General features: G+C 47.2%; 13 protein-coding genes and 3 long non-coding RNA genes across 39 annotated transcripts; 9 read left to right on the forward strand and 7 right to left on the reverse strand.

Annotated features, from left to right (window-relative positions):
• The first annotated feature begins 27,545 nt into the window (after window positions 1-27,545).
• LOC140251906 (uncharacterized) lies at window positions 27,546-57,273 on the forward strand. 2 transcript variants are annotated; one of them, XR_011903489.1, is made up of 3 exons: window positions 27,546-27,603; window positions 55,666-55,897; window positions 56,269-57,273. It is a non-coding gene; the product is annotated as an uncharacterized lncRNA (long non-coding RNA). The 2 variants fall into 2 exon arrangements; XR_011903488.1 differs by having other exon boundaries at window positions 56,683-57,273.
• Window positions 57,274-61,798: 4,525 nt separating this feature from the next.
• Window positions 61,799-312,108, reverse strand: FGF13 (fibroblast growth factor 13). 4 transcript variants are annotated; one of them, XM_072334589.1, is made up of 6 exons: window positions 312,086-312,108; window positions 158,354-158,521; window positions 109,815-109,925; window positions 104,579-104,682; window positions 67,533-67,731; window positions 61,799-66,365 (listed from the first exon to the last, which is right to left on the reverse strand). In XM_072334589.1, the coding sequence occupies exons 2-6, from the start codon at window positions 158,517-158,519 to the stop codon at window positions 66,229-66,231; spliced, it is 717 nt and encodes a 238-aa protein (XP_072190690.1). In that variant the 5' UTR covers window positions 158,520-158,521; window positions 312,086-312,108; the 3' UTR covers window positions 61,799-66,228. The 4 variants fall into 4 exon arrangements, with proteins under 4 accessions (XP_072190690.1, XP_072190688.1, XP_072190691.1 ...); XM_072334587.1 differs by lacking the exon at window positions 312,086-312,108 and adding an exon at window positions 259,904-260,341; XM_072334590.1 differs by lacking the exons at window positions 158,354-158,521; window positions 312,086-312,108 and adding an exon at window positions 259,904-260,341.
• F9 (coagulation factor IX) lies at window positions 303,802-315,576 on the forward strand. Its single transcript, XM_072334586.1, has 8 exons — window positions 303,802-303,868; window positions 305,736-305,899; window positions 306,208-306,232; window positions 307,739-307,852; window positions 309,337-309,465; window positions 311,417-311,664; window positions 312,995-313,112; window positions 315,006-315,576. The coding sequence occupies exons 1-8, from the start codon at window positions 303,802-303,804 to the stop codon at window positions 315,551-315,553; spliced, it is 1,413 nt and encodes a 470-aa protein (XP_072190687.1). The 3' UTR covers window positions 315,554-315,576.
• Window positions 315,577-316,096: 520 nt separating this feature from the next.
• On the reverse strand, window positions 316,097-359,664 carry MCF2 (MCF.2 cell line derived transforming sequence). Of its 2 annotated transcripts, XM_072334141.1 has the most exons (30): window positions 359,516-359,664; window positions 352,541-352,609; window positions 351,884-351,998; window positions 348,950-349,040; window positions 344,169-344,288; window positions 343,359-343,475; window positions 341,901-342,050; window positions 339,766-339,890; window positions 339,096-339,210; window positions 338,597-338,716; window positions 337,589-337,780; window positions 336,524-336,715; window positions 336,223-336,394; window positions 334,632-334,720; window positions 333,984-334,072; window positions 333,681-333,747; window positions 331,805-331,920; window positions 331,625-331,694; window positions 331,159-331,251; window positions 330,739-330,831; window positions 329,648-329,773; window positions 328,626-328,847; window positions 326,052-326,144; window positions 325,025-325,103; window positions 324,419-324,482; window positions 324,074-324,180; window positions 323,887-323,999; window positions 323,334-323,446; window positions 321,970-322,070; window positions 316,097-318,039 (listed from the first exon to the last, which is right to left on the reverse strand). In XM_072334141.1, the coding sequence occupies exons 1-30, from the start codon at window positions 359,622-359,624 to the stop codon at window positions 317,999-318,001; spliced, it is 3,363 nt and encodes a 1,120-aa protein (XP_072190242.1). In that variant the 5' UTR covers window positions 359,625-359,664; the 3' UTR covers window positions 316,097-317,998. The 2 variants fall into 2 exon arrangements, with proteins under 2 accessions (XP_072190242.1, XP_072190243.1); XM_072334142.1 differs by lacking the exons at window positions 348,950-349,040; window positions 351,884-351,998; window positions 352,541-352,609; window positions 359,516-359,664 and adding an exon at window positions 347,300-347,483.
• A 1,901-nt stretch (window positions 359,665-361,565) lies between these two features.
• ATP11C (ATPase phospholipid transporting 11C) lies at window positions 361,566-410,816 on the reverse strand. 6 transcript variants are annotated; one of them, XM_072334099.1, is made up of 30 exons: window positions 401,684-401,971; window positions 396,086-396,205; window positions 394,428-394,517; window positions 391,620-391,700; window positions 390,500-390,607; window positions 389,710-389,838; window positions 387,361-387,464; window positions 386,901-386,951; window positions 386,415-386,479; window positions 385,732-385,813; window positions 385,212-385,362; window positions 384,159-384,356; window positions 382,973-383,134; window positions 382,612-382,769; window positions 382,251-382,322; window positions 381,610-381,683; window positions 381,164-381,267; window positions 380,308-380,489; window positions 379,305-379,568; window positions 378,855-379,029; window positions 377,630-377,732; window positions 376,283-376,428; window positions 375,828-375,887; window positions 374,797-374,924; window positions 371,623-371,758; window positions 370,231-370,296; window positions 369,364-369,467; window positions 368,462-368,615; window positions 365,637-365,732; window positions 361,566-364,642 (listed from the first exon to the last, which is right to left on the reverse strand). In XM_072334099.1, the coding sequence occupies exons 1-29, from the start codon at window positions 401,723-401,725 to the stop codon at window positions 365,640-365,642; spliced, it is 3,402 nt and encodes a 1,133-aa protein (XP_072190200.1). In that variant the 5' UTR covers window positions 401,726-401,971; the 3' UTR covers window positions 361,566-364,642; window positions 365,637-365,639. The 6 variants fall into 6 exon arrangements, with proteins under 6 accessions (XP_072190200.1, XP_072190201.1, XP_072190199.1 ...); XM_072334100.1 differs by lacking the exon at window positions 365,637-365,732 and adding an exon at window positions 366,643-366,733 and having other exon boundaries at window positions 361,570-364,642; window positions 401,684-402,010; XM_072334101.1 differs by lacking the exon at window positions 365,637-365,732 and adding an exon at window positions 366,643-366,733 and having other exon boundaries at window positions 364,639-364,718.
• An 8,876-nt stretch (window positions 410,817-419,692) lies between these two features.
• XKRX (XK related X-linked) lies at window positions 419,693-427,408 on the forward strand. The gene is made up of 4 exons (XM_072335567.1): window positions 419,693-419,954; window positions 423,763-424,099; window positions 425,569-425,828; window positions 426,369-427,408. Exons 2-4 carry the CDS (start codon window positions 423,807-423,809, stop codon window positions 427,109-427,111), a joined length of 1,296 nt encoding a protein of 431 aa, XP_072191668.1. The 5' UTR covers window positions 419,693-419,954; window positions 423,763-423,806; the 3' UTR covers window positions 427,112-427,408.
• Window positions 427,409-428,221: 813 nt separating this feature from the next.
• Window positions 428,222-432,490, forward strand: NOX1 (NADPH oxidase 1). Its single transcript, XM_072335690.1, has 13 exons — window positions 428,222-428,437; window positions 429,217-429,312; window positions 429,625-429,735; window positions 429,821-429,905; window positions 429,983-430,128; window positions 430,203-430,384; window positions 430,539-430,677; window positions 430,783-430,875; window positions 430,979-431,214; window positions 431,301-431,463; window positions 431,597-431,743; window positions 431,820-431,944; window positions 432,026-432,490. The coding sequence occupies exons 1-13, from the start codon at window positions 428,393-428,395 to the stop codon at window positions 432,150-432,152; spliced, it is 1,695 nt and encodes a 564-aa protein (XP_072191791.1). The 5' UTR covers window positions 428,222-428,392; the 3' UTR covers window positions 432,153-432,490.
• Window positions 432,491-433,415: 925 nt separating this feature from the next.
• CSTF2 (cleavage stimulation factor subunit 2) lies at window positions 433,416-439,760 on the reverse strand. 6 transcript variants are annotated; one of them, XM_072334606.1, is made up of 15 exons: window positions 439,610-439,760; window positions 439,431-439,509; window positions 439,156-439,325; window positions 438,686-438,822; window positions 438,446-438,565; window positions 438,199-438,348; window positions 437,968-438,085; window positions 437,589-437,651; window positions 436,200-436,259; window positions 435,487-435,628; window positions 434,981-435,132; window positions 434,412-434,689; window positions 434,093-434,218; window positions 433,707-433,832; window positions 433,416-433,600 (listed from the first exon to the last, which is right to left on the reverse strand). In XM_072334606.1, exons 1-14 carry the CDS (start codon window positions 439,665-439,667, stop codon window positions 433,710-433,712), a joined length of 1,776 nt encoding a protein of 591 aa, XP_072190707.1. In that variant the 5' UTR covers window positions 439,668-439,760; the 3' UTR covers window positions 433,416-433,600; window positions 433,707-433,709. The 6 variants fall into 6 exon arrangements, with proteins under 6 accessions (XP_072190707.1, XP_072190708.1, XP_072190709.1 ...); XM_072334607.1 differs by having other exon boundaries at window positions 433,691-433,832; XM_072334608.1 differs by lacking the exon at window positions 436,200-436,259.
• TRMT12 (tRNA methyltransferase 12 homolog) lies at window positions 439,666-442,767 on the forward strand. Of its 2 annotated transcripts, none has more exons than XM_072334612.1 (7): window positions 439,666-439,910; window positions 439,979-440,138; window positions 440,213-440,411; window positions 440,567-440,717; window positions 440,798-440,907; window positions 441,745-441,902; window positions 441,971-442,767. In XM_072334612.1, the coding sequence occupies exons 1-7, from the start codon at window positions 439,666-439,668 to the stop codon at window positions 442,415-442,417; spliced, it is 1,470 nt and encodes a 489-aa protein (XP_072190713.1). In that variant the 3' UTR covers window positions 442,418-442,767. The 2 variants fall into 2 exon arrangements, with proteins under 2 accessions (XP_072190713.1, XP_072190714.1); XM_072334613.1 differs by having other exon boundaries at window positions 441,977-442,767.
• A 462-nt stretch (window positions 442,768-443,229) lies between these two features.
• Window positions 443,230-450,427, forward strand: SYTL4 (synaptotagmin like 4). Of its 2 annotated transcripts, none has more exons than XM_072335420.1 (17): window positions 443,230-443,367; window positions 444,399-444,536; window positions 444,630-444,845; window positions 444,971-445,080; window positions 445,223-445,337; window positions 445,478-445,585; window positions 445,881-446,010; window positions 446,093-446,183; window positions 446,275-446,378; window positions 446,461-446,547; window positions 446,779-446,957; window positions 447,096-447,198; window positions 447,946-448,107; window positions 448,817-448,922; window positions 449,052-449,148; window positions 449,768-449,976; window positions 450,148-450,427. In XM_072335420.1, exons 2-17 carry the CDS (start codon window positions 444,427-444,429, stop codon window positions 450,288-450,290), a joined length of 2,070 nt encoding a protein of 689 aa, XP_072191521.1. In that variant the 5' UTR covers window positions 443,230-443,367; window positions 444,399-444,426; the 3' UTR covers window positions 450,291-450,427. The 2 variants fall into 2 exon arrangements, with proteins under 2 accessions (XP_072191521.1, XP_072191522.1); XM_072335421.1 differs by having other exon boundaries at window positions 443,232-443,367; window positions 444,394-444,536.
• A 391-nt stretch (window positions 450,428-450,818) lies between these two features.
• Window positions 450,819-456,746, reverse strand: SRPX2 (sushi repeat containing protein X-linked 2). 2 transcript variants are annotated; one of them, XM_072335531.1, is made up of 11 exons: window positions 456,236-456,746; window positions 455,901-456,142; window positions 454,146-454,232; window positions 453,868-454,059; window positions 453,561-453,737; window positions 453,044-453,170; window positions 452,811-452,932; window positions 452,532-452,711; window positions 452,264-452,397; window positions 452,068-452,189; window positions 450,819-451,673 (listed from the first exon to the last, which is right to left on the reverse strand). In XM_072335531.1, exons 2-11 carry the CDS (start codon window positions 455,968-455,970, stop codon window positions 451,493-451,495), a joined length of 1,392 nt encoding a protein of 463 aa, XP_072191632.1. In that variant the 5' UTR covers window positions 455,971-456,142; window positions 456,236-456,746; the 3' UTR covers window positions 450,819-451,492. The 2 variants fall into 2 exon arrangements, with proteins under 2 accessions (XP_072191632.1, XP_072191631.1); XM_072335530.1 differs by having other exon boundaries at window positions 456,224-456,746.
• A 411-nt stretch (window positions 456,747-457,157) lies between these two features.
• Window positions 457,158-462,836, forward strand: TSPAN6 (tetraspanin 6). The gene is made up of 8 exons (XM_072335282.1): window positions 457,158-457,326; window positions 457,438-457,626; window positions 457,714-457,788; window positions 458,343-458,441; window positions 458,908-459,063; window positions 459,679-459,762; window positions 461,582-461,681; window positions 462,064-462,836. Exons 1-7 carry the CDS (start codon window positions 457,240-457,242, stop codon window positions 461,648-461,650), a joined length of 759 nt encoding a protein of 252 aa, XP_072191383.1. The 5' UTR covers window positions 457,158-457,239; the 3' UTR covers window positions 461,651-461,681; window positions 462,064-462,836.
• Window positions 462,837-465,088: 2,252 nt separating this feature from the next.
• TNMD (tenomodulin) lies at window positions 465,089-472,618 on the reverse strand. Its single transcript, XM_072336104.1, has 7 exons — window positions 472,446-472,618; window positions 472,218-472,352; window positions 469,474-469,614; window positions 468,480-468,581; window positions 466,513-466,666; window positions 465,513-465,682; window positions 465,089-465,437 (listed from the first exon to the last, which is right to left on the reverse strand). The coding sequence occupies exons 1-7, from the start codon at window positions 472,491-472,493 to the stop codon at window positions 465,228-465,230; spliced, it is 960 nt and encodes a 319-aa protein (XP_072192205.1). The 5' UTR covers window positions 472,494-472,618; the 3' UTR covers window positions 465,089-465,227.
• Window positions 472,619-483,312: 10,694 nt separating this feature from the next.
• Window positions 483,313-485,797, reverse strand: LOC140251951 (uncharacterized). Of its 5 annotated transcripts, none has more exons than XR_011903496.1 (4): window positions 485,137-485,797; window positions 484,827-485,010; window positions 484,429-484,507; window positions 483,313-484,284 (listed from the first exon to the last, which is right to left on the reverse strand). It is a non-coding gene; the product is annotated as an uncharacterized lncRNA (long non-coding RNA). The 5 variants fall into 5 exon arrangements; XR_011903498.1 differs by having other exon boundaries at window positions 484,021-484,284; window positions 484,908-485,010; window positions 485,137-485,279; XR_011903497.1 differs by having other exon boundaries at window positions 484,021-484,284; window positions 484,908-485,279.
• Window positions 485,798-486,257: 460 nt separating this feature from the next.
• PCDH19 (protocadherin 19) lies at window positions 486,258-538,837 on the forward strand. Its single transcript, XM_072335399.1, has 5 exons — window positions 486,258-488,699; window positions 491,589-491,916; window positions 509,432-509,490; window positions 512,332-512,501; window positions 534,111-538,837. The coding sequence occupies exons 1-5, from the start codon at window positions 486,559-486,561 to the stop codon at window positions 534,671-534,673; spliced, it is 3,261 nt and encodes a 1,086-aa protein (XP_072191500.1). The 5' UTR covers window positions 486,258-486,558; the 3' UTR covers window positions 534,674-538,837.
• A 668-nt stretch (window positions 538,838-539,505) lies between these two features.
• On the forward strand, window positions 539,506-542,124 carry LOC140252081 (uncharacterized). 2 transcript variants are annotated; one of them, XR_011903532.1, is made up of 3 exons: window positions 539,506-539,610; window positions 540,851-540,901; window positions 541,118-542,124. It is a non-coding gene; the product is annotated as an uncharacterized lncRNA (long non-coding RNA). The 2 variants fall into 2 exon arrangements; XR_011903531.1 differs by lacking the exon at window positions 539,506-539,610 and adding an exon at window positions 539,647-539,691.
• Window positions 542,125-572,301: the final 30,177 nt, after the last annotated feature.

The raw sequence follows: 572,301 nt of genomic DNA on the forward strand, positions 1-572,301 counted from the left end.
AGCCCTGCTCTCACTTTCATATAACAATACGTATGTGCTATCCCGCCAGCAAACCTCACATGGGGACGTCTTCCTTTGTGGTCTCATTTCCTCCTGCAATGTGACTTTTAATCATACCTGTGAAAATTATTCTCCTCCAGCACGGTGATCAACCGGTTGCAGATGTTAATGCTTTTCTGCATTTGGGGAGCAAATGGTGCAGTTTGGATTGGGTAATTGCCCTCACAGCCTCTCTGAAAATCCCATTAAGAGACCATTCAGACTGAACAGGAAAGGGGAGCGCTGGGCTGGGGCAGACCTCAGCTTTCCTGGGGCCCTATGAGTGCTGCTGGCATACAGCCATCGGAGTGCTAATTTACTGCAGTTATTTTCCAGAAGTGCTACCTTAGTAAAATAACAGCAGCATGCAAGACACATCCTTCTTTGTGTCTTTCCTCTCCTGACCCAAGAAGGAGGCAGAGTGGTAGTGACAAGAGGGACACCTTGGCCAACATCTTGTGGAAAAGCTCTCTGAGATACACACAAATCTATATACATGTAAATACTTGCATACCTGTATACATAGATATGCTTGGGTCACCAGCTGACGGAAGAGTACCTACTATTGGCTCCACCAGTATGGATCTGAGGGCATCATTCCCTCAGTGAGGCACAGCTAAAATGCTCCGTGTGCAATAGCAAGCAGGAAGAGCAAATGTGGTCTGGGCAGGGATGGCCACACGCTGTGAATTCGGTGATGCTGCCCCCGGTCATGGGAGGGGAGGGGCTGAAGTAGTGCTTGTGCCTGCCCACCCCTTCATGCAGGAGCCTTGAGGTGCTTGTGGAGTATTTCAGCTCTCATTCCCCATGGGTCATTCGGCTGACTCACTTCTCACTTCAGAGTGTTGTCTGACTCTGGAGAGAGAATTGGGAGGATGCGCTTAGCTGGTTTGAAAGCTCTTCTATAGAATCACAGAATCATTAAGGTTGTAGAAGACCACTAAGATCATCTAGTCCAACCATCAACCTACCTCTGACATGGCCACTAACTGTGTCCCTCTGTGCCACATCTCCATAGTTCTTGAACACCTCCAGGGACGGTGACCCCATCACCTCCCTGAGCAACCTGTCCCAGCTTTGATCCTTTCCCAGTCTGATTTATCTGTATCAATAGAGAGATCACTGTTTTTCAAGGCCTTATGTTTGTCATCACAACATATCTCAAAAGTTAGCCAAGTGTGCAAGGCAGATCTTTTTAAAATAAGCATCTCCATTGCAGATTAGTGGAGTAGAAAGTGAGCGACGGATACATTTCTTCATGTAACTGGAATATCATTCCATTAAACTGGACTGAATGTTATAGAAGGCATCCAGTGAACTGGAGAGAAGCACTATTTTCAGCTTTGCATTAATCTAAATGGACACTGTGCCCAAGTTGTAAATTATTGATCTCTATTCTGTCTTGCAGGTTCAAATAACTGTGATTTTAAGAACATCGTCAATCCATGTCATGAAGGAATGGCTCTGGAAAAGGGGAGATCGGGCAGAATTGGTTTGTGGTGTACCTGTGACACACAGAGCAGCTGGAGCTGCTCCGTAGGGAGGGAAGAGTGCAAAGCTTATGTGTAGGAATGGACTGGGAACAAGCTGAGACCGTATCTTGTACCTCAAGAAGTTCTTTTTTAAAGCTCTACTGGAAAAAATGGATTGAATCCTACCTCTTTACACTCAGGCAACAGCAACACTCAACAGAACCAGCAGCTCTGTCAGCAAGAGGGAGTATGTCTCTGGGGCATCAGAACTGTGGTGCTGCCTCTGCTCAAAGCACTTTATCACAGGGTTTATAAAATGATGTAGAAGTAGGAGCAGAAGGACCCCTTGAGCAATGACAGCTCGTGGGAGAGCAATGCAGCAGGAAATACTCTGGTGGAGAGCCTGCCCTGCACTGGCAGATTGCTCCTGAAGCCCCAGGACTGCAATGCTGGCTCCCCATTGTACACCAGTGCATTCTGCATGGTTTCGCATTCTGTGCTCAGTCTGTGTTGTCTGAGATAAAGCACAGTCAGGATTTATGGCTGTGATGCAAGAGCTGGATGGTTAAAGTTTTATGGACTTCTTGTTTGAGTCACAGTAGCAGGGTGGCTGTAAATCTTGGCAGCGGTGTTTGTAGTCATCTAAAGGGAGTGCATGATACCAAGATGATTTCTTTTATCACCAATAACGATGCCTACAGCATACAGATCTTTTCCCTGCCTGAACCCCATGTCCACGTCTCCTGTTCGGTGCCTGTTGATCCACCAGATGGCACTTGGTTACTCTGAATTTGCTTTTTCCACTGTTGCGAGGTAGTAACTGGTAACTGCCCGTGTGTCTGGGTGTTACTCCTTTCATTCTGAGTTAATCCTGTTCTTATTTTGCTGTTAATTTCTAAACATGGTAATGCTAAAAGGACCTGAAAGCAATTAATGGATTAGATTCTGCTGTGATCCATGTCCAGTGTTATTTGTAAGAGAGCCCTCTGGGAAAACTTAGACTCAATACATAAACGTTGTGAGGACATCTAAGAGGATTTTGCACACAGCCTTCCAAGCATTTTAACTTTCTGCTTTAGTATTCAGCCTCTCTAAATGTGTGTGATTACAGGAATATATAAATCGAGAGTGACAGGGACTTACTTCAACCTACTGAAAGCTCCATCAGGAAAACACCTGCAGAGAGGAACCTGGTGTGGCTGAGATGGTCCTCTGTAGTGGGAACCCCAAAAACGAGACTCATCAAACGTGAGGAAGAAGATAAAAATCAGTAAAAAACCCACAAAAACGAATACTAATTAGAGTAATAAAGGTAAGACCATATCTTCATCTTCCATTATAGATGATTAAGAGGCCGTGCTTTTGCACTGTTACCTTAAAGTTTGCTGAGGATGGACAATTCCAAGCAAGTTCTGGGCAAGGGTTGAGAAATCCTTTGTCTGAGGGACACAGATGGACAAAGACAGGGCAATGAGAGATATAAGCTGCAGATGAGTGGCTGTGAAGTGGTCTTTTGTGTGGGCTTACCTCGGAGAAGATGGCCATCTCAGGGGGGTGCTGCACATGACTCTTAGCCAAGCACCCGGGGATGTCACGTAGGCAGGAAAAAGGAGGATAAAAGAGGGATCAGCAACCATGAAATTGTGTTTTCTGACTTCAGATTCCTCACAACACCTGACACCTGCATGCTGAAGAACAAGAAGGTATCTGGCTTCAGATCCCTTGCTGCTGCTCTGCTGTTGCCAACAGACTCTCCTGGGCCCCCTGCATGAGACCCTGCTGCTTCCTCCACCACCTGCTCTGCGCTGCAGCAGCATGGGGTAAAAGACTTACAAATATGTTTACTTAACGTTTGCATGGGGAAGAGCTGTTTCTCTTCTTGGCAGTCTTCACCTTTTGCAAGCCAACTTCTAGTCCAAGCTCCTGGCTCTCCAAGCAATGTCCTAGCAGTGTTTCCTGGCTGCCCAGTCTGGCTGTTCTGTTTCTGCTACTTCTCACTTGCTGCAAAGCAGCTGTAACGAAGTCAGTCCTTGTCTTGCTATGGCTTTGGATGCAGTGTTCCAGATTTATATGGCAAGTTCATAGAATCACAGAATCGTTTGAGTTGGAAGAGACTCTCAGTGGCCATCCAGTCCAACTCCCCTGCAATTAGCAGGGAAAACTTTCATTCTTAACTAACCTCTCACTGCCCTTGTTACTGCAAAAAGGGCTCTGCTCTTTTTTCCTTGATTTAGTGTGGTTCTGGTGCAGTTCTACAGCTGTCATTTCAGGATTGAAATGTCTGGACAGCTTAAATCATGAAGATGGCAATACGTCTGCCCAAGAATCCTGCAGTGTAGAAATTAAAACCTGGAGGAACTCAGTGCTCCATTGCACACCTGTGGCACCAGATGTTTCTGGGGGCATCTGTCTTCATGTTCCCAATGGGTTCTACCCATACTGGTGCCCTTGTCTTCCTCTTCCTGCAGATTCTCCAGTCTTTGATCCTGCCTTTCCACCTGATGAATTTCTTGGTTGTAAATGTACCAGCTGTGGGAGATGGCGGTCCGCCTCCTGTTCCTGGTGATGCCTGTGTCCACTGGAGACAACGAGATTACTCCAGCCTGAAATTGAAGCCTTCTGTCTTATACAGCAGTGTTTTTATTGAAACCGTAAATCTGCAAAATGTTTTGGAGTTGCCAAAGTGTCTCGGGCTGCTTTTCATTTAGACTCCAACCAACAAACACGAGTCTTGACCGTCCTGCGAAGTTTTAACTTGAGACTTTCCTTCTGTTTTAACAGGGAATCGTGCTAATTTTGTTTGTTTGCATTTTAAATCTTTATTTCATTCGAAATATCATGAATTTTCTAGGAAAAAAAAAAAAAATGGAATCCTTCAGTCTGCCAGAAGAAAACCTTTTTTGCTCTTTGGGAACTTCATTTGCTTTCTTCCATATGGGATTTCTGAAAGAACTATATTCCTGCTGTTTTGATCACATCTCCAAAATGGGATCCTGCTCCCAGCTCTCTGTGAGCCTGTCGTGAGCAAAGCAGGATTTGCCCCTTTACTGCGTAAAATGGCCTACGCAGACAGACCTGTTTGTTTAGCAGAGCGTTCCAACTAAATGATACCAACAATGTTAAGTAACGAACTTTGCTAATAGATTTTGGTGAATTTCAAAGGCTGATTAAACCAAGAAGATGCACAAAGTAGCATCGTATAAATATTTAATGTAAACTTATGGATTACATTGTTTTGGTGACTGCTGTCAGAGGCACTTTGAAACCACATGTGGCTCGTGATAGCAAGACAGAGCCAGTTTCAGCCAGAGATGAGTTCAGACTCCTCTAATAAACACCCCTCCTGGGATCACTTTCAAGTGCTAAAATTTTATGAGTAGCTAAAAAATGAGAGTTCTGCAGTCAACAGTAAGCATCGTTGTATTTCCTCTCTGCTCTAATGAAAGTGATGGAATATACATTTTTGGTACCAAAACCAAAGATAACGTGGTTTTGAGAAACAAACGACAAGCGAAGCAAAACGTTCTCATGGAAAGGGAGACTTTGTAGCCAGTATTGGTCTCCAGATGCTCTTAGAGCAATGGGTTTGGAAGGAAGTTTGTTGTACCAGCTGCTGTTGGTGACGTTTGCCTGGGCTGGAGCTGCTGCTACTGGGCTCCATGGTACACAAATGGATCGATCCCTGTGTGTGCCGTGGGTGCTGGAGAGAACAGCATGTTCTGCCCTTGGGTTTGATGAGCTGGTACTGCTGGCATGGCCATGAAAGCCCTACGGTAAGTTCCTGCTGGGTTGTGCTCATCCTCTTTGATTCGCTACCTCCCCTCTTTCCATTTCAGCCATCAGTCTGGGGGTTGCTCTCAGGATGGGGTAATTTTGGTAGCTGTGCAAGCTGGCATCCATGCAGTGATCCATGGGCAGGACTTTCCTTTGGATTAAGATGAAGCTATCACACTGGTAGAAATCAACAAAGGACGGGGAGAGAAGGGCACGAAGAAACTATATGCCAATTAGTCTGAGTGACCCATTTGCTCAACTAAAATCAGTGGTAGAGGCAGTTTCTAGCACTCCCCACATAACACAGCTTTCCATCCAGGAATATAGGGCCACTAGAGCTGAGCCCATTTTCCAAGCAGGGTTGCTGAGGACAGAGGTGCAGAGGAAGTGATCAGCATGGCTCCTGCCTGCCCACTCCCATTGCATCCTCCCTCGTCACCCAGGGAATGTGGCCAGAAGCGGGTTTCCTGAGTGGAAGTCAGGGCTGTGTCTGGTGTGGTGCCCTAATGGAATTTGGATTCATGCAGCCAGTAATGAGTGCTTGAGGACGGCATCTCTGCATCCATAAGCCCTCTTGTGGTAAGAAAGATCTTTGATCTGGCTTCTAGATCTCTCCATGATAGATTGAGGAGGACAAAACCAAACCAAAACAACCTATGTTACAAGTCTCAGATGTCTCAGGCAGGTTTTCCCAGGTTCACCTCAGCGTTTCACGACTGGCAATGTCTTGGCATAGAATCACAGAATCATTGGAGTTGGAAGGAACCCTTAAAGGCCATTTGGTCCAACTCCCCTGCAGCGAACAGGAACACCCACAGCTCAGTCAGGTTGCCCTATTAATAATAAAATAATGAAAGGTAAAAATGGCAATTTGCAGGTAAAAAGACCCCTATGCACTCACAGCAACGGCAACTTAGAATCTACATATCCGGAAAGTTTAGTAATGCTGGAGACAGCTGTGTTTAGCACCGTACTGCCTTTTATTTTCAATCGTTTTTCTCATTTAAAAAAATGTGTGTATCTCATTATGTCTTCAGCTCTGAGCCAGCATTTAATTTCCTGATTGCATATGGTCGGTACATCATGTGCCATCACACCCACCAAAATAATGAAATGACAGTTCCCTTTGCAAAGTAGAAGACTAGAAATAACTTACTTTCTGCTGAGAGATGCTATTAATTTCTTTCCTTCTCTTCCCCCTTCCCTTCCCCTAGTAAAAGTGAATTGCTCGGTGGCCAGGATTCGGATCTCAGTATATTCTGATTTCTCTGTGACTTGTTACACACTGGCAGCACTGCAGCTTTGGTATTTATGGTCTATCACACATGTTAGAGGTATTTTGAAAAGCTACAAGACACACCAGCCTTTTTTTTTTATTATTATTTATTTTGTTAATGTATTATTCATTGGCCTCTTCCTTTATGCCACAGAATACTTCTCTTATTTCCCTCGACGTTACAAAGCGATGGGCTTATGAATACTGCTCTCACCAGGAAGGTGCTCCCACGTTTCCCTTTGCAGTTTGAGCCAAAGCCTGGTGAGCGGTAGGTGGCTCTGTCAGCTCTTCTTTGGGAAGGTTGATTAGCACACCTGCGTTCTTTCCCACCCCCATCTGTTTTTCCAACTTTATTTATGCTGTTCGTCTTGTTTTCATCCCCTCTCCCTCCCTCAGTATTTCCTCCAACTTGGAGAAGCTTCTCCCTGCCTAATTGAGAAAATTTCTTGTGGCTTGTGAAAGAGCTTAAAATAAGCCTGAAAGCAGTGAGAAGGCGCAGTGGGGATTCTTGTCTGGCTAGACAACAGTGTAAGCAATGCTTCTGGTGAAGCAGCATCAGCTGTGAGGTCTAGAAGAGCTCCCACAGCCCAGGGCAATCAGTGCCCATCTGCTGAGCACACGTGGTACACCCCTGGTTATGCCAGAATGCAACAGCTCCTGTTATGGAGGTTTGTTGATGGGCACATTCCCCTCATTTAGCACCAGGGAGGACTATTTAATATAAGAATCAAATTTAAAACGTGGGGTCTCTAATCTCTTAATTAATTACCACGAGACAATGTTTTAGGGAAGGAGCTGGTGCAGAACAGCTGCAGCACTATCGCCATGTGCTGGGAACCCCAGCAGGGCTCTGGGCTCAGGGTGGAGGCACAGAACATGCAGCCCCACTTCTGAGCTCCCCCACTTACAAATTGATCAATGTCTTTTGTCAAAACCCCAGTGACCTGTTTCCACTGCCTTTATATCCCTGCTGAAGCCTAGGTGGTGAATGTTACTCCTGAGGGTGATAAAGGAGAAGCTGTACATTTACCCCAAAGGTGTCTGTTACAATTTAATAATGTTTGTTTTTTTTTTCCCCCCTTATTGGTTTGTTTGTTTGTTTCCACATGAACTCTGCTGACATCCCTTTGAGTAACGCTTTCCTTCCACTATCATTTTATCGAGTCCCCTGTTGCTTCAGAGCAATTTCCTGCAAACCGATGGTGCTGATGGCTCTGGGTTTGCATGGCAGTTGTTATTGCTGTGCAGTCTGAGCAGGGGTGGGACTCTGTGTTCCAACGGGAAGGCTCTGCTGAAAGCAGGAACCACTTGGAAAAGCCCCAAAGTCATTGCAACCTTCATCTCACGTGGCGTTGTTTATTCTGCTTGACTTCAGTGAATGGATCTCAGAGAGTAAAGACAACACCAGGAAACGGGTGGGTGTTCAAAGGGAAGTAAACCCAAATGTGCTTTCCAACAGCGTTCACCTTTCAAGGTTCCAGCTCTTGTGAAGTTTCCTAGGTTGCCCACGCTCTCTTTCAAGCCTGCGCTCCCACTCTTTGTGTCCCTGGTGTTGGTAGTGTGCCTGGGAGCACAGCCCCCCTGATCTGCCAGCTCCCACCTGTGTGTTACAGCCCACAGTGAGACATCCTTTTTCCTACCAGGTATTTTTTAAATAAAAGGCAGACTCCTTAGCGGCAGCTTGGTTATTCATCAATATTATTAGATTCTCCCTTCCATCTCCTAGTGCTAGGAATAGAAACCTATGAAATTACTGTGGAGGATGCACTCTTAAAACAAAGCACCGAGTAAGGAGGATGTGGGGGGAAAAAAAAAGTATAGCTGAAATAGAGCGAGATTTTATGCACCGATGCAGGGGGAATATTGCATACAATACTCAGAGTATGAGCTGTCAGGAACCTGGCAGGGGAGAAGCGTGGGGCAGGCAGGCAGGCAGGATGCACCGTGCCCTTGCCATGCTGCTGGTGCTTATCTCTCCTGTCTTAGATCATCCATGCAGCTTCAGGACAGAGCCAGCAAGGCATAAAGGCTCTTTTGAGGAATACATTGTTTTTTTTCCATGCTTTCAAAGCTGAGATGTATAGAAACCCAGAGAAAAGTGATGTTGCCTTGAAACCTTGGAGAGGCATTTCTGTTGCAGTGCAGGGGCATGGACATCTCACGCTGGCACAGCAGGTAGCAGATGGGGTCGTGTTCCAGCTGGTTTGCACTACATGAATCGGGGAGAGGGGCAGCAGAAGGGATCCCTGCCCCAGCAGCACACCCTACCAGGAGACATCCACACCTTACTGGTCACATTCAGGTGTGGCATCCCATTTTTTCAGTGGGAGACACGAGGAAACTGAATCTAAAGTGAGGGATGTACCCAGAGCGCTGGGTGTTCAGCAGGTTGGAGGCAGAGGTGCTTGAGGCTCCATCTCACCCAGTTATGGCAGCAGGTAGCTTTCCAGTCAATTTTTGTGCTCCTTCTCTTTGGGAGATGCCTGTCAGCCTTGTCACAGCCTAACTTGAGCCTGGGGAACTTCTCAGTGGGCAGTGCCTCGTTTCTAAGTTAACAAGCAGAGGAATAGAAAAGGCAGCCTTCCCTCTGACAGTAACAGGAGAGCACCCTTCATCCTGCTGCTGCAGCCACTTCACTGTGGGGCCTGTTTATAACCCATGACATCACGGAAACACAGCTGCTGTTCTGTTCTTGCTGCAAAAATGCAGCATACTGATGTGGCACTGCCTACAAAAGTCCCGGGCTTCCCAGGAAGTTACTGTGCTACCTTTCCATCACCTTTCAGGCAAGGGTTAATAAGGCCACGGCGTGGTCCATGACAAAATGTGGAACTTTCTTCTCTTTTCTTAGGCACAAGGTTCACCTGTGGTTCAGTGTTTCACTGAAATTAAGGCTGACAGCTTTTCCACACAAATTAAATTAATGAGATGTTTGAACTGGTGCTAAACTGTTTGTGCAGATCTTTGCTGCTTGATATCATCCCCACACTCCTTTCCCATGGGCAGCCTCTTGTTGCTCCGCTGGCCATGTTGGGATGAAAGGAGCAGTTGGTACCAGCACTGGGAGCACATAAATCCATTGCTTTATGCAGAATCATTCTTGGGCAGGGGAAAAATTGTACTTTCTTTTCAAGCAGTTTTCTGTCTCTCTGACTAAGCTGGATGCTTTAGCTGCCAGTCCAAGGCACTGTCTGGCAGCAGTTCTTCCTCATGATGCTCGTGCTTTATGGAGGTTTCTCTGCTTTGCCCATTTTTGCAGGGTTCTCAATTCAGATCCACTTAACTCACCCTCTTCCAGCCCCATGCTGCACCAGTCATCTCCCTGCAGTTCTCACCCCTGTTCTACAGGTGTTTCTGCTTCCTATCCCTTTCGGTTAGAATGAGATGGTTTTACAGAGGCTGCTGGTTAAGCTAACGAGCTTTTTTTAGGCTGGATTAAGAAAGGCTCAAAGCAAAGGAAGAGTAATATATGTAGCTTGAATTTGCCTTTTTTCTTGGGTTAGAAGCAGTGAGTATGGTCTGCTTGCTTGTGGTGATTGGTGATGCTGCTAGGAGCTTAGAGGTTGGATCCAATCTGGGAGTCAGCTTGGAGAGGTGACAAGACCCTCACAGTGATGGGAACCTTGCCCAGTGTTATATCTGTTCCTAGAACTCCTCTAGGAGGGCGCCTGGGGTACATAGTGGCTATGAGTGCTAGTGTTTTCATGATAAGGAATGCAGTGCTGTGAGGAGAGCATCTAATTTGCGGAGCCAGCAGACAATAGCAGCTTTGTAGAAGGTGAACAGGAAAAGCAGCTTTGTGTAATTTGGTAAATTCGAGTGCTTCCTTTACTGTATCTCTGCTTGCTTTGTTACTGCAGGGCAAAGAGGCGGTGAGCTGGGAGCTGTGGTTGCCCAGCTGAGGAGGGGAGGGAGCACGTCTGCTCTTTGTTGCTTGAAAATTAATCTGCTAGAGGAGTTAATAGCAGTAGAGGAGATGAGAAAGCAAAGTACTAACTGTTGTGCTTCTGTATTTGAAGAGATCTTTAGCTGTGGTCTTATACCTCAAGGAATCAGGCATCTCAGTATTGTTTGTGGCCATAAAGTCTGTGGTTTGTGGTGAAAACAACACCCGGTTTTTTAAATTTCAGATTGCCTCATTTCGTCTTCATTTACGCCATTTATGCTGCAGCTCTGTTACAGTTCAAGGTGGATGTAGACAGTGCTATTGATAAGCACTTGCTTATCTTCTTTGCTGCGATTTGGTCTCTGTTTGGAGCAGTGGAAATGCCACCCGAATGGTCAGCTTGCAAGGCTGCAGCACAGGTAGAATGAGCATCACTTGTTTGCAGAAACCCCCAAGTTAAGTGGGCTGCCAGACTCTTTTGGCAGAGGGGAAAAAGTCACGATCGTCGCTCAAACAAATGCGGTATCTCTTGAGCCATTGGTATTATTGCAAATATTATACTGGATGGCAATTGACCAACAAGAATAAATGTCACCAGGGCAGAAGAATGCTGTCCTTTCTGGTGAATGGTTTTTGGCAGAATGGTTTGTTACCCAGGATTCCTCTGCTCCGAGGAGCTGAAATGGGATTGAATGTCGAGCAGTGTTTACTGGGTGGTCTCTTGGCTGCTAACATTTCCATCAGGTCAATGTATTCATGCAGAATCCAGATGCTGTTTTATAATCAGAGCTTTTGATATTCTTTGTGCAAAACTTTCTGCTTCTTTCTGAATCATCAAATGAATAGTCTAGCCATTAAGCTATTTTTAACATAGCATCCCTTTCCCTCTCTCTGCAACCGTGATCTCTTAATGTATATAAACACAGGGGTGTTTAAAGAAGCAAATTAAAGATCCGTCTAGCAATATACCTTTGATTTAGGGAGCAAAAAGTGCAGAAGATGAAAATGAACATATTATACAGCCACGGCTGTATAATTCATCAGTCACTGGGGAGAGAAAGGAAGATGGGTGCTGTGATAGGGATGGTTTTGGCTGAATTACTCTTCATATGAGTTGTTTCTGCATGGATGTCCAGTTAGAATGGTTCTCCAGAATTACTGCCTTGCTGCTGTTTAATTATTGCCATAGAGATCCATCAGGCAGCTTTGAGTAACCCGAGCCTTTTGGTCTGATGCTGTGTTTCTTCAGGATTATCGGTGAGTTTTGTGTCCTTTCCTGTTTGCATCTCATCCGAGTTTTACAGCAAACAGCAATGAGAAATGCCAGAGGGCAACTTCTCAATTCTTAGCAAAACAAAAATATGTGCCAGGATTCATGCATATATTCATGTGGACACCTGTGTTATTGAAACGCATTTCCTTTGCTATTTGTGGTGTATTTACTTGAACCATTCTAAGATTCAAGTAATGCATAATACTAAAACTCTCCTGTGGTGCTTGGTAGGAAACACAAAACTTTTTATGCTTGGAAATGTTCCCATTATACATTACTCACTCTTTCCTTCAAGTGTAGAGCCTTTTTCTTGGCTGGAACCAACACAAACCCCAGTGGTTCTGAACCTTCTTTGCTCTGACCAGGGTGAACCTGTACATTCTTAAGGTCAATATTTGTTTAAAAAACACATTTCAGGGCAGCCTCATTTACCACCACGTACTGAATTTACTTGCCACCAAGACATCTGCATCTTTGGTTAGCTTGTTTAGTTTATAGATTGGTGGGTTTTCTCCTCTTCCCCCATAGGGAGCGAGGTGACTTCAGGGAAATACTGGCCATGTAAGGACTGAATCTGTCTTAGAGGAGTCGGTGCCTCATGGCTGTCAATGGATGACAGACAGCTAAGACAGTACAATTGGGAGGATAATGGTGTAACGTTTGGTGGTAGTTGTGGCAAGGTCCTGACTCACTGCTCAGATATACTCCTATCCATCTCCTCCTGTTTGACATACGTCCAGAATAAAGCTCTAAGCACATGTGCAGAACTTTATTGCTGTAACAAGCTTTTAACAGCCTGGACAACACTTGAGATGAAGAGCAGCAACAGGCCTTTAATTTGGAGCAAGGGAAGACGAATATCACATATCTGTATACATCTGTGCTATGGTATCACGTTGCCACCCTGTCCCTCTGGCACAGGTCCCCAGTATGAGGGATTACTCTGTTATAGCACTGCTGTGAGGTAGTGCAGCCCTACCTCACCCCCTGCAGAGCTAATGGAATTAACCAAGAGTTCCTCCTGTGGGAAATCAGTGTGCTGGGTGCTTCCTGTAGATGTGATCTAAACCTCCTGCCTTGTTTGCTACCATCAGGCTGAAGGAATGACACTCGTTCTATATCTTCCAGCCAAACCTGGATTCAGGGTTTCTTACCCATGAAAAATCATCAATCAAAATAGTGGGACGTGCCGTGCTGATAATTGATTCTTCCAAGAATATTTTTTTCCCAAAGCTTAAATTATTTCCAACAACAAGTTATAATGAAGAATAACTGTATTTATGAAGCAAAATCATTAACAGTGGATTAGACAGTGGAATCCAATTTTCTGTTCCATCAGCGATGCTAACACAGACTGAGATTGCATTGATGTATTGGGCATCATTGTCATCCTCTTAACTGAGAGAAAAATGGTATTTGCAATTTTCCACTGGCTGCACTTGGTAGGCAGAACTGCATATTACACAAAGGATCAAGCCAGAATCCTAATGGAGAAAATATTAACAAGAAAATAAATATTTCACAGGCATCTCATGTGCACTTTGCATTTCACTGTATTTAATGTACGATTGCAACTCACATGGATGTGGGTTTTTCTTCTTAATTGATGAATTAAGGAGCTAAAGGTAGAGAAATATGTTGTTAGGGTTTTGTAATAAGTGTATACAGGGTACAGGAAACTTTCTAAGAGCAGTGTGTGGAGTTATTTTTTCAATAAGAATAGAACTAGGAAAGGAAAGGTTAATTCACCTCTTTCAAAGTCTTAAGTTCTAAATTCCGGGCATTTGAGGTTCTGATCCTTGCTTTTACACCATGTATGATCAGTGCTGCTGTGGCTGACCCTGCTCCCATGCGGCTTCCATGCAGCTGGCCACAATGGGCTTCACAGATGGAAGAACGGAAACAGGCCTAATCGTGGGTAGCCAGGGTTACTCTGGTGGAATGAGCTCCATTAAGATGGGTAGAGATCAGGACTAATCTAAACCCTGTATCATCTGCAGGAGCCTTTCTACTCTTCTCCTGGCCAATTGGGAATGTGTTAAGCAGCAGAGGCTTGGTAGTAAAATAAGGGAAAACAGAAAATTAATTCTGCTCCTTGCTTTCTTCTACCCCAGAGTTCAAGTCTTAGCATTTTAAGTAGCCTTTGGTAGACTAAACTATACAAGGGATGTCCACATGACATGTGTGGTGGTCACTGAGAAGAGATGCTGGCTGTGTACGTAGTAAAGCTGCATCTTTACCCTACTTCACGCAGAATAAATCCAAGATAGTGTTTGCTGGATCTTGTGAGAGACCTTTGGTTCTTCAGTGTTGTGTGCTGCTACTGCAAGGTTAATGGCTTTCAGAATCATTAAGGTTGGAAGACACCACTAATATCATCTATTCCAACGGTGAACCCATTGCCACCATAATGTGATGCTCAGGTCTGTGAACAGTGGGCTTATTCTCATATATTAGTCATTATTTTCCCCCCCCTTTCTAAAATCACTCCCTGCCAGAATAATATACCTGGATGTCAGGCCACTGAGTTATAGTAAAATGAAATATCAGATTTTTATCTCAACGTTATAGCAAGGCTGTGATTGATAGAAAGGGGGGAAAAATACTTTATTTAGGGGGAAAGCAATTAAAAACAATCCAACAACATTTTATTTTAAAACAATATACACGAAAACTTTAACTTCAAAAGCAAAGCAAACATGATTTTGCTGTAGGCTTCTAATGAAGTTTGTTTCTTCTACCATAAGAACCCTCAAACTAACCAACTTCTGATTCAGCTCCGGGTGACTGAAAGGAAATTCAAGCAGAAAATAAGAAAGCCTGGTTGTGTTCAGACTTGTCTTCATGCAACCATGGTATTTTCTCACTGCTGTCAATTCTAGAGGATTTAATCTCCAGGCATGGGCTGCCCTCGTTGGAGGGCTGGGGGAGGAGTTTGGAAGGAAGACTTGCTAGAGGAGGGCTGTCACAGTGCTTTGTGCCTCTGCCCATTAACTGAATGGTTAAATACAAAACCGAGCTCTAACCTGGGGTAAGCAGCCAACAAGGGCTTTATTCCTTGCCTTCCCTCAATGTGCAATGCAGCCACTGTGTAGTGCCAGACAGCTCCCCTGTTTACTGAAGGATTAGCAGCCCCAGAGTAGCACACTGGTTTTCTTTTGCAGAAAGCCAGGACCTGCCTGGGACCTGATGCTGCAGACTCTGTTGTATGTTGCCCTTTGGAAATAGCTCTGATGAAGTTTCTGTGGGGTTGGATCACTGCTGGTGTCGAAGGATACAAATGCAGTGCTGCCCTTGCTATAAATCTCATCATGGCAAAGATATTACACCTCCTTCACTAACAGCATGGGGCTGGGTTAACACCTCCAGCTGCTGAGTCGTTGTGTAAATAACATGAGGTCACCATCTGCATCTCCAGCATGTAGTGATAAAGAAAACCATCCACCGAGTACCCCAGCCTGTTCCTCTTGAAGCTTTTCTGTCCAGTGTTCTTTCTAGGCATGGGCACGGGGTGCAGGACCTGTGAGCTAGGGTTGGGCTGCAGGTGCTCTCAGGGAACTTGGAGGCCTTAGGAGGAAACCAGCTACATTGCAGAGTCCATCCTGTGACTGGAAAAGAAATTCATTTCTTGCTGATGAGGAATTCAAGTCAGAATGTGCCATATGCAGCATTTCCCCAGGGGATACGGCCGGCAGATGTGTTGGTGAGCTCCTACGGGCCCACATCAGGCAAAACAAATGTTCACAAAACCAGTAATTACCATTCAGAACCATTCAGTTCTGCCTTCGAAACCAGAGAGGTTCTGGGATGCATCTAAGATGGACTTCCTGCTGTGTAGATTTCTTGTGTGAATTCACATCTCCCTGCCGCAGGGTACTGCTGTAACAAGTGGACCATCCTCAGATGAGAGCAGCATAAGGAGGGGAACACTTAAATGTGTGCCCTACCGGGGAGGGAGGATGGAGGTTGAATTGGAAGGGGACAAAGAATAGGAGAGTGTGGAGTAGGACCTGTCTGATTTCTTTAGTGTGAGTCACTCAGAGAATTTTGGGAGGTCACAGATTGGGAAAATTCTTCTTAATGCTGAAACTGTTCTCTTTATGTCACGGTTGTGTATTGCACGTCAACATCAAATACAATGGAGAAAAATTATTCTGTTTAGAAAATCATCAAAAGCTGTCTTCAAAGAATAATGCGTCAGGCCCATGTAAGCACTCTGACGTTTTTGATGTTGCCTTCATACTCATTAGCCTTTAATGACTTGATTGAGTGCCTTTTTGTCTATCGAAAGTTGCAGAGATTTCTAACTCTATGAGCAGCTTGCTTATCAGCAGTGTCTGCTTTTGTTAGTCTTCCCTATTGCATTACACTTTGTGTGCTTTAAAGCCTCGTATTAAACAAAGCAGGCCTTTTACTTTTTCTGGGCAAACGCTACTCCTTTACAAATTCTGCAGGGGTTTTCCATTTCCAAATCAAATGGATGCGTTAAATTGGACTGGGGCGACGAAGACCCAAGGGATGGCAGGAGATGCCACTTTCTGAAGCGTAGCCTTCGTCTGGCTCAGCCGCGGTGGCTCAGTGTAACCAATCAGCTCTGTTTACCGAAGCGCTCCCGGTGTTTGCTGTGTGCATCCCTAAATGTCATGGCTGAGAAGCAGGCGAAATTCCCGCAGGTACGGCAGTCTCAGCTGTTGGCTGTTGTTAGGGAAGGCAGCAGATTTCTAATCTGGGCAGATATTTCTTTTTAAAGCAGGAGACTCTTCAAAAAATAGATCTTTGATGTAGTAACGATATCTAGAAATGAAGGGCACAACCAACCGACTGTGTTCCTGTTAGCAAAAATCCTGTCTGTTGGTGCTTCCTTGCATCTGTGTTGGAGAAGAAAGCCCTTTTAAAGTTCTGCCATTAAGCTTATCTGTTGTATGGGGCTCACATCTAATAGCTAGATGATGCAATTTACTGTTTGCCAGGGAATAGCATATGCAGTGCCCATTTTCTTTTAATTATTAGATTTTATTTATTTATTTATTTATTTTTAAATGAAGTAATGTATCTCCATTACTCTGAAAGCAGCACGTCTCCAGATTACATCGTCCCCTTCCACCACCACGTGGTGCATGCAGGTATCGCTCAATGGAAGCCTCCACTGTGGTGTACGATTAGTACCATTCAAAACAAACTATATGCTTGAGATAAACTACCTTCTGCAAGTGTGCTGCCTTGGAGGAGTCTACAGCTTGTGTTTGAGAGGATTGACAAGGTGTTCGGGCTTCTGTGAGAGAGGGAAAGATTTAAACCTGTGAAGGAACTACAAGTTCTCATCTTCCTTGGTGGTCTGGGGTTCTCTAATCCGAATACTTGCTTACATTTAATTACAGACAGGCCCTGGAGTGACACAGCGGGCTGTGTGCAAGCTGAATCCACAGCTGAGACAAATTCATTTGCCACATGTAACACAAACACGGCTGAGCACCTCGCTCTGAAATGCCACAGAGATCAGGTTGGAGGTGACTGTTGGTTTAACAGCTGCTTTGGAAATATACACTTGTAGTAAAATCATGCTTATCAATGAAACCAAGCTGGAATTAAGCAGTGTGAACTGCTGGAGTAAATATGCAAGTAAAATGCAATGGAACTAACGGATGGAGCCCTGGTGATGTGGTAGTTGTATCTTGTGGTTTCCATAGATACATGTGACAGCGTTTTGCAAACACTGTACAACACCTGAAATGTTTCTGCTACTTCAGAAATAATAATTACATTTAAATGCCTTCTGTGGAAAACATTCCCTAAGTGTTTTTTGAATGATGATAACAGAACGGGCTTTCAAAAGTCGCTTCAGCTTCCTCAGCTCTAATCTCAACTTTCTTTCCCTCAAACTTGATGTGGAAGGAAAAAAGAGATGGCGAAAGCCTTCAGCTCAAGGTTTGTGTGTATAATTTTATGACAGGCTTCAGGGAGAATAGGTCAGCTTGGGGCAAAAGGCTTGGATGGACGCATGGGGGTGTATGTGTCAAAGCTGGTTGTACCCAGCAGTTGCACAGGTCTGATGGGGAAGCTCAGGTTGGATATTAGGAAAAGCTTTTTGGAAAGAGCAATGAGCTGCTGGCACAGCTGCCCGGGGATGTGGTGGAGTCACTGTTCCTGGAGGTGTTTGAGAACCATGGAGATACGGTCCTGAGTGATGTGGTGAGGGTGGGTTGGGGTTGGACTGGGTGATATTAGTGGTGTTTTCCAACTTCAGTAATTGTGTGATTCCACCCATGGTGGGTAGGGAGTGAGGGGTCCACTGGGGAGATGCAGCTTTGAAAGAAGATAAGAGGAAGGGACAGAGTGGAGGTTCAGGGCAATGATGGGGTGAGCGATCACTGCTGCATCATGCAGTGACTTTGAATTTGGCCGGTAGGTGGGGAGGACAGTCATCCCTTTCAGCACATGATGGCATCCTTAGCAATAAGGAGTTACAAAGAAGGGAAACTTGGACCTAAGGCAGCACTTTGCCGATGGGAAATTGTCTTCTTCTAGAAATGCAATTTCCAAATGAGGCCACTGGTTTGAAAAGTCTGGTCCCAGTGCTGGGATCAAACCATGGTGGTGCCCTGCATGGACCATGTTGCGCTGGGGCAAAGGCTGGATCTCTGGAGCCTCAGCCCCACATAGCACAATGAGTTCTGGCCACAGCTCAGATCCGGCACTGATTGTGGAGGCTGAGCTCTGACAAAAATCTGCCTCATCTAATGGAGGAATAATTGAAACAGTCAGAATTATTATTCTACTTGCTCAGTTCTCCTTCATATCAAAAATGCATTTCCCCCCTCTATGCTCTAATTAAAAACTAAAGGAGGAGGAGGAAACCAATAATGCCAATTACACATTTGGCTTATGAAAAAGAAAAGAAAAGCACACTCTAATGCGTTTGTGGACAATAAGTAGGAAATGATTCACGCTTAATAAACCTCTTTGCTGTTAATCTCCCTTAACCTAGGGGTTCTGTTACTTATATTGAAAAGTCTCCTCGCTTTCTGTCAGGTTATTGCAAGGAGCAAATTTTCATTATTACTTTTTGTGGGGGCTATGGTACCTGCTGCCTCTGGGGCGCTGTGCAGCTCGCACAGAGCATGCATGCAGCCCAGTCACAGTCATGGTGAAAGTGCTTTATCACTGTGGTGTTCCTCTCAGTCACCAAAGTGTTGGAAGAAGCAGAAGAGGATGTCCCAGGCCACGTGCTGGCATTGAAGAAGGCTTTTCAGTAGGCAGCCCTACCATACTCTGTCCAAAGCATGGCTATAGGCAGGTGTGGAAGGGCCGCTGGGGTGGGCTGCTCATAAAGGCTGTTGGAATTAGCCACTAGAAAGGGTTCTGAGTGGGTTCCCACCACCCAGAGGGCTGAGGATGAGTCTGGGATGAGTCTGGAGAATTTAGGAAAGGATCCCAAAGCTCACTACCTCGCTGGAACACTCAGGGCAGAGGGGACGGATGCGATTAGCACACTGTGTTAAAAACATATTTTTCTCATGTGATGCACAGACTTTCACAGCTTTCTCATCCCATGGAGGAATGCCCAGAAGCTGATGTTATGCTGTTATCGAGGAGTGGGGGGGGGGGGGAGGGGGGGGGCTGCAGAACAGATACTGCTGACAGTTTCTCATGCTTAATGATTTTCTTCCCAACAGTGTCATTCTCTGACCTCTGCCTTGTCCCTGGCTTTCATGTATTCAAAGATTTCTTGACTTCGGTCTGTGACATTAAATTTCTCCATGGTTATTCTGAAGGAGCCATGGCAGTAGAGGCCGAGTGACTCATCCTGTCTGTAAGGGACATCCTGGGAGGATGAAGATTCAATGCCATCAGTGTCACTGAGAGCTGAAGATACATAACTGAGCCTCTGCTGCATGTATACGGCCGGGTCAAGGTGAGCCAAAGTGCATTGGTGGGTGGGGGCTGAGCAGAAGCACCAAAGCAGAGGCATAAAGAGAAGAAAAAAAGATAGTTTTGTGGAAGATTTAGTGTCAGATCCGAGATCTAGTGTCAGATCCAGGCCCTGCTGGTGCCAGGTTGTCAGAGAAAGGCAGCAGCTCTGGCTACGACTTCTCCAACCCACAGGGTCCACAGGGGAGTCCAGTCTTGATTTGGTGTCAAATCCTTCAAAGGCAACTTTCCTATTGATTTTATGTGCTGGTTTTGTTTTACCTCATTATTTTTGTGAACCCAACCGCGTGTCTGAAGTCCTTTAATTTTCTTCCTGTGAGAATGATATTCCAAATTCAGAGGTGGATAAAAACTAAAGCAGGAACTTATCTGACTGGATTATAAGTCCTTTATGTCAGACATTCGCTGTACAGCTGCGTGTTGTTCCTCGTTAATGCAATCAATACAGCGCTCTTGCAGTGTTGTTACAGGCAGGTTACCCTTCTCAGGTTCATGCCAAAGAATTTTGAAGGAGTTTGCATAAATTTGCTCATTTCTCGCTGTGTTTATTTGAAAATGCTTTTAATTAAGTCCAAATCAAATTTCTAAGTCCGACCGTTTCTCCCTTCTGTGATTTGCAATGGAAATTTCACCTGGAAAATCAAAGCTTACAGAGGTCACTTTCACTTTCATCTTTTCCTTTCAGGTCTTAATACATGAAAAATCTATCCTTGGAAGCACATACCCCTACTCAAACAATTCAAACACCAGGATTTCTACATGGGGCAGATTGACTGTAAGAATTCTTCACAGGTATTGAAGTTCTGCAGCCACCACCAGTAAGTAAAACGATGCAAGAAACCCCACTCGAGTGAGATGCTTGTTATGGTAAAGAGCAAAAAAGGGCACAGAGAGGAATCCTCCTTGCAGAATGTGATCTCTAAATGCTTCCCCCTCCCTCCCATTTAAAATGCAAGAAGCGAGCAGACGCAGGGAGGCACTCGCTGTAGGTTCAAAGAGCTGTTAGTGTAAAGGATCGATAGATCCAGTGCTGTATTTAGTGTCGTACAAAATGCTGGACCAGGCAATTATTTTTTGATTCATCGGTGTGCTAAGGGAAGCATTCAAGTGTGACGGAAATTTCTCATATTTTCTTTTTTTTTCTTTCTAATGCAGCTGAAATATTTCATCTTTAGAGGTGGTTATGTTAAAGATGAACCTGCTGCTCCCGACAGGCATTGCCAATGCTTTGCTAATTGAGTTTTGGTTTTTAAGGGTTGTTATTTTTTTAGCATTCACTCCATCTCTTATCCACAGGCAGCTGATGCTGGAGGGACACTTCCCCCAAGGCACCTGGCTGCAGCATTACACAGCAGATATGCTTGCTGATCTTACAGGGGAAATCCTTGAGTTGGATCCCTCTGACTCAAATCACCTAAAAGGCATAAATCTAAACATAGGGCAACACAATGAGAAACCAACAGGTTCCAAATGCTTAGCCACTTTGCTTCAAAACACTGAATACAGTAGTGCTGTATTCAGTAACACCAATAGCCAGGTGTTGTAATGTCTGAAGTAAAAACTGCATGGAAAGCTCATGCACTTCTTTTTACGTAGGTAATAGCTGCAGGTTCTTGCAATGTTCCTTTCTCAGCCCACAGGAGAGCTGAGATACCATGAATTTATGCCTCGAGCCTGCAGCGGATGTCCAATGGAAATGAGTTGCAAGTACTGTTTCTTCCAGATGAGATGAGCAGAGGTTTTGATCATGAGACTAATGCCTTCCTGGGGACTTTGCAAACAAAATGATGACTTGTGCGGATCTTTTCAGCTGCAGAACAGTGAGCTGAAGGCAAAAAATTAAATGCCGTGGTAGCTGCTGACAGTCTCATGTGAGTGTTATGTGACATTCTGGGTAGGTTATGAAGAGGCAAAGGACTTACACTTTTCACCTAGGATCTCTGTGGGCTTGGGTATCTAGAGAAATAGGAACTTGGGAGAAGAAAAGGTGTTAGAAATGAAAATGGTATTCTAAGAGGGGACCTCATCTTGTGCCTGGGGGAGGACACCAACAACCCCCTAAAGGCCAAGAACATACCTGCTGAAGATATGCTGCTCCTGAGAACAGCCTTGTGCTGTTTGAAGCTCTGAGGCTTCAACTCCTTTCAAGTGTTCTGTGCCTGTTGCAGAACATGTTGGTTTTATAATGCTGAAGTCTTCCCTTGAATGCTACAGAGCAATTGCCTCAATCTGGAGGCAGAGGGAACTGATTATCCCAGTTCTGGAAGATGTAGCTCCTTGCACAAAGTTGCAGCTTTTCATTATTCAGTATGATTTGAGCACACTGAAAAAATACTGCAGCTCTTCAATTCCCTCTGCTGTAATGGATTAGGGACATGGGTTTGTCCTTGCAATCCTGGGCTGTGAAAATGTAAATGTAACCCCAGGTGTTTCCTTTTGCTATCATCCTTAACTGAAACTGTAGGCAGCCTTGCTCAAAGACACACAGAGATGTTTGTTTCAATAATGAGTGTATAAACAATGTTCATCTATCAAAATACTTCCCTGTCTTTCAATTCCTAAATCCTAAAAATCCTGTTGGATCTTTTCCATGCACAATACAGAATTTCCTTGAGCAACAGACATGCTTATGAGGAGGTAAATCGCCCAACAACGTCGTTATTTGCCTTTCTGTCTCCCTTCTCTATCTCCATTTAGAGATCAGCTCTTCCCTCTGGGAAGGTGTGCGATGCTGGTTGCAAGGCAGCCATCTGTTAATGCTTCCTGCATTGTGACGTTACTCTTTCATTTACAGCATTTCTGTCAATATTCTCTTTGTGTGGCTGGTATTGTTTTACAGGAAAGGCAAGTCTTTATTTGAGAAATGGTTGAGTTTTAGGCCCCTGGAACTCCAGTCTGACACCTGAACATTTTAGCACAGAAACATCCCTTTCTTTGGCCCCAGAGCTTGCTGTGGATACCTGCTGCAATATTCCTCTAGTTCAGCACATTAGCAGCATAATCTATAAAATGATCAGCAAATGTAAGGGAACATAAATGCATTAGTGGCAGTGACCAGCACTATGAGTTCACTTCTTACTTTTTTAATCACCCACTTGCCAGGGATAATTTTCATCACCCTGTGCATCTACAATAATGCTTCCAGGTGCATTGTAGTGGTTTATCATGGAAAAGCTGCAAGTTCTTTTGTTGTTATAGCTCTGCAAAGCTCTGCTGAAGTCTGCCTGGGCTCATGAAAACAACCTCGTGGGAAATCATCAGCCTCAACTGGAGCTTTGGGTCTGGGCAATCCTCTGATGGCCAAAGGCCAGCCTGGGGCCAGTTCATTCCTGGTGCAGCTTCATGGGTTTCAGTTGCCCTCAGGCTTCTGGATGGGGCCAGGGTAGGATAGCTGAGTTGTTTGCTGGTTTCTGGGTTTCTGCTCTTAAACTCAAGTCAGCTTATTTATTATTATTATTATTATTACTATTATTTCATTAATATTCAGCAGAGAGAATTAAGAAGCACAGCTGGCCTTGCTTCTGTGTCTTCCTGTGTTCTCACGGCCATTTGTCATGCTGTGCATCCAGTGGCTTACAACAGCTGGTTATTTCCTGTGTTATCTTTTGCTGACAGTAATAATTTCTGCCCTTGGTGGTGGTCTGGGAAATTGGCATTCATAATGATTTTGGGTGGCCTATTCCTTTCCCTCCTGGGTCAGACCACCCCTGGTGCTCTGCAAGCTTCGCTCCTCTCCCTCTGTGACAGACAAGTCCCACTGCACTTCACTGACACAAATTACTCAGTCAATTTGCATTTGGACTCCTTTTTACATCTACCTTGTGCATTCTGCATGAGCTGTTAGTGGCTTTCCATTGCGGAAAGCTTTCTGCTCCTGCCAATTAGAGGGCGTGGGGAAAGATGATGGTGATACCTGGAATTCATCACCCAACTGTGTTGAATCCCAGAGCTCTCCTTGGGGCACAAACAGGTTACAAAAGCATGATAATCTTCCTAAAATGGAGGCAGCTAGGGAGATTCCCCAAGGTCTCCCACCTCCAAAATTATTTCTGATTCTTCTTAGCCTAGTTGCTTTGGATTTCATTATGGCAGTAGCACTATGTATTCTTCAGTCATCACGGTATGATTCATGTGTTCTCAGGGCTCCTTCAGACCATTATCTAGAACTAGTTTCCCATTAGCCTGGGGATATATTAAGCTTTGTTGAAGTTCTTACTCTGCTTTCTTCTGGGCAGCGTGGGAGGAGATGTGTTGTACAGCTGTCGCGCCCCAGATTAGTGTTCATGCCCATCCACTCAAAGACTTCTATTTCTTTGCAAGTGATTTTAGCACATCACTTATTTACTGTGTTAACAAGCAGCACATTGGGTGTCTGTGCCTGTTGGGGAAGCTCTTTATAGTGTTTAACCTAAATACATTAAAAAAATAAAATAAAATAAATGAAAGCTATAATGGTGTACAGAGAGGCAGACAGAAGTTCTGCAGTAATTTCTGATAACTGAAGAGGTCTTGTTGTGTTTGTGCTCAGACTCTGCCCTGTGCTGCTCCTCCTGACTACCTGGGCAATGCCAGCATCTCTTAGCAGGCAGGGGCTAACTGCTGGGAAGTGAACTTAGCTCCACATGACAACAAAACAGAGGCTGATTTGTCAGAAGGGCATTAGAGCTTTTCAAGTTATCACTTTTCAGAAGGAGGAGTTTACATCAAGCCTTGTGTCATTGGACAAACATCTTCTGAGCCACCTGGGGTAGGCATGAGTTTCCTGGAGACTCACAGGCAGCCCTTTTGGTTCACGTCCAGTGTCTCCAGCACTGAAAAGAAAAACAGCACTGCCAAGAGCTCTGGGTCTCATCCAGCAAAGGTGCTGCTACATGGACAGCTTGCAGGCAGTGTGCAGCCACATTGTGAGTGCAAACTCAGCTGTTTTGCAGCCTGCAGACAGCGCACCTGCCTGCACTGACTCGCACCTGATTTTTGGAGCAGCTCCTTCTGCCCTGGGCTGTCCTTCCTGAGCACCTGGCACTGCAGAAGGAAAGCTGGCTGAGGGTTACTGGAGTGGCACAAAGAAGGGAAATAGGCTGGCCAGAAAAAAAACAGCCTCTCTTTGTTTTGAAATGAGCTCTACCCTGACAGTTTGTTCTGCCTGTGTTTTGTTTTTAAATGAGAGGTTCAATGATGTGCTGGAAAATATGTACCAGCAGCAGGAAAATGGAAGGGAGAGCACAGGAAATATTGATAAGAATGATATTGACAGTGATTTTTCTTCAGACCTCAGCTCAAAGGAACGCTGCACATCTGAATATATGCCAGGTCCAAGGGCTACGATGCCTGGTGCCTCCAAATTGCGAGTTTGCCACATGATTTCAAAGCTCCCCAGCACGCTATGTCAGATGTTTGGCAGGTTATAGAAGGAAAAAAAAGAGTAACTGTCAATTCTTAAAGCACAGTACTTGGTGATTCTGGGAGCAGTCCCATCTTCATGCATGGTAAGCATCTACAATGCTCTCCAGTTCTATCACGTGGAGATGAACCGTGCTGTGCCATCCAGGTAGGGGTCATCAAACATCGCTTATTTTTCTCCAGTAGAGTGGATGGCAGCTCTGCCATTGTCTTCAATAGCAGCAAATACAAGCCAGCACTCTGTGCTTTTTAAGAATGCCATTCTTAATAAGAGCAAACAATTCGGAGATGCTGCTTAGGCGATGAAATGCCCTTGAGCTTTGGAGCAGCTGTGCTGGCCAGGGATACCCATTTGTTTAGGATTGCTGTGAGACACGAGGATTTCTGTGAAAGGCGTTTCAAGCTATTTAAAGCATTTTGCTGTTTGCCTATAGCTCCTTCTGAGAGTGAAAGTCAAGTGAAGAGGCTAGATAACAAAATAACATAATGGAATACAAAGTTTTCCATTGCAGACTAAACAAAGAAATGATAGTGGGATCTTTGTGAGAGGGATATGGAGTGAATTTTTAAGGTAACGCAATTTCTGAACATCTGAGGCTGAAGAAATAGGTTGCAGTACTTTGTTTTGTTTTTACAGCCAGGGCAGGTGCTCCCCAGCTCTGCAAGGAAAATGAAGACCCCAATAGGAGGTAACTACAATGGAGACAGTGCAGCTATCCGGGAGACATGTGGGCACTACAAGGCATGGACGTGGACCCTGTAGTAATGCAGGGTGTCCTCAGCTTCAGGGTGGATGAGACAGGTCCTCCCCTATGCCTTGGGACCTTTGTGTTGGTTGCACAGAGCAGCATCAAGCAAGAAAGAGAGTTCAGAGATATCACCTGCTGCTATGCAAATCCATGGGTGACTCAGCACTGCCAGGGCTTGCTCAGCAATGGATTGCTCTGTTTCTAATACATTATTTTATTATTTTACATCTTCTAATTACCTTCTCTTCAGTTTTGATCCAGCGCTCTTGTAGTATCAAGGTTTATCTTCAGCTTCTCAACAGAGGCAGAAAAGAACATGTTTGGAGCCTCAGGTGCTCTGCGGTCCAGCAGCCACATCTGCAGGGCTTGCTTCCTGGCTGTCAGTTGGGCTGGGACTCTGGATGGTGTTTTTTAAGGGCTGTGATTTTACAGCATGTCAGGATCTGATGGCCAGCTTCCTTGTCGGCAAGGCACTAGTGGACAGTTGACTGAGTTTAAGTTTTATGCTTAAATATATATATATATATATATTGTTTTTCAGTTGTGAGAGTCTGTTGCCAACTCTCAAGTCATTCCTCTGTCTTGTTTACTGCTTAGACTTGAAAAGCATAACAATTTTTGAAGGCTTTGCTTTTAAACTCTGCTCTCGTTTTTCCTCTGTGACTGCTTTGACAGACTCCTCTGATGTATATTTTAGTATAGGTTGATGCAAAGCTAATGAGAAGGCAACTGTTTATTTACAGAAATATGGGTCCTATTTGTAAAATTATTTCCTGGTGAGAAAAAAACACGTTGCTTTTCAATTTCCTTACATGAATTTTGTTTTTTACATCTGCATTTCTTTACAGTTCCCTCTTTACACTGTATATTACTACAGACTTATAGCAGCCAGTAAGCCATAACCCTTCAACCATAGATAAGACACAAAAAGATTCATTTCTCTGCTATTTCAGGTCAATCAATGATTTTTTGTGCCATAAAATAAGCTCATAGATAACACTGCTGATTTATAAATCTGATTAGTAAGTACTAAATAAAAAACAATTACTTATAGATTTTCAGGCTTTGAGGTATTTCTTGACCAGTTTATAAGGAGAGAGACTTCAAAACTCAGTTGTTATTAGCTTAATGCAGTTCTGTCTTCCATATAAATCCCAACCCTTGTTGCGTACATCCTGCTCAGGTTTTTATCACTTCATCTTTTGTCATTACCCTTAACGATAAAGATAATGGCACACATAGAATATGCTAATATGTAGCAACACAAAGGGAGACCACGCTTAGTGCTCTTACCTTGTCTGAGTTAAATATGGAGCTCTGCTTGTGTTTCAAAATGTGACTGATGGTGTGGGTACACAGCTGGGACAGATCAAACTGCCTTTTTGGTGATGGGATGGAGCAGGATGTGTGGACTTGGAACTGCCTTTACCATTGCCTATCTCACTGCAAGAGCATGCAAAAGCTTCAAGATGTACAGTTTGCCCAAGAAAAGGGCTAAATACTCACTGGCTGGTGTGTATCTACTGTGTCTGGCAGCTAAATCTGCTTGTAAGGGAATGTGCATGCTTTATAGTGCAGCCACAAGTAGAAACCTTCCTCTCCAAAGAGGTGGATCAGCATAGGCATAAGGCTCAGAATGACTCATCAAGCCTTCCCTAATTGAGGCTCACAGTTCATGTGACTGAACCTACCCAGGTGGGAGAAGATAAGTAGAAGATGCCCAGAGGTGGTGGGTTCTCCAGGTGTTGTGAAGGCCCAGGAGGAGCAGCAGAGATCTGAGCCTGTAGATCCGATAGCTCCCAAAGGTATGTCTCTAACTTCAGGCTGATTTTACTGGGGAAAAATGACCATCTGTTCTTCTCCTTCCTCTCTGCTAGGGGGATTTCTCCCCATCAGCAGCTCATGGCTGCTCAGCAGGCTGAACAGACTGGTGTGGGGAGCCTTCTGTGTGCCTTCCTTACCCAATCTGTGGAGCAGTAAAATGCTTTAAGGTTGTCTCCGTGATGGTTTCCTTCCCTTCTTTTGAGCTCCCCAAAGCCAGTTTTTCTCCACAGAATGAATGGTTGCTACATTAGAGAGTGAGATCATACAGGATCTGACCACCCTGAAATTACTGGGGCTGCATTGGAGGGATGTGGAGATAATAGGTTTAATGCTGCTCCATGTTTTGCATTTCAGTAACTGGGCACTTTCCCACTAAGTCTTGGAATCCCTGTCAATAAAAGAAAAGGGAGAAATGAATAGGCTCAGCAACAAATGTACCCTAGCGGAGATCTTATTGGCATGGCAAGTGGTGAAATCTGGCTGCATTCCTGTTCAAGACTTTGAATGAAATATGTTGTTTCAGTTTTTGATACGCTTCCTTGAATAAGAATTACAGAGGCCCATTACTTTGCCTTCAGGGAAATGGCTTCCGAGACATCTTCTGCTTGTTTACTTCTAGGCTTAATTTCACCAGGCGTCGTCTCCATTCAGGTTTTATTTTTCTGAGGAAAGCACCTTCTTCTGCTTTTGGTTCAAAATATTTTCACCCTTTACTCAAACAAACAACAATAACAACAAAAACCCACAAAGAAAGAAACATTCTGAAATGTACCGTGCGCCTTTGGTTGGGAGAGAAGGAGTTTGAAGATGATTAGCCAACCTGAATGGGGAATCTGACTTAGACTTGTGTGTATGCTGGGACTCGGTGCAACCTTTCAGCAAGGCAGCACCGACAGCAGCAGCAGCAGCAGAATGAATGGCATTGCAGCTGCTGGGCGCAGCACAGCTTGTGCATTTGCATTCCGTTCACAGGAGCCGTGCAAAGGAAGCCCGTGCTGCTGGAGGAATGCACCTTGCCAAATCATCTTGGCAGCCGCATCCGTGCAGCCCATCCAAGAGGGGTAAATGAGAGCAGGATTTGGCCGCTTTCTTTTGGTTAATCTCTCGTTTTAGAAGAGCTCTGTGTTTGTCTGGTTGGCACGTTGATGCTCAAGAGCTCAATTCTACTTGTTGAGGATGTTAGTAGTCTGACAGCAGCCTATAATTACGGGATGTCATGCAGGGCTGGTGATAGATACAGCAGTGTTGGAATCTAGGGGCTGCTAAATTCATGAGGCACTCGAGGGTATCTTAGCAGTGAAACGATCCTTGGTGTGACTAAAGCATGTGAACACTTCAGAGCAGGCTTAATATAAAGCCTGCAAATTGTACCAATGAAGTAAATGGAAATATTAGTGTATGTGTACACATACAAAAATGTCTGTAGGCTTGGAGGCTTAAATATCAATTCAGTTTGAGAATTAGCTTACATTCGCGTTGTGCTATCTTCGTTTATGTAATTATCCACGCTCAGGTTATCTCTCCCCACAAAAGTCCGTGTGCATCATGGTGGTTTTATGTTATGCTGTAAGTGCATGTATTTATGCCACCAAAGCCAGTTGTCTCTATCTGTGTAATAGAAGCTTTGATAATACAGTTAATGTGGTACTAAAAATTCAGTTTATCCACTGGCCGTGCTGATTTTATTTCTAACTTAATGCAAGTTTAGGTCTGTAACCCAATATACCAAGATGAGTTGCTTTCTAGCGTTATTCATTGATTCAGCCCTGATTTGTCTGGAAAGGTGATTGACCTTCAGTAAGGGCTTAATTCCATATTTATAAAGGATGATGTTTTCAGCTCTATAATCGCCATTCTCTGTTAGTCTCAGCAGTCTTTTTGTCTCCTGGTGTATGAATGCAAGCAACTGTGCAAGCATCCACTGGCAGATGTCACTTGCTCTGCCACAGGACACTGGGCGTTCAGATCCCATCTCTCCTCCTTGGTAGATTTGGGGTTTTCATGTTTCTAGGGCATTTTATGTAATTGAATATCCAACAAGAGCACTGGATCAGTCCTTTTGCTTATGGCAAATCTAGCCTGCTGGTGACTGGAAAAATCTTGGCCCAGCCAGGTGTCTGAACTCTGCTGTTCTGTGTTTGGTGCTGTTGAAGGTTGATAAAAAAGAAACACCATCTGGAATCATTTTCTTCCTTAGGAAGATCTGAGGCAGCTTGCTGCTATGTGAAACGGAATTAGTCCCTCACTGTTAAAATGATTGTCCCCAAAGAATCCTCCTAGTGAATCTGGGCATATTGAGGGGCAAGAAGGGCTATTTGTGGGCTGGCTCCTGTTGGCACACATCTCTGCAGGCACTGACATAGGAAAACATGGGTAAAAGGGGAACTGCTGTGCCTTGTATGGGCTTTCCTATGCATCCAGATTCCCCATTTTGGTCATCTGAATAATTCAAAAGAGTAGAAAAAGAGGCTAGGAAGGTCGTTTCATAAGCGAATTTCTTTAACTATGTACTACACGTCTGTATTTTTAGAGAGAAAAGGTTAAAAAACAACCAAACCAACACAAAAAGCTGCTGTATTTGCTTCTTGGATAAAAAGGATTCAAGTTTGAAGCAGGCTAAAGGCAGTGGCTGTCAGTTCTAAGGTGGAAAAAAAGGCCAAAGCTCTGCCCAAAGTACTTTGTGGATTCAGTGGCTCTTCTGGTTCAAGTCTGTTTCATAGATGTTGTAGAAGGCCAGGCTCAGGTGCACAGAGTTACGCAGTAAAAAGGGAAGGAATGCTGTAGTGTAAGGCATGTTCACCCCTGTTCTGCTTTGCTTAATGTGATGTTTGGGAAATTTTGGGGGTGGGAGGAGATGGGTAAGAAAGGGAAGTGACCAACAACATTTGATTGATGTCTGTCTTATGTACTTTCTAACTTGCATCCACATGTGGAAGCACTGCTAATGAGCACGGTTTTCCTTGGTAGTATTTATGGAGCTATGACAGTTCAGCACTTAGAATGGCAGTTTCTTACAGAACCAGTGAGTGGCAACTTTTATACCAAGCATGTCTAAGGTTTTCTCTTCAGTAGGCACATGCAGGTTCAATTAAACTCAAAGTGATCCTAGGGTGTAATGATACAAGTAGATGGAAAACAAGGAAATTGAGGGAAGTGCTTTTAACTGCAGTGATCTGAAGTGTAGAAGATAAATAATACATAGATTGGCATTGCTCACTGAAGTCAACCACTGAGTCTGCTGGAGATTTTAGTGCTGAGAAACATGCGTGCCCAGAGGAAGCTCCTTCTCTGTGCAATGCTGGTGGTGGCAGGTCCTCTCAGCACCCTCCTTTCTCAGGTTGCTTCCTCCACCTGATGTTAATGATCTCCTTGCAAGAGTCGGTGGAGTCTGTTCCCACAGCAGGGGACACCTGCAGTCAGGAGGTGGGGAGAAGGGAAGGATGCTTGCTTAACTTGCTCCAGCATTGCTCAGCAGACTGCACAAAGTCCCTGCTGTCTGCATCTGTGCTCCTGACTAGGAGAACTTTGCACTCGGTGGAATTGCCTTCCCTTTGCAACCATTGATAGGATACACAATATGGTTCTGTTTGATTCTAACAAGGCAGATAAGACACACCTTACAAGCTGGTGGCAGTCTTCTATTGATTTTGAGTAGTTCTGCTTTCTCTTTTGACCAGTCATCCCTTTCTGTTGTGATAATTAAAGGACATTTTTGCATTCTGTGGCAGGAAGCCACGATTTTCTGTTCAGGATATGTTGAATTCCCAAATTACATGGAAAACTATTGGGAAATCCATAATTGCTGGGCTTTGGCAGCCTTTAAATATTTCCATGGTTACCGAGGGGAAGGAGGTTCCCATTGGTGGATGCAATAATTATTTCAGTGACAAGGATGAACGTGAATTTTGAAGTTCTTTGTTCGAGTATTATTTGTAGTACCAACTCAATTTTGGAGTGCACGGAGTTCAATTTCCGTATTCACTATTTATTGATTTTTTTTCAAAGCTGATAAATGAGAGGCATTAAAACTTCAGCTAATCCAGACAGTGGAATGATGTGGAAAACTTTGCTGCTGGTGCTTCTCTGTTGCATTCAAATAAGGAGGAAAGCCAGGCTCAGTGCTGTTTGATTTCGTTGTGTTCTGTGTGGGGCTTTCACGCCTGTGCCTGAAGCTGTTTTTATTGATCTAAAAATCCCCAGAAAAGGAAATCTGGTTAAAACAAGCAACTGTAACTTTGTACTTTCACTATAGAGCATCAATAGTCCATCTTATTACATTGGTGTCTCCAGAATATGCTTTTCACAGTCAACAAGAGTCAAATAGTACCTGTGGGTAGGCTTGAGGGGCATGGACGAGGTGAACATCAGTACATATATATTACACTGCGACTTCCTTTCTAGATGTTTCCATGAACAAAAGAGGGCAACGTTGACTGAATGAGTAGCTTATGAAATCTCGCCCAGTATTCCAGCAGGGAAGATGTGACTGTTCCTCTGGAGAGAGCCCCATCCTGTAACACTTGCTCTGCTTGTGCAAGGGATGCGAAACGACGGCAGCTCTTGGGAGCCACTTTCCTTTTGTGCCTGTTTCTGACTCCTCTTATCTTCTTCAAGGAGTGCCTATGTAGAGCAGAGGTGGTATGTTGCTATGCCGGATGACTTCTTGGTGCATTTACAACTTTAGCCTGACAATTACTAGAGTTAACGATTTACAACTGGGTACTCTTGCCAGTTTTTTGGGGGGCTCATTCTAAGCTTTAAATAACAAATCTTCAAATTTGTATCCTGTGGAGAGTCTCAGCATGTTTGTTTTCTCAAGGGAAGTTAAGGCACATATTAATGTCAGACCGCATTTGGGCTGAAAGCATCATGCGGGATCTGTTTTATGGGATAATGCTCCGTTTTTATTTCTATTTTCTGTGCCCACCCCTTACTCCTACCTACCCACAGCCCCAAATTAGGGCAGCTAGACATTTTCTGGTTGAAAAAGCTCAAATGCAGCTGCCCTGAGTGCATCTCTGTGCTAATGACATGGGTGCATGAATAGAGGCAAGACTCAAGGCACAGATGTGGAGCAATTTGCACCGTGGCAGCTGCAGGCAGAGAGGCAGATCATATGTGGAAAGGTGGACGCTTGAAAGCATGTCTGATTTAGCCAGGATTCAACCCAGGGGGCACAGTTAAAGCATTCAGCCCCTTCTTCCAAGTAACAGTGATAGGATGAGAGTTGATGGCCTCAAGTTGCACCAGGGGAGGTTCAGGTTGGAGATTAGGAAAGCTTATTAGGATGAGTCCCCAGAGATGTTCCAGAACAGTGGAGATGTGGCACTGAGGGACATGTTTATGGGCACAGTGGGGGTGGGTTGGACCAGGCGATCATAGTGATCTTACCCAACCTTAATGATTCTATGATACTAAAGGAAAAAACAAAAGAGCCACTCGCCACAGCTCCTAACCACATATGCTAAAGTGATGCAGAACAGTGGAAAAGCAGTCTTCTAATACAAATGGGAGGTTAAAAAAAGAGGGTTTTTTAGATAAAATTTCGTAGTGGTTTCTAAAACTCAGAAAGCAACGTGGATGCTGCTGCAAATGCTGAGATAATTGTGGGAAGCTTGGCTTGTATCCAGGAAGGCAATGAGTGTGGCTGCTGGTTACAACCTGATGCCACGGCTGCTGCCTTTTTAAAGCATTTAACCCTTTTAAAAGGGTTTTGTAATCCATCAAAAGTGTGGATGCTGTGGGGTCAGCAGAAAGCAAGCCATCAATGACACTTATAAGAGTGCAGCAGGAGGATGGTAAAATGCAGAGCTGGTCCGCAGGGTAATTTGTACACGTGGAAAAAAGCCCTCCTCCTTTTGGCCTATGATGTAACCGAGCCCTGAAGTAAAAGCTACCAATGGGGATATTTAACATCCTTTCCCCCCCCCACTGGAAATGAAAAAATAAAGCAGACAAGCAAGCCTGCCATCCTTCAAAGCCTCTGGGAAACAGGGACAGGCGAAAGGAATGGTGCAAATCAATCTACATTACATTACCTCACTAGAAGGACTTGAAGGGACTACAGAACATTTTCATTAATCTTGTATGGGGCTGCTCAGTGTCATCCTAAATTGCATCAAGATGAGATGAAGCCAGCACACACCATCAGCACACGGGCTGGAGGGAAGGAAGGAAAGAGCTGGGCCAAATTCCCCTTCACAACAAGGTGATGAAGAATGGATTTTATGCCCAGCTCAGGAGCTTCATGATGAGCTCTTGCTGTGACCAAGCAAGAGAAGCAGCTCTGAGCCCTGTGGTTCCCCACCTAGTTTGAGGGTCAGAAGCAATGGGGAAACACCTTGCGCTTATCCCAAACCTTTCAAATAGAGGATCTCTGCATTCCCGGTTTGTCTGAGTGCCATTTAAAAGGGGGTCATATCCAATGAGAAGATCCCTCTGTCTGCATCGGGCTTTGTTCTGTGACTGTCCTGAAGCAGGCACGCTGTCAGCATCAGCACCAGTCTTAGCAAGGAGGTGGTGGTCTGTTTATGTGGGCAAGAGTGCATTTGGCCACAACAATATCATAGAATCACTAAGGTTGGAAAAAAACCACTGAGATCACCAAGTCCAACCCCCTCCCCACCTCCACCATGCCCACCCCCACGACCCTCAGTGCCACATCTCCACAGTTCTTAAACACCTCCATGGATAGTGACCCCACTGCCTCACTACTCTTTCGGAGAGTAATTTTTTTTCCTAATATCTAACCTGAAAATAACTTTAGCACCAGATCCCAAGGGGGTATTTGTTACAGCAGGGTCAAGTCTACCTTGGGAACAGAACCTCCTGGATGCTGCTCTGCTGCTGCTTTCTTGTGAACATCATTTTCCCCTTCCTTGCTCACAGGGTTTTCCAGAATGTTACGGTCACAAATCTTCCTAACTCTCAAGTCTGATTTCAGTGTTTATTTAAAACACTTCTCCTTTTAGCAGTTCTTTGGAAGCTACAGTGTGAGACAACTCATTATAGCATGACGGAGGGACATGGACATATGTATGCACCAGACTCACGTATGAATAAAACTAGAAAAGGAATGCTGAGGCAAGAAATAGAACAGCAAAGACAAGTGGGAGAACAAGCAAGTGTCAGATGCTTCGGCCTCCACAGAAGGGGAATGATGCTGCTATGGTTAGCCACAGCTGTAGCTCCTGTCTCAGTCTGCAGGGATGAATAATCTCCATTGCCCCATTTGGTGGATCCAGCAGCAAGGCAGAAGGTGTAGGAGCAAAGAGAGGGACCTAGGTGACCTCAGTACAGGCTAGAAGGGCAAAGCCTTCATTGCTTCCCATGGCTGGATTGAACAAGCAGTGGTATGAACTGAGCTCATCTCTCAGCCAGAGTTGTATCTGCACGTGTGATCCATCAGGTGTTTTGGTGTGACCTTTGGCTTTAAACCAGCATGCAGCACTGTGGTGGAGATGTGTCCCTCAGTGCTGCATTCACCCTTTTCCTCAGTACCTCCAGGGATGGTGACTCCACCACCTCCCTGAGAGATGCACTTTTGTTGGAGAAGGGAGTTTTGCAGGACTGATGGATACAACCAAGTGAGGACTGAAGGCTGTTGTAGTGGCAGCTGCTGTGTTGACAGGACAGTCCCTGGACATGGCACTGTAACATTTCCTATTCAATTACATGGGGGCACTGCCACTGATGGGAGCTGTTGCCATGGCTATGTGATAACTGAAGCACATTCCAACAGAGGTCCCTCTGCAGCCTTCCAAGGTTTCCCTTAGGCTTGTGCTAATGCCAGGGCTGCTCCTGATCGTGGCAGCAGTAGTTGTGTAGGCTGCTAGAAAACACAGAAATAAAGCAAATCGACCCAAAACGGGAGGCACTTGTGGGATGTGAGTGTGGATTGTGCTTGGAGCAAAGCAGAGCTGGCAAGGGGATGAGAAGCTGCCATTGGTTTTGGGAAGTGTGAGCCAAGCCTTGTGTGGGTGTGACAGGGCTGAGACGCTTGGTCCCGCATATGACACAGCCGTGACTGTCACCAACCCTGCTCTCCCCACTGTACCAACTAGAAATAAGATTTGCCCGTGGCAGTGTCTGCCACTTTTTGTGGGTGCTGTGTTTTTTGGGGGAATGGTGGCTATCTGATGAAAGATAGCATTAAAAACTTCTTGCAAATGTGTAGAGCCTCTGACAACCATCCTGCCCAGAGACATGGTGGGGCTGTGAGAGGGACCTTCCAGGGGTTGTTCTGCATGGTCTCCCTGCATGAGCCTTCCTAGGTGTGTGAGAGCTGGGGGTGGATGGGGTCCTGCCCAGATTCTTCACTGCTCCTTCCACATGAACTGCAGGGCATGCTGCTGGATTTTGTGCTATCCTTAGTTCCAGAAATGCCCTTCAGCCTTGAGGTTTACAGCAATACTTGGAAAGGGTTTCCTGTAGGTATGTTTTCTGCCCATGTGTTTTCTGAACCATGATTGTATGTTGTGTAAAATACTCTGGCACTTTGCATGAGCGCCATCAGGGCTGAAACATCAGTGAGCAAGCTGGGAGGGTTGAGGAAGTGTTGTGTGTGCCCTGGTGACCACCCTTGGCACTCTGAGCATCTTTCCCTGGCTCCTCAGTGACACTTGGTGTTGTGTTTTTTCTGGAGCATCTGTGTCAGTGTGAGTGTGCTGGTGTGCATGGCGTGGAAACGCAGCTGAAGGCTGAAGCTGGAATGAAGGGCATTGTAGGTGAAATAAGCTGTTGAGAGCTGAACTATAAGCACTAGGTTTAGGCAAATGTTTTAATGCAGTCACAGTGTTACTCTGTGTTACTTGATGACCGCTTTGTTGTTATAAGCTGGACTTTGCCAATAACATTATCGCATGTTGTGTGGTTCTGAATGCTGGCTTAATCTCAGAGAGAACTAATCCATTTCAAGAAGCAAAGTGTTGCTTTCATTGTATGCTTTAAATCATCACTTTCCCTTTTCTCTGGGTGAGAATCTGAGCCTACCACTGTGTAATTTAAGTGACTAAGATGGCTTTATATTGTCACTGTTGTCAGCAGTTCCAGTTTCCATCAAACAGATACTTTTTGGTGCGGGGAATTCAGTATTCACATTGTCATGCTGGGTGCAAACTTCCATGTTAAAATACAGCTTAATGCAACAGAAAGTTGTTTCAGCTCTCCCTGAAGTAGTCTGCCCCACTCTAGGCAGACCAGTTCTGGGGATGGAAAGGGCACACACAGCTAGAACCAGCCTGGAACTGGGAGAGAAACACCAGGCATAGGTGTGCAGGATCTGAGAGGTCACACCAGGGACTGGCAGGATTTCCTTTGCCCAGTTTCAATCAGTGTGGCTTGGAGGCAGTTGCTTAGTGATAGTTCTTAACAGAGGGAGGAATTGTGCACATAGTGAAGAACTGGGACTGCAATCAGAGGTCTGCCCATGCTTTGCTTCCTTCTCATGCACTACTCAAGCTGCAAGATTTCTGCTCAGGATACTGAAAATCCTGCAGCTTATTCATAGAAAGCAATGCTGCAGCAGTTGTCATATGGATGTCCCCATTGGAGAGAAACTGTAGTATGAGCAGAGCCCTGTCAGGAGCTGATCTTTACATCACCTGGTGCAAAAATGTGTGAAACTGAGAACTTTAATTAACTGCCTGAAAGCACTCAAAATGCTTGCCAGCAATCAGTGGTGGGTCCTACAGTCTTCCTCTATGTGTGTCACCTTTCTGGGTGGCAGCAGCTGGCGAAGGGGTGCTCCCTAGCTGGTAGAATGTCAAAGAAGTGGGGTCGTATCCATGGGGAAGGCCTTGTGACAGGCAGAAGTTGTAGTGTCCCAATGGACAAGTGGTCTGCTCCTCCTCTGGGTTTTGGTGGACGCACATCTCATGGGAAATGATGTATCTGCAGTGCCTGCAAACACAAGAGTTCAGCAGGTTTTTTCTCTCCACAAACCCTTTCAGTTTCTCCCTGTCAGCACTCCCATGCTGCGGTTCGGGGAGCATTTCTAGGTGGGTGTATGCGAGAGCAGAATAGGACCCGTGATACTTAAGTCAGCCTCAAGTGGGAATCTGGAGGAGGAGGAGCACAAATGGAGATAACACTTCAGCTTGGCTTTGGAAAATTTGCTTTTTCATAGAAGACATTTCATTTTACTTTTTTCCCCCCCATTTTTCCTAACTGAATTTGCTGTTGCACAAAGATGAGCACTGTTTGGAAACAGGCACGTCTTACTTGAGGAGGTGACCCACTGGTTGAAGATGTCACCAGGAAACGATAGGATGCTGCTTATAGCATAGAATCTAAGAGTAACCTTCCTGCCTGAGGGCACCTCTAGTCTTGGCTTTGAGGTTTCCTTCCATCTTCTGTGCTGTAGTCCTGGGGAAAAGGCTGACCTCTGAGAATAGAGTCACTTGCAGCCATAGAGAGGTTTGAAGGCTCTGTTCAGTTAGCTGAAATGCTTCCTCCACACCTCTGCTGGAGAGATCTCTAACAGGCCAGCTCCTTGCTGAAGCAGATAAATTAAAAGGACTGGAAGCATTAATTGGTGGTGCTCCTTGATGAAGGTAGCGATGTGTGCTGAGATGGAGGGAGCTGCCCTGGCGTTAGGCTGACGGTTGAGAAAAGCTGAAGGAACCTGTCCAATTGCTAAGCAGTGCTTCTGGGAAGACTTTAAAAAGAAAAGAAAAATCAATTGAAACCATCCACTCATCAGAGAGTGAGGGGAAAAAAATCATACTTGCAGGTCTCTGTGCAGCATGGGGAGCTTTTATAACAAACACATGAAGCGTCCTTACAACTGATGCTTTCTTGCTAGGACTCAAAACTAAAACTAGTTTGCAACCTACAACAAATCTTATTGACAGGCGAGACAATGTTTAAGGCTCAGTATTTCTGTTTCAGGAGTTTCTGTTATAGAGGATGGTGCAACCGTTTTTCATACGGAAACATCATTTAATTAAGACTTAAACAGATGGTGAACAGGGACGGTATTGTAGGCTTCGTCGAAGTAAAATCTAAAGGGCACAATAATATTTCCACTTACAGCGGCTTGTTTTGATTCCTACCAACAAATAAATTAATTCCACGTGTCAGAGCAAAACATTTTCACTGTACAGTTCACGTGTTGCTGCTTGTGTGTTAGGTGCAGATCACAAAACAGGTGCACAGTTAATCCCCAAAGCAGGTACACACCTACACGTGGAGCAAATTATGCAGTGCTTGAAATCTAGCGATAACTGCATGAAGGGGCAAAAAAAATCCTTATTGCCATAACCAGAAACATCTCTCTGTGAGTTGCAGTCTCACCATGTGCTGTACTCTGCACCCCCTCTTTGTGCTTGCCTGCTTGCAGAAAACCCATAGCAAGAGGAAAGCAATTGCAGGATGTGTTTGTAGATGGTGCTCAGTAACTTTTCCCCTACAGCACAGCCCCACTAAAGGTTTTGCATCCGAAAACAAGAAGGTGCTGTATCTAAATCAAATTGCAATGAAACTTCTGGAACTGAAGGCAAAGCGTCATTTTGATAAGGACACTTGCCTATCAAAAGGGAGAGGCTGTGCTGGCCCTGCAGCTCACCTTCAGAAGGTGAGAGCAACCCTGCTGAGATAAGTGCCCTATTTCTGGGCATGGCTTGGCGGCCTGTCTGCCTGCTGCCCTGAAAGAGGATTCTGGGAGCCAAAGGTCACAGCAGATAAAGCAGGGTATTAGGAGCTGTCACACTCTCCAGTCTCTCTGCCACTGCTCACTTCATTCTCACATGAGGGTCAAGCACAAATCCCAGCTCAGCAGTTGCTCTGCTTTAGCAAGAGTACTTTGGGCATCCATTACATCCCTGGGGTGGAAATACTTGTCCAGAAGATGGTGCTCAAAAGACCCTGTAGATTGCAAGCAGAGTTGGGAATGTGTGCCTGGGCTGTGGCTTTTCATTGAAATACTCTGAGTAATATAACAGTGGAGGCAAGCATCACTAGAGATGTCCCATTTTATAATTAGCACATTGCTAACAACAGGAAGACTTTCCCTGAGCGAGACCTAATGTCATTAAACTTAAACCTGGCAAACATCAGTTAGTGGAAACAAAATTAGCCTTGTCTGGGAATAGCAGCTCCTGCCTCAAAGTGCTATTTGCCCCAAACATACAGGCGACAGCCTCAGAAACTGTAATTAGAAAACCCTGCCAGACTTAAAAGGAGATTCTTTCACCCGCAAAGACCCAAGCTCATAAGCTTCTCCTATCGCCCCACAGCTTGGTGTGTTTAATGGCCTCATTGCTGAAAGTGATAACCAGACTGTGTTGGATTTAATGTGGGACCATAGAAGTCTGAGGGAAAATTAACAGCATCAAATAGCGTCTCAGTCGCTCTTGTTTGGTTCTTAGGGTTGAATAGATGTGCTTTTTGTCTTCTTGGTTGCTTGTTTGTTCCAACCATGTTGTCACCTATTGCCCTGTTCTTGCGTGATCTTCCTCCAGGCAGTGTCCTGTTGTCATTCCCCAGCTCGCAGGGCTCTGGTTGTATCAGCATCTCGAAGATGTGTGACAGCAGGAGCTGTGTGAGTGTGGCATGAAAGTTAATAGCTGGTGAAAGGATAATTTAACGGAGCATTAAAAGGCCAGATTCTCAGGTGATACCCACTGATGAGAAAATCGCACCAATTTGCACCAGCTGAAGCTGCACTGTGTGGATCTCTGGGTAAAAGTAGCTTATGTAGTTAAAATTTCACACTAACTTATCTGGAGAGAGGGAATTAAACAACAAGACTAAGCATCTCCCAGAAATAGATGCATCAGTGGGAGTTGGAACAAGGTTCTAAAAGTAATTACTATCCTGCCTGGAGTGTCAGATTCATCAATAAAAGCAAAGCCTTTCTGTAGTAGTGTAGCTGTATAAAATAGAACACACCCCACACTCTGCACTAATGGTTGGGACTCAATATTTTGTAGAAATACTGAAATAGTGGGAGCGTGTCTGGGTGGAGAGGTGAAACCTGTAGGTCAAGGCTGGGTAAAGACTGTGCAGTTTGATCCCTCCTTTGGGGGCTCCATGGAAACGATCACTGACTGTGCAGCATCTCACATCCCTCTTCTGATGGCAGCAGATGGCCAGGGCTGCTCAATCCCAGATTAATCAAAACTCCATTTGGAAGAGGCGTTGAGGAGCAGTCCAGGGATGGGACTGGGCTGACAGAGGAGGCAGTAGGATTGCATCTGCTGAAAATCCGTATGGGCTTCAGGGCGCGAAATCAAAGAATAAAGTTCCAGGAACAGAGGTCTTCAAAATGATGGGGAAGACAGTCAGGATCTGGGGCACCAGCCAGACTGTTCCCCTAGGCTATTCCCAGGACATGAACATTTGCTATGGCTTTGCAGGAAACAGTTATGTGACAGCATTGTAATGCTGAGGATCTAGAGATGTATTTTGCTACACTGCAACAGCAGAGGGCTGTGCTCGGGGGAGTAACCAAGCCCACAGGGCACTGGTCACTGCTGTGTGTAGCAGACCTTGCAGCTTGCTCGGCATGTTGTTCTGTGTGCACGGTTGCTTCCTGAGGAACAGTGGGACTTGCAGCATTGCCTGGACTTTTGGACGACACACACGTGTCTCCTCTTGCCAAAGGAAAGACTGGAAACCCAACCAACAGATACAGCAATGCAAGATGTAGGGAGAATGTTGACTCTCAGTGCTTTGGTACTTCATTGCACCATCAAATGTCCTGCCAGAGGGATAATGTACTCTTTCCTCCCTTTTATCCTTTCTCTATTCAAAGATCAGATAGTGAGCAACTCCGGTTGCACCAGAAATAATGTTTCTGTTTCTCTATGTCATGCCAACAGGCTGAAGTAGCTTTAGGCGGAGTTTAGTAATGTATGATATTAGGATTGGACTTTGCTTACGAACAGCAGTCTGGGTGATTGTTGCTGCTGTTGTTATTTTACTTTTTTAATGGATTTGATGGACTTGCATTTTTTACAGTGCCTCATGATGATGCTCTGATTGTCATTGACTTGAACACTGTCAGTCCTGGCCCAGCACTTAATCCAGAACTTGGTGAAGTCATTTAAAAAAGCTCTTATTAATTTCACTGGGTGCCGTGTAAGATTCAGGAAGATGCTACCAAAACACGAGCCTTCTTGGTGATGCTTTCTCACAGATTTATGAGCTGCTGGGAAAGATAATTAAAAGGGAAACGACGTAACTGCGATTTAGTGGAGACCAGTATCTATGCAGTAATGAAAAATGTTCCAGAACTTTTCCTTTCGGATGCCTACCTCATTTTGGGGGGCTGCATAAATCATCCCCGTAGGTTTGCAATAATATTTCTACAAGGGATTTAAAGCCTGTGTTTGACAGTATTCCCTGTGCTGTGTTCCCTTCACTGCATGAATGTTCTTTGGCATTCAACAAAAATCCAGACTGCTTATGTTAATCTGATTTCCCCAATCAAGCCACCCTTAAATGCATTTCTTGCTGTGTGGTGAGTCATGCTGTAATGATCAGATCCAGGTTATTCTGGGTATTGTGCAAACATGAGACAATGTCTTTCTTGAAAGATGTGGAAAGCACTTCTCTCCTTATCTTAAGAGACAAAGGGATTATAACCTTTCTAACTACTCCAAGCAGATGCCAAAACTTCTGATTGCATTTGAAAACAAAATTCACTATATTTTAAACAAGGGAACAGAGATCTGATGAATTATCAGGTGAAATCAAAGATCCTGACTGGATTGCTGCAATGAAAGCATGGTGGAATAGAGATGACAAAAGTTGTAGCCATAGTCTGTGGACAAGAAAAATGTGTATTAAAAGGCCATCCAGGACAACTAATTTGTGCCACGGTTACATTACAGGCGTAATGTTTATGTTTCCTTGTCCCATGCTCTTTCTCTGCAGTTAACAGAGAATTTCTGGTTGCTTTAGTGTAGTCCTTCAGTCAAGATCGCCTGACTTTGAACAAGAGCAGTAATTTAAGTGTATGTTATCGACATTTTGTTTCTGAGTTGCAACTGCACATCTAAAGTTTAATCCAAATGGCGAGATTGGGAGCTGGAGGCAACGCAGCTGGCAGCACTAAGCCCTAGCTAATTAACTGTGCTGCAAGGCAGACTTATTAGCTCAGGCAGCAGTTTCTAAACAGGAGGGGTCTGGTTTACTTGTGAGGAAGGGGCTATAGTAGCATGGGGGGGGGGTCAGCAGATCATGTTTGGGCCATGTAGGAGTGAGGCTGAAGAGTTGTGAAGACCAGGTTGGACCACCTTGGTGCCAGTTTGCTGTGCCACTGCCCAGAGCCCACGCAATGCACGGCCACATACATTCTGGTGAGAAGGTTCTGCATCATGTTCAGAGCCAGCAACTCTCGTGTGAAACTAAATTCAAGTTTGCAGTTAGCCTGAATAGGAATATCACTGCAGGCTCTCTTCCTTTGTTCTGCTAAATGGATATATTCTTTTCTCTAGGAAGGCATAGAGTGTTGTTATTTTGCTTCACATGGGTGAGAAACTGTAATTTTCACCTGGAAAAATACCGCTTCTCCTTTGTCTATTGATTAATTTCTCATATGCGCATTTTCTGAAGGGCTATATCAGGCTGACGGCTGTGCTCCTTTCCTTTCTGCTACCTGGGACCCCGTGGGAACAGGAACATTTCCAAGAATCTGCTGCTTTAGATGCAGTGACATTTATGTTTGTTTTAAGTTACGTCGTTCTTCTATCTGTGACAAAACCTCGGAAACTTATAACAGTTCCCTTTGGTTTTTTAAACCTAAATGCAGAAATTTCATTAAGTTATTCATTCTCCCTCGTTTTCATTGTGATCACCAGCCATGTCAATCACAGTAGTGCTTCAAAGAGAGAGGCTGAGCTGTGCATCAGATATAACTTTATTCTTTGTATTTATAAGGCAAAGCATAAATTCTAGCAGGTCCACTAGTCATATCTATTGATTTGGTACTTAATCACATGAACACAATGAATATTCAGTGCCTGTACGATATAAAAAGAACAATCAGAATAAGCTATTATAGGTGCTGGAATCTCATTTAAAATCTAATTAGGTCTAGTACAAAACTAGAGGAGTCCTGTCTGAGTAGGAAGAAATGGATGTGTCTATATAACAAGTGAAATGTCTTCTTTTTTCACCCATCTCCTGGCATATGTTAAGAAGCTAACATTTTTCTCAGCTTCCACTTAGAAAACCATTACTCTGTCTAGCTTGGGCAAAGGCTCATGACCTCATGTTTTAATTTACGGACTAAGGCTGATCATTCTGTATAACTGCATTCTGCTTCGTATGCAGCATGGCCATAGACACAATGTTAGGGCTGGTCACTGCAACTCAAGCAGTAGCTTTGTAGCTGTGACTGTTTCACAGCTCTGCCTGCAATTAGTGTTGAGTTGGCCACAGTGCTAATGGGTCTCTGCAGAGTGAGGCTCTTTCAGAGGTTCTTTTACAGTAGAAAGAGTGGAGGCAGTAGGAAAATCCCACCCTGCATTTGAAAACCACTTAAGGCACTAAGATGTCACACAAGAAATCTTTGGTAGCAATTGTATTTTAAAACCAATCTGTGCAGACTACCAGAGTAGGACAGAGCCTGCCTTGCTATTTCTATGTGGAAATATATGGATGGATGTACCTCTGCCAGTGTTACACACACGCCTGCATGATTAAGTAAAAATAGATTATGATTTGGTTCAGCACTTACATTTTGCTAGAAAGTGGAGTGCCACGAGATATGCTTTTACACGGATGCTCGTGTAAGTGAATAAAATTGGTTTTCAGAACAAGTGTTGATTGCCTCGGGGCAGATGAAGAACAGAACTAAGGAAGATAAACACCTTTCAGCCAGCTGTATTCTGCAAACAGGACACAGCCTTCTGTCTTCAGGGTGCATCTTCCTGTCAAAACAGTGCTAGCAAAGGGAGTCTGTTGTTTGGTGCCTGTTCTAGTTTCCCTTGTGCTTTTCTTGGTGAACCAAAATGTTTGTAGGAGTAGTTCAACCAACTGTGTAAGATTATTCGCACTCTTGCTGTCTTTCATTCCTTTGCTTTTTGTTGTTGTTTTACACTGGAGATGAAGGAGTGCAGTTGGAGACCAAGTCAGGAAAGGCACTTAGGGTTTTGCTCACTGAGAGTCTGTAGTCCTCACACAGGCGATGTTTTTCCTGCTTTTCATTCAAAAATAAGTTTAAAAATGAGGTTAGGCTTCTAATCTGATTTACCTTGAAACACTGCTAACTTCAAATGGCTATAACTGGCCACTCCAATTGCTAATCATGGGGATTTTACTTCATAAGGAGCTGCAGGAAACAACTAGAGGGCTGTGAGGCAGTTCAGGAGAAGCTTTGCCTCATGGTTAGGTGGTTAGATGACTGTGCTTGATGTGCTCACATTACGCTGCCGTCTTTTAGTCATCTTTTATTCAGTGGCTGCATCTCAGTTTTCTCCTCTTGTGCTGTTTCCAGCCCATAACAAACATTCTGATGTTTCAGGTGAAAGTTCCAACCTTATTCCTTACAGCTCAGATCATATAGGTTTCCCCTTGAGCGAAGTCTGAGGATGGTAGTACCATGGGTTAGCAAATTTGGAGGTTAGATTTTGCCCAAGAAGCTGGTTAGCAGCTGCTCAAATACACACCATGCTGAATGTTAATTTCCTGGAAATACAGCTCTGGATACAAAACTGACATTTCATTCAGGAATTAATTCTGTTGTTGCTGAACATTTGGAGCTGGAATGATCTTTATGCTTTGAAAACGTGTTCCTATTCCACCTCCATTGGTTTCTGACAGCACAGAAGCCAAGGCAGCTGTTCTAGGAAAAGTGCCATTTGCAACCACGTACTTTGATGGTAAAAGGCTTAGCCTGAAGCAATGTTGCAATGACTTCAGAGCTGCCAACTGCAAGTGTCTCTGCCCCAACTGGCTGACTAGAATTAATATCATTATTCTAAATGTAATGAATTATATTCAAAAGTACTTCACATGTAAGTAGAGAATTAAAGGAAATCAGGGAAAGTCATTCTAATATTCAGTTTGCATACTATGCAGTAAGGACATACTCCTTGCTAGTGTTTCAGAACTATATAGTACCACTGTATTGAATATGAAGATTCAAAAGTATAACCCAAGTAGTGCACATCTTCCCACCTGAAATGACTCTCAGTTTCCATCATTTCAGTCCTGAAAATTTGAGTTATTGAGACTTGGTTTGATTTCCGTATCACAGTCAGTCAGGAAAAGTCTCATGACATCTGTTTGCCAAGGAGAAATTATACTCAGGAAGAGCTGGGCTGGGCAAGAAGTGTCTTGATAAACTCCAGTTGCTCAGTGACACATCTGTCCCTAGACTTTGTAGGCTGCTGCATATGGACCCTAATTTTTGCCTGCTGTGTATTGCCTTCCATACCTACATTGTTCCTGAGATTTGATTTTTGGCTCTGTTCCGTGTCATGTGAGATGAATGGCTTCAATCAGAATCTCTTAAGCCCACTTCAGTCAATGGTAACCCTTTGTGAGATGCTGATGAATGCATTGTGGTCTTGCTCTGGCAAGGCAAGAGGCTAAACATAGGGCACAATTTTAACTAGATTCTAGCTAAGAGGCTCTTAGGCTTTGTAAGAATTTCCAGTGATGGTTTCATTTGGGCTCTATAAATGGAAACCAGGCAAGAAAATGAGATGTCTGCTCTAAAACATTCATATTGATTCCAGCAGTCATACTCTAATTGTTCTGACCAGTTAATTAATTGGGGTTCTGAGTGGGAAGTGGCTTAAGTGGCAGTGTATTTTGCAGTTGCCCCAATGGACAGCAGCTGACCATGTCTGGTATTCCTCGTTAACTGAGTATAAATATCTAAATGCATTAAACCGAGTGACCAGTGTTAATGAAGTTTATCACAGCACTCGCAGCTCTCATTTGTCTCTTGCAAGTGGGTTTTGCAAGGCTGAGCTGATGAAAAGTGCTCCTTCCAGCTCCAGGCAGTATTTACAATGGTTCCTCTTTGTGCTTGGAGCATTTTCTTGTTTTAGAGACCTTGGAGCATCTTGCTGTCTTAGTCAAGTTTGCACATGTGGTTTTCTGCCTTCATTTTGCAGCTTTTGCTGATAGGACTCTGTGAGATTCTTCTGAATGTAATATTAGCATATTCTGTCCTCTGAACTTCCATGTTCCAACCAGAGGCTTTTAGCTGATTATCTCAAGTCTCTTCTCTCTAATGACTTTCCAGTTTCTTGATGTTGAGCAAAATCAGCGGATAACTCTCTCTATTAGATATAATTATCTAATGTATATTGAGCTTGGGAAATTATTCAGTTAATTTTGTCTTTAGTCTTCCATTTCCTGTTAGAGATTTGAAAGCGTCAGCCTGCATTTCTCTCTTAATTACTGCATCCTGCTGATTTCTTGTTCCATTTTTTAAAGATAAGCACGTGCTTAAATGAGAGCCTTTAAATGCAGGAATAAGAAGTCTTCATCAAACTGTGATTGTGGTTTGAGTGCACTAATATCACTGACTGAGGTGAACCATGATTTTTTATTACAAATTCACTACCAGAGTAGCATTTGTGTGTGTGTGTGTGTGTGTGTGTGTGTGTGTGTGTGTGTGTGGAGATGGCAATGGGGGAGGGCCCGCTCCCTATAGGAGGAAAAATGTCTTTCTCTTGATTAGATTTTCATACTGCTTCTACTCTCCATCCTCACTATGCTGAGTTCTTGTTCAAGTGAATATACGTTAATGGGAATGATCATGCCCCATGCTCAGCTGCTTTCCATCTTTTTTCTTTAAACATTTGTCAGCTGTTGAGTTGATTAGGAATAGGCTGTTACTGTGCGAGGCCATCCAGAGAAGGGACTGCGCTGCCTACTGAATGCCTCCAACTGTGCATCTGGGATTGCTGTCTGTGCCACAGAGCCTTTGTTGCCGTAACTTCTCTTGCTGGTAGATGAGGAGAAATCTTTCCCGTGGCTTTTATAAGGTCATAAAAATCATTTTAAAGCCTGTTAGTCCACACAGGTTTGGTCTTCACCACTGTAACTACCCTTGCTTTCATGATGTAATGTTGCTGGGTGGCTCTGCACTGGGTTTTGCCACAGTGCTGCCAGGACAGCTGAGTATTTTGTTCTAAGTGAAGCAGCTTGCAGTGTTACTGCATTTCTTCCCCCTCCTTCAAATCAAAAGTTGCCTAAAACTTACTTCTCCAATTTCTCAGAACAGTGCTAGCTGAAGGGGTCCTCTGTCTATGGTTATTCCATTCTGAACAGAGCATGTTATTTCTTATATTGTGAGCAGAACGTTGCTACCACACGTTCGCATTTTAAAGTATGTAAGGAAAACATTCTGTTAACTCAGCTGAGAAAGTCAGCCTGGATCTCACTGCTGGATTTCCTTCCCTTGCTTATTCTTGATGTCTCTTGTCCCCTTTTCATGAGTGCTAACTTTATCGCAGAGCAGTCTGACAGCAGGGACACGCTGAGTTCTTCTAGTTTGATGTTTCCATTGCAATATTAGGCTGAATGGTAGCTGGCAGCAAAATCCATCCCTGTACCTCCTGAGACTCATTAAAACCAGGTAACTCTGAAGTGCGGCAAAATGATTTCTGTTTGGGCTGTGTTGCCAATTTAACAGATGTGTGAAAGGTAAAATGATGAAGTAGTTTCTTCTAAGGAAATTCCTCTAACTTTGCACTTTCTTAAAGCTTCCAATAAATGTTCTCTTATCAGGTAAACTCTGTAGACATAACTGCTCATAATCACACGCTGAATGCTAAGACAAAGTACAGATTTTTTCTAGCATCACAGACTTTCTTACACAGCTTATTATAATTGCATTAATTTGTGCTTACACTACTTGGGAGTATAATTATTGCACCATTTCAGCACACATACTGGTAGAGCAACGGAGCTGCTTCCAGTGGATCTTGTTGGCAATGGATGAGCTTTACCTCCTCCAGTTCTCCTTCTCCTGGAGACTGTGCAGCCCTCATCTCAGCCCACCATGTGGGTGCTCAGCACACACTGCTGTACATGAACTGTCCATTTAGCAAATGCTTTTGTTCAGGCAATGGATTTAGGAGTTCTACATAAACAAGCAACTTTCAGGCTAGGATAAAACCACAGTTAGATGTTTTGGTTGAGTTCAGACCGAACTGAAATCTTTCACATTTTGAGATTTTTCTCCTCTAATTACAAGATTTTTGCTGTCAAGTTACAGAGAGAAAGGAAGGGTTGTTCTGAATCCCCAGGCAAGCCCGCTTCAATCCCGTCTCAAACTTTTAGCTCTCATCATAAAGAAATATCGGCTGTAGTTTTATTTTTAATCTCCCCTTGTGAAAGTGACAGACTGAAACCGCGTGAGCCCTGACACTGGCAAAGAAATAATGCCTCTCTCAGGCTGCTCAGTCCTATGGAGGTGTCATGCAGGAGGTCAAGGCAGCCACAGGAACTGCCTCAACACTGAGATGCAATGGTGCGACCTGTGGTGGGCTGGTGGCTGCCAGCCAAGGGTCGCTGCAGCTAAGAACTGTGCCTGCCAGCACCCAGCGCAATGTGTGTGCAGCGCCGACAGGTTGTCCTAATTTGCTTTTAACGCACAAAATCAAACGGGAAAATATTTGATTTGACAGGGCAAACAAATGGTGCTTTTGTGGAGAAATGATACTTTCAGCATATGATAGCCATCTGCCTGCTCCTCGCTGCGATTGTTGGGAGTTATAATTGGACACGCGGCTTTGACACCTACAGCGAGTAGCTGGCGCTGCCACCAGGCAATTTTAAGTGGGACAGAGCGTTTATGAGTGTGAATTTTCACTTGGCTGCCATCCAGTCAGCCCTGTTAGGGACCAACGAGTGATCAGGGATAGAAAATGGTTAATGAAGTTTCTGCCTTCAGTTAAAGCTAAACTCAAAAATGGCAGGTGTTTTTGTGTGGATGGTGGATAGAGATCCTCCTTGAGTTAAAATGAAACATACCAAGCATTTGTGTGCTGTATCACTGAGCTCTGACTGCTCTCTGGAGATGGTAGCAAACCCTTTGTGGCATGGGGAGAGTGTGGCAGTGCTGTGGTGGGGGCTGTTGTCGTTGGTGCTGGGTCTGCCAGGAGTCAAGTGGCGATGTGGCTCTGGCATTAGTAATAGGCTTGGAGGAAACAAGCTTTTAATACATTGTGCCTGGCTCATCTTCATTTCATATTGGAGAGAGCTGCTTTAACAGCACATAATGGGCCAGTCGTTTCCCATTGGGTTTTACTGATATATTTGAAATGTGACTGCTTGCTGACAATCCAGTGGCTCTTGCCCAGGCAGAGGAGGGTCAGTATGGCCGTGGTTTCATAGCTAGGCAAAAGCTATGCCAGCATAAATACATTCCTTGGCACCACAGAGGTTTGTTAGAGCCAAGACCCAGTTTCTTTATTTATTGATACATTTATTCTTGAAAGAAAAAGGACTGGACAAGACCAGAGCGTGTCTCAGTCCCTGCCCCACAGTGTAGACCTGGTGCCTGCGCTTGACCTCCAGCAACTGTGGGCTATGCGTGGCATAAGTGATACTGCTGCAAAATTGCTGTTTGTTTATTAGTGGAGGTTAGATGGTTCAGGAGTGGTTTAGATACATTTGCTTCTAAACTCTCAGGGGGACCATCACCTGCTTTTCTCAGGTTTAGGACATTGACTAATCCTAAATTCCAAAGCTGCCTCAGTTCCCTCCTTTACTGCATTTCCCACTCTGTCCCAGGTGCTATTTAGCTTAAGGGAGTGCACTGTCCTAATTATCTACAAACAAAAGCACAAAACCAAAGGTGGATTATCTGTTGTTTTTGTTCTCTGTTGAGGGAACAGTGCTCTTTGTCCATGCATTTCAAAGCACACTAATGTTCATGAACAATTTAAAGGAGAAATATTTGATTCTGCAGGGGCGTTGGTAATGACTTAATCAAAGGCAAAATGCCCCTTTGCTCCAATTTAATGTTCTTACAGTTTAGTTCTTATTAGCATTGATTTTTCCCAAGCCTTTAGCATCCTATTTATGAAAGGCAACATAATGAAATTTAGCAATAAACAAGAATGTTGGAACAACAGAGCAGACCTTTATTCTGCTGGCTGGTATGTAGGTGTGGAACATCTGCACCTCCAGAAGGGCTGTATTTCAGTGGGCTTATACAGGCACATGGAAACACACTGTGCCCCCATCACCATCCATATGTAGGGTGGGAGAAGGGACACGCTGAATGTCTAGTCTGATGATGTTGGCATGTAAGCCAGTTGGGAATCTCTGACATTCTCAATTAGAGCTTGTTTGCACAATCTCTTTGCAATTACCATGCAGTTTGCAGCCAGTGCACCTGAAGGCTGCTCTGGGACAAGCTAAAATCTCACTGTCAAAGCTAGGAAATATAAGTGGCATTTGCAGTGCTAACAGAGAAGGATCTAAAATAAATGCCTAAACTTTCCTCAGACCTTTCAGTGGTCACCGGTCCTTCCGCAGTTCCTCACACAGACTGGTTAAAAATAGTCTTTCCATTTTCATTTGATTGGTTGCAATGTCTGCATCTGTGCTACAAAGAACTTCAGAGGAGAAAATAGTGCTTATTAGGGGTTTCTTAAGTAGGACCTCCCAAATACTGAAGAGTCCCGAACAGATAAGGCAGTAAGTCTATATAAAAATGTGGTAAGTCATTACCACCATCCTCCTCCCCCCAGTATTTGTCTTAGATTGTTCATGAACAACAGCATGCTTCAAAATGAATGGGCAAAACCCATCCATGGATGTCTGAGAGTGCTTGCTCACCTCGGAACACCTGGTGGACTGATGGGTGCAGCTTTTGGCTGCGCTGCTGTAATGTAAGCTGAGAAGTGACTTGGTATTTATGGATAGTAAAATTCCAGGGCATAAGTCATGAGACAAAGAAAAGGAGCAGTATCTGAGAAACAAGCTGTTCGCTGTTTTGCTCAGCTGAAAGATACTGTTGGCAAAACTGGAAAACTGCGGGTCAGTTTAGTTCAGCTTTGTGATGAACTGTGTATTATCCCAGTAATTATATTTGACAGTCAAAGATCTTGGGTAAGGACAAAGACCATTTAGTTTTGCTTAATATATTCTCTGCACACTCAGTCCAGCTGCCCCAAATGCAGCTGCCCAAATCTGTCTCGGCTCCCAGAACTGATTCCTCCGTCCCCTACTCCCTGCTGTGGACAGGGTTAAGCAGCGTTCTGCCACAAGAGGGATTTCTTGGAGCCAAAACCTGGATTCAGCAGCTCCTCCTTGGCCTGCATTGCGCCTGGGAAGCTTCGGAGAAGTGATTTATTGGGTTGAATCCCACCCTTCACTTCTGACAGGGAAATGGTGGGAATGCAAACGCTGTGTCCAGAGATCGTAGAACTGGGTAGGAATTTTTTGCGTGTTTTTGTGAGAGGAACAGCAGCTGTTCTAATTCATCTTCTAATTTCTAAGCTTCTGAAATCACGGATTTGCTATAATTAATGATTTTTATTTATTTTTTTTCTTTTCTCCCCTGCAGAACTTTGTTCATAGTTCAATAATTCATAATTCAAACCTTTTTACGTACTGAAGGGAAATGCAGGCGTTTTCCTGCGGTACCTCCCAGTAAGAGCCCAGTGTATCCTCTGGGTAAATGGCCAGGTCAGCCTGAGATCTGAGCTAAGAAAGCACAGAGTTTGCTACCTCGGGCCATTGCACCGTAACCGTGCAGCGTGCTTTGCTCAATTCGCAACCACCGCTAAACCTTCAGGCTTTGCAGGCAGAGCTCAGAGGAAAGCTCTGCAGCACGGATGGATCCTGCAGCACCACCTACGGCGGGTTGGCTGGGCGCTTCTTTCTGCAGGTGCTGATGCTGAGCATCATTTTCTGCTATTTCCACTTTCCGCTGGGCTGCTACAACCCAGCCTTTCGGGGGAACGCCGTCTGCAGCACCTGCAGAAGGAAAAGCTTTCTCCTTGTCCCCAGCAGCCCCCGTGCAATGGTTTCCCTCCCCCTCATGCTGCCGCGGGGCCGTGCGGATGGTCCCCGCCGTGCGGATGGTGCGGATGTGACGGGAATGAGAATCGCAGAGCTCTGTCCTCACGCGGCGCTCTGGAAATGAATCGCTTTGATCTCAGGCGGATTTCCCCGCTCTATTTTTAGATGAGGAGAGGATAACCGAGGGATGTCGGTTCTGATGCAGACAGAATGGAGCTTGAGATGCAGTTTTCCTCTTGGGACAGGAGAGCAGGAGGAGGAAAACAAGGCAATCTCCAGCAGTGCGTCTGAGCCTTCTGGTGCAGAAAGGGAGCGCCGAGCCCCTGAGGCTGCAGAGGGATGTCCCCAAATACAGAGTACACCACATAAGCTGATAAATCTCCCTATGCTGCCTCTTGCTGCTTTCTGTGTAACTCACCATTCTGCAGCAGCCCAGAGCCGGCAGCTGTGATTGAATTCAGCTTTGTAGTGTAGTGGATGTGCTGGTGAGGGATTGCTAATAGTTATCCTTTGATTTAAAAATAATTGCTGTGTCTCTCACTCTTCCTGCTTCCAGGGCATGTTGTAGCTGTCCCAGACTGCTTGGTTTTGTTGGTGTCAATTCCTGCTTTGCATTTTGCATTCAAAATAATACACAACTCCAGCAAAACAAGAAGCAGACAATCAAACCAAACCTTTCTTGGGTGGCAGCAGAAGCGTGCGTGTGCGGGTTTGCACGCAGGCAAAGGGGGAGAACCTGTTTACAGGGCACGAGCTCTGGGGAAGGATTTGCTTCCTTTTTCTCCCATCTGCCGTTGCTGGGAAACGGCCGCCCCGGTGCTGACAGTAGCTGACTCACCGCAACCGGTCCTCACACGCACTGCGCCTCGAGCTACAGCGGCAACAAAGGAAGTACAGATTCAGCAGTTAGACATGAAACACAGGGGAAGCTCCTTCCCCGGTGGCTCCAGGATATGGCTGTTGGCTGCCAGGTGTAAGCGGTCCCCGGGGGCTGCAGCAAAGGCACGAGAGAGGCTTTTGTTCGGCGCCTCGAATCACACAGCAGCCAACAGAGCCGTGCGAGGATGACTCCATGGACATCCCATTGCACCAAAGGTTATAGAAAGGGATGGAAAAACCCTATTGATATCCACCGAGCTTGCTCAGTGCCCACCTATCCTTAAATACTCAAAGGACCATGAATGAGTCCTTTTCTTGCACTCCTTCCTCTGCCATGTTTTTGTGCTTTATGGAGTAGAGCTCAGTTCTGACCAGCTGTGAGCACCTGGACATTCTCTTTTTACTTGTGTGAACAGTCTGACTTGTATGGTTATTCCCTTTTTTTGTTCGTAATTGTGCTGCTTATGGAACCTACGTTTGGTGGATGGCTTTCTACAGCCAAATGCAATGGTACAGTGAACTTAGCATAAGCATAAAGCTTGAACACAGATCAAGATACTAATATAATTAGATTCATAAATTCTACACCATGAGATCAATCACCTAAGCTTCAAAGTAAGAAATTTGGGACCCATTTGAGGTTTTGTAGTGGGTTTACTACTGTTTTGTTCAGCATGTCTCCATCTGGAGAGCTCTTAGTTGCTGCTTTGGTGCTTCTGGTTTACTTTTTATCAAAGGCCACAGATCTGAGGGGCTGCTTTGGTGGGAGGGGGAAGCTGGAGACGTGATGGAACTGAGGGATAGCAGTGAGTACAGCAGGACTGGCAGCAGCCACAAATCAGGCTTAGCAGAGTGTCACAAGCCTGGTGTGCTTGGCTCCTTGCCTTGGCAAGCTTTCAGAACCTGAGCAGTTGCTAGAAACTTCCCCTAGCTTGAGTTTCTGGACTTCCTGTGGTGTCCAGACTGTTGCTAGCATCTGCCGCAGAGAGCAGAAGCTGATGTTGCAGCTGCTGAGGCCCAAGACAGACACCCAGCTCTAAGTTTCCTGTACTTTCAGCATATCATTTTCCCCCTCTTTTCTTCCTGTTCTTCTTCCCAACTCTGGTGTACTATCAGCTTCTTCAGGATGAGCTTACCCAGCTGCTAATGTCTGAATCAAAAAGATGCAGATTGGGTCTCCAAACTCAGTGTGATGCAATAGACTAATCAGACACCCTTTGCTGCAGTTCACCACACCAGAGCACTCTGTGCAGGTGTGCTCAGAAGTCCCAGCAGTGCTGATGACACCTCTCCTTGGCATTGCTGGGGCCATGCTTCACCTCCATCACTACCACCCCTCCACAGTGAGACATCCTTCCATCACTTTTACTTCTTCTGGAGTTCCTCTGGATTTTGCTTTATCAGTGGATTACATCTGAATTTTGCACCTGTGAATGTAAAGCTTATGTCCCTTTGCTGGCTCCTGCCCACTCAAGTGGCTGGGGGTATCAGGGCAGCCCGAGCACCCCAACCTACACAGCTCCAGGAGTTGCCAGGGAATGGGACAGGACTGTGGTGGTTTTGGCATGAATCTCAAAGCAGTATTTTAAGGCCGTTACAATCCAGGACTGGATTTCACAACAGAAATCTAGATGTCGAGGGTGGACTCCCTCCTGAATCCTGAAACCCAGTTCCTGGAGGATTCCTAATTCTGCAAGTAGGTCACGCCTGCTGTCTGCCTCTGGGTACAGCAAGCAGAGATTTGACAGGTCTAAATAATCACTCTTATCTCCTTGCTCTTTGATGTGAGATGTCACTAAGATGTTCCCTGCCATCCGCTTTTCATTTTTCCTCTTCCCTTTTTTGCAAAACTCTGCTGAACACACAAGTTAATGAAGGATAAGACATTTCTAGGTCCCACCAGTTCTTGCAGCATGCAGTCTTCCCCCTAACCCCCAGGGTGGCTTTTCGCATTGGCCTGATGTGGGAGAACGGCTGGCAGGACTGCAGTGTCCCAAAAAACCATGGGTAATCTAAAGCTGTCCCTTAAGCCACATTTTCAGCATGCAGAGCCCAAAGCCAACAGTCCTCTGCCTATAAAAGCAGCGTAAATCACTCCTACTGCTTGTGCAGGGGTGTGTGCACGTGCAGTCTTTACATCAAGATATTGCTTGTTTAAAGCACCATGGATGTCTCATCCCGTCCTCTTACAGCAGTCTTCTCTCTCTTTACAGCACCGTAGACTGAAGCTTTACATCACTTCAGGAGTCAACGGCTGTGTGAGGGAATGCCACTAACAGGAGCTGTGTCAGTGCCATCGGCAGTTCCAATTCTGTGATGAAATGCACACGATGTTTGTATTCTACCGGTATGGATAATTGTCACAGAGGTTTCAGCTTTCGCACGGAGTCTTTTAAAGACCTTGCCCTAATTGTGAAGCAATTCCAGCGACACTTTAAATGATGGGTGAGTTTTACGTAAGTCTTTGGATATGTGTTGTTATGACATGTAAAATTTTCTCTTTGCCAAATGCGGTGGATTATGTAAGGCCTTTGTTTTGCATTTGTCAGGATAATTTGAACCACTGCACACTTAAATGCACTTCCAAAAGACCCAATCCAGCACACAGCTGTGATAGTGCAGATAGATAAGCTTAATAAACTTTATTAAATTTCTATTAATTTATATAAGCTATCAGGCAAGTTTATGTGACTGCATTAAAGCTACAGATTCAAGCACGCAAGGAGCAGCAAAAGCCGTATCCTGAAACACAGCTCCTTTGCTGGGCTTCCAGAGGCAGCTTATTAAATGATCAAATGCTGTTTTTTTTTCCATAGGGGCCCTGCCTCCATCACTGAGCAGGCTGCATGATGCAAATCCATGGGCAGCAATTCAGCAATCTGTTTTCTTCCTGTCATTCAGCGTGTGGCCCCAGTCCTTGTTTACTGCACGCTGCTTAGCTTTGCTGTAAAGATGAAATACTCTTTCCACCTGGGTTTTTCCATGACACTCATTACAGCAGTAGTGTTTATTTCACACACAAGCAATTAATTAATTTGTCTCTCGGAAGCCCAGTAAGGCACACCAGAAGCATTATTACTTTATAGACAAGGAATAGAGACACAGAAAGAGTCACTCAAGAGCGTCAATTAACTTGGGACATTGAACGTGACATGCTCAAGGGCTGATATCTCCATGCATATAATAGAGCTTTGCAGGCTTAGTGCCCCTGTACCTTTCATCACCAACAGGGCCGGCCAGCAACGGGCAGATGGAGAAGAAGATGGATGGGAGATGCCAGATGCGTGCAAGTCCTTGGCCAAGATTTGCAAGATCTGATGATGCAGAGAGCTTTAAAAGAAAGAGCTGAAGGGAAGCAGTGATGTGACTTCGTGGGTGCCTCTTGCTATGATTTAGTGCTGTATGTGCACTCAGGCACCAGCTTAGTTTGCAGCCAGGCATCACTCCTGTCACTAAATTAGTCCCAACACTGTGTGAATAGACCACAGACCGGTCAGGAGAGGACAAAACATCTCTCCTCTCTCACTTGGACTACAGCATACACACAGCATACATAACTTGCATGAGAATCGTATCACCCAGAACTTGTATGATGACTTTGCACACCACAAAGGTTGAGCAGTCACAGGACTGCAACTGCAGGTGCCCTCCTTGGCTTTCTACAGACCACAATCTGCCAGCTCCCATCCCAGAAATGAGAGTCCTGAGAATGACTGCAGAAAGTTTTACTTGTCTGAGCTCCAGGAGTATTTATGTAATTTAATCAATGAACTGCATTGATTTATTTGCACTAAGTAACTCCTTGGGATCTGGATAATAGATAAGGGTGTGCACAGTGCTGTACAAACACATCATAAATAAATGTAACTTGCAAATCAATTGTCAGATATTGATGATTAATCTCCTTACAGTAAAACAATGTTGTCTGGTTTTTGTGCTTTGGTTTTTTGTTTTTTGTTTTTTTCCATTTGTTTTTAATTTAAAATGTAAGTGGTTTCAGAGTCAATTATTTCAAGAAAGCTGCCCTTTAAGCCAGATCTTACACTTCTTAAAAGGTCAGAGGGTCTAAATATCATGGTTACTTACGAAGTATGGCTCCCTGAGAGGTCTGACAGCTGCCTTCATCAGAGCAAATCAAGGTCCTGTACAAATAAATGCTTGGCTGTGAAGCTGAAGGCTGTGTTCTTGTGGGGAATTTCACACTATCGTCCACTTTGGCTGCTGGTTCTGCATACATAGAGTGCTGTAAAGGTTATCCCATCTGGCTCCCAAAGCCTGCATACATCAGCACATACGAGGTGCAGCACAGACATTTACCTTCATCAAGTCACCAGCTGGTTCGATTCCTGACATTAGTGAGAGAGCTGGGTGCATGATAATGTAGTGCTTTACTTAACTGCTTTTGTGTGAGTTTTATGCAGGGGAAAGATAAATGTCTTTGACCAGAGTTAGGTATAATTACAGATCTGCTGAGCCAATGAACCACTTTCTCAGACACCCATGCCAGATGAGGCTGTTGCTATCACATCCATTGTCCAACCTCAGCTCTCCCAAGCAGTGCACAGCTGAGCTGATTTGCAGTCTCATCAACCCCACAAGGCATTACTGGACAGCAAGGAGACAGCGTTTCTTTTATACCTGCTCATTAGGTGTTCTTAAAAAGGACTAAACTTCCTTCTCTCTTCTCATCCTCTCACAAAACATGGAGGGCAGAGATGGAGAGCCACGTGGTCCAAACTGATCTCTGAAATCCATAGGTTGGGTGCACTACTTGGTGCTTCTAATTATTTATGAAACAGGGCAAAACAGCTTTTAAAGTAATTTCTCTGCAGGTGTTTGTCATACTTACAAGTGAATCTGGAGCTATTTGGCCCACAGTGTTTATGTTTTAAGAGTACTTATGGGAAAGAAGATTGTATATGTTTGCTGCTAAACTCTGAAGTCCATTTGGACTTTGGTTGAGTACTACTGTCCACCAAAAAGGTGAGCTAACAAAGACCACTCTGATTATATTTGGATTGATATTCTTCTGGTTATCCAGCATCAGTATAGTTCTAGCTCTAGGTTCAGGTGATAAGGTGGATTAGAGCCACTGCTCCTCAGGCTGACCCTGGGCTTGTTTGTTGCAGAACATAATATAGCTGTGCTTAACAAGCTCAGTCCTTTTAGTTAACCCATCCAGCCCCAGTGATTTTCCTCTTGAAGCCAATCCAAGGGGGTAAGGAAGAGACTTACCCTCCACTGCGAGCAATCAGGGCAAAGCCTGGCTTTGGAGTCCAGAACCAGATGGCTAGAAGCTTCAATGACATTTAACAAAGACATTTGGCACTAAGACAAATGCCTAGATCTGTAGGCAGCCCAACTTTCAAGAACTTCTTTGCTACTTTTGAGTCATCGTTAATACCATCCCACTCAAGAGATATTCCTAGGTGTACCCCTCTTCCCAGCACTTTTTTGATCATGAACTTTTAATTTGCTATAACCCTGCTGGCAATTAACCTTTCACCCCCGTAATGCTGTAATGTGATGGAAAGTGCAGCAATAAGACCCTGCCTTCCCACTGGGTGCTCAGCCACTTTTTCAGGCTGTGACTTAGCATCTACACTACACCCCCCAACTCTTGTCTCATAATTCCTGGCAAGCTCCATTCCATGCCATAATCTGCGTGAGCTGCTTAAACCCTTCTGCAGTGTGGGGTTAGTGGAATTGCTTGCTTGAGCAAGGCTGGCAGGGGCAGCCTGTTTGTCCCCTAAGCACTTTCCAGTTTACTGCATGGCAAGGTTAATTGCTGGCGAGTGCTCTGACCCCGTTTTTCCCCATGTTGAATCCTCACTGGTTTATGATACCCTTTGGTTTCTCTTTGTTTTGCTCAATCTACAATCACTACATGAGCATAACATCTGCTGACTGAAATTTCCTAGAAAACCTCACTATTTAATGCAAAATAATATCGTCATCAACATCTCTGAAATGAGTAGTTTCTCAAACGTTGCCACTATTTCCAAAGCCATTATTGTTTTTGATTTTTTTTTTTCTTAATGAAGAAGGTTAAAAAAAACAGCCCTCTAAACAACAATAAGAAGTTCTGCTTTTGATTAACAGGGGAAAAAAAAAAGTTTAATTCCTAAAGATGTCTCTATATTATTAACTCAATTATCAGAAGGGATGGTTGAATGAGCAGACAATGAAAAGAAGGAGAAGCTCAGTAGGAAAAGTTCATCAGTGTATTAGGCAGACAATGGGGGAAAGGAAAACTATTTCAAGTACTATTTGAAGGAAGCCATTTGGGAAAGAAATAGGATTAATTAAGTTTTGAACCGGTTAATTTTGTTATCTAAAAATATTTCACAGATTAACCACTCCAACGCATGAGGTAATGTCTGAGCTCCTTCTGCAGTGCTGCTCTTGATGAAGGTACTTTAAATCAACATGGCACTCCAGACTTTCCAGAGCCCATGGTATATTCTGCAGCTGAGATTAAGATGGGGCTTTCAGACAACCACAACAGAGAAGTCTGAACTGTGCAGCAGTATTTTGCCATGGGTCACAGTGTCAGCTGAATCCCACTCAACTCAAGGACAGGCAGTGGCCTTGTTGCCTCTCATGGGGAGTGATCTTTAGGCTTTATCACCACCTCCATCTCCCTGTATAGTCCCTGTCTGTTTTCATTTTAAGCAGCAGTTTAAAACATAATCGTAGTGCTAGAGCAGCAACTTGGAGGAGCCTGAGTGGAGGCTGCTGTCACCAGAACTACCCCAAAGAGGAATCACTTTCCTTCTGCAATTTGTTGCCACTTCCTTGGAGCTTGTGTACATGCAGCAACAGGGATGCTCCAAGTATTCTTTCATCTACATAATTCAGGTAGACTCTTCCCTTCCCATTCTTTTTCCTGTTCTCCCTGAGAAAGTATCTGTTTTCCTTCCATGGATTTTTCTCCCTTACATTTTTGGTTTTAGGGCTGATCCTGAGCTGACAATAGGAAGACAGTTTTCACTAACCTTGGCTCAGACTGCTAAGATAGCCCTGTGTAAGGTGGAATAATACAAAGATGGTAACAGATATTCAAAAGGTTATTTATAGGGGAAAAAACCTCACCAACATGGATGCCTTTGCTGAGGAAATGCTGAAGCAATCTTCACCAGGGAGCAATCTTCACCAGGGAGCAATCTCCAAGAGATGCTGCCTTAGTGCTGGTCAGCCCTTAAATGAGGTCTAGAGGAGGTGGAGTCAAGCTCTACCCCATCCAGGAGCACAGCTAAATTACTCTCACCTGTGCTCCCACAGCTGACCTGACACTCCCCTCAGCTGATTAATCAGATGTTCAGGCTGTGATTACCAGTTTCCCATACACCCTGTATTCCAGCTCTCAGTATGGTTTCCATCAAAACATATGTAGTAATATTTGTCTGTACAAAATATCCTTGCTGCAAAGCTTTGGACAATGGGGTCTGTGCCCTCACTCCACTTACATGGCCCTGCTTTGTGAAAACGAGGCCCATAACAGAATTAAATCAATATGCAAAGGGCAAAAATAAGTAAATAAACCTGTTCACCCTGGTTGGATAAGGCTTATGTTTGTGCCTTAGTTTTCTTCAAGGCGTGAGTAGTGAATCGTGACAAATTACTTTCTAGAGCTTTGCAGTCTATTTGTTAATGAATTCATTTTAACAGGCACCAGCCATGGCCCTCCCGATGGGGGGGCAGCTGCTGATGGTCCTTGGGTGGGGTAGACCAGTGCCTCTGTCCTCAGTAAGGGGACAAGCTCAGAAGAAGTGTGACAAACTGCATGCCATGTTGAGTGGCCCATGTAAGACACAGACGATTCACCCTGCCCCTCCAGTTGTTGAATTTAGGTGAGAAGTGCTAAATATATGATTTGAGGAAAAAAATATGGCCTGTGGGTGCTTGAAAGTAATTTTCCATAGGTGGTATTTGAGAATCTTATCTTCCATCTCGTTAATAATGATCTTTGAAGGGAACCCTATAAACTGTCTTCCATTTCTGATGAGATGGAATAATTTATAACTTCAATTTCCCTGATTAATGTAAAATGTGTTTCAAATTTAGGCTTTACTTTAATATTTAAGCTTCCCCATGAGAGTATCTGCAGTAGGGCAGTGTGCCTTCCATGGCCAATGTCTATGCTACAGCAACTGGAGGGCCCATCTATGTGCCTTGAGCACTCAGGTTTCCCCACTCTAGTTCAAAGGGACTTAAATACATTATTATTACAGTTGGGTCTTTATCTCAGTGAAAGCAATGGTGTAATGCAGCAGTGCTGGAATGGAAAGTCCTTAAGTACCTGCAGTGATAAAAATCAGAGCCCAGACAAAGAGGAATCTGTTTTAGAGAGACTTATTTATTAGAAGATAGGAGGTTGTTACATACAGATTCTGTCCTGCAAAAGTGTCCTGGTTAAGGATATGTCAGGGAGACATTTAAACCCATTAGAGCTGGCTCTGGTCTCCATGCAGAGATACTCAAGACACAGCAGAGCTCTGCCAGACCTGGCTCTCGTGCTGGTGCTCAGCTGCCGAGAGGCCTGACATACCACAGCATCCCTGAGCTCGTTACATCACCTTTATCCCACTGGAAACCCTGGCCTGTGGGCTGGAAACCAGCGGTGGGGACACCAGACAGTGCTGCAGAAGGGGCACCGTTCTTCCCGGGGGGAACCTGGAGGTGTTTTCTCCAGGTAGGGAATTGTCTTCCATCGTGCCAGCGATGAACGTGTCTGAGCAAGGGGCTATGGAGATACAACCATGCTATGAGGTAGCATGAGGTAAATTAAAACTAAAAAAGGAAAAAAAAAAAAAAAAAGAAAAGAAAAGAAAGATCTCTCTGTGATACAGAGAAGAGCTCTTGCCATCCTCCCTCACCCCAAAATCAGACAGAGAAGGCAATGTTCAAGTCCCCTGCAGAGATCTCAGAGAAAGCAGCTCTGATAGGTGGATCTCAAAAAGGCAGAGGTTTTGCCCCATAATAGTTGTGTTCCTAGCAGTTTTCCTCCACTTCCACAGGTAACCTGTTTCCTGTTGGGTTGGCAGATAGTGTTTATCACCTTTCATGAGGCTCCTGCCCAAGGTGGCTCAGGGCCTTTGCCTGAGGAAGCCCAGGTGAATCGAAAAGACACCACACCATTTTTGCACCTCCTGAGCCCAGGCCCATGGTATGCCATGCACTGTGGTCACGTTGGTGGAGAGGCAAGGACAAATGAAATGGCAGGTGAGAGGCATAAGCCATCACACTGGCAATAAAGAAGGGCCTGAGAGCAGACCTTCTGCAGGTAGTTGGTGGCTCACAGCCAGTACAAGGCTTGGTTTCTTACCAGTCCCTCAGCTTTGTCTTTATTCCAGGCATGCATCCTACTGCACTTGGACAGGTACTCGTGGTGTAGCAAAGTGGGTTAACTGGTGGCTGTAAGTTTTCTTTTCATAGACAGCTACCCAATATGGATACTTTTCCGTCATCGCAGACTTCTTAAATGAAGGTATGACTCAAAAGTTATCTGTTTAATGGGCTAATCTATGGGTGCAGAAGGAGGAAGATAAAGAAATACTCAAATCTAACTCCTAAAGTTCCTTTGCTGAAGCCAAATTCCTGTCTAATCAGGGGTCTTTGCTGGCTGGGTCAGAGCATCACCTTCACATCACTGCCTGCAAAGACACATTTTACTGTATTTCTCTTTATAAAATCTCAGACTGTGGCTCCATTGACTACTTGTAAGATTCTGGGCATGATCTCCCACTTTGCCTACAGTGTATATAAGCTTTAGAGTACTGCAGGATGCTATCAAGGGTTTCCCTTTTCAGTCTGCAGACTCTGAGGAAGATAACTGTAATAGGTTTGCCAGAAGTTTTTAGGAACAGCTGCCTGTGGCTCATCTATCACCATACATCACTCCTTGTCTTCAACCCACGAGTGGGCTTTGCTAGCCTAACACATTAGAATCTTCTGAAACTAAAGACTTGATAGTGAATGCTCACAGCCGATGACAATGTGAAAAATGGGTCTTCAGAAGCAACAATTTGTGAGATGAGCATTTTTCTTTTGCTGCAGATGACCTTCAAGGCTGGAGATACTTGGAATGGGGATTTGCAAGGCTGCAGCTATCAAGCAAAGCAGCAGACCTCCAGTTACCTTTAGGATAATAAACACGGCATTGAACAATGTGTCTAGCTAGCTTTGGCACAACAATGCCTACTTTTGATCAGGTTTTATGTTCCTAAGGCACTCGGACTCCTTTTTTTTGGAACATGCACCCCAATGAGTCAGATTTTCTTGACTGAGAGGGTTAAGAAAATGCTTCATGAAGGCAAAGCACAATTAACTGAAGAGAAAAAATGCTCCAGACCCACTCAAGCATCAAAACCCCAGAAACAATCACAGGGCACATCTTCTTTAAAGAAGACTTTCATGATAGTGCTCCCCCACCTTCACTCTTCAGTGAGGATTGACAGGAGGATCCCAGGTCTTCTGAAGGTCACCACCTTATGTTATATGTTATGTGGGGAGGGCAATACCCTGCTCCATCAGAGGAGCTTAGCAAGCCAGAACTCTTGGCATACAATTTGCCACAAAAGAACAAACTTGGGAGTTTGATGTGAAACAATCTCCTTCTCTCTTCTCTCAGCCCTGGCATTCATAAGAAAAGCTAATTGTCCGAGCTTATTCAGGATGGAGGGAGACACACTAGACAAGCAGAATATGTTTTTAACGTCAGACTAACACTTACAGGTAGCTTTATGTCTCCATTTCCATGATTCCCTTCCAGACCTGCTTCTTCAGCCACCCATGATGAGAACCTGTTCCACCTAGGTCTTACTGAAACACCTTGATGAGTGAAGCTCGCCTGTCAGAACAGTATGGACACTGTAGAAAAGTTATCGTTGATGCTTTTGGAGAGAAAACTAAGGAGAGAAGTGCATTTTCTCTCCAGAACATGTGCACAAACGCAGGAGGCATGGTAGCCCATTTCCTCAAGACCAGAGGAGCTGGCCCCGATGTGTGCCTGCAGCGATGCTCAAGGTGTCATCCTGATGTAAGCAGTGCCGAATTCACCAGATCTTGATAGGTCCCCCTGTACCGAGGGCTCTGGGGAGGTGTGCTGCGAGGTAGCGCTATGTGGCTGCACTAAGGAAGCCTAACAAGGAGAACAGACACAGAGAAGCTGGAGAAGCTCAGAGCAGAGGAGAGCAGTTCACTGAGGCTCTGTCAGCGTGCAGCCAAGGGGCTGTGACCCAGACTTTGTGGCACTTAGTAGTCACTGTGTTTTGAGTATCTCAGCTGGGCGAGTCAGACCAGTTCTAACAATATCCAAAAGGAAGAATGTTTTCTCATTCACATGGAGTACGGAGTCACAAGGGAATAACTTGTTACATAGAAAGATTTAGAATGTTAATTACAGTATCTTGTAATTTTATAATTTAATTGTCAACCTTTTCCCTTGAAAGTAATCCTTGATGTACATCATAGAATCAAACAGGCTTTTTAAAAAAGTACATCTTAATATAAATAGTTTATTCAGTGCATGGTTGTGTATACAACAAATAATAAACAACTCTTTTGTACAAGGCAGAAAGCTGCCCGTACGGAACTATGTCAGTTTTGGAGCACAGAATCCAACGATGATTAATGCACAAAATCTTACACATCATGCAACTCTAGGCCAATATTCCAACTTTCTCCCATGCAACAGACATGATGACCTAAATGGAAACCTAACTACATTTTTTTTTTAAACAATTGTTTCCAATAGCATGTATAAGTATATGTTGTTTAGGGGTAACCTGTCCTAATGCTTCCTCCTACACAATATTCACGTGCCCGTTACAGTGAAAGAAGGACTTTTACAAATAAGACGTTTCTTATAAAAAATTAAGTCACCTTAATTCCACAGTTTCTGTCTTTAGAAAAGAAGCCACAACAATAGTTTAACATGACACACAAAATGGAATTAAGAGAAATCTACACTGGAGGATAATCGTATCCCTTTCTGTCAACTTCCACTTGGGATAACAAAACATTTCAGTTCCTACAGACTGGGGTTAGCACAAGAACTTTACCAGAAACTACAAATCTATAAAAATTTATATTTCGTTGTGTTTAAAACCACACGAACACTGTTTGCTAGAGCCTGAGACACCAACTCTCAGTTCCAACCCTGAATTAATTAGTTATTTTTTGAAAGACGCAGCTTTAAAGACCCATTGGAGTTCAGAAATCAAAAAGTTGCACTATTTCAAATTAAAGGATACATCTCTTTATCAAGCCTTAGATATAAAACTGTAAGCCAAGGAAACAACAGAGTTTACATATTTGTTTTTTTTGTTTCCCCTATAAAACATATAAGCATTAAAATTTCCTTTGAAGAGCAAAAGTGGTCTTTTTCTTAGTTGGAAAGCAAATTCTTATCAGCAGTGAATGCTGTGAAATGTTTTTGTTTCGTATTCCACAAAGCATAGGAGAGAGAAAGAGAAAGAGAGAGAGAAAAAGAGAGAGAGAGAAAGATCTGGACACCTCTTCTCCGAGATTTAATCCGCAGTTATGTTTGCTGGCTATCCAAGTGCCTTGTGATATGCACAAGCATATTCTACATTATTGGGGTATATCCTTTGACAACCAGTAGATCTAATGGCTGATAAACGAGTGACCTATGCAAGTTCGGTGGCTTGTCCTGGGCAATTGAACATTTGGATGAAAGACTGCTAGTAAGAATTCAACTGCATCCAGAGGTAAGGTTCTGTTTAGAGAGCACTTGGCTTGCCTTAACCTGGCTACGTTGACTCGTTTTGGCTCACGGATTTACCCCCATTTAGCACTCCTGAAACACTTCTGCTCTTTGTTGGGGTCCCACTTCCAGATCTTGAGAACTCTGTGAGATCGTGGAGAGAAGGCTCTTTGTACATGGCCACTGCAAAGCAAAAGAAAGGCAGCACATCAGCGTGCATTACAGTCACTTGGTGCAACATCCAGCTACAAAATGTCCGGATTTTTCATTCCGCAATGAGCAACATAAGGACTGAATTAAAGAAAAATACAGCTTCCATTTCAAATGCCCTAAGAAATTCCAAGCTCCTATTAAAGGGAATGACATTTTAGAGAGGAAAAAAAAACAACCCTTAGTTACCTTTCCTCCCAGTTAAATCACCCACCTACCCTCTGCACTTGCAAAGCTTTGCTAGCTGATATAAATCCGCATTTCCCTACTAATGGTGAGATAGCACTGCTAACAGCTGTGATCCGGCCTATTACTTGTGTATACAGACCAAGCTGAAGAGTGTGAAAATGGTTTTTCAGCCTTCTGCTTCCTTTGCATTCATACATATAAGCGAAGATCAAACTCAGCGTCAGCTACCTAAAACCTGCTCCTAAATGTAGATTGCCAAGCTAGTCTGGAGCTCACCCAGGGCTGTGCACCTTAGAAATATCCCCTCTGATTTCAGAATGACGCTGCCTTAAAAGGTGTCTTAACAGCATAACCCAGAAGTGAAGAGCTTCATGCCCACCAAGGGAGCAGCTTATGGAAGCTTTTTCAAAGAGGAATCTGAGTCTGAGCACAGCACTGATTTAGATGCTCCAGGGACGGCTCCAGGTCTTGGCTTTTAATACACAGCAGGATATGTATGCCACATGCATTGTTACCTTTAACGTCACACGCTGATGCCACATGAATTGTGGTTAAATAAGCACTGCACATTGCAGCTTTATCCCAGGCAAAAACTAGACAAACATCCTGTAATATATAGCACAGATTGACAAGATATGCAGTAAGTTGGTAACATCTGTGTAAATACTTGGGCTGTTCCAAGTGAAGCCTTCATTACCTGTAACAGAGATGCTTTGGACTGCGGGCACAAAGAAACTAATAATATGCCTAGTTAGATGAGAGAAAGGCAGAATTCTCCATTATGTTTAATAGAGAAGCATAAAAAAAGCAGGTTACACTGAGAGTGCGTTACAGAATATTATACCCTTGTTATATAGTTAGCTGTACCCTTCAAATATGTATGCATGGCAATTAAACATCCCTGACAATACAAAGTCAGTACAGGTAGATGGAGCAAAACCAAGAAATTACCTTTTAATGGTTTTGGAAGAAAGTGTGCTGCAGGTTTGTTTTTCTTCACGTGGTTTCCTTTCATTATCTCTCCTTCCTTGTTAAGACCCAAATACCAACCCCGGCCAGACTGTTGCTGTCTATAGATCATTGAAGAATATGTTACGTAGTAGTTTTCAAATACCGATTCTTTGAACTTGCATTCAGGTGTAAAATGTTCCTGCAAGAAAGTAAAAGATCAATATGTGCAATGCAAAGTGTCCCATCAGTTAATGCAAAATAATCCGATATTCAATGCTTTTCTGATAGTTAAAAGACATACTTCTCACCCTGTGCTATCCAACTTAGAACACTGGTCCTAGTAGTACTAACAACAGAGTAACACAATTTGAATCCCATGAAACGACACCACGAGCAGCTCAAAGTAGCAGAATAAAAATCTTTCTGATCACTGAGCAAAAAGTCTAAGTGAAGAATGATTGATGGATGCAGCTAAAGGCTAGCAGGTAGGCATGGCCCTGATGGCAGCCCCATGGGGCCCACTGCAGTTCGGCTGTGTAGGCAAATAGCATGGCCACGTAATGCCTCTGTGCATTAACTTCTGGCCTTAACTGTTCAGGAGGAGAGTGCAATCAAAATTCAAAGCCAGGTTGTGATGAGTAAATTGTTTTTTACCAACCTAGCAATATTAAGGCAGCTTGGAGCAGCTGCCTGTGCAGTGGTCTTCACTCAGTCAATACCTTTTGGCTTTATTACCCATTTATGATAGTGAAGGGATTGACAGTTGGACTGGATGATCTTAGAGGTCCTTTTCAACCTTAATGATTCCACATTTCTGTGCAGGTTAGGATGCAGGCATGAAACAGAGGATGGAGCTAAGACCAAAACACCAGTCCCGATGGAACCGCTCCACATCTTCCTGAGGTCAGTTCAATGGGTGCTGCAAGTTTTGTAGCAGCACAACTTTTGATGAGGTCTCAGCTACAATATGGCACCGAATGACAAGGATTGGTGGGCACGGTGGGGATGGGTTGATGGTTGGACTGGAGGATCTTAGTGGTCTTTTCCAACCTTAATGATTCTATGATTCTGTATGATTTTGAGAACCCCTAGAACCCTATGGAGTACAAAAGATGAAGGGCTTGGTCTGGTGATGCAGATGTGACTATCTCAACCCTGCTTATGCAGTCATAGCTGTTTGCTGGGCTTTTCTTGTGCAGGCAGGTAGCTTCTGCAAAGCTGTCCTTGTGCTCAAGTATCTGGCAGCAGCACAAAGGAAAGGAAGAAAAATGGTGCCTGCATAATGATTGTAATTTTGATTTAAAAAAAAAAAAATCACAGGAAATTAAATGTCTCAGGATCTTAAGATGTTCTTATCTAGTTTCTGAAATATTCTTGTATGAGAAAAAGATGGTATATATTAAAAAAAAAAAAGTACTTTTTCTGCACATCTTTTCACATTTTTGTCTTCTCACAGGAGAAAGAAAGAAACCTCTCATCCTCTGACTGGCATTTGCTTCAACAAAGAATGAGAAGTAAGCAATTTTCTTCCTTTTTCCTTCAAGCTAATTGGCTGTTATTTAGTTAATTGACGATTGGTTTCAATCGCTGTCAAGTGGAGACAGTCACTGTATTTTTGCAACATTTCTAAATAAAAGCCTTCTCCCAGTGTACCCTGCCCAGTGCTAGCCATGTTAACAAAGACTATTGCCAACATATCATCCAATTAGCAGCAAAATAGAAAACTACAGTGCTCCTGACAGATGATTACAGTTTATGTACAGTAATTTGGAGTTGTTTTGGTTAAAAAAAGGCCCCGCTTGTGTGCAGCAGCAGAGGGGCAGATTGCAAACAGAGCCACAGTGTTTACTCCAGCTCTCTTAGGAAGCAAATTAACCTCAGCACGAGCGGCATTAGGCAAAAGTCTCTCAAAACAGATGCTAAAAAACTCATTTGCTCCTGATTTTTCTCTTGGCTGTGAGGTTCGCAGTGGAATTCACCATGAGTTTCTTACAGCAGTGCTTGAGTATGGCTGAATACTGCCTGCTGGTGCCCACCAACCCACATGGGCATCCCCACGAGCATCATGGACAGCCAACCCCTCCATGCAGCAACCCATGGCTCAGCCATGGTGGAGACACCTTGTGACAAACAGGATACAGACACCACTCAATAAGGTGCTCAGTTCCAGGTCAAGTTTCCTCCCATTTTTCCACTACTGTGGCAAACAACCTAAACGCCTTGGCACAAGAGCACATTTGTTCTTCTTTATTGACCTCTCTTTAACTCCTAGTCCATGTCTATAGCTTCACAAAGGCGGTGCACAGTAGGAAGGGCTTTCTCCTTGCCAAATAGTAGTGATGCAACATGGCTACTCTGCTTGCACCAAAATACCATGCTGCTGCTGACATTTTGCAAGTGTTTGTTCCCACCCATCACTTGCCCTTTATTTAATGCAATACAATCCTTTCCTAAAAGAATGTGGAAGGGGAACTGCAGAAGAAAGCTTTCATTAGGGAATGATGGGAGATGTACTCCCGATTTAGGGGTACTGCAATTAAAACACACTGTTCTGGGCTTGACAAATTATGTTGTTCACAGGGACGTGGTTTAGTGGCCATTATTGGTGGTATGGGGACATCTGGACTTGATGATCTTAGAAGTCTTTTCCAACCTTAATATTTCTTTGACTTTATGATCCTATGTGCCAGCCCAACTGGGCACAGACAGGGGTCCTCTATCAGCACATCAGTTCAGAATATAGTGCAGAGCAACAACTCCACAATGGCCATTCTGTTGTCTTTGGTGACAAATTCTTCGATAGAGCACTGAGAAAAGGCAAGTTAGGGTTGGGAGATCTTCAAGAGCGTTCTAATTCTTAGGAGAGTTCCCTTCAGCTGCCCTGAGGGGAAGTCTGTCTTATATTGAAAATAAAGTGCATCCCGAGGTGTCAAATATTATGAATATATTGCTACACATAACAGACGAGAAAATAGGTATTTGTGTAAAAGAGTATTTCAGTCTCAGCTTAACTCAGCAGTCAGGGATAATGGCACCTACATGACAGTACAGTGAACTCATCCAAGCCCCTCACAGAGGCACCCAGAACAATGAATGAATGAATAAATAAAAGTTAAAGAAGGTGCTGGATTCACTGTAGTTGTGACTCAGACATGCTTAAATAAGCAGCAGGATGAACTGTCAGAAGCTGCTTCTTGACTCTGAGCTGATCAGCTGAACTACTGAAATGTTCCTGCATGAATAGATCTGCAGCTGCATTAGATATGTGGAAAATATATTTATTTTTTTTAAAAGGGAATAATTTGGTGTATGACAATATAGTAAAAAGGCATTGTAGCTTGCATTTAGAGTGGCTGTATTTCCAGGCAGCTGACGAGATTACATCTAAAATAATCTCTTACATGCAAAAACTGTTACAGGTCTACCAAAGCTGAGAGCTAAACTACTGCAAAAGCAAACTTGGTATTCTACCTGCACTAATTGTACAAAAGCCATACTTCAAAGCAAACACCATTCAAATTATCAGCCAACTTAGCCATTTACACTGCAGGACCAAATGTTAAATGTCATGGCTCCAAATGATTGTAATGCAGGAATTCAGACTCCCCATAGAAAGGGAATGGGGAATCTGCTTTAAATAAAGGTATTTAGAGTTTGCATGGCCCCACTGTGCAATAAAAGCCTCTTCTCAGGACAGCTGCACACAATGTAAGCGTTGCAAGGGCAAAGAAACATGCTCTCTGCTATTAATTGCATACTGCATTTACATTGAGGATGCTGTCAGAAGGGAACACGACCAAGTGCTTTATAGAGCAGCTTCAGTCACTGGGTCAATACTGAGTTTGTTAAATTTCTGTGTGTTGCTACGGGTAGCATGTTTTATTGCTACCAATGGCAGCTGACCTGAATAATCAAATATTTACTGAGATGGAATTAGTATTAGGGGCATGACAAAAAAGCAAAAAAAAAACCAACAAACCTCAAACTTTGAAAAGTACTTAGGAAAAGCATTGGGTATTATGGAAAACTTGGAGGGTGTTCTTACATACAGAGCATAGAATTACATTCCTTGCAATCAATGGCTTTGCGTATGGGATTTATTCTTTATTTTCTCCATCTAATGAAAATTGGATTTTTTTTTCTCTCCATATCCTTATTTCTTGCAGGATTATACCATAGCCCAGGATTCCATTCTATAACCATGAATTTTTGAAGGAGCCTTTTTATGGCTCCAGAGTAGTGATTTTCTGCACCAGTGAGCCTGCTTTTTTATTATTAACAGAGATTGATTTCTTCCATCTTGGCATGTGAAGTTCCAGGGTGTGTCCCCTGTATCTTCACCCCGTAGTTTGCAGTGATACCAAAAGTACAAGATGTGAATGCTTCGATGTTTACGTTACCAGAACTGACTGCTTTTAGATCACCAATGTGAGATCGCTCTCTGAAGAAAGTAGCTGTTACTTCTGAAGCGAAGCCACTACAATCTGTTTGCAGCAGTGACAGAAACTTACAATTCACCTGAAATAATTTATTCTGGATCAGATACAGATATAGGTCTTGTAGGATTGACTAGGAAATCTGCAACCCTGTTTTCATGCAGCAGTTGCAGCACGGTGCTGTTGAAGATGGTGCTACACCAGCACAGTGCTCAGCTGCTTTGCCCATGTGAGAACCCATTTAGAAGATGCAAAGTCATCAAAGGTATCCCAAAGTCAAATTCCAGTGCATGGAACTGTCTAGGACACTGTAATAAGCAGGAATTTATAAAGTGAAGCACAAAAACTCAGTGGTGTGTATATTCCTTTAGGACAAAGCTTCTGGAAAGAATAAAATGGAGCCCAAGGAAGCAGCTGGGCTCTCCAGGATGCGATTTCAGGTTTTCACTAAGTATTCTCTGAATCTATGAGAAAAGCACCGAAAAGATCCTGTAAGTGCTCCCTTGACACTGTTCCCATGCACAGCAAATCAAAGGCACAAGCATAGGGAAAAATGCATGCAGTGAACTGCAGTAGAAAACACATTAATCACATACACTGAGATTTACAGACTTAAGTTTTGGTCTTTATTTCTAGTTCTCTCAGTGACTCAGTTGTGAAAACTTGTCCAAGTTATCTTTGCCTGGATATTTAAAGTGCCAATTGGGCACATCAATAAATACCTATTTAAAATGTGATGCGTCACCACTCAGCGTGCTCAGCTCATGCAATGGATGTACTAGAAACTATGCACGATCATATTATTGTTCCCCTGTCTTTTGGTGACAGTTCAGCTCTACAACTGTGTTGATTAAACCAAAGCTCTTCTTCACTGGGGCAAGACACCTAACACATGATACATACAAGAAGTCACCCTTCAGAATAATGCAGAGGAAATATATCCTGTTAGAGAACATCCACAGTGAGGTTTAAACGTTCTGCAAGATGCCCTAGAGAATGCCTCGCATATGTCAAGCACATGTCCCATTCCTAAACTGGCCCACAGAGTTATGAGATATAATTTACTGGGTATGAATAAGAAAGGAGATCCATTTTGCCCCCAAAATGCATTAGCAGTGATCTGAACATGTGCACCTCTAACGATCCTGGACCCATAGAAGAGGGAGTTGAACTAGATGACCATTAAAGGTCCCTTTCAACTCAAATGATTCTGTGATTCTATGAAACCCCTGCAGATTCCTGAACAATCACTCTAAATATTTTAATATCTTGCCATGCTTGCATCTGCAAATTTCTGTGGCTTCAGGGTACCAGACTTTCCAGCCCTAACTGAAAATCAGTGAGATTCTAGTAAGGTAGAAAGAAACTAGTCTCTAAACACTGCCTGCTTTGTAAGGCTTGGGAAGGTTCACGAAGCAGTAAGAGCCCAGGGGGTTACCTTAGGGCTTAAAGCCCAACTGGAAGAGAAGAGCAGCATATGTAAGAAAGCCCTACTACCTAGAAGCTGTTTTTTCACCACACCTAATTCTTCTTGCTTTACACATACCTGTTACCACTTCAAAATCTCTACACAAAGTCTATGTATAAACCCGTTTTTAAATCTTTCTCTTTAGAAAGAGAACACTCTTGCCACTCACATACATAGCCTCTGGGTAAGGTAGTCCCCAGTCACTAAAAAATGGGAGATAGAAGTACTCTGCACATGTTCTGTGTGCTTCTACACCCTGATCTGAGAAGTGGCTGAGTTGAGCAGATGAACTGAAGCAGGGTGAATCTTGCTCCCACCCAATGCTAGGGTCGGACTGCCCTCTTCTCCCAACAGGCTCAGGTTCTCCCCCAGAGCACTTTTTCCTTCTCATCATTCTCCTGAGCTCATTATCTTCATTTCTTCTAACAGCAGCTTCCATGGCTGAAGTCAGCACTGCGGAAAACATATTTAAAATGTTGTCCATTGTTGTTTTTCATAATAAATGAACTACTTTTATACGTATATACATATATTGCTTTCTTCTCTCTGCTTTTCATTTTGGAAAACAGCATCTAAAATTACCCAGTGTGCCTCTTCTGTGCCATTCATTACCATCCAGCTCTCTGTCGTGTCTCTGCTTATTCATCTCTTGTCTTAACTAAGCGGACCTAATCTTTCTAAATCTCTCCTCATATGAAAAGTTCTCTGTGCCTCTAATCATTTTCATTACCCTTCGCTGAATCCTTTCAATTTCTTTTTCCTCCTCTATCATTTCCAGAACTGAAACACAACATTTAAAAAGAGGCTGTACCATTGAGTTGTATAACGGAGGTAGAGAGATTTCCAGTCGCTGGTCTTATGACAAAGTAAAACGGTCTATGCTGCTCAGCCTCATTATGCGCATTCATACAAAAGTTCTCTATCTTTTAAGTTGTGTCTCTGATAAATACAGTCCAATTTTATGGTGCTTCTGACCTTCTGATCCATCGGTGTAACCATGCTTAAAAATTAAAGGAGAGGTGATGGAAGCAGAAGGCAGATAGGACCTCATTTCTTCCCCCAGAAGTAGAGCAGAAAGCCCCAAAGATGTTAGCAACCTATTTTAGAACACAGCCATTATTTCACTGATAACCTGCCAGCCATTGCAATCAGATTTTCTAGCAGTTATAATTGACATCAAGTTCTGCTATTGTCAAATCTCTCCGACACAGCTGTTGTGCAATGTCCTCAGCTTACGTGTGTCATCCACTACTTTAAGAAAAATATGTAACTCCAAGTTGAAAAAGTCCTGCTAAAGTACCCAGACTGTGTTCTGCTTCAAGTTAAAGACAGACGTGCAGCACCCCGCTTGTTTTAATGGCCAACCCTGTGCCCGCTGCCATTTGATGAACACGTCCTGATGAGGCGGTGATATGCAAACCCAAAGGGAGAGCCAGCAGACAACGAGCAGCTCCGAGGAGCAAAGCACAAGCAGCTTGCTCAAAACAAGGCAGATGTGGTGTCTCCTGAATGTGGCATAAAGAGACATCAGCCTGTCATGGCCCAGCCGTCTGCAAGCTGGCAAGAACAGCTGAGAAAGAAAACACAAGTCCATCCCAGTAGCCCTTTTACACAATTACTCTTGTATTCGTCTACATGACCAATGCCACTGGGGGAATCCCATGCTGCTGCTGGGGCTGCAGAGCAGTGCTGTGAGTTAATTTGTTCCTAGAGCAAGGTGACTTGGCTGGCATTTGTTAAATATCACCTGGGAGCACAGGGCAGAAGGGCAGTATGACCTTTCTGTGTGCTGGGGCCATACCAGCCAAAGCACAGTTTTCAGCTATATGAGATATGAAGAGCTGCGGGGGACAGGGAACCTGGGATGGGGTTCAGCAGCAGGTCAGGATACCCCAAGTTCAGCAGGATGGACGGGCAGTAATGCTGAACCATCAAACACTGCCCTGCTACTCATATCAGCCAGTTAATTGGAAGAGTGTGGGATTTACTGCTCCAGCCTAGATACAGGACATCAGCCCTGGGATAAGGAGATGGAAGAGATCTCCTTCAGACCGTCACCCATGAATTCACGCAGATTTATCTGACAGTGCTGAAGAAACAATAATTTAATCACTGTTTGCAGCAGGCTCTAAATCTGTTTGGTTAATTACAAGCCAGGACATGACCCTTTTAGCAGCAGATGCTCCTTCGATGCTATGCGAAAAAGGAAAGAGCAAAAAAAGGTTTCCCTTTTTGGGGAGGGGGGCAGGGCAGTTGAGCAAGAAACAGAACAAGTGCTACAGTCCGTCCCCTGGGGGAAGGTGACAACGGGGGAATGTTGCTTCTGTGGCAACCTGCAAGCCAGTTGACAGCCTGTACAGCCACTGGGAAAATCAATGTGGAAATGATCCCTGTGTCCTCAGCTGCTGTGGGAAGCAGCCATTCTGATGGCAAACGTGGAGGCAGAGCTCATCCCAAGCTCAGATGGGATCACCCTGTATTTCCACCCTCACTGAGGCTGCACTAAAAAGATGGGACCTGCCCCCAGGAAGTGCTTGGGGACAGATGCTGCTGAGCAAGCTCTTTTTCTGCACATCAGAGATTGCCTCTGCTCACTGCCTGTGAGAAGCTGCGAGCGGAAGATAAATAACAGCACGAGCTGCAGGAGAAGAAATAATGCCACGTTACATCAAACAGGTCCTTGCTTCCCTGTCAGCCTGAAGTCTGTTCTGCACAAAGCCTTGCCATTTGGCCTGTATATTTTATTAATGTGTATGCATATTTATGGCACCAAGGGTTAGCCAATCCTCTGGCGGTCAATAGCATCCTCTTAGGCCCCAGTTCTCAGCAAAGGCATTTGTCCTGCCTGTCACTGTTCCTGTGTGCAGCTTGCATTGCTCTCAGGTGGCTGCCTGGAGGGCCCCACCTGCACCAATCTGCACTGCCAAACTTCAGCAGCATAAAGCTCTGCAAAGCACTGAATGCAGCACAGTCTTTAGATTGGTGTTATAGACTAAATTAGCACTAAACACAGAATAGAATCATTATGGTCGGAAAAGGCCTCTAAGATCACCAGGTCACAGGTTCAAGGACTTGGTTGGCTCCACCCTGATGACCAAAGCAGCATCTATGTAAGACCAAATGGTAATGAGACCTTTTCAGATGTGCTTGATTTATTGCAATCCATTTATTCATAAATGCTATGGGTGGATGTATTTCAAACCTCGGTAGTTTAACAGTGCCAGGGCATTACTGGCAGGCAAACCTGCTTCTTGATATAGAGCGGCGATGCTCTCTGGAATTCCTCCGCCCTCTCGGCTCCTGAAATAATGCTGTTTATTGAGCATATGCTGCTAAGAGGATCTCAGAGGGATTTTCGTCTTAGATGGCAGGCTAATTGTGGGATTTGAGAGATTTCAGATGGCAAAAAAACTTTAAAAAACACGATTATCAGGGATTATACAAGATGAGATGAGATCTGTGACTGACCCTTTAGCAAGAGTTGATTCTGACTGGGAAAAAAACACTTGCTTCAGCAGAGGAAAGCCCCACCAAGAAGAGATAATTGCACAGAGAGCAGATAGAATTCCTCTCTGGAAATGACATACACTCCTTCCCTCTAAGCAACACTTTAAACTGAATTAATGGAAATAACAACAAACCACAGCAGAGCCCAACCATCCTCTGCAGCAGGCACAGGTAACAGAAGCACACGTCTGTAGTTCAGGGAAAGCTGCTTTAGCATTCAAAGCACTGCACTGCTCTAACAAGCCAGCTGGCACCATGTTGCTTGAGGAATGGGTGGCCTCATACATCCCTAGGAATGCAGCCACCTCCATCTTCAGCAGAGCCTTGGGAAGCAGCCCAGGCCCAGCACTGAGGAAATGTCCCTGCAAACATCACAGCTGTGTCCAAAATACTTCTTTTTCTTTTTTGTGTGTGTGTCTTTACAGTTGCTACTCTTCACCAGGGGCACCCAGCAAGCACATAAGGCAGAAACATTTCTAATACCTCACTTCATGGCCTGGCTATTGAATAAGAGCAAAAGACCAGGCTGAACACTATGTGTCCTCTTAACAGACCTCACCGAAGGTAAAGATGCAAGCCTTTTCCAGCAGTGATTTACGAGAAACTTTCTCTAAAACAAATGCACAGGCTAATAGGAACTCATGTCCTAGGAGACGGCTGGAGCCAAAGCACAGAGATAAGGCTATAAAGCTTTGCTTTCCTCCTTTCTCCCATGCAGTGATACAGACTTCACAAGGGTCTGTCATTCAGTGATTTTACGTCTCACTCCTGCTGCCTCTGGGCTGTGTGACCAATGACTCTGGAGCCAGACTATAGGGAGACACAGGGCTGCTGCTGTCTGCTGCAGCGGAGGAGACAGAGATCCCTGCTAAAGCTAATTTAAACCTGGAAGGCACCCAGATGTCTCAGGGAAGGGTGCAATTTAAAACCCAAACCTAAGATAGCCTGGGTTACAATCACAGATTTCTGGGAAATCAGCATGGAACAGCTGCTCCACGAGCCAAGCCCTGCAGACCTTCACGTTACAGCGTTCCGAGAGATGAGCTGTTGCCATTCTGAGTTATCTCATGGAGGGAAAAAAAAATGATGCAGCAAAACAGCAAGTGCAAAGTGTGACTAAATGAGCACTCCCAGGCGTATAGGACTGCAAGTCGCTCAGATTCCCTAAGAGCTAAAGTCAAGGAACATTTAGCATCTCAGTGCCAAGGAGGAATCTGAGAAGCAAGTCCAAAGTTTCCCAAGAATACCAGCATTGTGCCTTGAGAATCTAAACTGCCTTGGATCCGTCCTGCTGCTAAAATCTGGTTATCTCATTTCCAAGTCTGCAGATACAAGCTGGCTACAGCCGGCCAGAGAGCAGAGAGCAAAACCACCCTGCAATTGAGAGCAGAAAGGTGAGCTTGTCCATCTGAAAAGGTGATCGCCTTCTCATTTGCCCACCAGCTGATCTTCCATTTCACTGCCTAGGAGCATCCCTTGGTTACTATAACATGACAAGCAGCAAAAAGGGCTGAGGGAAGAAGGTGCAGCAGGGTAAGGATTCGAGGGAAGCTTGGTGAATCTAATCTGAGTCTGCACATGGATAATGTGCTGGCAAGTCCAGAAATGCTATTTTTCTTTAGGCAGTCAAGGCTCCGTGGGCATCCTTGGACTTGGAGGATTTTGTGGCTAAACCCACGAGGACCGAATGGGGGCAATTAATTTCCATTTAAGTTCTACTGCTGAAATAAGACTTTTGCTGAAATAAATGGGATTCATCTATCTGAGGATCCCTGAGGATCTGAGCCTGAATTTGGACTTGCACACAGGAGCCCGAGCTCTGATTTGTCTCACCCACCTCCAGGCACTTAAAAGCAACACCAAAGTTTGGGTCCACCTGGGATTTTCCTGCCCTTAAAGAGCATGTTGGGATAAATTACCTCTGGAGGGTATAAGGGAGCATGGATCCACCGAGTTTGACTCCTGCTCCACAGACCCTGCTCTGCCGATGGGTTTACTAATGAGTTCACTAATTGAGTATTGAGTAGAAGAGAATTCCTGTCTTCTCTCTTCCAAGCCAGGGAGGTTTGCCCCAGCTCAGCCTTGGCATCAGCAGCCTGACTACTGAAACAGAAAGAAATTACCTCGGGTACATCCAAGATACAGTTTTCACTCTGAAATATTTACAGGGATTTCTTTTTCCTTTGCTGGAACAGCCCGCAAACCTTACAGTCTTATTTTGGCAAAGCTCCCAATGAAATGAATCACGACTTTGCTTGAGTTAGAGCTCCAGGACTGAGCTCTGAATTATTAAAAGGAAATGATATGTAAGGATTTATGTCAATTTTCAAAACAGCCCAGCAAAGGTAGAGGAAAAACCTTTCTTTGAAACTAGCAGAAGGTACGTGGTTGAACTCCTAGTCTGCTTTGAAATCTCAGCACCAGCTTTTTAGCAAGACACGGTGCCTTTTAAACCTCATCTTTTAATCATCAGACTTCTGTACAATGCAGAACTCTTGCCTTGCTGCTTTGGTTCAAATACAACCTTCCCCATTATGGGCTTCACAGTGTAAGTGGGCCCCTTGGATCACAAGCTGACATTCTCCTGGCAGGGAAGCCAAAGGCTCCTTTCCTTTCTCCTGCAAAATAATCTGCTGTAGGAACAGGTGAACATAGCCAGCCACCCAGAGCAACTTGTCGATATCCCTCCTTGTCAGGTCCAGAGAGTCAGGTGAACACCAAACACTGCTTTAAGCATTACATCAGCAGTGGTAAAATTAGCCCTGGGTACAGCAGCTCTTGTAGCTCATCAGGTAATTAACTCTTCCCTGGGCTTGTGCTTTAGTCCGTGCCACCTGTGCAGCCACAAAAGCTGGGGATGGAGACCCACTTCTTTGCTTAATTCAGTAACACCACATAGAAATTATCACCTTGGCAGCATCTTGTTATAATATCTTCATAATTTCGTAAGCAATATTTTTCATGATTATTCATATCTAGCTTTGCCTAGGATGTCTGAGTGCAGATTAATTGAGTGTACAGATTGTTTTCTTTCGGTGGGATGGAAGAGTTTGGCTGCTGGCGCCTCACCCTTATCAACTCAGATTGCTGAAACTCAGCTCTTTGCTTCAGCATATCCTATCACTGGATGCTTACTGTTGAAAGGTAGCTTCTGTCAGAGCTGGAAACACAAGCACAGAACACAAACTGTAAAATGATGTGGAAGAAAAAGATTAATTTCTTCCCCTAGACACTGCAAAGCCATTACCTGGTTTTGAATGGCATTTCCAATTCTACACTGGGAACTGCTAAAGCATTTACATAAGAATGCAAAAATGTACACATTATCACTGCAGGAAGCACTTAAATTTTAAGATAATTATATAGTATGGGAACGATTTCAAAGGACTCAAAAAAAAAACAACAACTAATTCTAGAGAGTCCCCCTTTAAGATGATTATTACTCTGCACAATTGCTGATCTCTCACTAAAGAAAAATCCTTCTCTTTACAATTACGTGCACGTTATAAATTCCTACTTTGTTCTTCCACCATCCAGCTCCTACAGCTGCTGCTGACAAATCTGCATTAACTGAGAGCTTAACCAGACAGCCAAGTAGTCATAGCGCTGTGAGCAGAGGTGAGCCACACCACTGCATGCTCAGGTGCAAACCTCCCTCTGTCCTTCCTTTACGCTGAGTCCTCTTGTTTTAAAAGCTCTCGAGCTGAACCTGAGGCAGTAACCTCAGGCATGGGGACACTGGCATATCCTGAGTTGGAGGGACACGATGTAGAATGGAGTCTTGATGCAGGCAAAGAGTTTGCAACGGGGATGCCACTGAGTGCTTATTCCTGTCTGTGCAAACCAGTAGAGATTTGTTTGGTCAGCGGAGTTTCAGGCAGAAAATCACATCTGAACTGAGGAAACCTGGAGTTGTGTCCAGGGAGAAATGCACTTGTGTAGAGGAAAACCTTCTGCCCCAGCAGTGTCCTGTGTTTCCAATCCCCCTTAACATCCTTCACAAAATCATAGAGTCATTTGAGTTGGAAGGAACCCTTAACAGACATCTAGTCAGCTCCTTCCTGCCCCTTGCCCCATAGATGCCATTCCCCTCTCCTTCCCTCATCCCCCCCCCCCCCCCAGAATCAAAGGACAAAAATAATAATAATAATAAAAAAATATATAAGGAAGAAAAAAAAAGAAAAAAGAAAACATTCTGCCCAGGTCTTTTGCTAAAGGAAACCTCAGCTGGGGAAAACCTCATCTGCCAAATCCTAATATGCTTTTATCGGATATCTGCCGAGAGATTTGCAGGAGCTCATGCCAAAGTGAAACACTTGCTTCTCTCTCCTCCCTCCCAGCAAGGATAAACTGAAAATCTCTTGTCTCAGATATTACAGAGACAGAGGGAATTCCCATCCCAAGACTCAGTTTAAATGCATTTTCCAAGTCTAATTCTTCAAAACGAGTGCAGTGATGGAGCTGAAATTTTCCAACATACTTCAGCCTGAAAGGGAAAACTGATAGATTTTAAATTAGGCGGTTTATTCTGGCAGTATGGAAGAGCTGAAAATAGTATCTGGTACTGGGAAGCATCATCCAACTTCCTGAAAGGTGTGCTTACCTTTCATACAACTTTCTTGAGAGAACCAAGGAATCTGAGGTCTGAACAAAGCAGGACTGTCTGTTTGGCAATAGGGTCCCTGTGGAAATTTAATTAGGCTACAGAGTGGGATTTCATACAGATTTGGCACAGATTCCTGTCCACTAAATAACACTCTACATGAGCAGAATGCCACCAGCCTCTGCAAAATGCCTCACAGATTTATGTGAGGCTCTGTCAGATGACTTCAAGCAGGTCAATGTGGGGCAATACGTATTCATGGCAGATATTTAAATCAGGCAGAATTACTGTCTCTTATTTTATGGTCAGCTGGTCTAGCCTTGCCACTGTGCTCCTGAGACTTTCAGGTGGAGGAAGAAGGTGATAAGAAGCCTCATATGCATCAGCGGGTGGATGAGGTCCCATTTCCCTAAACAAAGGAGGAGCTGAGCCAGCCCCAGGCAGAAATCACTTTTCCCTCCTGTTTGTCCCCATGGATCAAGTCACCCTCCCCCTTATCCAATTCCCTTTCACAAAACAACAGCAATATCAACTGTGATGAGTAATTAACGTTGGGAAGGGCTGAATTATTTCTGCAGACAGAAAAATGATTTTTTTTCCTTCTTTTTTTTTTTTTTTAATTATTATTATTTTTTTAATAGTTGAAGTCCATTCCTGTTTTCAGCTGCTGCTTCAGCACTTGGGGTAAACTCATGGAATCACAGAATAGAGTAGATTGGCCTGGGTTGAAAAGGACATCAAAGATCATTTAGTTTCAACTCCCTGCTGTGTGCAGGGTCGCCAACCACCAGACCAGGCTGCTCAGAGCCACATTCAGCCTGGCCTTGAATGCCTGCAGGGATGGGGCATCCACAGCCTCCTTGGACAACCTGTTCCAGTGCGTCACCACACTCTGGGTGAAAAATTTCCTCCTAATATCCAACCTAAATCTCTCATCTCAGTTTAAAACCATTCCCCCTTGTCCTGTCACTATTCACCCTCATAAACAGTCATTTGCCCTCCTGTTTATAAGCTTCCTTCAAGTACTGGAAGGCCACAATGAGGTCTCCCCAGAGCCTTCTCTTCTCCAAGCTAAACAAGCACAGTTCCTTCAACCTTTCTTCATAGGAGAGGTGCTCCAGCCCTCTGATCACCTTAGTGGCCCTTCTCTGGACTTGTTCCATGAGCTCTAGATATTGGGTTAATAAAGCCAGTTCCAGCTGAAGCTGGCAGCACTGCACTAACCACTGACTAGCAAACTGTTGGCAAAGGTACCTCGCTGGAAAAAGAAAGCAGAGCTACATCAGCAGTGAGGTGCTACTGGAGTTCTAAGAATTAATTAGGTACTGCGCACTGGGATGCTCTGTTTGTGGCCAAGAGGAGTCCACTGTGGTGCTGGTGGGGAATCTTGTGGGGAGGTCTGTTGTTGATCATTATATATCAGTGGAACACGGTTAATGTGCATCAGCAACTGCATGCTACACCAGTTAGGGTACAGAGCTACAAGTAAGTCAAGCGCTTTATTTGTGTAATTACAAGGAACCGATCCCTGGGGGTCATACAAATAATTCCATGTACTAGTTAAAAATGAGCTTTCTGAGAACATTTACACTGGTATAATCTGATGGGATGCAGAGTTCTGGAAAATAAATGCCAAAGGGGATGAAAACACAGCTAAAGCTAATTTATTTTTTAAATCAAGTGAATATTCACATTCTTTCCCCCCATCCCCCATATTTGCTCAGCTCTAATGAATAGCTTCTTTGCTGCTTCATTTTAGTCTCTTCCATTTTGGAGAATATATCCCAAGCTGGGTAATATTATCTGAGGCTCAGCACAACTGCCAAAGAGTGAAGAGCAGCACACAAAGCTGCGCTGCGTTGCACATAGAAGAAACCTCTGCCCATTACCTGAATGGACAGCCCTTTCAGGCAGCTGCTGAAAAATCACCTCTGTTATTAAATTAATCACCTTGTGTCAAATGGTGGAGTGACAAGAGAGGAAATTTACCTCAGCAATAACTCAGCTCTAAAGGTATATACAGAGGAGGAGGAAATTGGGTTGTTGCAGATACAGCAATAACATCACGAAGCAAAATCCAATATTGGAAGTGATAAAAGTTTCCCATTCCAATATTCCTCAGTGACAAATATGAAAGACCACGCATAAGAGCAAGGAAAAAAAAGATTAAAGATAGCATCAGTTAAAAAAATAATTAAAAAAAAAAGCCTTTGAAAAGGGAGCTAACAGGTAATGAGTCCCTCAAAAGCAAGAAGCTCAGAGCCACGCGGGAACGTTGCACAGATATTAGTCTCAGTAACACACGCTTTCGACCCTCCCCACTTCATTTTGCTAAATGTTCTGCAAAGCTGACTTAGATATCAGCCCAAGGGCTGCCTCCCCCATGCTGTTGAGCTACTCCTGTTCCCACCAGCTTGGAAAAACCACAGGTGAATGGGGGCACGCAGGGTATTAAGGTGGCAGCCGTGCTGACAAGGCAAGCCAGAAACAAAATGGGTGTAGCAGTGACATGTTTTCTAACAGCAGTGACAGATTTTAATAAGCAAGCTATTCTTAAGTTTTATTTGAGGTGTGTATAATTAGGTAATGTGGGCGTTGAGTGATAAAACCCACAGGAAAAACACAAATTAGAAACGCTTTTTTTTTTGGCATATTTCACGTTAAATGGCGTGACCTATTTTTATTTTATTTTAATATTATTGTATTTAAAAAATAAAAAAAAAGAAAAGAAAAAGATAATACTTTTTCTTCTCTTCTTCAGCACCAGAAAGAAATGCTGGGGACAAGTGGCTCTGCTTTTTCCAAATCTCCTCCTTCAAAGCTATTTGTGGTCTGAACTCCTTTATTATTAAGTGACTTCCAACAGGAGCTACAGCTGAGAGCTACCTCATCACTTCCAGGTTTTCTGGTGACTCCGAACAAGGAGTCAATTTTAGCTTCACCCCAAATATAAATAGGCAAACTGTACAGTTGGAAGAACAGTGCTGTTAGGGTGGTACTTTTCTGTCCCAAACTCTATTACCCTTGTGGAGGAGCAGCCCCATTTCATAGATGGTGGCATACAGCACCTCGCACAGTGGATTCTTGATCCTGGTTGCAGAAGTATCTTCCTGAGCTGTCATCCATTGGAATTCATAATAGCAGCGATTAATAAGAATTAGAAAATAAGACCACCAGCAACAAGAGCTTAGGAGGGATGCTATACTTTTAAATGAAAGCTGATTAGTCTCAGCTGCTCCTTCCTGGCTAACAGCGAGCTGTAATACTTCTTGATTCTGCCTGCTTCCCTGCTTGGCCTTTTGTAGGGTGAGGAAGCCCTTTATTTTTATGACCCGGAGAGCACAGTTGCAGTGTTTTCTGTGACACCAAAGCTCAAAAACTGGAGTCTTTGAGAATAACCTGCACAATATTTCTTTTTTCCTTTTGTTTCACTGCCTTTATACTTAACATGAAATCAAAGCTGTCTCAGAGGGAGGAGACCCCTTAAACTCAATTGGGATGCTGCTGCGTGCAGATATTGGGCTCAGACTGCTGCTATACCCTGACAGCTTTTGTGACCTCTGCGACTCTGCTGCACACTGATGGGATGATGCTGTAGGTAAAAGCCAGGAGCAGTAGGAAATGGACTGCTAGAATGTCTCATTAAGTTCCATTAATGGGTCTAACCGCTACCTTTGGATTGACTGTCAGAAGGAAAACATCTGTTTTATCTAATGATTTCTACTGATGCTATTCAGATCCCAGCAAGTCTGAAATGTTGCCCCTTATGCACTTACAGCACATTTCCCAATTAAGATCGGAGCTGTTCTTTTTATAGTGAAGTGGGGAATTTGCAGTAACTACTGTAACTCAATTGTAGGGAAGATTTCCAGGGCTTGATTAACTCAATCCTGGTAAGAAAAAGCACAATTTTAACTCCTACAGCAGTTTACTAGGCAAGCTCCATCCTGGGCATGACTCCTTTCAGTCCCACTTGCATCACCAGGAGGTTTCAGGATGTGTCAGAAGCTCAATGTACAGAAACGGAGCCACTTGTAATTGTCATTTGGGGGCAAAAAAAAAGGACAGGTTCCCAGAATTACTTACAAAAAGGCCAACCTGGGAGGGTGAGAGTATTGTTTGATATGCAGGAAGCTGCTTCCCGCAGAAAAAAACACTTTCGAGGAGGCCGTGACTTAGCCCTTATCACTTCTTGACATCAAAAGAAAATGCTTTTACCAGCTAATGGTACAGAAAAGCACACAAGTGGTTACTGTAACCACAACAACACATCCAAAACCGGTGAGACAGAAAATGAAATGCCTGATAAGCGTATGTTGTTTTTAATAAAGAATGGCTTAGTGCTAAGTGGACCACACCATCTCCAGGGTTATGATGCAAAAGCAGAACAAGGGAGGACTCAGTGCCCCTAGGAAGCCTTGCTGTGCCTGGCTGCACACCAAACATGCACAGCCCTGGTCTGTAAATCCTGCACCCCTCATCTCATGCTGCAAAATGGGGCTGGAAATCTGTCTCTCTCTGCCATCCTCTTGTAGACCGTTTGGTTCTCCCAGGCACAGCCAGAGTGCCTTAATGTACTCCCCGGGTATTTAAGACTAACATCATTTGGTCAGAACGGAGACTTGGTAAGGCAGTTTTGTTGTGACCCTGCATTAACTGTTCATTTATTACGCTGTGTGTTATCAATATTCAGAGGTCTGAATGCACCAAGTGCAGACGTACCGTGGACTGACAGTAATTTATTTTGTGGATTGGCCGAGATGAGATTGGAGGACAAGCGCTGCCGTCCAGGTGGCTTTTTGACACAAGCACAGTGAATCAGCCATCAGCATTTCAAACCGTGAAATTCTGTAGAAGTGAGGGGGGATGGCCCTCACCACCCCATCCCTCCCACTGCTCCCCCCATCAGTGAGCAACATTTAAACTAAGTGAACTTCGAGTGCTCTTTGCTTTACCCTGTAAATAGGGTGCCTAAAACCAACAGCGGTTTTATCCTGCAGTAAAATCTTGGTAGACTCTGCTCATGGCTCCCTTCCTATTGCCTGAGCACAGACAGTTGGCAGACCTGGTGACCTTGAGGTTGTCGTAGTGTAAGATCTCCCCCCATCTGCTTTTCATTTTCTCTGCCTTGAACAGGTTGGTGAGGCTACTGTCAGGGGCAAGCTGCAAGTGGGAGGCAACACAGAAAGCCATAATGGTTGGACTAGAAGATCTTAGTGGTCTTTTATGGCCTTAATGATTCTATGATTCTATAACCAGTTCTCATGGCAAGCAAAACATTGGATGGATGGAGCTGATTCAACGACAGCACTCCAGGAACAGTCAGGCCACAAAGATGCTCCTTGTTTTTGTTCAACCACCACCAAACTCCTTACACAGTTCCCTGCAGTGTAATTTGTTCTGTCTTGGGAATGGTTATAAGAAACAAAAAACTCAGCTAAAAGTTCATGTGGGAATGGGAATCCAGCTCCAGAACAATCGTTACTGTGGCACCAATGAGCCTAATGAGCAGCCGATTACAAACAGCAACAAATAAGGGTGAGAGAATTTACAGAGAAAAGAATATGTCGCTTCATCTAAATGAGCAAATCATCATTATTAAATTACCATCTCCTCTAGATAATGCTGACTGAATCCCACCAAAATATGCACTCAGTGTTGCATTATAGTGAAGGCTGGATTCTCTGAGTGCTCCTATCCAGCTGAGAAATGCAAACTCAATATTTTTGCTTCACCTGGTCACTCAGACCCCACTTTTGAGAAGGCACAAAAGAAACTGCTGCTCTCACAAAATGAAGCCTCTGATAAGGTGTTGCAGGTTCCACACCATTTCCTGAAAGGGAGATAAGGAGAGAGCTTGTACCTCACATCCTGAGCAACAGTGACTCAGAAAATCCAACTCTGGGTGCAGAAAGCACAGATCCAGGAAAACTCATCACTTGATAGAGAAAAGTCGTTTCAGTGGAGGGATGAAATGTGCTTTAAAGTCCCACAAAAACAAAGAACAAGATGTACTTAAAATGTGCAGTGAATCTCAAGCTACATCTTTGTCTTCCTTGATTTAAGGGCTAGACTCCTGCAGCTCAATAGGTCAGAGCAGAGGTTAGACAAAAGCACTCTGGTCTCTGAAAGCAGCTTTTACGAGCTGCTGGATCATCGTTCATGTGGTCCTGCCAAGGACTCATCCCATTGGAGGGATGTCACTCACACTGGCAAAGACACGAACCCACAAAGGGGTTAGCCTTGGTGGCACCTGAAGTGCAGCAACGTGTGGAGGTCACTGGGGCTTGCAGGAGACAACCTACAGGTCCAACTGCTCCCATAAAGACAAGCCCTGGGCTGGATTTGCTTTTTTTGCTATCTCACATCACTTCTTCCTCATGGTGGGACCAGACAGACTGGATGCACAGAGCTCTGGAAACCAGGCTGCAGGCAGTGTGAGGGCTTGAAGACACAGGGCTTGCCTTCCCTGCAAGATTTAGCTGAGGAGAACCAGCTTTTGGCTGCCCAGCAGTGTCAGCTGTCTGTACAGTCCCTTTCTTTTTGCCCCTTCCCACCTGGTAAGAAACAACAGCAATTTTCCTGAAGACTTTAAAACTGTCATCTCAAGCTACAAAATCTGAGACAAAAATTACTGAAAAAGTCCAAATCTTCTGCTACCACGGACTAATTCTTTGTAAAGCACTTATAAATAGACCCTTACCATCAAGTTTGATGGTACTGAAGGGAAGGCTTGATCACGTCACTAATGTAGGTTGGAGGAAACAGCCTCCATGCTAACCTTTGTTGCTCGTATTTCACACGCTTTGACAATGTTAACTGTTTTCCACTGCTGCTGGTACTTTTCTCCTTGGTGTTAAGCTCCATGCAAAAAAGACTGGAAACTTTCAACAATTACATCCAAATCAAGCTGAGGAGAAGCTGAGTTGTCTATTTCCCTACATAAAACCACCCTCAAAATATCTCCCTTTGCTTCTAACAGTCAGACTGGAAACTTGAGGAGACACTTTTGTTTAACTTGGTAGGGGATGAAAAACAAAAAAAGTCAATGGGGTTTTGCAAATTAATAAGCAGTTTTGCAGGGATGTGGTCTGGCATCCCTAGTTTTCCCATTGCATGGAGGTGCTGTGGTCCAGTACCATGCCCTCAGCCTGTTTGCTGTGAGAATGGAGCATAAAAGGGTAACAAAACTCCACTGAGAGTTCAAACAAGTCCTCTTTGGCTCTCCCACTGAGCTGCAAAGCGTTGTGCAAATGTCTCTTTTGGGTAATTCTGCCACTGAACTCAAATCCTCGAGGTTTCGTATTGACACGAAGAGCTCTTTCTTTCACAACCAACAACTCATTTTCAAGTAAATGACCAAATTAATCACCAAAAAGTCAGATAGGAGATTTGCTGATAACTTAAGTGTGAGAAAACTGTGATGGCCCTTGTTGCTGCAGTCTGAGATAAAAAATCTCTTTAGCTTTCCTGAGCAAAAGTGCCGACCCCGGGGAGAATCATACACACGTATACAGGAAAAGAATATGCACATGCTGGAGAAAATACGTTTCCTCAGAGGGAAATTACTGAATGTTTGAAACCCTTGAAGAAAGAGGACAGGAAACCTGGTCCCATTTAATCCTCATTACAAATGTCTGCGTTCACCTGGTGTGCCCGTGCTGAATCTCTGTGTCAGACTTCCAGGACACAAACTTTCCCCACCACTCCTTAATTCCCCCCGACACACTCTTCTTTTCCTGTTTAATACATTATGTGAAGAAAAGCCCTCTTTGCCCAGTGATAGTTAAGAATAATCCAATCTCAGAGGTGATAGATAGCTGTATGATCTTTAATGTTCTTGTCCTATATCATACTTCATGTTCTTCTGCTTTCTTTCTTTCCCTATACTGGCTGCTATCTTTATTCCTTTATCCCTCCCCCCTCTCCCACAGCCTGCCTTTCCCCTTCGGCAATTCTCTGCTCTGTTTCCAGCCTTACTTTTATCCGTGGATTTTTCCATGGCTCATTTTTTGGCCCTTTAAAGAAAATACAAAACCTAATGATGCACAATCCCTGGTCAGACTTCAGACTTTGAAAGCTCATACACCTTTGCTAGCAAGTAGCACAATTTTGCCCATTTTTCCAATATTTTCTCTAACAAGCTGACTTTTGAATAAAAATGACAGCGTCTCAGTGATACCGTTTCTTTTTCATGATCACATTCCTAAGCAGTTCATCCGAAGGCTTTGCAAAGGCAATCTGAGCACATCCTTTTACCTGGGAGGAGAGGACTGTGATTTCCCAGAGGCAAACATGCACCGATGCTGATTTAAACAGAGCTCAGGAAACGGTGTGCTCCGCTGAGAATGGCTGAGGATCATTAGGGCTTACAGTGCAAAGAATTTCTAGCTAAGGTTACTTTAAATTACCCTGAGTGTATAGATTTGAGCTGTGTATCTGTGAATATTCAGCTGACACCCTGACTCTGCACTGAAAGTGGTTTTCTTTTGTAATACTGAGTGTCTGGAAAAGCTCTTCCGTGCCAGGGTGTCCTCTGAAGCAACTGGGAAGAGAACAAGGGTTGAAAACCACTCCTTTTCTTCCAATATGCGAAGTGTCTTCTGTTATTTTTACATACAGACCTTCGTCATGGGCTCTGGCACAGTCTGAGCCTAGAATGGTTCTGGGAACAGGAGGGAGGTGGAAATGGGAAGGAGTGGGGCAGGATGTAGGGACAGCCACAGTACACAGCAGGGATCTGCCTGGCTCCTGCAGAAGCTGCTAGACAAAAGGCAAAGGGAACCCTGACATCTGCAGAGCCCTCCTGAAGTCCCACCAAAGCCAGCGGGAGAAGATCCTCAGCACACCCCCAGGGTTGCTGCCACGGTACTTTAGCTCCTTCCCCCAGTCCTAACAAGCCCATGGAAAACTTCACACAGTTTCTTCTCTAAACTGGCTGTAGGCCTTCTCCCAAGTTAACGAGAAACAACTTCTGAGCTACTCATCCAGAAAAGAGCCCTTCTTCAAAGCCCTTTTCCAGGTGCCATGTGCAAACAGGAGAAGATCTAGGTTCCCTCTTTAGATCTCACTTGTCTGCATCCAAGGACTGCTCCTGGGAGCTGTTTCAAAGGCTGAAGTGTCAGCATCAGAAAGAGGAGAGGTGTGTGGGTGTGAAGTTACTAAATGCAAAACTGTCACTCTCCTTTCATTTACAAACCTGAATATGCATGCATGCAAAAATGTAGGGCTCACATTAAAGTTTTTACTCTTCGAGCAGAAAAAAAATGAAGATAGAGGAGACTAAACGGTAATGCTATGCAGGTTGGAATTCTCTCTCAGCTAATCTTTCCTTTTAATTAGTAATTGTTTCTGTTAATAAACACTGCCCTACCTTGAATTAGAACTGTCTTATAACCCCAGGGAAGAGCACCATACTGACACACACGATTGTGTTGCTGTCTGGTCAGTGACAGTAAGCAATAGCAGATAGATAGCTTGTTTTTTTTAGTCTCTAACTCAGCCAAAAGCTGTGCAGAGAACTGTCCATGCCCAATGTAGGATAGCCCCAGCTTAGAGTAGGTGCTAAACAAATTGTGTTTGTGCACTGTGGAGAATCACATTACTACACCTACGTCAGCAAAGAAGCCCTTGCTGCAACCGACAGACTAACGGTATCAGGCAGACCCCCTGAAAGACCAAATCTACACGGAGTAAAAAGTCCCTTTTGCTTTTCTGCAACTTATTACATTATGAAAGGATTCCTCAGATGAGATTTCCAGCGTAATACAATAAGCTACATGTGGGGAATGGAAATTAATGAGAATGTCTTTCTTTTGCAAAGAATTGCAGAGCGCTGATTGATCTGCTAGGTTTAAAGGAGAAGCTAAGCATTTTAAAATACAAACACACCCACATATAAATACACGTTTTCCTGGTTTCCAGTCCTGGAACAGAAATGCGGAGGGTCAATGCCGTCCTGTTGACTCTCTGCCTGTAGGACCAGAGCAACAGCTACAAAGGTAAAGCACACAGATTGACAGAGGCAATATTTTGTGATGAAAATCCTCACCTATCTTGCAGCAAACCTTTACTTGTAACCAGCATTCATCCTTCACAGTAATGGTGAATACTAGTAAAATGTTCCTACAATCTTTGATTACAGGCATTGCCTAACCCTGATTTTCTTACTTATTACAAGCAACAGTACAGATAAGTAGAGCTCTGGCAGGACATATAGCCAAAGGAGTGAGCAACTTCCAAATGTATCAAATACTTGGATGCAGATTGCTTATTAAATACTGCTGAACACAGATTTACTGCACTCTTGGCGCTCCAGACAAACTCAGTATTTCAGTGGGACTTCCCTGACTCTTTTCCTTATCTTGTAACACCATGGCCACACTACAGACACCACTCTTGGTTATAATCTCAGCAGCACCCAATGCACCAAAGATAACCAAAAGCCCTAACAACTCTGGGGTGGGATAATCTAAGGCAGGGACTCAGAAATCGACAGCTTCACAAGCAGCTGCTTGAATAAGGCCTATATCCCAGGGCTGGGCTGAGCAGCTGCATTCTTCACATCTAATAAAGCCTAAGCATCAAGAGAGATTTCCCAACCCAAGGGCATTATTGCTTCCCCAGTGGCTTCCTTTGGCTTGTATAAGAATCAAGCCTTTCTTTCATTAGGGCCAGCTCTCTCTTTCTTCCCCAGCTGCCCTTTATCATGAAACTTGCAGGAATGCCACATCTCTGAAAACTGCAACCAGCCTGCTGTATTTTGTCAGAGTTGGCTAATGGATTTTAAAGTTATAAGGAGCAGAGTGAGATATATCATCAGACGGCCAGTCAGGCACACAAACACATCATGTACACTTGAGGAAACAAGGTCATCTTGTTTTGATGTGCGACTCCGTGAGGAATTTTGTAAGGAAGCAAACTTAATCAAATTCTCCCCAACACCTTAATTGCTTTTTGGCAGTCTGCTGTTACGTTGAGGTAGTTATAGTAGCTTTCAGGCAAAAAGAGACAGGAAATAAGAAATAAAGAAAATATAAAATGAATTGCGGATATGAAAGATTTTACCTGGTTGTTAAATGTGCTTGCAAATAAAAACCCACCACTTTTGACTCAATACGGCTTTTCCATCCTCTGTAATTTCCTCCTATCCTAATAACTAAATGCATGCATCCTCCAAGGCTCTACAAAATACAGATCAGTGTTGTAATACAGTAAAATATCCTAACACATCATCTGTTTGCAACAAAATTAATTACAGCGGAAACATTTTACTCTCCAGATAGTATCTCAGAGGTTTCTCTAACAAAGCACAGAATCACAGAATCACAGAATTATAGGGGTTGGAAGGGACCTCTAGAGATCATCGAGTCCAACCCCCCAAGCACTTCACAGGAAAACAGCCTTATTTAAGAGGAGAAAAGAAAGTGAACAGATGACTCCAACCTTGCATCCCATCAGGTGCCCTTGAGGTCCCCACCAACAAAATAACAGCAGTGGCTTCTGAAATGCTGTAGTATTTATCTCCCAGTTTAATGCCAGGTCTTTCTGCACCTCCTTTTCTAATGATGCCTGGACTTCTGGTGTGGTACCCCGTGCAGCAAGGATGGGAGGAGGCTTAGTGAGAGTGGCCAGACACTTCAAAGGGGGAAGTTCACTCACGCTTGACAGCAGGTACACAACATCCAAATTGGTGGTGGGTATCAATCACACTGGGAAATGAATTGAGCTCTTCCAAGCTGAACTGCTCCTTGGTACAGAGCTCTTTGTATTGTGCTTGCTGTAATACACAGTGTCACAAAAAACCATGTACTGAATAAATACTTCCTAAGTGACAGAGTGACAAGAATAAGGATGCAACTTGAAGTGACTTGTTAGGAGAGAAAGAATGGGATGGATAGAGAGGTGGATATCATGACTATTTGCAGTGTGCCATTCCGTATGCTCCCTTGGTCCCAGTCTGCTATTTGCACCTCCCAGTACAACCTTTCCTGTACCAGCAGCATGCTTTGTAGTAGTGAACAAGGGCAATGATCTAATTCAGGGTCTTCCCACAGCAGCTACTATTGGACAAGGGCTACAGTGACAGATGAGTGTCTGACCATCACTGTGTTAACTGCAAACTTCTATCATTTATTACATGACCATATAAATAAACCATTGGTGGGACTTGGCAGGAAAGATTATAGCCTTGGAATGAGATTGATGGACTCTGGCTGTTGGAGTGAATGATCCATGTAACTGTAAATCAAAAAACCTTGAGTTTTCTCTGCAGAAATACAGTTATTTACTCTTAATATCCCAATTAATTCAATAAATAGTGCCTGACCATAAGACTGGCTTTCTCATAAGAATATCTACTAAACTAGCTCTGTACATGCATATAACTCTTCAAGCAGAGTGCTCCACATCTCTCTAGCTGTAGCAAAGCATTGTTCACACTCAGTCTTTCTGAGATTATACAACTAACCTTATGGGCACAACTGTCTCCTAAATCTCACAGACCGATGTGAGCATGAGATTAGTATCTCTACACCAAAGTATCAAGGAAGAGCTGAAAATGAGTCAATAAAAACAAATAAGTCTTGGATTGAAATTAAAACAAGACAGCAATATGGGTATAGGAAACGTGCGACCCAAGGTGCAAGGACTGAGGCGTAGAAGACTTTCAGTTCTAGGTTAGTCAACATTTCTTTTGAGAAAGAGTAGAGATGCTCAGGTTTGGCCTTCCCGTACCAAGCAGTCTCCAGGGAGCTCAGTTTAATGCCAGCTTAATTTTACCAACACTGCATGACTCAGGGAAAAGAAATAAAAATAAAAATAAAGGACAGATTGGATAATTGTTGTATCAAAAAGTAAAGGCCATCACTACAACAATTACCCACATTAACTGCAATTGTTTCATATGAGAATCAACTGCTGTTTATAAGACTGTCAGTGCCAGAGGGAAACAAAACAGCTCCACAAAGGAAAGCTTGGTATTAAGTGAGAGGGAAAAATAATCACTTATCTTCTTTTACCGTCATTCCTGCGATAATAAAATGAAGGGCTGAAAGTGTAGGTTTGCCATTGGGTACTAAATGAACCTTCCTCAGATGATTCACAGACGAGATAGGGTGACTCCACCCACCTCCTTGGTTAATGGCACAAAAAGAGGTTGTTTTCCTTTGTACCATTAGTCCCAAGCCACGTGCAGACCAAGACTACCCTCATCTCAGCTAAAATGATCAAAATCTTCAGGGATTCAGCATGGAGAATTCAGTGTATAGCTTCTAAATGTAACACTAACTGGGCTGTGATAGAGAGAGGTTACTACAACACATCTATTTAGTGCAACCAAATCGGTGCTAATCAGGAAGATGTCAGTGCAATAACTACTGGCTGATGAGCAAGGATACCTTTTCCCTGCCACTGCTGCTGGACATAATTTCATAAAGAAAAATATTATTTATAATTAAGTTGTAAGAGTTACATGTTGTTTATAAATGCTTGCCTTTCTGGTATTGTTCCTGTAAGCATAATCAAAGGAAATACAAAACAGTTAGTGCAATGCTTAGAGAGTACAGGTGTTTTCGGCATCTCACTGATTAGAAATGCAAATGTGGGAAACAATTAACTAATGTGGTAGAAATCAGCAATTTGCATAAAGCTCACTCAGGTCTTTACTATCACAGCTGCAACAGATTTCCCAAGAAAAACGCCTTAGGAAGTCTGTGCCCAATTCAAAACGGCAGTAGCCCATGAAGCAAAGTCCCCGTGTCTCTGTCTAGAATAGACATGAAATCTTTGTTTTGCAAAGAGGCAGCTAAAGCATAAATTAAAGTCAAGATTTTCCAAAATAGGTGAGTGAAGTTGGCTACGCTTACATGACACCTAAAGGTGGGAACATGAACGTAACCGTCCTTGCTCATCCGTGACACTGGGAACACGGTGCCTTTCACAGAAAGGTGTCAGAAGAAAGTATGATGTGCTAACTGGTAGACTTCATCCTGCTGCCATGATAACAGTACAGAAGGAGCCTGCTGCAGGCATTCCCCCACGCTTGGAGAAGTGGAGATTTTCATATGGTCTACCAGAAACAGTTAAAAAGCAAATGTTCAATAAAAAAAAGGAAATCCTTTCAAGAGAGGGACTGTTTATCAGCACAATGCCTGTTTCTGCACTTGCTGAACTGTTTTGTAGGAAACGATAATATTTCAATTCTACTGCATCAGTCAAAATGAAGATCTGGGCATCCAGTTCCAGACAAGGATCCATGCCAAGGGCTCAAGTCTTGTCATGACACCAAAGAAACCCTCTGCACATACAGAGCTGGAGTCTGCCACTCTCCCTATTCCTGATGGCTGTTCCAGCCCTTGGGATCTGACTCTAAGCAAAAGGGGACTTATCTTTATCATAAGGCTTCACTAGCCTCCCACATCCTTTTCTTCATGTTTTTAAATCATAAATCCCATACTGCAAATCTGTGTCTGTCCTGTCCAGATCCTGCAAATCTTGCTCAAACAGATTACTTTTGCTCTGGCAGGCAGACAATGAATCTTCTTGCTTGAGTAAGGATTACTTAAATGAGAAAAAGGGTGCAATATCAAGCCCATTAGACTTAGTTCATCAGGTGAAGGGAAAAGATCTGCACTTTAAAATGTTTCTGCTCCCCTTATTAGATTTTCCTCGGCTTTTTGTTCTGTTTCAGATCATTCACTTATTTACTCCGAGCTTATTGTGCCTTCTGTCAGTGTCAATATGGCTCAGCTGGCAGCAGATGCTCCTCTAGACTTGGGCACGCTGGTGTGAAATAATGAGAACAGAATGAGAATTGATTTGAACCTTTGTCTAAAATCTGAACCAAAGCCTTAATATTTACGAAATTCTGCTTCTAATTGGTTTACCAGCTCCATGATATAGTAGGTCTCACAGCTTAGTTGGAAGCTGCCCATACTGGAAGGGTAAGCTCTTCTCAGTTTGCCGAAACAATGGGTCCTGGAGTTGTCATTTGAGGAAACGAGCCCCTCCAAACACTGAGGTTTGCCCATTCTCAGTTTACTCAAACGCCAGGTCCCACAAATACCTGGGTTCAAGAGGAACACTGCTGTGTCATAACAGCATTTTTTTTTTAACATCTCAAAATGCTCTGGGGACAAAGAAGATGGCTCTCAACTGACTCCCTCATTAATGGCTATTCAATGTCATCCGTCAGGAAAGGGGAAGACTGCCTTATAAAGCAGACAGCCTCTTCCGCTGTGATTCCAAAAGTAGCTCTCCGTGATTTTTTAGATACCTCCTGGGGTTTTAAATAAACAGAACTGTACTTTACCAATTACTGTGCCTGTTTTGCCCAGCTCCCAGAGGGTTTCATTTTAGAAGGACTGTACAATACAATATTCACTGCTGTTTGGGCAAAATTACAGAAATGAAAAACAATGTGATTGTACCTGGAGCATCCACAGAACGTAAAATATGAAAGGCCTGATTTGTTCAATTATTTAAACCATCCAATCTGCTAGTAAACGCTATCGTATTGGCGTTACATCCAAAGGCCCCCTAATCCGCTCTACATTTCAGATTCCTTTGTTAATCCTCAATTGCCTAATGAAAGCAGGTCAGTATGGAAACGTACATTTCCTGATTCAATTTTTATTGAATAGATTTGTCTTCTTTTCCAGATCCCTGGTAGCTTTTCCCTTCAGGAATTCAGCAGGCTTGCCTCCAATAATTATACTTTAAAAAGTTGGTCTCAGAAAAGAACTTCAAGGACACAATCTAAACACGACAACTTTTCTATTTCATTTGACCCTTCCAACTTCTGTATCATATGCCACATGTATCCTGCTTCCTAGGACTCTTTCTTTGGTTTTGGTACTGAGATGCTATACCAGGAGCGCAGCGTTCAAGTTCTGTGCAACCAAAGTGACAGTTTCCCTTGGAAACACCTTTAGAATGACAGAATCATAGAATCATTTGAGTTGGAAAGGACTCTTAAAAGTCACCTAATCCGACTCCCTTGAAACTAACAGGGACACCTATAGCTCAATCAGGTTGCTCAGAGCCTGATCCAGCCTTAGTTGCGCTGTAGCTCCCAGAAGCATCTTGGGGATTATGACTCCTTTTTCTTGCCCATTGACTCCCCATCAGTTTTGCTCAGCCGTCATTTCAAAAGATGTGTTTTGACTGACAACACTGCAAATGCAATTTGAACTTTAGGAGTCACGCTGGATTCTCAGTTTTCGCACCTCATCACTTGCAATAAAACTTCTGCCAGGAGAAGGATGCTTACAGTGGGTTTGCAAGGATGCAAATGGGCAGAAAGCAGTCAACATCTCTCCTGAGGCTGCCAAGTAGGAGCAGAACTGAATTCACTTCTTCTTAGTGCTGCTTCCACTGTAGGGCTTTGTGAAGATAAGAAGGCATAAAAACGCTTAATAAAGTCACTCTGAATGCCCCTGCACAATAGACCTGTTGGTTTTGATGGAGCACCATTTAGAGAATCAAACTGCCCTTTGCTTACTGATGGCACGAGGCTCCTAAATTCTGTTTACCAAACAGCCTGCCTGTTGCTGGATAATGGTAGATACCTTTGGGAGAGCACAGGAAAAAGGGAATTATGGGAATTATATTTCAATATTTTCAGCTAAGCTATGGTTCTGGGCATTCCTAACCTAAACTTGACATCATTGTATTTTGCAGTGGCTTTCTTTCAGGAATTTGTCTGATTTTGGAGTATACAAAGGTGACGGCATCCTCAGCATCCCATTGCCACGAGTATAACAACATGCAGAGTGAAAAAGACTTTCTGTACATTGAATAAATGTTATCCTGGGTTAGTTATGGTGGAAGTTCTGAGTTTGTTTTCCAGTAGGTGCCCTGAAATGTTGTTCCTGTTGGTTTCATTGAATCACAGGATTGAATTGGAAGGGACCCTTAAAGGCCATCTGGTCCAACTCCCTGCACAGAGCAGGGACACCCACAGCTCCATCAGGTGCTCAGAGCCCTGTTCATCCTGACCTTGGATATCTTCAGGCCTGGGGCACCCATCCCCTCTCTATGCAACCTGTTCCAGTGCCTCACCATTCTTACTGTAAAAAAAACTTCTCCCTTAGGTCCAATCTAAACGTCCCCTCTTTTAGTTTGAAACCATTTCCCCTTGTTTTGGGAATCCTTGGAGCCTGTCCCTATAGCTCCTGCATCCTTGCTCAGATGCCCACCTTGCAGCTAGGCGAGCATCTCCTTGGCCTGGAGCTGGCGTAATGAGGCAGAAGAGCTGCTGAGTCACTGTGACAAGAGCTGCTCATTAACTCAACCTGCAGCACGAGAGGGAGGGGAAGCCCTTCTGGGCAGGAGATGGGAAGGCAGACAGCTTTCTAGAAGGAAAGTCAAGCGTAGGAGAGAAGCTGAGTTTGGATAGAGGTATTTTCTCTTAATTAAGCCATGTTCTAAGAAAGCAGGAAAATTTGGAAATCTATTTAGCTCCTGATTTTGAGGATTTTTTGTATGTCAGGGGAAAAAAAAAGAAGCAGCAAAGCCCCACATAAATACCAATACAGATCTTTTCCCAGCAGACTGCAAAAGAGCCGAGCCCTGGCAGAGAATGAGCACACGTCGCCCTATGGGCGCCTATACCACCAGCACAGGCAGACAGCTCACAGTGTGCAAATGTAGGGGAGAAAAGCTACACTTTACTCATTGGCTCTTCTGAATCATAGCAATGCAATCCATCCTTTGGTGATTTGAATGTGTGCTCTGAACTGAACGCACCAAGAACCTGGTAGTGCTCTTGTCCTCACGCTTTGCAGCTTGAGCTGTATGCTCGAAGCACTTGTCTGCTTACAGGGCTCACCTGCCAAACATGCTCTATAATGCAGTGGTGAGGAGTTGTGTGCAGCCCCAAGTCCTGGTGCTTGGCATTCCTCATATGCTGGCACAGGGCTGGGCTGAGCTGCTGAGAGCTGGCAGTGGGCAGCCCAGCTGAACTACCCAGCTCAGGGCAAGTTCCATGTTCTGCCAAGGCCATAGGAAGCCACTGCACTAACATCCAACTGCAGGCCTGTAGGGCTCTGTGCAGCTAAGTCCTGCAGCATGACTTTCTCCTTCCTAAGCTCCTCTTATGAAGCCTCATGTTAGAAGGTGCTGAGTATCCCCAGCTCCCACCACCTGCAGCAAGGGCTGGTTGCTTAGCAGCACCTCTGAGGGTCTCCAGCTGCTCTGGGATGACCTGTAGAGAAAAGCAGTATAACAGCTTGAAGGCTTTCAGCTTGCTGAGTTTCTTAATAACTCTCCCATGGGAAGGCAGTGCTCTCCCTTCACAGCTGGAGACTGCAGGCAGTCTGCCTCCTCAAATCTGGAATCACACTGATTCCGGCAGAAACAAGCACCTGAACAGAACAGCTAGCTACACACACCCCAGCTCACAGCCATCTCTGAAACCTCAAAGTCAGAGTTCCCACCACCAGGGAGATGGTGATGCTGTAGAGGGTTTCTCCCTATGCAGGTACAACCAGCATCCATCCCTGCACTGTAACACCGCTGTAGGACTGAACTCGAGTGCAGATGGTTTGCATTTGCTGAGCTTAGCTGCTGGCACAATTGAAAGCTGTGTCCATTGCTGTAGGTGTCAGAAAACATTTATCAGCACAGAGTGATCCTGTGGTGCCCAGGGACCTCCTGAGAGCATCTCCTGGCTGAGCTCTGCTCCCACACCTTACCTGCCCCTCACTGCCCTTTGCTATGGGGCAGCTGGAGCTGCCAGCACAACACCCCGCATCCTTGCTGGGAGGATGCTGCATGTTTCTCACAAGGTGTTGAAATGAAAAGAAGAATGAACTGTAGCTGCATCTGAGAACTTATCGCTGAAGAGAATGAACTACATTAAGGTGTAGCCTGTGCTTGAGCAAACATGGTAAAAAATCATTTATACTGACGTGCAAATAAAGCTAGACGAAGCTTTTGATTCTTTCCCCTATCTCCTGCTTTGTGCCATTTCCCTGAGGTGGAAAAATGCTCTTTGCCAGTAATTCATTATAAATGCCCCAGCCATTCCCATTAACTGCAATAGGAATCTGCACTGCTCAGTATTAGAATATGCCCAAACCTCTCTCCACTCCAACTCACCCAAACCATTTATGAACCACTCTGAGAATTTAATCCCGTTTTGCTATCCTGGTTATAATCAATGCGCATGCTTCACACAATGTTTGCTTTCCATGCAGGTAGCGAACATGTGTGACAATCTATTTAACATAAGAGGACAATGATAGCTGAATGCTGTCTTAGAGTAAATCATACATGTCTGTTCATGGAACATGTGCAAATAGCTAGCTACTTTTTCTTGGGCTATTTTTTGAGGCTTGTGATGGTTTTGTGTTATGTTTTAGCCTATGTGGAATTCAAGCAGCACACTCAGTTCCCTTCACCTCATACCTACATGCCTTCCCTTTAATGAACTTCACTCAGCTGCCGTTCTGTATCACCACAAGTCTCTCCCATCAAATCAGAACCACTTTAATGAGAAAGCAATAGCTCTAGGACAACCTGTCTGACAAACAGAGCCTTCAAATACTTTGCACTCTTCTGTGAAAGATGATGGAAAACATGCAAGAAATTCATAGGGGCATGAAGCCTGAAAAACTCAAGCAGATATGTGGATATCTGGTGGTCTTCTGAAAGATAAGGAGAAAAATCAGATAAAATAAAGGCCATCCTAAAATCCAAAAGGGCAGGGCTCATTACGTGGATATGTAAGGTAATGGTGCCATGATGCTGTTTAGACCACCTCACAGCAGCATGACTGGTGTAACATAGGATGAATCCAGCCCCACACTTTCATTTTCAATGGATGCCCAAATACCAAACAGCAGGAAGAGCTCCAGCTTCAGTCACTCTCAACAAGGTCCCAGCAAGGAAAATCTTGAGAGTGGCTTCAGCCTGGGAGACACAGACATTCAGCTCCCCTTGACTTGGATAAGAAACCAGATAGAGAAAAACATTACAAACATGCCATTCTACAAACCAGCTCCACTGCTCCCAGTGGGCTCAGCAGACACAGCCAAAGATCCTTCCCTTCTCTGTACTCTACGACTTGCAGCGTCTCTCTGCTACAAATGTAGATAATTGTACATGTATTTTAATATTAATATATTATATTATATTATATTATATTTTATTTTATTTTATTTTATTTTATTTTATTTTATTTTATTTTATTTTATTTTATTTTATTTTATTTTATTTTATTTTATTTTATTTTATTTTATTTTTTTCCTTAGCAGAGTTGCTGCCTTGTCCCCGAGGAGCTTTTATCATTACATTAAAGATATCATTTTTGCTCTAACTGTCAGACGCCGCAAACTATCTATAAAGTCTGGCAGCAGCCAACTACAGATATCTGCTCTCTGCAGATTTATTATACTTCACTGATCCCCTCACGGAGCAAATTCACCTTCTTTTGGAGTACAGACACTGGATCAGAAGCAAACTGTGCTGCAGCCTCCTCTGAGGTCAGCTCCCTGAAGCATGCCCTGCTGGGGAAAGGGGCAAGGCCAAAGGCAGAGCTCAACAAATTGGCAAAACGCATCTGCAGATATTCTTCATCTGCCAACAACCGCAGCACATTGTGGCTAGGAAATATTTTCTACGTATGTCAGAGACTTCAAATCAACTAATTTGATTCAGAAATGTTTCAGGCTGAAAGGCACCACTGGGTGCAAGCACAGACAGCGGCACGGGGCAAGGAACAGGGACAGCACAGCAGTGGGGTGCTTTTCATATGGTTTCCCAAATGAATCTGTAACCTTTGGCGATGCAGTCTGCAGGAAGCAGTGCAAATGCAAACACAAATGAACCCCTGGGATCACAATCATGATCATGACGTAGACCGAGATATTCTCTCTCCCTACTTAATTGCATCAGCAAAGCTAATTACATTTCTCTCTGAAAATGGTGCAACTATCTGTTGTTGTTATCAACTATTGCAGTACATTTCTATTTTTCCCCTTGTTCTTGCTTTAAGAGTTTGTCATTATGGGCCTTTAGCTGCCGATCAATCCCATGTTGCCATCTACCTGCTCCTGACAGATCCCGCTCAGGAACACCTCCCTGCAGGGGCTTGGAAAGCCTTGGGATGTGTAGATGGATGTCATTTACTTGAGCTGATCTCTTCCTCAGGCTCCCTGTTGGCATTCCTTGAACAGGTGAGCATTCAGCTGGTATAAATCAGCCTCGCTCTCCTGGGACTCATTGACATCAACCACAAATCCAGTCCAAAATACAGAGCTAATTTCTCATGTATCAGACTGTCAGGCTGTATCCCTTGCTGAAAGGACGATTATCAGCAAAAAAGATGAGCTAGAAACACTTAAAAAGTGGTGCTGGAGCTATAATCCCCAACCTGTTTGTATAGCAGGTGAAGCCTATCAGGCTGAAAATGGAGTTTGGGGTGGTCCTATGCAGAGCCAGGAGTTGGACTCAGTGATCTTTATGGGACTCTTCTAACTCAGGATATTCTATGATTCCCAGTCTTACATTCTGTTACAGCCTCCTCACACTAAGGAATATTGGAAGTGACGGTCCCTTTGACTTCATGTCCCTGCTGAAGATCTGAATCTGTCTGCATCCCATTTTCTCCAACTTTGCAAAAAAATTACTGCACCTTTGCAAAAACAAATCTGACTTTTCCAGCACGCACCTTGCAGTCAAAGAAGTGATCTACTTCAGCCAGCACGTCTGCTGCGCGCGATGATGGAATTTCACTTTATTGCACAAATTGCTCCATCCTACCACAACACGTGACTCAAGAGGTGACATTGACAGAGGCAGAGCTGCCGGCAGAATCCTGCATGGCTCAGTGCTGTCTGTGAGTGGGCAGCCAGCAGATGCCAATGTCAATGAACACGCACGGCGCAGTCAAAGGTGCACGAGCAGTGCAAATGCAAATGGCACTGTGCATTACAGGACTGTGACTGCACAGGATTACGGGGGGCTTTGCACGATCCGGCTGTGTGGCCACAGCCCTGCAAACAGATCCGTGGATTAGCAACACTGAGCAAACAGCCAGAGCAGAAAGAGAAGTGGAGTTCAATGCCACTCACTGCGATTTTACTTTGCTCCAAAGCATACCCAGTTCTAATTTGCTTTTGCTCTTGCAGAAAAAATAGGCAAAGTTCACCCTCTGTCCCAGACGTCAGGATTGCAAAACAAATGGGAGATGTGAATAAGTTTATTTAATTGTTACCAGTATTAAAGGCATCTTAAGGGAATCATTCTTAAAGGAGAATAATTTGTAATAGATAACAAATTACATTTTCCTCTCATTTCTTCCTTGGGAAAAATCTATTAAGACTCTATAATTAAAACTCCTGAACATAATTCAACTATATGTTTTTAATTGAAAAAAATGTCTATTTCAAGAAGGCCTTTCTTCTTCTTTTTTTCATGAAAACAGCATTCACTCTCTTGAGAAATGTCACTGAAAATTATTAATTGACATTCGTCACCAAAACCTCTACATGAAACATTCCTTTACTCACACAGCATCTTGAAGCCCTAAGATTTTGGCACCCTATCCTATTTCTACTTGAACATCCTGGCCAAACAAAAAAATGACTTTCTCTAATCCCTTTTAATAACAGCAATGGGGATGATACGGGAAGATACAAAACGTGCTCAGGCATGCGTGTGATTCACCACACTGTCCTTTTTCCTCCCTACCCCGCACTGATCAGCATAATCAGTCAGCAGTGACCAAGAGAGAGCTTCCTGTCTGTGTTGCTTTTGCACCTCTTTAAATTTTATATATTCATATATATATATATATGGGATCATTAGTTTGCATCCAAGGCGCTGTGGTTTGATCCAATACGTTCCTATGTATTCATAATAGGAAAAAAAGAGCAATAAACTAAACAAGAACATCACCACTAGACATAATTCACCGCCAAATTCCGTCTCTACAGGTTGCAACTGGATTCCTTCAAACAGCAACTTAATAATTTACTGAGATCTTAAGAGAATTTAAGTGAGAAAAAAATGACAAGCATGTACTTACTGATGTGTATAGGTATCCTTCGCTGTTCATTGCCAGATACAATTTTGTTTGAACCCCCTGAATCGCCACCACTCGTAAACCCACAGGTATGAGGTTAAACAACGCTGGGAGAGAACGGAGATGGAAAGCAAAATTAATCCTTTACGGTATGCAGATTAGATAAAGCATTAAGCCGTAATTAATAGAACCAAATAATAATAAAAAAGAAAAGGGTCTATTCATGCATATATTAATTTCCGTGGGCGCCGTGGAACAATACTGCTAATATCTTTGCCTTGTATAGCAATTTCTAGCAATAGCTCAGAAATTATCTACAGAGGATAATCAACTCATCTCCCCCCTTCCCCATGAAGGTGGTGGATTGGAGGTGCTGAGAGCTGAGCCGACTTACCTGCCTTGTGAGCATAATACAAGGGCTGAGCGGAGTTGAACATAGCTTTATTTTTCTTTAATGTTGATAAACGTGGTGAAGAAAAATAAAGAAAATTCCCAAAACAAACAAAAAGTTTCGTAAAATGATCAGTTTCTTTTTTTTTTTTTTTTTTCAAATCCAGGAAACATTTTTCTTTTTTTACCAAAGAAAGAAATTCAGAAATGTTAAAACCCCTTGAGAGCATCTCGAAGCGTTTCCACTCAGAACTCCTTGGGATTTTTACTTTATTATTATTTTCCTCTTTGAAGAGGAAAATGTGTTTGGAAGAAAAACCAAATGCTAAACAACTTAAAAATGAAATGAAATGACAGCATATTCTTTAGATCAAACCCCAGATTTGTGTCGTCAAAATGGAGCTTGCATTTTTGCTCGCATACATGCTAACAGTGGCAGTATATATCAGCAGAGAAACCTCTCTTCGGGAAAATGAACATACTGTTTTTTAAATGGCAAATTAACAAAACAAGCAAAGCTCTGCCGTAGCTTACATTTGCGGCTATGTTAAAACTGAAGACAAGTAAAGTGAGATGAATGCAGTGCTCCATGTGCGATATGGAGGATCCAAAACTGAGGGGGAGTTAAGACAGAGTTCTATTTATCGTTACCCCAGGTGTCTCCTTCCAGCTGTGTAAAGGCAGAGTTAGGGTGAAGCCATGTTAAACATTTCTAGCCAGCTATTCCTTAGCTGTACAACTCCAGTATGCTTCAGGCTGAAGTCTGGTATTTATGGGCACTGTCTGAAGCCAATTTAAAACTGAATGATGAATTTGAAATACTATTTTCAAAAAGAATGACAACCCATTATGAATACCTTTCTCACCCCCAACAACACCCAAATGGTTGTATTTAATTAAAAGAAAATTTGCAACCTGACAGCATTTAATAGAGATCCTAAAATCTGGGAGTGGGGGTGTCAGGAGTGAATCGTATCCATCATGATTTTATGGTTTTTCATCAGTAGAAGTTGCTCATAACTTTCCAAACAGGAGAGTGCACATGGATGCATGTCCTGTGTCGGTGAAGGCATGGCCAGAGGTGATGCTGTGCTCTAGGGATGAAGAATGAATTCTTGGTGAAACCAGACTCTGCTCGACCAGTCAGACAGCTGGACATCCCTGGAACACACGGACACATGCAGCCACCCCTCACACCAGCCTGCAAGCATAAAACTAATGCAAGTGGCTTTCTCATCGCTAAAACAAAATCCTCTAATTCTCTGATAGTTTTAACAAACAAAGCATAGACTTTCACTAAGGGAAACGCTCTAACTCTCTGTTACAGATTCCTCATTCCTTCTATCAACTGCTTGATTTTTTCTGTGGGAGAAAATGTTCCATCTGACTCAGTGAGCACTCCCATAGAGAGCCCTCTTCTGCAGCTCAGCCCCCAAAAAGCAGCACCTGATCTCCCTGTGGGCAGGAGAGAGCAACTGAAAGCTCTGTATCCAAGCAGAACCTAGAGATCTCTTTTGAAAGATGCTTTTTTTAACAGTGCATTTTGGAGTGGGGCTTTCAGGTACTTTTAACACAAGGGTACAAAAACGGGCTCCGCTGCAACTAGTGCTGCCTGCGGATGAACTGAACACAAGGCAAAGCCTAGGGCAGTCAGGAAGATGGAGCTCACAGCCAGAAGGAACAGAGATTGGTTTTAGTGAGCGATTCCTGGCTGTGCTGTGTTTGGCAAAGTGAGCAGAGTGAGGATGCTGGGGAACTCGCTGCAGCGGGCGCTCAGCTGCTCTCCTCCGCAGCTGAACGTGTTTTCCAGCCATAAACGTATGTGCTCTATTTTGAGGTGAGGCAAGCACGCTCGGAAGCTGGTGTATATGTTGGTGGGATTGGCAGCTGACTGTCGGAAGTTGCAAAAAGGGCTGTGGGGAAGTGCTGCTGCCTCTGCATCGTAGCCATGCTGCATCCTGGTCTGCAAACACCCCATACCATGGACAATGGGTATGAGATGTTATTGCATTTCTGGTGCTTGACCAGAGGCTGGCAAAAATGCCATGGAAAAATAAATTGTTTGCTATGACAATCAGTTTGCGTTAGCCCAAAACAATGCCGTTGTTTGCATCCTCGCCTTTCCCTATTATGTTCACGCTGTGTAAAATAAGGACATAATATCCATCGTAATGAAAAACTTGGTGATGCCTAAGGGAGATATGATCTTTGCTATAGCTGTTGTGTGGTACATGCTGACAGAGAAGTAGAGCTGAAAAATAGAGAGGTAGCAGCCACAGCTGGTTTTATTAACATATACAGTGCTGTGAGATCTGTGCCATCTCTGTCTCGGCCACCTGGCCTTCCATATGCTGTCCACAAGGCATTGCTTCCTATATTTCCTTATTATATAAGTCCTCAAATCTCTGTGTCATGCCAAAATTGGGGAATAAATTCTGTCTTGATTTAAAACCTTGCCCTATTTAACACGTTTAATGAGGCAGAATCTGGTTCTCAGCCAGGAAATCCTTTCCATGAAGCACTTCCTCAAATTACATGGACTGCTGGCTTAAAACAAGGTCTGGTAAGCTCTACAGTTCCTCACCCCAATGGCTCACTTCCTGCCTGAACTGTGCTCCAAAATCTGAGCTTTCTTTTAAACTCCTCACTGTCACGGATGCAGCCTTGTTTTGGTGAAGGACTGCAGAGATTGCAGTAATTGCTCCCAAGTCAAAGCCAAAGGGCATCTTCAGGCAAACTTTCCACCAGCTCTGGGTAGCAAATGATAGAGAAGGCAGATTCCACGGCCCAGGCTGCTGCCAGGAGCCCAAAAAAGAGGAAGCAAGCTCTTCTAGTCTCTGCAGTGAACAGGGAAAGCAGATGCAGACATTAAATAAGGAGATCAGGTAGGCTCCTATTCTGGTTTGCTCTGTGAGCCCCAGTATTATGCAATCACTTTGTTGGTGACAGCTGAATCTGAGGATATTCCCCTTATTAAGGGGAGTTTTAATTATCTCAGTGCAATGCAAAGCGAATGGTCTTAGAGCAAATGGTTGGTAGAGGTGGCAAAAGCAACCAGCTACAACATCCCTGGAGGTGCAAAGGAGGACAGAAGGGAACAGAGAGGGGTTCTTCCTGAACAGAGAAGGCCCCGCAGTGCAGTGCACAGATACGGAACAAAGGAGAGTGATCTCTCCAGAAACTGGAGGAAAGGATTTTAGTGGGCCTGATCCACTCGATATTCACTTGAGCGAGGATTTGGGAGAAGCTCATTATGTGGGCTCTGATTCGTAGCACTGATCTCTTAATACCATTAACAAAACTGTTGCAATCAAAGTAAATTCAGTACCACGGGACTTTCAGGTCTACATATTTATCTTACATAAAGGAGGAGTGTGTATGAAACTATTCTTTTTTATGACAAAACCTGTGTTCTGACCGCAGATATATCACAATCATTTCTGACCTACTTTAATTAAGTTTAAGTGTCCAGAGCCTTGGAGGCCAACGTCCAGCAACCAGGAATTTATAAGGTTTGCTTTATAATGTGTCAAGTTATGGTAAATGTAAGGACACAGTGGAAACAAATATATCTTAGAAATAGATGTGTTGACACAAATGTCAAAGGGGCAGATAGATAGCCTCAAAATTTATCTTGCTTAGAGTGTCAGAATCCTCATGAGAGGAATTCCAAGTAAAGCATTTAAATGAAACAATCCTTCCAAAAATAATACGCAGTTTCAGATGTCTGCTCTGGTACATTAGAAGTTTATGACAGTATCATGCAGTACTGGAGGTTTTCCTACTTCTTTTTAGTTCTTTTTACTTTTTAAGGGTAATTAACAGAATTACTCTGAAAACCCAAACCAACCTGCTTTGATCTGTCATGACTTTCAATCATAAGATCACTTCCTTGAAGGAAAAGCAACATTTATGATCCCTAAGTGTTTCTCTTAGAGGAGATGTTGTGCCTGCATGGAGAACTCAGCAACACAGCACCATCCAACTAGCACCGCTCCGCTCCAGCCCTTCTGCCATCTTCCCCATTGCCATAAGCACCTTGCAATCACTGTTTATAAAGGGCAAGGTCTGCCTGTTGATTTCCCAGCTGGGTGCCTGAGTGCTCTGAGACACCTTCTCCAGCACTTTTTCCTCCTAATCACTTTCAGAACGGTAACTTAGTTTTAGCTAAACGCTAAAGATATCTGAAACACCTGCGTATTTTATGGACACACATCAAATCTGTGTTCTGGTCATCATTTCTTGTTTTCTATGAACTCTCAAAAATCATTAGATAAATGGAAATCCACAAATCTTTTTTGTTTTGTTTTTCCCCACCGCAGAAACACTGGTTGCAATCTAAAGGCATAATGAAATTGAGAAAGGGGTCAAAAGAAAAATAACAACAGTAGGGAAATGTGAACTTTAAGATGATGGTAAGCTCCCATTATGTGAGATAACGCAGCTCTGTTTGAATGAGCCCCAGTCTCAGAGTGGAGATACAGCGTTATTCTATTTCAGGCGCTCTGAGTAGGCGAGCAAATTTTCCCTGTTGGAAAAAAAATAAAATAAAATCTAATAAAATCCAAAGGACAGCAATGAACTTCTCTAGATTACCATGGAGATAACATTTGCTTTGTTTGTCACATGTGTCATCGTTACTTTTCTCTAGTTCGTTATCCCTCCCTGTAAGTGATTTGTATTTGCACCTCTTTCAGACCCAGTAAGTCTGAAGGAGCTTTGTGCTGTGTGCGCAGTGTTAGTGCTGCTGCCACTCAGCCACTGCTGGACAACAATCTCTGATGGACCTACATGGGAAGAATGAGACACCACAATTCACAAACACACCATTTATTCTCGTGCCACTTACTATAACTACTGTCCTCCTCTTTTGTTCCATCAATTGTTCCATCTGCTTGCAACTGCAAGTGGTATCCTTGCCTGCTGTATAGCTTTGTTACTATACCTTTAAGCTGAGGCTCTGTAAAAAAACAATAGTGAGATTAATGTGGGAAATCCTGATGTGCCATTCCGAGCGAGCAGGATGATAAACACAAATCTCCTTGTTTCTTCTCAATGCTGAGATATGAGAAAAGATCCAAGGCAGAAGCAGGGCAACCAGCTTTGCAACACTTTTCACTTAGGGTGAGATCAAATCAATGTCTATAAAATCAATTGCCAAAATGATTAAATGCCGCTTTCCATTGTAACGAAGGTACAACATTAAAATGTGCTTCCAGCAACTACAAATTCCAACAGCGTGCTGCTTGGCCTCGGGAGCTCAGCCCTATCTCATTTAAGATTAGAAGCGAGCTGGCAAAGAGTGCATTCTGCTTTTTAAAAAGGTGTGGTTTCTTAAAAGGAGAGGGAAAAGAGGACTACTACGATAGCGCTGATGGGAGCTGTAGTGACAGTTGAGAGCCTAAATATATAGCAGCAAACATTTACCACAGGAACTGCTGCAGCTCTAATAAACAAACTCCCATTCTGTGCTCCTCCAAAGAGTGCAGAGCATCCGAAGCAATAAACTGCTCAATGAACATATGGGGAACGGAGGGGGGAACCCTGAAATCCACCAATGTGTGGAACTGCAAAATAAATATTACTATCATTGTTAAGGTAATTAGAAGAAGAAAGATCAAAACAACGCATACTTTGGAAAGATTTCTTTTTCTCTCTTTTTTTTTCCTCCTTTCCAAACCATCCTCATATTCACAGTTCAAAAGTGAAATACCTCAAATGCTTTCAGATCATTCTAGACCAACCTGGCATTTGCTGTCAAGCCTGCCATTTAAAATATCTAGGTAATGCACCAGGAGTAATTGGGAGGAAAAAAAAAGGGTCTACTTCCACTGAATCCCAATGACATCTGCATTGTAGTCATTTCACACAAGTCTGCTTGTCAGGAGGTGCTGCATTCTCTGCAGCTCTCTCCACAACTTAATTCAGAGATAAACCCATTGGGGAGATACGATGTGTCATTTCCAACTTCCAGTGCCTGGGTAAGAGTCCTTGTGTTTGTAATCAGAGATATTAGAGAGCTAAGCTATCAGCCAGCTCCTTCATTTCAGTAGGAGCTGAAGGCAAAAGCTTATGACAGTTTGTATTACTTTCTATTGGAGACTTTAAGAATCATACAATTGTTAAGGGTGGAAAAGACCACTAAGATCATCCAGTCCAACCATCAACTTATCCCCATTGCGCCCATCAGGGTACTGATGGATGCGCAATCCTTGTTCACCAACCCACCTGACAAAAAATTAACCCAAGCACTGCTTTGGCATTTTAGACATCCCACATCCCATTGCTGCTTGCAAACTATGAGCAAGGCAGCCCTTGGGCAGCAGCTTGGAAAGGCAGACAGGTTCAGGGGCTCACAGCACCACTGTCTCAGCACAGCAAAGCGATCACAACACTACTGGAGGGTTTTGCTCCTCCCACATACAAAAACCCACTCAGATCAGGGACCAAGCTTTCATGCCTGATCTATAGCACCTCTGACACAGAGGGAATCGCATCTGCAGGCAGCTGCATGTATGAGATTCCTAGAAAGGAGCAAGGCACTGAAGCACAACTCTGGAAGGTATCAGCAAAAGCAAAAAAGCCTCTTCTGCAATTAGGAAGTAAAGCAAGGCACTGGCATTCTGCAAAGCAGGAGGACAAAAACAGACCTCTAGTGCTAAGTTATTTACTGTATAGCTGAAGGAGGTGCTAACATCTCCCACACAAATAAATCACGTGTGTTTGTATATGTGTATGTGTAGAACAGCGAGATTGCCAAATGAACGCACACAGGTGTGCAAGTGAGGCAATGGTGTGCAATACCTAAATAAATCGGATGAACATGAACAGGGAGAGGACTGGCATGGGGTACCCATGGCTATCGGATCATACAAGCCAAAATGGCAATACCTGCACACCCATTTTACCAGCCCTGAGACATTCCCGCTACTGATGCACTGCCCGGTATGCACCAAACAAACCAACCCCCCAAACACATAACCTTTGCCAACCTGGTCGCCTTCTTCGCCTTTTCTTGGAGCCAAAGAGTTTGACTCTGGAAAACACATTCAACTTGTTCTTGTCGCAGCTTCCCTTGCTCTTGCTGGGGCTGTTGACACACTTACAGGCATTGGACTTCTCCCGCTCCCTGGCTTGTCTCTTCTGGCGGATCAGGGAGCTGGCGATGGCTGCGGCCATGGCCGCCACGGCCCCGGTGCCACCGGCAGGTCAGGCACACGGGGTCTGCTGGCCGGCCACAGGTGCCAGAGCCAGCATGCTGCTTGGCTGTCCCCAACGCTGGGGCAGCCAGCACCCAGCGCCCACCGGCTTAGAGCCCGGGAGGCGCCGGAGGGATGCGCGCACTGCAGCCCCGCGTCAGGATGCAACAGTTTAGGTCAAAATGGTTTTGTCGGCTGGGATTTTCCTCTTTTGATTTTCTGATGGTTTTTTGTTGTTGTTGTTGTTTTTTATTTCTCCCAACTTCTGGCAGAGGAAAGTTTGCAGGCAGAAGTGAATGTTTCTACGGAGATCAAACAGACGACTTCCAAGACATCCCTCCGAGCTGCTCCAGGCGCGCTATTCACACGCAGAAACGGCACATCCACTTGGCGCAAGATCATCGCATCTCTCCTAGCCCCAATTTCTCCAGTTAACTTTTCTCCCCACCCATCCCCTCCCCATTCAAATCCCAGCAAACACCTGTTAGACTCCAGCAGGCTCTGTCCTGTTGTAGGGCTTTTTTTCTGAATCCTTTTTCCTTCTCTCCCTTAAAGAAGAGATCTGAAGCAAGCAAACTGCGACGGAGCCACAGGGAGGAGGTGCCAGCGCCCGGAGCCTGAGCTGCCTGCTGCCAAACGCCTTGGGAAGCCTCTCTTCTCCTCTCCTTACAGGTGCAGCTGTCGGCGCATCCTCCCCACCGCGGGCACGTTCGGTTTTCGCATCGCAACACTTGTCACCAGGCAGTAAACAGACACGCTCCCCTGGCACCCCCGTGCCGGCAGCTCGGCGCAGATGCTGCAGCAGCCTTAGTCCTCCAGCAGCGGATACACGCACTCGCGCACACCCCAACGAGCTGGGTGCAGAAATGAGGCGACGCAGCGAGCCCCTTATCACCTCCTCCTCCTCTTCCTTTCCTCCCCTTCTCTTCTCGCCTGCTCTTTGTGCCCAGAGGTGCGGAGCTGCGGGTGCCGGCACACGGCGGCTGCTGTCCCTGGATGTCCCCGAGGGCTGTGGGTACCTGGCGGTGGCACCGCCGCCTCCCGGGGAGGAGCAAACACCCAAACAAACGTGACCGCGGTGAGAAAATAGCTGGCACCAGGTTTTCCGAAGAGGAGCGAGGACACCTGGGCCAGCGCGGAGAGGTGGCTACCCACAGTCACAACCCACCCCTTCCCGCATCAAGCTCCCCCCTCCCCCCCCCCCCCCCTTCCTCACTGATTTATTGAAGGCGATTTGCTTCTCTCTCTCCCCCCTCGCACCTCCTCCCCGCTCCAGTCCTCCAGCAGACACTCAGAGAGGCGATTCCCCTGCCGCTGCAGTGCTTTTCCCTCGTCCCTTTGTCCCCATCACGGTGCTATAGCTATCGTGTCCCCCGGGGGCTGCGGCACAGTGAGAGGACCCGCAGGGAGCAGGAGCAGCGCCAAGGAGCAGAGCCGTGTGCTGCACCTGGGAACCCACCGTAGTTATTGAACTGCAGAGCAGGTATCGGATCCCGCACGCATCCATGTCCCGAGACATAGGAAGCAGGAGGTCCTGGGGTCTCTTTGTGACACCCCCTCCCTGCTTTTCAGCAAGCTTTCAACAGTTGGAGCCTAAAATAAAGGCAATTCAGGCTGGTAAACAAACGGAGATTTGCACTCCCGAGCACAGGCAGCTCTTGAAAGAATTTATCACCGAGACAGAAGGGATTTGCAGTCCCTTGCAGGCCAAGGCAGGCTGGGATGTCCCCCCAACTTGGGGGGCTGAGGGCTGAGCTTTGCGGGGCCATGATGGCACACAGCTTCAGCCAGCTGAGCCCAGAGCTGTTCTGTGTGCCCTGCCATAAACCTGGGGCTATGGGGAGGGGAACAGTGCAGGTGGGCTGGTGTGACAACATGGAATTTTGGGTGTGATTTCAGACTCAGCCATGCATTGCAAGACATCTGCCCCTTCCTCCTCTCCTTCATACACCTTTGGCAAAACCACATGCTCTTCCCTTTCTTCCCCAGACACGTACACTGTGGGCACAGTCAGCCACAGCAGAAACAGTGCCACCAAATACTAAACATCACTCACAGCGTCTCTGAAAACACTACAGTCCTTCCCTGGACTACAAACAGCTCACGATAAGATCTGTTTCCTCCAACTGAGAACTCCTGCCCAATGAAACATGCACGTACATGCATTGACAGACCTGTACAGGTAGACTTATCTGTGAGGCACTTTACAGCATTCACTAATATCAAACACTTCTAATTTCATATTTGGATAAACAGTAGGATAAGAATAACTGTAATTCATGAGCTTCACCACTACCCTCATCCGTAAGTTCACAGAAGACGCATGAAACCCAACCCAAAGGACAGCCAGTTGGACATTATCCATAATAACTCATCCCAACCAGCTCATCAACAACACACTGTGAGTTTTACCATCAGTCACAAGTGAGACTTGTTTTTCCCGAGATTCACCCATTACTTCATAAATATTCTGAGTTTGGAAAACAGTGTTTGATCTTCAGATCAAAGTGAAGCTGCTTCACTGTGATCTGTCCTATAGGTCAGATGACATTTCTTTTTCACAACAAATAACCAGAACTCAGAATTTGTCTAACCTTGAAAATCCTGGGGGAAAAAAAACAGTATTTAGGATATCTTCCTGACAGCATTCCAGTGTGCATGCTTAAAATCCATCAAGAAAACTCTTTTGCACAAATGTTCCTTGACAGATAACTAAAGAGAGGAATAAAAATAGCCTATATGCATAATCAGATTTAAGTTCCAAAAAACAGTCCTTCAGGGTTTTTTTTTTTCCCCTTCATGATCATCCCCTTCATCTATCGGTACTCCTACAAACTTGTCTTCATTTACTATAAACGGCACATGAAAATGAGGGCCTTGTTGGGAAAACGCCTTGGTACAGGAGCGGTCTTTGGACTGCTTCAGTTTTACAGATCCAAATAAAGGAACAGCTTTATTTTCTTTAAACAGCAAGAGCTGATCGCTACCCACCATGCTAAAAAGGTAAAATAAAATAACTTTCCAACCAATGTTTTGAATGTAGAGGGCAACCAGGCACTCCTTGAACATATGCTCTCATTCTTGGACTGTGATTACTGTGATTGGGCAGACTTCATGCTAAAATGTAAACCATCGGCCGCATTTCAATCAAGAATGAAGCATCTCTTAAGGAATGAGCACGGGACAGACCTGCACAGTTACTGCTACAGACAAGAGCAGGGGCTGAGCTGGATCCGACCCGCCAGCAATTACACTGCTTGGAAGTAGACAAAGACTTCACCTGCTTTTGAATTGTATGTTAAATCCCAAACACCAGTTGATTTGATACTGATGGTTATTTCCACAGCTCTGATCATTCGAAGTACCTGAGCACTCAGCTGCTTGCAGTGGGTACTAATGGCAGCAGGTTGGTACTATAAGCCCCAGGCCAGGACTGGCTTTACAACATAGGATATGGTTTTCTATTGGATACTTGACTCAATGAAGGACCTGAGTCCTCTGTTCCTTGAAAAAGCATCATTGGTTCTCATGACACATTCTACATAGTCCTATATGGACTCAGATCCATATATCCCATACAGCATATGTTCAGTGACTCCTTCCCCCAGAAGCCACATTTATAGTTGGCCCTATATAGAAAGGCTGATACTAGCCAAAACAAATTCCGCATGAAAATCGAGAACAGGATTAATCACAAGGCAACTCCACACCTCATCCAGCTCAGCAAAAACACCAGCTTACCCCTCGGTATTTACAAGACTGAAATTGCTTTGGTGTGACAAAATCATGGGATGTCAGGGGTCCCTCTTCAGGCTCTTCTCTTCCTGCTCAGGTAACATGTCACAGCTATTACTGAACATGCAGAGTAACAAAGCTCCAGGAGTTAGGCCTGGGGACTATTTCCACTGCCTACACTCCAAACGAGTAGATTTATTTTCTGAGACGTGCCAGCAGTATTGCATTTCTCCCTTTTCAGGCCACGATAAACAAGACTTCACCCAGCCGGGTATGACACAGCAGCACTGAGGCCCCCAGTGATTTTTTTCCTCTTCTAAGTAAACAGAATTGCTATTCACCAGGAAGCAGAGCTGTTCAGACCCAAGCTGTGCATCACTTAGCTCCTCCATGAAACATCCCGTGGAAATGACTCAGCCTTTCCCTGCAGCCAGCTCGGTGGCTGGACACAGGCGCTGCAAGATAGCGAAGGACTGGGGCTCTGCTGGGGGCTGAGCACGATTTGATGCCCATTTTGCTGCCCATGAAGGCTCTATCTTTTCCAGCAACACACGTGAGCTAAGTTGAGAGTCAACTGGAGGTTTATTTTAAGTGCAAAGTGGAAGGAGGTGTTAGTGGAGGAGCTGGGCTTTCAGGCAGCCCCAAACCAAGAACTCAAAATGGATGATACTTCAGTCCACAGATCAACCAGGCATCCTTACTGTCATAGAAATAGCAAAGATTAGCATTAATAATTAGCTGCAAACCTTTATGGGAACTGCATTAGTGTAAGAAGATGTATTTTTTATGTGGCCAAAAGGCATTCGTGTATAGCAGCACTGTATGTGCCTGTGCCATGGTTCTTTGCTAAAGTGCACTTTGCATCCCTGTCAGTAACAGGAATAATCAAAACAATTCCCTGTGACACCAGCATAGAAGTGACAGTTGGACTGATTTTAGAGAAGAACACACACGTGAGTGTGGAAGCACAGACCTTTCCATTCTATAGCATGTGGGATTAGGCTGCTGGTTGATCTGCACTCTTCATGGAGTGCAAAATCGTGAATCCCAGCAGCAGAAGATGCTCCAGCACAGCATACATCTGTGGTGCTCAGGACTGGATGTGCTGAAACTGGCCCCCATCCAGCAGAGCAGAGATGTGTGTCCCTGTTTTCAACATGAGTCATCTCACTAAAAGTACTAAGATATTTAAGAAATAATTATGCGCCTGGTGCATGAAGAAAGGTTCTCATATCCTCATCCTGTTCTCTTATCAGATCCTTTTGCCAGGACAAGGTTCACTAGCTTTGAGAATCTGGGCCTCTTTTCTGAGAGAATGGCTTCTTTTCTGCTGAGAATGGCCATAAACCTCTAATCAAGAACATCAGTTTCCTCTCGGGTCTTTAGAGAAAATATTCATAAGAGAAATCCCAGTCCTGCCCCTCCCCAGCTGTGAATTCTGAATCCCTTGCTGCACTGTTTCAGCCAAAACTGGATTTGATCGGACCACATCCCCAGTGGAGCAGGCATTTTTGGAAAAGGAGGACATTGTTTGAAGCTAGAAAATGGTAATATTTTTTCCTAGGTTAATCCATATTCAGTCATCCCAAAATGTCAACCACAAAAGATCGCCTATCCAGTGCATAAAAGATCAGTGCCAATCAGCTGGGAAAGGTCACAGAACAAACAGAAGAGATCAGCTCCCACAGCTCTGCGTGCTCCCAAATTGGGAACACGTTATTCCGGTGTCTCTGGGGGCCCAACCTGAGCCAGCAACTTGCAGCAGCAGCCAACCGGCTTCTCTCTGCCCACTGCAATGCCATAGCAAATGTATTCAAGAGTCTTCCACATCAATATGCACAGAAATATCTGTTCACTCACCCCTCGGAGTGATGACAAATGAAAGCATCAATGTAAATGACAGGATATCATCCCACAAATATTTACATCTCAGCATGGGACACATGGGAAGTGTAGGCTATATGCCACTATCAAACTAAACATAAGGCCAATTTACACGTGAGAAAAGACTGTGAATAGTCACAGACTAGAGCAAGCTGTCCAAAGATTGTCACGTTAATCAAACATCTTTTTTTTTATCTTTTCATAGATCTGATGGTTCATCCTCTGTCAGGAGCTTGACAACAACAAACTCATCAGGTCTCCACTGAGTTGGAGCCCCTAAGTGCTTTCCTCCTCCAGTTTGTCTAAGCATTTCCACCAGCTTCTCACAACCATGATCCTTGCTTTGCTCAGAAGCAGTTCTGCCCCACTGCTAACTTCGTTTAGCTGCTGAGTCCAATTCACTGCAACCATGTGATGGATGCCAAGATTGCTGCTTCTTGATACTTTGTTAACGGTCCAAGACCAATCTGTCTTCTTAATAAGGAAATCAGATTACCTGGATTGGGATCAGAAAAGCCCGACAATGGGTTTCTGTGACTTTTACCTGACTGCTGACATCATGCTATGAGTTCATGCGTTACAAGTGACAACGTGAAGAGCTGATCACAAATGGAAGGAATCTGAGCAAGAACTGCCGTGTATTGAACACAGGCAAGGCTCTGGGACCTGGAGTTAGACCCTTCACTCAGTTACTACTTCTGCAAACATGCAAGTAGAGCCTGCCTCTGCTTGCAGTCATGGAACTGGAACCAGTTTATCTGATCAAAACAGCTGGTCTCAGTTTCACTAAACAGAATGAAAGTATGCCCTTGAGCATGAGGTAAAGGGTCAAGAGTTGCCTGCTGCCTTCTGTTTCTGTTGTAATGATTATATGAATATTGATGTAACAAGTCATATCTCATCACTAGATTTATCTAAGCTCTTCTGACCTGGGCTGTCAAGACAAGAAAGAAGAGAGAAAAGCCAACTCCAGATGGAAGCTCATTCCCATCCAAAGAAACCACATCCATATTCACAGCTGCATGAAGGAAAACTACCTCTGCCTCACTTAGCTTCACTCGTGAAGGAGTTCAGTCTGTAATTTACCTTATGCATTATAAATAGTTATTATTATCAACAACAATAAATAAATACTTAATAAAGATCCATGCAGCTCACTGTCTTTCTTCCGGCCATATTCAGTAATACATAAATATAAAAACAATCCAAGCGCTCATGCAGTCACACTTCCCACACACACCTTCCAGCAATTGGCCTCATGGCAACTCCAGACCTAGCAGGAGCCTTTGCTTCCACGAGCAGAGTAAAGGCGATATCTATAAATCATGTAGGGAATTTGAGGTGAAAAGTACAACGTATCATAAATAAACAACAAGAAAATCATTAGCACATATTAGATTAGATGCTGTCTTCATGAAAGCAATACTCTCAAGAACCACAGGCTATCAAAACAGGAATGAAATCCACCAGCCAGCATTTGCCTTATTAGATTTCAATAGGTCTGGAGATAGAAAATTTGTGTGTGCATGTTCTGCATGAGCAAATTAGAAGAAATTCAGAGAAGTTGATTCAGAAAAGCAGGCTGAGAGTAGAGCATCTGCTGCTGCTCCCAGTATCGGCATTAGGTGGCTGGGTACATTACTGAGGACTTGAAACTCATCAGAAAGCAAGGGAAGATTTTGTTGCTATGCAGTGAACCAGTGCTCAGAAATCAGAGGAACAGATATGAAGCTGCCCCAGCTGAGTGCTGCTACCCAGCTGAGATACAACAGGGATGCACTTGTTTGTGCAGAGACTGGATAACTGTCCAACTTATGGCTGCATTTCTGACTAAACCCACCACGTATTCAAGGATGAAGCTGCAGAAGTAGGTACAAGCATAATGCCAGGACTTTAATTAAATTCCCAGTTCACACAGATGGCCTTAGTAACTCCACAATCATACTGCTAAATCACGCCGAGCTAAACTCACAGAAGAGACACATCACACTTAGCAGGCGGTGATATATCATTAGAATTTCTGTCCTCTCCCCTGAACTCTCTTCTCTTTATCATTCTCATTTTCTATCTCTTCCTGCTGGAATTTTCTCATTTCACTAGAAGTTACAACATGCTTTTAATGAGCAGTAGGCACAAGAACACCAGTATCTCAATCTCCTTACTCTTTAGCTGAGGTCAACTTAATGTTGATTATGACCAAACAAACTTAGGTCTGTTTCATCTACAATGCAACATTCCAAGACTGGGAAAGAAAAGACAAACAGCAGAATTAGACCATAATGTGCAGAACTAAGCCTGCTGGTTTTTAAGAACTTCTTTTGGCTGACCTTTTAATCTTATTGTTTCTCCAACCAAACTCAGCCAATTCCATGGAGCTGAATCAAAGGAAGACCTCCTTGTATTTTCTTGTATGCACAGTTAAAAGAGAATGAAGAATCTAATCACACAATTGCACTTATTATTACAGCTGGACAGTTAAAACATGTAAAAGAATTCAAAAAAGACTGCAGGACTCTGTGCAACCTTGCAGGGATCCCTATGCTGCTCCATCATGTGACTGAAGCAAGAGATACAGTCTCCTAGAGCCTACTGCTATTTGCATTTCCTTCTCTTAGAGTAAATGGAATTGGATGGCTCAAGACTCTGCAAATATGGCTTCTACATTCATACTATGGACATGTAAACATAAGCTTTTTTTTCCTTCTGCCTTTCGTCCTTCTGGCTTGCAAATACAAGCCAAGATGTTTCAACAGCAATGAGACGTACAAACAGCAGGGAATCAGCGTAGAGCTGTTAGCACTGAGAGAAACTTCCACTTCCTTCTGCACTTTCTTTTTTTTTCTTTTTTCTTTCTACAGTTCTGTAATATATGATAGATCTTACTCAGTGGTTATATTTTTAAACTGTTACTGCCATAAATTTTAACCCACTTAAAAATTCTGATGCAAAGTCTTTTTCAGAATGCTTTCAGTGAAATACAGTTTCCTGCACAGGAAGCATGCTGCAGAACATTAATCTGCAAACAGTTACAAACCAAATAAGACCAATTTCCATTGCTTTCGCTTGAAGAACCAAAAATATAGGAGTACTCCAAAAACCAGAAACAAGAGGGACACCTAGAGCTAGTTCTTGTAATTGCTCTAACAAGGTCATTCACTTTCTTTTCCAGTTTTATTTCGGTCACTGGTGATATTTAATTACTACAACGTACACGGAGCCTACGGCTGTAATTAACAGCAGAATTGAAAGCGCAGCGTTCAGGCAACCGGGCAGAGCTGTTGGGATTTGGCATTTTGCATTGTGCATTTATATTTTATAGGTGCTCAGCTCAGCCTCTCCCAAACTCAGGTGTGGGTATGAGACCGGGGGTGCTGTCATCCATCCAGGTCGGCCAGCGGCTGCCCTGCAGGGCTGAGCCAGAGCCGGATCGGCGGGCGCTGTCCGTGGTGCTGAACCTCAGCCCACGGTGGTGGGTTAACCAACGAGACCCGGGCTTTGGCACAGCTTGCTAACCAACCATCCACGTTAGCGATCAGCTGTCAGCATTTCTTATGTCTACTGTGGTTGTGCAACATAATCCCTCAAATCTAACCTTTCACTAAATATTTGTGTTTCAGTTCCGCTTCATCTTTTAATGCTATGGAAAGCTAACGCTTTTACAAAAGCACAAGGCATTTAGCAGTTAATATTCTGGATCACGTATTAAGTGAATATATTTGATAAATGCATTTTTAACCTTCCAAAATCACTGAATCATAGAATGTCTTGGGTTTGCAAGGGACCTTAACAGTTTTCTATATTTACAATATTCATTTCAAGAAGAAAAACATGGATGCCATGTGCGATGTAAAAAATAAAAAATAAATTGCTTACAAATCATATTGAGTAATTTGTAATAAAGAATGACATATGTCCTAAAAATACAGCTAATATCTAACTCTCTGTACACAGTGCCTATCAGATTATTGTTTGATATTGCGGCGTTTTTTCCAGAGTCCTGATATTTTTCTTTTCTAGCTTTAGGGCGTTGGTTCGTAATCCGATCATTTCATATACAAAACGCAAAGAAAACATTTTCTCATTACCAAAGAAAAAACAAATTGCAGCATCATAACCCTTTCCCCCCTCCTACCCCCAAAACCTTTGCAAAAGAATAGAAAAAAGCTAATGCTGTTGTATTAAAAACGTTCTCAGGTTATTAACACTGTAACAAGATTATCGTCAGTTGATGTTAGTCACAGTACTCTCCTGAAAGGCAATTAGAACGGAACAGGAATATTTCTGTCTTTTTCTTTAAAGCAGGACTTACATCATGAGCACAAAATAAACTAAATACATTGAACCAATGCTTAGAAGGCCATAAAATCAAGCAGCAAGACATCTGAAATACATTGTTCAAACAAGACAAATTTGCCAGTTCAGCAACAGATTCAGTATATTTACAGTTCCAATTGACAGTAATTAACATTTGCCTTTTCCGTCCCAGATAGTATGGTTTTGAAGTTAATAAGGCAAAATCATGAAGTCAAAGAACTACGGAACTACCATTTAATTAATATTAAGAAATACTAAGTCTTGATTTCTTTATGTAGTTTATCATCTTTGCAGAGCATTACTTGCCAGAAAAGAACTTCTAGATTTTCCCTCTAAAAACATTGCTTAAATACATCTTACCTGAATACGACTTTCTTAACCCCAAAGCCATGCTGTCTTACAAGCTGCTCCTACCCAGACAATTGCAGTCTACATTTGGAACAGACACACAGGAGTAGATCAGAGAAAGTTTAAGGCATATTTAAAGTATTCTCTAAGGTACTGGCCAGAAACATCAAGCCCATACTCGTGGTATAGAGAGATCATTAATGGGCATTAGTGACAGACCATTATGACTTTCAGAGATCATTAAAGATTCATAATGTAGCTGTATTGTTCTGGCAACATCTAACCATTTCTTGGACATAAACGTACATTTCTCCCACATGATTTACTTAAACTTATTATTTTTGAGTGTCAAATTTTATTTTCTGCCTCCTAGAATTACAAAGAATGCCTGTAACAGGATACTGTAGCACATTACACCAGGCATAGGAGCCTGGCGCTTGGTTTAGCTGATACTCTTATTGCAAGGCATTTTGCAATATGAATAGCTGAACAACATTCATGAGGCAGAAGATGTACCATACTTTCTTTCTCCTTTAAATAAACTGCACTGCTGATGCACCATGTTACAAGAATAAAAAGCACTTGGAATAATTACATTTGCTAACTATTCTGAAACAATTACCTTTTATTCACCTTTTGATTTTTTTTTTTGAGTTTTACTCTGTATTTTCAGAAAAGCATTTGTGCTTTGTGAGAAATATTAAGACATCCTAACCGGAGTCAACAACACCTGCTATTCCTCATACAGTTTTGAGGAGTGCAAATGCCACTTAGGAAAGGTGCTGAAGATGCACAGTACTGCAAACAATGTTGTTGAATTGTGGAATCGAGGGCTGGATTTGAATTTTCTATTGCTGAACTCAATCAAGACTTTGTGTAACTCATCCTTCCTCAGCAGCACCTCTGCTCACATATTACATGAGTGAAATTTATACAATCTAGTAGCAAAGATTTGGAAGTCAAATACTGTCTGTAAGCATGGCTTGGTCATTGTAGAGACATATAATAACAAGTAGTATAAGAAGAGCTCTTCCTCTTCACAGGAAGCTACCACTCCCTCCACTAAGAAATGTTTTTTCAGTCACAAGTGCAAGAACATGGTTTACTTTGCAATGCAAGGAACGGTGGTGAGCGTTCACCAACCTGCTTATCAACAGGAAAACTACTAACCTCCAGCTGGGGAGTGGTAACTTCAGAAATCCTTCTAACACAACCATTTGCAAATGCATGGTGTTGAGCTTTAGAAAAAGTCACTACAGAAAATGAGATCTGGAAACTGAAGTTAGTTTAACATTTTAACACGTTCGAGATAAATTTTGCCAAATTTATACCTAAAAGGCCAATTTACAGCTACAAAAGAATTGTCCCGAGACAATATTTTGCTGTTTCCTAATTCACATTATTGCTTATTTATTTGGAATTTGCAACAGGTATGCAGAAATAAAATCATGCTGTGAAGTGCATAATTTTAGACTGTTCCCTGTTTATTATGCCACAGTTGCACGTAATCAAGCTGTGAATACTGTTGATATCCATGTACACTGTACCAATAAAAACATCCCTAATTATTGCTGCTGGCAAACAAACAGCACCATACCAAGAAAACTACAGTGTGGCAAAAATTGATTTTTGAGACTTCTATGCTTAGAAATGGCACATCTTTCACTAGAAGAAGTCAACAATCCATGTGGAGGAATGGACTCAAGCCTATCACCAACCACCTGCCGAGAACTGCTGGTTTTAAACCACTGTCCTCAAGTCAATAGTTTTTATGTCACCCATGTCAATTATTGACAGGCAGTCAAAAGCCAGCAGTGCTATTGCTTACTCCCTTGCAGTTATGCACAGGATGAATCTGCATGTCAATGTAACTCTTCCCACAAGCACCAATGCACTTAATTCCTTTTTCCAAAGCCTGCATGAATTTGTAATGACAACTCCATCAAATTTAAACAGTTCTCATTAAATTTCCCAGGTTCTGTACATTTCAGCAACCATTTAAGCAATTCAGAAACATTCTTATGGCTTTACAATGAAATTAAGGCTGTGTACTGGAAGCACAACCTGTGTTTATGTGACACTTTCTTCTACTTAGTTTTTCATTGTGTACTAACTTGCTCAGCCATTTTTCTAAAGGGAAAATACTGCCCGTGTCTCATTTCCACTTTGTTTTGATCGCTTTATGTCTGTTGCATTTCCTCAGCACATAATTAGAACTACTGACACAAAGGAACACAACCCCACTGAGATCCCTGCACACTGATGATTTAGACCAGCTCAGACTTTACTTCTACAGAGTGGCAGCTTAAAAGAACAACATCATACTGTGCTATAGGATCTGTGGCAAAAGGACTAAAGTGGATTTGTAATAAACAACCATTTTACATTTTTTGTCCTATGGATCAATAGAAATCAAGCTGACATTTGTTATGACGCATTCACTGGAGACTGCCCTGTTATAAAGACTGCAGATGACTGATGAGTAAAGAGCTAGGAGAATTGGGAAGAGATGGTTTGGAGAGGGCAGTATATTGTTAACCATCCAAGGAGAAAAGCTTTAATTAGCACTTCAAAAGAGATCTCACCTCCTTGAAGTCACAGTTCAATCGGTTTGCCCATGATGTCATATGCTACAGCTGTTCTCTTTACAGGTGACCAGAATTGACAACTTTGCAGGTAACTAACTAACAAGTAACTAACTAACTAACTGCTATGCTGGCAGGCAGCAAGGACTGTAGCAAGAGCTCTCCTACCTAAAATCTCAGCCACACTACAAACATGATGCTCTACCTTTTGCGCATGTTCTCTGAAGCAGACAAACCATCTAGTTTGCATCTAGGTAATGGTGTGTGCTGAGATAAATGCCTGAGCACATCCAAACAAGTAGTGTGGATACAAGTGAAATGACACATATTGCTGTTTGACTAATGCAGAAGGAAAAAAAAAAAGCCCTATTCCACAACCTCAGCAAGAGATCTGGTTTGTAATCTTGCAACTTTCCAGGTGTGTCTGTTTCAATTAAATCTGCTTTGCATTTTGAACTGATTTCCTCAACAAACAAACCAACAAACCCCAGATATCTGGGATCCAATATCAAAACCTCCTTCTGTTTATCTGAGAGCCTGAACTCTATTCTGCTACTGCTGCTATGACCAAAGAACGTCAAATGCAAAGCACAGAGCAGCAAGCACAGCACTGCTGTCTCAGCAGTCTCATGGACACATCACATAGGGTCAGACAGCAGCTGCCACAAAAACCTTCCAGGGCAATACAGATGATGACTAAAAGAAGGTTTCTGCCTTCTTGGATAAGGTGGAATATTGAGAGCCCTGATCTAGCACCCAGCCAGACCCAACTGTTTGGGATACAAGAACCTGTTACCCTACTACTTTCATATTAGTCTTCACATTTTCAGAGTCACTCAGATGTTTAAATGTTATCCCCAAGATGACTCATTTCATCATGTATTTTTACATTGAATTATTAAAACCACCATATATACTTATCATATATGTTTATCACGTATGCATCATACACGTTTATTTGCCTGGAAGTATCTCCTATTCCATTACTTTTTCCCCCTCTCTTTCCAACCTCATTTTACTAACCTGTCATGCAACCACGGTGTGAGGAAGAAGCCCCTTAAGGAGTGACGCTATTTAACGTTCTGCTGCTAGGAATGCTTGCCTGCAGTTACTCGGAGAAGCAGCGAGGTCCGTGTAGCGCCTTCCTGCCTGAGCTCCATCTGCCACCTGGCGGTGCCATCGTAGCAAGCAGGAATCGTTACGAGGACCTTGTATGTTCCTGCAGGCACCTGGAGCTCCGAGTGCTGCCTGTGAGGCCGCAAAAAGCCTTGAGAAGCACAGCTGGCAAACGTCTCTGCACACCAAGGTAGTAAGTTTCCAAAGCCTTCTGCAATTACAGCATTTAAAAACAGAAAGGACAAGTCTGACATTCAGACTTTTAGCACATGAAACAAAACAGACACAAACTCCCAAGTGCCAGAAGTTGCCCTGATCTGCCCCAAATTCACCACGACTGGGTTACAACATTTATGAAGAGTTTATGAGCACAAAGGAAGCTCAATGGCATAAACAGGACTTGCAGTCAGACATGGGATTGAAAGCAGGAATAAGTGCAAGAGTGACTTTCACACCTGCCCACAAAACAGCTTCCAACATCCCTCTGTTGTGCCACAAGAACAATGCAGAGGAAGTACAGCCCTGAACTTTTTCAGTTACTATATTCTCTTTGGAATACAATAATTACGATATATTCTACTTGGAACATTTCAGTAAAACAGCAATACAACCTAAAACCAAAAGTACCTTCTGTTCTCTCCTTTCAAAATCAATAGCCCTAGTTTGCCTTGTCTTGTTTGCTATACAAGGACAGAATAGCAGGGGTAACACGGTATCTGCGTCAGCTCCCTTTGCAGATTCCAGTGGGAAAGTACTAAATACAAGGAATTTGCCACTTAAGGGAAGCCTGTAAGCCAAGGCTACTTGCATAGCATGCTACTGTGCAGGGACACCCAGGTTATCTCAAGTCTACAGCATTACTGATAAATAGCAGGCAGTATGTTCAGCCAAAAATTCCCAGGATCTCCAAAAGAGCATCCCTCACAGTGGCTCAAGGATCAGTATCCTGAGTCATTTCCATCTATGATTTGTAGAGTCAGACATCATATTAGTGGCCTATGCTGCCTTAGAGCCATCGTGCAGCCAGGACACACCAGGAGGAGGTGGCAGCCCTGCATAGTGCAGAGGGTTTGGGGAAGATCACTACACAGCAGCTCAGAGCAGCAGTTTTGCTCCTTGCATGGCTCTTATCACACCCCACAAGTGACACACGCATAACATGGGCCAGTGCTGATGAACACACAGCAGAGAAGTGTTCTTGATGCTTCCTGTGCATTTACATCAGCACCGAGCAATGTTCTTCTGATTCATCCTGCCTGGAAAGTATATGTCAGTTTCACCAGCAAACCTCTACCACAAACACAATTCTTACTCACTCACCAAACACAAAACACAGTTAATATCTAATCCAAGCCCTGACAATAGCATGATCCTACTCAGATCTGATACGCCACATGCTGGAGAGCAATCCCTGAAGTTAAAAGGAATGGTTTTCCTATTTTCCCTTACAGGCCAATAGTAAGACATTAGCTTAACCAGCAGGTATCCCAACCATAGTGGCTGCAGCACGCAGTGACAAGCAGATGGTTTTGAAAGGACGGTGCCTCTTGCCAAGACCAACCCACTTCAGCTCCTCTTTCCACATTGCCCGTTCCATTTGCAGATGTTCTGTGCAAACAACTTACCAGGAAAGCTCTTCTCCCAGCAGCCTGTAAGCATTTATGGCCCAAATCAATACACGTATCAACACTGATGATAATTGAATAAATTAGCTCTAATAAAATAATTATTTTGCAGTTTACCAGAAGAAAACCAAAGCTTGGAACTCATTTAATTTGACACTAACTTAGAGTTGGGCCTGATCCTTTAGATTTTATTCTTCGTTTCCTGCTCATGCTTTATAGTAGTGTGAATAATCACTATTTTAATTTTCTCAGATAAGATATGAAGGCAAACTACTGAAAGTACTGAAATAAGCCCTGAACAGAAAAGGATGAGCAGACAACCCTGAGTAAGAGTTGGATGAGGAGGGATCCTGCACTATTTGGAAAGCCAGCCTCATATTCCCTGTATGCAGCTCAATAAAAGCCAAACATATTGCAAGTGGATTCAGTTCATGTTTATATTTGGGGATCTCTGATGTGAACAGACAGATGCTGTATTGTATTTGTATGGGTCTAAAGTGAGATGGGCATCTTCATCCTTGCCAACCTACCTTGACTTCTGTTATCAGCCCCATAAGCTAATTCTATTTCACAGAGTTGATATAAGTATAAAATCCCTCATTTTTTCTCCAGATTTTCCCCCAGAGGCAAAACGTGGCACCAAACACTACTAGAAGAACATGAAAGAAAAAACACTTACTAGCACATATGAGTTGCTAATTATCAACCAGGCCTTCATTTGCATTATTAAATACAGCGCCTCAGCACCGTGCTTATACCCAGATTTATGATACTCACAGGGACTTACCACATGGGAAGAAGCTCATTGATAAAATAACCTTGGTGTATGTACCAGAAGTACAAGCATAAATAAATAAAAACCCCATACATCACACCAAAAAGCTCTCAGGATCACTTCTTTGGTGGGCATCATTCTGCCCTACTTTCCACACCAGGTAACACAGCACGACGAAAGCGATCCCCCACAAAAAAAAATCTCCATCAAATATTTGCCACTAGAGGAGGCCATTTCACCATTTATTTCCAGTGATAAACCTGTTGCAGGGAAATTTTGCTGCTGTTTTCCAGCTTGTGCTATGATGAACCCAACCGAAATCAGAGAATTGCTCAATAGCTGCATTTGTACTTGAGACTTGAATCAAATGAAAAACAAGGTCACAAGACTCACAGAGTTCATAACTGGGTCATCTCTGTCTGTTTCAGTGTGATGATACATTTCACTGCCTGTAGGACTGCCAAAGGGAAGATGTCACTGAACACGATGGGGGTTTTCAGGGACTATAATGATCTGATAATCATCACAAGAGAAACCTCAGCTTGAGAAATTATCAATGAGGCCATGCAATCTTCGAGTGCAATAGTTTTCTTCACTGTTTCCCATCTTTCTATGAAGTCTCTGATACCCCAAAATTCACATCCTGGACGCCCTCAGCATCCAGGCTCCACTGCCTCACACCATCAGACTCCAGGCTCCAAATCCAGTGATTCACTTCCTGTCTTGATGAATGGGGGCTGCATTTTGTTTCAGCTGAACAGAACCAATTTTAAAACACCCAAATTTGCTATGAAGCAGAATCGTCCTTTCCAGCCTGGTCCAGGTATAAACAGATATTAAAGGAAATGGGCCGTGTAATTCTTGAATCACAAGACATACTTGAACATACCTTGTTCTCATAAAACATCTCTGGCTGATGGTCCCAGAAATAGATGTCCTTTTCCAAGCACATCCCAGAGGAGATAAGAACAGCTATAGGAAGAAGGTTAGAGCAATGATCCTGTATCTTCATGCATGCATCACAGGTTGCTGTGCCTCATTAAGAGTTTCCTTCTTGCCTGTAGTTTGACTTGAGCAATGAGGCTCAGACTTGTGTTTTGGCCACCATGCACCTTATTCAGGTGATGTTTGTAGTCAAAAAGGCCTTTGGCAGAAGGTGACAACTGTTCACTTTCAGCCATGCTTCCAGAGCTCCCCCTGCACTTTGCCACCTCCCATGGGAGCTCACAGAGGGCTCCCAAACAGCACACTCCTTTACAACTGACCTGAAAAGCCACTCTCATCCTCTGCTACAAGCCAGGCTAGAAAGTACTTCATGCATTGGAAGGGATACTTGAGAGGTCGAGAACAGTATTGGACAGGGTTCGAAGATACGAGTGCCACAGCTCACATCATAACTCTGGGGTACTCAGACTCTGCAAATGAAACCCTCTCATGCAGAACTTCAGAGCCCAAGCACGTTGATAGGAAGCACCCATTTCTGGGGACAGAGCCTGGAAGGCAGCTGTTTGGTGCAGACTGCTGTGTTGTTCCTCTGCCTTGCAATTCAGATACCACAAATCTAATGCTGCATCATTAAACATTCCCACCTCCACTTCCACACCAGCAGCTGTAAAGCAGAGTAATTTAATTTAATCACAATTTTTAAATCAAGCAACTATCTGACTACATGCTTGACTACAGTGGTGAGAGTTCCAACCTCTCATCTCAGCATTAGAGGGAGTCCTGCTCCCATTTAACTCTCTTTGCAGAGGCAAGAAGTTGGAAGCATGGCTTTAGGGAACAGCATCCCAGCAGTCAGTCAGCAGCACTAGAAAAATGAACAAGGAAAAAACCTGAAAGTATATTTCATGCTCTGCAGCGGATCCACAGCACACAGCAGTGTAAAAATTCAGTCCCTCTCCCCATGTCAAGCATTAGCATTCCTGCTCTAAGCAACGCTGCTCTGAGCTGCAGAACCTGAAGGAAGATGCACACAGATATTCAGGTTCAGTGACCTTGGAGAATTAAGAGGATAAATTTGCCTCTCAAGCACTTAAGTTTTTACACTGATGGGTTTGGAGAAACCTGTCAGACACAGGCAGACAGACAGGAGTATCCCACCTCTCCAGTTCTCGCATATTATGGTATAGGCTGATGAATACAGACACCCATAAAGAAGTGGGCAGATGACTGCAGTGACATCATGTTCTCAAGTACTACAGTGACAGAGGCAACGAAGGAGACAGGCAGACAGAAGACATTCCAGCCATACCCTATTTCTGCGTTAAGAAGTGAGTCACGTTAGTCTTTTCAGTTTAGATATTTAAAGGTGCAGCTGGACAGTTGCTAAAGGCGTGGGAAGGTTCAACCACGACAAGTTTTTGCCAATGCTTTGTCTGTGCAAACACCGTGCTTTCCTGCCCTCTGAGAGCAGGCTGTGTACAGAAGTATGAGCATCCACAAGAGATGATTTAGTGGATTTGAAGTGGGAAACTGAGTTTCCCTTCCCTAACTTCTGTTTAAACACTGTCATAATCATTGGTGCCTAAAAACTGTCATCACCCAGAGGCAAGTTGTGGCCCTGTTTAAAATTAAGTGCTTCAAGCCAGGCGCCTAAAACTATGCCTGCATGCCTAACTTGGAAAAAAATGAGCCTCACATCTCAGCTTCCCAGCTCAGCAGCAGGAGGAAGCCTCAGCCCAGACTCAGCAGAAGCCACAAGATGACAGAGTTACACAAACCTGTGGGGATGTGTCATGCAGATGCTGCCAAGTTATGGGATGTCAGCATGGAAACTCAGCCCGATATTCAAACATGAGGGCTCCCGGACTCAGTGCAACAGCTGAGAGATGGTAAGCAAGAACTTAGAGATGTCTGATTTTCTGTCTAATTTGGTCTTATCTGCATCTTGCAACATTGGCACATAAATTCACTTAGGTGTTGTGATAACTGTGAGTACCAAAAATCTCAGTCCAATGCAGAAACAAGAATGTCAGTGAAAATTTTCCATCTAGAAATGCTATGCAGAAGTGACCAAACATGATTTTTAAGAGCATAATGACAAGCAGGTAGCATCAGGATCTCAGACAAACTGCAGGTGCTGTTACATTAAATCACCATCCAGCATGAGGCTGTTCTGGGATGTCTCTAGGCTCATGCTATCCTTCTATTACTTTAGAAAGAAAATGCTATTTAGCCTGAAAGACAGACTTCAGAAGAATACAGATTTCTAGCATTTTCTTTGCCAAGGTGGTAAATTAGGACTGAGTTATGGTCCAAAAAATGTCTCATCATCATAGAGCCTCATAGACTCAAACCGCTTCTTGATCTGGTGCACAGCAAATAACTTTTACAGGCTTGTTACTTAGCTGTCAGTGTTTTAGTACGTTCCAATGAGAAATCTTCATTCCTTTGCTACTTATGAGACAAAGCATTTTAATTCAGGAGAATTTAACTCAAGCCAGGCTAAGCAGCGCCCTCAGATAGGAAACTGAGAACAAGGCCCCATATTTTGCCTACGTTCAGCACTCAACCTGTTGCATGTGGGGCAGCAATGGAATATGGAATTTAGTGGGGAATCTGATGCCTTCCAATGTCTGACCGAGCAAGATTTTCTTAAAAACAGGAACACTTCCAACTTCATACTGTTAACTCACGCTTTAACTGCCCTAGATAGAGGGAAGAGGGGTGGTGCACACTTACTCTTCCGTACGTGTTCTCTCAAAGCTGATGACACATCACTTAGACTGATGGGGGTATGCACTTTCCACTATTTTTAGGCTCCTGTAAACGTGAAGATGGGATAAACAACATTCCCAAGATGGATAAAAACAAGGTAATGTCGAATGGAACAGATCATATGAATAAACTGTGTGGGATGATGATTTTTTATCATCTATTACCTTTGTTTAAAATACACGAGAGAATACTCTGTGCATCAATGCATCTGCCACTCATGAAGGTGGCCACCTGGCTGTGTGACTGATGTACAGTCATAGCAACTCCCTTTTTGGCAATCCAGCCAAAAGAGTCAATGGGGAATTCAAGTACCTACTTAAAGCGCTAAAAATGGCTGTGAGCCACTGGAGACAGGCACAAACTCTTCGTCCACCATGAGGAAGATAAGTGCTGGGCAAGGAGAGGCCAGGCACTGATGAAAACTGTATCTAAAATCCTTTTAACCAGGAATCCATATTTGACTCAACACTCTGAATTTATGAGCTACCCCAACTCTTTTCAACTTTAAGCCAGAGAACTGATGAAAATAAAGGTGAAAATCAGACTGCTACTCAGCTCTAGTTATATCAAGTTTAACAGTCACCTAATAAATGAATGCCAAGAAAACACTTAGCACCATCCTTCCTGTATTTTAAGCAGTCTGTTGTGCCTACAAGAAAGGCCGGCACTTCCATTTAATTCATCAGGAGGAGAAATATTCTGCTATAGAGGAGGAAGAGCTGGCTCCCAATGACTACCCGGGGTGGCCATGCTGGCTGCCCAGTGCCACACATGGCACCATTGTCTCCCACAACCAGTCGGCACTGGGCACTGCACCAGGCAGGGCTCCCTCTGCCCCAGCTCTGCCAGTGATGGTCTGCTATGCCAGAGCTGCTACGAGAATACAAAACAACCTCTTTCCTACTCCTGCTGCTGCTGCTAAAGCAGTACTGTAATAACCAGGCTACAGTTATTCAATATAATTTGGGAGACAGGGTAATAGCAACAACAACAACAAAAAAATGATGCTCCACTTCATGTTTTGCTGTGCTCTTCCAATCGATCTACGAAGCATCCACTGTGTGTTTTTATCTTTGGCTGCAATTAAGTCTACAGGAAACGTGGTAAATGCAACCTTCCCACGGGGATTACTACTCTGCAAGCTGCTGAGGAACCACGAGATAAAACACCTCAATGACACCAGCAACAATTTGTCACAAAGCAAGGCTGAGATGAACATCTCACAGTAATAATGTTAATCACACTTGGCGGATAAAAAGAGAATAAAAACACCCAGAGAATTCAGTGAGGGATACTAAGGTCTGTAATGCTTAAATAGCTAAATGCAATTAAAACACTCACTCTTCAGTCATCAGTGCTTTCACAGCTGTACCGTAGGATGTAAGCACTGCAGCCAGTGCACTGTGATGGCAGAGCATAGCTCTGCTTTTCTCTTACAGCTGATGATCCTTTATCTGCGGGATGTCTGATATGTGAAATAAGCTTGGTGAATCTGGGCAGCCAGATGGGGGTAATGATTAGTGGCCACTTCCTAAAGCAACCACTTGCAATATATCAGATCTTTAGATTTCACCAAGGGAAAGCTGAGCATCAATTAGAGATTTTCACACAAGGCTCAAACATACCTGAGGCACAGAACTGTTTGACAGCTGCTGAGAAGGGCTGGGTTTTGCACGAGGCCTTTCCTTCCGGAGCCATGAGCAGTGCTTTGCAGGATCAGGGGTGTCTCAGAGCAGATCTCCTTAATCTCAAACATATCAGCACAATAAAGCCTATGCAGAAAAACAGCTCAAAAGGCTGAGCCCTGCTGAGCCGGTGACATGCTCATCTGCAGCTTGTCAAAATGCAAAAGAACTCAAGACAGACCCAACTGTCGTGGGGCCAGCGGTGACAACAGCTCCTGGTCTGTCTCCTGAATGAATTTACAGCCACAGTCACCCCAACCACGCTTGCACAATGAGACAGGTTCTTATATTTACATTACATGCATGTAATCATTTGTTTATATCTTAAAAATAATGGTGTAATTCTGTCTCTAGAGCTCAAAAGTGCAGCCTCCCCAGGTAACCTCCCAGACTTACGCCTATGGACCACAAGATGTTTTCTCTGAATGATGTTTATTAGCAAGGGTGAATGAAGTTCTGGTTACCTGGATAGACACGCCTTGCTGACCACTCGGTCTGAAACACCTACAAAAAGACACAAAGATTCCCCACAATATTGGATATTCTTTTATTATGGAGATGGGCTGTCATTCACCAGAACAAGTGCGCAGTGAATACACCATTTCCTGCCCACAAGGACAATGCAGGATGGCATGAGAGCTATGGCTGCCTTACACAAGCCTTTCTACTTTATCTTATCTGCTTACCTCCAAGAATGCCTGCTTACTGTGTTGCAATGTATAGTTCATCTCATCTACCTAAAATGAAAACTTTAGTTTTAATGTATTGGGGTTTTGTCTCCAAACTGCAGCTTTGCAGGAAAAACCATTTGTATCAGAGAATCAGTAAGGTTGGAGATGACCACTAAGATCATCTAGTCCAACCTACCACCTATACTGACCACTAAACCATATCCCTAAGCACCACATCTACATGTTTCTTGAAAGTACCATTTCCTTCCTGCCATTACGGTTGATCTCCCAGAAGATCCCTTTTCCTCCTGAAACTTTTTAAGCATTTCAATGAAATTTAAGTTGTAACACTAGTTTGCAAGGACCTCCATGTCATTAATGAAAGGATACCAGCTCCTCTATGCAGGGAAGAAAACCAAGTCCACATGGGCACACATACTGATTCATCCAAGGGGATTCAGCAACAACGTCCCACTATCACGGATTGAAGGTAACAACACTCTCCTGTTTATATGACATTCCCTCCAGCATTGCTACTTTTCCAAATGCTGACGTTACTGGCCTGCTGCTGCTTCAGAATGGCCACAAGGGGTGGCCCATGACAAATCCAAATGCCTACCTTTATTCAAGCTGATAAAGCCTTTCACCGTAGTGGCAATGCCTACCATAGACAGAACGCGTTAGCTCCAGTTTGGTAACTTCAAAAGAGAAATCAATTCACTAAGCTACCAAATGCACAGTACTACAAGATGGCATTTGTGTGGGCCAAGAGAGGTTAGGGAAGAGATCTCCAATACTCATGCTTCATCATTTCCAGTGCTGCCTACTCACTTTGCTCAACATAGTGGATAACATAGAAAGAAGCTTTGCATCTTGCTTCTTCTACATCCCTTTGGTGCACACATACAGTAGCAAAAGTGCAATGTGCCAGTTCACAAACCATTTCAAAGCACACAGACAGAAATAATTTCATTGAGAAGTAAAAAACAAATCGCATCTTCTTCTCCCCCACCAATTAGAGCATCTGCTAATTTCACTTGGTGCGAAATTCAGCTCTTTGTTAAGCTAATGTTTTTTCCTTCAATATCCAACACCTGGAAAACATGCTTAAATAGAAGCATCTACATCAAACATTTCCTTTTGCAGATTTTATTTTCAACAGTTTAAGTTAATATTTTAGCAAAATCGGGAAGAACTCATGAGATGTTTCAGTTTCCACCTTGGGCCCCAGAACATGACACAGTAAAGATGAAGAAATCATTCTGCTGCCCTTAATTTATGTGTTTCCTCAGTAAGTGATGGGGCTGAGATACAAAGGACTGCCCAGTCACTTGTACTGGGTACAATGGCACAGGATTAGCAGAATGCCACATCCACACTGTGGCTGCAACGGGAATGAAACGAAAACCCACCTCAGCCATAATGAGTTATGGGCCTCATTTCTGTCACTGTCAGTAAGACCTACGTTGCTGTGAGGCTTCAGCTGATACATGCAGGCTATAAACAACCGGCTCCTCTCAGGAGTAACAAAGGAATGTCATTTTTATTAAGCAGGGAAAAAAAAAATAGATCAATAAAACATGAGAAGAGACACCGAGAAAACTTGTGTTCTTGCTACTATAGCAACATCTTTTTAATCAATAGGGAGAATGCGACGAACACACAAAGCACTGGACAACACAGCTGCAATTACTACCTCATGTGAGACCATGCTTCGTTTGCATTGCGACGTCCGATCAGTCAGAATTACATTTTGTGTGCTACCCTATGTCCCCAGATCTCTCCTTCAGCCAATCTGTCACATCCTTTACAGAAGAGCTACAAATAAGATTTATCAAGATGACAAATAGAGCTTTCATTCCTCCTGTGCGCGCGGCTTGCCGTGCTCAGTGTGTGCTATCAGTGGCTCAGCTGCTAAGCAACACAAAAGGAAAAGGGAGACAGACAGACCCCCACCCATCCAGAAGGCCCACCCTCTGGCATGCTAAGTGGGAGCAGCCAACAAGAGAAAGGGAATCAACTGCAACACCGATGGTTAACTCTGGAGTTGCATGGATGGGAGAGAAAGGTAACATTTATTTGCCATGTCTCTGATTAACAACAGAGTAAACCTTTGGTTTACTGGGTCTGACAGCAAGTTCCTACTTTCAAAAACACACTGAGTTTTTTTTTAAGACAATACATAAATAGCTGATGCTTGGGGCAAGACAATGTCTGCTCTTGCCCTCCCCATCACAGAGATCTGGCACTTCATACCTTGCCAGTGTATTGCCTTGACACTTGTGTTTTCTCAATCAGTAGAAAAAGACAACTCGCATCTCATGGAACTCAGCAATCAGGTTTCAGAGTAATGCACTTTGAATGATTTTTAAATCACTATTGCATTTATTTCCCACTTCCTCATCTCCAGCCACAGTCAGAAGTTACTAGGCAGCTCATACTGCACATCCTACTTAATACTGATAGTCCACCTTTTCCTATTTTAATTTCACCAACCCAAGCACTGAATTTAGCTGCCAGCCCTGCTGTGTATGTCTTTATAACAAATCAAAGGTCGTTCTGCTCTACAGCCAAAACCACTCTTAGCACCAAAGGAACTAGCAGGAGAGAAGTTTGGACCGCCATGGTTTCTATCTGCAAACCTGCTCACAGCCACAGGTGTCAGTGTCACAGATTTTGGTGTACAGCCAAAATAACTTCAGCTCGGTCACAGTGCCCATGATGATCAAACAAAACACTTAGAGCTGACTTTACAAAGAGGTTGCCACAAGGTAACAGGTTTCCATTAACTGAGAGATCCGGGGTGTATCAAAGCACTTGGTTTTTGTTCCTGGAAAATAAGGAATGACAGAGTAAATGAATTTTGTTTCCACTGAATGTGAGTGATTTCCATGGCGTCTCTGTAGCTGAAATTTCTTCCTCCTCAACACCATTTCTACAAGAACCTATGATGTATATCTACTGTTATTTCCCAGGCTCTGCTTTTCTTAATCTTGATTATATAGTAGAGTGGGGTACTTACAGCAAGTTATAGTATTAACTCCCATAGAGCAAAATAGATGGTTCTGACCACAGGTATTGTTATGGATGGGATAATTGAGTAGAAAAACAGCTTAGAGACACATTTAAGAACCTGAATATTACTTACACAACTCTCTCTCTGTTTTTAGTGATAGGTTTTAGCTGGCTCCTGACGACAGAAGAACACATTCATTCCTTGTTTCAAATGCTGAGCAGCAACACCTGTCTGCGCTCTTCCCTAGCTCTGATCTGCACCTTTGATACACTTATCTTCGCAAGGTTCCTTTTAAGCAATTTTGCCTGTATTACTAAATTTGGAGGGTATCTACTATTCTGTATCTGAGCACAGCTCTCCAGATAGTCAAGTTGCTGACTCTGATTGCTATCGCTAAGCAGTAGCAAGGCTGCATTACCTGCGGTGAAAGCAGTGCTGCTCAGAAATACACCATGACGAAGAGTCTTTCGAAGTTATGCAGAGGAAGGGCAATTAAATAGGTGAGAAATACAAAGTTCACAGCACAGGCCAAAGTCTTTTGAAGACACCAATGCAACACTGTAACTATATTCAAAGCAATAAGGATCTTAATTTTCAAATTAAAGCCTTATTTAACTACAATGGGACAACGCATATAGTACCTAAGAACAGATCATCAAGGAGTTTTCAGCAAGGTTTATCACCATTAATAATAACATGAAAATAGAGGAATTGTCACACCGGGTAGAACCTGAGGTCCACCTACCCTAGATATTAAAAAGAAAAGCATCTGCAATCTGCAGCAAAGATACGTGCTCTTCTTTCCCATGCCCGCTCTGATACTCTGAGAGTAGTTTGCATCATAAAGCATTTGAGAATGTATCATTGACAAAAGCTGACTGTAATTAGCTTACAACTTAGAACACTGGCACTTCAAGAGCTGCACCTCCCAGTTACCCTCGCACAAAGACCACTGGGACCTAAAGGACCCAGTTCAACTTGTCTTTATTTCTTTTTTACTCCATATATTTATAGTGAAAAAATAAATTGAACTTTCAGTAGAAGTCTAGAAAACCAATGCCCAGCCCCAAAGCGAACCTTTCAACAGCTCTGATAATGCAATGTAAGAGTCTGAGGGAAAAAGAATTCACATTTCAGTCATTGGCTTTAACCACATTTGCCCTATTTCTCTGTAGATAGCCAGAAATACAGTTACTGTAAACCTTACCCGGTTTGCCAGATTATCACCCTCCTGCACTTGAAGTCCCCAAGAAACAAACACTGCAAAGACCAAAGGCAGCTGGGCACATACATGCTCACGGTTCTGCTCAGGTTCAAAGCTGTCCTCCAGACCAGATTTGCATCAGCAGCACTCCCAGCACCATGCAGATCTGCTCACACTCAGCATCCAAGCAGAGGCCCAGGGTCCCACCTCTGAATCCTGAACTGGCCATATTGGATTGGCCTGGGCAGGATGTGACCCAACCCAACTGCTGGTATTATTCCGTCAGCTCTTCCTAAACAAAACCTGGGTGATCAGAGCTAGCACCACCATGGCAGGCAGAAAGAAATTCTAGGGCCCAACACACAACCATTTTTGGACATCCTTTTCTTTTGTCAGAAGTCCCCGCTATATTGTTTTAACAGACACTGGATCAAACCTCTCCTAAGGGCATGTGGTTTGACTTTCACTGCATGATCTGCATCAGCAACTAGCTAAAGCATTTCCTTATTGAAATCTCTACATATTAAAAGTGCCAGAAAGGTACCTTTGAGTCATGTTGATAAATCCTTGTTTAATAGCTGTCAAGGGAATGACAGATTAGCCAGAGGGGAGATCTCTGGGCATCCAGCACTCACAGGCGTATCATGTACAATAAAATGCAGATCTAAGGAATGATCATATCACAGTGCCAGGCAGCATCATGTCTGCCCACAACATATGGATATCAGCCTGCATAGGAAAAATGACATTAGAAACCTTTATTCCAGGGCTAGCATGAGTTAGCTGCTGGAATGAGTACTACGGAGGTCATCACCTCTTGGTGTTGCCATAGGCAGAATGAAACTCAGGAGCCCGTTTTGGCTGAAGTGGACAGCATAAGAAACATGGATGGCTGTACACAGCCTGGCTCCCAGAGAAGAGTCATCACCATCTCATCCCCAGACATGGCAGTGAAACACATCTGCTGCTGTATGGTCTTTGACTTATTCCTTTTGTCAAACATCCACTGCACCCAAGCAGTTATATAATGCAGATCAGTTCAAAATACAAATGCATTGGCCTTTACACCAAACACATAACAACAAAAGCCCATGTTTTCCTATCACCCTATTGCTGTCATCACAAATCTCATTAGGCTACCGGAACCCCCAGGTTGTCTTTTAAGCAAGTATCTATGTACAACATCTGGACCACTTTTCTTCCTGTGCAGAATCTTTGTCATGTAATGCCCAGGGTCCTGCACACAACTGAGTCCAGATGCAAAATTCACAGCTAAAACCTTTACAGAGCGCACACAAAATCCCACTGGGGACATCTCACAACACTCAGATGTATAGCAAGTTTAATCTTCCTGAATAATTGTTTTCCTCCCCATCCCACACTGCTGCATTTTTCTCTATCTTAATTTATTTTAATAAAACATACATTTGTTTGGAAACAGCATATATTATTGACTCTTCCTGCTTTAGAAAACAGAATCATTAACATGATACAGCGCACAAGTGCATCTCTAGTTCATGTTATTTTCTGCTTTGTCAGTTTGACTCAGTCTGTTTTAAATTGCACAAGCTATTTTTAATGGCCTTTTTGCAATTCAAATCTGCGTTCTGTAAGTATAACTGAAAAGATAACAGTTCATTTTCAGTCTTACACTCGAGTCTGTTGAAGGAAGCTTTCGTAACTGTTGAATATTCTGTTATTTAAACTGCGTTTTTTGATTGCATTAATTTGGAAGCAAAATTTTCCTTAAGAAATTAGATCTATGGAATGGAGTGAGGAAAGGTGAGGCTCGATTTTGCCATCTTTTTCATGGCAGGCTCCCAGACGTCCAGTAAGATGGATGCTTCATGACAGCAAATGGGGACTGGAGACTGGGAGCATTTATGCCAAACTGGTTGTGGCAGAGCAACAACAGCACCAAGCCTCTGTGGCTCAGGGTCCCTGAAAACCAACTCACAAGTTTGGAAAGATAAAAAAATATCCAGAAAAATCTCCTAGGATTTTCCAACTCTCTTCTTCTCTGCTGGCCACAACACACAACAGAGAGGTGCTGTTTGGGAGCATCTCTTGATTTCACGTGCATCTCTTAGATGTACCCTAACGTTGCATAAGAACAGAAAGCACAGCACTGAACAGAGACTCCTCTTTGCAGATATTTCATGGGAACAGAATCCTAAAGGTTCGAAAAAACCATTAAGATCATCCTGTCCAACCACCAACCCATCACCACCAATGCCCACTGAACCATGTCCTTAAATGGACATTGCTTTGGCCCAAGCCTTGCACTGAGTCACAAATCACAGAGCATTCTGCCCTAATTTAAACAGCTAACTGTAAAATAAATTTGTAATGTATATAACATTGCCTTGGGTAATAAGTTTTTCTGACTCCTCGCAATGCTGTGCTAGAATAATTACTGTCTTCTTGGTGCTGCAGGGCCAGCAAACAGCTGGTGTCGGGGAATGCTGCTGAAAGGGCCCAGCAAACAGCATCAGAACTGGGAGCTGCTGCAGACAGAGAAGCCCACAGAGCTGATCTCACACTGCTCTCACCAACTGCTCTCCAATTAAAGCCATCACTTCCTGGGTCACTGTCAGGCTTTCGTGGCAGGCTCTATAATTTCAATTTACTGGAGGGTATCAATAATTACAGCTACCAAAGCTCACAAGGACCACCAATCTGTGCATCCCTGTGGTGGTGTGCCTGCACCAGTCCTGCTGAGCAGAAGGCATTTCACAGAGCACAAACTTCCCTGGTCCTGAGCTGGTTCTCACCTCTGTGCCCGCTGAGCATTGCTTAGCCACAATAAGAGATTTTAACATAGGAAATCGAACCCATTATCGTATAGTTTTCTGTTAAAATGCCTTCACAGCTGTAAATTCAGGAGGTGAAAAGGCAGAACAAGGTTTAGTAATTACAGGACCATGTTAAACTCATTTCTGGGTTACTGTGATTTAGAAGATCATGACGAAAAGATGCATAATTGAAAAGAGTCTCCTAGAGCAGCAGGGCTCCTACACTCTCTGGATTCCCAAGGTATCTGTGGATGGAGAAAGCTTTCATGTCAAGGCTCTCATTAGACATGCACAAGGCTTTATAAAAATAAAGTTTGCTTTGGAATTCTAAGGCTATAAAAACGTAATTAGCAGAAAAAGAGGGTATAAGCAAACCTGTTTGGGCATTCATGTATTCAAACTGATGTGTGCACCGAGATCCACAGAAATAGGGACACCCAGGCCTTGCCACAGCTCAGCAGCTCCCTTCTTTGCTCCTCTGGGAAGGGCAGAGTGTGTATTTATGGGGGCACGTTGAAAGCCCCATGCACAGAGCCATCCACCATGTCTGGACACCCAACGTGCCTATACCCACCATGGCACTGAGCCGTGCCATACCCACATCACCCTATTCCCACAGCATGACAACACGATGGTGAGTGCAACCACAAAGCTGGAAGCCCTCTGCTATTCCCCTTCAGCAGCAGCAGCCTGGCAGCCCATTTCCTGCCTTCGCCTTTGCTGCTGAGTAGGCAAGTTTTCTCAAGTAACTTCTCTTTTTTTTCCCTGAGTCAGCTTGCTGCAGCATCTCACCGAGAAGTCATTTATTATGAATTCTTTACTCCTAAGCTTATTATCTTTCATTTATCTGCATTGAGCTGTGCTGCCCTGTTACAACCCAGGTACTCAAATTAATCCTTCTCTTGTACCAGATTAAATTGTTTCTCATTACCTACTTGACTCTCCACTCAGTACCATTTGTAAAACTAAAGCCTACTTTTACATATGATTAATCAAGACATTTTTTTTATATGACAAAAAGCCATTGTATCCCATTGTATTGTAAAATGGCTCAAGTAACACCTTGTATTTATTTCTCATCCCTCTTTGATCAGTTCAATGCAACAGATAATGCGTATTTCTCCAACTCTGCTGTTTTCAGTGGCCAGTACTTTACATGATTATATACATCACCGTGTGTGCAGCTGCTCTAGGATCCCTGACATAACAGTTTCCTTTGTTAAAATGAATTTAAAAGGCAATTCCCTTACTCGTTTGCTAGTTGTGCGGCGTTCCCCTTGCCTTGTAGCTATATGTTCATTTGTGCCAATTTCTTACACTTCAATTTGTTGCAAATTGGGGGGACGGGGTTTCAAACCTGTGTAATTTTAAAACAAATTGTCAATCATCTTATAATTTGCCAGCATCTGAATTTTATTTGATAACAAAACACTAATAACCCTGCAGTAAACATGCACGTTTCCCTGCTTTGATTAACTCTCATTAATTATACCACTCCAATTAGTTACTCCTAATTCACTACACCATTAAATCTGAACCACGCGTGGCCTCCTTCCCCAACTCTCCCCACCTCCTCATTCTGCATAACCCTGATCCAAATGCAATTTGGTTGCTTCAGTCTCTTGGGGAAATACAAGCAAAGCAAAGGCTGAGTCTTCTTCATGTACCAGAGATGTACAAAGGGGGATACCAAGACAGCAGGCTTGGAAGAGATAATGCCTTGTGTGGGGAAACCTACAGGAGGTTTTTGAGGGCCACAGTATTCTGACAATATTCCCTGTACACACGGTGGTCTGTAATCACTGAGTACAATTATGATCTTGGAAAGGGGATTGTTCTCAATTTATATGATAGATTATGCCCAGGTTTGGAAATCTGTAGGAAAACCTGCCCATACCTCATCTCTCTGACCCCAGCGCTTACAGGAACATTTTCAGAGCATTGAATTCCCTCCACTGTATTTATCTACTTCTAAAATGGAGGAGAAGGGAAAACAAGAAATAAAAAATGACATGCAGTTAAAAGGCAATTTAAGAATGGCTTTGCTCCAGAAGAGAACAGCTTTGTTTCTTTCAGTCCTTCAGTTCCCAAAAAGCACTTCAGTCCTGACTGGAGGATGGGTCTGTGTGTGTCTGCATCTTCCTCATGGAAGAGACCACAGCATGGGAGGATGCCCACTAACACACCATCCCTCAAGCATTTCCTGCTACCTCAGAGTCCTGTCGGGAGACCTCAGCAGCAAAGTCAATGAGTCCACTGACACCAGTTTCCCAAATGCAGGCTCATGAATGAGCTGGAAATCATTTCCAACTGAGACTCAAAACTACCCTGAAGCTTGGACTGATAGATGCATTGCTGGAAGTGGACCAAAGGCTGCATCCCTTCCCCATGGATGCCACTCCATTTCCCCACGGTGAAGCTGCCCCAGGACAGGTGCTCTGCAGTTGGAGCAAATGTAGTTGGGGTTATCCTATAGAACTCAACACAATTTCCCATTCACATATGATGCCACCTAAGTACATTCCAATAAAAATCTGTATGTGTCTTCAAATGCTTCAAAACTTTGTCCATCTAGAAAACAGAATTAAAATATAGATAAGACAAAGGAAATTTTATGATAAGTGTTAATGGTTGCAATCACTTTTCAGAGCAGTTTCTTTTGAGAGGAAAATATATCACCAGGAAAGAACTTTTTAATGCTATATATATAGCAGTTCTTCAAGCTGCATCCTGCTTAATTCTAAGCCCAAGGAACATTTATTTTGAAAGGAAGGTTGTTAGCAAATTACTAATAGAAAAAAATGGATTTTAATCTCTTGCTTCTTGAAGATGAGATGTCTTTCAAAGAGATATATTTGAGTCAAAGAGCCGTGCTTAATACTATAGCCTGGAATAGACTCTGTGGCCTCCATTATTCAGATGATCTAATGTCACTTCCACTCTGAGTCAGCCCACTCGCAATCCAAAAAGATTTAATCTTCCCAGGCTTGAAATCCAAGAGGAAACTTACTACAGTGCTTTGTGGGTGAGCTCCGAACTTCCTGCTGTAATACTCCTCTATGAAGAACACTACACAGTTCATACACAATTCGTGCACAGAATGATCTTTTTTTCCCTTGTTAAATCCCCAGCTCCCACTGCTTAAGAGGAGATGTGAACCCACAGCACTTATTAGAAACATGACACTATTCAGCACTTTTTACACCTAGTCACAACACCTCTGCATTAATTGTCCTCATCAAGCAGTTTTGCCATGAAGAACAATTTGACACACAGTGCAGAATCTAATCTGGTCTCTGCATTGCTATTCTCTCATTCATGGTAAGAAAGAAGCGCAGACTGCTGGCTCTCCCTTTATTCAACACTAATAGACTTAATTATAGAACACAGGCTACAGAAAAAAATAATGAAATCTCCATGCTGTCCTCAGCCATTTCACATAGTTGTTAATTATTAAGGAAGTATGCAGCCCAGTTACACCTGACTTCTATTTGCCTTCAGTGCAAAGGAAACTAAAAGGCAATTTAACATTCATAAAATAATAATTTAAGGTTACTGAAAGGCTCCCTCCAACCACTGAAAGGTGTCAGCGATCTAGCACAAATAAGAACCAAACCTATTACCTTAATGAAACCGCATCCTTAAGTGGAAATACAGTGTTCTGGGAATACAGCAATTATTGTCGCAGGGTATCCTACCCGGTCAATAAACGTTGAATCTTTTTAAGCTGAATCCATGCCAGTGGCAGTCAGCAACCACAACAGCCTCTTCTCTGTGAAGGAGACATTTCCCAGTGCTTCTGTTGGTTAATCTTTCAACTTCCAGGCCATGAACTCCTGACATCCAAGGGGTTAAAAATATGATCCGCGTAAAAGACAAGGAATTACACTCTCATTTTCTGATGCACTTCAATTTCTTATGTGTTAATTCCTTCATTCAGTATGAACTTAGTAATTTTAAACTGATGCCATTCTCTCTGCCAAATACTATTGTATCAGAGTGAATGCTCTCTGCATAAGTATGAGCAAATGAGGCTAGAGATCTTCACCTGTATTTGTTCATATGCAATATAACTTGAACTTACTGATTGGATGTGGACACAGGAACACAGTTCGGGCATCTTTTCAAATGAGATGAAGCAGTAAAAGAGACCAAGAAAGTTCAGTAGTTTTCCTGCTCCAACTCCAGTCAATTTAAGAATAAAAATCAAAAGAAATAAAAAAGAATATATGTATTTATTTTTTGTCCAAGGAAAGTACTTTTCAACCCATGGAAAGCTGTATCTTTGGGTAGACGGGATTAAAAAAGGTGGACTTTGCATACACTAGGTTATATTTCTTCCAAAAAGAAAATGGATGGAGTCTTCCTATGGAGAAGGAACAAGAAAACTGTTTTGGAAGAGTAGGATAATCTTCCAGCTTGGCTTAGAGTTTGGTTATTGCAGAAAGTGGAGGATGAGATGGCTTAAAATGAGAGACATTTCTATTAAAACAAAAACCAAAAAACAAAAAAAATCTGCTTTGGAAGATCCTACGTAAGATTCCTGTAACTGCTCAGGAGACTTCAACACAGCTACACAAGCAGCACTGACCTACTCTCACAGTTTCTCAATCATTCAATATTAGTGATGGCTGCACTCAGCTGCCCTCCCCACTGCACAACCCCTAAGCTACACCTCCTCAGCAGAGAGGAGCTCAGGAAGTACAACCAGTAGAGGTCATTAAGAGAGAAACTGCACAACCCAATGTCATCTCATACCCAGAAGCCATTTAGGAACATAGATTTTAACACCAATTTAGGTTGGGGTTGTCTCAGGCTTATAAGTATTTTCAGCTCTTCATGTATCAAAACCAGAATGCAGAGCCTTTAGGAATAAAAAATGCAGAGATTACTTTCTTAGCTGAATTGAGACTGCAAATGGAAGTAATCAATTCATTCAACGCAAAGTTTCCAATATAATGTCATCCATGCAACTACATGGCACATCTACACAGTTATATTCCCTCCTTTTGGTGAACCGTATTTCCTTCCCATTTTAAAGCAGTTTCTTCCTAACTCTTCATGGTACATGGTGACAGACTCCCTCAGAAGCTGCAGAAGACAAACCTTCGGATAAGATCTCTCCTTTTTGTGCATACGGATTTCCACTTCCACCCCTCTCACTTGGTTTCAATAGACTGCTGAGAAGAAAGAAGAAGCGCTATTTGGAGCGGCTGAAGCAAGCAAAGCCATTATCACTTGTTCTTTACAGGACCTTCACTGCAGCTAAGCTTAATGGAGTGTCAGAGGATTCCTAGAACTTTTGGCAGCACCACAAATAAAGCCAGCCTTGAGTAGTTAAGTCTCTCAGGAAGTCAGAAGAAAACACTGAGAGCCAGGTCCCCAGCTAATACCTGCAATTCCTTTTGTCTCACAGCTTCCAGATTCAGTGACTTCAAACGAGGCAATGCCAATCTGAGCAAGTTATATTAATAGCAAATAACCACTTCCATTACTACAGTGATGGAGAAATTAGACATCATCTATCACACAGTCTATCAACATCGTCACTACTAGATTTTTAAAGACAATAAAGAAGCTGTGAACTATCTGTGAATTTCTTCTACTAACTGCAAGAGTCAATCTTGATCCTTCTGAGTCCCATCCTGAAGCACAGCAGTACAACCGAACCTTTTGAATACAGTTTTCTTTCTAAGCTAACAGCATTTTACCATACACTCTTTCCCCAGCCATTTTCTACCTCCCATCTTTCTTTCCCTAGCACTAAACAAAGAGAAGACGGAATTCATAGAGCAAGAATAGACTGAGCTCAGTTACTGACTTGGAGGGAAATAGAATGACTGATGAAACACAGGATACACAGAAAGATTGCTAGGGGCTAGGAAAAAAATGAACAGAGGTAGGGAGTTTGGCACCTGAACAGGAAACAGCTCCTTGCAGGACAGCAGGACTAAGTATAGAACCCTCCTGCAACACCAGGTCCAGTCACTGCTGCCTTTCAAATGCACGTGGTGAAGTCTTTAGGGACGTATTGCAGAACTGGGATGATAAATTGACCTGAAGCCAACCACCACTCTCCCCGCATCCATCCCAGGTTGACTGAGTTCCAATTTTAACCATAAATAAGAATCCGGCCAAGGACTTATGATGAAAAATGTAGGCCAGCATCCATCTCAACAAGATGACTTTAGAAGTTGTCAATAAAATTAAAAAAAAATAATAATAAAAAGTGCCACTGAAAAAATAAAAAGCCTGGCAGGAGTGCTGGGGATTTTTTTTATTAAGATGCCCTTTTGAGACATTAGCTTTTAAAAGGCACCTTTCCAATTCTTTTGAGGCAGTACAAAATCTCCTGTAGGAAGGACTATATCAGGAACAAACCGTCCAAGTGCTACTCTGTGGTTTCCCTCAGGTCGCCTCTTGGACAAACAATTCTGTCATTAGCGTGTGCTAATTCAAGAGTCCATCCATGAGCAAACCTGATCAGACGTAAGCTGGTGCCGTTTTTCAGATGTCAATGTACTTCATTCATTTTCTCAAGCTGATGTTAATTTTCTTGAGCTTGAGGGTCTGGAAAATGACTTGTGTGGTTAGGATCCACTGTTTAGATGAACAAATCACCCCATCCACAAGGTAGCATGCACATAGCTGTGAACCTGGAGTTAGAGAAGAAGCTGAGCTGCTGGCCAGTTGGTCCCCATGGTTGGATCTTCTCAGTGTGATGCCGAACAATCCAAGAAGAGCAGACTGTTTTTTTCTGGTAATGTTGACATAATAAACACAATGTTATTCAAAACAAATGACAGCTGCTTAACTAATTCTTTTCTCTTTCTGTAGGGATCTCTGTCCTGTCTTTGTCCTTTCACTTACTTTCACGTTTCCATCCAGAAGAGTCTTCTTTATATTCATTCTCCTTCCATAATTTGCCATCCCAATCTCTCCTCCATCTCTCCTCCATCTCTCCTCCATCTCTCCTCCATCTCTCCTCCATCTCTCCTCCATCTCTCCTCCATCTCTCCTCCATCTCTCCTCCATCTCTCCTCCATCTCTCTTTCTTTCTTTCTTTTCTTTCTTTCTTTTCTTTCTTTCTTTCTTCCTTTCTTCCTTTTTTTCCGCAACTTGCTTTAAATTAAAATTAATAGGAATGGGGTTCTAATACATTTCAGCAAATGAAAAGATGGTTTATCTTCAGAAGTGTGCTCAGCAGATACGACCTACCAACTCATCAGAGTTCTCAGGGTTCCCAAAGGTACCAGCCTTCACAAGCCAAGCACCCACTGCCATCATGTCCATAAGAATGTTCTCCTGCATTCCGAATTTGAGAAAAGTACTATTTATGCACAAAATGAGCATCCTTAGGAAAGTATACACATGAATGGCAAAGAAGCAGACAAGAGAAACCTTTAAAACAACCTGCAAATTTTTGCTTAGGAGGTTATCACCTTAAAAGAGGAGTCCACATTAACTTGAGAACCTTGTGGTGATCTGTTTCATCTTCCCCAGGTGGCTCAGGGCTAATCAGCATGCCTTGAAGGCAGCTTGCTCAACAACCCAGTAGACAAGTGATTTTACATAACCTCCTTGTGTGTTATTTGCAGGAAGAAAACTATCAAGGGACAAAGGAATTTTTCAAGTAGAACATCCATCTGAACTTAAGAGAATATATAAACTTCCACTTTAGTGGCAACTGCCACTTCAACATCAAAGGAAAGTTTGTTTTGACTTGAACTTTGATGTAACCAGCAACACTTTTTTTTTATCCATGGCCAGTGTCATACTGAGCATATATTCCACTGCATGTGTTATTAAATCAATTATTCCAGTTAAGATCATTTACAGTTAAGATACAAACTCTGCGGTTTGTACAAAGACCAACAAAATTTCTGGTCAAAAAACATGAAAATTTATTGAGACATCTTCAATGCTCAAGTACCAGCTTACCGTATGGGGTAAGTTCTGCTGATTCAGAAACACAGATACTTTTTCACCCTCTTACAGTAAGCCTCTTGGTTTCACTCTCTAACAATGAGAAGCTCTACAGCAAGTTAAGCCCCCAACCTTCTCATAAAGACTGGGAGGAAGACAGATGAAGAATTAAATGTGCCTCTTCCATGTAATGCAAGGAAAGAAACACTGAGAATGGAGTGCTGTATCTTGAAGGAAAATCGAGCACAAGGAAGAAGTTTTAAGATGTTATTTAAAAATTATTTGTTAGGAAACCAGACCTCAATCAGAGCAATTAAGAGAAAGTGGTGTTGGGCTACTTCATTTGTCTTCTGTACTGGGCTCCAGCCAAACAATGAACATGCTTGGATATTTCTGTAATTACATCCACCTACAAATCCATGCACTCTAACTTCTCCAAGTCAAGAGACACACAAAACAAATTAGAATCTAGTTTAATCATACTGGCACAAACATAAAGAGTGGGCATTAATTTTTATCCTAGCTAAACTCTATTCTAACTAAACGTAAAAAACTTACTTAGAATAGTGAGAAATAACACAAGTGAAACAATAACCTTTGTAGAAGAGACTGCTGCATAACGTGGATATGTCAAGTGGGAAGGACGGCTGGCTCACTAAGTACTGTAAGAATTATTTTGTTTACCTGAAACTCATGGCATACCGCTAACTTTAGATCAGGAGCACTCAAGACACCTGATAAAGGACTTCTTCACATTTCCAAAATGCACTCACCGAGTTCAAGGAACATCGTGTCACCTTAAGAGGTTATAAAGCCACATGCTGATTATACATCTGTAGGTCAGATGTTTACATCTCTTGTAATCTTTGGGGTTTAACCAGCCTTGTCCATAATCTTCGCCTTTCAGGAAAAGAAAAAGATCTGTCTGCCTCACTGTTTCTAAGCACAAGGCAGACAAAACCAAACAAGCACCCTGAGATCAATACTCAGCAATCACCCGCTCAGTCTTCCCAAACAGGTTGTGTTTGATAGTACACCTTTCTGTCCTGGAGGACAAAGACTGGCTTAAAAGAAGATATGCAAATATTCTGCACCACGCTGGAAACGTGGTTGTTTTGGCTTTTTTCTTTCTTCTTTCTTAACCTAATATAAGCAAAAATCAAAGAATTTACACACAGCAGGAAGCCTTTGTAGATAGATACCAGCGGGCAAAGAAAAAGGAATCTGAAAGATTCTGAGAAATGATTTCCCCTGAACTACTGCAAAAGCATTCAGCAATTTTACATAAGCATCCTAGAAAAACTCTGGCCTTCTGCAATCTTTGGACCTCTGTTGTGCTCACTGATGTCTGGGATGAACAACTGCAGTTTCTTCAGCTTTGCAGGTCAAGGCACTTAAAAATGAAGAAAAATGAATAGAGACAAAAATGCTGTTGCCAAAAGTTATCTGCTTATGCAATCATAAAAGAACACTACTCCACGCTGCTGCACAGTAGGCTCATCATATATTTGAATCAATATGTAGCACATGAAACACATCAAGACCAGACTGAGTTTGAAGTCAGTACCTTTCCAAGAAGGTAGACTTCCCCAAAAGCACAAAGAAACACACAAAGGATGTGGGCCTCTCAGCTAGACAGGCAGAAATGAGCAAAGGAAACTTATTTGCCTTCAGGAGAAACATGTTGGTGTAACTAGCAATCATAACCAATGTTGCTTCACCAGAGGACCTCTTCAGTGCTCTTGAGAGCACTCAAACTGGACCCCAGCAAGTGCCAGTGTTGAAGGACCCTCTTGTACTGAACTCTGGGAATGTTACATTATTGATATGGAGGACAAATGTACAATGTGCAATAACACAGCTTAGAAAAAGACCTCATCTCCTTATCTTCTAGTGAATATGCATAAAGACATTAACAAAGCCCTTCTGCCCCCCTTTGTGTCAACTAGTGGATTCATGTCTACACCTACTCCACGTCACTGCATCACCCTCTTTATGGACATCTATCCCCAACATGGTATGCAGGATTAAGTATAGCAATCTGGCTTCAGTGCTAACATAAAACTTTTCTTCTCCTGACAGTCCTAGAGGTGAGAAGTCTGTTAAGACTTTTTTATGAGTCCTGATATTTGCTTTGCCTTCACTTCTGTTCATTCAGAGGTACCAGTCACCAAAGGTTCAGGCTGCCAACAGAACAAAGCTGAAAGCCCTTAGTTAGGTATCAGCTGAGCTAATCCCGAAACCAAAAGCTGCAGCATAACACCGTGAACAACTCCAGCTAGATTTTACTGAAACAATCATAACCCTTGCACAGCAATGCACTGGGTTGCATGGATGTGGGACAGTGGCTAGGGGATCACTGTAGCTTACTCTCCTGCACCGTACCTAAATGGTTTTGTAAATTATTATCTTGGGAAAGGAACAAACTTTACATTAGAAACTAAAAAGTTTAACAACAATTTGTTTCTAGAGTTGTTCTAACCTAGAACAGCATAAGGAATTGGTGCACTCTCAATCCAAAGGTCAATATTGAAATACTACCAACATTACCACTGATGAAGAGTCGTGCAATAATTATGACAGACCGTGTAGTTGAATAAGGTACAAAGAAGAACCTTTATTATTAATAAAGAACAACATCATCTGATTTAGAATGAGGACAGAAGTCTGATGCCTCCTCAGGAGAATCGTGGAGGGGAAAAAAAATAGCAAGACAAAGGCCTACCTCCATACAAGGAACATTCTTTGAAGCTCTCAGAGTCCTTTGAAAGACAGGATAAGAAAAGCACATCCGTGTGACTCATTTGGTCTAAATATCCTACTTCAGATATGCTAAGTGTCAGATACTGTCTCTATAATGAATATTTATTCTGAGATGAGAGCAAAATAGCAAATGTCACCGATAAAACATTTGCCTCTAAGAGCACACAGGCAGGTAAGAGCTCTCTCTAGGTTCTGCTCAGCAACAAGGCCAGCTTCAGTTTGAGAATTAAAATCTGGACTTGAAATGAAAGCACTAATGCTGCTCCTAATGCCATTACTTGTACAAACCTCTCTGACACAGGGCGAGTACCAGCCCACTGATGTTGAACACCAGCTGGACTCCCCTTCTGTGAGCTGCAGGCCTGCAGGACAGATTGGGAAGAGCAGTGGCACATCTAAGTATGGAATTCTACTTCTAGCATAGAAAATGGGAAAAGTAGTATAACACAGTGTAAGGGAAAAGCTGAAATAGGAACCTGGTCATGCTGGATGCTCCTCGTGCCCTCTCCCCATCCCTTGTTTTGGTGCTCAACAGGAGGTGAGAGGAAGGCAGGAAGGGAAGGCTAAAGGCAGCTCCGCTGGTGCAGAACTGCTGCCAAAGAGAAAGATGAGAAACTCATATTCCAAGTGTAAATCTAAGGAGATGTGAGATTTTCAGCTCTGCACAGCTAGGAGTGTCACGCCCCAAGTCTTCAGAAGATAAAGTTAAGCACTTAACGTTCGGCTGATTCAGTAGGAGTGTTATTGATACCAACGCTGATGAGATGCCCAAATAGCTTTGAGAATCAAGTCCTCCACTTCCCTCTTTCTAATGGGAAACATTAAACTTCCCTTCTTCACAGGAGTGCTATGAGGACAAGCACGCTCAGCCATGAGTGGCTGTAGCAACAAGGACCATACAAACTAAGGAAGTAAGAAAAGAAGAAATCAAATTAAACTCTACAAAGGGGACCAGATCTCATTTGCAGACAAGTAAATAATTTGAGTAAATCTTGGATTTTGGTGGAATTACTCTGGATTTGTGCTGCTGGAGCCTGAACCTGAGCCAGGCCCAGACTGTATTCAGGTAAGCTCATTAAACACGTCCCATTCCCTTTGACTCTGCTGGGTTCACTCATATGTTAAAAGTTAATCATGTGCTTAAAAGGCTTTGGAGGATCAGGGCAAAAGGGCTCATCCATTCACAGAACTGAGCTGCTCTGCTTTATGTACTCAGCGTCTGAAGAAAATAAGAGTGCTGTTGTCACCACTGCCTCCCAGTGCCCTGAAATAGAAGGTTATGATTTAATCACTCGAGCCAAAGTTGGTTCCTCTTTTGGGAGAAAAAGCCATTACAACTGTGGCAGCTTCAGACCTTTGGCTTTTGTGGTCTTTGCCACTCCTTATAGATCATCCTTCACAACAGATACAGTCCCATAGCTGCAACAACTCCACATGTATTCAGAGAGACTGGATTTAGAGCTCATTTTCCCATGCTATTGGACAAGCTTCAGGCATCTCTCACTGCTTTTTCTTGCTAATGCCAGGACTCACGGCAGAGGGAAAGCCTTGCATTCCCCTCAGGAGGACTGAGAGGGGGCAGGAGCCCTTCCTTACCCAGTAAACCACAGTTCACATTGCTCATATCTATTATTTCCGCTGGAATACTAAGTCTTTTCCAGCTCTGAACAATGTATGAAGTTAAAAACCTCTCACAGTTCTCAACGATTCAAAATACAGGTTCTCCTCCCCTTCTTGTTCTCCAAAGCACAAAAATGCACATGTATTAATACAATCAAATGAGTGAGCCAAGTTAATTGGTCTGATTTGGTCTGGAAGAAAAAGCGTATAATTAGAGTGCCAAGTACCAGTGCTATCAGCAGTGATATAACACTTGAAGCACTGAAGGGACATTCAGTATGACAACACAAAGGCTCCAGAATTTCTGCTGGTGACAAAACAGCGTGCACACGGGGCAGCCAGGAAAGCCAAGCTTCCATATTAATGTGCTTTGATGTCCTATTTTCTCCTTACCCCAAGGACGAGCTCAGCCACTCATCCCATTCCTAAAGACCCAGATAACAAGCCACTGTCAAGGGCAATGGCGAAGCTGCTTGTTTCCTATTAGCATCCATAACGTTTTCTATCTAATCAGATTTCCTGTTGGTTAAAGAAAGCTGCCTTTACTCATTACCAGCTGCTATCCCAGATTTCCTTCTCCCTACCCCCAATAGAGATTTTGTGATGCTTGCCTGCTTTTCTGTGTAAAAAGGTTACGTATGCCTGGAGGGAGACTAAATGTTACCCGAAAAAAAAGTAGAAAAAAGGCAAAAAAATACACCAAAAAAAACCCACATGAAAACAGAACTATGGGCAAGAGGCCAAGACTCCTGATTAGGTGCCTGTGTCTAACCAATGGGTGTTTTTAAAAAACATTTCTCTCATTATTTCCTCTCCTCTGGACGTATTAACACAACGCAAATTAGTTTTCCAGGAGCAGGCTGCTTTTTATGTAACCATGTTTTATACAGATAGCAGCAGCTTACGTTTAAACTATTTAAGAGAACAAATAGCTGCAAAATGTACTTCAGATGGCCCTTCTCCTGCTAGCGCCGTATTGCTGGCTTGAGGGAAGCTACAAAAGCACCCTGCATGTTGCTGCTGCTTGGATGTAATTGTACACAGTGCTCATTGCCCACAGGACCTCACGTTCAGGTAAGGAAGCCTGCTCCTCTTGTTTTATTGCAATTTGGAGATCCATGGCATTGTCAGCACTCGAATGACTTTGGGAAAACAGAGCTGAAATGATGCAGAATGAAGCAGAAGTTCATCTATTAACTTAGTCCAGAGAATCTTACAGCATTAGGAAACACAGCTTCCTATCCAAACCGTGGCCCAAACTGACGTGTCACCCCACTGGTTATGGGACCCAAGTGGAAATTCCCACATTTTGGGAAGACAGTACATTCTTCCTCTCCTTCATTCCACATTTATTACTTAAGACAGGGTGTGTGTGCCAAAGATACTGGACCAAAAACTTCTTCTACATCCTCCAGGGCGGTATCAAACACACCAATCTTTTCTGCTAAAGCGTATTTGATGCACACGGGTGCTGTGAAAAATGCTGAGACTGCAAGCAGACACATTGGGTGTCAGGAGAAGAACGAGGAACCAAGACAGGCTACTTTCTCATTCCTTCTCTTGCTTTTAGGAATGGGCTTCAGATACAAGAAATGAGCCTGATGGACCGACCCCCTATTTCAAATGCCAGAGTGAGTTCAAGTATTTCAGCAAATAGTAGAACATTCCACAAACACTCCTGCAAAAAGCCCAGAAAATCTTTTACCTGACAGAATCACACGAGCTTAGGAGATCCAAATCCTGAAGTGAGGTGGCCTGAGCATCGACCCTACCTGAAAATCTGGTTAAAAGTGCATAAAAGAAATTCACCATTTAATATTCAGGTGAGTTGGAAACATGAAGGATTTGCTGCTATGCACTCCTAAAGCTTTGTTCAGCAGGCTAAAACAAAAGGAAAGCACAATTTTGTATTCTCTGAAGAGTCTTTTAAGCCTGCAGCATTTCATACAACCTCTCATAGGACAATGGCATAATGGAAGTTTCCTGATAGCAACTTAGTTCCTGTACCTTATGTTATCATAGAAGGCTTAAACATTTTTTTCTCATTCATCCTCACAGCACAACTGAGATATTGACTGCTGGGCTTCCACTATAAAGTATCCAGATAGAGCGTAAGCTGCTCCATTGGCTCCAATCAACCATTCCCTGTTTACACAGTTTAGATAATTTCATTCATTTTGGATAAATTCCTTCAATTTTTCAGCTTCGTGCCAACAAAACACTGAGGATGACACACAGACTTTCAGGAGGTCCAACACCATTGTCAGCCCATGTACAGATTTCAAAGGAAAAGACCCTAGGCAATCTGAGTTGCAGCACAGGCTAAAATGACACAAACACATTTTCCTTCTCATGCTAGAAGTGCACTTCTCAGAAACACTTGTAGAAATCATGCAACAACAAAACTTCCACTGAAATGATATCCCACGAGCTGACTGGAGGGTAACTCAATATGACCGTGGCCTCCCCTGTTAGTAATGAGAAATTCCTGGAGGAAAGGAGAAAGGGAAAGTGGAAAGCAAAAAGAGACATTCATCCTCACATACCGCAGTAAAAGATGAAAAGTTTTCCTCTTCAAACTAAACATTTTCAGTAAGTATGATTAACAATACCATATGCCATAGCGGAAGGAATAACAGCTGTTGGAAAGAGACAGTATGGAGATTTATGGAGAACCTAAGAAGAGCAACTGTTGGCTTCCAGGCAACAACACAGCAGATCTGATGGTCTCCAGGTCTTCACTTTGAGCCTGTACCTCGCATGCTTCTCCCAGCAGCTCCTGAAATCCTCAGTGCTGAACCAAACCACGTTCCCAGGAGACACAGACAAAAGGCCCAGCACAAATCTTCCTCTTCAACATGTCATTAGCACATAACTAGATTTATCCACCGTGCACAATCATAGCTAAACTAGTCACCAGGAGAAATCCAGCTCTCAGCATAAGTTCAACCAAAACGACCATCAGCTTCTGCTGGAGTTCTGCATGAGCACAAAGAAAATGTGAAATATGGTCCGTGGGTCAATGAGCTGAACTACAGAGAACAAATCTGTTTGATACAGAGCACGTTTTTCCTTAGAGCTCATGTAGAACCTTCGGTTGACAACATACCATTTGCCAAACATATCGAGTACCTTTAGCAGCTCAGCTGTCATCATCTTCCTACAGGATCTTGATGTGAACAGTTCTGGGCTCATCATTTACCCACAAACAACACACATCCTGACAGACAATCGGAAATTCATTATATTTGTTAATCCAGAAGAGTGTTACAGGACTCAGCTTTACTCAATGTTCATTGAATTCAGAACTATGTAATCAAAACTCCTATTGAGTCAGTTCTGGGATTGAGAAGAGAATTAGACCCCGTGCTTTCAAAACCCAGTTTCAATGTACAGTCACAGTATCACCGAAACAAAAATCCTCCCTTATATCTTATATCAGTGTTTGTGTCAGATTTAATATTTCTGGTGAGGTGAGAAAGAAACACCATTTTAGTAAAATTTATATATATTTACACATATATATTTATAAATAAAAACATATTTCATTTTAACACACATCTACAGGCAGCAGCATCGCTTTTCTGGGCGGACACCGGATCTTTTGAAAATATTAAAGCCTTGGAATATGAAACAGTAATGAAAAAACACACATGGAACAATAAAATATTTAGAAAACTGGAATCAAAACTGGCTTTATCTTATGTACATTGGGCCAACAAGTGAAAGATGTGAATACCTCATTAATAACTCCATATTAGTTAACACAGCACGAGAAAATACCATACCTTTGCTTTCTCTGAAAAGGAAAACATTCTACTCATTGTTTTTTTTCTGCTCTGCATGCATTTCATTTTCCAAAATGCAACCAGGCGTGCATTACACACACACTTCATCCTGCTTTGCCGAAGTACAGCTGCCATGAGCATTCTCTAGCACTATGCAGAAGCCTTATGGAGTGAAAGGTGTTGGGGACAAGCTGAATCCGAGCCTAAGTGCCATTACTTTCAGCAGAGTGCAGCTTCAGAAATGCTACTACAAAGAACCAGCTTGGAATTGATGCTGTCTAAGTAGCAATTGATGCTGTTGAAGTAGCAAGCAATTTTTGGCAGCCAAAAAAAGGGCAGTGTGTAATGATGAGAGCTGAAACAAACAAACTTTATTTAAGAAAAAAGCAGCGCTATTTTACTTCTCATCTAGAATGATACCATACATGGCTCTATAGAGTCTCCTGTGATAGCTGAATCAGACACTAACAGGCAAGCAGAGGGGGACATGGAGTGCATCACGCTTCCTGCATCAGTTGCACTGCACTGACACAGGCTGGGAAACACACAGCACACTCTAGGGACATACATGGAAAAAGAAATAGAAACAAACAGAACATGGATCCATAGTGCCACAAACCTTCCGGCTCTGTGTTCTCTTTGAGGTGCACTTGCTTCAGTGGGCAGCAGAAGATTTCGTGACACTTAGCACGAAAAGGGGACTCTTTTTTCTTTAATTCCGCAGATTGGATCGAATCTTGCCGTAACATAATGTACTCCTGAGTGCCAGGGGGAGCGTCATCCATAACTGTGGTCACCACATAACAAAATGAACTCAAGTTAGAGCTTGAGGAAAGCAATCTAGAGAATTAAATCAACTACATAACGTCAGGGTTGGGGGGGAAGAAAGGAGGGAGAGAAAGGTTTAGAGGAAGGAAAATCAAAGTTAAAGCATCTCAGTTGTGACGGTAGAGGGATGGGGAAAACATCTACTTTTATATACACGTCTTAGAAAAATTAGCAATTTATACTGTTTCATGCAGCTTGCATTAATAGTACAGTAGCCGCTCCAGAAAGCAACACTGTTCTCTCCTAAACCTCTCTTCTCCTTATAGCACCTCTATCTATTCTGCATGCAGGTAAAGAAGCAAACAAAAGCAAAGCATGCTGTTGTGGCCTAGCCACAGGTCATCTCTATGTTAACATCACGGAGCAATCGTTCCACGTCTGCAGGTAATACAGTGCCAGCGTATCTATTCCCCAGCATAAAGAGAACATGCCTTTATCAGGATATGTAATTACACACAGTTCCTCAGAGCAAGGATAATAAACCACTGATGTTTGACTTGATCACCATTTCCAGTGGGTAAAGGAGTAGATGTACAAAGAGAAAGCACATTAATCCTTTTGACGGCTCTCTTGTAAAACAGCAAGACGTTTTTTCAAGTTGATCTTATAAATCAATACTGCCATTAATAACATAAATGATATGCAGTCTGAAGCAGTTTCTGAATGGAGTCAGACCATTACATGGTAAAAAGATAAAATACAGAGTATACAGGAAGCTCCCGCTACCTCAAAGCATTACATTACTAGAAAGAATTAAAACAATTTTCCACTATCTAAAAATGAAGCCTTAATAACAGAGATAGCAAGGTTCCTCAGCTCGCAGCTTTAAGCAGCAAATCATCACTCAAGAAGAGAAATTAAATGCTTTTCAAAAGGACAGTCTGTAGCCACTGCTAGTTATTCCTAATGCAATACACTGACACAGAACCACAGCCAAAATCACACCGAGCTTGTACAACCACATAGCAAACAAAATATGATCCAAGAAATCCAACTAATCCAAGAAATAAGTAAAAACCCAAAGATCAGAACAGTAACCCTTGACACAGTGGGCTATAACTGCAGAGGTAGCACAGCTGCGTATACGTTCATGGTTCTGAAAGCGCTGGCTGCTAATTCAAGCAATGCAACTGTCTCCTAAATATCTGTGAATGCATCATCAATTACATAAGCTGCCAGATTTAAACACGGGTCCCCCCCAAACCACAATGAACCTCTTGCACTTACAATCACTTCATTTATTTATATCTCCTACCAAGAATGGCATTAGTAAAAGAAGGGGGAAAAAAACGTATCTAGGAGATAAATAAATGATTCAAGCTGATCATCTTTCCACAGTGGGTAGTCACCTTCTATAAGACCTCAATTAATCCACAGAAGACACTTGGCACCCCGGTGGTTGTTGCTTCATTAGACGACACGCAGTGCCAGTAATGCAGACTAATAATCCACACGCAAAAAACACTATTAAAAGAAATGTATGAGTTAATAGAAAAGCACAAATGGCTCAAAAAAGAGCAGGAGGTCACTGGAGCACAAGGCCTGGGCTGCTGGATAATTGCTCCTTTGACAACACCAGTTTCGCTTTGGCTGGTTTGAAGGTTACGCACGTGTTCATGAAACATACTGACAGCAGCCAAGACGAGCCAAGGACCAACAAGCCCTGATGGGTCCCTCCTCCAAGAAGTCACCATGCAGATGGTGCTGTTGCAGGAGCATGCACAAAGCCACCAGTGAGCTGTGTGCAGTGACACTGACGTCAATGGCATGAGAAGCCTACGGCGTGTCCCTCTGACATTTACAGGGATAAAGGATAATGTGCGTTGAGAAACACGGGTAGCCAGCAGAGAAGTGAAACGCACAGCCACCTCCTGCCAACAAGCTGGCTGACCTGCAGCGGAGTGTGCACCGCTGTCACAAACAGCCTCGGGTAAGAGGTATGGCCCTGGGATGGCCCCTCGAGTGGCAGAGCCCTTCCAGAGAAGCCCCACTCAGCTGTGGGAGCTGAAGAATTGCTGGTAGCACTCACTGCTGTATGGTGCAGGAACAAAGCAATACAAACTGTGAAAAAAAAGAATGCAGGTAACAGTTATCAGCCACTTAATAGGGTCAATAGTGGAGAACAAGCTACTGGTGATTACCTGCAGCAGGAGTAAGGACCAGCTCCAGCTACAAGAGCTGCTGAGCATGGGGTGCTATTGCTCTGAGTTCTGAGGGTTCACACATCTGCAAACCAATTCTGTTTATCAAGCGTCAGGCAAACAGTTGCTTGGCATCATTATGTAGGTCCATCCCTCTCTCAGGTAAGCTCACTAAGACAGGTAGAGAAGATCTAACTGGCCCCTTGCCACTCACCCACGCACTCTGATCACCTGCAGACAGATTATTATCATGATATTTGTGAATAAGCCACAAAGAGAACCACACCTCCAACAAATGACAAACGTGCTGAAATCAGCAAACATACATTGGTTTACTTGAACACAGGGCTAAAGAGCCCTAGTTCTGAGGAATATCACACCACATCACTGGTATGTGGAGCACATACAAGGAATCGCAGTTCTAAAGAAGCCTTAATGCTGGAATGATGTATGGGTAACATAATTGATACCACTGTTTTGACAGGAACAGCTAAAACCTTTTCTTAACATGATGAATGGCTTCAAGTCAGAAGGAGAATTTATGGCAAAACTAGGAAAAACCCCTAACCCCAAAGCTTCATTTTCCTGCTGTGATGACAGCCAGACACCCTCGTGGAGCCACTGAAATGACAGCTCCAGATATGGGCGCAAGCCACCGATCCACTGGGAAGCTACAGCCACAGAGAATATAAGCAATAAGCTTTGAAAAGATGATGACCATTTCAATGACTAAAAGTAACCAGTGCACAGCTATGGAAGGTTTGTTGTTCAACACCTGTCAATAAACCAATTGGAAAATGGGAGAAATATCATAAAAGCATCTGGTCTGATTCTGCAAACAACAGAAGCAATTACACACCCGCTACAGGAGGTAACAGACAGTAAATATTCAGGAAGAAACAAACCTGCAAAGCAGTAATTACATCCCATGCTATGTGGAGTAAATGACGTTGCTTTCACTCTTTAGCTCCCTCCATTACAGGCTGTGCTAACTGCAGGACCCTTGGATATGCTCACACTCTGTGGTGTAACACACAGACACACAAGTTAGCTTTAAATCAGCTAAACTGTGGAGAAATCACGAGCCAGGACTACACTCAACAGGGGCAGCAGAAGACCCATGAGAAAACCAGCAGATGCTCCATCACGTGAATGCTGTCCTGAATGAAGAGCATTCAGAAGTGACCTCTGTTGAGGCATATCTACATCTCCTTGGCCATCTTCCTGAGGGCAGATGTTCAGCCATTCTACCAGCCTCCCACATCCAGCTCTGCTTCTGTTATCCTTCGGCAGCTGCTCACCCTAACTCCATCCCCATGGGCATGACGCCTCATTTGCCTGCACATCCGTCACCTCACAGATCAAACAGGGACGAGACTCAGACACAGGTGATGAAGATACTCATATTCTTAGTATTCTCAGCTGGAAGGTGATAAAAAAAATCCCACAACTTCACATATATCTATTTTTTAGATATATATATATGTATATTTGTTATTTTTGGTGGGGAGACTGAAAACACAGCAGCTATGTATATATGAAAATAATCTGTTCAGCAGTTGGCATAAGATAGCTGCAGTAACCATTAAGTTCCCTATATGGAAACATTTAACTTGCTAAATACCATCCTGTAGCACATTCCTGTGTTTCTTAAAAGTGAAAATAATGACAATAATAAAAGCTTACTGACATCAAGCCAGCATGAAAAAAAAAAAAAGAAGCTTCTTTCTTCCAATAAGGCTTGCAGAGAAAGGAAAGCCATCTCTAAGATGACTGCCAGCACCAGGATGGCTTTTCGAGATAAATTCAGACATGTTTACCTTATATAATCACACCAGCTACATAAACACTGCTGCTTTACGTCTTTCTTTTATGTCCAACTTCATTTCAGTCTCATCTAGGATTGCCAGAAACCGTAACATCAAGCCTGTCCATAGGCTTTGACTCTGGTGCCAGCTGAACAATCTGTGATACAATTCAGAGCTTAATACAATTCAGAGTTTAATAAAGCTGCAAGGAAGCTTTCTTTTCCCCTTAGTTTCCACAAGGAGAGGCTTTGGTTATGCTAGGCTGCAACAGCCATAGAGCAAGTCTGTCTCAGCACCCAGGCAAGAGAAATCTCCATGCTCCTGTCAGGCTTTGCAGGCAATATCGGTGGTAGGGGGACAATTGGACTACATGAACTTAGAGGTCTTTTCCAACCTTAATGATTCTATGACTCTTCCTGTACATGTGACACAGTTTAACACACAAGAGCTCTACATTCCACCTTCAACACGATATTTGAGCACCTCCTAAATCATCCAGAACCAGAATAAAAATACCCTTTTCGGCGCAAGGGAACAAGTTATAACAACAGCAACAGTGAAAGCATTCTCCCAACACAGCTCTTGGAAGGACAATACAAAGGGCAGCAGCACACACTAGTGATGCTCATTGAGCATCTCCTTCATCCTCTGCCACCCACAGAAATGAAAGAAGGGCCAGGAGGGATGTGACCATGGCCTCTGAGGATGGTTAGACCTATGTAGGATTATTCCCCCCCCCATATTTTTAGGGAAAATATTAGGATATCAAGTTGCTTTTGGCTCCTAGTGAGGACAAAACTTTAAAATCCTCCTAGTTTGCTTAAATCAGTGCATACAGTGCAGGGAGCAAGGAGGAAAGAGGGGTATTTTTTTGGTAATACCACTTCCACACTGAAGCAGCTGATGAAAAGCTTTTAGGTATACGTGCAAGAACAATTTTCTCTGCTCCTTTTCATTCGTGCTTTGTTCCCCCCCTGCTTTATCCCAGGGGGAGATGTGATTTCTGCTAGGTATCTGAACAACATGATGAACAAAAATCCTTACAAGTTAGTGAGGAGGAATGTGAGCATCACAGGTTGGAAACCTCACTTTCATTGTGCACCTGTGTGCTCATAATGCTTAAGTTGGGGTGATTCTGTTTCCTATATTCACAATAAAGATTGGGAAATCAGAGAAACTGCATTTGCTAATTTTAACTTGCAATGAGCTTTTTCTGGACAGTTTCATGGCATGTGTAAGTGCAGCATAAATTCTGGGATGGGCAGTGGTTGTCTGGAAGAGTTCAGATACTTAAAGTCTTAGAGAAGTAAATTCCTTGTCTAACAGAGATTTTACTACCTGAACTAATGATGTTTCATGCTGCTGATCTGAATTAGATTGTGCTGGTTATTAGGAGCTGGGGCTTTTGGGATTCAATAGTAGAATCTCTAAGAGCATCAAAAGAAGGTGCTCTTCTCTGGTGGAAGATGGATATTCTCCATCCCACATCATCATTTTTACTCACTTTCTCAGCAGCTGACCACACCAGCTCAGATCTCAGTATCCAAAGAGAACTGAGCTGCTGCAGTCAGAGCAGAGGCTGCAGCATTTGCATCCCCATAGATATCTGACAAACCCTAATCCTACTCAGGGGCCTAGACTGAAGCAAAGCAACAATCAGAAATCCCTTCTGCAAAAGGCTGTGAGAGGGGATGGCGAGCCATACCTTGACAAGCATGAGCAAAGCAGGAGGTCCAACTTGGTTCACCAACCGTGACTCCTCAATCCCCAGAAAACAAGCACAAAACCCACTTAGATCTGCTCCAGTGCATCTGCAGGCGGATTCCTCCTCAGCGAGACAGCATTCCTCCTTGTCTCACCATCAAAATTGAATGCCTGCAGCCTTCTGAGCATGTTGCTTTCAGTAGGAGTATGAATTTCTAAACTTTTTTGATCTGCTGAAAAATTCTGCAATATGAACTTTTGGGTCAAACACACAGAATCATTTTTTTTTTCCCCACGTCTTCTCAAAACATTTGCACAGAACGCTCCCCCTTGACCTAAAAGAGTAATTGGATTAACTGCTAGCGGTAATAGGCTGTTATCCTTTGAAAAGACGAGCCGAGATAAGGCTGTATTTAGATCACTGTGCACACCAAAGACAATGACACCCAACATCTGAAAATTCTACTAAGAGTTTGGCTCCTCTTTCCCCATGCAGAAAAGGCACTGCCTTCTTCACAAAGCCTTATTTCCCAGCTGCTCTGGTCCTTCAATGATGCAGCTGCCCACAACTGCTTTTCTACTCTGGTTTGGGAGAGTTGCATTTTCCTCTCTGGGTGTTGCCAGGTGATGCTTTCAGCGTTCTGTGTGCAAGGTGCGGTCAGGATGCACACTTCTGCTCTTCAAGGGCCATAGCAACACCCACAACTTGATTACAAGCAGGGCAGACCCACCATCTTCTCCTCCCCAGCCACCAGATCTGCAGTTTTGCTGTGCCGGATCAATTCAGCTCTACAGATGGGCTCACCGCTTTGCCACATTTGCCACTGAATGAATCAATATTGTTTCCTTGCCTACTCCGAGTGGCTTTCTGCTTTCCCCATCTGCCAAAGTAAACGGAAGCTGGCTGCTTTCCAAGCAGGTGGGCTGCTCCATGCACCACCACACACGAGATAGTAATTCATGGTGTACAATTCATTGCTTTGAAGTGTCTGCTGAGAGCCACGGGCACACGGACTGGCACAGAGCTGTAAGCACCCCCACAGCATTACTAGGGTCACCTTCCGGAGAGCAGCTGAACAACCCATCCTGACTGCAAGACCACCAAAAGGCAATGCATTGTATGGCTGCCATTAAAAGAGCTAGAGAAGAAGCAAGGAATGCCTCTGTTCTTAAGATAATACCCTTACACTGAGGTGAAAAACAAGAGGAGGTGGCAAGAGAACTGCCACGATGGTCCAGTGATGAGTAGGAAGCTGACAGCTTATTGGAGAGCTTTGGAGAGCTGTGGTTCACTATTTACGAATCACAGAATCATGGAATCATCAAAGTTGGAAAAGGCCACTGAGATCATCCAGTTCAACCATGAAACAGTGGAATGCTCTTGTGCAATGTAACTTTATTTATTAATGTAGCCCTATTTGGAGCTGGGAGAATAAAATGACAAAAGAAGTCAACAGAAATAGAAATGCCTGTAGCTTTCCTTGCTATTTATAGAGCATCTATTGACAACACCAGAGCTACAAAAAGGAAACAAATTTCCCTTGAGGTAAAGGGGGAAAAAAAAAATGCAACACTGATAGGAATCAGAATAATCCTGGAGGAGGAAGGAACAGTACCCAGCCAAAGGCAACACAATCCTCAAACAAAAGACTGAATCTCTCCTGGAAACCTGCAAATAGGAACAGCTGCTCCGTACCTCTTGGGAAGCAGGAGATGAACAGCAGCAGTCCTCCAAAATTCTGTTTCAGAGGCTCTCCACTGCTGCAGCTCTTGGGCACTTTGCTTGGAAGAAAGGGGCAAGAATGGAAGCGCCATTCAGGAAGGTGACACCTCCCAATTATTTGCCTCATTTACCATGGATTAACAAAAGGAGGGAAGCAAGAAATGAAGTGTTTTAAAATGAAACCCATTACAGAAAGAGCTGTTCTGAGAAATGGCCTCTGAGGAAATCTTTCAAAGCAAAGCACAGAAAACTAATCAGTAGGAGTGAAAACCCTTGGCATGCCAGGGAGAGCAGCACGGTTGCACTGCCTCAGGAGGTAGCGGGCACCTGCGGACTGCTGCTTCAATGAAACGGGAGGCTTTCCTAAACATACACATGTATGTATATGAGGGCTGCTCCGAAAGTAATACCTCCTGTTTCATTGCATTAGCCCACGATAGCAGTGGTGTATGTTGGTGGGATGGTAGATTTGTACCAGCACAGCACATAGGCTCTTGTTAATTGCTGGTGAAAATGCATAGTTCATGGTGGTATGTTGAAAAACAGTGTTGCGTAGCTGAGAATTTGCTCTATCAAATGGTGTAACTTGTATTTGTGCTCTTTGTATCTGTTGTAGCTTCCGTGGAAATAAATAGCAGGCATTACTTTTGGAGCAGCCTACAAACTGACAGCACTTCATTTTTAATACGGCCAAATGAAAGACTGCAGTTTTCTCCTCCTGCTCTTTTCTTGTGCTAAGGCTTTCATTAAACTTCTCCATCCACAACTGGCTTCTGCAACTCCACCTGCCAGCAAATTGTTGGCCCTTAAGAGCACAATCCAACCACAGCCCCAATGGAGTCACTCACACAACCAAGAGAAGCCACTGCCTGCACTGCCATCTATATCTGCCTGCACAGCACCTCCTGCAGAAGCCACTGCCTAAGCAGCCAGCAGCTTTCCAACACCAAAGATGTGACTGAATGAATTTAACCATGAGCCAACTGCATTACTTTCCTCTGTCCCAGGCAGCACTACGCCACTGTACTCACTTGAATGGAGTATCATCTGAGAAGGATGTGCAATACTGATCATTTTTTCCCTCCTCTTCCCAAAAAGGACCACACTTCAAAAACTTCATCTGACAAAGGTTCAGTATTCATGCTCGAGAGTATTTTTTTTCCTCTCTCTACACTAAGCTAAATCCCTTTGGACATCTTTAAATCCATGTGCACTGATACTATCACTGCGGTACAACTACAGTGCACTTGCTGCACATACACAGAGGGGTTTTGCTTTCCACTCTAAATCAATTTAATCAGCACCGTGCCAAATCAGCACAAGATTAAGCTACCTGATCTGCTACCGCCCACCTTAACGATCGTGCTCAGAGAGAGCAGCTTCATGTTCTGTCTATCGGCACCGGTCTCAGCCACCCAACTTCCTTTTGTACAATGCTGTGGTGCTTCCACACAGTGGACAGCATGGCCACAAGCAGCTCAACTGCACCAGAACTGCAACAATTTCCATACACCCTGACTTCAAATTACAATCGTGGACAGCAGGAATGATGTCGCTGCCTTGCTGTGAGCACAAATGTGCAGTGACTTGGCTAATGAAAGCAAGGTCAGGGAGCACAACAAGGAGGACTTTCACTGTCCCATTTATTCCTGTTTGAGGAGAGAGGCACACAGCAGGACCCCAAGCTGCTTGCATCACAGCAAGCATGATGCTCCCAGTCCGTCCCTTGGGAGAGCAAATGGCAAAATGATCAAATAAAGCTGTTCTGGTCAAACTGAAATAACAGTAGAGTTTGTTGCCTTTATAGACATACATCTATATATCTTCACACTACGTTGCCTATGCTTGCACTGGTGTTAAACAATGTAAATGACAGAATGAGTAACCCAAGGCAACAAGCACAATAGAGCTCTATGAAAAAAAGTCAGATTTTGGTGCATGGAACAAATACTGCAGTTCTCTGCTCCTAACAGCCTATCAAAGTTAGTAAAGACAAATGGTACTTCAAGAAAAAAACACATCATTTCAATACTGAGGTACAAACTATCTCCTAGTGGTCTAACACGTAGCAAGTGGTCTTCATTTTAGCAGAGGTGAAAGCCACTCTTAACACACAGTTGCAGTCGGGGAGCGGTCCCTAGGGATACCACAGTCCCATTTTGTACTGCTTTGAAACCATCTGCATCAGACACAAATCACTGCTTGGTGTCATTACCATATTTATGCCTACTGGGCCTTTACGTAGCTCAAAATAAATTAGAGCGCTTATTCTGGAAGTTGGTTCTGACACTTGAAAACGTGGGAAGGGCTTTTTGTTGCTGTAAATGTCTGAGACTCGCGGATTCACATCACCTTCAGTTAAATAGGGGGAAAAAATAATCAAGAGAAGCTCCAGAGCAATTTGCAATACTTGAAAATTTGGCTCGTACATCTGTCAAAACAAGTGCTTGAGTATGTAGGTCCTGCAAGCACTCATTACTGAGCTTCGCACTGCTTTGGACAATTCAATTTTGCAAAGAGTGAGCTCAGCAGTACTTGCACGGCTCCTAATTACCTGTGTTGGAGTCCTTCCATTGCTCCCTGCTCTGGGTGCCACATAAGCACTCGTAGTATTTTTAATATTAGCCCCCACGACTTCATCTGCATCTCAAGGTTTCTTTTACTTTTCAATCGACTCTAATTTCCACGTTACCGATGCACTGTGCTCATGAAACGAAACCCTAAAGAGACTTCTGTAAACCTTCATTAGCATTTCCGTCTGCATTTACCTACTCATTTCCCAGCAGTTACACAACTGATAAGGCTGACTGTTACTGCTGCACTATGCCCCACATTAAGGAGAATGGGACAAAGGTAGCAGGCAGCAGAGATGCTGTCCCACTCCATCCTGCCTCCAACACATCACAGCTTTGTTCTCTTGGGACCAAACCTGTGCAAAGCCATCTCTGGGAGGAAGGAGACAGTAACTTTGAGCTCCTTGTCCTGAGCTGCCATGCAGACATGGGATGAGGATGTCCTGGGTGCCCACAGATTTCCAGGCTGCCGAACACACTGATCAGAGATGACTCACTGTCATTCTCGCACGCAATAAAATGGCTCTGTCAATTTTCTGACTTGAATTATTGCTGTAATTGTTGTATCTCACAGCTGAGGAGCTGCCACCAGCACTGACTCAATTGCCAAGAGCTGGGTCGGGCTGCTCGTGCCGCTGGGGCTCAGACCTTGCCTCTACCCACCAGAAGTCATTCTCTCCCACCAGGTAAGACAACAAAAGAAAGATTCCCTCGGCCAAATTTGACAGATCTGCACTGAAGTTTCTCTCCAGGAATGCTCTGCATATCATGTATTAATAGAGTCTGACGAATGGCTTGAGCTTCACATCATGGCTAGACAAAGTGTCATGCTGAGGGCACTGCCTGGAAGGGCACTTGAAATAGCTGTGGGTGAGCAAAAGAGAAGCTGTGTGGAGAGCTGACATGTTGTATGGTCACTGTGTTCTGTTTGTTTATTCTCAGAAAAGTGAAAATAATGGGCACTTGGCTGAAATTTTAGGGAAAAGGAGGCTAAGATCCCAATACCCGTTCCTGTCAGTAAATATCCAGCCACACATAGCAAAGCAGAGAGCCAGAACAAGAAACATAAGGTAATTAAGAGCTCCACAGAAGCTTGTAGGGAATCAAAACGTAATTGGACACAAGTTGCATAAACACAAGTTCAACACTGGCTTAAACAAAGGCTCTCCAGAGCCCCCCACCTCCTCACCACCCACACTCAGCACTGTTCAGCTGCAACCTGACCATGCAGCTCTTATCTAAGCTCAACCAGAACTCCTTAGAGCCACAGCCTCCATGCAGGGAAGGCCCTGTCCACGCACAACATGGAAGCAGCACAGCTGCAAAATCACAGTAAATCAAAGCAGCAGCTGGAGAACACCTGGTGGTGTATTTGCAGCACACCTGAGACTCCACAGCACTTCTCAGCAGCCACAGGACTACGACTGCACTCCCCACATCTCTCACCAGGTGAGCACTGCATCTAGACAATGACATCTCTACATCCCTGCTTTCCTTCATTTAAACCATCTATTTAAAACAAAACCATCCAACCCCCTTTCAGCGCCTTATTTTTTTTTATCCTCTAACATGCCATGGCACGATTGCAGCTCTAAACATTTACTTGACATTATCTTGCACCTGGCAAATGTATTTTGATACTTCCAAGAAAGTCCCCTGCAGGTTTGAGTCATCCACTGGTCCTTGCACAGTTGCAATGGACCCCATTTACTGTTTTACAACCATAACTCTCCCCAAATCAGTCCCACCAAGTCTAAGAGGTTTTTCAATGATTACATTACCAGCAATGAGGTGCAGAAACCGGATTAGTATCTGACTTCCTGCAGAAGTCTTTTCTCCTCCATTATGACATCTCAGTTTCTATGTCATTCAAACCCATACAGAGCCTGGCTTTTATTCTCTTACTGCTGCCACTTTGTATGCGACTTCTCTGCTCATTCTCTTCCTGTTAATTAACTATTTTATGCTGCAAATTCCCATTTTTAAGATAGGTTCCCGTTGTCACAATAGCCCTGTAAGTGAATCATTACAAGTGTAACGCTTCCATAAATAACACATTACAAGATTTAAAATAAATATATATATATATTTTACAGTTCTTGCGCCACAATTGCCCTATGTGTAATAGAAACTGTGCACCCATGAAATTAAACCGCAGAAAAAAATCAATTTTCAAAGGCCTCATTCTCTGAAAAACTTACAGCGTTTAATTCTTTTCGCTCACTGTTTTTCCTTTTTGATCCTAAAATAGAAAGTGGGATCCTAAAATAAACAAAAAATGACAGCCTCTCGGTAGAGAGCTGAGGTAATGAACAGCAACCAAATTGCACTGAAGACCAGAGAGGGGGAAAGGAAACGAGTTAATGTCTGCCAACAAACCTGCAGCAGGTGAGCAATATTGCCAGACAAGTCTTTGGGAAAACTTCATGGAGTCAACTCCATGCCTCTACCCATAGGAGTTCACAGTTTCCCAGGGGCTTGGGTGATGCTCAATGGTCTGCATAGATCTATGACCATAATATTGGGAGCTGAGAGATGGCATGGAGAGGCTGGGAGGATGACACACAATTCATCATCTCTGCTGGCAGCAGCAGCACACCCACACAGGAAGTTAGCATCCTAAAGGGCCTCAAAAGCAACACCAAACACCTTCAGGATTAGAATTAAAAAGCAGGGTCCTGACCATCAATGATCTCCATGCATTTTTAGAACAGGGAGGGCAAAATGTCAAGTGCGGTTCATCTCTAATTGCATCTCCCCATTTCTCCCTCCTGGAAGACATAGCAAATGCAATTACGCTTTGATTTGATGTCACTAAGCCTTTTGCAATTAATTCATTTATGCTCTCAAAGAATCCTCTGATAACAGAGAGTTCTGCACAGACCCCTGGGTTAGGCTACAGCAAGTGCCTATTTCCACAGTCCTCCCTCTGCCTTCTCACATGTTGCCAGGTCCATAGTTAACAACTCATTGCTCACCTCCTGCTGGTAAGGACCCCTCTTGCTGATGACACATCCCAGATGATTAGCATTAACACAACTGAAGTACAACTTCATCATGAGCTTTGGCTGGGTGGGTGGATGAGTTAGTGTGTGAGGATACTTTTCTTCCTCACACTGAAACTGTTAGAAAAGTCCACACTTCTTTGGATCACCCAACTTTTCCTTCAGTGGAACTCACTGCAAAACCTCTCCCTGATTTCTCCCAAGTGGCTTTTAAAACACTGTCAATTCATCCTGCTTAGTCAGCACCACACACAGAAAGCTATTAAAGCCTGAGCCCTAAGAACTAATCTCTCCCAGGCACTCGCACCCACCCCACAGAGCAGTGACACAACATACAGGAGTTGTTTCCAGGCACCACTGCACAACCAATGCCTACATTTTCTTCATACCTAAATCAGCAAGATTGTCATTTTATTTTTGGCTCATTCTTTATCACCGAGCTAATAAGGCCTGGTCAGATAAGGCTACCACACACAGGCTATCCAAGGCTAAATAATCCAAATATACACCTCCAGCTCACAGCACTTTGCTGTCACTTCTGTGGGCATATGGAGAGCTTAGATGAAAACAAGAAAACACTGGGTAAAAACTATTCCAGAAAAAGCTGAATATTTATGGCTTGTACACAGAAGCCTGACTGGCAAGTGAGTGCTTTAGGTAAGATAAAAGGATTGACAGGAGGAATAACTTTTATTTGCACGGCGTACGTTTAATGAATGCATCAATATTTGCAGATGATTACAGCAAACCTGAGCATTCCAGGTGTAAATTTGAAGGGTTCGGCATTTATTTATTCCTTTCTTCCCCTCACCCCTATAGTTGTAACTAAATATAATTTTTGGCTTTTGCAAAGGCCTATTTCCATTTATAGCATCCAGATGACAGGCTGGGGACGATATTTTCCTAGCTGAGGCATCTGCCTCCTTGACAAAGGGAGAGATAATCACGTTGGGCGAAACAGGCTCGGCGTCTGTGACAAGCTTAAGATGTCAGAAACAGGAGCACGGCATCTCGTCCCTCTGGATATTTTATTTTTTCTTGAGAAATGTAGCCACATCTCATGCGAAACGCAGCCAGCTTGCAGCGCTGCTCTGCTACCAGCAACAGGGAAAGGGAGGAGGGATGATGCAGGGGACAGCTTCGCTTCCGAGGCTGCCACAGCTTCTATTTAATTGCTTGCTTATTTATTTAATTACGGCAGCAACAAGAGCGTCTGGTTGAGCTGCCAGCATGCTTTTCCTGAAACAACTCAGTGCTCTGAGATTACTTGTGCTGGACATCCCTCCCTCCCTGCTGGAACTCCACCAAAGCACAGAGCAGCCCTTCTGTGTCCCCATCAAGGAGCAGTGAGGTGCCATGGAGGGCTGCAAGAGGGGAGGAGGGCCAGGACACAGCGGATCTGATAGGGACCAAAGCTGGAGAAGCATCTCCAGGTGGATTCAATTCTCAGATCCAAATGAATGCCCCCAGCGTGCACCCCACTGCCTCTCAGATCAGCACTGAGTGATGGCACGTCCCCCCAACACTGATTAAGTCCTGCTCTTTCCATTATAGATCAAACAGTCTGGATCCACGGATCAAATTATGCAGCACTTGTCAGGCAGATCAAGGTGCTGCTTTCTCTTCTGAGACGGGCCATTTGCAGCTGCAAAATGCCACCAAGTGAATCTGAGAGTCACATTAACCCATAAGTGATTGCTTTTTGCAGCTGGCTGTTGGTACAAACACTTTAACTAACATCCAAAGCATTTTTTGAGACCCTGTTTTGTCATGATTTGTTATGTACCGTGAGGACGCTCCTGCTTTACACCGGGACCAACAGCTTGTCCCGCACTGTGGATCCTGTGACAGAAAAGACTCTCACAACATGTGCCTCCTTCTGACACTGACTTAGCAGCTTCTGCAGGAAGACAGAACGCTTTTGCTGAGATTGGGTTGATGGGAGAATGCAGTTGAAGTGCTGCTACCACAGACATTGCTATCAACAATACATTTTTATCTCCTTCAGTTCTCAGTTCACTGTATAACAGGTTAAATTGAGTGCCGGTGGTCTACACTCACCAATTTAATTACAGTCTTGTTAAATCTTTATAACTAAAGGAAAAGGCCCAAATCTACTGGAGGCATTTAACTGTGACTGCACTCCTACCCCATCAGTCCAAGGAGATTTAAGTCTAAAGCTTTACAATTGTTAAGGATGAAGATTTGAAACACATTTGAAAGATGTGCCAATCACTTTTCACACTCCCTTCAACATTCAGCAAAGAATGACAGCAGAACAAACCAGCAGAGGCCTCTGGGGCTTCTAGTCCTTCTCTGTGACATGACTCCATGAGAATCACAGAATCACTAAGGTTGGGAATAAACCTATAAGATCATTTCATCCAATCATCCACCCACCACCAATTAATGCTCACTGACCACATCCCTCACTGCCACATCTCCATGTTCTCTGTACATCTCCAAGGATGGTGTCCAACTCAAACCTTCCCTGGCGCAACTCAAGGGCATTCCCTCTCATCCTATCAAGCTGCTTTCTTCTATCTTACCCATTTGGGTTAGGCCAGTGAATACATTCTCTGTAAAGCATGAGTTATGCACAGCACGAAATCAATGGGATCACCCTCTCTGTGGAACACTGACACCGCTGAGAACTAAAATAGAGACTTCCTGGAAGTGTACATACATAGAAATGCCAGGAGAAGGCAGGAGATGTGGAGGGAGGGGTGGTACAAAAGGACAGAAATTCTGCCTGTGTTCCATCTCTCCACTCTCCCTCCCTGTTCTCCTTAGTGCTGTTTTCCCTGGTGACTCCATCAGTCACAAAGAAAAACAAAATACACTCCTCCCATCCCACCATATTCCTTCTGGCTAGTGCTGCGGGGTTCACCCTGGTTGCCCCTCAATGCCACCAGACTCAAGCATGCACCATTCACCCTTCTCATTGCAAGGGGACAAACCCAACCAACGCACACAGGCTGGAAGGAAGCAGTAGCCAGGTCTAAGTCATCAGAGGACTGAGGATCTGGTAGGCACCACAGTATATAATTTCAATGCAGAAGCTTCTAATCCAACTATTTACGGTTTAACCCATTAGTGAGGGAAGTCATCTGCTCCCCTTACTGCGCTCAGATCCGCTCCTTGTCATCTGCCAACAATTTCATGATTAAAACTGAGATCATCAAAGTATTAAAAAGCTACAGCAGGCTTGTGCAGTGCACAGCAAGAAACAGAATCACAGCACCGTTACAGTTAGAAGAGATCACTAAGATCATCTAGGCCAACTGTGGATTCAGTAACCCGTTTCCCAAACACATTTTCATACTGGTTTTGGCAAAGTTCGACCACTCCGGTGAATGGCAAGTTTTAATAACTATGAGCACACCTCAGCATACAAAACAGGCCAGGATATAATTCAGATGTTAAAAATCTGTGCTAGAGACTCTCTCCCTGGATGCCATGAAAACCCAAAGTAATTACAGAAGTAAATAAATGATTAAGAGAGAAATGTGACAGCTCTGGGAACTGATGCAGATCCCGGTGTGAATCTCGGTTGTTACTGATGGAAAGTTATTGTTCAGCAGGTGATTGGGGATGGGTAAGAAATGAGAAGCTGGTCCTGTTTTGAATGCCTCCCTGACTAGTCACAGAAGGAAGGAACAACTCAAGTTAGGGGTTTGGTGGCTTTCTGTCCTTTTGTTCGGCTCCAGACAATCAAACCCCCACTCTGGACCAGAGGCTGCCTTTCCAGCACCCATTCTCTCCCAGTTGCCTCAGTGTAGGCTATGGAGCATTCTCACCTGTTCCTGAGGAGCGCTGCTTCATCTTTCCCCCACCTCCAGCCCCGCTCCATGGGCTCCACCCCGGAAACACAGCCTGGGCGGCAGGCAAATAAAGCAAGCAGTGCACCCACACACCCTGCCTTAAATTGGTTTCCAGTTCTCACATTGATGTAAATTTAAAACCTGTAAACTTCTGCTGCCCTTGGCACTCTTGACATCTATGTATTTTCCCTTTTCTATTTCTTTTCGTTAGATTCCTTTCCCTCTCTGTGCACCTGACACAGGACTTGCAAGAAAGGACAGGAGTGGGAGAAGATACCCATCAGGAGATGAATGAAAACTATCAAATCAAAGTCAAACTTCTTTCTTTTTTCAAACAAGAAAGTAGAATCTCCAGCCCAAGATTTCTCCTGCATTCAGACTATGACTTTCTTCTTCCCCTCATAGTTGAAATCTTTCCAAGAAAACAGACACGAGGTATAAAGGACACAGAGGAAGAGAGCACTAAAGAGGGGAAGCTTGTGGGTGGTGTTTGCATTCATTTACTTCTTCATATTAAAGTTTCAGGTGGTGTACCGAGGCAAAGCTGCCAGCATTCAAGGGTGTAAAGGATGGAATAATCTAGGAATGCTCTTCGGTTTGGGGTGTTCAGTGCTCCTGAGGTTAATAAGATTATGCTAGAGGTGACACCTAAGATAAATCCTTAATACACCACATCAGCTAACAAACATGAGACCCAAAGGCCTTCAGGTGATTACAGAAATCTTCATGTCTCTTCTCAAAAAGCAGTGACCTCCCATCGAAAATACAATATCAACTTAGCCTGAATGCTACTGGTGTGGAGCATTTAAAACAGAGCCCCAAACAGATAAATGCATATTACATTAAACATTATATGTAAAAACTCATATGCATACATGCATTGGCACGAATATATCCACACATACCTGTGTTACCCCAGTCTTATAAGAGAGAGGCTGTGGATCTCAAAAGGAGACTCACAGTGATATGTTCAGAACTGGCAACTGAGTGTTTAGGGTCATTCTTTTAACACCTATCTGTTGGTAGGTACTTGTTTTATTATTAGAAAGGATCGCCTGCAGACTGAGGCATATTTAAATTCAAATTCTTCTATTTTATGTCATTATACAATATGGCATGCTGCTGTTTGATTTGGTTTCAAGTATTACAGGCTAACAAACTTCCTTCCAAGCCATTAATTCAGAAATGTAATAAGGCCAGCACAACTGCGCTGACTCATTAAAGCAATTTGATGTAAGCTGCACTCGCTAGAGCAGCGACCATCACACTCCTGTGACTGCTGCCTTGTTTTCAGGCACCATCAGAGATCACCTGCTGTGCCAAATGCCTCTTCGGTCTCAGGAAAACCTCAGAGAAATAGCGAAATGGAAAACCTTGATCTGTTTAAGCTTTAACATTTGCTCAGTGAAGAAATACTATAACATTTTTTGTTTCTGTTTCCATCCAGGAAAAGGTCATTTCACTGGATAAGAAGGGCGACTCTGCGGCAACATAAACAGTATCATGAAGATGGTCACGCAGGACAAATGTTAACAGACAAAACTGATACATTCTTCCCTATATTTGGTGGCAAAGATGGTTTAAGATTACAGGAAAGAAAAGGTAGAAAAGACAAATCATGTGCATGCCGCCACTGAAATACCAAGAGCCAATCCATGACCCCGGTGTGCAACCAAGGCCATCTGTCACTATAAAACCAGCAGTGATGAGAGGGCTGCTGCACACAGGTAGAGAAAAAGCATTTCTCTGCTTATTGCTACTTAAATCAACCAAGAGAATAGTAGAATCATGGTTGGGAAAGACCTCTAAGCTCATCTGGTCCAACCTCAACCCATCCCCACACCCCTTAGTGCCACATCCCCATGGTTCTAGAACACCCCCAGGGTTGGTGACCCCAGCAGTCGATGGGCAGCTGTGCCACTGCAACACTGCTCTTTCTGGTAAGAAATTTTTGCTAATATCCAACCTGAACTTCCCCTGCTGCAACTTAAGGAAGGTGCAAAGACAAAACAAGGCAGAGTTTAGCCTCTGAGCTTTCCAGCCTCCGTCTCAGTCGCAGAGACCGGGATAATCCAAGAGGGAGCAAAGGCCAAAACCTCACAGGGAACAAAGGCCAAAATCTCACGAGTGCCTCTAGATAATACTCTCAAATCACTCTTTGCCATGAAGATATGTTGTCTGAGAGACTACCAAATGCTTGCTGTTGTACTCCAACAGACACACATCCACACTGCCAGACACCAGCTCTGAAGCAACACAGCTTATGCTCTTTTCAGAATGCACCTTCACTTTAATAAGTGCTCTGATGTAAAGACTATTTGTTTTTAAACTAAGCTAAAAGAAAAAAAACCGCCCCTCTTTGCTGTTAAATTACAGCTTTCGTTTCTAAATATTTTCCTGCTCATAATCAATTAAAATTGTGACCTCTTTTTGGTTCTGTTTTCCTTCAGCTTTCTCTCTCATCAAGAAAATCCATGTAGTTAAGATTAGTTAATGCTTTGTTTTCCTTCTGTACACACAGAGTTGCTACGCACTAAAGCATCAAAAGAAATAAATCTAGAGCAGGACACTGCAGATACGCTATCATGCATTAACTTAGTAATCCTTTGGTCCTATTTCAGTGAAAAAATTGATGAACCGCCCCAACCACAACAACAATTTGTTCTTTGTGGATGCACAAGAGGAAGAAGGGCCAGGAGTATTAGAGTGGTTTGAAGTTAAGAGTTACCTCCATCAGCATCCAAAGAAGTACATATTAAACTACACACCAAGATCTACACAACCCATCCATTGCAGCCCCAACTCTCTAGGAGAACCAATGTAAAGAAAACGTTGTTCTTAATCACTGCTAAGCCTCACAATACGAGCTAGGACCTACTCAAATATTGTCTGTTAAGTGGATCTATCTTCATTTTGTCCAAGGGCACTTATAACATGACAATATTGTGTTTCTAGCTGTAGAAATGTACTCCTATCTGCCATACTTTCCAGTGAGACTGAAGAAATTAGCATTGCTCTGAATTACGTGCTATGGACGGAGTGCCATTAGACTCTGGTGGGGTTGATTACAGTGCTACATTTGTTAAACCAGTAAGGGACCATATTTTATTTGAAGCAAGGCTCTCTCAACAGAGAGCACTAAAAGCAAAAGAATAAACTTGTGGCATCTGCAAATATCACTTTTTTAATGGTTTATATCTCAAGTTATTGCTTCAAAGCAACAGAGCCGCTAAAGCAGTTACAGAAGGAACATCCTACTGTCAGAACACATCGTTATGGGGTACAAAGAAAAGGGGCTGAGGTGAGCCCTGGGGAAAGACTGATCCCAGCACACGGATTGTGGTGACTCATAGTTAAAGAAATAACCAGAGTGTGAGGAAAAGACACAGGCAGAGCCTTGCAGGCATAAGCCAAAGGAAAGCAGAACCATGGGGGACAAAAGCAAACAGGGGCTTTAGCAACCCAGCAAAGAAAGAGCCCAGCATCTCCTACCTTGGCCAACAGACTTCCACCTTCTCTCCATCTAACCACACCCAGACATGCTGACTCCACAGGAAACAAGGCATGACTGCTTTGTTTTTTAAGGTCTGCTCCAGGCAACATATTTGTAGTTCACTGGATACAGATTTCCTAATAATCTGCATTGTTCCTGGTAACTTGTAATGAGTTGATGTAAAGCAATTTTTCTTCCTTTCCTCTTAAAAAGAATTAAACAAATGTATCTGTGCAGGAATAAAAGCCTCATAAATGGCGGAGCCACATGCCCATGATTAGAATTAAAGGAGCCATCTGTTTCTTTACAGTCATGCACATCTCAGGCAAAAAGTACACACACGACATATGTCATTACTTCCACTTTCCTAATAGAAAATACTTGTCATGATTCCCTCCCACAGGAGTGCAGGAAGCTCCATCACCAGCTTGCAGCGAGACAGGAACCCCTCCCACCACTGCTCTGCAAGCACTGTGTTCAGACAGCCTTTTTCCCATCCTCTTCCTCAGCCAACTCCACAGCTTCATTCATGCCTTTGCAAACATATTTCCACCAAGATATACAGCCAGGAATCCACTTGCTGAATTCTACCATCAACAGTAACTGCACTGTTGAGCTCCACACACATAGCCATGTCTTACCATTTAAAAGCCAATTTAGGAAATGAAGCTGTTCATTAGATGATGTATTTTTATGTCAATGTCTTGTAGCTTGCAATTTTTTCCCCTCACCTCCTTCTAAATTGCTCTGACAAAAGCCCATTGATGGAAATGCACCAGGCATATCCAGACAAGCTCCTCAGCATCAACTTCAAGGCAGTTACAGACAATGCAGAAGTTCCCACTCTCCCTCCATGGCAAAAGCCATCAGCAGCTCTGTGCTCTCTCCTGCTCCTCTTTGAACAGGCAGCTGGAGACGCATGAGCTGGAGATCATATATCAAGGCAACACATCTGCAGGATCTACAGGACAACTGAAATAGTACCTTTTCAATCTAAGCAACCACCAGAGTCCTGGTCCCTTGCTATCAAACCACCATATGCTACCTACCAAAGTTGTTCCTGCGGACGGCAAAATCAAGCAGCACCTGTAAGAGCCAGGGTTACTCAGGAAGAGGCCCCCAGCACACTGACACAACATGGGACACCAGCTCCCCACTCTCCAGCTCCCCCATCCCTGCCAAAACCACTTATTCCTAGACCATAAAAATAAACCAACACATGAAACCAACAGAACAAAGACAGATGTTATCAAAAAAAGCCTTCTGAAAAGATGTAAAATTCTCCCACCTAAAACATCTCCACCTCTTTCCCTGCCACTGTTTAAACACGGCAGTGTTTACAACTACCCACTGTGCCACTGAGGAAATATTTCTTCTAAAAAAAATCAAAGAGTAGCTTCATTTAAATTTGTCTGACCTGGGATGTTTCCTTCACTCTCACTTATGGAAAACCTTTAAATAAGAACAGCAAAAAATCTATCAGAAGCTAAGAGAAATCCACAGTCACACAAAGGAATATTTCCTCTCCGCACCGTGCTCTCCCATGCAGATAATCATCGCTGTGTGTAGATGTGCATTTCATTATTCTCAATACACAGTGACCCTGAGATGTTCCATTAATTCTCCTTGTCAGTTCGGTAGAAAACATTTTCTTCTTCGTGTCTATCTACATTCAGTTTATGTGACATCTCCTTGCATCGTTCTGCAGGCCAGCCCATCCGCCATGCTCAGCCATCCCAATAGAAACACAGGGAATCACTCCTTTGTTTGGATCCTCTGTGGTATATAGAATGATGAAAGATCCTAAGATGGAAGAAGGAAACTAATCACCTTATCCTTTATTCGATTATTAAGTAAATGCCTACTTTTGGAGTCCCGAACAAAATAAAAAGCACATCTGTTTTTGTGAAGCCTTGCAAATGGAAACTTGAAACTTCTCATTGGGGCTGCCATCAGCCATGGGACTTGTATTCCAGATGCACACTTTCATAGATAATGTGAATCTGAAAAGGAGTGCATAGAAACTCTTGTGGCTGTTCCCAGGCCAAAAATTTCATTTCTTTTTCTTTCTTTCTTTCTTTAATGTTTTTAGTTTGTTTTCACTTCCCCTCCATGCTGCACATATGCTTGCCAAGCAATAGGATAAACTTATATAAACATCAAGTATATGCTGCTTCAGTACGTGAATCAACATGAAACGAGTTGTTTTAATCCCAGCCCATCAATCACCAGCGTTATTGACACGGATACCACCCTCAGCTCTGCTGTGAATCCTGTTGAGTCTGCTAAGTCACAGCAGAACATTTTGCCAGACAGATTACAGACATGGGAGTCAACGTCTCAGTGTCTGGAGGTGTCCTTATCTACTGCTAATCACATATTCTACCAAACATCATAGGTCAGGACAAATCAGCCTGCCTAGGCAAGGGAGAGGACAAAGAAAATTACATATCCGACCCCTGGGATGAGTGCAGCTTGGTACACAACTGAAACAGAATAGAGAAAGGGAGTGGGATTTGTACATGCTAAATGTCAACCCTCATGCACTGCCTTTTGTTATTATTATTACTGCTATTCACAGACTCTGCTTTGCCCACTGCTGCTGTTATTGAGGAAACTGAGCCAAGAGTCTCTGTCCTCAGAGTGCAGCTCTTCAAATGCAAACTTCCAGCGCTACATGACGTGGAAACAACATCACCTCGTGTCTAAAACCTTCCGAACAAGCAGGAAAACCCACATCTGCTACTGTGATTTTACATCTTTCACGCCAAACACCTGTGCTGATGCACCAGGTACACAAGGTCACCTCAGAGCTGTGTTCCTTCCCCCTGTGCATATGTGCCAGGTTAGGTAATGCTGAGAGGGGGCTGGGATGGGACATGGAGTACAAACTGCAGTGTTATCTGTGTGCATGCACACATCAAACACATTAAGCCTCATGGAACACCGGTTAAGCTCTATGCAACAAACTTTATCATTTCCCAAGATTTTAACAAGAATCAAAACATTTCTGTTGGGATATGATTCCCACCCTCTTCTATTGCACAAATACATTCCTCAACAGCTGTGTATAATGAGACATTCTTAAGAAATAGCTGAGCTAGCAAAGCCCACGGGACATGCTTTAGTGAGGAAACATTGGTGGTAGGTGGATGGCTGGACTAAGTGATCCTAGAGGTCTTTTCCATCCCTGGTGTCTCTAGGATCCTATGACAACAAGGTGTAATAGAGATTTACTGACATTTTAGCTTTCCTTAGGTGCTGCCTTCGCTTGTCATACTACCTTGTAATAATAACAGTCTAAAATAGAGTAAGCAGATGAATGCATCCATCCTGAATATCCCTCACCTACACAGCAATACTCCTCTTCAAAACATGTATGAAATTAAAATTAATTGTATACACTTTACCAAAATATAAAGTAATAGAAACTAATGAGACAGGAATAGGAGTGGAAAAAAGCTCAAAAGAAAAAGAAACAAAGAATCAGTGAAGTATGTAATGGAAAACATTCTCCAGATTTTAAGCACATCCAGTCCCACTGAGATTGTAGTTCTCAATTCCCTGAGTTCCTTTTCACACTTTGTAACATAGAACGTGTCGTGCCAGCACAGAAGCCCATCAGAACAAAACTCTGTGCTCAGCCCCGTGCGTGCACTGATGCAACAAAAGCACAGCGCTCACTGCTGCTGACCACAGGCAGTTATTCTGTAGTTGAGTTGCTGTTCTCATTTCTTTGCAAAAAGTACAGAGGATTGCAGACTCATTTGCACCACCGTGGCCTCCCAGCACAGCATATCCCTGTGCTGGCTCTGGTTGCCATGCCCCTTTCCCCTCCCATCTCCCAGATCATTGACACAGGCTGCCCATAGAGGGGTTCCAGAACCGTGGAGCTGTGGCACTGAGGGACATGGTTAGTGGGCAGTATTGGTGGTAGGTGGATATCTGGATTAGATGATCTTAGAGGTCTTTTCCAGCCTCAATGATTCTATGATACCTCGTTCTGCAGAGCTGCTCCCACATGCAGAACTTGGAGATGGGTCCTGTTCCAATCCAGTCTTCCCCACAGCTGCCCTATTTCAAAGCAAAGCCACTTGCTGCATGTCAAACAAATACACAAGGAACCTTTTTCAATCTCCATAAACAAATAAGTTGTTTGGTTTTTTTCCCCCGGTGATTGATTCTACTCCATTTTTACATACTCCCTGATAAAGCAGTTTTACTAGCCAGAAGCCATCCACATCTTGAGCTAATAAATGCCACGTATTAATTTATTTCTATTTATTAAGCCCCTTCTAGCAACAGAAGAGGTTATTTTAAGACTTGGAAGTAAAAGAGCAATCATTCACTCATGGAAGGAAGCATCAGTAAATTGAGATCAGCTCAGGAAACCTGCAGTGTGTCAGTAAAGTTCTTTCTGGAACCTTCCATTGCTTCTTGTCTACCAAAGGAGAAGACATGAAGCACAAGCATACGTATGTGCAGCTGTCACTTGCTGCTCATGCAAGTTTTGAAAAGCACTTTTAATGCTCTCCTTACAGCAGGAAGTAATTGTCCAATAAGCACAGTTCTTCATCATAAACCTGAAGCACCTAGAACATAAAAGCCTACCAGCTTAGAGTTGCTAAATCATCCAACCTGACTGCAGCTGCTTGAAGGGGACAAAGGGATAACGAACACATCAGCCTGTTTTATGTGGTGCGCAGATTGCTCTCCCTTATGTTACCTGGAGGACATAACAAACAGGAGAATTGCAACTTGACAGAAAGTGTATACAATTAAAACTTAAAGCTCAAGAGGGACAGAGAGGAGGTGCCTGACTAGGAGATATACTTCAGTGCTATACGGTGTGGCTCTTGTCTCTGTTTCAGCTTGAGGGAAGTACTTGAGCAAAGGCCTCAGTTTGTTTGGAAGACGTCAAGTCATCCATCAGTTTTACAGAACAAAATGCATTCTGAATGAACAACTCGTTGGAAAAACCAACACCATGCAAAAAATGTTTTGTCTTCTAGAATTGTAAAGTCCTTTACCAATGTATTTTCCCTATTTGCACGGCTAAGTAGGTTTCTGCTCTTTACCAGATCTATTCTAAAGTAGCATTTCTAAAGAGAATCTGAAGAGATGAAAAAACGCACAACTTTTGGCAGTATAAAAACTTTCATGCAAAACTGACCTGGTTCTGGGGAAAAAAAGTGAAATGTGATCACAGCATGATATAACTGCATGAATTTGTCATTACACAGCCATCCCAATGGCATCTGCTTCTCTTTGCCTCATTGACTTGCACAGTATAAGAAGCAGTATTAGATGCTGGTCGTTCTGGAAGGACACCAGCCAACTGTAATCTGTATTTCCAACTTGGTTACTTTGGGCACGTTTGTGAAAGGTTAGGAATTATACAGAAACTATTGCTAAACAGAAAATAAGCATCTTCAAAGATGTATCAGTAACAGAGTTGAAATGCAACTAAAATGTGACCAAAACAGTGACCTGAAAGCAAACATCGTAAGAGGGATTCATTTTGTATCAGAACCCTCTGGGATTTTGCATTGAGATTATTATTATTACTGTGATTTACCATTTTGGTTTTACTTGGTGTGTCAACATCATTTTTATGCATGAATGTATCACATTCAAGAACAATGTTTGATCCCACTGCTCGTACTGCAAGGGTGGTCCAGGGCATCTTGCATGGAAATCCATGCAACACACAGAGAACATGGAAAGTACCACAGAGAACCACCAGCAGAAGGCTTGTCATTAGTCTCACATAAATTTACTCCTTTACTTAGAATTAGACTGATCCTCCATGTGCTCCTATCTGATCAATAAGTCTGTGCACAGAAAGCAATAGAATTAGACCAAATACAACTATTAAAGGGTAGGGAAGATTACATTAAATAGGTACTATCATAAGTAAGGCCACAAAGACACAATAATGAAATTCTCTCCTGTGACCTATGCTGCTGATGAAAGCACAAGGTGTACCTGTACTGCACTTTGTGATATAAATGGCACCGCCAATGACTTTCATGGATCTTCCTTGAACAAATAAAACTCAGAAAACCTAAATAGCAATGAGGGATTTGTAAAGAGAAATACCTTCACTGCAGCTTGAAGAACAACGTGATGCCAAAACATGAATAATCAAATAAGTTAGGCTACAATGACACATACTTCTACAACACCGTATTTTGCTCCATACGATGTAGTATAGACTTAAAGAAGCTCCCTGCACTGACACCACTCCATGCTTCATTCTCAAATAACCCATTCCAGTCCTGCCCATTGCACCATTAAGGAACAGAAAACAATTCATATTCTATCATGCGACAAAGCCCTTCTTATTAAATCTGCATATGGAAACTGCAGTAACTCCAGCTGCTGACAGAATGTGAACAGCAGCCACGGACACAAAGTCCCAGTGAAACGGTGCTTTCCAAGACTCCCAATAAGACTGATACACCTAGACAAATTTCCAATGAGACTTAAGTATATTTTCCCATTATTTTTAATTACTACTTTTGTACAACATGCGTTGGCTGGGATAATACTGAGTACAACCACGTTATGTGCTCTGCGGCAGCAATTGTAGCACTGAGACTCACCATAAATCTTCACTGCAAATACCTTTCTTGTAATACCTGAGATTATCATTAAATATGCATTAAGTTAAAATGTTACATGGGAAATAGTCCTAAAGTTGTTTGCATGCAACACAAGGCACAGACCTAAATCTTTAGGAGCCTTGTAATCTGACAGATGGAAGGGGCAAGAGGAGAAAGCCGTTTTCAATAAAAATTAAAAGCAATTGCATTGGCTGGGAATGAATTTTCCACTTACGCTGAAGCATCAATCACAGCTCCTACTTTCAAATGATCTTATCATTGTTGATACACTGTTCAGACAACAATTAAAACCAGAAAGGTTATTTCATTTTTCACAGAGAACACTCCTACTGTTTTTTCCTCTCCACAGATGCAGCCATAAAGAGAACTAGATACGTTTTTTATCACTAGAGACAAATACAAACCTTACATGGAGACTGCCTGCTTTTGTTGCACTACTGGGGACAACTTACAGCAAAGAAATTCTGATCCAACATCCATCAGGTTGAACTCGTACTTCATTCTCTTAATCAATTAATCCATGCCTTAATTCAAAATGAGAGCTCTCAATCCCATCATTACAGTCCGTAAGCTCTGATGACTGCAGGACATGAGTTCTGAGCTGCCCTGATGAATATTAGGGCTGATCCAAATCAACTCATTCAATCCTACATTAACTGATATCAAAAGATAGTGTATGCCTTTAAATTGTACAGGCATTGGCTGTTGTGCTCAATATTTCCTCTATTTAAATACATTTAAAAGTATAAAGCAACAGGAAGCCCTTCCACTGAGCAACGCAAGATATTAGAATGGAACTGAAAGCCAAAACCTGTGTAGTTTTCACATGCTTCACTGAGAAAGTGCTGGAGGTAATGAAGACTCATTGCACAACCCCACCTGACACTGAATGAGAGCCAATGTGAAGAGGGATCTATTTTTAGAGGGATGCTAAAGGTCAGCTAGCTAAGGCCTTTAGTTATGCAATGTCATCGACAAGTTAAGCTTTAAGATGCTTTTGAACAAGGCATTTGCTGTACTGTAAATGGCAGCTTTTTTTTTTCCAGGGCATTGGATATTTGCAAGTTCACCTTCAGTAAACAGAGCCAAAAGTGCTCTCAGGAGAAAAAAAAAATGGCACAATTATTATTTGGGCAGGAGTTAGAAACTGACTGTACAATACATTGAGAGCCTCTGGAACGCCATCGTGGTCCTGTTCCCAAGGGAGCAACAAAAATCAAAGAAGGGGTTTTTAGGAAACTATGCAATATTGAATTCTCATAGAGCCACTGATATTTCACACAGTCTAGGAGGTGCCATAGAACTGGCTCTTATAGTACTTGTTATTATATGTCTCTACAATGACCAAGCCGTGCTTACAGACAGCATTTAAAAACAGAAAGGACAAGTCTGACATTCAGACTTTTAGCACATGAAACAAAACAGCCACAAACTCCCAAGTGCCAGAAGTTGCCCTGATCTGCCCCAAATTCACCACGACTGGGTTACAACACTTATGAGGAGTTTGTGAGCACAAAGGAAGCTCAATGGCATAAACAGGACTTGTGACTTGCACTTATTTCTGCTTTCAATCCCATGTCTGACTGCAATGAAGAGCAAAGAAGTGAAAGAAAATAAGAATGAAACATCAAACTTTGTGGGCTGACACTGCTCACCCAGGAGCCCTACTCAGCTGGAACAGCACCAGCACCACTGTGCCGGCACCAGCCAGAAGAGGATCCAAGCCTTTCTCTCTCCTCTCAGGGTACACAAACCTAACAGGAACAAAACCACAATCCTTGAGGATACTCAGAGTGACTTTGCATGGCTGGAGAAAGAAGGCAAGCTGCTGTTTGGTGGTCTGCATCAAGCAGAACATGTAACAGGTCGGACAGACCCACAGCCCTACCACTTGCTGTCATGCCTCTTAAGAGCCCTTATGCCCAACAATAAGGGCTCATTCCACACAATAACTGTTCTTACAAATTGTTCAGGCTACCTAATGCAGAAAGCAGGACCAATGGACTGCAATGAATCCTCCATGTCTTCAGTGACACTGGGCAGAAAGGCAATGCTTCACCTGCACTCTCTTCTCAGCAAGACGAAGATGGAAAAGGAAACAAAGAACCTAAAAAGTTTGTTGTGCAGCATTTCTTGCTTCACTGTTATTTATCATTTGGCAATGAATAAAGCACACGAATCTACGCTAGGTGAAAAAGTAGAGGTACAGGTTACTAGGTTTATTTTTTTCTCTCCTGCGTTCCCACCTTTGGCACACCACAGCTTTTGGCACCGTAACAGGCTTTGCTGCTCTTTCATCACACGATGCTCTGTTTCATCAGAAGTGGAGCAGCAATTTCCTCCATAGTTCAGATAGTTCAGCTCACAGACATAAAAACGCTCAGCACCATCACAATGATTTACAAAAAAGCACCGGTCCTCCGCATCCTCAGTACAGACACCGGCCTTCTTGTCTCCACTTTTATGACAGACTGCAAATGAAGTAATGAAGTAGAAATGAAGTAATAAAAAGAAGACAAATCATTCATCTTGGGAAGGTCTGCATCAGACCAATTAAAATAATGTCTTCGGCACACTGTGTTAACATATTGTACCTATGGGAAGAGGCTACTCACACAACCAAGTCCTGAAAATTCTATTTTCTCCAATTATATCCCCAAAGATTTCTAGCTCTGGCTAATAAAATATGAAAAAATTAAAATATATTAAATATTAGTCTTTGCATTTTCCCCCCCCATAAGCTGTTAAAGGCAATGATAGCCACACATCTCTGCCTACAGACTGCTCCTCACTCAAGAGGCTCATACCTGCATTGGGTATAAGGCAGTACCCTGCACTCCCATTAGCACTGCAGATGCAAAAGCTCCCCTGTAGCATTCACTTGGTGCTTTCATGGGGCTGGGCTGCTCTCCTTCTGCTTGCATCAGGGTCACATCCACCCTCAGCACATCACCAAGGCCCAAGGGCTCAGGGCTGCACATTTATTTTCAGCATCCCCCATCGCACTATAAAGAATCAAACAACCAACAGAGGATGTAAATCCTCAGCACTGCATGCTCTAAGCCCTCCACACTGCTCCAACCCTTGGCATGTCCTCAGCAGCAGTCTCCTCCAGAGTTAAATCACGGGCATAAAGCCACTCATGGCCAGCGTGATTTAGGGAGCCGTGATACAAACAGCAGCCTCTGTCCCTCAAGAGGGGGGAAGATTTGGGATGATCTTAGGCAGATGAAATCCAGAACAAAGTCACTCAGCCCCGCAAAGTACCCTGCTAGCCCTATAAACATCCTGCCTGCATTATCAGGGCTGCGATTGCTCCCCAGGTGCAGGGATATGGACATCTGCTGTCCCAGATTTTTCTTTAGACCAGTTGCACTCAGAGATGCTCCCTGGTCTGTGATAACCACACATCTTCAATCAAAACCTGCTTTACAACCTTGTTATTCTCTCCTCTAGAGCCCAGGTCCAAAACCAGTATCTCTTTCTTCCACATCTGTTGATTTTGCAACAATGATAACACTACTATAACACTGGTACCCAGTAACAGCATACCTGTACTTGTTACAATTACATGCCATTTATTGTTTGCATGGACAGTGAGACTCCTCATATTCCAAACAAACTCTCCATCAACATCACACGTAGCTGTCTCAGATCTAGCACTAAATAAAAGCTATAGTTTTATTTTATTTTATTTTATTTTATTTTCTCCTCCTCATTTTTTGGCCATTTCAAAAGTCTACAGCAAAATTCTGTCTCAAAAACAACGAACAAGAGTTGAACATTGGGGAGATTGCAAGCCACAGAAAATCCACTGTGACAGAGTGAACCGAAGCGTGACCACACAGGCTATCAGACAAATCTGGATCAGTTGGGTGGACTGGCACAGCTTAAAGGGGTTTTTCTTTCATTTATAATTAACCACTTGGCTGTCATATCTCTGTATCCACACACTCTGGTTGTGAATGTTTGCACTGCAAACTCTGTAGAAGACACAGAGACCGTGAGCTAAAAGAGGTGAGAAGGGAAGTTAAACATGTGCAGCGGAGAGATGCTAAGTTTAACATCATGAAAGCAGCCAGAGCTGAGGGAGCACTGCTCACTGCTCCCCAGCAACAGCTCTGGGCTGCCCTGCATGCCACTGAGTCAACGCAGGGGGTGATGGAGCAAGGTGGGGTGTTGGGCTGCACGTTCTGGGTAATGGTAGACTACAAGAATGACATTTTGATAGGAGGAGGTTACGGGGCCAACGATGCTGATCCATCCTAAAAGCCTCAGATGACGCAAGCAGCGAGTAACTTGAGATGGACTTCCCAGGCAGTTCTCGAGCTCGTTACACTATTAGCAATGCTCAAAATGGAAATTGCATTAAGAGATAGAACAATAAAGTACGCAATTCTTGTTTAAACAATGAATAAATGAATTTAAATACATTAGAAAGAGTCTGCTATTCTTTTAAAAAACAGCTGCTTCTGCTGGTAAATTTACTCAAAGCTCTTTTGCAGCAAATCAGAGAAGTTTGGGTCAGAAGCCACCTAACCCAAACTCCCATTCATGCCGATGGATCAGGTCACACAATTCTACACATTCAGATCCATGGCTGCTTTCAGAGAAAGTCTTTGCACAGGAGGTAAATGCAAGCTCAGTACATTTCTTTCTTTAAACTGATGAAAGCATAGCTGTGAAGAACAAACCTTCCTACAAACCCCATGAAACAGTCTGTGCTTCATAGACAAAGCCTTCAGCAGCACAGCATTCTCAACTCAAGACAGTCCTTGAAGAGGACATCCATGTAACCCTGGCTCCTGTGAAGCTGATGGCACACTTACCTTCAGTGGCACATCTACTCGTGAACCTCTGATACTTTCAGAAGAGACTTTAATCATTTCACAGAGAGCTTCTAAGTGTTTTTCACTACAATCAAGGCCAAATGTCTGCAGCCTCCCCAAGCCAAGAAGTGACACTCAGCACAGGAGACCCATCTCACTGATGTGATTTCCATAGGGTGATCCTCTGCTACTCCACCACAAGCCACAATGCTGTGAGACATCAGACTCCATTGGTCCCACTGCTGAGCTGCTCCCTGTCCCCTCTGTACCAGGACACAGCTCTGCCCCAGACCACCACCCACCAAGGTTTGCTCCCATTCCCTCTCTTCCTCCCTTGGCAGCTCTCAGGATTACTCATTTTGCAACAGTCACCACCGCCACCACCCAACCAGTGGGCTGAATATCCCAGCTGCAATAAATAGGTTTAAAGAAAGACTTTCTTCACTGACAACCTGCTTTATTTTTGCCGGCAGGCATGAATCAAAACAGAATCACAGTACCCTCGCCTGACTTCAAAGGATACGAACATTTAATTTTTTGCAGCTTTTGCTTCACTGTCCATTGTATTTAAAATACACCCTCGGGCCCCTGAAAGCTCTTTCATCACTTCCTATTTTTTTTAATGACAATACAGAGCAGATGAGATGCATTCCCAACAAAGCTTACCCAGCACGGCCCTGTTCATTTTCTGAGCGTGCCCAGCTGATGGACATGCAGCTCTTCTACAGCAGGAGGCTGAGCATGGCCCACCCCATTTCCTTTGCTCTATGGCATAGCTGAGGACTAGAAATCAGATTGAGGATAATGCAATGATGCAAGCGAGGCAATTAGTAAATGACTCAGCATCTGCAGACCAGCAGGCCCACTATTAACCAGCTAAGTACATTATCTTGGCCAAGATCATAGATTTTTTTTTCCCTTAAGCTAATTGTCTGTGTGTAACTTCAGCAACGCGCCATCGCCTGCTGCACACATGGGCTCCAGCCCTGCAGGGCACCAAGTGCCCGCTGGAAGCTGTGGACAGCCCCAGCCTCCCTGAGCAGAACAGCATCCTCGGGCTCATGAGTCCCAGTAGAAGGTGAAGAGATGCTACTTAACCAACCCAGTAATACTCCCTGTGCCCCCATATAACCTTTTGTTCATTAGTCTCTGTTCAAGGGGGGGAAAAATTAATAGTTTCACTCATGAATGACCTGAACAACAGGCTCTAATGAGCTCTGCCCCTCCCATTCCCCAAAGCCTCCATTCAAAGAACCAAGGATAGAACAGTCTGAGTTGGATGGGATCCCTACAGGGCATGGAGTCCAACTTCCCTGCAATGAACAGGGCCATCATTACTTCACAATTAGAAGAACAATGGCCAGCCCAGGCAACAGTGCCTGCAGAATGCTGGTCCTCAGCAAGCAAGGAGACTCCACCTAGACATCCAGCCAGTCTCAGCTGAGCTTTAGACAAGGAAAAAGTTAGCAATTAAAATCTTGTTTGCCTGCCTCACTGTAATTTAAGAGTCAATATTAACGGTCAGGTGTTTGCATTACATTCTCGGGAGTTTCATTCCAATTATAGAGACAGGAAATACCTGAGCTATGGACACTGAAGCATCCACGTTGCTTTGGGATGCCAGCACTGGATTTCTGACTTCCAGGCATTGAGCAGGCTACTGTATCCAAAAACCAACACTAGTAGTTAAACACTGGCCATTTTAACAAAGTGGATCCTGCTTTAAGTAGACAGGATGTCAGCCAGAAGGACACATGCAGTTAAAAGGACAGACATTTCCAAGGGCTGCTTTCTACAGAGAGAAATTAATGTGACACAAAAGAGAAGGTAAGGAGATGTTTTCCAGTGAATTGAGCCCTCCTCTGCCCTGTACCACACAGCCTGGCAACCTCACACCTGAGGAAGAAAGGTATGATCGCCCATTAGACAAAGCGTGCTGCATCAGCGTGCTTTCATCTGAACAGCCCTGAGGATGCTGGCAATCCTTTGATGCTCCTGGGTGACAGCAAAGGTCCTGGAGGTTCTTTGATAGCAGGCAGTGGCTGCTAGGCTCTCATTTGTGCCTAGATACCACTGAACTGAACCCCAGACAGCTCTGCTGGGGAAGTGGGGCTGGAAGGAGGAGCAACATCACAAGAGGTGGAACTCAGAAGAGAACTTTGGGCTTTGTATTAAAGCTGTGCAGAATATAATACAACCACCCCACGAAAATGCTTGAGATCACAGAAAGAACATTTGTATCTGTTTCAGGATGAAAAGTCGACACCTTCATAACCACTGCTGGCTTGATAAATACAAATAAATTACAGTTCAGATCAGACAAAAAAGCTCCTTAATTTTGATCATATAAAAACAAAAAAACCCACCCCGCAAAGAAACAAAGATGACTCCACAACCTGCAGAGTTTCTTTGTTTTAAACAGACCTGAAATAGAAAACATGTTACATGCATCTCCTCCTCCTTTGCATTTCAGATGTGTTGTTATATCCATCTCTTCCATAAGAAATACAGACTGCTCATCCAGGGCTCCTTCCCCCCACACTGTATTCGACACATCACTCACTTGTCTCCTCTTGCTCTTCCATCTGCTGTTACCTTGAGCTTCAGAGGCAGATGACAGGAGCACTGAGTATTCTGAAATATACTGTTTTGTTCTCTGTAAGCCCCACCCCACTTCCTTAATGTAGCTTTGATTTGGGAGTTCACTTTAATCCCTCATCCTGCAACTGTTGCTCAAGCTCAAGGCTCTGCAGATGTGTTGCCTCCTGCATAAGAGATGTGTGAGCTTTCAGAAGTAGTTTCAGGGATGCCGTGCAACTTATGCACACCTGCAAGGTGGAGGATGCATGGTCTGGAGCCCTGCAAGTGCCTCAAGCTCAGGCTGGGAAACCACCACTGGCTATATACCTGGAATGATGCTCTCAAAGATTAGTCGTTTGACAGTAAAAGATTCCAGTGAGGTTAAAGCAAATGCTGCTCTCAGAATTAGTATCGATCACACAACAATGTTCATTTTGGAACCAGATGAGTTATCTGATCACTTCTGCTCTTCTATTTCCTCTGTGGATTATTTTGATTTCGCCTTTGAAAGCACTTCCTGCCCTATTAAGATATTAAACTGCAACAAAGCAGAGCAATGCTCTTTGTCAGTATTCATCTCACCAGCATTGCCCACTTCAGGAGCTCTTACAGATGCCTGAAACCCACTACCCCAACTTTTGCAATATACGATAAGGCAAATGCAGCCCTCCTGCACTCAGGTAGATGCAGCACTGCCCAATGGCCAGATCAAGAAAAGTTCAGTTTTACACTGCTTAGTATCAGCAGCTCATAAGCATATTTAATTAAGAGCTTGCATACAGCCCCATTAGAAAGAGAAGCAATACAGTTGTGCGTAGCACTGAAAACAAGCTCAGGGTCACAAATGTTCTGAACAGTTCATCAGCGATCATCAAAGTCATAGTTCAGGATGTTATGGTAGAAACTGAAGGCAGAACGATATCCCCATTGGTAAAACAATAAAACCATTTCCCACCTCTTACACCTCACAAGCCACCACCCCTACATTTCAGCCCAAGCACCACTGATGACTTATATTTATCAAAGATGAAAGCCAAGCACAGTCCCACTCCAAGTCCTTTTCAGTCTACACAAAAGCCAAACTCGGCCTTCCACCAGACCAGCACAGGAAGGCTCTGCCCATCAGCAGTCAATGCAGTTCAGCTTGCAGCCACCCTTTGGGCTTTGCTTTCACGTGCTATTGATTTGTATAGATCTAAATCTACCACTTTTGTCTTTTGTTCTGACTGCTTCATTTGAGTATTTGTTACAGAAAATTTCACTATAGGGTTGGTAGAGGTAAAGCTCTGCATGCTTGAAAGTGAAGCGCGAAAACAGTAAAGCTCTCTGACAATCTTTGTTAAATGATCTTCTAGAACTGAGTTAGATTTTGTATACGGATATGGAAAGCTCCAAAATAAACTGCAATATAACAAGCAGGCAATTAAAGAAATGAACAGATAAAGGCCAAATGACACAGAGAACCATCAGCATCCAATCACAGACGCAGGCATAAAGACAATACCCCTTTTTGTGCCACTGATTGCATTTGTTATTCAAGTCTGCCCATCACATTACATTTAACCATATAGATCAGCTCATGCCAGGAAACAACACAATCTCTTGCAGCTTTTCTTTTGCCCCAGTGTTCAAACCTCAGCCAAAGCCTTCTTTTCTTGGATCAAAAACTTTGAAAGCAATTCCAAGCACTTCTTCTGTCATAAAAATAGAACTCCTCTTTGCCAAATTCTTAGCTCCAAGAGGCCAAACACAAGGATAAACACCACACCAGATGCATCACCAAGCCACAATCACCAGCCTGGCAAGTGCCATCCACGCTCAGCAAGTGGAAATACCTTCACTTTATAGGTGTGGAAGTTCAGCACAGGGCCTCACTTGACACAAGATTTCCACTCATTCATTGCACTATTTATGCACTGAATATATAAGCATTTCTTCTCAACCTTCTGTATTTCCAGAGAGCAAGATAATGCTGACAAAGAAGAAAACTCCACTGTGCATTCCACTTCTTCCAACAGAGAACATAACTGAGATACAACTTCCTTCATCCAAAGCAGGGCCCTCCCAAGCAGTAATAGGCACCAAACTAACAACTCCCTGCTCCAAATGAATTCTTTATTGAGTTCTACAAGAGCGCTTGTAGGCTCAGTTCTCAACTTCCCACATCTAACCTCAGGAAATTCCCACACCAGCTTAACAATAAATTGAGTTCTTTGTCACACTTAATGAAAGAACAGCAACAGAGTTAATTCCTGCCTGCTGGGCCCCTAGCCAACACGAAGCAAAGGGAAATTTGGGGGCATCAGCATTGAAACTGGATTTCACACACTTACTACCACTGTAAATTTAAGCGGGAGCAGCTGAAAGGTTGATTAAAAAAGGATCACATTGATTGGCTGCAGAGACTTCCCTGCCTGGCTTCATGCTTTGGGAGAATATAAAGGACAGGAAAAACTCTATGGCAGCCTCAGCAAGGCAAGACTCTCCTTACAGAGCAGCAGCACCAACCATTGAGCACAAAGCACCAGGATCTGCACACAACTCAAAAATACAGGAATACTTTTTCCTAAGCTGGAGGTTTGGAAAAGAAGCGTGTTAGGAAATGGCTCTAAATAAAGAAGGAAAAAAAAGTCTGTGAGAAGCTCTCATCCACGTGTCAGTTTGAAATATTACTCACTATGGCTCACCTCAAAGCACAGGCTTTGTAGTTTATCCTCCACAAATGACACCCAGATAAAATCAGCCAGGTGATTTGCAGGGTATATTGATTAGAGAGGATTTGCTACATGAAAACATCCAGCTTCATCTCCCAGTGAAAACCAAAGAGAAGAAAAGCCTGCAACTTTAGCTGTATATAAGCTAAATATATATAATGGATGAAGGAACTGCAATGAAAATGCTAGATAAGAATTAAAACAATGCACTTTCCTTCTTCATAAATAAATAGACGGACTACTTTATCCACAGGCTGGCATGTCTTTCTTGTTTCAGATTTGCTTTTATATGCTATAAAAACATCCACCAATCCAAACATACTGGGTGAGAGCATCATGGTTCCCAATAAAGGGGCCAAAGCCATAACTACATGCAATGGTTGTGATGGGTTGAAGGCTGGACTACCTGATCTTAATGGTCTTTTCCAACCTTAATGATTCTGTGTGCAAAGAACTACACAGGCCTTTATGGAGTTGTCCAAAATGCTTGCAAGAAAAGAAAATGTCTAACTTAGTGGATGCAATTTAATGCCACATTCTTCACACTGACAAATGCTTGTACTCCCTCAAGCAGTGCCACTGATAGCAAGGCATTCATCAAAATACTTGGTAGTGCACACAGCCTGTGCCTGGTAGCATTTAAAAGTATAATTCTGTGTGAAATGACTGTTACTTGAGCCTCCTCCAGAAGTCCTTGAGCACTATTGTGCTTCACACTCCTTCACGTTGGACACTGTTAGACTCAGAAAAGCCATAAAGTGTCTCTAACTCCTGGCCAAGCCACAGGAGGGGAGGCACAAAGGCTGCCCAAGAGTGTGTGTGGCAGCTCCACCTTTGGAGGTACCCAAGGCCAGGTTACATGGGGCTCAGGGAAGTCTGATTTGGTGGTGGGGCAACCAGCCCATGGCAGTGGGTTGGGGCTGGGTGGTCTTTAGGATCTCTTCCAACACAACTATTCTATGATCCTCTGACTTAATCTATAGTGTGCTCCAGAAGCCAGGTAGGAACCCCATACAGCAGAGCTCCTAATGCATTTCCACACCTGCCAACAGCTCTCAGATAGGTTTGCTCAATCTTAACACGCTGCACAAGATACGCCTTCCTAATGGTTGAATAGACTTCATCATGGAGAAAAGATAAGGAAAAATAGTCAGCCTAACACACTGCTTGTCTAGAAAGGTGCTTCTATCAAGCCACAGTTTGGGTTAAAAATGCCAAGTAGCTTCATGCGGGGAAAAAGAAGGGGCTCTGTTCAGCTGATGAAAGAGCACTGGTGTCAGCAGTGCCTGTATCTGTTGCTGGCTGCAGCACTCATCTGCAAAGCAATATCCTGCCTACACTTGAGCAGATTTGGACTCGAGCATTTATTGCCCAGGAAGGCACCACGGCTGCCCTGCACCATGAAGGAGGAGAGGACAGTTCTCAGTCTGTCTTCCCAACATCGCTTTATGTCGTTAAACTTTCAGCTGAGCCCAGGCTGACTCCACAGGTCAGCAGCTGGATACTTTCCAGGGAAGCAGGAGAAAGGCATTTAAATTCCCTCAGGCTGAAAAGGGAAATGAGCTGATCAACTGGGGACTGTGGATTTGTGCTCACCCAAGAAGTGCAGGGACAAAGCGCTACATCCCAGAGGTGCTCTGGCTTTATGAACTGTGCTTCTCCAGCAATTAACTGATTTCAAGGAGATAAAGGCGCTTCAAAGGGTTTCTTTTAGTTTTGGTTTGAGTTAAAAATATATACTTTCCTCAGTGAGACACACCGACAAATTTTCTTTTAGATGTAGAGTGTATCTATTTTGTTTCTTATATGCTCTTTTAGATCAAGTGCAAATCCTAAAGGTAAATGTCATTATGCATTCAGTTCTATGCTAAAGGTTCACTTAAAGTCAAAGCAGAAAGTATTAACAGACAATGATGGATTAGTAAAGCAGCAGATATAGAGAATCAAGAAATCTACTTAGTGGGCTCATTTCTATACTTTTCTGTTGTCTTCACAACCCTTCCTAAAATTCCCATCATTGGCAAGAATCTTCTGTTTAAACTCTTAACAAGCTAATGAAATGCCCACACTGTGACTGACTCTGCAGAAAGGCCCCAAGTTTAATACCCATACAGATAGAAGTTCTACCGACGTCAACGGGAATACTTGTGCTTGTGAATACTTGTGAATCCCACTCCTCAGCAAAATCACCCCATTTTCCCTGTTGTTTTAAGTTCAAGGCAGTCTTCCCATTGTTTTACATAAATAAATGTGCTAGTCCTCAAAACTGAAAAACCCATCCGTAGGGTCCCACATTGAGAGCCCTGAAATGGAAATCTGTCTCATTCTGTACAACTGCTATTTAAAATTTATTAGATTTTAAGTCAGACAGTTTGCAACACATTTTTAAAGCACGCTGTGGACTTTCTGCCTATTCAGCAATTAAACTTCCACGCTGCACCTGGTAGCTTCCCAGCACCCGTGTTCATAAAACAAACCCAGTTTTATGGAAGCACAGCATGTGGCATGTAATTACTTCCGAGAAGTCAAGTAAAGCAGTTGGTCCCTCTTTACAGTCCAATAACTTTCAATACTAAAATCACTTTGAGGAAACAATTTAAATGAAATGAAAGAACCTATTTGAGCACTCATGACTCGTGTTGTTTATTTTTTTAATTGCTATGGTTATTCAAATGCAACCTGTGCTCCCTCTGCTGTGACATCTCAGTCTGAAAGTACCACCTGATTCCTCCACAGAATCATTTAACTTAACTCCGCGTGCTCCAAAGGCATTGAAACCATGATCCTACTTTAATTGAAGGCAACAGGAAACCTAATTTTAATAGCAACTCAGGATTGAAATCACCTTTCCACCAGTATGAATCTGGTCACCTGGACCAAGGTCTGAGCAGAGGCAGAGCTCGTGCTCCTTGGCCAGGAAAGAAGCGTTCTGCACGCTACCAGCAGACATAATTCAGAGGCTTGGAAGGTCTCTCTGGGTGTCCCACTAGCAGTGCTGTTCTCTGGGTCAGATTTCTTTTGGCTGCTGGACAGGCCAGTAGAGCATGGCTCAACTACTGGTACTGATTGTAACACCGGGACACACACAGTTTCTCCACAAAGCTTTCCTCCTCAGGCTAACAAGGCACAGCAGGCCCAAGAAAAAATGAAATTCATAAGTTCCCAGCTTATGCAAGAACCTGCCTTCTTCTAAAGGCAATCCCTCTTAAGCGGTAGTTGGTTCTAACCTCCCTTGTTGCATGTGCCAGCTTCTGCACGCATTTGCACACACACTCTTCAAGAAGCCTCTTTTCTTCTTCAGTCTCCCCTCTGAAGCCCACTGATTCACATCAGCAGAATTCCACCCTCCCATTGCTTGTTTAATTAAAAATTTACGAATCTAAGTCACTCACAGAGGCTCCTCAACGCATTGTTGCAATCCAAATCATCATTAAAATGCAAGAGATACACCAGCTACTCCCTGTAACCACATTATCTCTCTAACTCTGTTTTGCTTCCCCTTTCCTGTGTTCTCTCTTCTTTTGTCCATCAAAATCCCTCTGTTCTTTGTGCCCTGTCAGCAGGGGTGGTTACCAGCTGCACCTCTGTACAACATAACCCATTCTGGCTGGGCACTCTCAACAGTCCAGGAGCTAGACTCAGTGATCTCTAGTGGTCTCTTCCACTCCCTTCTATCATGCTGTGAAAGCAAATTCCTTTCTTTGCCTTTGATAAATTGAGAAAAACATAACACAAAATACAGTTAGAGTTAGAACAGTTAACTTGCTATGCCCCAACTCTTGTCTGAATGAGTTTTTATCTTTAATTCCATGGACAACTCCACCCCAACTGAACAAAATTTCAGAAGATCAATCTATATATTCGTTATCTGAAATGATCAGAAATATAGATATGACTGAAATAGTTAAAACAAACCCTCCCATAAAGGCTTCTGTGGAACCTCACCATGGATGTAAGCTCTCCAGCCTCACATGCAGACAGGCTCTGCAAAGCTCTCACGGACTCAACACAAGAATCAAACACAGATGGGCAACCCCAGAGACCTAGCATCAGTTCTTGCTATCAGAAGGCAAGGGTTCAATCACCAAGCATCAGCAGAATAGCAGCAACCTTGCAGAAACTCAGCTCCATGCCTTCCAGTAGCACAGGACTAAAGAAGGCATAAGCTGAATCACATTAACTGGTATTTGCTCTGGGCTAAGAGTTCATATTATTGACAGCCAATGTGGATCAGTTGATATAAGATAACCCAAAAGCATGTCCAAGTCTATTCTCAAGATAAAATATGTGCAGCACTGACATGGTGAGTTAGCTCTGGGTATTATCAGCATCACTTGCTTGAAATATATTAACAGCTCTTTTCTTTTCTCCTTTATATATTATGAAGGCTTCAATCCATATTATGAATTATGAGCCTGATTTTGTTCCCAGCAATGTTAATGGCAGACAAATGTGTCTCTGCATTTAATATATTCTTTTCAATGTCATTAGCTTATTAGCGAATATTAAGTTCTGCTGTCACTGGGAAACATTTCACATTATTCTACAGAATGATCCAGTACCTCAGAGAAGAGGGCACTGAGCACTGAAAACAGTCACACTTCCCTCCTCACAAACCAAAGGTGGAACATCACTCAGTTGTTACTCCTTCCACCCTTCGATTTGCATCCCTATTTTGCTCCAGTTCAGGCCCAAATAACAAAAGCAAGCAGAGTGTTGCAGAGGGCAGACCTGCATTTTGCAAAATCAGCTCAAAAAAAAATGAACACGCTGTTGCTGTTTTTCATGCGTAACTGCTAAGTAACGGAGCTCCAGTTCTCGTGCAATAATTGCAGTGCCAGGTACCTGAAAGCTGCAGCATCGGGTTCAGAGGTCCCTAAATATCTTCCAGTGATTACAAACTTCATTTGAAAGACACTCAGTGCTAGTCCTGAGCACAAACGCAGTTTAAGGCAAAATAAAATATGGAGATAAAACCCAGATAACTCAGTATATAGATCAAGGAGAGTAATCTTGTCACAGTAAGAAAAGCCACAAAGCACTCAGGGATTTGATGAGCGCGAGGAATCAATTGCGCATCAAGTCAATTGCCGTGGTTTATCTTAAGTCCTTCTCTTTTGATTTATCGCCATCATTGCCACCAATCTGCATAGATAATAGAACAAGACACCCTCTTAAAGCCTTAATCGGGAATTAAAAAGTAATATACTCCTACATCTTTTTCTGCCCATTGGAAAAGCAAAGACATTAATGTTTAATGTCAGCTTTATTGTAAGGATGATACCAGCTTGGAAAGAAGCACTTAGAGTGGCTCTGTGACATCACCACCAATTTGTAAGTGTAATAGCTGCAAACCAAAGCAAAAAACAACAGCAAAAAGCAGTCAGCAAATCCTTCAAGCTATAACAGGTTGTAAACACGACTGTTACAAGAACAAGGGTGAGCCGTGCTTCTGAGCAGCACATTTTTCTTTTTAGTACAGCAAGTACTGATACAACTGCAATATTCTTTCAACGCATTTCCAAACTTTGCCAATTTTTTTTTCTTCCTCGTTGTTGGAAGTGAGATGATTATTCATACTTTCCATGTACTGAAGATGAGTGGGCAGTTTGCTGCTCAGTGAAGCGATTTCTTTGACAGGTACTTACATCACTTGCAAAAACACCATAAATACGCACAACTGTTTAAAAACAGTAAAGAAACAATGAAAGCCTTGCTGCAAAGAGACAGAGGAAAATATGTTCCAGGAGCAACAGTTCAGACTCAAAACATATGTGGAAAAGGAGAGATGGAGATGGGGGGTTCTAAGCAATCAGTGCTGAACCACCACCTCCAAACAGTGGGATCTGCACCACAATGTGAGCAGCTCGGAAATCTCTGACAAAGCAACTCAGACTGCAGATTGACTTCAGCAAGTGTGATGGGAGCACATGCTCCACAAGAGCCCGGGATAGTAAAGCAGGATAAAAGATGGTCTGTTTTCCATGGGATGGAAACAAAAATGGGCAAAGTAAGAGCAGGCAGGACTGCCGCATGTCAACAGAATGCTATGCTGGGTAAGGTTCTGGGTCAAGCTGAAATGGCTGTGTGAAATCCAGCATCATAAACCTTAAAAACAGTGATTTACCTTGAGGATAAGACCCCAGTGCACTGCGTATGAGATCCTCTGATCGCAAACTCAGTTTACAGAGGGGCTACAAGAGAGAACTTTCATGCCTTTACACTCCCTTTCTTAGATGAGCTGCTTTGTTTCTATCACACAACTCTTGCTTATAAGAACTCTTCCACTCTTCTCCCTCCTTGGTTACTTCTGTAACCCCTTTCTTTGGGACACAGCAGCAACCAGACTCAGCTCCACAGTGAAACAGGGGTCAGGGATAATACAGTGGGTATATGAAGAAACGTAGACTGGAGCTCCCAGGACCAGTGGCTACAGACTCCAGAAGTAATGTTGGAGAAAACATTTCCCATACGTTGTGTTTGGACTGTTCAAATTAGGAAGACTGTTCACATAGCTAACTGACATCAGTCATGAGCTGTGAGATTGAATCCTTAGCTTGCTAAATAAGGAAGACATCACCCCTCCCTCAAAGCATTAAGGAGTTTTGAAGGTGCTGCTTCCTTCAACTCTGTCAAATTAACAAAGAATTAACGTTTGCTAAAAAGCTGCCTCCAAAAAGGCTTATAAATAGGTGAAACATCTCCCCGTGTTAAAAATAACTGCAATGTTAAAAATTAAAGTTCTCTCATAAAGAACTGACAGTATTAACAGTTCCAATGCCAAGTTAAAAAAATTAGACCCAATCAGCAGAGAACAACATTTGGAAACTCATTTAAAAGAATGAATGAGACAAAGATTAGCTGCTATAAAATATAGTATCATTTGTATGAAGCGGAAATCAGCTGCCCAGAAATAAAAACAAATCACTTGTCATTACTGACATATAGCTAACGCAGTGCAGATAGAACAAGAGTATGGCATGGATCTTTAAAATCAAATCAACCTTAAGTCAATTCCCAAGACAAATCTTTTTACTATAGTAATTTAGGATGCAGCTTTGGTTTGGTTTCATTATTGATGGAGGTTGTTAAAATAGAACCCTCAAAACAAACTTCGTAGTGCTAGATGCTGATTGAAGGATTGGCTTCTTAGTAGAAAAATGCTGTTGCTCCTTTCATTTCTTACATAAGAGCTCCAAAACCTACTAACCAACAAACCGAGCAGTACTGTCATCTGGATCATATTGTTAAAGGAATTAACTATATCAGAATGAAGATACCCAACGAGCTTCACAGAACCACAGAATCAGTAATGTTGGAAAAGACTTCTGAGATCACTTAGTCCATTTGTCTGCCTACCACCGATATCAGCCACATCTCTCATACCACAAGCTCTACATTCCTTGAGCACCACAAGGGACAGTGACCCCACCACTCCCTGGGCAGCCTATGCCAGTGCCCAATCATTCAACCTTATTTTTGCATAATGAACACCCATTCACCCAACGCTGTCCATTTATAGTAGGGCCCACACATTTTTCCAAAACATCTCCTAAAAGTAAATTGCAGGGCAAGGGAGTACAGGCATATGTAAAAATATATACATGTAACAATGAAAGATATAATAACCATAGCTTTGTGGGTTCTTTATAAGCTTAAATTGAAAGCTACACACATGCAAGCAGGTGTAACATTACTAACTTATTTTTTTCCTCTTCCCTTCTCCATCTCTTGACACTACAGGTCACTGCCAGAGATGGGTGACACCAGAAAGCAAGTCATATTCATGCCAGCGTGCCTGGTTCTGGCTCCTCACAGTATGCTGCTCCTGATGGCTCAGTGCAGGGAACCTGCTTTGTAATTTTAATAGAAAATCCCCTCTTGAAGCTAATTTGATAGAGTGGGATCTAAATTGCACTCAGCGTCAAATAAAATACCTTCAGAACAACGTACTCCGGGTGTAGAAGAAGAACTAATAAATGAGACTGAAGATAAAAAAAACTGCACATTATTCAGTGGAGAATGATAGCATTTAGCAGAGATAATTACACATGTGCACTGCAGGAGGAGAACTTTAAGAGAACAGCTTAAGTCACAAAATATTTGTATTTGAAGTATTAAAAGGGCATTGCAATGGAGGGTTTATCAGATGGGGGGGGGGGAAAGTAGAGTTTCCTATTTCCTTCATTGTAAGTTAAGCTATTTAACATGTAGAGCTACGCAGTTTGTTTTGTCACCGAAAATGACTTTTCCAGGTCGTTTCTGATGGAGCAGCATTCATTTCTTTTTGCAGCATCACAGCACAAACGTCAGACTGAAAATAGAAACCAGCGGTACAAAGATGCTCAGGCATTAATTAGTGCAAATGGCACGAGCACAGAAAACGAAGGGAAGATAAATAGCTCAACATCATCTACAGCTGTAGGCAGTGGGGATGGGGAGGTAAGCAACAAAAATATCACCTTCCATTTACCCTTTTTATCTCAGACTGACCACAACTGCTCCAGAGAATGAGTTATGGGCTGCTTATGTGTTATCTTAATAGCTTTGTCACCTCCTGTAGTTCAGAGGCAAAAGGTGGTTGAGCAGGATAGGGTTCTGCTTGGTTTCTTTGTTTGTTGGGGTCTGCGGTGGGTGGGTTTGGTTTTTTTTTTTTGCATATATTCTATGCCCAGACTTTTATGTATCAATGAAAAACAACTTAGCCTTTGGAATATCTGCTGCACCTCTTCCTTCCTCAGTAAGATCTTGAGTTGCTTTAGTGTTTACTACACCAGGAATGTCTTAATTATACTTCCTTCAGTGGCATCTTAGATATAAACTGACCAGTGTGGTTCTCTGTGTCTCTCAACACGGCACTCACACATTAAGATTTCTTTATCTTTAGGGCGATATATGTTAAAAATTATCTGCCCTCTGAGACCACGTTATTACTTCACTATTGAATTCAAACTTGTAAGTCAAGGCTACCGTGCAACTTCTCTAACAGCCTAATAAGGAAAAAAATTCAGCAGAGGAAATTATTTCCAAGAGAATAAACAGGTCGTATTTAATATAAATTTAAGAGTAATATTTATTTCTATTTATATCAGTGGCACCAGCTGCAGCATTCGCTCTCATTCAATTACACAAGGCAAACTCTGTACTACAGCGTTCTCAGAACAGTTTGAAGGAAGAGAACATTTCCAAGAACCCTCTCAGTTGTACTTTCCTCCTACTCCTGGCATCAACATGAAAGCACGATGATTGAGGAGGCCCCAGGCTTATCTTCCTATGGAGCTCATTTGTCCTATACTGATTTTGAGGGGGAAAAAAAATTGATTTCCACACAATACTCTATGAAGCACATACCAACACAAAGAGAAACACCACAAGTGCTTGTACCCATAACCTGACTCACATCTGCTCAGCTGTGAGGCTTGGAGAGATGAGTGTCCAGAGGAGGGAGGGCAAAGCTTCCAGACAAAGGTATTTCTCAAGGACTTCATGAATTCTGCAAGTGTCATTGTCTTTAATCTGGACATCAAGGCACCTCTCACATCCCGTGAAGTCTCAGTGCTGACATTACAAAAGGAACACACGAGCCCTCAACTCTCATTACAGCACCATGAGATAGCTGACAAACAACGACCTCAAATTAAACTACTTAAGCAAAAGAGCACTAAGGAACAGGGTAGCTTTGCCCTGGGACAATAAGCAGATGCTGCAGCTGATACAGCCACACTCCTCCTGTCCTGCAGGCACCAGGGCTCAAGTGGAGTACAAGCACCCCTAGCAGCAGCAGCCTGGCCATTCCATGCATGAGTTTTCCATGCCTAAGTCTCTGCACTGGCCAAGTACTGGAGGCCTTCCATCAGACCATTTGACCCACACGCTATCACTGCTGTCCTTGGGCAATAGTTGGAAAGGGAAGATGGGTAAGGGTGGAACCGCTCTTCAATACACTCTCAGTTCAGGAGCTTCTTCAGCATCAAATCTCTGCCCAGAAGCAGCAAACGCTGCTGTGTGACAGACACCAGTATGGAGCAAGGATTACAGTCTTGGGCACCACAAAAAGCCTGCAAAAATCCAGTCCAGACAACAGAATTCTAAACACAATCCCTCAGTTCTGGCAAAAAAGTAAAAGAAAACAAGTGAAATGGATACAGAAATGCACAGTTACAGTTCAAGCAGCACAGCCTGCCCTTGCTCTGCAGCGAGGCAGCTCTACCTGCCAGGTTAGGGGATGGATTAGCAGAAGCTTTAAGTTCTTGGTTTTTGGGTACCCCACGCAGCCCAGCTGGCTTTAAGAGGCTGCAGAGCATCTGCTCTGCTCTCAGCTCTCCAGTCCTGCATCTCATACATCCCAGCAAGGAGCTGCTGCCCTTCAGCATGCACAGCCCAGGCTCCTGGGATCTATCAGCACCGCTCCAGAGGAGCCCTCATGCAGACAGACACTCCACGGCTGGCTAGGATCTGCTATAGGGTATTGCAGTCTGGCCAGAAGCATTTATTAAGGAAAAGTGCTGTAACAGCACATACACATGTATTTAGATTCTGTTCCAATTCTCCCCTCTTGTTTGCCAGGCACATCGGCATGTTAATGCTGTTCTACCCACAGGGAGATGTCCAGCAACTCAGAAGCACGACTACAAGGAATATTCCATTCCAAGTTAGAGATTTCCAAGAAGTTCAGAAATTTCCTATTTACTTTCCTGCTGTAAAACTGAGATCACAGACAAAAGGCGACAATGAACAGCTACGCTGGCTAACTGAAAAACTCCCTGTCTCACCATTCAGTCTCTGGCTGTGTCCAAGAGTGGGTACTCAAGGAATGGCTTAAGGACAAAGTGAGTGCTCTTTGACACTTCCGAGCTCCCCTGCTAGCACCCAAGCAATCCAAGTCTCATCCCTTCTTCAAAACATTTCCAAAGTATCATAGAATCATTAAGGTTGGAAAGAGAGTCCAACCATCGTCCCATCACCACTGTACCACTAACCACATCAAGAGCTGCCATCCAGCCGGAGCAGCTACAATGTCTTCAAAGAGCTATTGAGATGCAAAGAGAAATTAATTTGTGCTATTTGCGAGAAGCAGCCATGGACAAATAGCAGCAATTTCCAAATCCACTGGCAGCAGATGCCATGTTTATAAAATCTCCCACACAAATGAGCACTGGTAATCCAAAAAGGAAATACAACAGAAAGGCTTCTGATGGGAGAAACTCTTGAAATACATTTTAATGATCCAAAGTTTCTGTGATCACATCTTGGACTAAAGGTTAGCCTTTAATCTAGACATCCGGGGCTAGATTTATCCCATTTATTTCCATTTTATCTACCAACGTTCCCCATCCCCAAATCGTTAGCAGAACAGCTCTTTCCTTTGTTTTACATCACAATACTCTGGAAATGAGCTTAAAGTGATATTATCATTCAAGCTTTTGTTGGAGAAGAGTGCTAATGATTCCCAGCCACATCCCAATCACTCACTGCTTCTTAACTTCATTAACAACTCAAGACTCAGCACAGACACAGAAGCCCTACAGACTGAAAAGACAGGCAGCAGAAATAAATATATCAAACCCATTAGGAAGCATCTTCTCGCTGCCAAATGAAAGCTGCCTAGAGATGAGCCATCCCAACACCAGAAGAGGCTGCGTGGCGACAGCACTGGATTGTGACTCATAACCCTATACTCAATTCCAAGTGCTGACAAGACTCCTTGGGGTGACCTTAGGCAAGTTATCCTATCCAGCTCTTGCAGCAGCATGAAAAGGGAAGGATAGTAACACGCCCGAAGCCTCCCTGAGACAGCAAAAGGGTTGGCTGATTTCTAAGGAGACAATGAAAGGGGCCACAAAGTACCTAAGTAGACACGATGAGAAGGGGGAAGCTACATCATGAGCCTCTAAATGGCAAATCTAACAGGGTTAAGACTGATTTGTCCTGCTTGATTTAAAGCCCTTGAGTACAGTTTCCCAATTCAGAGTTCAGGCTACAGTGGCACCATCCCATCACTTACAGCAATCCCACTGTTCCACACGGATGATTTCAGGTAACTCATCTTTACACAGCTGAGCCAGTCTATTTTTAAACCTTGCTATCTGCAGACAAGAGTATTGGTGTAAAACTGATTAGACAACATCATGAACAGAAAGACGAAGGATTCCTGGTGCAATGAAAATGCAACAGCAGGAAAGAGAACACAATACCACGTCCTCCTTAAGGGATACCATTTTCTTTTTAAATCACATTTTAAATTTGACCTTTCCAATGTGCAGCAACACAGCAATGTACAAACACAGGCACAGTTTCATAGGAAGAATATATAACCATCAAGTTCAACTGATTTTCTATAAACAATACAGAAACAAAAGTCCTAATTGGCCTACTGCAGAAAGATGGTGCGTTTCACAACTCACTGCTCTTCCTGTATATTATCTAGGGGCTTATCCTGACTAACCCGTGAATGCAGAAACCTATCCAAGAAGCTTGCGCAGCACTCCCACAAGAAACACCAGTTTTCTTGTTAAACTTGATCTCCTGAGAAAAAGCGATTAGGCACTACCACTACCCAGCTATCCTTCCCTCTGTTATTCCACTACTCCTTATGAAGGTTTCTGCAGATTTTAAGAGGTGGCTGAAGAGGAGATCTTGCAATAAAAATAATGTTTATTAAAGTTCACGCTACAAACCACCGATCAGGCATAGATAAGAGATCCAACACAGCGGCCCAATGATGGAAAGGCAGCTGCAACCCTCTCCCTATCCACTTCAAGAGGAGACACTATCACCATGATCACTGCCTTCAGAGCCCAGACACAAATGACAACACATCAGTGAGCTACAACCTGCCACCTGGAGCACGACCTACCTCAGCACACACCGAGCACTCATAAAGCAAACGCAATGGCTGCAAGAGGCATGCTGACACGCTTGGATAAACCTCCAAAAATGCTTCTGAGAGGGCACTTAACCTTGTGTGCACTGCAGGCTGAGAACATGCATACAGGCATGAGGTCCTGTGACTCAGAGGACACACAGCAGCACCACTACCTGAGTTCAGAAGGAGCTAACAAGGCACACAGCTGTTTGCACTACTGCTCATCTCTGCTCCTTCCACAAGGAATCTACCAACATATGTTGAAATAAACAGAAAACTGTCAAAAATACCTGAAATTTGCACCCAACCTGTTTATCCCATTCATTTCCATCACTCACAGAAGTTTCTTATTTAGGGTTTGACCATCAGTGTAGCAACTGCTTGCTCGTTAAAATCCATGCACTCTATGGAATGTAATACCCTACCTTGTGCAGATATAGGTATAGAAGATACCTATATCTCCTCCTATACAGGAGATGCCTCACCTTTACACCTGTCTGGGTGGCACTCATGGAAGAGGATGGGCAGCACAGATGGGCTGCACTGAACCGCCTGCTGTAAGATCCACTGGTCTAACTATAGCAGCTGACTCCTTGGCTAGTTCCACTGATAATAGCTGAGATGACAGTTCTGAAGTTGCCTCTGGGTCTATCACATGGTTATCCAGCTGATGAGCTATCCAGGCTGTCCTAACCTTTGAGATATAACTTTTATTCAATTTGCCTGTCTTCCAGGGGAAATGATGCGTTCTCCTTCACTTACCACACAAGTTATTGCACAAGTCCTTCAATAAAAACCTCCCAATGGATCGTATATGGATAGGTAAAATAAAACATTTCAGCTTGCTCGGTCTGCTTCGTTCTTGGTTCTCACTGGATATTTTTAGGCAATATTTTTGGGAGAGGTTCCATCTGACTGGCCCAATAATATCTTCTACAACTTCTCTAGAGTAAGAGAAGCAACAAGATGTAGGCTGTCCTCCCTTGCCCTCAATTCAAGAACGTGGATGGGGCATCTGTAACACGCATATGGACCAACCTCTGCATCTGACATTGTGACTTCTGACTCAGCAGACAAGAATATCTCTGAATAGACAGATGGCATCCAATATAGTACATAATTAACAAGGATTTAATAACCAGAATAAGTAATTATATGCCAGAAGCTTGTTTCAATCAGGCTAAATAGAGGCAAACCAGGCAAAGCATTCTGCTGTTAATGTAAAGGGGCAATGCTACTTATAATGTTTTGTTAAGTCCTTACCTTAGGCAAGGAAGAACCAACTTCAGAAAATAAACAGAGGGCAGCACCATGGATGGAGGGGAAGCAGAAGGTGGACGGAAAAAGAGACACCACATGTCCTTCAGGAAGGACAGTATGTACTGGAAAACTTCAGTCACATGTCGAGTCTGCCTGAAGTCTTCCAAACACACATCCAACACTCAGAGTCTTCAGAGCTTGATTTCAGAGTCAGTTAACTCCTCTGAATTGCCAGATAAACCCACATCATGACATATCATGCTCTACAGACAACATATTACATCTTTGAAGTGCAATTCACGAATTAATTCCAACTATGGCCAATAACCTACAAGAAAATGCAATAAGCCCCAAATAAAAACTCTAGAACTACCATAAGGAACAGTTAGCATCTTCACTAGGACATAACACCAAGCCAGATCTACCACTGGAAGGTTGCTGTGCATCTGGATTCAATGTTTAGTTTGGTGGACCATCAATCTCCACGCACATTATTTCCTTTCCTGGAAATAACTTAAAACACCTTATCTATTCTTTACAATACAAGTAATGACAGGAAAGCAGGATCTGCATTCCCCAAAATACAGTAATTCATGATTCCCCATAAATTGCCTGCGCTCAATCTGAAAACCACTAAGCCAGACCAACAACCCTGTGCTTGCCTCTGCTCAGCTTCTCCAGCAAAATAAGCAACAATGAAGGTATGCTGTTCTCAACAAAGAGATGACGCTTCATCTTGCACAGTGCTTTGTTTTCTTCCTTCCAGCTGCAGTATTTAGCCTATCAGACGACCACCTCTATGAACATTACCATACCATCTGTTCCAGATGGGCACACACTACACTCTCCTAACCACCTGTAGCTTCAGTACCTTCCTAATGCAACCAAACACAAGAGAAATGACAAAAAAAACTCAACAGCAAAAGACAAGTAAAAGTGTGTATCATTTGTTGTTGAGAAAAGAGAATGTTTTCGCTCCTGCACTTCTATTTTTTGCATTGCAGAAGCACGAAATGCTCTCTGAAAGGTTACTTACAAAGTATGCTAAGACTCTGTATCGCATCAGATGGCTCAAGCTTTTGGATGACTTACTGTGATTGTGCTAATTATCTCTAATTATCACAATCCCATGTTCAAAGTCTGTAGCAATAGGCAGAACCTGTGTTTCCCCCCCCACCCCTTCCCCCCTTAAAACAAAAAGAAACAACAGTCAAAAAAACAAAAAGAACCTGGAGAGCCACAAACAATATAAAACAGAGTCAAATCTACCCCCTGTCCATCACTTGACACGATATTGCAGAACAGCCTGGGGGAAGAACTTCTCCTCTGCTCAAGGAAGGTCAGTAAATTGGCACTTCAAGGACAATGAAACCATCTGGAGAGTACTCCACCTATCCACTTCATCAGCTTAGAACTACAGAGAACTGTGGAAGATCATCAGTAGATCAAGAATGACTCCACAGCTCAGTGGCAGAACAGCAGAGATTGGATCCCTACAACATCACCAGAACAGGGACCAGCAGCCCCGGGCTGGGCTTGTGCAGTTATACAGTTGATAGGCAAACAGATGCTTTGTAAGAAGGATTATCATGATAGAAAGATAATCTAAGATAAATAAAAAATGCTCACCAATGTTGAAGGCTCAGAGTAAACTGCACACAGGAGCAAACTTCAGAGAAAGTGATCCTGTCTTAGTAGTGGTCAGCCCTTAAATGAGGTCTGGGAGAGATGGAGCCAAGTTTCACCCCTTCCTGTAGCACAGCTGAATTACCTTCACCTGTGCTCCCACAGCTGACTCATTGCTTGCCTCAGGTGGTCAATCAGAGGTTCAGGCTGTGAGCAACAGTTTCCCATCCAGGGCTGAAATGAGGTACCCAGGAGATGAGGATGGTATCTGAAACACACATCCTTTTCAATTAAGTACACAATGCATGGGGAGGGAAGGCTGCACTCCCCTCTGCAGACAGCATCTTTCAGAAGTCATGCTCAGCAACACAGCTCTGCAGTGCTGCAAACTCCCTGGTGGATAAATAGTTTTCAGGATGTTGTTCTTGCCCGGAGTAGTGGAGGCAGGCTGTGCATTGGTGTGAGGGCATACTGTGAATGCAAAGCTGCCATGTTCTTCCCTTTCAAAAATCAGATGATCAGCTGTGGTTTTAATCCTGCCAAACTTAAACCAAATATAGCACAAAATTACACAGAGCCATAGTAACTGCACTCCCACCATTGTTCTGATTTAAAAGGGGAGTTTGCTTACATTAGGTAAATATTTGTCCTTATGTAATAGCTCCCTCCAACCTTCTAAAAATGTGCAGTCTTCTAGAATTTAACTGAAGAGGGTGCTTTCACATGTCAGGGCTCTGCACCAAAATCAAGTACTGTATTAAACTGTGAGTAATGTTATTACAAGCAATAATAGTTATCTAGACAATTATGCAGTTGCAGATGCAGTTTTCCTATTAAATCTAGAAGCTTTAAGCAAGTTCTGAGGCAATAAGAATTGCAGCATCACCTCTGATGAGCTAAATAGCAGTTATTTATTCACAGATTGTTAAACTCTTAAGGCCTGGAGACTTCAAGGAAGAAAGCAACTAAGAATTGACTCCGCATCCAAATACTGGCTCGTTCTTTGTGTTGATATAATTATGAAGTTTCAGTCATTGCAAAGCTGTTCGCACTGCTTTCTCAACCACATGCATTGCAAAATGTATGCTAACTGCAGTTTTTCCATTACAAAACGAGCTGGTGAAGTCACTGTTCTATTTCCAGCTCAGCGCTGGCACTGTGCAGATGCTCATTGCTTAGTAAATAGAGATCTTTATATATACACACATACATATATATGTTTTTTTCCTAAACCTGCTGAATAAAAAGCTCGAGGCTTTCAATATCTTTTCTTCCAAGACATTTTAAGTAAGGTAATGAAATAAATGAATAATGAAGAGCAAATGGAGTTTTGTGTGATGACTCAACACGCCAGGAAAACACTGAATTCTCGACTACATGTTCCATTGTAATACACAGGAACATCCACACAGAAAAGCTTTCGCCTTTTAAAACAGGTGTTATTACCAGCCTAGGCAGCATTAATCAACATCCCTATCACTTACAGTAATTATATTCTTCCCATCATTCATACATAAAGGGAAGGCATTTAAGATCTTAACTTCAAGCTTGGAAACAAAAGAAGCTAGCAAATTCATCTGCCCTATGTCTTCCCTTGGCAAGGAGAGCTAGAGTATTACCTTCTGCTGTCAGCTTTGGTGATGGAGAAAGTTACAGCCCCGCGCAAACCTGTCAGCACATTTTCCTATGAGTATTTGTTCAAATCACTCATTACATTTGCTCTGGTTGCATCCATGCTTTCTGTGGATCTTTGACATAAGGTGACCGGCGTAGAGCTTGTAAAAGTACAACACAAACTCATGCAAGAATGCAGCCCTCATATGATGTCTGCACCTTACCTAACCCTACAGCAGAACCAGCTTCACTGGTGCTTCGCTTGGTGACTCCATCTCCCTGACATTGTTCTAGCACAAAGCCCATTGCCCTCCAACAGAATTTGGACAAAGGACGGCAATACTTGAATGATATGAGGAGGTACATCTGGAAGGTAAGAATAGATAATTGCAGTGCCAAAAATACTTTGAAAATAGAGCACGTTTGTTCTATCCCTTTTTGCTGCCAAGAGGAATTGGAGGCACAGGACCGGAGGCAGCAGGGACAGGTGTTTCCTCCAAAAGTAGGATGCATTCTTTTGGCCACCTATACAACATGGCTGGCCAATGTATTCAAATCCAAGTGCGGGATCCTTCCAACAGCCACATTCAGTCACTGGCAAGCTTCACTGAGAGCTGTGCAGATGCTTTTGGTATGATCAAATGAAAAGCTGCTGCCTGAGCTGCTGCTTGCAGTCCCCTTTTCTCCCTAAAACGTATATTACTTAAATTTACCTTCAAGAGTTACAAGTGATTCTAACCAACTCTTTCAGCACACAATAACACATGAGTATAAGGAGATGATAAATATATTTTCTTACAGCTGAGTACTTCGAGTCCAACATTTAAGTGTTGGTATAAAAATATGTGAAACCAAATTGTATGACAGAGCTTGCTTTGTCAAAACACAAATGTCTCATAAAATATGCTGTCTAGCATCACAAGCAGTAGGTGATATTTCTCAGGCAAACTTTCCCTGTGACAGTTATCTATTAAAATTCACAAAAAAATATTCAAAATTTAGTTACAGGATTTGAACTGACTGCAGCTTTTGGTTCTCTTGTAAACCCTCCTGGTAAAGATTACAACAACCAAGACAAATCTCTATACGTACCCTTCCTTACTTCATTGCAATACTTATTGCTTTGCTAAGTCTGTAGTTTCCACAAGACATAACCCTGCCCTGTCAGAAAGCTTCTAGCCAGTTTGTACCCTTCTCCTTGCTTCGCCTCTGAAGAAGCAAACAAGATGAACGTTTCTCTTTAGAATCCTGGTATCATTAAGGCTAGAAAAGACCACTAAAATCATATAGTCCAACTGTCCACCTACTGCCAATACTGTCCGCTAAACATGACCCTCAGTGCCACATCTCTGCATTCCTTGAACACCTCCAGGGATGGTGACCCCCCTGGGCAGCCTGTGCCAGTGCATCACCACTCTTTTTGGTGAAGTTGTTTTTGCTAATATCCAACCTAAAGCTCCCCTGGCAGATCAGTGCATGCGTAGCTTCTCCCTACTGGCTATTCAGAACTCCACTCATCTGAACTGCTGACTGAAGAACTACAGCAGTAGGTTGTACTCTAGCCATGAGTTCTGACGTTCAAATTCAGTTAAAATGAATTATTAATCTGCTGAAATAAAATTGAATAAAAGTTATACAGCAATATTTCTCACTGGCCCTACAGGCTGTACTGTCTTACATTATAAAAATACATAAAATATTTAAAGTGACCATGTCTACACAATTACACATAATTCAGCTGAGAGGAATATACCACTAAGTGAAATGAATCATGTTGGCTCTTGTGTCTAGGCAGGACTAATACCAAATATAATTAAAATACTTCATTCTTTTCCTAGGAGAAATTACTAGGCTGAGTGCATTTAAACAACACCGGTTACTCAACACAATTGTTTGGTAGCAACTCTATGCAGACTGCAAACCATAAGGCAGGATCTCAGGCAAGCACTTGGACATCTGAAAGTACACACTGCATGATATTCAAAATGCCCAGTCTGTGCTGTAGCCCTGACAAGCTGCTGGGCAATGAGAGTATGTTAGCATGCACCTTTAAACCAAAGCAGTTTGAAGGCTATACACTGAAGTCCTCGGAGGAGCTCAATCTAGACGATGTATTCAGAGACACACAGAGCTTTGATTTCAATGTAAATCACATCAAACAGCTTTACTGACTTGATGGCCCGTGTATTCAACAGCAACGTTTCAAAGATTTCTATGTTTTGTATGTCAACAAAGAGCAATCTTAGTCTTACCTCAAGACCTCTGCAAGATCAAGCCTATAGACCATCTCGGTGTACAATCAGTTAAGAAAAACAAGTCAAATCATATGCTATCTGATAAGCAGAGCATTATGAAAATTCAGAAAGCAATATGAGTAATTTCATCTCCCACTAAGAACATGTGAACGTGCACAGGAGACAGTTGTTCCGTGAGATCATTTGAGACTCAGATCTGAATCACTATTTAAGTACTAGAGTTAAGGTCTTTCACATCCCCTTACAATTATGTTCCTAGCTGTAATTCTGCAGGTGCATACACAGTGGCAGTATGAAGTTTTTATTCCATGAAACTTCCATTATTCTGCCTTTAGTAGAAAGGCGCTGATGTCTCAAGAGACATATAAAATCTACTATATTGAACCAAAACACAAGGTACATTTTCTATTGCTGCAGAAACCAAAGGACCGTTTTATCAGTTCCTTATGCCATACTATAACATGAATGCTGTACCCCACAACATCCTGCTCTCCAAATTAGAAAGATACAGATTTGATAGGTGGATTATTCAATGGATGAAGAACTGGCTGCAGGATAAAGTAGAGCATGGTGGTCAATGGCTCAATGTCTACATGGTGATTGGTGACAAGTGGTGTCCCACAGGGGTCAGCACTGGGGCTGATACTCTTTAATATCTTCATCAGTGACACTGACAGTGGGGCCGAGTGCACCCACAAGAAGCCTTTTACAGTGAGGATGATAAAGCACTGAAACAGGTTTGTCAGTGATGTGGTTGATGCCCCATCCCTGGAGACTTTCAAGGTGAGGCTGGGTCAGGCCCTGGGCAGTCTGATTTAGCTGTGTATTCCCTGTTCATTGCAGGGAGCTGGACCTTTAAAGGTCCCTTCCCTCTTTGGGGACTCTGTGTTTCTCTGAACAAGAAACAAAACCACCCAAAACACCCATACGTGCACACACACACACAGGCTATTGCAGTCTCAGAGATCCAGTGCCTACTGAAGAAGGCCAAGCATCATTCTTTAATTGCAGCCTGGGAGAATAAGGTAGCTTCTCATTTCTTCCTACAGTGTAAGACCTCTGGTCTCCATCGAACCTTGCTCAATTTGGAATTCATTTCTGTAAGAAAACATTCAGGAGCTACTATTGCCAGGCTCCTCCCAGAGAGTCCATGGTGCCAAGCCCAGAAGATCTGGAAGTCAGCAAATGCTGTTGTATAACCAGGAAAAACAAGCTCCTGGGGTAGCATGATACAAATCGTTTAGCCCATCATGGGATAACACCGACACTGTGAGTGCCACCTGCAAAACATTTGCTAGTTTGTACTGAGAACATTTTGCAGGTGTTACCTGCTCTCTGCATGAGACACGGCTTGGCAAGCCATTCTGTGCGAGCTGACACCTCCAGATGGCTTTGCAGCAGCCAAAAAGGCAGAAGACTCCATGCAGGAATAAAAAGGATCCAGCCTCTCTGAATAGAAAAGAAAGCATTCCTAAGGACTTGGAGCTCGTGAACTCTAACAGGACACTGATGCTACAACTCAAAAACCAGCATGGCCAACCACAGGAAATGTTCTTTGTCCTTTCTGTTGCACTCTCGTAACATTTTATTCATCACTCAGTTCTATTTTAGTGACCTCTACACAGTCTAAACAGGCAGCAGGAGGCTTACCCTGAGCTGCTCTAAGAGCTGCCAGATACCAGGTTACACATAAGCTGATTAACCAGACTTGGTGATATGTCCTGCCCTGCCATCATGTGTACAGAGACCAAAAAGCAGCCAGGGGTTCTCCTTGGCATCTTAATATTTTCTCTCATCATTCTTTACAGAGGCTAAATGAAAACCAAGACAGTAAAATCCACTGCCCTGTAGGTCAGGGAACTGTTGTGTTCTGCATCTTTGCCTTTTGGCTGCTCAATTGCTTTTGCCCAGAGAATTATGTGGTAGACACTATGTTCTCCTTGCTGACTGATGCAAGCACGTACCACAATCCTGTATGTCACTCTTTGCTGTCCAAAGGACAGCTGCTGCTCACCGGCTCTGCTAGAAAAGCAGGTGGCTGTAGTGCTTCAGCATCTGTCACATTAGCAGGCCACAGCAGTACAAACAAGAAAAAAGGTTGACCAGATAGAGTTATATATACACTGTAGCCCACAGCGTACTTGGGCTTGTTAACACTGTTCAAGCACAACTGCATGGTGGCCAAAAGAAGTGCTGTTTTAGTAGATGCTGTCCATGAGAATTTGAGATGAATTCCAAACAAAACTGCAGACACGTACAGTATTAAAAATTCTTTCATCAGGAGTGTGAAACAGTCTCAGAAAGAGATGACACGTTACAGACTGTGACTGTAAGAAAGCAGAAATCATTTTGCAGTTCAGCATGACTCCAGCTCTTTAGCAAACCAGCAATAAATAACACCACGTAGCAACGGCTTCACGAAGATGAGGGAGCAGCCGAAGGTAGACATGCTGAAGAATGAGGAAAGTCATGCCTTGCATTCAGGAAGAAAACAGGAATCGAGCTGCAAGTAGCGCAGGGAGCGCATAAGGAGATGGTGTGCTACGATGAATGATTGGGATTGACCAGATGGAGAGCATAGCAAGGACTAAACCAAGGATTTGGCCATCAGATGCCTCACTGCCCTGGCTGCTGTGCACCCCAGGGTGGGAAAAGCACATGAGAATACCAACAGCTGTACCCCTGGTGAAGGCCTTAGGGATTACATGTGAATATGGGTGAATGCAATATGAGGTCTGCTAAGAAAAGATTAAAAGAATCCAGCAAATATTTACTCCCAGTAACATGGCAAGTTTTCACAGGCTAAATACAATCAGACTACGGTTTTTGGAAGGTTACTGACAACAGGGCACTTGCACTCCAAGCAACCTCTTGCTCCTGTTTAAATACCTACTTTGTAGATGGGGATAGGAAATGAAAGGTAAGGACTCCCACCTGTGAACGCTTCTCCTTCTCAGTGGAAGCTCCCTCACTACTGAGGTAACTGCTGATGGAACAACAGCTTTGTGGAACTGGGTCCAAAGACGTCAGCCAATGTGGGTCGGTCCCTTCCAACCCCATACCACAGGCACTGACACCTCTCAGCAGCTCAGGCTGCCCAGGGCCCCATCCAAACTGGCCTTGAACACCTCCAGGGATACCTCCTGGCCATCTACTTTGTAGAACAAGGATGGCTCAGCTTTATGTGAACGGCTTGACAGAATGTTGAGAGAGAAGGCAAATTCAGTAAAATCGCCAGTGGAGTTTGTCCTTTATTAAAACTGGAAGGATATTTATAGAATAAAGTTTCACTTGGAGCCCTGTCACATACTATATAGCTCAGGAAGCGTCAGAAGTACGGCAGCAAAACTGATATGAATTAAAATCGTCTTTTGAACAATCTGATGCCTGGCAAAATAGAAAAGGACAGGATGAACAATGATATCCTTGGAACTGAAACAAGGAGAACAGCATTTTAATCCATCTCTATAGAGCTTATCTTCCATTTCGAGTATTTGGGGAAGATGTTGACGTATCTGACTGTAAGGCACAGGCGACTCAGCCACTGATGGAACTGCAGCTTACAAAACAAAATGGTATTTTGCTTACCACTGTTTTGCATCATCAGGAAAGCCACACATGTGGCTTGTAGAGCAGTCCGCTATGAACCTATACCTGCAAGCACAGCCCTGCCCCTCCTTCTGTCCGAGTCTGCATTTGCACTGAAATTCATTCTTCAAACATGAGAATATGCAAGAAATGCAAGAGTACGAAGAACATTCATGGATTTGACAGAATTTCTTTTAAAAAAATAGCCAATATCTTCCATTTCTGTGCAGGTATATTCAGCAGACACAGCGACACCTAACCCTGATATGGGCAGAACAAGGAAACACGAGTGGTTTGTTTGTTCTTAGGCTGTCCCAAGTTATACCCTGCGGCAGAGACTTAAAGGCTACGTGCCCATCAGGAGTCAGAGCAGAAGGAAGGAAGGGAGGGAAGGGAAGGAAAATTTAAGCACAGCAAGTTTTACCCACATTTTGCTATTGGGAGAATGGAGTCAAACTGTTTCTTGTTCCATTAGAATACTTATTTTCTATCAGCTGCAAGATGCTTTGGATTGAATCATCTCACGCTATCAAACCGCTCTTCCTTATCTTATCAGTGCATTACTAACAGCAGTTGTTCCAGCTGCCATTATTCCAGCTGCTCTCGGCACCTCACCTGTCACAGCACACATACCTTTCCCATCTGAGCACACCACACAGACCTGCCCCATGTGATGTATAAAATCATATTTCTTCTCATGCCGAATATTGAAACAAAACATTTTTATTTCAGGACGTTTCTTTTTTGTGTGTGTTTTTGTTTTGTTTTGTTTTAATCAAAGTTTTTACAACAACCATCAGTCTGTTTTCTATACTATGGAATCTCATCCCACTTACAGCCATGTGTCCTGAGCTTGCTTTCAGGTGATGCCACACACACTGCCACCCAAGGACCGTGAGAAATACGCACTGCATGAAAAGCAGGCATTGCTCCACGGCTGCACCCACCTACACCATGAGCTCTACGGCTGTCCCTTCCAAACCTTAGCTCTTAATTTAGGATAAAGGAGACAGCTGAAGCAGATTTACTCTTCAAAACCAAGTTTCTGACTTTCTTTTCCACAGATCCATTGGGGGGGAGAGAGGAGAAAGAAACAGGGGGGGGGAAAACAAGAAAGAGACTCACATAAATAATGAAAGCGATGCTCAAAGCCTGCAAATTTCACACGCCGCTTTTGAAGTTATTTTTTACTTCTTTATATTTTGGGTGGGTTTTGGTTGGCGGTTTTTGTTGTTGATTTTTTTTTCCTACCTGCTGTTTTTTCTTCTTTGGTAGCTTGACAAGCTCTTTTTAAAGAAGGTTTTAAGAAGGCTGAGCAAAAGGCAATTCAAGAAGTTTGCACCGATCTTGTCCAAACAGAAGAAAGGTTCTTTTTGTTACCTATGTGGACTGCAATCCTTTGAACAAAGGGAGCTCCTTTAGTGTGATGCCAAATCCCTTCTCAGCTGAGAGCTTACACAATGCATGCCCCATCCACAGTAATACAAGTGTAATCGGGGGTGGGGGCGAGGGGGAGAATTAAACCACTCTCCTCCTTGGGCCAAGCTCATCATACAGAAATAACCATTCTGCCATTTATTCTAGGAGTGAAACAGAGTTCTGTCCGCATAGAGCTAACAGCATTACCCACCAACCACCAGAAAACGGTCTGAATGGGCACTTCCCACATTCAAGTACATTTATGATGTAGACTGAATACAGAATCATACACCTTTTCCTTCTTCCTGTTTCCAGTTCTTTAGCAGAAAATAGAGACACGATCGACAAACCTGGACGCTCCCTATACTAGGGGTCTGCCTCTGCAGTCTCCTAGTGTAAAGAATTTGGAAATGAAAGGTTTGACAATTGTATCATTTCTAAGATGCTTCCTTTAAGTCATGGGTATGGAGAAAACTCCCTTACAGCAATGAAGTAGAGTGATACGATATGAATGAACTCAGAACAGCATTTCTAAGTACCACTTAGGGCCAGGCTGTAGAAACGCATCCCTCAAGGCAACACAGAACTACTGGAAGGTGTATGTTAATTTTAACAGCAGGAAAGGGCACGACTGACCACAGTAACTTCTGGAAAACTCCTCACCCCAACAAAATCCATGAAAACAGGTAGGGAAGTAATTCCGGTATGTGGAATACCCCATCCATCAGCCCTCGCAGCCATGCTGCCAAGGCAGCCTTCACTTCAGCAGGAGCTTTCCCACTTCCTAACACAAAATGCATGCGTCTTCCTCACACAGTAGTAGCACAGGGTCATCTCTGCTGTCATTTGACAGTCAGCAAACTCACCTAAGAGCTTCCATGAACCAGCAGTGTCGCGAGTGGTTGCTAAATCAGAACAGAGGTAACGCTGCAGCTGATGGGGTGGCACATACCTACAACTTTCCCGATTACTGACATGAAGCTGCTATTCACACTGATGCCTCCCTCAAGCAATCGAGTCTCATGTTTTTTCAGACGCATGGCGTAAGTCCCAAGTAGCACTTCCTTGTAGCAGTCACAACTGCGAGCACAAAATCTTTTTTCAGCCTCTGATTTACACCACAGCATCACTGTAAAATGCCTTCTGCACTTCTGGGATACGTGAGAGGAAGTCTGCTTCTTTTATTTCTTTAAATGCCAGATAAAAGAGCAACAGAGAGACGTTACAGAGAAACAAACATAGGTCCACCTCTACAGCCCGAGAGGTCCTAAGAGCTAAAACACAAGATACAGAACACGTATCCCCATAACCAGTTAGTGATGTTCAATCACCACCTTTCAAGTAAGTCCCACGAGTAATAAGCAGTAATTCAGCAGAAACCGACGCAATATCTGAGATAAAAGGAAAAAAAGAGCAATGGTTATGTTGTCATTATCATGAAAGCTCTGAGCTCAGTTTTATCCTTCAGATGTGCAAGAAGCCACAATGGGAGAGACAAACAAGCATTTGAAACATCACAGCAAATCTTGTTTCAAACTGCAGCCTCCACCTCCCACCTCTCTTTCTTTCAACATGATTTGGAGTTTCAACTCATTCCCACAGCCTCACCATTGTCCTTTGTGGCGTATGCACCAGAGGACAAAAGATCAGCTCCCACCATAATGTTTGATCCAATTGGCACTTTTCAGATATTCTTCACCTGAGCAAGTTCCATCCCGACGAACACCAGGCACAAGCCCTGCAGCCTTCACCTTGGAGGCACATGTCTTCCACAAGCATAACCAACCAGTGCTGCAGCACTCCTCTGCACTCCCAACCAATTGCAAAGCAAAAACAAAGCGCCCTTTGCTGGAAGGGCACATGACACCATAGATGCTGATTTATCACAATTAACTGCTGACTACTTTAGTTGAGCTCTAGAATGTGCCTACTTAAGCTGCCCACCAAGCTGCCTGAGGGCCCAGGAATTGGACACCTACCTACATGGAGTCAAGCAGAAAAGCAATACAGCCAAACAACATTCACCAACAGCTTCCTGTGTCCCAGAGACACCCTTTCATCACCACATACAAAGACCCCACAAAGACCCCGTTCCTAAGCTGGATCTTGCAGGTAGCGATGGAAGTTTTCTACTGTATGAAGGAAGAAAGGAGATGCTTCATCTTCGGGATATGCTCAGACACCCCCTGAGAATACTACAGGAGCCAAGGGCAGCTAAAAGGAAGAGGAAGAGGAAGAAGAGAAGGAAGACAGCTACAACACGGGCTGTGCTTCTCCCCTCAGTTTTCCCAGATAGAAAACAGGCCGCAGGAATGTGCTTCTTTGGCAAAGTGTAAGAGAATCCACCAGAATCTCTTCCCAGATAGGAAAGAGTAAGGAAACCAGTGGTATTTCCATAACCTGATAACCTCAAGAAATTCTAGGGTCAAATCCTATCCAAACGTCCTGGAAATCATGAGAGCTTTTACATTTATTAAACTGCCTTTCACATCCACATTGGGCACCGGACCAACTTCTCCCTTTAATTACAGGTTCCACACTGCTTTAATCCGGAAGACTGAACAGTGAGATCACAGGACCAGACATCGCAGCACGTTGATCCAGTCCTGTGCATCAGCAAGAACAGCATTCCAAATTCTATCAACAACCAAATGTAATGAACGAAATAAAGAAGTGATGCATTCGGTCCTTCCATTTCCACGGAAACCTCATGATGAATTCACTGCAGATTAGAACGGCACCATCAATTGGATTTGTCTTTTAATTAAACACCTGAAGCCATAACAGTTCAAAACTACGTCAGTACCCTCTGAGTGGTAGCAGCAGAGACAGCCCAGGGTCCGTACATCCAACAACCAGTGCTGGAAACTGTTACTGTAATTGTACCAATTTCTTGGGAAGCACAGGGGAAGAAAAGCAGGAGTTAACCCAGCAGACTGCTCTGAAGGCAGATATTTATTCCAGACTGCTTCTGCGTACATAAAACAGGCACGCTAGAGAAGGCTTTTATTTGGTTAACATGCTAAAGAGTGGATGCTTCTATTATTCAAGATTTTGCAACGCTAATCCTGCAAGAACGGCTGGACTGGAGCTATTTATCATCTGGCACTCTATACTTTGTTTCCATAGAAGGAAATGAAAAAGGCCAGGAAGGTTCAGCCAATTTGTCTTTTAATACTCTTTATTGGCTCATTAATGATTTATTCTTCTTAACACTCTGCCCTCGCTCCTAAATTCACAATAGCTCAACGTAGATGAAAGATTTCAAATCCCCGTCCCTCCCTCCCTCCCTCCCCTCTTCTGGTTCCTGAGCCTCCATTAGAAACATCCACCGTTGCTCAGCACCCTGCCCACTGAATCACACATACGTATCTTTAGAAGATTAAGTGGTGAATAAAGACGAAATGAGCAAGGACCATGATACAACTCAGTCCTAAAGAGCCACAAACAGCTGAGGACCCATTCAGCAATGAGAGCTGCCCTGTTTAGCACCGAGTCTACAACTCATTTCCATCCTGTGCTGAACTACTGCAGTATTGCAGCACTTGACTGTTCTCAGTTATTGAATTTATTTATTTGAAGTAACATGGATTTATTTCTTCAGCATATCATTAAAGAGGAAAACAGTACTGTTCCACAATCAGAAATCAAAGCCTTATAAATGCCAACTAACCATAATGTTGTTCATTTAAATGTTTCTTTTGGATTAATAAAAGCTACGGCCCCGATTGTGGTGGTATTTGCAAGTCCCATGGCAATTTAATAACAGCACATTTGTCAACACAGTGTCCCATATGCTATAACATGCACAAGAATATTCTCTACAGAGTCCTCAAGGATTTCAGATAATCTTTTCAGAGCCTTTCCCGAAGCTACAAATCAATCAGGTGAATAGGATGGGAACCTGAGCCTTTTCCTACCCTGAGTATCAACAAGCATTCGGCAGCCAATTTCTGTACCCATTTGCACCTCACTCCTGTTTACAGATGAAGAAGCAAATAACAGTATTTACAACATGGTAGGAGACCGCCGGAGCAACGATGCTCAGTATTTTTACTACACGCTGCTTCTTGCTATTACAGTTCAAAGTAGAGGTGACCACGTTTCAGCAATCCTGGATGAAAATAATAATACAAACACCCATCCTTATTGCTATGTTCTTTAAGTAGACCTACAAAAATCAAGCCACGAGATTAGCTGGGTGAACTAATAGCAGCGTATCATTAAACAATCATATTGTATGGAACAGCTCTTACCACGGAGAGGGAAACGGAGCAGTGGGTGTAAGCCTGTTTGAGCAATACCACCTGCTGACACACTTTTGTTGTATGGCACATTTTCTTCCACACAGCTGCAGAGCGACACTACACCGTTGATTCAGCAAATATGGGGATTAGGAATCAGAAGGTAGAGAGCTGGGATAAAGGCTGATTTATAACAGATGAATACATTAGCACATAACTAATTTACTCAAATTGGTTGATATGGCAGCACTTTAAAACAGCTTTTAGCAGGGGGTATTAATGAAGTTAATCTGCAATTAAAATCACAGGTGCATCAAGTTTTAAGTCTCCTGGATAACTAAGCTGGAAGCCACCTGCCTGCCGGTTACCTCCTCCAGCATGCTCAGCGGCCAGTGTACATGCACTAACTTCAAAGTACACAAGACAAAAATGGAACTCTACCATTCATCTTAAGTGAAGAGAATCAATATAGGGATTGCAGTGTCCACCTCTACCCACACCTCTGTGTATCACTAATCAAAACACTACTTTATCAATACTGCTAAAAACACACTTCTCCATGATGACGGAGAAGCTGTGACCTCATGCTAGTAAAGATGAGCAGAGTCTCAGATCACGTTTTTCTTTCCATTCTCATCTATGCAAACAGGGACTTTCAAGGCTGAGCATGGCAAACTAAAATAAGCCATCCTAGCACTCATAAATATTCCAAGTACTATGTTCTATTACTTTTCAAAGAGTAGCAGATAATCGTTTCTCTAAGACTGTGGATTATTAAAAGCAGATTTTCCCCAAACTGAAGTAGAACTGTGTTCTACTTGCATCTTCCACTACTCCATCAGGCAACTGTTTTTGCTTTGAAAAACCTATACACACACACACAGCTCTCCTCTTCACAAGAAATGTATTTAACAGCTATGTCAAGGCCTCGACGTAGAATCACAGAACCATTAGGGCTGGAAAATGCCTCTAGGATATCGAGTCCAACTACCAACCCTCTCCCACTGTGCCCACAGCCATGTCCCTCAGTGCCACAACTATCCTTGAACACCTCCAGGGAAGGTGACATCCCCACCTTAAGCCCACCACCAGCCTGTGCCGGTGCGCTCCACTCTTTCTGATAAGCACTTTTTCCCAGCACCCAACCTGGACCTTCCCCAGGTTCAACTTAAGGCCATTACCTCTTGTCCTACTTGCTCTCCTTACATCCTGTACTTTAATTCCTCCAACATCTTCATACCTAATAGGGATGCCAAGATTTATTATATGTTGTTCAGGCCATATACCACTTCCAAAAGCCCCTTTGTAATTTTTTTTGCTTCTTATATGACAGGATTTTGTCATTTTTTCCAGTATTGAAAGGATTTTCAGGAGCATCTAGCACTTTAACTTCTACTAAGCATTCCAAGGGCATGAAAGTTCAGCTCTTCCCTGCATATTGCTTCTTCAGGCCCTTCTACTGAGTCGTTTAGCCCTTGGAAAGCAAACGCCAGCAGCAGATCCCAGTTGCAGGAAAGCTTCAACTTGCTCTGAAATGGTTTAAGTGCCACAGCCGCACTCCTGCCTGCTCCTGGTTATACACACACAGAAGTCCCAAAGGCCCCACTTGAACAAAAAACTGTGCCTTATGCTATTTTAAGCAAGTGCAGAGTACAATTGAGTTCAAAGAACCTACATGCATGCTGAGCTGGACATGTCCTTAAATATTTCCCTGAACAAGTGGCAGCTCCTACCTCACCTCACCGAGCCCTTGGCTCTCCATCAGAAGATGCTCAGAGCAGCACAGGGGAATGTCCACACAATTGCAAAATATTAAGGAGAAACCTATCCTGGCGTTGTTTGGATCCATTATCTGCTTTCTTAATACTATTCTGAGAAGCTGAGAAGTCACCCAAGATAAATAGCTGATAATAATCTGATACCTCCATGTGATCTCCCCTCTGCAATTTGCATTGGCTTTGAGTTTCCAGATGAAGACATCTGACGAAACAGCGATGGGATTAATTTTAGCCTCCTCCTGAAGACAACTCGCTGCTTCCAGAATAAGGCTGTAATACTTGACAGAGCAGAATATTCCCCTGCCAACATCATCCGCTTCATGTTTCACGGGGCTGAAATAAAGTGCACAAAAAAGGTTCCAAGCCAAGAAGTGCTGCGAACTTAGGGAGCAAAGAAATCATTAAAAATAGCATCATTCTTCCCACTCTGCAAATCAGGATATGCAGCCTGCACCTGCAGGGCAGTGCACAGCTGAACACCGTGGCGTCTCTTAAATGAGACATTCACTGAAGGTTGTCAGAAGTTGCAACACACAGTTTTGGTGTGTTGACAGAAGACATTTCTCAAGGTTTTGCTTCCGAGCACCTGCAGTTACAGACTAACTGCAAGGTGCACCTTCCCGAGGGACAGAGGCATTTGTGCAGCCGCAGCCTTGCATCCTTCCACCCAAAGCACTGCACGCTGCCCTTGCAGAGCAGTACAGCAGACAATTAATTTTAGCATCTTCTCCACGGGAGAGTTAGCACAGCTTCAGGACTGTATTATCTTGATTCTTCACAGAGATGTCTGACAAGAACAGCATCAGAGAAAGCAGACAAGCCTTTCTGCCTTTCCAGCACATAAAGGAGACCAGTTCCACCCCCTCGTACACAGCAACTTCTGACCAGGCTTCCCTTTGAGTTGCAGTCACGCAGCTTTGAAAAATGAGCTCATGCTTCAATAACTTTGTGTCCTTGTCAGCCAAGATATAATCAGGTGTGCTTGTAAAGAGATTTTTTGGTGGGTTTTTTTGGACTATCGTGAATGCCAAAAATATTCTTCAGCGTTAACATGGTCACACAACTCTAACAACTTAATGAAAAACAAGAGGGAGAGGAGTGACAAATACTGAGAGGCGAGGTTGCTGAGAGAACAGGTGTGATGGGGAAGACGACACGTTTGAGAGCATCCAAATCGCTCTAGGAAGGAGGAGACTGGAACCTGAATTCTGGAACTGCTATGGAGCTGAGACGAATGGGTTTGGGGCATCCAAAGCCCACAGCTCACGGGAACAAGCACAAGCTGTGGGAGCAGAAGTGAAAGTAAAAGTCCAGTAAAAGGTATTAACTTGCAGAATGCGTGGAAAGCCAAGACATATTTGCTGTGCATATCACAAAACATATTTACAAGCAAATAAATTCAAGGCTGCACATATATCTGTCCAAAAAAAAACCCAGGAAAAATATACTACGCGTTACCTGAAAAAAAATCATGCTCTAATACTCGGATATTAATAAATGACAGTGACAGATTTTGTGTGAACCGCACCACAAATGAACTAAAGTGGAAGTTAATGCACACTGTAGCAATACTATAGCAGCAGGGGGGGGGGAGGTGGAAGCAGATCATCTTCAAGGTCCTTTCCAATTCATCAAGCCATTTCTACCTGGTGTAGGGAATCTCTCCAAGGGTCCCTTCCAACCCCTGTGATTCTGTGTGTGATTGTTACATGGACTTCCTCTTGCCACGAGTAAGTGCTTGGCTATCAGAACACAACTGCTGGCTTATAAGAGGACTTTGGGGTTGTTTATTATTTAATTTCTATGCTCCAATGAGACTTTCTAACACAGGCTGCACTTTGGCACTTGAAAGAATGAAGTGGGATAAAATCTGGGCCAAAAAGATAAAGGAGTAGAAAAAATATCCCAGCTCAACTACCAGCAGATGGAAGCGCTGTCTGACCAACATCAATGCAAACAGAGGGAGAAGGAACGGATGGATTCTGCAGATAAAATCAAGAGAGAAAGATGTCAGTGGGCTGGGAGTCCCTGGCACAACCACATGTCTTGGAAAGCTGCAGAAAATGAATAACGAGGGACAGAGAAAACACAAGTTGGCCTCGCGGGCAGAAACGAATGAGACGGCTGAGAGCATGGAAGTCACCATAGTAAGGAGGTGAAAAAACAGCCACAAATAAAGAGACAGAAATCAGTGATTCAAGAACATGCATTGCCCAAATATCAAATTTGGGTTGGCAAGGACCCTGAGAACAGGGGCTTCCCTGGGGCAGACCTGCTCACAAGCTCAACGGCTGATGCAGCCTGACGGCAGCTCTGAGAAGCCTCACAGGTGCCGCGATGGCATTCACACCCCTCTGGATGCCAAAACAGTGACATTCAGTGTCACCTCTGCTCCAGCCATCAAGGAACCCCTCACTGCGTGCCTGGCTCCAGGGGGATGAGGGACAGCCACAACGGGGCTTGATGGGTACTGCTGCAGTCCCAGCCCCGCTCCCAGCAGCTCTCCCCTTCCCATGGAGCCAGTGAAGCTGCACACTGTAAGGGACAGCTGTGACATTTTAGGCCAGACCAAATAAAAGACCTTGCCTGTAACCCTAGACTGTCAGAGTCAATGGCACTTGTCCCCAGAAGCGCCAGGATTTTTATCCATGACATTAAGCCACGTCTGCAGCGAGAACGGCACCCGACTCCTGCAGTCCCAAAAATCCAAACACCCCTGACCAAAAGCAGCACATACCTGCATCAAAGGCACTACATCCTACAGTGCTCCAACTGCTGCATGAAAGCATTCACACCGGGGGAGGTTTGGGTTGGATTCTCAGCAAGAGTGGTGAGGCACTGACATAGGGTGCCCAGGGAAGGGGGGATCATGGGGAGGAGTTCCAGAACCATGGGGATGGGGCACTGCAGGACATGGATGTGGGAACAGTGGGGTGGATTGGGGTTGGACTGGATGATCTTAGAGGTCTTCTCCAACCTGAATGATTCTATGACTCTGCATATGCTGCAGCAGATTAAGAAACACTGGAACAGAAATGTTTGTCTTCACTTTTCTGTGGGACACAATTTGTCCGGAAAGTCTCAAGATGAAAAAGAAGAGCAGGATTTACTGGAGGCCACCAAGAATTTAAGTTGCAATATATTAAGAGATGAATACTGATAGTGATTGTATGGTCTGTTTCAGTGCATTAACAGAATACAAATTAACATAGTGAATAAAACACCGAGCTAATATTCCTTCTCAATGTTAAGCCTAGGATTCAGCAAAAATAAAAGTGACAAACGTTAAAGAATGTATTAAAATTAGAAAAAAGAAGAGGAAAATACACAGCAGCATATATCTATCTGGTACAGGAGAGCCGCCAAGCTATTATTTCTCTAACCAATTAATCACATCAGGAGAGCACTACATGAGCCTTTAAAAGTTTTCAGCACTGGAGTCTGAATATCAAATTCAATTAACTCTCCTGAGTTTCTGGTAGTAAAGTAGGAGGTATGGTTTTGCACAGCATGGTGTCATTCTGTCCTGTTATTATTATATAAATTCTTCTTCTTTTTTTTCTTTTTTGGACAAAAAATAAAAGAGGAGACAAGTAAACCATCTGATTTCATGTCATTTGTTTCCTACTATTCCTTACAAATTATTTTCTCTCTCCTAAAAACTGAAAGGTTCGACCTTCTTGTCCCCTTAATATCACGCTCAGTGATACCACAATTCTGGAAATAAATAATATATGTGGGTTTTCAAAGGGCTAAAACTTAATCTTACAAAGCAGGAAATTCGAGTAGATAAAAATATGCGCTCTGTCTTTTTAAAATGGAAAACATGGGCAGAATTCCACTACAGATAAATATCGGAGAAGTGTGATAGTACTAGGATATATATACACACACACACACAAGAAACATCTCAGTAACAGAATCAGACTAATTCAATTACGCAGTAAGAAATTATTGCAAATGTCCAATTCACTCCAACTTCTTCTTACTGGGTTGTTGTTTGAAAGCCTCCTGCCACAAGCAATACACAAACCAAGAATTCATCACGAAAACTCAATGAATAACTTCAAATATAATTTTTCTTTATCCCTACAAACACTTTGTTTTCTTGACGTGGGTGAAGAAAACCTACCTGATGGAGAAGGCAACTATCTGTTCAGTTTTTATATGAACATAAATCTTATGCGTCACTTCACTGGGTTTATGAACACGTGGTTGTGGATGCTAGATCCCTCAGAACATCTCTCTGAAACCATTTCTATCTATGGAGACCTGCACTCAGATGAGTGAAAATAAAACGTGTGCGTGTGTTTATTATCGGGTAATTAAATTAAGCCTAAAAAAAATATCATCTGCTATCAAGCGTTCTATAATTAACATGTTTACGGATACGGTGTCATCAAAATTAACTGCGCTCTAATATCAATACATGGGAATTTGGATCTTTTTATTAACTAAGTTATCGAACGTATTTGCCAAGCTCTTATCAAAAGGTCATTTCATTAGCAGTGAGTTCTGGCTGCAGAGCACTTGAGATGTGCTGAACAGCTCCAGCTCCTTGCCAACAACCAGCTCAGTGCCGGGGGGATGGGGGAAAAACTGCTTGGATCAATAGCTTTACAATAGGAAGACTTCTCCACATTCAGGACAAAGATACAACCACTGTAGCATTAAGCACAGCAGAATGGAGCGCACACAGTGAAGTGAGGCGCTGAATCGTGCCAGTTCATTGAATGTTACACACCACAAAAAGCCCTTCACAGTGTCAATAACTCCACATGCAAGTTGAGAAGTTATATGGCACAATGATATCTCACTCTCTGTTAGACTGACAAAAAGACAGCTTTGGAGCAGGTCTCTGGGTGATACTCTTCAATAGCTGCTCAACCTTAAATGCAAACTGAGACATGCTCAGGAGATACAGCAATGGAAATCATGCTGGTTTCAATATCCCAAGGAAAAACAACAGTAATGATAATAACACCTATATCGAAGAGAAAGATGTGCTAAACACACTCAAATATAGAAAACTTCTATCCAAGCACGGTGTTTCCATTCAAACTTAGTCCAATACCTCCTGTTCTGCACAGGTAGATCAGTTAGTCTTAAGGGAAACACAAACTGACAAACAAAGCATCCTGCTCCACATGGGATCAGATCCCAGGTATCTTACACTAAAAGAGACAGTAAAGCTTTTAAAATGAGAGCCACATTTGGCCAACACACAGAAGTGACGTGGAAGATGAAGGGAAAGAAGCAAGACAGGCAAAACACAAACAAAAATCCATACTAAATACCACCATAGAATCACTAGAGAAAAAGCTCTCTTGGCTCCTTTTACTGCCTTCCCAGTCTAAGCCGATAGAAGAGCAAGACCCAGCTTTCTCCTTACATCTTCCTGCAGCCTTACTGCAGTCTCTAGACTTCCTAATAAAAATAACTATCCTTTTCAATGACAAACAAGCCTTTTCGAGTGCATTTCCCAGAGCAGTCCATACTTTCTGTTTCAAAATGTGTGGTAGCTGCTGGCAGCTCTTTGATGCTGCAGTATACATTATACTGCAAAATTACCATGTCAACAAATGATTTCCCTTCACTTGTAAACAGTGCTTTTTGGTGAACTGGTAGATGCTGGCTTCATTTTGCTTTTACTCATCGAGGTGTTCATCAGGAAAAATATCATCCCCTCTGTGTGGCAAGCAAAGACTTGATGGAAAACGACTACCCCAAAACACTCAGCAAAAAGAAGTAGAGTACAGAGTACTCTGTAGAAGTACAGAGAGTACTTGAGCAAGCAAGGGATCTCAGTCTCCCGAGAGGGGCTGCCTGATAAATCCTTTATGAAGGGGACAGGTAATTTAATTCCTATTGGTAAGTAGGTGCCAAACTCTTAGAAGATGAGCCCTGAAACACACACAGCGTGTGTAGATATTTGCTGTCATACTTGCACACTGAAGCTACCAGTGGGTAACACTGATTAGGATGAGAGGGAATGGCCTCAAGTTGTGCCGGATGAGGCTTGGGTTGGATATTAGGAACAGACAGTAGTGAGGCACTGGCACAGCTACCCAGGGAGGTGGAGTCACCATCCCTGGAGGTGTTCAAGAACTGTGGAGATGTGGCACTGCAGAACATGGTTACTGGGCAACAATTAGTACTAGGTGAAGGTTGTGCCACATTATCTTCTATCATCTTCCAACCTTAACGGTCTGATGATTCTTACTGGGATAAGTGAAGCCACTTCTCCACAGGCCACTGGCTGAAGTGACTCTGTTTTATTCATACTCAACTTGAGCCCTCAGCACCCAAGGAAAGCTGCAAAAAGGCCTTCAATCTTCCCAAGAAAAAGGAATGCACCCTAGCATTCATGTAATGGCATCCACAGCAGCAAAACAGAAGCGTGCAAAGAATTTGCTCATGGAGCAGACAAGAGAAAAAAAAGCCTTTGATAAAAGCATTATGAAATTCCATGAACATGTGCTGGGAACTCCCCGGGAACAAGGGTGGGCACAGAAGGGGCACACTGAGGTTTCTCATCTCAGAGCACAAATCAAGAGGACAGGAGGTGGATGCCTGCTATAAGTGGGAAGAAAGGGGGTGATGAGGCTGTATAGATGAAGGAAAAGGCATGGTTACAGCTAGCGGTGTCAGAAGGAACACAAGTAACTGAAATGGTATGACCTTGTTATTTTTAAGCACAAGCGTTGCAACGTAAGATTAATTAAGAGGATCCATTTTCATCACACTCAGGATCTCTTTACATAGCTGCATTATTTCGGCTACATGCAACATGTGTATTCAGCAGATGGAAAAGAGATCAACTACGTATGAAAAAGAACCACAGAAGGCTGTAAAGAGTAAACGCAAACCAAACAGGTAAGACACATAGCTTTGACAAGACAGAAACGTCCTCCATGGCACAATCACAAAGGTGACCATGGAGACCAGCCTAGAAAAGAAGCCAACCTTGCACTGAAAAATAAAATCTTAATTCCTTTGTGGACTCAGCAGCAGGCTTGCAAGTGAAGTACTAAAATAACGCAGAAGAAAAGAATTCAAAGAGAGGCACAAGCTCAAGAAAAACACTGTTTGATACAGAAACTCTCTTAATGCTGGAAACCATAAAACAGAAACTGGAAACGTTTGTTGGCAAACAGCACAATGTAATATCCATCTGGTAATATCCTTCTCTGAAGTCTAGGTCTTACAACAAACAGTCCGACCCAATATCCTTCTATTGATGCACCAAACAAAGCACTTGCGTACCAAAGAGGACAAAGCCATTTCATGTGCTGAACAATAAGTACCCTCAATTTGCATTTAGAATTCTCAGATCTAACTATGATGAGAAGTCCCGAAGCAATTGAAATTCATGTATTTTGATACTATTTTCCAAATGAACAGAAATAAGGGTTTGTGAAGGAAGGAAGCCACCTTCAACAAACAATTACTGAGCAGGCTTAAAAGCAAGGATGATGAGAGCTAGCCAGTGGGAGTGCCATGCAGGATCCAATCGCACAGCAGTCCAATAATACCTTAGCAGGGGAAAAAAACCACATTAGGTATCTCAAGAAAAAAAAGGTAAATCATCATACAGGTAACAAACGTGGACAGTAAATAAAAGTGAATCTTCTACAAACTGCCTTGACAGAAGCACATTCATAGTAATTTCCTTACAGAGAGAGCACAGTGGTCTTCACTACATAATTACAAGCAAGTGCTGCTTCTGAGCTGGGCCCTTCTGTGCTAAAGCTTCCATCACACGTTGTTTTGTTTTCAAATTACCCCAGCGGATCTGGAGGCAATAAAGGACCTTGTGTGCATGCCAGTGCTAAAGTTAAATCCACTTGATTGGAGTCAATCTGTTGTCACCTTCTGCTCAACGTCATAGTGGACTTATCTACATCACAGTCAGCCCTTCACCCCCAGCACAGCTCTTTGACATAATGAAGATAAGGACATCACCGAGAAGCGACAGAATCTAATTAACTGGGAACTCTACAATTATAAATATTTCTGATCCAAATGCATTCAAAGAACTTGAAGGGAAACCCCAAATCCTGCTTCAGCATTAAGACTCCGACGCTGGCAACAAAGAGCTTCAGCAAGCAAGCAGTTTCTTTGTTAAAAACCATGTGCTCGCTCAGTTATATTTTTGACTCGTCACAACCTCTTTCTTTTTGAAAAAGCAAGGTTTCTCAAAATTGCCAATAGTCGTTTCAAATCCTTCTTTGCTGAATAAGCCTCCCAGTTTCTATATTCAGAGCACAACCGATGCACAAGTCTCTTAACACCCACTAAACTTGAATAATTTATACTCTCGCCGTCTTGTACGGCAAGATACAAAGTGACTTAATCATGAGGTATTCATAGCATTCTCTTCCACAGAAGTATGAAACTCGGTGAAAAATATCATTTGGATACAAGTCCTCGGGCAGTGCGTTCCATGCATGGGACTGACTTGAGTCCTCATGAAATATTCAAAGCCACAGACAAATGTAACGCTTTCGGTTTTATTATGGCTTTTTACCTGGGCAGCTGGACAATTAATCCGCTTATATAGTGTGCTTAATAATGAAGCTGAGAAAACAGGACGGGTTGGTTAATATTACATGTGCGTCTGTGTGGTGCCTAAGGTGTACTGGAAACGTTTTTAACCACGATTCAAAGTTGGTTGCTGGTTTATTGCCTTTTATTTCTTCTGTGCTTAGCAAAACATAAGGCACATCTACGTCACAGCTACACTTCACTGCCACTGTCTGTAAAGACGTCACGATGGCAGCACTCCTTTTTATTTAAGCTTTTCCTGCCTCAGCTTTACCCTGCTTTCGTCTCTGACAAAATAAAGAAAGAAAACCTGTCCTTGATGCCTCCAAGGCACGTGCCATATAATGCAGACACAGAAGTAATCCTGTCTCTGGGCACTCTGCTCGATTTTGGGTTTCAACTGACTTTGCCAAGAGACAAGTAGATGCTGGTACTCTAAACATCGCTGATTTGCTGTGGAGGTGGGATGACAAGTTGTCTTTGGAACAAAACTCCCCACAGAGATGTTTTGCTCCTGTTAAAGGTTTATGAAAATGAAAGGAGATTAAAAACATATATGTGATTGCTGGTTACATAAGTAGCTTTTGGAAGCCTGCTGAGTTTAATGATATCTCAGTGGAACAAAACGAAGCAATACACTAATCATAGTTAACAAAAAAATTATGTCAAAATATTTTCTCCTGAGTTGCTTTCCCCCCCCCCCCCCTCCAAGATGAGAGGTTTCACGTGCTTTATAAACACTTAACCAGCCTATTTTAAAAAGATATTGATACCAAAGCATCACTTGAACCCCATCTCCAAACAAAATGCAGCAAAAGACTAACAACAGCAACCCAACAAACACATCTGAGACACTGCAGTCCAGTGGAGAAGACACTGGAGGGAGAGCCAGAGGACATGGAACATCCAACCTTACGACCTGTGGCAGGGCAGTGGTTCACCCTGCTCCATCCCACAGCAGCAGCAACTGCCAGGGCAGCAACAGAAGACTGAGGGTGCATGAACCCATCCTCTCCCAGCGCCCAGCAATTAGCAGCTAATCATCTCCCTTGGCAGCTGTGTATCTTCACATGTAATATTTAGCAGCCACTGACAGATCTGCTGCAGCCCACTAAGTGCTGTGATCAGCTACAGCACTTGTCCTGTCTTCTTCCCCTACTCTTCCTCTCATCTGTTTGAACTTACCTTTAAGGCAAGGACTATCTCTTACAGTGCTGCATTCATTTAATACCTGGTTCAGTACGGCCTTGATCTTAGCTAAGGACTCTAAAAGCTGTGGTCACTAGTAGTATGCAAGTGCAAAGAGAGTAAGGGATGCATGCACAGCCACAAGGCACTTTCCTGGCAGCTGGCAAATACCCAGGTTTGCCACCATCATCAATAGACTGCCCAAAGAGGGAACGTAAGCTTCCCCTCACCCCTACACAAACACCAAAAAAAAACCCCACATGCAAAGTTATTTATATTTCAGTTCTCAGTAACATCCCAGCTTTGTGGTTTGTCAACACATGTTTTCATATTTCCCTTTTGCTGTGACATCTGGCAGCACACCCTCACTATTCCCTTGGAGGAGATGCGACTGTCGGCATTCAGCTCCGTTTGTGGATTACAATCATGTGTTGATTAGGTCTTCGCTCCGAGCTGTCTCATCAGTTACCCTGAAACTATTCTCACAAAAAGAAGTAAGAGCAACAGAATTTGGCTTCCAACACATACGTACTTGCCACGAGTAAAATCATTCACTTGACAGTATCTCATTGAAAATAAAGTCATCTAGGCTTTTATAAATGAAAAGCCTTTCAAGAAATCATCACTAATTGGCTGGATTCAGTTATGCTACCCACTGCTGTGGAATAAAGCGAATCTCAGACTTACTCTTAGCATGTGCTGCACTGTAAAACACCATCTCCAACAAAAAGCTGCTCTGCTCATCCAAAAAGCCCTTCTTCCACAAAGCCAAAGCCAACAGCAATGAGCTGTTACCCTCCCCTGAGTCAATGTCATACTACTCCAGGAATGCTACAGCTTCTGCACCAAAAGGCTACCCGTATCAATAGAAATTCTCCCCCCAAATATTTCTGCTGCACAATTTTTACACCTTCAAATGCAGCAAAAATGGCAAAAGGACATTCTTACAGTTCTTTGTACCAATTTTCCCTGCATGATTTTTCACAGTTCAGTGGAAAACTACAGTCAATGTGAATGCGAGCAAGGGCTGTTACACAAACGTGACCTTGAAGGCACCGCGCTGAAAAGAAGCTGTGTTATTTATTCACTTTTACTGTGACGTGTTTTATTTGAGAATATGAATTTCTCATCTATACTTCCTAACTAGATTAGCATTTATCTGTGAATAGATTATATTTAACCTGGGGGTAATTGTCCTCCATACAATGCCTTCTGGGGACCATCTAAACCCCAAGCAGTCTCACTACCATTTCTTAAAGGTTTCCTTGCATGCATATTCCTGAGGTAATAGAGGACAGAGCTCATACAAGCAAAATAATCGAGGTGACCCATACAAAATAAAGACGTTCCACTCCCTGCCCAAAAGCAGCTGAGATGGTATGAGAAGATCCCAGCCATTGGCAGTGTATTCTGTTCAACACAACAGGACATGCCTTGAAGTCTTAAGAACTCAGACCAGCAACAAAACAATTCACATGCTGGTTCCTGTTACTATTGAAATGAATCATTAACAGTGCATTTTAAGAAGGCCTAGCGTGGGGTGAGATGCAAGCCTGTTTTTCCAAATAAACAAAAGATTTTGGTTTATGGTAGTCAATGTAAACTCACAGGTAAGGCAATCAGCAGCAAAAAATACACGGATGCAACAGTTTGACAGTTCATCTTATCCAACATTTTCAGGCTTGAAATCCAGCAAGCAGCTTATCATCTCCCCAGACACTGCAACTGCTAGGTCTATACATGTTGGTTAGAAGGCGTACTTTGCATTTATATCTGCCCAATAAAGACCGACCAGGAGAACCAACACCACAAGCAGCATGTCCTCTTATTTAAGTTTTTTGGTTTCTAAGAGGCAGCCAGCACACAGATCATTTTCTTTGTCCTTACCATCACTCTCCAGGGTAGAAAACTCAATGAATCCCTCACATCTCTGACTATAAGACAGCCCAGAGAAACCATGGACGCTCTGTCTCTGGAGATGTCCAAGGCCAGGTTGGATGGGATCCTGGCCAGTCTGATCTAGTGGCTGGCAACCCTGCCCATGGCAGGGGTTGGAACCAAGTGATCTTTAAGGTATCCTCCAAACTAAGCCATTCTATGATGCTATGACAGCCAGTGTACATCAGGACAATAACAGTCTCCTCCATGAATACAGCATCCAACCCTGAGGGTTCCGCCAATGGACCTCACCCACCTCCCACAAAACAAAGCTGTGACCCTCCTACCTCACTCATCTGAATGAACACAGTCCCAAGCAGAAACACATCTTTCAACAAAGAAAAAAGTGCCCACCACGTGACTGTTCTCAGTAGGATCACACCCCAAAGCCCACACCTCGATTTATAAGCCAACAGGCACAACCTGTGAGTCTCAGATACTGCCTCACCAGCCAGTCTCCCCAGGTTATGAGAGAGAAGGAGAATGAAGAAATGAAGCAAATCCAGTTCAGGCACTCTCAGTGCTTCTGTATCAGCAGAACTCCCCTGCTGGAGATCCCTCCAAGCGCTGCTGTTTTCAGTAGGCACACATTGCAGGGCAGCTCATCTCCCACTGAGCACCAGCCATACCGATCCCTTCCAGACGACGGATCAGAAACGATGTGATCGCTTCCAGACAAGGGAATTTGATGAGGAAAGGAACAGGTAAGAAAACACTAAGTCAGAACGAGATCCAAATGCCATCAAAATCAATGGGAGCCGCTATATTAACTTCAGTGGGTTTTTGATGTAGCAGAGAAGTCAAACAGAGTGAATGCCAAGCAAATTGATTTGTTAGATGCTTAGATAGCATGGTGAATGATGCCTTGGGCAGGAACTGGAGATTAGTGATCTTCACTCATTATGGCTTTCATATATTATACATCACACACACACACAGATTTTCTAAATAGTATTGAAAAGAGAAAGCACCAGAATAAAGGCATCCTGTATCACCTCATTAAGCACGTCAGAAAACACTCAGGAGAAAATATCACCCTTCACCTCCATTTTTGCCTTCAATATTAGATGTTCCCATTGTTATTATGTTTTTAAATAGCAACAGACTGGCAAAAACATAGAACGATTGTGACTCTCACATTGGAAACATTCACTAGCAGCAATTACTTCTTGTCACACTGCAAAAAGTATCATGAAATTGAGTCTAATTTCGAACGCCCGCAGAAGCAAAATAAATCTGACTTTTTCGATTCCTAATTCACTTATCTTAGCAAGCACATCTTCTTTTTGGGTATTTTAAGAAAATGCTTTATTCAGACAGAAAAGAAAAACAGGACTATAATAACGGAGCCATTAAAACTACTTCCACAGTTCTGAAAAGGTATTTTTCAAGTACAGCACGGTATATAATAGAAGAAAAATAAACCAGTCATTACAGATCTTAGACAAAAGATCCAGGTGGTGGTGACTGTACTTCATTACTGTCAATAATACTCCAGCTTCGTGGTTTGTCTCAGGTGTTTTACAAATCTCGCCAAGCTCATGCTAACTCTCCCATAAACTTCCCTTGCTTAGAAGAAACAAAACAGGGAACATTCAAAGCTGACACCCTTAACTTCCACAGAAAGGATATAAGGGCACTGATTTTGCTGCATTCTTAGCACTCTTCCCAGGGTTGGGCTGCTGAAGGCCAAGTACAGGCACAGTGCTGGCAATGCACAGAAGAGAAAGAACGCTGCTGTTCAGATGCTGCTGCCAGTAGAGCTAATAAACTATCCCACCACATCATGGCCTTCTCCTTTGGAAAGCACGTTTAGAAGGACAGATGGTGCTGCTACCATGTTGACTACTGCAGATGCTGATCCTGCTGCCTCTGCTGACATGAAGCAGAACCTGGACTGCCTAAATCATCTCCTAGAGCAACTCCTTTCCACCTTGAAGCCTGTTTGTGAAGAATACCACTTGCCCCATTAAAACGTTGTTCTTTTGAATAAATTTACAATTCCTATTCATCAAATTCCACGTTCTTACAACACCCACAGCAGTGTCGCATGCAAAGCGCCTGATTCACCAGTTCTCATTCGCTTCTGAATCACTCCTGTCTTTGGAGACTACACCAGCAGCGCACAAATGTTCTCTTTGCACTTGTAAGTGACCCCGCCGCTGCATGAAATCTTCCCACAGCACGCGTGGAAACAGTTTCTCCTACAGAGGCTCTTCCCAGCAGCTCATGCTGCAAGCTGCATCATCCAGCAGCTTCTGGAACCGGTCAGATATTTGGAAGTCTCATAATAGGAAAGTATCCTGAAGTTCAAAGGTTGCATTGCCATCCCTTAGGTACTTTTTGAGGTAGGATCTACCCAGCAAAATAACACCATGGTTTCCTACCATCATGGTAATACTGCACTTTGTATTAAGGCACTGCCTCTCCCATAAAAAGCTTCATCCTTGCTCAGCTGCATTTGTCCCATAATTGCCACAGCCCTTCTGAAGAACAAATCACACCACTTGTTTAACTCATCAGCCCACCAGCAGCCATAGGCTATATGGCTCGCTTTGTTGGTTTTTTTTCCCCCCTCCTTTTCAATTTCCATACTTTGGACATGAGTACCTCTTCCTACATAGAAAATCAATGATGACACAAATCTACACGCAATATTCAGATCAAACTATATTAGAAGGGACTGTTATCCTCTGTGGCGTTTCCAGATTACATCTTTGCATGGCTCACTGAGTCATCACTTTAGCATTCTCGCTATAACAGAAATCAAGCAAAGCAAATCAGTCAATTAACATGGCTGCTTCTTGCTCGGTGCCATTCCTTCCCATCAGACTACCAAATGCTGCACAATGGAGTCACCACCAACAAACAAAATTCACTCATTCAAGACACCAAAACATTTTATACCCTAAGTCTCTTCCGAGCATGGAACACCCAATGGGAATCTATTTATTTGTTCAGCTATTTGAGAGACATGCTATGTGCATAGCCATAACAAAAGGAAGGAGCACATTGCTTTGATTCTCAACAGACATGGAAGCGAGTAACTCACTCATTAGATGTGTAGGTTAAACACGCTGAAAGCTGTGTAACAGGAAAAGGAAGACTGGGGTATGGGCACAGTGAAGCGTTTTGTCCTTGAGTTCTTCACTGGAATGCCCCCCTTCATCCTTGTACAGAGATGGTTCACATTCCATCAAGCGATGATATATGCAGCTTCTCTGCAGTTAAAGAACAAGTTGGCTTCTTTGATGATTCTTTTTGTGGTTGGTTCCCCCCTCTCCCCTCTTTTTAAAGCAAAACTGGCTGTTAGAAACACCTTTAAGCACAGAAGCTAAAATGACCATGTCACTGCCCACCACATATGCTAGGACTTGTAGAAGGGTGTTTATACATGCCAGGGATTTCTTCTCTAAGATACTTCTAAGATACCTTCCTTCAGGTCAATGGCCATTCTTATTAATACCGTACTGCTGCATTTTGAGCCAGCTATGATGAAAGGCAGCTTCCTCCTAACAAAATCAGCTGCTCAGGCCACCACTGGTGAACATCTGCCATCCAGTTTGCCTCTGTTTGTTCATTCATTGCAACAAACAGGCTTCTGGAAAATTATAAACCTCCCCATCCTCCAATTTGAAAGACAGTATCATTGCAAAGAGGGGTCTGCACTGCATCCTGTGCTGCTGGCGTGCTTTGCAACAACATGCTGATAGCATCAAAAGTACTTTCCCTTCTGAGAACTGTTTCATCACCTCATCCTTAAGTCCTTTATCTGCAGAGGAACTGCTTGCTAAGCTTTGTAATTCTGCTAAGCACCAGAATCTAATAACCCATGGGCATACATAAAAACTGCCTGAACTATTAACCCTGCATACTTCTCCACACAAAGAAGTGTTCATTCATACTGTTTGATCTGACACGTCAATCTTTATACGTTTGGTGACTTTCACATGAAGATGTTATAGCAAAGTCACGTGGTCACTCAGTACAGCACATCACCTCATCTTTTGGTAATAGGAACCCTACCAAAAAAGGCTCACAAACCATTAACAGAGGGAAACAACTGGAATGATAAGCAGTGACGAGGCAAATCAAGTTATACTGCTAGAGCCAATAGGTTTACAGATATTCTTGTGTATATATACAAGTATTCTCCTTAGATACATTGTTAAGAGCATACGCTCCTAGCCATTGCACTACTATCCCAGTTGTTTCCCCCACCATCCATCACTCTGCAAGTCATCTCCTGCCTGGAATATATTTTGAGAGTCTACACCTGATTCTGAACATGAATGTAATGTAATGAATCAATTTTGCTTTATTATATTTAAGACTTCTTCTGCCTGATTACATCTCACTTAGAGCACAAAAGCATCCACACGTAATCTAGTCTAGAACACGTTCTGCACGCAGCATAATGTAAAGAGATGCCACTTAATTTTAAAATCCTGCTCATTTTTATCAACATTCTATAACAAATCTGATTAAAATTATATACTAATACTGCCTTGTAACTGCAAGAGTAGTATTTAGTATTTATAGCTGTTAGCGAGTGTCTACAATTTACATTAACAGGAAAGCTACAGGTTTCAGGAAAATACAATTTTCTGCACTAAAAATAAAATAAACATTTGACTCCAGTTTCACCTCTTGGATTTTAAAGCGAGCGCCACAGATGGCAAAGGGAGGTAGAAGCATCCATCTCAGGCTCAGCTCCAGCCAGTCTTTCAATCCCTGTGCTACAGGGAAGCATCTCTGAACACCATCCCCCATCCTGCCTTTAGGATCACCGGCAGGGCATAAGAGAATACAGGGGTTGTTCTTAGATAAAGGTATAAAACACAAATCTTACCATGAAGCACAGCCTTCTTAGTAAGGGCAGGTGAACTCTTGTGCAAGAAAGATTGTGGATGCAGGTGTCAGTGCCAAGGCATAGCACAGTTTCCATAGAGGGAAAGCTAGATAAGGCAACTTTGGGGGTTGAAAGGAGTCTGTTCTGTTCTCTCTTCAATTCAGCTGCATTTCATTGATTGCACCAAGGATTACAATTTTTGGCTCATTTTTCACTATATAACACAGTCACATACGATCCACTATGAAACAGATACCATTATAATAGCTCTAGGAAGGAAAAGGGAACAAGAATATGAATGATTGCTGATTTCCATGGGTTGGACAGGCACCTCCCAGCCACCAGCCACTCGCAGATGAACACACAGCTCAGGTGCCAAATAAAAGCACTGGGGGAAACCATAAATTGTAACAGAATAGCAGCAAAAACAAGACATGTCTGATGAAAGCCCAGCATGATGGCTGCAGAAGGTGCCCTGCAACACCAGCACCGTGTGGAACAGATATTTCATCATTGACATTTCATTCCAGAAGGTACACACCTGTATCTCTGAAGAAGCGTGATTTGGTTGTTCTACAGAGATGCAATCCACATCTACACAGTGGATGATATCCTTCACATCTGCTTCTGGTTACTAAATTAGCCAATCTTTAAAAATAGAGACACGTGAACTGGAAAGCCAGGCTCATTACCTTCACAGTAGAGACCACCAGTTGATTCCCACCAGGACCTGGCCTTATTAACCTTACTTTTAAATTACAAAGTCACAGATGTACTCATCAGTTGCCTGATGAAGACTCATTTGCCAGCCTCAACTCACAAAAGGAGTAATTAACACACAGCCATCACGGGCTGATGATTGAAGTCGTTACAATGCAAGTCCACAGACAAACAGTGAGGCACCTGTCTATCTGTAACAACTAAAAGCTCTCTTAAAAGTTCCAATTAGCCAACGTAATTGTAAGAAATTGAATGAAAATCGCTGGATTGCGTCACTCATGGGCCTGTTCTGCACGCAAATAAATTAATGCCTGCCTGGAGATCTGCTACAGCCACGCTGGTTTAAGGACTGAAAGAAAAGGGCTGTGTCATTTGGCTGATTTACTGGGCAACATTGGCACAAAAACCCTCTCACCAGATCTCACAGAGCAAACTCCAAGCTAAAAGCAGGTTGAGACAATTGCTCTTAATTAACCTAATTATGTTATTCAATCAGGCAACTTAAAGGAAAGAACAGTTTGCACCTGTGGAGGAAAGGAGGGTACTGCAGGTAGAGATCTGATGTTGGCAGCTGTGGAGTAGAAAGAGAAGTGAGGGGGTAAGGGATGAGGAAAAGGGTCAGGAGCAGGTCCCAAAAGACACCACGGGCACAAACACCTCCAGATGTGTTCAAGGAGCTGATGAGCTTATGATCTCCATAAGGTCCAAAGGGCTACGTGCAGGACCTGAGCAATTTGAGTTCTTCTGACAGACAGGGACGCTCACAGTCTCTCATCAGGAGGTCTGAAGCCAGACGGCATGAAAATCCTTCAGAAATTCCAGAGGAATATCCTAGGATCAGCTGGAGTGTGCAAATCCACCTGGAAGCCAATACACAGCACAGCTGCCTGCCTGCAGAGTTAGCTCCGGATTAATTTTAAAGCACTTCTGCTATGGGACTTGTGAAGCACTGAATGGCAGGAGACATTCCTCCAAGGCATCACTTCTCTTCCTTGCCAGGTGCCAGATGCCTGTCTCAGAGCACGGGAGCTGCTTCCACAAAGCCTCTTTTTATTTTCTTCAGTGTTTAAAGGAACAGGAAACCATTGGTGCACTCATCGCAGAGCACCACAGACACAGAGAGACCCCATACAGCAGCAAGGATCAATGCACTACTGAAAAGCCTATACCTCTCTAATAAGATAAACAGTACCTGTGCTGCTTTGCTTTCCTGGCACCTTTAGGGGTGGCAATGCACCACGCAATGCTGCAGAATGCTGCAGGCAAGTGCCAGCTCCTGTTGGAACAGGAGCTCTGTGTTTGAGCTGGATGAAGAGTTGCTACACCATGGGATGCAGCAGAGAGACTGACACAGCCCTCAGGGCTCCTGCCATGCAGATGTGCCAGCCCAGCCACAGCTGGAGCCGTGAACATGGCATCACACTGTGCGTTGCAGCTGCTCCCCCTCCCCTCTCCGAGGGGTCTTTCAGAGGGCAGCCCATGGGCTGCACACGCATGAACGTTTCCCAGCATGATCAGCCTTCAATGTGCTATAAAGCAACAAATGTGGAAGTGGCCATTTTATTACAAGAAGAAAGTTACTTAGGAAAAGAAGCCAAGGGTGAGTATTATCTCCTGGCTCTTGGTCTCTCTCTATTTTCTGTTTCACTGCTGTCATTTAACAATGCACAGGCATTTGCTGAGGAGTTGCTCATCCTACATTGTGCTCTTTCCCTCTGCTTGCTTTCCTTGCTGCCACGTAACAGTCAGAAGCACAGCACACATACACAAGAAACATCCAATAACCACACACACATACACACATACACACACAGCATGGTCACTAAGCAGCTCCATCACAGAGGTGTGTCTGTGCAGTCTGCCACTGCAACAACAGAAAAACCACTTTCAGCTCTTGTTAAGAATGTGGAACAACCAACTTCTTCCAGGTGTGTTCAGGGACAGTGAGATGCTATTTTGAAAGATGCCTCAAAGTGTTTTCAGGAGACAAAAAAGTCAATGGCAAGAGCAATAACAGTACAATCCTGAGCCTGTGCTGCCCATCCGAATAGCAGCATTAAGGCATTAAATCTCCTCCTACTTCTTGCTCCTGAGATTGCCTCCCTGCCTGGTGCCCAGCCAGCCCTCATCTGGTTAAGAACTTCCATTGCCATCCCACTACCTGATAGCAACGCTGCTACATGAACACACACAAAACCGAACAGTTAGAGTAGCAACTAGATAGATTTCCTTGCATAACCACCACTATGAGTCTAAGGACACACATGGCCATTTAATCTTATTTTTTTCCACTGAAATGAGAGGCACCAGGTTGTGAAAGCATTATTAATAATGAGAAGAATTTACTTAACTAAGCAGCCTGGAAAATCTGGTCTTTTGGGGATCCACTTTCAAGAGTGAAAGCACTTTGGTAGAGCCCACACTCATGAAGCAAACAAGAAATCCCCAAAATATGAAATATTTAATATCTACCATTCAATTAAGGAAAGCTTTCACACATTATGTGTATTACACAGAGAAAGGACTTAATGGTTTAGAAGACAACGATCAGCAGCCCCGCAACTGCAGGAATAAACTCCATCATGTAACACAAAGAGGCAAAGGGTTTGGGATAAGCATTCTTTTACATGTCATTTCTTCTAGGTTATATAGAGTTTCATAGAGGTTTTAATTATTATTACTACTGCTTTAGATAAGTGAGAAATAAGTCATCTCACTGTGCCACCTGTGTGCTGCTGGCTATCTCCACAGCTCTTCCTAGAAGCAGCATTTTCATTTGGATTAAGAATATTAAGAACGAGAGCTTTCCATGCCAAAGAGATGTGGAGAACTTCATTTATCTACTTGCAAGGAAAAGTCTTCCAGTAAGTATTTCCATCAAACGAGGCAGAAAATACTGAAAATCCAAGTTCTACCACACAAATGCCATCAGACAGCAAAACCGGAGCTCAGTAAGTCACTGACTGATTAACTCCCCTAGAAACGAACTCAGCTTTCATACAAAGAACACACAGCTAAAGGTCTCCATGAGAAACTGTTCAGAAATGCAGACAGCAACTACCATCAGCCAAACAGATATGCCTCATGGAAACAAAAGACGTAAAACTTCAAGTTAACCCAAATTGCATCTGTCATTTTAACATCTCATACAGGCTTATACTGCTGCACTTCAAACTAGACAAGCCTGTAAGCATTCAAGCCATCAAACATGCACCAAAGCATGCACAGAAGTGGACGCTAAGGACAGAAAGACAGAGCTGTCTGCATATTTGCTCTTCATGATCTGCTATTCTACTATTGAGATTATCTCTAACAGTGATGTACAGCTGGGATGGCAGGAGGTAGCAATGGGCTGAAGAATGCCAAAAGGGACCTGCAGAAAAGGCTGTCTGTCCTTTCCCTGTATAGATGTGTATATAAGGAAGCCAGGCTCTGGAAATGGTGTGCCTGAAGTTACACCTGTATAAATGCCTTCAGGCACACATGCATCATTTATTTATTTATATTTTTTTTGCATGAGTGAGTAGTTTCAACACCTCTGGTGGTTGCCAAAGAATCGAAGCATTAAAAATTAAAGCAAACTGAGTACTCTCATCCCCAAGCAAAACAGCACGGACACGTGTCGTCACTCAGCTTTGTGGTTACAGGCGCCAACAATCCTCCGTAGAAGCAAACACTAGCAGACCAAAGAGACATATCAAAAGCAGAAGAACCAGAAGCTTTCAAAAATGGCATTTAAATACCTCCTGCCTTACAGTGATCAATAGGTGTCAGGTCTGTCCAAATTGCCAGTTTTCTACATGAAAAGTTGTTGCTCACTGGAAACCAAATACCGTAAGATACCACCAAATACCATCAAGTACCACCAGGGCATCAGCATTTCAGAGTAAGCCTCATTCAAAGATTTGCCTTTCTCTGCTGAAAGTCATGGAGGTTTTTAAAACCACGGATGGATTAATAAAATCGACCAAGGATGAGGAAGGACTGAAATAGCTCTTTTTTTTTCTTTAAAGCCAATGGCAAAAATCAAACCAATTAAAATCACGATCCAAGTCAGTTTTAGCCTATTGTTAGTACCTCGGGCAAAATACTGCGAGAGCAAAACTGCAGTTGGTTTCCAATTCAGCTGTCAGTACTAAGAGGGAAGGGGATGGAAGAGATGGAGGAAGGCAGCAGAAGCAAAGACAAGAGAGCTTGGTCCGCACCCTGGGCACAGGATTTTCATCAATTTCACGTCTGTCTGAAGGCAAGTCTTGCCCAGAGCAAGAATAAAGCCAGGAAGCCAGTAGAAATGTGTGAGAAGAAGCAAAGAAAAATGAAGTTGCATGGACACATTCAATAAATAGTGCCTTGCGTAGAGTGCTATAGAGAGCTTTTGCTTGGAAAGTGCGTCCTCAAACAGAGAAGGCTACAACACTATGAACAACAGCACCAAACCAAGTGGAAACATCCCAGTGGGTTGGCTGGTGCCACGCTGAGCCATGGCATGTGCCCACCAAGGCCGTCCTGCACATCTGTATGGCACCTCTGATACCAAATTGCATCAAGTGCCTTCATCCAGGACAATAAAAATGAAGCGAATGCGACAACAGCAATATCTGCAAGGAGCTGAAAGAGAGAAATGTGATAACTGCATCAATACCAAGAAATTAATTCTGCCCAAGGCGGTGCACCTATTATACAAGTTGCCTTGCAACAAGAGCAGCGTGGCACACCCATCAACAGCGCAAATATATCGGCTGTGGGGTACAGCGCCAGCCAGGTTGGACCACCAGGTAACAGCCAAAACTCACACAGCAGCACACTGTTCTGAACACCCTGACAAGAACACATCTAAAAAACCCCAGACAGACACACCAAGAGCAGAGAAAATAAATAAATAAATAAATAAATAAATCCCGACAGGACAGAAGCTAAAAATAAGATTTGGCAGTGCTGCTTTTTATCAGCTCTTTCTCCAGGCCTGGCAGGAAAATGCTCGCAGCCAGCAATCGTTCTGAATTCAGGATCACAGGCAACTCAACTCATCAATTCCCAATAGTTTGCATGCAACTTGAACAAAAACGTTATTTTCCTGGGAAGGAAGAGCAAGGTTGGGAAGTGATTATAACGCTAAAAATACGATGGAGTGATGAACTGGAAGGCTGGTCCTTACCAGAGGCCAATTTTCCTGCCTCTCCTCCTGGCACTGTGCCCGTCCCCATTTTGCTTTCCTCTCCAGTGCTTTCTGGCTGATCAGAAGAAGGTCCTTATGATTTATGAGGCCTTTCCAAGAGCACCCAGAGGATTTATGAGTTTGTAATCCCATCTCAACTTGTGGATAGCATCCCACAGAAGCACAGAATGGGGGGGTGCGGGGAGGAGAAGGGGAAAGATCTATTTCCAGAGGTAGCCAAGGTGTAGGAAAGAATTAGCAAACCATATCAGCCTACTCAAAGAGGTGAGCAACCACAAGTCTTTGTGGTTTGAGATACCCTTCACACATACCCTGAAACTTCAAGATGATGGAAAGAGAATCAAGGCAAGGCCCAATTCCTGCAGGACAGGCTGCAAAGAAACTAATCTGAGTAAAGCAAAGGGGCACTGAGCACCGCTGCACCCAGCAAACAGCCCATCAAGTACAGAAGGTGGGAACTTGGCTACCACCACACCACCCCAAAACAGCACTTTGTAACGTTTCAGTCTTCTGCTTTAAAACCTGTCCCACACCTTTCTCATTAGCCTGCACGTCCCGATCAATTAGTTTACGTCAAAGCCTTGTTACACGCACAGAGTTCTAATTGATTTACTCAAGTCAGTGAGCAAGGAATAATTACATCTTGGAAAATAATGCTGGGCAGAGTAGGGCAGGCTGCTTCGATGCTGTGAGACTTAAAAGTTCAAAACAAAGGCAGATCTGGTTTCATCCCACACTTTTAATTGTAAGCTTTCAACTGCCTGGTGCTCTGAGATGCTGCATTAGCTGGGCCTAATCAGCAGCCAACCCACTGATGTGTCATATCAGGGCAGCCAGGGTATGAAGCCTACAAGCGCAGTCACGTTTCATACAAAGATACTGTTTATCTGGTAATAAACTTATACTAATCAAAGAAGCATTAGCTTCAATTTATAAAGCACGAGCCATTCTCTCTACGTGGTAAAACAGAAAGACACCCGTAGCATTATTGCAAATCTGAACACCAATTAGAAAATGCACATGGGACCAACAGATCTGGAACTCGTGGAGGTATGAGATGGTCAAAATTTGACACCACTGTCTGTTAAAGACTCCGTTCCCACCACAGATATCAAGGTGCTAAGCATCTTTCAAGACCTTTGGAGTCAAACCTTATGCTTGCAATGAACATAAAACATAATTAAGGTAATGGTAAACATGGAAGAGAATGAAGGAGACCGATTGGCTTTTGGTGCCATAATTCCCAAAGGCAACTTCTGAAGCACAAACTACCATTATACAGTGGAACTAACAGAGATGCAAAGAAGCAGCAACTCTGCCCGAGGCCATGGAGGATCACACCTTGCAAGATTTCATACCATGCTCTGTCTACACATCTCCCAGACCACCTTTGAAGATACAAACTAAACACAGGTTTCTGCTACCTTTTATTCACCGTTTTCTGCTGAGATCAAGTCTCAGGAGCAAGATGTATTTGTCTTACATACTTCACTCTACATTAAGATCATGGGAACTATCACAGCAATCTATCTTACACACAAATTCCGCACCGCAACGTCAAGCTTCTTAACAAAACACACAGTTTGTTCTAGCTCTCTCCAGGCTTAGTTTAAAGCACAACATCAATTCAACACAATGGCACTACACTTTCTGAAGGAGAATAAAACAAAAAGGACTCCTCATCTGAAATATTCATCCTTCATTCAGCACCACAGCGGTCAGCACCATGAAATGCTGAGCATGTCACGCTCCTACCGCGGATATTACTCAGCAAGACCAAGACTGAGAAGCACAAACTGCATTTCAATCTAACCTGACAGGACACTGCTGGATCAAGCGCTGTTCTTCATAAGGTGTCACCCAAATAAACAGAGATCGGCTCTCCACCACCCACCTGCAGGGCTCATATGCATGCCCTATGCATAGATCCTAGCAAAGAGGCTGCAGGGCTTTAAAAGAAGACAATTAAAAGAACAGGGTGAATATTTTGTTCCAAGGGTAATCATTTTACAAAGGAGAAGTAATGCACTGTAATCTCCTGCCAGTGATGGAGGCCCCACCTTGACAAGCAGCTCACTCACACAGGTTTCAATGAGTGGGATGGAAGCGTGCTAAGCCTTTTGTCACTCCTTCCATCTCTCTCATGCAGTCTCTTGCTCCTTCTGAAATACATTTAATGTAAGAATTGCTGATAGTGAGACTGTGACTTGACAGGAAATACGATGCTTACTGATACAGGGCCCAAACCTGAGCGCTAAGTGGTTTCAGGTAAATGAAAAGCAGAGCTGCTCAGCACCTCACAGACAGGGTGACAATGGGTCTGGTTTTTTCCCAGCTCTTTTAGGCTGTCAAAACTGTGTGCCTGGTATAAAAGCACAGCCTGGCGTTGTTGCTCAGAGTTCCACAGACAGCACTCTCTGGTATTCTTTTCCTTCAGTAATACCACAGAAGAGAACCCTGCTTATGTCATTACAAAACTCAAATGCCAAAGTTCTCTTTCAAATTGCTTTTATCAGTGAAGTCAAGATTTGGCAGCCAAATCCCAAGCAATCGTATCTGATAATCAGGTCTGCTAGAACTCTGCAAATTCAATGGGAAAACATGCACCGGGCTATACACTGCCTACAACACACCAATGAATGCACTCATCCTCTGCGACAGAGCTCCCCATTGCAAAATGCAAGGTGCACTTCCAGATTTCACTTTTGTGAGCCTCAGGTCTGGCTGGGACTATTGAAACATACCAGATTCCTTAGGCCTGGGCATTATGGTCAGCACTTGTCTCAATGTGGTGCAGGTCCAGCTGAAATCTATTGATTTATTTTAAATGGTAAATGGAGAGCCAACCTCTCAGTCATAGCAGGAGTGTGATTTGAAGACTTCACTTAAACAAGAAGCAACTGGATCTCTTTTTGTTTTTAAAATAGCTATTGCTTTGATTTTTTGAACGTTTTAGACCTGTAAAGCTAGCGCTGTCAGCACAGACCAGGAGCCCAAGCCTCTCCTTGCCACATTCCAGTCTAGATGCTCCTCTGACAATCTCCAAAACACCCCTCTGATAAAAAGCAAGGCAAGCAACACGGCGCATTAACCCTACATACAAAGGTATTTATCTGCTCAATACGCACAGCTGCTTCAGAAAGGCAAATGCTTTTGCTAACAGCAATAATGAGGACTTTCTGCCCTTTTATGTAAAGCCCTGGAACTGCAATAGACTCATAAGGCACTTTTCCTCCTTGTGCCTCCCTGTCTTCATCTCTGCATCACTGCTGACCTCATGTCCCCCCTAACCCCAGTTTCACCAAAACCCTTCCCAAAGCTACTTCCGTCGCTTCTTTTGCTGTCTTCACAAATCCATACCCTACAGTGAAGCAAAATACATAGCTGGGCTATTATTACAGTCCTGGAAACAGTGATAAATTATGCCCATAATATCCCCTCTTCCATTACATTTTTCAGCTTCCTGGTGCTCCCCAGAGCCTTTTATAAGCTAATTTTCTGACATTCAACGTTTCGCAGGATTTGCTTTCTCCTGCCACTCCATCACACCTTCTCCCCTTTGTGTTCTCATCCCCGTCTCCTATCCTTCCTGCAAATCCCAAAGCAATTGCAAGTTCATCCTTCACCCTACAGTGTGCACTGAAATAAAAACAATGCTCCTCCAACCCAAAAGGTGCCTATACAAAACCTCCCTGCCTCGTTTCTCATCTTCCTGCCATCCTCCGCACCACTGACTGACAAAAGAAACTGAACCAAGTGTTATATTCTAAAATCTATCCCTAACCAGAAAGAAATCGGTTCAGCACTTCTGAATATTCTTGTGAAACAGTCCCGGACAATTTTCACATCTTGGCATAATTCTGCTTTCCTTTGTACTCACTGCTGCCATGTAATTTAAGCATCCTAAACAGGAATATCCCCTCATTGCACTACAAGAAGAAAGTACATTTTTATGTTCCTCCCATCTTCTACACTGTTCCCTCCTTTCTGCCTGTCTATGAGTTCCTGCACGAGCACCCACAGAGCTTTACTCCTCTCCACCTCCTACTACTGGGATACCCTGTGTGAAAAGCCTTTTATTTCAGCCAGCCTGTTACTCCCAATGCAACAGAAACCATTTGAGAGAAATTCATCCCTAAGGCACACTTACAAAACAAAGCTGGAAAGCTGGTCTATTCACTGTTATTTCACAAAAAACCCCATCCAGCCAAGGAAAGAGAAGGATGCAGCTTCCCAGTGAGCAACTACCACAAGCCCAGAAGTATAACAGGCTGAATAACTCAACTATTAAAATGCCAAAAACAGATCTATGCCTTATTGCCCTCTGCCCCAGACAGGAGGGATCCCAGGGATGGGTTATACCTCATCCATGAAATCTGTGCTTCTGAGACTGGTTTTAGTCTTCTTGCTGCTGTAGCCTTCCTGTTAGGTGAACAAGAGATTTGCTATTTCATTCCCTTGGACTTATTTCACTTTTTAATCCCCTCTCACTGACTTCCAAAAGTCCTTTTGTTTTTTGGTTTTTTTCTTTTTCTTTGGGAAGCAAACAGAGGTCATAGGAAAAAAAATGGAGAAGAACAGCAGCAAAGCGAAGTCCCTCTAGTTCTCCTTGGCCGATCACCTGAAAACAGCTAGCTATTTTTGGCAGGCTCTGAACATTCAGTCACCGGTACGCAAGATGAGAAGCGAACGTAAGTAGAGCGCGTGGCAATGAAACCTGCATTGACTGTGTGCATCAGGAGGGTGGCAGAGACTTTTCTCCTGCCTAAGACCAGAAGTGCTGCTTCAACATCTGTAGCAGGGGGAGCACCTGCTCTGTGCCACGTTCTCACACTATTGCAAGTTATGATTCCCATAAGACACACCGACAGCTGTAATTGCCACCAATACAACCCACAAACACCACCACAGCTTTATTTCACTGGGAAAGAGACTTTCACAGCACAGGTATTCCAGCCCTGCACCCCATAAACACGGCGTTGGCTTGCAGTAGCAATTGGCTCCATCAGAGCTTCTCATCCTCCTGCAGCACCCAGAGGAACAAAGCACAAGTGACAGCAGTTTGGAGCACCGTGTGTAATTACAATTACAAAATGTAACGTTCTCAAGGCAGGGCTGGAGCACCGCTCAAGCAGATTGCAAGTGCAAGAGCAACGTAAGAAATGCATACGTCTACCAAACAGAAAAGACAGGTGTATGGAAATTTCTAGCTGGAACAGAACCCAAAGAACAAACATTTCCTGTGTTAAGTGAACTGACAGCACACTGACAACATGGGGAAGTCCAGCCTGAGCTACCTGAACAGAATATGCCCGTGATTCCAGCACTATGTGACTGAGAGTAGAGCAGGATGGAGAGCACTCACAGCTGCTCTCTGCTATCCCTCTCCTCATTTCCTTTCTGACCCTCTCATTTTCTCTCCATTATATCTTTCTTCTTTCACGCAGAAGACATCCTCCAATTTTTCCCTTCACTTTGTAGAAGTCAGAAATACTTTCCTCACTGTTTCTCACCATCCAACTCCGCTTTAATTGACAACAAGTTGCCTTAACTTTCCAAGTCCTTTGCTTGTGACAGGCCCTGGTAAGCCGTCTCCCTTGTCTTACCACCTCATCCCACAAGCTTTTCCACCTCCTTTTCTCCCCATCCAACACAGGTAGGTGGGAGCCCACCCAGCCAGGGTCACCCCAACACAGTCACCTCTCTGGCACAGTGTTCTGAGGAGCTGGAAGGCTGGAGAGACAATCCCACAGATACTTTCTCTACTGCTGATATAAGTCAGCATCTCCTCTGCCAGCCTCGGTTGTTAAAGCTTAAACGTGGAGACAGTTCAGCAGTGCCACTGAATTCCCTGTGTTGGTGACTACAGACCATGCACAGAGACGAAGCAGTCGCTTTACAAAAGCCAGCTCACAGACTACTCACATCAGATGAGCATTACACGATGCACAAGTTTGATCTGATCCCGCTAAAGCAAACCAAATTTGTCCTAAAGCAGTCAACAGTTTAAAGAACACGTTATCAGAAACACCAAGTGCAGGTTAAACAGCTCATTCTTAAAGCAATTGACAAAGTTACGCCGAGCCTGAGCTGAAAATCACCCAGAGATTACTTGGGCCATGGAGCAATCTCTATAAATACACCTTCATTTTAGCTGCAGTCACAACAGCGGCATCAAAGGTAATGAACCACCGCTGGTTTGAATTTAGCTGATCTCGAGCAGCGCATGCATGATGCATCGCAGACCGGTGCTATTTCAGGAGCATCTCCTCTTCCCACTTCAGTTCAGTCCCTCTGCTCCCTCCCACCTCACAAGGATGCTCTAATTATTCAGACAACGCAAGCAGCGTTCAGCCCGTGCCAGCCCTTCCTTCCTTTAGCACTGACCTTGCACACTGCTCCCACAAAACTAATTAAGTGAAGAGCAGTCTCGCTTTACGCTCCTTGTGAGGACTGGATTGTTACCTGCCCGAGGGTGCAATTCAAATTATTTTCGGCTTCATCCCTCTCAGCAAAACAATGCAAATATTGAGCAAGAAATCAAACAACAATGAAGCCCTTCACGCGTGTCACCACCAGAAATAAAGAAAACAGGGGGAAAAAAAGTAACCAACGCACTCCTTTCATTATTTCACTTTAGTCTTCCTAACGTACCTATTTTCATGACAGCTTGACCAAGGTGAGAGTTTGGGAGCAGCAGGGCATCTTTTTAGGACACCAGATTTAACTGATGCAAGAACACTTGGGGCATGGAGACTCTAAAGCCAGGCTCAGCTAAAAGAGAAAGCTTCGGTCCCACCAAACAGATGTGGAATTGCTGAATCCCTAAATATATCCACAGCCAAACTGTACACATCACATGCACCTCTAATCTCAGGGCAATCAACGGAGCAATTCCTCTCCGATATATATTAACACGCATAGAGATCCTGGTCTGAAAATACTTGGCCATAGGTTCTTTAAGATGAGAAAGTCTTCCTCCCAGACTTACAGATGTTTTGTTTGCACTGAGGATTTTATGACAGCCTCTGCTCACTGCCTGCAGGAAGAGACTGAGGAACAGGATTTGCCACATCTCTGCTCCTGAGGAAGCAGCTCATACAAACAGCTCTGGAACCATCTCCTTCCCCCAGTACACTACAGTAATAACACACAATGAGGAACAGAAGAAGAAAATTATCACTAATTTGACCCAAGACTGCACTACAGCACTGAATTCCCAAAGCGTAGGGGTAGGACCATTGCCTTGCAGGAAATCACAGTTAAAATGGCACAAATACATTTAATGACAAGTCTCCAGCATCCTGTGGGTGGCCACAGACCAGAGAAGCCAGAAATCTGAGCCATACAGCTCTGTACGCATCTGCTGTGGATGCTGCTATCCACCCCATGTGGACACCCCATAGAGCTCTGCATCACCCAGCCTTCACCTGCTTGGGAGCTTTTCCTTTGAAGATGGGATTTTATATCCACCAAGAAGCAACTGTTATTAAATCATCCTCTAGAAACCAGAAAAAAAAGAGATGCCTATCTATTACTACCTCTAGGAGCAGACGAGCAGTTTGCCATGGAGCGGCAGCTGTATGAGAACTGACAACATCACAAACCGCAAGGCTTGGATCTTGTGCCTGAAAGGGTTGCCTTACTGTGGATTTCTTCAGCTAGCACTGAAATCAGTTAGAAAGCATTGGCAGGAACACACTGGCTTCCTCATCACAAAAGCAGTGTCCATTTTCTAATTGCTGGTGTTTTACCAACAGATGTCAGGGAACACCGTCTGGGGAATTAGAGGGAAGGATGATACCTTTTACAGTGAGTTACTGTAGTTTGGGGAACCAAAACCAGTTAAAGATAATGAGTCATAACAGGAGGTAGCTACTGTAAATATTCCAAGCATGGGCACATTAACAACCACCCACTAATCAGAGGCAATGCCACAGGCAGACACTGAGAACTCCCACTGGTGTCACTGGGAATTTTGAATGGATCAGGACCTCAGCCAAGAGCTGAGTAGCTATTGTAACCCACAGTGTTAATATCCAGGATGGGGTGGGTCGCACTGCAGATTTTGGCTGTCACTTCCCAGTGGGCGATGCAGGCATCTATTCAAAGGGGATCTGCAATCTCAGACTTCAGACAGGAGACACAGAGATGTCTTCATCATGGGAAGCAAAGAAAAAAAACAGTTCTGAGTTTAACTACTCATTCCTCAGCAACGTTAAACGCTTACAGCACCGACACAAGTCCTGATGCAGAGGGCAAACCCAGAGAGACTCCGCTTCATACATCAGACTGTGACCAGTGAAGGGCTGTCAGTCATTTTGCTGTTGGTGGTTGTGGTCTGGGATGCAAAAGCACTGACACCCAAACTTCTGATCAAGCCTCCCACCAGAGCTCCCAGCGCACCAACACTGTGCTCCCTTCCCCCCCTTCCTGTGCCGCTCTGCACTTGCTGCTAATTTTGATCCCGTGGCCTCAGACCAAGACGTGGTCAGCTTACACATTGCCTCCGTGCTGCTCGTCTTCAGCCCCTCAAGTAAGTTGCTTTCCCATGATTCAGTACCGTAGAAATATAACTGTTGAGCTCAGCTTCTTTATTTTTGTCAGCTTTTCTCCAGACCTTTCAATCATGAGCTGCATTATACTCCGTTCCCATAAAGCCAGGAAGAGCAGTAATAGATATGTCAAAATTCTGACTTCTATTTTTCCTGCCAGGTGATTCCTTTAAGCGCTTTGTTTTCTCCCGTCACTAAATTAGAACAGTACCTGTATTTCCAAAGTCTTCACCCTTACTGTCACTATTTCAATAGACTTTTCTCCCATTAGAGCTATCAGCTTGGAAAATACTCCTCCCATTCTGCTTTTTGGAGAAGGAAACACAGTCTGTATTTTGTCACTGTTTCTGGCTGAGGTTATCAGACTTCTGGGCAGAGCCACCCAACTTCCTCGCAGTGACAACAAAGTGTCTGGAAGGGACCTGCCCGTGTCTGCCCTGCTGGGGGGGGGGGAGACGATAGCACATAATCCAATTGGGGAAAAGGAAGCCAAATGCAGACGAATCCATTCCTCAGATTTCGTTTCAGATCCTCTCTGCCGTCCCTTGGCTTTTCTTGGAGGAGCCCCACAAATTGCAAAACAGCCTCTGGAAAGAGTTTGGCTGCAATGCTGGGCAGCACGAGCTCTTTACGGCCCGGATCCAAAGTCCAAAGAGGACTGCAGCATCTCGGCTCACTTGCCAGTGCCCTACATTCTCCTGCTGCCCCTGTGCTTCTCATCTAAGCAAGAGGTTACCAAAACTGCATTCAAAACAGATCAGGTTGACACATACCGAAACATTTGGGTACACTGGATGTACTGTTCTCCAACTGCAAAACAAAGGCTTCTGGGGGGAGATGTGGGGATAGACCCCCTACCTGGCCCTCAGGGCAGCTTCACACAACAGCTCCACAGCTCAGAAGGAATTTACATGGAAAGGCAGGCATCCCTGGCTGCAGAACATCAACCCAAAGGCTGTGCGGAGCTTTCACAGCTGCCAAGTTTGGAGCAGATCAGCCCTCATGGGATTTTCCAGGCAGGACTCAGAATGAAGTTAGGTCTAAGAGAAAAACGCCACCAGAGCTATCCCTTTTCAAAGCAGGTTTTGGACCTTCTGTTACACCGCACAACCCTCTAAAGCCACCACAGGCTCTGTGTGATATAATCCCACTGAAAACATCCAGGGTGAGGAGTCACTGCATGCACCATGGTGCTGTTTTCTACCAAAATACACAGCCTCCCAGGGCTCTGCACTGATCAAGCTCCTTGACACAGACCCACCCAAAAGCAGGTGGTAGAAAATGCCACACAACAGCCAGCAGAAAGCAGCTCCTCGTTTCAGGACAGAACGCGACCCTCTGAGTTGTGCAGATGTACAGATGCACAGCCCCAGCCCAAGCTCCTCGAGGGAAGAAGGCCCACACTGCTCTCACTAACAAAGCTCAATGCCTATTGTGCAAACCCAGCCCTGAAAACTCATGTTCACAGCAGGTATTAAAATCACCTTGCATATCATGCAAGATGGGATTCCTCCTGTGCTATCTCATGCAAGTCCCTACTCTGTGGCGACAGAAAAAGTTCTTCTTGCTGCCTTCAAAGCAGCACATCCATCTCTTGCAAGCAGTATCAGCACCGACAGTTCTTCCCCAAGCATTCCCAGGATACACACCTCCCATCACCACCTGCACATCTCGCTCCTTACTGCCTCAGCAGCAGCACATACAACTGCCCGCGCGATTGGAAACACACGTGTCAAAGGGCTGCACACAGGCAATTTCAAACCCAAAGACGTCAGCTACTCAACATCAAAGAAAGTAACTTAAAAGACAAACAGAGTTGGAAAATGGGAGGTTTTCGCCATGCATCTGCATGGTGGGCTTTGCTATTTATATGCAATTGAATAAGGAAAAGTCTGGTGAAGATGACAAGGGTCTCAACAAGACGTAGCTGAAGGAGAAAGACGGGGTTAAAGAAGAAGCGTACAAAAGGTGCTCAGCACCAACTTCCAGGATGAAGAAACTCTGAAGTTTGTTGTGTTTTTTAAAGATCAAATTAACTAGGAAGAACTAAAAGGATGGATCGTTTGGGTTTGGCTGCCCAGACTGCAAGAAAGTAAATGACGGCAGTGTGTTCCTTTTCATAAAGCAAAGAAGTGAGGAACTGCTGTTTTCCCTCATGCCAAGAGCTTGCCCTTCGGCCGGCTGTCCCAGCAGCAGCAGCAGCAGCCACATCGCCACGCACGTTCCTCCCAACGCACGGGGGAAAGAACTACTCCTGGGGTGCCAACCCCGCACACACGCACTGCCCCAAAGCGCAATCCCACGGCCTTGAGCGCTGCGGCGCCGCGGGGGCTGCGGGGCAGAGCCACCTGTGTGTGTGTGTCCCCCCCCCACACTTGGAGCGGGGCAGGGGGGTCCGCATACAGTCTTTGCCCCCCGTCTCCATAGAGATCTCCCAGCGCGGTTTGCGAGGAGGGATGGGGGGTGGGGGGGGGACACGCACTTTCGTGCCGCATTGAGCCGGGCCGCCCCCCCACTCAGCGCCCCGCACGCCGGGCACCGCTCCCTCATCCATGCCACGAGCGAGGAAGGGGGGGTCCCCCAAAGTACGGACTTGCAGCCGAAGCGATGCCCCCCACCCAGCGGTAAGGTCGGGCTGTCCGCGGTCGGGCCGGGGAACATGCTGGGGAGCGGAGCGGCTGCGCCTGCCTTACCCTTGGAAGCATCTTTCTCTTCTTTGGGCTTGATCACCTTCCCACTCATAGACCCCAGCTTGGGTGGGAAAATCCCCGGGAGCTTCGCGGATTCCGGCTGGACCCAGAGAAACCTCGGGCGGGGGGCAGCGTGCGTGCAGGAGCGGGGGGGGGATCCTCTGTACGCCGAAAAGGCAGAAATCACACGGACGGAAAAGGAGGTGGAGAGAGAGAGAGCGAGAGGAGGGAAAAAAAAGGAGAAAAAGACAATAATAATAGGAAGAGAGGAGGCGGCGAGCTGCCCGCTCCACGGCGCGGTGCCGCCGCGGTGGTGCGGGAGCGGAGCGGGCGCTGAGCGGAGCGGGGGGCTCCGGCAGCCGCAGCACCGAGCCCCTGCGCCGCTCGCCGTGCCGGAGACAAAAGCGATTTTCCCTGTGTGTGACTGCCTGGCCCCGGCCCCCTCCTCCTCCTCCCCCGCCTCTCTCCGTCTCTGTCTCCCCTCCCCAGGGCCAGGGAAGCGCAGCCGGTCCTGGGAGTGCCACCGATCAGCGAAAGGGGGGGGGTGTGAGAGCCGGGAGGGGGGGGAGGGGGAGCGCCTGGGTGGTTTGCTTGGGTGTGTGTTGGCTTTTGGGTTGGGTTTTGTTTTTTGCTCGCATCCTCCCCTAACAATAATGGGATGGAGCAGCAGAGCTGCAGCCACGGATGGGAGGAGGAGGATGCGAGCATTCGGCACTGCAGGCGGCAGGTTTACAGCAAGGAACCGGAGCTGCCCCCCCTCCAAACCCCGCTCCCAGCACCCTCTCCCCATCTCCCATCCCGAGCCCCCAGTGGGGGAGGTGGGGGAACAAGAAGCATCCCTCCTGCCCCCCAGCTCTGGGACGGTGCTCTGGTTCCGGGGGGGGTAGGAGTGACACAGATCCGGCCCCCACCACTGGGGAGACCCTCTAAACCCCCATCCCACCACGGAGAGGCTTCGGGCCGCAGCCCGACAGCCTGTTGCTGTTCAAAGGGGACAGAAAAACCAAGAGAGGGCGACGAGGGACAGGGGGGTGGAGGGTGAGCCGGAGTGCAAATGGGGACCCGCTCTGTCGGATGGGGCTCTCCTCCCTGCTCCTCTCCGAAAGGAGCAAAAGACCCCCCAATAGCTTAAGGGAATAAAAGGCCTCCGCCCCATTCTCTCCGGCAGGGTGGGGCAAAGCTTCTTTGAAAAGAGGTCGTCGTTGGGGGGGAAAGGAGCACGGCTCCACACCTTGCACCCTCTGCCCCTCGGGGAGAGCGGCCTGGGGAAACCCGATGCAATTCCTTGGAGTGCCCAAAATAAAGTGCTGGGAAGGGAGAGTCTCGAAACGCCCAGGGCAGCCTGACGTGCCCCAGCTGCTCCAACGTGGCGAAACCAACGTGGAGACGCGGCAGAGCCTAGCAAGGCCGGTGGAATGGCAGGGCGCTCCCTAACTACCCCGCCCCGACGGCAGGAGAAGCGATCCTCCCCTAAGTGCAGCCCCATGTGGGGGTCTCCAGCCCGGGCTGCGGCACCAACAGGGCTGCTCGGCCGCTATTTTTAGGCGAGCCGAATTCTTTCCCTTTCACCCTCCCTTCGCTCCGCTACAGCGCCGCGGACAGCTGAGGGCAGATCGGCTTACGACGGGGCCGGCCCTACCCCCTGCACAGCGCGGCCATCCCGCAGGGCAGCACGTGGGGAAGGCAATGCTGAGCCCCACAGCTCCGACATCACCTCCTGCAGGTGGTGCTGGGCCAGGTGTGATGGCGGAGTCAGGGTGTGAACAGGGCAATCGGAGCTGTGGGAGCTAAGGCTGAAGAGGCAGGAGCAAAACTGCTCGTTTAATGCTCACGCTGATGACTCTTCCCTAAGTAATACTCCAAGCACAGAACAGAGCCCTTGGGCAGCGCACCTCCAGCACTTGTGGTCCCAGGTCTTTACATTTTACATTGACCAAACAAGGCCTATATACTGAAACCAAGCACTGGAAGGAGATAACAGCTCACGTTCCCACTGGTGGGCAGAGCGAGCTCACCCTGCTGCTCTGAAATGAGCTCGTTTTTCCCCTCACTGGTCTGTGAGGCTTACAAGTGTCAATTAAATCAGTAATAAAATATGGTGTGGTGCATGCAAAATGTCCAGGGCTTGGCGTAAAGGTTTATTGCAGCCTGGATGCAGTTTGCTCAGCCTTTACTTTTAGAGCTACCTTGATGGCTCATGTGTTCCAGAGGAGAGGGTGTTTGGGGATGGCATATGAAAGTCTTCAGATTCCCCCCTCAGTTCTGTGCTTTGCTGTGGGCATTTCTGGATGTGAGGTCTGACAAATGGTCTGGCTCTGCAGCAAAACTGGAGCCAACTCACAAAGATTGAAGCATGAATCTGGGCTTAGTATCTCTGTACATCTCTTTCCCACCTACAGAAGGGGAAAAGCATCACCTCATTGCTTTACAATCATAACACTGGAAGCTGAGAAGCATGCAGATGCTGTGATGACAGAACTCATACAACAAGCTGCTACCTCAGCTAAGCTGATGCACAAACATACCCATCCACGGCTCTTACACTGAGATTGTATTCCACACTAACGGCACTCCTTGGGCTTCTGAATATGAAACTGTTGCTGGGCCTCCCAATAAATGAGATACCCAGAGGAAGAGGGTTTTGTGAAGATTGATATGGAAAGGTCTGTGCAAATGCTGTGCAGGCACCCCTGCCCACCTCAGTGGCTGGGGAAGGCTTACATTCAAGTCTGTCTTTGGTGGGGGGAGCCTGATTAAAAGCCAGATATACTCAATGTCTCTAATTACCTTTCATGCTCCTCCTAAGACTGTAATGGAGTCATCTCAGCTGAGTGGCAAGAAGCCAGAGGTGCAGCACCAACAAGTGGAAGCACAGTCCCTTTTAAGGTGCCTGAACTCTCCTAGCCGGGGGGACGACGTGATTGCCCCAAGCACAGCGTGGTCTCCCAGCCCCAAGTGTGAAGTGAAACACGAGGCTTTCTCAGCAGAGAGATGCAGCAGCAGGTCGTGTCTGGGCTCTCTGAGTGATCCCGGCTCAGGGCTGCTCTCTGAAAGCAGCACAGCAGAGCCGTGCCATGCAGAGCTGTGCCGAGCTTTTATCCCCCAGAAGTTGGGGATCATTTACAGTCTGAATCTCTACATCCTGAGGGCTTTTGCACAACATAACCATTTTAATGTCCAATAACAGAATGATTTGCCCATAAAACTCATCCTTAAGGCACACAGATACTTTCCTGCACTAGTAAAATGCCTTTAGAGACATCTGTCCCTGAGGGACTCTGGACCTCACAAAGCTGTGGTAGGGGTGTTTGTTCCCATGGTTCTTTGCCTTATTCTTAAGTAGTATTTTTCTCTTTTCTGAAGGCTTTGGGTTGTAGGAGGTCCAGATTCTGCTGCTTTAAACAGCGGGAATTTTACTTCATGCCTTTAAAGCAGTCCAGCAAGATTAACTTAGCTTTGTTATAATGGTTTCTAGTATGCTCCCAGTTAAATCCAATGTAAAACTCTCGCTGCATTCGGGTACAGCAGGATCAGGCCTTACATTTAAGACTCCAGGCATGACAGAGTCTCACAAATACACGTACTTCATTTCAAATGACGTTTTTAATTTATACTGGCATCCAGAGCCATTTATTGCTTTCTATAAAAGAAGTGATGACGTTTTGTTGCCACTTCATGGTAACGGTGTCTGTAAAGTGGGTCCAAATAAATCTATTACACATCCCCACTGCCTGGGCTGCTGCTATTGCAACTGGAATTCAAGGGCAAAGTTCCTCACTGCCAGCTGTGTGTTTTAACCGAAAGAACCAACAGGATTTATAGACAAGAGAAATACTAAACATCAGGCCAACGTACCCTATTCTCTAGCAGGCACATCCCTGTTCTAATGGATGTCTATTGGTTCCTATCTTATTTTCACCACTCCTATTCCTATGCAGTCTTACACGCTACACAGAGGAGCTCTTTTTTGGCAGAAAGCTTGCTGTGCAGAATATTCCTCTTTTTGTTTGCCAAAACGTAACTGCTCTATGCAAATAGAGTTCCAGCTAATGGATAGTATGGAGATTGCAGTTTAATTTCTCTAAATAATTCAGTCTGATAAACAGAGAAGCCCTGAGCAGACACTTGTGGTGAGGGATAATGATCATACTCACATGGTGAATCTCTCACCTATTTACCATGAATCATTTCAATTAAAATTAATGGGCATCAAGCATTCTGAGCTGCGACCCCAGCCCTTTGGATGGCTCCTCCAGGCTGAGGAATGTGCTCAGCACCTGGGAAATGGCACATCCCACATTGCTGTGTAACAACCCTGATGGCTGATCAAGTCTGGAGAAATTCAGAGCAAATCCTGTATGGAGCACCAGGCTGGTGGGAGGCCTTTAGTCCTGGAGATCAAAGTCTTCCAGTCTGAAAGTCTAAAATAGACCAAGCTTGAAGGTCTTCAGTACATCTACTAAGCAGGATGTTCACAGTTTGCAGATACACATTTCACTAACAGAGCGGGATATTCGTTTTCATGTTTAAGTAGAAACAAAATAAACCCAAACAAATTCCTCTCACAACTCTCAAAAAGCCCAAAGAGTAGTTGTTTAATGGTCTTATATGAAAACTCGGGGCTTTCCTCCCAGCTAATGAAAATAGGTACAGGAGGTAGCAATGCTGCAATTGGAGAATGCAATAAAGGGCCCTGATTGCTTTCTATCACTTCTCTGCAAAGCCAGCACCTGCAGCACAGGCTGAAGCCCTGCGTGGCTTCGGGCACCAGGCAGCCAAACAAATGGAGCTCCTGACCCTGTGCTGTCAGAGGTACATTTAAAGATGCAGGGTTTCATATGAAGCCTCTTCACACTACTGCTGAGGTTAGAAAGCCCTGAGATCAGCCATCACTTGCAGCAGGCACACACGTAGCCATGAGATACGCAGCCACGTTCCTTACCTTCACCTCTGTAGCCTTGAAGTTTGCAAGAAGGCAAACCCATGCACAAAGCTGGTGAACAGTTCAGACCTCACAAAAATGCCAAGCAGTTCTTTTCCTCTCCAGGGAATGCAGTGGGGCATGCAGTCAGTTTAGAGTTATTGCCCCATGGCTTTTGTTACAGACCCACCCACTGATCTTTTGCAGGTGGAGTGGAAGAGAAGGGAGAAGCTTTCAGAACCAGATCTGCAGCCAAGCGCCCTGGTGTCAGAAAAGATTTTTGCCCAAGGCTCACAAAGGGTTTGCCATAGGAAGCATAAAGATGAAAGGCACAGGAGCGGTTCTTTTGCTATTCATAGCACAAGGCAAAGGGTAAAGACAGTCCCTCACCCCTCATGAATGTAATAAGCACAATTCAAAGTCTGGCTATTGCTCACTACCTCTTCCACGTAAAGAGGAAAATGCCCTTCTTCAGAGAGCCCGTCACTCTGTGCATTGAAGCTTTCCCATTACAACTCTTTTTGCTACTTGGTTGAGTCTTAAAACTTGAAAGGTTTTGAAGCTGAGCTGGTGCAGGAGCTTTGATGTTCAACTACGCCAAGCTGCAGCCTGGCACCAGCACTGATCTCCCCCAGCCTTTGTGGAGCTGTGAGAAAGCAGCATTTGTAGAAGAGGAGGCTGGGAGCCAAAGTGTGTATGATACCAGAAGCGGAAACTGAAATCCAGATAGAAACTCGCAGGATAACAGAGCAGGTGGACATCAAGTCTCAGTGCAGGGGGGGTAGCTGACGTTGGAAACCTGGAGTCACCTCAATAACAGACAGGCAACACTGTGACGAGCATTACGGGGTTGGTCTGAGCCACCCCTGAGTTACACCAGAGTTTCAGACACAGAAAGCTGACAGAGTAACAGCAGGAAAAGAACACACAGCAATATTGGGAAGGAAACCTGCCAAGGAGAGCTCTAACGTTATTGCAGGCTTGCATATGCAATGATATCATAGGATGTCAGGTTTTTTTTCATGCCTGACTTTTTCTTTAAGCACACCCTTATGCGCCAAGCAGTGCTCAATTGTGTAGCCAGAAAATAAGGTCTGCTGCTCTGAGGCTTCTCTGGGTTCAGAGCTACCTCCTAACCCCCATGGGGCTCCAGCTGGGCTTCCCTGTGGGTGAACCAGGTGTGATCTGAGTGACAGACACAGTGCCACAGGTGAGCTCAAGCAAAAGAAGGGGAGAAAGACTTTTCCCTTTTGTTTCTGAGGTTTGTTTGAGTCTGCACAACCCATGCCATTCCCACCGCCCGAAGGCTGGCTGTGTTGGTGGTTCACTAGCTAGAGCTTGGTCTTCAACGAGAAGCACAATGTCCATTAGGACCAGGAAATATGCACTAACTGGCACACTACAGCAGCTGGCACTCTGATTGGAGCAGGACTGCACCCCAGATCAATGCTGGTGACAGCTGTCAGACATAGCTACGATTTCACTTCTTCCCATGCTGTTCTGCTTTGGTCTTTTTCAGAGCTGTTACTGGGGGCCTTGGAGCGAAATGCCTTTGAGCTCAGTTCCCAGCTCCTCATTTCTCTCCCCTAAGGTTGTTCCTTGGCGTGTATCCTGCCTACCTTCTGGTTGCGTTGTAATAACTGCCAATACATTATTTACAGCCACGAGATTTGGCGTTCCGTGCCTCCAATCTGAATGCTCCCCCAGCATCTTTAAATAGCTACCGCTGTTTTGTATGGGGAATATGCCAGCGGGGATGGGGCTGAAATCCTTCTGGATCAGGAGCAGAGACAAATGCTGCTCTGTTTGTAAACACTCCCAGTCTAAAATTAGCAGGAGGCAGAAGAGGAGCCCTTTATAAACTTCAGGCTCCCTGAGACATCTTGAGGAACGTCACACCCGTACGGACACATCTGCTGCTGATTTAAATAGCAGCCGGTGTAAGCTCTCCCCCAAGCGCCCCAAGCCACTGTGGGTATGGCAGAGAACACAGCACCAGGATGGGCAACCCATGCATATGCCTTCCCTTTCAGCACTAAGAGGCAATGGCATATAAAAATGACCTTGGCTGTACGAGAAGGAAAATGCAACAATAGGAGCAGTGGTGTGCTCAAACAGCGTGTTCAATAAAATCCATGCTCCTCTGAGCTGCTAAGCAAATGCCAAATGATCTGAATACATCACGTCAACAGGCAAACTCAGATCTTCGTATATCCCAAAGAAGTAAACTGGGTTTTGTTGTTGTTGCTGTTGGTTGCAAAGCATATAAAGATGTGTAACTATGCATCTAAAGCTGCTTGTAAGGCTCAGCAAAACCACCTCTTCTTTTTTGCCATCTAATGGTTTCGGGCGATTAAAATCTATTCAAAAGAAACAGTTTTTATATTCTAAAAACAAGCAAAAAAAGCAAATGCCTCTAAAACCTATCTGAGGGCAGAACAGTCTTACTGCTGAGTTTCATTCAGTGTTGGAGAATACAGTGCATTTTTAAGGTGAAAATGTCTGCCATAAACCTGAAGTTATGGAAGAAACTTACAGTCAGAGCTGGTTTGAAAAGAGAAAAACAACAGAACCAAGAGGTGTAACTGCTGACTGCCCTGTGCTGCTGCCTCAGCGTGGGAACAACTGACATCTTCACCTCCTCTCAGGGAGAGAAGAATTCAGGGGCTGCACAGAGTTCCCAAAGCCAAAGATGGTATTGAATGTATTCTGTCCAGCTGATAGGATCGATAGCACTGCTGAAGCAAAGGAAAAGACCAAACTCTCACCATTTGTAATGAGCCATCAGGATATTCTGTGTGCACTGCTCTATCAAATACTGACCCTGCCCCATGGCAATAGCCCAGCACTGGCCCCCAAAAGCCACAGATCCTGTCTGATTTGTGCACAACCCCACAGCTTCCACGTAGGGAAAGCAACGCAAGTCCTTGGAAGAAGCAATAGGAGTCAAAGGATGTGACTCGAGGCTCTTTCCGAACGCGTGGTGTTTGTCAACACATCCATGTCCCTGCCTTTGGCAGAACACGCACACATACGCATTGTCATGTCCACAGAATACTTGGCTGCGATTTATATCCCCGGAATCCTTCCCATATGCAGAATATCCCATCTATTCAAATGGGAGGATTATAGGAGTAGGAGGAGGCTTAGCACGAACAATAGCTGTGATCAAACCCAGCGCACACGAGTGATTTGTGGGAAGCACAAGACATATCGAAGATGGCAGGTGCTGCTCTGGCTGGTGAGCTATTTATGCTTGGGGAGTCACTCTGCAAGCACTTCTTGCTTCGGTACGCTCATAGGATTCTTTGACAAAGGGAGAGGTGTGGAGTGTGACTGTATGGGCCAAGTCTGTCATTTTAAAGATAACCAAATTAAGAACTGCGTCAAAATCCCACTGTAATGAGCAGAGAGCAGCCGCCTGATATACCGAGCTTCAAAGAGGGGGCTCATGGCAAGCCAGGGTTAAAACAAAAGGCAGAAAAAGAGTAGAGGGGAAGCAAATGAAGCGTGTTCCTCTTAGAAGGTACTGATCTTAAGAGATCCAGGCTCTGACGGGATTTTGTCCTTTATTCTTCAGACAGAAGAATCTCTGCCTCGTGCAGGAGATGGGTACATTTGCTTAGCAGATCTTGGCTGCTTACATTTGAGGTTTGTGCAAGTGAGGTGACATCCTGCCCATGGAATGCTTTTGGGGCTGTTGGTCCCAGAGAGGGATGCCCGGGGCTCAGGCAGGTGCAGGGCTCAGCATGGAGCTGGCAGAGCACAGCAAGCATGTGCAAGCCATGGGCACAGGCCAGGCTGCAGCAGCTGTCCCGCACTGGGAGCTGCTCTCACATCCAGCACTACTGTCTGCTCCCCGCACAGTGGGAAGGCTTTGGAATTCAGCTGAAAATAGGAGCTGAGCCAAGCAGCATGAGCACCACCGGAACCACAGCATCTCTCAGTTGTTACAAGGCATCATAAAACACAGGATTCATCCTTTACACGTTGTCCTTGGACTCAGGGAGAAGCTGAGATGACACCACCATTTGAACCCTACATCCACACTCCAGCAATTGTGCTGTGAAAGCAAACAGAGATGCGATTCGGGTGCCCTTTAAGTGCTAACACCCACAGCGCCGTCAGCCCTATTTGCCTGTGCCTGGAAATAATTGTTTGAGAAACTGCTATTTCTGACTCACAATTCCAGTTGTGAGCATGTGGACAAAGAAAAAAGGTTGGCGCGTCTGTTACTTACATGCCAGCACAGTTCAGAGGCACTAACAGAGGCTAAAGAAGGCACATAAGGATGGCTGTGACCTATTCAGAACTCAGGTTCTGATCTCCAGGCTTTTAGCCTGGCAGGACTCCATTAAAATGAGTAAGTCTCTGTGCTAAAGCCAGCAAATTCACCAAAACCCATTCTCCTCAAGTTTTGTTATTACATCCGTGTAGTCTGCAGTTGCTCCCCAGACACGGTTCTTGCAGGCACAAACTGCATCATTACCAATTATTTCCCTTGAAGTACCAAGTATCACTGTCACTAAGTCATAACAAAAGCAATAATACAAGTCTCAGAAGTGATTTTGGGTGGGAAAAAGTAATGATTAGCGAGCCTCTCCTTTAAAGCGAAATACCTCAAGTCATTAATCATTGAAGTTTCTAATTTCAGAAAGGAGTTAACTGATCTTTAATGAGACAAACAGCTTTTAAATACTGTCACCATGAGGCGATGCATTAAACTGGAGAGCGGAGCAGAATGAGTGATTTCATCACCGATTCCACAGAAGTCTACAGAAGCTCCAAATTCCTTTCAAAGACTCTGTTGTATTTATGGTGGTTGGTATTCCAGGAGCCCTTGGTGTATTTGCACATAGAGCTGAGGACACTTATTATGAGAGCTGGGAGTCAGAGAGGGGATGGGGGGAAGGCACGGAGGGGTGGCAGTGGCCAAGACATGACCCCAAATGGTTTAACATTCATGTTAAGGATGCGTTCGTCACTCTGGGAGACAGGGGAGAAACTCAGTGACATTGCCCCACTTGGCCTACAAAGAAAGCAGCTCTGAATGGGATGAAAGCTTTTCGGAGGAGTACAAGGCCACAACATTGCTGCAAGTGAAACTCATGGCCCTGGAACCATTCTCATTTCAAAACTGCATCTGCAGACTGAATGCAAACAGATGTACATAGGCAAGTGACTTACTGTTGTCTTCGCATAATAAAAGCTAAAGTAAATTGATTATTGGGTATGGTGGAAACTGGATGCTGCTATTAGCAAATGACAGTATCTGTCAAAATGATGCACACCTGGAGCAGAACACACTTTGCAGGCACCTAACTCACCTACAGCACAAAGATCCTGCCTGAGGTACTCAGAGCATGTAACCCTGAGATTGATTTTCAGCGTGGTTTGCCAAGCCATGAGTTTATGCAAGGGTGTGCTGCTGGTCTGCCATCAACTTGAGCAAAATTTCCTTCACAGCCAAATCTCTCTCTGTTGCCTTCACAGGGAAAACTCAAGAGAGCCATGAGAGCTGGAGAGGTTGGGGAGCAGGCTTGGTTTGTGCTCAAGGAAGCCTTGCTTTGGGGTAGAGGCGAAGATGTGCCACACGGCATCTTATCCAACCTGCAGCAGATTTCTGTCCTTTTCTGTTTTCCTGCTGAAACCTAAACTGATGCTAGAGCCAGAGGCTCCGAGCATCGCTTCTGATGTCCAGCCACGAGCCACCTACATCCTTTTAGAGTAGAGATCTCAGGCTCAGCACCAGCGTCATGTCCTCAGAAATCGCCTCTCCCCGACAGAACTGAGGGAGGAGGCGATGCGATGCTGTCAGCAGCCTCCCCGGGCAGGGGAGCCGCTCTGCCGCGTGGCTGCGTGCCGCATTGCCACCTAGTGACTGGCCCCGAAACCCGGGAGCCCGCTGCCAGGGGGCAATAGTTTTTGCTCCCTTAAGAATAAAATCACCCTCTGCTTCTGCATACGTGAGGCGGATTGCACAGGGCATGGCTTCTGGCCTGAAGCTGGGCGATGCTCCATTACCTGCCCTCGTCCCTCCCCTCTGCTGCTCAAGCACCACAAAGCGACTGAAATGAAAACCTTAAGTGGTCAGTGTGCCAATTACTGGCCTCAGCAGTTGTCATAAAAGCAAGAAGTTGTGCGCACAGGACAGACAGGCACTTTATTCTGCAAGAGCGCTTGCCACACTGAGTGTCATACTTGCAAAGCGGATTGAAATCAACAATAGAAGTGGCTTCATCCCCCTAAATTTAAACAAATTTGACTATAAGCAGTTTAAGAATCTTTTTAGCATGTTAATCGGTACAACATACTGTCGTATTTGCTCTTCTGTTAGAAGATAATTAAAGCAAACAGCAGTGGCCAATAACTTGAGAAGAGGCAATCGAGGGAAATAAAACCTCCCTTCTTCCTTCAGCAAGGAGTCAGACCCACCTGCACTCACTGACGTCAGCTGTGCAAGGTGGTGCTGCTCAAGAAACAATTAAGCTTCTATTCCTGACATCGAACCGCTGCTATAAAAACAATTTCCATTAAGATTACCTAGAAGAGCTACTTCTTCCTGAAGAAGGGATGAACTGAGAGCTCTCTTCTAATGACTTCTGATTCATTTCATCAGCACCTCTGCTAACGAAGCACCCATTCCCTTCACCTCTTTAGCTGTGCCCCACACGTGGTTTCAGATGTTGCCCCTTCCTGACTTAGCCAGAGTTATAAATGTTGTTATACCACACAGGCAGCTCCAATCCTAGGGTAACACAAGAGACTTCTAGCAGCAATATTTGCTCTCTAAACTTGCCTTTATCATTGTGCTGTTTTGTTTTCCCCAAAACCACTGCTGCTTCCAGGTGCTGTCAGGACATCATCACCTGGTTGCACAAGTGGGAAAGATCACATCAATTCTCCTGCTTCACTAAACATACCGAGCCAGGTTGGTTGGAGTATGTGGCCTTTGGTCCAACCTAGATGTATTTATAATTAATGTGCAGTGCTATAAATGGAAAGGGAAGGGAATGCTTTCCATATCTGACATGGCCATACTTTATATGGTGTGGCTGTTTTGCTTACCTTTACCTTAAGCAGCAATGGGGAAATGGAGCTTTCTAGCTTCTTTACGTAAAATGAAGGTGTATCTTTAAAGCTCATGAAACACACCTTAGGAAATGGCTTCACGCTGTTCACAATTGTGGTACTGTGATACCACTGCTCATTTACTCTGCATAACCTGGTGATGACACTTCAGAATGTGGCTCGCAGCTAATTGCGGGATCACTCTTTCTATCACACAGTGGTTCAGTTCTCACCACAGCCCACGGACCCCCACACCAGAGCCTCTCTACTGACCCCGCAGCACTTGAACAAGGCCTAATGAAGGGAGATGTTTGCTCCCTGCAGCTGAGGACTGCAGCGTTTTGTGATGTCTGAACATTGAGTCTTCACAGATCTCACACTAAGCACCGAAGCTGTTTACAAACACTGAGCTGTGCTTCCAAGATGGAGCCCTTACCTCCCGCTATGAGTTTTGCATGGTGCATTGCCAACTGCTGCCCTATCCCAAAGGGCTGCAGTCCCCCAACGCTACTCCCAACGATCACAGCAACATGGCCACAAGTTAGCAAACCTACGTAATAACCGCAGTACCATAAAGATTAGAAAAGACCTCTAAGATCATCTAGTCCAATCATCAGCCCATTCCACCATTCCCAATACCCATGTCCCTCATTGCCACATCTCCACAGTTCTTGAACACCTCCAGGGATGACGACTCCCCCTCCTCCCTGGCAGCCTGTGCCCACTCCTTCTGAGAAGAAATTTTTCCTAATATTGAATGTGAACTTCCCCTGGCATAACTTGAGGCCATTACCTCATCCTATGCTGTCCCTTGGTTCATTCAATGCTTTGCTGGCTTCTTGTCCTGCATGAGAATACTTCTGGGACAGCTCATCACCGTGTGGTGCTTGCTGGAAAGAGGCATAGCTGCATTTGAAATGTAAATTGCTGTTCCTCTGCTTGTGGCTGCAAGGGTCAGGCTTGTGCAGTGTGTTGTGATGTACAGGTCAGAAGGGTCCTCATCAGGCTGGGATTCACTTTCATTACCCAGTGGCCTCTGATGCTGAATGCTGGCTTTCAGAGAGCTGTTATCGTTGTATCTCATTTGTCACGCAGGATCAAAACCCTGCAGCGATTGCACAGCTGTTCCTATTGTACCTGTGCAGTGCTAGGCCTGTGTCTTACACTCCCAACTAAAAGATGTTACAGTGCCTAAGTATCGTACCAGAAGCCGCTCTAGAAACACAATGCCAGCGCTCACAAGTTGCTGAGCAGATCAAAAGAGCACTGCCTGCATTTCTCACAAGTGTTCAGGCCCCGGGTCTTGCCCATCTCATCACCCTTCCCATGTTCTATTAGCGACATCTTTGTCACTATAGATTAAATAGCAACAGATCAACTCCCATAAAAGCCTCTTGTTCTTTCTCCTTCCCTCCTCGTCCTTTGCCAGCAGTGCATTAACCAGCTGTGACTGCTGGCTTGTGTTTGCTGGGCAGCAGAACTGGGCCCTAAGGATTCTGCCTAGGGACCAGGGAGGCTCATGCCTGTCGAGCATGAGAGCCCCAGGGCCCAAGGAAATGCTGCCTTTGGCAGCTGCATGGTGCTGAGTGCTCTTTGTTCACTGCTTTTCGAGGGCTGGTTGTATGAAATATTAATTATTATGATTCTGCAAGTCCCCAAATGTCCTTACGACCCCAAATCAAGCTGAAGATACAGGATCTGTTATGGTAAAGTGAAGGTAGCAAAGGTTTCGCCTGGATGGTAGCACCACTGTGGAAACCAAAGTACAGTGCTAGGGCGATTGCTGCTCCAAGGCAGCAGGCACGGCTGCTTGTGTACCCTGTAGGCTGAGGAGACTGAAGCTCCCATTGCTGCCCCTTCTGTGGGAATCTGTTTTCTGCCTAGCTCGGCTTTCCATGAAACCTGGCGAAAGACAACTTTTGCTGCCTCTGCTCTTTTCTCCAGTTTTCTTGGAGCTGACCAAAGACTTCAACAGAGGAGGACAGCAGGATCACAACAAGACTTTTTTTCCTTAGCAAAGCAGACTGAAAATTTGCATTATATGTTTGTAAGCAACCTAATTACCTCTCCTGAACAAGCTACCACCCATCAGGTAACCCTCAGTAATTGATGCCATGTGCTCCCCTTCCGTGCCCTAACAGCAAAATGAAATAGTTTTACTTACATTAGCATGATTATATCGCTTTTAGACAAGACCTGATTCCTTTTGCCAAATGCTCTCAATAAACACAGCTAAGTGCTTTTTGTGCATGCATAAATACAAGATTGTTTCTTTTCTTAGGGTCATAAAGCAATCAGCCCCTCACTACAAAGCAACAGGGATGTTTGGCCATTTTTGCTGGCATTTATTGCTGTTACTTGCAGTCCTTGTTTCTTTCAGTAACTTAAATATTAAGGTTTTTTATAGCCTTCATGAACATATGCACACTTTGCACAGGGGAGCACACTAGGAAGCAAAGTTATAGCACTTAAATGACAGGGGCGATACTATAAGCAGATGTAACAAAATGCAGACGAGCTTCTAGGGAAGATGGGTGCTGAAGCAAAAGCATTGCTAGCAAACACAGCAGCACCTGGGGACAGCTGGCCCAGCACCTCCTCGGAGCTAGCAGGGGGCACTGGATGTTCTGATCCTATTCTTTTAATGGGAACTGAGCACCCAGGCACCAACACTGGAAATTTCAGTCCCACACCAAAGTCCTGACTAGAGTATGGAAATTCATGCAGCTCGGTGGTCCAGTCCTACAAGTATCAGTGAGAATTACATTAATGTTAATGGAGAGAGTCTGGAATGGGGAAATAACTACCCAATGACCTCCTCACGGTAGAGACTATGATTTTCAACATAAAGGTACTGCTTCTAGCAATATATTTCATGACTGCTTTAACTCAGTACAGGTGATTTCAGCAATAAGACCATCCCCAGCAAACCAGCAACCAATCGAAATGTTAATATATAACTTCTCTTCAATTAGTTTGTTTGAAAAGTATGGAGCAGTCCCAATTCAGTGAATCTCTTAACCTTCTCTGTGCCCTTGAACATACACAGCTAATACAAGAAAGAGGTATTTTTAATTGCTCGTGGACATATGTTATACAACCTCACAGAAGAATGCTGGAAATGATCATCGATGAAGAGCATGGGGCTTCCATCTGGCACCGTTTTGATCTGAGACTGACAAAAATATCTGGCAGAACTGCATTGAAAATGCTGGTATCACCAATGGCCCGAATAGTAAAGTCCTAACAGGGAAGGAGAAAGGACAGGAGTAAAGATAATAAAAACCGAGCCATCTCCAAAGAAATGATTAAATGCAAGAAACATGTTGTGTCACTTAATGGGGCTGTGATCAAACTACGACCACAGGCAGCATTTGTGGGTACTGCACAAATGCCAACTAATAGATATTCAGCAGCTGTGCCTTGGGCAAGATCTTGCCCACCTGTGAGTTTTGCTTCAGAATATCCACAGAAATGTAGACCAGCTTTAATGACGCTTAAAGGAAATGATCTGTTAAAGGTCTCTGCCTGCCTGGTTCTCTTTGGAGAAGGATGCAGATTTCCAAGTCCAGGCAGCTTGAAAAACAAGTCAGATTTCTGCCTCATAGAGTTACTACTGAGCGCTAAGAAATATTTCAGATTCTCTGAGCTATGATATACTCAATCCAAGGGAAAATCTGAGCTGTAAGTTAGATGAACAGGCCCTGCATCCCTCCCTTTTCAGCCCATGAAGCTGAAATGCCCATCTCACAAATATATGGGAAAATGGAGCATGGCACAAATGGCATTTGAGGTGATGGAGCCTTGCTTGCCACAACACTGCAGCACTCTGCCCAGCAGAACAGCATGAGCCACCAGCCAGGTGCTGGGGAAGGTGCAGGACACAACGTGGTCCTTTGGGGCACCTCATTGGCAGCCCGTGCTGCCTTCCTCTCACCACGCAGTCCTGAAAATGAAGGCAAGTAATTTTTATTTCCAGGTGTGCAGCTCCTGCTTTTACAGAGCTATACATTAGATGGACCAAATGTCGATAGATCCAATGTATCTCCCGATTGTTCCTCAAGGAGAACTTTGAGATCCCTGAATAAATATACTTTAGGACCAAAGTTAGGAGGCTGCACAGCGCGCTGCCTGCACTCAGCATGTTAGAGAGGTAAGAACTTAAAGGCAAAAATCCTCCAAATTGTGTGAAAACAAACTTCTTAATTGGTGAAAACCACAGTTGGGAAACATCCCAGGCAGCTGTTCTTCAGCTAACCGGAGACCTGCCAAGTCTTACATAGCAGCTTTGAGCTGAGAACAAGTGTGATAAATTCCCACCAAGACGGTAATGTTTCTGAGTTCTGAGCACCTAAAAATAGGTGTACGTAATTGCCTCCTGATCCATAACTGCTGTGTCGCTGGTACTACAGAGTAACGTATCACATCTTCCTGAAAGCTGATGGGACCCTGCATCCCCTGTGCCTCTGCCTGACTGCCTTGTGTCTCTCCAGCTCCCACTGAGCAGGAGAAGGGCATCACTAGCCCAGGGTGTCCTGCAGACCCACCCTCCCTTGGCAGTCACACTGTCTGAAAGCCAGCAGCACAGACCATGGTTATGCCCATTCCATCCATAACTCAGGAAGCAGGACCTGCTCTGGCTCCAAACATTATTCACATTTCTACCGAGATAATGCAGGATGATCATTTCTAAACATTACCCCTTCGGTACACACAGAAAGCTCAGTGTTAATCGCATAACATTTGCAAGGAAATCTTTTTAATCACTAATGAAAGCCAAACATTGTCTAGCCTTTATTGACCTGCAACAACAGAACACCACCAAACATTTCCCCAGTGCTTTCTGCACAGGTTCATCTGACTCAAATTGTGGCTGGTATTTATTCTTAGCTCACAAAGCTCAAAGAGTTTATATTATTGATTTGCTGTATTTCAGGTTCAATCCCTTGGTGCCCCTCAACCAGAGTGAATGAAGTCAGAAAGAGTTAACACCTTTACTTCCAGTACACAAACAGAAAGGTGGTTTATATAATCCACACATCAATTTTCTCTCTGCCAGCGTCCAGCACATTAACTGGAAAGTGCCAAACACTGCGGCAATATTGATATTTGCAACAGCAAATGCATTGACAATCAGTCCGCTGTCAGCAGAGAAAAGAGCAACGTGTTTGGAAGAGTGGAGTGAAGACACCTGAAGCAGGGGGAGCATCCTTCCCTGCTCCTGGCTGCAGATGCAGCCTTGGCAGCAATATTTAAGGTCATGGTCTCCAAATCCCTTTTCATACACTTTATTTCTTTCATGTACTTCTTACAGCTGGTCAACAAACTGGACCGCAAGCAGATGGAGCTACCATGTTGTCTGGTGATGATGTGATACTTTTTCCCCTTTCTCTTTGTACAAGAACCAAGGAACGTGCAGTGAAAATCATGGATAGAAAGTTCAAAACCAACAAAAAGAGAGACCATTGCCAGCAGCACACAGTGGACCTGTGGAATTCCTTGCCCTGCAGATTTGTGGATGCTCAAAGCTTGCAAGGATTTATGAAGCAATTAGAAAAATCCATGGAGGACAACTCCATCAGGACTACTGAGACAAAAGCCTTTGGCTAAGGAAATCCTTGAGCCACAGATAAGTGGAGGCTAGGAAAGCATCTAGGTAAATACCATTACACATCTAGCTTATTCCTATATTCTTCCCCAGAGTTGTCTTTCATCACTGTTGGAGACAAGGCACAGAGCCGATGGCTGCCTGATTTGATACAGGATGACTGTTCTTCAGTCACATTTAAAATGGTGGCACCAGAGGAAAACCAACTGTTTGTCTGGCAGAAACCAGTCATTTATTTGCCTTGAGTGAACCAAAGAGCTCTTCATTAAATGAAACCAAAACACCCCAGAAAGCAGATCGCAGGGCTGAAAACTAAGCCGGAAAATACAGAAAGAATCTGAGTTGCCTTTAAAAGGCTTCTAATGGGCCTTCCTCAGTTTGTGCCCACCAGAGACCAGCCACAGAGCAGCACATCTATCCTTTCAGAGCTTGCTTTCTGCTTTCCTTCAGCCATCATTCAGGCTCTTTACCTTGGCCTTCAGTCAAATTGCACTCCTCTTTTTGTTCTGTCTTCTCCATAGGAACCAAGACCTGTTTGTTTTCCAGCTGTGGAAAGCTGCCTCCAAATTACCTCTGTGTAGCAAGGAACCATGACATCCCCTATTGCACAGGACGCTCTGGTCTGGTATCTAAAGATGCAGTTTATCTCATAGCACTTCTCACTGAGATCAGAACCCACTCGTGAGATTTGACACAGACAAATAACCAGGTTTAACTCTTTCTGATCCCCAGGACTCCTCAATTCTCATAATGAAACAAGCACCCAACAACATGATGTCAACAACCTGCCTCCTGTACCACGTGGGGGTGCCCAAGGCTGTCTTAGCCAAGCTCCACCAACACCTCCAGGTACTGTAAATGTAGAAATGCATCTTGTAGCTTCCTGAGAGCTTTAGAAGCATCTGCTTCTTATTCAGAAGTGGCTTACCCAGTGTTTATTTTCAGCTCAGAGGAACCCAAAGCCACGGTATATATTATACTTCTGCATTATTTTCATCTCAATATGTTGCATCCCTTGGGATGTGACAAGAGCCTCAAGACTTGATAAGCAGCACAGAGAGGGCAAGAACAAATCAGACTACTTTTTACTCTATGGAAATACCTTCCCACGTATGTCAGCTGCATGAAAACTTCATTGCTCTTGCACTTCAGAGCAGCAAGCACCAGTTTTGGGCAGCACTGTCCTGGATGCAACCAGAGCAGCACTGTGCTCAGGGCACTCAGAAGGGTTTACAGCAAGATAGGAGAATGGACATGATGGTGGTGCAGTTGGCTTTCATTCTCCTTTCTAGTAATGCAAGAGGGGTAACACCCACTGCTATGCATCTTAATGGCAGTAAGCTTCCTAATTCCTGTTTCCAGGAATCTCAAGTCATCTCCAAAACAAGTTGTACAAGAGGAAGCAATTCCAGCCACGGCATGGAGCATTCTCATGAGAGGATACTACAAAGGAGGAAATATGGCAGAAGAATGAGCTGTTCACTAGAATAAGGAGCCTAGAAATAAAGTCTGTCCAGAGAGCAGAACCTACCCTATTTTAATCAGCATGGTTTGAATAATGAGGAATATTGCTACAGCTCTTCAAAAGCCCATGCGTGCCATTGTCAGGATAACCATTAACCCTTCTTAACATGCAAAAAGCCTCAGCAGAGTGCTCCTCACCTGCCAGGTCCACGAACACCGACTCACCCATGGTGAGGTGCCAGGTTTGGCTCAGGCTCTTTGCATTCATTGCTGAGCGGGTCAAGAGCAAACACTGATAGCCGATCTCTGCATTAATGCAGTTGCCTAGGTAAGGGTTTCTCAAACAGATTTGTGCAGGGGCTGCGTGCCCAGCCACAGCAAATTTATAGCGACCACAGGCTGACAGAGCACTAAAATACTGGAGTCTTTGTATAGCAATTGTACATGGGGAATTGCTCGGTTGGCTCTGAAAGTAGCTATGATTCTATAAATAGTAAGTACTTTATCATTTCTTGCCTACTTTAAACACACAGCTATATTTCAGTCATGATTCAGAGTAAATCAAATTCCATGTGAGGTATGGTAGAAATATTGTATGCACCAGAGGTACACCCTAAGCTCAGATAAATCAGCACCGCTCCATTGGTGCCTGGGGAAAGGATGCCAATTTCTGCCAGCTGAAGATCTGCAGGGCAGCGTTAGTATCATCCTCTTAAAACTGAGATACAAGTAAACACTGAACACAATATTGCTCACTGTGGTCCTCGCCATCCTCCTGAGATCTACTGGAAAAAAAACAAGCCACACACGCATGCAAATAACCAATGCTGCTAAAGCCTTTATTCTCTCCTATGTCATTCATTCCTATAAAAATATTATAAGACTGTGGGTTAGAACTGGTTATGATCTACCATAAATCACAGAGACGCGTAACAGAATTTTTTGTTTAGGAATATTACCTGGAAATTAGAAACCCAATGAACCATTGATTTTCTGAATGCTGTGGATCCAAAATTTTCTCATAGCAAGATGCAAATAAGCTCAAAGAAAATTAATGTTTACCAGAGGGGAAAAGAAAACAGGATCTGTATCAAATGTAAAGTTACAAAACAAAAGATTAATGAAAACCTCACTTGAAAACTCTAATGGCTATGGAAGAAAAAAATACCCATAAAAGAAAGTAATATTAATTGAAGTTCTGTGGGGAAACGCACAGCTCTTACAGCACAAATCTATTTTCCTCCTCTCTGCAGCTGCACAGCTTGCAATGTACACCATGCCCTTATTCCAGGTTGGGATTATGACTGGCATTGTAAAGCACGGTTGCACAGAGCCCCAGGTCAAAGGGAATCATTCAATCATCCAGCCTGGCCTTCCACAGAGCAAATCTTTCCGTTTCACCCATCTACTTCTGCACCGAGCCCAGCACTTAACGGGGGCAGCATTTCGGTCTTGGCCTCAGACAAAAGTTCTTGAGCTCGAATAAAGCTTTACTGCCTTTCCTCTGAGGATGACTATGCTTGGTATTTCAGCACAAGCAGAAAGGCCCTTATGCATCTGCTTTCAAAAGACTGCAAAGTACCAAAAAAACCAGAAGCAAATCTTCATGTTATTCCACGTTCCTCAGCTCTCATTTACCAATGTGCTGCTGGTGGCATCACAGTGTCAAAGGTTCACCACACAGCAGCACATTGATGCATCCACAAAAGAGTTAAAGCAGCACCACACAAAAGCAGGCAGCAGTGCTAAAAATAGGCAACGGTTCAAAAAATAATAAATAAAATGAAGAAGAAAAAAGAAAAAAAAAAGAAAAAAAAAAAAAACCCTCAACTCTTCTTAAATAAATCCATTTATTCCAGGGTTTCATAGAAACTATATAGCTGAAATTGCTACAGGATAATTCCTTATAAGCCTTATAAGAAATGTTGCTGTCCCAGAGCCCCAGTACAAATCCTGGCAAGAATATTGGAGATAACAGATTGGATGCCATGGAAACCGAGACAGACCTAATTTGAGCAGTAACCATTGCTGTTATTTATTTAATTCTGATAAGCCATCTAAATGTAGAATGACTAAAGGTTCCTCTGCACTAAAAATAGCAGGCTGGTAATATTTTAAATCGTAAATCGCTCGTGTTTAACAATATTTTGAGCATCTGACATGAACATTTCACATGCACCGTTGAAACCTCAATATTAACCCTGCTGTGTTTCTATGGTAAGAAGAGTGCCTTGTCCCTTCCTCCTTGTATTAACATCCTGCATCAAGGATGTCTTCCTTCAGCCCAGGCTCCTCACAGGAGAGTGCAAGCTTGGATGTCCCCACTGCCCTCTTGTCCTTCTCCATGCTTAAGGTAAATGTTTGAAACAAGGCAAAACTGGGCTGTAGGAACCAAATTCTTCATCTCCAATTGACATAAAGAATCTTCTGTGATTGTTTGATCTGAATGCTCCCATAAATAAAACACCTTCTGGGGCACGTTGCCTTTGAGCTGGCTGACAGCTTCCATCTGTTTTTGCACCCCTACCTCACCATCCCTGGGCACCGGAGAAACAAAAGCCTACAGGTGTACATGCACAATTGCTGAGGCTTTGGGATTTTGCAAAGCTGATGCAACGCATGGAAGCAGCGGTGAAGTTGAGGCTGCTGTTAGAGCAGGAATGGTGGTGCAGATGGCAAAAATAAAGCAGCTGCTGACAGAGCTATGCCATCCAGAAGAGCCCAGAGCAGTGGCCAAGCTAATGATCGTACAGGGCTGGAGTTTCTTGCCAATTAACACCAAATAGCTCTGATGACATGGCCATAGTGGTGCTAGACTAAAGCAGTTAAGCGTTTTATGGTGTTCTGGATTTTGTGTAAAAGCAGGAAAGTAACTAATATTCTTTCCTTTGCAGTGAGCTGAGCTCTGTGCCGTTACCCAGCCATTCCTGTCTGCAGAGCAGGGCTGAAGGGGAGATGTCAGAATTGTTTTCTTCAACGATTCAGAAGTAGGACTTCAAGAAAGATATTCTGGGCAAAAATCAAAACAGATAAGAATTGCTTTCAGGATCTGTCGCACTAGAGTCAGCATATATTTAGCTTCCATTGCTTTCATTTACAAACAGGAAGCAACGCAGATATTTATAGCATTCAAAGACCTTTTCCAACGGATTTTAGCTCCAAGGGTCTGAACTAGGAGAGACAAATAATGATGTACTGTATTAGTATACAACAAGCATTCAACCTATATATGGCACAACAAGACTGGCATTATTTTGAAGAGGTATGGGTTGCAATTACAGTATTTTTTTTTCACTGTTTCACTGACTGTGGGCTGTAGGACTGTTGCCAGCTTAAGGCTTTAATGGTAACTTATTACACACAGAAGTGAAGGATTCATTCATCAGCCAACGTTTAATCTCAAGCATGTTATGGCTGCACAGTGAATGTTCCATAACTTCCTATTCACTTCATCAGGGTAAATTAAATCCTGCTGGGTGAGCTCAGGGTAAAAAATTAGAGGTGACAGTTTCTTTTAAAAAGCTTTGCAGGGCGACTAACAACCAGATTTTAGCTGCTACAGAAAGATAAACTATTTCTAGTCCAACTTTCCAAAGCTGAAAAGTTGTAGAGGGCACATAAGATCTCACATCCTGACCAGCTCTCTCTCCTCATTAGCCTGTAAAGACGTTCATCTTCTGAAGGGTATCTGATGGCTGCTTTTCATAAAGGAGATCTCTTCTGAGTTACCCAACTAACAGCAAAGAAGCATTTTCTGAAAGGATTTTTGTTCAGATGGATTCACAGTGTGATAAAACACCGACTAGACAAATATAATAGGAAGAACGTTGAATAATTTCAAACTGAGATTTCACATAATGGATGTCATAGTGCCTATATTTAGCCATCCAAATCTATACTTAAACTCTGACATAAAAATGGCCAACTGGAAATCTGCTATTGAAAGTTGGTTGATGGAGCTCGTATTGTTGGTATGAGTTTGTTGCTGCTATTTCATTTTCCCACTTTCTTTAACCCTTCTCTTTTATGCCACTAAGCTTCTCCTTCCCCACTATCCTTCTCCGCCTCTCAGTAAGGAGATGTGAAAGCTGCATTTAGCTTTAGGAAGATGCCTGGACAGCAGCACACTGAGGTCTTTGAGAACATGGTCCAAGATTCCAAAAGAGAACTGAAACCTTCTGTGACCTGAAAGAACTGATGTGGTGCAGGCACTGTATGCCCAGCTTCACTGGTCTCTGGTGACCTCAACTACCACCCACCCAATGGTAGCGATACCCTAAGAACACATGTGTGTAGTTAACCAGTTCCTTGAATAGCGCACAACATTGTGTCCTTGATTTGAACAGACAAACTTAGGACTCTGTAGAGTACAGACCAGTACATACAAGGTGAGAATGTTCCCCAGCAAGTATAACACACTGATGTTTAGCACTAAAACATTTTATCGCCTTTTCATTGCTCCAAAGCTGAAGTGATTTAATTACAGTGGATGACGCGGGAAGAAACAGATAATTCTACTAATTCTCGACCTGCCTTTGACATTCAGCAGAATGACATGAGTGTATTGAAACAAGTGTAAATAAGGTTAACATATCAAGGGAATTGCTCCTGAAATTGAAACGTGTAGCCATCTGCTGACAACAGTCTATTCTCTGCTCTCAGAATCATAGCAGGGCCACGGTGATTGTAGTTACGGTTCAGTCAGCCTTTCCATTATGAGCTACCATGTTCAAGAATGTACATCTTGGTCATTAAAGCAAAAAAAAAATTGTTGGCTGAAATTTCCAAACAGGCTCCTTAGATCTGATCACTCCCTGCTCCCCACCTGGCACTGTCAGCTGTTCCTGCACAGCACGATTGTGAGGCACCCTGGCACAGAATTACTAGCATCTGAATTGCTTTGCACGACCAAGAACAACAACTGAAGGGGCAACAGTGCAACAGATCAGCCCCTGCAAAAAACACAGGATTCTGGATGTCAGAACCCTGTTGGACTTGGAGAATTACTTGAATTCATTTCCAGAAATTCAGTCTGGCAAACGACTCCTCATCCGCACCAAGTAGCACCATCACAGAGTCAGGCATGTTACAACCCGAAATCACAACTGTTAAGTTTGCAAAGTCAAGGCTTTTCCTTAAAGGCAGCTCTTATGGGGTTAACTGTGTTTGACTCCTGCTTGTGCAGACATGCAGCCTGACAGTTCTTTGTGATGGGATATTCGCAAAGCTATTACTGGGCTATAGAAACTGTTTGTAAGAAATGGTTTGGCTACACAGGCTAGATCTTCTGCAATGAAGAGATTATTCAGTGACTATCAGCTTAGCCACAGGAAGTGGGACTTTTTATCAAGAGAAGGAACAAAAGAGCAGTAGTGTGCACGTCAGCTGGCTCAGCACCCTCCTGCAGGAGCACAGGGAAATTTAACCCAAGATTTATGTGAAGGTTCTCCACCTGGCACCAAATCAGACCGCAGAGTTACTGAACTGCATCGCGTGGGTGAGTTGTAAGAGCTACCAAATAACACGCGCTGGAAGTTACACCAAAGGTTCACATTAATCACTGCTTTGCACTGCCAGCCTGGCTGCTGAGGCAGCTTCTACTCATAGAGGCCACTCCTGCTCATAAAGATCACCATGAGTTAATTTGACAAGTTAATTTTAAACCACTAATTCACAGCCTACAAGCTGGTTACACTCAGCAGCATGCAATAAACGCAACTTACAGTAACTTCAATTAAACTCTCTTCACCAGGGCCAGCCCATTGTGAATGGGTTATTTTGGTCCTCCTCAGTGTTACAAGAGCATTACATCATGACCTACTTATGACCGAGTCCTTCCCACACATCAAGGCTACCTGGGATGGGAAGAACTTTTTGCAATAGCTCTTCTGCCCATTTCTTGCTGTGTGTGTTAGCTAACCTGCTTCCTGGGATGGGGCTGCAGTACCTCCTGTCCTCCCCACTCTGTTGGGCATCCCAAGACTCAAGGATTTCTGACTGTTCCTACCCACGCGCTTTGCTGGCACAGCTGAGGTCTAAGCAGGTACCGCAGTGAAAACTATTTTGTATGCGTTTATGCAAAGCCTTAATAAGCTTTGTGTTTTCACTCCATTTTTTTTCTGTGATCTTTTTTCCCCGAGGGAGGTTTCATTCTGTTGGTTCTCACCTCTAGTCCTGCATTACTGCATTCATTTGCCTCTTTCTTATATTCCTCCCAAAGCCTTCCGAACCACATCCATTCCTCTTTGTCAGCATGTTTCTTTTCCTCCTGTGATCCATTGTGGCTGTCATCCACTTTCTAATGACATTCAAATGGAAGTGCCATGCTGTCAGGCTAATCGATGCTAATAACATAATTTAAATGATTGACTAGTCTTCAGAGACTGTGTTTAGTTGCTTTCTACGTTAAAAAAATATATGAAGAGAAACAAAGCTAAAAGCCTCAGACCTCAGAACGCGCTTAGATAAATCAGGCATGTGTAATTTCAACCAGAAAACACCTCACAGCAACTAGTTATGTAAATATTGAGCGTGTCTCAATGAAGTGCAATTCATCTTTTTGGCTAAATATTGCCACAGGGATATTTTTAAGTTAAACGGAAGAATGAATTTAAGCCTCAATGGGAGGCTTCAACATGGCAGAATATTTAAGTCCTTGTGTAACTTTAAAAGGGCATGAATAGTCCCACTGAAGTCAATGGGATTTAATACACATACTTTAGAGCCAAGTTGAATCACAGCCTGAACAAATGTTGGTTTCATCTTACAGGATTGTGTGACCTGATACCCTACTTCCCAATGTGCCTGAGCTCTGCTGACTGCTCTCCATCTCATACAGCCTGAGCACTAAACCCAAATCCTGTTTCACTTGCAGCTTCATAGGACTCTCTATTTTTTTTTTAAAGTCACATTCCAGAGACATCTTTTTACCTCCTCTATTAGAAGTATCGCCAGATATTACTATCATTAAACAAGATTCCAGGGAAAACTATTTGCCAGTCCATTTGCTTTATGCTCTCGTCAATCATTAAAGTGTCACCACTGTCATTATGCACATTCCTGCACAGCTGCAGGAGGTACATAAAAGACTTAAAACACAAATGTGAACCTTTTCATGTTTTACCACAGACGTGAATAGGAAACCTGTAGGAGCTCTCATAGCAGCAGCCATGGGGATTTGTACCTCTGGGGATGGACACAGTCCTCATCTGACCATAAGGAGTGTCACTGGCCATGCTGCGAGCCCATGCACCATCTTGGCAGGGGCAACAGAGAGAAAGTCAGGACAGACATGCCTGCAGTGCTCTCGTTCCTGAGCTGCTGGCATCCAAGCTGCAGCTGCTGCCCTGTCTAGCTCTGCCACACTGCAGACCAAACATCAAGCTTTGGCTTCTGGAATGAGGACAACAAAAGCTACAAGTCAGTGAAATGCCTGCTGCTGCACATCTCCAAGACTACTTCCATGCAAAATTCTTTCTCTCAAAGCAGCATTGTGACCTAAGAGCATCAGGGAATGGAAGGCTGCACACTGAGCACTGCTGCAGTTGCTCCACCTCAGCGTCTTACTCTCTTCTTTAGCCCAGGAGGACATTAGGCAGTGCCAGGAGCACACCCACATCCCTCACCCAAGAACCCCTTTGCCTCCAGCATCCTTCACTCGACCATATGGATGCAGAGGAGGAGCGTGGGCTGAGGTACTTCCTCCATACAAACCACACAGGGGGGTTAACCTGAGTCCAAATGCGTGTCATCCAAATCACAATTTAGCCTTAATTCTAGCAGGTCTGAGTCTGTGGACTTTAAAAATGGAGAGGAGATGAACTGCCAGCCAGGCAGAGGAGAAAAGCAGAGATTTAAACATTAAATTCTCCTTGTCTTTGAAAGAATTGGATATGCATATGATAAGATTTTTTTTCTGTGGGCAGAATTACCCTGTACCTTCCAAATCAGCAGCACTGCAGAGAGCTTTAACCATCAACAACAGAACTTCACAGCTGTGAAGGACACACAGCTTCATCCTTACCCTGTTGAGAAGGTTTTCCAAGTTTCTGCTACCAGAAAGAGAACAGGCAAGCTGAGCAAACCTGTTTGCTTGCCAATTTAAGGATTACAATTCATCTGAATGCTACGGCTCTGTACACCAAAGCAACTAAAATATTGACAAGGCTACTTCCAGGACTGATAGTGTTGCTAAAAAAGAACCGCAGTAAATAGGGCAATTGACTGGAAGCTAAAACAGAGTATGCTTTCTGGGCTAAAAAAAATCCTCCAAAGATATTTATTAATTCATTATTCAATGATGACGCGCACAGTGCTGTGCACACTTAAACATGAGATGCTGCTGTAGCAGCTTCTTGAAATTCTGATTTGCTTAAAATATTTAGTCCATTTTCATTCTAATTAAGGTGCCGACAAGAAGGGAAGCCATGGATCTAGGAGAGGAAAACCACATCTAACTGAAATGAGATTTTACTCCAAGCCTACAAGCAAAATCTTGTACGTACTTTTCAAGCCCCTGCTATATTTGAGCCATTTGCAGCAAACTGCTGTAGGGCAGATCACAGCTAGCACAGCTTGTGAGGTGAGATGTGCCAGTCGTCATGGTCAAGAGTTAGAGGTAAGATATAAAATGCAATGAACCTCTATGAAAAGCAAATCAAGCTACTTGGAACCTGCTGTGCTCCCAAGCTGGGCTCTTCTGCTACTTGAGTGGCGATAATTGTACATCTGGCAGCAAGGATTTGAGCTCAGAAGCAGCTCTCCAGTCATTTCTCAATTGCAATTGTGACGGGAGGATGCCAGAGCTGGCTGACCAGCTGAGAAACAACAGGATCAAAAGACTAATCTTTCTGAACACTCTGTTGCTATTTATCTCGAGTTCCAGGTTCTGATGGCCTAGGATTTTCAGCTCTTGATTGTGTTTCTGTTTGCCAACCCACTCGCTCTCTTCCCTCAGGCAACAAAGGATGTCATCCACAGAGAGAGACTGGGGAGAGCTATGGTAGCTGCAAACCCAGTTCCAAATTCTGTGACTATATTAGTTTTGGACTCCATCCAGTAATTAAAGCACTATTTGTTTAGACAGTGCATTTCTTAAGGATTTCCAAAGCTCTTCCAGACAAACCTCTCTGCTTGGCCAACAGAGGATTGACCACAGTATTGCACCAAATCCTTCTGTAGGCTGTCAACCACGGTACACAGTGGGAAGAGCAGTCTGAAGTCCGGGAAAGCTGGTGGTGTGTTGGAGCAAGCACTGCCCTAAGACACTCTTTCTTTGCAAATACACTCCAGCATTTAACAGTTCCAGTACAAGGAAAACCATCCCCAGTAGATTTGCTGCTGTGAAATAGCACAAAGAGACTCCAGAGAAGAGATAAGCAGTTGCAAACTCAGATTACTACTTTTCTAGAGCTATTTGCAAAGCACATGAAACGGATCTTTGTGACTCTTCCCACCTGCACAAGCATTATGAGTAAGTTTGTAACTTGTTCCTGCTTTATTAATGGTGTTTCCATTGCGAAGAAATGGCAGCACTTGGGTGGTACTCAGTCCTACCCACTGAGAATCTTCCCCTTGGAACAAGCCCTGACTCATCCCCAGTGAGTCAGGCTATCATTCACTTAAGTCGTCTGATCATTTTGAACTTCTAGGCTTGGATGGCTGCATAGATCTTTTCACTTATAAGCGTCCCAAAATAATCTGTCCATTCGTTAAAAACCACAATGACCTGAAAACACTCTAAACCAGAAACTCTTCCTTGCCTTCAGGAGCCACAACAGATCCCTGTCTTCACTGTGGTCTGTAGACCACCCTGAGTTCTGAAAGTCAGGCTATTTGCTCAGGAAGTCCTTGATATCTCCAATTCATCATTTTAAGCTCAGAACCAAAAAGCTGCCCAATGGGCACCCACCAAAACTGACCCCGATTCCCAGTGGAATCCCTCAGTGAATCTGAGGACACGTACTACATTTGCATTTTGCTGGCACTGTTCTGCCAACTGAAATCTCCAGCTGCAAATTACATTTAAGAAGATGTGCAAATATTTCAGGTGCATAATCAACGCGCTGTAGATGACAAACCACAAAGTAGGAAAGGAATAGCTGGCCATAAAGCATGGCTGCAGTGCTAAATTAACAAGTCTAACACAGTGACAGCTACCATCATGCAATACAGACATCCGATTCACTCTGCTACTGAGTGCATTATTGCAAAGAAACATTTATGCAGCGTTTGTCTTTGCCTCCTTACCAGCACATCAAGCATCCCTATGTTACAGATCCTCCATCTTTAAAATACAAGTTGGAAAACTGAAAGGCCGAAGAGATGAAAGCTGCATGATGGAGAGTTCAAAAAATATATACTAGTTATCTTTGTATGGAGAATGTCCACTGCAGTTTTGAAAGCAGTGGTCTGTATGCAGCAAGCAGTGAATGATATACAGTGTTAGCAGTAAGCTTGTGGAAAAAGTACTCCTTAATGTTTCAATAAATATTTTCCCATTGAGGTATGATCTGGGTCTCTCCAACAATCTCATCAGACTGTTGTCTTGGGGGACCTCCTGTAGCATCTGTTCTAATCTATGGTGCACGGTGGAGGTAAGGAATTAGTTTGCACTCAACATCACACCATTTTTTCATTTAGAAGGGTTGAGGCAAGCAACCAGACTCAGAAGCGTGGAAATGAGAGGCATTTGCCTTAAGAATTTGCTGGAGCAAGGCATTATTCCCTTTCAAGTGTGAGAATAGCAAATGTGTTTTGAAGTCAGCTCGCCTAATAGAGGAAAAGGTGCTGGAATCTGACTTTTTTTGAATCAGAAAGAATAAAAGAGACAGTAAAAATGGCTGTGAATGAATGATTGGCCTGTCTCTCTCCTACATAAAAATACCATTAGCTCAGTTCATGTGCCACACGTTATTTACTGACTATGTCACTGAGAAGCCTGTGTTCTCCACCCTGAATGCTGCTGCTGAATGCAGAAATGTGTTTTTCCACACAGAAGTCGAGGCAGGAGTGGCCCTCCCCAGCAGTTGCTAACACAGTTACTGGAATCAGATCTCTGTTTAACCAGCAAGGGCAGCAGACAAACAGCTCCTCCTGGCACCTGAATCTCTCAGAACAAAGCGCACCAGAGGTGTTAACAGCTCAGAGCTGCCTCCTGATAACACTGAAACCTGCCTTGTTGATGCAGGGATTGCTTGTGCCCTAGGAGCTCTTGGCAGCCTGGATATGAACTTAGGCAAACCTACAAATCTCAATACTATGCCCCTGGCAGGCCCCGCTCTGCCACCACTAATGAGGAAAGCAGAGCGCAGGGTAGTCATGCCAAACACCTTTGCTTCTAGAGCTCTATAAGCAACAGTAAGAGCTGTCTTTTTTACTTGGTCACTGCCAGCAGGTAAGCTGAGCTGCTGGCAAAACTGGTATGAGATGAGGTTTACCTGAGAAGCAAACAGGAACAGGATAATGCCCTTCTCTACTGAAGGGAGAGCGGGGACCAACACTTAACAAAGTACATACAGTAGATATTACCATTTTGACACCCTGATAGAAGAAAAACTTAACATGAGCCAGAGCGTGCACTTGTAGCCTAGAAGACCAGTGATATCCCGGGCTGCATCAGGAGTAGCCAGAAGGGCAAGGAAGGGGATTGTCCCTCTCTACTCTGCCCTTGTGAGAATCCATCTGGGGCCCACAATGCAGGAAAGAGTCGTGATTTTGGATAAGGTTCAGAGGAGAATGTTGAAGACAATCAGAGGGCTGGAGCACCTCTCCTATGAAGACAGGCTGAAGGAGTGGGGAAACCTCATTATAGCCTCCCCGTATGTAAGGGGAGATTATAAGCAGAAGGGAAATAAGCATTTTCTATGGGTACACAGTGATAGGACAAGTGGGAATGGCTTTAAAGATTTAGGTTAGTTGTCAGGGGCAATTTTTTTTCACTGAGAGTGGTGAGGTGCTGCAACAGATTACCCAGGGAGGCTGTGGATGCCCCATCCCTGCAGGTATTTAGGGCCAGGCTGACTGGGGTCCTGGGAAGCCTGATCTGATGCTTTATCTAGCAGCTGGCAACCCTGCCTGCAGCGCGGGGGTTGGAGCTTGATGAATCTTGAGGTCCCATCCAACCCGAGACATTCTATGATTCTATGACATCAACATACTCATTACAGAAATAGCTGCTTGTTTGCTCAGGATGGGGCTAGGGCCTCCAGGCACTGGCTGCTGCAGCAGCTGCAGGCACAAACAAGGCAGCAAACAGCAATCATCAGCACCATTTCACCAGGAGCTTCACCTCCTCCTCCTCCTCTTGGTTGTCATGTGTGATTTTGCAGCCCACCAGCCCAGACTATTTGCTTCCATTACCCCCAGTCAGATTAGAAGCACAGGCAATAAGTGGGGCTTCATGGAGCCAATGCCCAGTTTGCTGGCTAGCCCTGAAATTCAGAGTTGGAGAGCTCTCCCCACAAAGGACAACCTGTTTCCATCATAACCACCCAGCAGGTGTGGAGAGATGCAGCAAGCAAAGCAAATCTTATTGCATGAGGCATTTTGCAATGTGAAAACAGCATGAAGACTAACTCCTGTGTTCGACCAACCCATTAAGGCAGAATAGAGGTCAGTCAGCATTCCAGCTGAACCTAAGCAAGATCTCTCAAAAACTGAGCCCCTGAATAATCAGCTCAGACATATTTATTTATAGAAATATGAAGTTTTTAAAACATCTCTCGGTAAATAGGGCCTTGGGTTCCAATGCATAACAACTCAATATGAAGAATAAAAATAGGTAGAGAGCCCTCCGGGAAAGAAAGTGAACATTACATCTGTTTGTGAAAATGCTTCTCCTGTAAAATAATCTCCTTCAAGCACATTGGCAGCACTTTGTTTGGCATAAAGCAGCATCCTCGGATACAGACAATTTTTGGAAAGGTAATTAAGCCAGAGGTCAAAACACATCTGGGGAAGTAGGTACGGCAATTACTTTGCCTTGATGCTTAACAGTAGCTGACAGGCAAATTTATACAGTACCCTTTTGGGTGGTTTAGGCTTCTATTTTCTTATTCCAGTGGCTTTATTGCTTCTGAATCACCTAAAATCTAGCCTACAATGAAACTGCCTTTTCCCCTTGCAGTCAGACTAAAAAGGCAGCCTTCCAAAACTCTGGGAAAACAACAGTCCAAAACCAACCCAGTCCCTTGAGCTCCCCTGATCCAGGTTTCTTTAGGCCATATTATTTGGTCTGAGAGATGAGACCAAGTCTCCCCAGTGCCCATCTGAGTGCCCATTTGCAGCAAAAGAAGCCAGCTGTGTATACACAGTGTCTTTCCATGATTTTTGGCATGGAAACACATGGAGTTCTGTGCCCAGACAGTTTAACAGAAGAGCCAGAGAAACATAGAGTTCAAAAAATAGAAAGGTGCCCCAAGAGCACAGGAAGCAACATGGGTTCTGGCCTTCACCAGCAGGGTCCTAGACACTTTTGGACAAAAGCTATTTACAAATTCAATGCTGTCTCTGCTTTGATCAAGAGGTTACTGTAGATGACTCCCTCAAGCCTCTTTGTACAACTGGGTATACGGCTGCCCTGAGAGAACACTCACATAGAGCACAGCCTGGCTCCAGCCCACCAAAGAACTGTTTTACTGTGGTTGCTGGATGAACATGTAGGGAGATGCATCCTCCAGCCCCATGGGAAGGATCTGGCCATTCCACCCATGTTGCACACAACCGAACAGTACTGGTACTGGAGACGGCACATGGGGAGCTCCCAGCATGCTTCTGCTGATGCTAGAGATGATCAGGATCAGCAGACAAAGATGCAAAGAGGGAAAGAACAAAGGGAAAACAAACGAGCACATGGAGGAAAAATCTGCAGGCACCCTGCCTTCACAACTCATCAACCAGTCTTGCTCTCCTGAGATGGCTAACTCGTTGCTAACTAACAGCAGCGGGTCCATTTGGAACCCTATCTGAAAGCCTCAGGACTGGTTTCTGTGGCTCTTCGTAGAAGCACCTTTTTGCATGAGAGAAATCTGTTTTAAATCACTTCTAACTATCAAGTTAGAGAAGAGCCTTCACATTTGTGTTATTCCCAAGAAACACACAGCTTCACCCCATAACAGCTAAATACATAATGGCTTTGATCTCAAGGGAAATGAGTATGAGATAAATGCTTCCCCTGATAGTTAACAATGGAGGTTTCAGTGGGCATCAGATAACACTAGCTGCTAAATGGGCAGCAGACTGTAACACTTGACTTCATCTTCTCCTGCCATTAGTCCCAGACTCATGGCTTGCATCGCTAGTCAAGAGGATAAGCCTGTGAACACCAGGCTCTGCAGCAACACGAAGTGAAGCAGTGTTACGCCAAGAAAGGCAGGCAGGATGATTCAGAGTTGCTCCCAAATTACAGGCTTCTTTCAAAGCGGCAGCCATCTGCAGTCACACCAGCTGCAAGACAAGTACTATGGGGAAACAACTCGGTTTCTTTACTAAATGAAGTGGAAGAGGCACCTACTCACCCTCACCTGCTCTAACTGCCACTGTTCCCATTAATTTTTAAGACTGAATGTTGAATAAGAAATCGAGCTCCTGATTTAAAACCATCCTCTGTTCTTTCCTCTGTGCAAAGTCAACGACAAGAAAAAAAAAATTAAAGCTTTGATCCTGCAGGGTCCCAGAGAAGCTTTTATCACCTTTCATGGAGACCTCCATGGTGAAATGGTTCTTGTCAGTGCAAAGCTGCTGAAGACACACAATTTCCTCCAGATTGTCAGATTTCAGATACTCAGAAAGGAGTGGGCAAGCCCAGAGGACTTTTGGATCTCCTACCTTCATATAGGGTGAGCAAAGCTGGTTTTGGACCTTCCATTCAAACTGCACAGCCTGGGCCATAGGCCTTCCCTGCACATTATTCCTGAGTAACAAGCACATCAGTTCTAAATCAAGGATATCTAGCAATGGTACCTGACCATAACTGCCAATGACCAGACACTTGTATTATTTCCAGCAAGGAAGCTTCTCTCCAACTCCCATGATCTTGTTAGAGCTTTTTCTGCTATTCTGAAAAGGTTCTCCTTACAACCTTTAAAACAGGGTACAGCGAGTTAATATTTGCCTTGGTTGACACAGAATTGTTATTCTAATACCTAACCAAATAGCTTCGGTTTCTTAGAATAAATCACGTTAGTCTATCCTTCGATTATTTTGGTAAGTCTTTGGTAAGAGGGAACTGATGAACCACAACACTTTTTCTAAGGCTCTGCAGTACTGAATCATGCACCTTGCAAAAGTCAAAGTGCACATATTGTATCAACCCAAGTATCTTCAGCAACCAAACTGGTAATCTCACCCATAGATACTGCATCAAACTCCTTCAACACGGTTCTGTTTCCCTTAACCTGCAGTGCTAGGAATGAAGTAATTTTTTCCCCTGTAATTCAACGCTCAGTCTAATTCTTTGAGTTTCATTCAGATAGCATCAACAACATAAAATTGTGATTCTCTGCATACACCCAAAAATCCAGCTAGTTTAGTCACTTTTATTTGCATTTGCTTGAAGCATAAACACCAGCGACTTAAAAGCATCCCTGTTTGAAGCAGGTAAAAAATAAAAAGATGGAAAAAAGAAAGCAACAAGAAAGAAGAGCCCTTTCCCTCTACATCTAGCATGCAGGGCTAAATTCATTTCTATTATAAACAACTAGCTGCTCTCTGTTTTTAAGCGTACCGCAATGGCTACAGGACAGAAGACTACCGAGATCAGCAATAACACCATTCTGGGTGATGTAAATGGAAGAAATGGTTGAGGTTCCCAATAGATTATTCACTCATTTAAGCACTGGCAGAATGGGGATGCATCAAAACTGCAAGATGGTAAAAACAACGGAGAGAAGCGATGCTTACGAGTGGCTCTGCTCAGACTTATTTTTCCACAAGGGCTTCTTTTGGTTTTAGGCTTCCTCTTATTAAAAAGGATGCAACAACAGTGAGATACGCTTAACATTAATCACGTATGTCAGATCCTGCAGAACATTTACATATCTTCAGGTCTGTTCCAAAATGCTATAGAAAGACCCCCACTGGAATAAGTCTTTGATCACACCGAGATGCTATTTCTGCTCCTAGAGGTGATTCAGCAATCAGCTCACAGAGCTTTTATTTCTACAGCTGAGGACCAAAGGCCTCAAAGATATGCAACCAGCTTTGCTGAAAGATCAGAAGTAAAGGAGCGAGGGGCTCTGGGGCTAGCTGCAAAATCAAAGAGAGATGTTCCCATTTAGCTTCTGTTTCATTTTGCAGATCACCTTGAGGAATCTGGACCACTTCTTGAATTGGCAATGGGTCTTCCCACCCGATATGCTCTTCCTTTAATTAGCATAAAGCACAAGCCTCAATTAACCTTCTGCTCAGTGGTCATACATTTGTGTCCACCTATGTGCTCCCATCCCAGACTGCAAACTTTTCTATTCAGTTGCCTTTATAAGGTTCTCCTTTCAAGCTTTCTTTGGACCACTTTTTCCCCTCCGGCAGCTCCCCATTCCCTCTGCTGCTGGGCAGTTCCCCAATTCTTATTCCCTAAGTCTGAACAAGAACTCATCTCTAAATTCTAGCCCACATTTATTTATGGGTGATCTGTTCTCTTTTTTCCTTGCATCTCCATTCCTTTCCTCCCAGGGGATGTGAAATTCAGATGAAAACAACAACAAACAAAGAAAAAGGACCCAAAAATCCCCTGCAAGTTCTCAAGGTGTGCACACTTGCAAGATGTAGATTTGTTCTTTTCTGCGGATATGCATTTTGTAGTCTTTAAGAGGAAACCAGAGGGGAAAATCGCTACAGACAAGACAAGCAGAGGTCTGCACCAAGCTCAGCTTGCTTAGGGCTCTATAGAGGCTGTGCTGGAAAAAAGATGTTACTCAGATTTAGCTCTGAATAAATTACCTTCTGGAAAGCTTACATTCCTTCCACAGCTAAAAAGAAAGAGTTCTGGTTTGTTTTAGTGGCACACTCTGCAATTTGTTTACCTTTCATGAGTTTGTCACCATTTAGAGCAACAATGAAGATAGAAATGGCATTTAAACCATTCACTAGACAGATTAGAGACATTAATTAAAATTCATTTTATTTCAGACATGATAATTTGTTTTCCTTCCTTCTGCCATCAACAGTTTTGGTGCCACCTTATCTCTGCAGTGAAGCATAACTACAGCAAGTCTTTCAGCTGAGATCTCAGTTACCCAGCTATTGTCTTCTGGCAGCAGACAGAGCAGCTGGGCCATCTAGAAGACACTTATTACCTGAGATAAGGTAGACGGAATACTCTTACAGGCTCGACTGGCAGACTCATGAGGACGTGTTGAACATGTATTGCACAGACAAAGCGTCTTGCTGAAGACAGAGTGCGTTCTCTAGTTTGATACTTGCTTAACTATGAAATTACACATTGTGGGAAAATCCTACCTCACTTAGTAGATAATATCTTCTTGTATCAAGCCTGTTTATTCCTCCAACTCCTAGATAATTTCACCAAGATTTCAGTTAAATAGAGAAGCTTTAATGCATAGCAGGAAAACATCATCCCTTCTTTGCAGAGACCCCCCCAACAACATGGCTTGTCTTATTTACTATTACAGGGTTAGCCTGGAAGAAGTGTCATGGAGATGGATGCGTTCTCCAGAAAAGCAAAGCTGAATATTCTGACCCTGGCACTCATACAGGCAGACTATCATAGTGTCTCTATCTCCCCTTCTTCCCCACTGCGGGTTCCTCTGTATGGAGATGTTTCCCTTTGCTGCATGTTGGTACAGATGGCCTGTGGAGCTCTTATCTCCAATGAATCCTGCATGCATTAGTGGAATACAAAAAAAAAAAAAAAAAAAGAAAAGCATATTTTCACAGGACTTTCCCATATGAACCCTATCTTGAACATTCACTGCGGAGTGATTAAAACAACCTAACATGGTCCTTCTAGCTGTGGTTAACCCAGTGACCTTTACAGAAAGATAACCTTTCAGAAGCTTATAAATGGGACCATTTTCCATCATAAGCTAATTTGCTTTGGGAACTCACATTTTAAATGAATATTCCTCACCATTCTCCTCTTCCCAAGAGGTCACTGCACATCCCCAGGCAAAGTAGTGCCAGCTTCATGTGCACACAATATTCAGGAGGTCCTTTTCTATCTCAGAATTCAATGCAGATTAAATTTGAAGTCCTATTCACTACTTTCAAGTCTTCACCGCTATTGATTACTGTGCAGAAAGTTCTTTTAAAGGTTTTAAGCTTCTTTATTTTTTGGAGGAAGAAAAAGTACAGGTAGCTCAATGAGTGCCATGGGGAGGCAATCGAGTAGCATCCTCTGAGATTATAAACAGGTGTTTCCTACATAGTTTAGGCAAATGAAAAACTGAAGCTAAAGGAGACGAATGAGCACTCGCAGACCTCACCCCTACCAAGGCACGTCAAGAACCCAATTTTGGCAGCAGCATGGTGGACCTGCTCAAATACCACTATTTCTCCTATAGGGTCAACTCACATTGAGAGAACCACAACACCTGAAGGCCAAAGGATGTTTAAAGAGGAAACAAATACCAAGACTTATTCCAGCTGTACTACACAGAAGACAAAAGTACCGATCACTTTCCCAAACACTGTAATTTAACATGAAGGCCTTCTTTAGAAACTGCATTTGCTCTTCATTTTTAATCCAATGGCTTTTGTTTTCCTCCTTACAACAGATCTGAGCCTTCTGACACTGCTGCAAAGTGAGGCGCCACTACTAAATACTGAAAGACTCAAAGCTTTAAGCGAAATGAAGGATTTGTGGGGATAATATTTCACTTCCCTTAAACTGCTCACCATTAGAATTGAACATTTTAATTTTATGCTGATTGCTCACAGAGCGAACATTGAGACATTTACCAAAGAAACCCAAGAGCCAGGAAAGCAGTCTATAAATAACTGCCTTGGAAATAAACTTCTGTGAATTGGACATAACCCAGATCAGATTTTCAAGTGTGTTGTAAATTACCCACAGCCAGAGCATAGGTCAAAAATATTTACTCGCATTGAGCTTCATTCCTCAGATTCACCTCCCAGGAGTATTTTAAATCCAGAGCAGATAATAGAGAGGCCTGAAGTTCAGTTTGGTTTGCCCTCAGCCCTGTGTAGTTATTTATTCCTGTACTGATACAGCAGTATTATCCTCTGGTCTTGCACTAGTGCGTGTGTCCCTAAAAACCCAAATCATCACATGATTTTCCCACTACATTAATACAGAATGGATTGCTTGTGATTAAGGATCGCTTATGATTAAACCTGACTTGAAAGGTGTTACAGCAGCTTTAGAGAAATACAGGAGAACAGAACTGTGAAGGAGGAAGAGAACTGGAAACAGACTGCTGGCCTGAAATGAAGGCAGAATTTGGTCTTAGATCTGCAGGATCAAGATGGCAGCTAGACAGCTTGAGCAAGACTGCATTCCTGCTCTTCATTACTTGCACAGTGCAACCTGAGCTGCAATGCCTGGAGCCTCAAAGAGAAATGCTTGGGACCGTATTCATTTGTAGGAAGAACACACAGTATTTACCTATCAGGGCAGCATTCATAACTAGGAGCTGTGATGCTTTCAAGAAAGAAGGTTACACATCATGAACTCTTCACGTTTCCACAGGTCTGACATAGCTTTCAAGATTAAAGCTGATATGAAGAAGCAGCCATCGAAACCCCTTGGGAGATGCTTTACCTGATTCCTAGGATAATCCTCTGCAGTTTCAAATCATGATCTAAGCCTGAGCTGTGGAACTCATGCATTTTTTCAAAGAGATGAGCCTAATTTAGAAGGAGCGTGTCAGATATTAGAATAGCACCTTTATGCTGGCTGTGCTTCCGTGCATGTGAGACATTCCACTTAATTTAAGAAGTTTACAGTATGCTTCAGCTCAAACAATATATTCATAATTAGTCACGCAGCCTTAATTGCAAAGAGGGCTAGCCAAACCAAGATAGAATTTTGCTAAGGTGAGATAGGGATGCTGCTTTTTAAGATTACTTTGTATTAGTTTAAATGCAAGTTAATGCAGCCTTCATGGGATAGTTATAGGCTTTTTTAGAGCTAGCAAGTGAGAACACCCAACCATCCATTATTGAACGCCGTTAACAAGAGAAGTACACCAGGGCACTAGGTCTCAGGGGAACAAAGAGAGAATGCAGGTAGGTCAGACGTGCCAGAAAGGCCAATTCAGTCTTAACTGTGAACTGTTTATTGCATCACACGCTTCTGACACTCCCAAGAAAGTCTGCAGTGTCTCACTGTTGAACCAGACCAGTGGCTTCATCCACCATATGCACTGATTTTAGCAGACAACAGGGACCGTGTGGTCCCTTATTCTGAATTACATCAACAAATTAACAGCTTTGTTCAATAGGTCCCAGAATTATGGGGAGAGCTTCTAGTTTTTCTAGTTCCCTTCCAAGTCAGTCAGCTGGAAGTGTTGGTCTGAGACCATATTATTTAAGCAAAGGGCAAGCTTCAAGTGCAGCTGATCTGAGCACCTACGACTCGAGAGCTGGCTGGTGGTATCAGTTAGGAACACACAGGTTAGAAATATCCTTATCTCTTCTCTGCATATCCTCCCCTTAGGTATTAATACCACAAACTTCTTGGATTCTGAAGGAAAAGAAAGCAAACTATAAAGACAGAAAGAAAGAGAGGAGGAGAGGGTGAATAAGGCACAAGGATGCCCTGCTACAAGGAGAAAACAGAAACACTGGATGGAAAACTGTTAATGCAAATTAAAGGCATAGTCACAAGCACTGACAGAGTAAATGGATGAAGGGGGAGCAATTAATGTTAGTAATTTAAGCTCAATATGAAGTAAGTGCAAGGTCTAAAGACTGTGGTAGGCCTGTTTGTGCTGACTGAGATTTGTTTCACTCCAATGTTAACTATCCAAAATAAAGTCTGAATAAAACAAGAGGTGCCTCAGTCACCCAATAGAAGACATTGGAGCAAAGCAGAATGAATCTTCTTCCATGAGAGAAGAAAGAAACAAGCTCTCCTGCTTGTTTGGGTGCTGCTGGCAGGAGTTCACTTCTCTCTATGAACAGAGCCTTGGTACAGGAGCATTTCAAGACACTACACTGTACCATCAGCAGATGGGGGTGATGGGTTTACTGGAGGACCGAGAAACATCTTGCAGAGATCTGTTTCAAAGCAATCTCCAGAGCTCATGCTTCTGTCAGCAAGCCTGCAGCAGGATTCTATTCTTATATCTGTGCCTGGCCTATTGTAAAGATTGTGTCATCTCATACTAAGACATGGTGGCAAGCCAACTTTCAAGCTCATATTTATTTCTTGGTCCGTGTGGCAATGTTTGAATTTGGTGATCTAGCTGACCCATCAGAATCTGCAGGAGCTCTCGGAGCTTTGTTTCATTGCTTTATCCAGTTTGAAGCGGAGATGCTGAACTCTAAATATAGAACAACGTCAGCAGCTCGGTGCATCTATCTGTGCTGGCACTTTATTTTCTGAAAGACGATGACCAAACCAAATCCAGATTTCCTTTTAATCTTGTCTATTTTAAATCAAACTGAAAAAGATATTAAAGCTGCTACTGTGAAACGTGCTGCTCCATGAATTAGTAATTTTGTTTACTTTCTACGCTGGGAATTTTTTTTTGCCTGTGTTGCTGTTTCTTGCTGCCACTCAATGTGAGGAGCTTTTATTTGAATGAGACTATTTCAAAGCACTTTTACGCTCATGGAGAGTCAGGGACTTATTTTCTGACAGTTATTTACTTCCAGTAAATATTTCACAGCCACTGGATCTCCCAGATGAAAGCAGAGTTTGCTCTGCGCTCCTGTGCAGGAGTCTAATTAAAACTGAATAAAATGAGAGGGACGGAGCCTAAATGCTTACTATGACAGATGTGTCCAGAGGGAATTCAGCAAGGGGAGTCTGCTCCTTGGCACACACATTGGAACCTCCACGTGAAGGCAAAATAAGAGTGTCCAATGTGGGAACCTAAAGCCTTAGATGGATGGGAAAGTAGGGGAGAAGCTTTCAGAGCTGAGAGCCAGCCCTGCACAAACTGGCTGCACGCTGCCATCACTGCTGCTTTCTCCAGTCAGTTAATCATTGCGATGACCCAATCAGCTCCGCAAAGGATATATGTAGATAGCTGTGCTGCCTACACGTTCGGGTAATTTCCCCATAGAGAAAGCCCTGAGACTTCACACTAACCAAATAAAGAGTGGGAGAAAATGAAGACCAAGCATTACTTTCACTGTTATTTCAGGAACAGCTTGTTTGCTGTTGGTTAAGGAAAGATTACTTGGCACAGCTGTCTAGAGGGCAAAGGCAAATTGAAATTTGCTTAAGGTTTTGAGAAGGATTTTTCATATAAAATAGTGCATTTGGAGACAAGGGAGATTATGAACAATCCTTTAACAAGATCCTCAAGCCATCAGCCTGTTTAACATTATTGATCAGTGCAGCCAGAGCACAAGAAAAATAAATAAATAAATAAAATCAGATTAAAATGAAAATACCTCTCTAGTTCTGACTTCTCATAAACTTCATTTCTCTTTGCAGAAGAAAGCTTCTATGAAAGACCAACAGCTCCCAGGCCCAAGGTAATGGTCCTTCTGGGAAGGTGATGTTTCCAGCACAAGCTACCCGCTGCCATTCCCTGTTCTGCTGCATCCTCCAGCCCAACACACCAGCCCCAAGATATACGCTACCAATTTTTTGGTGGCAGTTCTTCAAGTCAGGAAGTTCACGCTTCCTTCCAAGAAGGAATTTGCATTTGTCACTCCAACCGTGGACATAGAAAATAACAGGATTTACAACTAACAAGCCAACGTGACCCAAAAAGGAGAAGAAACAGGTAGCAATGTACCAGTACCTCAGACTCCTCACAGACTAGGGAGTAGAATCATAGAATCATTAAGGTTGGAAAAGAGTGATCCAAGTCCAACCCCAACCCAGTCCACCATGCCCATAAGCACATCGCTCAGTGCCACGTCTCCACAGTTGCAGAACACCCCAAGGGTCAGGCAGCCTATGTCAGCACCTCCCTCCTCTTTCTGAGAAGTTTTTCCTAACATCCAACCCAAATTTCCCCTGCTGCAACATCACCTTAAACAAAAACAGCCCCAAAGCTAACGCCTCAAATCAGGAGGGACATCTCATAGAAAGCCTCTTCATAGGAAGAAGCACAGCTTGACCATGCACCTTTTTGATGCTTTTCATTTGAGAGCATAGAACACCAAATCAAAACAAACCCAGATCAGGTATTTAATTGATGTCATCCACCTAAACAACAAAGAGCTTTCATCTCCAAAGCGCTCACGGTGGTGATCACAACTCCGGGGATTTTGGTTTCAAAATAAGTAAAAATAAACATTTAACTTTCAATTCGGCGCCACAGAAGTTGACAGGAATAGTAGCAAACAATAGAAATTATTTGCGTTAATAGCCTCGTTTATTCTAGTGATGTTGGCGTTTTCTGTGGAGATTAATTAGCCATAATGTTGCAAATGGTATTACACGTGAAATATGCACAATAAACCAAACGTTATGTGACTGACCTATGTTCTGAAGCAAAATATTTGCAGTAATGAGATTTCAATTATCCTTTGTTATGGCAGGCCAATACTCTACACTTGCCTTTATTGATAGGAGATGTATTGTTTCAGCATTTTAGCTCTTATTTATTTTCTCCCATTTGCATTTTCTTATGCACAGAAAGTGAGAGATGATGGTTACCTTCTTCACTTTGCATTCAATTTACATCAGTAGCACATCACCTCATCCAAACTCATTTATCCGCCACAGAAATTTGATAACAAAAGCTACTGTCAGTGATGAATAAAGATCATTTCAAGTGGAGCAAGAGGAAACAAGACAAATTATTGGTTTGGGGACCTTTTGTTTCCCTCAAGGAAAGAAAAAATATAGGATTTTTTTTCTACCTAGGCAGCACAGATCTCAGAGCTGTAACTCAAATTCAGCATCTTCTATTTACCTACAGCTGATGCCCCTTTCTGCATCCAAAAGTAACTCCGTGCAACCATAAATGTCCCTTACATTCGCTGCACAAAAGAACGTATCTACATTTTTTGACTGCACAGAATTGATGTTTCACAAGCTCAAGCACACACTGCAACAACTACCCAAGGGTTGCTGTAGCCTCAGAGCAACAGAGAGCTCTCCAGCCTGCTAGACACAGCACATCCGGCACAGCACACTGCTTCCCATCAAAGCAGCCAGCCTGTCTGAGAGCGCTCGTGGCTCTGCAAAACACACCGTGGGATTCTCTTGCATCAACAACAGCACAACATCCATCTTGCTTTGACAACTGCACAATATTCATCTTGCTTTACTGGGAACTAGCAAGAGCTGCTGCCAGCTCCTCTTCAGACCTTGAGGTTTAACAAGTTGCCAGAGCCTGCTAGCCTCCATCATGTATGGGTGCAAAGCTGGACACCAGCTCTGCACTGTGCATAGGACAAGCTGCAATCAGAGAAGCAGGTCATTGGTATAAAGCCCACAAGCCCTCTCCAGAGTGGGGTGAATGATGTCAGCGTTGCTTGCAAACCTGGCAGCAAAATCCTATAAGACATCAGATGACCCCAAAGGCAGCAGCTACCCAATACATTTCTTCAGCATGGATGTGCCCATTCAAATAGCAACTCCAAGGCTCAGCAATGGCACATCTGGGGACCTTAAATTAAAGGGTTACCCAGAGCAAATAAACAGGAGCTTGCACTTTGGAACTATTGACCGAGCTCCACCACCTGAACAATTTGTTCCTAGGTTTGGGCAGTAGGAAGAAGATGGCAAAAATCCCCCTCGTACTCTCCTTTTGTCTCCTGGAAGCTTTTCTCGGTGCCGAAAGTACAGGTGGGTTCATTTTAAAGCCTAGGAAGTCCTTTGCTCCTGGGGGTGGGGGTTACTGGCACACAGAGAGGATCCGTCTGTCAGTTCACAGTGGGACAACCTGTGCTATCTCGTGAGAGACAAGGGGTCAGCGGGACCGCAGCATTTCAGAGCTCCTCTATTTGAAGCTCCGGCTCTTTCTTCAGCTTTTATGCTGATTTTTACACAGAAAGTTTCACAGGGATTAATTTGAAGGACGGGATTTCTCTTGAAGTTGTACAGCTTGCAGTGCTTGATTCAGCCATTTAGAGCACACGCACCCACACACAAAAGTTAAAGCAGGGATCACATCACTGGAGGAGTGACATCCACAGCCTCACTTTTTCCTGGAATACAGCACTCACTCCCATAGAACAGTCACCGGGCTTGCCACAGTGGGAAATGTTTAAAGCCAAACCCAGCATGCATTTAACAGACTGTAAGATGCAGCCAAAACCGTAGACATGATAGAGGAGTTGATGGATGTGCGTAATCACACGTAGTAATGCAGGCTGCTGGATGATTGATCTGTAGCAGCAACAGTTCCAGCAGAGGCTGGTTCACTTCCAGTGAGACTACTTGGCTGGTGCAAGGCCTTTCTTCTTTCATTAAAACATTGCGAGTAACAGGTGAAACAAGGAAAAAAAGTACTTTTCTAAAGTGTTTGCTTCTCAGTGGAAAGTGAACAGAGTCCTCATCCACCCAGGTGTATTTCCTAAAACATTTAATGCACCTGTCCTGTGGCAGGACGGGTCTCATCCCCAGCCCAAAGATCCCATTGCTCTTGCAGGACCCAACAGGGCTACACAACTAATGAAAGCTGCTCCATCTCCTTCAATCCAACCTTTTCAGCCCAGCTTGGGTTCATGCCAGAGGTTGTGACACATGCAGGAGGGAAGAGGGCCTCCTCCAGTGACTTCCATATCATCATCATAGTATTGTGCGAGTTGGAAGGGACCTTAGAGATCATCGAGTCCAACTCCCGGGATTCGAGCCCTCTGTGTAGCAGAGCGGCACTTCTACCCCCTGCTCCACAGGAGGAGATTCCACATATATTCCACATATAAACCCCAGTCTTGCAGATGGGAGGGGAATCAGACAGCCCATGAGAACTGCAGTGTTTAAACCAAGCCAGAGTTCTTCACCCATCAATATCTACTGCCAAACAATTAGATTAAGATTGGGATTTTAATGCACTCCCCTTCTTTTTAACTGAAAGCATGAGGAGGGCAGAGGTGCAAGCTTGCTTTATAGCGATTAAAATCATTGCAAAAACAATTAGCATTGCACCTGGCACAAAGAGACAGAAATGCTTCCTCCAACCTGAGGAGCAAGGTCAGTGCTGGCTGGGAGAGCACGTGTGGTAGCACCACGACCAACCATGTCACCAAACGGCCACTAATGAAAGGCTGGTGGCAACCTAGGTGCCCCCTCTGGACGTAGGGCCAGCAGCGCTCACACCACATTGCCTCAATTTCTGTGTTCAAACAAGATGTCTCTAATAAGCAGCAGCCTTTGGTTTTCCTTCCTTGAATAGCCTATTCCAGGTTGGGCATCTACAGTAAGAGGTATTCACACCGTCTGCTAAACTCCCGTGCTCCTAATCACCCTCCTGCCATCAGCCAATTTCACCTATGGGCTGCTTTGACTCCAGGTTCCCCAGCTTAGGTTCACTAGATTGCAGAGAAATTAGACTCCAAAGAAACCTCAAGTAGGCAATAATGCTTCTGAAACATCACTGACAATGGGGCAATGGGGGATGATTAACTCCTGAGAAGGGCTACTGAGAGTGCAGAGCCCTATTGCCCACCCCACGGCTATTCAGCAGCCTGGCTTTCTTTTCCAATTGCAGTCTTCATTGAGAACAAAGAGGCGAGCACAGTTCTGAGCAGGACAAGGCGAGGCAATTCAAACAGGCTGGAAGAGTTTATGCCTGGGAACCTCGAGAGAGAATGCATAGAAGAAAAATGCAGCTTCGAAGAAGCCCGAGAAGTATTTGAGAACACAGAGAAAACAGTGAGTATCCCTGCTGCAAAACAGCCCAAACCTTTCCTCTGGGCCTCACCTGTATACAGTGCTGGGGTGAAGCACAGAGTGGGGTGGAATGAAAAGCAAGGGGGGGGGGGTTGTGTGGCACCCATGAACCCTTGGTTCTCATTCACAATCCATCTATTGGGCTGAAGAACCTCGTTAGGAATTGGGTGCTCACCAATGGGACTACTGGGGTGGTTGTTTCCATTCAAGCTCTTAGCTTTGGAGCCACCCCTTTAAGCCCAGGAAATAGAAACCAATGGAGGTTTGTTTGTTTGTTCTTCCCTTTGCAGATGGAATTTTGGAAAATATACATTGGTAAGAGCTGCTTTCTTCTCATTCACACACACAACATCCATCTCTCGGCACATAAGCAGCAGGTGCTTATGGAAAGAAATATTTCTCAGCATTTAGGAATTGCTTTATCAGAGTCATGCACACTAAACGCTGTGGTCACTCAGCCTATACCCATCCCACCTTTATAAGAAACACAAGGAAAAAAGTTACTTAACCTCTTCTATATAGAAGCAGGAAAGGGGGTTGGAACAAACAGCACAGATCTCACTGAAGAAAACAGTTCACACAGACTGCTGCATCCAGTGAGCCCAGGTCACCTTCTGGGCTTCTGGTTTCAACAGCAGAGCAAGGCAGAAAGAGGTACCACCCCTCCAAGTAGTTAACGCTCTGCTCTCAAGCAGAGACTGCCAGATACAATGCGGGCTCAGTGTGAACCCCTGGCAAAGCCACAATAAATGGACCCTCAACACGGTCACAGCAAACACCAGCGGTCCCAAAAGCTTTGCTTCTCCACCATCTGTTTTATTTTCCAGCATCTATTTCCTCCCTTTCAACCCCAATTTTATCAAAAAGATTTTAATGCCCGCTAAAAACATCTGAATCAAATTTTAAAGTACATTTTGATAACTGAACGGCTTTGTAGACTGGCAAAGCACCCAGAACATCACACTAAGAAGCCTTAAACAATTCAGATTATTTGGAAGTTATGCAGCCCTGCACTGTAGGACTGTCCTCTGAAAAACCGTAGTGCAATGGAAAGCACAGCAATGACAACAGAGCAGCAAGGTCCCAGCCTGCAGCAAGTGAGAATTTGCTCAAATACAACAGCCATATGCACAAAAATAAAGGAAAGAAGCTGCTTACCTTCAGAAAGCCTCAGGTATGCGGAGATCCCCAACTACATTCCCTCACCTCCACTGCCAACCCTTAGATGAAGTCTGGGGAGGGGTTTATCCTGGCTCTACCCCTCCCAGTCACTTAAGTACATTGCATGCACCTGAGCTCCCCTGGGCTGGTTCTGCCTTCACACCAGGTGCTCAATCACTGGTTCAGGCTGTGACTTAGCGTTTCCACTACAAAAACCAACTGATGAAATTCAACACTGCATTTCTTTCCCTGCCATTGGACACAATTAGCCCCCCCTGAAGTCATGAACACCATCTATTCACTGTCATCCAGAGACCTGCCCTACTGCTCAGCTTATGGGAGCTCACTCCTCACACCTGAACAACCAAACCCCACCTGCTCTCTCCAGGTGGCAGCAGCAGTCACCATCCCATACAAACCAAACCATCTGTGCCAACACCATTAAGCAAGACAACCCCATTCTGACCTTGTTTGCAAGCTGCCTTCTGCACTGTTGCCTGCTGTGCACTTGTGTGCCACAGTTGAACTTGTTTTCCATCTCAGAGATGGAAGGCATGCAGCCTCCTGCTTGTCTTTAGCAGCAGGCTTGCACAGAGCACTTGGCCACCACCAGACGTGGTGGAAGCTCATGTTTATTAATTCTCCTGTCTTCTCTCAAAGATGGAGATCAGTGTAACTCCAATCCATGCAAAAACGGAGCCGTATGCAAGGATGGAGTAAGCTCCTATGAGTGCATGTGCCCACCTGGGTACGGAGGCAGGAACTGCGAGATAGGTACGTAGAAGGGGCGCGTCTTGTGGTTGTTCTGCCTTCTTTGAATTGCCACCTGATCAAAGTGTGCATAATGATTTTCATCCTAATCGAGGGCTGTTTCAGACACACTGCATCTCGCTGTAAGACATTGTGTGGATGTGCTAATTTAACCTGCAGGCAGCAGGACCGTCCCCTTCAGAGCTCCAAGATGCTCTTCCATGGGGCTCACTCACCCCGTGTGCTCTCACTCCTTTCCACCCTCACACCAGATGCTGAGTGGGGCAGGACTATGGCAACCTCCCCACCAGGGCCCCCTGCTAACACAGTAATCCTAATTACCACCAGCAACCTTGATTCTAAAGGCAAACAAAAGGCAAATATTTTCCTGATGGGTTGAGAAGTCTGTGAAAACCAAACAGCTGATAATTTAAGCAAGAGGGATATTCGGCTCTTCTATTCATAATATAATCAGAGGCTGTGCTGTGCTCACATAATATGGTAGACTCACTGCACTAATAAAAGATTCTCTTTCTAGTTGTGCTTCTGCTCTGGCAAGAGAGGAGCGTACGTTAAAAAGAGCATTTCAAAGCTGCATCAAATTTAAATAGTCTCACTGCAGATTTCTCATGGAAGCGAGACAGAAACAAAAATAGCGCCCGAAGTGAGGCGTGAAAAGGAGCTCTGTAAAAATAGTAAATGATGGCATTAAAATGGCTACAGGAAGGGAGGTGTCCTTGAGGAGGTAGGAGTGGAGTTAATCTGCTGTGAAGCCATCTGAAAACTCACTGAGAATTAAAAGGGTGCCTGCAGATGGGTGGATTTCCACCTCCGAGGGATGGTGGTCCCATGGCAGTGAGGGGTGGGGGAAGGCACCTGCTGTGCACTGGGATGCTTGCCGAGCCATGGTTGCCCTATAGATGCTGAAAGCTGTCCCACTGAAATGGGTCCTCCACCCCAGGCTGCACCCTTCAATTGACGTGTCAGGAAGAGCTTGTGGTTTCAAACTCAGAGCCCAGCAGTAATCCTAAGACAAAGCTTTCCTGGTGCACCCACAGGGCACAGGGTGCTCTCTTCTGGCACCTGCACCACGGCTGGATTTCTGTAAGCATGGGGGTTGGAAGGGAGCACAATAGTGGGGAAATCACGTGGCTCTTAACCAAATATTTGCAGCAGTCCTTTGGGGTCGGGCTGCCAAAATTCAGGTGGCTCCACAGGGCTGAGTGGCTCCAATTGCACCGGGATTGGTATGCAGGGATTGCTGGGGCTCAGCAGCACTAATTGTAGGACCTCATGGCCGTTTCCTCACCCTGCTGTCCCAAGGAGGTGCTCAGCACTCCCTCACCATGAAGAGGGTGAGGATTTGCAAGAGGACGCTTTCTTTGTGGCCAAGCACAGTCTGGAATAGCTGTAGGCAGCTGCAGGCTGAGCCCAAAGGCCCAGCTCCCTATAGCTCCCACCAGGGCCACGTCAAAGAGCTTTCAGCATCTTGCTTTGATTTCTTTCAGATTCTACCTGTGCTACAAAAAATGGGGGCTGCGAGCACTTCTGCAGGCATGACCCTCCACAGAAGGCTGTGTGCTCCTGCGCCAGTGGCTACAAGCTTCATGAGGATGGAAAGTCCTGTAAACCTACAGGTTAAACCTTAATGCATTCTAAGAGAGTTGGGTAAAAGTTGCCAATGCCTTCTCCTTCAAATGCCCGTTTCAGAGGGCTGCTCACAAAGACACATCTTATATTTGCAGACAGGGATCAGTAACTTTCTGGTGACTGAACTATTATGCTCGGCTATACCATTATGTACACAGGTGTCCATTCAGCCTGAGCTAGCTGAGCTATTTCTTCCAATAGCTACTACCTCATTACTGACCTTCCACCCAGGATGTCCCAAGCTACGATGGGACAACAGACAATCTTTCACCCTGTAAATCTGTCACAGGTTACCCTAAAATCTACCTGCACCCATGACAGGGGGGCAGTCGGCCCGCAGGCCGCTGGCCCAGAAGGAAAAGAAAAACAGGGAAAAAGAAATAAATACAGCGGCAGCGATCTAAGGAGGCACACTTATTTACTAAATACTATATCAGAATACAGAATAACACAATATAATGCAATATAATTGGAATTAAAGCTAATGAATCAAGTAAAATAAGAGAGAGGCCTACTGTAACTCTAGGTGGAACGGCTGGAACGCTCCCACATGGCTCCCCCCTGGCTGGCAAGGTCCAAGAGAGTGAGTCCAGCACTGAAGTGAGATTATATAGTCCTGGTCATATGACTGACCGTGGTGTTCCCTGGGACATTCAGTCTTCTTACTGTGAGCAGCAGATTTGTCAAAATTATCTATGCTTAACATGATGTTATGATGTGGAATACTGATAGCAAAATTACAACGTTGCAAAACCATGACAAAATCATATTCCCTGAGTTTTCCCCACTCCCAGGCTGTTACAACAGCTCAAACTACATCAGCTTATTCAATCCCAACCCAACACAGCGAGTTCATTGTGCCAAGCGCGCCCAGCAGAGGAAAGAGGAGACTGACTGGAGAAAAGTTGTTGTCAATTAAGCTCAATGTAACGTTTGGTACCGTCATATTTCCAGCACGTGAGTGTAGCTGATATGCCACCTAGCTAGCAGGCAGGAGCCTGCACACAAATGGGTTGAACCCCTGCAGGGCTGACTTTCAGCAGTCAGGCTCTCGGCCTCAGATACTTTCTTATGCTTTCTGCTAACAGAGATAGGTTCTTTGGACCAGAAAGTTTCACTGTTAGCAATAGGACCATCTTTCAGACTGGGTAATTACTCTTCGTGCTAAAGCTTACCATTTCTTGGCACTGAAGCCTTCATTCCCAGCCCAGCCTCCTGACAGCGCTTTCCCTCACCGAGCACTTATTGGAGCCCTACTCCTAACGTGGACTTCTTAAAGCAGATGTGAAATCTCTGTAGGCCACGCTCACATCTGATTTCACACTAATGTTTGTTTGCACAGTGCTGTCAAAAGCTTTTCAGATGAAAGACAATGCCTGATGCTATTTACTATTTTGACTGCCACTATCAGCAGGAATTCGGCACACACTGCGTAGGAGAGAAATGGGAAGAGCTCAGCTGAAATGAGCCCACAGATGAGGTCTTCATTAACAGGAAAATCTAAACTCAAGCATGAGTTTATTAATGTTTTCCTCACCTTGGTGCCAAGCAGGATTATCTGTACAACTGGCAGATATTATTTCCTGCCCTCTCCCAGCTGGACATTCATTGTTCTGGAGCTACTCGCTGCAGAAATGTCAGCCAACAGCCGGGCTGCCCAGCTCCCAGGCACGCACCCCTGTGCTCTGCTAAATAAAGGCACAGCTGTGCCGCCCTGTCCAGCGTGCCCTCTCTCTTGCAAGCTTCCTTCTTTATAAAAGCGGTTCACAAATCACATCTAAAAGCTGTTCTGCTTTTGTTGCTCTTGCATATTGTCTGTATGGATGCTCCGGGTGCCGATCATTTCATTTACACGCATTTCCTCTCCTGTTCCTTCCCTTGCTGTGACACTTGGAGTCATTGCACTGCCGGGCATAACCTCATCCATTTCTCCTCCAGTGCCATATCCCTGCGGGAGGATCACAGCTCCGGAGATGAAGGGAAAGGTCACCCGCACCGAAAACACCATTGAGCGTTGGAACATCACCACCCATGATGAGGACGACGATCACGACGAAGTACTCAACATCACAGAGCCAGCCCTCACCCCCACCCCCACCGCCCCTGCCAGGATCATACCGATAACTAAGAATGACACTCGGGTGGTGGGGGGATATGACAGCGTGAAGGGCCAGCTGCCATGGCAGGTATGGGCTGCTCCTGCGTGCTCCCATCAGTCCCTGCCATTAGCACCCTCTGCAAACATGCTCACCTTTCATCACACCGAAACCTGCTTCTGAAGCTGGTTTTGCATGACATCTCCCATCTCATAGGAAGTCAGCTTCTCTCTGCATGTGGTTTCATGCCACGGCAGCAAAACTTCTGAGTCTATCCTTGCTAACAGCTACAAGTCGGAGTGGCTTCAGCGTGCTTTTCAAAGGGCTACGCAGCTCCATTTTTGGTGAAGCCTTCCTGAATGAATGGGAAACAAAGTAACACTCTGATTCTTACAACCAGCGCTGGTTGTGTCAATGACCCATAGGGCCCACTCATGCAGGTCAGCTAGGAGGAGTACCAGCAATCTAAACCTAAGAAATCAGCACCCACAACGAAAGCATATTCACTTACTATGAGCCCACTGAGGCTGGCTGTGCTCACGAAGACCTCCACCTCACCAGGCACAACCCTCCCAAATTATTTTGTTCTCCCTTTGATCACATGGCAGGTGAGGGTGCCCATCCCGCAGAGGTCAGACAGCACGAGGCAGGGATGCTGCGCTCTCCCCAGGGCCCGGGGTGGCTGCGGAGCTCAGAAAAGAGCCCTAGAAAGACCGCAGCGAGCGGGTCGGGCTGCGAGCAGCGAGCGGTGCTGCCATCCCGTGGCTGGCGGCTGGGGACGGCAGTGCTGGGGCTGCCGCTGCGGGATCGGGTGGCTGCAGGGAGGGCTTGAGGAAGCCTGGCAGGATGCCTTGCCGCGTAGGAGGGACACAGAGGGTGAAACAGAAAGGAAAGCCATCTTTTCAATGCAGCAAAACGAGTCGGCTGATGGATTTCATTAGAAGTTTTAGCGTAAGGGATGTCCTGGCTCAGGCTCCGTTGAGTGGGTGGGCGCCGGATGCTCGGGTGATACAGGCACTTAGCATCTCGCCCCCTGTTTCTCTGGTCATTAAAAAGCACTCTTATGAGGCGTGCATGGAAGAGAGTTTGGGAAACTCAGCGTTAAAGTGGAGTTTATCATAGAATACCCTGAGTTGGAAGGGACCCATAAGAGTCATTGACTCCAACTCCTGGCTCTAAGCAGGACTATCCAAAAATCAAACCCTATGCTGGAGCTGTGTGACCCCCAGCCTGGAGCAAGTCAGCCAGGGGCAAGTGCAGCAGTGTGTGAACAGCACTGGACAAAGCAGGGTGGGGGCGTGGGGACATGCAGGGAGCAGCTCTGCCTAATTTAACACAACCCATCCTATAGCCAACCCCATGCCCTGCACCTCTCTCTTGGCACAAACCACACAGCTGCTGTTTCCTTCTGCTCCCACAGGTTCACCTGGTGGACAGCAGAGGTTTGGGCTTCTGCGGAGGGTCCATTATCAATGAGAAATGGGTGGTGACAGCAGCTCACTGCCTGGAGCCGGGGGACAACGTCACAGTTGTGGCAGGTGAGCACCGCGGGTGGCACCGCTGCTCAGTGATGACAGCGGCTCAGCCCAACTGCAGGAGATCACTCCAAAGGTGGAATGCCCCTCCAGCAGACTCTATAGGAGCTCAGAGAGGCAGCAGGGCCTGGCTGCAAGGCAAGGGGTACTGCAGCTTCACAAAACTAATGTCTCTCTCCTTGACAAATAGCATTTCTCACCCCCCTCCCCCTCCTTCCAACTCCTGGTACCCAGCTGTGCCAGGCTGCCTGCTATCATTCAGTGCAGGGCTTTGGCGAGCAGTGCAGTGCCGTGTTTTACAGCCATGGCAGAGTCATCATCCCCAAATTACTTGTTTCCCTCCAGTATGATTACCCAGCGCAGGAAGCACGCCGATGGAGCTGCTAACAGCTACAGGCAATGTTCAGAGGAAGCAGGGAAGAATCTCACTTTCTTGTATTACTGACAAAAATGAGATTCTACCTGAGCCTTGAAACACTGAATTCTTATCTACAGAAATTGGCTTATCAAGAGGGCTCCATCTGCATCTTCACCTTCTGCAGCAGTGCAGCTGAGCCCTGACTATGAGCTGTGCTGCACCGTGGTGCTTGTGCTGTGGGACCAAAGCCCGGCCCCGTGCAGGCAACAGGAGGCTTGCAGCTTGTACACAGCTCTTTTATTTCCCTACCTGCCTTCAGGCACACAGCTCAGCACTGCACCCACCAACACAGGAAAGTACACAACTCTCAATGCAATGCTTTCCCCCAGACAGGTGTTTTGTGTTCACTGCATCTGCACACCAGCTCCCCCCCTTCCCAGCTCAGCTCTGCCATCAGCCAGCTCCCCATGCACTGCCTGCGCACCGCCCTGCAGCACTGCTCTATTTCCAGGGCCAGATTTGGGGCAGGTAGCAAATCAAAGTGAGCAAAACGTGGTTTTGCAGGGCTTTGGGAACTGCTGGATTTGTACTCACACCAGGCACGGTGCACATGAATCCTTCACCTCCATTCACACTAAAGGTTCAGCTTTGTTCACAGCATACTGGGAGGGCCATGGAATGATAGCAGGGATGGAAGAAACACTCCCAGCCCCACTTCTTTGCCTCTCTCCACCTTCATCACTGAAGCATATTTACAGGTACCCAGCAATAGCAAGCAGCTATCACACGAGTAAAACCCTCTCCAAGTCTCCCTCACTTATTGCCTTTACACTGTGGAAATGCAGCCTGCAAAAAAAAAAAAAACCAAGCTGACACTTACACTGCTACTGCAGCAATAAAAAACCCAAACCCTTGGCAGTCGGAGCAGCAGCACAGCCACCAGCCCCACCTCGGCCACGCAGAGCACAGCACAGCCTGGCACACCACCTCACCTCTCTGCCGGGTCCCGTCGCTGCTTGCAGGCACACACGGGCACAGCTGGAGCTGCTGCAGATGCTGCTTAGAGGAGATCAGATGTTGTGGAGATCACAGCAGAGCACGGAGAAATACTGCAGTGTGGGTTAAACAAGCTCCGTGCCTCTAGGGCTGAGAAAAGCCATCCTGCCCCCAGCATCAGCAGGCCATGGGTGAGGCAAAGAGCTCAGCTCATCACCCAATGCCCACAGCTGAGCCCCACAGCATTCCCTCTCTCTCCACCTGTTGTCACGCAGGGTGGGGGGGGGAAGCAGCCAGCTGCAAGCACTCAGAGATGGCTGCACCCTGCAGCTGGGCACTGGGACCCACAGGGCAGTGCTACCCCTACAGCCCCACCAGCTGTGGGTCAGCAGAGGGGCAGGAGTCTAATGAGCAGTGGCTGCGAGCACTTGGGAGGCAGCGCCATCTGAGGGACCCCAGGCTGGGCAGTGAGGCCCTGGGAGCACCAAGATGGCGCTGGGGAGGACACGGCTGTCACCAGACCCACACATTCATCCCCACAGGTGAATACAACACGAAGGAGGACGACCACACAGAGCAGTGGCGGCAGGTGGTTAAAATCCTTCCTTACCCCGCCTACAACCGCACCAGGAACAAGCACCACAACGACATCGCTCTCCTGGAGCTGGACCAGCCACTCACCTTCAACAGTTACGTCACCCCCATCTGCATCGGCAGCCGGGACTTCACCAACAACCTGCTGAGCAACGGGCCGGGCACGGTGAGCGGCTGGGGCAGCATGCTGTACCGCGGCCGCTCCGCCATCATCCTGCAGGTGCTCACCGTGCCCTTCGTGGACCGGGTGACCTGCCTGAAGAGCTCCTCCACCACCATCCTGCAGAGCATGTTCTGCGCCGGCTACACGGCCGGGGGGAAGGACACGTGCGGGGGGGACAGCGGCGGGCCCTACACCAACAGCATCGGGGAGACTTGGTTCCTGACAGGGGTCACCAGCTGGGGTGAGGAGTGCGCCAAGCCGGGCAAGTACGGCATCTACACCAAGGTCGCCAAGTATGTGAAGTGGATCAGGGAAACCACGAGGCTCACCTAACGGAGGTGACGTGCTGCTGGATGGACTGGGCAGGGGGAGGCTGCAGGAACTGTCTCAGAGATCATTGCGTTTTGTTAATCGTTTCTATGTGAATTGATTTCTGCTCTTGGAAGAGAACACAGTGTAAATGTGGCAATACGGAAATAAAAAGCCTTTCTAATTATCTGTGACTGCATTCCTGCATGCTCCAGCACTGGGTACGTCCCCAAACCCCACATGCCCATGGCTGCCCACCACAATCCCAGTTCCCCACATGGAGGATGCGGTCCCAGCCCAGCCAGCATTGGGATGCAAGGTGAGTGGTGCTGGCGGGCCAGCTGCTATTTCAGCCCTCAGGATAAGCACTGAGGTGCCTCACCCATCTTAGTGTCAGCACACCCAGCCAGAAGCTGATGGGAGCCTGTGTCACATCTCGTTTTAAAATCAAAACGTGTGTGTGAATGCTGTATTTGTTCCAAAGAAAGGAAACAAAGCCGACGCTCAGGATGGTTTCAGAACCATAACAGAGGTGTCTCTGGACAGAACTGCATACTCTTGTATGGATTTATTTAACAACTTTTTAATCTTTAAATATAGATTTAACACATTATTATTATTATTATTTTTACAGGTCCATATACAATATAGTTCATTTAAACCTGCAGTCAGAGAAAACTCTCTGCTGTCATTTATAATAACATGTACACGGAGAGCCTCGTTTAACAGCTTACTTCCAGGTAATAGATCATGTCATGTGCAAAGTTTCAAACGTTAAAAATCTCAAGACTGTACATTTGGAGTTGCAGAGCAAGGCGATCTCATAAATTAATGAAAGCTTAGAGTTTAAAACTATGGAAGACAGGAAAAAAAAAGAAAGATTAAAACCATTTCATACGCAACGTGTGCTGTGTTGGAGACAAATATTTACAGCTGTACCTCAAAACGTGTACCGGTACCACAAGAATTGTTACCACTATAAATAAGCCCCATACTAAGTTCAGAGAATCCTATTTTTCCACTTAGTGAGTGTGCTGTGACCAGCTTTAAAACAGACAGAAACAACCATCAGTGACTTTCAACCTCCCTGGTTTGCTTCCCGATGGCTGAGGAATACTGGGATCTTTCTACGTCTCGCAGTGTTGCTCAGCACAGACTCAGTCCTGCTATAGGGATGTATGGGGCTGCCCTCAGCACCGACCACTCAACTCAAGGGAATCCCCGGGCAGCCACAGCCAAGGAGCAGTTCAACCATTCCTCCACACAGAAGTGGTCACTGAAAACACTCAGTGTGTTTGAACTCAACAGCTTGATGCCATATCTAAGAACTGATGTGGCTCACAGATTAAAGCCGGAACACAAAGGTCCCCCTTCGGTCCATGGCATAAAACATTTCATGTCAACGGGACAGAGCGCATCCTCTAAGGCATGCACGCTATCAACCCTGTTCTCAACAGTCAGATGCTCTTTGCACACATCTGCTTAGAAGCCAAACCACCTGTACCTACGTTCTACAAAAGCAAAACTAGACAAAGAGACACAAAAATAAGCTGAGTTCAATATTCCTTTTCTTCTCAAAAACTCAACTGATGCATTATTGTCGTTAAAGATGCTGAAAAGTACAGTCCTGTCACATGAACATCCTTAGTGCAAACGTGGACATTTAGCTTTGATTTATGGCACGTGTTCCAAAAGTACATACATTGAATGTAAACTTCAACACTTGCTAGATACAGGTTTCAGCCTTGGGACACTGTGGGACCCTAAAGTGATTGGCGACAACCCTGAGTTGTCAGTTTGACCTGATCCAAACCTCACTGAAGTCAATAGGACTGACTGCAATGGGCTGGATTCAGACCCTAAGTGCAAAAAAAAAAAAAGGATCTTTAGCATTATTGCATCTTCCACGTGAGTCAGCCAGGTGATGCTCTTACAGAACATTACATTCACACAGCTGAAGTAGATTGTTAAGAAAAAATCCATCCATAAAAATCAATTAAGCAGGACATACAGCTTCTTCGTTGTTGGCTTTTGGCTGTCTGTTTTTGGCTTTACCAAAACTCAACCCTTTTATTTGCAATCAGCTTCAACAGTTATCGGCTAATAAGCAGATAAAGCCTTCAACCTGCAGAGGGAATTTCAAGCATCTACACAAGGTGTCGGGAAACTGCAGCGTACTTCTCTGATGAAACGTGATGGATGTCATGGAAAACAGCAGGTAAAAGTAATGAAACACCGTACCTTCCAGAGCGGGGGTTTAGGGGGGGAAAAGAGCAGAGAATGGCTTCCTTTATGACTATGAGAAGCAGCTTAGGACCCCGGTCCCGTTCAGTGCAGATGAAGCTGTGGAGCTCTGTGAATGTGATGAACAGTACAGGAAAACTCCAACTATTGTGCTATTTCTCTGTAACACGTAGTTGAAAGCTTCCAAGAGCATCAAAACCAGGATGCTACTCGTTCACCCTTAACTCAAGGGGAACTAAACTTTCGCGTGTTACACAGGGCAGCATCTATAAAGCAATGAAGAATGATGTTAATGTTAAAGCATCTTATTCCAAGAAACACATTGTTCCCCGTCATCATGTAACATTTGTGTAACATAGAAGGAGAAAATAGCACGCTCCCGTGGTTCTCCCTGAAAGCTCAACTCCCATTAGCTTCAGTGAGAGCCTCGGCTAAGGCAGGACCACAGAGTTTGACTCGTATCTGTAATCTATCACTTGATTATCACAGCATGGCCAGCGCTTATTGTCTCTAGGATCCTTATTTTGTCATTGCAAAATGGCTTTCTATGGTCACAAAATAGCTGTTCCACGAGGCTGGCTGGCATTGCTGGTTGTAAATGTAGACCCTGCTTTATGTTTCAAAGGCAAAAATTAGCGTTATCTTTAACAGACCCTGCATTATAATTCCGCTCACATAAAGCCTGTGGCTGCAATCATTAAAGTGCATGAGTAACAGTGCAAACAGCTGTGCTACATCTGCAAAGCAACAAGTGGCATTTTAAACAGAACTTACACAAAACTTGCACATTTCAGCTAGCATGCTTACACTAGCTTGCAAGAGCTCAGGCATTCAGCTATGCATTCTCATCAGGCAAATCAGAACCGTGTGGCCCAAGGTGTTATGTGAAGAGTTGCCTCAAGCTCAGCCAAGAGACCAATGCCACTGCCCTGGCCAGCCAGAGCAGAGGGTGCATGAGCTTTGTCCTATGGGCACTCCAAGTGAGGGGCAGCTTAGCACACACACACACTCTCACACATGCACAAACACGCACAGGGATCCCCTTAAGGCTTGGGAGAGAGAATGTGCCAAATAGGATGTTGAACAAAACTAGAAGATGTCTGACATATAGCACAGGAGGAGGAACCTGGCCAGACCTACATCACACTGCAAAGCGAGAGCACCGTGGCTGCCTGTATCCTCCCTCATACAAGTGGGTGTCAACACCTGCCCTGGCATGGAGCACCTTCCAATGGCTGCTGAGTGCTCCTCAGGCTTGGGTTCAGTTCTGCTCTATCTCATGCTCTCTCTAAAAGAAATCAGCCTCACACAACCTTCATGCAGTCAGTGGGAATCAGAAACCATCTCTCTCTGCCCAGATTTTAAAGGTCAGATGAAAAAGGCTGGAAATGCATTGGCCTCATTTTGCTCTGACGTGAAAATTCCAGAGCAAACAAAATGTTTCCTTTTGCTTGCATTTATTTACCACTGCTAAGAGAAAAGAAGAGCCAGAGCAAGAGCTCAGCCTCCACGAGAGGGGAGCTGTCATGCTCCTGCACTGTCACTGTGTCACTGAGATGAAACACATCACACACCTGTACTGGGTTTCAGCAAGATCCTCACCTCTGCTGTCCCCGCTCTCAGTTTGCTGAGCTGGGTGCTGCAGCACAGCTGGAGCTAACATGGTTTTCCCTTCAGTGATACAGGTGCTGTCAGTTCTCTGTATCACAGGAGTAGGTGGTCTGTATTATATAAGCAACCTGGGGACCTGCAGAGCTATTTTGCTTCCTGGCCTATTGTGGGAGAAGTTTGGACTCTAACCCACATCCCTGACATTCCAAAGGATGTGCATCTCACACAGGGGCTACTGTTCCTCAATACATACAGAGATCATTTTAGGCTTTAGCAAGGCATCTGAAATGAGCAACATGCAACCACTGTTTCCTGAGCAGTGCTTTCTCTGAGCAGAGTTCTCACCAAACTTTTTCCATTTTGACATCCGTGCGTTAACATCTGTGATACAGGACTATTGCTATGGCACACACATCAGAAAAGCACCACAGATTTGCACAGGAAACAAATCAGAAGGAAGAAGCAAGGATTAGTTTCAGAAGTTATAGCTAGGGGCACGACGGAGCAAAAATTGTTATTCAAAATGAACTCCAAGCCAGTTATCTTCCTCCCCAAAAGCCTCCTGGCTTAAATCCAGGCCAAGATTTACACAAAGTTTAATAAGGTTTTCTCTCCCACCTCTGCAATAGAGATTTAGACCCAAGTACCCTCTTTATCGGCTGCTGCACGGCATTGCCAATAGTAACCACTCATCCATAAGGCAAATTAACTGCACAACCAGCGAAGGAGTAAAGGAAAAAAGCATCTGTATTTTCGGGATTCATTTGGCTGTTCCAAATTCTGCTTTGCACAGAGGCTCTCCCTTGGCAGGCCTGGTGCAGAAGGACAGCATATTTACAAAGCTGGCAATGGCAGGGTAGTGGGATATTTACCCAACTCCTATCTAATAACTTCACATGGGCAGAAAAGCTTCCTGTAACTATAAGCTATTACTGACTGTGGGGACCGGGAGGCAAGCACTATCACAGGAACCAGCTCTGCATGCTTTCAGCTCCTGAGAACCCCCACAGAGCTGAGAAAATCTGTGGCTTACGGTGTGCCCTCCTGTGCCCACATCACTCCTCAGCTGCCCAACTGAGTCTTTGCTACATCAGGACTGGCCTGTCCTTCCTCCAAGGGAGGCTGGGTGGATGAACTTCTTGCAGAGCTGGAGCAAGAGCTCCATCTTCTGAAGAAGCAGAAAACAGATCCCACACCAGTCCACATCCCAGAGCACTTAATGGCTGTAAAATCACCCACAGCATAAAATGATCTCTGCACAGAAGGAACAGCTTTGCTAAATACAAAGGTGTGGCCTGAAAATCAGCTTCTAGAGTGCAAGTGCATGATGGCTGTAAGGACATGGCACTGAAAAGCTCTATGAATAACTCTAGGAAACGGAGAGAAAACATCCTACGCCATCCTACAGCGTTGCCTGAAGTGCGTGTAAAATTAGAACCGTGCCTAGAGACTGCATACACAATCAGCAACAGAGAGAATGAGCAAAGTCAGTCTTAACAGGGATAACCAAGCCTCAGCGTTGCTGCCAGACTCTGGTGACGTGGCTGCAAACACCTGAGCAGCGGTGTGAGATGCACAGCAGCAGCTTTCTGTGGCTCTGTCATGTGAAACCCTTCTTACTTTGTACTCAGTAACTCTGTAAACCAGCACTGAGCTGCAAGTCTCTTAGCACTGGGGGGTTACAATCACTGACAAAGCAAACCAGCATTCAAAGTCAACCAGTAACTTGTTTTCAGGGTGATTTCAGGGCTGAAGGAACCACAGGCTGTGGACCAGGACCCAGAGATAACCAGACTTCCTTTTTAATGGACAAAACCTTTGTGAACTTTCTGTGTGTTCTGAGCTGTTCCAGCCACAATCCCAGCCCCCCCATTTTCAGCATGGTAATGAAAAACCATGGAGTGGTGATACCAGATGCATGGCGAGGGTGATGGGCTGCTCTTAAGGCATTTTCTTGTGTCATCTGCTATTCTCCTTAATCTATGTACATTTACAACTAGAAAATGAGAAACGTGATTTTTAAGCCTAGAAGCCTTTCGCTAAAACCTGGTAACTTGTTTGTAAACTATTTTAATGACGAATTAACAAGCATCAACCAGCAGTGAGTGCAAGAGCGAGGCTTGGCCAAGCGCAGAACTGAAGCCTTCCTTCCACGTGCTTTGGATCAGCATCTTGTGCAGCACAAGGAGGTTTTGCCTAGGTGCATCCTATTCACACGGGGTTTGAGCTACAGCAGCAAGAAGGCAAAACAGTCATGGGAATCCCTGATCAGGCTCCATTTCTTCTCCTAGATCTTCTACCCAGTGCTCTTGCAATGAAACCTATGTTTTTAAGTGTTGCTTGTTTTGTTTAACTTACTAGTGCCTAAAGTCAGAAGTGTCTTAAGGTTCTAACAAAACAAAAAATCCACAAAAAAGCAGTATCTTAATTTACTACTTTTGCAGGCTTTTTTTGGAGTAGCTGCTTTCTTTTTCTTTACTGCAGAGGCAAACGTAGCCAGATTTAGTATATCAAGTGTAGTACAAATGGCTTAAAAGACCTGAATTGAGTTCTGAGATATTTCTGTTACACGTATTATATGATACCTGCAACTTTGGCATTCCGAAATCTACAATCACCGACTACTATCTGCAGACTGTGGACAGGGATCCAGCCTTCTTTTCTTCTGTTTAGGTTTTTCACCAACCTTTGAACAACAACAGTATTAGTAAAAGGAACAAATAAGCCCACAAGCAGTTTCGCATTGGCAGCAGGCACACTTTACACGGAAGTCAGTGCAACCAACAGGCTGCTCAAGTTAGAGGAGCATTCTAACAGGAGCTGTGCATGCATTTAAGAATTCCACCCAACTAAATTTAGGCAACTAATTAAAAAACCTTCATCAGGACCACAGTTGCCTTGGGCCCCTCTCTAGCTAATGGAGAGGAACAAGGCTCTCCGGAGCACAAGTAACCCTGCCTGGGATCTGCATCGTTCTCCAGAAGTGCCTGTTTCCCTCCACTGACTACCAATGAAGCCCAGGACAATCACTTTCCTGCTCATGTAGTGAGACCTGAGGTAACAAATACGTTTGGTCTGAAAAATGTCTGCCTGGCACTGGCTAAAACTGCTAGGAAAGGTGGTGGGCATGCAGCACAACTGAGATGCTTTCTATCTTCTTCTTGCTAACAGCAAACTGAATTTCCCATGAAGCATAAGGGATGTAGATGCTGGCCATGAATCCCCCAGTGGGCAGCTGTGCCTGTGTGTTTATGCTAAGGAGAGGCTGGCTGAAGAGAGCTAGTCTGAAATCAGCCTGGAAAAGGAACTACAGGCAGGAAACCTGGCCAAAATGCTGCAAAAAAAATCATAAGAGGGCATGCTGCCCTCTGAGACAATGAGATCAATGGTTCAAAAGGAAGGACAGGGGTATAGTAATTTCCTAGGCAATGCTCCCAGTTACAAGGAGAGAACAAGCTGTGAATTGCTATCCCCACAAGCCACAGCTTTAAATACAACTGAAAGATGGTCTGCAGCTATTAACCAGTTAACACTGGTTCATTACAGCCATTTGTGGGAAGAAAATGTCTTGTAATCACCCAATATAGCTATTAATAAACCCAGAGGAACAAAGCCAATGGCTGAGCTGGAGAAGGCACAAAATGGGCACAGAGCTCTCACTCAAACCACCCATTTGAGCTGGAAGAGCACTACCAAGGGGCTGCTGAGATGTCAACGTAACACAGCTCACCCACATACACCAATGGCAAGGGAAGTCCAAACACATTTTTCAAGGCCAAACCCGTGTGTAAGGTCCCTATACTTGGAAAGGGAACGAATTCTTTGGCTTTCCGGAATAGACTGAAATCTAATCAGAAGCTGCAAGGAGTGGATCACCAGGCAGCTGAGGCAGCACGGAACCGCCATGCAGGCTTTTAGAGACAAGGCCAAATGATCCTAAGATACCTACCACTGTCCCTCACCATCTTCATGTAAAAGCTGGATTTCATCCCCATTTTTCACCAGCAGATCCTCTGATCCTCTCCTCTTGCAGTCTGCAAGGGCTTTGTATTTTCCTGGAGACTGTGGCAGAAAGAGAAAAACATCATCTACTTGAGCTACATTCAGTATCACGCAGCCATTATTTCCGACTGCCGCAGGGAACGTGATAGAGCACTAACAGCTACTTTAATTAAAATTGTTTCAAGGAATTGAAACACCTCATCTGATACCTCCTCATTCCCCAAATGGAGATACAGAAAAATGGAGACATGGAGAAGATACAACCAGCATCCAGTGAAGCCTAGCAAAGCTATCTGCTACTATCCCTGGCAGTGTTCAAGAGGTGTCTGGATAGGGAGCTAGGAGATCTGGTTTAGGGGTTTTCTGTAGGTATGGTAAAGGGAGGACGGTTGGACTTGTTGATCATGTAGGTCCTTTCCAACCTTGTGATTCTATGATTCTACGCTAAAGCGACATGATCAAAACCCGAAGCTTTGGTGCTTTTTCATTTCTGTACTAACCAGCTGGTTCCCCTCTTCCTCTTCGGTGTCCGAGCAGTTGGAAAGGTACTGGTTACCCGACCACTCCTCCAGCCCCTCACAGATCTCCAGGGACTGTGACATTCCTGGCCAGCCTGCAAGACAGCATGCAGCTCAGATGGGGAACCCTGTACCCACACAGTCCCCCAGAGGAAGGGAGATACCATACTTCTGTGGGGTTTGCTCTGGGGCGACAGGAGCACGCTGTCTGATGGTACCGGGCTGGTGCGCTCTGAGTCGTTCTCTTCTGAGCTTATGGAGGCTCTCTGCTGCTTTCTGTAAGATTTAATACGTAGATATATCAGCTGTACGTGACAAATGAAACTAAACTCCATGAAGATTTGTAAAGCGGGACCAGAAATAATAGCGGTGCTTATTAATAAATGCTTTTCTGAAGGATCTCAGTGCCCGGTTTTGATTTTTGGGTGGACACAAAAAAGAAACCACAGCTCAGGTTGTGCTGTCAGATGAGGCTCACTGGTGCCCCCCACCCAAAGCCATCCCAGGGACTCACCCATCGCTCAGCTGGGAGGTGAGGTGGAGCTGATCAGTGCACGAGCCAGACTGCTGCTTCTCCACTGTGGGGAGGTCAGACACCAGATTTACATCCTTGTCTCTTAGCAGCTGTCACATTTGAAGCACTATTTTCAAAGCTAGGCCTTTCGAACAACTCTAATGGGTACTGTTTAGAGAAAACCAGACCTAGGGACTATTACAAAGAGCAAACTTAGTTATGATTAAGATGGTACGTTAGCACAAATCCAATAGCAAGCATTCCACTGAAGTCTATGGGACTATAATATGCTTAAAACAAGGCATCTGCTATGAATCTTGTTGAATTAAGCATATGAGAACAAATGTGAAAGAACTCCCCACGGTAACGGCAAGAAAAAAAAAGCCCCGTCCTTCTGTAATTCATTTCTACTTGAGCACCCAGGCTTCACAGCTCTAACTTATGTTATTTCCCTGTAATGTAAGACCTCACTCCAGCGTTGTGCTACCGGGTTTCTTCTGCAAATCAATTCTCTAGTGAGAATTAGTGGGTTTGAAGATTAGCAATGTGAAAATAGGGAAGGTTCTACCGCAGAGTGAATGCCACAGACAAATTGGTCAAATGTACCTTTTATGAGCTCCTGCTGCTTGAACAAGATTTTCCTTATTTCATTTAACCACGCCATCTTCAGATCTACTGTTTGGGCCTGAAAGAAGAGAGAACTGTCTGAATTTTGAATTACGAATCACCCATTATATTGAATGAATAGAACCTTACTTTTCAATGCCGCAATTATCTGAAATCCCCTTTCATCCAAAGCCAGCATTAAATTTAAAATATTCTGTGTTTTTTTTTTAAGTTAATGATCCCACCACATCCAGGCAACACAGCAGAAAGGGTGGAGACGTTGCTGCAACCCAAGGAGTGCAGGCAAAAGCACATCTGAGCATGCATCTATCTCCTTTTTAAGTGCCCAAAGGGCCAAATCTATCATAGAACCATAAAACGGCCTGGGTTGCAAAGGATCGCAATGATCACCTGGTTTCAAACCCCCTGCTATGTGCAGGGTCACCAACCAGCAGACCAGGCTGCCCAGAGCCACATCCAGCCTGGCCTTGGATGCCTGCAGGGATGGGGCATCTTTCTAGCATGATAATCTTTCATATGAAACATCTGTTTCATCTCTGTTTACCTGTCAATTGTACAGAGGGAAAAATAAATAGGATGGTACCAGGCTACTATTCCATAGGCTGGTCAAACTGCTACTGGAAGGAGCATTGTGGAAGCTAAGCCTTCACTCTGGTTCCAGCATTTAACTGTAGAAGAGCATGTGCTTGTGTTCATTAAAGCATGAGGCCCACGTCCCATCTCAGTTCATGTAAGCTGTTAAGCACAGTAAAATGTCTTTTTCAACTCCTGATCTATTTGAGACTGCTTTTAGAATTAAAGGCTCTATTTCCAAGGACCAGCTCTGTCTCCACTTTCACAGCCCTGTACTGGATACTGAGGAGTAGCTACTGGGACAGCTCTGTGAACAGAGACATGGGTGAAGAGGAAGAAGGAATACAATGTCTGTTAACCTTATACCCCAAGAGGATCAAGAGGAGCCCTTTCCATGCCGTTTGCAAACATTCAGACCTCTGAAGCTACAAACCTGCACAACATACACCTCCTCTCGTCCGCTGTACCAGATCTCAAATTTCCTATGGTCCCCTTTCACGTTCTCAGTTATTCCAACCGCATTCATCTGCAAAGAGAAAAGAACCAAAAAATGAATCCATATATTTTGCACCGCGCTGAACTGGGTGAGAACAGCTTTGTTTAACACATTTCATCTATTTTCATTTCAGCAGCAACTGGAAGTTGTTATCTGAGTTATTCCCCCCAATTTCCATCAGCTTGCCTTATTTACCAAAGCTTTCATATAACCACCAATAGACTCCAGGGGAATTTCTACTCAAGAATCAGTGGAACAAACTGGAAAAATGAAGCAAGCTGCTAATTAGCTTTCTTCATTTCTTTGCTGGTATAAATAGCAGAGCTCCTGTGAACCTGCAAGAAAGCTTTTGCCTCCAGACTCAGAAAGGAAGGGCACTGAACAGGAAGCAGCATTTTCCAGCCCCTCTTTGTCTCTCACTGTCGTGCACGATGAGGTTTCACCACTGTCTGGAGGTCTGTACTGATGATTAGAACTGATGGCTGGCTAAAGCCAGCGACCATTTGCCCATTTATAGATTCACACATATCTGTTCCTATTTAAGAATGCACCAGTTAAAATCTGCAGCACAGCCTTGCTATGAAGGCATTGTATCTCAGAAGACTTTGGGCCTGTGCAGAATAGTGCCACAATGCCACAGAAAGCGAGATCAGGCTCTACTCTGACTGTAGGCAAATGTAACGCTGCAATGTTGAAAGGGCAACCTAGAGAGCACTCATCCATACATTGCCATTCCCAGTTCTGTGCTGCCCCTCTGGGTTGACAATTCCAACTGGTGCCAACTATAGAACTGCCCAGGCATCAGAACACCTGGAATTTTAGGTTATCCACTACAAAGACATGAAGGAAGGCACAAGAAATAGGTGTTTTTACGCCACACTGATTCACATTGGAGTATTTTAAAATACTTCCTCCTTCTGAGCAGGATTTACTGTCCCTTCAGCTGCGGTTTGCTGCAATGCAGATGGAGGTGGCTGAGCTTAATGCTTCGGGATGGCATCCATCTGCATCACCTTCCACTGTGGCAAAAGGCAGACAGACCTACCTGCACTGCAGCGAGTTATGAACCTGCACGCTCTAAGTTACTGAGTATCAGCTGAAGGGATATTTATTGCTGGCTATTTTATATAACACTTAAAATATCACCTCGTTTTTAAAATCCCCCTGTTTGGGGGAAGTTCGGGGGTTTTGTTTTTGTTGTCTCTACAGGTGTCCAGTTACACCGCTTCTATGGAACAGCTTTAATTCTGAATCCCTGCAAAACATTCTTGCAAGGAAAACGAACCTCATGACACCATCATCGATCAACCTGAGCTCCAGAAACGTGTTTTTGCCCTCATACAGCAATTCTGAGCACGCGTGTGTGCAGGGATGTAAAGCTTCAGCATCCAGGCATTCTCTAACCACAACTTCTCACCTGGGCAATCCAAAATGATGGAAAATGAGTCCCTCCTACACAAAAACTGGCCGCATTGTCTGGACTCTCGAACACAAGATTTTCTCCCCTGAGCAGGTTTCCCCGTGCTGCCTCTTCAGGTCTTTCAAAAGCACAGACGGCAAAACAAGTACTAAACAAGTACTACAGGGAAAACAAGCTCCCCAGGAAGAAAACGATGCTGTTTGGGAAAAGTGCCTTAAGTAGCTCAACATATGGACTGGGATTTGTTGTTAATACACAGTTTGTAACGTGCACCGGAGCTGAACAGACTTATCTACTGTAACACCCTTGGAAGGTTTCTGACTGCTGGTGCCATCTCTCTCCTCAGACCCCATGGAGATCAGGGGACTCACAGCATCTGGGCTCCAAGGCTCAGCCTCCAAGTGCCCTTTTTTTCCCCCCACTCTGTGAGGTACCTTTATTGGCTTTTTTTACTTATCAAGAAAAACGAGGCAGAGTACTGAGACAAAACGCTCATGTTACAAGTGCTCATCACACGCAATAAGCAAGAAGCAGTTTGGGATTTTTATTGACTAGAGCTGGCATTTATAGGCTTGGGATAGTTGTTTACATCCCTCCTGTTTAGCCAGAGGCTGCTCTCTTTGCCTTATAATTGTGCTTCTAGCTGCAGCTGGAGCCTACTGAAGGAGAAAGGCATAGGAAAAGAAGAGGAGTGATACCCCTCCTCCTGGCTGTGCAGCAGGAAGCTGTGCCTCCTTGGTGTCCAGGGCCATGAGGAGCCCTGATTCTTCCAAGGGGCTGGGCATGACAGCAGTTCATGCTGTCCATTTCATGCTTTCAACCCCTTGTCCTGGAAAGTGGACTAGGGGAGGGAAGAAAGCACATTTCCACCCCTGGGACTTGCCCAAAGCACTGCTTCTCTGGCAGACATCACCCCATAACCCACTACATGTTACTACATCCACCAGCCTTTCACAGCGCTTCTGTTTGGAGCATTATAGTCCTTGGTAGCAGAAACCAAGCCACCGCACTACTGAAAATACACTCTCTGGGTTCATAACATTAACAGTTTATAATTCCCACGGCAATGGCCTCAAAGAAAAAATCCTTACTTTTAGAAAATGCTTAAAACTGTACGACGAAGTCTTATCATATCCATCTCCGTGATCCTCTCGCTTCTTGCAGAAGACCAAGGCTTTCTCATACAGGAAGAGATGCCTCTGCATTGGCTTGAACCTGGCAAGATCCTTCATTTTTGTTGGACCTTTTCGGTGTCCTGTCCAAACACTGAAAGATCCTTGCATCAATACTTTGCCTAGTTCACTCAAGTCGCCCTGGGGAAAGTATGACAAACACATATAAAAAAGATTACGTCGATTAAAATGTAGGAGGACTGTACAAACAATGAAGGGCAGTGGGGCCAGCTCTGTTCCAAGGCACGTCCCTCTAAGAATAGGCCTTCCTGGAAGGATCAGATGATCTTTGGGAGTGACGGCATGGTGCCAGGAGGGAAGAAGAGGTCTTGGACACAAGCCTACAGTCGGTCTATGCAAAGGAATACAAGTCAGTAACTGGAGGGTAAGAAAACTTGCCAGCACCTAGGAAAGGTCACATCAGGGGTTCCCCCACATCAGTGAGATGAGAGCTGAGCCTGAACTGAGGCGGTGCAGAATGGGAAGAAAAGGATTTTCAAGTAGGCCAGGACTGCAAACAGCAGCTTAGCCGTCCACTCAGCCCCTCCTGACTCCCTAGGAAGGACAGCCACTTCAACAGGCAAGGATCAAAACCTACTTCAGGGTGTATTTAATTAAAGGTTGAATGAGAAATACTACAAAGACAGCCCAGCTCAATTATAAGGTGAATCATTTGAGAACTAAGGTAGATTCTGGAAAAATGCTCCCAGGAACCACAAGGTGGCAAGTGTGGGAACTGTGCAACTGCACGTATCGTTTGGATGGGAATAGATTCCAAACTCCTGAAATCAAATGAAAGCCTGACACCAATAAGCCCCCTGGTGCCATTCAGGTTGTAACTGTGCTAATGTGGTTTTTAGTTCCTACATCCTGGGGCACCATCCACATCCAGCGTATCAACCAGCATTGTACAAGTTCTCTAATTACCAAAATCTACTCACGTCATATCCTGTTATTGAAATCTGATGCATAGAGTCATTGACTGATTTTAGCAAATCCAGCATTGCAACCAGAGCTTCTTGAAGTTCTTGAACTCCATCACAGCTTGTGCTGTACTTTAACAACTCCTGAAAATAGAAATGGAAGAGCATGTGCTTGCAATTGAACAAAGCAAACTTTCTTCCAGCTCGCCCAAAGTTTCCAATGCCCAAGAGCAAGCTGCGCTCCCTGAGTTTCTTTTTTCACATGACAATGGAAAAAGCACTCATTGTAAACCGGTCAGTATGAGGTGTGGAATATCACCCGAACACGTCCCATTTTCTCTGGGTTTCCCTAAGGACAGCATCAGGTTACAAAGTGACATCGCTCTTATCTAAGTTCTTTGTGTCGCATTTTTCCTGCTTAATAAGAAATGGCAAATATGACTCAGGTTTGGCATCAGCTGCTAATATGTCACAAACGCATTCAGATGAGTTTGCAGTAGATGACTGTCTTTTGATTGGCAGATAGAAGGAAGATCTTATAAATCCTGGAGCCTTTAAGCCAATAAGCAGAAGACAGAATTGGCAACCCTATGACTGATAGAAAATTACTCTCATTTCATATCTCCTCTGCCCATTTAGAGCCTCATGTGAATTCATTCCTCATTCAAGAAGCTGGAAGGTGAGATTCAACAACCTTCAGAAGCCACCACCCCATTTCTCTATAAAATGGGAATGGCACCAGTGCTCTGTCTCAGAAAGGAGACAAAAGGATGAATGCATTAAAGACTATGGGCACTACAACAACCCAAGCAGAAGAGATGAATCAATACAGTATCCTTTCATTCATCATACCCTTATGGACACCTCTGGATCATTTTTCTTCCCTTTTACATCTCTGAACAGATTCAGTTCTTCTCCCCACAAAAATGACGTGTTAAAAGCACACGCTCCTTCTTCAGGTATGAAAAATGCCAACCGTGCTGAATGTCACTACGGAGAGCCAAGCTAAGCAACATGTAACCTAAGGCTTGATTTAAACTTTAAGTGAAAAATACAATGGAAAACAAATCTCTCTCCAAATGCCTTTTCAAAAGCAGCTTATGAAATACCTTCAGAAGCAACTGATATTTTGTCAGGCGCTGCACTGGTTTGAGCAAATAGGAATCCAGCCCGAGTTTGTGCTCTAATTTTCTTTGGCACTCCTGAAACAAAGAATTCATATTAGGTAAGATACATGTTATCAATCTGTAGTTATTCTAACAGCATGAGCGGTGTGGTTTGAAGACTTCAAAGATTCCATGTCAGAATATCCTATAGTTCATATAACGAAAGAGATTTCATAAAAAAAACATGTAATATAAATGGATCTGCCTTAAGTTCTTTGTGTACAAGAAGCTCCAGCTGCCATTTTTGTGCTGCTTTCACACAGTGGTAAACAGAACACACTGCAAAGACGGTGGAGTGCTGAGGATGGTGTTAAGGACAAGTGCCCCAGGATGATGCTGCCTTGAGAGAGACTGACAGCTCACCTGGAAGAAGGTGCTCTCAGAGCACTGCCTCCACAGGGACTCTGAGCGGGGCTTGTTCTGACAGTATTTCTCATACATCTGGAAATCCTCTCGCTGCAAAGAAAGCCAAAATGCAAGTCAGACACATGTATGCAAACCCACTGGGCAGCAAAACAGAAGGAATACCTGAACTGCAACGTGCTTTTATCTCTGCTTCCAAGTGTAACATCTGAAAGTCACAGAGTTCAAGTGAAAGAGTCACTGCTGGGAAGCAGAAAGCTCCTTGCAGCAAGCCATGGTGTAGTCATAACTGCTGCTTTCCCCCATCTGCTGCTGTCCACACAGTTGCATTCCCTCCCTTGCTGTTGGAATTACATATCAGAAGCACCTCATCCAACTGACACAACTGAAATGTTGAAGAGTGCAAAGCACAGCAGAAACACTGGCCTTAAAATGTCTGTCTTATATGTGAAAATGAGTCACCAACCCTGTCTAGGAAACAAAATCCCACTCTCTCGGGTGCTCCCAGGCAGCTTTCCAAACTGTGCAGGAATATTCTGCAAGAGACAGGAGAGACAAAATGCAGCCGTGAGAAGGTACTATTTGGGTACTTCATCATTACAGGAAATGGGTGAGGCAAAGAGGGGCAGGAGAGCCAGCACCATACTTGTTGTGGAAGTCATATATCTCGGGCATGTTTCCAAAGAGGACATCCTTCCTGTTTCTCAGCACGGGAGGCATAAGGATGACCATGGCAGGGTTATCCATCTCAGCTCTGTAGCCCTGCAGGATGCAAAATGGGTTAATTGCTCAGTTTTTCAGGCTTTTGCTTGACATCTCCCCAAAGGCAGAGGACAAAGGGATGTGAGCAGACTTCCAGTACAATCTACTTCATTTCCAGTTTCTACATCTCTTTTCTGTGTTTCTTTTGTTCCTAAACACCCATCTTTTAGCACGTCAGCCTTCGGTGCATAGGCAAGTGGGGCTGTGATCCAGCAGAGAATGGCATGGGACAGCTTTCCTGGGGTGAGTGAGTGCTGTGGAGATGTTCTGATCACAAAAGACAGACTGCAGTCACTTTCTGCTCACTACAGCCCAACTGGTTCCACAGGAACACTTGTCTGGGTCAAACACATCTGCTGTTATGACCCTGGGACACGAGAGACAACATGTTTGTACAGAACGTGCAGTTAGAGATGCTGTCATGAGATCCGGTGTACAAGGTGATTTGTTATAGATGCAGAGAAGGCTTGAGATCAAATACCAAAATCAACGGGCTTTTTGCTCTTGCACAAGACATGCTGAGCAGCAGGATCTTGCTCTCCTCAATTCCCGCTGCCAATTCCCCTATTGCCCCTCTTGCCTCTTGCAATCATGGCCTCCCAGAAGGAAGCCTTTGCTGCCAACTGCTGGGTGGAATTAACAAACAGTGCAAAGCTCTCCACAGGAAAATGGCATTATTACACCAACACAAAACCAGCTATCAGACGTGGTAAATATCCTACATGTAGAAGAGGAGGAGGGCAGAGCCAGCACTCAGGGCCACCTCTGTGAAGAAAACATCAGGAAGCTATTGGCAGCAGCTCAGTACAGTCACTATGTGCTGTACAAAACTGAGGTCAATTTATCCCAAGTAGCAAATGTTTGCCAAACCATATTTAGTATGTACAGCATATCGTCTTTGGCTTTTCATATTAATCTCTTATACTAATTATGGTCTCAATCAGTATTCCTTCCACTAAGCAGGCATTCTGTATTCGATTAAGGATGCAGCAGAAGATAAGTAACTGGAAAATTAGTCATTTATATTTAACCACTTGCAAGGAGGCTTCACTCTTCTATGGAAGTGTTACCTTCAGACAACTTAGCTTGCCCTGCCCACTGTCCTCTATCTGGACTGGACACAGAAATAATCCCACATACCTGCCAACTGCTTTATCAAGTGCAGTAACTACCTGCAGCTGAACAGATTTATACAGCACTTGCTCTCAGGTCAGAGAAGTGTAATCAGGATAAGGTAATTAACAGCGACTTGTTTTATTCATCAGCAAGTGGCATTGTGGAACAAAATACTCATGTCTAAAATAGCAGTGGAGAAATTAGAATCTGCTTTCTGGAGTAAGAAATGCGCTTTATACATCTACAAACCTCAAAGCATTGAGACAGAAACCTTCCAAACACAAAACACAACCTTCTCTCATCTCCAAAAGGTAAAGAACTGAGGGAGTAGTTAAAAACACCAGCTCTTTGTACATATTCACAAGCAGTGATAGAGCTAATTACCAGTGCATGTGTGTACAAACAGAAGGTTTCTTCCTCATTCTGGATGAAAAGTTCATCCTGACACCAACTGTTCCTGCAGATGCCTCCTACTTAGAAATAAAAGGGAGAAGACTTGAAGATTCACGACTTGCTGGGGGAATCTGACAGTTTGGTAGGAACCTGTCCTGTCACGTTTCTGCTTAGTTCGACAGAGCTGCAGGTGCTCTTTTGTGCAAGTCACTGGGGAGCAACGTGAAGAGCAATGTGAAGCAGTCACTCACCGTCAGAACAGTGAACAGTTCCTCTACATACACTCTCTCGGTTTCTATAAGCTCGTTTATGACATGGCTACAAGAAAGTAAAGAAGAAGAAAAGTATTATGCCTGCATCAATAAACAACAACAACAACAACAAAAAAGCACAGGCAGTTTGTGCAAGCCCAAAACACAGCGTGACCTCACTAACAACCAATGTAGGGATGACAAAACAGGCAAGAAAGCAAGAGCGCTATGACGTATGCGGATGGCGGAAGGGCTGACAAGTAACACATCATTCAGAGTGATTTGAACAGGGTGGCAGCTTACCCTTTCAGTATATCTAAGTTGTCATCGCTGTCTGAAATAAAAGACTGCAAGGAATTCCGTTTTTCCTGATAATCGTGCATTACTTCGATCTGGAAAAGAAATGGGATGGACCTGAAGGAGCTACAGAGAGGTCACTGCAGAGGCAGGATAAGCCCAGCCCTTAGCAGAGCTACATGAACCTTGGGAAGGATGAAATACACTGCCTTAGAAGGAATCCTCTGTGCCACTCAACTTCAAAAGAGCAAAGCTTCTACCGGGTAGCCAAGAAGTCATAGAACTTCTTATGCTGTGTAATATCTGGCAGTGCTGACAACGTTCATTCATGTAGAAACCAGAGAATGGTCCCCACAGGGGAAATATTTGACATCTATTTGCAAGGCTCTGCAGCCACACAGTTATGCAAATTCAGGGAACAACACACAGGAGAACCATATCTGTTACTTGGCAAAAACAAGCCAAGATAGAACTCAAACACTGGGTAAATCCAAATAAGCCACAGGGCTAAAAAAGGTGAAACGTTTTTAAGATTAAAAGAAAAAACCAACAAACTTCCTTCACATCCCAATCTGAATCCGGTCCATTCTCCCCCATTTTCGGATGGGTTCTCAGTCTATAACACCCCTTCAACTTTTGTTAGCTCTTATTTACCTTGCGAGAACTTGGAGTTTTTCTTGATGTTTTCTTCCCAGGGAGAGAGAGGTCAAATGAAAACTTCAAGCTGGAATTAAAGTCCACACCTGGGGTAGAAAAACAAGAAATAATCATTCCATTACGTCCATCTACTGCGACTTAGATGGCTCAGAGAGTAACTTTAAATCATGAAGAAAAACAGGCTATATTTTAAGGGTAAGTGATTAGTTAGCAAAGACTACAAACAAAGTGACTCATCAGACAGGGCTTCAAACACGGGGCTAATTTGAAAGAGGAACTGGGTGTCCTCAGACCACAGCAAGAAGAAAAAGAAAGGAAAAGAGGATAAAAGTGATGCACCCAGAGGTGGTTTGGTTTCAATCCGTGCCATCGAACTCACACATCTCAAAGCGCTCCCGGTGGAGCCCAGCGTGTGTCTCTAACATTGCGTGTCGCCCCAGCAGGACAGCAGCATTTTGATGTTTTTGTGTTTTCAGCACAGCCTATCCACACTAACTCATCATAAACAAAGCTGTATTAAAGCAGATTGTCGGTGTCTGACCACTTTATGCAGTCAGCTCGTGGAATTTAATATTCCCACAGAACAGCGTATCCCTGGTTTAAAATATACCAACACTGCTTTAAAGTACTTCTGAATTCTGATACATAAAGGGCTGCTAAAGATAGAAGTTTTAATGATATCATTTAATGTGAACATTGTGCCACATCCCATTAACAAAATGAAGGCAGAACACGCAGCGACCTCGGTTCAACCAGAACTGGTACCTTTATGGGTATTAATTATTCCACAGTTGGGATTTAAGGATGACATTTTCAAAGAATCAAAGGGAGTTAAACATCCAGCTTGTCACTCATGTTCATGAGATTCAGCTCCTCGTGTATCTAGGCTCCTTTGCGAATGTCAGTCTAATTTTATGTCAGCTCCAGCTCAAGACAATTATGGAGACTGTCACCAAGAACAGTTATACAAATAGGCTTCAGGCTATGGAATAGGCTAACAAATTTAAATGTTTCCCCCCCCCCCCCCCGTATCACTGGTTCACCAGTTCATTCAAGTAGATGCTAGGAAAACAAGTGGAAGCAGGCACTGGTTTCAACTGACTTTTTTCAGTGAGCAGCAAGTGGAAACAAATACCAAGCAAGCAGTCCCACCGAGCCAGCTGGAGCTGTGCTCCTGCACAAGGAGTGCAAAAAACCACAGCATTCATCTTATCAAGTCATCTTTCTCCTTTCCATGTGGTCAACTCTTAAAAGCAAGAGAACATCCTAAGATATTCGGTAACATTAAAGTTCAGAAAACTATTAAACACCCAGGAAACCATGGCAGCCCTTGTCATAGCTGGGAAGCACACATGGAGCCAGCTCAACGACACCGAGTGATTCATGACCAACCAGTCCATGTGTGTGAGGCTTCCACACCTTCCACACCCCATTCTTCAAACAGAAATGGGAAGCTAGACAGAAGTTGGAAAGCCAGTAAGTCATATAATACACAACTCTATAATCTGGAGTAAGCGCTGGTCAGCTTCTCACATTGCGTTGCTCATCCTGATAACGATAATCTGAAAGTAACATGGAGATACTTTACCATGTTTAGGAGAAAATAAGGGTGACTTGGATCGTGGTGGGTTTTCTGGCCGAGGGGCCACTAACTGGACAGGACGCACATGCTTATCCAACAGCTTCTTGAAGCAAGACTGACGGTTCTCAAACATGCTTCGAACGTTCTCAAGCTTCACCTGCACTGATTGTATCTGGCACTGTAGAATGAAAAAGATCTCTGTGATCAAATAACTACTGATATTTTGCACTTGGAACCAAATAACGCTGCAGTGCAGTCAGATTTTGATTTTTACTTGGGTAACGAGGAGTTGGGGGTATTTGCTCACCTTCAATTCAGCTGTTAAGACTGACTCAAAATCATAGTGTAGGGATTGGGGATCATAGTTTAAGTAGGGCGAGGAGCTTTCAAGAAATCTTTCTATGTCCTGGAGAGCTTTCTGAGCACCTTCTTTGGACTGGCACTTGTCCATCTGCTGGTTGGCAAGCAGGTAGGCACCCTCATCACAGCACTGCAGGGCCTGGGGGAAGCACAGAGTAAGAACCCTTAATAAAATCAAGGCATCCATGACAGGTATTATTTACCAGCTCCTTATTTGCAACATGGAGCTAATCGGTACTCCTGAAAACCCAAGGAGCTACTGCATTTTAACCACTAGCACCACCAGGAGTACAAGGAGCCCAGGAGAGGACTCTGCCCCACAGCAGAGATGCTGCTGACAAATCCCCACAGATTAATGCAATGTTGTAGTGAAGAATGCAGGGGGGAAGGGAAAGTTTCCTAATTATCCTAAACAGTGAAATGGAACAGGGTTAGACTTCATTGCTTTTCTCAGCAGCCTCAAGCACACTCTATAGTTGTGTGCCTTCTGGCCTAATTAGCATGAATTTCTCCAAATGTATTTTGGATGCTGATTAAGATATCAAAGAGCAGTGGAGCCACATGACTCCACTTCCACATTAACACAGAGCAGCTGTGCCTATCTACCAATCTGTCATCTTATTTTGAAGTCGCTTCTGTTCATTCTTAATAAATTGCTAATTAAAAAACACAGGGTTTATTTGAAAGCATCACCTCTATTGTACTGGGTATGGAAACTTCAGAAGTCAATTCACAGCTGGATGAACCATGAAAGTATGAGCAACAGAAGCTACTCTCTGGTGCTCTGAATTGCTCTCTAGAAACGCCTGCCTTTTTCTACTGACTATTCACAGCACCAGCACACACCTGTTTGCTAACTTAACCAACTAAGTGAGGCAAAGCACTCTCCGGGCTCTGAAGGAACACCTGCCTAACACAAATCACCGAAGCAAAGCTGTGAATTGTAGATGCTACCACAGCTAGTGGAGAGGCCAACCATCTGCATCAGGGGCACCGTATCTCCGAGCTCTACCTGCTGAAGGCGAGTATGAAGATCCAAGGTCTTCTGCAGCCTCATCTGCTTCCTTTTGATTTCGTCAGACAGGACATCAGAGTGGTGCCGCAGCTCGTTGCATTGCTGGCAGATTAAGTTGAGGGCATAGTGATGATTTGCTGCTAGCTGGTGTCCGTGTAGTATCACCACCTGAGCCTTCCCTATCAGATCCTTTAGTGAAAGGAAGAGAAAAGATTGCATGCTTACTCTTGCAGGCTCTTTCTGCTAGATCTTGATGCAAAGAACATGCCAGCTTGTCTGCAGCTCCTGGTGAGTGCAGTGGTTGCATCTTCCCAAGGACTGGCTTTCTGCTGCCCGGTATGCCTGGCTATTTGTTCTCCCTGTCTCTCTCAATAAAGTATCTTTCAAATGGCAAAAAAAAAGCCTTAGGCCTTCACACTAGGGCTCTCAATCTTAAATAAACCTCTAGGGGCTGTGTCCAAATCCCTAAGGACTTCTCTATGGCCCACTAGTTAAGCGCTGCCCTTTGCAGAAGTCATATCCTCAGTGAGGCTCCTGTGAATCATCTCACTTCACTCTCCTTACTGCTGCATCCCTTAAGCCTTCCTCCTCCATATGTTACATTGAAATCACAGACGCTTAAAGATAGCAACTTTTTTGCCTCTCCATGTGCCTGGTAACAAGTCTCTGTCTATTAGCACCGCTAAAAGCACTTAACATATAAATAATTCTTCTTCCAGCTCATTAACTCCCACACTTCCCCTATGTTCAGACATTTATCTGCACTGGATTCTCATGGTGGCTCAGCAATTTATTTTAACTACGATAATTAAATATCCTGTTCCTGGTTTTCAGTGCGATCACAGCGTCGCTGCAAAGAGCGCAGAGATGGGAAATCAATCTTTCCCTCCATCTACTTCCCAACAAACTGCACCAGAACAGGCCATTTTAGAAAACACCCACCGCAAGAACGGAGCGCGCCTCTTTTGTATCATCAGTGCCCCTGTCTGGGACAGATGTACTCACCTGAGCCATACCATCAAAATGACTCAAGTCCTTCAGCCTCTGTTTCACTTGGGAAACACCGTCTCCAGTGTCAGGCACTTCTGCTTGCTGACCCATTAAAAATTCAATGGCATTCTTGACCTAGACGTGACCACACAGATAAAAAGACTGCTGCAAAATGATGCAAAGCACAGACAGAAAATCGTTCTCGGTCCAAAATTAATCACACTTTAGGCGACTGTTAAATCCAGTAATAAAATCAGTTTCCAAGAGCTAATTTCCACGTTCAAAGGTGCTACTCTCAGGTAAATCTATGTGGCTGTAGGGCAGTGATACCCAAATTAGCTCTGAATGAGGAAGAACTGCAGTCTTCCCAAGCGAGCTAGCCCTGCTAGCCAGAGTTAAGGAGCAGCAGCATAAATTAAACACTCTCAAAATAGAAAGCATTAAAATCTCTCTCTTTCCTCCCCCTCTCCCCCAATCTTCCTTCTGCACGCAGAAATAGTGTCTCTTTTAATACCTCTTGAAAACTTTGCTCAAACTTCCACAGTTGTAAATACTGCTCCATTTTCAGCTGATGTTTCTCCCAGAAGCCATCAAAAGCCGTCTCCATCTCCCGCAGCTGCCCGAGTAGCCTCGAGTACAGAGAGAAGGTGGGATTAGAACAGATGGACAAACAGATGGATAAGCTCTAGAAAGACGGTCTACTCAGCACCCCAGTTCAACTCTCCGGAGCAATGAATTGCTGTTTGTATTTCAGAGGCTTTTCATGAAATCACCCCTGCAGATGACAGTACCTGGGTGAAGAGGTTGTTGTCATCACCGTTTTACCAGAACAGAATCCTAGAATCATAGAATGGCCTGGGTTGAAAGGGACCGTGATGATCATCTAGTTTCAACCCCCCTGCTATGTGCAGGGTTGCCTACCACCAGGTTGCCCAGACATCCAGCCATGCACTGAACGCCTCCCGAGAGCCCTGCATAGGGCTGAATCTGTTCCATTGCCCCACCAATGTGTCTGGAAAAAATATCAGAGTAGGCCAGAATTGATAGAAATCAGCCAGGAAAATCAACAGGTCTGGAGCAAAGCTGGTATTTCTGTCTGTAAGTTTTTGATAGATACAACCATACTGAAATAGTCCAAGTGTTTCCACTCAAAGATGAGGCAAACAGCAACATGCTGCACTCACCTGTTCACAGTCTCCCAGTCTCCAGGCCTCTCGCGGTGCTGGTCCTGGCTGCACTCACCCACATCAGGCTCTTCTAAATTGCTTAAAAGCAACTTTCCCTCTTTCGTGACTGCTGTAATATCCTCCTGCACAATGCAAAACATTCCTGATTCAGGCTACTCTGTGGGAGGTAAGTCATTTTGCATTGCTCTCTTCCCTGTCATGAAGTAGAGCACCGGTATCCATCACAGCAAAGGACCCCCAGCAACATTTATCTCCCTTAACCCTTGGATGTGGGAGAGGCTGAACTACAGACTGGTCACCATGCTGGGTGGGAACAGGCATGCATGAAAACGAGGCCATTCAAGATGCACAGCACTACCACGGGGTTGTGAGCAGGAGGAATTGTATTAGATATTTATCTATGAGTCCATGCTTTCATTCAAGTATCTCTGCTGTTTAGGGATGTGCTTTCCCATGATGAGATGTTGCGCTGCACTCTAAATTCTCCTTTCGACGCAAAGCCTTTCATTATATGTCAGACAATGTAGCTGAGCTGTCTAACAGGTGCTAACTTCATTTTGTCCCATTCGGGATATCAAATAGGTTAATTTCTCAGTTGCTCCGTTTAATTAAACTGCTGTCAGTTTTTCATCAGGCTTGCATCTTGCTTTTGTTCGGTACCACAGCTACATACATTACCCCGATCAACTCATTATCTGGACGCAGGAATCAGCTGCACCTATCTTTTGGTTGTCAAGGGACACACAGGGGCCCCACATCTCACAACCTGCACACAGTTCCTCATCAGCTTTCATCTTTCGTGGTATTAGAAGGAACAAAACAAAGCATGAAAAAAAAGCCAATGGAAGCGATTTCAGTCAGAAGCCCAAGAATGTTTTTGATATTTTAAATTAATAGATGAGGCATTAAAAGCAACAGATGGCTTCTACTAAGCGTCGCTGCGCTTTATATGCAAATGGAAACAGATAACGTGCTTTATTTCACCCCAGAGAAAAGTATGTACTGCTGACTTGTTTATAGGCAGGGCTAAGTTGGGTAACCCATATTTTCTCCCTACGTTTTGGACATCATCTGAAGCACAAAGTCTAATTCAGACATAGATCAACACATGCAGCTGCTATTGTGCTACAGCTCTGTCCGTTAGCAAAGAAGAAATAAAGGACTTGCATTAGCTATAATTGCACTTGATGTATGCGTGCACATGTCTATTCATACATGACTAGATGCAGCATCCTTCAGATATCACTTTGGGTATTTCTAACTAAGAAATCACTGTCACAAGGACAACAAAAGATTATAAATAAGAAGAGATACTCTTCTTTGATTTGCATAAATAAATAAAGCAAAAGACCTCATTCTTCAACAGCACAGCACTGCTATTAGCATGGGAATCATTATGAACTGAAGGCTTGGGGATGTGCCTATGCTGTCCCCAGGAAGACGCAGGAGCATCTTTCAAAGCTGCAAAGACAACAGTGTGACAGCAGCAGCTGTCTGCTCCGCAGCTTCCACTAAATCCAGCAAAAATATCCATCGATCACAATGGCTGAAAAGAAATATTAAAATATTAAAGAAAAAAGTCGTCTTGTATGAAAAACGAAGGCCCAGAGGGATCAAGTCAGGCATGCTCCAAACTATACACTCACAAGAAATCTTCACCTTGAATGCTCTCAAGCAAACACAGCTTCCTTCAGACCCCTGGGGCAGCTGCACTCAGTAAAGTGTGCAGCTCTGCATGGAGGAGGAAGGAGCTGAGGAGAACACAGACCATCTCCCCAGACTCACTGACAATCCTTGTGTGCAACTTTCTGAGGGTAAAGCAGAGGGAACCCCACCAGCCTCCTTTGTGCCAGAAGGATGAGGAAAGCCCAGAGGAGCAGCACGTTTCAGCCACCAACTTCTGTATCCAGTAAGGAGCCAATGCTGAGACAGCTTCCTGGATGCCAGCATGGTAATTTAGTGGAATGCATAGCAAACGTCAGTTTAACATATAGACATTGTCATGCTGTGTTTTATCTTGTCTGACAACACATACACATGCATGGGAGGGATAGGATAGGGGAGTGGGTATCAAGCTAACAGACAGCCAAACCCCAGAAGACTCGTCTTGCTGTGCTCATGATGAACCATACCTTGAGCTGGAAGTACTTCTCAGTGCGCAGGGCCAGGATACGCTCAATGGAATACATGTCCTCTGGTAGCTCAGTCTCTGCCAGCTCGGTGCCAAAAGACTGTAACATCTGTGCAATTTCCTTCACGGTTAGTGCAAAACTCTCTATTGCCTGGTGGGAGACAATAATTGTGATCAGATTGGGATTCAGAACATCGCTTAAGAGCGTACTAAAAGCCAAGGCTGAGATCTGCAAGAGAATGCAGGATCCGACTCTTAGAGAGATGGCTGGTAGGTCCACTAGTATAGTATTGCTGTTGAGTGCTACAATGGCCACCAAGGCATGGCCAGCTGGCTTTTAGCACAGCTTGAATCCATAACAAGGTCTTGAAGCTGTACTGGACACAGACACCTTGTGTTTTGTTTTCTGCTGCCTGTTCTCGTGCTCTGGCTCTGCTTTTGGGATCAGGGTAATACATTTTAATGCAACTGACTGCATTTGTATTTTCTTTAAGCTGTATATTTTACAAGGAAACCTCAGGAAGTGTTTGAAGAGCACCTTACAAGGGAATTTTAAGAGAGGCTTTTAACATGGACACTTATCTAACACATGCAGATATGTTCTGGAAGCTCATCTTTTTCTTAAATTACCCAAACATTTTTGTCATTTACTTTGTCATTTTTGTCTCCAAGTGTGAGAGCTACGTCACTGTCACTGTAACACATTGTGCAAAAGAACAAAACTAAGAGCCAAAAAATTTTAACAGGCACAAAGGTGGCAACGCATCCATGCAAATGGGCAGAAACTGGCAGAAGCAATAGCTTGAAGCACTCCAGCAATGATGTCTTGGGCTTTTATTTCCACTCTGCCTGTCTGGACAATGGTGCAGAACTGGGGGCACAATGATCTGTCTCAGACACTTTCATTAGTGTTTTGCTCTCTATAACTACCTGAAGGGAGGTTGCAGTGAGCTGGGGGTTGGCCACTTCTCTCACGTAACAGGTGATAGGACTGGAGTGAATGGCTTCAAGCTGTGCCAGGGGGCACATTAGGACATTAGGAAATCCTGCTTCTCTGTAAGAGTGGTCAGGCACTGAAATGGGCTGCCCAGGGAGGTGGTGGAGTCACCGATCCTGCAGATGTTCAAGGAACATTTGGATGTTGTGTTGAGGGACATGGTTTAGCGAGAGCTATTGGTGACGGGTGGATGGTTGGACTGGATGATCTTGTAGGTCTTTTCCAACCTTGGTGATTCTGTGACTGATTTGTTGGAAAGGTGGCTGGGAACTTAACCTGCCATTATAAATCCATTTGGGGCCTAACTCCACTTGATTTCTATGCAAACCTTATCAAGGAAAGGTAGTTGCTCCAAAAGTTACCCTCAGCTATGTACTGCTTTCTGCCTTACAGGAAATGTTTGAGCAGATCAGACCTTTCCCAGTAGATTCCCCACACCCAGTGCTGAGCCCCGGTACGCACAGTCCTGAAGATGACCCACTCGCTGTGGCAGTACTCCAAGGTGCCTCCAAACTCTGGGGTTAGCTGCTGCTCATCAATGTACGTCAGCAGGTCGCTAACCGAGCTCAGCATAACAACCTGCAAAAAAGGCAACACCATCAGCTGGTTGATCACTCCCACCTAAATCACACCCCGATCAAGCCCAGAACTCTTATCTACATAAAAATTGAGTTTTCTCTATGTGTTGCTTTTTTCTTATGCTTATGGCTTAACACAGCTTTTATAGATCTGACCACTTTCCTAAGGAATCCCTGATCTTCCAGGTGCTTTCTTCCTTAAATACAAAGAACAGCGAGGTACCGCCGTGTGTTGCCGCCTACACATCAGAGCTGAAAGCAGAAGTAATACAGGTTTTGGCAAGAGATGACAAGTAACCTGGAAATACATAAATACTGGAACATGGCATGAAGCACTGGCCAACTTCACCTAAATACACAGGCTTTTTCAGATGGGTTTCTGTGTGTCTTGCTCTTCAAAGCCTCCTGGCATTTCAGACACTAAAAAAATTCCTGAGCGTGGTTTTATCCTCCACGCATGCATACAGCCTTCTGGAGGGGGGAGGATGGGCTGATAAAGCCACCTATTCCGTAGGAAACAAACCATGCACAGGCAAGCAGAAATCTGCAACAGGAGAGATTTTGTAGAAATAGGGCACTAATGGCAGAAACGCCCCAGTTACTCCTCATGTCAGTGCCTTCACATCCTCCCCATCCCGAGGTTCACAGGCAGCAAGCAAGCACACACAAGGCACAATGCTTTGCACTCTCATACCGGTAACTTGAGCAGAAAATCCTCCTGACTAAATCGAAATCCAATGTCAGTGAAGGTGCGCTGGAAAAAGCCAGTGGGACGAAGAACCATCACCAAGTGCAGGTTCCCTGGGAATGACGCCTGCGAGAAAACAGAGATAGCTTTCAACCTGGGCATGTGACAGGTCCAGCTGCTCCCAAACACCTTGAAAAGATGAGACAGCATTAAACCCGAGGATCTTCTGATTGCCCCCAAGAGCCTTCTCCATCACAGGCTGGATTATGCATTTCCTAATGCACGTGTAACTCGTCACCTGCTGATGCAGTTTAATGTGTGGTACTACTTCAGAATGTCCTGTCTGTGCTACTGGTGGTGTTTTTTCAAGCACATGCTTTTGGCAGGTGCAATTTTAGACAGATCTGTGGAAAGGATGAAAAAGAATTTTTAAGCCTTGTCGCTAAATTATGGATAAGCCCATGATGCAAACAATGGAGTTAATGAAGATGTATCATTTCATCTGAGATCCAAACCAGGCCGGGTTACATTCCTCCCTATCTTCCTCATTTGAACTTCAGAACCCTAACGCTGTCAGAGCTGTATATATGGAGGCTTTGTGGCTCTCCCAGGTGCAAAGGTAACCCAAGGAACACTAAATGGTAGCGGAGTTCTAATTCCACATGCTAAATTCACATGAAAATAACTTTTCCTTCAATAGACAAGCATCTAAACCCATTCAAGAGCGCTGGGTAAGCCTTCCCACTGCATAAGCACAGTGTATGTATGCCAAGAGCAAGACCACACAGGTAACTCCCCATCTCCTGCTCTCTCCAACAGCAAGACCCCGTTGAACAACATGCTCTCCTTCCCAAAGCCCCACCATGCCAGATGTGATAGCACAACATACACCAAGAGTAAGAGTACTGAATATATCTGGATATTTTACACGGTGCCTTCAAGACAAGGACTGCTCCCATAAACATGCATTAGTGCTGTCTGAAAAAGCCTCTGTTTACAGTTAAGATCTGATATCCATGAGCTGCACCGTTACTCAATGGCTGTTTTCTTTTGTAGAAAAGGTCAAGTTGTGGTTTCTATTGCCCACAACTCTGCTTAGACATGGGCAGTGACTGGTAGGATTGAATAAGCCACACAGATTCAATATATTGATCTGCAGCTATTTTAGGTAAGAGCAAAAAATACATATATAGAAATGAATGTGAATGAAGCGCCAAATTCATATCCTTTGGAAATCAACATCAGCTGTGCCAAGGCAAAGAGTTGGCATTAGATTCAAGAGCAAACCATACAACACCAAAGAGGCTCATGCTGGCCCCGGCCCTGGGTGCTGTGCACACACCAACCTGGGGAGGTTAAGAGGCTGCAGGAGATGCCGGTTCAGCATCCTGCTTCTCTGCCTGTTTTGCTGCCTCTAAAAGCAAGATCAGCTCTGCTGCAACACCACAGACCGGCCCTCCAGCCCTGCTGCAGGACACAGCTCTGTCTGAAGTCCACCTCTGACACTGCTCAACTCAGAGTTCAGGAGCTTGAGCTACCCATATCAGCAGAGAGAAAGTCGTCCTCAAGGTACTGGATGCTTCCAAGGACCTGGAGCGGTTCCTCACTTTGAGGCTGAGAAAAATCCCTGCCCGGGATGCAGAAAGCCTTCACTGAGGGAAGCATCACCAGAAGTGGCAGAGCCTTGTAAACGTTCTGAATGAACCTAATAGTTCCAGCATGAATATTTCACTGGAAAGTATCTGGCAAGCTCGGCACTACCCAGAGAAGCTGGCTGCCTCTCTCATCTCCCAACACCAGCTGCCTGCCTGGCCCAGCAGTGCTGCTATAAGTGCCCCTGCTCCTTGCACTGCCTGGCCCTGAGGTGTGAAGCACCTCTTTGAGAGCGTAGGTGTCTTGGGAGACCTGTGGTTCCATGACTGCAGGACACCAGCAGGTGCTACAAAACACATGAGACCATAACCTGACATGTCTGCTACTGAGTAAATGCTGATTCGATACCACTTCATGCCCCGTGCATTTACTTACACATCCGTGTTTCTTTTGACACTTGATGCACTTCAGCCAGAGGTAGCTGCACTTCTAGGATGGGTTACTCGACTTCCCTTTAGCTTAGAAAGTGCGAGTGGATTTTTTGAGGTGATTCGATACACATAAAAGCAAGGTCAGCATTTCTGGGTATACGTTGTATATACATCGTATATACATTGTATACATATGTATATATATCTGAAATACATTGTGTATTTCAAGCACGGGGAAAAAAACAAACCACCTAAAAGGATCCTCTTAAACTCTTTGCCTGTCAGTATTCCTCTGCAGTGCTGGAAGGACAGGAAGCTACTGGAGCTGTTCCACTTCCTCAGGTACCCAGCAGCACCTCACCTGCGTTCCATGCTAAAGAGCATGGTCAGCAAATTCCCCACCCTGAGCACACAGACATGTATGCCTTAAGGCCCCAGATCAGCAACTGCTTACACACATGCTCAACTACGACAGTGCTGTTCTAGTCTATAGGTGAGCTAGGTTAATACAGCACAAGAAAGGACACGCACCGAAAGCATTGCAGTTATCAACTCCCTACTGAATAGCTTGTCTTAATATATTTAATGTGCTTTTACATAACGTTAAGACTGGGCTTTCCGAGGACATCCTTCCCTGCAGTTCACTGGGCCATCCGTGAGGCTGGAGATCAATAGACCTGAAGCAAAAGTCGCACCTGCCAGTGACTTTGTTTCAGAGCGACGGCAAATGAATCTAACGGTCTTTAAGCAGATGCTGAAGTTTGCTTTATTCCGGCCCTTACGGTAAAAGCCATACAGCAAAACGCCAAACAGGGCCAACTCCATCCTCATCCCCGACAGTTAAAACGCGGCTCCGGAGCGCTGCGCAGCCTTCACGGCCAACCCCCGGAGATGCGGCGAGCACCGCCGCCGAGCAGCAGGTCCCGCCCAGGCCCGCTGGGTGCCGGGTTCCCCCCGCCGCCCTCCCGCACTCTCAGCACTGCGGAGCCGCTCGAAGGTCGCGGCGCTCCTCCAAGACGGCCGAGCCGCCCCCGTCGCCCCTTTCCCCGCGATGCGGAGGGGCTGCCCCGCTCCTCGGAGCCGGGCCGGTTCCGCGGGTACGCAGCTCCTTACCGCATTCCTCCGCGGCCTCCTGACGCCCCGTGCGGGGCTCGCCTCGGCCATGGCCCCGCAGCGCTGCGGCGGTTCCGCAGAGGGACGCGGCGGCCCGTTCGCTCCCTGCTTCCCGAGCGCGCCGGCTTCGATTTAAGGTGGAATGCCAAAAATCAGCCTCGGAACGGGGCCGGCCGCCTTCCGCCACCACTGAGCCCGAGCGATTGCAGCACGGCTTTCACCGTTCTGCTTTTTTTTCCCTTTCTCCCCTCCCCGCTGCGCTCTGAAGTCGATTAGGATTTCGAGTGCGAAGGAATGCGGTCCGTAGCAAAAACCTACAGCTTGAGCCTGCCGGCAGGGTCGTTAAAGCAATGGCACAAGCGTGAGCCCGTGCAGTCAGCACAGAACGGCACGCACAAAGGAGTTAAACAACAATCTGTGTTCTGATATAGAAAAAAATCCTGGATCAGATGCATGACTGCAGAGCTGCATGTCCTTATGCTGAAAAAAAATAGGGCACTGTATTTCAAATGCAGCTTCTTTGCACTTCCAGAATTAGGCAAGGATCAGAAACGCAGCACTCATTGACTAGAAGGTAAATCAGGATGTAACCTTTTGTGTTATTAGCACAAAGGCAAGTCCAGCCAAACCCTTCCTGGTCACAAAGACAGCCTTCCAGGGCTGGGCCCTCTGGTTTTTAAGGCAAGCTTCCCAACTCTTAGCATTGAACAGACATTCCTGCCTCTCGCTGCCCTCTGCACACAGCTGTGCTGCAGTATTTGCATGCACAGCCCTGATCCAGCCCAGGCAAAGCTGCTGCAATAGGTGGACACAGGTACACTAACAGGGTGTGTGCTCAGAGGTCACGCAGTGATTCTATTTCCTGATGAAACAGGAGATGAATGGCACTGCTGTTGAAGCTACAAATTAGGACAGACAGGATTTTTCGTGCTTTAAAACTTCCAAACTATGCAAAGCATCAACATCACCCTTAAAGGAAGCTCCCGGTACTCCCCCACTGGTTCAAACACCAGCAGCAGAACTGAATTCTGATCATCACTTTAAGGGACTATTTTCTATTATTCAGACGCTGCCTTTTCTCTTGGGATTCCCAGATTGGCCAGTAAGGCCAAGTCCAGCCTGACCTGGTTCCCCATGGCTCAATGTGCTGGTGAGCTGCAGAAAACACCTTGCTTTGAGTTACGTTCAGAGCAGGCAGAGCAAAAAGTGAATGCAGGGGGGCACGTTTCAAACAGCTTTTCCCACCCAAGCCCACAGACAAATGGCTGTGTGGCCTGTTTTAAGAGTCCAACCCTTTTCAGCCACTGAAAATCAGGAAGAATACACTCTCACTAACAAGCCGTGTCTAGAAAGAATATATGTGAAGCCAAATTCCCTACCCAACAAAATCACAGAACGTGGCAGAAAACCCATTTGGACCACTAAAGGAAAGGACAAAAAACAAGCAAATGAATTGGTTTAATGCTCAAACAGCTCATTTACGCATTCAAATGAGGCACAGAGCCACGACTGAATTAATCACAGGGCCATAAAGCAAAATGCTACAGAGAGAGAAAGCACGGGCATCACTGCTCCTGCTTTCTGATAGTGGCACAAAATGGGCACAGCGGCTTCGTACCTCAAAAGAAATCACCATTAAAGAGGACTTACTGCGATTTTTTGGAGAGTCATTTTGACTGATGTCCACGTGTCCAATCTCCTGTCCAGGATTAGGATAAATTTGGTATCCGACTCATGTTGACTGTGGGATTCAAAATGACATGAATGATTAACATCCTGAGGGAACGTGGCTTTGCTCCCAGTCCCCCCCAAAACAACCCCAAGGACACAGAAAACATTCTGTCATTTCCACAGGTGTGAGACAATCACAGAATGACTTGGGATGGAAAGGACCTCAGGGGGTCACCCTGCAATGTGATTTGTGCATCCAAATCCTTTACGCTGGTTTGGAATCCCCTGAGGAAGCGGGGAGCTCTGGGGATCCCTGTGCTGCAGTGACACCAAGTGCAGAGGTGAACTGTGACTGTAACAGACACGGCCTTGTCAGGATATCTGGTCGCAGCTTCACCAACTGACACGCCAAGGGTACCTCCAACTGCAAACTGGAGTTGTGTTTGCACGTGGGTAAGGGGACACCACCCCTACAAACACACGCGATGGACATGTTAGGTCAAGTTCAAAGTGTAAGGGTTCCGTGCCTTTATGCACTTTATGCATTGCCATCAAGGCATACCAGAAAAGAGCAGAGGAAAAGAAATACTGTGCTTCACACATGGGTCACACACAAAACCTTGGCATGCAACAAAGTGCGAGGTAAGCTTACTCACTGTCATCTGGAACCGGGCTCAACCTTTCAGCCAAAAGCCCTTTTTAGACAAATTAGTTTTGGCAACGTGGAGAAGACTTTGCACGTTTATGTCAGGAAACCCCCAGCAGGAGCTTAGTAACAGCACTAGGTGGGAGAGGGACAAAGCGATCCTTTTGTCTGATGCTCACGCTGATAATGAGGATAGAACTGCTTGATTTTCCAGCCTATGACTTTAAAAGGCAGGTCTCTGCCCAACAAGACAGCATTTCCCAGCTCTTGGTATTGAAAGGCAGCATTTACACAGCACTGCTGTCACCCTAATAAAACCCCTTCGAAAATAACACCAACAAACCCCAAACCCAAGCAATTCTGAAAAGGCAGCCAGACCGTAACACAGTGTCAGTCCATCAAAGCATGCCCCAAACACCATTCAGTCCGGACAAGGTTACATTCTTTCTCTGCACATACTTTTATCACTTCCTTTACATACACAAAGAAGCAAGTTCTGAGCTGTACAAAAGCCCTGAAATCCACTAAGGGAAATCTCTGATTTAATTTAGGGCAAAAAGAGCAAGCCTATGGCTATTTGCAACCCAGGCCTCGTGGGTTGATCAGATTTCCAGTCCCATGATGTACCTTTCAGAGCGACAAGAAAAATAAATCAATGCACTCTCACAAATGCTTGCAAGAGGCAGCTTTATTTGTATCCAGCAGCACGCGATGGAGATGGATAACTGGATAGAGGCTTCCTGTCACTTTTTCCCTTACATTCCCTTGCAAGGAACACACCATTTACCCTTCTGTATCACTATTCTGTATCATCTTCTCTATTGTTTTTTCTCTACAGCTCTTCCATACAACCACGTCCTGCAGTGTGGTCACAGGAATCAAAGGAACTGAATACAACACTCAGCTTCCTCCTGGCTCTGTCACTAACACCCTCACCTTGCTGAGTGAATAACAGCTTCCCAGGAGAAGCACGCCATGAAATTCAGCTCCCCAGAATGCTACAGACCTGCTATCCCATGTGGTCCCCTCAGACTGGTGTCAGCAGGACACCTCATAGTCACTGCTGCTGATGGCAATGGAAAAGGCACAGTGCACATGGCTCTGATAAACCCATACCCACCCATAGGTACGTGGTAGGGAAGTGTCTGTGTATCTATAGCTCATTCTGTACAGCTCAGACTCCGGTGTTGTTAGAACAGCCAGGCACTGAAGCAGGACTAGAGAAGCATGATTAAAGTGGTTTTACAAATAACACACCGAGCACAGTTGAATCACCGGCAAGCTCTCAGCTCTCATTAGTTTCTTGATTGAGTTTGACCTATTACAGGGATAGCAAGACTGCTAATCATGCTAACGCCAGGGTGTTTCAAGTCACATGAAATAAAAAGCCCTGAAAGATCCAGGCAGAGAAGCACACACGCAGCTGGGGGCAACCTGCCCAGCAGGACAGGAGGGAGAGACCCCTGTGCAAGCCTGACTCAGGAGCAACACAGCTTCACAGCACATCAAGAAAGAGGACAGAGAAACCAGAGGCCCTTTTTATTCCTTCAGAGGTGGCAAAACAGACAGTGCTTCTCCTGAGGCAGCTGCTGATGGAAAGCTCCCACCTAGCTGCTATCAACCTGCTCTCCCTGAAGGAAGAAATTTGCCAAAACAGGCATTATTCAAGGAAATGAAGCATTCCGGGTAACTGAGTCAGCCTCAGCAGCAAGTGGGAGAGCCATTAATCTGAGCACAGAGCCCTGCATGTGGTCGGGACAGATTGCTGGCTCTTTAACCCTGGGATACAGGAATATAATGGAGCTGTGGCACGCTGCTGAGTGATGGGGTGTAATGGGGACCCCAAATGGGTTTGTTCCTGTCATTATTCTCTTCCTCTGGTTACATTTCTCTTTTCCAGTAACGACTCTCTATTTGTACACATCACAGCATTACACTGGAGAGGAATGGCATATTTAAGCAGTGACACACGTCAAAGCTTAAAGGAAAGCTTGTTGCTAATTAGAAACTTAATAAACCGAACTGATGATACACGCAGGCTGGCAGGTAACAAGGACGATGTCCACTTTTTATCTGCAGTTACTGGCACATTAAATACCACACCTGGACACCGCAAGAGCTTTCAATTAATTGCTTGTCTTCTCCCCTGCCCTAGGAGCTGAAGACACCCCTCGTGCCCACACACAGCATTAAGCTGTGGATACTGCACCTGGCCCAGGTCAGACTGACACTGCCCATCACAGCAGAGACAGAAGGCGGCCACATACCTCGGGACTGATGTTAGGTACGTTAAGACTTTAGTTACAACATCCTCAGGCACATCGTTGAAGCGAGAGTTGTCGGGCAAGGTGATGATCCAAGCCTTGTCCTTCCCTCGGCCACCTGGAAGGAAGACAGGAGTGTTTCTGTGGGTGTTTTCTGGGAGAGCCAGCAGCAAAACCAAGGTGCACAATCCAGGTCAAAAAAACACCCCACCAGCCCATAGCCTGTGTTATTACAGAGGGTATTTACATCACCAGAACAGCCAAAGTAGGTCAGGTTCTGGCACTGATTTCAAGTACAACACGCACATACAGGTGGTGGAAGCAAAACTACCTGGTGCCAGCTATCTCCTTTATTTACTGAGCACACTTTACACGAGATAGAAGTCAGAAATGCCAGGCAAATCCACGCACACTGTTCTTGAGCTTCAAAACAGAATATGTGCAAAGCTTTGAGCATTTTGAAGGAGCAAGTATCGTACGGAGACAGAAATCTAATATCCTCTTTTGAGCCACCTCAATATTTTATTAACAGCATTCCTCGTGGCAATGAAGGCTGCCTGACAGATAACATCCCGTATGGAGTATCACTTTGCCAAGCAGTTCATCTGGAGTATTTAATTACAACACAAAGAGAGAACGTGAAAGGCTCCTGCTACTTACCAGAAAGAAAAGCAAACTGCTTCATCAACTCATCACTGATGTCCTTAGCACAGATGGGTGCTGTCGTTTCTGAGAAGGAACCAAACGCAGCAGTCAAAAAGAGAGGGGGGGAAAAATAAATCAAAAGCAAACAGATTTATCAACACGTTTAACCCAAAAGCGGGACACACACCAAACGCAGCTTCCCCAGATTAGGGATGGAAGTCTCTAACAAGGGGTTTATGGTTTTCTAGTGACTCTAACAGGGTGAACGCCATAACTCTGCATTCTATCTGTATTCTATCAAATGTGCCTGGGGAGAAGTCCTTGGGATGCTGAGAATCCTTCCCTCAACAGAGAATTCCTCACTGAACTTTCACTCTTTGCTGTTACCAATTGTACCCACCTGTATTCCGGTGCTTTCCAGCCACAACACAGGATATACAACAGCAGCCAGGACCTCTGCAGACAAAGCTGGGCTTTTCATACTGTTACACTTCTTAACTTGGAGCAAATAAGCTTCTGGAAGCAACTGGGCTGTTTCCAGCTGGCACGGAGCCACCCGCATCGCAAAGGCCGTTGTTCTTATGTTCACTATTAGAATTCTTTTTAATCACATAATGGGAGAGGCTGTTTTAATGCCACATTTAGCACGGTGTGACCATTTCAGTGGCAGTGAAGCACATGGGAACAATATGCAGAATTTTACCTTTCACTGGGAAAAGCAAACAGAAACCAGACCCACCGAACACACGGGCATTATTCTGGATTATCTATAAATGGAACGAGAGCTGAAAATTAAACAGCTTTGTTCCCACAAGGAAACGTTTTGAAACATCTATACACATTAAGGACCTTTTGCTTTCCGATAATTACATTTCAAACATTAATTGTTTTAGGGAGCCGGTCCCAAGGAGCATTCTGTTGGCCATCCTAAATCACGCCAGCCAATACTTCAGCACGCTTCACCATAATCAATATTTATCCTATTTCACTTGTTCCCAAAAGCTTTCTGGTCACTTTGGCTTTACCTAAGGATTTCTCAAGCGCTGCATTGGCTGCCCTGAGCTGCAGCATGGCTGCCCCATGGGGTACCAAGCACTCTCTGCCTTTGGCCCTCCACATCACCCACCTGCTCCCTCCTGTTACATACGCATGCAGACAAAATAAGTTTCTTTGTTGCTTAGGCACTCATTCTTGACTTCAACAGGCCTTAGAGTAAGCTTTGGTAAGGAAGAAGTTTGCTTTGCAAAGACACTTCAAGTATTTCTTGCTCATTCAGTTGACTGCTTCACCTGACTCGGGGGGGAAAGCAGTGGTGATAACTTTCTTCTGTACCTGTTTGTGTCAATATTTTCATACCGATAAGAATCACATGAATAAGTTAATGAGCTCCAACACATGGAATACACAGTAACAAACACACGGGCCTTGGAAAACAGTGAAAGCCCCAAGGCCAAGTGCATGTTTATCTTGGCTGCTTCTGGAAGCCGTGGGGCTGTTCAACAGCAAAGACTATATTTCCAGTTCAGGTGAAGCTCATGGCACGACCCACACCTGGTGTTTGCTTCCCTCAAGATGCAGCCACTGGGACACTGGGCAATACCACAATGCCCATGTGTGACTCATGCGCATAACACTAAAGCCAAACACACTTGCAAGCTTACAATAAACACAGCTTTTGTTTGAATTCTTCCTAACATTCAACTTGGAACGCTGGTGCCAAGCATCCTCTGGGCCACGTAGCCAAGTTCGCAGCATATTGTGGGACTGCACTGGATGGAGCTCCCTCCAGGCTTTGGGAGCTGTGGTTTCCAATGAGCGCCTGGCTCCCAGGTCCACGGAAAGCTTCATTCTTGATTTGAGCACACAGATGAATTCTTGCTTTTCAATGGATCAGGGTTTTTGGAAGGGATCGTTCAGCACAAAAGGAAAAATCTGGTCCTTCCAAGTGGTCTCAAATTGAGCACACAAAATTTAACTCCTTCAAGGGAGAACTAGTGAAGGCTGGGGGAGCACCTCCCCTGCAAACCCTCACCATCCCAGCAGGCAGGAGCAGCCCAGAGAAGCAGCAGCTGACCTTGGTGAGGTCAGAGCACTGAGGGCTGGTGGCATTCTCTTAGAGATCTTCCTCAGCCAACTCATCCCTGGTGCTCAGTCTGCATCTGTCATCACATGCATTTTCCTGGAGAAAGGCTGGAGCAGAACCAAGGGCTCTGCACATTGCTGTGCCTATGACACATCGATTGGATGCTATTCACCTCTGGGACAAAAGCAGTGAAAGGCAGTGGGGCACCAATGATATCCAGCGTGACCTCAGCTTTTAGGGTCTTACTGAAAGCAAACAGCACCTAAACAACACATTGCCATAGCAGTGCAGCAACTGCAAAGGCATTCAGAAAGAGGACAGAAATCAACTGGGTCCAAATTCACTCCCAGAACACAGCAGCCAAGAGACTCAATTAAAACTCCGAAGTGCTTTGCTCTCTGCTAACTATTGTTTTCTATTCTAAACTTCGCAGGTCCACAGCATCTGCAGGCAGCAGCTGTGTAACGTGTCTGCCAAGCCCATGTAACAGTGTCTTACATTTTACAACACTGGCCAAATATTGTTTGCAACTATGAAATACGCTTGGAGATGGCTTTGTTGTGAATGAAGAATAATAGCTCTTCCTGTCAGCGTTGCTGTGTAGCCAAGGAAACAAAACTGAACCAAATTAAATGACAAGCGTAAAGGATCACGTTGAGCTTCACCACGACCTGCTTGTTGCTCTGTTTTTTGTCCATTTGGACGTCTACACCCAAAGCAAAAAGGTTTATTTGGTGTCAGGGGAGCCCACAAATGAGTGTATTTGTAACCTATTTCCATATCCCACAGTGGCTTTCTGGGTTAACCATGGTCACCAGCTGGTATCTGTCCCCATACATCCCACTGCAGCCCCAAGTGTAGCGCAGACCCACACAGAGCAGTGACAGCCACAGGAAGGTGCCGTGTTTAGACAGCGTCAAAACTTCTTTTGACTTCTCCAGGCTGACACGGCAATTCACGTCCACTGCCAGCATTGCTGGGAGCTGCCAGACTGCTGCTGGAGCATCAGCTGGGCCGGGGCATGAGGATTCATCAGCCCTGTCTTATCTGTTGTGCACAGGAGCTGGAATAGAAACCCCCCGGGAGCAGAAGTCCATCTCTCAGCCCAATGCAATGCAGTGAAAACTGTCTCCGCTCCTCCAGTCAAAGTTGTTGCACGTTGCAATATTAAATATTAATTGAGGCAAAGAATGGAAACGTAGCCCTACTGCCAGGCAGGAGGACCAACACAGCAGTCTGCCATTCGCCCTGACTCAGTCCAGATAGCCATACCCCATATCATAGCTGAAGCACTTGGCAGGAGTGAGCCTGCAGCCCAACACTCATGGCACTCAACTCTGGAAGCTTACACCTGGGGAAGGACCCTAAAACCTACTGGATCCAACCTGATGCCTGTACCTGTCCCAGGCTGAGTGCAGCAGAGCAGGCATGGATGCACGCAGCAGGCTGGCTGTGGGCCAGCAATGTGCGGCTGCTGGTTCTGCTCGTGCTGTTCAGCACAATGTCTTCGTTAAGGAACATATAGCAGAGAACAGGACGTTGTACTGCTCAGAACATAAGGCCCATTGTGTTTACAAAAAGCTTATTTGCAGGACCTGGTCTGGGCAGAGGACTGACAGCTGAGGTCTCGAGGCCCCTTCCTGGTTCTGAGACAAAATTCTTCAGTAGCTGGGAGTAAATCCTGCTGCTGTCATGTTTGCAAGTGATCTACACATAATGCTTGGCAGTTCCTAACAGCAGCCACGTGGCTCTGATCCTCCTCAAGCCATGTAAGTACAGCAGCACAGTAAGGCCAGGCACATCCAGCAGCTTGCAGTCCCAAACCACGCCATCACTCCCTGTGCCAGGTGAGTGACAGTGCAAAGAGCCGCAGCCACACATGCCCTGCAACTGCACAGGGGGAAAGAGGCAAAACCATCTGGAACGCGCACCTTGAAACCACCCAGGGATCCAACAAGTGTTAGAAAGCCTCAGGAGGGTTAATGCATCGCTGTGCTGGATGCCCCTTGACCACACCTGGCTCAAGGACACCTTAAATTATCCTCTGTCAGAGCAGGCAGATTTTAAGGGAAGGCTCCGACTGCAAGCTCGTTCTTTTGCTTTTCCCCAGGCACCCACTCAGGCAGAACGTAGGAGGCAGGATATGGCACCAGATGGTCCTTCCTGACCCAGTGCCTGTGCTTCTCCTCTACAACCTCCCAGGGCTCCACTGCAGAGGATGCTGCAGCTCAGGCACAGACCCCACAGCTGGGAGCAGCTACCAACATCAGAGACACCAAACAGCAGGAAAAGAGCGAAGCATCTTTGAAAGGCTTTAGATTCATAAACAGCGATGACAGGAGTGGAAATGGAGAAGAAAAGGCTACGTTGCCATCACTGAGCAGTTCCACCTTGGGCGCAGAGGGGGGTTGATCTCCTCCAGCCAGAAGCAAACAGCAGGCAAACTGCAGCAGCTCTGCTCACGAAAGGGCAGCCAAAAGTAACCCAAACTACAGCCAGGCTTACACGGTATCTCCTGTTATCACTGCAGCTCATCTCCTAACATGGGGGAATGGAGCAGTGGCTGCTCAGGTCTGCTCACATCCAGCCAAGCAGCTTGCCTCCTCACATCACCCCTAACTAAGCAAAAACGGGGAGGAACAGAAGGCAGCTCAACCATACACGAATTTGCATCTATTGCAAGAAATGTAATAAAAGTTTCTCGACACCCACCCTGGTGGATTCAAACTCTGTGTGGGAGTTGAGAAAATTTAGCTCCTCAACTTTATAATCCTTATGAGCTCCGGTGTACTCCAGCTTGCTTCTCTCCTGCTCCCTGCTTCCATCACTCCACCCTTGTGCAGCCTCAGCACCAGGTGCTGCACACAGCAGCTCTACTCTCACCTGCCAGCTGTGCCATCAGCCTCCAACCTGGATCACTTTCAGCACAGAGGACTTCCCAAGCAGGTCAATGCAGAGCCAAATAGAAGCCAGTATGTGCATCAGTAACTGCATATCGGCATTCAGTGCCACACAAGTGTTGCTTTTTCCAAGCCAGATTCCAGCTTTGTGCACCAACAAAGTAACTCATCACACATGTAATAGCAGCCTGAGAACACCCGCTTAGAAACCCGGAATTAAGTGCAGGGAAGCCACCAGAACAACATATTCACTTTCACAGCCCGCAGAGCAAGGAAACCAAATTGTACAGCCAGGTTCCCACAACAGCACAACCTGGGAACTCCGCTGCAGTTTTGGGAAGCTAAAAACAATTGCCCTCAATCGAAAATGCTCAGTTCTGTTCTTCCCCCACTGACCAAAACCATCAAGGATTCCTCCTGCAGCAGGAAGGGGTCGGCAGCGCAGGAACAGCCCCGTGCTCCTGTGTGACCCCATCCCCAGGGACAGCCCCACGACTCCCCGGCAAGTGCAGCATATTGGGAGGCTCTTCTTCCCCCCACCGTTTCACACCTCAGCTCCTCCCCTCCCACACAGCCCTGCTGTCACTTCGCTACTGTCACTGTGCATGAATGACGAGCGGTTAAACTGCGGTTGTAGCAAACGTGACTGATGGAGAGGAAGCGCATCCCACGTCCGCCGGTCCCATTGGGAAGGCCTCCATCACATTCACAGGTGCAGACAAATGCAGAGTGGCACAGGGCAGCGTGATGGGAGCAGAGGGTGCAATGAGGAGAGCATCCCTTGAGAGCCACTCCCAGGAGCAGGGGATGCTTTGCTTAGTCCACACCTGCAGCATTCCCTCCTGATCAATTCCTCCTGTGCTGCTCTTTGCAAAGAAGTCAAGGGAACCGGAACGCAGCTGTGAGCCTTTTTGGGTCAGTGTGTCTTTCCTGTGCCTGCTCCAAGCGTGCTGCCAGCTGTGAACTAATGAGGAGTAACGAGCACCTTCACCCCCTCTAGCAAGGTGTGTGTCCTCCAGCGGCAATGCAGTCACCCAGAATGCCACCACCTTCCCCAGTTATTAAAGACCTCCCTGCAAACATCCCTTCTCCCTGCAGATAAACAGAATGACAAGAAAAGAAGTCAGTGCTGCAGTGTATGAGCAGATCATTGTCCGTCAAAGGACTCATTGTTGAGGCCCAAGAGCAGCTTACTGCCCAGGGCAGCGGGTCAGGCTGTGCCCTGCTATTAGACTGTGCTGCCCTACAACCCAGCACATCCTGCACCCTCTGACCTGGGGGGTCTGGCAGTGCTGAAGGCCCAGGGGTGAGGCACGAGGCTGACACCAGCTGCACGTGCTCTGCACACACTGCTGCTTTGCAACTTCGGAAGCTCAGAAAGGGCGCATCATCGTCCTGTGGCTTCATAGCCTTCCTCCATTACAGCTGTGGGAAACCGGAGAGGGGGGCAACCCTGACACCTTTCTGCTTATCAAAGCCCACCTCCTCACTTCAGGTTAGTTCAGAGCAACGCATTCCGATAACAAAAAGGAGATACAGCAGCACAGTGTGACACAGCCCGTCCTCAAATGGAACGAGGCCACTCCGCACCTCTAACGTGGCCCATCGGAACCAAAACGCCCAGCGCCCTCGGTAACAGCCTGTACAGAACCCACCGGAGGCGGATTTCAGCTCCCGCCGCGCTCCGTCTGCATCCCGCGGCTGAACTCGCACTTTCCGTACGAACCAAGTTACCACCTGTGGGCTCCGCTCGGCGCCCGCCCGGAATAGTCCCAGCCGCGTTTAAACGATCTCTATTAAGAACGTGAGCGCAGCTCCACAAATAGACCGCGGACCGGCGGCAGAGGAGCGAGCGGCGGGGACAGCCCTGAGCCCCCACGGAGCCCACGCGGCTCCCGGAGCCGAGACCCCGCGGAACAGCAGCGGGCAGCGCCCCGCCGCCCTCCGGCACCCGCAGCCCTTCGGGGAACCGAACCCCGCAACCCGTCCCCGCATCCCGACACTCACCGGCGGCGGCGGCCTCCAGCAGCGCGGCGGTCCGCAGCAGGCAGTAGTAGCGCTCCATCTCCCCCGCCGAGGTTCCCCCCGGCGGGGGCCCGGCCGGCGCCAGGGCCATGCCCCGCGGCAGCGCTCCGCCGCCGGCCGCGCTCCGCCGCCCCGAGCCCGAGCGCCGCCGCCGCCGAGGCGGGGCCGGGGAACGGGGAGCCGCCTCTGCCCGCCCCAGGTCCGCCCCGACGGGCCGCCCGCCCCGCCTCCCCCGCCGCCCGCCCGGGGCTGCTCTCCGCGTCCCGCCCTGCCGCGTCGGGGCTCCCGGGGAGCCTGGAGCAGAGGTTGGGGGCAGAGCTCATCACTGCCGGCAAGGCCCTGTAAGGAGGTTATAGTGAGATTAACAGTGACACAACAAGAAGGAAAGGCCTCGTGCTGCACCACGGCAGGGTCAGGCTGGATGATGGGAAATACTTCGCAGAAGGAATGGTCGGGCACTGGCACAGCTGCCCAAGGGAGCTCTGGGGTCACCATCCCTGGAGGTGCTCCCCGGACGCGGAGATGTGGCACTGAGGGATGTGGTTTGCAGGCGCTATTGCTGGTTAGATGGACGGTTGGACTCGATGATCTTGGTGGTCTTTTCCAACCTTAGTGAGATATGGCTCCATCACTCTAAGCCACGCACGGCTGACCAGCACACACCACCACCTGACCCAGCAGTTCTCATGCCCCATTGCCGAGGTTCAAACGATGACAGCTCATTGCCAACAGCAGCCAGAAGCTGCCCAGGAAGCCGGCACAGAGGAGTGGATGTTCCTGTTTTTCCAAAAGCACCTTTTAATTACGCTCTTTACTATAATAGCAGCCCTTTTTCCAACACTGCAGCAGGCAGGGCTATTAATTTAGGACCCAAGGTCTAACGACGGTAATATGGAAACACCATATTTCAGCAGACCTTGTCCCTCCGTGCACTGACACTGGATTGTCCAAGAGCCGCCTGCTCAGTCAGCACTCCTCGTTTGGTGCAGCAGATTCTCCCTCAGCTGGGCTTGAACCATTTTGACTGGCCATAAGGTGGAGAGTCCACGTGTAGTTACTCACTGAAAAAGCCCAGCTCAGGAGCACAGCAGTAAAACACAGCTATAAAACAGCCCCCGTGTGAGGCTGTGAGTGTGGAAAGCTCTAAGCCCTGCTGTTGGATGGGAACACACACACACACAGGTGCCCACACACCCTTCCTGCAGGCCACAGCGTATTTTCCAGCTCAGCAGGTTACCAGCAGACACGGTGCTAGCAGCAAGCCCTGAGCAGAGAGCAGAGCAGAGCTCGGCACTGCGCACACCGTGAGTGCAACCACACCACCAGCCCTCCTGTCAGCATCCCAACCTTCAGCACAGCAGCTCCCCTTGCTGAAAACTGCCTCACACAGTAGTACTGAATCTCCACTTAAAGGTGAAGTGGTGCACAGATGTTTTAATTGCTCGTTCAGAGCCTGGTGGAGCACCACGCTCACCCTGTCTACTTGCCTGCAGTCCTCCAGCCACGTTTCACTACCGTTCCACGTCAGCTATTAAGGGGCTCAATGCGCGTATCCAGTTTCCAATAGTACCAGCTCCTTCCTAAAGGTTAGAGCTGATTTTAAATAGCACAGCCATCTGTCCCGTGGAGGCTCACGGGAGCTGGAGAAATCGAAGCAGCCAAAACAGGGTTTTTCACACTGACTGTCAGTTTTCATTACAAACGTTTCAACTTGAATCCAACACGTGTCCTAAAAACTGTGTGTTTTTCTTGTGTCCTTCACCAGCACCTGCTGGAACCCATTGCATTGCTGGAGTCTCATCCATGCAAACAGCTGCTTTCACAAGCTGTGTGCACCTCACCAACCACAAAACAACCCTCGTTGACGTGGTTCTACTCTTTGAGCTCAAATAAACCCCATGTGAAATGTACTCACTATGATGAGCCCAGCCCAGCCATGCCAGCATCACATGGAAACACCCACCATCCTCCCCATGGTGTAAACCACGGCCAAGGAGGCTGAGGAGCATCGGAGGAGACAACACACAACGCTGTGTTAATCAGAACGACATACCAAAGTTTATTGATTACTTCAAACATAAGTTTCCGTAATGAAAAAAGAGCGAGTTGCATTCATAAAAGGGAACATTCACATTCAATTTCTTTTATATAAAGCAACGTAAATGTATAAAATTGCATTAAAGTGGAAAAAAACAAAACAAAAACAAACCAACATAAGGTCGCAGTCCTTTTTTTCTTTGCAAGAAGCTGAAAATGCATCTCCTCATTGCCTGTATATAATTTACACTTTCTATACACTATATGTTTCTATTTAGAAAACAATCCAGAGCTGGGAAATCGGATGAATGGTGCGGTATTAGGTAAGGTTTTCAATTGTGAGTATAGCAATCCAATTTTAAGCCTGTGCGCAATTCCAAGTCATTTATCATATTCTCGTGACAATTAGGATTAGTTCCTGACAAGCAGCTACGACTACGCCGCGTTTCTCCATTATCACATTACCTTTTTAGAGGGAATCTTAATTGCTTTGCTTCTCTTTCAGCGTCACTCAAACCAGCTCTAAACTTCAGTGGATTCATCCGAAGGCCCCCAGCTGTTTTCCTTTAAGTTTCCCCACTGATATTCCTGTACTGGCCTTCCAGCTCCTTAATGAGCATCGTAACAGAGTAGCTCGTGTTATGGCATATGAATAACGATCACAGCATTACCACCAGGTTAATGCCGCTTCCCCATCCTGCCAGCTGGTATCACTACCACCCTGCTTTACCTTCTCTGCCTCCAGCACGGATTTCCCCTACCCCCTGATCTCATGATACACCCACAGCTGAAATTTCCATTCCTGTGGCTGCTGCTCAAACAGGGTCAGTTCCTCTGCTGGCTCGTGGAGCTACACCTGTGTGCTGGCTGGAGATCCAAGCAGAAGAAAACCTGCTTTTCCCCAGAGGAGCTGCTATTCAGGACATTTCCCATTGGTACCACCCTGCTTTCTGGCATGCATACCTTGGGTGTTGGATGCACAGCAATAGCAAGTTTGCTCCATACCGGGTACTTGGAAATGACAAGAGAAATTTGGTTCCAAGAAGCTTCATCTTTGCACAGGCTGCAGCCATCGGCCCGGTGCGGTGGCTTTACTTGGACATGACATGTCCATGTTCCCCATAACCTGACAGCAAGGCTTCCAGCTGCGTCTCACAGGTAGAGAATCTGACCCAAGAACACAAGATAAAGCAAACTGAGAAGCGGGCTGTCAGGTCTTGGGCCCACCAGGGCTTGGAATGGTTTTGAATCACAGGAATTGCATCTTTCAGTGCCCGTGTTTTAAAGGTTATGTAAACACAAGTCAGCAACTGTATATTTAAGGAGAAAGGTTAGATTTGGCATATAGAGCATCTTCATTGTATTCATCGCGTACTTGATCTGTAGGCACCACATTTGAGCAGTAAGAGTTGAAATTCGGGCAAGGGCTGCAAGTCGAACGCTAGGTCTGTGAGACGAGCTAGAGAAAAAGAAGAAGAAAAAAGCTTTGCCCGTGGGACACATGCTGGGAGCACAGCTCCTGGCTTGCATGCAGCAAGGGGTGGAGCTGCAGTCACTAGTGAGGTGACCCCGCTGGCATCGGGCCGGTGCAGTGTGAATAATACAGCAGAGCTGTCCGTGTCCTGCAGGGCAGCCACAGGGCTGTGCATACCCCTCTGCTCCTCCCAGCTGCAGCCCTGGGCACACAGGCCGAGTCCTCACATATCCATACACACCAGGCGTGCCTGCAGCTGATCCACATCCCTCTTTCACAGCACCAACCACCAGTTCCTCAGCCAGACAGCAAGAGACCTGATTCTTCAGAGAATTAACAGTCCGTTCCTTAGCAAAACCTGAAGAAGGGAATGATCAATCTAGCTGTAATTCATCGCTTCTTCACACGGAAGCAAAGCAGAACCTGCTGCAGGCAGAGGTGAGTGCTCATCACAGTGTTTCCATGGCAGCCCCCGGCTGCAGGCTGGATCCAGCAGGGCAAGGCAGTGCAAAGAGCACCTTCCCACGCAGGGTGCTGGCACACAGGGCACTCTGGAACTGCTGAGGGCTCAGGAGAGTGAAAAAGCTGCTTGTTCCACACATGGACGTTCGAGAAGTCTGAGAGCCAGGCACCTCACACACCTCTGCTGCGCCAACCTAAGGGTAGAAGTCCTCGCTAAAGGTAGACTTTAAAAGAACATGCCAAATTAAAAACCAAATTAAGTGTAAAATGAAATCAGATCCATGTATTCCTTTTTACTTTAAAACCGACGTCTTTTTTTCTTAGTGCAAATAACTCGAGATGCAGCGCGACGCCTACAAGTTCACTGGCACCATCTGTGTCCCTTCACCTGGCTGAGGACACACTGACACCATTAATCCACAGCATTTCGGCAGCTGCTCGCTGCAGTAATGGCAGCACATCCACAGCAGCCAGGAGAGCTGGGCTGGAAGAGTGGCACAGCCCAGCATTCAGGCTCTTTTCTTTCACTGCAAGCAATCCCAGCACCTTTCCTTCCTTCACCTTTTGCCACGAGAGAGCCCGGCAGCACGGAGGAGGAGCAAGTTGCTGCAGGAGGATGCCCAGCACCTGGGCTTAGAGTCTTTGCTACTTCTTTGGTCAGGCAAAGCAAGAGGCTTCAGCAGCTCCCTGCTGCTCTCAGGCAGAGCTGCGGCAGTCGGAGGAAGCCCCCGTGTGACACGAGGAGGCATTGCTCTCACCCTGATCATGCTGCTATTGCAGGATTCCAAGAGATGCTTCCTCAGTCTCCAATTACACAGACTTCTGATTTGGCAGAATTATGGGTTTTTTAGGGCTTTCTTTCGGGGGGGGGAAAGCAACAAGACCAAAGATGAACAGGTACCGTGGCCAGTGCCTGGCTACTGCTTTGTCAGCACGGCTGCTTACAGTGCTTGGTAATACTCAACAGAACCGGGAGGTTTTCCTGCAGGAGAACAATTGCACTGTTTGGATGGAGCATTTTAAAGTATCCTGAGGGGATATCTTTCTGCCAAATTAGTAAGAGCATCTTCGGTCTTCACATAACCATTCTCTATACGTTTGTACGACACTAATATAGGCAGATCAAAGATGCCAGTCTGCAAAAATCAGAAGGAAAACACACGTGTATTGCAACTGTCCCATTCCCAATAGCACAGTAAGCATCCCGGCGTGCTTCAGAAAGAAGAAATAAACAAAGGGAGAAGAAGAATGATTAGCCCAGAATAAAAGTGCCAGAACCTCACTCACAGCTGAATGGGAGAGTGAAGGACTCTGCCATGGGCTGCAGAAGGCAGCGTGGAGCCCAGCAGCACCCAGGCTAATGTTGGCAGCTGTGCAGCTGCTTGCTGCCCTCCCCATAAAGCGGGCTTTCTGCAGGTAGCCGTGTGTGCTAGGAAGAGCTTACAGAAAGTCCTTGTGTTGATGTTTGCAGCACGCAGCCGTGTCACATCTCGCCCATAGGCTGCGAGTTCGGTCAGGCACTTTTATTTCTCTGCAGCGAGAAGACAGACTGTGGCTTACTATGATGTTTAGAATGGTGTAGCAGGATGCTCCCTGTGTGTGTAGCTGCATACAGACACAGAGCCATGCCTGCTGTACGCTGTGCTGACATACAGACAGGTACACACTTAGTTTCAGTCTATTCGGATGAATTGAAACGTACTCATTTCTATCTGACACAACAGCATGCACCATAGAAAATGGGGTTTTTTATACCGTTCAGATGCAATTCTGGAATCATTTTAATAGCTTAGACTTGAATACTCCACTGCAAGTGTATCAGTGCTAGCTTTTACAGCCCAATTCCGTATTCTCATGCTGTTAATGTTAGATCAAAATATCAGTTACATTGAAGGACCTGCACACACAATGCAAAGATTGGATTGAGCAGATCAATGCGCATACAGGATTCTGAAGAGGACACGTCTCCAAATTAAAATGCATCCCAAGCATTGCATCTCCGTATCACAGACAGGTGCCCCACACCAACAATCAAGAGGATTACAAGAACCACGGTTTAATTGATTTGGGGGGTTACGTTTGGTTAATCAATGCCCTTTAAAACCATCCCAACTCCTCAGGGCAGGGTACCTGTTACAACACATTAGACTCATCTGAGAACGTTCTTAAAAGAAGTGGTGTGACAGAAGGTCTGGACGACATTGACTTGGGCGCCTTCCTACTGCTCTGCAACAGCGAGGCAAAAACACTTGTAGCACATGTGACACGTTCCCCTATTGCTGTCCAGCAACAACAGACACACGCACACGCTTCTTACAGCCAGCTACGTCGATCCACACCGATGTAACAACACACACTCTCCCCTAAATACTGCCTGGGTTTTCAGTGCAAGTGGCACTGCTTCCCAAATGGTTCCCTTTAGGCTTTGAGGTTTATGCTATGGCCTTCCTTGATCTCCTCGTGACTGGTGGTTTTGTAACAGTGAGTGACAGCAGGGACGTGTTCGAGGTGCTCGGCCTGCGGGAAGCCCTTCACGGGCAGTGAGCCAGAGAATGCCACTTGTGGCTTAACAGAACAGCTGCGGTGATAACAGAGTTATGCACAGGGCAACAAGGGCACTTGGGAAGCTCCTCTGAGATCAAGCAGACACGAGCTGTTTGCCAAATCAACTAGAAGGCAATCAAAAGAGAGCCCGCTTTGCTCCACACCTTGGAGGAAGTAGCACCCAGCCCACTGAAACCAACCTAAATGATGCAGCAGCACTGATTTCCATGAGCAGGCACAACGTACCCAAATCTGAGGGGCTGGTGTAGACCCAAATTCATGACTGATGCCTGCCTGAGGTTCCCTGAGCACCTCGGGGATGCTGGGCACGGAAGCACCACCTGCACCCATGTTGCAGGTGCTGGGTATGAGCAGCTCAGCCCAGCTGGTGTGCACCCACAGCAGGGAACCACAGGGGGAGACAGACAAAACACTTAAGCAAAAGGACTGAAATGAAAGCAGTAGGTGTGGGGGAGAAAGAACAGGCTCTTTGCTGGGTGAGCAAATCTAAACACAGGCTTTGCAGCAGTGATGCATTAGAAGGAGGAAGCAGAAGAGCAAGCAGCACATAGTGGCTCAGAGGGGAAATCACCTTATTCACTCCAAGAAAAGCTGTGATTGCTGGAAGTTTGAGAAAGCATGAAGATAGTGGATGTTCCTGAGGAAGGAAGGCGCTTCGTTACCTAGTTCACAACAGCACAAAAGACAGAAAATTGCAGTACAAGACAGAGAGAGGCAGAAACCAAAGAAAACAAGATGCGCCTTGCAGTTAAAAGCAAAAACAACCCCAAAACGTTTCCACATAGAAAACTTAATTAAGAGTGAGCAAAGCTGGCGCTGTCATACAGAAACCCAGTCCCCTACAGGTCAAGGGCAAGCTCCCACAACCTGGCCTTGCTCCATGCCCCCCTCCCAAAGGGGACCTGAGCTCCCAAGGTGTGAGCTCACAGAGCCAAATGAGTGCACTGAGCTGGCTTCTCATTTAATGCCCCCCTCAGGAAACTGCTATTTGTTTTCCATTATCACAGCTGGGATTCTCAAAAAGGGTCTTGATTTAAAATGCCCTACCTGTGCAGCTGAGCCTGGTCTGTGACAGCTGACACAGACATCTAGAGCTGGCATCTGCTCCAGGCATTTTGTAAAGCTCTCACTTGAAATGTACATTTAAATAAGGCTCAGCCTGCCTTCAGTTTAGTATGCACATATGAAGAGACTTTTCTAGTTGACACTCACTGTTGATTTACAAAACGATTTCACAAGAGCCTTTTTTAACACATTTAAAGCGCTCTCAAAAGCGAGTATTATAAGTGGGAATGGATCTGGCTAAGAGCTGGAGGCAAAAATGGGCCTCAGAGAGCTCAGCTGGGGCTGAGTAGCCCCCAGGTCCCCCTTCTGGGGCACAGATGTCAAACTGCCCTATGGCTGCAGCTGACAGCAAGTCATCCCCGTCCTGCCCAATTTAGAAACTGTCAATTCAGATACTACTGAACTGGACTTAAGAGTAAGGAAGGAACAGAACGGAGCTGGGAAGAATTTAGCTACAGTTATTTTGCCATCTGTATTGCTCTCAAATTCAGTCATTCAGGTGGTGTCTTGAAGATACATGTTTTAGTTCACTGATTCCGTGCCAAAGTTGTTCTTCAAAGGTTACGAAGGGAAAGAAACTTAACGATTGCATTGGATATTTAGAAAAGATAAGCTCGATAAAAACGTATAAAAGAAGCAAAAGTAACAGAGGAGGCACATGGCCAGGAGCAGCAGAACCACACTGGCCACACTGCTGGTGCTGGGCCTGCTCTGCTGCTGCCCAGGGAAATGCAGAGTGGTGCTTGGAGGCCAGCGCTGGCAGGCAGCACCCAATGCAGAACTGGCTGGAACCACAGCAGGGAGAGGAGCAGGAGGGAGGAGAGCAGACAGAGCAACAGGGCACAGCTGGGGGGAGCAGGTGCTGCTTGGGGATGGGTCTGCAGGGATGCTGCCACCAGGGGATGCTGCCCAAGAGATGTGGACTGGGTCATTATTAGGGGGTGGGCACCTCCCTGATGAGCTGACCCTGGCACCTGCAGGATACAGCCATAGTGAATGTCTGGGTATACTGACATAACAACAAGCAGCTTGTTTCAGTACTCAACACAGTGGTTCAGATCAGTTTGGGCTGGAAAAGGGTTACTGTGAGGACAGCAGTTTTGCACCCAGTCTACACAACTAAAGAAAGGCACTAGTAGAGCCTCTCCTTACTAGAGATCTAGGCAGTATTTTTAGATGAACTTCTTGACATCTTTGGCATGTGAACGAGCGGGATGAGACTCTAGAAAGCCATCCTTGAGACACGAGTGGCACACACTTCATCTGGTGCTTAGTAGAAGAGGCCTTTGTAAAAACACTGTGCAATAATTCGTCTTGTTCCTTACCTGATGACTTCTCTCTTTTATACTTTTTAAAACTATTAGGAGAATTTCTGGGAAAAGGCTGATAAAGATCAGCAGAATTATTGCCAGCCACGTGGAAACAGAAGTCAGCATATGGGCAAATACAAAATACATTCTTTGTTGTTTCAAGAAAGGCCTGAAAAAGAAAGGATACAAATAGATTCTGGTTAATACTATCAGCCCCACGCGTTTCCCAACTAGGTCAGACTGGGATCAAGGTGCTGGCACTAATACCTCCCCACCAAACACAGGCACAGGCTGCCTGCTCTGCTTCCCATCCCTCTCCTGCTCCCAGCTGTGCTAATTCTGGAGGGCTGTTAGCAACCTCCTGGGACCACTCTAATGCTTCTCCACACAGACTCCTCACCCTGCTTCTCAGCCTAGCTAATGTTCCTCCCTGTGGCTTTTTTCTCCTCCCCAGCCAACTGTTATGAGCTGCTGCTCTCAGCCCTCCTACGAAGCCCTGACCTACCTTCACTGCCAATGTTCAAGACCTCTCTCAACAGCACACTGCCCTTTCCAAGTTTCCAAGGCCACGGCTACCTCCTCCTCCCTGACCATCCACCTTTCAGTCCCTTACAATGCTTGCTGCCATAACTCACACGCTCCATTTTTCTCCTTTTTGTATCACTGGGCTTCTCTCCACCATGGTAGCACTAAAATACGCCACCTGATGATGTAAAAAACACCCCATCCTCATTGCCTATCGCTGTTACCTGCTGTAACTGGCACTCAATATCATCACATGTTTATCATAGTCCAAACACTCTGACTTCTCTATAAATCTCCCAACAGACAAAAGGAGGGGAGCTGCAGTCATGTTCCTCACAAAGAAGGTGACGGGCATTCCCTAAGAAAGTACCACAGAAGGAAAAGATACTTGCCAAATGACTCCTCCCCAAAAGAACGAGAAAAACACGTAGAAGGCAAGAGAGCCCCAGATGACAAAGTGGTTCATCCACGTCCAGAATCGAGTGTCTAAAGCTAACTGTGTAAGCGGAACAAAAAACAACACCAACAACAGGCATTAGAAGCAGCATGTGTTCAACCCTATCCATGTTTGCTTTCACAGTAAGGCTGAAGTCTTCCAGTCAGCCACCTCTCTGCATATGTACACCAGGGAAATAGTTTCAATACCACACTGGCAACAGTTTCTAATTGCAGCTGAGAGTCTGGAATAGAATAAGCCTGATGCAACCCCTGATGCTACAAGGAAGAACTACGTAGAGGTTGCAGCCATTGCAATGGCCCTCTGTCACCACCTGCTGTCCTAAACCAAACATAAGGTCTGATGCACAACTATTCATTTTGGAAAGCTCCATGAAACAAAGCAGTTTTGCTATGCTCGTTTGACAGATGTACTTTTCTGACCCCCACAGTGATAAGCAGCCGCTGAAACAAAGGTGGGCAAACCCAAATATACTTGGTTGGTTGCCTCCTCTTTCCTGAACTTAAAGCCAGGGGAAATAAAGTCAACTGCAACCAACTGGAATACACAGAAGAAGGCAAAAAATAGGAAAATGATTTAGCAGAACGTAAGCACTTGCATATAAGCACACTCTGCATGGTCAATAATCCAATGGTCAATAGGCCACGTAAGTCCTGCATGTATGGCATACAGAAGATGGAAGTGTGGGGAGGAAAGGTATTCATGAAAACATCTTCAACATAGTTACCACCACAGAGTATTTATCACACATTCTAGAATGCCTGCAAAACCAAGTGACTGGAAAAGAGGGGCAGAATCTTACCTTGAGGGTGACGGTGAACACCAGCACAGTGAAAACGATCGTCCCGAAGGTCCAGTTTCCAAAGACCTGGAAGACACAGCGCGTTGTCACACGTGCTTCTACCTACCTGGCTTGAGAAGAACAGAAAGGAATGACGGCACAGTGCAAGCAGGGAGCAGAGGGGACATGGAGGAATGGCGCGATCGCTACTCAGGACTTGGCTACGCTAACCCTGTGCCATGCACTACCACGGACAAGTGACCAGTGTTGTGACGGCGACAGACACAACCTCCTACTAACAGCAATGTTGGTCGAGAACACAAGTCATTGGGACCACCTGTATTCCGTGATTTCTTTGCAATTTATTCAGTTTCTGCTTTCTCGTAACACAGAACCACCGCAGCACCTCTAGTGATTGTGCTGGGCTAGTCCCAGCTGCAGAATGCACCAATGGGCATTTCTCTGTATGAGAATGCGTCGGTTTGGTTTGCAGATCCTAGTGACTATGCACAACAAAGAAAAGCAGATACTGTATATAAATCCAAAAGATGGCAACGAATGGGACAGATGCTTACCAAAGGCTGTCAAGATCTGGATGCATACATCAAAACAGAAAGTGAAATGTAAAAGTCTTTTTTAAAAAATAAAAATAAAAAAAAAGAAGTCAATAGGAGTGAATAAGGAGTCAATCAAACATACATGGATATTATGAACAATTGCTGGTAGCAGTTCTTACAAGCATAAGTGCTTACAAAACAGGACAAAACCACAGGGCTTGTGTGAGCATCACGCAGACCTGGCCTCTCAAGGCATCTGTAGAACACACTGGGGCTTATATGTTCTATTCACACGCAACCAGAATGGCTATAAATACAGAAAGGCACGAAATCTACAACACAGAAGCGTGACTACACATAGCTGGGGCCATGAACGTCAGCACTGAAGCAACGCGTGCTATTCTCAGCTTTTCTCCACGTGCTGTCCTCTAAAAGAACAAAAGCTGGGGTGTTTTCAAGGCTCACGAGTGATGGTGTCAAGAAGGTTTCCATCCGCTGAGCCCTGCTAACACTTCCCTTTGGTGGGAGGCAGCCCAGGGCAGCACACAACACTGCGTATGGCCGCACTGATTCCTTGCTCTGGGTAAAGCACCAGGCGGCACGAACCTGCTGCAAGACCAGTTCTTGTACTTAGAGAGCACAGCCACTGCTGCAATGTTGCCATGGTGATTTGGAAAACGTTTCAAGCACTTGCTGCAGAATCACACCATAAGCAATGTTACACCGCCGGACGAGACTTGAGACACACCACACAGCTTAAGCGTGTAGATATTTGCTATCAGGCAGATAAGAGAGGCAGGGCACAAAAGAAACACTCATCCTTCTCTCTTTTTAGGGGGCGGAGGGCTGCTGTTACCTTTCCATTATCTTCCAACGACGAGTTTTGAAAAAGAAAATAAACCCCGAAGAAAAACACGAGTCCTTCAAAGGCGCCCAGGAAGGTCCAGTACAAAAAAGGCCTCCACTGCAGCATGGCGTTGTCAGAAACTTTCCTGCCAAGAAAGCAAAGAACAAGAAAAATCACGTGGGACCTTCTGCAAAGTCTGCCCGTTTCTGGTGGTTTGATGTGGGCGTTGCAGCAGGAAACAAAGAGGTGAAACACCCAACCATCCGCCAGCACGCAGGACATAAACAACATCTGCTCTGTGTGGCTGCTGATCATTTAATAATAATCAGAAGATATTCGAGAGATTATTCTTTATTTTATCCTTCTGTACGCGATGCAGACAAAACCCCAGCCCTGTCTGAGCAAAGCAAAATGCTGCCCCATGCCTTTTCCACAGCCACTGTGTTTCCCCAGCCCTTATGTACTGAATGGCTCAATTTCAAAGCCAGGACTGTGAAGAAACACATGAGATGTGGTGAATCTGTGGCACGCTTCCCTCTTTTTGTTGAGCCCACAAACAAACTTCTTTGGGAAAGCTCTGCACATCTCATTCCTGGTGTTTTTTTCTGCACAGGCTGAAAATAACCCCCTGAATCACTCCGTGGGTTTTAGCACAGGGGTTTAGCAGGAGGCTCCTGGCTGAGCACAGCAATGAGATCTGGCTGCAGGCAGCAGCAGGTCCCTGCATCTTGCATCGCCTTCTTTCCTCCTTAAAATCTGAGGATTGATGAGGGATGAAAGCACGTTTATAGCAAAAATCCTCTCTTCTCATTTCTTTACTTCCTAACTCCAACTACCTACAACAAGACACACTCTGAAAGCAGTGGTGGTGCTGAGTTTCTGTAAACGCAGTTTCTAAAGCAAAGCCCTGCTGGAATCCCTTGTATGATACCGCAGTAACAATTCTCTAACACACTGTGCTTTGGGCTCAGTCTGATTTGTCCGTGCTCCTGACTAAGAGCTATTTTTTGCAAGAAGGGAAAGTGCAAAGAACCTGTTCGGTGCAATCATTCTGCATTCCCATTTATGTCCTGCAGCACTCACCGTAAACAGGCTTTTACTGCGCCTCAGATGAGAGATCTGCACTGCAGCAACTCAGCATTTATACAGCAGAGGCACGGCAGTCATTCCGTATTCAGCAGCACATGCAAAGCCATGAATATTCAAACTGAAGCTATCTAACTGCACAATTAATCTGTTTTCCCTCAACTCACGTACCCTGGTGATCAGACAGCCAGCAGGTGAGAGCACAGGGGCCTGCTATGATTGGTCTGTGCTGCACAAGATTCAATTACAAACGTATTTGAAAAGACATGCTGCATGGCTGGAGGAGCACAGAAGTTTAACCACAGAGTTGAGCAGCTATTTCAGAAACAATACCTTTAGGCTGCCTGAAAGGCTGCACCTAGGTACACACGTGGAAAGGGGTGGGGGAAAATAGAAGCATTTGGGGTTGCACAGGTGGTCAAGGATTCCCCCAGTTGCAACCAAGGAAGGAGAGAAAAATGCCAGCAAAGCGGAGGAAGACCATCTTCTCTTACACAGCGCTTTCCATAGGCAACTTGGAGGCACCTGTGAGAGCAGAGTTCTCAGCTTTCATGTTCAAAACGAGGATTTGGCTTTTGGGACATTTATCCACCTACAGAAGCCAAGGAACAGCCTGCCTGAGCTAGACTGCAGCAGCATTCACCTTCCTATAAATGAACAGATCTCTTCTCAAAGCTAGATTTCCCCGCATCCATTACGTGCTCCAGTGAGTACTTGGCTCACATTGCCCAGCTCAGAGCTAACACGAAGCACTGAGGATATAAAAAGCCCTTCTGCAATTCCACAGTTACCCTGTTGTATTGGATACTGTTGATCACAGCCTGAACCTCTGATTAACCACCTGAGGCAAGCAATGAGACAGCTGTGGGAGCACAGGTGAAGGTAATTCAGCTGTGCTACAGGAAGGGTTGGAGCTTGGCTCCATCTTTCCCAGATCTCATTTAAGGGCTGACCACCACTAAGGCAGGGTCTCTTTCTGGAGATCACTCCTGTCTAAGTCTACTGTGAACCTTCAACATCAGTGAGCATCTATCTTTACAGTGAGCATCTATCAATAACCCTCTTTCTATTACACAACCTCTGTTTATCCATCAGCTTTATAGCTCTAAATCAACCAGGTCTGTAATATTTCAATAAATGATGACCATGTATCTAAAACAATGGATCTGGTTGAACAAGGAAATGAAATTACTAAAACTGATTTAGAAGAACCACTTGTGACGGATTCATTGCAACTCCGTCATATCGTAACTCAATAAAACAAAAAAGGTCCAAGATAGACCAGCAGTGGTGCCTCCTGATCAATGGCCCCCTACCCAAACACGTTTTCATGTTACTGCCTGACCATACACGGCAACAGAGCTGATGGATCTGGTGCAATGGTTTGGACAAAGACCCAAAGGGGGGGTACCAAACCTGGCTATTGCGCCTATGGGATTCAGGGGCAGAGAGCATCATGGTCAGTGGACCCGAAATATCTAAATTAGTCACTGTAACTGTTCACCCTGCCCTTAAGCAGAGACTATACGGTGGAACCTAGTTTTGAGATGGAAATCATTCTATTCTGGATTGGTTAATGGCAGCATGCCGTGTATGGTTTGGCCAAATAAATGAGGCATACCATTACGTGTGGGATTGCGGTCCTCCATGAAGGACCTTCAAAATTATATCAGGGAACTGGGAAGGAGAGAGGCTATCTATGAAGATACCTTTTGATAGCCCCGATAGACAGGACTGGAGGCCCTATGTAGAACTGACAATATTCTGGTCCCAGAAACATGGAGAATGATGGTAGATTACAGAGAATTAAACAAAGTCACAATTAAACAAGCTCAGCCTCTCCTTCATCTCATTTAAGGGCTGACCACCACTAAGACAGGATCTCTTTCCAGAGATGGCTCCTTTGTGGAGTTTTAGAGTGAGCCTCAGCATCGGTGAGCGTTTATCATTAATCCTCTTTCTATTCCATCACCTCTGTTTATTCATCAACTTTATATCTGTACAACTGTAACCTGGCTCAAACCACCCCAATGGATCATGTCCTGCACCAACAAAGCTTAAACTGTGCTGAGGCCCATCCAGCCCCTTCTGACTTACATATACAGCTGTGGATCTGAGGTCAGTGTGTCAATGTTGATGTGCTGCTCCAGGAGGCTGTAAGCCAGGATGGGGAGAGACGTGAAACAGATGTTGTACATGGTAAGGTAAGCAGCATCGTACAGTGGCTGAAAAGAAGGAGAAGGGGTAAAATGAGACAAATTCTACTGGAAATGTCTTCCCAGGGACAGATGTGCAGTTTCCAGCCCTTGCCTCTGTGCCCACCCCACAGACTCATCCCTTTCTCACAGATGTGGGTCACGCTTTGTGCCTGTCTGGGTTCCAGCTCGACCTCCAGAACAACGTCATAAAGCAGCTTTTCTGCAGCTGCTCTTGTGCTGCTGTTTCTATTAATACACTCGATGTCTCCTGTGACTTTCTAAAGACTCGACTTTTTCTTGTTTTTAGAGGAACTATAGTTTTTCCTTTTTGAAATAAAAAAAAAAGGGGCTCTGTTGAGCCAGGCAGAGAACAAACTCTTACACTTCTAAGGCCAACCAGATAGAAAGGAACAGAAGCAAACACAAATGCCACAGCCACTGTCTGCAAGCACCTGAGCCCACCTGTCAGAGGTCTGTCCTTCTGACACTCATCTGGACTGAGTGATGACGCTCATCATCTGTCTTATTTAAAGGCTGTTACAGAAGAACAGGCTGTTCTTCTTTTTGAAGGACATTTTCAGTACAGGGAAATGCAGCAGATGAGAGAAGATCAGGAAGTCTTTGAAAAACTTTCCAGAGTGCGAGTGGTAAAATTAGGTGCTGGCAAACCAGCTACGACACAACCCTGATACTCTGGGGAAGGTCTCCGTTCATGTTTAAGCAACAAACACAGACCATGGATGGGAAAGGAAAGTTGTTTTTACTTGCAAGTCTCAAAAACATGGCACTGAGCAAAGGGGTCAATTCCTACTGTCATCCAAAGAAAGATGAGGAAGGGGTGGGATGACCAAAAGTCAAGCTTCTGCTAGGAAGCCCTGCTGTGTGACTGGCTTTTTATCCTGGCTTTTTAGATACGTTACTGGAAGTTACCTGCTGGGAGAATCCACAGAAGAACTGGTATAAAAACTGTGGCAAAATGAAGCAAAGGTTCTAGAGAAATGGAAAAAGAAAGGTTAGCAGGGAAGTGTTCACGAGTTTAGTGAATGCTTGACTTCCCATCTAAATCCAGTATTTTTCTCTATTTTCAGATAGCATTGTCTGATATTGTACTATCAGGTAAAGCAGGACACTGTTTTCTACCAAGCACTACACGAATTCAATAAGCTTGTAGCATCAGTAGAAAGCAAAGGAAGAAAGTCATGCTCTCACATTCCCCCATATGTAGGTATATAAAGGGCTTTCAATTAACAGGCACATGGGAGACACACACCCACCCCTAGATGGAAACAAACCAGGGTATCCCATACATCATCTTTCTGTTTTACACTAATCCTTGTTGGCACAAAAACCCACAGTGAAAACAAAAATAACGAGCTGGTTCTTACCTTATAGAAGAAATACTGTACAAGGTGTGCTATTCTCACATAATATAAATGCCCGTGTGCTAGTAGCAGTTTTCTTAAGTGTTTAAACTTTGGAACAGCATAGTCACTGTTTCTTGCAGCCTGACGTCCTTCTTTGCCTTTTATACCTGGAGACAAAAGTGAGGCAAGGACTGCAGTTTATCCTGATGCTACTTGTGAAACTTGGTCACATAGTTCAATGCCTCAGGCCATGACAAAGGCTGTTTCCTTGTTCTTTAAGACTTTCACACTTTCAACACCTCCATGTCACCCTATGTACCCAGCCACTGGGATTGACCCTGCAGGGACAGGGGCAGCAGGCAGAGGAGAGCCAAACACTAAAGCTCTGCAAGACTTGGTGTGGCCTCGGCTCTGTGACCATCAGACGCTCCTCTGGAGTTTTTAATCTGAACTTAGGTTGCTAACTGAGTTCTTATTGTAGGAGCACGTGATGACGAGTATCTCAGATAAACCTGATAGAAGATAAAGGTTTCCCCCAGGCCTGCCCGCATCTCGCAGTGTGGTTATTACACTGCAGGAGCTCAGCCTCCCAGGAGATCCCCTCAGAGCAAAGCTCAAGAAAGCCAGTTTTGTTCACTCAAAAACCACATCCAAATTAACTACAGTGAAGGATTCTATTCATTAGAGGCTAAGATGCCATTCCCAGCAGTCAGAAATAAAGAGGGTGGTTAGAAGACAAAGGACATCCCTCTTCAGTGGTATTTAAAAACTGCCAGTACTTTCTCAGCCTCTGACAACAAGCTGCAGAAATTTAGATATGAAACTCAGCTGTTTTCCAGCCTGATAGCAGGCATGTGGACAGGCACAGCAGCAGCCCTTGGAAAATGCACGCGTTGCAGCTGCAATCAGAGCTGCCAAGCTCCTGCACACACCTGGGTAAAGGACAAATGCCAGCTTCAGCTCAGCTGAGTTGAATGGGTACGATCCCACCAAAACTCTCAGCGCTGGATTTAATGGTGAAACAAAGGTCAGGGGAAGTTACCTGTTTCATTTAAAATAGAATCAAGCTTTGTTCGCACAGAGGACGGCAGAAAACCCCATTATTTCACCAGTGGGAACTAAAGAGTAAGAAGCAACGTGCAGTTCACCACGTGGTAAAGACAAAGAGCACGTGCCTATCAAAGGGCAGCAGCCTACCATGATCCCTAGCACAGATACAGACCAAAAGGCCTCTGAAAGCAGCAGGTGAGTTCCCCATCTGTCAAGTGGGATCAGTTCAGCCACGTGTGATCAGTCACAACAGCAAACACAAGCAACACAGACTGATAGCAGCCCTAGGGATCAGATAGGTGTATCAGGGGGTCTTACCTATTCCAACATGTGCTTCCAAAATCATACTGACATCATTTGCACCGTCCCCTATTGACAGTGTTATCGGGCTCCCTTTTGTGTTCTTCACCATTCGCACGATCTAAAGATTTACAACAGGACAGCAGCACAAACCAAGAGTTCAGTAACAAAAACAAAAGACCCCACACTGAAAAATACCCCACCTCCAGAGACCCCTTCAACTCCCCAGATGCTCCTGAACAAATAACCTAGCTCTGTGGCAGCAAAATAAGAGTTCAGATTAAGCAACACCCTCACTATTTCCTTTGCAACCGTCAACCAAAGGAAAAGCCAAGGCCCAGCTTCACAGGGCAGAAGGACAGCATTTAGAAACAAATCACTCCCAGCAGCAGCCTCCCCTTCCCCAATGCCAGACCCCGCTCTCTCACAGAGATATGGCCTCTCATGTATTCCACATGGAAGACAATCATACCCTGCAGCAGGGCTAAAAATGCACTGTTTATCATCCCTTATCATCAGCTGGTGTGAGGAAGTCATGGACTACAGGTTTGGAAAGGAAAAAAAAAAAGAACAAATGGGTTTTGTTTATTCCTAATTGGCTTGGGCTTGTGGCTTCCTGCAAGCGTATTTAAGAAAGGTTTTGTATTCATAATTGAAAGACTGGTGTGTTTCCATAACGCTCTGAAGTTCAGACAAGGCTAATACATAGCCCGGGGAAGTCCTAGCTGATCAAGATGAGTAAGCTTTATTTAAAGCAGCACTGCAGGAAACGCAGCCTCACACCGTTACACAGAAATAATCAGTGGTTACATCTACCACGTCTTTAATGAAAGGAGTACTTGACTGCAACTTGTTGAAGGTTTAGTGCTACCCCAAAAGTCATCCTGCTTCATCTTCCTGGTACGTCTGCAAGTCAGACTGTTCTAGCAACGCTGCTGTGTTTTGGATTAGGGAATTCCTGTGCCAGGTGCGCTGTTTCCTGCTCCCTGGGGAACAGCAAACTGCTTTGCAACACCCCTTCAGGAGCCTTTCGCTCAGCTTGGACATCTACTGCCCAGCGATGGCAGCTGACTCCCCCCAAAAAGCAAGAAGCCAGGTCTGACGTGCTTTACCAAGTTGTCCCACTGCAGGTTTTGAAGCCCACCTGCAGATCAGGTCAATTCCATCTAATGGAGTAAAGGTGTGTTCTATCACTTAATGACGTGCTTCAGTTAGTGGGAAAAGAAACCAGAAAGGAAATCACCTGTGCTTTCTGCAGAGGAGCCATCCGGCAGCACAGAACTGCTGTACACTTCAGGCAGATCTGCAGGAATATGTTTTTGTAATGACTAGAACTGGAATCCTGAGAAGGATTGAGTATCAGCGACAGCGTTGAACCGTCTATAATCAGGCCGTATTCTTGACTCAGCGTCCAGCTTCTAAGGCACAACAAGGAACAGATTTGAATAAAGAAAATCAGTTGCATTCTAACAAGTCAATCCAGCTGCTTATAGCATCTCAGTGGAAAAGGAACTACTTGAGTAGTAATCTTTCCCTCATCCTTTTTGGGGGACTTAGACATAAAATAACCTGGATTTAGCACGCATCCTCTTCACTAAGGGAGCTGCGTAATTAAGTTCAAAGCCAGCTAAAGCAAAGGAGACTGCAAGCAGCATGTCTCTTAGCAGAAACAGGCTCAGATCTCAGCACTCACCTCTTCAGGCTACCCCGGGGTTTGGGACCATCCTGGATCAGCCTTTTGTGGTAGTCCATCAGCAGCTCGTGCAGCCGGTCCTCCTTCCTCTCGCTCTCACCCACCACCCTGGCCGTCAGCTCCAGCAGCTCAGTGCTAGTCTGGAAGAGCCTGCAGGCATAGCAGGTGGACTTGGCTGTCTCCATCTTGTCCCCTGTCAGTACCCACACCTTCATGCCGGCAGCGTGCAGAGCTTCGATCGTCTCTGCTGACTGTTCCTGCAGCCTGAGTGCACAGAGAAGAAAACAACTCACTGCTCAGGCTGGCACTGGATGCAAGGCAGACCCTGAGCAGCTCCACACGACTGGCACATCAATGATTTATTTCCCCAGCTTCTCCCATCCCATCAGTGCCCCGAACCAGCAGTTCACCAGGCAGGGAGTCACAAAGCTGTGCTGACACCAAAGTGGACGGACTCAGCACTGCACATGTCCTGGCCACCAGGCCACCTTCACACCAAGAGCGAGCACACAGCCCTGCATGCAGAAGCACCGCCACACCACTGGACAGAAGCGGGACGACCCCAGAGCTGCTCTGCATTGTGTGCACAACTCAAGAGAGTTGTGATAAACGAGACCTTTGGAGAAGGCTGTGGAGCCCTTCCCTGCAGGCCCTAGGCAGGAACCTCAGAAACATGTTTCTGAGATACAGCACTCGATGGGTGTAAAGAGGCTTAGCCAACACTGCCTCTTAATCCACAAAGCCCCCTGGGGCATCCTCATTTTGCAGGTAGGGAATGTAAGCTAGAGAGAAGTTAATTGATTGTCCCCACACTGAAGAGATACCGCCACAGGAATAAGGATTAGAGCTCAGCAATCCCAGGTTTTTTCTACGTGCAGACAGAAATCACCGCATTATACTACAAGACCCAAGAGCCAAGAATAAGAGGTTAATTTACACACGCACTTACTGTAACTGCGAACAAAACTGCATTTGTTTAGTCTGTGTGCTGGCGTCTGTTTACCTGTCCTCTACAGCAGTCGCCCCAATCAAGTGCATGTCTGCTTCTGTGTCTTCAAAGACCTTTGCCATCTTTTCTTCCCTGTCCTGCAGAGCCATCTTTGCTTCATTGAGCTGCCGGTCAATCCTGTCATATTCCTTTTGAGTTAGTTCCTTGAATGCCACGCAAAGCGTTCGGTAGCCATCCTTGTAGGGGTGGAGAAAAAGAAGCAGGCAATTGCCCTTAGACCCTGTTTTGTGCAGCTCCCCACATTAGGACCAGCACTTCTGTTAGCACTTCGTCAGTACTGAACCTGACTATAAAGACGGATGGCTTAAGTCAGAAGAAAACATCTGTGTTCACATAGGAACTTCTTCACATCAGAGCATACACACATGCACGCAGCACAGCAGACAGAAGCCAAGAGCAAGGCCAGAGCAGAGATCTTGCACCCAGCTGGGGCAACTGAATGCCCCCACACCCAGAGCCAAGCAATGGCCACCCCCACACCAGCACCACTGCCAGATCAGCCTCCCACGACAGGCTTCTCTTCCACCTTCACACGCACATCACAACCGACACAAAGATCCCTCCCACCAGAGCAAACACTGTGCTATTGTTTGTGCTATTGTTAGTGCTATTATTATTAACTTGCTCGGGAGATGCGGGGACACAACTGCGATCAAACCCATATAAGTATATCAAAAGTCAAATAAACATGGAAGTCAAAGAAACAAAAAAGGAAAGAAACCAGGCTTCAAAACAATAAGGAGTGACACTCGGATCTTCAGTACTTCCCTCCAAAGCGAGGTCACGTCCCTATTTTTGGCATACAACTTTCCTGACCCCAGAGCCTGCCATTCCCCCACTGCACGCTCACCATAGCATTGCGGTCCACGTGGACTTTGGTTTGTTGGATTTCCTCTTGCTGCACTCTTGGAAAAATAGAGGAGTCTGCTCCTTTACAGAAGAGAAGCAGCTTTCCTAAAAGCAAAGTTATAAATAGTTTATAGCATTCAAAAGCCATAGGAAGGCTTAACGGACATTGGCTTCAATACCAGCAAGAGATGCAGAAGAAAAAGTATAGTAGAACTAAAGGAGGAACTGCTAGAAGCCTCCCAAAAGCGGTCTGACACCTGCACAAAAGATTCTTTGATAGTGGGCTGGATTATTGAGCGTCACTACCTGTCCCTGAGCAAGCTTTCTGTGAGAGGCTGGGCAAAACGTGTTGATGTGTCTAGACCAGCTCAGAAAACCCATCAGTTCCCTGGGTTAAGGCTCATACAGACACTCATGGTAAGAACAAAGAAGCACATTTAACTGTACCTGTGCTGGTTCTCACAATGACACTCATACGACGACGGACAGGGTCGAAGTTCAGCGTATGGAGAAGCTGGTACCTTTAAAAAAAGAAAGAAAAGAATTTGATCTTAGGCTCAGCACAAGGAAAACAGCTCGAGGACAGCTCTACAATGACTATCCAGAGAGGTGAAACTTGCATGGGGGGCAAATAGCAGGGGAGCACTGGGGTTAGGCAATTCACTCCCAGCTTCTTGCGTGCATTTGGATGTCACGGGAGCTGGGAGCACAGGGTAAAACCAAATCATTTTCCATCTGGGAGCCATACCACACTGCTTAGGCTGGGCCCCACTTGAAGGCACAGCTGCTACCTGTAAGGTTCTGGGGAAGGAAGGAGACTGCAAGGACAGCACACACTCAAGGGATCTGAAGGTTTCCTAAGGAACTGACAGCAGGCCTTTGCAAGCAAACCCTTCAGCCTGCTCACTGCACAAAGGAGCAGGGGCTGTGCAGGTCGGTAACTGGTCTGACAGCCTTTGCTGAGCAGTTTTGACCTTGCCTGGTTTACCTCGCTGTCTGAGCTTAATTAACCCACGTGAGAAACAAAGCTGAACAGAGTCCATCCAAGCCCTGGCAGCAATATTCCTGGCAGGCCCCGTGGCACTTACATTTCAGTTTCATTCTTTTGGTTTCGGATTTTCATGAAATCGTTTTCAAGTCCTAGAAAAGTGAAACCATACCTGTCAATAAACAAGAGGACAGAACAATATTGAGAGCACCCATTGGCGTGTGTTACACATTAACAGAGTTCTCATTTCAAGACCTGTATTGCTGAGGAGAGGTCAGAAGTTACAAAGCCCGAGCTAAAAGGCTTGGGCAGCTGCTTGCAGAGCCAGATTGAACATGTTGGCACCACTCTCATGACCTGGGAAGCTGGACATGACAATTGCAAAGGTGCCATGAGGCTCCACACGTGGTGCTCCAGCAGATTTACAAGAAACAAAACACACAACACCGTCAGCTTCTTACTTCTCAGCGCCTTTCACCAAAGCGATTTCATCCGGGGAAGAGGAGATGTAGGTGTTTTTGCACTCAGGATGCCCTATCAGCCCATCCACCTGGTCTGCTTGTTTGATCCGAACGGTGTGGCACAGGCACAGGGCTCGCAGGAACAGCTCCTCTCGGCTCTAGGGATGGAGAAAGGGCCCACAACCAGCTCTGTGCCGTGCATCCCATCCCCCTCAGAGCAGCTGGTTACCACTGCTGTGTTACACGTATCTCAAAACAAAAATAATCCACCACCCACCCCCACAACTTCAGTAATAGATCATGCACTGACCCCTAAGCTTGGAGCCATCAACAAAACACATTAAAGATGCAGATTTCTCACCTTTTCTGCTTTGCTGCAACATTTTAGGGGTCCATCAGTCTGCGAGAAGCCATCGACCTCCGAAATGCAGTCCTTGTACTTGTGCCCATCTATGCAGCACTCAATGAACTCCATGCTGTTCTCCGTCAGCGTCCCCGTTTTGTCAGTGAAGACAAACTCCACCTAGAAGAGATCAGACACCCACCTCACTGCACTGCTGCAGCCAGCACTGCAGCAGGGCCATGCGTGGAAGCAGCCCTCCACAAACTGAAAGGTTGGGGCAGTTTGATACATCTGGGCCAGCCCTTTGCTGCTTTCTTAACCTGGTGCCTCGTGTGGACACCACTGGGCTATTCTACCACCTCCTTCATTCTTCAATCCATTGCACAGCTGCCAGGAGTCAGCACCCAAAGACTTCTAAAGCTTGCTTCAAGGCCCTTTGTTCTCCCTTAGCTTCTTTGCTCTGGCTCCCAGTGCTCGTACAGCTGCTGCAGGTCTGCTGCCTCCTATGTGGGACTTCCTCCTTGGTGCCATATTACATACACACGTAATTGCTACTCCAAACTGATAGTACTTTTAAAATCAAAATAAGAAGCAGGAGGCACCGTACATATCCCACACAGAAAAAGAAGCTATAACTGCTCCAGCAAAGCCAGCAGCAGGATGGCTGCACATGCACTGTATGCCCAGAGAGACTGGGCAGGCATGTTTGCTAATCCTTGAAGAGACAGAGAATTTTTAATTGAAGCAGTGAAACCATCGTGACACACTAAGTGCTGTACCTGATATTCCCCAGTATGGAAACAATTGGCATGACCCAGTTCCTCCTCCTTCATACACTATTTATAACCTTACCAACTTTGTGCCGCGAGCGGAACCGCGTTAAATGCAAAGTGCCACCAGTCTGGCTGAAGCCCTGTACTGCTGGGACTGCAAGGGACTGCCACAACAAGGTCTCTTATCAGGGAGAACATTGCTCCAGCAGCACTGGCCCATGAGTTGGTCTTCACAGCTATCAAGAACTCTGAACCATACAGGTGCACATAAACCACCACCAGAAGCACCAACCACCATAGCAGGAGGGGACAGTACACGGTGTGCATGCTGGTGGCTACAGCAGCATCTTCTGCCTTTCTTCCTGTGCTGCTGTTCCCCTGCCAACACAGGGATGTCTCTCAAAGCAGATGCAAACAGAGCCTGTTCTGACCTGACCAAGCTCCTCGTTCAGGTCTGAAGTGTTCACCAACGCTCCCTCTTTTATTTCTTCATCGTACATCTCTTTGTCCCAAGAGATGAAGAAGGAGCCCAAGAACTTCTGCATCTCTACGGTAACATACATGGAGACCGGGATAATGAAATTGAAGAGGACCATAAAGGACAAGAAGTCCGTGAACATCCGCAACAACTGCAATGGAAAGACAAGAAGAAGATGCAGTCTGTGCTTGTCAGGCATAACTCAGGGAAACAGCATTTCTTTAAACGTTAAATAGAAAAAAGCCCTCTGAAAATAACCGAACACATTTAAGACACAGGACCAAATTGTACTTTGCTCTGATATAGGAAATCTCCTTGCCATTTGCAGGTATATGGGAGTAGAACAGAAGAGCACACAGCGCTGTTTCCAAGTGACTAAATCTACGTTCTATTCAGGTATGAATACTGACGATCCACATCTGATTCTCATCTCAGGTATCAGCAGCAAGCGGTTTGAGAACAGTCAAGCACTGATTCTGTGACATCCCTGAAGTCCTACTCAACAATCAACTACATCAGCTGATTCCCACCCACTCGCATTCACTCCTTCAGGCTTGGCTGCATGCGTCTCTGCAAGTTTAAGAACCTGGCTGACACGGCCTCAATTTAAGTTTATCTACTCAAAGCTGAAAGATAGCTCAAGTTCAGATAAGGATCCAGGTTAAATCAGCTGCTGCATTTATGTAATATCTCTGCATGGTAGAAACGATGTTATCCTCCTGCTGTCAGTAGCCTGGCGTGCATTTGCCTGCCCCAAGGGTGACGGGGACAGCAGCGTGCGAGCGGGGTTAGAGCAAGCCTTGCTAAGAGCATCGCTGCACACAAGCACGAGAGGCAGGTAGTAATCGAGACGGGAGACAAACACAAACAGGAGAGACTGCAGCTAGTGACAGCGCTTCCAAAGAACAAGCAGGCATCGCAGGACTGGCAGCAGACATGATCAGATTAAATAAAACTGTCAGAATAAATACAGCTGGAGGAGGTGCTGAAATACAAATCCATTTACCTTGAACGTCTCTCTCTCTTTTTTAGTCTTTTCATTGTACCAAGGCTCATCGTTAAATGGATTACTCTGCCAGACATATTTCAGAGTCGTGCACACAGTAGCTTTGCTCAATAGGATGCATAAGTACACTATCAAGAAAGCGTTGATAGATCTGAAAAAATAGGTTCCTTTTTTACAATTCTTGCAACTTCCACATAGAAAAATCATGCAAAACAAGCAGGAAGAAACCTTCCTTCCTTTTCAGAAGGGAATTACAGAACAAGCGCTTTGGACAGTGCTGATACTCGGGGTCAGTTCACGTAGCTTAACATTCCCTACGTTTGTTTTTTTATTTAAACAACAACAGAAAAAGCTACTAAACGATGCAGCTCCTTGAAAGATACGCTTAATCAAACACACAGATTGCACGGAAAGTCAGAAAGCATCTGAAACAACAGGCGGCAGATTGGGGGATTATCTCTGTGCAAATCACCCGTGAAGAAAGGCACAGCTTTTACCCATCTTCGCCTGCTCTACTCACTTTTCCACAGCAGAGCGTTTCTGAGATTTCCCTTGGTAGTTCAAAGCCATTTTTGTTTCCATTCCGGTGTAGACCGCCACTCCTGCAGAGGATTAAAGCAGAACTCATCAGGGGCTTGCAACCCATAAGGGACCCAGCTTTCACCGAGCCACCAAGGGCATCAGTGCTTACATGGAACTTGATTCCCAGTTCTAGAAATTGGCATTACCCAAGGGCTGCTCGACTGCAGAAAGCTCAGAGCCTGCTAAGTTATGTTAGTTACACGTATCCCTGAGCACTGACCAGCAGCCAAAGCATCATGCACAGCTAGAAGAAAGATCAGCCATCCCTAACAGCCCTCATCCTAAATTACCAGTGTCTAGACCTGTGATTCTGGCACTAGCATTTAACCGAGGGCCTGGAAAACAGCCTCCTGTTCTCTGTAACCCAGACACAAAGAACAGCTCATTTAGGTGCATTAACACAACCTGCACAGCTTGGCAGCGCTGCAGATACAAGCAGCACCTCCACGTTGCACCCCCGAAACTTTGCAATCAACATAGCTCTGCAGTCAGACGGTGCACAAAAAACAACTGCAGGGCCTTGCAGGTCAGTATTTTTCCACCCCAGATTTCATGATAAATAATGACAAACGTAGTTGCTCTTTGCTATTTCCGTAATCATAAACTTTAAAATCTGTTCACCATAAATCTTCTTGGTATTCTTCAGGGTAGCACCTTTCAGCAACAAGTTTTCAGGACCCAAAGACCTAAAAAGAAAAGGTTATAATAGAACGTCACTCCAAGTTCTTTATAGTTTAAATCCTAGAGATAAATGATAAGGTTAAACCGATGATTTTTAGGCATTGATCGCTTTGTTTAAGCTTCAAATTGGACGCTGCATGACTTTGCCTGGTTTTCCTTTTACATACTTTTGTTTCTGTTTCATCTTACGCAAGTTATTCCTCAGTGCTCAAAGTTACAAATTTAATGGTAGATTTTTCAGCTGCTTCCCTTTCTTCAGGGCTCAGGACAACTAGTGAAGGAGACTGGAAGTGCCCAGGTCTATATGAACAGCTGTGGTGGCCCTGCATGCTAAAGCACTGGGATCCAGATCCTGGAAATGTGATATATGTGTCTATTCAGAGGCCCAGCATCTTTGAGGGGGGCAGTGAGAGCTGTGTGACTAACCTGGCTACGGGCTCTTGGTTGCTTCTGTACATGATGATCCTTCCAACAAACCTGTAATTACAAAGCACATGAGAATCCTGTACTACTAACACACTGACATTATAAAAGGGTACCACAAATGGACTCAAGAGGCATCATCAGGAGATGGGAACTAACATGGAAATCTGCACGCCTAAGCGTTGAAGGCTTTGGAAGGGCCAACACACAGCCCCATCCAACCCAGGTGCCTCTGGCTGCCACTCCCAACCCACCCAAATGAAGGAATAAAACACACAGCACCAAACCTCCTTTACAAAGTGTTCAACAACCGAGAGTCTAATCCTAAAAGCAGTTTCAGCCAATGCATTTTACCTGGAAGGAACACCACTCACTATAGTGAACTGTGACTCACTGCTACCTTTTAGGCTGAGGCTTTGTAAGACAGGCAGCTCACTGGAGCAGTGAGGATGCCCACACTCACTTGTAGAGGTCTGGCTGTGGCTGCTCACACTCGATTGTGGCCGTGAGGGAGTCTATGGCTTCATCCGTGCAGAGCACGGTGGTGTCCCGCACTGCGTAGTGAGTCTGGGAGGAGAAACACACAAAGACGAGCTCAGTGGCAGCCCTGGGAACAGCTCGGGCAGGTCTCTGCTCATCCAGGATCCCACCTCTCCCCGGCATGCCCCCGAGATGCTCCCGTGGGTAAGGAGAGGGCAGCCCCAGTGCTGGGGAGCAGGCTGAGCACTGGCAGCCCTGAAGCTATTTTTAGGTGCTGTGAAGCTCCATCGCTCACAATTAGCAAGGAGCTGCACGAGGATCCATGCACTGCCTGCAAGCACTATTTATAGGAGCTGCTGGAGCCTCTGAACCACTGCAGGCTATACGGCAGGCTGCACTAATCCGTCTTCATCAACAAATTTATTAACGAGCTTCCTCGACTCATTTGTGTTCCTCTCATTGTGCACAGTGTAACAGTTCCTCCCACGAGGCACACAGTCGTGATGCTATAAACACCCACATGAATGCTAGTGACCTGCCTGGGTTTTTATACTGAAAGCAAACACACTTCTGCTATAAATCACAGCTCCTGTGAGGCGGCCCAGAACTGTTCATGCAATGCCCAATATCACATCAAGCCCCCGTGCCAAGCTTTGCATCCACTGCTCCTGTCTCCATGGACACTGTGCAATTACTGAATGATGCTTCCAAGCAGCCTCCTAATCACTCCCACAATCTTTACATCCACGGTCCCTTGGCCTATTTAGAAAACACATGCTCTCTGAGATAACAGACAGCTGAAGATTCATGCTGCAAAGCCAGAGCCCTGCCACAATCCATTTTATAACGGTGCTCCAGTTCCTAGCCATGTTTTTCTATATGCATGACCTAACAGGGACTGAGAAACACCCAACAGGTCGGCAACTGCTACCAGCGTGGAGGAGGTTTTGTAAGTACCTGCATGTGCTTCCCTCCCCCTAGCTCTGCTTCACACCCTGGTTCCTAATCTTAGCTACCTCCCTGAACAGCACTTGTTTTCTTTTGCCCCCCTACCCCTTCCAACTCTCTCCACCTTAATCTCATCAAGAAACAGGAGACAGCTCCCCTTCACCTACAGGAATCCACAAACTGAGACAAAAACAGTGCTTAATATAGACATTTAGCATTCTGCTTAGAAACTCAGGTTAGTGAGAGCCAAGACCATGACAACCTTAACTCCTGCACGCAGTGCACCTGACACTAACAGGCAGTTGGCTATTTAACATGGACACCTGCTTCTGACCCGACAGCACTCTGAAGCTGTACTCCTCCTCACTAGCACAGCCTCTCAGTACATCAAAACTGCACCAGCTCGGTGATTATCAGCACCAATTAACAGCCACCAGTTAAGAGATGAGCTGGAGACCCCCATACAGTTAGAACAACTCTGGTATTCCCCAGCTTCAGAGTGTGCTGGAAGGCATCACCCAATTTCAAGGTAACTTCCATTCTTACTACTGCAGTTGCTAATACCTGCATTAGATAGATAGAAGAAATATCTATTCATCAAACAGCTGTGAACAAATGCTCGTGTCCTGTGACCAATGTCATCTTACTGCTTCTTTCCCTTGGAGTGAGGGAGAAAAACAATGAAAGGAAACAAGGAGAATCATCCCGAGTGAAACTAATAGCAGATTTCACTTCTGATCTGGGGAAGAGGAAAGCAAACAGACGAAAAGCAACCAAGGAAAAGCATAAATTAAAACAAAACAAAAAAAAACCCAACCAAAAACGAAAGGGGAGTTTTCTGCTCTCTGGTGAGAAATCCCCCAAGTCAAACAAGTTAAGACACATTGCCTCAGAAAGCCCCAAAGCACAGCAAAGTATCTCCATTCAATAACAGAAACACTGGCAGGTACTGAGAAGAGAACTGTAAGCTCAAGCAGACAGAGCTGCTGCTTTACCTACTTGCATCAGATCTCACCACAAGCAATAGGAGCAGGAAAGCAGTAACACATTGCCCAGTGTGGACAGTAAGGCAGCTAAGCCTGCATATTTATATTGACGCTATTTAGCTATAGATATTTATTCTGATGAAGACGGAATCAAGTTGGGGCAGTGCCAGCAGAGATGGCTGTTTAAGAAAACAAAGAAAAAACAAACAATCCACAGAGCACTTGGCTGCTGACTCACTGGATGAACAGACGGAGGGAGGAGATGTTAAATATAGCCATGGCCGTGGGGATGGGTGCTGCAGGAGCATCCTTCAATTAATCATCACACACACATACACACACACACACTCTGCACAAGCACCAGCTTTGGTTACGTGCTGCCCATCCATCCCCATCACCTTGAAATTCGACTCGCCATCCAGACTGGCTGTAGTGACGTAACAGGTCCCATCAGTACTACTCGAGGCCAAAAATATCAAGTCACAGGGGAAGGTCTCATCTGCTTTCACTTCTACTATGTCTCCAACCTGCAAGAAGAGAGACATTTCAATGAAAAAAAAACCTCTCTGATATTATTAGATGCTTTACAGATTTAGCTCCCCTCGAAGCCTAGAAGAAATCACCTTGGCTAAAAGAGGAATCAGGGTGCTCAAGATCAAAAAGTCCATATTACTCAGAGCGCCCAGCTCTCCGCCTGCTGAGCACCCCGCCAGCCTGCCCCATGCCATGCAGCTGCCCCAGCATCAGAGCCCACCCAGTGCCAAGGCAGCCTGCCCACGCAGCACCACTGTTATTCAGTTCTCTGCTGAATCTTGATGAAGTCAGAGACTCTGTACTAATCTGAAGTGCAGGGTGATAAATGAACGTCAAAGCCCGTGTGCTTTCCTGGTGTCCTTGGGAGAGTTGGAAATAGAAGAGGACTGCCTGTCCCAGACAAATGCGGAACACTGACAGATCTGTCATTTGTCAGACAGCTCTTGCAAGACAGCTTCTCAAAAGCAGTCAAACAAAGGAAGCTTCACTTATTAACTGGGAAGGACTCTCAGAGCAGCTCACACAAAAGTCAGAGGAACCTTGTGCAGCTGGGGGAGAGCCACAGCACATCCCTGCTGCAGGCACTGATGTATATCACAGACCCCAGCATCCCACCTGGCGATAGCTACATCCGAATTCTCTATTAATGGTTACCTTGATTTTTTCACTCTCTTTCTGCACATGCTTTGCATTTTCAATAATGAAGACGTTACTCTTGTTTACTTCGTTGTCAGCCCTGTGTCTCAACCAGTCCTCGTATCCCTAGGCACACAAATACAAGCAACAAACCTCACAGTGGAGCAGTAAACTAACCAGATAGATACGATGCATCGGGAGGGAGAAAGAAAGGGAGAGGGGGGAAAATAAATGAGTAAGTTCAACAGTCCTCAGAACTCCTTCATGCTTGACTAAACATCAACCAGAGTAGCTCAGACTGAATCAATTTACTTTAAAAACTTCATATGCATATTTGACAGATTCAGAACAGATTAAAATAACACACGAAAAATAATCTATATGCAGCGCATGCAATGAGCAGCTAAATTACTGTAACATGTTTCTATTATTCTCAGTGTTGGCAAGAACAGGCTGATAATATGAATAATATGCTTAGCACCCTGTGACTCTTTCCTATGGTAACGCAGGGCAAGTCTCTTCTTCTTCAGCCTTCGCTAAAAGAATGAAACATTCATATTTGAAGCAGATGGATTTTGCTCCAGCTCTCCCTCTCTGGCCCCTGCAGAAGAAACTTATTATTTAGTACGCCTGCGGAGGAAATTTAGAGTGGCACATGTGCATGTGACGGGAGAAAAGAGGCCTTCCAACACTGCAAGAAGAAAGAGGACTACATGCTTTCAAGGCTAGCTGAGTTTGAACTGAATTGTCCCTTCTATTTACCAACAAGGCAGCAGAGCGCTGGCTATATTTGGAGCACATCTCTGTACTCTGCAAAGAGCTCAAGAACATTTCTAAATAGAGAAGAAAAAGGCAAGTCAGACCTAGAGAGGCAGCCAGTGACCTGGAGAGGCACCGCACTGGTTACCTTTACTAACCGCCAACAGTTGGCTTTTAACAATACATAGAGGTGGGTGTTTCACACTGCCAATCAAGATACACCAGCATCCACATTCTGCATGCAGTCTCTTGAAGGGATCTTCTGAGATGAGGTTCCCAAACTCTACCGGCCCATGCTATTTATTTACTCTGCCACACATCCCAAAGAGCACGAGAACATGCCAATAACGATAACAAGGTTATCTCCCTCTGCCGGTACCTGTTTGATGGCTGTGACGGTGATCACAAAGAAGAGCGGAAGGCCGCTGGTTACCGGGCTGGTCGGGGTGTCCACTATCACCTGCAGACAGTAAGAGCAGAGTGGTGACAACTTGCTTCAGGCAGCAGGATAAGCAAGAACTCTGGCCATGGGTACAGAATGGTGCTTGGTACATGTGGAAAGAACTAAGGCAGGGAAAGAGGATGGGGCAGAAGTAGCACCCACACGTGAGGAGCAAGATGCCCTCATTTCTCACTGAAAATCAGAAAAAACCCCAACATTTCTCCTCTTTGGCTGTGAAGAGCAGGCACATCCAAACCCCAAACCACGGGCAGCTGCAAACAGGAGTGCAGCACCAGTCCTCTTAAACCGCTGACACTGAGATGCTAGAAGTGACACGCACCAGCCTAATTTACCAAGGAAATACATTGTGAAACAGAATACAAGCATCTAAATAAATCAGAAATGAACATTTTGCCTGTGGGCTCTGATGCGGAGTTCAGAGCATGATTTAAGCACAGCACAGAGATCACATGTGGGTCAGTAGTTGGAGTCCCTGAGCTGGGCACAGTGCTCACGCTGGGCCTTGAGCCCCCTATGAACAAAGCCCATCAGAGCCTCTCCAACTTTTAATTAAACCCTGGGGCCGTCAAACTGTTTGTTTGACAGCATCATGACTCGGCCTGAAGGGGAAGAAGAGCAGAACAGGTTCATCACTGGAATGGATTCACATCAGAGCAGGAAGAGCTGCACCGCTTCCCCACTGATGAGATTCATCACAGAGGTGTCCTCTCCCAAGGGACAGCACACGAAGCCTTTCCCCTCACGGCTGAGGACCTCCAAAAGCCCCATGTCGGCTCAGTGCCGGCATAATTTCAGCAGCAGGAGGGCAGCAGCCCAAAAGCAAACAGAGGGTTGAGAGGTGACAATGCCTGCACCCCAGCAGCACCACTCCCAGCATCACTCCAAACGCTGTGCAGGGACCAAAGCAACCAGAGCAGACCGCAGGGCTGCCCCAGTGACACCCCAAAGCCAGGGTATAGGAAACTTGGCATCCCTGGAGGGGAGGGAGAACAGGAGGCAGATGCAGAGGGTTTTAAGGGAAAGGGACTGAGAAGCAAAACAGGCAGAAAGGCTTTGTGTCCCACAAAGGGCCTTTGTGCTGCTTGATCTGTTTGTTTGCATTCTCCTAGCACACTCACAAACAAGAGCATCTGTATGTTTGTTGTTTTAGGCTGCCTTGAGTGGAAATTAACTCTTTGAAATGCTGCATGCTGCAGTTTTACTCAGCAGGACAGGGCCAGGCACAGAGCACACGCAGCAGCCAGGTCAGGAGTGTGAGGTAAGCAGAGTGAGGGCAAATGCTGTAAGCACAACAAGTCCTTCAGGAACAGCCCCTGGTCCATCCTAATGAGCATCATAGCTTACAAATAGAAGGCCACAGGAGCCATGCTTTAGTGAAGCTCAAGTGAGCAATGTGGATTGCGGACACATTACACAGAGCACGGCACACCCAGATGGCCACTTGAAGCATGGACTACATTGATCTCATAGGAAGTGGGCAGAGGAAGGGAGAGCTGAGGGTTACCTGCCCTGGGCTTCCTTAGTCTCTCACTGCTATGCCATATGAGTTTTCTGCACTGGACAACATGCAACCGTATGTATTTATTCAAACAAACAATACGATTTCTGTCCACACAAATGCTGTGTTACCGAGATATGAAGCCATATATTGAATTAAGTCCCTGGATGTATTTAGAGGTTGCTGCTGCACTCCTTACACAGCTCACTGCTCAACGCTGCTGCTCTTTCTTGGCTGCTGGTGGGAAGCAGAGGGATGCAGGAGCTGAGTGCCAAACCAAAGGCAAACTCCTCTGAATCTATTTTTGAGATATTTGGGGACTTGAACAGCTTAATTTGGATCCACTTAAAAGTGACAAAATCCTTCTGTTACTTAACAGTTACTTCCAAGTTCGTTGTTTACAAGACTGAAGACCACAATCCAGAAGTCATCTTCATCTACCATAAGGAACACCGCGGTAGTGTTGTGGGATTACTGCTCCATTGGGTTTGGGTTTTCCCCTCTAACAGAACATGATGGTTGCTTCCTTATTTTGGAAGCTAACGCAGCTCACGGAGTAAAAACAGGGAGGAAGAGCAAGACTTTTCTCTCACCTACATATAAATCAAGAGCAAGTGTGTCCTTAACATCTAGAGGGTCAGCAGACCAAACACAACACTACATCACTCTAAGGCCGTCTCCATGTGGACATCCCTACTGCAGGGCATCGCTTCAGTGCCAGCCAAGCTACAGATTCCCTCTGACACGAGGGAGCAACGCCAGTAAAATCAAGCGATGGCAAACAGCTGATGCCAGGGATAGCTGCTCTCCTGCAGCACCGCCAGGAGCTGTGCACAGCCATCACCCTGGGATCCCCTGCTTCTCTAGCAGCTGCTGAAATGGCCATAAACCTTAAACTTTTCTTTTTGGTTGATGGAACAGAAAACAAATGTTCAGGTTTGCTCAGCCCGTCCCTTAGTGAAACCACAAAGCAGAGCACAAGTTCACCCGTGTATAAAAGTCTGCGGAGCACAGCATCCTGAACGTCATATTCCCAAAGCTCATGCTATGTCTATTCTGAATTTTACTGAATACAGCCCCCCTCCCCGGGCTGCCTTGAAGCTCACCATAACTAAGATGTCTGAACATCACATCACCTGGGAAAACACACGTTGTTATAGAGCAGAAGTAACAAAGATGTAAAAAGAAACACCTCTAGCGTCCAGTTTGGCAATGAAGGCTCTTACCTGCACAAGGAAGATGATGAGGAAGTAGAAGTTGGCAATTCTCCTAAACTGCTCAAAGAGGTTCTTCGGGAGGAAGTTCCACACTGTGTACTGCAGGGAAAGAGCAATGGGCTGTTGGGCACCTTGCAGCTTCCAGGTGCCAGCACAAAGAGATCAAGGCACAGGGCTAAATGGCAAGTATCTGCACATGACATGAATTATCCCTCTATGTTGAGGTAAGACACAGCAGCAGGTACAGGAACCACTGCTGCCACCCCCCTCAATGGGCACAATGCAGCTGTGGTTGAGCTCTGGCTTCCACTTCCAACACTGCATCACAAACTCCAGCCTTCTCCACCGCTTCATTAAGCAGCTGAAATTGTTCTGGAGCCAGGTGGAGCTTCTTTGTTTGCTGGTTGTAAAGTTAGTCAACTGTCTCTATTTTGTTAAAGTAACCCAAACCACACAGTTGGAGACAGCGGAAAGCAAAAAAGGAAGATAAACAACAGAGGATTTGTAGCAACAAACAGTTTCTACATGGGTATTTCAGGAGGCACAGCTTAATGGAAAGGTAACGCACACTGCAAAGATGCTTTTCCAAATTAAAACAAAAACGAAGTTGCTGTTCTGCTCAGACAAAACGTCTTCTTCCCATGCAGAGCCATTACTAGGCTGCCCTTTGGTATCATTCTGAGAATGCAGCTGAACCACTTGCTTAGAAAACGTGGAATTTAAGAACAACATGGAAAATAACGGGTCTAATATCCATTCCTTCCGTCTGCTTTGGGAAAACAATGAATATTAAGCAGCCAAGTCTCGAGACCAACGTTCATTTAATAAGAAAACACTGCTCACGTCAGAAGAGTCCACGTGAGGAAATGTAAAAAGGGCACAATATTGAGAAATAAATCAGAACTAAATCAAAACCTACAGAATTAGTGCTTAAACGATTTATCAGAGGGAAAGCTAAAGCCTGGGAAGGTGATCTTTGAAGGACCCCTCTTGCATGTCAGGGAAAAGTCAATGGGAATGCTGCACACATCGAAGGTATTTAGACTTCAAACTTGTCCCCAGTACAAATGCAGCACAGAGTCACAAAGTACAAACAAGATCCAAAGCTGTATAAATAAAGAAAGGAGGGGAGGAACGCCTGTTCAGCTTGAGCATGGTAGAAACTTAACAGTATGCTCAGCATCACAGCTCCTAAGCAACACAACATGCATTCAGCTGTGTTGACAATATCGGATGCCACTTGTTTGATATTTCACTTGAACTGGCTTCAAATCTCTTGAAAGAGCTTCATGAATGTCATGGAAAAAGCTAAGCAGAAGGTAGACGGGTGTCATCACAGTTTTCCACTGCAAACAAAAGCTACATTAATACAGTATGAATGTTTCCCCTTTCATCCAAAGGGATAAAGCAAGCATGGTTATTTTTGAGCTGCCCGAAGAGAGAAAAACCCATGAAACAAAAGGCAGGGGAATCATATGTTTATGTCCATTTAGTAAATAATCCCCACTGACTTTCACAGACCTAAATAGCTCTCATCTCACACGTTGTACGACACCTGACCTGCGCACTCCCCAAAAAGGGAACGCCTTAAAACCACAAGGAAACACCACAAGGAGACACCACAAGGAGAGGTGCTTTGCTCTCACCCAGCCCAGCGGAGGGCTTACCTTGGAGGAGACGATCCTGTTGTCGCAGAACTTTTGTGCCACGTAGGCATCCGCTTCTGAAACCGGCCGGTGTCCAACCACCACAGTTCTTGTACCGACCCTCTTCTCCTCCCCGGCACACTGTTGGGGCAATGAGAAAAGGGAACTTTTAGCTTCTAGCTCCAAAGAATAAAAAATAACCAACAAAACCCAACAAATTAATATCTGTAGCAACAGCTTCCAGCTTCTGGTTGTTCTTTAGTTAACTTCTCCGTCCCACCAGCAGTGGGGAATCGTTCAGCCAAACCAAGTGGCCACATCACAGTGGTGATGGGTTGATGGTTGAACTAGACGATCTCAGTGGTCTTTTCCAAGCTTAACGATTCAGTGATTCAAGGCAAAGCTTCAGGCTCCAGCTTACTCCCCAGGGCCCCACAGAGGGTAGAAGCTGCACTTTCCTTCGGGCTTTTCCCCTGCCAAACCCTCAAACCCACCTGGTACATCTTCCTGCCTCCCTCACGCCACGGACTCAAGACTGAACTTTTTAAGAGCTTAATGCTATTTTTGGATGCTATTTTAAATCCGAAATAAAAACAGAAATAACGAAGCAGGCCGTTTCGCTTCACATATTCACGGCACACAAAGTTTACTTTAAAAGAATAAGCACACATTCTAACTGTTATACAAATGCCCGTCGTGTCAACAGAATGTCAGGAAAATGGATGGCTTTTCTGCTTAAGCAGCGGTGCACTCCAGCCCCATTTGCTCTGTGTGGGTCCAGAGACCCCTGGGCACGTGGCTCAGAGAGGAAGGACCAACTCAGACAAACACATTTCTTTTAAATATTCATAGATCCATAGAATGGCCTGGGTTCAAAAGCACCACAATGACCACCCAGTTGCAACCCCCTGCTGTGTGCAGGGTCGTCAACCAGCAGCCCAGGCTGCCCAGAGCCACATCCAGCCTGGCCTTGAATGCCTGCAGGGATGGGGCATCCACAGCCATGTCTTTCTTGTGCTGGGAGCCCCAGGATGCAGTACTCAACATATTCTAGCAGAATCCAAGTGTCCCATATCTTCGAGTGGCTATTTTTTCTTAGCAGAGAGCAGCTGGCTGGCTGAAACCTGCAGCCCCAAAAAGGAGGCATCGGGGATGATAGCTGTTTTCTTATACTGTCCAAACTTTAAAAGCCCATCTATCAATACAACCATGGAAGCCAATTGAGGCTCAGCATTCTGCTGTCACCTTTTCTGGGGTGATCTGGGAACAGCTACAGCTTGATGGCAACGGGCCAGGTGAGGACAGCTAATTACCAACAGCACTTATGACCTGAAGCAATCAGAGCACTACACAGAGACGGCGGCATTAAGCTTTCCGCTCCAAGCAACCCCAACATTCTTAGCCTAAATCTGTACCTCTCTCCTTTCCTGTCTGTGCACCTCCCGCTCCTTCATCAGCTCTCCCAGATTCCAGGGAAACTATTGCAGCACCCTGCACAGGAACGGGTTGGCACGTGATCGACTTGGTAAAAATTAGCAAACCTGGGTAAAAATTAATGGCCAAGACCAAGTTCAACGCAAGATGAATCCATGCTCATGAAGCAGGCTGTCGAAACCAGCATCTGTGCTACCAGCTTCCTTCGTTTTCAGAAGGAGGGGGGGGAATAGAAACACGTTTCATGTAGTACGGCTGCAAGAAGCACATCAACCAAAAGCTAATCAAAAGGAATTCCTTTCATGTGTGCTGCAGATATCTTCAAGCCACAGAGTCAAGACAAATAACTCACAGAAACCGATCTAACAGAAACCACAGGCATTAAAAAAAGACGTCTACTAAAACCAGAGATAATGATACTGTACAAGTACAAAGCTCAACCATTTGAGTGAAATCACAGCTTATATTAAATATATGCAGAAGAAAGATTAAACCACATTACTCAGCTTAGATCTCACGAATAGTTTAAAGTCTAATCACTCCTGCATTGTTCCACGTATCACAGGAGTAGTAGAGAAGGCGACACCGTTTGCTAAGGCCAACAAAAACAACAACTCCCAAACCAGCCCCGTTCTGTTCCATTTATCCTCAGAACCGAGGACAACACGCGGACAACTCTTAAGAAGCTCCCATAGATTTCACAGAGCCTCTTCAAACTGCCAGGCAGCCGCAGCTGAGCACGCTGACCTCCCTACCTGCTCAGCACTGTTACCCAACCAATATATTTTTAATTGAAATCTTTCTTGCTGATTTTTATATCACTCCCTGCACTGAGTCACTTCTGTGCGAGTCCAAGCAACGCTCTGCCAAAACACTTAATAATTCAGCAGCTAAGGCTTTGCTTACCCACACGGACCACATGCTAGGCAGATCTCCCGATCTAAAGAGCCAGCTCCATCGATCTGAATCAACTGCAATCTCAACTGTGTCTGCGCGAGCTGATAACCTGCCCTGTCCTAAGGGGAACATCCCTGTGTTTGCAGCTCTGAGCACCCATAGGCCCGGCAACAAACAGTTGGAGCTGAGCAAAGCTCAGGGCAGCCAGAGGAACTGGGACCAAGGTGATTCTGCTGGGTGACTGCACGTACAGGAGGGGTGGCCAGAAGCGGAGCACAGCATAACGTTGCCATTTAAACACATGAGAAATGGAAATTAAGAAAACACTACTGTTGTAGTGGCTCTGAGCAGGTGCCCAGGGTGTCCACCCCAATGCCCACCAAGCAACATGAACCTGCAAAGGGCACAGGAAGGGCAATATGATGGGAAAGGACCAATGCCACGGGAAAACAAACAAGCAAACATCAGACTCTTCTTCACCAAGCACAAGGGTAGGATGGCCAGCACATAACCATGCTGTAGGGGGCTCAACACCTCAACCTCACCCCTTGTTCCCAGCAGAGCACCCCCCACCCAAATTACACTTCTCTCAATGAAAGCAGATGCACGGCCCAGCAACAGAAGGTCCCCTGTCCTAAGGACACGCAGCCTCACTGCATGCACCCATGGGTAGGGCACCGTCACCTTCAGCAAGGACAACGGGCTTGGGAAGAGCAGAGCCCAAACCAAGCAAGATTCCTGGAAAAGCTGATTTAGCAAATAAAGCTGGTGATAAAAGCACGGAGAACAGTGGAGGGTGTGGAGAACAAGGGAAAGAGCTACTTGAAAGATGTAAGAAGGGTGGAGAGAGGAAATCTAAGCGTTCCTTCTTCTTTTCCAGATAAATTCCCTGCAGAAACCAGCCCTTTCCTGGAGCCAGAAGCACAGCCTGGCCCCAGGAGCATCACTGGGGGTAGCCCTGCCTGCTAAGCGCATGTGAGGAAGCGAGCCGTGCCAAAGAGCCTGGAAATAGAGCACTTATGGCTTTGATTAATCTGCTGCGAGAGGAGCCAGACACAGGCAGTGACCCTTAGTTCTCCTAATGAGAGGCCCTGGCCACGTGTGCTGTTAAAACAGCAGGAGGCTGGAGGCCTGCCCCGATCTTCTTGGATATGGGGCCTCCATCTTGCCCCCTCACCGGCATGGGATGGAAAACGTGGGATGTGAGATGACCATGCAGTCCCACAAGATGGTGTCAGAAGCAGGAAGGGATAGAAGGAGTTGGGAAGATCCCAGTGAGGCTTCTCTGTGCACCCCAGTGCAGCCAGTGCTCCAGCTCAGCCTCACAGCCACCATCCTGCCCCTCGGCCAGCAGCTTCATGGGTCACTCACTGCCCTTTAATTAACTTCCTTTTGCTCCAAACCTGGTAGTTTGAGCTATGGAAAAAGTCTGCTCTAACCAGAGCAGGAGGCGGTTGGAGCGTTCCTGTGCTGTGCATCCCAAGAGACGTGAAGCACGATGCAGATGAAAAAGCCTAAGAGCTTTTCGGGTGCTTTTTTGCCTGTCCACAAGTCATGTAGCACCACACTTTCCCAGCACATACACCACATTGTCTATAATTACAGCTTCAGCTTAACAGCAGTTTGCAGAAAGTCAGGATCAGCTGTGATGCAGAATGCCTAACGGAGCAAAGCCAGCAGCTACCAGCTGGGAAAAACCTTACTCAATTGCTGCTATTTTGTGGAAAGTATGCTGCTACTGTTCAAGCACAACCACTGCCCTCTGGAAGTTTTCAGGATCTCAAGCTCTTCCCTCTGCCCTGCAGGAGCCAGAGTTACAAAACCCTCCTTCACATTGCAGCAGCACTTTTTTAGCCCCCCCCCCCCCTCTTTGGCAGACCAAAATGAAGTCCAAGCAGCATGCTGCCGGCATCTCAAATTCAGTATTGCGGGAACACTCCAGAGCCGAGAACAGAAGAAGGATTTTGAACAAGAGCCCAAAAGCTTTTACAGCAGCCACAAAGAAAATACAGCGAGGTCTTCCCTCCTCCAGACCTCTCTCCCCCTGCCCTCCCAGCTCACGCTGTGCACACACGTCTGCTTGGAGAGGCAGAGTTCTCCAATGCAAAGGCAGTGATTTGCTGTGGCAAAAATGAGCGAAAGAGCAAACTGGGTAAAAAGAAAAAGAATCAAAAAAAAGCTCAAAGTTTGTAATTGTCAGCGCTTGCATCGGTCCATAACAGCCATAATTTGCTGGTTTTCTAGTTGTTTTCTGGTCCTTTGAAAGCATCGGTACTTCAGTTATAGGAACAACAAGTAAAATCTAAATGCCGTGGTATGTTTCCCTGCTTGGTGACAGTTCTGTAACCCCGTGCTCCTCCAGCCGCCCATACCTGTCCCAGCTCTGACTGCAGGAGAGCAGCCCCTGGGCAGCCAGGTGCTCAGCCCCAGTTGCTGGGACCCTGCCTGTTGGCCCCTGCTTCTTTAAGTTCTTGTTCTCAACAAGTTAACACTGTTGTCTTCTAACCCTGCCCCTGCTGCTCTGCTGAGAAACACACAGAAGTAATGGGGAAGAGACAGAGATATCACCTGGTTCAGCCCTTGCTCCCAGGCAGAAGCAGCTTCAGGTACCCCAGACCCCATCCGTGGTATTTTCCTCCTCCAGGTCACTCCAACAACCAGATTTATGCTCTGGGCTGCACATGCGGCTAGACCAGCTACTGGTAGCAGAGCAATTAGCCCGGCAAGAAAGAAACCCCTCAACACGTGGCCCGTAATTGTTTATCCTCAGGAAATCCTTTTGGCTCCTGTTCCCGTCAGGCTGGGTAGCGGAGCAGCACAGTCAATCCAACACAGTCAATCCAGCCCAGCCCACGTTACCCACCCACAGCGCCGGGACCCAGCAGCCTGCAGGCTGAGCACAGCCAGCTGCACAACGTCAGGGGTTTGAAGCAGGGGGAAATCAGCTCATCCGTGGGAACTTAAGCCTCCTGGAGCAGAGGACTGAGCCAGGCTGCCTGCTGGGATGCTGGTGCACAAGAGATCCCAGCGTCACAGCCACGGAAGCAAGTGGGGTGTGAGTTGTATTGCTGTGTGAGGGAGAACTGGGCAGCATCCTGGCTGGGATATGGTCCCTGTGACTCATGGCACATGCAGCCCAGCCATTCCCATCCTGCCCGACCCCGAAGCCTCTTTCCATAGACAGGGAAAGGAAGAAGGGTGTTTCTGTCCTCACCGCTATCAGGACAAGCTTCTTCACATGCACAACTTCCTCTCCCTGTATGTTTGATCTTCCCACCCTGCACTTACCGGAATGGTATCTGTTAAGTGAAAAGTCCCACTTCCATCCATTCAACTTCATTTGGAAGAAGCAGCCCAGCAAAAAGGGCTGAAAAATGAGATGCTCCAGCAAATCAGTTGGGCCAACAAATGTGCTCTCGCTGAGCAAGCGTTCATAGGAAAGGTGAGCTGCGAGGAAGGGGGAGAAGGGAAAAGGAAAGGAAAAAAGGGGGACAAAAAGTAACTCCCTTCAACTGAGAGAGAACAAACCCAGCATGCAGAGCTCTGAGCCAGGAAAGCAGTGCTGCAGCTGAGGTTGATGCAGCCCGGCCGCCCGGCCCCGCAGGACATTACATCACCGCCCAGCCCAACGGCCGTGCTTTGTTCCAGCCCGGGGGAGGAAGTACATGGGAATCATCATCAGAGATGGCAGAGCTGCTCATGGAGTGGATTGTATTTCCCTCATTTAATTTCCCAGCAGTGAGATTTTTTTTCCCCCCCCTCCTTAAGCCAATTGAAACTCAGGCAACAAGCAGCACACGGCTTCACCATCCGCTAGCAGCACTTCATTTTTATTACCGCTGAAAATAGCCTGGATCACAAGAGCTAAGAAATGCTCTAAATCATCTTGTCTCGCCTGTTGCACATCTTACTCAGCTTTTGCATATCCCCGTACTGTGCAAGAAAAAAAACAACACAGCGCTCCTGTTATGCAGATCTGAGTCTCAAACAAATTGTATCTATTAAGTGTGAGCTGCCTGTCTTTCACATTGCAAATGCCTCACAGGATCTCAGGGCTGGTACACAACATACTGGAAGACAAGGCCATTTAAGACAACTGCTCACTGATTCTTTCCAGACACGCAGCAGGAAATCACCAAGCCCTCCAGGTACAGCCAACAGCAAGATGAGAGCTACAGCAAGCAGCCCTCCACTTAAACCCTGCAAATTTCAGCTGAGCTAAAGGCCTGCAACAAAGCACTGCTCGTTCAAGGCTACAGAAGAGGCAGAACTGGAATCTGGTTGAAGTTGTGAGCAATAGAGAAAAACCTGAGCCTGATTTGCTCCCCCTGTGCCCTGCCAGGATGGCCTCCCAGGTGCTGAGCCTTGACTCCAGCTGCAGGAAAAACAACAAAAAGCCCTTTACAAACAGCCATGACAAAGATAAGCGCATTAACCTTCCATTAAGGAGAACAGAACAAATGTCTCTGACTACAAAAGCTATCAATTACAGCTGAATGTCAGGGGTGGGCACATGCTTTCAGAGTCAATCAGCTTCAGTTGAAATTCTACCTGGAAATGACCAAAGTTTGGGGGGATGGGGGGGGAAAAAAGACTGTAGTCAATGACATACAACAGGTGACCAAAAAAGACATCCAAAGTTACCTCAAATTGCACATCAGTTACTGCATAATGAGCTAAAAAGCCACTTATAGCATACTGGTTCTGCAGTATCCACACTTCCTTGGCAGGAAGTGCCCATACACAAGCATGGCAAAGAAGGTGGCAGCTGCTGTTGTGTAGGGCCAGCTCCCTCAGCTCAGCCCTCATGGCACGATGTGGTGAGCAACAGCTCAGGACCAAACCGAGGAGCTCACCCCAAATCAGCTCTGATTAAACCTGTCAGAAAGGACCACACCACGGCAGCATGCAGACTGAGGCTTCAATGCAGGTTCCATCTCCGGCAGTGGAAGGAGAGGAGAGAAAACCTGGCCCAGAACCACTGCCTCTGTACCACTCCTATCACTTACCAACTCCATTACACGCCAGCTCCCAGCCACTGAGCTCCATTGATTTTGGCTAAGCCCAAAATGCATATTTTAATGTATTTTTAATGCACCTAAATTTTAACGTACAAAGACTTTTAAAAATGCATACACACAGATATATATATATTTGTATTTAGGACTGCAATCATGAGGTGTTTTCTGCTCAAAAAAGTGCAAGTTTCATTTACAGCCTATGACTGCTTCAATACAAGATACAACAATACAAGAGAGTACAGAACATTTTGAAAGCAGACGTGTTGCCATTGCAGCAACTTCACATCCAGGACAGTCTGTGAAAGGAGAATTTAAATACACGTTGATGTTTCTCCCTTCTATTTGTGACAAAGCATCTTCAAGCAACATTTCCAGACAACTTTCTGACCACAGGCCAGTGGTGTTGAAGGTGAGGTCTGAAATATCGGCCTGCCACAACCCTAACTAACCCAAAGAAGGAAAACAGAAGCAGTGCTGTAAGTGATGTCTTTCATCCCCCTCTTGTTTTTGGACAGGCTGAAGACCACTTTCACCACATCCACCCACCACTCAGCAGCAGGAAAGGCGCTGTAGGTCAAGACAACCCGTCCTGTGCAAACCAAAAGGCAACATAACACAAAGCATCTTCCTGCAGCAGGCATCAGCCTCATGCTGCATGGAGAAATTCAGCTGCTGCACCAGAGCCAGGCAGAGCAGCGCTGCAGGGAAAGCATCACTTTGTAACCACAAATGGGTGACTGCAATCCATGTAACAGATCGATACACACCCTGGAGCCACACGCACTACAAAAAGCAAAGTACTAGCTAACTAGATCCAGTATTCATCGATTCCAGCCAGAGAACAACCTGGTGGTCAGATGCCAGGAAAGCCAAAATAATTCAGCAAACTGCAGTGCAGTGGCTACAGAGAGCAGCTGGGCTGCACTGTATCAGTAATGCCATCTTGCAGATAGCATGCAAAGAACCACAGGACAGCAAAACTGCAACAGAGAGGGTATCATAAAGTATCGCTGTGAATGGCATTAGAACAGCTGGTCACAGTTTGGCCCAACCTGGAAGCACTGCGCTTAGTTTGGGCCTCTTGCTATAAAAAGGGTTTTTTGTTGCTGAAGGGTTCAGTGAAGAGCAACAAAACTGGTGATGAGACTGGAAAATAAAGAGAATTGGGGCTGCTCAGCCTGAGGGGAGGCCTCTATAAAGACCTGCTAAGACGTTGTCAATTGCTTTCCTGAGGTGACAGCTGACAGGATACAAGGAAAAAGCCTCAAGTTGCATGGAGAGGTACAGAGGGTGGATATCAGGAAGAATTTCCTTATGTAGGTTGGCAAGAGTGGTACTCAGGGACATTTGGTTGCAGGCCTGTAGTGTTAGGTGATGGTTAGAGCTGGGGATCTCATAGGTCTTTTCCAACCTAAATGGTTCTATGATATCATTATTACCAGACTTACAATTACCAGCTGTAAACTTACAGCCAACCATCAGCAGAACACACCTACTGATGGGATGGTGTCCTTGTTGTTACGATGCAGCTGAGCAGACCCATCCCACCAATGCACAGCTCACACATTGCTCACTACTGACACGAGTGCAATGGTGTGAAAGGCCCCAGCAGTAACCCTCAGCCCCAGTGGGCACAGAACCTCAAGGCTGGGGTGCTCACAGCCCTGCAGTCTGTTGGGCATTAAAACAGGGGCACAAAGAAGACAGTCTACTCACCAGAGATAAGAGGAGCAGAGGTTGCAGTTGTCCCCGCTTGCCTGCGGTGATATTTAATCATCTGTAGAGATCAAAGCTCAGATGGCCAGATCTAAGTCCACTGGCTGGGCAGAGAACAAGCAGATAAAGTCCAAAAGTTGTGTGCTCTCAGTGAGCCACAGCACTGGCAAAACCTGCCAGGCAAAAACCAGCCGGTGCTTCCCAGCAGCGGAGCTCAGCTAGCACAGAAATACTTCTAACATGAGGTACCAGGAGAAGCAGCTTTCAGCCCAAGGTCTCACATAAGGTATTTTTGAAGCTCAAGCTGTTAGAGCACACTGGCAACTACTGCCTGCCCTGGAGCAGGGCTCGGTGGGGACTCCGGTGGGCACTTTCCAGCAGCAGGGCACAAAAGGAACAGCCAAGCATGGAGATGGGCACAAGGAGAGCTCCCAGCAATGGCACCCAGTCCCTAAACACAAATAAAACACAGAAACTCCCTTGGAAAATCCCCTGAAATGACATTTCCTGGGAAAAAACAAGTTGCTTAAGAACACACTCCATCACCCCCATCCCAAGTTTCTTGGAAGACACAAATCCACCCTTCCTAGACAACACGCCCCAAGCACTTCCTCCTCCCTGTAAAAGACGAAGCCTTCCAACTGCAGTCAGTCCATCAGCACCAAGGAACCAGCAGCCAAAGGCAGCCTGCTCTCAGCAAGTGACACCCTGGGGCAGAAGGATGCTCACAGCAACTCACCACCCGGGGCTGAAAACACCACCACTGCCTGAGCAGATGCTTGTTTCAGAGCGAAGGTTTCTCATGCTTGAGACTCTGACTGCCTTCTCGGCAAGCTTTGCTTCTCCTCAAGACAACGTCAAAAACCTCCCCAGCAGAGAGGATACAAACAGACAGAAAGCAGCAGCTTTAACCAAAAACAAAGCACACAAACCAAGGGCAACAGGATTACATTAAAAGCAAGTCCAAAACCCCTGCTATTAATAGAGGGCCTGTTTGCTTTTATAGTTTCCACTGTTAAAAGCAAACTGCCACGCTTGCAGTTGCGATTCAGCGAGAAGCCAGACTCTAAACCGTGCCCGTACAATGCAGCAGATCATCATTATTCTCAGCAAAACACCAACCAGAGTCAGAAAGGGTTTCGAGTGAAGAACAAAATGCAACCCCTGCACAAATCTGATTCTCAGAGGAAAAGTTCCTAAACGCAAAGGATTTCATCGGCAGCATCAGTTGAACGTCTGACCGGTGCTTTCCAGCCCCTCCTTGCAGCAGTTTCAATCCTCTCCAAACTGGAGCTGCACACATGAACGTTTTGCTTGTCTGAGGCTGGTTTTTGTTTGATTTTATTTATTTTTAGCCAAACGGTTGAGCTATTTCTGGGAAAAAAAAAGGCTCCGGGTAGGAGAATGTTCTGCAATGTTAAACAACAACGGTTACACGTATTTGAAACAGTTCTTTTTCCAGGGTTTGGGCTTTGATACAGCTCTCCCAAGGAGCGGGCTGGAGCTGGCAGGCACAGATCAAAACCCACGGTGCGTTTGGGGTGAGGAGGCTGCTTGCAGCTCATGCACTATGAGGAAGCCCAGAGCCACTTGGGCTGCTCCCCAAGTATTCATAAGCACATTCCTTACGGAACAAAGTCTCACCTTGCACCACAGATACAACAGCAAAACGTATCATCACCAGCAGCCAGGAAAAAGGAAAATCACTCCTAGCCCAAACAGGGGGGCTGCACCACAGAAGGACAAACAGCCAACAGCCTGGTACCACACCGTCCTGCGTGCAACAGGCTGCTCTGCACCTGCCCTGCTGCTCGAGTTCCTTATTTCTTAGCTTCCTGATATGAAACTTCGGAGTCTCCTCTGTGGTAACACGCGGCCTGCACTGCAGCTGCTATCAGCAGAACTGGTTCTGAGTGTGACAAACAGCATTATCACACTAAGGGCGCTTTACAAAACAAATTCCAGCGACAATGCTTTTATACACAAGAAGTTAAAGCTGCCTCGTTTAAATCCATGCTCTCTCGAAGCATGAGATCCAGCAGAGCAGAATAGCCACCCGGAGTCACAGACACCCAGCAGCACCGCAAGCCCAAACCCAGCCTATGCTGCCCATGGTTTTTTGGTCACCTTAAGGAGAACAGAGCACTCACGCTGGCAGTCAGGCACGAGGTGTTTGACACGCAGCCTTGTAGTCGAGGTGCCAGCATGGCTGGACTGTGGGAAAAGAAGAAGTCTTTGAGCCTTCTTTCTCCCACCTATTCTCCTTATGAGAATAGGAACTGCAATCACGCTAATGTTTGCTTCACACTGCTTTTAAAAAAAATAAGATATTAAAGCGAGCATAAAATAACACATGCGTTCCATATCCCCAAATAGACAGTATTACACATTTGCTGTAAAAACTAGCCATGAGTGTGGATGAACACCCTCCACCGCACGAGCTCCCGTGCAGTTCTTGCTCTTACACTCTGCCCAGCCAAAGGCATCTTGCTGTTGCGGTCCCTGCCCTCCTTGCCTTCTCGTGGCCCACCGCATTGCATGGGGAATGTTAGTTTTCTTTCTGCTGTTGCAATGCATCTCTGTGGAGTATTAGATTAGACCAGCCCCAGGAGGACAGGCAGCAGCACCCACTGCCTGCCCCTTCCCCCAACACTGCAGGAGCTCCAGGCTTCTCAGGCAGGATCTGACGGCCTGCCAACCTCCGGCACACACCTCTTGAGTCAACACATGGCTTTTCCCAGGCCTTTCTTCTGTCTTTGCTCCTCCCCAGAGGACGAGGAGGCCAGGCAGCCAGGGCTGAGGTGACAAGGGGTCAAAATGCTCTGATCACAGGGATTTATGCCCTGGGGAAGGTGGAGGGAGAGTCGGAGCACTGGGTTGGTGGGGCAGCAGGAATGCACCCAGGCTGCCCCCACCCAAACCTTGCAACACCAGCCTTCCTCTGCATGGGGTTTTGGGGCAAATCATGTAAGATGATCTTCAAAACACAAAGTGGGCATTGTACAACCACCTTGCCCAAAGCAAACCTCAAAGTCTCTTACCAGGCACTGCCTGTATGCATGGGATCTTCCATCTGCAGTGACAGGACCCAGCAGCTGGGTGCTCCAGGAAGGGATGCCGAAAGCAAATTTGCAGTTGTTTGCACAAGGGAAAAATCCCTCCCCTGCTGAATGCAAGCAAAGCTCACCCTGGAGGACAGAGAGCAGGTGGTGAGGCACTGCCAGGCTGCTTCAGTCACTGGCTGGCAGCCACAGGTAACACAGGAACCAGCTCCTGCACGCCTGTCCTCTGTCACCCCACTTTGTGGCAGTACGTGTACAGTTTTGTAATGAAATAAAATGAGCCCCAGATGGAAAACCTCTAAAGCAGCACTAAGCACACAAATTACAAGTGACAGCCTGTTACAAAGGCTGCACAATGCCAACCTAGTCTGCTCTGGTTACTGCCCACAAAGACATGGAGCAGCTGAGCCCAGGGCACTGCACGACAGACATGCAGGGGACAGGCTGCCTTCCTGACCTGTGGGCTATTGGCATCCACGTGGCACTGCCAGCAGTGAGGCTGAGAAGGAAGCAGGTGAGAGACATCACCACCAAGGCAGACCTGCAGGAAGACACTGGCATCACGGAACTGATCTAGCAAAGGCAGAAGCAACGCAAACCCACTAAGAAATGCCATATTCCCCAGCTTCAAGTCAATGCTGCAATACACAACACGAGGACCTGCCAGCCTCCAGGCACACTGGAGGGAGCTGCAGTTGCTCATGGAGTGCAGACCCCAACCTCTCGTCGCACACATTCCGAGTGCTGCTGCAGCCCTGCCACAAAAGGGATGCAAACAGCACGAGACTAAAAATAAAACCCCAACACCAAAATCCGCTTCCAAAAAGAGAATGGAAGTTACATTTCAAGTTGACAGTATCTCCTTAAAGTGGATTAACCGTGGCAATCCAACCCTGCCTCCCCGCAGCGATCCCGGCACAACACTCATTTCAGCAGCAGGGATCTCAGCGGTGTAAATGGAAGCTCAGAGCCCGTTTGTTCCTGCAGGGAGCACGAGCCCGTGTCCTGTGCAATACACCCAAAAACAGCCTGGCATTTCTGAGCCTCTGGCAGGGGCCAGGCGGTGAAGCAGCAGCACCATTTGTCAGAGCAGCCTTGTGGGGACCTCAGCACAAGACAGTCTCCAGCCTTCAACCGCTGCAATGAGCTTCCTGCAGCGCCACAGCACCAACACCTCAAAGCCCTGCACTGCCCATACTGCCATAGGACAGCCCCACGGCTCCCAGCCTCCCCAGGGTTATGTGCAGCTACAACAGCAGCAGGAGCTGCTATCTGCCCCAGCCTGGGCAACCTGTACTGGCCTGATAGCAAGCAAAAGAGCTGGGAGAAGCATTCAGCAACTGCTGCCCCAAAGGCATAGCAAAAGGCTCCTGTTCCTTTTAGCATGAGGATGACGGCTCCAACCATGGGTGGCACCCACGGACCCTACAGTTATCTCAGCAGCTCCCCAGCACTTGCTTACACAAAGCAGCCAACTAAAATCAGTTTTGAACAGAACAGCCAGCACTCTGCGCTCAACCACCTCTGGATGTGCATTGCAAGCCTCCAACAAGGGAGTGGCAGGAAGCATGCAGCACCGGGCAGGGCTGAGCCTCAATAACTGGGGGCACCACAGCTACATCTGGGGCCATCAAACCAAAGCCCCAATTGCTGCATCTGCTGCAAGGCCAAGCCAAAGGCTCCAACAGAAACGCAACCTAACAGCACAAAAACAGTAGAACGAACCACCTTCGCTCCTAGTGCGACTTAAAAACAAGGAGAGTTCCTTATGCTGAAAGTCCGGCACAAACAGCTGGCTCAAAAACAGAAGTGAACGTAACAACAAAAATCATTTCTCAGCAGTTCTGCCCTTGCAGCAGCTGAAGGCAGAGCGCATCGCCCCGGGGCCAACAGGGGCACATCTGAACCCCAGCAACCCTGCTGTGCAATCAGCAACACGGAGGCCTCTGAAATGATGCAAAAAGCCCCGCTCTCACACTTACTGCGGAACAGGAAAAAGTGAGTAATTGCAGAGCCCGGTCCAAGCAATGAGGTCACAGGGAAATCTCCAAAGTAGCTTATGTGGCACCGGGGAGGTTTTTAAGGTGTTACGTGGGGACAAGAAGCAGCACTGGGAAGAGCAGCACTGAGTGCGCTGACAGCTGCTGGTACCTCCATCCCGCTGCGGGCTGCACGGGGCTGCTGAGCGTCCTGCGACGGGGAAACCCCTCCGTATTAACTTTTTAATTATTATTATTGCGGGGTGAGGAGGGGGGGGGGGGGGGGGGGGAAGGCGGTGTTATTAAAAATTCCTAAGGAATCAAAGGTTCCTGCTCCTGCAGCAAAGCCGGCGCCTTTTGGAGCCCCGCAGCCAGCAGTACCCGAAGGGGAGGCTCCAGGAGGACGAGGGCGGCCCAGCAGCCGGAGCCCCTCGGGAAGCGCGACCCGAACACGCGGATTCTCCGACCTCCCCCCGCCCGGCCCCGCAACTCACCAGGCGGCTCAGGCTGCGGCGGAGCATCGCGGCAGCGCCCGGCCCCGCCGCCCTCACCGCCGCATCGCCCGCCTCGCCGCGGCCCCCAGGCTGTCCCGCCGGCCGCGCACCATCCCCGCCGCGGGGCCCCGCCGGCCGGCCGGCTCTCGGGGCTGGGCTGCGGGCGCTGCGGGCCGCTCGGCTGCCGGGCACTTCCCCCGCGCCCCCGCGCCGCGCTTTTGTCCACCGCCGCCCGAGAGGCGGGTCCGCCGCGCCCGGGGCAGCCTGGGAGCTGTAGTGCGGGGCCCGCGGCGCGGCCTGGGGAGGGACCCCCCCGGCCTGCCCTCGTTCGGCACACAGCAGCGCTCCCCCAGCCCGTAACCGGGCACGGCGGTGAGGGTCCCTCGGTGCTCCTCACGGGACCCCCCCCTTCCCCGCCAGCAGGCGCCGCGCTGCCCCGAGGCCGAAGCGTTTCTGAGCCCAGAGCGAGAAAACACGCCGCTTTTTTTCACTTGGCATTTTAAAAGCAATAACAACACCCTGAACAACACATCTGAGTCGAGATGAAAAGCAGCCCCACCTTGGCTAAGCACACACCGGGGGAAGCTTTTACACCGTGCTCTGCTAAGTAGCAGCTCCTGGAGGCACCTTCCCATTATCGCAGGTGCAGCCCTGCTGTCACCTTCCACACAAAAGCACAACCACAACAAAGGAAACAGTGCAAGAAAACAAAGAACACTAAATAACGAATGGGAATCGTTAGAGTTCTTAACACCTAAACCAGCTCTGAACCAGCTCTGCTCAGCACGGAGCGCTCCATCGCCCCGCAGAGCAGCAGCACACGGTGGGCTCCAGGCCTGGCTGTGCCAACAGAAAGCAACGTTCTTTGCTTCTTCTGCCACCCCGCGGCCGTGCAGGGGACGAGCTGCCTTTGGAAAAGGTGCCGTGGGCTCCTCTCACGTTCGGAACGCATGACGGGTTTCATGCCCGTGGAGCACGAAGCCAGTGGAGACACACTGCTCAGCTCCCCTGCACAGCCCATCACCCACCTCCCGATGGGTGCTGATGCAAACTAGCCTGCAGGCCATCCCAGCGTTAAAGGTTATCTTGTTAAGCCACGCAGACCCAGCTAGGTGCCCATTTACCAGCAGGACACAGCCCCCTCTGGTCGGCTTGCAGCTTGGGAAGCTGCTTGCATGAGGCAGGAGCACTTAATGCCATCCTCCACAGCATCTACCAGCTCTCAAAACCATTCTTTCTGCCCTGAGGCCTATTGAGGTCCTCTCCCACCTGGGAAAGGCACGATGGTAGGGCTCACCTTTGTGCAGCAGGGCTGCCACGGGCTGGGCTTAATACAGCCTTGCTGGAAAAAGGGGAAGGAAGCAGCCGGTTCAGTCTGTACCACGCTGTACTGAGCTGACTCAGCAGCAGCGCGCATGCTGCAGTGGCAGTTGAGCAAGGAGACTTACACATGCATTCTTTCCCCCTTCCTCCCCCCCCTTCTCTCAAAGTCCATTTCAAATCAGTTCATCACCCCGCCAGCAGCTTTCCCTGCCAGAACACAGAGTTCAGGTGCTGGCAGCTGCAAAGCCTGCACAGCAATTGTACCTTGCAAACTATGCAAAGTAAACACATGAAAACACTGAAGGCCTGCAAAAATCAGCCCCAAAACCTCAGCTGTGCTGCACACACAAGATGGGTTGGAAAGTCTTAAAGCGCAGCTTGGGGAGCAAGAATTATCTACATCATCAGGACTAGGGCAGGGCTTGATGATGCATAAATGCAGTTTAATAAGGTGTAAGCTCTTCCACAGACAAAACATGAGCCCTGATTGCTGCAGAAGACTAACATGAAGAATTCTGGTTACTAAATTCACTCTTGATCTCATATCCAGCAATATCCTATAGCTAAAGCCCTTTAATTAACACACTGATAGGCTTCCTCAGGAGACTCTTCCCTCTTAGCCTGAAATAATATATTCAAATACTCAGCGACTTACAGCGATCATTTATGAAGCAGAAAAGCTACTAGTTTTAGTTAACAGAATTCCCTTTTTTGAGGGAAAAAATAAAGCTCTTTATTAGAGGAAAAAACATTGACTATATGTGGTACGTGGTGTAACAGAGCTGTGTATCTCAGGCTCCTGCACACTCCCTCATGCCTCAAAACAAATACACCCATCAAATAAACACGATTGCTTCCTTCCTGCCAGCAGTAAAGCCTCCAACAAGGCTCATTTCACTTAGAAAGCTTCCATGCTTTCTAATTATCTTCCCTTTCCCTGCAAAGTTTCGGTAGCCTCTTTCATAGCAATCAAGGGGAGCTCAGGGAGTTACCCACCTGACAGAGGGCAAGAGCTCCAAGTGGGAGGAAGTTTACTTATCATACAGCTTCTCAAGCCCTAAACCGCTCCAACTCCAGGCTTGTATCCATCCAAACATCCATCCTGCTGTTTCACATCCACTCACCTTATTTGTGTGCATTTAGGTGCATACACATAGCAAACCATTTCCTCACCACAGAACATGTCGAAGAAAAGCCACGCACCTTACCTGTATTTGTGATACCTGTAGCCACACCCCAAAGAATTACTAAGCCAACCAAAAACAGAAAGGCCATCATTATAGAGGCCGGTCAAGTCTTTATCAGCACAGCCACCCTAGAGCTGTTTCAAGTTATATTCTTATTTTTGACCTTTAGTTCAGCTCAGGAAGAAGGCAGCTATAATAGAGGGAGGGTTTCCACCAGCCTCCAGGAAACCCCAGTGCTTGTCCTCTGTCTGTGCTGTGCATTAAAAAAGCACTGGTGGGAACAAGCAACACCTGCAGGCAGCCTGTGAGACGGGATCCTTGACATTCACGTGGCAAAGAGCTCGTTAGCTACAATCAGTCACACTTGCTCTTAATTGTCTTTGCAACACTTTGTGTGCTGTTCTGTTTGTACCCCCTTGGAAAGGGTTTCGCTTAGGGGGGAAAACTGCACGATCAAGGTTTTGTTTATAAAATGCAATTGCAGATGTATAACAGGAGAGATACCCATGCATAACCCCATGGAAGGGCCTTCAGGATCCCATTTCTGAGCTTTATCTGGTTCTGAGGTAGAATGTTTTTAACACAGAGCTCTTTTTGCTCTTTTTGCTCCAAATGCTCCTTGTGTTCCATCAGCTTGGAGGGACGCAGCCACTGGGGCAGCCTGTGCCAGCACCCTGCTGTCCCTCATTGCACACATGCCTTAGGTCAGCTCTGCATGCTCCTTCCAGCTGGCTCCCTTGGGGAGTTTCAGGTAGCTGCCCAGTAATAGCAGCTGGGCCGGGTTTGTCTTTAGCCTCTTTTCACTGGGCTACTTCTGGTATCCATGGCAGCAGTAGAGTGTTTCTTTATCAGAAAGCTACAAATCTTCATTCAGAAGGGGGAGACGAAAACAAACAGACAAACAAACAAAATCCAACAGCAACAAAAAGGAAGAAACAGAGAATAGAAGAGGGTTGTACCGCATTTATTGGTTTATTTCCCTGCACGTCCAGGGCAGCAGGGGGAGCTGCCGGCCCTCCCGACCCTGGCTCTCGTCTCCCTGGAGAGGGCAGAGGGACAGGCTTACTGCAAGCAGAGGCTGGGTTTAAGCTGCTGCAATCGATCACTATGGGCACTGGCAATCGAATCTAATCATTTCACAGCACACCAGCAAGGCGGAGAAGCCAGAGTTGTTCTTTTGCCTTTTTTTTAGCCCAGCTGATCAGTTGAGTGGTTTTTCTTGTCCCGCACGGGGCAGGCAGTGCCCATGAATCAGTAACCACGGATGGGTCGTGTTAGATGCAGATGGTCGTGTTAGATGCAGATGCTGCTCTGTGCCCCGGCTCGGGCTGGAGCTGGGTATGGCTCCGCCCACCTGACCTCACCAGCTGAAGCTCAGTGTGTCCATGCAGCAGGCAGGGGCTGGATGAGCAGCTGAGTTAGCCCTTGACCCACGAACACAGCTTTGACAGGGTTTATGTCAGTTCAAGTAACGGGCTTTTCCCACGGGATATTTGCTCCAAGCTTCCTCTCTCTTCTACAGACTCAGCAGGGTTCAGGACAAGTCTTACATAGAATATTAGCACGGGGTCAGAAAGTGCCTTCTGTTTCCTTTTCAAGCTGTTTGCAACCTGGCTGCCAAAGAGGCTCTTTACAACGGGACTTCTGGCTTGCTCCTGCAGATCCTGATTTTCAAGTCACGCAGAGGACAACAGTGCTGCTGTTCCTGCCCCAGGACTGCCAGCCCTGGCCAACCAGCCTAGGAGCCCTGCACGAGCTGCAGGACCACGCATGCCCTGGGACTCGCCTGTCCTGCTCAGGGGGCGATGGCAGATGGCTGCTTCCTCTGCTCCTGCCGCATCTTCAGAGCCAGCATCGCCCGGCGGTACAGGTCTGGGGGAGGAAGGGAACACTAAGCCATGGGGGCAGAGCCTGGCACCGTGCTCTTGGGCTCCCTGGCTGCATCCTACCCGAAGGCAGCAGACACAGCACCCACCTCCCCAGCACTTTGCCCTGCCTGTACCTGTGCCCCCTCACCAGACACTATATGCCCAAATGCTCCCAAGCAACTCAAACCCTGCTGCCAACAGAATGGGACCCCTTGATACTCTGGGGCAAAGTCAGCCCTGGGAAATACCAACCAAAGGTACTTGAGACCTCCTCCTGCTGCTGCTCCACAACAGGCTCCTGTGATTTGATTTTATTCTTGATTTTTTTCTTCTTTTTCTTTTTCGTGCCCTGTGCTGGATAGAGAAATACAGAATTTCAGGCATCGCCTTTGGGCAGGGGTGCCTGTGTCACCAACCCAGCTGGGAGGATTGCTGCTGGCAGGTCTGCAGCCCTCCATCACCTCTGTGCATCAGACACATCTCTCCTTATTCCCGTCCAGACTGCTGCCATCCTCTCTGAGCTCAGCTGACCTGCCAGCAGAGCTAAGGAAGATCCCAGGGACTGCTGGTCCAGCACAGCATCACATGTCTGGGTCCCCGCAGCCCCTCTTAGGGTGGCTCTGGGGATCCTGAGGTGCCTGCGTGGACGGTGTCAGCAGTTCTTGCAGCCTCCTCTCACCTGAGTGGGGGGCAGCCATCCCAGCAGGCACAGGCTCCTCCTGCCCAACCCTATTGGTGGCCATCAGCCCCACAGCAGCGCTGCCTCGGCCATCAGCCCCTCCTGTTGCTCCTCCATCTGGTTCTTCAGCTGGGCTCAGCTGCCCTGTGCCCTTCTTCCTCACCTTCACCTTCTTCTTCCTCTTCCCGGGGCCTTTTGTGCCCACCTTCTGGACAGAGGGAAGAAGGGGAGAGCTGATGGGAACTCCTCCATCTTCTGCTCCCCGCTGCGGCTGGGGGAATCTCACCTGGAGAGTAGGGGGGAGAAGGTGGCGGGTGGGCTGGGGCTCCTTTATCTTCTCTGCACTGCAAGATTCGCCTTCCCCTTGGGTAAGGGGGTCCCTGCTGGGGTGAGAGCACAGCTGGGGTTAGGATGAGCCCCATGCAGGTAGGAGAATGACACCCATGGAGCTGCACACACACCTGCGCGCATGTGGGCGGCCGCGCTCTGCTCCAGGTCTGGGGTCAGGCGGTGGGGAGCAGGCAGTGGGGAGCTGCAGGGAGTGCTCAGCAGCAGCACGCAGGAGCCAGCGCAGTCCTTGCAGTGTGCTGCGGGCCGGGCCCACGGCTGCACATGGCTCCTGGAGGTGGCAGGGTTTGCTCAGCCCTCCCACAACCCCTGGATGCACATGGAAGGGAAGTGGGCTCGGGGCAGCCCTACACTCACAATGCGACAGGGTGAGTGGTTCTCGTTGACCAGCCGCTGCAGTGCCAGGCGCTCGATCAGCTCACAGGGCAGCAGGGCAGCTGCTACATCCTGCTTGTTGGCCAGGCTGGGGCACAGGGAGAGCTGGTCAGTCCTGGAGCCATCTCGCTACGTGTTCCCCATCACTGCTGGAGTTCCCACTCCTCCCCACAACCCCAAACACTACAGTCTTACAGCAAGAGGGGCTTTCCGGAGACATCGGGGTGACTCAGGATGCGGCTCAGAGCCTTGCGGGCCTCCTCCATCCGTGCCAGGTCACTGGAGTCCAGCACGAAGAGCAGCCCGTTGGCTGCAGCATAGTGGCTGCGCCAGGCACTGCGGCAGCGCTGAGCTCCGGGCAGCTCCACCAGCGTCACCTCAAACCTGTTCACTCGCAGGCGGGTCTGGCCGGGCTGTGCTGCAGGCAGCACCTCGCTGGCCAGAGCTGTGTTGGGGGAGAAGGCTGCAGTGTGAGGGCATCCCTTCCATGCATGCATCCCACTCCCTGATCACTTCCCCCTGCTGACTTGTGAGACCCCCAAGGCACAGCCAGCACTCTGCTCCCCCGAGCAGCAACCATGGGTTGGTCCAGTCATGGACCACGACTGGCACAACCCAGCCAAGAGGGATCTGTGGGGCACTGCTGCTGGGATCCCGGGCATTGCATCGCGTGCTGCAGCCCACAGGCACAGCAGGCACAAGCACCATGCTCCCGGTGGGACCCTCCCCGCAGGAGGCCATCCTCCCCACCTCTCATGATGTCCATGATGACGGAGCTCTTCCCTGAGTTGTCCAGCCCCATGACGAGCAGGGTCACCTTCCTGTGGGCAACATACTGAGCATCAGGGCTCCATCTGAGCCACTGTCCTCAGCCATAATGCTGGGTGCCAACTCTGGGGCCTCTGGGCATGGGAACAGCTTTATTTTGGCCAGGAGAGGAAAGGGTGAGGGCAGAGCTACCAGCACCTGGCCCTTTAACAGCAACTGTTTCCCGTCATATGGGGCTGGGCGATGGTACACACAGGATGAAAACATTGTTACTTATACGAGAGCAGTTAATGATTTTTCTCAGTGCTTTTCCGCATTGTAGCTAAACCAGAGAGAGCCGGGACTTTTGTCAGCTTCTGCCCAGACCCAAGAGATTTTTCCTGCTCCTCAACAGTCATGTTTGGTCTGCAGTTAACACACTCCATCGGAGCATTTCCTCTTTGGTTTACATGTCAACAACATGAGTCATTTTCACCTTAAACACAAACAGGAGCCTGCGTGGGCACTGAGCTCCACCTCCAGCCATTGCAGCACCACATTGACACGGCTGGGATGGGACCGTAAACCCCCACATTGCAAACATCACCCACCTACAATGCTCCTCCCAAGGGCTTCTACCCCAGCTCCATGGCACCGTGTCCCTTTACCCTGCGCTTTGGGGAGCCCTGGTGCAGCACCCCGATATCCCACAGCTGAACACAACATGGATTTACCTGATGGGCTCCTGCACAGCCTGCAGCCAGGTCCAGCAGTGCGAGAAGAGGTGGAACATGCTTTGCTCTGTGCTGTGGGCACCTGCAAACCCAGCGTCCCGGCGTGGCCCCGCGCTCTGTCCCCTCACTCACACCACCAGCTCACTCCCCTTGCATCTCCTTTGCGTAGCACCTGCTTAAACCTAATCTGGATTTACGTGATTTACTCCCTGCAGCCTCCCTAATCCATGCGGGTCAGCCCAGGCTGCTGCACGCTGCTCCTCTGGAATAGTTTGGAGGCTTCCAGAGCAGAATCAACACACAGCTGGGCAGTGCCTGGTTGGGAGCAGGGAGGGGGGTCTGAGAAGCACCCGGGGTTCTGCTGGAGGTACCAGGCTGCTCTGCACACCCATGGCTGCTCCTGGCCCCACGGGTGCCTGTGCGCTGCCATGTGAGTTTGTTGCTTGAAGCAGATGGAGTCTGGGTGAGGATGGCACAGGGCTGGGCAACAGCGACAATGGGAAGGGAGAGGATGAAGCTTCAGCTCCTTGATCTGCAGCCCTGCAGTGCTTATCTGGCTCCTCATGTTTCCTGTTGCTTCCTGCAGCCATGGTTGGTGCCCTGCAGGCAGACAGAGGCAGCTCAGGGGTGGTGTGAGCCATAGCAGCTCAGTGCAGAACATGGGATCCAGAGGGATGAGGACATGAGATCTGCCAAAAGCCACGCCAGGAAGTGTGGGCTGCAGGTGGGATCCATGCTTGATTTCTCTGCACGAGCAGCCATAGAGCAACCATAGCAAAGTGAGCTGGGGATGCAGAGATGATGCCAAGCATCCCAAAACACTCACACGCTGGGGCAGTAGCATGGCTTTCCCCATGCAAACCCTGCGATGGGGCACCACACACTCAGGCAGGAGGGTGGGGCAGTGCCTGGCCCCAGGTCAATGTCCTACATGGGCAGGGAGCTCACGTGGTTAATGATTGATGGAGCAAGGTTCCCTAGTCACACCAACTGCAGTATTCCGGGCCATGGTGTGCCCCCATGCTCCGTCTCTCTGACAGCACCCCAGGTGAGCAGATGGCACCCAGGGCTGTCACGAACACCAATTAAATGAGCACTAGAACCTCATTTCTGTCTGCAAGCAGCCTGACTCCTGACATCCACACCCTCACTGCCTTCCACCTCTGCCCATCACCTCCTCCTACATGCATGGCTGACAGCCCTGACCAACTTCCCAGGGCCAGCAGTGGTCGTGGCCCTGTCCCCTGCTGCCCCCCAGCCTGGGGGTGCTGTGACTGTATCGATGGTCCCTCCAGTATCAGAGGCCCCTGCAAGAGCACAACACGGGCTAGTTCTTTGCAGAAGGAGCTGTGCCCATATCACGTGGTGGCAGCCCCCATGCACCCAAGGCAGATTGTAGGGTGCCCTTCCTGATGTGCACACAGCCAGGAGAGCCTCAAAAACACACCCCAGAGCCCAGTGAAACCTGTGGGTGCTGGGAGAGGGCCGAGCCCTGAGCAATGGGCGTTCAGCTCCGCCTGGGACGTGGTGCAGCAGTGGCTCAGGTTACAGGGCTGGCCCGGTGCCTGCAGCGGGCGGCACCAGGGACACACGTGTCCCCACTCCCAGCACGTCGTACAGCACAGGGACACCCCTCGGCTGTGCCAACAGGGGACCCTTGGGAGCCGTCCGAGTTTCCTTGGTGACTGTTGCCAGGTGAGAAACTCTAAGGCAGAATTTCTTATCTTGGTGGAGAACGGGAGATGTTCCTCACTGGGGCTGTGACTGGACCCGGAGCTGGCTCTGTGCTGGGCCAGGCACCTCACGGAGAGCAGTGACAGTGGTGGCAGTGAAGTCCCCGAGGGCAAGCTGTGCACTGGGTGCTGGGGCTGTGTGGCCTCTGGTATCACTGCCTGGAGGGCAGCACGTGGCGTGGGGCTATTTCTGCCCATTGGAGAGCAGCAGGCAAGGAAAGGAGGTGACACCACAGAGACCACGGAGAAGCGTGGAGGGACACGGGCTGCACTGCCACGGCTTCATGGACCCCGTGAGTATGCACTGAGTGACTGCGGGCACACTGGGACAAGGCTGGGACCCTGGGGAGGTGCAGCATGGGGGAGCTGCTGTGACAGGTCTGGGGATGCCAGCACTCAGCAAGTGACAGCTTGCAAGGAAAGCACTGGGCATGCTGATCACTGCACATAGCTAGGGTGGCTGTAATAAGGAAATAAGAACCAGGACCCCAGAGCACCAGCAGCAATGCCTGCAAGCTGTCCTGCTCTGCTGGGGACCAAGTTGCCCCAGATCCTGCCCCAAATGCACAGTCACCATGCAGGGCAGTGACGTGCAGCCCCGAGGAGAGACACGCCATGCTGCCAGCCCATCGGCCGATGGCAGCAACCCTCTCACAGCAGCAGGCCCACATGCAAAGGCCTGCATCGTCCCTTTAAATCCCAGCACAGCTCTGCTGGCTGACACTAAACCTGATCACACGGACTTGCAAATCCCAGCAGCTAATTACACCCCAGCGCCCCACAGCCCGGCTGCAGCTGCAGGGTAATTGCTGCCCACACCAGGAAACCTGTTGTCGGTGAGCCAGGGCCATGCAGTGTTTGCTCACAGAGCGTGGCGAGCTGGTGGCTATTTTGGGCAGGGAGGCCATTTTTGTGGAGCACTCGATGTCCCGTCCCCCCCCCAGAAATGGCACAGCTGAGCCCCATAGCAAACACGGAAGCGGGGAGGCTGCTTTCAGAGCAGGGAGATAAGCACCTTTCTGCTCTGCACAAACGAAAGTGTGCCCCAAACAGGCTGGGGCATAGTGAACGCCAGCTGAACACAGGCTGTTCTGCTTGGTTTTCTTCTTCCTTCTGTAAGGGGAAGCTGCCAGCTCACCCCTGCTCTGTGCACAGAGCTGGGCACATAGATGGGCAGTGCCCCGCACTGCTCGTGTCCCACTGTAGATCTGCTCAGGGCTGTGGGGGAAAGGAGCTGAGCACAGAGCATCCCTGCTGCCTGCCATGCACCATGTGCCTGCTGGGACCAAGGGACTCACCCCATTAAAAGGAGCTTTAAGTCCTGCTTTACTGTTTCAGCATCACCTGGTGGGACTGCAGCTGGAGGGTCGTGCTTTCAGAATGTGCACGTATCCAAAGCAGGCAGCTCCCCTTTCCTGTGCAATCAATGCTCTCTCTGATCTGCAGTGAAGCCGTGCCTGTGCCCGCTCAGCTCCATGCAGTGCCCTGGGCTGCAGTCAGACCTAGGCCAGACGTCAGTTTTCTCCCTGCAGGAGAGTGAGGCTGTGGAAGGAAAAGGAGCAGCAAAAGCGGTTGTGTGAATCTGCAAAGCAAATGGAAAACAAACATGTTCCTTCAACCAGAAACTGCTCCGCAGGCTGACGGGGCAGGAAAAAAAATACAGCTGAGTTACTAAGAACGCGCTGCAGAATCCAACCAGCTTAAGATGGGAAAGCGAGTCATTTCTAAAGCTATTTCCAAACTAAGTAAAAAGTTCCTGGCTCTGAAACTCCTCCGAGCCCCACCAGCTGTAGCTGCTGTGAGGGCAGGGAGCACACGCAGCCCGCTGCTCCTGCTCGCAGCACGTAGCTGGGAGATGTTGGGGAGCTGCATTCAGCACGTGGGGCTTCTGGGACCCACGTCCCCGATGCTCTGTGCAGCACTGGATGGGGGTTCCTTGGCACAAACCGAGGAGCACTGCTGAGGTTGGTGATCCGGAAGGGCAGCGGTGGGGAGCAGCTGTCCTGCTGCTGTGCTCAGGGCTATATTTGGGAATCCAGCAGCTTGGCGTGTCCCAGCTTGGGAAGCTGTGTGTGTCGGGGTCCTAGTGCAATGGCAGAGAGGGGAGGAGAGAAACCACAGTGGGAGCGTGCGAGCAGTTCTCCTGCATCTGGGTGGGCTCTTTAAGAGCTCCTGCGTGCTGTTCTCTGTCACCAGCTTCTTCCTGCTCTCCTTTTAGAGGAGCGGAGTTGTTGGGCAGGCATTTGTCAGGGATCTGTGCCTATTTTCAGTGTTGGAGCCCTGCAGGAGGCTGCACCTATCACTATCTATAGCCTGGCTGCCACACAAGTGCCCTCCCTCAGCCACGTGCGGGGAGCAGCTGCACAACCCCAAATTGCACAGGGCGGGTGGGCGCTGTTGCTCCATCCCTGCGTTCATCGTGGGATTAATAAAACAATGAAATCCAGGATGAAGAACATAATGAGGTTGAGTTGTTCTCCTGGAGAAGGCACTGGAAACAGGAGAGTGGCATTCTCAAAGGCTTGGGGACATTGCTTTGGGCACCCCTGGGCGGTGGGAGAGGCGCTTGCAGTGGGCAAAGGCAGGGTGCAACCACAGCACCCCAGTGTCCCGGTCCCAGGGTTGCAGAGGCATTAATGGAGGCACTGGGAGAGGCAGCAGCAGGTCGCCCTCTGACTCCTCAGACACGCATCACTTTTATGGTCTGTTTACAGCGCTGAGCTCCGCAGGTCGTGCAGCTCACTGGGTGACTCACGGTGTCCAGCAGCAAACACTCCTCTGCCTCCCCACATGCAGGTCAGAGTATGGGATAATGATTGGCGTGGGGAGCGCCGTGAGGCTTTGTCCATCCATTCCTCTGATGGTTCCGGTCTCGCAGACGCAGGGTTGGCATTCTTGTCTTCTTAACCAACTGCTCTTAAATATTTCATCACGAAACAAGGGAAGACAAGATTAAAAATACGATGACTCCCAGCCCAGGCATTGCTCAGCCGAGGGCTTGGTGACCTGCCAGGCTCCTGGGGGATGCTTTTAATTTGGATAAATGGAAGTTGCATAAATGATTTCAATTGCGCATCGCTCCTGCTGCAAACACCAAGGTGTGGGCGCAGCTGCAGCGCCATGCTGCACCGTCACCCAATAGCCCTGGCAGCGCTCTTGGCTCTGTAGAATGGGGGCAGATCTGACTTGTGGGGTCTGTGGAGTTTCTCGCTTTGGGGGTTAGAATTAGGGCAGCTGATGGACACCGCATCCCTGCTGGTGGATGGATACCCAGTGCCTTTTACAAGTCGCTGGGGGTTTCCTGGTCTGTCTGAAGTGAGGAGAACTGGCTGACCTCGAGTGCTCTGTGCCTCATCATCTTTGTCCCAGCCAGCCACCGTGTGCCCAAACTGAGTAATCTGGCAGGCAGTGCATGCCTGGAGAGCCAGCTTGCAAGCACCAGTGGCTATCTCTGCTCATACCGTGGTACACGGAGGGCAGGCAGAGCGCCGGCCCAGCTATGGCCGCTCCATGGCCACCAATGTCGGGTGACCCAGCCAGCCTTACGCTTCTCCATCCCTCGGAGCAGCACTCTGCTGTCTGTGGACTTCACTGCCTTCCACTTGGATGCTTGCAGGAGCCACATCTCCTCCATCATATCCAACCCACGTACGGTCCCTCCCAGCCACCCATGGCTGCGGGGGCAGGACTGCTCTCCCTCCTGGCACCGCACCTCCGCCCGTGGGGACCCCCCTTACTGCTGCATCCCGGGACTTTGGTAGAGGGGGGTGGATCTCCTCGGGAGAGAGCCGAGATACTCAGAGCACAGAGAGGCTGGTGAGGATGGGGCTGTGGTGGGGGGGTGGTGGGGGGCGGGACTCCAAGAGGTGCACCTGGCAGGGTAACGGGGGGTCCCCAGGAGGAGGGTCAGCTACCGAGGAGCGTCCCTCCCCCTCCCCGCCGGGGCGGGTCCCAGAGCGCAGCTGGCGCGGCCCGCCTCCCCCCCCACGGCTCTCGGGGCACGGCGCGGAGGCAGCTGCCGCCCGTCGAGGCGCCGTGCGGGGTTCGGCGCTCCGCAGCCCCCCGCGCCCCTCCCGCAGCGCTCCTCTCTCTCCGCTGCAGCCCGGGATGGCGGCGCGGCGGGGCTGAGCGGCGCCGGCGCCGCGATGGACGGCCCGGGAGGGGGGCAGCTGCCCGCCGCCGCCCCGTCGAGGGCGAAGCTGCCTCTCGGCATCGTCTTCTCGACGGCACTGTTCTGCGGGGAGAGCGCGGCGGCCGCCGTCCTCTGCTTCTCCTACAGCCACTCCGACGACCGCTTCTGGCTGGCGCTCACCATCTTCTTCGTGCTTTGCCCCTCCGTCCTGGTGCAGCTCACGCTCATCTTCGTGCACCGCGACCTCAGTCGCGACCGGCCGCTCGTCCTGCTCATGCACCTGCTGCAGCTGGGGCCCATCATCAGGTGAGCGCAGCGGGGATCCGGGCACGGCTCTGCACGGCACGGCTCTGCACGGCGCGGCTCGGTTCGGTTCGACTCCCTGGCAGGGCCGGGCAGGGCGGAGCGCCGAGCCCCGCTGTCAGCAGCGCTGTCCACAGAGCAGCCCCTGCGCGCCCCGCACCCCTCCACGCTGCCTGCAGGACCCCCCCCCTCCTCCCCCCGGCTCTCAGCCTGTTGCATGCCTGCTGCCAAATGTGCTCTTCACGCGGCTGCTTTGTAGAGTCAGCATTCCTCTCGCTGTGGGATTTGCCATTGCGCTGTTGGGGCTGAGATGCAGATCCTTGCTGGAGTGACTGGAGGGGTCTGGGGCCTCGGGACGAGGGGCTGTGAGTGCAGAGAAGAGGGGCTGGGGGCTGCCACGCCCCATTGGGAAAGGAGGACGAAGGTGGATGTTGCACAAGCCAAAGAGGTGCTGCTCTCACTGCTGGGGAATGCTGCCCTGCCTCCCCGGCTGCTGTCATTGCTGTGCATAGGGGAAACATCCTGACGGTCCCGCAACTCACCCAGTGCCTGGCCCAGGGGGCAGCTGTGCTGGGGAGCACCAGCACTGCAGCACTGCCCCTTCGGATCATGCTGGATGACAGTGGCTGGCCCACTGCATGGAGCACTGCCACCAGCAGCTGCTGGGATGGGGTTCAGTGCTTGCAAGGGCCATGCTGAGCTGTGGGGGGATACTGAGCCAGCTCTGGGGTTGCAGAACAAGCTCGGCCTGCTGGGGAGGGCTGGTGGTGTACTGTGAGCATCGATTGCCTTTGGAGCCAGGTGCTGGGATGAAATCATTTTCCCATTAGAGTTTGGAATAGGCCGTGTGCACCGATCTGGCAAGAGAATCAGTCCCCAAACCCTCATTCCATTTGGGTTTGAAGCAGAGCACTGGCTGTTTTCCCCATCAGTGCTCACAAACAATTACTTCCCGCCGGCCCCCAAAGCCAGCCCAGCCTGCAGGGAACCATGGCTGTGCCTGGTCTGTGTGCGCTGCTGGTGGGACAGCGAGGCCAGCAGGGCTGGAGAGGCTGGTGGGCATGGAGGGGCTGGATGCAAGCTGCTGTGCTGAGTGGCATCAGGAGGAAGCAGGAGGCAGAGGAGGAGGCTGCGCTCTCTGGAGCTGCAGGGTGCAGAGGGGACGCGCTCAGGAAGCCGTGTTATCTGCTCCATCAGACATCGGCTTCCACCCCACTCTCTGCTTCCTGCTGCTCCCATCAAGGAGGAAGCGTAGAAGGCTTTAGAGATCAAACACAACAGCAGAACTTTGCTCATGCTGTTGTGGGGTGCTCAGTGGAGGGAAAACAGAGCCTGGGGTGCTTATGCCCTTCCTTTAGCTCCCAGTGAAGCTATTGCTCTTCTACCATCTGCGCTGTACCTCCCTTGCTGCTGGCCTCAAGCGCTGGAATGGCTCGGGGCGCATTGGGGTGACAGTGGCCATGTGCTCACAGATGTGTGGAGGCCCTGGTGGTGTACTGCTGGTCAGGGCACGAAGAGGAGCCCTACGTCACCATCACGCGCAAGCGGCGGCTGCGCAAGGGCTATGAAGTGGAGCTGGAGCAGGAGGTGGGCCACTCGGTGCGCCGGCTGGCCACCCACCGCAACGCCTTCAAGCGCATGGCCGTCATCCAGGCCTTCCTGGGCTCCACCCCGCAGCTCACTCTGCAGCTCTACATCAGCATCCTGGAGAAATACGTCCCCGTCACACGAGGTAAGGGATGGGCTGCATGCTGGGCACAAAAGCTCTGCCATGGATGTGCAGGGCACGGGGGCATCTCAGGGATGTGGTGGAACCTCAGGGGTTTGGTGGAACCTCAAGGCGTGGTGCCACCTTGGGGGTAAGGGAGAATCTCCTCAACTGCACACGATGGTGTGGCATCCAGATTGGACTCTGCAGATATGCCCCATCTGGCCCTGCTGTCTTTGCCCTCCCTGAACATAAAGTACAACCCAGAGCATTTAGGCACCCTTGGTTTGCTTTGCCCATGCTGTCCAGCCTGCTGTTAAGCCGCAGAGGGTTGGGAGGAGCTTGCTGGGACTGAGATGCTCCCAGCTCAGACGCTTGCTCCATGTAACCACGTGGTGCCCTGCCCACATAAATGCTGTTCCCGTGCACAGGGGCAGCATTTCTCGCTGCTTCACACCCAGGCACAACCCCAGCTGGGAAAAGTGGAAGAGATTGATTAGCAGAGCGAGAAAATCCCCATGCTGCCCCTAGCACTGTCTGACCCCCTGATCTCTCCTCCCACAGCCATCCTCATGGGCATCTCCCTGGTGTCGGTCACCTACGGGGCGCTCGTCTGCAATGTCCTGGCCATCCAGGTCAAGTACGATGACTACAAGGTGCAGCTGCGGCCGCTGGCTTTCCTCTGCATCGTGCTGTGGCGCAGCTTGGAGATCTCCACCCGTGTGGCTGTCTTGGTGCTCTTCAGCACCGTCTTCAAGCACTGGATCATCCCCATTGCCTTGGCCAACCTGTTGGTGGTCTTCTTCCAGCCCTGGGTGCAGTTCTGGCGCAGCGGCACGCGGCTGCCTGACAACATTGAGAAGAACTTCAGCCGGGTGGGCACGGTGGTGGTGCTGTTTGCCTTCACCCTGCTCTACGCCAGCATCAACATGTTCTGCTGGTCGGCCGTGCAGCTCAAGTTGGCCGACCGGGACCTCATTGACAAGTCACAGAACTGGGGCCGTCTGGCTGTGTACTATGTGGCACGGCTGCTGGAGAACACAGCGCTGGTCGTGCTCTGGTACTTCTTCAAGACTGATGTCTATGAGAACATCTGTACGTTGCTGCTGGTGGTGCAGCTGCTGCTCGGCTACTGCCTGGCCATCTACTTCATGCTCCTCTTCTTCCAGTACCTGCATCCATGCCGACAGCTCTTCCGACACAACGTCGCTGATTTCCTGCACTGTGTCTGCTGTCGGCGGTCCCTGGACCGTGCAGAGCTCCTGGAGGCACCGCATGAACCTGGTGTGAGGCACAGCATTGTCTGAGACGCAGACTGGCCATATGGACAAGGGGCCGTGGTGGCACTGAGCCACGCCAAGGGCTCCACGGTGCTGCAGTGGCTGCAGGTGCTGGTGCCCTGCACTGAGCACCAACACATCCCCGTGGTGTTGGGGGACAGAGCATGCCACCTGCCCGGCACACACACATACAAGGGACCTATGGGGTATGCAGACCCCACGAGGCATGCAGCACTGGGGAGCTTTGTCCCTGCCCTGCTGTGACCCCAGGGATGCTGCTCCGGGACTGTTTTGAGCAGTAAAGAAACTTTCCTGTGGCTCTGCATCCGGGTGCTGGCAGGCAGCAGTGGCTCACGTAGATGGGGAGCGCCAGGATGGGGCCAAACAGCATGCATGCTCTCTGCCCTGCACCTGGGCAGGGGACCAAGTAAGGTCCCCAGAGCTGGGGGCTGCAATGCAGTCTCAGCAGCGCAGCCCAACCCCTCCCAGCTGCTGCAGGCTTGCACTTGTCCCGTGATGGAGCCGATAAGGGGCAGGGAGACTGCAGGCCTCATCCTGCTGCTCTACCAGCGACCCCAGCTGTGGCACAGCGTGATCCTGCCCAACCTGTTCCTCTGGCCACCAGGTGTTGGCTGCCACACTGCCATGGGGTGCGGGTGCTGTGCTGCTGGACACTGCAGTGCTCATGATCCTGCTGCAGTGTGACCCCCCCCCTCCCACCAGCAGCCATTTATAAGGCTGTCACTGCGGAGGGTGCTCAGCATCACCGGGTGCACAGCTGGAACAAGCTGTCCTGGTATGCTGAGCCCTGGCTGGCTCCTGGCACAGTGGCACCGCTGTGCCCTGGGATGCTTCCCATCTTCTGCAATATTTTTTTCTTATGAAAACTCATCCGGGGAGGCGGGGGGAGGGCTGTGTTTGCCGAGCCCTCTGCGATTCCCTGCCACCAGGAAGTTTCTGCCTTAAAAAAGCCCGCTCTGCCCCCAATTGCTACAGGGGAAGGGGGGAGCAGGGCCGCGTCCCCACGTCCCCCTGTCCTCTGTGCCACCACCACGTGGGATCCCGTGGGACCCCTCGCAATGCTCCCTTGCACTTCGCCCTGCCGGCCGGGGCCGCGGCTCCGAGCTCAACTGGAGTTTCTGGAAGGAGCCTTTGAAACCACGCGGCATTTCCTCCAAGACACTATAGGGGAAAGTCCCCGCAGCGCCGTTCCCAGAGCCGGGGCCGTTCCCGGTGCTGCCGCCTCCATAAAACGCGGGCGGACGGCAGCGGGCAGCATTCACTGCGGGCGGACGGGGACAGCGCAGCATGGGCAACTGGCTGGTCAACCACTGGTTCTCGGCAGCCGTCCTTGTGAGTGTGTGGGGCTCAGGCTGCTGGGGGGCCGGGTGGGCTGGGGGGAAACCGGGAGCTGTCCTGGCTCTGCCATCCACGGAGGAACGAATAACTCCGTATGAGTGATGGTCACAGCGCCGGGTGGTGGTCGCAGGTGTAAGGACTCCTGGACTGAAAGGGAAGGTACTCAGGGGTTATTTCTGCCCTGGCTGCCTCTTCCCACTCACAGCCCGAATGCCCCAAATCCCAATCCCCCGCAGTGGGGTAGAGAAGCAGCGCACCCCTCCCCACGGCATCCAAACCCACGGATGGAGAGTGCAAAGCCCCAACTGCCGCTGCTCCACTCCGTTGCTGTGGGCAGGGAGGCTCCCACTCGGGTTTTCCCCTCCCACAGAGCTGCTCAGTGCTGGAGGATCTACAGCATCCACAGCAGCAGGCTGCAACGGCTGGGAAACAGGGGGGAGGTGGAGGTGGGTGCTGGAAATTGAGGTTTCCACCTCCCAGACCTTTCCTGCTCAGTGTCCGCCCCAGGCCCTTCCCTTTCTCAGCAGCAGATATTTCCTTTATCTTCCTTTCCTCATTCCTCGTGCACGCAGAAGGACGGGAGTGACAGGACAGTTATTTTGCAGCACTCCTTCCCACCCTTGTTCCCAGTATCACATCTCACCCATGGGGCCTCAGGAGTAAGGGAGCAGAATGGGATGCGCTGCACTGATGCATTCTGTGTCAGCAGCCGTGTGCTGCACGGTGAGAGGTCCAGGTGCTGGGGTTCCTCACAGCCCTTGGTTCCCCCACAGGCGGCCTGGCTGGGCATCAACATCTTCCTCTTCACATACTACTTTCTGTTCTTCGACCGGGACGACCGGTACTTCTACACCAGGGCCATCCTTGGGGTAAGGTGCTCCCAGCAGAACCCTGCCTGCCCTCCTGGCTTGGCAAGGCAGGAGCTGCAGCACCCCAGAACCGTTCCTTGTCCTGCCCTCTTCCAGTTCACCACTGCTCCATCCCAATCCCACCCTTTGGTCTCTGTTCCCATCCCAGCATCACTCCATACCAATACCCACCCCACAGCCCTAGCCCAGATCACTCGGTCCCCACTCAGCATTGCTTGGCCCCATCCCATCCTGGGGTGCTCAGCCTGCAGGCAGCAGCACCTTGTCCCTGGCACAGCAATTCTCACCCCTTCTCTGTCCTCATCTCCCCAGTCTGCCCTGGCGTGGGCCCGGGCATCGGCCAAATGCCTCAACTTCAACAGCATGCTGATCCTGCTGCCCGTCTGCCGCAACCTGCTCTCCTTTTTGCGTGGGAGCTGCTCGGTGAGTGCCCGTGGGCAGCCCCGCAGCACGGCTGCCCCCATCCCTGCTCCCGTCCCCATCCCAACCCTGCCGCCTCTCCTTGCAGTGCTGCAGGAGGACTCTGCGCAAGCAGCTCGACCACAACCTCACCTTCCACAAGCTGGTTGCCTACACGCTAGCCCTGCTCACAGGTAGCACCGTGCTGCTCACCCTGTCCCCCCTGAGCCCCCTGGGGTGGCAGTGGGTGACCGCCTGTTCCCCTGTGCAGCCGTGCACACCATTGCCCACCTCTTCAACCTGGAGCGCTACAACCACAGCCAGCAGGCCAATGATGGCAGCCTGCATGCTGTCCTCTCCAAGATGCACCTGCAGGACAGCAACAAGTGGCTGAACCCCATCCATTCTAACCAGACGGTGAGCACAGGTCTGCCACTGCCAGCCCCCTGCCCTGTGCCAACCCTGACTCTGTCCTCCTGCCACCTCTGCAGACCGTCGAGTACGTGGCCTTCACCACCATCCCAGGGCTGACCGGGGTCATCATCACTCTGGCTCTCATCCTCATGGTCACATCCTCCACTGAGTTCATCCGCAGGAACTACTTTGAGGTCTTCTGGTACACACACCACCTCTTCATCATCTACTTCGTCGGCCTCGTCATCCACGGCGTTGCGTAAGGCTCCTCCCGAAGGCTCCCCCAGAGCAGCAGATCAAGGGGCAACAGCCACAAATTCACACTGTGGTGGCCGTGTCTGCTCCAGGAGGACCTGGATGCAGACCTTGGGTGAGGTGGGAGGGGGACCCACGCTTACCCTGCCTCCCTGCAGTGGGTTGGTGCGTGGGCAGACAGAGGAGAGCATGAAGGAGGTGCACCCAGATCACTGCGCTAAGTTCCTGGTGGACAAACCCAAGGAGTGCAGGCAGAAGTGCTGCAAGGAGCCCGAGTTTGGCAGCATCCCTGCGGAGGTAGGGATGGGAGTGGGGCTGCGGGAATCCGGGCTGTTGCACGCTCCATTAGGGGGAGCAGATGGCCTGGGGGGCTCCAACCCCATGCTCCCCTCCACCCCACAGTCCTGGAAGTGGGTTCTGGCTCCCGTCATTCTCTACATCTTTGAGAGGATCCTGCGGATCTGGCGCTCGTGGCAGAAGGTGGTCATCACCAAGGTAGGTGGTGGGGTGGTTGCACAGAGGGCAGGGGCTGCTGCCATAGCTCCCACACAGGCAGTGGGGCCATGAGGGGCACTGAGCCCTGCTACCGGCCCCACAGGTGGTCATGCACCCTGCTAAAGTGCTGGAGCTGCAGATGCAGAAGAAAGGCTTCCGCATGGAAGTGGGGCAGTACATCTTTGTCAACTGCCCCGCCGTCTCCCTGCTGGAGTGGCACCCCTTCACCCTCACCTCAGCACCCGAGGAGGACTTCTTCTCCATCCACATCCGGGCGGCCGGGGACTGGACGGAGCGCATCATTGACACCTTCCAGCAGCAGAAGCTGGAGATGCCCAGGTAGCCTGAGGGGCATCCCCCCAGTGGAGGGGGCACCCCAGGGGTTGGGGAGGCCGTGCCTCTTACCCAGGCCCTCCCTTGGCCAGCATCAAAGTGGATGGTCCCTTTGGCACGGCCAGCGAAGACGTGTTCCTGTATGAGGTGGCCATGCTGGTGGGAGCAGGCATCGGAGTCACCCCCTTCGCCTCCATCCTGAAGTCCATCTGGTACAGGTTCCAGCAGAATGACCAGACTCTCAAGACCAAGAAGGTACTGGGTGCCCCGTGGGACCAACTGGCCCCATACTATGGGTTTCTCCATGTTCAGAAGCACTTGGCTTCCCCACGCTTAACATCACGTCCTTCCCCTGCTCCACCTTCCTCCCCATACCACTGCATCCCAGATCTACTTCTACTGGCTCTGTCGAGACACGGGTGCCTTCGCCTGGTTCAATGACCTGCTTGCCTCCCTGGAGCAAAAGATGGCTGAGTCTGGCAAGGCAGACTTCCTCACCTACCGGCTCTTCCTCACCGGCTGGGACACCAGCATTGTGAGTTGGCTGCAGCTGGGCACGGCTGCAAGGGGCTGGTGGTGGCTGAGGTCCTCATTCTCCCTGCTCTGCCCAGGCCAACAACGCGGCACTCCACTTCGATACAGTCACGGACACGGTGACAGGCCTGAGGCAAAAAACCATCTTCGGGAGGCCCAGGTGGGACACGGAGTTCTCAGCGGTGGCCACAGCCCACCCCAGGTGAGATATGGGAGCCTTGGGGTGTCGACACCAGGAGGCATCCCCTGGTTCCCAGCACCCACAGCCCCTCGCTGCGTGCAGGTCGGTGGTTGGAGTGTTCCTGTGCGGCCCAGAGGCACTGGCAAAGGTCTTGCAGAGATCTTGTCACCAGCACTCCAGCTTGGACCCCAGAAAGGTCAAATTCTACTTCAACAAGGAGAACTTCTAAGTGGGAGCCGGGCTGGGACCACGGGCAGCAGAGAACCATCAGCCTGCTGCTCTCACTTCTCTTTTTGAAGCAACTTTGCCTGGAATGAGCATCAGCTGAAAAGCATGAGAACCAGGCAAGACAGAGAGATCATCCTTCATAAGGAGAAACTGGGTTCACAAACTGCTCTCTCCTCGACCCTACAAAGGGTCCCTGTGAGGGGAAATGAGCCCAGATGTCAGCACAGCCTCCATGAGACACACACTGGGATGGTACCAGCATGCAGGTGCAGAGCAGGAGGAGGCAAGGGGAGCCCGGCAGGCTGGGCGAGACGGTGGGGTCAGATGTGGCACCAAGGGCCAAACACACCCCTCCAGATTTCAACGTCCCCGTCCATAAAACAGTAAATTAAACTTGTTTTCCCTTGCAATAAAAACCACGTTCAATAAAAGCCGCGTCTCAATCTGTGCAGGTGTGAAGGAAGCCCACTGCTTGCCCCCCTTTGCTGGGCTGCAATAAAGAGGCAATAAACCCTCAGGGGAGAAGTGCAGGGTGGTGGGGATGGCTGCCCGCCAGCCTTCTCCCTCCACAGAGGCTCACAGGCACCAAAGAGCCAAGTTTACACCAACCATGAGGCACAAACCAGCACACGGGGAGACCTCAAGCACAACGACAACAAATTCTGCTCAAGTGTATGCACACAGGAGGAGAAAAAACACCCTCTGAGGGCAGGCAGGTGTGGTAAGTGATACAGCAACTGGATACAGAGCCCTTCTGCTCTTTGTCAACAGGGACAGAAAGCTGAGCTCCCTATCATGCCCTAGAGGAGGGCACAGCCAGGCTGACCTGCACCATGGGGCACCCACTGCTGTCTCCTGACCCACAGGTTGTTGTCACCAGCCAGACACCTTCCGTGGGCAGCCTGCTCACCCTGTTTGAATGCCAGCACGTTCCAGCAGGAGTTTAACAGCCCCATGGAGCTTAGCAGTGCCCTAGAACAGCCTCAGCCCCAACACTCGCTGCCCAAACCTGACAGCCCATCTGCTTCCCCAGGCGACAATTTCAGCTCCCTGCATGTGAGCGCCTCCTCCCGCGTGCTGCCCCGCTCAGCTCACCACCCCAGGCTGCTTTCTACTGCATTCCTACTAAACAAGAGACCCCAGCAGTTGCTCCTGCCCCTGTATTGCTGGGAAAAGGGTGGAGAACCTGAGAGCCAGGCCAGGCCGTTCCCAGCAGTACTCCTGCCTATGAGGGACCATACAAGGCAATCTGAGACATGGCTTTACTCAAACCCTCCTCCCACTTTATTTCAAACATCATAAAATATACACAGAGGAAAAAAAGAAACGAATTGGGAGGGAAAACCTCGGGTGGCAAGGAGAAACCTCTCCCTAAATGCAGCATCAACTCAAACAACAGGAAATGGCTGCCGTGGAGCACCTTCTCTGCCCATCACACACCTGCCAGGCCTGTGAAAAGGGGAGGACAGTGAGCACAGAGAAGAAGAACAGGGCCATCCCGCACTGAACAGTGCTCTGAGTCACTGCAGGGGACATCACCTGTTAAGGACATCACCTGTCAGGGCGCCCCTGTGGATTTCTGGATTTGCTCCTTTAGGATAAGGATGCTTTGCCGCTGTTCTGGGGGCAGCATGGCGATCTGGTCTGCTGTCAGCTGCAGAACCTGCATGATCAGGGCCGCCTGCAGAGAGAAGGGAGTCAGAATCGCTCTCTGCCAGCGCAGCCGTGGGCTGTAACAGCAAGGAAAGAGGTGCTGGATGGATTGAGTTTCCTCTGCAGCAGGACCACGGAGCAGCCCAAGCTCTGAGCAGGGTAGAATAACAACCCCCTGCTCCAAATTCAACAGGAGAGAAAACAAGTTCTCCGAAGCATCTCTGCCATGGTAAAGCACACAGACAGCGCTGTTCTCACTGTCTAACTCCTTCCCATCTGTCCACTCACCTTCTCGTGATCCTGAGGGGTGACCTGGCTCTGTCCAGGACTAAAGCCTCCAGGCTGACCAGCTCCCTGGACCCCTGCCCCAGGAATGCCCCCTCCTTGCATGCCAGCTCCTGCCATGTTAGGAACCTATGGGTACAAAAGAAGGGATAAGGATTGAGGATCTCCATACTCAGCCATACGGATGCAGGAACATAAAGCAGGCTTTGTACTTCCTGGAAACACTGCTCTGTAGGAAGCCTTCCACCTCCAGCATTCACATGCATGCCCTTCACCCAGCCCACAAGATACCATCAGTGCAGTCAGCCACGCAGAGCCGTACCTGGCGGGGCCCCTGTGGGCCGCTGGCTCCCATATTAAGCGGTCCGGGACCCTGTATGCCACCAGGCATTGGGCCACGTGGGTTGGGACCAGGCCCTCGAGGCTCCAGGCCTCGGGACTCCATGACCCTGGCCTCCATGGCCCTGGCTTCGAGCACTCGTGGCTCCAGGACCCGTGGCTCCATGCCCCTCGGCTCCAGGCCTCGCGCCTCCATCACCCGGGGCTCCAGCCCCCGGGGCTCCAATCCTCGCGGCTCCAGCCCTCGGGGATCTCTTCCAACTGCAGAGGAAGAACAAGGCGAGCTGTAGAAGGGAGCAGTGCCGTGGGGTTATAGGAGTGAGCCCACTGCCTTCTCTGCTGGGAAGCTGGTAAATGCCAGGAAGATGCAGGATCGGGGAAAAGGAGACATGCCTGGAAGAAGCCCCTTACCCTGTGGGACTGCCCCTCATGCCTCAGGTTCTTTTCACTGCCCAAACCCCCTTTTAAGTCTTGAGCTGAGGCAGCGAGCTCCACTCTGACCCTCCGTCTGCATGCTTTAAGCCACCCATTATTTCATGCCCCCTCTCTCACCTCGAGCATCCATCAAGGGCCCCCGTGGCTCTCCCATCAGTGGTCGGGGTTCTCCCATGGGTCCACCCCTCATCTCATGGGGGGGGCCACGGCTATCGTGGCCAGGCATATGATGCATAGGGGCTCCTTGGTGGGGTGGCCCAAGGTAACCTCTGATGCAGAGAGACGAGGAGAGCAAAGCAGGAGGAGGAGAAAAAGCAAGAGAGTGTAAATCAGACACTGGCTTGGCACGGTCTGGGCAGAGCGTTGGGATTGCCCCCAAAGCCGGCCGCTGGCAAGGCTTGCACAGGGATGAATGCTGTCGGTCCCACGTCACAGGGCTGCTGATAGCACCCTGGGGATGCCCCATCCCTGGGGAAGGGGACTGGTCCCCACGGCTGGCAGCACACAGGCCTCCAACCAGGCAGCGGTGACTCCCGGAAGGCTCTTGCCATCCCTGTCCTCAGCGAGGTCACCCTTGGGCAGGGAACAGTGCAAGGGGCTCCTCTCCTTCCCTCTCCCCTCACCTGGGCTCCACATCTCCAGTGACTGAGAGCAGGGTCCCTCCACGAGGGTCATTCGGGGCATCTCCCAAAAGGCCTCGGGGTGGCGGGCCACTAGCAGGTAGAGGTCCACGCTGCATAGGGGCCCTCGGGTCTGGCATGGGCACTGCCAGGGAGACATACAAGAACTTGTGAGGACCCGCACAACCAGTGCTGTGCTGAGACTGTCCCCCAGCACCCTCAGGGCTGGGATGTGCGCTGCCTCTCTGCCCCCCGACACAGGTGAGTGGGCTGTGCTGACTGCGGGGGGAGCAGCCCCTTGGATAAGGCCAGAGAGCACAGAAGCCCCTTCCCTGAGCGCTCATTCCATCACTCTCTTTCCCTCTCTGGTTCTACCTCAGGCTCCTTTACTACACCAGGTGCTCAGAGCGTACGTGTCCCTTGTCAGTCCCTAAGAGCGTGGGCCAATGTGAGACCAGGAGCAAAGCAAGACCTGGAAAGCTCCTGTCAGGAAAGTGCCTAAGGGGGCCGGATCCTAAGTGAAGACCCTCTCCAAACAGGCGCTCATTTCCACTGGTGACTCTCTGCACGGCATAAGCTTGTTCTCCTCTCCTGCCCCCTAACCCTGCCAGGCTACACGGAGTGATGCCAGTCCCCAGCCCTGAGCACAGTGTGGTGACAGCTGCTCTCCACACGCTGCACAACGAGCTCCGTGACAGCCTGGAGCGCCGCGATACCTGGAACGCGTTCGATAGATGCAGGCCTGGCAGGTCCCACGGGCGAGAGCTGCAGGGTCCCTGGGCAAGCAGCAGGAAAAGAGGGAGAAGAGCAGACACGTGAATAGTGTATGCACACATGCACGCAGCCTTGGGAACGGTGCTGTCTCCGCCTGTAGAATCACCTCTGCTCCCTGGCATTCCCCAGGACACCTATTGAGAAGACGCTGCCTGCTGCCAATCTGGCTGTATCAGCCACTTCCACCAACCAACACCACATCTGCCACCAAGGTACAGAATGCAGCTCGGCACAGAGTGCCGGGCTGGGCACAGCCCTTTCTTTTCTCACCCTGTGAACACGCAGGGAGCGGAGCGCACCTTGCCGCAGGAAGTCCTGCCAAGAGAACTGGCACACTGCAGGGCCGCGCTGCAGCACGCAGCAAGTCAGCTCCTGCCCTTGCCTGCAGCTGCCTTGGGCACTCCCCAGCACTGGTTTTCTGTCTGCTCTTCTGGGTATCAGTGAAACTGCCAAGAACTGCAGGATTGTTCTTGGGACGACGGTGCTCACTCTGAGAATAACGACACTCAGCTGCCTTTATGACACCCAAGACTGGAGGAGCTGAGAACAGCTTTGCCACTCTGCTGACACAAGACCTGAGATACAAATCTAGGCGACGGAGATGTCAGAGCCCTTCACGCCTTACTACTGGAAGAACAGGAAGGCCTCACTGTGGTTGCACTAACCATGGGGCGGCCGCTCGGCGCTGAATGGTGAGGAATCCAGCTCCAGGGCTGGGCTGTACAGACCGTGCCTGCAGAGGGAGTGAGGGCCAAGCAACTGCCCGCTGCAGAACTCCCTGCCAAGCCTCGTACTCACTATCACAAGCAAAAGCAAAGACCCAGCTCCCTCTGCTGGGCACGGCACAGAAAGCACAGGGAGACACGGGCAGACACTGCAGCAGCAGAGCTGCTCCCCAGCATCCAGGCAGCAATGAAGCAGGGCAGGGACTGGAGAAGAGCAAGCTCTGCCCGCCTGGCTAAGCACAGGGACAGACACAGGCTCACAGAGAGATAGAAAACACAGGCACATCCCGCCCAGTGGAACAGCAGCTCTCCTGGCTTCCAGGACGCATTTGCACAACGCAATGTAGAACAAGCTGGAAGCAAACTGGTACCCAGGCTGGAGTCCCGGATGCAGGAGAGCTGTTACCACAGCCTTGCACCTAAGCGAACAAACCCAGACGTGGCCCAGTGCTATAGGAGCTGCCATGTCACCAGATGCAGCAGCAACAAGGCTGCACGTGGCCAGCAGGGGCTCTTCCAGTGCAACACTGCTCAGAATTTGTAGCCTGGGTCCCAGCCGGAGCAAGGTTCACATGACACACGGCATAAACTTAACCTCCGATGTACCTTGTCCACGCTCCAACGGCACAGGCCCTCCTCCAGGCATGCCGACCTGCGGCTGCAATCCACCTGATGTGGAAAAAGCAGAAGAAAGATACCTTTGTTGTTGTCCCTATACAACCGACCCATTCCTTTGGACCCAAATACCTACCCCCTCCCAGCTCCTGGGGTAACATCTGGAGATTTATGTTCTTGCTGTTGGTTGCCCATGGAGATAAGCCAACTTTCTGAACTGCCACTGACAGCAGCCACAACCACTGCACAGAGTACAAGTGCTCTCATGGGGCACAGCTCTATGGTTACGGGAAGGTACAGCGGGGCTGTCTGCAGGACCCACACGCCCAGGGCAGCCTGGACACCGCTCAGCCAAAACCCACACACTCACCTCCTGGAGCCATGGGGCCAGGGCCCTGCACTGCAGCTGCCATCTGTCCTGGGGCTGGCACTCCTCCCTGCATAGGCGGCTGCATCAGAGGGGGAGCGCCGTTTACATGCATGCCACCCTGTGCAGGAGAGAAACCAGGCCTCAGCGAAGCCCTGTTGGCCCAGCTGGGAAACTTGGGCTGGTAATGCCCACCGCTCCCCAACATGGTACATGTGCCCCACAGGCTCTTACTATGGGTTGTGGCTGGGATGATGGGGTATTCTGTGGGTTCATCTGGGCATTAGGCCCTGGCCCGGGTCCTGGTCCAGGTCCAGGTCCTGGCACAGCCTGCTGGTTGCCTGGGATCAGAGGAGGAACGCTGGTCTGACGGTGCAGGATTTTCTAGGAGGAGGAGAAAGGAGTTACCTTCCACTCTCCACTTCACAACAGGATGCTGCCAACATTCTACCAGCCTCAGTCAAAACAGTGAGGGACAAACCAGTGCGATCTCCGGGTCGACGATCCTCATTACCACCTGGGCCTGTAGCAGAGCATAAGCCAGCTGGGGGTTCTGCAGCAGCATGTTCCTGGCTTCCTGGGGGCTGTTCTGGACGCACAACTGAGAATACACAGAGATCAGCACTCTAGCAAGGCACGATACAGGCTATAGGGGCACGGGCGGCTGTGGTAGAAGGTGCTCACACAGAGGGCAGGGAGCATGGCTCCCTTCTTTGCTCACCTTCATCTGCTTCATCAGCTCAAACATCTGCTCAGGTGGCAGGCTGGCCACCGCACGGCTGATAGACTCGGGGGCATCCTCGGGATTGACAGGGTCCCCATAGGGCGACTCTATGATGGGTGCGCCTGTGCCCAAACCTGCAACAGAGTTTGTGATATGAGCCGCAAGCTCAGAGGGCGGCGTGAGCCGGTCCTTAGAACTGGCTGGATGAAGGGGATGAAGGGGAACGCCACGTTAACGGGAGGCAGCAAAAACAAGGAGGTGTGGAAATAAAGGAACAAGCAGCTCATCCTGCAGAGCTGTTTGCTGGGTCACCTGGAGCAGGGCGGCTGTGCCGGCCCCCAGAGCCAGGTGCGTGCTGCAGTGCCAGGCAGGCTCAGTACCAGCGTTCATTGGCACACAGAGCCAGGTGCGTGCTGCAGTGCCAGGCAGGCTCAGCACCAGCACTCCCCGGCACACAACAGACTCACTCTTCAGCTCCTCCTTGTTCTTCTCGCTGGCCGCGTTGTCCACCCGCAGTGCCCTCCCGCTGAACTCCCTGCCGTTCAGGTTCCGCATGGCGCTGAGGGCGGTCTCCTGGTCCTGGTACTCGCAGAAGCCATAGCCCTTGGGTTTGCCCGTCTCCCTGTCGTACACCAACCTGCACGGCGACACCGCAGCGTCCACCCGCGTTCCCCGCACACCCCGCGGCAGCTGCCGCCCCCCCTCAGGCCTCGCCCCGCTGCCGCCCGCGGGCGGCTCCCACCTGAAGCTGACCACGGGCCCGACCTCGGAGAAGATGTCCTTCAGCTGCTCCTCCGTGGCCTCGTACGGGATGTTCCCCACTGCGGGAGAGACACGGCGGCGCTCAGCCCGGGAGGCCGCGGAGCCGCCGTTCGTGCAGCCCGGCCCGTCCCGTCCCGCCCCGCCCCGCGCGGCCCTCACCGAACACGGAGCGCAGGGAGCGATCCACGGCCGGGTCGCGCACCGCCAGCCCCGCCATGCCGCCCGCCGCTTCCGCTCGCCGCCCGCCGCTTCCGGGTCCCCCGCTCGGAGTCTTCCCCCCCTACTTCCGCCCGTATCCAACGTGGCGGCGGCGGAGCGCGACCCGAAAAACGCTCCGGGGGGAAACGGCGGGACGCGCGGGGCGGGAGCGGGCTGGGGGCACGTTGGACGCACGGATGGACGCGGGGCGTGACGCCATCCCAGCGCTGGGCACGGAGCCACGCTTTGCTCAGAGCCTCAGGTGAGTCGGGGGGAGCTGGGGGGGCTGTGGGGTGGGGAAGGATGCGAGAGGCGGCTCTGGCCCCGCAGGCAGCGCTTGGAGGACGCTCGGCTCTTGGACGGCCGGTACCGGATGCAGGAGGTGCCGGGGGGCGGCGTGGCGCTGCCCGTGCTGGACGGGACGGCGGCGCTGCGGTGGCTGCAGGACAACGGGCCGGGCGGGCTGCACTGCCGGCTGCTCCGCATCCAGGTGCGCACGGACACGCGTCGCGTCCCACGCACAAGTTCAGGCCGGCGGCTTCACGCACCGCGTCCCTCCCGCAGGATCCCGCCCCTTCCAAGGCCGCCAGCCTGCGGCCGCCCGCACAGAGACTGCGCCGGGAGCTGCGCCGGCTGCTGCTGGGACACGGAGAGGGATGGTCGGAAGAGCTGGAGCGAGACGTGCCCCGCGCCTGGCAGCGCCATGGGGACATGGTGCTGCTCAGCAAGGACTGCTTCAGCGCTGCGCTGTGGGCAAAGCTGGGTGAGCAGGGCCGGGCTGGGTGAGCAGGGCCGGGCTGGGTGAGCAGGGCCAGGCTGGGTGAGCAGGGCCGGGCTGGGTGAGCAGGGCCGTCTGCACGCAGGGCTGCCATGCAATGCTGCTGGCCCATCCCAGCTCCCAGCATGGCTGCATTGCAGGCCCTGCACTCTGGGAGACGGTGGCCTCGGCTCTGGGTGCCCAACGCCTGGCCAAGCGAGGACGGGTGCTGGCAGACAAGATGCGCTCCCCGAGTGTCACCCTGCTGCTGGGCCAGGACGGCTGGGTGGAGCACGTGGATAATGGCGTTCGGTAGGAGAAGCGGCGATGTGGGCACGGCTGTTGATGCTGGGAGAAGGTGCTGCTCTCAGCAGGCTGTGGTTGCCCCCCAGGTACACGTTCGATGTGACAAAGTGTATGTTCTCGCCGGGTAATATCACGGAGAAGCTGCGAGTGGCCTCGATGCAGTGCTCCGGGGAGGTGCTGGTGGATCTCTATGCAGGTAACAGCCCTTGGGGGTGCAGAGGGGTTCTGCAGGGCTGGTAATGCAGGTGCTGATGTCATCCAGATGGATGTGAAACAGTGCTAACTCTGCACTGAAGAATGAACCAGGTTGGAAGAATGGTCTGGGAGCTGACTTAGAGCTCCTGCTCCATCTGGAAGCCCTCAGCACTGCTGTCCCTCCTGAGGCCACACTGGATGCTTGGGACAGCCTTGTGCTCATACTAGTGCTGCATCCAGTGAGAAGGACTGTCCTCTTTTTGAACATGGAAGTGGTTTCTTAGGAGCTCCCATCAGCGCCCTGACTATATGTGGTGTGATGTGCTTTTGTAACCAGCTATTGCCGACTGAAGCAAGCAGCTGGTCTGCCTTCTCCATTGCTATGAATGACTGGGGAAGTGGAGTCAGGCTTCTGTGTGCGGAGAGCTCTGCTCTGTATGTAGGGAAGTCAGCGCTTCCTATTTTGCCAAAGAGAAAGAAAGCAGCACTCACAGGGCTGCTCTTGATCCATTAAAACAGACACCAGTCTTGACGCTTCCGCACAGGCTGGGAGCAGAACAGGATAGCAGGATGAACAGGTAAAGACAGATCATAAAATAAGCTCCTCTGTAAACATTATTTTTTAAGGTGAATTTTGGTTGTAGGGGATAAGAGAGGAATGAAAGTCTATTTTACAGGCATTTCCCCAACACCTGGGGTAGTTCTGACCCCGAGCAGAGCAGATGCGCAGAGCTAAAGGCGGTGATCCATATCCCAAGCTGCCTCTGGGGAGGAGAGCAGACCCCAGCAGGGGGTACCTGCCCTGTGCCTTCTTTTCTGCTACCCCCTCTGTCCCCAGGGATCGGATACTTCACGCTGCCGTACCTGGTACATGCTGCTGCTGCCTTTGCCCACGCCTGTGAGTGGAACCCACACGCCCTGGAGGCCCTGAGGAGGAACCTGGCACTGAATGGTGTGCAGGACCGCTGCCGGATCCACGCTGGGGACAGCAGGCAGGTGGGCAGCACCCCAGGCACGGCGCTCTGCCCTGCTGTGGGCCTCGCTCACCATCCTCTTACTCCCAGCTGCAGCTGAGGGATGTGGCTGACCGGGTGAACCTGGGGCTGATCCCCAGCTCCGAGGAGGGCTGGCCCGTGGCCTGTCGCGTCCTGAAGAAGAGCACGGGAGGGATTCTGCACATCCACCACAACGTGGAGTCTCGCCCCGCGCCTCCTGTTCTGAAGGATGAGCAGAGACTCCCAGAGGAACCCAGCTCTGAGCAGGAGGATGAAGGACACCAGGGCTCTGAGGAGATGGAGAGCAGCGGGCAGAAAATGCTGGCAGCCAGGGTCAGGCCCGAGTGGTGGAGATGGGCTGAAGGAGCTGCTGTGCGGATCCGGGGGCTGCTGACAGAGCTGCACAGCCAGCCATGGCACACCCACATCCTGCACATCGAGGCGGTGAAATCCTACGCTCCCCACGTGCATCACATCGTGCTGGACCTTGAGTGCCGCCCGCTGCCGCACACCTAGCTGCCTGCGGGGCCACAGCGTGGCTCCAGGTCTGGATTTTAGTCATCTGGATGTGGTTTACAGCCCGTGTTCCCAGGTGGCAGCAATGCCCAGCAGCAGGCCGGGCTTCTGCCATCCCTGCACTGTGCCCAGGGCTGCTGTGCAAGAGGAGCTGCGCTCAGCTGAGCCTCACGGGGACCATGTGTGATGGCAGAGGATGAGGCTGGGGGTGCCTATAATCCCACCCCAGCTCTGCCTGCTCCCGCACGGTGCAGGGACATGGTGCTGCCTTGGGTGTGTGCTGCCACTTTCAGCCCCATTTTCACATGAAAGAGCTGCAGGGCCGAATAAACCTTTTTGTTTGTTAGTTGTTTTTGGTTCTTGTTTGTCTTTAATTCTGAGAACGGGTCTGTTAAGCTCCATTTCAGTCTATTTTGTTAGAAATAAAGGTGGTTCAGCTCTCCCTAGCTGGTGTCCAGTGAAAACACAAACGTAACGCTGACAGCTCGGAGGCAGCACAGTGCCATGGCCGTGTCCCTGTCGGTGCAGGCACTGGCTGAGCAGCGTTGGTAAAGGGCAAGAGCTACATTCTTCATCCTCGCTCCTGGAGCCGGCCCGTCGGTTCCCAGCAGTGCCGGCTGGGCTCCGTGGCAGCCCGTGTGTGCTCTCAGGGAGGAGCCGCCTGCCCCGATAGGGCTGCGGGACGGCACCCCGGAGCTGCGGGCACGGCTGCGTCCGGGGCCGGGGCTGCTGTTTGCGGACGGCCTCATAAATCCGTGTGTCAATAGAGCCGGGGCGTGCCGCCGCGAGGGCCGAGGAGGCGGTAGGAGGGAACGGAGCGGGGCTGGGGCAGGAGAAAGCGAACGGCGAGTCCGCTCCGGGCCGTAGGGCCGCCCCACGGGGCCGGGCGGGGCCGCGCAGGTGCGGCGGGCGCGGAGCTTTCGGGACGCGCGGAGCCGGAGCCGCTGCAGGTATTGGGGCCGCGTCCGACGGGGGGCGCGCAGCGACGGGTCTGCACCCCCGGGAGTTGCGAGCGGGCGGTGGGGGCTGCCCCGACTCCGCGGCTTTGCCCGGTAGTGCCGTGAAGACGCTCAGACCCGCAGGAAACGCAAACACGGGGCTGGGCAGCGGAGCCGGGCGGTGCGCGGCCCGGGGAGGCGGACGGGGGAGTCGCGCAACTCTGTGCGCGAACCGAGCAGCTTATCGGCAGCGCGGCTTTATTGACAGCGTGACAGCGCTGTCTGCGTCGGCAGCGGGTCCTCCTGCTCCGTGCTCACGGCCCTGAACTCCCTCCCGTTCGAAGGCTGGCGATGCGTGGGAGCTCCCCTCCCGCTGACCGCTTCCCCCCCAGGGCTGCACCGGCGGTGCGGCGGCTCCGCAGGCAGGAAGGGCCCTCCCCGGCGGGGTCAGGATGGGGGCTTTCCGCTGCGGAAGCCCGGGAGAGCAGCCGATGTCCCTCGGCCGGAGGGGCTGCACGGCACAGCCGTCCCGGTGCCGGGTGGTGCCGGCTGCCTGCAGACCAGCAGAACCGGTGCCGCCGGCCTGCGGCGCTGGGAGGTGAGCTGGGAGCACGAGGTGCCCTGCCCTGCTCTGCCCTACATACTGGCTGCGAGCCTGCGGGAGCTCAGCTCTGCCTGATGTCTGGACGGGCACAGCGGTTTCCATCTCTGGGGCCGGGGGTTGCCATCTTTGGGGCCGGCTCCCACTTTCTGCAGTCACCGTCCCCGTGCTTCCCTGCCCCAGCTGGTACAGGTGCCTGACTGGATGCTGGAAGAACAGGGCTGTGTCTTGTGCGGGGCTGGCAGGAGGCTGGTGGGGATGGGAGTGCGGCTGTGCTGAGCAGAATGCAATGTGTGTTGGAGGCAGCAGCACGGGACGAGGCTGTGAGCTGTCCTGGGGACCGCAGTGTGGTGTGGGGAGGGCAGTGAGCCACGCGTGGGTCTGTGCAGGGAGCAGCACGGAGCTGTAACCCTGCCACGGGCTTTGCTTGCCTCCAGTACAGACGCATCTGGCTGCTCAGGGTCAGGGTGATGTCGGAGGCCGTGGATCTGTCCTTCCTGTCGGATGTCGAGAAGGATTTGATCCTGCAGGTCCTGCAGCGCGACGAGGAGCTCCGTAAAGCGGAGGAGAGGAGAATCAGGTGTGGTTGGGTTTGCTCAGAGGGGCTGAGGCCGGCCGGGAGCTCTACGTGGCACCCAGGCTCTGACCACTCCTGCTGTTGGGCTCCATGCAGGCGCCTGAAGAATGAGCTGCTGGAGATCCGGCGTAAAGGAGCCAAGCGGAGCAGCCAGCGCTACAGCGAGCGGACCTGTGCCCGCTGCCAGCAGAGCCTGGGCCGCATCAGCCCCAAGGCCAACACCTGCCGGGGCTGCAACCACTTGGTGTGCCGGGACTGCCGCTCCTACGGCCCCAACAGCTCGTGGCGCTGCAAAGTCTGCACCAAGGAGGCGTGAGTGCACGACGGGGCCTGGGGACGAGTGGCACGGGCCACTTCTGTCCATGCTCCTCTTGACTGGTTTGCAGTGCCACGGGCAGCTGAAGGGAATGGTTCCTCACTGCCCCTCTGCCCCACAGGGAGCTGAAGAAGACCACGGGGGACTGGTTCTACGACCAGAGGGTCAACCGCTTTGCCAACAGGCTGGGCAGCGACATGGTGCGGCTGTCTCTGCGGCACAGGTCTGCAGGTAGGGCAGGTCAGGAGGCGCTGGAGCCACGTCTCCTCCTGCAGCGCGGGGTGAGAGGTGGCCCTGACCCTCTTCGGGTGCTTCAGCTTTCCCTGAGCTTTCCTGCTGGGCTGTGCCCTTCCTGAGTCCCCTCTGCTTTCAGCAAGCAAAAGGGAGACAGTGGGACAGACGCTCCTGCAGAAAGCACAGCTTGGTGACTCCAAGGGCTCCTCTGCAGCCCGGCAGAAGAGCCCCCAGGAGCCCCGGAAAGTGCCCAGGTGAGGAGGGACCCTGAATTTGGAGAGGGAGTCACCAATAGCCCATTTGGGTGCAGTGGATGGGAGAGAGGCTGCCGTCTCGCTCTGATTGCTGGCCTCCTCGCCAAGCAGGACATGCTTGTGGTTTTGTTTGTCTGCAGTTTGTTTCCTGATGCCTCAGACCCTCGGGAAGGCAAAAGTGACACAGAGTCCATGGAAAACATGAGCCTGGATGGCTACAGACCTGCTTCTGCTGCCGGGGGGGGCAGGTAGGGAAGGCTGGGGCAGATTGTCATTGCAGTGCTGGCCTGGCAGAGAGTGAGGGCTTCTGTCAGAAGCTGGTTGCATCTGTTTGCTGCCATGGTTCTAATGAGGGAGGTGCTGGCTCTCCTTTCCAGGCTGAGAGCTCATGCTAGGCAGGCAGATCCTCTGCTCCAGGCTTGCACATGTGGCTCCTTGGAGCTCCCAGCAGGAGCAGCTCCCAGCTATAGCCTGGTTTCCTGGTCCTGCTGCTTTTGGCTGAAGTGCCGGCCTGAGACAGAGCTTTTTCTGTGTCCTCTGCAGAAGGAACTCTCTGGATAAAGCCACCACTATCAAAGAGGGTAAGCAGGTTGCTGGACCAGCAGGACCCATGGCAGCAAGCCTGACACTCCCTCTGCCCTCCAGAAATGTGCTTTCTGTCACCAACGGACGGGTGCGTGCTGCTGCCCGGCTGGGGCTGGGCACTGGGGGTCCCTTGGAGTCCCCCCTGCTCTAATGAGGCTTCTCTTCCCTAGGAGACTCCCGTGGGCAGCCGAAGCAGCACATTGGTGAATGATCATGAAGCCATCTTCAAGAAGAACCCCCGGAGGGTGGTGAGACCTGCAGGTGAGAGGTTGGGCTTGCTGGCGTGCAGCTGGTCCTCGCCGTGCTGTGCTGGAGCAGCAGTGCTCTGCTAATCCCACAAACTCCCGTGCAGACTACACCAAGTCAGTGATCGACCTGCGCCCAGAGGAATTTGTGGGTGAAAGCAGCTCCATGGGAGACAGGAGCAAGTCAGTGCCCGGCCTCACCACGGAGCTGGTGAGACCCTTGGTGGTGCTGGAGCTTGCCGTGCCCGTGCAGCCCCACGCTTCACATGTGAGCTGTTTCTCTCTGAATGCAGGAGGAGGAGGAGGAGGACATTGACAACCTGGTGGAGATCCATCGGCAGCGGGTGGCGCGGGGCAGCATGCGCAGTGGCACCTCTTCGGTGAGTCCTGAGGCTCGGCCGTGCTCTGAAAGCCATGGAGAAGGGCCAAGGGAGCTTCATCCCTTGGAATGGGACTAAAAAACAGAGGCCCGGCTGTTGTCAAGTGAGCCCGTGTGTTAATGGGGGCACCTGGTGACCATCCCCAGCCAAGCAGGGCTGGCTAAGAGGGATTGGGAACGGCCATGCTGAGGATGGTGACGCTATCCAGCTCAGCCTGGCCACGCTTTGCAGAGCACGCTGGGGAGCATGGTCAGCATCTACAGCGAGGCTGGTGACTTCGGGAACATCGCAGTCACTGGAGGAATCTCCTTCTCCCTGAGCTACGAGCAGAAGACACAGACGTTGTTCATCCATGTGAAGGAGTGCCGGCAGCTGGCCTACGGGGATGAGGCCAGGAAACGCTCCAACCCGTGAGTGCGGGGAGGGAAAGGGTGGCAGAAAGTGGGGAGGGACAGGCTGGTGGCATTGAGAGGGGTGGAAGCTCTTGGTAGAGTGGGAGGTCTGGAGTTGTCTGTGAGGCCTTGAGCTTCACCCGTACCTCCCTTCAGGTACGTGAAGACTTACCTCCTGCCTGACAAATCCCGGCAAGGCAAGCGCAAGACAACTATCAAGCGCAACACTGTGAACCCGCTGTACAACGAGCTGCTGAAGGTGAGCAGGGATGGGCCGGGGCAGCCAGCTCCCCTCTGCCTAAGGCTGCAGCACAACGAGCTGAGCTGCCCTGCTGGGTTCTGCCTTCCCCTCCCTGCCTGGGGAAACAGGCTCCAAACCCTGAGCTGGATGCACACGTAGATCCTGTGCCCTGAAAGCTGGAATAAAACGTTTCCAGACTGGGTCACTACTCTGCTATCACTGTAGTCACATCCCCGGAGGCCATGCAGCCTGTGTTCTTGGCTCTACTGCCATCCCCCTTCTGCTGATCTGAGGCTGCCGGTTTCCCTTAGAGAAAGCTCCTTGCTGCCGGGGCTGTGCAGGCAGAGATAAGGCAGGGCTGGCCCTGGCAGCGGGAGCACTCGGTGCTGCCCTTCATGCTGCTGTCCCTGCTGCAGCTGGCACAGGGCAGTGGGGAAGGCTGGTCTCTGTCCTGAGGCCTGCTGCACAATCCCCTTTGATGGGAGGGAAGCAGGGAGCTGGAAAGCATGCTCTGGTTTCCAGGCTCCTGTGGCTCAGTTTGCCACAGAAGCCTCAGTGCAGTTTGCTGAGCTCTTGTACTCCAACCACCTGAGGCTCGGCAGGTTGGCACCGCTTCCCTTGTGGTGGGAAGGAGTGGGGTGGCCGCGTGCTGTGAGCCTTGGTGTACTCTGCAGTTGGCTCTGCCTGCACAGCACATGTTCCCAGCAGCACCGAGCTCAGTGCAGTCTGCTGCCTCACCAATCTTCTCCCTGCCTCTCTTCCTAGTACGAGATTAATAAATCCCTCCTGCTCATGAGGACGCTGCAGTTCTCGGTCTGGCACCACGATCGCTTTGGCCGCAACACTTTCCTGGGGGAGGCGGAGATCCCCATGGACTCCTGGAACTTTGACAGCCAGCTGGAGGAGTTCCTGCTGCTGCACGGCAAGGTACCGACCCACTGCCCCCCACTTCATGGGGCACAGGGGTCTGGATGGAGCTGCTGCAAGTCTTGTGCCCAAACAAGTCCTGTGCCCAGATTGGATGGCTGCAGTGCCATAGAAGGAAAAACAGATCTAGGTTTGAGCCGAGCTTCCTTTTTTTCCTCAGTATATCCCCTGTGTGATACAGTGGGACGTGTCCCTGCCCAGGCAGGTATTCTCATTCTGTGTGCTTCCTTACTCCAAGACTGCAGCTCTTCCTGTCTCCCTCCCCCAATAAGCAAGAATAGGAGCCAACTTCAGGGAAACAAATAGGGGAAATTGGACTTGACATCCTGTCGTGGGCTGCAGAACAGTGCAGTGAGAGGATGCTGTGCAGCTGGATGGCAACAGCAGATGCTTTCTGTTGTGGATTTATTCGGGAGTCTGGTTCTCTCCGTGAGCTGCTGCTGCAGACTCAGCCTTTTGCATTGCTTGGGGCCCAAGCCTGCAGGTGCTGAGCTAAACAGAATTCCCTAAGAAATGTGGTTAAGGCAAAGTGCCGTCCTGCCATCCCAAAGCAGCTTCTGTGGGCAGCTGTGCCGGCTGAGTTATCTCGAGCAGAAACCAGACCTTTGGGCCAAGGGTGGGCAGTGGCTGCGTGTTGACCTGGCTGTCACCGTGTGGTCTCTGGCTGCTCCAGCAGTGCTGCGCTAATCCAGCCGTTGCTTCTTTGCAGAGTGGGGTGGATGCTGCCGGCCTCCCCCAGTACAAAGGGGAGCTGGTGGTCTCCATGAAGTACATCCCATCTTCCAAGCACCCTGGGGCTGGAAATGGCAGAAAGGGTGAGTGCTGGAGCTCCACAGCTCTGCGCAGCCTGGGGCTATTCAGTGCCCTCTACAGACACGTTGGAAATTCCCAGTGGTGAAAACTGATTAAATCTCGCTATGTTGTTTTGTTTTGGATTTTCTTAGGCAAAGCAGAAGGTGGTGAGCTCCAGGTCTGGATCAAAGAAGCCAAGAACCTCACAGCTGTCAAATCAGGGGGCACGTCGGACAGCTTTGTGAAGGGGTGAGCGTGGGTATTGGAGTGGGAATTTAAGGGAGATACAAGTGAAAGCTCTGTGCTCCCTACTTGCATTCCAGAGCATGTCCTGAACCAGAGTGGAGATCCGGGGGAGGGACGTGTCCTGCCATTACCCCCTGCCCATCTGTCTGTTCATCTCTTAGTAGTGATGAGTTCTTGGTAACAAACACTTTTCTGGCCAGCTGAGAGGAGCTGCTCAGGAGGGCTGTGGCCCATTACTCATGATTGGAGACGGTGCAGAGGGGTCCCCTGAGCTGGGGAGGTGGCTGTTCTCTTTCTGTAGAGGCCTGGCCCTTTTCCCAGGCTCAGAGCTGGGAGCCAGGACTGGCTGCTCAAGGACGTGCCCTCGAGTCGTCTTCTCAGAGGTCACCAAGCAGCTGTGACTTGGGCAGTGCTGGTGTGAGGGCAGTTGGTCCTTGGTGTCTCCTGTGTGCAGATTGCTTGCAGCCTCCTGGCAGACACCCGGTTCTTTCCAGACCATCATGTCCCATTTCTCAGGCCTGGTGGGGACAGGTGGGATCCTAGGCAGACACCAGACCAAGCCGCCTTAGGGAGAAGTTAGCTGCATGTGTGTTGCTAACTCCAGTGGGGATGCCTTCCCCAGCTACCTCCTGCCACATAAAGACAAGGCCTCCAAGAGGAAGACGCCTGTGGTGAAAAAGACCTTGAATCCTCATTATAACCATACCTTTGTCTACAATGGCATCAACCCTGAGGACCTGCAGCACATCTGCCTGGAGCTCACCGTCTGGGACCGGGAGCCTCTGTCCAGCAATGACTTCCTTGGAGGTGTTCGCCTGGGTGTGGGCAATGGTGAGGAGCTCTGGGGGCTGAGGAAGGCTGTTACCATGGTGGGAGAGGCCCCACGTAGCTCCCAAAGCCCTGGACAAGTGCTTTTGCCTGGAGTCACCTCTGTGCTGCAGAGGTGCTGCTCCCATGCAGAAACAGGCTGTAACTAACACATGCCCATCTCCTTTCTCCGAGGCATGAGCAACGGGCAGCCTGTGGACTGGATGGACTCCACGGGTGAGGAGCTGAACCTGTGGCAGAAGATGCGCCAGTACCCAGGCTCGTGGGCAGAGGGGACGCTCCAGCTCCGCTCCACCATGGCCAGGCTGAGGCCCTAGGCAGCAGCACAGGCAGCAGGGCTCACCCTGGGGCTTGCACAGCTGCTGTGGAGCTGCACTCACAGCGTGGCCAGATGAGTGCCAAACTTAATTGTTATTTTTTTTCGCCTATATTTTAATAAACATGACCCTCCTTTAAACAGGCTTGGGCAGAAAGTCTTCTTGGCCAAGCTTCTCTTCGAGGGTTTTCCTTTTGTTTTAGGAAAACCAAATTTGGACCAAATGTAAGGCTGAACTTGAGCCCTTGTGGGACCTCCCTCCTTTCCCCACGGGCACGATGCTTTGAAATGTGGTTAGGTTTCTTTTTTCCCCTCCCGTTCTCTTCCTCCCACCCTCTGTATTCCATAACCTGCTCCCTTATTGTCTCTTCCACCCTCCTCCCAGAGGACGGTGCTGACTCTGGGACCCAGAGGCAGAGAACAGAGCAGCTCGTGCCCCAGCTGTTCAGTTACAGGGAGCACTGTTGTGGCCATGCTGAACTGACCCTTTTTCTACAAATTTATTAATTTCAAGGTGATATTCTACTGCCAAAACGTTTCCCAGGAAGGGTGCCACGATGCTGGGCGTAAAGAGAAGCAAGTAGCTTATGAGCCTCTGTGCTGGATGTCTGTTACTGCCTTTGCTGAGCATGGGGCCATTTGCTTCTAATGAAGGCGTTTGCTGGCTCTGGCAGGAGCCTGGCACCAGTGCCTGGCCAGCAGGGCTGAGCCCAGGCAGGGACAGCGTGTGTTTAAGTTGTGTATGGTGTGAGGACGGCCACAATGAGGGTGAAGCTGCTGCAAAAGAGGTATCTGTAATGTCGCCCTGCCTGCTCTCCTATCCCTTTTCTGCTCTGGGAGCTTTCACAGGGTGTGGAGCACTCATTCGGCTGTGGTCTCTCCTCCTGTTGGGCTCCCATTCTCCCTCACTGCCCTGGGGTTTGAACAGAGAAAATCCAGCATCTCCTGTTGTGGTCCTGCCTGAGGCTGAGTCAGGGCTATGGCCAGAGGGTACTCCTGGCTGTTGTGCAGTTACTGCTCGTATATGGCCCCTGTCCCATCCTTGTCCCTGCTCCCCTCCCAGTGCCAGAGCAGCCCGAGAGTGGCTCCCTTCCTCCTGGAAGTCCTTGGCACCCTAGTCCTCCTCTACGGTGGGCGACTAGAAAAGCAGAAAGGAAGCTGTCCGTCCTCCAAGGCACGTGGCAGGGGTCTCCCCTCGCTGCCTCAATCACAGGGGTCTCCGCGCTGTGCCCGCTGGGCTGCCTCCTGCTCGCTCAGCAGGTAGGTGTCAATGAAGTCGAAGAGCTCATCGGGGCTGATGGGCAAGATGTAGCGCTCGCGGTCAGTGCCCGCTTTGTCCAGGAGCACCACGTTGAAGTGGGAGCGGGTAAGGTGCAGGAACTGCCTGGGGGTGCAGAAAGGAGCTGCTGGTCAGCATTGAGAGTCCCCGGCTGGGGGCTGAGCATTCCCACCCTACGCAGCTCTGGTCGGGCCCTCCTGAGGGTGGTGGCTTCCACCTCTTCCTCAGGGCTGTAAGGAGGGGCTGGTGCCTCTGTGTCTGGACTGCGGGCACCAAGGACACGCTGAGGGCATCCTTAGCCTCAGCACAGCAGAAAGGAGGAGCCCGAAGAGGCAGACTCTTGCTTGTGAGGCTGGCAGCAAGCCTTATGTCTTACCAGTCCCCAGGGTTCCCCCTGTGTCCCTGTTCTCACAAGACACCTGCCCTGGCTCTTTGGGATGGCCCCCTCCAGCTGCTCCTGCTTGAAGGGTCATGTATCCCGCCCCCTATCCCCTGGTACCTGAGCTGTTCTATGATGCTGACAGACAGCTGGTGCTCCCGGATGCGGCCCACTTCATGCGGAGGCTGCCCCACCAGCTCAATGATGGTAACGTGACGCAGGTCCAGCCCGCAGGTGGCTTGCTGCGGAGGAGGAGATGAGGTGGTGAGTACGTGCTGATGGAGTGCAAGGAGGGGGAAGCAGCACGTTGGCTCACCTGCAGCATGGAGATCTGCATCTTGTAGTAGCGGTTAGCAGAGTCGGGTGCTGAGATGACGAGGAGCCGGCGTTTCTCGTAGAACTGATCCAGCAGGTTGGCAGCTGAGTTCACAGCAGTGTTGATCTGCATGGCTGGGGCAACAAGAGAATGTGTGAGCACGAGATGCCGCTTGGCACCCCTTCTTCCCGAGTCTTCCAGACAGAAACTCCCTTAAGCTTTGGGCATCTCTGCAGGTAGATTCCCTGCCTTACCCTGCACCACTTACGTGTACAGAGGGGGTGGGAGCCTGTCCATTGCTGGGTGGACTGGCAGACCCGCAGGGAAGTACCCTGGCGCTCGTAGCCCCCATCGCACAGATACTCGCATGTGGCACCATAGTTGTTGCCGTCAGAGGTGCAGGACAGGTAGCCGTGTTGCGGAGGCTTCAGGACAGGACAGCGTCTCACTGTGAACAAGAAGGCCGGGTGAGATCAGACCTAGGGTTGGAAGGGCACAGGCCCAGCCCTAGAGCGGTGAGCCTGCAGCCCGAGGGAGCCCGATTCACCTTGGACACGGATCCTGAACTTGCAGCTGGCTCGGTTGTATGCCTGGTCGTAGGCAGTGTAGCGGATCACGTGTTCTCCTTCGGGGAACTCAGACCCAGGCTCTGGACCCCGCAGTGTCACTCTGCACTCAACAGATGTGTTCTGTGTTAGATGCCCCAGGAGAGGCGTTCAGATGGCACCCAGTGCAGCCCCCAGCCCTGGATGGTGATACCAGCACTGCCTCTGTGCTCACCTCTTGATGATGCCATCAGCAGAGTCCTTCACACGAGGTGGATCCCAATATACTGTAGCAGTCAGCTTGCCTGGCTCTGCTATCCGCTCACGGGACTCGGGGCAGCGGATCTTGGGAGGTTCAACATCTGCCCACAGGAAGGAGGAATAAGCTTGGGGAGCAGCTGAGGCTGTGCTATGAGAGTAGGATAATGGGCAGAGGAGGACCCCAGGTGCCCAGTGATCCCACAGCTGCTGAGCACAGCCTGGCACTGGAGCAAGCAAAGCCTGACGCAACATTAGCATTGAGTGACCAGGCTCAGCCTCGCTCATGGAACGCTGCACCTTCTATCAGCCCGAGCTTTGTGGCTAACAGCAGCTTGGGGAGCAGCAGGGCCTATGGTTCTTGAGCAGAGAGGTGCAAAGCACCATCACTTGGTCAGGCACTAGGGATGCTATCTGCAGGCAAAGAGAGGATGGAGGCTGCCCATTCCTAGAGATCACAAACAGCCTGGGAGGACAGCAGGGTGAGAATTTACCTACACAGACTGGCTCGCTCCCACTCCAGCGCCCATCTTCCATGCACGTGCGGCTTCGGTCGCCCTCCAGCTGGTAGCCGGGTAGGCAGGTGTAGTCACAGCGGGAATCCATCTGCACCCCGGCTGAGCAAACGTAGGAGCCCCGCAGCACCGCTGGCAGCACGTGGCATCTGATCTCTAGGCCAGAGAGAACAAAGAGGGGAGAGAAGTGGCCGGGCTGGCTGCCTAGTTGTGCCAGCAGGCAGAGACTCGGGGCTGGCAGTGCCCACGGGGAGGCCAACAAGCCTGGTGAATGGGATGCACTCACGTCGGCAGTACGCCATGCCAGACCAGTGGCGACTGGGTAAGCACTGCACAGCACTGCGGCCCACCAGGCGGTATCCACGGGCACAGCTCAGCTCACAGCGTGTCCCCAGGCTGCTGCGGTAGTTGCCCCCCCGGGGCGAGTAGCAGGTCGCCTCTCCACGGTAAATGTTGAGCGTGGCACACCACTGAGGCACTGCAGGGAGAAGAGAGATGAGGGATATGTACAGCTTGGCCTTGGTTTCCTCAGGGACCTGAGGGACAGGCTTGGGATGCTGTTACCTCGACGGTAATCCAGAGCAGGCTCAGGGGGTGCTTCTTCCACATACACCTCATTGGGGTGGCTCTCGGCAGTATAGTAGCCGGACCCTGCAGAGCAGGAGCGAGATGAGGGCACTGCGTGACATTTCATGGCCTCACCCTGGTGATGACTCTGCCTCATGCAGCAGCACAGTCCGGACCCAAACTGTCCCACAGTTCCTTAGAGAGAGATCCCACCTCTGGGCAGGCTTTGCCTTGCTGTCCTAGCACTACCAAGCTTGGCGCAGAAGGGTTAAGCAGGGCAGACAGTGAGCCTGCAGGCTGGCAGCAGCCGCAGACTAAACAGCCCTAAGGGCAGTTACTGCAGGAAGTGGGTGCTGGCCTAGCCGAGACCCCTGGCCTTTTGGTGGTCAGGAGGGAAGGAAGGAAACCTCCCTCCTGCCTGTCCGAGCACAGCAAGGGATGAGAAGCACGGCAATGCGCTGGAGAGAAGGATGAAGCTGCTGGAGGAGCTTGTCTGGTGCTGCTGGCCTCACGCCATCCCTGCTGCGGACATTGACTCTTGGCCCAACAGACAGGGACAGTGCACCACACCAACTCCAGCACCCCCATGGTGAAGTGACTGGTGGGCCCAGAGGAAGGAATGGGGGCTGGGGAAGAAGGCCTGCATGCAAGGAGAGCTGGCGCTGAGCCCTGCAGCCCCCTGGGCCCCGCAGTGCCGTCCGGCCGCGGCATTCCCCAGCACTGAGCTCACATTTCCGCTCCTTTTCCGATGGCCTCCCCGGTGCTGCCCCCTCCTCACCGTCCCCATTGCTGCAGGACCCACCTCGCTGCACTCTGGTCACTTTAGATCCATCCAAAGGGACAGCCCCTGCTAGCACCCATTGCCCTTCCCCCCACCCCTGCTTTTGGGAAAGGGGAGTGTAAGCTGAAGCCGATCCAACCAGCGGCTCTTAGTCACGTGGAGGAAACTTTATTACACATCTTTCCAGCAAGAACTTGACTACAGTGCGGCTCCCCATCGCTTCCCACAAACTCATTAAGTCACCCACTTGCTCCCACAACGTCTTTTATCCCCGTGCCCTTCCCACGCCGGCTGGCGCCAACGCAGTATGGCAGCCCCAGAGGAGCTGAGCATGGGGTTGGGGCACCGTGGTTCGGTGTGGCTCCCCACAGCAAGCAGCTGCCTGGACAGAGAGGTGAGACAACACAAGGCAGTGCTGCTCCCCTGCAGACGTGCCATGTACTTGCAGATGTCCCCTTGGCATGGCAGGCACTGCCCCGACCATTTCAGATGGGCAGGAGCATCACTGCAGGCAGCAGAACCAGGTAGCACAGAAAGGGGAGGGAGAAGAAACAGGGGAGGGAGAATTCCCCTGCAAAGAGCAGCACAAGGGCTTTTCCCTGAGGCTGAGCCAGAGCTGGATCCCAGCCCAGCTGGGGCAGGGTGCGAGCGTGCTGTGGGGAGGGGACGTGACCTGGTTGGGGTCAGGGTGCTTCATCCAGGACAACATCTGCCATCCGATGGCTACAGCAGCAGGGAGTCAGGAGGACAGTTCTGTTCCCATAAGTGAGGCCGTGACAATGAGGTCAGCTCTTTGCTCATCTCTGGGTGCTCAGCCCCACAGCACTGTCCCCCTTCCCATAACCCCACAGTGTAGCGATGCTCTCCTGGCCTTACCACGCAGGGACTTCTCCTCACTCCCATCACTCGCCTCCTCCCCTCCCTGCCCTGACACTCACTGCCCCACATGCCGGTGCCACCACGGTGCTCACCTTCATGCCACGTGGCCGACACCAGCCTGGTGAGGAACACCAGCAGGACGGGTGCTGCCTCCTGCGCCATGCCAGAGCCGGGCAGCCCCGCTGTGCTGGGCGGGGGGCTGCCAGAGTCCCTGCGGGATGGAGCCGGGGCTGGGAGCAGCGCTCAGCTCCCTCCTCCGTCGCTGCTCTCCGGCTCGTGCTCCCGCTCGGCTGTGCTGCCTCTGCTGAGGAAACCGGCTTCTCCCCTCCGCTGCCTGTCCCAAACATTCAGAAGGCATGAGTCAGGCCCCAAGCGATGGGATTGTCAAAAACAATAAATCCTAAGGGTTCCTTACTTTGCAGAGTACCTTCTGCTTTCCCAAGGCTCTAAAAGCTTTTCAGATGTTTCCTCGCCAGCGACGGAGCCAAGAATCAGTCTTCAAGCACAGAAGAGCGGAGGAGCTCCCACCACCGGCTCCAGGCTCCTGCAACGGGAGCTCCAAGGACAAACCGCAGCGATCATGGCCCTTTTTTCCAGCGGGGCAGGGCTAGCCTGAGAAATGAGGAAACCTCACTGCACGCTGTGGGGTTTGAAACCAGACCTGAGGCAATCGGTTCCAGCTGGGGTCTATTTTCCAGCTGTGGCTCAGCCTCCGCGAGGCAAAGGGAATGAATGGCACAGGCTGGGGTCTGCTGCCTGGCACTGCGGGGCGAGATGGGGCCCGGCAGGGGCTCCGTCCTGGTGCAGGGTGCAGACGGGAAGGTCTGGCAGGCAGGTACAGGAGCTGGCACGGGGCACCGGGCTGTCCCAGCACTGAATGTGCTAATTATGTGGCGGCCAGACTGGTAAGCGTGCTAATTAATAACACAGCTGGAGAGATCCCACCTCCCAGAAGCTCCCCCTGTGGGCACGTGCACTGCCGGGCAATGGGCGCAGTGCGAGAAGACGGAGCAAAGCCCACCCTGTACAGCCCAGCAGGGCACGGGGAGGGCTCCCGCCGTGGGCGCTCACCCAGCGGGGATGCTTCTGCCCCCCACCGTGCCCCATAGGGTGCTGCAGCCCTACAGCCCTGCTGCTGCCCTACAGCCCCGCTGCTGCCCTACAGCCCCGCTGCTGCCCTACAGCCCCCGGCCCGCCCGTGGGATGGAGCAGGGGGGCGAGGACGTGGCGCAGCCGTGCGCCCCGCGGGGACGCGAAGCGCCGCACCGCAGAGCCTTCGGGCACGCTCGGCTGTTTCCGTGACCATTCGGAACACTTCGGGAGTCTTCGGCAGTGCCCGGCGGCGCGGGGCGGGACGGGGCCTCCCCGACGGGGCGGTGCTCGGCTCGGCTCGGCGGAGCTCGGCAGAACGCGGCTCGGCCCGGCCCGGTCATGGCGTCCCCGTCGCGGCGGCTGCAGACGAAGCCGGTGATCACCTGCCTGAAGAGCGTCCTCCTCACCTACACCTTCGTCTTCTGGGTGAGCGCCGGGCCGAACCCGCGACTCCTCGCCCTGCCCGAGCCCCGCGGGCACGTCGCGGCCGCGCTGCCCTGTCGCGACACGGCGACATGCCCCCTCTCTCTCTCGCAGGTGTCGGGCATCGTGCTGCTGGCCGTGGGCGTGTGGGGCACGGTGAGCCTGGCCGTCTACTTCTCCCTGCTGGACGAGAAAGCCACCAACGTGCCCTTCGTCCTGGTGGGTGCCGGCGTCGTCGTGGTGCTGCTGGGCACCTTCGGCTGCTTTGCCACCTGCCGCGGCAGCACGTGGATGCTGAAGCTGGTAGGTGCTCTCCGGGGGGGGGGGGTTTGTGGGGAGAGGTTCCCGTTGGGGCACCCGACCCATCTTGCCCTCCTCTATTGCCCGCAGTACGCCATGCTGCTGTCCCTCATCTTCCTCATCGTGCTGGTGGCTGCCGTTGTTGGGTTTGTTTTCAGGCACGAGGTGAGTGTGCCCCTCACTAACGTCTAGCAATGCTGGGCCCTGTGGCTGTGGATTGGATCCCTGTGGGCTGGGACCCACTTAGAAGGTTGGAGGTGCTGCTGGAGCAGCATTAGGGCGGCTCAAAGAGGCCAGAGGAGCAGCCCGGTCCTGGTTAAGGACACATAAAGGCTCAGTTTGCTGGGGACAAGAGTTGTGTGTGCAGGGAGCTGCCCCTCTGACCAACCAGTGTGACTCCGGGACTCCCTGCCTGCCACTGATATATCCTCTGAAACCCATATATAAATGTTCTTTCTGTTTTCTGTAAGCTAACTGGGGGAGCTGGCAAGGTGTAGGGCTGTGTTACTGCACGCACGCTCTAGGCACCACACAGACACCTCCTGCCTTGTAATAGTGTGTATAATTGGCTGGGTCAGCGGGGAATGCCTGCAGGCCATGACCATGTCATTCCTGCCATCACCAAGTGGTGACTAATGTGGGGCTGAGGTCCTAAAGCGTGCACGGGGACGGCACCGCAATGTCCTCCTCACACGGCTGCCGAGACGTCTGTCTTGCAGATCAAGACAAACTTTGAGAGCAACCTCAATCTGGCCTTGAAGAACTACAACGGGACAGCGGATCGGCACAGCGAGGCGGTCGACACCATCCAGAAAACTGTGAGTGCCCCTCTCTGCCTCGTTGGATCGTGGATAGGGGCATCCAGGTGCATCTGCCTGGCCCCTGGGTGTTCCTAGCTGGGTGTTCCCCTCCATCACTGCATTTGGTGTCCTCTTGCACAACAGGATGGTAAGGGGATGTCATGGTTTTGCCCTCAGAGCCCTCCTGCTGCTGCCATGCGGGAAGGACAAGCAGCCACACATGGGAAGCATCTGGTCCAAGTTAGGGCTGATGAGGAGGGTCTCTGGGGTTATGTCTGGAGCACAGGCAGCCTGTTGCTGCGTTTAGGGCATCCCGGTGAGGATCATAAGACTGCTAGGTTGGGGAGGTGCTGAGTAGGAGTCGGAGACCTTCCTAGATGGGTGCTGGGATATGGAGTGGTGAGGGCCCAGGAGCTGCTGCAGGAATGCCTGTAAGGCTGGGATACTGGCATCCTGATGTGACCGTTCTTGCTTCTCCTGCCAGCTGCACTGCTGCGGGGTACAGAACTACTCAGACTGGGAGAAGACCGAATATTTCACCCAGAAGGGAATCCCTCAAAGCTGCTGCAAGAGCCAGGATGGCTGCTCGGTGGAGGATCTGAGAGACCCAAGCAAAGCCAAGCAGAAAGTGTTTGTAGATGTAAGTGAAGCTCATAAAAATTCCCTGCAAGTTCTGGAGGTGGGGAAGGAAGAGCTGGTTGGATAAGAAGGGGTTTGGCCTTCACTTGAAAGGAGAATTTCTTCCTCAATGCACGCACCCTGTGGCTCAGGGATCCCTCTGGGGCGGGTACAGGGGGAGGATAGACAGGAGGGAGCCTTTCCTCCCACCTGCAGTCCCTCCTGGTCCTTCCCTGAAGGTCGGGGACCGGCCTGACCCCACTGTTTGCACCTGTGCCTTTCTGAGAGCAGGAGAATAAGGAGGGAATTTCCTGGTCAGGTTCATTCCGTAGCACTGACGTCTGTCAGCAGCTGTGCAAAGTCCTGCTTGTGTGGTGAGCACAGGTGACATCATGGTGCAGGGATCACTGGTGATGTGTGCAGGGGTGACACACGGGGTGCTCATCGGATGAGGCGCTTTGTTTATCCCAGTGCTCACATGAAGAGAAAGCCAAGGGCGGTGCTGCCTCTGATAACAAGAGTGACAGGCCCTGCAGGAGCTGGGGGTACTCTTTCTCTTGCACCAGGGTTCCACGGAGAGGCAGGTTTGTGATGGGGAAATCCCGGACCCACGTGCTTTACTTTTCCTCTCCTGCAGGGTTGTTTTTTCCTGGTAACATCAACGATGGAGTCAAAAATGAGTGTTGTGGCTGGCATTTCCTTTGGCATCGCATGCTTCCAGGTAAATTTCACTTGCTGCTGGGAACAGGAGCAGTGCAGAGGGAAGCCAGGTTCTCTCCAGAGGCATTCAGTTTCTGTGCAGTTTGTGTACAAAAGGCACAGCCTTTCTCAGCCAAAGAACAGCTCCTCTGCAGCTGATCTGTGTTTAACTTCACCGCTGTGCAACCTCTGGCCTCTTATACCCAAGGCTGCAGCACTAGCTCCGTCTCTCTGAGCCCAGGTTATTTGGGAAGAGCTCCTTTCTACAACAGACTTCAAGAAAAAACAAAGCAGCTGAACAGAGCCTGTATTGCTCTGTGTAAACTCCCTGCTTTTGCTGTTGGGAAGGGCCCAATTAATGCCCTTCCTTTTCCTACCTCATCTTGCCCCTTAACTACATTGGGCTCGCTTTGGTGCGGCTGGGTCCTTGGAGCACCTGTGTAGCATCCCCTGTGCTGGTAAATGATGAGAGGACCTCATGCCCCGCACACCATCACAACTTGTAATTGCTTCCTCCCCCTCCAGCTCCTCAGCCTCCAGTTTACTTTATCCTGTAGGACGCTTCCTGCATGGAGTTCGTGCAACAATGTGCGTAGTGTCCTGTAATCTGACAGGCTTTATCCCAGCAGGAAACGAGAGGCCTCTGCCCCTGAGTTCCTAGCTAAATTGGGCTTTGTGCGCAGTGAATGCCACGGTCTGGGCTTCCCAAGGAGCTGTGCACAATGGGGCCGAGCACTTAGGAAATCCAGATCTGATGTGTTGCGGCAGGGGCTGCAGGATGCATAGCTGGCCTTTATTTGCCTGGGTTTGGAAAACTTGCTCAACTCTGGATGCTGAGCAAGCTTGGCAGGCTTTCAGTTGGAAGAGAAGTGAGTTTGCTCTTTACGTGGTCCAGAAGCCACGGTGAGACCTTGGAGGCACAGGACCAGCAGGTAACAGCGCCAGTGTGGGGAGAGGAAGGTATACAGCCTCGCCAAGATCTGAGCATGTCACCCTGCCTGTCCTGTAATAAAAGCTGAACAATGTGGAGCAGGCAGGGCTATGGCTGCAGTCTGTGCTCCGAGGAGCCTTCAGCTGTGGCTGAGCGAGGCCAGGAGCTGGGGCTGATCTCCGTTCCCTCCCACGCTGATGTGAGCTGAGCTGTGCTCTGCATGGGGTGGCTGAGACGTGACTGACACGCAGACGGTGAGCTGCCTGCTTCCCCCAGCCCCAGCCCTGCAATTAGCTCGGCTAACGCTGGGCTGGGGAATTGGAGCCATTTCCTGGTTTTTATCACTCATTCAGCAAGTCTTTGCTGTGTTGTGCAGCCAGCAGGGACCAGTCATGTAAATGTGCCTCTAACTTGGCTTGTGTAGGTCAAACTCCTGCAGGATTCAGCTCTAAGTGTCTGTTTGGGGCTGGAAGGCCACGCTGTGATAACAGCGGCGTGTTCTGCATGTGTTGCTGATGTGAAACAGCAACCTTGATTCCCTGCTGCCCTTGCAGCCTGGAGAGGTGGTTGTTCTCTGGTGGTTGTGCAATTGGCTGTGATGCTCCTGAAATCTTAATGTATAACAATAGATGCTTCATAAAGCAGTATGGAAGAGGATGGCATGTGGAGCATCACTCACAAGGAGTTGTCTTGGTGGATACTTACCAGGACCTTCTCCTTCAGTCTCTCTCCCTTAGTCTAAAGTTGGGTGCAGCAGCCTGTGCTGTGGTTTGTAAATCCCACTGTCTTTGCATGTTATAAGACTGAGATGTGAGTGCCTGGTGTTACGGAGCAACTGGTCAGGTTTTCCCACTAGAACACCGTGTCTTGTTTTGAGCTGCCTCTAGTGTGTCTTTCCTCTTTTCTTCAGTTGGTTGGTATCATCCTTGCCTGCTGTCTGTCCCAGTACATCACAAACAACCAGTACGAGATGGTGTAGCCCCCCCCAGTGCACGGTGGCTTTGACTAAGGTACGTCTATCTGCTGACAGAAGCCATGGCTTTGCTACGCTGGGCTTTCAGGGTTGTTTGCATCTCCTAAACCACAGTGTGGGTGATGTGTGTACTCAGTGGTGATGGAGGGGGTGGAAGTGAGGGGAAATTATTTCATCTTTATCAAAAACAGAGCATGCAGATCCCCCGTGGTCCTGCTGCTGCTGCCTGCGATGCTATTGCATTAACCTTGGGCCTCCCCCCCCGGGCAGTCTGTGTCTGTTGCCACCGCCTCCTGCAGCGTGCTGCTGAGCCATGCAGGAGGGCGTCTGCTAAGCCCTGTCTGCTGCATCCTCCTCCACGGTGTATAACTCTGGACCTCTAAATGCCGTGTTTGTTAATGCTGTCTTCTGAATGGCAGGCGTTCCTCCTGCTCGCTGCGTGGGGAAGACCACACCACCTCCAGTTTTCCTCCGGACGCTGCTTCACGAAGTCTTGCTTTGAATTGACTGATCCTCTCCTCAGATAGCTCATCGAAACGAGTGCAACAGCTGTTCTGCTGCGCTCGGGGACTTGTCCTAACACTACTCTACTGTACCGCTGAGTGGGATAATTAGTGTAGCTGAGGTGGTTGCAGTAGCTGCACTCCTGCGGGTGCCGGGCTCTTCTCTCAGCTGTGCCGGAGCAGCCGCTGCCACCATTCATTGCAGCCCTTGCTGGCTGCCCTGCTCCTGGGCAGGAGCTGTTCTCACTAAGTGCCTCCCTCGGGAAAGCTGTGCTTTCTCTCATCTCCAACCTCTGTTCTCTGCCCTTTTGCATCCCCTCTCTGTTCAGCCTCAATTGCTGGCCACGTTTCTTCTTCAGATGGGGTTGTTGTCCCATTCAAGCAGTGCCTGCTTGCTGAAGCTTTTTGCTCAGCGAGGTCTCGGCTAGTTGCCAAGCTCTCATCGTCATGCTGGATTTTATATACTTTTTTATAGCTGTACTTTTTAAAGTACGGGCTGTAGCCATTCTTTGTAAGCTGTAGCAGGGTTTGGTGGTGTAGATCCTGGTGCCTTTACCTTGGTGTAGGTGTCCTTGCACCGATTCAGCTGTGACTCGATCGTCAGTATTACATGCTGCTTTAACTCGTTTTGTGTATTGAGTAGAACTCTTTTGTCTTGAGACACAATAAATATTAAGATATTTTACTCTACGCCCTGGCTTTTCTATTAATCCCCTGGAAATTCTTCTCAAGTCCTTGCAAACAGCAGCAGCAACCCAGCTGCAAGGTAATGTGCTGACCCCGGGCCAGCTGGTGACCGCTGGGCCTCTGCAGCTCATGTTTCTCAAATACTCACCGGTGCCCTCGTGCTTACAAATAACTTCTGTAATTGAATTTTCTTCATCAAAAGCGTTGTGCAACTCTGCTGAAACAATAGGCCTGGAGCATCTCAGCCCAGGAACTGCTGGAGGAATGCAGAGGCCGGAGTTCAGCCCTGATGCAAAACGTGTCCATCCTGTGCTCAGAGCCACAGGAGATGTGGGTGGGAGCTTTGTGCGTGCTCAGAGCTGCTCTGGTGCTCTCTCAGTGCTGGGCACTGACGTGCTGAGTGTGGTGGTTTCAGGTGGTACAGGAAAGCTCTCCTTGGAAGTGGGAATGTTTTCAGGTCATGGTCACCAACGTTGTGAGGGCTGTGGGGTGGCGGAGTGAAGCTGTGGGTGTGAGTGGCAGCCTTATGTCATCATGCCCAGCACCGTGTGGGATGGGGACAGGGCAGGCGGGGGGCAGCTTCACTGCTGGTGGGGGAGGCTGGAGGGAAACAGCCTGAAGTGCTGGTGTCTCTTTTGACCTCGCTGAATAAATCAAACTGGTGTCAGCCCCTGGCTGGCCATTGAGAGCCTCGTGGGTTTGGAAGGCAAGGCAGCGTGCGTCAGAGCATGGGAGCAGCTGCAGAGAGAGTGCAAGAGTGCAACTGATGGAGGGAGAGCAAACAGCAACACGTGAGAAGCAGGGCTGTGTTTGAATACACCTTTCTTCTCGGTAATGCCATGCAAAAGCAGGGAGACACAGATTGATTCCCGTCTGACTGGCTTTGGTGCCAGGCTGGACAGAGCTGCCTTTACCCTGCTGGCTTTTTACCTGTCTGGCTGTGCACGCAGGCATGGGCTTGCATGCAGAACACCGCTGTGCTGGTGCAGGTGGCTGTGGAAATGTCTCTGATAGAGACATCCCTGCTTGGGGGGGGGGACTCAGCAGTAACTCCCGGCTGTCCCCAGGGCTTCCTGCCGTCCCCAGGGATGGCTGTGCAGGGAGCCCTGCCGCACCCTCTGCACGCACGGCTGAGCAGCAGCACGTGTCCGTGCCACACACTTCTCCCATCAGCATCCCGCAGGGAGCTCGCTGCCCTGCCCCGTGCCGGGGACAGCTGCCGATGAGCAGCGCTGGTTCCCTGGGTGACACGGGGAGGGCTTTGGCCGGTGACGCCTGAGGGGCGTCAGAGCCGCTCGGCAGCGTTGGGCTCCCAGGAGAGCTGAAGTCTCGGGATGTGGCTCGAACAGAGGGGCTGTGAGCCCATGGATCGCTGCGGGGGATGCACGGGGCCAGCCCGTGGGTCAGCTCCGTGCTTTGAGAGCCTTTGAAATCCTCAGGCATGTTTTGGCTGAAAAAGAGAGGGGCTTTGGGGAGCTGAACCGCCCAAGGACCTGAGGATGTTTTCCTGTTATTTGTCGAAGCCTAATCGCCGCTTTGCTGACGCGGGGAGGGAAGGAAACGTTCACTCCTGAGCTGGGTGTTTGTCTGGGGCTGGCTAAGCGGCAGGCTGCTGGCCAGGCCCTGCCAGGAGCTGAAGGTGGGGATGGGGACAGGATGCCTGCAGGGACACAGCGCTGGGGACACACTGCACGTGGGGATGCGGAGCCTGAGGGGCTGCAGCAGCGGCTGCGATGAGTGCTCAGCACCTGCTGCTTGCTGATGTGCATCCTGCTTTGCTGGAACAGCTGCTTTTTGTGGGTGAAATCAAAAGAGAAAATGTGAGATTTTGGCTGTGAAAGCTGAGTGTCCTCCTCAGCGTGGCAGCAGTTTGAAGACTGTTTTTTATCTCCTGCATTGCAGGCTTTGCTTGTTTCTTGGCTGGGGGACAGCTAATGGCGCTCAGGGCCATTTGCACCTCAATTTCCTCCAGCATGGGTTGCCCATTTCTCTGCTGGCTCCTGCTTGGGCTCTGCGTGCAGGGAGCCCTGTCACCCTGCAACACGCAAAGGGCACCGAAGCTGAGGGGTGCTGTGTGTTGTTAACAAGTGCTGGCTCTGCCGTGAGCACACTGGGGACCCCAGCACGTTCCCAGCAAGACGCCTCCCAGCCACCTGAGTTATGGCTGCTCACAAGGAGGCAGCCGAGCAATTAGATCACTCCTCAGACCCATTAAGCAGCACAGGCTGAGATGAAACGACTTTCCATTTTCTTTGCAATCGCTCATATAGGACATTTATTGCTTGCCTCTCACCGCTCAGTGGGACAATGATGCCAGCCTGGCCTCAGAGCCACCCTCGAGGTCCCGCAGCCTGCAGGCCTCTACCTGGGGGCTCAGTGGGTCCACGTGGGGCTTACACTCGGCCCAGCATGCGTGCGATCCACCAGTTGCAGGGCATGATGATGCGGCAGATGACCCTGCCGCCCTGGTAGCAGTAAGGGTAGGGGTAGTAGCCCAGCAGCGGCTCGCAGACCCGCCGGCAGTAGCGGTTGGCGCGGCGGCACTGTGCGCAGCAGTAGCCCCGCTCGTCCCACAGTGGGTGGAACTCCAGCCCGTTCTCTGTCTGTGGGAGAGAGTCAAGTTGTCAGCGCAGACTGGATGCTGCTGGGCACCCCAGCACGTGCCTCCCCGCACTCACATAGTCATTGACAGGCAGGTCCTCTTCTGTCAGCTGCCGTGCCCGGCGTTTGGGTCCTGGCAGGGCAGCCTCCGTTCCACGCTCGCTGCCCCCATCCGGCCAGCTCTGCTCATCCATGAGCAGCCCGGTGTCATCTTCTTCTGTTCCTTCCAGGCCAGCCAGCTCCGGAGCTGTGGGAAGAACCCATGTTTATAAAGTCCCAGCTCGGACCCTGCGAGGCAACATCGTGTGGGGCACTTTCAACCCTTCTACAGTATCTGCTGGTTGTTTGGAAGGATGGAGTCATTACATTCAGGGAAGACCTCTAAGATCATCCAGTCCATCCCCACCGTGCCCATAGCCACATCCCTCAGTGTCACACCCCTGTGGTTCTGGAACACCTCTAGTGACCCCAACGCTCCCTGGGCAGCTGTGCCACTGCATCACTGCCCTTTCCAAGAAGAAATCTCTCCTAACATCCAACCTGATGCCTCCGCAGCTACTGAGGAGGGAGGTGTCTTGGTTGAGGTTTTAAACAAGCTCATTCTGATAGAAATGTGTTACAGAGAGTGGGTAATTATACCAGTGGATCTCAGAGGCCACAACCTCTGAGAGGATCGTGTGGCGAGCAGCTGGAGGTGGCAGCCCTGTTGTGTGATTGAGAGGCGGATGGCTGCTCCTGCTCTGATGTTCATGTGGTGATGAGAATTTAGGCGTCCCAGTTTCCAGCAGTGCTGGCTTCCTCGCAGGTACAAAGGGGTTTTCTGCCTTGTTATGAGGGGGGAGGTCACTTTACAAAAGGCAGAACGGTGGGGAGCTGAACACTTCACAGAGGGAACTGTCGGCCCATGCAATTACATTGGCCATATTCCCTCTTGGTTGTGACAAGCACTGGGCTCATGTCTGAGACTTGCAGCAGGGCAGCGGGAGTGGGATAGTGGTGGAGGGGACAGGGGAGGTGGCAGGGCTGCTCCCAGCGGTCACCCTGCAGGTGTGTGGGGGAGGAGATGGCTCCTTGTACCTGCTATCGGCGTTGGGTGGATCCAGTAGATGGTCACGTTTCTACAGATGTTAAAAATCTTGGAGCTCTTCAGGAAATCCTTGTTCTGAATGGGTTTCTCGCCAGGCACCCAGACCATGGACTGCTCAAAGTAGGTGGTGGTGATTTCTTCACCCTGAAGAAGAGTCAGATTTGAGAGCGGCGTGGTGATGGACCCTCACCCCAGCTCGGCACCCCTCCTTACCTCAGTGCACATCTCCACTCCAGGCACCTACATCTGTCTGCATCAGAGTCTGGATTGGGGTCTCAGCAGGTGCACGCCTGACCGGCAGCACCCTGCTCTCCCTTTCCTCCCTCCACTGTGCTCCAGAAGCTTTCTCCTTTGCGGTCCCCACCATCTGGATCAGCCTTCTGGAGCTCCCCAGCTCGTTTAAAACCAAAGATTAAAACATCTCCTCCCCGCTTTGCTCTTACTACTTCATTTCTCTCTCCTTCTGCTCCCGATTTTGTGATCGAACGCTTTAATTTATTCCTCGCAGAAATTCTTTGCGCGGCCGTATTCTGTAATTTATACCACATGTCTCTGCCATTGCATTATTCCATGGTGCGTTTTGGCAGGCACTTAGGGAGGAGATATATAAAGATTATTGGATGGGTCTGTGCTGTGCTGTCTGCCAAGGCGGCGCGGTGGATGGTGCCGGTGGTGGCCCATAGAACAAGCTGGCAAATGGCTTTTTTTCTCTCCAGAAGGTGTCTGGAGCTGCGTTTTTCTTTTATAGAATTTTCCCATATGGCTTCACGAAGTCTCACTCGAGAGCCAGCAACACCTGACCGATTTTGAGTTGTTTGCAGCATTTTGCTAAGTGCCGTCCCATTGGGAAGGCGGCCTGGCACTACTGGGGCTCCAGGAGGGATTTTCCCCAGTTCATATGGGGTTTTCTTTTGCCTCCTTTTGTGCTTCCCATTCCAAAGTACAGAGAACCAGGGGAGGGAAGAGAGCAGAGATTGCTGCTGAAGGCACCGACTGTGTGTTTCCCAAGGCAGCCAGGCTCCCCGCAAGAAATGGTAGATCTTAAATCTACATTTATCTCCCTGGGTTTCACATTGCAGCTCTCTACCTGGGGCAATGTTCTGCTAAAGACTGAAAAGTCGTATCCGTTTTACGGTGGTAGCAGCAAAGATCTATTAGTTTCTTATGGCATAATCAAAGAATCTGTGTCTCAGAATTTGGGTCATGATTCAGGGAAATGTTTCTGCCCACGCTTTATTCCAACCGCATGTTCTGATGGCACTTCATCTGCCACGGCTTCTGGGAAGGGGGGATTGAACTGACCCTCATCCTGCAAGTGGGCAGGCTTGGGGATGGGGCACGCCTGCTGACCTCACAGAGCCGGCACGTCCCTCTCTAGAGCAGAGCTCATCTGTGAAGGTAGCACTATTTCCACGCTGCACACCAGGCGTGCACCACAGCAAGATGTGGTGGGTGATATGTAAAGGCACATCTGCAAAAGGGCGGCTCGTGGAGGCCGGGGCCACGCCGGCACACCATTTCTTTGTGCAGGATCCCTTGGTGGCACTGCTTGGCCAGGCTGCATGCAAGTGGCAGAGCGCCTTCCCAAATCGCATTTTGTAAACGCGGCTGCTCTTTTAAATTCATTACTTCTGCCTCATTCTGCTGGAGAGCAGGAGGCTCGGTTCTCGGAGAAAGCAATTTGATTGACTTTTTGGTGTTTGCTAATCCTGAGCTGCCTTGCGACCTTTCGACTACAACAGGATTATTGTTCTTGATCTGCGGTATTGTGCTGAGAGGTTTTTGTCCGTCGGCTGCCTAATCCCATCTTTTTCGACTTGTTGTTTTCAGAAGCAATCCTCCGCAGTAAGATCATTTCATGGAGCAATCACGACTCCTTATTTCTCTATCGCAGCCTGGTGCAGCGGGGCTGCAGTGGGAGCTCTGGGTAGATTTGGGTGCTGCTTTACCCACCTACCTCCAGCTCAGGGATCTTGGCCTCCGTGGTCTCAGGTATGACTTTGGTCTGAGTTTTGATGAAGCACTTTTGAAGTCCCACAAAGAAGATGCCGGTTATTCCCTACAGCATGAAAACAAAGAGCAAGAAAGCAGTCACGGCGTAGCAGGATAAATAACAGCATCCTACGGGGAGTGCAGCTGGATCAGAGCTTAGTCATATTTTTCCTGTTGATGTTTTTGTGCAAACCCTGCTCAGCAGCAGCGCGAAGATGAACTAACAGGTTCTCCTAAGGGATGTTGCATTTTATGGTTTGGGAGAATCGGGCTTTTCACAAATATTTTAAGGCAGGTAGTCATAAAATTCCACTTTGCTCCCCTTTTCCTTGTAACTATCACGAGCTCTAGTTACCATAAATAAAAGTATGCAGAAGAGTATTTGACCGTTATGGTTATATGAACATTCAGCCCACAGTTCCTGCTGGGCTATTAGCTGAACATTTTGCCATATGTCACCGCACAAGGTATTTCCCTACAAATTTTAATTAGGTTTCAGAGAGAGCCTACAACATTGTCACAAGGTTTTAATGCTCTCCAGACAGACAAATGTACTGGGTTCGGGTAGATTTATGATGATTGCATTCCTTTGCAGGGGTAAATCCAATAACTAGGTCTCGCTTTTAAAATGTGTTTTGCTGGAGCTGAACCTTGCCACTATTAAAGCTTACGTAGGCACACATCTCCTCTCCTTTGAGCGTACTCCCAGGTGGTCTGCACATGGGGATTGCTCTCTCTGATGCAGAACAAAACCATCCTGGAGCTTGCTCCGGCAACACCGCAGCATCCTAAGGGATCCTCTTGTTCCTGTCGCAGCTGGACTGGGAAGCACGTGTTGCCCTTTAAGCACCTGCTGGGTCCCATCCCACTGGGGTGCCAGGGTACTCCCATAGAGCGTTCCCACAGCTCCCAGCAAGGAGATGGGGTCTGGGCTCCCCACACAAACCCTGCTCACTCACATTCTTGAAGTCATGGATCTCCAGGATCTCCTCACTGCCATTCCCACTCCTGAAGGTCTCCGTCCTGGTCAGTGGGTCAATCTCCATCACAATTTTCTTCTTCTCGCCGTGGCTGAAGAAGGTGTGCTCCATGTCATAGACCTGAAAGGGACAGAACCACACTGGCTGAACCCCCGCTGCCTTTCTAGTCTTTCTTGTACCCCTGCAAGGAGATGCAGGAGGGGAAGGATGGAGGCACGTGCTTGGCTATGGGATAATGGAGAACCTGAATGGGAACAGGTGAACGTGGGGCTAGAAGGTGCTCATCCCACACCCATTTGTGATAGAATGATAGAATCATTAAGTTTGGAAAAGACCACAAAGATCATGCAGTCCAACCGTCAATCCATCACCAGCATGCCCACTAAACCACATCACTCTGTGCCACATCTCCATGGTTCTGGAACACCTCCAGGGACGGTGACCCCACCACGTCCCTGGGCAGCCAATACCTCACCACTCTTTCTGAGAAGCATTTTTTCCTAACATCCTATATTTATGTTCCAGACTGGGCTAAAGCCCTGACTAAGGGACTTTGCCATCCCCCATCCCCAGCTCGCTGGCTCCATCTCTGTGCCTTCTGCTTTCCCAGAGAAGTGCCTCCTCCTGCCTTGAGGAGGCTGGGGATCGCCTGCAGATCAAAGCCCTCCTTGCGGGCTTCTGAAGAGCTGCTGAGGAGCTGCAGGGTGTCACAGCCTGCTCCCTGGTGTGCTCATCCCCGCAGGGAGCCGGGGGAGCAGACCTCTCCTCCCCGCACAGCAAGCCTGGCAGCCCTCCTGGCTCTGCGGACGCCAGGCCCTTAAAGGATGAGTAGTGGCAGATGCTGTTTGAAGCACAGAAGTGATCCTGCTGGCACAGCGAGAGCTGAGCAGAGTCTCTTTTCCCCAGTCAAATAGCAGCGTGCAGAAGCAAAGGGCTTGTGCAAAACCCTTCTCAGGATTTTCCGGGTCACCATCCCCCATTTTGCTACTGCAGGAGGATGTTGTGGTGCTGGAGCTGGCTGAGCAGCGCAGTAACCACGGGGTACCTTTGCCCCTGGTAAAAATGTGAAGAGTGATGTGCTCCTTGGCAGTCGCCGGCATCTCCTGTTAGTCAGCAGGAGGCTTTTATAAAGATATATATATATGTCAATAGACTTTATGGTATGGAAAAAGTAGTGCAGAGCCTAAGTTGGCTGGAAGGCTGCCTGCTCTGATTGACAGCGTGTGCACAGGGCCATAAATCAGCTATAGGAGGGTACGAGCCTCAGTGGTACCTCACTCTCAAGTTCCTCTCCATTTACAAAGACTTATTCATGCCAGCGCTGTGGCCAAATAACCCATTTGGGCTTGGCTTGTCCTGTGCTGCTCAGAGAGATGTTTTATAGGGCTAAAAATGATTCTTGCTTGTGAAATATGTCCCCATGTGTGTCCATGGTGAGCCCCTCGCTGATGGTTCCTGCCTGTGCTGGTGGTGCTGGGGCGATGCTGCCATGCTGTGGGCACCAGGGCTGATGCAGAAGGGCTTTCAGTGCTGACATCCTCCAGGTTCTCCCAAGCTGCTGATGGGGCTGTGAGAGCACACGGATGGCGTTTCGATGCTGGGAGCAGGACTTTCCACAGCGTCTCTTTCCTTGCCAAGACAGCACAGGAGAAGCACCGGCATCACTTTTCTTAGTCATTCTTATGTCACTGCACTGACATAAATGATTTGAAATGACTTTAAAAGGGTGAATGCCCACACGTGAGCTCTGGGTGGTCTCTCCCTTTGGTCTCTTTCTACCAGCAGCCCCATCTCCGCTTGTTTTAGCCTCATTGCCTTTGGCCAACGCTGGGATTTTCCTGTACCTGACCCCTTGCCATTCCCTTGATGTCCGAACTGAGTCAAAGCCCATCCCAGGGTCAGCACCACCCTGCTGGCTCACACCGTGCTTCTCGAGGAACAGTGGAGACTTTATAAACGTCTTGGCAAGAGCCCGGCCTCACATATGGCTTTTATTGCTTCTATTTGCGGTATTTATTTCTATGTGCTGATAAGAAGACAAAGCTGCCGCTGGCGCCTGAGGGTCCGCGGGTTGGTGAGGAGCGAGGGAAGCTCACTGTAGGAAGGGGGATGTGCACAGGAAATTTGGAGCTGTCAGGAGTAGGGAATGAAACCCCAGCACGGTGCACCCAGGGCCTCCCAGCTGAGCAATGTGCATAGAGGGAACGGGGAACAGAGGAGCTCAATCCAGTTAGCAGGAGCTCCCTCTCCAAAAGCTAATCCGTCTCACCATCCCCTCACATTGCAGACACATTAAAGTAAGAAATACAATCCATGACAATCAATCACCACTGCGTCCTGGCTTTCTCTCCTCTTTATGCGGTGGCATAATGACTTTTCCACCGGTTTCTGGCAAGATAATTGAAATGAAATGGAAAATATTTTCTTACTTGTCATAAAATTTGCTGCCCGTGAAAGAGAGTAACTTTAACTCTTCGTGGTGCAGCTCCGTACCCTTTAATTGTCAGTTAGGAGAGGAATGTGGTGACAGAGAAAAAAGCCAGCCCGTATAAAGTAAAAGCTAGTTATGAATAATACAAGGCTTTGTAAAAGCCCCCGCAAATCCCTGTGGTGTAAGCAAATGCATTTCGCAAACTTGCCTGGATTTCAGGGTGCATTTCGATTTAAGCGAGGAGGTTGGGGAGCTCAGTGCCCCGAAACGCTGCCCCATGGGCTGCACTTACTTGTCTGGGTGCTGGGTTCCACAGGTGTTTGACACCAAAGAGCACGAGGATGAGAGCAATGAGCAGCACGCTGAAGAGCAGCCCGCAAACCCTGTACCTGGTGCAGGTCTTCTTTCGGGTCTTGGATGCTTCTGCCTAGATAAGCACAAAAGGACAATACCCGGAGTTCTGCCATCGCTCCCGGCGGGACGAGGACACGAGCGCACCGGATGCACACCGCAAACTCACGTCCAGAAAGCGGCAGCCCTCGGGGCCGTGCTGCGACGTCCCTCCCATGATCTCGGTGCTGGCTGCTCCCTGTGCGCGAGGACGAGCGCTCGAGGTGGAGTTACGCAGCCTCTGGGCTGCACAAGCAGTAAGGCTGGCTTCCTGCGGCTCCGATGACGGCTGCAGCCAGCTTTTCCCGCAGCCCGCCTGCCCCGGGGCTGGGACAGGAACACGGCTGGGCCAGAGGGGACGTCGGCAGCTCGCAGGCTGCGGGTGATTCCCATGTGTTTGGAGACGAGCCCACGCTCACCTCCACTGCACGGTGCCCATCGGGCCTCTTATGAAGTGCCAGCTAAGGGCTCCGGGGCTTGTCCTTCAAGAGCTGCCCCTGCTCCCTGCTTTTCCCCCTGCAATCCAACCCTGGATGTGCCCAGGCTGTGCAAAGGCTCCCCGGGCTCCTGGGGCGGTGGGGATATGGATATGGGCACAGCAGCAGTGCAGGTGTGCCCAGGCATCCGTGCGTGTGCGAGTTTCTGCACACACATCCACGTGTACGCATTTGCATTTGTGTGCACCGACCTGCGTGTGCATGCAGATGTGTGCACATCCTGCCAGCACCGCAGGAACCCGAGCTCTCCCTGCGGAGGGCCCTGGCACCCCGCACTCACTTTGTGCAGCTCCTGCATCACCCTGCAGTTCAGCCCAGCCTGGAATTTCCTGACTAAATGTTTTTTTGTACTTAAGAACAATTTCCATTTGTGGAAATCATCCCATCTCTTCGTGGAAATGAACCCATTTTGAGGAAGGCTTTCAGGATCGCTGTGCAAAGTCTCTGCTCTGAGCAGGACAGCGGCTCCCTGGTGCGGAGGAGCTGGCACACTCCCTTTTCCCAAGCTGTCTGTGCTAATAAAAACCCCAAGTGCGGGGATGCGCTAATTAAAACTGCATTGAAAGGAAGAAAAGCCACGTTGAAAACCCATGGCGGCTTTTGCTCTGCTGAGAAGCAGAGGAAGAAATGGCAGCGCTGGTGATGCCAGGACCGCTGCTGGCCCTGCAGCTGCTGCCAGCCTTGCATGCGGGTGTCTTAACATGAGAGGCTGATACTGATGAGTGGGAGACAGCAGGTTATTCGGGGAGGGGAAATCAGTTGTTTTTTTTCATGGACAGCAAATTGCAGCCAGCCTTTGAAAGCATCTGAAATAGTTTGGAAACCTGAGTGCAGCAAATACGTGCAGCCACCGCAGCTCTGCTTCCACACACTGCCTTTTTCACAGCGAAGTTTCGCCTCGGAAGCTTTTGTTCTGAAAACCCGAGGAACTGTTTTGGACTGAAAACATTCTTTGTTTTGTTGTTTATTTTCTCCCCTGTCAGAATTAGTGCTTCAGAGAAAAACTTTGGAGCTGCTCTGCTGAAAGGCGGTTATGATTACAGGAAAGAATTACAGCAGCGCCGTTAACCAGACATAATTGATCCGCGTCGCAGCCATCTTCACAATATCCCCCACTCCAGGCGCAGGAAACACTGCAAATACCACTCATAAACCAAATTAGGCATTATTATTTTATTACTGTTGTAAGGTAAATGTCAAGTTTTTTAATGACAATCAGCACAACTCCGGCAGGAGTCAGTCGGCTGAATTAACTTGAAGAGGTGAGAACCTCCCAGGGCTGGAAGTTAATAAAACTCAATAAATATCATCACACGTGAGGAGCAGGCAGAGGGACGGGGCTCCCACACACCTCCGTTCTCCATAGGGAGCTGTAGTGCTGCCCAGCCCCACATCCTGGGTTCAGTGGCAGCAAAACAGCTTCTTGGGTGAAAATATTCAATGGCTGTAAGATGACAATTAGGGTTTCTATAAGCGAGCAGCTCTGGTGTAAACCTCCCATCGGCGCCAATGAAGAGGGGGCAGCCACTCATTTTCTTCGAAGCTAATGAGCACCGGTCTGTATGATGGGGGGGAATTTAATCGGATGTGAACTGAGGAATAGAAGCAAGGCTGATATTAATGTGTGGCTAATTGATACCCAGAAGAACGTTTGGAATAATTAAAAGGCATCTGATTTCTGTACAGGACAATAAGAGGCGCATTGTCTCCTTTCCTTTCTGCACCTCTTGCTTCTGCTTGCCCAACAAACCATCTCTCACAGCTCTGTGCAGCTTGAGCGCTGCATGAAATCCCTGTGCCTGGAAATGCCATACCAAGAAATGAGTGTGAGAAGCAGGAATAAAAGCATCCCCGAACCGCTGAGAGCAGCTCCCCGGAGCAGAGCAGCTCGGCCAGCAGCCTCCATCCAAAAACGAACCATGATGAATGGGGTGCTCTTTGTTCTAATGAAAAACCCATTAAGGTCAGTGGCAGCATCTCGGAGCAGCACTAAACGGGAACGATGGAGACAGTAAAGTTAAAAATGAGCCATAATATTAATGTGGATAGTGAATTAATTGGGCAATTCCACAGGCAGTACGTAAATCACCGTGTTCCCCACGGGACAGGGATGCTCGTGGTGCTCACCATGGCACGCAGCCTCAGGAACCCCATGCCCTCCAGCCACCACCACCTGGGGGCTGCCGGGGGTCTCCCCACAGGGCTGTGCCTCTTGCATTGGGTAGTCTTGTCTCCCCTGTGCCACTAACACAGCTTGTTAGCCACAGGGCTGATTGCTCCCAGCCCTTTCTGCTTCAAACGATCCCATTCTCTGCAGCTTTGGGCAGATGAGAGGCCGCGTATCTCCTCTTATCAACCTGCCACACAGGGCCCTGTTGGAGAGAGGTTTCGGTAATTGGCCTATTCATCATTCATTGTTTATCTTAAGTTCACAGCGTGGTAGAAAACTCCGGAGACACACTTGATTCAAGTTAAGGAACTTAATCATAGTGACAAAACCACCCGGGGATTTGAGCTTCATGCGTGTTGCTCTTGGCTGCAGAGGATGCTGGGGGGGCTGACAGCCCTTGCTGAGGGATGGGACAGATGAGCTCACGATGGTCATTCCAAAGGAGCTGCTCAGTGATTGCCATCAGCACGTGCCTCTCCTCACTCACCCCATGAAAAGCCCATGTCTCGGCACCACGCCGGCTCCCTCATCGACAGAAGTTATTAACAGGATGGAAGAACTTCATCCAAATGCTGGTTTATTACTGTGTGGATGGTGTTCCGGGCAGCCTGATCTGGTGTGTGGCAGCCTTGCCCGCAGCAGGGGGCTTGGAGCTCAATGATCTTAAAGGTCCCTTCCAACCCAAGTCATTCCATGGCTCTATGACAGTTTCATACCTCTGTTCTACTAGATGTTCAGCGCTGCTTCAGACCCTGGGCAGCCTGAGCTGCAGGGGACAACCAGCCTGCTCCTTTCCTGTAGCAAACCCCTGCAGCTCTGTCTGCTTCCAGCACCAGCTGCTCCTGCTGGGTGTATACAGGGAGTGGGGTGGGGGCTGCGGGGGCTCTGCTTGGCTCAGAGGGTTGTTATCATGGGTAGGGAAGTTTGGGCACATGGGACAGCAAGAACTGGTGAGAGATGACTGGGAGCTTGGAAATGGAGGGGGCTCTGACGTGTGTAGATGAGGTGGGCTGGCTGCAAGCTGCGTGAAGCTGAACACTGGGATTTGGGTTTGTGCCCCTTGGCCCAGTGTGTGGGGATTCCTGGGAGAAGTCAGCTGCAGGGATCAGGTTCTGCACGTGTGTGCTTCTGTCCTCCCTAAAGAAAGCACATTTTTCTTGCTTACTGGGAGTTCCTGTTTGTCATTTTTATAAATCAGTGTTTATTGGCCTAATTATTGTAAATGCAGAGCCCAATAAAGGTGACTGTGATTGCAATATCTGGTAATGAATTTTATAACAAACCTGCTGAGCTTGAAAGCTGCCAGCAGGAGAGACATTATGTCAGGTTAATGACAGAGAGGAGAAATGCTCCCCACTACGCTTTTTCCAGAGCATGAAGGACCTCTGGGGGAGGCTGCTGAGGTCCTGCAGGGTCCCCTTGTGCTGCTCCCCCATAGCTGTGTGATGACACTTTAGGCATCAGGATGGGGAGGCACGACCCCGCCAGGACTCAGCCCTATGCTGGACACGTAGCCATGAGCCAGCAGCACCCAGAGGCGCTCCTCTGGCTTTTTCAGTTCCCCATCTGCCTTAATCCCACCATGCAAATGCCGAACGTGAGGCGCTGGGAAAGCAGCTTAACCAGCACCTAAAGCTAGCTCAACTCAAACTGCTGTAAATAGATTAATTTAAAAAAATCAATTGAGCTCTGCAGGGGCAGATTTTCCAATAGAGATGCACATCAGCACTCTGCTGTCTGCTCCCATCTCCTGCCCTGTTGTGGAGAGCAGTGTCCCCTCCCTGCCCTGATGCCCCCAGCTTGGTTGGCCGCATGTGGGGCTGCCCCACAGCCACTCCAGCCCCCTCCCTGTGCATCCAAGGAGTGACTTTGCTGGGAAAGGAGTGCTGCTCCTGGAGTGCGGTGGTGAGGGACAACTGTGGGCTGCTTGGGTGTGCTTAGGAAGTCCCAGGTGGCGATGCTATTCAATATGATCACAAGCACGTCTGATCTCTGGCCAGCACCAAGCTCTGCTGTTTCCCAAAGTCCCCCAGTTTGGATCTGGATCTGCATTTCAAAGCCACGAATGCTTGGCTCTGAGCTCTCGGTCTGTTACAGCTGTCAGCTCTGTTGAGCCCGGGTCGGTGCTGTTCTTGGTCTGGTCTGTGCCACTGCAGGGATCGGGGGGACTCTGCCAGTTGGGATCAGACCAGAGCATGGCTTCATGCTGCTCCGTGCTGGGCTGGCAGGGTCTGACTTAGCTTTTCCACCAGCAAGAACCTCGTAGAAGAGGAAAAGAATGAAGGCTGGAAAAGAACATGTTTTCTCTTAAATAATGCAGAGAAATACGGAGGAGGAGGTTGTACAAATGTGATTTAGCCCTTTGTCCCTGTGTTATTTGCTCCCAGTCGTGAGCGTGCCTCATCTGCGTCCCGTGGGCTGGGGGAATTGCTTGCCCTCTGCAATGTGCAGGTGCTTGCAGGCACCTCTCCCAACTGCCACCAAGGGGCTTGAGCCGCTTGTTTTATATCTTTCATATTTGCTTGGCATCTGCTGCGTTTGATGCTGCTCGATGTGAGAGCAAATTGCATTAACAGAAACATATTTATGGGGACGAGTTGAGGGGGAGGGAATCGTGCTCCGAAGCTGCTTGCAGAAACTGTGCTGAGCTCCTTGGGGACTGCTGAGGTGCTGGGCAGGAGGCACCCAGCCCTTGGCCTTGCTCAGAAGCCAGGGTGAAGGGCTCTGGGGGTGCTCCCTCAGTACTCACTGCCCTTGTGCCCCCCCATCAGTGTCCTTGGGTCTCTCGCACTGTGCCCCGGTGATGTATCTGATGGAAGCAAGAAGACAGGAGTGGAAGGCTGGGATACATGGCTGCGCTCTGCTAGCTGCCTAGGATATTGTCAGGGCAATATCCTGCCCTGCTCCACCTTTGAGCAGCGATGTTTCATTAATTTGGTCGTCTCTGCCTGTGCTGATACAGTTGCAATATTGCAGAGGTTCCTGCTCGCATCTCCCCGAGGAGGAGTGGGATTCAGGCAGCAGCAGAGCTCTGCCCTGTGCAGTGCTGTGAGCCCTGCGGCTGCTGGAGGGTTCACGATGTCCCGCGTTTCACGGATGCTTTCAGGCAGCAATAATGATACAACAGCTCACACCAAAGCAACTGGTTATTATCATCCAACCCTCCGAAATCGCAGGGAAACTCAGCGAGGTCTAGATGAAGCCACGTCCCCATACAGACACAAGGATGTCACGTTGCATTGGCCAATGCCAGCAGACGTTGAGCGAGTGGCATTGAGCATCACTCCCAGTTCTGTGTGCAGGCTCCCTCCCGGGTGTGGGAGTGACAAATGGTGCGATCGATGTTGAGGCTGAGCTGTGCTGTAATCTTGCTCAGCCCCGCTAAGCCCAGAATTGATCCAGATCTAATCTCACTGATCCTGGGCAAACCCAGGAGCAGATCCAGATTCTGATGTAACATATCCTGTGCAAATCCAGAGGAGCTCGATCAATGTCTCCGTGTCATCACACCGGTTCCTACTCGCTGTGAAGGGGCTTATCTGCGTTATCTGCTGCTCTGTGATGTGTAATGTGATCAAGCTGGGCATGGTCCCCTTGGGTCCCCTTCCCAGGGCTGCAGTGCCCTGCTCTACCTGCAGGGAGGCAGCGTTCCCATGAGGTCTGGTAGGAAGAGCAGAATTCTGTCTGGGGATCAGTGCTGTGGATGTAGCCTACCTGAACTTTAGTAAGGCCTGTGACTATCTCTCAGAGTGTTCTGGAGAAGCTAGCAGCCCATGGCTTGGACGGAAGGGAGAGGAATTGGCTGAATGTGAGCCAGTGGTGTGCCCAGGTGGTCGAGAGGGCCAATGGCCTCCTGACTCATATCAGCAATAGTGCATCCAGCAGGAGCAGGAGGTGGCCATCCCTCTATACTCAGCTCTGCTGATGCCACAACTCAGTGCTGTGCTCAGAAATGGGCCCCTCACTATGAGAAAGACATTGGGGCGCTGTGGGGTGCGTGCAGAGATGGGCAATGGAGCTGCAAGGGGTTTGGAGCACCAGCCTGGTGGGGAGCAGCGGAGGGAACTGGGGTTGTTCAGTCTGGAGCAGAGGAGGACACAGCATGTCCCCTCCCTTTGCTGCATTGCCCATAGACACCAGCTCTGCAGCCCATGGCATTGGGATCCAGCTCATCCAAGGGAGCGAGCAGCAGAACCCACGTGTGCCAGTCAAGGGGCTTCTGCTGCAGGGCCCTCTTGCAACTCTAATAAGTTCAGGAACAAAAAGCAATTACCTTCTGGGTGGAATTTCTCCAGCCTTTACTCAGCCCACTGGGGAATTTGGCAGGCGCAAGTACTGCAGTTTTATTCAGCTATTCCTGAGTTATACCCAGCACAGGGAAAATGGCACGTCTCACAGCTTGATGTTTTTCTGATGTCTTTATTCTAATATGTATATATATATATATATAAAGAAAAAAAACAGACCCCAAAGCTCTCTCTTCAAAACGTAAAACCTGTCCTTAGCTTAATTCAGTGGAGACTCAAGCAGCTGCTCCTGCATCTTGGAGAAAAGAGGCCTAGTGCTGTTAATGTGTGCTGAGATTGGAGGCAGGGAGATGAAAGCGCTGCTCCCCATGCCCGAGCTCTGCGGGGATACGGGATGTGGAAACAGGGCTGCTGGCAGCACCAGCACCCCGCTGACACCACTGGGCATTACGGGGTGCCCTGCAGCCGGGCACCTGGCTCCCCAGGAGGAGGACGCAGTGCGGGTTTCTATGGCAGTGCACGGCAGCAGTTCTCCTTATCGCTCCGACCTGATCGGGAGAAATTGCTTTTGTCAATTTTAATTTCGGCTGAGCTGAGCAGGATAAACAAAGGGAGGTGCGGGCAAAGCAGATGGTTTGTCACAGAGCACAGAGCAAGCAGGAAGACTGCAGCTTTTTATAGTGTGTAATGGCCTTTCCTCGCATCGAACTATCCATCACCGTGCGGCTCCTGAAATAACCGCTCCTGTGCGATGGATGTGAAACACCCCAACGTGGCAGCAGGTCTGGGCCGTGCGGGCTGCAGCAGCCCTGGCAAAGGTGGGGAGCACCCACAGCCCTCCCGGACCCACAGCAGGGGATGTGGCCACGCTGCCCGTGCCATGGCACTGTGTCCTGAGCAGCTGCGGAGATGGGGTTATTTTTTGCTTGGAGCTCATGGTCTCTGAGCACAGCGCAGATTGGTGGATATTTGTTTCAATAAGAACCATGCTGGTGTTTGCAAACCCTTTTAAATTGCTCTCAGCAAGCGCTTCTGCATCTGGAGAAAAGCCTGCTTGTGGAAAAGCCTGCAGAAAGAGGAGGTCTCAGAGCCTGACGTCCTGCCAGGTTCCATCCTGCTGAGCGCTGGGGCCGCAGCGGGGCCAGCGATGTCCCTGAATGCTGACAGCCCCTGTGCCAAAACAGCCCCATTAAAGCAGCCCTCTGCAATCTCAGATACTGTGCAAATAGGAAGGGAAAATAATCAAAGTAGGTTTGAAGTTTATTAATGAACAGAAAGAGGGATAAACGTATCCCACGAACCATTTGCTGCAAATATGCAGAATACCTAAAATAGCTCCGGCGGCTGCTGGAGCTCAGGTTTGTGCCCTAAGCCATGACAATCTCCATACATTCGTGCTGGCAGCAGCCAACCCTGCAGGCTGAGCTGCTGGTGGCTGTGATTTCTGCAGATAGGCGCTGCCAGATCCGAGCCAGAGCATCGCGCTTCCACACATGCAGGCAGGAAATGTCCCCCTGGGGGACAGAGGCCTTCTGCTGGCTTTGGTGGTGCAGGGCAGGGGCAGCAAGGCTACATGCTGCTTTTCCCTTTCAGTGTGGTACTCACGTGGTGCACTGGGGTGAAGGGAGATTCCTGCTCCGTCCCTCTCTGCTCTCTGAGTGGGGCAGCAGCGATTGCTGTGGTGCCCCGTCCTTGTGCAAGTGGCACACTGCTGCTCCTGAGTGTTTTAATGCAGCTCCTTCGGGTGATGCCACATCTCCCAACGTGCCTCCCCTCTTGTTTGTAGGGGAAACACTCCATTTCCACGAATGCCCCTGAATGATCCCCTATAGGCGATCGCATCACCTATAAACAAGACAAACCCGGAGAACAGACGCATCCCCTACTGTTAATAGATTAAAATTATAGATGATCACAAAATAGCAGAGTACAGAATAAATATAGCCGTGATGTAAATTACTTTTCCCTCTATTTCCTTCCATTAGCCAGGGCCCATTTACCTCAGCAGAACGCTGTCCCTGGGAAGAGGCTGGGCTGGATGCGGAGCTCGGGTGCTCTGAGTGCTGTTAGGGGCTGTGGGATGCAGCACGCTGCTACCTCCTGTTCTGTTCAGGAGAGGAAACAAAGGCTCTTCCCATCTGATTCGTGCTCTTTTGTCCTGGGCACCTCTTCTTCTACAAAATGTTTTGGCCAGCGGGTCAGTGAGGGAAGTTTGCAGCATTGGCAATTAGACCTTGTGATACAGGAGCAGACCCTCAAACAAGATGATCGCTCATTCTACCAGGCACGGCTATCCATTATGGTTAATAAACTACTGCATAAGTAATTCTCAGCCTGATCCAAACGATGCATCTGGCTGGACTCCTTTCTACCTTCAGCCTCAGGTCAGAAGGTACATCAGCATCTGCAGACAGTGATGTTGGTGGCTGAGTGCACGGACAGCCAATTTCTTCCCCTTATTCCCAAGGGTCAGATGGGCTCAGGTGCCACTGCCAGCTCCTGGCTGCGTCCTGCTTGGAAGGACAGAAACTGGTGACACTATTGTGCCAGAGCTGGGGACACAGTGTGTCTCTACAACCGTCCCTTGGCTCTGGGTGCTGCGGTGGCACTGTCCCAGCAGTGCTGCCTCCTGCCCGTTGCTGGGACTGTCTCCAGGTAAAAAGCAAGAGAACATTTGGGAGCTGTCAGCACTCCACCAGTGCCAGGTATCTAATTTTGGCTGGAGGGAAGGAGGCAGCACAATCTATTTCCCATCCTACAGGGTCAGCAGCAGACTATGGAGCGATCCAGGACGAAGAGGGGCGACGAGAAAAAAATGCAGAATAAGGGATTTCATCATGTTTACAACGATTTTGAGGCTCCTGCTGGAGCTGCTGCGCAGGGTGCTGCCCTGTGTGCATCAGCCATGGGGCAATGCAGGGTGAAGCTCTGAGTACATCCTGCACATCACCGCCCTTCTCTGGGGGGCTCTGTTCCCTGGCTTTTGGGTCCAGCTCACAGCTGGGATGCACAGCAGCACTCCGCTGTGTGCCGATGGCACCGACTGCAATGTCACTGTGCTCGTTTTGCTCCCCTCCCTCTCCTCTCCGTGCTTTTAATCTTTGCTTAACTTGTTGTTCAGGCAATTGCATGGCATTTAGTGCGCGGTGATGTGTGTTTGGGGCCTGCACTGGAAATGCAGCTCATTATCTGGAGTGGATAATATTAAGCACTTTTCTCTGTTGGCCATTTGATCACAAGGTTATCCTGGTTGATGGGTTTATACGCTGCAATTGATTGCAGGGGAGATATTCAGCCGGAGCACACGCTTCCCACAGGTGTGCTGCCGTGCCGCGATGTTGGGGGGCAGGAGGGATGTGGGGGTGATGGGTGGCCAAGCAGCCTGGTGGCACTGCTCAGCCCCACTCTGGGTCCAGCTCTGTGTGCCGAACTGCCTTCACCTTCCCAAATGGAAGAGGCTCCAGGGCACGGTGGCCTTTTGCCTGAGCACCACACTGCCCCAGGGCCCCCAGCTCTGCTGTTCCCTCCCCGCCCCCCCAGACCCTCTCTGCACCCCCAGCACTACACCACGCTGCGGGCCGTGCACCCGGGAGGGATCCGGTGCGCTTCCCCTGGGCCAAGCTCAGTGCAGAGCTCAGCCCTGCACCTGCCACTATTTTAATATAGGCTCTAAATCAGATTAGAGCTGCCTGTCTGGCGCTCTGCATGATGCGCTTCGTGATTATTCAGCATTATGGAATCTTTGATAAAAGATGCTGCATCGGTGGAAGCGAATTAAACTATCGAGCGATAGGAGCGGATCGAATCCCCCAGAGCTGTGCCGCTGCCCTTTGGCTCTGCCACCTCTCCCCGCACCAATGGTGGCTCAATGGCCGAGGCGCTTTGCTCTGAGTTTTCCCATTTCATCTCTCTCTGCTGCAGTGGTTTTTTTCTTCCCTCTCGTTGGCTGTGATATTAGAAACATTGCTAGGGGAAAGAAAACAAAGCACAGACCTACACCGTAACTCTGACACCCGGATGCGTTGAAAAGCTTTCAAGTTTTGCAGAACTGGATAAGCAAAGAAAGGAAAAATAAATAAATAAATAAATAAACCTACATCATTTATTTCCTTTCTCTGAGCAGCTGAAAGGAAAAAGTGCCAGAAAGGAGAAAAACAACACTTCACCAACGTTACCTGTGGAATTAAAAAGGACGGCCCTGAAAAAAGAAGAATTAAAACTGATAAAGTTTCTCTTTGATGTTTCAAATGAATTTGGAGCGTTTTGTGTGCGGGGTCTCCCCGCAGCCTCTCCCCACACGTGGCCTCATCCCTCCACCCATGGAAGTTTAATGGCCCCCCGGGCTGGCAGCTGACACCCGTGGCTTCAAGGACCCATGGCTCAAACGCAGAGGTGTATTTCTGATGGGTAGAAGAGAGACAGCAATGGGTGCTGGGCTGGGAAGGTGCCATTCGCATTCGGGCTCAAACAAAGGGCTGCGAGCTGCGCCGTGTGCTTTAATTACAGCTTTCCTTATCGTACAGCATGGGCAGGAGTAGCAGCACCACCTTCGGTGTGAGGTGCCAGCAGGGATGGCTCCAGCTCCCCACCAGCTGCTGGGGGCTCAGCCTCGACCTGCACATGGGGCCTGGCCAAGTGGGGGCAGGAGGATCGGATGGGGCAGGCAGCACCGTGCCGGCCGTCCTCTCTGGGATCACAGAGTGGTGGGAGCGCTGGGCTCATTGTGTTGCAAGGAGCAGAGTGAAGCGTTCAGATTTCCAAGCCAACGTGTGGCATCTTTATTAATGTGCCTACTTGAGTTCCCTGGGACGCGATGTTTTCTCCTCACCCCGGCCATCCATCTGTGCTGATACCACGGCCATTAATCCACGTTGGTGACAGCACTCGGCCCTCCCGCGGGGCAGGGGATGCGGAGTGGGGTCAGGAAGTAGCCCGGCCATGAGCCCATCGCTGCGCCCACCCCCTGCCCCTCTTCATTGCCAAACGGAGGGGAATCTGTTCAGATCTCAGAGCCTTTGCCCACCTGCCTGGTGCCTCCATCACATCAGCAGTTTCCTTTATCGCAGCAGCAGAAAGACACGCAGGCAATAAATAAAACTCTCAGACTCAAGAAGGAAATATTTCAGCAGAAAAAGAGCTGGAAAAGGAGGTGGGTCCCTGCCCAGCCCCTGCTCCTCCTCGCGTCCCCTTTGTGCTCACCTGATTCCCTCTGCTTTCCATATCTTCGCTGCACAACTTTCTCCCTCCGGGGAAATACGTCGCAGCTCCATAATTCCCACTGTCAGCAGAGGAGATTTTTTTTTTCCCTTGTGACATTCCACCTCAATGCTCCATTCTTTCATTTCCCATCATCCCTCTTGGTGATGCCCCTTGCCCCGTGTTAAATAATTCCTTCCCTCCCTCCCTCTCTACACCAAACAACTTCTATAAGGCTCTGTTTGCCTCCTGACATACAGCTCTTACCCAAGCAATATAAATATACATATAGGTACATAGATTTATTTGAACCTTTGAGCCTTCCTTCTGACCTTGCTCAGTCCGTGCCTTTGATCATTACCTCCAACCTGTTGCCAAAGACAGTTCTACATCCACCTCACCTGGGGGGTCTCAGCATCCTCATCTCCCCCAGCCGTGCACCTCCATCTCTGGTCATTCACAGCCGAGTTCTCAGCGCCCACCTCGTTTTGCTGTTTCCTGCCCATGTTTCCAATCTTGCTGGGCTCTTCCGTGTTAATTTTCCACGCCTGCTGGAGCTCGAGGCACCTCCCAGCACAGCATCATCTGCCAAGTTCATTAATGCGCAGTTTACTCCCTCTTTCCAGGTCATTAACGAGGGTATTAAATGAGAGCAGACCTAACCTAGATCCCAGCAGTACCCCATCACCACCTCCCCCTGTTTCTAATTACCCTTTGTTTATGAGCCTTCAGCCGGTTTCCGATCCGCGTGGCACACTTCAAGCCATCAGAATCAATCGTTCCGAGGAAGGCGACACGAGCGCTGCAGCAGTGTCCCCACCCGCCCCTTCCCCACCTGCTGCCTCCCTGTCTCCAGGTGCGGGAATCCCGTAGGACACACGGCAGGAGCACGAACGCCACCGTTATCCGCGGCCACCCGAGGCGGGATTGTCCCCACGACGGTGTCCCCGGGGCTGTCGGGGGGGATGAGACCCCCGGGGGATGCCGCTGTCACGGACCGGGCTGCTGCCCCCCGCGCGGTGCCCGCTGTCGCTGCCGTACCCGCTGTGCCCGCAAGGTGGCGCCATTGTGCCTGCGAAGCCGCGCGGGCCCCGACGGCGCTCCGGCTCCGCGCTGCCCCGGGGGCTCAGCCGCTCCCCCCCCCCGCCGGCCCCGACCCGCAGCCCTTCCCGGCGCCGCCCGGCCGCTATCGACCCGCGGCTTCCCGGGGCGGTTTGCCGCAGAGAAGCGCCAGCACCCGGCCCGCCTTTAATTGTTATTATCGGTGTGTTTTCAACCCCCCGGGATCCTCTTGGCTACAACTTCGCAGCTAAAAGCTCCGGAGCCGCTCCCGGCAGGGCCGGGTGCCGCTGCCCGCAGCCGTAGGGGGCGACCCGAGGCACGGAGCGGCGCTCCGAAGTTCGTTCCCTACGCGCCCGGCAGCAGCAGCAGCAGCAGCAGCAGCTCGCCGCCTTCCGCAGGCAATTAAAGAGCAGCAGCGAGCTGTGCGCGCCGCCCGCGCGGGAGCCGCAGGTTGCAGCCCGGCAGCGCCGCTTCCCGCGGTGCCGCGGCGCCTCCAAACGCGCTCGTTGCTCCGGACCGACTCGTGCCGCACCCGGCGGCTCCCGGCTGGGCGCAGCTCCGCTCCCGACCGCGCCGCTCCGCAGGCCCCGCCTCGGCCCCGCCCCCCGGTCGGCAGCGCGGCTCGGAGCGCTCCCATTGGTGGAAGAGCGCCGCGCTCGCCCCGCCCCCTCGCGCCCATTGGACGCGCCGCTCCGTTTCCCGCCCCCGCGCCGCCCGCCCCCGCGCCGCCCGCCGGCGCTCCGGACTGCGGGCAGTGGCGTGCGGCCGCCGCAGCGAGCGCCGGCAGGAGCGGGATCGGGCTCGGCTCGGCTCGGCAGCGGCTCCGCTTCCCGTTCCCGCTCGCCATGTCCGGCCCGTCCTCTGCACCGCCGGCTCCGAGCTGCTGAGCGGGCGGCGTTGGCGTGGACGTGTTGGGGACCGCGGCTCTGGTGCCCGCGGCTCCGGTGCCCGCTCCCGCCCGCCGCCGCCGCCGGGGCGCTCCGCCGGGAGCTGCCCGCATGCGGACGGGCGGCCCCTGAGGCGAGCGGCCGTCGGGGCGCGACGCGGCGGCCGGAGGGGGCGGGCGCGGCGATGGGGGCTCTCCCGGCGCTGCTGGGGGCCGCCTTGCTTTGGGCCGGCGCCGGCGCCCTCGTCAACCTCAAGTACTCGGTGGAGGAGGAGCAGCGGGCCGGCACCGTGATCGCCAACGTCGCCAAGGACGCGCGGGACGCCGGCTTCGTGATAGACCCCCGGCAGCCCACCGCCTTCCGAGTGGTCTCCAACTCGGCCCCACACCTGGTGGACATCAACCCCGGGTCGGGGCTGCTGGTCACCAAGCAGAAGATCGACCGGGACCTGCTGTGCCGGCAGAGCCCCAAGTGCGTCATCTCGCTGGAGGTGATGTCCAGCTCCATGGAGATCTGCGTGATCAAGCTGGAGATCAAGGACCTCAACGACAACGCGCCCAGCTTCCCCACTGACCAGATCGAGCTGGAGATCTCAGAGACTGCCAGCCCCGGCACCCGCGTCCCATTGGAGAGTGCCTATGACCCAGACTCGGGCAGCTTTGGGGTGCAGAGCTATCAGATCACCCCCAATGACCTCTTTGGGCTGGAGACCAAAACACGGGGAGATGGCTCTCGCTTTGCTGAGTTGGTGGTAGAGAAGAGCCTGGACCGTGAGACCCAGTCCCACTACAGTTACGTGATCACGGCGCTGGATGGCGGCGACCCGCCCAACTTTGGCACAGTGGAGCTTAGCATCCGCGTCATCGACTCCAATGACAACAACCCACTCTTCGAGGAACCGGCCTACACTGTCAGCGTGCCTGAAAATGCCCCACCGGGCACACCAGTCATCCGCCTCAACGCCTCTGACCCCGATGAGGGGACCAATGGGCAGGTGCTCTACTCTTTCCACAGCTATGTCTCCGACCGGGCTCGAGAGCTCTTCCAGATCGACCCGCAGAGTGGCCTCATCACAGTCAGTGGTGCCATTGACTATGAGGAGGGACACGTATACGAGCTGGATGTGCAGGCCAAGGACTTGGGACCTAACTCCATCCCTGCCCACTGCAAAGTGACCATCAGCGTGCAGGACGCCAACGACAACCCTCCCCTCATCAACCTTCTCTCTGTCAACAGTGAGTTGGTGGAGGTGAGCGAGAACGCCCCTCCGGGGTACGTCATTGCCCTGGTGCGGGTCTCAGACCGTGACTCGGGGGCCAATGGACGTGTGCAGTGCAAGCTGCTGGGCAACGTGCCCTTCCGGCTGCAGGAGTATGAGAGCTTCTCCACCATCCTGGTGGATGGGCGTCTGGACCGTGAGCAAAGGGACCAGTACAACCTCACCATCCAGGCCAAGGACAACGGTGTCCCCTCCTTGCAGGCTACCAAGTCCTTCACTGTCAAGATCACCGACGAGAATGACAACCACCCTCACTTTTCCAAGCCCTACTACCAGGTCATCGTGCAGGAGAACAACACCCCGGGGGCCTATCTCCTCTCTGTCTCAGCAAGGGACCCTGATCTGGGCCTCAATGGCAGCGTCTCCTACCAGATCGTGCCCTCCCAAGTCAGGGACATGCCTGTCTTCACCTATGTCTCCATCAACCCCAACTCTGGAGATATCTATGCTTTGAGGTCCTTCAATCACGAACAGACCAAGGCCTTTGAATTCAAAGTCTTGGCGAAAGACGGGGGCAATCCCTCTCTGCAGAGCAATGCCACTGTCAGGGTGATCGTCCTGGACGTCAACGACAACACCCCGGTGATCACGGCCCCACCGCTGGTCAATGGGACCGCGGAGGTGTACATCCCCCGGAACGCAGGGGTTGGCTACTTGGTGACAGTGGTCAAGGCAGATGACTATGATGAGGGTGAAAATGGCAGGCTTTCCTATGAAATGGTGGAAGGAGACAGAGGATTTTTTGAGATAGACCAGGTCAATGGAGAGATAAGGACCACCAGAGCCTTTGGGGAGAATGCCAAGACAGCCTACGAGCTGATCGTGGTGGCTCATGACCATGGAAAAACATCCCTGTCGGCCTCTGCCTTGATTTTGATCTACCTGTCCCCAGCCCTGGATGCCCAGGAGTCCATAGGATCTGTTAACCTCTCCCTGATTTTCATTATTGCCCTGGGGTCTATTGCGGCCATTCTTTTTGTCACCATGATCTTCGTGGCAGTAAAGTGCAAAAGGGATAACAAGGAAATCAGGACCTATAACTGCAGGTAAAGAACATCTTTATTTCTGTGTACCGGCCAGGGGCTGCTTTGATTCCTGTGAGCACAGTTATTTTTCCTTTTGCTGTTGTATGCCTGGGGTTTGCTTTAGCAGCAGCAGCGAGCCGCAGGTCTGTGAGATCTCCTTAGGAGCTTTAGAGCACTTCTCAGGGGGAAGAAGCGAGCCCCACGCCGAGGTGAGGGCTGGCATCATTTTTCATTTGCCAATCTGTTGCAGCGGGCGTTGGGTTCTGCTCTGTACAGAAGTGCCTTGGGGACGGATCCACCGCCCCACCTAAGCACCACAGGACCACAGAGTGGCATCCTGGTGGTACCCACAGCAGTGGGGACGGTGGGCCCTTCCTTCCCTCCAAGAGCCATTGTGTGCCCGTGGCGTGGACGTGGCTCAGCCATGGAGGACAATGCAGCCGAGCGGATAAATGCTCCCCAGAGCTTCCCATCCCCAGAGTCGGATGGAAGTGATGGGGACGCAGTGGCTGTGAGCTGGGCTCTCGCAGTTATTTGTGCAGCGCTGCATTCTTTTGCCCAGGCTGAATGTGGGCGCGCGGTCCGAAATGCAGGAGGGCAGGTCAGCGCCGGCTGAAAGGGGAAGATGTGGAACTGAGCCCCTGAATATGTAACAGCCCCGCGATTATTGTCTCTCTTTTACTATTCTCTGTGTTACACAAGTTAGTAGACAAACGCTAACCACACATGAATATCAATCAGATGCCATAAAAGAGCAGCTGCAATGCCTCATAAATGGTTTAATCCTGTTACTAGTGAAATAGCCATGACTTCTCCATTCCTTCAGCACTGAGTCATTTCAGATGGGAGGAATGGAAATTAATTTTGCTCTACCTTTGAAACCTGGCATCGCCTGTGGCCATTCGTTGGGGTGGGAGAGGGGTGGAAGGGAAGGGGGTTGTGCGGTCCTTAAAGTTTTATTTATGCAGAAATAATGCTGCAGAGTTTGATTTTTACACCCCGTTTTCACAACGCAAAGTGCATTTTTAAGCCTTTCTGCACGATGGGGGTGTGGGGGGGGGAATCATCTGCAAATAAAACTGGCTCTGTGCTGTGTTATGGGGAGCTAATATAGCAGATTTCTTGCCAGCTCGGCCCATTAAACACGAATGGGATCCGAACGTATAAAAATCATGTCGCGGTGCCCCTTGCAGCTTCACGCGTGTGTATGGGCGCTGGGTTTGCTGTGATGGCTTAGGGATTAATGAAGTGCAGTTTAATTAAATAATTGGTCAATAGAGAAAGGACAACAAAATGAATGCCTGCGGGAAATAATTGGGATCTCACATTGCCAAACTTAAACATTTAGGTAAACAAAGCAATTAAAGCTTCATCAAGCGTTGTTAGGCGACTCGGCAGTGTATAGATTGTTGGCACAACAGAAATCCCTGCCTTGCTCTGATTTATTGCCGCGCTCGCGGAAGGCGCGGGCTGCTATCGGTGATCAGCAGGAGTCAGCTGCAGAGGGAGAGGGGCGATGCTTCGCCCTGGCCCTGCCTGTAGTCACCAGGCACCCCGTGCTGTGCCTGTACTTGGGCTTCCAGTGCTTTATTTCTGAGGTTCCTCGCAACATCTGGCGGAGAGGCTTCATAAAACGTGCGAATTTACGAGGCACATAAGGTTATACGAGAGAGCTCCTCAGCTTGGTGGCATTTTCATGCTCAGGCAATTAGCTTTCTGGAACAAGAGTATTTGCCCAATATTTGCCTTTCTAGATAAACTGTGTTATTCATTCGTCCTATTATTTCGGCTGCAGCTGTTGTGGTTGGTGGGTTATTTTATAACACATACCAAGCAGAGGGGCAAACTCCTGGCTTTCAGGTGTGCAGCGGTACAAGCTGCGGTGTGCCCTGGGAAGTGCTGAGCTGCCCAGAGCTGTGCGTGCCTCAGCAGGGCTGTGCTGGAAGGAGAAGCCCCAGCTCTCTGAGCTCAGCCTGCAGAGTTAGCACAAGGTGCGGTGATGTTCCTTCCTTATGTTCTCAGTGCTGCTTTGTGGTAACTTCTTTTCCCCCCAGCCCCCCAACCACTGGTGTTATGTAGAAGGCAACAAGACACTTCATCAGCTGATTCTTTTGGAAGGTGGGAAGCGAAACTGGGGAAGAAAGGGAGAGAAAAGCAAGCTTGCAGTTACAAAAAAAGAAGGAAAGAAGGAAAGGTCAGGAAGGATCATTTCTCTTTGCAAAACACAGTTGTTGTTCTCCAATTTCCAGAAGACGAATGCCTTTCCCAGCAGAGGGGTGTGTGTGTGTCAGGGGACGAGTGAGGCATAGAGGCATGGCTGGGGGAGAGATTGCAGTGATCAGGTATTGCCAGGAGATAGCCAAAATACGAGCGCTTTGGATAGAGTGCTAATAAACAAACGGCCTTTGGAGTGCGAGAAATAGAGCTTGCCAGCCAGGGCTGCTTCCGAGTCTGCTTTATTTACTGCTATGGAAAATGAACTGGGAAAAAATCCACTATTCATTTTGAATTTTCATTACCGGGACCAAATTAAATCACTTTTAAAATCCTTATTACGCATGGAAATGAATGCAGATACCCTTTTCAGTTCATGGATTTTAACATCTCCATTTTTCTCTTCTGCAGGCTGGACTTTACTCCCAGTCACTAAAAATCAGCAATTAGAAACACTAGGGAAAAAAAAAAACAAAACAGGGGCATTTCCCTTTAGCTTTTCATGTCTGACCCGAATATGTTGTACGTAGGAAAATCGGTTCCAGACAGTTCTGTGCCACAAGAGCCCAAATGTGACGTAATGTGCGTGACTGAATCCTGCGCGGAGACGGGGCCGAGCCCACCAGCTTTCAAGTGCTCCTTTCAGGGACAGAGTTTGGGATGCTCTCAGCTTTTCCTTTTTCTTCCCTCCCCCAGAATCGCAGAGTACTCCTATGGGCATCAGAAGAAATCAAGCAAGAAGAAGAAAATCAGCAAGAACGATATCCGCCTGGTTCCGCGCGACGTGGAGGAGACGGATAAAATGAATGTTGTGAGCTGCTCCTCCCTCACATCGTCCCTCAACTACTTCGACTACCACCAGCAGACTCTGCCGCTGGGCTGCCGCCGCTCTGACAGCACCTTCCTCAACGTGGAGAGCCAGAACAGCCGCAACGCCGGCTCTAACCACATCTACCACCACACCTTCACAGGGCAGAGCCCCCAGCAGCCCGACCTCATCATCAACGGGATGCCGCTGCCCGAGGTGAGTCCTGCCTGGGTACCGCTGATGGCATCGTGCCGCCGGGCTGAGCTGATGAGTTGGTGTTGCTGAGCAATGGGTGGTGGGCAGGGAGCAAGCGCTTGGCTGGGCGCTCACCTCCATCTCTGTTGGGAGAGATGGGCAATGTTGAATCGCTTCTTGTGGGTTCTGCGTGGTCGTGGCAAGTGTTCACAGGTGGTGCTTCTCCCACCAGGAGCAGCTCCCAGTTGGGGAATGCTGGCGTGGCGTGGCTCTGTGTGCTTTGTAACAGGACTTTGAGTGTGTTGACTCAAAGGAAGATGTGTTTGTTGGATTGACAGGAGTTTTTATGAGGTCCTTAAAGCCCTTCTGGTGCTATCGCTTATCCCACGTCCCGCTGGGGATGCAGCACACATCAGTGTGCTACCAGCGGGTGGTACCAAGTTAAGGGGCTGCCGTGTTCCACGCTGTCCTCATCAGGTTCTCCTAATTCATTGGCTTTTCTGTACATCACAGGCGTCATTTAATGTCGCTTGTTTGTCTCTCTTTGAACTATTGTTTAGTATTAAGCAAAACAATCGAAGGTTTGTCATGTTTCCTGCTTTGAACGGAATAACAAAGCTGAAAAAGCACCTAAAATATTTATGGTTAGTGCTGTTCTGCGCTTGCCGTGCTGGTGTAAATGCAAAGTGATGCTCCTGGAGACTGTGGAGCTGCTTCAGATTCAGACTTGTGCTGTGGAGAACAGAGCCTGGCCTGCTGTGAGACAGCAGGGCTGCTGGAAACACTTGGTACTGGTGGGCCCAATCTTGTACTGTTAATCAGAAAGATGTATTGATGCAGTGACACAGGCTGCCCAGAGAGGTGCTGAGGTCCCCTTCTCTGGAGGTGTTCCAGAACCACAGGGATGTGGCACTGAGGAACGTGGTTACGGGTACGGTGGGGGTGTGTTGGGGTTGGACTAGATGATCTTAGTGATTTTTTCATCCTTAGTGATTCTATGTAGTGGTGAAGCACACACTGACCCCCGGTATTTTAGCATCTGAGCATAGAAACAGTGCTTGTGGATGCAAATCATAGAATCTTGCTCTTCCTTCTCCCCAGACCTTGTGAGACAGGATACATTGCTAAGTGCTGGTACATGGCCTGCAAAAATGAATTTGTCTCTGGTGAGAAGCACTATGGTTTGCTGCCCTGGAGTGTCAGCAGTCCTGGGAGCGGGCGGTGGGAGGCTCCTGTCCCTGCTCAGAGCCCAGCTTCCTCCAGCTGGGTTCCCTCATGAGGCTCTGTCGTGCCCCAGAGGGGTACCCTGGCCATGGATGAGTGTGGAACTGCCTCCCATTGGGCTGTAGGCTCTCTCACTGGGGATGCTGCAGTACAGAAGGGCAGGGTCAGAGGTATTCCAACTGGAGGCTGCTTGGATGTTTGTTTTGGGGTAGGAATGTTTCTTATTTTTTATTTTTTTTGGAAGAGAGCCTCCCATGGGACATTTCCAGCTGTTATAAGGGCAGTTATCCCACTGGTGTTGCTGTGTGCAGCCCACTCCTACAAACCCAGGTGCCCCCCAAGTATGAGGTGGCTGCCTGATGCTGGAACAGCATCAGTAGCCAGCATTGACCACAGCCACCTCCTGTCTGCCACACACGATCTCTGCAGAACACGGTACCAAAGGGAGGTGTGGCCAGTGTGTTACCATCTCCATGCCAGATTGTTGTGCATCACACTCCGCATCTTCCCTATCTCACTTATGCATCATCCCTGTGTCAGACTTTGCCTTTGTGTTATGCTGTTCATCTTCAGCATTTCAAGTTGTTGTGCATCACCCCCTTGTCATGTTGTATGTCACCCCATGCCAGGTGGAGGAGCTTGTTCCTGTGGAGGCTTCCAAGCTTCTCCACGCTCTGCTCAGGTGCACCCAAATCACTTACCCTCCTCCAGCCCCTTCCTGCGATCCCACTGCCCAAATCCTGCTCCTTGAACAGAGTGCTGCTGCCTGTAGCCACCGCAGTCTGTCATTTTGCCAGCGGTTGCTACGGGCTGTAATTATACCCCTGTGCAGATTGCTGTCAGTGCACCTCCAGGTGAAGCTGATGGAGCAGTAACAAACCCAGCCCGAGTGCGGTGTTCATGGATTGATGAGCTCTCCCCTCAGCACACTTTGAGCACGTGGCAGGGCCGCCTGGCGGTGCCTGCAGTGACGAGGCTGCTGCCGTGTCCCCTGGGAGCATTTAATAGGTGTCAGTGTCACGGAGATAGCGCTGGCGCTCCACCTCAGAGTCACTTCTCCTCCCGCGTCGATGGAAGGCAACGCGCTGCTTGATGAGAGATAAAGCACGGAGGTAAACATGTCGCTGCAGTGTCACTTAGCATATGATGTTCGTGTTGGTTGCCTCTGAGTGGGAGCACTGTGCGGTGCCGGGCTGCTGGGCTGCAGAGCAAGGCTCATTGGTTCCAGCAGCCTCGGGACTGGCATACGTGGGGCCATGGTTGTGCCGGTGCTGATGGGATTCCTTCCCTGGGTTGTGCGTGGTGTGGTGACAGCACCAAGTGTTCCCATCTGCCCTGGGCTCAGCTTGTAGCAGGGAGTGGGGAAGGCATTACCAGTCAGTGCTGGAGCTCAGGGCTTTGTTGCTTGCTGAGCATGGGGGCGTCAGATGTGAGTCCAGCGGGTGCATGGTTGGATGGTGTGTGTAAGCTGTTGGACTTTGTACCAGGAGATGAGGAACCTAAAGTAGTTGGAACCATTAGGCAGCTTCCTTGATAAAAATGCGCGTTGCATTGGGGCAGTTTGGAAACCAGTCTGAATGCAGAGTGTTTTAGGATCAGTGGGACACAATTTGCATGCAGATCAGCCACCCTTGGGTAACACTTGCATGCCTGAATTTTGGCTTGAAAAGAACGCTGCGTGTGTGCAATGGCTCTGCCTGTGATCCTGCAGCCATTGGGCACCTTATGTTGTTCTGGGGGGCACGGCTTTGGGAAATGCCCCCCCCATGGGTGGGACATCTCCCCTGGCCTGGATCGCACTGGCAGGTCACCAAAGAGCAGTCATTGACCCCTTAAAGTCAATGGCCAGTGGCACTGGACATGGGCACCCCAGTACCAGGGATAGGATAGGAAACGGCTGCATTAGCAGTCATCCTGCCATAGTCACTGCCTTGCCACACTCTGGCATAATCCTCACTCACACTGATTTCACTTGAGCTCCTCATAGTAGTGGGGATTATTGGAGCGAGCAACAGTTGTGGGATAAGGCCCCGGTGGTTTCAGATAGGCTTTTTACTACCTGGAAAGCGCTCTGCTCACCATAGGAAATGGTTTTCTAAGCACAATGGAGCAATTTTCGTTTCAGGCAGCACAGGCACTTTCTGCTCTGGCTATCTCGCGGTGTTAACGAAAGCACATTTCTACAACACACAAAGGTTTTTGTTTTGTAAGGAAGGAAATGAGCGTGGCTGTTCCTCTTTCTCTGTCATTTCTCTACTTGTCAATTCTTTCTTCCCCTCCAGCTTATCCTCCTCTTCTCCGCTAGCCTTAAAAAGCCCCAAATGTGTCTGTTATAATCACATTTTGTGTGTTACAACCAGAATGAATGTACTCACTTTAATATGCTCGGTTTGAGGAAATCAGTTTCTGTCTGGTATAACAGACAATTTGTTATAAACCGTGCCATTTAGGAGTGAAGGGCCTTGCTTTACTGTAACACTGGGGAAACGTCATGATACATAATTGGAAGGGATTTGGCTTGCTTCTCAGTAATACCGTGTATAGAGCAGGAAAAAAAAGGAGATAATTTCCAATCCGGAGAAAGTTTGCAGCACTGAGACATGCCAGACTGTTGAAATAAGGCTTATTTTAAGCAGAGATAATAATTAAAGCATTATCAGCAATGATGTTCAACTAGTCGGAAGAGTGCCTTCGCAGAAAGCGTTGCCAGTCTTGTTTTCTCCTTGGGAGGTCACTGTAACTCAGCACTTTTTTCTCTCCGCGCTGCACCGAGATGTGCAGGCATGGGTCACGTCTCTAATTAGCACCGCCGCCTTCTCACGCGTGAGCATCTCCGTCTGGCAGCTAATGGCAGCCTGGCTGCTCCGTGGGCTGCTGGCTCTGCTGCTCCTCTCTGCTGCTGGAGGTGGCCAGGAGCTGCATGGGTTCCACCGAGAAGCTGCAGGATGGCTCTGCAGAGCCTTGTGGGTGCTGGGTGGCTGGTGGCACTTGTGCTTTGTGCCTGTGGGCGCTTGGAGGTTGGTGGTGGCAATGGGGAGGTGTCGGGGTGGGGGAGGTTGTGGGACTGTGAGCACAGTGCATGCCTTGGTGGGGTTGTTTCTGTGCGGCACTGTGTCACTGGATGTTCCCCTGGCACTGAGAGACAACATTATGGACGTGAGCAATGGCCTGCTCCGTTCTGAGGTCTGTTCTATTCTGAGGTCTGTTCTGCTCTGAGGTCAGCTGAACCCAATTGTACATCTTGTAATGTGATTGCTTCGAGCTGTCTGATTTGAAAAGTTCATTTGAATGCCTTGCGACGGAGATAAGTGCTCCAGCTCCCATTGATGGTGTGCAGTGGCTCTCGCCCATCACTCCTGCTCTTTGCCAGCGTTGGGTTCAGCGGGTTCAGCACCGGACAGCTCCTGTGCCGGTTCCTTGGGGGCAGCGTTTGCTGCTGGGATCCGTGGGGAAAGGTGGGTCAGGGAGTGATGTGATGCTGGCAGCTGTGTGGGGAATTCATCCTCCTCTGATGCCTGTAGAGTGCTGGGAGTGGAAATGATTGTGTCGTTAAATGCAGCATCTTATAGACTATATATGTAATATGTAGTGCACCATATGCTTGCTATAGACTGTCAGAGGATGGCTTGAGTTGGAAAGGACCTTAAAGATTGTCTTGGTCCAATGTATTTATAGAAGTACATGAATTTATGTGTATTTATAGAAGTACACGAAGTGTATAGGGTCATATATTGTATGTAGTTATATAAATAATTGTATGCACAGTCATACAGTCTGATGTTTGGGTGGTCCTGTGTGGAGGCACAGGTTGGACTCGATGATCCTTATGGGCCTCTTCCAACTTGGGATATTGTATGATTCTATATAATGAGATTTATACAATTTATTTTCATACTCTTTGTTGTGGCTTTTTGGTTTGCTTTTACCAAAAGTATAGCAGCCCGTCTTGCTTTGCTGTTAGGAATTTTGGATTTGATGCATAATTCTTACTTGTCAAGTCTACACACACACAAAAAAAACCTCCCATGAGTGTATTTACACATGGTAGATAAGGCTTTTCCCTTAAATTAGGAAAGACTTACTGTAAGCTTTTTAAAAATTACATCCAAAGGATGGTCTTGCACACTATTTATAGCCTTTTGTGTAGTAATTTCCCAATTAGCTCTTGTTGTATCGAACAACATGAACCTCGTGGCTTCCTTCTGTAATTTGTTTTGCATAAAGAAGCACCTGCATGCAAAGGAATATTTAGGGCCAAGTGCACATCTCCTTTGGGTAACCTTACACCGAGCTTCATGAAGGGCCATGTTTTTCTCCTGAAGCCCTCCCAGGTGTTTGGGTTCAGAAGCCCTCAGCCAGGTGCCCTTCTGGCCTCTTTCCCTGCTTTCAGCTGGGAGTCCCATGAGCTGAGGATGGAGAGGAGATGGGCTTTGTGCACAGAGAGTCACCCTGCAGAGCAGTCATCCCTTTCTGCCCTAGTGCTGTAGGGTTGTTATCCTTCTGGTTTGTCCTGTGGCCAACCAATGTGCTGCTGTTTGGGAATTCACTCCAGCACTCCCTGCTTTGCCCTTCAAGAGCTGAAGGCAGAAAGTTTCTGAGTGTTCCCCTGCTTCACTGCAGGGCAGGTGATGCTTCTCTGAACTGTTGTAGGTTTTGTGATTCCCTTTGCCCCTTATTGTGACACAAAAAATTGCACAGCCTCTCCTGGTCCCTGGTCTGTCGTGTTGTCAGCGTCGCTTTGGGGTGGAGTCTTTTGAATACAATGGAGCATCCCAGCTGCAAAAGTGCTTTTCCATCCTCTGACCCTTCCTTTCTCCCTGCCTGCCTTTTCCTGGAGATATTGCTGTTGCCCTCTGAGTTTTATACAGAGATACATATGTAAATATAAATACATAACAGTGCCAGCAGCTGTGCCTGCTCCTGCTGCCCAGTCAGGTTGTATATGGGGCTGTGCACAGCCTCACTTAAATAAATGATCAGATATTGTTCCCAGCAGAGGCGATAGTTGAGTTCCAATCATTTTCTGTTAATTAAAATACAGGATGGTCTTATTTGTAGCATAAATAGTTGTAATCTGTGTACCTATAAGGGTAATTATAGTTTAAATTAGAATGTGCTTGGCATAGGCAGCGAGCGGTTGTGAGGCACAGAGCACAGACCCCATCCTGGGGTCCTTCTCACTATCCCCAGAAGCATCCCCAGCACTCAGCTAAGTGACACTGAGCCTGTTGTTAGCCACTGATGTGCTGCCTGCTCAGGGAGTTGGGGGAGTCACCGTCCCTGGCAGTGTTCAAGAGGCGTCTGGGTGAGGAGCTACGTGATGTGGTTTAGTGGCTTGTGGTGGCAATGGTAATGGGAGGACGGTTGGACCAGATGATCTTGTAGGCCCTTTCCAACCTTGTGATTCTATGATCCTATGTATTCTGGGATGTTCCTGTGCAGGCAGTGTGCATTGCACTGGTGGGAGGTTTGATAGAGAAGAGGCTGTGGGATCGTCGCTGTGGTGTCCCAGTGTGGCTTCCTGACCAGTTCTGGAGTGAAGCGATGTCTGTGCCAGCTGCAGCAGTGGTCAGTGTACTGATGGCGATGCTGGGCACACCAGGGTGACCCCAGCAGTGCTCTGGGGCTGTGTGGATGAGTTCTTTGTCTCTGCATCCCGTTGGAGACTTGGAGGTGAATGCTGCACCGCCCTCACGGGGACGCGAGCTTGTTGGATTACACCATCTTTTGTAACGGCAGGTGTATGCCACAGGGCAGGTTTTAAAATTCCTGTGTTGGTGGATTGCATTAACCCATACTAAGTCAGGTATGTAAAATTCCATTAAGCAAAAACCCTCTGGCATTTTCTCACCAACGCGAGAGATCTGCAGGCTGTGCTAATGCAGTGAGCGCGCTCATCTATTAGTAGGATGATGGTTTTAAAATAATAACATTTATCTTTGGCGGCGGACCTACAATAGTGCACGCAGAGTACAATTTTGTGAAAGGCTCTGCAGATGTTGCCTCATTCAATCTGGGTCAAAAGGAGTGCTTAGAATCATAAAGGTTAGAAAGAGATCAAATAATTCTGTGTTTTTATTGCTGAATAATGCACTTGGAAAATATCATTCACCATTATTAGACTAAGTGAGTACAGAAAACACGGGACTCAATAGTCATTTCTCACTATTGGCTGATTTTAGTGTTTTTATAATGTAGCTAAATTCCCCGCTATTGATTGCGGCATCGATTATCGATCTGCCAATCTGAACGTAGCGCTGGTGTGGGCACGTGGGAGTGTAACGACTGCAGAATTCTCTGCCTCTTCCTGCGGCGCTCCGTCTGCGCAGACGGATGTATTTTGGGAGCTGTCTGTGCTCTGCAGTGATGTATAGGGCCCGGGGGCCCTGTGCCTGGATGATGTAGGAGCTGTGCGTGCGCTCAGGTGCGCTGGGCGGTCTGCTGGAAAATCACCAGGCTGGTGCCGCAGCACGGACATTGCTCTTCCAAAAGAACACGAATGAAGGAGACAAAACTGGAGAAGCACCTGGAATGTGTGTTGTTTTCCATCCACTGAAGTTGTATGAACCCCATCGTGCAAGCTTCCTGTCCAGCTTCCAGGGTCAGATTCACAGCTGGGTGCTTTGCTGTGGACCCACTGTTGGTGGGATTTGATGATCAAATCCAAATGGGTGCTGGCACAGACACAAGAGTCCAGACCTGCATACCCTGGGAGAGACTCTCCCTACAGTCTGCATGCAGTTTTCCAGTCCTGTCCCTTGCTTGCTGTGCAGATGTCCCTGGTTTGGGGAGAAATAAGGCATTTTGGCTTCCTTAGGTTGAAGCTTTGTGTTTGAAACAGGAGGAGTTTTGGAATCTGTTATAGAATCACAGAATCATGAAGGTCAGAAAAGACTTCTGAGATCATCTGATCCAACCATCTACTCACCTGCACCGTGCCCATCACCCCGTCCCTCGGTGCCACATCTCCACGGTTCTGGAACACCTCCAGGGATGGTGACCCCAGCACTCCCTGAGCAAACTGTGCCAGAGTCTGACCACTCTTTTGGAGGAATTTTTCCTAATTTCCAACCTGTTCATCTCTTGTTCTCCGCACTTGGTTGTTGTCAGCATTAATATGCCATTAGCACATGCTCATTAGGAGGAGAATGATGATACCCTGCAGAACATGGGGGAAGCCTTCATTAGACACTAACATATTGAACCAAGCTGCAGCCTCCGCTTGGGGAAGCTGCTGCTTGGTCTCAAGTTTCTGCACCTTCTCCAGGATGCTCTGACAAAGCCCCCTTTTTCCCAGCCCTTGTTTTGCTGTGAGTGATGAGTGTGACCGGCCTGGATCCAAACCCCTCAGGGACCTGACATGCATCCTCCCCCAAAGGCAGATGGGATACCATGGCTTCCTGTGTGCCGACTCTGGGGTTAACGCGATGAAACCCACGCTGAATTTGGAGCTGCTGGGGGAACAGCTTTGCTGTGAACCGAGTTGTCACTTCTACCGCTTTGCTTTTCACACCACGGCGATGTCGGAAGCGCCCGCCTGGCCTCGCTGCCTGCAGCCACGACCCGCTGCGTGGGGCAGGGTGATGTGATGCTCGTCCTGGGGTGACAGCGTCGCTCCGTCAGTAGGAGCAGTGCAGAGTTCAGGTGGGAGGAGCGTGCTGGAGCAGCATATATTTAAAGATTAAGACCCTGTTGATGTGCAGATGTCCGTAGCGATAGGTAGCAATGAGTGGACAATGAGGACCATATGTGGCTTTTAATCAGAATATATTCTAAATGGGGTGATTTCGTAGATTTCCGCCGTGCCGACAGCTGTCCTCTGCGTCAGCTCCCTGTGATGGTGGTGGCTTCGCCCCCCGGTGCTGCCCACGCCACGCGGACCCACGGCCACGCTTCTGGGTGCCGGGTGAGCCGTGTAAGCCCCGTGCGAAATGCATCATTCATAAACTGTTTAGTGCGACCTTTTGTATGGTAGCACTAATTATTATTATCACAGAAGCCCAGTAAACTAGACTAGTAATTATCAGGGATTTATTTGAATGGACAGCTAAGCTATTCTTGGCAAGTTAGTCAAAGCAGTTGTCATGACAGCTACACAAATGTGTCTTATGAATTGGGTTAATTAGGGTAATTAATAACTGTTGTTTTGCCCTTTTTAACAAGGTATTGCCTAGACACTATCAAAAAATAGCAATTGTACCTAGCAGATGTATTCTTCTTCCAGCAGCAGCCTTCAAATCGCGAGACCAAAGCTGTAAACATCTGGCACTTTGGAAGGGAAAGTGCCAAAACCAGGGGGCTCGAGGGTTCCAGGTAATCCCTCTGCTGAGCTGCCGGCGCGATGGTCAGCCTCGTTACTGCTGCTGCTGTTGTTATTGCTTTAATTCTGTGCAGATGAATGCTTTTGTGGGTGGAGAGGGCAGCGCCGTGTGCTGTGACCCAGCGGCCGTCGGGGCAGGCTCTAAGTGACAGGGCTGAATGCTGGGATTGAAACCATTTGAAATGTCCGTGAGTTATTGCTGTTTCGCTCGTGCCTCATCGGGATGGCTGCCTGATGCCAGATCTCCCGCTCCTCTCCCAGGCACAGCATCTGTTTCTTTGAAAACAAATGTTTGCTGAATAAATGATTTTGGATTTGTCACTACTGTGATCAGAGTGGCCAATGCTGTTAATAATAGAACGGGACTGAAGAGCCTCAAAAGGTGTGTGTGTGGGGAAAAGTCATTCCCATCCCAAGAGCATCCCCTGCATGGCACATTTGGGGATGATCCTGTGACTGTGACATCCTGCAGTGTGGGAGGGAGCTGCCAGGAAGGGAAGCAGCGCTCTGCATTCCTGTTGTTTCTCAGGCTGTGGTTATAATTAGCAGTGCTACCAGCTGCAAATACAGGTGCTGGGAGACAGCAGCCACAGGTAGCTGAGGGTCACTGGCCACCCTTGGAGCTTGCTGTTGCCGTGCCAGCAGTCCCCATCCTATACCAGCAGTTCCCATCTTGTCTCAGTGCCCATCCCATCCCACCAGTCCTCATCCCAGGCTGGTGGCAGTCTCCATCCCATACCAGCAGCTCCCGTCCCATGCCAGTGAGTGTCCCCATCCCACACTCACTCCTTCCCTGGAGGATTTGATGCCAGTTATTAAAAATGGCCCAAGCTGACAGATGTGACTCAGGAACATTATGTAAACTTTGTAGGAAAATGACCTGAATCCATGGCTGAAGGCTCTGGCTGGTTCTCCAGCTGCAAAGAGCCCTGTCTATTTTTATCACCCCTGGGCTTTCAAAGCCCTCTTTTAACTAAAGCTTATTTTTTGATAACACACATCTTTTAAAAAGAAAAGAGTTAAAAAAAAAAAAAAAAAAAGATGAAGAAGAAGGAAAGGGAAAAAAAATGCCTAAGAAAAACACCTCTATGGAGAAGGTATGGTTTTAATGAAGAAATATTTTACACTATTCTTCTACAACCTTAGGGCTAATAGCCTGGAACTGGTACTTTGGCTCCTTAAAAAGCCCAACAAGACAAGCCAATTACGGCCTCTGAAACATTTTTATTTTTAGTTCCTTGTAATAGCAATTCATCCTTGGCTATGGTACATTAACTGGAAGGAGCACGAAGTAGTAAGGTTTTGGCATCTTTGTAATAACGCACGGGCTGTGTTTACCAGCTGGTTCCTAACACGGGGTGGGTTCCCCCGCCGCTGGGATGGATGGGAGATGGGTGACGTGGGCACTGAGTGGCACGGGGACGGTGATGCTGTCACAGGCAGCCCTCGGAGCAGCAGCTTTGCCTCCGTGTCCCCGTGTTGCTGCGCTGCGCTGATGCCTTCCGTGTTTTTAACTAGTGATGTTTCTTTTGGTTTTCCTTCTGTGGTGACGGATGTGTGATTTCTTCTGTTCCCTGCGGAAGGTACCGCTCTGACCTGCCACTCCAGAGGGTGAATGACAAGGAGTTTTATTTAGCTCTGGCAATGGGAACGTTTGGAAAAGAAAAAGGTTCCTCTGTTATATTTGTTTTCATTCCTAATGGAAGGAGGCAGGCAAAGGACAGTTCTGAAAGGTTTTTTAACAAATCTGTAAGTCATGCCCCATTACCCCAGGGCTGCTGATTAGATCCAGATTGTTTCTTGCACTACTTAAAGAGGGGTGCAGCCCTCGCTGGAAGCTGCACGCATAGATCCACGGCGCAGCTGCGAGCCTCAGGCGCAGGTGATGGGAAAGGCCTGCTGGGAGGTGTATGGGTCACTGGGCCCCTGCAGGGTACCAGCTCACAGCAGAGTGCCCGTGGGGGGTGCTGACCCCAATCCTTGCTTTTGGGGGATCTCTTCCCCAAATGGCATTCTGCAGGCAGGGGCTGCACCTCCCCTACAGATACGACCACTGTAGGGTCAGTGCTTTTTGTTGGGTTCTGCGGTGCTGGTGCCAGGCGGCTGCCCATGGCAGCTCCCAGCTGTGTGGCGGCTGCTAGAGAGCTTTGTTGCTGGAGGTGCCACGTGAATGGAAGAGGTTTTGTTATTGCCTTTCTGCTCTCCATAACGATGCTGTAGATTTCTGATATGTTGACAAATTCAAACGGGTAATATTATTTGCGGCTTTCAGGAGTGTAATTATGGCTTCATTGTGTGTCGCCGCTCTCAGGATTCAATCTGGGTTTCTAATCCTATACCCTTTTTCAAAATCACATCAGTGCAGCTCTTTTCCTCCTGCCTTCGATCCATTTTCAGACCAAAATGAGAAAGCCCGTACTTATTTGGGGAGGGGACAGGAGTTCAGAGCGGATTAGTGGGTATGGCAGCGCCGTAATGCAATCCGTTCTGATACTTTTGCTCATTTCTGATGAGCGGGGTGATGCTAAAGGCTGAACTCTCCCAGTGATTCTTCTGCAATGCTTTTTATTTTATCAGGAGAAAATGGAGGCTGGACTCGGTTCTTTCAGCATTTAATAACGTCCATCAGAACCAAATGCCCTTTATTTAAGCTGCAGTAATAATTAGAGGGTTGGTGGTGTTAAGCAGCCATGGAGTCTGGCTCTGAGGAACGTTCATTGTGCCTCATTAAATTTGGAATTAGTACTTAAAAGGTCAGAAATAAATATTCTGTTTATATTTCAGGGATAGTAAATCTAAATAGCTGCTGTGTTTGCACATCCCTGTCTCTGCTTGTTCCTGCTGAACTGAGCGAGGCACCACTCCATTTGGTTTAGGCAGCAATCAGAGTGTCTGCAAAAAAGCCCAACCCAAAAAACCAACCATGGTTTCATTGATCAAGGGCAGGAAAATGATCTGCTGTATTATATCTAATTATAAAACATCAATATCAGATGCTAAATGCACTTACTTTTTCAGAGATGCTGTGTTGCTGGTTTACAGTTTGCAATCTCATGTATTACAGACTTTCAGCAGTAAGCCAGGATATAGGAAAATGGCTTCACAGGGAGGTGTCAGAGGTCAGATCCTTTTCACCTTTATCAGGCTACCCCAGGTGCCTGCGTCTTAAATACCTCTTACTAATAACCAAAAGTGTTCACGTTTCTCCCTGCCCTTGTTTGGGGTCAATTGTTCGGGGCTGGTTGTTTGGAGTCAGTTAATTGGGGCTGATTGTTTGGGCTGATTGGTTTTTCTTTGGAGCCAGTTATTTGGGAATGATTTGGGCTGGTTGTTTGTTTGAGGTTGGTTGTTTGGGGGCCGGTGGTTTGGGTTGGTTGTTTGGGGCTGGTTGGTTGAGGCTGGTTGGTTGTCTGAGGCTGATTGGTTGTTTGGGGCTGGTTGTTTGAGGTTGGTTGGCTGGAGTTGGTTGGTTTAGGCTGGTTGGTTGTCTGAGGCTGATAGGTTGTTTGGGGCTGGTTGGTTGAGGCTGGTTGTTTGGGGTTGGTTGGTTGTTTGGGGCCGGTGGTTTGGTGTCCCTTGTTTGTTTAGAGCCTATTGTTTGGGGTTGGTTGTTCAGGGATGGTTACTTGGGGCTGGTTGTATGAGGCTGGTTGTTTGTTTGGGGCAGGTTGGTTACTTGGGGCTGGTTATTTGATGTTTTTTGGGGGTTGGTTGGTTGGTTGGGGCTGGTTAGTTGCAGCACTTTTACTGGTGGTGGCTGTGAGGCTGTGTTTCATACTGCTCCTGTTCCCTGCAGGAAGGAGTCCCAGCCCACTTACTTATTTCCCACGGGGTGATAAGCAGCTTGCTTACTGATAATGATTTCCAGCCATGACTGAGCGGGACTTCATTTGACCCATTCCCTCCTTTAAAATTATCCACGTTTCACAAGTGTAGCTTGAGTGTTCTCATGCAATTTACACATATTCTATATTACCCACAATATATCGTGGGCTATAAGAATTAAATGTTGGTGAGATTTCCAAATGGGGAGCAGCAGTTTTATTACATATTGATTGCCTTGCATGGAGCAGGACTGAGGAGCAAAGGGAGAAGCAGCACCACCTGCCCTGCTTTTCCCATGGGAAGACCGTGTGTGTTTTTGTGAACAATCTGACATTCCTCTGGTCCTGAATGTGCCCGCAGCACGATTGGTCAGCAGACCTGTGTTCCTGGTGGCCACGTGTGTCCTGGTGGTGTATTCTGGGAGGATTTGTTCAAACCCTAAACAAGAGATGCACGTTGCAGCCTGGGAGAAAGGTCCACTTTGTTTCCTGGTAATAAAGGGTGACATGCAAGCTTTATTAACAAGGCACGTAAGGGGAAAAAAAAAAAGGCTCAAGGGACAACTCTGAAAAAGTGGTGCTAAATGTGTCATTTTTGTGAAGCCGATTTTGTGAAGGGTTCCTACGCGCTTTGGCAGGAGGTTGCAGCAGGTTGGCAATAATTTGTAGAAAGATGGAAATATTTTCACCCCGAAGTGAGAAGCAGAGATGCAACGGGTCAGGGGTGCGGGGAGACGGGTGCCCCTTCCTGCGGGTCAGGAAGGATTTGGGGCATCCATGCATTCCTATTACCCAGGGAGCGATGTGACAGCCTGGAGCTGCCGGGAGCTGGGTGCTGGGCAGGGCACGCAGCCGCCCCTTTAGAGATGCTCATTTGTATGTTTTCCGCATCGCAGCTAAAGCCCAGGAACAACAGGCCCTGAATTATTGAGGTGCGGAGGGACAGCAGCGTAACGCAGCCCTGATTACCCCATTGTAAACCTTCTCCTTGCAGTTCCTTTGGGTCCCGATGTCCGGGTCTGGAAGAGTTGCATTGAAGCTCTGCATCTTCTTTAACAGAAATGGGAGCCCTCAACAACAGCTGGGGGGGAAACAAAAAAAAAAAAGAATTTTAAAATGTCCCTGCTGATTGCTTGATTCCGAGCGTGTCTGATGCCGTATTTATATTTGTGTTGCTAAGGCAGCGGTTAGAAGCACTTTCCGAATTAGAGCCGGATGCTCCCCATGGCCCCAAGCACGCCTGCCCACTAAGGGCAAAGCAGTAACACGGTCTGACACCGCAGAGCACAGGCTCCATGTAGATGCTGCTCAGTGCCCCCTCATCCCTTAGTATACGGCTTATTCACACAGCGTGGGGTCCATCCTGACGAGCGCTGATCATCCTTCATGCTGAGCTGAACGGGAGGTGAGAGTGGGCAGCGCTGGGGGTGGCCCTTGACTCAGGCTGAGGACCCTCCTTCTCCCTTTGATTTTTACTGATCTGATCATTAGGAGAGTGTCAGCTTGTTTGCTTTTGCCAAAATAATGAAGAAAATGTGGGCCGGACTCTTGATGCTGTGAGTGATGAAGAGCATGCTGTTTCATCGGCGCTACAAGCCTTACCTTGTCCTTCTTTTTTTGTGCTTTGACTTTGTTCTTGGGGCCTCATTAAGAGAAGGGAGCGTATCCTTTTCCAATTAAAATGTTGACATGTTGTAGACGTTCTCCTTCCCAGTCGTTTTGCCTCTGTTTGTAAGTGATTGCACTTTGCAGGATGAACTAGATTTAAATCAAGTGAGCTTCAATTGAATAATGCAAACTATAAAGCAGCCCTCCTCCGTGAAAAATCTCATTCTTGTTTTATTCTCCTGGTTCGATCCCATAGCCTGCGTGGAGATCACCTTGACAGATAATCCCATCTCAGCTACCTCAGAAGCCATCCGGAGCACACCTGGCTGCAGTCCCTGTTGCCATGTTGCTCCTTGCCCTGCTGGAGATCTGGATTTGCATAAGTTGTGCTTCTTTTAGTGATGTGCTGGAGTTAAAGCCTGGGGACAGCAGGAGTTAAAGCCTGGGGACAGCTTGCTGAAAGCCCCTCCTAGGAAGTGAAGTTGGAACATGGCATCTCTGGCATTGCATCTTCATGAGGGTGGTGTTGCGGAGCATCCAGAGCATTGGGTGACGTAGAGGATCTGCATAGCAAAGGTCTTTTTTTTAGGCAACTAAATTCATAAGGACCCATTCATCAGGGTTCAGGGTTTTGTCTTTTTTGTCATTGCCAGAAATCAATGAGGAAACTTCCAGGGTCATTGGTCAGGTCTGAGGTGAGGGCTGGAGTTGGGCTGGGGCAGAAGCTGGGCTGGCAGCCTGTTAGAACCGAGTGGAGGTGCTTCAGTGCGATTTGGTGGTGTTCTGGTGATGTTTGGGTGGTGTTTTGGTGGTACCAGAATTACCCACAGGTGGCCTTGGGTGCTCCATTGGAGTAGCGCTTGGTCCACATGCCGCCAGCGCATTAAAGCTCTGCCACGTGTGGGCATGCATTTCCCCCTCTGCTTTCCCATGACTGCCTCCCACCCTCCATCACTGCGGGAGATTCCCAGGTTGGCAGCACTGGGACTGATGGGCAGACACAGGATCAGAAATGTTCTGCAGCGCTTAAATCTTTGCCGCTGCGTGTTTTAAAAATACATGTGTATGCTTCCTGCAGAGACACAGAGCGCTTTAACAATCAAAGCCGTGCTGCAGGAACAAGGATGCAAGAACTGCAGGGACCAGTAGTTTGTGCAGTAAATCTCCTGCGTGACTCTACAGCAGTAATTACTATGTGAAAGTAATAACTGAGCTGTGCTGAGTGCTAGGCCAACTCCCCCGGCTCGCAGATCCTTGCATGTTTCTCTCTGGGAGGCTCCTGTTTGGTAAATTAGATATTGTGCTGTATTTCAGAAAAGGTCACACTTAACCAAGGCTGCCTTTGCTTTATTATCTCAGTACAGCAGTATAACCTCAGCCAGGGTACGATTGGATTTCACTTTTGGCTGTGCTGCAGCAACCCCGCTCCCCTGCATCCTGCCGTTGTGATTACGTTAGCAGCAGCCTCTGCTTTCCTTTATTTATTGAGACATTAAAGATGCATGCATTTATTTTTACCGTGTTCATAATTGCCATAAAAACAGGCCATAGCATCCCCAGGTGGCTCTTTGGAGGGAAAGCAGCTGTGGGGCTGCCTCAGGCTTCTGCTACCTTCCAGCCATGATCCCACCGTGCCACAGCAGCATCCCAACAAATGGCTCCCACCATGGCTCCCACCGTGTCCTACCATGTAGCTGTCACCATGTCTCATCACAGCTCCCACCGTGTCCTACCATGTGGCTGTCACCATGTCCCACCACAGCTCCCACCATGTCCTATGCTTGTGGCTCTGTGGTCTCATGGCTGGCAGCACCTTGCTGCTCTAGCTTTTGTTTCAACTATTGTTTGTTCCATCCCAGCTGTGAAAACTGGGAGCCCAGGTTCTGTAATCTCGGGTTAAAAGACAGCGCTTCAGCTGTGGTGTTTGTCAGTGGGCTTTGCCTGCAAATGAGAAATCCATTGACTTTTCTCCCACTCTTTCACTCCCTTCCAAGTTTTAACCATGCCACCCATTGTCTGCCTTTTTATTAATAACAGAGCCAATGTCTCTGCAAGTGAAATGATTTGAAACAAAGAAAAGTGCCTGCATTAAATTCTCTGGCAGGGGATTACCTTGCTGGCATTTACATATCTATGCAATAAATATTTTAACATGTTAATTATACACTAATAAGAAAAATACCTTTTGAACTTTCAGTCAAATTGACACACACGGAACTGAGTCCATCAGGGAATTAAAAGCAATTAGTTTTGTAACGGAGCGTAGTCACATTGTTTCTTCTCTACAAATTGTTCCATGGTCACCAGCCAGCCTGGTTCTTGGTGCAGAACTCAGAGTCATCATCAGCTGCTGCTGTGTGGGTCGGGATTTGGGTTGCACTGGGGCATCTGTGGCTCTGGGGTTGATGTGCAAGGTGCTGATCCCGCTGAGGTGGGTGGAGGTTGTGGTGCCAGGCAAAGCCCTGGTCCCTGGCCCTGGGACCCTAAGGAACATCGAGCCCAACACCAACTCTGGCAGAAAGCAGCCAGTAACTTCTCCCTTTTCTTTTCCTCCTTCCAGACTGAAAATTACTCCTTTGACTCCAACTACGTGAACAGCAGAGCTCATTTAATAAAAAGGTACGTAGGCTGGCTTGAAAGCGCTTTGGTGTGCCCAGCCAAATCCTGATTATTTAATGTTCTTTCTCACTGTGTTATATGCTGCTTGCTTTTTTTAATATGCAAAACGTTTCCAGAGTTATCATTTGATTTTAAAAACAGTATTTACTGCCTATTAAGTCCCATTGCTCTTGGTTTGCAACAAAGGAAAGTCTTTTTTCTCCTGTTTGGTTCCTACACACTGGGAAGTTACAGCAAGTTAGGTAGAGTGCTGTTACCCTGACAACTTTAAAATTCATAGATTTTATTCTATTTGAATGCACAAGAACAAAATGATAGTTTTGGATGGTGAGTTTTCCTTATAATGTGAGGTGGGGGGGAAAAAAATCTCGTTTGGGGGCAGATAATTGGGTTTGTGCATGCTCACTGTTTTAGTGTGAATACCAAGGCAAAGCAGCATTTTGCTAGGATTTTCTTTCCAGGGGTAAAAAGCAAATCATCAGTTCAGTTACAACCTAGCAATTTCCCTTGGGTGAATTTAACCCTTTGTGTAGAACCCGGTCTTGTTGGTGTCCCCAGAGAGCCCACTGGTGGCAGAGATGTCACCAATGGACTCACGCCTCTGCTGTCCCAGTTTAACCCCACTGACTTTACCCGTGTTGTATCATCTCCAGGATGGCTCTGAGCAGTAAAAAAATCCAATTATCTTCCTGGCTGAGATCCCATTTGTTTACATCTTAAAAATATAAGGACTACGGGAGCTGCGAGCACTTTGTATGAGCAACTTGGGTTCAGCGAGAAGGGGCAGGGATATTTGCCTGCATTATGTGTGATGTTTAACGATGCTAATGCGATTGCGAGAGCTGGCTTGCCTGCGCCGTGTTGCTCTTCGCAAGGCAGTCCACAGGCACCCTGAAAAAGAAAGGCAAATCTATTAATCTTTCCTCATTCACACCTAACATAAAGGCAAGCAGTTCTCCCGCCTGCCACAGCGGGGTTTGCTCTGGTATTGTTTGGGAAATGCTGCTGCTGCCGCTTCCCCCAGACCTGCACATCCTTTGGAGAAGTGTCAGCCACGGAACCGTGTTGTGTGGCTGCTGCATTATGGTCTGCTTCACTGCAGGGAGATAAATGCGTAGTAACGCAGATTGCTGCACGTTGTGAGCAGCAGCGCCGTGTAGGACAGCGTTTCCCCTCGCTTTCTACCTTTGTCTTGTATCTTAAGTACGACGGGTGCCAGGGACGCTGTGCAGACATCTAAGAACAAAAATATTTTCTGTAGCACACTGTGGCATCATTTTCATCCCTAGCCTTTATGAAGATGTTGTAGCTCTTCTATCTCTGGTGAGTGAGTCTCCTCCAATCCAGCACTTTAATTAATCTATTTGTACTTTTCCTGTGTTGTCTGCCTGCCTCTCTCAAATAAGGCACACACAAATGAATTGTAGATATGTAGTGCTTTCTTAACTTAAAATTCTTTGATGTTGCCTGGAATCAAAGTCAGTGGCTTCAACAGGGACATCTTTATTTAAAAGGTGATGTTTGAAGGTTTACCAATTTATATGTATTTCAGAGCTCCCCCCTCGTGTGCTTTGCAAAGCACCAGTTGGTAGGTGGTCTGCTTGGTTTCCGTGGAGACGCAAAAGGGCTTCACTAAGTAATGAAAATCTGCAGCTCCTCGGTGCTTTGAAGCACAGGCCGTTCCTCACGCCGACATTTCAGCCCAGATCTGCCAGTGAGCAAGTTCAGTGCAGCCAGATCCCCCATGGGTACAGGTAGCCCTGGGGAAACGAGCCAGTGGGGCTTTGCTTTGTGCACCAGGCCCTTCTCGGGTTCTTTTCTGGCAGCCCTCCTTTGGCAAACACTTTCTTTTTTCCTCCTGGCATTTGCCTTTGCTTTCTGTTGGCTCCAGCCTGTGCCCACACTCCCAGAAAGTCCCATTCCGTTCATTTCAAGATGCTTTTGTCTTGCAGCAGCCTGCTGTGTCAGAGCTTGGGGAATGGCAGGAGGATCATCCTTGTGGTTGTCTGTGGGCCCAGACTGACGGTCACTTGTCCCTGGAGGCTCCTGGGGGAGAGCTGGGCCCAGGCTGCTGCCAGGATCTGGGTCACTTGGTGCACATGCACCGTGCCCTGTCCATGCCAGGGCTCTCTGCTTGTTGTGCAGCTGTTCCACAAGCCAGTGCCTTTGCTTCTGGATTCTCACAGTGCCAAGGACACCCGTGTGCAGGTCACCACTCAAAGCTCTATGCTGGTGGGAAGCAGTCATTCCATCCTGTCCTGGTGACATGCTGGTGTCGCTGGGCACCCCAGAGCCACCACTGCTCTCCTGTCCATTGATGATGTGCTCCATGCACTCACATCACATCCAAGCCAGGATGCAGGTCTTCCTTTGCTTGGATAGCAGCTTCCTGCCCCACTGGGCCAGCCGCCAGGATGGGGACATGAGGAATTTGAGACAAGCTGAGCCCTGGTGTCCCTCCTGTGTCGACCTTGGCAGCTGTGACCACAGGGGATGTCAGGGAGCCAAGTTGCTGCCAGATCCCCTGAAGTCCCTGTGAACTTGGACCCAGAACCACGGGGTTATTGTTAAAATAGGAAAGACGCCATCAGAAGGAGAAGAAATTTGCGCTTCCCGGAAGGCTTTTCTTTTAAACCTTTAAGCGATTAGGACTTGGCCTATAACCTAGAAAATTAAAGTTGAGGTCCTTTTATCTTTAATTTGAGGTAGCACAATACGAGGAAGCCTAATTGTGGATGTGTGTGCATCCTGGCAGCGGCCTGCAGTGCACGCGAGCGGCCTGCATTTGGGGTGCAGGCCGATGGTGACATGCCCAGCTCACTGCCCTGTCTCCCCCAGCAGCTCCACGTTCAAGGACCTGGAGGGAAACAGCCTGAAGGACAGTGGCCACGAGGAGAGCGACCAGACTGACAGTGAGCACGACGTGCAGCGCGGCCTCTACTGCGACACGGCTGTCAACGACGTGCTCAACACCAGCGTGCCCTCCATGGGCTCGCAGGGCCACGAGCCAGGTGAGCACTGCCGCGGCCCCGTATGCCTTAGTGTGGGTTAGGGATAAGGCTGTATGTCTTCGGTACATAGGAATTAATCTTAGGAACAGATAGGAATTAATCTTCTCGCCGTGCCTGTCAGGTAAGCCAGCGGGTGGGATTATCCGTATTTCACCCTGTGCAGCCGTGTGACAGCGCGTGAGCTGGGATGAGAGTGGGAATTACCAGATTCCAGCCTGGGCTCTTGCCTGCATATGGATGGCAGCTCCTTTCTGCTCCCCAAAATGGCTCTTCCAAGAGGTCAGTGCTACTGGTCGGCCATAGCAGCAGTGACCAGCCCTAGTGGGTGAAGGATATGCATCTCTTCCCCAAAAACTGTGCCGTGGTCTCAGCCGCTGTGCGTCCCCATGTGCGCAGTTGGAAGATGAAGCCCTGATCTCAACCCTGGTGTTAGCTGGAGGAAAAGAGTCGGAGGAGTTCAGCTGAGCCCAAGCTGTCATTTGTACTTGGACATGAATGTCGCTTTTAATGTCTTACTGATGCAAACATCCTATGCAAACATCCTGTCTTTTTCAATTAAGAAGTATGAATGTGGTTTGGTGCTCCAGCACAGGGAAGCCTCGGGGCGCTTGGCTATATCTTGAGATAAGCTGTAGCTGAGGCTCAAATGGAAGCCCCACTGCTAAAAGACTTAAGGATATGAAAACAAAATGCTGTGATTATGAACTGGTCTTCAGCTGTTTAATTCAATTCATGGTAAACATCATTAAAAGCCTTTGTTTTGCTGTCATAAAAGAGTCAAATGGGGGAGAGAGAGTTCTTGCCATCTGCGCCGCGGAATGTTTTATTATTTTTTTTTTCCAGAGTGAAGCTGATCGCTGTATTAATTCTCGATAGAGTCTGTTAAATGGCCGTAGTTAACCCTGTAAGACTCTGCGAGCAGGGGAACGCAGAGGTCACCTACCCATTCCACACTGCCAGCCACGCTAATTGGAGAGGGATGGCATCCGCAGTGATAATGTATTTCCAGGCAACCCTACTGTGGCCAAAGATGAAAAAAATTAAACATTTATATAACTGTACGGTGGCAGCTTAATTCTCTGAGGACCAGTGCTGTGTCAGAGAATGCAGGCTGATAGCTATCATTTATTATTCTTCTATTACAAAGAAATGCTTTTTCATTTCGATCAGGAGAGGGTTTCCTCAGACGCGTTTGCAGTAAGGGACGACTGTAGAAGCAAAAAATGTTCATAATTGATTCTTGTCCTGACGAATAGTCTGAGCAACATCTGTTAATTTTTTGTCACATTTCTTCAGCAAAAAAAAAAACAATCTCAATAGACTGCAGATAGGGTTTTACAGAGATTACATTGCTGATAAGTCTGTGGGCTGTCTCTGTTGCACACCAGGTAACAATGCAGAGAATTTAAAAAGGAGTTGGAGGCAGAGCTCGTTGGAGGAGTTACAAAGGAAGTAAATGTGGTCCAATCCATGGCAATGAGAAATCCCTATTGCATGTAAAACATCCCCAAAAGAACAAGGAATGTTTCCAGAAGGAAACTTCCAAAGGCAAACCAGGTGTCCGTCCTGCTCCTCAGTCCCATGGCAGTCATGGGGGTGCTGCAGGGACAGCCCCAAAGCACCAGCTCTGCGTTGCCGTCTGACTGGACTTGCAAGCAGGGAGGTGAGCAGTCACTGGCTCAGGAGAAAAGGTTAAAGAGAATATTTTCTAAGCTGATTTGTCAAGCAGGGGCTGTGTAAAATAATCAGGAAAATCAAGACACTCAGACAGCAGTGATAGCAGCGGTTCCCACATAATGAAAGTGATGGTTTTGGCATGATAATTTTTACCCAATTTCAGACCGGCAATGTGGGGGCAGGAAGGAGACAGCTCAGTATCCAAGGCAGGGACACCCAGGATGAGGGCTGCCTGCCTTCCTGAGCGTGCTGTGGGATGCCTGTCATATAACCCAAGAGAGGCACACTGGGGTTTGTCACCTGGTCCTAATGATGCCCTGCCTGGCATCCCACTGAGATGCCCTGGGCTTGGGCCTCCGCTCATAACACCATGAGTCAGTCATCAGGGGAGAACTTGCAGGCTTTGTCCAGATAATCTGGGAATCTTTTTATCTGCTCTGTGGGTAATGATGGTTCTGCTGAGGCTGGCCGCTGGCTGGCACAAATCCTTGCAGCTCAATGACGTCTTGATTTGAAGCCTGTTAATGAAGATGGTCCCTCCATGCTGGCATCAGGGGTTAGCATGGACCGGTCTGGGCAGTTTTCATTTACTGAGGTGCTGAATTTCCTGCAGAAAGGAGTAGGAATGGGTGAAAATTCCTTTAGCGTTCTTAAAACCAGTCTCTAGGGTTTGGAACCTGGTCTTACAAGGCTTTAGGACTTGAGTGGGGAAGAAATGAAGGTTGGTTTTGTACATTGTTATTGGTATGACAGCGATGTTCAGACACAGCTGGTTTCTCACCACCGCTGGACCGGGGGGGGCTTCACTTCCTCTGTGCTAGTCTCTCTGGTAGGAACCTTTTCTCTTCCTCTTGGAAATGACCTGGATTTCCAGAATAATGGCACACTGTCATGTGAAGGGTGCTGAGCTTAAGTGGGCAGCAGCAGGTCATCAGCAATAGCGCCTGGAGCTCAGCCACGTCGCCTGGTTTAAAAGTCGGACTTCTGCCCAGTCCCTCTTTACCTCAGGATCTTAATTATTGATTACAAATTCATCAGTTGAAAAGATTGCTTTAATTGCTCTAATATGTACCCAATTTGGAGTTCATTATTGCGCAGGGTTGTTTTCCTTCCCCTGCTAATTGATACCAAATGGGACATTCAGGAATACGGGCACTGGGCGCCGCTCCACCTTCCACAATTGCTTGGCTGCTGGTTAATTGTTTGTTTATTTGTGGAGGTGTTTATGTGCACTTTTTTGTAACTCTTTTGTTACCCTCAGCTGAACTTTCCCATGGATTTGTATGAATAGATTTGGAAAGCATCTGCTGGATGTCAGCGAGGTTTCGTGTTGGCTGGAGAAGGCTGCAGGAAGGTGTGGAGAAATTCTGGGGTGCCCTTTGTATCTCGGCCAATTTCACTGCAGTATGTGCTGGATTTCCTCCAAGGCCAATCCAGGAGGACTCAGAGAGTCCCGGTGCAGTAATTGCTGCATGGTGCCAACAAAGGCAGAGGTGGAGGACGTGGGAGCTTCACCACTGGGTTTGAAGCTCCTGCTGCCTGTTCCTGCCAGTGACGTGGGGAAATCTCAGCGTGCAGCGTTCTCCAGCACCGCAGAGCGTGGTGCTGCTTTTCCCGTAAGTGGCAGCACGGACCAGATGTTTCACAGGGTAATTGAAAATTCCATTTTATCAGAAAGCATTTGCTGTCAAAAAGTTTTATCTTTACTTCAACAAAGAGGTTGATTAGATCCCTCAGGACCTGAATTAGCATCTTTGAGGCTAGATAGTCTGTTTTGTGATTCAGGTAGTTATTCCTCCCTTGGTTTTGCTCATACTGGGACTTTTCTTTTTTTTTTTTCAGTGCCTTTGCCCTCTTCCAAACATTTCGTTTGTGCAAGTTTGGCTTGTTTTCTTTCTATGGAAGTGTGCAGTCACATAGATCCGCTTAAATCTTTCCTGCTGCCTTTTTCACCTTGCCTTGAGCCAGAACCATACTTGTGCTCTATAAGTCATAGAAGCTCTTGCCAGTGTACAACTCAGAAAGGAACTGTTTCAGATGTGTGTTTATAATGTTGGAAGCAACAGATTTCAGACTTATCTTAATTCCCAGTCATGGCCAGTATTTTTATCATTAATTGTGAAAATTATTGACCCAGTGAAGCAGTGATTCACTGCTTAAGATAAAAATAGAATCCAAAGGAAAATGCAGGAACGATAAACACACACTAATCATAAAAAGGCAGTGTTAGAAGTAGTCACCGCAGCCATAAAAAAGAGAAAAGCTTTAAAATCAAAGTTTGGGGGTTTTTAAGCAATGCTTTATGTCGGTAATGTGTCTCTTCAGAGAATTGCTTCTAAAAGCATCACTTTCATTCTTCTGGTGCCAGATCAGCAGTAAAGGTTGGCATGAAATGTCATCAGTAAAGACCTGATCCTGCATACATTTACACATTTGAGTAACTTTGCTCACAAAGGTAGTTTAATTGTGTCTGGGTCTGATAAACTCCAGCAAGATGAAGGGTTCTTTGAGTAGAAATGGGTTATATTTAAATGCTTATGTTAAGTCTTCTTTATGCTATCGCATAGCGTAGAAGGAGGCTTGAATGTAAAGGAGAGCTGGGCACTTGATATTCACGGAAACTTTTCATGCTGGTTTCATCCCTAATTATTCAGATACATTGTCATTTAGTGGATCGGGTTTTATCTAGAATATTCCAATTGGTTCTCATCTCCATAGTATCTGGTGCATTTCAGCCGTGAAGTGAGAACATGGCTAATGGTATTAACTGTAGGCAAACACAGTTATTAGAAACTGCTGATTTTGAAATTAATTTCCAGCTATCATTCCACAGTCAACTCCCTTTTATTCTGCAGAAAGGCAATAGAGAAGATGAAGACCCAGGTGACCTATTTTAGGGCTTTGGCAGTTCAGAGTAGGGCTGCTTTCCTCTGGAAGTTTATAAAAATTAATAACATACCTATTTCCTTATATTCATATATGCAGCACAAGACGTGTAGTATAACATTCCAGTGTGAGTGACAGCACATCCCTTAAGATGGATAAACGCTGTAAGCTTTCTTTACAGGACAACGCCTGTTATTACAGCCTTTCTGATTTCTGTATTATTGCATAGATCTTCAGTGTAACAGACTAAGTAAGCTCAGTGGTGCTCCTACAATGGCCAGCATGGAGGGAGCAGTCAGCTTTTCAAAACACTGTGAAACCCCTGAGAAGGATTTTTATGGGAAGTGGTAAGCTGGGCTTTAGGAGAACAAAAGGAGATGATTGTCTTATGAGCCCCGTGCTTTTAAACGATTGCCTGTTGAGCTTTCAGCCTGCTCTGGCAAAAGCCTTGCAGAAGCAGAGGAGCTGGGACAGCTTGGGGTGGCGCTGGCCTGGTTGTTGCTGATCCCTGGGAGCGGGGCATTGGCTTGGGTTGGCCCACTGATGTGCTCCACTGCCCCTACCACCACGTTGTAAGGTCCCTTGTAGCCCACACCGTTCTGTGGTTATGCAGGGCAGCCGTCACTCAAGAGATTTAACCTGTGCACTGGATGTGTGGCAGGCACGAATGGTTTCGTGTGTTCCTTCTTCTCTAGGCCCGTAGCTCTGTAGCTTTTCAGGTTGTCTGAGTGCAGCTTAGAAGAGTCCTCTGTCGACATTGGTGGTGGGGCCGGGCTGACACTGAAGTCATGTCCAGGGAAGCAAATGAAAGCCAATCCCCTTTGTACAGCAACAGAACTAAATAGCAAACAGATGTGCAACCTCCTTTGTTCACATAGGAAATGTTATCTTATATCCTACGCTCCTGGCACTCTTTCTTTAGCTTTTAGGTTCATTCCTTTAAAGATGATTCTTGCAACGCCTCCATCACTGCGTTTTTTCAGCCAGGGTCACACAAGTTATAACCTCTAGATGCTTGAGTCCGTTCTGTGTAAGCACAGCAAATACTCACCAGATGTGAACATTTTGGCAACTTAGAGAGGAAAATTAAAACTTGGATCCACGCCCTGTTGTGTAGGTTTGTAATGGATGAACAATCAATCCAGGAAGTTGGAGCGTTTCTTGGGTTTTGTTGTTTCTTTTAATGAGATCTGGTCCAATGTAGTTATTGCTCACCCTTGTTTCTTACTGGGTGACTGGAGAACGATTTGTAGGAGCTGTGAAGGAGTGATATTTCTGATAGTTTCAACTATCAAGCTTGGTTTTGTTAAGACCTCCAAAACTCAGGTTTGGAGCAAGGGTTCAGCTGAAGGATGAGGCAGTGCTAACCTGCTTCCCCGACTCTCCTGGTGCATCCTATTCCAAAAGCACTGCACAATACTTAGATATTCAAATATTTTAAGATGCATAAACAACTCAGTGAAGCTTGCAGCTTCCTTTTCCCCTATAAACAAGCCAAAAAAAGCTCCTCTAGGCCTTTTTTTTTTTTTTTCTTCTTTCCCTTTGACAGTAACTTCTAAGGAAACCATTAACTCTTTCTGTCTCACAGCAGTTATAGTTAGTAATGGTCGAGGTAATGGCCATCACATTTAACAGTGAGGAAGGTATATGAATAAAAACCAACCTTCTGCTAACGCAGCAAGTGAGCACTTCCCGATCTCCTCCTGTAATCAATCTACATCGTTAATGACTCTGAAAACAGACTGAACTGCTGGGGCTGGCACTGGGAAACTTGCATTACAAACTAACCGTCTCTTATTAACCTTTTGGTGTTTCCCTCACAACACTAATTACAGCCAAATAGAACTACTGTTTGTGAAACTCTTAAGTTAAAACACGACGTTCGGAGGAAATATGGTAAAATCCGAAGCTCCTGTTTGCGTGGCCTTTCTTTTTAATTATGATGGAGGATGGCTGTTACTTGTTTAACAGAGGCTTACATGATTAATGCCGTAATGTTACTGTAATTAAAACAGCAAAAAAGATGTGATTGGAGTCTGTATAATTTACAGACATCTCCACATTCTGGTGGCAGAGCAGCTCTGAGTGTTGCAAAGAGGAATCATAAAAATTTATTCTAATTAAAATTGCCAGATTGACTAAACAACAGGTGACTTATGTAACTCGAGCGACTTGCTCTTTGGGTGAGAAATCATCTGAAATCAGTGAATTATACAAAGCTGTCTATTATTCTAGTAAATGGGAAAGTGTGTGCTTACCATGGCAACCTGCATCAATTTTGCTGCCGCTGGAAAATACAGGGCCCTTTATTAAAGGAATAATCACTGCAAACAGTGCGCTGACCCTCCGCCCCCACAGGCTGTCGGTACACAGCATCGCGTTAGCGCGGATCGTTACAGGTCGCAAGCAATTGCTATCAAATTAAATAACTCCTGGTGTATCACAACATGAAGGGGTGACGTGGGCAGAGCGCCGCTCCTTGCCCCCATTTGGGCTCACGGATGGGGAGGACATCCCCACTCCTGTTGGCTGTTGGCTTTTCCAGCGGCGCCCTCAAGCTGTCCCCACACCTTGGCCAGGGGACGATGAGGTGTGAGGTGTGGGGCCGCAGCGCTGCTGGCTCCCTTTGGGATGAGCTGGGCAGCTGTTCTTTCCCCCACCAGTGATGAAATCACTAACTTTAAATGCGCCATAAAGAAAAGTCACAGTCCTGTCTCCACTTGGACCACTTAGTTACAACAGCATCACTTACAGAGTGCCTTAGCAAAGGGGCCCACTGTTTTCTGGCATGAGGTGTAGATGGTGAGTGTCTGAAGTGCTCCGGTGCCAGCGGATTATGACTGCAGGGAGGCATAGCACAGGGTTTGTATGCAGGTTGTTTTACTAAATGATCTACGCAATAATGTATAAGTCAAAACTCGGTAATAATTGGCACCAAACAGCCAAGAGAACTTGCAGCTTTTATCCGTCTTAAGGGAAGTGCTGCCACTCAAAGCTCTTCAGTGCTATATTTTATTTCTTATACAGCATAGATGAATGTAAGTGGGGAGATATTTTTTAAATAGGTCACAGAATTATTAAAAAGTTTTGCAGCTTTTCTTTGCTGCAGATGTGCAGTGTGCTGGGAACGGAGCCTGGCCAAGCCCTGGCTGGTGCTGCATTGCCTTCACTTTTGTATCTGCGTCTACAACAGAAGTCCTTTGTAGCAAATATATTGTTAATATATAAGAGCCACAATGTATGTAATCACAGTGAGCATAATGTGGCCCCATTTTTGCTGACTATCCGTAATAGTGATGATAAACATCCCCGCTCCCTGCATCAGTTCTGTTAGTGTTTCTATTTTTTTATTTTTTTTTCAGCAGAAGTCTTTATTTTTGTTCCATTTTCCTTATTTTCACCCTCTTTCAAGTGTGGAGAATCACTGGCTTTGTAACCAGCTTCATTAGCTGCTTGCACATTGTGTTTCATTACCGGTGCCCGCGGATGGCTCCGAGTGACAGTGCACAGCAGCAGGCGACCGACTGCCACCGCTGTGTCACTTCACATTTGGGCAGAGACGGTCGTGCTGGGGGTGTGGAGGTGAAGTCAGGTCAGGGCGGGTTGAGCCCCAGCGCTTGGGTTGTCAATAGGAGAGAACTGGAGTGCGTGGAAAGGCTGGCTGTAGTGAAGGCAGGGCTTTATCCTGGAGGAATCCTGGGGTTAAAATGGGTCCCTGTAGGAAAAGGAGAAAATTGAACCAAAAAAAAAAAAAAAAAAAAGATAAAAAAAAAGAAAAAACGTCTGAATTGAAGCGATAGGAAATGAAAATTGCTGAGATATACTGTCATGTGGGTAGTGGTGCTACCAACCTTGTGCTGCAGTAATTACCTCTATGCATGCAATTTGTGCTCGGCTACGAATGATTTCCCACATCATCCGGTGCCCAGGCTATATTCAATCAGTCCCAGCTGGAGAAAACTATCTTGGATCATTTTGTGAGATTTCACCACAGATGCTACCTTGCATCTTACGGAAGCACTTGGGAACTGGAAGCCACAAAACGTCCCTGGCACCCGCGTGTGGGTGTGGGGATGTCTCAGGAGGCTGCCTGCAGCCAGGAGGGCTCTGCTGGATGGAGGCAACTCCTTCAGCAGGGTGCTGGGGGGGGGTCACAGCAAGCAACCCCGGCCCATCCAAGGGAGGGGGCCTTGCTCTGCTGAGTGCGTGATGGAGAGAGTAGGTATTACCACATTAAAGTGGTAGATGAAGGAGGGTAAGGAACATCGGTTGGAGTTTTTGTGAGAAGCCTAAGGGAGTAGGTGTCCGCACTGACTGCAGACCAAAATAGGTCTGGCACTTGGTTCCTCTGGCTGCTTTAGAAATGTCACCTTCATTAAAGATGTACAGACTTCTCTAAAGATTCATGAGTCCTACTGCAAATCGTACTTGTTGGCTGTGGCACGTAGAAGGTCTGTGCTTTGTATATTAAGGCGTCCACTTAAATGTCTTAAAAACCTGTCCTTTTCCTCTGATTTGTGCTGCCTGGCTCTCCAAGGCATGCCGTCCTGGTTCTGCATTTGGTACAGCTCGGAGAGATGCTACAAGGGGCATCAACAGTTTGGGAATTAGGCTGGGAATCTGAAGCCAAACCATACAGAGCAGTAAATCGGGAAAGGTCGGAGCCAGAAGTGTTATTGGAAGCAGTGGGTACATTAGTGGAATATATAAATAGCTCTGGGGAGCGTGTGGCACACCCAGATGGGCTGCTAGGTATATTTATGCTGCACTTCCATTTGTTTCCTGTTTTTCACTGCGAGTTTACCAGCTATTTCTGCTGCTGACATTGCTTTTCAGCAGCGTGTTTCAGAGGCCATGTCTTCCTGATGCCCTGTCTGCCCGTCCTTGGCATCCTGCTGCAGCCACCCGGGCAGTGCAGGGCTGCAGCTGCCCTGTGACACTCGCCGCTTCATTTCCATGCTCTGCATCTGTTCTGACATGCAGTGCTTCTGCAGCTGCTCTCTGATGAGGTTTGGTCCCTCGGATGCATTGATTTACAGACCTTTCCTCTGCAATACAGCTTCTCTTGATGACAGTCCATGAAGCACATGATAACTCAGCAGCCTAAATTATTCAAGGAGATTGAATGTGTTTGGCTTGTTCCAAACTTTTGTTTCCTTTCAGGGCTGTCAGTAGAACAGGTAATTGTGATGCTTGTATCAAACTCATTCAAGTGCCAGGGAGACACAAACAGCTCGAGTACAACCCATGTTTTACCTCACTCATCGCTTATTTCCTCCTCGAGCTGTTCTTTTCCCGTGCACTTTTGTGCCTTATAAAAGTGTTTATCTTACATTTACAGTGTTGTCCTCCTAGGAAATCATTTTGTGGTGGAAATGTCCCCGTAAAATTCAAAGAAAACTCTGCATCTGTTCCACTCTTCAGCCACGTGTCCTTCTGTGGAAGTGCATTCACTCACGCACACATCACTCATGCAAATATTTAGATGAAGTAGTCATCACGGTAGGATCCAGGAACCTCACGTTAATGAAGATGTGTAATTAAAATGAACAATTCCACCTGCAATTCCCTAATCACCTGACCTCTGCCTCGTCAGCCTTCCTCCTTTGTTGCTTGGTAGATATGCTCAATTAATGCACTCTAAGCTCCACACAGAAGTGCTTTCCAAAGCCCACTGAGCTCCGGCAGTCACAAGAAGAGGAGGTGCTTTGCCTGTGCAGAAATGTCCCCTTGCTTTCTGGGGCCCTTCTGCATCTGCAGTGGCCACAGAAACTTCTGGGGAGAGCTGCAGGCATGGATTTCTGCTCTCCAAACACATGCATTTGGTTCCTATTTCGACTGGAGCTTTAGGAGCTGACTCAAAGCCTGCTAAATCCAGTGGGATGCTTTAAGCTGCTGCTGGTGGGCTCGAATTAGGACCCGAGAGAGACAGCAGCCTCAGGGAGATGCTCTGAGACATTGCTCATTGCTTGAGACTTTGGTCATCTCAGCCCTCATCCAAAGAGGGTGCAGGGAGGGGGGTGGTGTTTGCTGCTCTCTAATTTAGCAAATACGGCACACCCACTGCTGGAGGGTGGAGGTTCGCCTCAGAAAATTCTAGCTGCAAATGTGACGCGTGATTTTAGGAATTAGAATAATTACCCCCCAGAACAGGCTCCCAAGGGATGCGATATATTCTGTATCACTTAGAGTCTTTAAATCACATTTGCATGTTTTTCCTAAAAGCGTGCCTCGTCACTCAAAGTGAAGGGCTGTGCTTGAGACGGGCTCTGTGACAAAGCTGCCATCCCAGAGCAGGGCACGCAGTTCCCATGATCCATGTGGATCCAGTTGTGTGCGTTCACAGAGGAGTGGGTTTTGCCACGTCCTCCAGGTCAGCTCATGGAGTTGCAACGTGCAGGGCTGAGCAAGAAACCGCACCGGGGCTGACTCAGGAGCGAGCTCCCCCAGCCAAGATCTGCCTTCCCTTTCCAAACACATGCTGACAGCTGAGCAATCCTGGCTGTATCAGGATTTCCAGGACCTTCCCTCCCACCACTCCCTAAATGATGAGAGTGTTTTTTTAAGACTTCATTTCCCGGACTTGCTCTTTTATCTCTCCAAGCAGCAAGTAAATGAGCGGCCCTTTAGTTTTTAGTTACTGCTTCTGCACTGTTGACAGCGACTTCTTTCTTTTTCATGCTCCTGCCTGCAGGATTTCGGGAGATAATTCATTTGGACCTGGTGCTTTGTCAACTTTCAGCAGGTGTAATTGCCTAATGATCAGTGCTGATGCTGTTGTTAAGCCTGTTAAAACTTTGTCCTGCTGAACAGCCAGACTGCGGCTGTCTCAACGCTTTGTGCCTGCTGTGTCAGCTGGGGCTTGCTTTGATGCTCTCTCCCTGTCCCCAGCTTGGATTGCTTCTTTCCACCCCACCTCAGAGGGGATGTGGCAGAATGCTAAGCTGTCTGGGGGAAATGGGCCTAAAAGTACAAAGAACTGTTGAAGAGCCCCATGGAGAACCAGGTGCTCCCCCAGGAGAAATCGCTGCCTCTGTGCCCAAGCTGATGGAGTGGGGATGGGGCTGTCACCCACCCTCAGGCATGAAGGAGCTTTTAGGGGAAGGCTAGCACTAGTGCTTTGCTGTTGCTTGGTGACCTCAGTGCCACTTCTGCTCTTCTCTCTCTCGGGTGCCTTTTCTGCCTTTGTTATCTCCTTTAAAGCTCTAATTGGCCACCGTCACTTCTTTGCTATACATCTGAGGTGCCCAACTGGCTGCTGCCATCTCCTGAAGCTCCCATTGCTCATCCCCGCTTCTTCCAAGGCTTCTCCTTACTTAATGGCACATGGTGAGCGTTAGTGCATTACCATCCCTTTTCCAAGAACAGTCTCCATCCACTCTTCTCTCGTCCCCCAGTGCCTCATCCAATTTAATTAATTATACTTAGTGTATTACGCATCCTGTCAAAGTTTTTCCTTTCCGAGGTTTAATGGTTTTTTAATTCTAATGCATGCTGCATGTGTAAGTGTTTTAGAAACGAGCAAAGCACGCAGTGGCAGCGAGGCAGCATTACATCTGCATGCTGCAGACAGCGAGCAGACATGAGGGTGGGTCCCGGTAGGGAAGCTTCAGCAGAATGACTACAGGACCACAGCGTGCCTGCAGCTCACTCCTGTCGTGCTCGGAGGCAAGAGCAGCCCCATTCCCACTGTGGAGGGACACACAGGGATCAGATCCACCTGACTACAGCTCTGTGCCGGCACCGGGCTGTCAGAGCGGCCGCAGCCCCGTGGTGAGCTCAGCGGTGAGGAGCTGGACTCCTTGCCTTTCACTCGCTCTGTCTGAACGCACCCAATTACCGCCGTCATTTCAGCCTTGCTTTGTTCTTTTGCAGGAGGATGTGGTGGGGACTACACTAATCAGGGAGCGACAGTTCGGGCTTGTACCTATCGTTCTTTATTTCCCAGTGACAGTTAAAAGATTTGGTCAGTGAAGTGGCTCAGTGGGAGTGACTTTGCGGGGCCTTACACTTACCAGCTTTTGGTATTTCCAGATAAAACCTGCTCAGACTAAGAGGGTTGTGATGTTTTTTTTTCTACCTGTCAGTATTGAAAATCACTTTGGTTTTGAAACTTCATCTGGGCTGTGTGTCACATCATCACCAGGAATAGCAGTGCTGCGGTGCGGTTCAGCTGACAGCCCTATGAGCTGGGACCAGGAGTGGATGCAATCCGACCTGCCCTTGTGGCAGCACAGCTCCTGGGAGCAGGGAATGTTGTGAGATCAGTTCTCGTGAGGATGCACGGGCAGAACAGGAGCCAGAAGCCCACCCTGTTTCTGGATTGCCTAGTGCTGCCCAGCCCCACTCAGCCTGGAGCACTAAAGGTTTGCCAGTGTGCTTAAGAGATGTGGGTGCAGGCAGAGGGGAGCATTCCAAGAGCAGAACAGGGCCAGCTCAACCTCAGCCCACCTCATCACCTTTAGTCGTCCCAGCCACCTGTTGGTGGGAGAGGGGGAGCTCAGCAGGGAGGATGTTTATTCTCTTCCTATTCCTGAAGTCAGGAAAGAAAGGAGGAAGCATTAAAATATGTATGTGTTTCCATCATCAGAGCAGTGCTGGGACATGTGTGTGCAGCACAAGGCTCTTCCATGAGACCATCCCCACCATGGAGCCAGCTGCTTTCCTTGGAATACATACGCAGGTGATGAAAATACCATTATTTTCCATTTCTGCAGTTCAGCCGCCTCCCCAGTTCACAGCACAAGGCAAACCAGAAGGTTTGTTTTCACTATCACCCACACAGATGTGGGGCTGATGGAGCAGGAGCCCACCTGCGTTGCTAGAAATTGAACTTGGTTGTGGCTTGCAGGCAGTGTAATTTCCCTAGACTTCTGAAGAGGTTTTGGATTTGGCTGTTGACCTTACAGTAGTTTTAGATGTATATTTGCGGGTGCTGCTGGATGCTGGACAATTTAGAGTTGCTTTTGTAGAACTGCCCTCCCAGTTCCCATTGGTCACCGTTGGTGCATCCACAAACCTTGTCCAGCATCCTATCATAGGCTGTCCCTGTACACAGACAAAGGATCCAGCAGCATGGAAAAGCCTGGTTGGAAAAAAAAATCAAAGAGTTAAACACCGGGGAGGGGATAATGCTGCGCTCCAGCGTGGAAGAGCAAGAGGTCAAAGTCATGATGAGAAAGTGGCCAGGAACCAACACTTTGGGCTTAAAGCAAAATAAATTCCCTTACTTGCTCAACAGTGGGGAACGCCCCATCGTGCTGGGAAGCCTTCCAGCTCCCCTCCGCTCCTTAGAGCTGCGTACTTTTACAAAGTACAAAGAGCTTCTCATAATGTTTTGCCTTGTGGGTACGTATATGATTAATTCCATGCAAGCGTTACTGGTGCAATAACAATACTGGAGGTCCTGAAACTGCAAAAGGAAACACATTTGGCTCATACTTCATACACAATCACTTACACTTAAGCTATTGATAGTTGATTGGGATCTGTAGACTGCTGGGCTGGTGCCACTGGGTTTCTGAGTGCATTCAACGGCTGGAACAGACAGCGAGGCTGTAGGTTTTGGCAAGCTGTAGGTCTCATTAGTCAGGCTGACTGTATCTGACACGAGAGATTCCCATCCACCAAGATGAAGCTCACTTCCCTAGGCTTTGGCTGACGTCCCAACAATATTTACATGAAGGACAACAGAGGATCAGTGTTAGATTAAGGCTGTGAGTTTCCAGTAGGCAGACAGTTAAATATTCTATTGAAATCCTCTTTTGATTATTTAGATAATAATGAAGTTTATGCGTGTCCTTGAGAAATCTGGGGAAAGGCAGTTGTTTTATGCTAAGCATGCAAAGATGTGTTTAATCTTGATAATGGGAGTAAATTATGTATCAGGGTTTATAACTCAGCTCCTTCATTTCTCGCTTGCTCCGTGGAAAGAGCAGAAGCCTCTGAAGGAAGTGAGACGTGTGCGGATGGAGGGAGCAGGCGTGTGGGGTGTGGGGTGGGACATGGGTGTCCCCAAGGCCGATGAAGCCGTGCTGATGTGCGCTGGCCCCACTCTGCAGCAGGTAGAGGTGGCTGGACGTTGCTTCCTGTCACCCCCCAGCTGTAATTCCTGGTTGGCTGGATTTTCATCAGGATCTTCAAGTAGCGATTTTCTGAACGACACCTAATTTTGAATGGGATGCTGTAGTCATTTGATTCATTGTTGCCATTTAAATTTGGATGCCTGGCTGGTATTGCATTACCCCAACATGGTCTGTTTGAATTTGGCTGCTTCAGATTTGACAATAGCAGAGAAAAGTAACCTTTGGATTAATTTGCTTTAGCAACTAAAGTCCCATTAAATGGAAGGCAGCTGGTGTCAAAGGCATAAATGGAGACAAAGTTTTGCTCCCAATTGTAGGAAATGTGTTTAAACAGACTAGAAATGTTTCCATCTCTGCAGGGTATAATATACTCAAATGGTTGCATTAACATGAAAAAAATATAAGAAAGAGAGTATTTAGGACAATCCCTCTGTATCCAGTGTTAATGAAATTGAATTCCAGTAATGAAGTCAAAGGGTTGTATTCTTCAGTCGGTGCACGCAGTACAGTAACTTCCATTAGCATTAATGGGAGTTGTGCATATGAATTACAGAGCCATAATGGTTAGAGATGGAAAAGGTCTGTCGGATGCTGGAGTGCTTCCCTCTCTGAGGACCGGATCCTGCTCGCTCCGGTCTCTCATGCAGCCTGTTGGTTCAATGAGGACGTTAATGAGCCCTGCAGTGAGTGCCCCAGCTGAGGTGCAGGTAGCAGAGTTTCAGAGGTAAAATCCTACTGCTCTGGGGCCACCACAAACTCTGTGGATCACTCGAGTCTCTGGAAAATGATTAATTGGAGTTTAAATGGTGAATTTTGCTGATCCTCTGAATGGGAATGAATTTTCCTGGCTAGAGGGGGCAATCCAGCACTGACTTGCGTCCTGGCTCACACCTTGAAGGCTCAGCTCTGCACAGTGTACCCAGAACACAGCTCCTTCTGTAGCACTTACTCATAGCATTGCACGCATCCAGAAGGCTCCATCCAGCCCAGGAGGTGGTCTGGGAAGAAAACATCCGCTTATTGGAGCTGCATCCACCTGCAGTATGAGGGAGGGCATTCTGTTGCATCCCATTTGGCCATTACGGAGATGCTGCTTATGAGTCCCATTCCAGTGTGGGTCCTCATCGGTTGCACAATGAATTAAACTAATTCCTATCCCTTGTTTCATTAAGATAATTCTGCATGGCATTAGCTTTGTCCGAGCACCGCTGACCTCCAGTGCTTGGGTAGACAATCCAGGATTAAAAATGGAACATTTTTTAGCTCACGTAAATCCCAAATAATAGCAAAAGACAGGAAAAGAAAGGCTCCTTGTTGCAGTAAAGAGCATTTGTCACTGTCCATATTTATTAGTATCCTCTGAGCACTGGACAAGAGAAGCCACAACAGGATTACATTTGTGCATAGACTGGAGGCTTCTGATTAAGCAGGGTGAAGAAGGCTTCATAAAAGCCCATAGGTCAAAAATATAATACGCTATTCCCCACCTCTTGTTTCGTGATATTATGCTATTACAGGAGATAAGGGAGAGGTGCGGAGACTTAATTTACAAGCGAATGATGAACCCTGGCTGGGGACCGCTTGCATTTTGCTCCAGCTTATTAGCGGCAGGGCCAGGGCACACCGGCTGTCCTCACATGGCCATGCTGGGCAGAGCGGCTGCAAAATTTGGGTTTTCTTGCAGTTTGCAGCTTCCCAAGAGGCAGCGAGCTGTGTGCAGGGCTTGCACGGCGCCTAGCAGAGGAAAGAAGGTGCTGGAGTTGAAAAGAAACCCCAAAGTAACTGGGTGATGGGTGTTAAATAATGCAGTTGCGCATTGTCCGTGAAAGATGGCTAACCATGAGTAAACATCAGCAGCAATGTTTGATCCCTTCATGTTTACTATTTATTCATATTTATTATTCATAAATTCCGTCACAAATGTTAGGCCTGCACCCCAGTGAGACATTTGCATTTTATTTTAAGTTGTTTTTTGTGTTGTGTTTTTTTTTTTTCCCTAGTTTTGTGCACTGAGATTTAATGATTTGCTTTTCCACAGAGTTCCCGTGCTCGCTCTCCCTGGCTCTTTCTCTTCTTGTTTCAGGAAGAGATTTCTAACATGGAAAAGTGATATTTGAATAGATTCCCCTAAGGCAATCAATTTACTTTTAATTTGTCTGGAACTAAGCTTTTCTTTGTTGCAATGAGAAAAGATTGAAACTGCTGTAAAATTTATTAGCTTCCAGGAAGATTTTGAAATGAATTTTTTAATGATCGTGCTGTTTGCTGTACCCAGGAGCAGTGTCACCGTGATTACAGTACAACCGTACGGCTGCACCACAACGTGGAGATGGATCCATGTGCATCCATGGCAGGGTGCTGCTGGTCACGGCCAGGGCAGCCCATGGGCACCGCTCCCATCTCCTCACACCTGATTTTGGGTTTGGGTTTTGCATTTGGGGCCACACTATCCATGCGGTGCTCCCCTTCATCCTCCCCACCCCGAGCCCAGTGCAGTACAGGCAGGTCCTACTTCTGTCATCCGCTCTTTCTTACTTTTCATTTTCAAGCGACTCCTCCACAGCTTTTCCTTGCTCTCCATGTAATAGTACAAATGAGCTCCACTTACTCACCCCTGCAAACCTGCTCTGACATGGATTGGATTGAACTGAGCGTCTGTTTGAAAATGGAAACTCCAGGGACTATTGTCATCGCCCAAATTGCACCTTAGATTGTATAACAGCACATGTCATCTGGCCATTTATCAGGAATATTACATTCCCAGGCACTTGCACCTCGGTGCGATTTAACTTTGTCTCTTTGGCCGGCGCTGAGATTCCTCTGCAGATAATTCAATTGCTCTGAGAGTTGAATGGGCTCCTTTCAAACCGGTTTCATGTTGTGCTGCTGCAGAACCGAGTTCAGGTACTGGAGACTTTGAATGGGAGACTGAAAGCACTTGCAGGTGCAGGATGTCCATTAACCCTTCCTTTGAACTGCAGAGGGCCCCGTGCTGGGAGGAGTTGGAGGCTGTGCTGCTCCATGTGCAGCACTGTCCCTCTGTCCCCGAGTCCCCTGGGCTGTACGGAGGTGAGTCCGTGGGGGTCAGCACTGCTCTGCTCCTTATGCATCCCCTGCCCAGTTCTGACCCACCTGCAGCACCGGGCTGGCTGCAGCACATCATTCCAATCTCTGCTGCTCCCCTGAGGTGCAGGCTGAGGAGGTTTGAAATCCGGAGCTCAACGTGGGTTTTGCTGTACTTGTCAAGGAGCGTATTAATTCCAGAGGTGGCTGTTGGTTTTATTTTATTTCATATTTGCTGTGTGAGAGCTTATGTTTAGCAATGACACATTTTCTTCTGCCAAGGATAACTGCTCACCTTCTGGCAAGGCGTCTGTCAGGATGTTTTGCACCTGGGGAATCAATTTAAAAGCACCGCACCCCGGAGCTGCTGTGACCTGAGCTTGTGGGTTTGAGCTGGATGAAGGCAAGAGGTGCTGAGAGATGGGAGCTGCCCTGCCCTGCTGCTGGGGGACCTGCTGCTCCCACAGAGCAGACACACCGATGGCAATTGGGCATGGTGTTCAACATCTCTCCCGATAGCCCTTGCACAGTGCAGGTATCCGACTGGCCTCCCAGCGTGCCTGTGGTGTGCTCAGCTACTTAGAAAGCCCAACCCCGCTCAGGACACCCTCAAGCAAACAGTGCCCCAGCCCTAAGCTGCCCATTGTTTGCTCCTGCTGGGTCCTGCGGGCAATATTGCTCAGCCCTGTGCCATCCCTGTGTCTGGCGGATGTGGGAAGCTGCCAGGTCTGGCTGCCTTCCACTTGTCATGTGGTACGTGATGTGGGGGTTACTACCTGGGCTTTGCTTCTTGCATTAAAACATTTTTTAGTGCAGACAATAACAGTCCTATTGACTAGGGCAGGTCTAGAGCTGTAAAAGAATTTCCTGTCATCCTATTTCCGATTGTTAAAGAAGAAAAAGACAGAATAGTGCAATAAAGAACCCGTGAATGTGAATGGCTGTCCTGGGTGCTGTTACGGCTGGGTGAGTCAGACCTGGCTGCAAAGGGCAGCGAGGAGCTGTGCCCGGAGGCTTTGTGCCTGCAGTGCCTGGGGCAGCAGCTCTTGTTCTCTGGTGCTTGGCTGAAGATGGATGCTGCAGTTCAGCCGCCTCTGAGCTTTGATAGCAAAGGAGTCGCGTGGTTCTTATGTGCATCAACAGGGCATGCTTATGGTGTTAAAGTGGTATTTTATGTGATCTATGTGGTTAACAAGGAAATAGGGTGGTTAGGTGAAGATCCTCATTCTGCCAAAGAGAAGGAGCTGCTGCTCAGTGCCCTGCCCTGGTGCCTGGGGTCTGCTGCCAGCTGAGGGCTCACACTTGTGCTATCCCTGGGAGCAGGACAACTTCTGGGTCCAGGATGTGGACTCAACGGAAGAGAGCTGAGACACAGTAGGGACAGGAGCAGGGAGAATGAATGTGGAGCTGCTTATTGTTTTCAGTTCTGTGTGTAGGTGGTGACTTGTGTCCCTCCACCTGCCACCATGGCAACTTTCATAGTAGTGTGCATTCCCTCTATAAAATTAGAGGTTGAAATGGTGTAACCCAATGCGATGCTTTTCATCCCTTCTCCTGCCTGTACTCTAGATGTCGCTTGCAGCCATGTGTGCTGGTGTCCAAGCAGATGGGCATTGCACCAGCAGGCTTTAGTAAAACCGCTCCGAAAGCTCAGGTCTTTTTGTTGCATTTGAGGAATATCTACTTGAGCTACAGTAATCATAGAATGGTTAAGGTTGGAATAGACCACTAAGACCATCTAGTCCAACCATCAACCCATCACCACTGTGCCACCCCAGGGACTAACTGGTGAAGCCCTTGCTTTGTTTTTAACTTCACTGCATAACAGCTTGCAGTATGTGGCTCAGGGCAAACCAAACCCACTTGGGGTGGTGGTGAAAGGGGTTCACTCCACCTGGTCCTGTGCTGGAGCAGGCAGCCCCAGTGCACCCAGGTCTGGTGCTTTGTAGAGGGGTTTGACATGGTGTGTGCTGCAGCACCGCACACAAGGTCACACAGCACAGTAAATCACATCTCTGGGATGGGAACCCAAGATATTTCTGTACCCCCTCCAGCCACTACCAAGTCCTTTGCTATCACAGCCAGACTACACAACTTTGTGTGCCTCTAGCACCCTTTTGAAGTTAAGCTGTGGATAAATAGGCAGACAGCAACATTTTCTGGGCAATTTTTCTCCTTTTTTATTTTGCTCAAGTACTTGAAAGCAACAGAATCAAACTGTAAGAGCATCAGCTTTCAGATCTTAGTGCAGGTTGTTCTGCATGTAAGGCTCAGAGCACCTTTCTCTAAAGCTGCTGTAAAGGAGGCTGCCGAAACCCAGACCTCCTACATAGCCACCCCGCACCGTGCCTTGCGCCACTGGGTAGCTGCTCTGATGGTGAGAAAGGGCTAATATTTTACCCACAGCTTTCCAATTAATTGTCATCTTCTCCTTTAAAATAAATAAATAAATAAATAAGCCCCCCCCCCCCCTTTTTTTTTTTGAAGCCTGCCTTTTACTCGTTTATTCTCTGTAAGTGTTAAGCTGCTCATATTTTGGTGCATTGTGTTATGTGCTGAGAATTTTTATCAGCCGCCCTAGTGCTAGAATGTGGTGGAAATACCAATGTGTCTGAGGAGCTGAGGTTATGCACACAGATGTACAAAGCATCAAAATGAACTGTTTCAGACAGACAGGAAGCAGACCAAGGCTGAGTCTGCACCTTCGCAGGGCTTGATCTATCACACCGACACCGACTGGGTGCGTTCTTGTGTTGTTAATAGCATTAATTCTTCAACACTGCTTTGCTGCTTTACGGGTATATAGATGATGGCAGGAAGGAGCTGCATCTTTGCCTGTGAAATGAGGGCTATCTGCAATTACAAGTTCTTATCGAGTGAAAGGGAAGCTAAAGTCGTAAGCCGAGATTGAAAAGCAGCCAGGAGTCCGCAGTGTTTGGTGGCAGCCACGGTCTGGTGCTCAGCAAAGGCTCGGGAAGTCGAGACTCCTGGATTTGATTGCCAGTGTTGCACTTGGTTGAGCCCGTCTGCTTCTCTAGGTCTCGATTTGTCCATATGCAGTGGGGACAACACCTCCCAGGGCAGCAGGGATGGGACAGTGCTTTGGGAACAGCAGTGGGGTACTGCGGGGCACCTCCTGCTGCTGAGAGCTGCACATGGCCACACTTGGAGCAGGGCAGGAGAGGTCCTTGGAAAGTGTGAAATACTGTTCCATATTTCAGCCCTGTAAAGTAGGGTTGGGACAGCCCTAAGTTGAGAGAACATTTCTTTATTACTCTCATATGAATAAAGACCCAGTGCCGGAATGACATATTTAATCTTCAGTGGAGTGGGCAGTCTTGGAGATTTATAAAGGCTGTGTTGTGTGGGAGTCCAGTGGAGTTAAGCAAAAAGTTGAAACACACAAACATAGGAGAAAGCAAGCACTCTGTTGTCTCTGCCTGCTTCCCCCTCCAGGCCAACCTTAAATGTCACAACAGACCGTGCTCTGAGCATGGTGGGCTTTAGCATTGGCTGCTGAAAGTAGGACCTGCTGACGGCGTGCAGCCGGACACGTGGCACAACCCCATCCTCATTTAACTGCTGCTGTAACTCGCTTCCCCCAGGTCTCAGGTCTGGCAGCAGCAGCAGATCATAGAACAGCTTAGGTTGGAGGGGACCTTCGAGATCATCTTGTTCCAACCCCCCTGCCACAAGCAGAGTCGCCAGCCACTAAAGATGACACACAACCTGTTGGAAATTGAGCTCTAGTCTTTAGAGCAGTGGGAAAATGGCAGTAAAAATCCCCCTTCCCCATGCCGCTGTAAAGCTGATGGCAGTTTGCTGCGGTGTTGGGGCAGGAGGGGTTGGGCAGCGCTCGCCCTCTTCAAACGGCCTTGTATTTATTTTCTCCATGCAGATCAGAGCGAAGGATTTCATTGCAGGGAAGAATGCCGCATCCTGGGCCACTCGGACCGGTGCTGGATGCCCCGCAGCGCCGTCCCCAGCCGCGCCAAGTCCCCTGAGCACGGCAGGAACGTCATCGCCCTGTCCATAGAAGCGACGGCGGTGGATGCGGAGCCTTATGCAGACTGTAGCGCCAAAAGGACCTTCGCCACTTTCGGCAAGGAAGGCGGCGAGCCGCCGGCCGAGGAGCGGCCCGGCAACCCCAAAGGCAAAAGAACGGTGGAGCCGGCCGCCGGCAGCCCCAAGGTGAGCGGTGCTGTGCGCGAGGCAGGCAATGGCTGCGAGGCCGCCAGCCCCGTCACCTCGCCCCTGCACCTGAAGGGCCCCGCGGCCTACGGTGGCCTGCCCTGCCCCACCAGCCGGCCCCCGGCGAACACTGGCCCTGCACGGCCCGCGGAGGCTGAGCCCAGGGGGGCGGACAGCGAGGGCGGCCTGCAGGAGGGCAACCCGCTGCTGCAGGACCGCAGGGAGAAGGACTCGCCGGCGGGCAGGAGACTGAGGGACATCGTCCTCTGAGCAGCGTCCGGCCGCAGAAGGGGCCCGGTGGGTTGTTTTTATTGCTTACCAATGGTTCACAGATCGCTGTATTTAAAAGCTTTCCCTAAATGTGTTGTTTATAAATGAAACTGTTGTTAATGTGACAATCCCACTTGTTTCAGCAGGCGGCAGGGGTGTTCTGTGGGCAAATAGCACGTTTTCCTTTTGCCGAGAGGCAGCCAGGCGTCGTGCCTCTTGGATTTATATACTTTTGTACCTCAAAACCAACATAAATCTCAGTAATGCTCAAGAATTGAATTCCAAATTCCCGACACAGACACTTTTTTGTAGGCAAAGCAATGGCCATTTCTTGTGCACGACTCTCAAATTACGTCTGAGTGAGTTTTAATATTCACCCCACGCAAGGTCGTTTTCTGTCTGAAGATGTTGCTGTTTTGCTGTAGACACCCCTGCATTTACGAATCCTTTTGCTGTCACATGCTTATCTGTACTATTATTGTATTTGATATTGCAAATTACTGTCCGTCTAGTGATGGCAAAAGGCTTTCAAGTTTAAAACGAACAATGACCACCATCTTACCGAACCCTTGGGGAGTTCCAGACCGATCAGGACAAGTGCTATTTTCAGTCCCCGGCATCCTCTGCAGCCTCCGCCTGCTCTCAGGGCAGGGCGTTATAAGAAGGGCATCCTGGGGAAAATTCTGCCTGAATTGCAACCGCCATATGCACTGTGCCGAAGTTTTTCCCTTTATCCATTTCCGTAACGTAACTTCAAGGCAATGCATGGAAAGGTTTTCTTTTCCAGAAGTTTCTATGTTTTCTTTCAGTTCCTGGATTTAGACTTGCCCTGTCTCGAGTCATTTCAAAGTCAAAGTGATGGAATTATTTAGGAGATCTAAATTACCTTCTCAATTAGACACACACTTCCCAGTCAGCGTTTCCCAGCCATGATTATGCTAAGTGTGTGTGTGTATGTATGTCATCATGGCATGGATTTTAGACTGTTCCGATTTCTTTTTATCCCCGCATCATGAATAAGCATGGAGTGAGCAACAGCGATGTTAATTTAGGGGCAGACAGGTGATATGTAACAACACTACTAATTCAATTAATGTGCCTTCTTAATGGAGAAAAAATTAAAGCGATTCATTATTTTTTCTCGTAATTAAGGATTTTTTTTTTCTTTTTGTGTGGGTACAAATTTACTCATATAAAATTGATTTAAAAATTGAGCTACTTTAATAGCCATTTTGTAGAGGGGAGAGACAGAGTTTCCCAGCTCTCTGCTCTCTTGCAGTGATAATTCCTCAGTGAGGTATGAGTACGGTAGGATTTCAGTTAGCATAGCATTCTTATTAACCCTTCACTTGACGGATTTTCCTACCCTAAATAATGTTTCATAGAATTTAAAATCGATTTTGGGAGGGAAAATATATAGCTCTTGCCAATGTTTGCTGTACCAGCAAGTTGAAATTAGCGGTTTCTAGAGAAATAGTCTTTCTAGGTATACATTTCATGATAAAATATTTGTTACTTTGATTTATTTAAATTAAAAACGTCGACAGGAAAACAAGCTCCAGTCATTATTGTCCTCAACATAAAATAAGCTCGAGTAATTTGTTTCTTCAGGGAGAACTGACGCTGCCTGAAGTTGTAGCCATTTGGAGACAGGTCGGCAGTCAGTGTATTCCCCCATGCCACTTGCTAGGGCCAGGAGTTTGGAAGGAGCCAACCAACAAAGGTCCTATAACACAATTTGTGATGCTTCCCTCCGGTGTTATTACTACCTCATTCAGATCAAATCCTGTGCATTAATGTAATGTCATGTACCCCTCCTAAACGTGAACCAGGGATTTTCCTCTCTCTTCTGGAGTTTGAGCTTTTTGTTAAGGGATGTTATTTCTGTTCCTGCGTTGTTTCCTGCCTGCGTGCTGTACTGCTGTCATTTGTTTTTTGTTGTTTTTGTTTCTTTCCAAATGTGTGTATCTTTATAAAACAAGCAACAGAAGAAACGGGCTGGCTTGGGGCTGTTAAAGCAACTGGATTTTCTGTAAACGTTAGGCTGGGTTTATTCTGACATTACCTGTTTTTGTCAGCTCTGCTGGGCTTTCTTTGGGGAAAATCCATGTATTATTTTGCCTAGCGAAAGCGCCTGCTCGATACGCGTCTGTCTCCCCCCGCAGAAACCATCCCACACCTTTGGACATTGTTCCCCCATCACAGACAGACCCCGCAACCTCCATCTGGGAGCAGGATGGGACCGGTGCCCTCGGCCTCATCACAGCCACAGGGATGGGAGCATGGCCCCTCTCTGCCCCAGGCACCCATCGCCCCCACCGCCTGCCTCCAGCACCCAAAAAGTGCTGGCTGTTAATTTGTGCTGAGCCTTGCCCTCTGCCTGCGGATCTGCCACCACCAGCCCGGCGATTTTGGATGAAAAATAGATGCTAACTGAAAAGGAAGAAAGGGAAAAAAAAAAAAAAAACACCGACTCAGAAACATTTCTCTAATTTACCCAGAGGAAACATTCCTTGCCACTCTGAATAAAAGCACAGCTGAGAAGGGATGCGAAATAATTCTGTATTAAAAGGGGGCATTCAAGAGGTCAGTAAGCCCTTATGCCTCCAAGAAAATCGTTTAAACAACAGTTTTGCCTGGGCTGACCCATGCTACAGCTGGGGACGCCGAGCGAGGGGCCCCTCCCTGCCACGTCCTTTGCTGTGTGGGACGAGGGCCTCTGTTCCACCTCCCCTCTCTCCGTTGGATGTTGGGTGCTTCTGTCACCATCTCTCCCTGTCACTTGAGATGAGTTCAGGGCTCCTGGGCAAATCACAGTGCCTCTTAGTTTTTTAATAGTTGCGTCAAAACCGGCCATGCAAAAACATAAAAGCTGCAGGGCAGGTGATTTTAGGTGGAAGGGGGGCGGGAGGAGGGGGTGGGCTCCAGACCCAATTAATGCTTCTTTGATAACTTAAACCTGTCCTCAGATTTGGTTTAGGAAAGCACACTTGGATCTGTCGATTTCCTTCAGGCAACCTTGCTCTGCTCCCCTGGAGAAACAGGGCAGCAGCAGCTGTGCCTGCTTCTGTACCGAGCATGATGAGGACCTGGTCTGGAGCAGCCCATGTGATGTCCCTGTGTGCCACCCTCTGCCGGCCCGAGTGTCCCTTCACCATGAGGGCATCCGGCCGTGCGGATGGGCAGCGGGGACTGGGGGACTTTGGTGGCTGAGAAAACCTTCCCTGAGTGCTTGGCGCGTCGTTCCCTGTTTGTTGTGAAGCTGGAGGTGCCCTGTGGATCACACCTCATGCCGATGTGAATTCCTTTTGGTTTTCTTTGGTTTCCGGTTTGTCGGTTTTGGTTTCTTGTTTGTCTTTTTTTTTTCCGAATAGGAAGCGAGTTCCTTTTGTAAAGAACACACTGTCTGATGAATATGTTGAAATTATTCTTGGGGGAAAAAAAAATATATAGTAATTATGAACAGAAACACATTTGTCTGTCGTTGGGGAGAATGGATGATCCTGTTGCTACTGCTGCTTTCGCAGCTATAGGTGATCCTTTACCCCCATCCGGGAGCTGTGGTTACCTTGGGGAGAAGCCCACTTCAAGCACTGCTGGGATGGATCCTCTATCGGCATCAGCTGATGTTCAGCTGATCTACGCTGGGATATAATCTTTAAACACAAAGAGCTGACCTAATGCAAACTGCTTTTCAGCAACCATTGCCTCCTCCTCGCACGATTCCAACGTGGCAGGTTTGAGCTGCAGGCGGCGCGTGGAGCAGCAGGAGGAGCAGCACGGCACCGCGTGGCGGTGGGACTCAGTGCGCTACGGCTCGGCGCGGTGCCTCCGTTGCTGATTATACGAAGAATAAATCGTTGTATATGCTGATATGTATGTTATGTACATTTTCACAGTGATTGAATCATTGTAAAGAACAAAATGGGGAAAAAAAGAAAAAGAAAAAAAAAATTCACCATTCTGTCTATTTTATGAAGATGATAAAGCAGCTTTATTAAATTATTACGATTCTGTTTCAAAATGGTGTACCTGCCACATGGGTTTTTTTCATCGGATGAGAACTTTGTTTTCCACCTAAATGTGACTTTCTTTTTCTCTGCTTTGAGCATCTAATGCATTTTAGTATTAAAGCAATTATTGAATAAAATGGAAAGTAAGTGTTTGGTTACGAATGTGCCTAAGTGGGTTTGCTTTGATGGTGCTGGGTTCGCAGAAGCCAGAAGGAGCTCAGACACCCATATAGTCTCAGTGGTGCCATCACAGCCCCTTCCCCATGCATCTCTCCCAGTTCTGTTTGGCTTTGGTGTCCACAGGCTGTCCTGGACCCCAGGAGGGGTTGTCCCCAAGTCTCTGGTGCCTGGGGCAGGCAGGCCTTGAGTCCCACACAGCTCCTGTTGTGGCAGAGCAGTCGGGGGCACGAATCAATAGGAAAACCACCAACAACCCACACTGTTGTTTTGTTTTTTTTTATCACTGAGGCACACTAGAGAGAAGAAGAGCTTATTTCCCTGTATTTTCAGGAGGGCACTTTGGAGGCCCTGGGGAAATGGTGAGGAGCATCCGCTTGCTCTGAATTAATGGTCTATTAATAGAGCGCTCTTCCAGCAGCGTCGGAGCGCTCTGCGGGTAGCTGGGGTGAGTGCCCTCTTCTGCTCACTTAATGGCTTGGCCAAGGAGACACAGAGGTGGCAGTGGGATGGGAGGAAGAGCCCTGCTGGGTAGTGGGGCTGCTCCATGCACAGGTGGGAACCTGGAACGTGTTAAACCACAGTACAACAAATAGGTGAAAGGCAGGTGTGTCTGCCCAGCTTTGGTTTGGAAGAGATAGGGAGCTTACAGCTTGCACAGCTGCAGCCACCACCAAATCCTGCCTGCAGAACATGGAGCTGGCTGCACCTCATCAACGAGCCTCCTGGCAGCTGGGAGAGAAGGTGGTAAGCTGATAAAAGCAGGCTGTGCAAGGGGTGTCTGTGGCTTCAAACCTTGCTTTCTCTGGGCTGTTGCAGGAGGTGGAGGTAGGCTTCTGCAATGGGATGTGGCACCCTAGCATCGCTGTGGCTGGGCTGACTTTGCAGATAGGAGCCAACGCTCCCGGGTGTACAGCACTGGGGAGCTGCCCTCGAGCAGTGACAAAGGCTGGGGATGCTCCCTCACCGCACTCCTTGCTCGCTGGCACAACCCACAGGGCCCTGTGGGCACCGGGTGCAGCTGTGATTTAATCAGCCCCTGATGGAGGGCAGCTCGCTGCACTGGCTGCCACGCTGCTGCTTGCGGCGTGCTTTGGGCTCTGAGATGTCAGCACGGTGACATGTCCCCACCGTGCTCCCTGGCCAGCTGTCCCTCTCCTCTGTTCCCACTGGCACACCTCTGAGAGCTGCAGCATCTCTTCTGCTGATACAGCAGCCGACAGTGCCTGTGCTCGAGTTTGTATAAATAACAGTGCCAGGAAAGGGCTGAGGTAGACGGTGGGAGGGAAGGGGTGATTTAGAGCCCTCTGCAGAGGGGGAAACAAAGAGATTATTTTAAACAGCGGCACTGGTCTGTGGGAGCGTGTCCCCCACGGGTGCTGTGCACCCTGCAGGGAGCAGAGCTGCAGGGATTTGGCCACAGGGACTGGGAGATGGAATAAATCAGTGCACAGAGCTGGCGGCCCTCGTGGCCGAGGTTCAGAGCTGGTTCACAGACACAGATCTCATTTCTGTTTCTTCTAGACATTATTTTATATTTGATGTTCAACTGGAATATCTAAGGAGAGCCAAATTGGATTAACAAGCAATGAATTATCATACACTTTGACTATTAAGCCCACAAAGACAAGAACAAATAAATTGGAGGGATCAAAGCTCTGAAAGCGCAGAGCAAGAATATATGTATTTGTTTGAAGCATGGCTCTACAAACATGGGGCATTGCAGGAAGCATGGGCGACTGTGCAGCTGTGCCCACTGCAGCAGGATGTGGATGGGGAGCTGGCTGTCCTTCCTTGGCCACCCCCCATCCCTGTGGCTCCATGGGTTGGATCCCAGCCCTGTGCAGGCAGGGTGATGTTGCTCACCCTGGGCTGAAATCAAAGTGTAACTTCTATCGGCCCCAGGGACCCTCCCATTTGTTTAACTTGCATCTGTTTCTTTTCTTTTTTTTTTTTTTTTCTTGGTTTGTTTTGTTGTCCTTTGAAGATGATGCAACCTGTGGTCCCTTAAGAGCAGCTGGAGAACAAACATCAGCAGGTGCACAATTACAGAGCTCACCTGCCAGCAGCTCCCTGCCTGCTCACAGGTGGTGGGGACAGGAAAGGTGGCTCCGTGGGGACAAGTGTTGGGCATTAGGGCACACGTCACAGTGCTGGCAGGGTGTGGGCAGCATCTCTGGGTAGCTGTGTGTGTGCAGCTGTGCTGCAGTGTTGTGGAAAACCCTGATTTCTTTCTTTTTTTTTCCCCCCCAAGAAAAAGAAGTAGTTAGCTCCACAAGTAATGCGTCCTATCCGTTTCCATGGAAACTACAAGAGATGCAAAGGACACAATGACACTATTTGATAGAGCGAATTCTCAGTCACAAAATGGGTACTTCTCAACATAGTCACCACCATGAGCTGTATGTTTTCACCAGCAGTGAACAAGAGCCTGGATGCTGCACTTATAAAAACCTGCACCAGCAGAGGTGACTGTTCTTTCACAGCTGCTGTGATGGTTTTGTTACTAGGAAAATGTTGCCCGGGAAGACCGAATTTCACTGTGCTGACGTCCACTGTTGGGTCTCCATAAACACTCAGTAAGCATCAATGAATGTCAGTGGGCACCGTTTCTTCTGCGTGGAGGAATTCAGTTCCACACATTTGCTTCATCCACACTTCCGTGTCTGACCCCGCTTTGTCACACTGTCCCTCTGCTGCCATCTGTCACACGGCAGCAAAATGGAATGAGGTAGTGTTGGGAAGGTTCAACTTCTGCTTCTGTACCACAAACAGCCACCTCTGATGTTGCAGGTCAGTGTGATAAAACAGGTGGCTGTTGTTTCCAGAGCGGCCCTCATCGTCTCTACATGTCTGCTGAATGTGAGCAGGGCTTAACAGGGTGAATGAAGGAGGCTGGGGCAGTGGGCATGGACCTCTGGGAGAGAAGCACAGTGCCATGGTTTCCCCTTTCCATCCCAAACCCCTGCCTTTCCCTGCCGTGGCTGCTCTCCCACTGCACCAGCTGATGCTGTAATGCCAGTGCACTTCTCCAGCTCCCACCTATGCCATGCTGTGCAAATACAGTGCGGTTGCCCTAGAAGTGCAGTGCTGAAGGCTATCTGTCAGCAAGGAGACTGCCCTGTCTGGGGGCTGGAGGCCGAGTTCTGGGGCAGAAGGTGGCAGAGAGATCCCCTGGCATTGCTCTGAGCAACACACAGAAGCCCTCTGCTGCTCTGCTCCCTCGGTGCCCATGCAGAGAGCAGACAGAGGCGGAGTTGTTTTGACTGGAAAAGGAAAAAATGAGCAAACAAAATTCTCCAGGTTTCTTTCTATCTTTTTTCTTTCTTTTTTTTTTTTTTTTTTTCCACTTTCCAGATAAGGAAAGATTTTTTATTTTATTTTATATATATATTTTTTTGTTAAGTCTCCTCTCTGCCTGTTCTGCAAAAGCTCAAAGGCTGTTCTTTATCTATTTGATTCTCTGTAAAATTGATCTTATTCTCTTTGGAGGAGTTAGATTTAAATCACAGGATGAAATCTGGGCCTCAGTGAATCAATATCAAATCTCCTATCAACAACAGCCCGGGGTGGGGATTTTGGCCATGGAGCTTTGGCTCCCAGTGGGGCTGTCACCTGTTGATGGAGGGCATCCTGGCCTCGACCCCTCCTGGCTGTGTTTGGCACTGAGGCAGGGCTGACATCTGCTCTCAGCCCCAGCTGAAGGTCTTTGGTACAGCTGTGGATGACCTCCCCAAGGCTTATCTTGCTCAGGAGCTCTCTCTGTTGTGTTTGTGGCTCCTGACAGGTCTGGGGGCAGTGGGCTCTACCCATCCTCACCATCCCTCCACCTGGTCCCTGGAGGAAGGCAGCACAGCAAAGCTGTGTCTTTATCGGAGGATACCGGTAGCATTCAGCTGCTTTTGAAGTCTCCGAAGAGATCTGAGATATTTCTTGATCTGCTCTTAAATAAGTCATTGCGACCGCTGTTAACTTGCATTAAGCAGCGGAAGGCAGCGCGGGGTGCGTGCATCCCAGTGCCATGGGGGAGCAGGGCAGTGGGGGAGCCCGCTGCAGGGCTCAGCCTCCGGGAGAGGCTTGGGGGCTTTCAATATTTCATGTGCAAAGTTTATTTTAGGCTGTGCCTCTGGAATGTAATTGGTTAGAGGCTGTTTTTTTGCAAGGCAAAGGCTCAGGCTGTGTGGCAGCAATAGATCGGCGTGGTGGGGTGTTTGCTGGGGACTGAGCGATGCCCACTGGTGTTCTGTTAGCAGCAATGTTGGCAGGTCAACCTGCATCTTCTAAGTGCTACCTCCTTTGCTTTTGTTCCCCTCGGACTCTCTTCCCACCAGCAGCACCTTTAGCATTTATCTCATTCAAGGCCTCTAAGCAAATCTTATCTCTGCATTTATTGCATCTTTGGGAATAGTAATTTTCAAGTCAGCTTTCACATTACTCCATATTTGTTACTACTCCTCTGTCAAGGGAAAACCTGGCTTGTTATTAGTTCTCTGCCTGATACAAAACATTTAATTTGAACAGAAACCACCAAGAGAGAGATACATATTGCTTTTCATAACCAAAGTGTCAACATCTTGACCAGACCGTAGCTGAAGTAATCTTTACCATATGGTGGATTTTTATACTCGAACGTCACATCTGCATTCCCGCTGCCTCTCCTTTCATGCTGGAGATGCCGTGCTGGTGATAAAAGGCTCTGTCTGCACGTCCTTCCTCACACAATCACAAAAGGACCCCTCAGCAGATAAGGAACTAAACCTGAGATACAATAGCTGTGGCTTCCCACTGGCTTTCTGCTCAATAGCTTTCTGCTATGCAGGGGGAAAAAAAAGGGGAAAGAAATAAAGAAAAAAGGAAAAGAAAAAGAATGGCAACGAGGGAGCATGTGTTGGGAAAATAAGCCCCTGTAAATCCCAGGGAGGGCACGGCGACAGAACATGCTGGGAATGGTGACGAGAACAGAGCTGAAACAAGATGGAACTTTGGTTTTTATTCCGGATTCCTGGTAAATGTGATGCTATTGCTGCAGTGGAGCTCGGGGACCTTCAAAGAATCCCGACTTGGTTTTTATAAGTGAAAAAAAAAATAGTGCCGTGTTAGTGCTGGGTTCTATTACAACACAATGCAAAGGGCATTAAACTCGTGTGAATCGTGGTAGGGCAGGGCTGTGCCGTCCCTCGTTTAAATGCTTGCTCACCTGGCTGGGAACGGCACAAACGGAAGCCCTCTTCCCATCCAGCTCTTCCACAAAGGAAGCTTTTAAATCTCGCTTTTCTCAGACTGGTCCGTCCTGTTTGGTAGCCCGGGGTCTCTACCTGCGATGTGCCCCCCCACCCTGCTGTCCCCCCCGGGGGAGGAGGAGCGGGGCGGCAGGGGGGAGGAATGCAGCAGCACAAAGGGAGGATGAAAGGCACGGGATGGGCTTTGCGCTTTCAGTTGGGGCCCTGACGCCTGCAAGGAGCCAGCTGTGCTGCCCTTTGTGCACAGGTGCTGCGTCTGCCCTAAATCACGGCTTTGACAGACAGGAGGGGCACACCCTGTGACAAACAAAGGACGATTAGCCCCTTTTCTGATGGAAAACGAGAGGGATGAGGTGGAGAAATAGCCTGGATGAGACTGCAGACACTTGTGACAGAAGCACTACCTTCCCACCCAATGGCTTAACCGCGGAGTACCCACCACCCAGGGGCACAGAACAGCCTAAATGCCATAGGCTGCCCATCACCCAGGCAAGGAGTACCCCAATGCCATGGGCTGCCCATCATCCAGGGGCACAGAGCACCCATGTTTCATTTCTCCATGCATCCCAGGCCAAGCAACCTGGAAGCCTCAAGGACCAGGTTGTGTCCACCTGAGTGCAAGGCAGAAGGTGTCTGGCTCCCAGCTTGGCACATGCCCTGAACTCCTGCCTCCGTGTTTTGCATGCCTCATCAGATTTTATTGTATCACTGTAATGGGAAGTCATGCAGCTCTGAACCCCAAATACGCAGCTTTGTAAAAGTAGTGGCTGGAAGAACCCGCAGATAATTCAGTCCTGCCTCTCTTAAGTGAAATAGGATGTTAATACAATACAGTGGAGAATCGCTAATACAATCCTATTTTTATACTAGCACTTTCATGTCATATTAGAAGAAGATTCGACTTTTAGATCTTTTTTAGCAATTTAGCACAGTAAGGATTTCATTATACTGACAGAACTATTGACAAAAAGAAACACATTAGAATTGGAGGGATAATGGTCCTTTGGTAAGAGGAAATTTTGCAAGGCTTTTCATTTAAAACTGGACTGGACAAAGTAACAAGCAGTGTGCTGTTGGGAATAATCCTGCATTAGCAAAGGGGTGGACTAGATGACCTTTTAAGTCTTGTCACGGACTAATAGAAGTCAGAGATGGAGGAGACTTTTAGGTCACATCAAACGCTTCTTCCAAGCCACAGAAAGATTATTTCTTGAGACATTTGATGGTGGTGTGTTGTTTTTTTTTTTTCCACTTCTAAAAGTTCCAAGCCATGAAGTTCTCTCTCCAAGAGTCTTTTTCTCACTATTCCACCCAGTAAGCGTGCGCTTAACTTTGCGCGCTATCATTAATTCCCCTGAATTTAAGCCTCTGTGGGATTTAACAACTTTAATTGGATTACTCACAGTCTGCAAAGTTAAGTACCTGCAGAAGGCTTTGCAAGAGGGAGGTTTAACAGATCTTAGCATTAAGTTCTTCTCACTTTTCCACCTTCATTTTTATTTCGCTTCACGGCGCTCTCACCTTCCCCTTGCCCAGTTCTGCTCGCCCGGGCTCCTCTCCTGCCTTCCCCGACTTGCAGGCACTTCTCACTTCCCTGCTGCCTGACGTCTGTGACTCAGACCGAGCAAACCTCTTTGCAGCAGACGAGCTGCGATTCTGAGAGATGGAAACCTGCGTCACCACCAGCAGCATGTCTTCTGGCACAGGAGCTAAATTGGGTTTGCTCTTGCTGCACAAAACAATTAAAGCACATTTTTCTCCCTGCTTGCTTTGCAACGAGAGGATAAGACACTGCGGAGATCTGGGCTGGGATGCCCGCACCGCCCAGCAAGCAATCTGCTGAGGTGGTGAACCTCTCTTGCCACAGCTCTGCAGCAAGAGCAGGAGAAACTTTCTTGTTCCATCTGCTCCCAGCCTTTGCGATGAGGTGCCCGGTTTCCACGCCGAGAGCAGATGTTCCTGCTGGAAATAGGCTTCCCTTCTGAAGTTGGAGCCATCACTTTGCATTAGAGCCTGCAAGCCTGCTTTCTGCCTTATAGTGCTTTCCCTGCTGACAGGGTGTGAGGCACAAAACATTTTAAATGAAGATCTTTACAATTGTGAACATGCTGCAATAAATATTAATGCTAACTTGTTAAATGGAGAATCAGCAATTTATATAATGGCTGGGGATGCCTCTCCTTAAGTGACACACGGCTGCTGGGTGCCGTGCCACGTTCCTGCAGCTCACTGCTGCTTTATAAAGTGCTGCCCATGTCCCCTGCCCTGGTGCTCTGAATGGAGGGTCTGTGGTGTCTCTGGGTGAGGCTGTGTCACACTCATCATGCTGCGATGAAGAGGCTTGCAATGAGTGTTTGGAAACCCCACCTGCTTTGTCTGCTCAGCGCTTGTGTTCGTGTCTGTGTGAGCCAGAGGAGGCTCTAGCGTGGTTGGGCATCTCATGGGGTTTGTGCTGGGCACGCCAAGCCTGTCCCAGCCCCGTGAACTCCCTGTTGTCTCTGGGGCTCACATCCCTGCTTCATCCCCTGGGAAGGAAAGACAGGCCCCTTGCTCACCTCGCTTCTCAGGGCTGTGAGTGAGCGTTGGCAGAGCTGTCTTGGGACGGATAAATAATGAGCACCTCGGAGATGCGAGCTATTACTATTAATTAACATATCACATTAATATGATGGAGATCTGAATGAGCCGATCAAAGCGAATGCTGGCTTGCGTTGTTTCCCTGGCGATTGGGGCTATCAATAGAGCTGCAGCCCAACTCCCTGGCTGCCTCTGGCCTCCTGAACAGTGGTGTATTGTCCAGGCAGGAGGTGGATTTTCAGTGGAGACAAAAGCAAGGCAAGTTCCTTTTTTAGATTTTAAGCTTGAGTTCATCCAGAGGAGACAATTTACTCCTCTTTGTTGTTTCCAGCATCATTCATCCCTTCTGTTTGTGCTCTGTGGAGGCTGAGCCTGGGATATCATGTGAAAGAAGTTTCTCTTTCAGGATCTTTGATGTTAGGTTTGTTCTATGTATATTTGAAAAGTACTTCTGCGATGACAAAGCTTGGTACTGCTCCTGCTGAGCTGATGTGTGTGTGAACCACACTAGTGAGTGGCAGTGATTAATCCAGCTGCACCATGTGCTGCTTCTGCCGAACAACTCGCCGTAAGGACAAAGCAGCAGCACGTTGGGTTTATGTTGGTGGCAAAGGGTATTTCATCTTTTCCTTTCCCTTAGGCATGCAGGAGAATGGTCTGACCCATGCTTCCAACAGGCTTTCCCCACCGCGCTACAAGGAGAGGTGCCCACCTAGGCCATCAGTGAGGGGCTCATGCTGTTTGCCAAGACAGGCTTCCAGCTTTGAGCCCTCGATGCCCAGCAGTGCCAGCACTGACACATGCTGGGAAATTCACCCCCAGGCTCTCCTGCAGTGCCAGAGCTGAGCAAGGGCCTTTCCAAGCTGTAGGGACTGGCTGACTTGTTGCACATATTACTATGGGGCTGATACCTGCATCTAAATCCCCACTTACTGGCACACTTGTCTCACAGCATGCTTGCAGGCTTCTACCAGGGCAATGTTGAGCCTCTGCTTGCTCCTCCCTGTGTATGAGGAGAATGCAAGCATGGCTGTGCCGGGTCAGCACAGCTCAGGGCTCAGCCCTTTGCTCTCCTTTCAACACCAGCCAGCAGCAGACGCTAAGTCTGAAAGATAAGGCACATGCCCCATGAGCTGTCCCAGGGCAAAGCTTCCAGGTGTCCAGTAGCAGGAAGCGTGGGGATGCTTGATAGCCAGACCTGCTCCCTGCTTGTACTCCTGTCCTCTTTCGAAACACCTCATGCCCTTGGCTACCACACCAGGTGGTAATAAATTGTACCATACGTTCTGTGGGGAAAAGGGTTTTCCTTTTCTTCAGTTTCAATTTAATGTCTCATAATCTTGTATGTCAGAGAATGGGCTGGGAATGTGATGGTGACCCCGGTGGTAACTGTAGGGTATCTTCCTTCACCCCTTCCCGTCACCATCTGCACCTCTGCAGGGATGCCCTGTGAGCATGGTGCAGGGCAGGAGGACCTTGCCAGCCTTTGTGCCCCACAGAGACAGCTGAAATCTGGTTTTGTTTGCTAAATGCTAAATAAATAACAACCAGATCTGTCACATTTGTTGCTAATTGGCTCGCAAGGGCTGCTTGATGGAGCTGCAGAGCTCTCACAGGAACGGGTGACCTCTGACAGAGCTAATGTTTCCTGTGAAATCCCCCAAGTCCACACATCCAGAACCTCGTGAGAACAGTCACTGCCCTGGTCCCCATGTCATCCCACACTCAGGGACACGTGACAGGAAAGACTCACTGAGAGAAGGGGTTAATTAGTCAGTTTGTCATCTGCCTGACCCAGCGCCCATGGAGCAAGCTGGGGATGGACAGGGCGACGTGGGATAGCACCCTCTGCTCCATGTCCCTCCCCACCTGGAGCTCAGCGGGTCTCATGCTGTTTTCCTAGCAGGGCTCTTGCTGGACTCCAGCTCTGCCCTCTGTTTCGCCCACTTGAGATGGGGCGTAATCCCCAAACACGTGGCTGTCCCCCCAGCCCTGCTTATCCCCATGAAACACACCAGCTCTGCAGCAGCGGGGCTCTGGGTGATGCACGCTCAGCCCGTGCTATTTTGTGTGCTCACTTCCCCTGTTAACCATGGTGATTTACATGGCAACCCGATGAGGCCTGGCATTTCAGTGCCTTTATGCATTAAGCGGCATCAGCTCCCATGTAATTTAATTGTCTGTGTTTTAAACATAAATCAGCAAACTGTGGGCTGTGGCAGAGCGAGCTGACATCCGGCTGCTCCTGCTGGCCGCTCCTGCATGGGACACATCCCATCCCGATCACCTCACCTATTTGAGGTGCATCTCAGAGGTTCAAAGTTGAACTCACGTGAGTGGGCACCGTCTGGTTCCCACACCCACAGCTGGGTGCTGCTGGCTGCAAAATCACCCAGAACCAATGCCTCAAGGACTCCCCTTTTTGTCAGTATTTTCTGAAATCAGCCAAAGGGCTCCGCTTCTATTCGGCACTGTGACTAATAGTTGTGACTCAACCAGCCTCATTTCCTGAGGAAACTGGGCTAAAGCAGCGCGTGTTGGGTGTTGCATCGGGCCTTCCAGATAAGCTGTCTGCACCGTCCGTGCTGTGAGCAGCTCCTTGGGAGGCTTTGATCAGGCAGAGCCAAGCGTCTGGGTGGACGCTGGAAGGGGGTTTGGATGCTGCTCCCATTTCTTTGTGCAACAGCTTGCTGGTTTGAATGGGGTTAGCGTGCTGGTGAATGCCAGCTGCTTAACGAGGCACTGGGATAGCAATGTGAGCGCAGTGTGGGAATGGGAAAAATAAGGATGTGATCAGTGGAGGGCTTGGCTGAGGGGAAGCCCTGCTCTGTGTGCAGTCTTGCTGACATGGGGGAATTTCCGCAGGCAGATTCCCAGCACTGCAGATGTGTCATGTGGGGGAGTGCCTGCAAAAGCCCTGGTCCCATTTTCCGGGAACCAAGACCCTCAGCAGCTGACCTGACCGAGGCCAGGGATGAGCTGTAACCCCCTGCAGGTCTCTCCTGATGCTTGCAGCCCTTCCTACACCCCATACCAGTCGCATCCATCCCCCGGAGCAGCCATTGCTGGTGTCTGGATTGGTGCTCAGCTTTGCTGAGCATCCCGCCCTCCCCTCACACTCTCCTTCAAAGCATTCTGCAGGCTCCAAGGCTCCTCAGGGTGCAGTGAACTTCCTATGCAGTGTAAGCTGAGGACCAGAGGAAGCTAAAAAAATAACCTAGGTGAAAAATAACCTTATGCTGTCAGGTCTTACCAGATCTGCTCTGTGGATCCCGTACATGTCCTGCTTGGTTGAAGCTACAGCAATAAGTAGCTTCCTTATACCACAGCTTTTTATAAGCCTTTTTGTATATGCAAGTGCTCCTTGTAGTGCAAAGCAGCTTTCCAGCAGCCGTTATCTCCTCCGGCAGTGCCACATCTACACAGGCAATCTGCAGTGGGAAGGGGACGTGTTGTGAAGGCAGCTGCACCTGGGCAGGAGACAGCAGTGAGCAGCAGCCCTGCACCCAGCTTGGTGGGAGAACTGTGTGCGGCTGATTAACATAGTTAATTTGGCCGTGAGATCTTTGCCTGCGGGGGGGTTGGTATTTCTGGATGCATCAGATGAGGTGCAGTGAACGAGCCTGTGACCCGCAGGCATAAACAAGTTAGTGGGTTGGGGCCAGGATGGCTCAAGGTAGCTGGGAGCAATTTATTGCCTTAACAGTATTCACAGTCTGCAGACTTGAATGGATGGTTTGTTATTTCCGTGCGCTGTTTTGGAGAGACTTGTCTTCTCTTCCTGAACTGAGCTCAGCACCCACCTTAGCTAAGTGCCCACCGGCTGGTATTGCCCATGCCTTCCTGCCTCTTTGTTTGGCTTATTTTGGAGGTCCACATGCGCCTCACTGCTGCGTGGGCAGCTTGGGACAAGGAGAGCAACAAAGGGAGAAGAGAATCCCTCTTCAAAAGGCCGGGAGGGAGGCAGGTGGTGGGGAGCGTCAGGCAGGGACACAAAGGGCCAGGGAACAATGGGAGCCCCTCAGAGCACAGCTCTCACTCTCATTATCCACCCCAAGCCCAGATGAATCATATGGGAGACTGAGCTGTGGATCTCCAGAGTCAAAACAGACTTAATTACTGGGGCTAAAGAGTGAGGTCTGCCTGGCACCCGAAGCATGAAACCTGGGGGTGACAGTCAGCTGGTGAGAGGGACAAGACCCTCCTGGCCAGGCTGCAAGCATATGTGCAGGGACAAAGCACAGCTTTGGTGACAGCAGCCATGCGTGCACTGGGGACGCCTCCAAGGAAGGCTGTAAGTAAGGCTGCAAGGACAGGAATAGACCCATGTTCAGGACACCCCGTGGTCACTGAAGGGTGTGATGGGTCTTAAATGGTCGGCGTTGGTGGCCACGTGTGGGTCCCCAGCTGGAGGAGTCGAGGCATACTTCTGGCATTTGCCTTAGGAATCTTTCTGAGCTCCTCACGTCCTCAGACTGACCATGTTAAGCTTCTTCTAGGACAGAGAAGTGTGTGCCTTTTGAAAGATGAGACTGTCAGGACTAAAGTAAAGGAAAATAAACCTCTTAGCCAGATGAATTCAGCAGGTCAGGCATTGGCTGCCAGCAAATACGGAGCTAATGACTAAATTCTTGTCATGTACTAGGCATAACTATTCCAGGGACCTGCTGGTAAGTGGATGGAGGGCAGGGGCAAGTTTTATCTTAGCACACTCATATTCAAAGGTGCTACTCTGTGATTATGTCATTTTCTCCAGCTTTTTCCTTTCATCTTTCTCTCTGTGATGAGCATCTGTTTGTGTCAGAACAAGGGGTTGTTGACTGCACTCGAGCTGAGCTGCTTTGACCTGCACTTCACAATGCACAAAGGCTTCTCGCTAGGATGATTAGCTCTGCGGTGCACCATTAAGGCTCTTTCTTCCTCCTTATGTGTCTTTCATAGAATCTGTTAGGTGGTGAGATGTGAAGGGCTTTCTGGAGTGTCCTGCCACTGCCTAGCATAGATCTGCAGCTGCCCTTGCTCCCCCAGAGCCATCCAGTACACTGAGATGCCATCAGAAATTTACTGAGAGAAGGGGTGCAAGGAAGGATTGCATGCAACTAGGCTACAAACACAGTGTGAAGTGCTGTCCTTGGTAAGCTATTTCTATGGGTGATACAGTGCCCTGATTTAGAGGAGTGTTGAGCTCAGGGGGAGAGCTGGAGGTACCCATGGGGCCACCAGGAATCTCCTCTCTGCCGTTCTGCTGCCCATGCTCTCTGTCCTGCAAAACAGCAGCTGTTGGTCCTCCTCAGAGCCGGGGTGCTGAGCTAGCAGGGTGCAATTTGCTGGGGAGCAAACTTGGAAGCTTCCAGACTTTGAAGGTAAAGTTCTCCTTGGTGGAAGAGCTATTTCAGCGATTCTCCCATAGATGGAGATAGTATTTTTCCTACATGTAAAAGTCTTAATTTCACGTTGTTTGGGACACCAGCTTTCCAGAAACATTGGGAATTGTCTTGTATGATCCCAAGTATCTTTGGGCTCTTCCATTGTTAGCTTAGCTTATGATGCCACATGAACTGGTACTGGCACAGTGGTGACCATGGAATGAGGCCCCACTGGGCAGACGGAGCTCTTGAAGTTGTGCCTGGGCTGCAGCACTGCTTTTGTACGTGCACAGCACATGGAGCAGGTTTTCAGAGGCACAGTGACCTCCCAGGAACCACTCATCCCTTACTTATGCATGGCCAGAGAATTACGACTCCTTTCTTCCCAATTCTTTTGGTAGGATCTTTCCCCTCCTTTCCCCCGATTATTAAATAAATAAATAGAACCCCTGAGCAAATGAAATGTCATTTCACATTCAGGCAAATACATTTGGGTTAGAAATCTAGGTCAGAATGTAAATTATCTTGCTGCCTTCTTGGAGGTGAAGTCCCTGAAATGCTCTCAATTTAACTGAAATTGGGGATTTCCCAGTTTTTGCAAGCACTTTATTTTCCTTCTAATGAATACAAGGAAAAAAAGTTCCCTGAAACTGCCAGGGGATACAATCTATCTCGAATGGCTGTAATATTGTATAATAAAATAAACCTTAACAATAAATGCCTTACGCTCTTAGAGCCTGTATTTCCAGCATGACATAAAGGGTGTTAAATTTGGTGGAAAATCTGACCAGGAGTATCTCGAGGACAGTTACCAGGTGAGCAGCTCTTCTGAAAATCAACTGCTTTCTTTATTTTTTATTTTATTTATGTTTTTTGGAAGATTGCTGCCTGATGAGGAAGCCTTTATTTCAGTGGCACATTGTGAAGCAGGACCCAAGGATGCTCCTGGTGTAGGATGAGGAGCGCAGCACGGCAACGTGCACCTCCTGGTGCTGGGAGCCAAAGTACCAATGGCACAAAGGGTGGAGAAAAAGGCATGGAAGGTGGGAAGCAGGATCTTCCCTGGTGCTGTTTTAAGGGCTTTTCCTTTGTCCCATTGCAGACCTCCCAGCCTGCCGGGAACATGAGCTCAATGGAAGCACACGAGGCAACGATGGCCATGTGGGAGGGAAGGCATGAATTCAGTCTTGCGTTTGGTAGGAAAAGATTAGCTTCCAGTATTACACTGGCACTACAACCATTTGTACAGCAGAAACTACATTAGCGCTGTAAGTTATTTGCAGGGAACTACAACCAGAAACACTGTCTGCCGACAGTTCTGCATGCAATGGCAGGAGCTCCCAACTTGCACTGCCCCCTCCTTCCCTTTATTTGGGGAATTAAATCCTTGAGTGTTTCTATTTACCACACAGCCAGTGTTTGCTTGTCTCACTGTTAACATTTCTTTTCTTTTTTTGTCTTTAATCAGCTGCAATTATTCAGTTATTTTCATGGGTAGCATTAAATAAAAATAGGTGCATTATGAATATTAAATTCCTGCAAACAAAGCCCCGAATTAGATGATTTGTGTGCTGTGTGTACATAGCTTTCTCTGCTTGGAGAATACAGCGAGCAATATATTTTTCCCCTTCCATTCTCCTTCATTCCGTGTGTGCCCAGGCTAAGAGGAGGAGCAGCCGTGCAGGGAGCAGCATGGGGAAGGAGGTGGGAAATGTGATCACTTGGGAGGAACTCGCATCATCCGCTGCTTTGGGCAGCCATGGAATGTGGGTTGCATGGGATGGGTGCCCACAGTGAATGAAATGGCAGCAGTACGCCACCATGTCCCCTTCTGATTGCTCTGCCGCTGCCTCCTCCTTCCTACCAGAGCTGCTGCTGTGCGAAGCTGGTGAATAATGCCAGGATTAGACAGCTTGTTTTTGTCTTCTTTTGCCTCCAACTCTATAGGGTTTGTTGAAGGGAGCTGGGAGCTGAGGTCCCAGCCTGGTGAGCCTGCCATTGCTCATCTCCTGCCTCCTGTCTGGATGACTGGCTCTTTACATTTTTAATGGTATTTTGTATTGTTTTCCTTGTACTGCTCCTGGATATTTTGCAACATGCATCTTTGTGGTTGGATGCAATGAATCAATAGCGAATAATAACCTAAGTCTAGGGGGAACAGAGTTTGCAAAGTAGCACGCCATTCACACTTGCTGGAAGTGCGATGGGAAATCACCAGGGTAAGGCCGAGCACAGAGAAAACGACCTGGGAGAAGGACAAGGAGGAAATCCAATCTTTGAAAATGAAAATAGATTTTTTATTTATTTATTTATTTATTTTAAGTGCTGTATAAAATTATGCATTTAATTCCTTTTCCTTTTAGCATCAGAGCTTACTGGAGCTTGTGCTTTAGTAAGCCCCTTACTGCTCCCACTGGCTGGCTCTCAGGAGCTGGGGTGTTTTAAGTACTTCTTTTTCTTGGTACTGCTAGTTTTCCATCTTGGATTTGGGAGGCTGGACTCTGCCTATGAGCCATGCCATGCCCTGCAGAGGGGATGGCATCCCCAGCCCACACTGCACCAGCTTGCCCTCAGGGCTGTGCCACCCCCAGCCCGGGAGAGACAGGGCTGCCTTGCATTGCTGAATGCACCCGGAGCAAAGAATATCCATTACTGGGGCTTCAGCCAATGTCCACATTATGCCTCCTTTCTCCTGCTGCCCTCTCTCCAGCCAGTATGAATTGTCTCAATCTATCACAATTACGAAGGCACTTGAACTAAATAACTTCGTAAAGATCCACGGGGAGAATTCATCGGTTTCAGACCTTCGAAATGGATTTTACTCACGCCGTCCAGAGAATCATAAAGAAGGGGTGAGCAGGGCCGTGTCCAGCCCCTTGTGGCCGAGCAGCCACCTTACCAGTGCTGCAAAAGCCTGCAGGTGCTCTTGATGAGTCATTACGTGGCACATGGGGCATGGAGGGTTGCAGAGGGATGATCAAACCCACTGCTGCTGACAGGAGACGGGTAGGAGGGAGTTTGTGCTTTATGGGAGTTTGCTGGTGGTGTGAGCAAAATCTTCCAACACCCTCATGTCTGATCTGCCCGTGCCCCTTTATGGGGACTTGTGTTAGCATCGGAGGACATGGCGGAGATAGGATCAGGTTACAGCAGCATAACAAATTACCTCCTGTCAGCTGAACCGTGATAGCCGAGTATGGATGTGCTCTTACTCTGTGATCTTTCACTGACATTTAAACTAAGCTGTTTTAAGGATTTAAGAGCAGTCATAACGGGTCAGAGCAAAGGTCCACCCAGCCTGCTCCACACTCCCAGGGAGGGGCCTTTGGCCCAGCCTTGGGAACAGCGTAGGAGGCAAAGCCAGCCCAACACTCCCCAAGCACTGTCCACCCCCAGACACCGTGGTGGGGCTGGGGCAGGGCGGGCGGCCTCAGCCCATGTGGGAAAAGCCTTCTGCTCACTTCCTTTCTGCTCTTGGACTCGAGCAAATTGTTATCATCTGCAGAATCCTGCACAAGAAATTCCAAAGCTTAACCCCATGTTGGGCTCTGTCAAATTTCCTGGTTCCATTTACTTGTTCTATGGATCATTTCTATGCATGTGACAGCTGCTCCACTCCCGCATCCCAGCCCTCATAGCAAGGTTCAATGGGGCTGAAGCTCTTGAACCCTGTAGCATTTTGGTGCCTAAATACTGTGGGTTTCAGGGGGGCTTTATATGCCGTGCAACACACAGTGAGCACCCGGTGGATGGAACATGGCTCCCATTTGGGTGTAGCAATGCAGCATTGGGAGTGGGCTGCGGGGCGCTCGTCCAGAATGGCACAGATAGGGGATAATCAGTTGTAAAAAATATCCAAGTGGTAGCAGATGAATAAATCACTTTTTTTTTTTAGTACTGGCTTAGGGAATGTCCCTGGGACGCCTGCGACTTGCCATTCTCTGGAAGGCGCTCTGTAGGCTCTGCTGGGGATGGCGTGTTCCAAGTACTCAGTGCCAATTTGGCTGCCTTTGTTCATTCCAGTTTCCCTGTGTTAACTGCCTCTGTGCCGAGCGGGGCGATCCGACACCAACTGGGTGCTGCTCTTGGCTGGGAACATGGCTCCATGACTTGTGGGACTGATGCTCCGGCCCTGCTGGGAACACTTTCTTTCCTTCCTCATTTAAACACTATAATCTTTGTTTAGCTACTGCATGCAAATCCATAAATATCGCAATTTTGATTGCCTCTCCAGCAGTTTAAAGGATTATATCTGGGTTATTTTTAGCCCAGATCATTTTCTTGATCTGATTTCTGGGCTGTGCCCACCATGAGGTGTGGGCAGGTGTGGTGAGGCACAGTGGTCCCCTCCCATGGGGTGAATTGCTGCTGAATGGCCGTGCCCATAGGTGCACCGCATGTTGCTGTCCCTCTGCACTTGGAGCAGTTGGGAAAAAAAGCTGTGATTTACCATCAGCTGCTTTGTTTCCCTTTCAGAGCATCTGTGGGACTGGGGGCATGTTGTGCAGCTCCACATGCTGCAGCTGTGCACATCCCTTCACCTCCAGCACAAGGTCCCCAGCCCAAGGAGAAGTATTATCTCCCCTGCTTCAAAGGCAGAACCTGCAGCACAGAAACCCCCTTGCTTCTTTCAGTGGGGGATTTAGCTAATGCTCTCTCCAATCCATTTTGCTTCCCTGCAGCTTAGCGTGGATTTCTATCCCCATCTCGTCAGCCCACTTAGGGTGTGCAGCCCTCTGCCAGCCTGCAGCCATTCCGACCTCTGAGCTGCCCGGCGGGGCTGGGATGCAGAGCACTTTGCGATGTGCACTGGAGGAATTACACCCTGCAGCCAGGCCCTGGGGGCTTTTGCAGGAGAAGTGGATCTGAAAGCATTAAGATCTCTGCATTCAGCCGTGCAGCCACTCCTCCTACAGCTCTGTGAGGTGCAGGACCATCTTGGGCAACCCACAGCTCCTAGCTGGGATGGGAAGCATCCCAACCTGAATCAACCCATGGGTGCAAAAGGCATTGTGCAGTCACCATGCTCACAGACAAGAGAGGGAACTGAAAACTACACCATCTTATTGTGGTATATGTAGGCTCTGATAACCCTGCTGGGCCCTCCCTCATGTGTGTGCACGCTGCAGAGCCCTGCATGGGAGCCCAGGAGGTGGTGCAGCACAGCAGCACCAGCTGCGCCAGCGGTCCAGGCGATGGCTCTTGGGCTGGTGAGGCTTCCCTGGTGGTGAAGCAGGAGGTCTGGATTCATCAGTCATGTCACATTACATTACGTGATGCAATGCAACATGGCATGACTGATGCAACCCAACGTTAAATGTCATAGAGCAATGGATCAGCTCAAGGCTACGGTAATTTTATGTGCCCATTTAATCTGGTATTTAAAAACAAACACTCATAGCAATCTGCATCACACGCTACATTTTGCAAAATTGAGCAGCAAATCTGTACCAAGCAAATTATATAATTCTGTCATCTCTCAGCCTTGTGTAAATACCGCAGTCAGGTTTACAATCAGTGCTTTCCTCCCTTTCCAGCCCAAGACTCAGAGCTGCTGCAGGACCCCTGCTCCCCGCAGTCTCCCTGTGCCCCCTGCTGTGCATCCAGCCGTGGCTGTTGGAGCAGCACGGTGGTTTGAAAGGGAAAATCCCCTTTTGTTGTTCTTCCTCCCTGGCTCTGCTTGGAGGAAGAAAAAAAAATCACTTAAGCACTTGCTTACTGTGGCCCAAATGAGGGTAGTGGTTCAACATGAGATGAATTTTAAGCAGAGCCGTAAGGGCAGGCCTGGGACGCCTTCCCAAATCAGAGCAGTGCAGACCTCTCCAGAGCAGGGACCGTTCCTCCTTTTAATGGCTGGAACAACAATAACAGTAATTAATGCTTCCCCAGCCTCTCATAACTCCGCAGAGTTTTACGGACGAAAGAAGTGCTTCAGTCCCGTGGCCTCCTCAGGCTTTTCTCCGTATCTGTGTGCTGTGCAGTGTCTGGCCGGGAGGGCACAGAGCAAGAATTAAAAATAAATTGAACTGAATGGAAGGAGCAGAGGGCAGAAAGCACCGCTGGGAGTTTCCCTGCGGAGTGGCTCCCATCATCCATGCACCGAGGCTCCTACTGGAGCATCTCCGTGGGGGATGCAGAATGGGTGCTCCCTGCCAGCGTCCTGTGTGGAGTGGTGATGCTGCACGGGGCCAGGAGCAGGGCAGGGTCCAGCTGCAGGGCTCATAGCTCACCCCACAGTACTGTCACTCCCAGTGTTAGAAACAGGAACAGGATCAGGCCCCGGGAGGGAGCTTGATTGGAGCTGCAGGGCCAGCTCCCACCACTCACACTCTCACAGTTTCGGGTGTGTGCTGCGCTTTGCAGGGCTCACGTGGCTGCATTTGCAAAGCGGGGTCATGTTAGAACATCCCCTTTCTGACCCAAAGGGCTCTGTTGTGGTCTGAGCAGGGAGGAGACAGGGCAGAGCATGAACTTTCCCATCAAAACCCCTCCTCTCATCCTTGCAGCAGAGAAGAGGAACAGCAGGGCTCTGCACCAGGCCCGGTGGCTGCAGGTGCTGCTTTTCACATCAGCCGCTAAGCTGGGAGTCTGCATTTGTGCACACTGCTGTTGTCAAGCAGACTTCCGTGTTTTGCAGCATTTGCTAATATTGCTCTATTCAGGCTGGATTTTTCCTTGAGTTTCCGGAGCTCGCTGGCAGGTAGAGCTGTGAACAGGATGGGAACGAGCTGTTTGGGAGCTGGCAGTGCTGCAACGCGGTGGCTGCAGGGTGTGTGCTCAGCGCTCCAACCCCAGGGCTGGGGAGGTGGGTGAGGACAGGTGGATGCTTGCAGCCTCGGAAGTCTGCTTTTACGTTCTGGATCAGAAACATGAGATGAAAAATTCATATTTCAGTTCAGATCTTATTTTTGGCTCAAGATCAGAAAAAAGAACGTTAAGTGGGGAATCTAATGTGCATTTATATTTGCGTAACTCGCTAGCAGTGGAACTGCTTTGTGTCTTATACAGCTCATGCCAAAGTGAAGGATTTGCTCTTTCATTTTCAGCCTGGGGTGAAATTTTACAGTTGAGATTATAGGATCCTGAAAATAATTGTTGCCCCAACCTTCACTCTTACATTATAAATGAGGATGCATCATACTCAGCATGACTGGGAATTACAGAAATTAAGGATGAAAAAGGCCTCATCTTCCAGCCAGTGTAGGATTATTTTGTATGGCGTGGCTGATTTTTTTAACTGTTCTCTCCCTTGTGGATGATGGCCGTTTTACAGAGCAGTGCCACTAATGAATGGCTCCCTTTGAAACAAGGCAGAGTCCCCACACTGTTGTCTCCAAAAGGGAGAAAAGGAGATACTTTTCCCCACCCTGGGTATTTTTCTGGCCCAGGCAAAGGGATTTAAGGCTAACTCAGGTTTGCGTTCCAGGGGCTGTGTGGGCTGTCAGCCAGCAGCGTGCTATGGCTCTGGGGATGCAGAGTGGGGTATCCCCATGGATCCCATTTCCACAGTGCCCCGCTGTCCTGCCAGGGCAGAACTCACCCAGAGGACAGATGCCCTCACATCTCTGATAACTTTGTTTTTTCCCCTTAGCCCATCAGACCAGATTTCCGTGGTGGAACGAATAATTGAAAGCCATGGAAGGGAAGTTTTTCTTTCTGTGCTTTTTCCTTTTCTGCCTCTCTGCCCATCCAGGCTCGCTTCTTTCCACCCTCCTTCCACTTCTCTTTGTTGCTGTTAAAAAGATTAAACTTGTTTGACCAGGTTCTGAGTCAGCACAGTTGTAAGGGGAAGATGAATGAGGCTCTTTAACCCTGCTTATTCCTCCAAATGCCCTCCTCGTGGAAAGAAACACACACACGTATGCTCCTGGAAACGCTGGTTTTAATGTTCCTTTTATTTTTAAGTCATTCTTTCCCCCAGTCTTATTTCTACTTCTGTTAGATAATGGTGCTGCTCTCTCTCCCGCTGCTCTCTGTGCTGAACCTTTCTGTGCCTTTCCCTGCTGAAAGGGCTCTCCCTTTCTTCTGGATCTTCTGCAGTAAGCCAGAACAGGATGCGTGATCCTGAAAGTGCAAAGAAGCTCTGTTCTCTTTTGTCCCCAAAACCTTTCCCCTCTCAGCCTGACTCTCACATCTTGATCCTTTTTTCCTCACTCCAAGGAGGAGGCTGTATTCAAACGCCTTTTATCCTGGTAGTAAAAATCAGAAGCGTGGAGAGAAATCTGAGAGAGGATGGGGAGAGATGGGGCTGAGTCCTGGGGGACAGCTGCGTCGTGCCTGGCACCCAGGCACCAATGCATTGAGGCAGCTCATTGTCATCCCCTGTGCCCACGGCCCTTGGTGACAGCCCACTTTGTGCCCACTAGGATGGATCTCAACCTCACCAAAGGGCAGCGAAGCTCCAGGAAATTTCTTAAGCTGAATGCTCGGGAAAGGCAAACATTTTCCAGTTTACTGTTTGGGGGATAAACAGGAGTAAATGGTACATCTGTAATCCTGGATTCTGCTTTACAAATGCCTTTTGGTGGTACTGTGTGTCATTCATGTAGGTGACTTTTACAATGAAAAATCCCATTTAAGCCTGACCTTTCACGTTCTGGAACATAATAGACTGTGCAGCCAAATTGCATCCTCCTAGCAGGGACACCAGTGAACTGGAATATTAGTTTTGTAAGGGGACGTTTGAATTCTGCAAATTCATTTGTCAGAAGTTGTGTTTGTAACCATCAGTCCATTAAGGGCAGCGGGCAGGTGCAGCTCTGCAGTGGCGTGGGCTAGGAGGGCAGTGGGGGAGCAGCTCTCTAGGGGAATCTGGGAACACGTCTCCTGAGAGCCTGTTCTGCATGGATATCTGCTTCTCTCCCTGGGAGAAGCGAGGAAGAAAGTGTAAAGGTGGCAAATGAAGTGGAAACAAAATGCTCACTTCTGCGTGGCAAACACTGGGCAGTGATGGAACGTTGCATCTGGGATGAGTGGGGTGGAATGTTGTGGAACGGGGAATCATGGGGTGGCATAGGATGGGGTGTTGTGGAATGGGGAATCATAGGGTGTCATGGAATGGAGTGTCACGGAATAGGTTGTTATGGCACGTAATGGGATGAGGTAGTATGGGATGGGGTGGTATGGGATGGGGTGTCATGGGGATGAGCGTCGTGGGATGTCACAGGATGAAGTAGTATGGGATGGGGTGGCATGGGCTGGCATGGCTGGGATGAGCTGTGGGGGACCTTGAAGACATTTTGCTTCCCAGCACCCTCTTGCTGCTCTGCCCCTGCACACAAGTGGGCCAGGTCCAAGCCCAGCAATCAATTACCACTGCCCTCATGCAGTGGGCTCTCTGTGCAGCTCAGCACTGCTTGCTGGAGCTGCTGTTCCCCATTCCCACTTCTGGCGAGGCCACTGCAGCTGCCTCTTGAAGCATTTATGTTAATACACTATCAGGCAGCCACATCCCATGGCTTATGATTTTCATCAACTCTTGGTTTTATGGTTGAAAGGAATTACTTTCAAAAGACCATTACCACCTCCCTGTTTCTCATGGCCTTATGCCTACCTGCTGTTAAGCTTTTATAAAGGCATAATTTTTTTTGTGTGTGTAAAGCTCATAAAAGCTGCTACTCAAGTCCCGTGCTCAAGTCCACTTCCCTCACTCGCTGCCTCGGACTCCAGCGATCCCAGCTGGGGCTATGGGGAAGGCAGGCAGTACAGGGCAGGAGAGCGGCTGCTTCCTGCTGACCCCACAGCTCCGAGCTGGGTGTACCCATGGTACACATGGGGCTTGTGCTGTCCTACCGTGCTGGGATGGATGCAGTGTGGGCACTGTAGGAAGCTCCAAGCTGTGCATCTTTTTGTATTACATATACAAGCGGCCTCTATATTTCCTGATTATTTAATTTGACTTGGAATAAGAAGTATTTGTACTCATTTCCAGAGATGATGTACAGGCCTGATCTTAAGCTGATTTAGACAGCACTGCACATCAAGAAAAATGAGAATGGGGGAATCTAACAGATGAATCTTTTTTTTTTTTTAAAATGGGGCACTTCACCAACCTGTATGGAATTACAAGCAATAGGCAAATCCTGACACAAAAGTCTCTCAGATGACAAAGGGACATGAAGAATAGCGCTGCTCAGCAGCACAATCCAAGCTCCAACAATACCATCACATGCTTCCTCTCCAGTAGTTTGTAGAAGGAGGATTTGACAGATGTCCCCATCAGACCTTCCCATGGCAGCTGGCTGTGGTACCCACATCCCACTCCTTCTGAGGGACGTTCATGGGCTTCTGGCTCCGTGGTGCCCCACATCTGGGTGCTTTGTGGCTTCATGTCTGTAAACATATTGCATTTGGGCTGGGACAGGAAAAACCCCACTCACTGTGGGATTGTGCAGCCTGAGCCTTGCTGAGATAGAAATAGCCCTGGCTGAGGCAGGTGGGTGGGAGCAGCAAGAAGCTGGCTGAGAAATGCTGCTTTGCATGTGGGCAGGCAGCACCCTTTGAATGCAAAGATGGATAGAGATAGATGGAGATGCTGCTCTGTTGCACCCAGCTGTCGGAACAGCACGTGCCTCAGGTGCTTGGGTGGGCTGCAATGCACCTCTGGGCAGAGACTTCACGACGGTGTCTTGAAATCAAATTAAGGGACTGGCCCTGGCTCTGCAAGGACCAGCTTTGAACGCTGACAAAGCAGGAGAGGATTCAGCAGCGCCGTGGTGGGTTTGAGCACAACCTGCAGTTGAGTTACAGTGGTATTCGCTCTTGTTCCATCTGAAATGATTTGCCCAGCAGAGCTGTGAGCTGCTGGAACAGCTGCTTGGGCAGAGGTGGCAGAGTGCCTGCTGGAGGGAGCATGAAGAGATCTTACGTGGGGAAATCACAGGATCAGTGCAAACCCTTCCATGGAAGTAAATACCCGTTGGAAGAGGGCCATTTTTTGACCTTGGCTGGGTGTAGTTTTAATTATCAGAGCTGGCTGAATAACAAAAAACATTTTGCCACGAGCATCACATTTTTCTAGGAATCCATTTCAGCAGCACTGACTCCTTTTGGGCTTCATGTTTATGAATGTACAAATAAACCCACTCCAAAGCAAGTCTTTTCACCTAAGCAGCGTGCTGAAGGTGCTGCGATTTTATTTACACGCTCTTCATGCTGCCTTTTTACAGTGGGTATAAATATCACTTAGACATTACGGAATCCTTTTTTTTTTTTCCTCTGAAATAAACAACTGTGAGATCCCAGCGCCAGGGCAATGCGAGCCCTTGCTGAGTACTGCAGGGTGCTGTGGGGTCAATGGGCCGCCCCGAGGTGCTGCTTACACCATGGGCTGGGTGTTCGCCCTCCTAAAAAACAAGGGAGCAATGGCAGACCTGGAACTTTGGGCCTCGAGAGGCTCTTGTTGCTGTTTAAATATGTAATAATGAAATGGAAGCGGCTCTTCGCCTACTCATGGGAGTGTTCGATCTTCGGAGTGGCATGAAGTGATTTAGCCATTAAGGTTAATGCTCGTCTTCCTGCTGTCTGTTGAAACTCCGGGCTAGGCAATGCAAATAGCTTAGCCAGTACTTCTAAAGGTCATTGTGCATGAAAAAAAATAAAGATCATACACCGCTCATGGAAATGTCCTTAGTAATCACTGCCTGCTTGGGGGAGGAGGGGAAGAAGAACTCCTGGAACATTTATCTCATCCCGCTGATAGTTTGGTGACAGCCCTTGGATTTGTGGCAGCTCGAGCTGTGAGTCGGCATCCCCTTCACTATCTGTTGCTGCCAGTGCGATTGATTTGCTGGCTGGTGGCGGTGCTGCCTGGCCTCCGGCTGCAGCTGGTGCTCCTCCTGCCCGGGGTGAAACGTTCTGCATCCTGCTGGGATGATCCCGACCAAGGCCAGGCACCGGGCTGAGCAGGGCTTCACCTCCAGTCTATTCTTTGGGTTTCCTGTGGGATTCCTTCAGGTTCAGCTCTTCCCTTCCCCTCAGGACATCCTGTTCCAAATTTATCAGAGAGGTAATTTAATCCTTTTCTCCTCAGACAACCGGCTACCCTGCTGCTCAATTAATTTATTAGCACACTAACCTACTTAAAGGCGATAATCACTTTAGGGTCACAGCAGGCTTGGGGGCGACTGATCGTCTCCAACCTCCTAAATTGCTCAGGGTTGGGAGTTGTCCCCTTAGGCAGCTGCCAACATCTGCCCAGGACTCCCCATCTCTGCCCCATTCCAGGCTGGTCTGCTGGCATCATGCTTCTACCAGTCCGCCTGCCCCGGGACCCCTCTGCCTGCCCCGAAGTGAGGGCTTCCCATACAAAGTACGTCTGGGAGTTAATCCCTCCACCAGTGCCTCCTGCCCTTGTAGAGCTGAGCTGCGACTTCCTGGAGGAGGAGAGGACCGAGCCGCTGCTTTGCAGCCTCTCTGATGTAGGTGTTTAGCAGCAGCTCTAATAGCCTCCTCTCAGAGAAGTGAACTATATCCTCAGCTCATTACTGCAGCCCTTAAGAGGAAGAGGAGAGAGAAAGAAAAGATCCTATTCAGGCTCACTGTTTCCAAACAATACAAAGAGGAAGAGGAGTCCTGTGTTTGTAGTGAGTTTATGTAAGAAATAAGCAATAAATGAGGAAATCCTTGTGACCCGTGGTGTGCCCCAAGCCCTAATGTTTTTGGTGCTTGACTGTCCGCGTACAGAGATGTGGAGTGAAATGAAAGCAGCTTTTAAAGTGTCTATTCTTCTCTTTTGCTGTGAAATTCCTGCCTCTTTTTGTCAAGTGTGATCTTTGTTGGTGTTTTCTTTGTGCCTGGAGTAATTTCTGTGCCGAGAGTGCTGTGCCTCTTCCCAGCACCGCTGCTCATTGTTCGCCCTACACCAGCTCTGCTCAGGGCTTTGCATTTCGGGTTTCCATGCAGCTGGGGCTCAAAATGCCCTGAGCTGCCTCTGGGATGGGAGCTGTAAGCCACTGCACCTCTTTGGAGGCTCTTCGTGGAGTCAAGCAGAGTCGTGCATCTCACCGAGGCAGCCTCTGCAGCCGGAGGTTTGGAGGCCATGCTACAGGTCAGGCTGCAGGGGTGAGAGGAGGCTGTTGGGCTGCAGAGTGATACAGCCCTTCTTTGCTGCAGACAGCAAGGCTGCCTCGCAGAGCAGAGCTGAGCGCTTCTCCAGCTCCTGTGGTTTCCTTCAATGGCTGCAGAGTGGATGTTAACGGGCATTAATAACGACTGTTATTAATTGTCTCAACCTGCTCGAAGCTCCTGGAAAGTGCACGTTTGGGGCCCGTCGAGATGTAAGCTGACCTTAATTGTGCTTGCACTCCGCAGGTGGCTGAGCAATATGTGCCGAAATCCTGGCATGTGTGCTGACATCTCTGTGTCACTGCTTGTCCACCAGGACATCTGAGATTGCACGCTGCAAGAAATTGTGTGTTGTATGGCTGCACAAGATCTGGGCCTGCACACTGCATTTTGTAACTTTTTCCTGCTTCTCATCTGTAAGCTTTACAGGCAGGGTAACAGATGGGGACAGCTTGGATGTTGCAGATATAGTTTGATATATGTGGGCTCAAGCCAATACCCTGTTGAAGCTAAGGGGATGTCTTCCAGTTGATGGATCACGGTAAATGAATTAAGGCAGGCTCTGGGTTCATCATAAATACTCACCCCATCCAACGAGTGACGGTGTCAGAGCTGCGGCTGGAATACAACACCTCATGAAACAGGTGGTAGCCCGAGGTTGCACAGTGCTGTTAAATTCCTGATGCAATGCTTGCTCTTGCTGGGAGTTTTCCTGGCTCAGGTCAGCAGGGAAGAACCTACAGGAGGACAAGGAAGGGTTGGAGCTGGGAACTGTGGCTGCTGCACTTTGCTGGATCAGCTCCTTGCTAGAGCTCCCTGGGGATGAGCAGCAGACCTTCCAGCAGCTCGGCCTGACCTGGAGATGGGCTCTGCCTCTCAGACATCCTCAAGCCACTCTGTGCCATCAGACATGGGACGTTTCCTTCTTCCTGTAGTCGTGTGTGTGCCTTAGTGTCTTGGCTTTGCTCCAAGGCATTACAGTCTGGGTAGCTACATGATTTATTCCTTTTGTCCTTCTGTTAAAGGATGTCTCCTGGGTGCTTTGAGAAGCAAAACCAAGCTCTCACACAACTCAGCAGTGTCACTGCGAGCTGGGAGGTCAGGCAGAGAAACACGTCACTCGGCTGGGGACACTGGTGGCTGCAGCTGGCCGGTGGTGCCCTTGCCACCCAATTGTCTCCCAGTGGCGTCAGCACCTTTGAAATGCTGTGCCCACAGTGATGCTGGGCTGTGACATTGGGATCTCTCCGTCCAGAAGGAGGAAATATGGATCGAGCAGCCCCCCTCCTCCTCCCCGTCTCCATCACACTCCTCAGAAATGGCTGCTTTAAACTTCTTCCCCAGCTTGTCCTGCCGAGGCAGAGCTCGGAGAGTTGCATCTGCCTGTCATGTCACGTTAGTGTTTGCTGTGAGCCACGCCATGACATCCCAAGCAGGCTGGCGTACCATGGAAATAACGTTGCTCTATGTGAAAATGGAAAAGTTGTCGCTTTCCAGAAAACAGGCTGCAGAACATCAGCTGCAAATGGGAATGAAAAAAAAAATCCTTGTCTGAGTGGATGAACGGATGGCTTTTAAAAGGCAGACCCAGCTTCCACCGATGTCAATGGAAAGCCTTACACAAACGTTAATGGCTATGGAGTCATGCCCTAAAGCATTATATTTTTTGGGATGATGTCAAATCGTAGCATCTCAAACGACGCTTTTGTGTTACTATAATAAGGTCCTTTTTGATTCAGCTACTTAGGTTAGCTCTTTAGTGAAGTCACTTCACCTCTCTCTGCCCCTGAAAAATAGCTCTCATGAAACCTGTGCAACTTTATCAAGTGCTTTGAGATCTGCCGGTGGTGTTAGACCATCAGGGCTGTATTGTTATCTCTCTCACCACAGAAGGACTTGAAGGAGGAAAACTGTTTGTGATTCTTTGGGCAGATCTGCAGAGGGCAGGGGGAATAAATAAATAAATAAATAAATAAATGAAAAGAGTAATTTGTCCCCCATTAAAACACTGTGAAATACTCTGGAAGAATTTCCCCCGTGCTTTCAGAAACCCCTTGAGTTCAAAGCATCCACCCCCTGATGTTCCAGCCTAAGCTGTATCTTGTAATCTCCTCTGTACCCATTGGGAAATTTCCCCATGGCTTTGTGTACACAAGAGAGACTCTTCTAAGGAAATTTTATTAAAAAAAGACTTTTTCTTTTTCTTTTTTTTCCCCTTTTTCTTAAAGTGGGATTTAAATAGCAAGCTGCATTCTCCCTATCAGCAGTTCCTTCCCTTCATGTATAGTGTATCCTATTCGTGAGCAGATACCCGTCTCTTATTGGGCGCATATGAATTACCCTAATAAAGGTAAGTATATGGCTGAAGCAATTGGGGATGATGCTGGGCCTACTGTTTCCTATCTGTGTGACATGTCATCACTGGGGCAGCCACCTCTTCTCACAATGTCCCTGCAGCCCTGAGAGTGGAGGAGGATGACTTGGTGCCCATCAGGGAGCTTCTGTCTGTGCTGGTCATCGCAGGTGTTCCTTATGGGCTGTACTCTGAAACACGTTCAAGTACCTTCCTGAGCTGCCATCAGAACCTTATCATGGAGGTGGCAACAGCCAGATGAATATTATGGATTCTTCTTGCGTTGTTCCAATAAATGCTGTCTACAGGGTACATTGCAACAAATGATACGAGTCCCAAAGAAGGTACTTTCAGAAACAGAACACAACATGATAATCTCATTATTTACTACTCCTACACAGTAGAAGAGCAGCATCAGATCAGCCTTAGGTGTTGCTGCAATAGAAATAATTAATAAAAATCAATCTGCTACCTATAATGTCTTTAAAAAGCAATAGAGAGCACGCACACAAGCTCCTTCAGGCAGCTCTGCCCCCCAGGACTGGAGCTGGGGGTAACGTCTCCTGCAACTTATCACTTGGAAGAAGAAAGAAATGTTTTGCATTCAATCCATTTTGAACGCTGTGAATATTTTATAGTAGTTTGCTGGCAGAAAACGGTGAATTTTTAAGGGCTTATTTGTAAAACATGCATTTGGAGCTTTTAGGAAGAGCCGTACAGCAGGTGTGATTGCTGAGGGTTACAGGTAGCCGAGCAAGGAGCAGGGTTGGGGCTGGGCCAGCTCGCCTCCTGCTGCAGAGCTTCAATACTGGATGTCCACAGGCATCTTCCAGGCATCAGTAGGTCTTTCCTGTGTGATGTCTGGCTATCCATCTACTTTACCTTTGTATGATTGCAGCTGTACACCTTTGTATAATTACAACTGTACGCCAGTGAAACACACTTTGGTCCCAAATTGTCAACTTGCTTTTACTGCATAAGGAGGAATCTACTGAACAAAGCGCATAAGTGAGATGGGGGTGGGCTTTCAGAAAAAGCTTTGTGGGAGAGTTTCTTAATGTGCCTTCTCACGGGCTACAGCTCTTCCAGCCGTGAGCAAGCATAGGATAATGCTGTGGGATGCAGCACGGTGTTTGCTCTGTAGTAAGTAACTGAAGACCATAACCTGCAGGTTTGGGCAGGAGTTTTGGCAACAGTGTTTCCAACACTGACTTCCCCATCCTACAAAGGTTTCAGGGTTGCTCCCCAGCAGTGAGCAGCAGGCTCTGACCCTGCAGCGTAGCCGAGGCTGGCACCACTAAGCACCATTCACAGGCAGGAGCAGCAGCAGGAGCTCTGTATTCATAATGAAAAAGCCTTCCACAAGCAAAGCAGTGTGAGGAGATACAAGGGAGTCCGCCCAGCCGGGAGTCGTTTGCAGATGGTTCTGGTTCATTTGTTGACTGCTTTTTCTCTGTCTTCATCAACCACCACTTCCTTTGGCTTAGAGGCACAATTGGAGCACATTCCTTGCCTTAAAAACCTGTAAAGTCCCATTGACTTCAATGGGGCGACTAATGTGCTTGATTAAAGGTAAGTACCTGCTTCAGTGCTCCGCTAAATCTGAGGTCTGGGAATAGAAATAAATAGGAATCTGCCTGTGGAGGGGGGAAATCCTGGGGAGATATTTAGTCCAGAAGCAGCAGACGCAGTCCGAGGGAAATGTCCTACCTATATCCCGGTGTCTGCAGTAATCTTCCTTTGGGAAGTCATCTGTGCTGAGCATGTGGCTCCAGACTGAGCCTGGACCAGTTCCTCTGGTGGTTACAGGAGGAGAAAATTTATTTCACTGCTGTGGCCTGGCATGTAAATGTAAGAAAACTACAAAAGTGAGTAACTGCCCTCTTGGGAGGAGGTGAAGAAGGCACTCTCCACTCTTTTAATCTTATATTGGGATTAATTTAAAGCCAGGAAATAGGAATGCTGAAGAAAAGCTCCATCCCCTACTTGCTGGCTGACCTTGGTCCAGCCCCATTGCTTGGCACCCTGCCTGTCCTTCACACCTCGGTTTCCTCATCTGCAAGGTGGGGGTGATGCTACAGGTTTCACTCTCAGAGTGCTACACAATCTGTTGACAGCACATCCCTGTTTGTAGTGGTAAGTGTGGTATGGTGACCCCACTCAGCCGGATCAGGGTGGCAGAGGGAAAACCTGCAGTCCCTGAGTGCTCTGCTTGAAGCTGACTTCTCTCCCCCTGGAAGCAACTCAGGAATCTGGGCTGGTGCACAGGGCCCTGGTGGGGAAACCAAGTGGGAGACAGGTCAGCAAGAGTGAGGCTCTTTGAGAGCACTAAGTATCAGTGAGGACCAGGACAGGACTAATGGGCCAGTAGCCTCTGGGGACTAATGGGCTGGCTAATAAGGACATGGATTTTGACATCACGGAGCAAATAAGAATTGGCAGGCATTAACCTCAGACATGTCTGCTACCTAGAGAAATCCAAGCCCCTCTCTCACTCTTCGTTCTGTTTAGCATATTAATGTTTAATTCCATTAGCATCAGCAGCCGTGGCTGCTGTTCAGCCAAGGAGCTGCTGGGGCGAGCCTCAGGAGGTGCCACTCTTGGAAGGGGACCCTGCAGCTGGCTTAGGGCCAGGGAGCCCTGCCCCAGCTCATCTGCCAGCAGCAGTCCCTGAGCCGTGGCTGCAGCTCACAGCATCTGCCTCCTGATCTCATTCCCCTGCTAATTCAGCATCAACTGCTGCTGCCCGCTCCACAGGCTGTCTCCTTCCCAGAGCATTGCCCGTGCACTTCATCGCTGCTCGCTGTGGGGAGTTTTCCCCATCTCCTCTGCTTTCACCCCTTTTCCCTTTCATTTTTAGGGAGCAAATCTTTGTTGCCCTACAACACGCCTTCAGGGAGAAGCAAGGTGGCAGGGGCTGCTTCCAGTTTGGAAACAGGGTAGGGAAGGAGCTCCTCACAGAGACGTGAGCCATGTTGATTCATCTTCCTCAGCCTCCTTGCTAAGTGGCAGTGGCAGCAGCAGCACGGTGTGCAGTGGTGCATTTCCCCATGTTCGACACAGCAGCCCTGAACCTCTGGAGAGGACTGATCACAGAAGGATAGCGAAGAAACAGCCCTGGTGTCTGGTGTGATTTCTTACAGAGAGGAACCGAATCAGCGCGGTGGTGTTCTGTTTTTCTCTCCTTTCACCCCTTCATGCTTCCCTTTAAACGAGATATTAAAAATAGGAATATTAATTTGGCAGATGGTGCAATTGAGCTTTTGGCAGGAGCCTGCACATTGTGCTGCAGAGTTACAGACCTCTGTCTCCATGCTGCAGCGCTGAGCAGTACTCTGGCCCCTCTCCAGCCTCTTTCTTCCTCCAGCTTTGGGTGCTGGGAGAGCCCTGTGGGGCAGAGGGAGTTCCTGCAGCTCCTTCCTCCAGCTGCAACTATGGAGCTTTGATTTCTGTCAGTTCTGAACCACCACCAAAGGTGGAGAGCTCCCATCTGCTTTAATTGTGGCCAAGGTGTGATTGCAGGGGGAGCTGTAAACACAGCACCGTTTCTGTAGCAAGGTGGCTGGGTCTCGGTTCTGAGTTTATCTGGGGGAGATCCTGAGTGCCTGGTACTTCCTGCAGCATAGAATGCACTGCTCCTCTATGGGGAGGGGGTCTGTGTGGGGTGAGCGTGAGGGAGTTTGTTTCTGGTGTAGCAGGTTGTGCATTTCCAATGGGAGTGATTTTACGGACTTCTCTGGGTGCTCTTTTGGTTGGTTTGCTTTCGTCTGTCTTTGTTGCCGACAGTGAGGTTGATCACAGCTCACAAGCAAGAGGAAGGTTTTGGTCTCTTATTGCTTTTCATTGCCTGCATTTTTAGTGACACCACAGAGTCAAATTTCCCTGAAGTTTTCTCTGCTGGAGCTTCAGCCCAGCGCTGCAATTTCACCAAGGGCAAAATGAGCCCTCATTAATCCCTGTATATCTGTTGCATCCCTTTTGTCTACCTGTACCCTCCTGTTGTTTAGCACATCTCTCCAGCAGCCTGATTCTCTAGCCAGTGCCCCCTCTGCCCAACCTCATTTCTCGGGCTGCAGCTCCTGCAGCCTCAGCAGACCCCTGGGAATGAGAGTGAACAGAAGCAGCGTCAGGTCTCACGCTTGCGGTTCATTTTTCCCGTGTACACAAAGATTTTGTTTTTCAAATCTTTTTGGCATTTTTATTTTTTTGTTGTTCTTTGAACTCCCTCCAGCTTGTCTGTCTTTGTTACAATGCGATGCCCAGATCTGGGCACGCTGCTCCAAACAGCAGCCTGATGAGCACTGTGAAGAGTGGAATAATTACCTTGCTGGGCTGCAGCAGCCTGATGGTATTGACTTCTGTTCAATCGATCATCCCCCCCAGACCACTCTGTTGCATTGCTGTTTGGCCAGATCTCTCCATACAGCCTCTGTCCTTTTGTTTATTCCTTCCTATGTGTTAATCTTCTGCATTTGTCCTGCTGAATCTCCCTGTATTGATTGCAGGCCACTTCTTTAATTTATCAAGCTCGTATTGTATTTTATTCCTGTCCTGTGTATTATTTGCCACCCTCCCATCTTGGTAGAATGTTCAGATTTGATTAGCATACTCCTGGTCCGGTCTCCAAGTTGTTAATAAAACTATTGAATTGTATTGACCTTGCAGGGCACTCAGTAGGACCCCACTTAACATTTCTATCCGCAGGGCTCTGAATTGTTGAGGTATGCACGCATCTATTTTTAATCAGCTGTGCATCTTTGTTCTTGCATTTCATCTTATTTACGCGATGTAAAGAGCCACATGATGTTTTGATTAATAAAAATGATGATCTGTGTAG

Source organism: Excalfactoria chinensis, chromosome 4 (assembly GCF_039878825.1).
Source record: "Excalfactoria chinensis isolate bCotChi1 chromosome 4, bCotChi1.hap2, whole genome shotgun sequence".
Classification (NCBI taxonomy): Eukaryota; Metazoa; Chordata; class Aves; order Galliformes; family Phasianidae; genus Excalfactoria; species Excalfactoria chinensis.

What these genes read in the sequence shown, in the direction of transcription:
- TSPAN6 (XM_072335282.1), top strand. Translation starts at nt 457,240, where the DNA reads ATGGCGTCCCCGTCGCGGCGGCTGCAGACGAAGCCGGTGATCACCTGC. An exon ending in CCTACACCTTCGTCTTCTGG is followed by an intron (nt 457,327 to 457,437) that starts GTGAGCGCCGGG and finishes TCTCTCTCGCAG; the next exon opens with GTGTCGGGCATCGTGCTGCT. An exon ending in AGCAGAAAGTGTTTGTAGAT is followed by an intron (nt 459,064 to 459,678) that starts GTAAGTGAAGCT and finishes CCTCTCCTGCAG; the next exon opens with GGTTGTTTTTTCCTGGTAAC.
- FGF13 (XM_072334587.1), bottom strand. Translation starts at nt 259,952, where the DNA reads ATGAGTGGGAAGGTGATCAAGCCCAAAGAAGAGAAAGATGCTTCCAAG. An exon ending in AGAGGAGGACAGTAGTTATA is followed by an intron (nt 104,683 to 109,814) that starts GTAAGTGGCACG and finishes GTTCTCTCCCAG; the next exon opens with CGTTGTTTAACCTCATACCT. An exon ending in TCTTCCAAAACCATTAAAAG is followed by an intron (nt 66,366 to 67,532) that starts GTAATTTCTTGG and finishes TTTGCTTTGCAG; the next exon opens with TGGCCATGTACAAAGAGCCT.
- XKRX (XM_072335567.1), top strand. Translation starts at nt 423,807, where the DNA reads ATGGACGGCCCGGGAGGGGGGCAGCTGCCCGCCGCCGCCCCGTCGAGG. An exon ending in CAGCTGGGGCCCATCATCAG is followed by an intron (nt 424,100 to 425,568) that starts GTGAGCGCAGCG and finishes ATGTGCTCACAG; the next exon opens with ATGTGTGGAGGCCCTGGTGG. An exon ending in ATACGTCCCCGTCACACGAG is followed by an intron (nt 425,829 to 426,368) that starts GTAAGGGATGGG and finishes CTCCTCCCACAG; the next exon opens with CCATCCTCATGGGCATCTCC.
- TNMD (XM_072336104.1), bottom strand. Translation starts at nt 472,493, where the DNA reads ATGGGAGGGACGTCGCAGCACGGCCCCGAGGGCTGCCGCTTTCTGGAC. An exon ending in AGGGCTGCCGCTTTCTGGAC is followed by an intron (nt 472,353 to 472,445) that starts GTGAGTTTGCGG and finishes GTGCTTATCTAG; the next exon opens with GCAGAAGCATCCAAGACCCG. An exon ending in ACCTGCCTGTCAATGACTAT is followed by an intron (nt 465,438 to 465,512) that starts GTGAGTGCGGGG and finishes TCTCTCCCACAG; the next exon opens with ACAGAGAACGGGCTGGAGTT.
- F9 (XM_072334586.1), top strand. Translation starts at nt 303,802, where the DNA reads ATGGCAAAAATCCCCCTCGTACTCTCCTTTTGTCTCCTGGAAGCTTTT. An exon ending in TCTCGGTGCCGAAAGTACAG is followed by an intron (nt 303,869 to 305,735) that starts GTGGGTTCATTT and finishes TTCCAATTGCAG; the next exon opens with TCTTCATTGAGAACAAAGAG. An exon ending in AAAGTCCTGTAAACCTACAG is followed by an intron (nt 309,466 to 311,416) that starts GTTAAACCTTAA and finishes TTTCTCCTCCAG; the next exon opens with TGCCATATCCCTGCGGGAGG.
- NOX1 (XM_072335690.1), top strand. Translation starts at nt 428,393, where the DNA reads ATGGGCAACTGGCTGGTCAACCACTGGTTCTCGGCAGCCGTCCTT. An exon ending in CCATCCATTCTAACCAGACG is followed by an intron (nt 430,129 to 430,202) that starts GTGAGCACAGGT and finishes CCACCTCTGCAG; the next exon opens with ACCGTCGAGTACGTGGCCTT. An exon ending in CCGGCTGGGACACCAGCATT is followed by an intron (nt 431,744 to 431,819) that starts GTGAGTTGGCTG and finishes TGCTCTGCCCAG; the next exon opens with GCCAACAACGCGGCACTCCA.
- SYTL4 (XM_072335420.1), top strand. Translation starts at nt 444,427, where the DNA reads ATGTCGGAGGCCGTGGATCTGTCCTTCCTGTCGGATGTCGAGAAGGAT. An exon ending in TCCTGCTGCTGCACGGCAAG is followed by an intron (nt 448,108 to 448,816) that starts GTACCGACCCAC and finishes GCTTCTTTGCAG; the next exon opens with AGTGGGGTGGATGCTGCCGG. An exon ending in TCGGACAGCTTTGTGAAGGG is followed by an intron (nt 449,149 to 449,767) that starts GTGAGCGTGGGT and finishes TGCCTTCCCCAG; the next exon opens with CTACCTCCTGCCACATAAAG.
- ATP11C (XM_072334097.1), bottom strand. Translation starts at nt 401,725, where the DNA reads ATGGATGGAAGTGGGACTTTTCACTTAACAGATACCATTCCG. An exon ending in TCATCATCTTCCTTGTGCAG is followed by an intron (nt 391,701 to 394,427) that starts GTAAGAGCCTTC and finishes TACTGTCTGCAG; the next exon opens with GTGATAGTGGACACCCCGAC. An exon ending in GGAAGCACATGTTGGAATAG is followed by an intron (nt 376,429 to 377,629) that starts GTAAGACCCCCT and finishes TTTTGTCTCCAG; the next exon opens with GTATAAAAGGCAAAGAAGGA.
- TRMT12 (XM_072334612.1), top strand. Translation starts at nt 439,666, where the DNA reads ATGCCGCCCGCCGCTTCCGCTCGCCGCCCGCCGCTTCCGGGTCCCCCG. An exon ending in TGCGCTGTGGGCAAAGCTGG is followed by an intron (nt 440,412 to 440,566) that starts GTGAGCAGGGCC and finishes GCTGCATTGCAG; the next exon opens with GCCCTGCACTCTGGGAGACG. An exon ending in ACGCTGGGGACAGCAGGCAG is followed by an intron (nt 441,903 to 441,970) that starts GTGGGCAGCACC and finishes TCTTACTCCCAG; the next exon opens with CTGCAGCTGAGGGATGTGGC.
- MCF2 (XM_072334141.1), bottom strand. Translation starts at nt 359,624, where the DNA reads ATGGCCCTGGCGCCGGCCGGGCCCCCGCCGGGGGGAACCTCGGCGGGG. An exon ending in TCTTAACAGCTGAATTGAAG is followed by an intron (nt 336,395 to 336,523) that starts GTGAGCAAATAC and finishes TTCATTCTACAG; the next exon opens with TGCCAGATACAATCAGTGCA. An exon ending in AACTTAGATATACTGAAAGG is followed by an intron (nt 333,748 to 333,983) that starts GTAAGCTGCCAC and finishes ACTTTCTTGTAG; the next exon opens with CCATGTCATAAACGAGCTTA.
- CSTF2 (XM_072334606.1), bottom strand. Translation starts at nt 439,667, where the DNA reads ATGGCGGGGCTGGCGGTGCGCGACCCGGCCGTGGATCGCTCCCTGCGC. An exon ending in AGCTGATGAAGCAGATGAAG is followed by an intron (nt 438,566 to 438,685) that starts GTGAGCAAAGAA and finishes GTGTATTCTCAG; the next exon opens with TTGTGCGTCCAGAACAGCCC. An exon ending in ATCTATCGAACGCGTTCCAG is followed by an intron (nt 435,629 to 436,199) that starts GTATCGCGGCGC and finishes TCTCCCTGGCAG; the next exon opens with TGCCCATGCCAGACCCGAGG.
- SRPX2 (XM_072335531.1), bottom strand. Translation starts at nt 455,970, where the DNA reads ATGGCGCAGGAGGCAGCACCCGTCCTGCTGGTGTTCCTCACCAGGCTG. An exon ending in GTTCAGGATCCGTGTCCAAG is followed by an intron (nt 452,712 to 452,810) that starts GTGAATCGGGCT and finishes TCTTGTTCACAG; the next exon opens with TGAGACGCTGTCCTGTCCTG. An exon ending in CTCCCACCCCCTCTGTACAC is followed by an intron (nt 452,398 to 452,531) that starts GTAAGTGGTGCA and finishes TTGTTGCCCCAG; the next exon opens with CCATGCAGATCAACACTGCT.
- PCDH19 (XM_072335399.1), top strand. Translation starts at nt 486,559, where the DNA reads ATGGGGGCTCTCCCGGCGCTGCTGGGGGCCGCCTTGCTTTGGGCCGGC. An exon ending in ACGGGATGCCGCTGCCCGAG is followed by an intron (nt 491,917 to 509,431) that starts GTGAGTCCTGCC and finishes TCCTCCTTCCAG; the next exon opens with ACTGAAAATTACTCCTTTGA. An exon ending in AGAGCTCATTTAATAAAAAG is followed by an intron (nt 509,491 to 512,331) that starts GTACGTAGGCTG and finishes CTCCCCCAGCAG; the next exon opens with CTCCACGTTCAAGGACCTGG.